A 428,967-nucleotide genomic window follows, 5' to 3' on the forward strand; every position below is an offset into this window, starting at 1 on the left:
GCTGCTGATCATTTGCCAGTGATGGCCTCTGCACTTGCTTCTTTGATACAATAATTGACAGACTTATGGTTTCTTTGTGTCTGTTCAAATTGATGTTGATGGAAAAGCTGCCAGCAATGAGCGGTAGTGTGACTGCAGTTCTGCACAGTATCCCTGAGGGTAGAGATGGACTATCATGCTCTAAACCTTCCCGTTTGTCCTAAAACCACTCGACAAAAATTACAGGTGATGGGCTGACTTGATGAACCAATGCCCAGCAGTATACTGGGAGAAAAGTGTGCATGGATATTTTGAATAAAGGGCTGGATGATGGAAATACAGAAAAATGCTCATATAAAGAAATACAGAAATACAGAAAATGCTCATATAAAGTTAGTGCATCGATATCAGAGAGCTTAATGTGCACAAGCAAGCAGCTGATCTGTAGACTCACACCTGTGATAAATTATGACAGCGGGCACTTTTAATTTATTGATGTTAATTCAACTTCAAGTTTAGTGAATAATTTTTCCCCGAGTTCAAAATGGGAGTCTCTACACATTGTCTCCTTGTCTTCATTTTCTACCCTAAGTTGCACTTAACATTTGAGTAGCACTGGCCCAGTTCAAGCACCTTCCCACATACTTCAGTCATACCCTTTGAGTATGCCCAGGCTTTTACTTATATGGAGTGATTATACTATGTGGTGAAAGCATTGATTTTTTGGAGGTAGCTGGGAGACAGGACATACAGTAAGGACAGAAGACCTACAACCAACAATTAGGACCCTAACCAATGGAAAGCTACACAGATACACAATTTAGATAGGAGAGATCATAAGTAGAGCGGGAAAGTAGGAGGTCTTTGATGGAGAAAGACAGTAGGACTGTGTTCTCCCTTAAAAGGGGGCTGAGACCTTCCAGTCGGGTCCAGCAATAGAGGACAGTGGTGAAGTTGTCAAGGACAACAGATGGAGGGGCCAGAAATCTTATCTCTGAGTTCTGAAAAGTGGGTAGGAATTAAGTAAGGAGAAATAGAAAGTACAGACAACTTTCAGCTAAGGTTATTTTTTACATCAATGATGCCATTTTCCATTTATTCCCTTGGAGTCACAGTGAAGACAAGCTGTGAGGGATGTTGTCCACAACGGCCTCCCATCCATCTGGAGTGAATGTTATTTCCAGTTCTAACTGTGGCTTCTGGGAACCAACCAATCCTGGTGGCAGTCCACCTGGAATAGGGCTTCCATGAGCATCTGGCTTCTTCCAGAGAGGCCCACACTCTCTAATCCATCAGAGACAGTTGAGATTAATTCTATGGGAGATTGTTCTGTGGAAATTTCTAGGCTGCCTATTTTTTCTATAATTACTGTTTTTCATGTGATTTAATCAAAGTTTCTTTGGCTGTGTGCTTCCTTCTTCAGCAGGTATGGCTGGTCCCCTCCTGAGTTCCTGCCCTGTGCTCCTTGGCATCCTCCTTATTTATAAATGGCTTTACACAGCCTTAACCTAGTCACATGGGTCTTCCTTTAGGGCCTGGAAGTCCCTGGAGACTTACTTGTCAAGCAGATTTGCTTAGGGCTACTTCTCATTCCCAATGTCATCCATTGATCTTCTGTGTAGCTGCCCTTATCACTGCAGTTCTGTCAGACAGTCATTGGCTTCACAGCCAGTCTCTGCCCAGGAGCGTTCAGCTCTGTTTCTCTTCCTCAACAGACCATTCCAGTAAAGTCGAACCTGAAAACTACCCCTGCCGCCCTCCCTCACCTTGTACAGAGCATCACAATAGTCTCATAAATCTCATTTCTATTTCTCTTCTTGTTCCTGCACTCACTCTTCCACATAACTACCAGGAGAGTCTCTGAAAGACTATTGGTATGTGTCTCCCAAAGATTCCTGTATTGCCACAATATGAGTTATTGAGAGAGGGTGGTGCTGTGAGGGTGTGGGCATCCGTGGAAGGAATCTAGGCCACTAGATGTGCCCTGGAAGGGGATATTGAGGCCCTTGAGCTCTCCTGGGTACCACAAGGTGGTCAGGTTTGTTCTAGCTCGTGTTTTCGCCTTAGCACATATCTAAATCCACAGACACAGACCACTCTTGAATTCTGAGACCAAGAGCCAAAGTAAAGTATTCATACTCTCCCATCGTTTATCTCAAAGGGAACTGACTGTGGCACTGTGCTGTGCACCCAATTGAAATCACTGAGCCTGAAACCAGAGCTCATCACTGTGGGGAATTCCCTTTGGGGCTGGCCTTGAACTTCTGCCTTACATCCTCTCCTGCCATATCCATCTTGTGCTGGCTGCCCCAGTTGCTTCAGAATCTCCTATGGAGTTTGTCTATGGAGTTTTCTTCCAGAAAAGCGTTTGTCCTGCCCCAGGACTGCCCTCTCCCTGTGCAGATGCCAGCTTACCAGTCACTTTACCCTGAGCGCTTTACCTGAAAATGTCCTGTCCTTCCCACTTCAAATCTCGATCAGCTCCAACACTTCATACTGTAGGACCTGGGTCACCGTGTCCTTGTGACCCTTCCCTGGGTTCTCAGGGGATAGAGACTATGCGTATGGAGCCAACTTGGGCATTCTCAGCATGCTGGATGAAGGAAGGGACAAGTTTCCCATTCACTCTTCTTCAATCACTCTGTCCTTTCTTTCCAGCTCCTGGACGACCACTAAACCTTCTTCTTAGTTCTCATAACCCGCAGCCCCTTGCAGGTATTAGAACAAACTCACCCCCATAGTGTTATTTCTTCAATTTTGTGTTTGATGTAAAGGCCTCCTGAAGCAGGTCAGCCATGAGTGTCATTCTGATTTAGAACACAGAGCGTATATGGTCCTTTTGTCTGTGTCTTCAGTTTTTCTCTTCAGGGCAGAGACAAGTGGATCTTTCATGTGCAGGTAAAAAGGGACACAAATGTCCAGGTCCCCTTGGATTTCCAGTGGGTGTCAAGGTGGTGGAGGTCAAAATATGCTTTGCTGTTCTTTAGTGGACAAGGACATCTTTCTGCAAGCCTAAGGGGTCAGATGGCCAATAGCTACTAGCTTCTCTAGGCTTCAAATGCAGGGCTCTTAGGACTCTGCTTCAGACCTTAGCTGAAGTTCTGACAGGAGCTGGAATGTCGTGAGGCCCAGTACCATCCTTTCAACGTACAAGAGGTCAGGGAGAACTCAGCCTCAGAGGCCACGTGGGCACCATGCTGCTGAGGCCAGTGCTCTAGCTCACCAGGACTCTCACTCTTTTGACCCCTTGTGGGCTTTCAGCCTCTTCTCCAACAGCCTCTGGAGTCTCCTCTCATTCCCCATCTTGCTTTGATCAAAGAGATGACCACATTGGTCTCTTCAGAGAGGTCTTCCACCCCAAACACAGCAGCTCCCCTTTGTGATGCCATGTCACTGACAGTGCATGTGTCCCTATGTGATCTTTCCTCGCCTCTGCTGTATGTCAGCACTCACACCCTGTCTTGACTTACACTGTATCTTATCCTGAGAATGTTTACCATGAGTGGGGCCCTCAGCAAACAGTGGCTGAATGGATTCATTCCAGTGTATTGAAAGAATGAAATAATAAACAGTTTTGCCAGTCCCCTTAACACCTTTGCTTTTGAAATCTTTTCTTATCATTCTACAAAAAAGACCATCTTGGTCAATATTCCTCTGGCCAAGAAGGGCATTCCACCATAGTCTCTTGAATGCTGTTGGGGGTTGTACAATGCTTATATTGTGGCGACTACCATCCCATGATCCCCAGCTTCAGCTGAGGGCAAAAACAATTCCACAGCTTGGGTCATCTCTCCTTCACTTGCTAAAAAAAGGGGGGGTGGGGAGATTTCATTCCTTTATCACTCCTTAAGTCACCTGAGAAAACAGAAGTTGTCAAGTTGGAATTATCTCAACTATCATGTCTCCCGAATACCTGCTTTCATTTTACATTGCATTTTTATTTCAACGTGGCACCAGTTCATCTTCATTTCTCTTATGTGAGCACATTCCTCAGTTTACTTCCTATCTAAGGGGCCATCTTGTCTTGCTTCTAGTCTTGCTTCTCTGGCTCGAACATACCCTTTCATGATGGTTCCTTAGCAATATTTAAACCTGACTGAATATCTCCAGTATTGAAAAAAATAAGCAAAACAAGTCTCCACAGTGATTCTCTTACCTTGCTTCTTTTCACTTGTCTTATTCTTTTCAGATTCCTCGCACTCTTATTGAGTCCTTTCTCCCAATCACATGTCAACCTTCACAATCGCCTTTGCTTCTACTACATAAAGAATCTCTGAGATCTTCAGACCTAGTAATATTACAACTATGGCTAACTTTTGCTCTAGGTTGACTTCAGTATAGGTTCTTCTTCATCCCCATCTTTTTTTTTTGTAATGGATGGGGTGATTAGCTTCTTCTATTTTTACTTGTGACATAATGTTTCTCCTAAGAGTCAGGCCAGAAAAACAAAGATCTTAAATTCTCACCTAGTGGCTCCTAATTCCTCCAATTCTCATTTTACTATTAGAACAATGTTTTTTGTTTGTTTGTTTGTTTGTTTTTGTTTTTCAAGAGTCACGTTTCCATTTCTTTCCAACCTCCCCCATTTCTGCTTCCTGTTAGATCTTGAGAGCTCAATATGACTGGCTAGACCCCTTCTCTGGGAATTATCTAAACCTTGGTAGAGGCCTGTGAGGCTGTGGTTGGGTGTTTCCCTGTCAATGGATTCCTTCTAAGTTGTGTCCCAGGATGGGCACTTTCTTTTCCACCCGAATCCTTGTGTTCCATGTAACTATAAAGCCAACTCCTGATCCTAGCTCTTGGGCTAGTTTCTCTAGTTGTCTTGGTTCTGTGCACATTTCATGAGAAGGTCACTGTGTTGTTCTAAGCAGCTGCTCTGGAGTTTGGAGAATTTGTATTTGAGAGAGACAGACAGATGTTTCCAAGTAGTTCTTTGACAAAATGCAGTGTGACATCAAATGAACTTTCTCTTAAAGGTCTTTGCTGTTGACATTTCATTGAATGAGCTTGAAATAGGGGGGAAAACAAGAATTAAGTATTTTGGGTAGAGGAAGGAAAGAATTCACAATGTAAAGAGCTAGTAGAAACCAGTTCAAGGATGAACATGTTTTATAGATGTAGAAAACAGACTAATTGGTTCTTTGTATAATTTTTTAAAATTTCTTTCCACCCTTCATATTCCTTATATTCCAGGCCTCACCATAATGACTGCTACCTTACCCACATCATGACTCTCCTGAGGGGCTCCTTCTCATGAATACCCTGCTGAACTCAGAGTCCTTCAAGTCTGAATTCTACCACTGTATTCAGTACTCTCTCATAAACCAGCCTCAATTTCTTCATGTTTGGAACAGCAATAACATCCACCTCAGAAGACTGCAGGGACGACCGTGTTAAGAGAATCAGGCTCTTCGCACAGTTCCAGGCTCTGAATTTGAAGTTGACCACCTTCTGAATAGATACGAGAGCTGATTAGGGTGGATGCTTTAGAGGGGTAAGGGCAATCCCCCTACAAGTCTAACGTGCTCCTGCAGGGCCAACCACAGTGCTTAGTAAGTGCTCATAAAGCCTAGCACAGTGGTCTCCAAGCTTCCCAATGCTGCAACCCTTCAGTACAGTTTCTCATGTTGTGGTGATCCCCCAACCATAAAATCATTTTCATTGCTGCTTCACAACTGTAATTTTGCTGCATTTATTAATTGTAACATAAATATCTGTGTTTTTCCGGTGCTCTTAGGCAACCCCTGTTAAAAAGGTTGTTAGACCCCTAAAGGGGTTGCAACCCACAGTTTGAGAACCACTGGTTTGACAGGTTAAATTCCATTTTCTACTTCATCACCTCTGAAGTATGGATGGTCATCATTAGTGTGACGCTTGCATAGGATGCTGGGATTTGCTGTAGGGTGATGGCGGGCACTGATGTGAGGCTCTGTAGATTAAGAACATTTCTTTTCTCTTACATAATCGTGATACAGAAACCATGATATGGTAATCTATGAAAAACTTTATGTGCATAGTACTTTAAGTTCTGCCTGTTTAAATTAACAAATCAGGGCTGTCATGAAGAGTCCACTGAGAAGTCACCATGAAGGAGACTCACCCTCCTGAACTGAAGAAATGTATGGACAAGGAGTTATCATTGAAGTCAATGGTGGCAGACACATACAAGGAATACACCGGGCTTTGATCATATGATTCTTGTGATTGATGAGTGTGTGGAGATGGCAACTAGTGAGCAACAGAACAACAGTGGGATGGTGGCCATACAAGAAAACAGCATCATCATGTCAGAAGCCTTGGAAAGAGTCTAAACAACCTTTGTTCATCAGAGGCATCCACATCCCTCTACAAAGGATCTATTTGGTTGTGATGTACAATTTGGTCATGTACATTTTCATAGAAAGCTTTTTGCTAAATAAACTTTTGTCATACTCAGAAAAAAATAAATTAGCGAATCAGGAAGTTCATGAGGAAAGCTATAAAAAGCAGAATTCAAAGTAAGTTTACTAGACTTTAAAACACCCTGTCTTACACTTTTTGAAGTATTAAAAATATTAAATATTTTGAAGTATTAAAAATATTAGCAAACAAGCAGGATCCTGGGTATCTCTTCCAGGGAACATTAATTAGGAAGATCAGCGTTAGTCAATGTTTATCCCAAGTTCATATCATCTTCCAGGTGAGGGAACTGATGGTCCCACAGGTGGTGCCACACACAGATGGAGGTCACCATGAGTTAGCCCAGAAGCTCTAATTAGAGCTCCATGGCCCTCTGAGTCCAGTGACTCAGCCGGCAGGCTGCACATTGCCTAATGATCTTGTGTTTCTCCACTGAATTCAGTTCCCTCTGTCAATCTTTTGAAAGAGGTCTTGATCATCAGTGAACATATTTTGCTTAAAAAAGGGGCATCCTTTCAAGGTCACAGATTTGCTTTGGACATATATTTATCACTCCGAGATTCTGATTTGCATATCATATAGATTGTCCCTGCTTGATGTACTGTTCCGAAATGACTTTGTAAGGGATACTGATTGATTCCAAGGGACTCACTGTCTGCCAAAACTGTGTTCTAGGAGAAGAGATGGAAGGGAAGCAGAGAAGTACAACCTCAGGGATTGGGAAATTAGGCAGACGTGGCCATCTGTTACCTCTTCCACCTAGAACATGGCCACTGCTATTAGGGGACTATTCACAGGTGCTTATTTGCTGTTTGTCCTCCACTTGTCTTTCTGAGCTCATTTTGAAGCCCCTGAGGATCCAGGAAGCCCTGTGGATATATAACAACTCCAGTGGCTGGCATGGGAGGTGATTTTTTTTCCCCTAACATTCTGGTGTTTCTCCATGTTCAAGGATGGGAAGGGCATTTCTCGGCAGCAGCATGGCCAGGGGAAAGATGTTGAACAGACACAGTGTGTACCTGGGTAACTTTACTTTCCTCAGATATTCCAAACTGAAACACTCGAGGACCACATCAGCCCCAATGAGATCAGTTTGCACATGTGTGTGGGCACTTCAGTATTTCCACCATTATCGCCTGATCCTAATGGTGTTTCTGGATGATGAACCAAGTCTTCCGGTTGGCAGACTAGTGGGCTAGGAGGCAGCATGGGTGATATGTGTGAATTTAAGAGCCATCAGCTTGGCAGTAGCTCACATGATAAACCGAAGGCGACAAAATAAAAGGGTGAGTGCCTGAGTCACAGCATTTAAGAATTTGATGGTGTCATGGTAGGTACATGCATGTGAAGACAACTTGCCGGACTCAGCTTTCTCTTTCTTTTTTATATTTTATATTTTTATTTTATTTATTTTGTGTTAACTTTACATCCTTGTTGTAGTCCTCTCATCCTGGTCTCACTCTCCCTCCCTCCCTACACCCCCTTTTCTCAAGAAGGGGATCTCCCTTTCCCATGCAGTACAGCTCATCAAGTTGTGTCAGGACTGAGCATGTCCTCTTCCCCTGTGGACAGGCAAGGCAGTCCCGCCAGGGGAAAGTGATCAAAAAGCTGGCAGGTGAGTCCTTGTACAACACAGTCCCCACTTCCCTTGCTAGAGAAACCACTTGAAGCCTGAGCTGCCCATCTGCTACAGCTTTGTAGGGGGTCTAGGTCCAGTTCATGCATGGTCCTTGGTTGGCTTCCGTCTCAGCAAGCCCCTCTGGGCCCTGGCTAGTTGGCTCTGTTGGTCTTCCTGGGGAGTGCCTGTCACCTTCAAGTCAGTTTTTTCTTTCCTCCCACTTTTCCAGAAGACATGTCACCAGTGCTTGACTATGAGTCTCAGCATCTATTTTGAGGTGCTGCTGGGTAGAACCTCTCAAAGGACAACTCTGTCGGGCTCTTGTCTGCAAGTCTAGCAGAGATTCACTCATAGTGTCAAGAGTTGGCACTCTTCTATAGGGTGGTCCTTTGGTTGGGCCAGGACTTGGTTGGGCATTCCCTCAATCTTTGCTCTATCTTTATCCCTGCACATCTTGAAGGGAGGGTAAATTTCAGGTCAAAATTTTGTGTGTCGGTTGGTGATTCCTGCACTTTACTAGAAGATTAATCTAGTTTATGTCCTCTTCAGTCTTTATGGTCTCTGATTGAGTGCCCCTCATATCCTCCCAGAAGCCTACTCTGACTTAGGTCTCCAGCTTGTCACAGAGATACCCCCACATCAGTTTCTCTTTTCTCCACGGTCTTTCTGTTCTCTTGCCCTTGCTCTCCCCAGGTCTGTTCTTTATTCTCCTAACTCTCTGTACCCCATCTCCTACCTTATTCCCTGTCTTCAGCCACTATCTCTGTCTAGTCTAGCTCTCCTTCCAAGTGAGCTTTATACACCCTCCCTTGGATCCTGTACGTTACTTATCTTATTTGAGTCTGTGCCTCATAGTATGCTTATTCTGTACTAAATGGCTAAAATCTACTTGTAAGTGAGTATATACATACCATTTGTGTCTTTCTGAGTCTGGGTTACCTTACTTAAGAACTTTCCTAGTTACATCCATTTGTTTGCAAATTTCATTATTTCTTTGTTTTCAGTAGCTGAGTAGTATTCCATTGTGTAAATGTGCCACAGTTTCTTTATCCATTCCTCCATCTAGGTTTTTACAGATTCTGGCTATTGTGAATAAAGCTGCTATGAACATAGTTGTGCAAGTGTCCTTGTTGCATGGTGGAGTGTCTTTTGGGTATATACCCAGGAGAGGTAAACCTGGGTCTTTTTTTATTATTATTTTATTTTTTCCACTTTATTCATCTTATATCCCAATTGTAGCTCCTCCATCAACTCCTCCCAGTTTCACCCTCCCTCACTCTTTCCCCCATCCCCTTCTCCTAGTCCACTGAAAGGGGGAGTTCTCCTTCTCTGCCATCTGCCCATAACTTATCAAGACTCATCAGGACTGTCTGTATGCTCTTCCTCTGTGGCCTAAAAAGGTGGCATCACTAGGGGAAAGTGATCAAAAAGCAGGTAACCAAGTTCATGACAGAGGCAGTTCCTACTCCTCTACACTGGGGACCCACATGGAGACTGAGCTGCCTATGGACTACATATGAGCAGGGAACCTAGGTCCTCTCCATGCATGGGGCTTGGTTGGTGCTTTAGTCTCTGCAGGACAATCTGGGCTCAGACTTTTTAGCTTTGTTGTCTCCTTGCAGAACTCTTGTACTCTTGTACTTGTCCTTTTATCTGCCCTTCTTCCATAAGACTCCCCCTGCTCTGCCCAAAGTTTGGCTGTGAGTCTCAGCATCTGCTTTGATATCCTGTGGGGAGGAGCATTTCAGAGGACCCTTTATAATAGGCTCTCAAAAAGTTTCCAATCCAAAAAAAGCCCAGAGCCAAATGGTTTCTGCACCAAATTCTACCAGATCTTCAAAGAAGAGCTAATGCCAATACTCTTCAAAGTATTCCACAAAATAGAAACAGAAGGGATATTACCAAACTCATTCTATGAAGCCACAGTCACCTTGATACCTAAACCTCACAAAGAAAGAGAATTTCAGGCCAATTTTTCTTGTGGACATTGACACAAAAATACCCAATAAGTACTTGCAAACTGAATCCAAGAACGCATCAAAGATATCATCCACTATGACCAAGTAGGCTTCATCCCAGGCATGCAGGGGTGGTTCAATATGTGGAAACCCATCAATGTAAGCCACCATGTAAACAAACTGAAAGAAAAAACAAAACAAAACAAAAAGCGATCATCTCCTTAGATGCCAAAAAAGCATTGACAAAATCCAACACCCATTATGTTTAAAGTCTTGGAGAGATCAAGGATACAAGGCACATACCCAAACACAGAAAAGGCAACATACAGCAAGTATATAGCCAACACCAAATTAAACAGAGAGAAACTTTAATCAATTCCACTGAAATCAGGGACAAGGCAAGGCTGCTCACTCCCTCCATATCTTTTCAACATAATACTTGAAGTCCTAGCTAGAGATATGAGACAACTAAAGATCATCAAAGAGATTTAAATCAGAAAAGAAGTCAAAGTTTCACTATTTGCAGACAATATGATAGTATGTCTGAGTGACCCCCAAAATTCTAGTTGGGTCTTGAGATAAAGCTATTCCAAATTTTCTGAGAAAGCGTCAGGTTGATTTCCATAGTGGTCGTACAAATTTACACCCCCACCGGCAATGGAGGAGTGTTTCCCTTTCTCCACATTCTTGCAGCATGTGCTGTCACTTGAGATTTTGATCTTAGCCATGCTGACCACTGTGAGATGGATTCTCAGAGTTATTTTGATTTGCATTTCCTTGGTGACTAAGGACACTGAGCATGTCCTTCTCAGCCATTTGAGATTCCTTCATTGAGAATTCTCTGTTTAGTTCTGAGCCCCATTTTTAATTGGGTTATTTTCTTTATTGGTGTTTGATTTCTTGATTTCAGTATGTATTTTGGATATTAGTCCTTTGTCAGATGTAGAATTGGTGAAGATCTTTTCCCAATCTGTAGACTGTCTTTTCATTCTACTGACAGTGGCCTTTGCCTTATAGAAGCTTTTCACTTTCAAGAGGTCCCATTCATCAATTGTTGCTCTTAGAGCCTGAGCTGTTGGTGTTTTGTTCAGAAGGTTGTCTCCTGTGCCAATGAGTTCAAGGCTCTTCCCCACTTTCTTTTCTAAGATTTAGTGTATTTGGTGTTATATTGAGGTCTTTGATCCACTTGGATTTGAGTTTTGTTCAGGGATATAAGTATGGATTTATTTGCATTTGTTGAAGATGCTATCTTTTTTTCCATTGTATGGTTTTGGCTTTGTCAAAAATCAAGTGACTGTAGGTATTTGGGTTTACTTCTGTTTGTTTGTTTTTGTTTTTTTTTTTTAATTTGATTCCTTTAATCTACCAGTCTATTTCTATGCCAGTACCATGCAGGCTTTTTTTGTTGTTGTTGTTTGTTTGTTTTTAATTACTATTGCTCTGTAGTATAGGTTGAAGTCAGGGATGGAGATACCTCTAGAAGTTCTTTTATTGTATAAGATTGTTTTAATTATTCTGTATTTCTTGTTTTTCCGTATGAAGTTTAAAATTTTTCTTTCAAGGTCTGTAAAGAACTGTGTTGGTATTTTGGTGGTGATTGCACTGAATCTGTAAATTGCTTTTGGTAAGATGGCCATTTTTACTATGTTAATTCTACCAATCCACGAGCATATTGCATCTTTCCATCTTCTGAAATCTTCAATTTCTTTCTTCAGAGACTTGAAGTTCTTGTCATACAGGTCTTTCACTTGCTTGGTTAAAGTTACACCAGGATATTTTATATCGTTTGTGGCAATTATGAAGGGTGTAGTTTTCCTAATTTCTTTCTAAGCTTGTTTATTGTTTGTATACAGGAAGGCTACTGATTTTTTTTTTAAATTTAATCTTGTATCCAGCCACTCTGCTAAAGCTGTTTATTAGCTGTAGGAGTTCTCTGGTGGAATTTTTAGTGTCCCTTACATACACTGTCATGTCATCTACAAATAGCAGTACTTTCGCTTCTTCCTTCACAGTTTGTATCCCCTAGATCTCCTCTAGTTTTCTTATTGCCCCAGTTAAAACTTCAAGAAATATATTGAAGAGGTTTGGAGAAAGTGGGCAGCCTTGTCTTGTCCCTGATTTTAGTAGACCTGCTTTGAGTTTCTCTCCATTTAACTTGATGTTGGCAATTGGCTTGCTGTATATAGCCTTTATTCTGTTTATATTGTGCCTTGTATCTCTGATTTCTCCAGGACTTTCATTCATGAAGGGGTGTTGGATTTTGTCACAGGATTTTTCTGTATCTAATGTAATTTTTTTCTTTGACTTTGTGTATATGGTGGATTATGTTGATGGATTTTCATATGTCCCTGCATCCCTGGAATGAAGCCTACTTGATCATGGTAGATGATGTATTTGGTGTGTTCTTGGATTCCGTTTGCAAGTATTTTATTAAGTATTTTTTCATCAATGTTCATGAGAGATATTGGTCTGAAATTAGCTTCCTTTACTGAGAATTTGTGTGGTTTAGGTATCAGGGTGACTGTGGCTTTGTAGAATGAGTTTGGCAATGTTCCTTCAGTGTCTATTTTGTGGAATAGTTTGAGGAGTATTGGTATTAGCTCTTCTTTGAATGTCTGGTAGAATTCCATGCTAAAACCATCTGAACCTGGACTTTTTTTTTTTTTTTTTTTTGGTTGGGAGCCTTTTGATGACTGCTTCTATTTCATTAGAGGTTATAGGACTGTTTAAACTGTTTACCTGATATTGATTTAAGTTTGGTAAGTGAAATCTTTCCAGAAAACTATCCATTTCCCTTAGATTTCTCAGTTTTGTGGTATACAGGTTTTTGAAGTAAAACCTAATGATTTTTTGAATTTTCTTATTGTCTGTTGTTATGTCCCTCTTTTCATTTCTGATTTTGTTAATTTGGATACTCTTCCTCTGCCTTTTAGTTAGTTTGCATAAGGGTTTGTCTATCTTGTTAGTTTTCTAAAAGAACTAGCTCTTGTTTCATAGATTCTTTGTATTGTTCTATTTCTTTTCAATTTATTGATTTCAGTCCTGAGTTTGATTATTTCCTGTCATCTGCTTCTCTGTGGTTTGTTTGTTTCCTTCTGTTCTAGAGCTTTTAGGTATGCTGCTAAGTGACTAGTATGGTATCTCTCCAATTTCTTTATTAAGGCTCTTACTGCTATGAACTTTCTTCTTAGCACTGCTTCCATTGTGTCCCCTAAGTTTGGGTATGTTCTGCTTTCTTTTTTGTTGAATACTAGAAAGTCTTTAATTTCTTTCTTTCTTCTCTGATCCAGTGTTCACTGAGGAGGGAGCTGTTCAGTTTCCATGAGTTTGTAGGCTTTCCATTATTTTTGTTGTTGTTGAAGTCTAGTTTTAATCCATGGTAGTCAGATAAGATGCAGGGGGTTATTTCAATCTTCTTATATCTGTTGAGGCTTGCTTTGTGACTGAGTGTATGCTCAATTTTGGAGAAGTTTTCATGAGGTGCTGAGAAGGTATATTCTCTTGTGTTTGAGTGAAATGTTCTCTAGATACCTGTTAGGTCCATTGATTCATGACATCTGTTAGTTTCTTTATTTCACCATTTAGTTTCTGTCTTGATAATCTGACCTTTGGAGAGAGTGAAATGTTGATGTCTCCCAAGATAAATGTGTGAGTTCCATGTCTGATTTAATCTTTAGTAATGTTTCTTTTACTAGTTTGGATGCCCTTGCATTTGGGGCATTGATGTTCAGAATTGAGATGTCATCTTGGTGGATTTTTCCTTTGATGAGTATGAAGTATCCTTCCCCATATCATTTGATTAATTTTGGTTGAAAGTCCATTTTATTAGATACTAGAATGGCTATTCCAGCTTTTCTGGATCCATTTTCTTGGAAAACATTTTTATAGCCTTTTACTCTGAGGTAATGTCTATCTTTATTGCTAATGTGTGTTTCCTGTATGCAACAGAAAGATGGGTCCTGTTTTCATATCCATTTTAATCTGTGTCTTTTTATTGGGGAGTTGAGGCTATTGATGTTGAGAGATATTAATGACCAGTTGTTGTTACTTCTTGTTATTTGGTATTGGTGGTGGTAGAGTGTGTGTTTGTATGTGTGTTTGTGTGTGTGTGTGTGTGTGTGTGTGTGTGTGTGATTTCCTTCTTTTGGTTTTGCTGATGTGGAGTTATTAATTACCTGTGTTTTCCTGGGTGTAGTTGGCCTCTTTGGGTTGGAGTTTTCCTTCTAGTATCTTCTGTAGGGCTGGATTTGTGGATAGGTTCTGTTTAAATTTGTTTTTATCATGGAGTATCTTGTTTTCTCCCTCTATGGTGATTAAAAGTTTTGATAGGTATAGTAGTCTGGGCTGACATCTGTGATCTCTTAGTGTCTGTAAGATATTTGTTTGGGCCCTTCTGGATTTTACTGTTTCTGATGAGAATTCAGATGTAATTCTGATAGGTTTGCCTTTGTATATAACTTGGCCTTTTTAGTAGTCTCTCTTTTTTTTCTGTACATTTACTGTTTTGATTATTATGTGGCCGGTGACTTTCTTTTCTAGTCCAATCTATTTGGTGTTCTGTAAGCTTCTTGTATGTTTATAGATCTCTCTTTCTCCAGGTTGGGAAGTTTTCTTCTGTGATTTTTGTTGAAAATATTTCGTCAGCCTTTGGGACTCTTCTCCTTCTTCTATTCATTATGCTTAGGTTTAGTCTTTTCATAGTGTCCCAGATTTCTTGGATGTTCTTTGTCAGGAGCTTTTTAGTTTTAACATTTTCATTGACTGATGTATCAGTCAATCTTCAATCGTGTCTTCTACCCCTGAGATTCTGTCTTCCATCTCTTGTATTCTATTGGTGATGTTTGTGTCTGTAGTTCCTCTTGTCTTCCCTTGGTTTTCTATCTCCAAGATTGCCTCAGGTTGTGTTTTCTTTATTGCTTCTAGTTCCATTTTTAGGTTTTGAGTAGTTTTATTTATATCTGTCTCCTGTTTGTAGTTTTCTGTATTTCTTTAATTTCTTTAAGAAATTTCTTTAATTCTTTCACCTGTTTGATTGTATTTTCCTGTGCTACTTTGAGAGCTTTATTTTCTTTCTTTAATGCCTTTATTATTTTCATAACCTAATAGTTATTATATAGCAGGTGCTCAATAAATGCATATTTTCCTGAATGCATGTGACTAGGCAAACTTTTGTGAAATAACTAACCACAGTAACATATATGGGTATATAAATGGTACGATGTTATTTTTATCAGTTACTTGAATTTGCTGAATATCTACTTGGTGTCAGGCAGTATTCCAGGCTCCATATATATCAATTTTCAGTCCATTCACACCTGCACTAAGTATTCATCTTCTTTTAATTTACATGTATATTTCTTAAGGCTGACAAAATATTTTCAACAAAAATCACAGAAGAAAACTTCCCAAACCTGGAGAAAGAGAGATCTATAAACATACAAGAAGCTTACAGAACACCAAATAGATTGGACTAGAAAAGAAAGTCACCGGCCACATAATAATCAAAACAGTAAATGTACAGAAAAAAAAGAGAGACTACTAAAAAGGCCAAGTTACATATAAAGGCAAACCTATCAGAATAAGGTACCAAGACTCTCCAGATGCATACCACAATGTCCCAAACTTGGACTTAACAATCCATTTAATATTTAGATGCACCAATTCTCTTCCATGTTCTCTCCCTCAGAGAACAAAGGCTATATGTAAGCTAAGCAGTAATCTAAGCTACATGTAAACTAAGCAGTCTCTTATTAATCTGTTTAGATCTATAGTCTTATAGTTTCTTCCATATGTATGTACTGGCCCTTTGTGTTCACACAAGCATTCATACATACATACATACATACATACATACATACATTCTTCCTCCTGCATTTCCTAATTCTTATCACATGCTCCAAGGGAGTGGGACCTTTGCTGTTCTATCAGATGTTTGATATTTTTCTTGTGTGTGTGTGCATGCGCACACACACACAAATTCTCTCATTATAGATAAAATTGAGCATATTCCTGATATAGTATAGCCATATACTCTCATTGAGTTCTTTGAGTACTTACCAACGTGTGAAGTACTAAATTAATGGCCTTTTCCTAGTGTTTCACAGTCCAGACATTTTTGAAAAAGGAAATGCTGGTTTTCTTACCTAAATTACTGAGCTTGGCAATTTCTTTCTCAAGTGTGTCTTTTATTTCTCCTCTCTTTCTCCTCTGACTGCTTTTAGGAAGTCTACTCTGTGTGTCTGTTGGGAGTCTCCTATTGGTGTTTCCTAGGAGACTGGTTACTGTAAACACCAGGCCTATTTAATATAGGACTGGGTAAATACTGTGCTGTACTGTGGCCAGATCAATTTCACAGCAAGGCCAATGATTACAGCCCACTCTACAGCAGCCTCCTTGTTCCCAGCATGGCTCCCTTGCAGTCGTCCTTCATGCAGTGATGAGCTCGTTTTCATCACCTGCTGCTCTGATGGTGACACCTTTCTCATCACACATATGGTAGCCTCCTACCCAGACCCAAATCCTAGTACCTTACCTTAAGATCTTCCCTACATCAAAAGACTTCCACTGTCTTGCCCAACCCAACGTTCTGTCATAAAACATTAGCACTATGTCCCTGGCCCCCAGACACTCTGCAGTCCATACTATGCCTTTATGCTAGCTCATTCCAGATAGACATCTCAACATTTACCTCTAAGTCCTTACCCCATGTTGTCAGTCTTCCATTTTCAGTCTTTCTCAAGGATTGTCCACTGAAAGTTTATTTCTGCCTTAAAGCCTTCTTATTTAAGTACAATAATAGGCTGTCTGCTTTGTAGTCACATAGATCTATTTGCATGTAAAACTAACATGCAAAGTAACAGGTTTCTCATGGCATTTTCACACTTACTTGGTTTGGATTGACCCTCTCCTTCATCTCCTTGACCCCTTTCCCCCACTGCACCTTTCCCCCAATACTTTTTAATAGTGGTAAGATGCAACTAATATTTAAAAAATGTTTTCAGGTCTTCAATTCAGTAGTGTTAAGTATGTCACATTATTGTTCAGTCAATTCCCCAAACTGAAACTGTACTTTTTTTCTTCTTTTTCAAATTCTTCTCTCATATACTACATCCCTATTGTGGTTTCCTCTCCCTCCACTCCTTCTAGTTTTCTCCACCCTCACCCCTCCCCCAAATCCACTTCTTCATTTACCTTCAGAAAAGAAGGGGCCTCCTAGGTTTATCAACTGAACACAGCTTAACAAGTTACACTAAGACTAAACATAAACCCTATCTGAGTTGGGCAAGGCAACCCAGTAGGAAGAAAAGGATTCCAAGGGTAGGTACTCCCCTCCCACTGTTATTAGGTGTCCTGTTAAAGTCTGCTAAATTCAGATTGTCTCTCTCTGTTTTGGCAAGTTTCCCTGGTCCGAGGTAGGATCTGGGATGTGATGCGGAGCCCCCCTCCCCTTGCTTTATTTTGCTTTATCTCTTGGGTCACCAATGCTAATGGCTCAGGCAACCAATCATGAAGGGTTTGAAAGAAAAGAAAAAGAGGAGGGATCCTAGGAATCCTTCTCTAGATCTAGGGACTGGCTACACTGCTACTTAGGAGGAAAACTTTAACTGCTCACCTTTTTTTCCTGCAGCCATGACTGTAAAAAGTGGCTTCTAGCCAAAACTACAAGGAATTATCAAAAGGGGGGTCTTTGATCTGAGATTAGCTCCTGCACAGGAGCAGCCACCATAGAGACCTCCACAGGCTAAAGTAAATCTTTTCTTGCTATATTAGGCTGATAGTTAGATCCTGAATCTGCTAACTTGTTTGTAAATTGGTAAGAAAAAGAAAAGAGGAGAGAAAGTAAGCAACAATCATCCATGCACACACACTAAAGGGAAAGGGTGGATAAAGTTAAGAACTTTAACTTCAATGAATTCCCACAAGCTTACATATGAGATGGTGTTGTATTCAGCTAGCATTCCCTCTGCAGAAACTGCAGCAAGTTTAGGATGCTGGTTCCATAGCATCAGCCATACATACACATAGACAAACAATCAGATATATAGACCTGTACATATTCATACATGCATTCAATGGACAACACAAAAGGAGGTCCTTACATACTGACAGACAATTGACATACACTCATGTAACAGATGTACAAAAAACAGACATATTTACATGTAAACACATATCTATATACATATTTACAACTCATAGATGAAGCAAATTCCAGTTGGCTTCCATTCAATGGGCTTCCACCACTGGGCTTCTGCCAATGTTTATTGTATGTTCATAGCTTTCAACCTGTGAGACAAAGCTCACAGAAAAGGAATTATCTCATAGTCAAAAGGCAATTAATCATAAAACAGGTAAATTCTAAAATACAATAGGCTTTAAAACTAACCATTTCTTATCTATGTATTTATTACATAATTTCATAGTGAGTTCTGAGTGACAAAGTTTGACAAAGCTGAAAGGTTAACAGGGTCAAAAATTACAAGAATATATGTCTTTTTAATTTGGACTGAGCTGCATACACATATTTCAGCTATCTCTAATTTTATAGTGATTTCAGGACAATCATTTTATCTGTCATTCATTCTAAGAAACAAAGTAAATTTAAAATGACACACACATATAAATAAAATGACAAGGAATTACTACAGAATGGTTTGTATATGTCTTGACATTAAGGTTTGTGCTTAATTAGACATTGCTCTGTAGTTCCATTATAATTTGGGTTCATAGGAGGTTTAAATCAACTTGTTTATATTTATGGTGCATACCAGGATTTATGAATAAAGACTTATCTTGAGGACACAAATCTGTCTCAAGCCTGTCTTCCAGGGAGACATCTGGAGTTCCACAAGGTATTTATTGCAGCCATAAACTTTCTAAAATTGTTTACCAAGTTATAAAACAATTTAGCTTTTAAAATGGTTTGAATCAAATCAAGAATTTTATAATCAGAATTAATTCATCTAAACAGCAGTACATCTTCAATAAGATCCCATGGGAAGTTTGTTCAGAGTGGGTAAATACCCAGAAAGTGACGGTTCATGCCATACCAGATTTTATAGAGATGCACAAAGAATGAGTGTCAGAGGCTGGAAGCAATTCTGGGGTACATCACGGTGCAGACCTTGCAAAATAGCAGATCCCCTTTCAGAAGGTCCACCTGCCTAATGAGCTAGTTTGACACAATGGCTCCTGACAGCATCCCACAAACACCAAGCTAACAACCATAACATACTTGCAAAGGATGTACAGACCCATGCAGCCTCCGTGATTGTTGCTTCAGTCTCTGTGGATGCCTACGATCTCTGCTTGTGTTCTCATAGTGTCTTCAACCCCTTTGACTTTACAATTCTCCCTCCCTTCTGTGGGGTTCCTCAAACTCCAAGGAGAGGGACCTGATGGAGATCTCCAATTTGGGCTCTCTGTGCCTAATGTTTGCCTTTGGGTCTCTGCATCTGCTCCCACCCACTGTTAGAGGAAGCCATTCTGACCACAAGTAGGCTAGGCACTGATCTATGACTATAGTCGAATGTCATCAGGAATCATTTTATTGATATTTTTTCTATCCTAGACCTTTGGGGTATCCGGTCTCTGGTTCCTGGTTATCCAGGCTTTGCACCCTCATGATGTTCATCATGTGCCATCAAACAGGCCACAATGAAGGTCCTTCTGGTCCTACATGCTTTGTCCCATGCCTTGAACAGCTCAGAATTTCAAAGTGAAAGCATTTTCTGTTCAGAAAGCTGGCTGTAATTTTGCACCTTGGATTCCTTTTGCAATTTCTCTCCAAAGAAATGCTGTTTCATGAAATGGTCTTGTTATGTTGCAGAAGGTTAGTCCTGAAAGTCCCAGAATCACTTTTCTCTTCCTACTTGTTATTGTTTATGTCTTCATTTGGCTCGGTGGCAAAATCAATCGAAAAGAGCAGATCTAGCTGCATTGCTTTTAACAGACAGCGGTAGGGCTTCCGCGCCAGTTTGAAACACCTGATCGATCTGTTCTCGGTGTGGGGGGTGGGGTGGGGAGACAGGACGTTATGGCCCTCAGGATGGAGCCCGGAGCTCCTGCTTCCATGTCTGCCACGTCTCCTTTGGCAGCAATCTGATTGTCTTACTGCCTTCTGCCTTCTCCCGCGGTCTCTGGACGCTGGAGGTCTTTCAGAACTTAACGCCTGTGGTTCCAGGCTTTGGGATTTTGCTCTTCAGCTTTTACTCTTTGTTACTGGGCGAAGATCAGCTGAAATCAAAATATCAAGGAATTCCAATTCCTTACAGCCTGCCCCATGGATGCTTCAAGTGACGGAACACTGCGGGGCTCTTAAAGGCTCCATACGCCTGGCATTTGCAAACAACTGTCCTAATTTCTATTTCAGTCTCCTTAGGAGAGCTCCTCTAGGACACAGCCCTGGTATGGCCTTTGTGAGTCAGAGGCCCAAGGACACGGGTGGAAGCTGCTGAACTGGAGAGACGCTGTGTAGCCTAAGCAAAAGCGACCAGTATTGCCCCTCTGCTGTGATATTATTACGTTTTCTTATTTATTTGACAAACAGCTGTCAAGAAGCCACTAGTGGGAGGAAGGACTTATGCTGGCCTAGAGTCCTAGAGCACACACTCCATTGTGTTGGGCCAGGCTTGGGCTGGGAGGTGGCTGCTCCAGACTCTGGAGGCAGCAGGAAGGAGCTGGCTGCAAGACCGCATACTCCAGGGGCTGCCCAAGGCTCCGCCTCCCGATGATTCCGTTCCAAGTAAGTGTTCAAAGACACAGGCCTGTGGTGGACACGTCACTCTCAGATTACAACAACCATGGTAATTGTGAGTGCTTGTCTGAGTGGTTCAGACACCTTGTATCATGAAACATTTTCTAATACATGTGTGTAATGGAATTAGGAAAATGTCAAGCCCATCCTGTTTTAGAGAGGACAGGTGAGAGAGAGAATGTGTGTATACATGTGTGTATGTGTGTGTATATATGTGTATACATGTGTGGAGTGTATGTGCATGTATGTGAGTGAATTGTGTGTGTGTTTGAGTGCATCTGTGTGTGTGAGTTTGTTACGTGTTGAGTACGTGTATGTGTGTGTATGTGTGTGAGTGTGCATATGTGAGCATGTGTGAATGTATGTGTGTATATGTGTATGTGTGTGTATGTATGTGTGTATATAGTATGTGTATATATGTGTGTTGTAGTGTGTGTGTATGTTGTGTGTGTGTGTGTATGTATGTATGTGTGAATGTATATGTGTGTCAGTGTGTGTATGTGTGTGTATATTTGCTCAAAAATAAACCCTCCTTTAGTTCTCACAGCTGTTTATCACTTTTTCCTTTTGCAGATATAAAAGCTGAAGACTTTCAAAGAAGAATAATTCGTTGACTCTCTCTGGCCAGGGACAGTGCTGGGATTGGCGCAAGGACTCACACTGGCAAACCCTCCTCTTCCCATCTCCACCATCACTGTTCCCTTCACGATGAAAACAATTATTATCAATCAGTCCCGATTGCTCTTCTGTTTTCTCCCAGACAATGCCTGGCTGATAACAGTCATCTAACAGTTGTTAATTCCATCCCTTGCCTTCCCTTCTGTTCCTATCAGGGCAATTGTCTTGGCTGCGAGTGTTCATAGACTACCAGAATTCCCCAAACAGTTCAAACAAGCTCTGTGTAGGAGCAGAATCTAGAATCTGTCATAATGTTGGCCACCCTGAAATTATGTTTTTATGCACTGTGCTTTTCGAATTGGGGCCAATCAACTTGTCATTCAAGGAACTGTTTTCAGCTGTCTGCCGACACATGGGGATGCATATGGCCCATTTATGGGAATAGCTTTAAAATATGATCCTTCTCCCCGCATCAAATCAAGGCAGGATTATTTAGCTGCATTGACTGTGGTTCTTTGGGATTGACTTAGATGCTTATGATATACCCAAGGATTTACAAACTTCTCTCCTACAAGGAAATAAGAACAAAATCAAATCCACCTGACAAATTGGGGGAAAGGATTGCTGAAACTATAGCTCCTGAAGACATATGCCTTATTAATCAGGTCCAACCCCAGGGACACTGTCTAAGTTCCATGAGAGAGTTTCTATGGCATGAAGTTGGGCACAGAACTCCCTTGACTTAGCATTCCATTAACTACAATACAAGGAGATTGGTTATATTTCTTGCAGATTAGATCCACGTGGATCTGGTATACTTTTGCCTCTGTCTATTGAGTCTCAAAAAGTCTAAGCTATGGCTATGAAAGACTATGAGCAAGATGAGCATTGTGCCAGGAACCAATACCTCAGCTGAAGAATGTCTGCAGAAACCCAGAGCTTGACATCCAACAACGCCTTTGACATGTCCTCTTAAACAGGCAACTTAAAATGGACCCTCTGTTCCTCCTGCCGAAGTTGCCGACCCAGGCTAAGGGTTGGGACTTAATACTGTACCTCCAATGGCTTAAAAAAAATAGTAAGGAGGCTGTTGTCAGCTGTGCTTTCTCAGACTAAACACTCAGCCTTCAGCATGCTATATTCATTTTGATCCCACAAAACACATCTAGACTGTTTACTTCTCACTGCCTCCACCACCAACACGAAGTTCTGGGCCACCATTGTTTCAGGGTGGACTTCTGTAACAGCCTCAACAGGAGTGCCACTTCTGTGCCATTACCCCCAACCTTGAGTGGAACCCAAGGTAGACCATGCCTCTCCTCTGCCTGTTCTTCTCATTTTGCTAGAATGAAAGCCACCGGCCTTCCACTGACCCACAGGTCTCTACAGCCTCCAGTGCCGGCTTCTTCATTCCTCCTCTCCTCTTCCATACTAGCACAATGTTTTCCTTAATCATCTTCTGGGCCACTGAGTAATTCAAAGTTGATGTGAATCTGGATTCATTAGTGATGATGTGTCCCCAGCTGGTGTCTTTTGAGCCTGTTTCAAAAATTCTGTCAACACCTTCTGGAGAAATCAGGAGACACTCACCCAATTAATCAATGAGACAAGTATTTTCTGCTTCCAAAATTGTATGTCTCCAAGGCTTTTTTCTTTACCGTTATCATTGTCAGCAACTCATAGCCTCTCCAGTTACTTACATCTGAACTGGAGCACAGTGCCAGGAGGCACCCACCGAGTGGCCTTTCAATTTTCTACTCAAACCTTTTCTTCCAAGAGGCCCATTTTGAAAACCATATTTAAAACAAGCTGAGTGCTTACAGAATATAAGTTCCAGTTACAAGCGAGTACCAAGAACAATCTTATTTCTTTAATTGAGAGAACCCTAAGAACTTAGAGCAAGACCCAGAAATAGTCAGCACTAATTTTATATCAATTCAGTGAATAAATAAGATGGGAGGTCCTGGGGATAAATATAACTGGAATCAGTATTATCACACAATTTAACATCCTGGAATCAAGTGTCTTTGTATATGGAAAGCAAAGGTCTTCAATTGCTATGCCCTGACCTTGGGGGTTGGGGGACTCTCAGATCATTATGACAACCTGCCAAATATAATATGACTTTGAAGTCATGCATGACAGAGGGAGTGGACAGCCCCATGAACCAATGACCAGTGCTAGAGCTGTCCTAGTTTCTAGCACATACTCACCACTCTTTCTCAGCAAAACTCATTGCGTGGTTGTTAAGGCTTTGACTTTAGAGTGCCTTACTAGGCTCATGTATTAAATGCTTGATCTCCAACTTGTGGCACTATCTTGAAGGCCATGTAGAAGTAGAAGGCCACAGTCTCTAATGGTGGGAAGCCATGGCAGCATGAGCCTGAGGCAGCTGGTCACAGTGTGATGTCTGCAGCTGGGAGGCAGAGAGAGAGAGAGAGATGACTGCTTGTTGTTCACCACGCTTTCTCCTTTTCAGTCAACTTGTTATCCCAGTCCATAGGATGGTACTGTACACACTTAGGGGTTGTCCAACCTCAGTAAGCCCAACCTGATGATCTTTCCCAGATACACCTCCAGAGTTTTATGGTATTCAAAATCTTGATTGACAATCAGGGTTGACTAGGATGCTTCCTTGGGTTGTCTTTGTTGGATGTTTTACCTCTGAGCCATCTCTCCAGCCCTGTTGGATGTTTTAGTCACAGCAAAGTGAAAGTAAATAATACAATAGTCATTTAATTTCTAGCTTAAAGCTAAAATGTAGCTGCAGTCTGGCAGGAAAAGAGAGAGAAGGGGAAAGAGAAAGGGGGCACCCTGATAGAGAAAGGACCAAGAGAAGGACAGAGAGAGAGAGAGAGAGAGAGGGACCATGTGTTGGGTTGTCCCTTCAAGGGGCAAGGTAACCACATCTTCCAGGTGTGGCCACCTGGCCTGTGACACATGATGACATCATAAGTTGCTAGGCAACACAGAAGCATGTTTTGTTCCAAATCATAACAATAGGAACCAGGGAAAGACCATTTCCTTGTTGATTTGTAGGTGCAGTGTCCTGGTAGAAACTGAGAACAATGATGTAGCTGTGTCTCTACATTACCTAAGATTAAGTTTAATTACTCTTGCCTTTGTAACTCAGTCTTATATTAATGATGTAACTGAGATTTGACACTCAAAAATATTGTTTTCTTTTTTAATTAGGAAGACCCATAGTGCACTGCTGTTTCTTAAGCTGGTAGTTGTAGTTGGAATAGAGACTACACATCTGTACATGGAACCCTGAGAATTCTAAAGTGTTCTGTCTCGTTTTAGTGCATTTCTTACTGTCCTAGTGAGAGCTGCTACTGCTGGGATGAAACACCATGACCAAGAGCAAGCTGTGAAAGAAAGAGTTTATTCAGCTGACACTTCTACACCATAGTACATCACTGGTTTATTTAGCTGACACTTCCACACCATAGTACATCACTGAAAAGGTCAGGGCAAGAACTCCAGCAGGACTGGAACCCGGAGGCAGGAGTTGATGCACAGGCCATGGAGGCTGCTGATTGCTGGTTTGCTCAGCATAGCTTGCTGAGCCTGCTTTCTTACAGAAGCCAGGACCACTGTCTCGGGGGTAGCACTTCTTTAAATTTTTAGTATAGTCTACCACTGAGGCCATCTGGTCCTGGACTTAGCATTAATTGGAGGTTTGGGATCAATAATTCAAATTCTTTACATGTTTTAGATCTATCTACACTCTCTACTTCAATTGGGTTTTGGAAAATTCATATTTTTTTCTTTTTAAAGATTTATTTAATTGTTTTGTATATGTTTCTTTGTGAGGGTATCTGTGTATGTGTGCAGATGTCTTTGGAGGCCAGATACAATGGGTACATTGGAGCTCCAGGTAGGGTGAGTTGACATGGAGCTGAAGCTGTGTCTTCTTCAAGAGCAGTTCTAACCACTGGCTCATCACTCCAGTCCTCTGTGAAGCTATGTTTCAAGAATATATTCTTAACTTACAATTGACATTATCTCTGCTCATCTCCCTAAGTAAGAGCAGCCTATAAGATATAAAAGCCAGAAGTCAGAAGCCACAAGATTGAGGCAGTATCCAAGCAATAGGCATTAAAGTTATCCCCTGCTGCAGGCTTAATAGAAAAAAAAATAAACTAATATACATATGTATATATATATGTATATAAATTTTCACCAATCCTACTTTATTTAGGGTTCTTAAATACCTTTACCTACCTTCCAACTCCTGCCCCCCACAACCTTAGGTAGGAGATTAATAGGGAAAAGGACTATAGTTCTCTTTTATCTACTAGCTGCTGATCATGGTTGATGTATCTTTAGGGGATTACCAGACTCAGTCATCAGGATACCAGCAGTCCAGTCCAAAAGCCAACACCAAGCAGCAACATGAATTAGCACTACAAGTCAGCGAAACCCACAAGACTCAGTTGGGTTGTCCCAAGAAGTTCTCTGGAACTTTTATCTCTTCAAAGTCAAGTGTTGAAACAGGAAGATCAGTGCAAGGATGTTGACCCAAAAAGCACAGCCTCTCTGTGCGTGGGCCTTTATATATCTGTCCTTCTCAAAGTCCATGCAAGGATGTTCTCTGCTGGACAAAGTCACACCCCTTGCATGAGAGAGCTCACAGCAAACATCATGTGTGCTCACAAGCCAGCCTCCAGCAAAACATCACATGATAAAACTGAGCCTTCAAAGAAATCAGAAATTTCCACTTTACCCTCTAGAAAAATTAAGATCTTTCAGTTCAGTCTGTCATATATAAACTAGAAATTAAAATACTGGCCATATCTTTGGAGTAAGAAATTAGTTTAGTGTAGGCATACTGGCAACACTTAAAAAATACCACACTTCACAGTAGCTAAGTTATGGAACCAGTCTGGGTGTCTGCCACTGGAGGAATGGAGAGAGAAAGTGTGTAGTCTACATACATAATGTACTTTTACTCATCTATAAAGAAGAATTAATTTATGTTGTGCTATGGGAAGGACGATGTCAACTAGAGATTAGCATATTAAAAAAACTAAGTCTCAGACAAATACTATACTTTCTCTTGTTTGTGGGTTTTAGATTTTATACAGCTCCATAAAATCGTACATGCGACATGAAAGCTTTATAAAAATGTAGAGGACTAGTGCAGGGATGGGAAGGGTAGTGTAGCAGGTCGGGAACACTGCAGATCTGCGAGGTGTGCATGTATATATGGCGCATCTGCATCGTACCCATGGCAGTGTGGTGCCGTGTGCAGTGAACATGTGCCAATAACAGAGTTCTCGAGTCCTACAAAAACAGAAGCTAATATTACATGGCTGTAAGGAAAACGGACAGACCCAAGTCTCAGGCATCTCCATTTCTCCTGACTTTACTGTTTGAATTTCTTCAGAGCTGAGAAAAAAAAATTAGTTTGCTGTAAGTTAGATATTCCCAAAGTTTTATGAAATGTAGCTCTTGTTGTTGAAACTTTTCTTGCCAGAACACAACTTAAAGACTCCATGATGGTATTGCCAAATATTCTCCTGACTAAAGGCAAATGGAGCTGGTGTTGAGGAAAGCCTCCAGGATGAAGAATGTGTTCTGTGATGAGACCTGTTGAAAAAATAGCACATTTGGTTCTATTCCAGATTCCCAAGTGTCTTAATAATGGCATAAATATTATGTAGCTACCACTTATAGTTATTTAATTTGAGAAATTTAATTAAATTTACAGAATCATTTGCTCACTTAGGGCCAGAACTATAGGTCTGTCTGATGCCAAAAACTGTTTTCTGTCCAGTCTGTGCATATATAGTTAAGCCCAACACTATATATGCACATAGAGTCTTAGTTTACTGTGCCCCAAGAAGCGAGGAGCTTTGCTGATGGTTTTATCTTGCTTCTTCCATAGTATTTTCATTTTGAATATTCTGTCTTTCCTAGTATCTAAAAGAAGCACACATATTCTTCCATATAGTATATTGAGATCCACCAGAAAAAAAAGAAAACATGCACGATCCTAGTAGGAATAAAAAGCAGAGTGCAGTCAATTTGCCCTTGTACTTTTACTCCTGCTCTCTGTGTGTGTGTGTGCATGAGTGTTTAAGTGTGTATAAATGTGTGTATGTTTGTGCACGTGTGTGATTAGCAACTAGACCCCATCTTTTGGATGTTGTTATTTTGTCTCCTGTGTTCTTTGGAGAGGTTACATTTCTGATCCATTTGCCTCTTGAAAAGTCTCTAATAAATCTGTCAACAGGCCTTCCCTTCCACCTACCATATTAGCTCTTCACAGTGTCCCCACAAGATGACTGCAGATGAGTGAAAACCACCCGCTGGGTCTTTCGGACCTACCCTCATGTTCAACATTATCCATAGTATCTGAAAAGCAGATGTTTTTCATGGTGTAGTAGAAAATGTTTTCTCTAACGGCACTACCACCAACGCTCCAGAAAGTGTATGTTGATCATGTAATTAGTGGAGATGCTGGCTAGACCTGTGCCATATGGAGCTTCCTACAAGTTGATAAAAGGCTCCACATTCTCTGCATTACTCCAGAGATTATTTTAAACATTCATCTGACTGAATACTCAGAAAAAAAATAGTAAACGTTTCCTGAACCGATTCCAGAGGAATAGCCAACTTACAAGTCTAGGAGAAAATATTTGCAAGGTACATGTCAAATAAAAGTCGAATGCCTGGAATCTATAAATCAAAATTGAAAGATAAACCTACATTCCAGCAGCAAGGAAGGTAGGGAGAAACCCAACAGGGTTTTCAACAAAGGAGACAAGAATGAGCAGTAAGCTGCTCAGCCAAGCTATCAGACACACCCACATTAAAACACATACATATACTCCACAAAACATCCTTAAAAACACTGCAGGAGCTGCTGCTTTGGGAAAACACCACATGGAGATGATGCTGGTGCAGCGGGGGGTTTGGGGGAGCAGTTGCTTCTGCAGAGGATTCTGCAGCAGTTTTAGCAGCCCCAGTGGTGGCCCAGGTCTTGGTCTTGGTCTAAGCCACCAGGTTCGTGGTGGTAAAGCCAGAGACAAGGAGTGGATTTTCATCACAAAGCTGGGCTGCCTGGTTAAGGAAGATCAAGACCTTGAAGGAGATCTACCTGTTCTCCCTGCCCATTAAGGAATCTGAGATCATTGACTTTTTCTCTGGGCGCATCCCTAAAGGATGAGGTTTTCTTTCAAGAAAGATCATGCCAGTGTAGAAGCAGACTCGGGCTGGCCACCAGACCAGGTTCAAGGCTTTTGTCGCCATTTGGGACTACAAAGTTCACGTTGGTCTTGGTGTTAAGTGCTATAAGGAGGCAGTCACTGCCATCCGAGGGGCCATCATCTTGGCCAAGCTTTCCATTGTCACTGTGTAGAGAGGCTACTGAGGGAACAAGATTGGCAAGCCCCACACTGTTCCGTGCAAGGTGACAGGTCACTGTGGCTGTTTTGGTGTCTCACCCCTGCCCCTAGAGGCACTGGCATAATCTCTGCTCCTTTGGCCAAGAGGCTACACATCAACCAGGGGCTGCACAGCCACCCTGGGCAACTTTGCCAAGGCCTCCCTTGATGCCATCTCCAAGACCTACAGCTACCTGGCCCCAGCCTCTGGAAAGAGACTGTGATCATCTTGTAAAAACCCACATCAGAATCTCTCCTCAGGGGGCCCAGGCCAGCTGTGGCTACCACATAAGGGTTTTTATACAAAATAAATAAAGCAAATTAGGTCTGTTAAAAAAAAATACCTCAAGGATGTGGAACAATTGGAATGTTCCTCCAGGATTGTCAAGAATATAAAGTAGAAGATACATATTTTTTCCAAGTTTGGTATCTTCTCAAAAATGTAAACATACTAACATATGACTCGGCCCCATTCCTCTACTCAGGAGAAATGGGAGCCATGTCCTATAGAGACTTTTATATGAATACTCAGTGGGACGTTGTTACTAACAGTGCCAGGCTAACATGTTCATTGCTAACATGTTCAGGTTGCATGTTCATTGGCAGGAAAATGACTAAGCTGATGGTGGTACATCCATGTAAGGTATGTCCACTTAGCTCTAAACAAAACAGCGAAAAAAACATCAGCAGCAGCAGCAGCAACAACAACCACAAACCCTGCATACAATCACATGGACAAACCCTAAAATCACCGTGCAAAATACTTCCTATCAGGTCTCATTTTCTTCCAGTTGTAGGAAAACAAATACACAGGCAGAAGGATTTTATCTGAGAACTGTTGAGCAGAAGAGAGAAATCAGTTGAAAAGGGCCTTTTGAAGCTTACTATGGTGCTGCAGGTGCTGGCAATATTCAGAGTCCTACTTGCATTAGTTCTTGGTTGTATATATCAAAATTCACCAAACTATATGTTTAAACAGGCATAGTTCATGTTATCTAAATCATGTGTTTGAAAATTAGTTAAAATCAGTAGAATACACTAAAATTGACAAAACATATTAGCAAAGAAAAAATAACGTATCCACTGAAGTAACCTCGAGTAAACTAGAGAGAGATTTGAACTAGGAAGTAGTTCTTGAAAGAAGTGAACTACAGCTAAGATTACTTTTGTCATTGCTGTCAGAACTTGTTTAACAGGCAGACAGATCTGTCCTCAAAATAGAAAAGTGAACTTTGTTCTTAGTTGTATTTGTATTTCAATATTTATGGCTCCATTTTTTTCTTCCTACAGTCTCTTAACTGCCTATTCATCTCTTCAGCTTGAAGTATTGCTGCCAGTATTTTCCATAGTCATGGTTTGGTGACATGAAATTTTTTAAGCTTTTTGTATTATGGGAACTTTTTCTTTCTTCTTCAGTTATGGCTTATAGTTTTGCTAGTTATATAGTCAGGTTGACCATCAAGATATTTTAGGATTTGGAATGCATTCCTCCAGATTCTTCTGGCTTTCAAAGTTTCTACTTTTTGTTTATATGTGATTTGTGGTTTTTATCTTGAAGATTTTAATATTCTTTAATGTATTTAGTATTTTAACTAAATATTGGAGTTTTTTCTGGCTCTGTCTATTTTGTATTCTGTGTATCTATATGATAGATATATCTTTCCTTTAGTTTGGGGAGGCTTTCTCTTTTTCTTCTTCTATCTTGTTGAAGATCTGATCTGAACCAGCAACTTGGGATTCTTTTTGCCATCTACAAGGCTGAATCAGAAAGATATCTATCTGAGCTGTAGAGTAAGTTGAAGATTAGCCTGGGCAAGGTTAGAATTAATCTCAGAATAAAAAGTAAAATGAGATTGGGGGATAGTTGTTGCAACAAAACACCATGACCAAAGCAACTTGGGGAGGAGAGGATTTATTTTGCTCACAGTTCTACACAGCAGTGTATCATCAAAAGGAACCTGGAGGCAGGAGCTGATAAAGAGGCCATGGAGGGGTACTGCTTCCTGGCTTGCTCCTTGTGACTTGCTCAACCTTCTTTCTTATAAAACCCAGGACCACCAGCCCAGGGATGGCACCACCCACACAGGCTGGGCCCTCCTCCATCAATAACTAATTAAGAAAATGCCCTACAGGCTTTCCTACAGCTTGGTCTTATGGAGGCATTTCTCAACTGAGGCTCCCTGCTCTCTAATCACTTTAGGTTGTGTCAAATTGACATAGAAATAACCAGTACAGGGATATTGCTCACTGGTAGAGTGTTTGCCTAGCTTGCTCAGTCCCTAGTACCACCATTGCCACCAAATGGGTCTGGACTGGACCTACTGACCATTCTTGGGTAAACCTGAAATTTGGGATGCCCCTTAAATTCCTCTTAATTGGAATGGGCTTCCTGCATTTGCCTCCCTATTGAAATTGAGCCTTATTAAGCCCCTGAATATAGCACTGCTCATCTGAACTGGCCAAAGTAGTTATAACTTGTGCTGTTATATTGGCTCTGTTCATGACACTTCAGCAAATGAAAAGCAAAATTAAATGTGCTTCATTAGAGGCACGATAACAAGGTAAGGACAAAATATTAGTTATTTCCCCTCAGGCCTCCAGGCTACAACCTGTATTAGTAAAGCAAATGTGTCTGTGAAGGGTATTTTCTTGCCGGTAGCACAGACTTTCAGTTCTTAGTTTAATTGTGCACTTGAATATTCATAAGCATACATCGCAAGCTCACAGACCAAGATGGTTTTCTGTGTAGGACACCCACCAGAAACAAGGTCACCATTTATTTGAACAAAACAATATGGCACGTGGGATGAAATGAGGTTATGGTAACACAGTTTTCCTGACCCTAAGTGGGCTGTGTTCTGACACATGGCCTGGCAAGACAAAATATTTTAAATCAGCAGACTAGTGGAAAATCCAGGACATATGTCTGCTTTAGCTTTGAAACTAAAATATGATCTTTCCAGTGAATTAAACAGTATATTTGTAGATTCCTTGACTTAAAAATTCAGTTACTTTCTGGCAAAGTCTAGAAGCCCTTTAGTGTATGTTTGCCGCCTCCTCAATAGAGTCTATTCTCCCTCACAACCATCTTTGGTGTTGTTGAGTGTAAGGAGCTCTCTACACTTTTCATATGTGAGTTCTTCTCTATCAAATACTCTTCCCTTTTTTCTTCGATAATTCCTCCAGACTTCACCTTGGATACTGAGGTCTTAGGACAGGGTGATCATATTGCTTATTACCCATGTTTGTCTCGTGTTTTCTCTGTACCTGAAGATATTTGTCTCTGCAGACCGCTAGTGTGGTGTATTTAGGCACTGCTAATGGTGATTGATTTGGTATTGCCTGGTGTGTAGACAGTCCACTGTTTGAGGCAAGGGTTTTCCTTCTATTTTCTCTTCCTTTTCTCCTTTCATTCATTTGTTCATTCTTTCCTTCTTTGAGATAGGGTTTCATTTAGTCCAGGTTCCTGGCTTTGGAACTTACTATGTGGCCAAAGTCGACCTTCAGTATCTGGCCCTGCTGCCTCCACTTCCCAAGTGCCGGGGCGCTGAAACCAACCCAGCAGGACCGTTTCTTAAATGGCTCATCTCTGCTTTCTGTCTAAGTGCTTGGTACCCTGTGCAGCCACACGTGAATAAAGAATCGAGCAACAGCTGGGAGAGCGGGTAAGTACAACAGTAGGAGACTGTGGTGATTACATTGTCTTGGGGGAATGAAGACTTAGGAACATGTGTGTGTTTGTGCATGAGCATGTTCGTGCACACGGAGACACACAGCCATTGACGTGATAGCGAGCAGTGGAGTCAGGGAGGACAGTTTGTAAAGGCAAAGGAAACTCATACCGGCTGAGGGCGTTAGAAGGGAAGGGTACATAAGACGAGCTGCTGAAGACCAGCAGGCGCTGCAATAAAGAGTGCGCTTGTGGCACAGTGCAGGGATCATATGATAAGGGGGTTAGTGTGAACGGAAGAGGACAGGAGCTCCACAAGGACAAAATATATAGGGCATGGGGTCCTCTATGAGACTGTTTCTCCAACCAAGGACCGTGCATGGATACAACCTAGAACCCCTGCTCGGATGTAGCTCATGGTAGCTCAGTATCCAAGTGGGTTTTCCTAGTAAGGTGAACAGGAACTATTTCTGACATGAACTCAATGGCTGGCTCCTTTACCTCCCCCACCCCTGAGGGAGGAACAGCCTTGCTAGGCCACAGAGGAGGACATTGTAGCCAGTCCTGAAGATACCTGATAAGCTAGGGTCAGATGGAAGGGGAGGAGGTCCTCCCCTATCAGTGGACTTGGAAAGGGACAGGGAGGAGATGAGGGAGGAAAGGAGGGTGGGAATGGGGGGGAATAAGGAAGAGGGCTATGGCTGGGATACAAACTAAATAACCTGTAATTAATATTAAAAAATAAAAATTAAAAAAGAATGTGTTTGTGGTGTAAATGAGGGAGTCTCCAGCGTTAAATTTGGAGAGATCGAAGATACAGAATTCACTGAATTAAAAAGCATAAATGTGCACTCATTACAATGGGAAAGCAAAAAGGTCAGAAAAACACCAAATGTTGGTGAGTATACAGGCGCCAGCACTCCCATCCATTGCCACTGTGAGGAGAAGTTGCTAATATATTTAATATTGAAGCTGTTCCCAAAGTCCACCTCTGGCACACACAGCAAAAGTACATCACTCACACACAGTGAGTGTAGCACCACTATTAAAAAATACAACTGGGTTAGAAGTTGTCCAAATGTTCAACAGAAAATAAACAAATCATAACACTTACAGGTAATAAAAACCAGGGACAAGAATGAATGAATGAATATAGGCATCATGAATCAGCAGATCCAACATCTGATTAGAAAATGTAAACACAAGGCTGGGCGTGGTGGTGCTCACCTGCAATCCCAGCAGCGGAGGCAAAGGCAGGTGGATCTCTGTGAGTCTGAGGCGATCCTGTCTACAAAGTGAGTCCAGGCTGTCTAGAGGAACCCCATCTCAAAAAACCAAATGAAGAAATACACAAGTAAACAAAGGAATGTAAACCCAAAAGGTACATTCTGTGCATTTCCACTTGATAGCAGCATCAACAGCAGTCTCAGAAGTCAGGGTGACAGTGGGTGGTGGGGTCAGGTACCACAGGGAGGGAGGGAGAACGCTGGAGTCTGGGAGTTTAGCGACGTTCTGTTTTTTTTTCTGGGGGCTAGCTGTGCAGGTGTGTTCAGTTTGTATGTATCCCTTGGACTTTCATTCTGCTGTTGCACATGGTGTTTTAATACATTTAAGAAAGCATGTAAGCATTTCTTACATTTCCACAAGAAATGTAGTCAAATAATCTTCTAGTGATTGACCTTGAGATTTCTTTTTACCACCCTTTTATGGATGATTTCTGTGGAAGGGGAAATAAAGCATTAGTGCGGTGGGGGAGGATGTCCAGTCCAGGGGATGCACTAAAAGGAGCCACATCAAGTTGTCAGGAGGGAGAAGTTTACTAGAGGAGAAGAGGAATAAAAAATAAAGTTCAAAAAAGAAGTCTATAAAGGACAAAAGAAAGATGTGAGGAAGGAATGAAGGACAGAGGCATAAGGGCTTTGTAAGGATCAAGTCCACTGATCTAGAAGCGCAATGGAGGGAGGTCATTGAGGCTCTTGAAGGTGTCTCAGTCTGTCTAGAAGTTTAGAGCATGAGAGGCAGGAGTGAGAAAGGAAGTTAGTCCCCCAGGAGCACACTTTGGGGACTGGAAAAGAATACATTTTGCCTGACACAACAGGAAACACTACTAGCATGTTGCTGTGGTTTTGTAGTGCAGGGCACTGGGGTTTAGGGTGAAGTAAACAGCAGGTAATCAGAAGGGCTTTCTAGATACAGGTGGGCCTAGGTGACGCTCTAAGAAGGATGCGGTTCCGTGGTGCGGTGAGGACTCTTGCGTAGTAACTTACAACACACTGACTAGTTTGGTAAGGGTTAATTGAAATAGCCTTGTAAAACTGGAGACTAGAAGGGTTTAGGGCCAGTGGGCATCATATTGGGTGCATGCAGAGAGTTGGAGAGATAGTAGACCACACTGCTCTTGCTCCTGGGGTACACCTCCAGTCCCTCCTAAATTTCACTTTACTCTTTCCATCCCAAAGAGAGTGTTTCATTCCTGTCATCATTCCTCTGTCTAAAGCTCCTCAAGAAATGAAAACTTGAGTAAACAGTTTCAATAAAGAGTTGAACAGCTCAAGCTCTATAGCACTGGTCCTTATGGTGGGGAAAAGATGGAGTCATGTCCAGATGTCATCATTGCACTAGGGAGCTCATAAAATGCTTAATGATTACAGTGAATAGACAGAGTCAGATAGATGTCCCTCAGGCATGCACCTTTTCTCTGTATTTACTTTTGTGGTGATGGGAATTGAATCCTGGGTCCCAGCTCTAGAAGGATTTTCTTAATCCAGAAACTTGTTTATTGTTACTATCATTTCTAAATTCCCTGTCAGAGATTCTCCTTCTATTCTTTAAAAATAAAAATGTATTCACCTTACTGATGCGACCACTGAATTATGAATTCTTCGAGTGCTTGTGTGGTTAGGCCTCAGCATCCTTTTGAGCCATTATTTATTTATTTATTTTTACCTACCCACAACCTTTCTGCCACAACCATCACCATCATCTGTGGCTCAACCCCAAATTCTCACATTATACACTTTCAGCATCATTATCCCAAATTGGAGACTTTCAGACAGAATCATCTGTGAAAATAGGAGAGGTAAAAGTAAGCTATTACAGGGCGCTGATGTCACCCCAAGGCCTTGTTTGCTATTTACTGCTCATTTTACTGCACTTTGCCCAGTACAGAAGGGACTGAACTATAATCAACTGTAATTTATTGGGGCTAATGGACGGACAAAGAGGTGCTAGCGGCGGTGTAAGCCGGTGAGAGAGAGGTAAGGATGAGGAAGCGTGCATGCATGTTTTCTAGATAGCACACACATAAAAAATACCCATCCTAATAATTTTCAATTTGACTGGAATGTTTTCTGACCTGGGGCAACAAGAGTAATGGATCAAGATTACTTGGGGGTGGTAAACATTTTAGTCACTGGCAGATGCAGAAAAAAAAAAAAAACTGTGTTAAGAAACAAGCAGAAAATTGAGAGTTGGTATAGAGCCAACTGCTGCTGAAAGAGCATGGGTCTACTGAGCACATTCATATGCCACATTATTATTTTTATCCTGCAACTTTTCCCTGTGAATTACCCAAAGGCAGCCCTGACCTTTTACTGAAGTCTGCAGAGAACTCAAATTCCATATGGCTTGCTGTTTCCACTTCTAGAAAGGAGGACGAGGGGCTGGCAGGTGTCAGTCTCAGGAAGGGCACAGAGCATGCTTGCTGTTAAAATTCCCTAAGTTGTTGCTGGGAGACAAACGTGGCCTGTTGATGGGATGTGCTGTCCTTTGCATCTTGACATCTTGTTTCTGTAGGAAGGGATGGATCATTTTGCAAGAGCCTGTTAGCAACAGGTCAAAATAAATCAAGATCTTCATTAGACCCAAACTTGCCATCATTTTTTTCTAGCAGATTTGCTTGAATTATATATGTACGCACGCGCGCACACACAGTCGAAAAAGTTAAAAAAAAATACGTATTTTTTACAGTTAAATAGTGAGCTATGTAAAAATTTACGAGTCTGGAGACATTGCAAATCTAGATACTCCCCAAACCCTTTCTCTTTCCCAACTGTCACTCTCTCTCTTGTCTTAAATATTGCGTGTAGTATCATGCTGATCCAGGACACCCACCCGCATCTCGTTTGAAGGTTCTTCTCACACACCAGGGTCTTGATGCTTGGTGGAGTGGTTAGCGTAGGCAATTAGCTTTTTTACTGGCTCATGGACCCTTCCGGAAGTGCTGCCCTGAAGACAAAGTGCTCTGTAAAAGGGTGGGGGCTGCTGCTGCTGCTGACCTTGTTAGCTGGGGCTCTCAGAGGCTTTGTCGTGGTTCTTCCGGTGGGCGATCAGAATAAACTAGAGCATAGGCTGTACACACTTAGTACATTTTGCACGTTTTACAGAGCTCAGTCCAGGCATTTGGGGTGGGGGATGCTATTTTCAGGAAATCTTCACAGTATGCGTGAGCTTTGATAAGTATAGCAGAAACCAGGAAATTAATTCTAAAATTAGTACTGTCTCTTATCCCCACTTCCTGCGTAGGAAGAAAAAGTCAAGGATGCCCCCTTTCTCTCCCCTCTGAATCCAGGGAAGGGTTATACTTTCCAGACTTCCGCTGTGGGCTTCTGTGGCTACCTGACTGGGACCCAGCTGGTGGGAAGTGCTAGAAGGCACATTTACCCTGTTCGGTCTGTACAGGTGCCTCTATCATGGCCTTCCATGCTCTGTACCCTCAGGCCTGAGAATTTGGGGGTAAAATTACAACTTGGGGAACCAGACACTAAAGATGGAGCCACAGACAACAGAGGCCTGTCTCCCCGAGTTGCTGCTTGGAGGAGATTGGACCCCAGACTAGAAATAACCTTTAGGTGAACATTGACACAGTGTCCAAAGCTTCTGAGAGTTAGCATCTTACCTTTTATAGCCTTATTAAGTTTTCCTCAATGAAAACACTGCATCAGCATGTGCTCCAATTCAATGCATACTGCAATTATTTTGATTCACTGCAGTGAGTTTATATCTGATTAAAACAAATGAAGGCCCATAAATTTGCAAAGGTTCTAAAATTTAGTAAATGTCAGTCATCCGAAGACTTGCATATGCAAAGCCCTTTCCCTAACATTGGGTGGGAATGATGATCCTAGATGAAAACTGATGGAGTCTCTGATAGATGGGGTGGAAATAAGCCTGCAAGACTACAGTACTGATGGGGTATGCTTACACAAGGGCCTCTAGTAAGGCATGTGCACCACGTAAGTGAAACTCGGAAAGAAAAAAGGATCATTGCACTAGGGCTTAGCTGATTTGAGACTGGTGGAGGATGCCTCAGAGCCAGGGCTTTCACACACGGCAGGAGTCAGAGGCTGCGCTCATGGAGGAGAGCTGAGTTGGTTTTTCTTTGTGGGGAGACACAGATGAGGACAAGAGATAAGGAGACTGGCACTGTTCTTCACCTGAGGTTTTGCGCTGAGGTGTCACTGGGTTCCTGAAATAGACCTGGTCCTCTGAGACTGCCTGTGTGGAAATGATCACTCACATGAGAAGGGGTAAGACTGTAGAAGCGGGCTTTGCTTTGTGGAAGCATGAGGACCAGCCACCATCACCTGCATTTGGCAGACACTCCAGGCAGCAGAGGAGGAGGGGGTCTGAAGCCAGGTCCTCACGCTTATGCAGCAAGTTCTGTAGTACCTGAGCCATCTCTCCAGCCCTCTTACCATGTTTTTAAATAAAAGATACCTTCATTATCACATTTTAAAATCCCCATTCCCCTAACTGCTGACCCATCCCTCCAGCCCTAATACTTTCTACTGTTTCTGTTTTCTTCAGGAGGTTCCTAATTGCAATTTTAATGTTCAGGCATAAGTTCATCCTGAGTTTTAAAGATGTATTTTTCTGGCTATTACAAATAGAGCTGCTATGAACATGGCTGAGCAAATGTTCTTATTGAATGATGGGGCATCTTTTGGGTATATGCTCAGGAGGGATATAGCTGGATCTTTAGTTAGCACTATTCCTAATTTTCTGAGGAAACACCAGATTGATTTCTGAAGGGGTTGTACAAGGTTAAAATCCCACCAGCAATGGAGGAGGGTTCCCCTTTCTCCACATTCTCTCCAGCATGTATTTTTCATCTTAGCCATTCTGATGGGTGTAAGGTGAAATCTTGGTCGTTTTGATTTGCATTTCCCAAATGACTAAGGATGTTGAGAATTTCTTTAAGTGTTTTTCTGCCATTTGATATTCCTCTATTGAGAATTCTTGTTTAGCTCTGTACCCAATTTTTTAATTGGATTACTTGGTTTGTTGGTGTTTAACTTCTTCAGTTCTTTGTATATTCTGGATATCAGCCCTCTATTGGGTGTAGGGTTGGTAAAGATTTTTTGTGTGTCTGTAGCTTGTTGTTTTGTTCTGATGACAGTGTCCTTTGCTTTACAGAAGCTTTTTAGTTTCATGAGGTCCCATTTATTGATTTTTGCTCTTAGAGCCTGTGCTGTTGGTTCAGGAAGTTGTCTCCTGTGCCAATGAGTTCAAGGCTCTTCCTCACTTTTTCTTCTAACAGGTTTAGTGTTTCTGGTTTTATGTTGAGGTCTTTGATCCACTTGGACTTTAACTTTGTTCAGGGTGATAAATATGGCTCTATTTTCATTTTTCTACATGTAGATATCCAGTTAGACCAGTACCATTTGTTGAAGATGCTATCTTTTTTCCAGTGTATGGTTTTGGCTTGTTCATAGCACCTCCATTCATAATAGCCAGAATCTGTAAACAACCCAGATGTCCCTCAACTGAGGAATGGATACATAAGTTGTGGTACATTTACACAATGGACTATTACTCAGTAATTAAAAATAAGGAAATAAGGAAATTTGCAGGCAAATGGTGGGAACTAGAAAAGATCATTCTGAGTGAGGTAACCCAGAAGCAGAAAGACACAATTGATATATAATCACTTAGAAGTGGATTTTAAAAATATAATATAGGATAAACATACTAAAATCTATAGCCCTAAAGAAGCTAAACAACAAGAAAGACCTTAGGGAAGATGCTTAATCCCCATTCAGAAGGGCAAACAACATAGACATCAGAAGTAGGAGAAGAGAAGGAACAGGACAGGAACCTCTGAAACACTCTATCCACCAGAGTATCGAAGGAGATATTGAGACTCATAGCCAAACTTTGGGCTGAGTGCAGGAATCCTTATGGAAGAAGAGGGAGATAGAAAGACCTGGAAGGAACAGGAATTCCACAAGGAGAACAACAGAGCCAAAAATACATGGGCCCAGGGGGGGCCTGCAGAGACTGATACTCCAACTAAGGACCATGCATGGAGAGGACCTAGATCCCTTATTCAATGGAAGCCCATTGGCTGCTTCCAGTAAGTACTTCCATTAGTACTTCTAGTAAGTACAGGGACTGTCTCTGACATGAACTCAGTGAGAGGCTCTTTGCTCACCTCCCCGTGCAGCCTTGCCAGTCCACAGAGGAAGATGATGCAGCCAGCCTTGATGAGACCTGATAGACCAGGGTCAGATAGAAGAGGAGGAGGACCTCCCCTATCAGTGAACTAGGGAAAGGGCATAGGGGAGAACAGGGAGGGTGAGTGAGACAGGGGAGAGGGCTGCTGCAGAGATACAAAATTAATAAATTGTAATAAATAAATATATAAATAAAATTAAATTACAAAAGAAAAAAGTTTTAAAAAGATTTCTTTTTATTGCTTATTTCTATATGAGTGTATGACATATATGTGCAGGTACCAGCTGAGGCTAGAAGAGGACATCAGGTGCCCTGGAGCTGGAGTTAAGTAGCTGCAAGCGGCCCAGCATGGGTGCTGTTCACCACTCTCCCATCCCCTGAAGCACAGCACTGCCCTACGTGCGGAGGCGCTGCGTTAGCCCTCAAGGTAGCTTGTAACGTGATGTGTAACAGGCTAAAGGGCCACCGTGATGGCAGCTGTCCACGTGTCCTGCACAGTGAGGAGCCATTGTCTCCCATATGGAACTGCAGGTCCATCTTGGCAAGAACCATTTCCCAGTGGACTCTGGACTTGCTCTGTTAGGCTGATCACATGCTTCCTAAGGCTTAGCGTGTCACAACATGGTGGGAGAAACATTTTCCTCTCCTTTTTTCAGTTTTTCCCTGATTTCTGCTCTAACATTCAAATGCATGTTTCCTTCCTCATGTGAGTCTATAAACTTCATTTGGGGATCTTCACCATGTAAAATGTACCAACCTTAGGCTATTCTTGTATTTAAATTAGTAAAGCATTAAGTTTATTTATATACCTCCAAATAAATACCACCTGAACTACAAAAAATAAAATAAAGAAATAAAAACCTCTTTCCTTTTTGACCTGTGGCTGAGGAAGAGTGTGAGAAAATTCTTTCTTCCTTTTCTCAAAGTGTGAGGTGCATCCTGCCCTTCTCAGATCTTTCTCCTGGACTTTCTGACGTGAATTTCTCCACATTACTATGACCTTGAAAACCTTTACTCTCCCAGGCCCCGCCTTTTCGTCTTTGTTCTGTTTTTCTCAGTGGCTGTGGTACCTGCCTACCGTTTTTTGCTGGTGGCTGCCCTGTATGCAGCTTCTGGGTGGTGAGGCTGTGTGGATTTCCCTATTGTGTTGCACTCAACAATTTAAAAAAAAAAGACAAATTAGCTAAAAAGCTCCTCAAACTAAAGAGAACTATGGGGTGTTAATGTATGCATATTTTCTTTTAAACATGTTGATTTATTTTACTTTGAAATCAGAAATGGCTCTGTCCTCAAGGTAAATATACTGTGTTTTAAAAATTCCTTCTTAGGCTCTCTGCTCAGCTGCTCTAATGACAGAAAATCTCCTGCCCATTTAGCATTGTAGCATTTAAAGGACCCTCAAGGATCCATTCCCTGGAAGCTCCCTATTCTTAAATTTGCAAAACAGGCAGGCAGCACAGGGTGCCACTCTCCCGGAGCCCTGGTATTCCTTTCAGGGGTTTGATTAACTCTTTGGTTCATCTCAGCATAGAGAAATTCAAGTGCCTGCTTAGCAAGAGTGGTAGGGGGCATTCAAATGAGGGATGCTGTTGGCCAAGATTAGATCAGCAAAGCCCATTTTAGAACACCACCTTGAAGCCCATTTGGTCAGAAGTGGCCATTTGAGCAGCCTCAGGCCTGGGCTAAGGCTTGTTCCCAAAAGTGTTTCCTGTTGGCAGAAAGGGAATGTGAAGTAAGAGAGCCCCCTTTTGGAGAAGGAATGTGAGGGAGCTGGGAGGAAGAGTTGGGAGTCACTGGATTTTCTTGAATTGGGCAGCGTGTAGAAGAATCAGCAATAGCCTTTGAGACTAGGTCAAGGTGAGGGGAAGATGTGGGGACAGAAGAGCGTCATGGCACTGTTCTGCCCAATGTGGCAGTAGACAGCACCCTCTCTCATGTTCCAGATCCTGTGAGCTCATGCTCCAGCTTCAGTAATGGCTGTTCCTGTCCTCACTAGGCTTCTATTTAGGATGAGAACAGAGAGATATGCAGTTTGATGTTAGATGTGACAAGTTGGGGGAGACTAGCAGAGTAAGGTGTCACAGAAATCCAGAACTGATGCCGTCTTAAGGAGGGTCTCTCTGAAGTCTTTCTGAGATTATGGTGTCAGAAGACAAATCTAAGCTCAGGGAGAAGGTAAGCCACCCCCAGGGGTATGGCTGGGTGCTCCAAAAGAGAGTAAATCACGAGAACAGAAATGTCTATCTTTTTACCTTTTTACCTCCAAGAAGAGCAAGGGACCAGTGTGGCATGAACAAATGTCTAAGGTGAGCAAGAGAAGAGCTGAGCTGTGGACAGGGCCCAGCTATGGTCATGAGCTACAGCTTTATTGGGCAGCAAACCAGATGCCACTGGGGGCTGCTCAGTCAGGATGTGGTGTAAGTCCTGCTTTAGCTAGATCACTGCTCCACTTTGTGAGGGCCAGCAGTAGGGCAGGGTACGGCAGAAGCCCAGTAGCTGGTAAGGGAGTTCCTTCTCATTCTTTTACTTGAAGGGAAAGGCATGAAGATGCTGAACTTTGCTGTCTTTCAATTTGGAGTCTGATCAGAGCTGTCAGTTACTGTGTGTGGCCTTACCTACCACAACTGAAACATCTCCCTCATGAGACAGGGCACAAGGAGCTAGCTCATTGCTGTTGCAAGCATTGACTGGTATTTTCAAAAACATGGGAGGCGCCTGCTGCAGCTCCTGGCATTAAACACCACAGGCGCTTTATCAGTGCTCCTTGCATTCCCGTGGGCATGGGCAAGACGCATTTATTCTCCAGGCACACCATTGATATGTTGGTCAGTAGCAAAAGCTGTCTTCCTATGAAAAGGGCATCTGTTCTGTAGTCACATGTACTCCTCATTTACCCGGGGACCCATTCCACAGGTTCTGGAATTTTTCCTCATCTGCAGGCATACAGTCACCATCCTGCTATTTTCTGTGATTAAGCTAAACTGAATATAGGGAAATTCTAAGGGTGTCCCTCGTATGTTTGTCTACCCATGGAGCTGGCCCCAGGGTTAGACTGTGATTTTTGTGGGCTATAGAAAACACAGGTTTTGGGGGCTGAGACTGCCACCTGAGCTATGTTATCATGTCTAATGATAAAGTGAAAGACAGTACAAATCAGCTGATTATGTTCTAAAAGCTGAAATTGATGTCACCTAAAGAAAATAGTAATTATTTATTTCACCTCTGTTTTCCTACAAAAATGTAATAAGTATGTGACAGAAAATTTGATTTTGAAGACTCTGAATTCATTATCTATGTTGCAAATTTTGTTTCTTTTAGGCATTTACTTCAACATTCGATCAGTTAGGGTGGTGGTGGCCACCACATGTGAAGATGGCAATCTTTTCCCACCATAAGGTAGCTCAGAGTCCCTCACTGCCATTTATCTGTCTACCACATCAGAAGCTGGACCTCCATGTTGACAAGACAGAGTCTTGCTTCTCGTTCAGGGCTATTTACTGCTGATACCTGTGTGCTATGTAAGTATTTACGCCTTGATTGGTATTTGATGGATGGAAAAAGAACATATTTCAGTATTTACTAGAGTGGATTTCTTGGATGTAAGCTTCTGGCAGCCCCAGCTGTTGGCCACACTGGAAGGTTTAATGGTCAAGACTGGCTAATATGCAAGACTCAGTAAGGAGCTGAGCCGTTGCCCTAATCACCCTCTAGTCCATGAGGTAGACTGTTACCTGGATGAAGACTGCTTTTCAGACTAGAGTAGATACAATTACTTGACCTTTATAATTTCTGAAAATATTTTGACATGTTTCATCTGTAGATGGAAAAAAAAAAAACCCAGATACTCCATCTTTCATTTTGTGTTATGTGAGTTTGTCCTCAGTGACTAGAGAGATCATTGCTGATCAACCTGAGAAGAGCAAGTTTTAAGAAGAAAAATACAATAAATCATTGGAAGTGAGGTCACACTGCAGGACACTATGACATCAAGCCTTTCTTTATGACTTTATGATACTCCAGTTAGTAATGGAAGAGTGTATTTCTTGGGGTAAATTGACAAATAAGTAGCACTGGCCTGAGTGAAAAATAGAGCTGTAATGTCCGTGAAGGACTGGGGCTGTTATGTAGTTAATGGAAGACTCTTTATCCCCTATCTTGGTTGATAGGTCATCTTTGCCATTAGCAAATGGAACAAGAGTTAAAATGCAGGTAGCATTTCTAAAATGCCATTTCTTGTTGAAAGGTTAGCACCATAATAAAATTTCAGAGAATGTAGGAGGCCATCTTTCTTGTTTGCTCGTATGTATGTGTATTCATAAGGCATGTTTTCAGCCAAGCTCAAGATTATAGGACTGTAATCTAGTAAATGCTTGTTTTTTTTTTAAACATTTTGTGACCCTCCTGGTTTTGGTGTAGGGAGGATGAATTATTCTTTCCATAGATGTGTTTCTGAATGTCTGGAGCTACTATATGTGTGCAGAGAAATTTTTTGATGATTGAAATGGTTTCCTTTAAATTTCAACTATATGTCAAAATATTACATAATAAAGTCCTTTACACATGTGATGAAAAAAAAGTCATCTTCAGAGTAATGATGTTGCATGGAATAAAGATAAAGTACTTTTTATTATTTCTTTTCCTTTGTGATTTTGTAATATAACTATATCATTTCCCCCTTTCTCCCCCCAAGCCCCCCATTTATCCCTCCTCAATTTCTTTCAAACCCATAGTATTTTTCATTAATTATTGTTACATATATATATATATAAATTTTATGTAATTAATCATTGTTGTACAGAATAAATACTGATGGCCAGAATAATTAATTATATTCAATTATATATAATTGTATATTCCTAAATATGACCTTCTCAGTCTTTATGTTACAGTGTGTTTGTTTTCAGAGCTGAAGAAGAACAACAGACATGCTAACTGGCAGGGGAAGGCCCATAAGGCCTTGAGCATCCCAAAAACTACAGTATTAGTAAGGAATACTGAGAGAGGGAGGATAGCCTACCTAGGGAAAAGTCTTTTAGAGCATCTCATGACTATGAAGAACTTACATGTATCATAAATCAGAAGAGGCTGAAGTCAGATTTGAAGCATCTCAAGCTCAATGACGGTCCCAGACACCTGCCAACGTGAACCAAAGTTCAGAGTTCCTATCTTACTTAACAGCCACCTTCACTTGTAATTACTGAAAGCGGGGATGGGTCAGACGGACAGAGACTAAGAAGCACTGTGTAGTGTTTAGACAGTAGGAAGCATTAAACGCAACGGCAGATATGTGCTAAGCAGATTTTACTTCATGCAGTGTGCTGCCTCTTTAAACTTATTAACTTAGGCAGCTTTAGCTTATTAACCAGGCAGCTTTCAGTTTCAGTGTGCACCTTATCTCATGCCCATTTTCCCTGTACTCAGCGACATTTGGGCAGGTGTTCTTGAACATGAGTTTCATAAGCGGCAATACCTGGAATCAGAGTGTTTGCTTGCGTATCACAGTGCATTCTGAAGTCTGAGCAGCTCCCTGCTTTGCACCAGAACACCACTGGCTTGATGCTGGCTGTAGTAGATGCGTAGATGAAGATGGCAGAAGGTGTCCCCTCATCTACATGAGGGTAAGAAAACAAATGTCTTAACACTCACTGGAAATCTACTGCAGGGAATGACTTGTGTCCCAGCAGCTAAAAGGAGCAATTTGGCTCTAGATAATGTAGCGTTTGCCTTGAGCCGTCTCTATGCCAAGGCTGACATATTTTGCAAATATCCATATACATGATTAAAAAGCAGAGAGGATAAAATGAGACTGTTAAAAAAAGCTGTCCTTGTGTGCTGATATTCCATCTTATCTAACTAACCCCTTACTGTAATTTAATATGAAGCACCGTCCCACAAAGATTCACATGTTGAAAGCTTGGTGCTGTTAAAAGGTGATTCGATTTTGAAAGGCACCAGCTTCATCAATGGAAAAATTCATTGATGAGTTTGTAACCGAATAAATGGTTAGGTGGCATGTACCCCACCCCCACCCCAACAGTGACCCACTTCCTGTAATTAGATGGAAGATAGAGACATCTGTAATAAGGCCTCTATGCTTGCTAGGTAAGTACCATGCCATAGAGGTATCTTCCAAGACCCACAGTATGGTATTTAAAGCAATTTCAAAACATTTTTGTAAACTATCTTTCTTCTTTTTTCTTCTCATCTGGATGTACGATGTTCTCAAACCTATGCTTATGTATTAACATTTGCCTAGATATTTTTGTAAGATGACTTCTTTGGGATAAGCTGTTCTACTTGATTTGTTGTTGGTGTTTGGTGCTGAGCTGTAGGGTTTCTGGTGACTCTGTCTCATCACATTTAGAGGGAGGCCAGAGCACCATGGAGCTTCCCGAAGGGTCCATGAAGAGGCTGGCTCTCCGTGTAATCACAGCCTGCTCTTCTCTGCTCTTGCTTGTCCCTTCCAGAAACTTGCTCTCTCTAACTCCCATTATTATTTATTATGTGTGCGTATTGTAAAAAAAAAATCATAATACTTTCTTACAACCTTAGTGGAGCCTTGGAAACAAGGGGATGGAAATGTCCACCTCAGTCTGCTGTCTTGAGCTGCAGCCTCTAAGAACACATGGGTGGTCTTCACACCTGCAGTTTGGGCACGCTGCTGTTAAGTGTATTTGTTTTGTTTAATAAGGAGCATGAAGTGGCTGCCATGGAAGTTTTCTTTACTTTGTACCCACTGTATCACACTTTATTTTTGTCGCCCTGTCCCCATTGCATTACACTTCATTTATACTAAGTATATTATACGCACTGAGGTTTCTACATACCAGGAAATTCTATGAGTCTTTTACTTTCTATTCCCCTCAGATTTCTCATGAGCCTCTGAAGTTTGGGCTATCCATTATTCACTTTGAAGTCTTATCTCTACCACTGATGTAAAAATTTCAGGAAATATGTTTATGAAATAAGGAAAAGTCAAAGTAACAGCCCACTACTCTTTATTTCACCTCCTATCACTGCTACTTGTGATATGTTTCTATCCCAAACTCATTAGAACGCCTTTCTTTTTAAAATTAATTTATTTACTTTACATCCCAGATAGCAGCTTCCCCTCCCTCCTCTCCTCCCAGTCCCGCCCTCTCGACTCCCTTCCCCATCCTTCAGTCACCCCTTTCTCCTCAGAAAAGGGGAGGTTTCCCATGGATAGCATATCAAGTTGCAGTGGAACTAGGCACATCTTCTCCTATGAGGCTAGACAAGGCAGCCAGTAAGGAGAAAGGGATCCAAAGGCAGGAAATGTAGTCAGAGACAGCCCTTGCTCCTGCTGTTAGGAGTCCCACATGAAGACCAAGCTGTTCAACTGTTACAAATACGCTGAGGGCTTAGGTCTGTCCCATAATGCTCTCTGTTTGGCAGTTCTGTCTTTGTGGGCCTTTATGGGACAGGTTAGTGGAGTATGTAGATTTCCTTGTGTTGTCTTTGACCTCTTTGGCTCCTTCAATCCTTCTTTCCTCTCTTCCACAGGATTCCCCAAGCTCTGCCTAATGTTTGGCTGTGGGTCTCTGCATCTGTTTCTATCACTTGCTGGGTGAAGCCTCTCAGAAGACAATTAAACTAGGCACCTGTCTGCAAGTATAACAGAATATCATGAATTGTGTCAGGGATGGGCTCTCTCTTACGGCATAAGTCTCAAGTTGGGCCAGTGATTGTTTAGCCTTTCTCTCAATTTCTGCTGCATCTTAACCCCTGCACATCTTGAAGGCAGGACAAATTGTGGGTTGAAGGTTTTGTGGCTGGGCTGGTGTCCCAATCCTTCCATTGGTAGACTTCTTTGGTTACTGGAGATGGCCAGTTCCAGCTTCACATCTTCCATTGCTAGGAGTCTTAGAGTCTTAGCCAGGGTCACATTCATACATTGCTGGGACTTTCCATTATCCTAGGTCTAGCTTTTCCCAGAGAAGCCTCCTCCCCTTTCCCCCAGCCCCCTTACAGATTCCAGTTCTCTTTCCCAGTATTCTCTCCCTCCATCCTCCCCTACTAAATTCCTCCTGCTCCCCTCCTCCCCGCTCCCCTACACAGTCTCCTCTCTCTACCCACCCCCTCCATGTCTATTCTATTTCCCCTACTCAGTGTCCCCTTTTGGGCCCTCTTTGTTACTTAGTTTCTTTGGGTCTGTGGATTGTAGAGTGATTATCCTGTACTTTATGGCTAATATCAGCTTAAGTGAGTACATACTATATTTGTCTTTTTGGGTCAGGTTACCTCACTTGGGATGATCTTTTCTAGTTCCATCCATTTGCCTGCAAATTGCATGATGTCATAGTTTTAATAGCTGAGTAATATTCCATTATGCAAATGTAGCACATTTGCATATCATTTTTTTTTCTTGAGGTTGTTCCCAATTTCTGGCTATTATGAATAAAGCTGTTTAGCAAGTGTCCTTGTTAGGTATGGTTGAACTTTTGGATACATTCCCAGGAGTGGAATAGCTTGTTCTTGAGGTAGAACTATTCCCAATTTTCTGAGAAACGGCCAAATTGATTTTCAAAGTGGTTGTACAAGTTTGAACTCCCACCAGCAAGAAGAGTATTCCCATTTCTCTACATCCTTGTCAGTATATGCTGTCCCTTGATTTTTCGATCTTAGCTATTCTGATGGGTGTTAGATTGAATCTTAGAATTATTTTGATTTGTATTTCCCTGCTGACTAAGGATGTTAATCATTTCTTTAGGTGCTCCTAAGTCAGTAGAGATTCCTCTGTTGAGATTTCTCTGTTTAGCTCTGTTTTCCCATTTTTTATTTGGGTTGTTTGGTTTACTGATGTCTAGTTTCTTGAGTTCATTATATATTTTGGATATCAAGCCTTCTGTTGATGCAGTGTTGGTGAAGATTATTCCCCATTCTGTGGGCTGCGGTTTTATCCTTTTGATAGTGTCCTTTGCCTTACAGAAACTTTTCAGTTTCATGAGGTCCCATTTATTAATTGTTGATCTTAGAGCCTGAGGTGTTGGTAGAGTACCTTTCTTAATATTTTTAATATATTGTAGACAGATTTTTACCCTTTGCTTTGTGTATATTCTGGAACCTAGGCAAATCCCATTCCTCTAGGTAAGAACCTATCCATCAGAAACATTCTTTCTCTCATCTGCAGACTCTTGCAAATAAATACTTTCTTTTTTTTTTTTTTACTCATCTGAAAATTACTTTAATTTCCACAGAGAATAATTTTGTGATAAGAATCTCTGACATTTTCTGGAATAAATGACAGAATCTGACATGAATAAAATCAGATACTTCAAAACTAAAAAAAACAACAACAACAAAGTCAGCCTCATTGCTATATGATTCACTTTTTTAAAATTTTAAATTACTTTATTTACAATTTTATTTTAGCATATATAAGAAAGTATTATGGGATAATTGTATTTAATATAAAATAATGTACTTTCTCCTCTTTTGGCTTTGATTCTTATTCATTTTAGAAACAGCTCTAATTTTTTTTTATCTTGATTTAAGTTCAGAGGATTTTTTTTTTTCAATGCAGTTTATTCAGGAACCTTGAACAATCCTCGGACCCTGGGGAAAGCCAGCCCACAGCTTAAATAGCCTCTGGGTAGCCAACCCAGGCGTGCCACGGGGGCAATGCAGATAGGTCCACATACATGGAAGCAAGCCAGATCCTCAGCCTTAGCCAAATGTGGAATTGTTCGTGACAGAGAGCACTCACCATCGGGAAGGTGGAAGGCGGAAACCAGCTCCATCTTTAAGGCATAGCATTCTGCAGCTCTCTACAGTTCCCCCTTTTTGTTTTAGACGCATCAGGCAAGAGTAGAGGTCTGATCTCTGATATTAGAAATAAATTGGGACTTTGAAGCAGGACATTCTCCCCAAGCATGGTTGGATACCATAAAAAGCTAAAATGATAGCTCAGGATGCGAGGCTAAGCACTGCACTCAGGGTCAGCAGCTTTCGACCCAGAGAAGAGCATGTCTGATTGCATGCGGGTTGATGCCCCAGGTCCCGCCTCTGAGAAAAAGGTATCAGACGGGTCTGATGCTCTTTGGGTGGATGACACCTAAATGAACATCAGTACAAAGTCCCAAAATAAATACTTTCAATTTGCCTTCCTAAACTCTAGGTCAGCTTGAAGGTGTATATATGATTTTAATGTCATATGCAGTACTGTTCATGATTATCAATGATTATGATAATAGATCTTCCTATTTATAACATCACTATTACAACTAAAATTATCTAGGATCCATAAAATGGCAATTGTACTAATAATTTTTACTGCAATAATTAGCTAGTACAGGGTTTAATTGATTAGTGGGGGAAACATTATAACTAACCTTTCAGAATTCATGAGAAGGCACTTGGACCATTATTACTGAGGAAGAATTTTATGAGATGGGCTGATCCTAAGTCATTTTGTGTGTGCTGCTGTTGTGAGACAGGGTCTTGGGTGGGATGAACTGCTCTGTGATTGTCCTGCTTCTGTCTCAGAAGGTGAGGATCACATGCTAACACTACCTCTCAGCCCATGTCACTTCTTCACAGTTTCTATAATGAAACTTCACTAAATTGAGTAAAAGAAATTGTGAGTATGGAAACAGAGCCTTCAAGTTGCTGAAGAGACGCCATGTTGATTGTTCATGGAACATCTTGGTGGCAAAATGTGCAATATGTCGGTGTCTAGAAAAGCTATGTGTGTGGCAGGCTGCACACTAGTGCTTCTGAGGCATAAAGTGTATCGTTATCTGTCCACTACTTAGCTCTGCCATCTGCTGCTCTGGGCAGCTCTGCCATCTGCAGACTTCTAAACTTGGTAGAGTTTGTCCCTCAGGCTCACAGCACTCATGTGGCTCATTCCACCCCTATCTCACCCCAGCCACCCTGTGCCAGTGGCCTCAGCTCACTTGATGAACCCTTTCCATCCCATAACACTGAGCTTCATTAGGGGCCTTTGTTTGTATGGATGAAATTGGTGATTTAGTCAGTCTATTAAAAATTCTAGATTTATGCTCCCTGACAACAGGTCTCAATACTTTCACAGAGCAAAATGTACTAGATGGGTCACATACACCATCAAAGGAGAACAAATCAGAAAACAAGGCACACACTGCCTTCTGATGAGATTACCCACCACTCTCAGTCTGCAGCTAAACACTAGAAAATCTCCCCAACCTCCATCTGTATTTTCTTTGACAAAATCACCTACATTTTTTTTTGGAAGTCCTTTCTTCTGCACTAATGTTCATTTTTCACACAGTAAATTTCTTTGGTTGTGATATCAAGTTTCTAAACTATACAGCACTGCTCCTCAATGTAGGTAATTTCTGGCAGGGGCTGAGTATGCTTTTGTCTTGTTTATTCTGAAGAGTGTTAGGAAGGCTTTCCTTATATCCTCATAGCATGAAGCAGGTAAATAACAGTAGCTACACGCTCTGAGCATTTGATATATGCAAGGCTCTTTACTAATGCCGTACTGTCTCCCCAACCCTTCTATTTATTATAGGGACAGTCAAATGTGATTTCCCGTGCTCCACAGAGACTCCCCTGAACTCGTCTGCATTTTGGCAGTGACAGCTGAAAAGGAAGAGAAAGTGAGGTTCTCGGTGTCACCGCTCAGCAGCTCAAGTCTGCACACTGTATTGGTGCCTGCAGTTCCTCTCACCAGGCTTGTCCTGATGGCTTGTTGGGCTCCCTGTACTGAGTGTGGCCGTTCCTCTTAAGTTCCCTAGAAACAGTGAACACTTGAACTACAGCCATCTGTCCGTACCCGAATATAAGTTGCCTAACTGAATCTCCCATGCATGTTTCATTAGTCGTTTATCTTTTCTTTTGCAGTAAAGACAAAGCGAAGCTTTGCGAGACCCTAGCCCTCCCAGTCTAAGGCACTCAGATGACGCTCCTTGATGTGTCCGATATTCCTTCCTGGTGGTTTCATTTCACAAAGCCTGACTGTTGTTTCATGTGACACCACCTTTTTCTTATGTCAGTTATCTTAAAACTCATAAAAGGAGACGTATAGAGTAGACCTTAAAAGTAACTGGATCTGGCTTTAGTTGGTAATGACAGAGACTTGGCTAGCACAAAGCAGCCTGTGCTTCTCCGACTCTTTGTCAGCCCTGCAGACAACTCACCAGGCCAAGGTCACTCCTGCTGTTAACTCTTAGTAGGTTAAGATATTGGAGGACTTTAGAGTTTTGGAACCCTGTCATAGTAAATAAACTAATTTGATTTTTTTCTTTAAATCAGTGGAGCTAGGAATGCAGTTTACTGTACAGTGCTTGCCAAGCATACATAAGGCCCTAAATTTGATACCTAGGTTTGCAAAAAGAAAACACACACACACACACACACACACACACACACACACACACACACACACAGATTTTTTGGCTTTCCAATATCATAAAAGTGGGAGAGAAATAAAAACATATACAAGCTCTATTCAGAAAATAGCTTTAGTTAAATGTATTTTACAATTAAAATAGATTCACACTTAATTCTCTTCAAATAAGGAGCAGTATCATCCATCTGTGATTTGTGATTACAGAAATCTATTTTCATCACTTTAAACGTGCACAGTAGTTGCCAAGCAGTTTTTAAAGGAAAGCTCTTCGTTGAGGGAAGTGGCACCCAGGAGGAACTATCTGTGTTAGCAGAAAATAGGTTCTTGAGTATTCATGAAGTAGACATATTTATTTGTTTAAAACTCTTTTCAGTAACGAGAATGTTAGAAAGCAAAATATTTATTGCATTCCCCATAAGGTACTGTTTTTATTTTTTAATTTTTTTAATTAAAAATACTTATTTATTATTTATTTTGAAAACAGGGTTTCTCTGTGTAGCCTTGGCTGTCCTGGACTTACTTGTAGACCAGGCTGGCCTCAAACTCACAGAGATCTGCCTGCCTCTGCCTCACAGAATGTTGGGATTAGACATGCACCATTGCGTCTGGCAAAATCATTCTTTCTTTAAAAAACTAATTTATTTATTCACTTTACACCCTTCCCTTCTCTTTTCCCGGTCCCATCCTCCCTCCCCTATTCCTCAGACAAGGGGAGCACATCAAATCATCAAGTCATGTCAGGACTGAGTATGGCCTCTGCCTGGTGAAGCAGCCTTGCCAGTGGGGAGTGATCAGAAAGCAGGCAACAGAGTCCATGTTAGAGACAGCCCCTGTGCCCCTTACTAGAAAACTCACATGAAGCCCGAGCCGCTCATCTGCTACATCTGTGTAGGGGGCTAGGTCCAGGCCATGCATGGTCCATGGTTGACACGGCAGTCTCCACAAGCCCCTCTGGGCCCTCGTTAGGTGGCCCGGTTGGTCTTGTGGAGCTCCTATGCTTCCAGGCCTTTCTAGTCTTCCTCCCACCTGTCCACAAGACTCCCTACGCTTTGCCTAGTGTTCGGTAACGCAGTCCTTTCTACCATTTTAGTCTCTTCTGTTTCATTTCATTCTGGTTTATTTTTAAAGTGGTGTTTATAAGTCATGGAACAGGTTTCAGATCTTTCCTCAAGTTCTTCTATCAGTTTGAGAAAGGCTGGTACAATCTTTTCCTCAAGTATTTCCAAATAGTCTTCCTGAGGAGGGCTGTGCTGTCACTGGGCTTAAACCTTAGCAAAGAATTCAGTAAGGGTTCCACGTGTAGCTGCCTAAGTAAAAGCTACTGTTTTTCAAAGTAACCACCATCTTGGTATGTAACACCAAAGAAATATCTGCTTGGCTTTGCAATTTGAATACTAGAATCATTATACATGTATTTCTATGTTATATTTCTTCTGTTTGGTTTGGCTTATACTTTTCAGACAGGACTTGCTTTGATTTGTCGTGTAGGTGAGGATCATCCTGAACTTCTGATTCTGTTGTCTCTACCTCCAAGAAGTGTTTTGCTTTTTGGGACAATGTCTTGTTCCATAGAACATTCTTGCCTTGAACTTGCCATTCTCCTGACTCATACTGTTAAATTAATTTCTGTGATGTCAACAGTACACTGAAATGTAGTAATCTTGTTGCCATATTCTATTACACAGATGATACAATTTTGAAATCAAGTGTGATTAAATGAGCTTGCTGCTTATCACTGCACATATGCACAGCTTTCTTCTGAGCGTGCTCCCAGAAGTGGAATTTCTGGACCCTAGAAATATATACATTTAACCTCAGTAGATACTTTCATGAGTTTTCTAGAAAATCTATGCTATGAGTTCCACACTGGGGGATAGTTCCATGCTTTAAGTTTTTGCCAACACTTTACATTCTTTTAATTTAAATTTATATTTTTAATTTATTCCCCTCCCTTGTCTCCAGCCTGTCCTCCCTCTCCCCTCTTCCTCCAATTCCCCTCTCTTAGTCCTCCCTCCTCCATACCAACTGAGCCCAGCTTATCAAGTCTCATCAGTATTGCACTTGACATTCTTAGTGGTTCCAAAGTTTGTTCTTTCAAATATTCATGTATTGATGACATTATTGCAGTGATTTTAATTTTTCCAAAGACTAATGAGATAAATATTTTTTCATGTTTGTTGCCAATTTGGATACTCTCTGTTGAGAAGTGCCCGTTTAAATCTTTTATCTCATCTCCCTCTCTATTTCCAGTTGTAATAATACTTCGGTTGGGACTTACATGATTTACCAGTTAGACGTGTTCCACATGACCTCTCCCAGTTACATCCAGTTATTTATTTGCTTATAGTTCTGTCTTTATATACAGGAATCTCTCATTTTAATATATTTGAGTTCAGTGTTGCTTTTCAGTTATGAGTAGTGGTATAAGCACCCGTTTGAAAAATCTTAGTGTTCTCATCATCATATATATTCTATTATATCTTCTGGAATTTTATATCTTTCCCCTCCATACTTGGATATATCGCCTCACATGATTGGTTTTTGCTAGTGGTATGGTGTACGAGTTAAGAATGAGTTTATTTTTTTCCATACAGATATTCAAACAGATCTGGCACATAGTGTTTCTTATGCTCCACAGGGATTGATTACAACAATGACAATTTAAAGGATAACAGTCAGTGGAAACTTGCTGCAAACAATACAAAATTAAACTCAACAAGCACATGTCAGGTAGTTGGCTATGTCTAGATGCCATCTTGGAGCAGGTATTAATGTTCTTTACAAAATTAGTTCCCATGTAGCTGCGAAGAGGACACAGTACCCCTTTTGGGAAACGAACAGGACTCATGCTATTTAGCATCTCTGTGATCATGACATGAGGATGCTTTCCCCCACTATCATGTGCTCCATTGCCTTCTGAGATACTGCCCTTATGTGAATCTAAGATTAATACTTCTCATGTTTCATGCAAACTCAGTTTAGTGTTCTTTGTCCCCTACTGTGCAAAATGAAACATTTTCTTGTTTTGTAGAAAACCGGACTAACAATTTTAAATTCTATTTTGCTTGTTAGTTCAAGAGAGTGTATCCTCTTCTCCTTTATTATTCAATTTGGAACTGCTATTGGGTAATGCTTATAAATTCTCCTGTACATTATTAGAACAGTCCACTAAATTATGAATTTATGGGCAATGCACCCATCTTTTGCATATGAATATTATGTAAAACTGTGGTCATACATTTCATTTGCTCAACACAGTGTGACTAGCAAGGGTACAGTTTGTCTATGAGCATCTTAAAACTGGTTACAGACTAGTGGGTCAAAGCAGAGAATGAAACAACAGATAAATTGTTGTTTTCATTATAGATAATAAATGGAATGCATTTGAGGAACACTATATTAAAGATAGTTATCTCTACTGCTTCTTTATAATTGAGTGCTGTGGTGGCTTACATTGAATTTAAAGTGAGAAATATTCGGTGTTTTTGAGCACTATGTCTCAGGACAGGAAGGTGGTATGTGGGGTATGGCATTTGTCATAGAGAGGGATCAAGAAAACTCTTTGTGTGGTCATGAAAATTTAAACTTACTTTAGTCAAGCTCAGTGACACATGATGAGAACAAGGAGTCTGTGGATCTTCCCATCCAAGGGACTCTCCAGTGACCTGAGGAGACTGGCTCCTTTGTGCAGCGCCAGGACATGAATTGTAAAAATACCAAGTAAAAGTTCAAATGAAACAAGAGATGAATGGGAATACTCCCTTCTCTTAGCAGCTATGAGGAGCTATGTTGTAGCTGAATACACATGTGGAGGTTAATTTGATCCACATGTTCTGCTCTCTCTGCAGGAACAGACATCCACTTGGAATGTAAAATATGACATGACCTTGAGCTTGGCTCATTTATACACACACTCTCCTCCCTACTTAGAAGTCTCCCAAAAGAATTAACTGAACCTGTTAGACAAGTGCTTGCTATCTCTGTGGTCTTATTTTATCTGGCCAAAGGATATCCAGCTTTCCAATGCCTTTAAAGTCTTTTTTTTTTCAATCTGAAATTCCTTTTATTTTTACCTCCTTAATATTCTAATCTTCACGACATTTTTATTTGGATCTGCAGTTTTTTCCTTAATTGACTTTTCAGTAATTAAAAAGAAATAAATGGAGCAAACCATCACCACCATCATCATCAACAAAACTGCTCATAACAGGTATATTCCCCAGATGTAGCTTTGCTTTTTTTCATACTTAATTTAAACTATCAGTGAATCTCCATGCAAAGCACAACTCTGTGTGTGCTCTTTTCATAGAATTGTTCTCTGAAGGCAGTTATCCTCATAGGTTTTGGAATTTCTATTCCAACTACTCTTGCTCTTGTAGCACCTTGATATGGTGTTCTGGTTCTTCTAGCATTAGATATCACTGAAATATTATCACATGAATATTCTGAAAAACACATATTTTTGAGACCTATATATAATGAAGTTGCAGCCTTCTCTCTGTTGGGGGAAAGAGTGCATTTTAATTATGTATGACTTAACAGTCGGCATCCATTCTGAAAGATGTCATTAGGTGATTTGTTCACTGTTTGAACATCCTCACCTAACCAGCACAGATTCACTGTTCTACTACTATTTAAGGCACAGCACTCTATGAGCTGTGATGAAGAGAGGAGTTTAAATCAAGCATATGAAGGGTGGAGTTATGCCTCAGAGCTAGAGTTCTTTCTTGTCTTGCATGCACAAGGCCCTGTACCACAAACAAAACATCTTCAAGTACAGATAGAGTGGTGCAATCAAGAGACATGATGAGGGTTCAGGAGATGGTTCAGTGAAGTGTTTGCCCTGTGAGCATGAGGAGCTAAATTCCCAGCACTCACGTGCAGAAGCTGGGTGTGGTTACACAACCTTGTAATTACAGCGCTGGGGAGAAAAATTAAGCGTGCTCCCTGGGGCTCGTTGGCCAGTCAGTCTGGCCTAACCAGTGTGTTCAGGCTAGGGAGAGACCCTCAAAAATCAGTTTAGATAATGCCTGAGTAATGACAGCTGATATTGACCTCTGGCCTCTATATGCACATGTACACACATGTACATGTGACTGCATTCACACAAACATACTCACATATACAAAAAAGCGGTGAGTAGTTGATAGATGAGGCTATTGCTGACAAAATATGCTAAATTTGTAGCTTTTTATGTAAGTAGAAGGAAATGTGTCCAAGAAATATGCAAATCAATAGCATGGTCACCTATTATCAAGTATTATATATGTGTGTGTGTATATATACACACATTTCTATGCCACTGTCAGCACAGTAACTTTGTTGACACTAGCACCACCACAAACATGAGAAATTTTTGTTCCATGCCCATAGGCAATAGGAATTTTCCAGCTGTACTTTGATTTTTTTTTAAGGCGGCACCTTCATATGAGCCATGCAGTGTTGACAGCAACAGTCATGTGACATGTGATTATATTGCTCTTGAATAAGAAAAAAGTAATAGAAATATTGTTTCCCAGGAATAAATGAGAAGCAGGTGCAGAACTTGCCAACATTTGTTTTGTTTCCTGTATTGAAATGCTGTTATGCTGACAGAACCTTCAGATACTGCTTTCAGGACAATGAACCGCTGTTCCCAAAAGTCATAGAGGAAAAATCAGGAAGCGTTCAGCTTTCTAATGCTCCCTTCTCAAAAAATATATCTGATTACATAGCTGCATTTTGCAAAAACATGAATTCTGCCTGTGCATTTCATTGAAGGACGACCAAGGCAAATGCTGACAGGCTCGCATTTAGTCACAATCACAATCTAAGAAAGAAGCAGGCATAATTGAGCAATAAAAGCAATAGCCATCCCAGAAACATTTAAATGACAGAGAAGCAGGGTTCCTGCAAATGTCTTTATGGTCTACTCTCATGAAAAGGGACACTAATGTTCTTTCATTAAATTCGTTGGTACTGAGACCAAAATTATCCTCCTACTTTGGTTGCTGTCCCTTTTTGTAATGCGGTCCAGCTGCAGCCAAAATACATGATGGTTTCCAAGCAGACTTCCTATGGTCTGTTCAGCAGCAAGTAAAGAGCAGGAAGCTAGTTTGTTTGTGGACATTGTAAAATGTTTGAAACTCTGATTCTCACAGGCAAAAGAGAATTAGTTAAGCAATGACAAAACGCCAATGACCCCTAACTTCACCCCATAGCTACTACTTTTACAAGCTTGGAGAGCCCTAGCTGCACCCTGTTTGAAATTAGATTGTGGGACCTGTCTTGAGCCTGCCCAGAGCTAGTGTGCACTCATCTTACTGGCCAGCTAGCTATTAACAAGAGGCAGATTTGATGTTCTTCTTTTCTTGGAATGGTGAGATTCTTATGAGAATTTAGGTCCTGCGGGCTAGGAGAGAAACTATGCCTAAACATACAAAGTAGAGCAGGAAATGGCAGGGGAAATAGAGCAAAGATACCTAATCTTGATAACTAGTCATTAGGATGAGGTGAGGGCTGAGAAATTGCAACCCAGGACAAAAGTGTTGGTAATGCTGTACTCCCCATGGAAGAGCTCACGGTCCAGCAGGGGTCCAGCAGGGACAAACCTTGGCTACAGCACAGAGCAGCTGAGACTGGCTTGGAGTAAAGGAGCGCGTCAACCTGCCCAAGGAGCCTCATCCTCCTTGGCAGTCTGAAAAAGCTCATATAGCATCCAGGGAGGTGATTAGTGGGGAAGTCTGAAAAAATACAAGCAGTCAGCCTCTTTGTGGGTACCCTGATGTTTCCTTTGGGCTACTCCAAAACTCTCTCTCACTCAAAACCCTTCTATTGCTTCTCTCTGTTAGTTGGAGTTCTATATAGAAAAAGAACTGACAGAATGAATATTAACAGCAATATTCTACAGATGCTGGTGGACTGGATCGTTGGCAATTGGTCACTATGTGTTTGCTCTGAGGCTTCCTTCTCACTCTTCTCTGTTTTTCATGCTCTCACATACTGAGAGCTTTAACTGGAATGACCAATGGGAGGAACTAGTGGGAAACACGAGGGGGGGCAGGGAAGCCAGGGCTATTTTCCTCAAGTTTCCTTCTTGGGTGACCATCCTGACAGCAGCCTTGCCTTCTCTGAGGCTCTGATAGGCTCTGGGATCTGTTAGGGTTCTGAAAAGCACCCCTTAGTCCCAATACTAGCCAGGGCTAGTTTCAAGGACATACCAAAGCTGTTTTGTTTGCTGAAGTTGAGGTGGCAGAGACTCCCTGCTGCAGTTTCTGGCTTGCCTCACCAGACTCCTTTTGCTTGAAAATTTACTTTTTCAATTGGCCTTTCCCAGAGGGCTATTCATTCTGACTAAATCACCAGTATTGTTTTTCCCACGTGCGTCCTGGAATTTCTCTAAAACATAATGGCATCTACTCTCTTTGGGGTAGTATGACAGGGATAGGATGGGGTAGAAAGATAGCAAATGCCCAAAGAACAGATATTCTATTGAGCAGGTATGATTTGATGGATAAAGAAAAGAATATGTCAGCAATTAGAATTCCACCCAGATTCACAAACATTGTATCATCCAAAGATGAGTTTTTACAGGGCAAGAAGGAGGGGGAAGAAATGGTCAAGATGATTCTTTGAAGAATAGTTGTACAGGTGAAGAAGGAAGGGCTGAAGGGTCTGTTTGGGGACTCCAGATTGAGGCTGGAGTCATGTGTTGAGCATAAGTCAGGTGTTGGGAATCATGACAAGAGCTGGGAATGATGGGAGTGGCTTCTACGGAAGGATCTTTAGGTGACATCTGTAGTTGTCATCTTTCATTAAGGTCCCAGTCCATTATTTCACCTGGAAGTTTTCATTTGAAGCCCAGTCTGCCTGATATGGAATTTATCATAGTCTTTCAAAACAGAAGATGGCGTATGACCCAGTGAGTCATTGATATCTGAAATCTGGATGACATCCTTTCTCTTGGTCACACAATTATCTGCAGCCAACTCTTAATCTCCTTTCCTCTTAAATTTGGAAGACTTTAACCACCTAACTCCCACATCTGGCCATCCTAATTAGGCCTTATATGATGTGCCTTTCAGTCACATCTTTCTCTAAGCCATGGTGCTCCTTGCAGAATGCAGATATGGAAATATTCTGTCCTTCCACAGACCCTTCTGAACCCCAGTGCAGTCAGGTGAGTTAGCTCTGCTGAGCAGGAGTTGCAAGGCCTCCTAGGAGTGGCTGCCTTCCTGCCTTTCTGGTGTTGGGTCTTGAATTTTATCGTATAACCTTACTAAATCCCTTATATATATTGAAAAGGCTCTTGGCCTTTATTCATGGTATTCTTTCTGTTTTGAACTGTGTCCTACGAAGGTTGTCAGAATCCAAAAGGGATTGCCCCTGTCAAATTCTAGTGAAAACAGGGATATTAGGGCATATGGAGATGGTCCTTGTACAAAGATTGTCTGATAGTAAGAAATTCAGGGGTGCCATGGAGAAGGGCCTATAGATATTAAATGGTTTCCTGTTGTAAACGTTAAAGAATTATTTGAATATGGAACTGGGTAGGCTAGTGGCTCCTGACTTCTACCAAAGAAAGATATTCAGGATTTGACAGTTGAAGTTCCCAAGAGTCTGGAAGATGATGAGGGTGAGCCAGAATCGAGGTCACTCTAGGAGCACATTCAGATGTTGCTGGCTTCCACTCACCCCCAGCAGAGTGGGGGTGACCCTTTCAGGAAGCAGACCATTCCAGCATGCATCAAAACACTGATCATCTTCTGTAAACACTGTGTTGATTGGAGTCCCCACTGTCTGCCAATTGGTATCATCCTGAAATAACAAGCAAGGGTTTCCTGTGACTCAACCATAGTCACTTCACTTCAGAGGCTGCCTGAAGGGTCTAAATTCAGAACCATTAATTACTTCATTCCCGGTGTCAGAGCAAGGAGCCCAAGCTCTCCCATTTCCTCTCCTTGATGCTGGCTGGGTGAGATCACATGGGTTTCCTTCTTAATTTAGCAATGTCATATTTGACAAGCATCTAGTGCACCCTCACCCATCTCTGTTTCCTTGAACAGAAGAGATAAAACAAGAGATCAAGGCATGATGCATAAGCCTGATGGGTAAATGGCAAAGGTCACACTCTGTTATATTTAGATCTGTAATTTGCCTGGGAAAGATAATTGGGGAATTAAGTTGCCTGGTTAGGAAGTCAGCAATCCTTCTGTTTTTGTCTAGTCCTGTAGTCTTGTAAAAGTTCAGGGCTTCAATACCTTCAGGCACTAATAATTAATTTAGAAAAAGTTGGAAGATGCTACATATCAACTGCCTTTTTTTAATGAGATAAGTCAAAGGGGCAAAGAGAAGGGAGTTTCTTGTGGTAATTAGTTATTAGAATCACCACATTGCCTTTTTAACACATTCCTTTGAAAAGAGTTAGCTTTCAGATTATGTAAGAATTCCTGGCAATAACTGCTATTTAGTAGATTCAGTGGGGTTAAAAACAGAGCACATGAAGTTGGGAGGGGAAAGTTGGGGGGATGAAGAAGAATTGGGGGATAAATGAGTGGATGGATTTGATCAAATCACATTTTTTTGCATGCATGAAATATTCAAACAATAAAAAAGTAATTTTAAAAAGATGAAAATAGCTATTCTCAGCTATACCCAGAAGAAACCCAGAAAATCATCAATCTCCATGTTCTACTGTTCCTGGGAAAATTTTGCTTTCAGACTCCTGTAGCTTCTTTAGGACTATAGATTTTAGTAGGTTTATATGTTATAGCTAACATCCACTTATAAGTGAGTATATACCATATGTGTCTTTTTGCCTCTGGGATACCTCACTTAGGATGATCTTTTCTAGTTCCACCCATTTGCCTGCAAATTTCATGATTTCCTTGTTTTTAATAGCTGAGTAAGTGTTCCGATGTGTAAATGTACCACAATTTCTATGTCCATTCCTCAACTGAAGGACATCTAAGTTGTTTCCAGCTTATGGCTATTATGAATAAAGCTGCTCTGAACATAGTTGAGTCAATGGCAGGAGCAGTCTCTAGCATGAGCTCAGTTTCTGGCTCTTTGATCACCTCCCCTTGGGGGAGCAGCCTTACCAGGCCACAGAGGAAGACAATGCAGCCAGTCCTGAGGAGACCTGATAGGCTGGGGTCAGATGGAAGGAGAGGAGGACCTCCCCTATCAGTGGACAGGGGGAGGGACAAGAGAAGAGAAGAGAGAGGGTGGGTGGGATTGTGAGGGGACAAGGGAAGAGGCTACAGATGGATACAAAGTGAATAAATTGTAATAATTAATAATAATAACACAAACTCCTGCAGGTGAGAGTTCACCAAGTAGGAGATAGGAGTTCGCCAAAATGCCACTGAAGTTGTGATAGTGTGGATAGAAGCATGGGTGAGAGGTTTACTGGAAAATTTTCTGTATGAGATTTCTCTAGTAACCGCGTCCAGTCAAAGGTCTGGAGTCAGGATTTGCATCTCTAATGCGTTGCCAGACGAATGTTGTGCTGCTGATTCAGGGACCACACTCAGACTCAGAATTCTCAGATGGCATTTCCTGTCCCTGGCTGCAGAGGAGGCTCAGTGTAAGAAGTGTAAAAGATGCTGACAGCTCTGTTCTACCTGAGACCAGCTACATGAGAAAGTACATGTAGGCTTCCGGTGTGTGAGATGTTCCCGTAAGATTCCAACACAATCAGGCTTCAGGTTCACTGAATAATGGCCTTTAAGCTCTGCACTCCAGGGATGCTTTCTAGTACAGCAGTAGCCTGGCTTGGGAGCTTGTTAGAGACACAGAACCTCAGGCTCCACCTTGCTCACTGGAACAGAACCCTCATGTGACTAGGCCCTCAGGTGATCCAAGAATACATTAAAGTTCTACAGAAGGGGACATTTAAGGAGCCCCCTGGGGAGGAAATGAGCTCCTATGTGCGGAGGACCCGGTGCAGACCCGGGCAGGCCCTGTGTGTGCTGCTTCAGCCTCTGTGAGTTTATGCGAACTTTTCTCGTGTTGACCAGAGGTCCTTGTTGTGTTTTTCCCCCTCTATTTCCTCTGGCTTTTACACTCCTTCTGATTTTTTTTCTATAGGGTTCCCTGAGCCCTGAAAGGAGGGATTCAGTGGACACATCCCATCATGGACCAAGTATTCCAAGGTTTCTTGTTTGCTGCATAACGTCTGGCTGTGGGTCTGTGTATCTGTTCCCATCTGCTTCTCAGACAGTGGCTGAACAAGACACTGATTTATGAGTATAGGAGAATGTCTTTATGAGTGATTTTTTGATACTTTTTTTTTTTAACTAACTATAGTATTTGCTCTTATCCAGGGTCCCTGGTCTATCTAGTCTCAGTTTTTTTGGTCACCCAAGCTGTGTCGGGTGTGGGTTCCAGGTGGGTGGTGGGGTGGGCCTCAAGTCACATCACTTATTAACTGGTTGTTTCCACAAGCCTTGCCACCATTGCCCTAGCATATCCTGTAGGCAGGACACCATTGTGGATCAAAGGGGTTAGGGCTAAGTGGTGGATGAGTCTCTTTTGGTAGCCTGCAAGGTACATTCCTGTACCAAAGACGCTAGAATTCAGGAGTAAAGGCTGTATGTAGGCCCCGGCTCAGTTTCTCCACGTTCAGTTGTTTTTGCATGTGTTATCTTCAGCAACAGAGTCTTGCTGACAGTTTGGGGAGAGCAACCTATAGCCTTGACATGGGTTGTTTGTGGATTCCCACGGGCCCCCTTTGGCTAACAACTCAATTAGATTCAAGCCAATCAGCACCAGAAGCTTTATTTGGTGACTAGAGATGGCTAATTGGGGTCTCTCCTATTATTTGGTAATTTCATTTAGATCACTTTATATATGTGTATATCTTAGGAAACTTCTGCTGTAGTAAGCTTTGATACTGCTTCCCAAAATGGCCCATAATTTTAGGTTTAGGTGCCCCTTTTTGTATTTCCTCCCATGTCTTTCTCTTCCCTCTCCATCCACACTTGATCCTCCTTTCCCAGTCGCCTCCCCATCCATCTGTAACTATCTATTTTATTTTCCTTTCCTACTGCCCCTACTCCACCTACCATCCGTGGTTCTAGGAATTGTAGCTAGGTTATCATTGACTTGACAGCTAATATCCAAATATCTTTCTGGGTCTGGGATATCTCACTCAGGAAGACTTTTTTTTTCTAGTTCCATCCATTTACCTGTAAATCTCACAATTTCATTTTTTTTTTAATGTAGAGTAATACTTCACCGTGTAAATGTACATTTTTTTTATTCTTCTGTGGGACATATTTTTGAGGGGCAGCTGGGTTGTTTCCAATTTCTAGCTACTGTGCATGGAGCAGCAATGAACATGGTTGAGCAAGTGTCCCTGTGATAGGACGAAGTGTCATTTGGATATGTGTCCAGTAGTGGCATAGCAGGATTTTGAGGTCGATCAATTCCCATCTTCTTGAGGAACCACCAAGCCGATTTCCACAGTGGGTGTATACGTTTGTACCCACCAGAAATGGAGGAGTGCTGCTCTTACTCCTCATCCTCACTGACATGAGCTGTCACTTGTTTTATTGATCTTAGCCATTCTGACAAGTGTAAGATGAAATCTCAAAGTAGTTTTGATTTGTGTTTCTCTGATGGCTAAGACTGTAGAACATTGCTGTAACTGTTTTTGGCCATTTGAGTTTCCTCTTTTGAGACTCTGTTGATCTGAACCTGTTTTTAAATTGGGCTATTTGTTTTATTGATATCTAGTGTTTTGAATATTTCGGATATTAGCCTTTAATCAGATATGTAGTTGGTAAAAATATTTTCATGTCCTGTAGGCTGCCACTTTGTCCAAAAGACTGTGTTTTTTGCTGTACAAAAGGTGTTTAGTTTCATGAGGATCCATTCATTGATTGTTGATCTTAGTGCCTGTACTAACAGTATTCTGCATAGAAAATCTTTTCCAGTGCAAATGAGTTTGAAGATATTCTCCACTTTCTTTTATTGGTTCAGTGTATCTGGTTTTGTGATGAAATCTTTGATCCATTTCTGTGCAAGTTGGTAAGTATGGATCTATTTGGGTTTTTTTTTTATTTATTTGGGTTTTTCTACAGGAAGCTGTCCAGTTTGACCGATAGCATTTGTTGAAGATGTTTTTACAGTGTGTATTTCTTGTTTCTTCATCAACTATTCTAGGCAAGAACCTGGCACATTCAGGATTGAAAGCCAGGTTTTAATTTAAATCTCTCTGCAATACCACAGTTTCTTTAAAAAAAATTATTTAGGTCATTCTTGTTATCCTATAAAGACACACACTGATAAGGAAACCAGAAAGTCATTTTAGGTGGAAGGGGAAATTTGAATGTTACAGTGGGCTCTGTGCAGAGCAGACACGGTATGTCAGCTGACAGATGACCCCACCCCCAGAGATGCTTCTTTCAGACCTACAAACCACTTTCCCTACAAACCAATGTTCTTCATGAAGATTGTTATTGAAGTTAGAAAGCAACCAGTTCACAAAGTAAACAGTTTTTAATGAATGACAAGTCAATGTCATAATGATTTTTGAGAAATGATTGGGAATGTAATGCTAAGTTTCATATTTGTGATTTGAGAATTAGAATGTAGCCACAGGTAAAACTTAAGCAGAGATTCTAGAAACACCCTATTGCTAGGACAATCTACAATAGTTTCTCTTCTTTTTGTTTCCAATGTAAAACCACCAGTGTGGCTTGATAGAATGTGTCTAAAATCAAAAAGTTTGAATTCTCGCAGGAGCCAGAGCTTTCCTGGTGTGGTCACAGGTCATGAAACCTGTCTCACACCCATTAAATCCTCTACTGGAGTCCTCTTACTGGAGAAAAAAAAATCAGAGCTAATGAACAACTCAGAGTTATTTTGTGCTTAGAAAATAGCCTAGGATTTTTTTTTTCAAATATAAATCATTCAGAAATTTAATATTGTCTTGTATCTCTTTTTTTGTCATATATAGATGTATGGGGTTCTGTAGCTGTCTAAGATGCAGCCTAAGATTTAGCTAAATTATATAAAAATTAGACCAGGTAAGTTGTATCAACACTCTTTAGATAGAGAGACTCATACAGAGAAAGGTTAAATCATGGATTCCCAGGTGTTGGACAAATGCATCAAAGTGAAGCTGAATTAAAACCATTGCTCCTGTGGCCAGCTTTGGATGTAGCTGGGCTCAGTGGATTTCAGGATATGTGGGATGTGACTCATACTGACTCAGGAATTGGTTAAGTTTCTTTCATTGAACCCATGTAGTCAGGAGCCTAGCTCTCAAGTGTTTGGGGGGGGAGAGTTGTTGTGGCAGAGTTGCTAGTGACAGTCAGCATTAAATGTGTGAGTTCTGGTTTAGCCTTTCTGCATCAGAAGGATGGGATGTTTCAGTCAGCTTGATGGCTAGTGATAACTGTTTGCAGACTACTGTGGCCTCAGGCAGAAAGTGAGCAAATGTGAGGAAGACCTAGAAAGCTTAATGATTTTGTGCTCTCTCTCTGGGTTGAGTATCTTTAATCCAAAGGTCAGAAACTTCAAATGCTTGGAAATCTAACCAGCGTGAGGGCTAGTCATGAAAGGAAAATTCCACATCTGACTTCATGTTGCAGACTGAATTCACAATGCAGGCCCACTAAAGCTACTGTACGGACGTATTTTTAGGCTGCATGAATAGGTTATATGTGAAACAGGTAACTTTGTATATGTAGACTGGTGTTCCTTCCCATAATTGCTTATGCATAACTGGTATGTAAGGACTATAAAATATCAGCAACTACAAAATATGGAAGCCTGCCACTGAATAGCATTTTGGATAGAAGATACTGGATCTATACATAACCTGGTTCTGTTTGTATTTATTTTTTTGCTGAGACCCTGGCTTTGACCTCACTATGTGGCTGGAGATGATCTTGACCTTCTGATTTTTCCACTTCCATCTCCCCAGTGCTGGGATTACAGATCTGCATTGTCACACAAAGGTTTACATACTGCAGAGGCAAGTACACCACGAACTAAGCAGAGTCCCCAATCCCTCCAGCTGGTATGGTCTATTCCCATCATATATTTGATGGACAATCAGCTGTAGGAACAGTGTGGGTGCTGGTGGAGAAGGAGAGAACCAGAGTGGTCAGAGGTCTGTACGATGACGACATGCTCTTTTCCTTGTCTGGAAAATGACTGCATAGATCCTGAGTATAAAGATAAGACAATAGCATATATAATATAACCATATAATAATGATCTAGTCTTAGCTCAAGGAGATCATACATACATCATGGGGGAAAACTGCCCAAATGAAAAAGTGTGCTCTTCTGCACAATGTTCCCATTGAACTTGGGTCTTCATGTTACTCATAACCTTATTGAAAAAGTTGCTTGTGTTCACTTATGGATTCAGATGCAAAGCTGCCCTATATATTTTTATAGCAGAGAGAAGAATTGATAAATTGACTTGGAAGTCATTTTAACTCTGAAATTGATGTACCATTTTTGGAATATACATATCAGCATTGCTCTTATAAATCAGAAAAAAAGAAACCCCACAAAGCAATGAAAATGCAGGCTTGGACACTGGCAGTGGCCCAGTAAGGCAGCAGTCAGTCAATCCAGAGCCAGCTGGTTCTTCCTAGTTAAACCTTCACCTTCAAACATTTTACTTTCTATTAAGTCAACTGCATGGGGGAGGGAAAAATCTTCAAATTGCATTACACAGCACTCACTTCCCTTCCTATAGATTCCTCCCTCTTATCCTTCTAAGAACATTGATTTTCTACCTGGGTTTCAGAAAGAGCTCTTCTCCCCAGGTTTCTTAATTTAGGTTGCTGACCAAAGCATTATTCATACTTTTCCAGTAACCATGCTGCTGTCATACCTGCTGCTAGGTGCTCCATTCTCTGAGTGACACAAGCCAGGAAAACCTTTGGAGGAGAAGTGATTTCAGAATCATGCTTAACAAGAAGAGAAAGCCTTCCATTGATGCTAGCTTCTGTCATCACCACATGGTAGACTGTGCTGTCGTGGAGTTTCACAATCTCACACTAATAGGTAAATGGCTCCTCACACTGGTGAAATGCTTTCCTGAAGCTCTGTTGCATTCTTGGTCAAAATCCTTATTCTCAGCCCAACTTTGCAGATTGGGAACTGGCCTCACAGAGGACACGGAATCACAAATGTCCCTACAACTCCCCCACATGGAGCTGGTTCTTGCCCTCTTAGAAGTACAGGGGTTTTTATGAAGATAATTAGAGCCAGAACCATATCTGAAACCTTGTGAACATGAGAGACAAGTATCCATGGCCAGAAACAGTACGAATAGTTGGCATTGTTAATAGGATGCTTTACTAACTGTATCCTCTGAACTGTGAGCTCACAATCAATTCTTCATCTCTTTAGCTGTCCCTTCAGGTGTTTGGCTAGAGAGGGGAAGAAAACAACTAAGGCAATCTTTCAGTCTTTTTATTTAACTTGGTATTTACTTTTTATCTGACCTAAGGCACAGGATGGGATGGAAGGGCATCTGCTATTGCACAGGTGTGATCGCTGGCTTGATAGCCTCGTGGCTTGCTAGCTACATCTGCCAGAGGCAAGGGGTGAGCTGTGGTCCCAACCCCACGACTTACCTCTTCCCCTCCAGTTTATTTGCTCTCTGAGTTACCACAGTGTTGCGACCCACTGAAGGGTTAAAACTCAGACCAGTGTGTCCCAGAAAAATGTATGCTGCTGTCTTTATTCTGGCCTCTTACCTCAGCCTGAGCTCAAGCAGTCTGTGGTCCTCAAAGACATAAGCTAAAAAGAGAACAAATCAGATTTAGGATAAAAAAAAGAGAGAAATCTCCACTATCCTTATTTTATTTATGAATGACAGGGATACTATCTATTTTTTCTCAAGAATGAGTTAAGAAACATTTCTACTGAAGAGTTTTCCCTCTCTGGTTTGAAGAGAGCCATGTGTGCAAGGTGTGGGGGAGGCCCAGACATACACGATAGGGTGATGACCACAAGCCTCTGTGCCATCTGCAAGCTGGGGAGCGGGCGCCTCAGGACTTTCACACAGCTTTCTGTCCTGCACATGACCTTTGTTCATTGCTAACTACATAGATATTTGGTGGAAGTTTTGAATTTCGTTTTCTCACTGTGATATGAACTTTGCAGCCAATGTATCTATAGCTTGTTGATGTGAGTGTGTGGAACACAGGTCAGTCCCCATTATACATTCACAAGTTTGCTCTGGAGAAACCCCTAAAGACCGCTTACAGCATCGCCTGCTTTTGTAACTGGCTCCCTTAAAATCCAATATATTCTGAAGGATGCGATCAATAAGCAGATGGCTCAGACCCATGCACATGCCAAGAAATGAGGCATCTAATTAACAGTTAGAAAAGGGTGTGAGGCAATTGCAGAAGGGAAATAGAGACCCTGCCTGGTCTGGGAAAACCCTGGATAGGGGAATCTGGGCTGCTGATGTGACATGTTGTTGAGTGGTGGCTATTGGAAGAGAGAACAGAGCTAAGCCCTTCAGGCTCGCTCGTTAGGAGTTTACAAAATTCTCATTTATCTTTGGGCCTGTCTGGAGCAGGCGTCTTTCCATTGCCTTGAGAAAAGAATCATCAGGAAAGATAAATACAAAATAGTTTGGCACTAATGGGAAGGTACTAGAAATCAGAAATGAGGTATTCTTGACAGCAAGTGGTGACTACAGAAAGGATGGGTGTCTAGCATCATGGACAGAAAGGAAGCTTTTCCTGATGTGCAACCTGGTGCCCCCAAACAAAGATCAGGAGGGAAAAGCTTGTCAGAAGAGGCCAGTGCATTTCCACAGTGAATCCCTAAGGTGCTTCAGTTAAACTGCAGATTCCACAGACGGTATCAAGGGACTCTTTCTGTACACACATCTCTTGTCCCATATAGGTACTGAGATGGGTTCTCTCCTCTCTACCTAGATGTTCCACCATGGAACATTCCCTGTGTCAGAGAAGAGGACAAGCCTCCGTGTGACAGTTTTCTTTGTCACGCAGGAAATGTATTCATACCCACTGTCAGCCTGTCCCTTTTGAGTGGGTTGTTCTGTGTCATGTTTCCAGCATGCCTAGAACTGGGCTCTATATGACATTTCTTATGTGAACTGCAGGCTGTAAAAGAGAAGACAATGCCTTAAGTCTGGTGCAAGCTGGGATGACTGTGATAGCATTTTTTTATTCTAAAATAGAGAATATTAATTATCACAAACAACATTTACAAAACAATTTTTATAGGAAAATAATTGACTACTTTATGATATCTGTAGGACACCACACTATTGCTGTACTTTCAGCGAAAGTTTTAGAGAAACTAATATTTTTAATTAAAAGACCTACTATGTACCACAGTCTTTGGAAAGAAGTTCCTAGTGTGTTCTGAGTGGATCAGAGAAATTATTCCTGTAGGTTACCTTCCTACACCTAGAGGTTATTTGTGTGCACATCCTGATTGTGACTGGATACTCGTGCTGGCAGGGACCTCATCAACCACTTATGTCTATGCTCTCTTCTGGAGGGAAAATAAGGCTGAGAGTTGTCCTCAAGGCTCCACTCCAGGGATCTTCAGCAACTCCTTAGGGAGTTATCACAAACGTCTCCTCAGATTGAGGAAAAAGTAGTAAAGGCTTCTAAAATAGTATGGCACCTCACTGTCACTTGGGTCAAGCATAGTCTCTATTTTCCAGTTTGCCAAAAGGATTAACAGGTACAGTGACTCAAGCCTTTCATTACTCAGTGTCTTAAGTAAATTGATGCTAAGAAAGGGTAGATCATGCTACCTCATCCGATTGTTTCTACATGTAGTCATCATTACAGAGAAAGGAATTTCCTTTTCTTTGATAGATTTCAAAAGGTAAAGGGACTGCTGTCACGTCTTCTCAAAGTTCCTGTCTTGGAACTTCTGTTGTCCCATGAAAGCCTCTGGGTAAGTTGCTAAACAAAACCACAGAGATAAGCTTTGTTCTCCATAGTACCCTGAACCACGCACAACAGATTGTAAATGGAGGTGGGCTTTTGACTTCTTAAGTCATCTGACATTGGAGGGTGGCATGTAGAACATGTGTCATCAGATCTCACTCCTTCCTCCCCACTTTGCCCTAACTTTAGATGGCTGGCAGAGAAAATGACTACAGTCAGTACAGGTTTATTCTGCGGAGAATGGAGGCAGTGTAATGGTAACAATCCAACCATAAGGCTTTAACAACTAGAATGCATATACACCAGGAACAGGAACTGTGCTCTCATAAAGGGATGTATGTTTTGTTGGGAAAAGAACATGTTTTTTTTTTTTTTTTGTTTTTTTTTTTTTGCGGTCAATAAGACTGAAGAGGTGAAGACTAGCTTGATGGAGGTGACCCTTATCTGAAGACCGTGAGCAGCCTCAACAACAAACACATTAAACCACACACACACACACACACACACACACACACACACACACATACACACACCAGACAGGGCAGCTCTCTTCTTTTTCAATTTTATTTTCTTTCTTCTCTAGAGAGAAAAAAAAAAAAACACAAGAAACTGAACAAATAGACTGTGTATTCCTTACTTCTTTTTTTAAGGGAAAAAAAACCCGGTTAGGTTCCATAAGCCGAGGAATGTTCTTATCAAAATTTGCATTAACCAACTATAGGGCATAACATGATAGCCATTGTGTTTGTTAACTTTGTAATAACTCTGCCAGGTTGTGTAACATGTTTGTTGGCCATATACTACATGCTAATGTGAATGAATTTTTAGATATGACTTTTAAGCCAGTAGGCTTTGACTGAAGTGGATGGCAGTGTCGGTATTGCTCAGCCAGTCAACAGAAGGTCTCAGAGCACACGATTGACATACACACATCAATGGTTGACATATACAAGTCAATGGCCCTCTTAGATGCCAATAACAAACATATTAAGGAATAAACGAAGAAAATAATCCCATTGACAATTGTCTCAAAACTACCTTAGGTGAGTGTTTCCAACCTTCCTGATGCTGCAAACTTTAACACAGTTCTTCATGTTGTGCTGGTGACCCCAATCATAAGATTGTTTTGTTGCTACTATATAACTGTAATTTTGCTACTGTTATGAATCTTAATGTAAATATCTGATATACAGGATATCCAATATGTGATCCCCAAAGGGGCCGCAACCCATAGGTTGAAAACTGTTGCTTTAGACTAACCGGAGCTAAGGAAGTAAAAGACTTCTATGATGAAAAATTTTAAATACTAAAGAAAAAAAATCAAAGAAGACACTGAAGATGGAAAGAACTATTATTCATGGGTCAGTGGAATTAATATTATGAAAAATTTTATATTACCAAAAGCAAATCTATACATTTACTGTAAAATCTCCAGTAAAATTCCAATGGTATTCTTCAGAGAACTTGAAAAAGCAAAAATAAAATGAATATAACTATACATTTGACAGAAAATTAATATCTAGGACATTTAAGAATTATAAAAAAAGTAAAGAAGAAGCCAAACAACTCAATCAATAAATGGGCTAATAAAATGAACAATTTGAATATGAAGTACACATAAGCAATAAACATGAAAAATTGTTTGACATCAGTAGTTATCAGAGAAACGCCAATTAAAACTGCTTTGAGATTCTATCTTACCCTAGTCAGAATGGTATCCACTAAGAAAACAAATAGCAACAAATGATGATGAAGATGTAAAGAAGGGAACCCTTCCTTGCACACTGAAGACAGGAATGCAAACTAGTCTAGTTAACATGAAAACAGAGGTTCCTCAAAGGTCTAAAACAGCATTTGTCCTATGACACAGCCATATAATGCCTTGCTATTTACCTGAAAACTTTAAATCAATGTGACACAGAGACCTTTGCATACCCGTGTTTATTAGAGCACCATTCACAATAGCTGAGGCATGGAACTAACTCAGGTATTCATCAATAGATACATAGATAAAGACAATTTGGCTTATATACAAAATAGAATTTCATCCACCTATAAAGAGCAACAAGAGTGTTCTGTTTACAAGAAAGTGGATACTATTGGAGATCATTACATTAAGCAAATTACCTCAACCTCAGAAAGACTTCTCTGTTTAACAATATTTAAAAATTACAAAAGAGGAAAAGAATAAAAGTACACAGTGAGGTTTTCTGGAAGAAAGACTGGAGACTCAGTGTGACCAGCTATCTGTGCTCTAGCTGTCGTGCCTTCACCTCCATAATGGACTTAGTTCCCTCAGACTTGTGAGCCAAAGTAAAGTCCACCTACCTCAAGCTGCTTTTGTCAGCTATTTTGTCATAGTAACAACAAAATAACAAATTATCTCAGTACTTAGGCACTAGCAAATGTCAGGAATGCTCATCAAAACAAGGATTCCAAGATAGTACTGTTTTGGGTCACTATTCATATTGTAGAAGAAACAAAATGACCAGCATCATTTTGAGAAATGAACACAATAGCATTATGTAATCCCTCTTGCAGCTTCGCTTATTTTGTAATGAGCTTCAAAAAAATTGACGTGACAGAGCCACTTGCCCATGAAGGGAGACTGCAAAAACAATTTCAATTCCAAAGCTAAACACACACTCCATGGCTGAATTCAAACAGGACTGCCAGCCCTCTAGTGTTCAAACAAAATTTAGTAATTTATTAGGAATACTATAATGGAGTTCTCCCTTCCTTCCTTCCTTCCTTCCTTCCTTCCTTCCTTCCTTCCTTCCTTCCTTCCTTCCTTCCTTCCTTCCTTCCTTCTTTCTTTCTTTCTTTCTTTCTTTCTTTCTTTCTTTCTTTCTTTCTTTCTTTCCTTCTTTCCTTCTTTGTTTTTTCTTTTTTAAAAATTCACTCTACACCTTGTTGTAGCGCCATCCGTCCTCCCCTCCTAGACACATTCTCCCTCTCTGTCTCCCTCTCCCTCCCCTTTTTCTCAGAAAAGGGGAGCTTCCTTTCCCATCCACCCAAGCTCATCAACTTGCATCAGGAATGCAATGAGCATGTCTTCCTCCCCTGTGGCCAGTCAAGGCAGTCCCTCCAGGAGTAAGTGATCAAAAAGCTGGCAAGTGAGTCTAAGTTCAATGCAGTCCCCACTTCCTTTACTAGAGAACCCACTTGAAGCCTAAACTGCCCATCTGTTACATCTTTGTAGGGGACCTAGGTCCAGGGTCTGCTTGGTCATTGGTTGATGATCAGGCTCAGCAAACCCCTCTGGGCCCTGATTGGTTGGCTCTGTTGGTCTTTCCGTGGAGTTCCAGATCCTTTTGTCTTTCCTCCAACTTTTCCACAAGACACCCTACACACTGCCCAATGTTTGGCTTTGAGCCTCAGCATCTGGTTTGAGATGCTGCCAGGTAGAGCCTCTCAGAGACAATTCTGTCAGGCTCCTGTCTGCAAGTTTAGCAGAGCTTTTTTCATAGTGTCAGGGGTTGGCACTCTCTGAGAGGGTTGGTCTTTAGTTGCATCAGGTGTCGGTTGGGCATTCCCTCCATCTCTGATCTATCTGCTCTGTCTCTATCCCAGCGTATGTTGTAGGCAGGGTAAGTAATTGAGGTTTTGTTGTTGTTGTTGTTTTTCAACTTGAATGGGTTACATACAGCATTAGGGCAAAATCAGAAAAGACCACTGATGTTTTAGATGGCAGAAAGCATTTTTTTTTTTTTTTTTTTTTTTTTTTTTTTAGTAAATAAACTCAATTAAAATACAGAATTGAAGTCAGGTGAACGGGTACTATATAGATAACAAAAAGGTGTGAACACATGATTTAAGGATGACACTGGAATGATTTACTATCTCAACTTGGTCACTGGTTTTTGGGATTCATATAGCTGGATTCCTTTAAACTAGACAGAATTTTATTATGATAAAACACAGAGAACGTGCAATTTGACAAGCATCCAAATCACCCTTCTCCTTTGATTTGCCAGCTTGATGATGGGTGTGGGGAGAGGAGGAGGCATATAATGCTGGATTTCCCTGGTAAAGACGATGAGAATCTAAACTGTCTCACTGGGAAGCGAGCAGGTCTGCTCTTTCCTGGTCCTGGACTGTAGCTCCTCCTATGTGAAGCACATGAGCTGTGTGAAGACAGTCCTGGGGAATAAGCACAAACAGGATGTCAAATCTAGATACACTTTGAAAGACATGTGAGATTGTCCTTCCTCATCCACCTGCCCATCTAATCAATCATTCAGCATGTTTTCGTCAAGTACCCAGCATGTACCAGAAGAGATGGCTAAAACAAGCATAGTGCCTGGACATGCTGTGCCTCAGTGCCTGTGATGCAATTTCATGGGCCACTTTCATGATCTAGAGCAGCCTGGAAGATGGGTCTCAGAGCATGCTTTTGAGGGGGTGTCATGATCATACCAGCTAAGCAGGGAACTAAGCAGTCACTGCTTTCTTTATGGTCTTTTTGACTATAGATGCAATGTGTCTGGATGGTTTAAGCACCTGCTGCTACAATTTTCCCACAACAATGAACTGCAACTTCAAACTGTGAACCTCCAAACCCCCTTTTCTCCCTTAACTTGCCTTTTTCTGGGTATTTTATCATTGTAATAACAAACATAATTAAGACAATGACCTATGAAGGCAATCACCAACATGGACAACTCACACAAGCAATTTTGTGAGACTGGCAAATACCACAAAGAATTATGGACCAATGAGGATGCTTCTGTCTGAAGATGAAGCTGACTAGAGTGCCGAGGAGTAGAGGAAGTACACTAATCAGGAGTGGAGGAATGAGAAAGATAATCCAGGTAAGAGAAGGTCCTCAGAGTTAGAAAGAACCTGTCATTGGAGAAAACTCGAAGACAGGCAGTGGGGTTGGTAGTGACGTGGGTAAGAAAGGCATTTACCCAGGATGTATCAGATACCAGGTCTATATGAGAGAGGTCTCTGAAGGAAGATGAAGAGTAAGCAATCCCAAGAAGGCAGGGCTTATGTGGGGGCAGATTCTATTATGAGGTGGCTTGGCTACCTCTTTGCATGGCAGGTGGAAGGCTTGAGAAGGCCATAGTCTTTTCTAATACACACCCTCCAACTCACTCTTTTCCATAGATGACTCTAATTACCATACGCCCCAAGGAATCCAGCTTGACAATCACCAGTATAGTCCTAGTGTTTTGGCACCAGTATAGTCCTAGTTAGGGAAGCAGAATGGCTCATCCTAAGTAATACTGCTTAGTTCTTTTCTCTGGGGCTCTCTTTTCCAGTCCAGCAGCCTCCATGGCATGGAATTTTTGAAAGTAACTCATTAGGATACTTTCCAGCTCGAACAAAGAACTGGAAATAAAATGAGCACAAAATATGAGCCCACGCATGTCTCAGGGCCTCTCCAGGCCAGAAGGTCCCCGGATGTTCTCCAGCCCCTCTGAGAAGTAGGGCTCTGGACAGGGTAAGATAGTCTCTGTAGCTGCATCCTAGCTCAGGCTGATGTAGCATCCCACTTGTCATCTGCATTTTTGTTTCTCTCATATCTGGAGAGATTAAGGCATGTGTTTTCCTAACTAGGATTTTCTAGTGGGGACTTGAATGTCTCACATGTAAATTGAATGTTGGAGTTTCAGGACACTTCCTTTTATAAAATCTGCCTCTTTACTCACAGTCATCTTGCAGAGTTGCAGAATGAAGACAATGACAAGATAATAAGAGAAAGAAGTCTTACCAATAATTTTGGTGTATTTTTGGAGTGATGCCAGGGAGTCATTTTATAGAATTGCTCTCTTCTGGTTTATACTGATGAAAGAAAAGAGTTGTCTTCCAAATCCGCTTTTGGCCTGAGGTAGCTGCTAAACCTGACAGTAATCTTAGCTAAAGAAATGGAAGGCTAATGATTGACCCACTGAAACTCCTGGAAGGGAGAATAGCTATTTGGTTAATGATTCAGAGATGCTTCAAGTCAGCCCAGACTGTCCATTTAACAGACTTGTCAAACCCTCAAGTAAATGAAAAATGTTTCTTCTCTTGCCTTTTATTTTTAAGGTATTGAATTGCAGCATAAAGTGAATCTGATACTCATCTAAGATTCCATAGAGGGGAACCAGAAAATGCAGGGCTTGAAAAGTCAGTCAGGTTCCAAGACTCATTTGTTTAAGCCTGGTGACACAAGCATGCAGTTCCAGCATTTGACAGGTGGAAGCAGAAGATCAGGAGTTCAAGGTTATTCTTAGCTAAATGCAAACTTCAAGGCCATCCTGCATTATATAAGACCCTGAAAAAATCTCAACAAACGCAACAAATAAATCTATACTGGTATTTTCAGAACTGGATTTCGTGGCACACTAGGGTAACTGAGGCATCTTTGGGGCAGGGAGGAGTTGGAGCAGTGTATTAATGTCCCAGGGCTACTGTCATAAAGCACCACAAACTAGGAGGCCTCAAACAGCAGACGTTTGCTCCCTCGAATTCTGCTACCTACCAGGTGAAATGCACTGTGGTGGCAGGTTAGGCTCCTTGGAGCCTTGGGGAGCAGCCCTTCTTGACTCTTGCCACTCCTGTGGCTTCGAGTGTGGCTGATGGCAGCGCCCTTCCAGCCTCTGCCTCCATCTTGCCTGGCCTCCTTCCCTGCATGCCAGTGTCTCCACGGGGCATTTTGCTCCCTGGGTGCTGCTTCTCACTAGAAGATGAACTGATGAGACTGTGCCCCACTCACATACGAGGGTCTCAGTAATCACCCCTGCAATACTGCACTTCCAAAGAGCTCCTTCACAGGCGCCAGAGGACTTCAACCTTGCTGTTCATCGGGGATGCCAGCCTATAATAGTAAGCAAGCAAACAGTTTCCCTTATTCCACCCCAGCCTCAATTAGTGATATGCTGCTTTTGCTTAGTTCAAATTTTAGGATCCACTGAATAGCTTTGTGAGAGACCACAAAACTGTCAGTTTTGTGACACATAAGATATCAGACCCACAAATCTCTATTTAACCACATCCAACAATGAAAGACAGGCAGGCATGTCTGTCTTAGAAGCCACATTTATGCAAGTCTTATTCTTTTTCTTTTAAATTTAATTATATATATATATATATACATATATATATATATATTACAATTTATTTACTTTGTATCCTCCCTGCCCTCCCTTGTCTCCTCCCAGTCCCACACACCCTCCCTCTTCTCCCCTATTCCCTTTCCCTAGTCCACTGATTGGGGAGGACCTCTTCCCCTTCTATCTGACCCTAGCTTATCATGTCTCATCAGGACTGGTTGCATCATCTTCCTCTGTGGCCTGGCAAGGCTGCACCCCCAAGGGGGAGGTGATCAAAGAGCTGGCCACTGAATTCATATCAGAGACAGTCCCTGTTTCCCTTACTAAGTTATCCACTTGGAAACTGAGCAGCCAATTGGCTTCCTTTGAACACGGGTTCTAGGTCCTTTCCATGCATGGTCCTCAGTTGGAGTATCAGTCTCTGCAGGCCTCCCCCTGGGCCAGGTATTTTGGTTCTGTTGTTCTCCTTGTGGAGTTCCTGTCCCCTGCAGTTCTTTCTATCCCCTTCTTCTTCCATAAGGATTCCGGCACTCAGCCTAAAGTTTGGCTATGAGTCTCAGTATCTCCTTTGATACCCTGGTGGGTAGAGTCTTTCAGAGGTCCTCTGTGGAAGGTTCCTGTCCTGTTCCTTGTCTTCTCCTACTTCCGATGTCTATCCTGTTTGTCCTTCTGAATATGGATTAATCGTCTTCCCTAGGGTCCTCCTTGTTGTTTAGCTTCGTTAGGGCTGTGGATTTTAGTAGTTTTATTCTATATTATGTGGTTAATATCCACTTATCAGTGTGTAAGTATATACCATGTGTGTCTTTCTGCTTCTGGGTTGCCTCACTTAGGATAATCTTTTCTAGTTCCCACCATTTATGGAGGTCCTTTTAATAGTCACTTTCCATCAATGTGCCCTTATTGTATTTAGCATCTTGAGGTGTAGTCAGAGAGCTACTGAACATGGGCATTGGTCTGGAAACGACTAGGAATATCTGAATGGCATCACACACCATTTCTGTTTCATCCTATCCCCTTTGAGCCCCCTTTGAATTGCCACATGGACAAGGTCTGTGTGGTCTGTTTTCTCTCAGGGGGTCTACACAAGGTATTCCACCACTCAGGATTTCCAGTGTCCTTAATTAAGGGCGGTGGGTGGCATGATGACAGGACTGTCACTGTGACTGGCCCCCTGAGAACCAAGGAACATGGGTGGCCCTAGTTTTCCATCTGTATCACCCAATCCTGCATATTCCATTCGGTAAAATCTAAAAGGTGCAATACTTATTTTTACTGACCTGTGTTCTGTCTGCTTCAAGTAATTCACATGCTTTAGTCACTCAGAGGCGACTAAAATGGTCAAGACCATGTTTTCTGTCTTAACTGAATACGTGGGGATGCTGTGGCTTTGACTACAATGCTCTGTCTTTGCTTCACTATAGAATGGGTAATGATGATGCTTTTCTGAGTGTTCATTCCAGACTTTCGAGGTAGGCCCAGTGTTTAGTGGGAGTGAAGCTGTATTACTCAATAGAATGAGCGAATAAAAACAAACAAACAAACAAACAAAAAACCAAAAAACTTCCCCCCCCTTCCTTTAGCACTAATTCCAACCCATGGTCTGGCCATGATTGCTTTCTCTGCCTCATCGTGTGTTTGAAAGACATACAATGGTCACTCAGCCGTGTCAGCGCCACCTTGAAGAAGAACTTTCTGGCTCTGAGAATTGACCTTAACTCGTTATTAGGGACAGAGTTTTTGCCAACCAAGTATGGACTGTATATTCTATATAGGTTTTGCAAAATGCCAGCTAAGAGTATCCCATTCCATACACATACAAGGAAAGGTTTTAAAAATGAAAACCAGGTCACAGTAAACTCTTTTGCACATACAATATTTATTTTGTTTTTATACACAAAACTCAAATGCTGAGCAAACATAAAACCAAATAAAAATCCCCCTTGGCTGCACACACGAGAATTGCCCATTACATCACAGTCACAAGTAATTGTATAAGCAATAGAAGGTCATATAATATCACATCTTTTGTGTAGAGAGGCCATGATGTTTAGCTATTTGAAGATGTTAAACAGAGAAAAGGACATCATGAAGCAGCCTACGTGTTAGAGGTTTTCACACACTCAGTCTCTTAAAATAATCTGAATATCAGGCTTGCAACTGATAATGACAACTCAGCGAGGCCCCTGCCCAGCCAGGTTCCATCAGTGTTTTCTGATCATTTTGTTGGTCTAAGTTTCCATAAGTACATGAACCATTGACATGTGGGAAAAAATAGTTACACTGTGGTATTTCCCAAATGGAGTCAGAGATAGCCCCACACCTGTCTGTTCTCTCCATAGGTAATCCTGGCAGCGGGGAAGACTCTAGCATCGCAATGGGGGGTTAGTGCCAACCCATAATGTTCCTGTTGAGTCATAGCAAAATGACGGCAGCTAAGGCGAGTCATGAAGTGCACAAGACCCTCCCAAGTGCAAAATGTTTTGCCAAGTGGAGTCTGACGCTTTTATTCTGTTTTCTAAGCTCGGTTAGTCAGAGAAGTTTGAAGATTTCAAAATATTTTTGTCTCATCATGTCCCCAAAGTAACACACCTACAGGTTGGTTTTCCACCAGTTAGCATCTGGGCCAATCCCTTCATATGAGACCTACCTGCACTACTTTCTTGGGGGCAGGAAACACTTCCATTAGAGAACTTGAAGACAGAAATCAAATTGCTTTGATTCTTAAGTACCTCTTGCATATCTTTAAAAATAACATGAGAAAAGGAATATGCTTTTAAAAATTCAAAATCTGTAGTTTTGAAGCTGCTATCAAAGTGCTGACCTTTTCAGATCAATCATAAATAGTTTCTCCCAAGGGAAGTAAGTATGACTATTGCAAGCGGGGAAAGTGAGCTAGAGCTGTAACTCCTGCACTACAAATATGGGCCACTTCGGCCTTAGCGCTTATTGGGAGAAGTAATAGTACACAGGAGTGCAGATGAATACATCTTAGCTTACATGGACAGGATGCACGGATGCTTGATATACATCTAGAATTGATGCTAATACAGTCAATACTGCATTGTACACATTTTCTTGTGTTTCTGGGATTCAAACACAGGGCTTCGCACATGTTGGGCAAGTGATCTTTCACTGGCCCTATAGCATCAGCCCCAATTTTCTTTACATAACAAGAATCCCACAACATCATCCTCTTTGATAGAATATTCCTACAAACAGACAAAACTCAATTTAGGAAACCCAATGCCCAGGTGAAATTCAGTGTATAGCAATTACGGTTTGCTTGCCGAATGATGGCGTTTCCTATTAGGTAGCAGTTTTCACCCTCTGACTTCCTTTGTCTGAGTTCCCATCTAGATATCCAGAAGGTCATCCCCACTCTCATCGCTCTCCACTGTCAGCTGCCTGGTCCACCACTTCTTAACTTCAGAGCCAGAGGAAGCTGTGTCAGGCATGGGGTTCATCTTGCACACCGCCGACTTCATTGTTGTCCTTCCTCCAAACCGCAGGTTAACAGAAGACACCGAATGGCTTATTGGTTTGGGGGCTGTGAAATTAAGAAGAGCCCTGTTGACAACTGGTTGCTGTTTCAGCATGATTTAGCCATTCCTGGAAAATCATGATACTCTGAGCAGTGGTGCTTTTGGCTCCCAAATCCTATCTTAGATGTTAAGTAAGATTCTTTCCAATCGTTTTATTAAAATTATGTTCATGGGTGTCTAATAATAGCTCTTAGGAAAATATGCCCCTGGTTCCTTTTACTTTAAGGAAAGTAGAAAACACAAACAGCCCCAATTTTTGTAAAATGGAAGTGTTGCAGTGGTATGTATGAGCTGCTGTTCATTAGGAAAACAGGAAGCGAGTGTAGTGTAGTTTGAGGTAAGGAGAGGCAGGTGTGGAAAGCACATGTGGCTTTGGCTTTCTGTTGCCTTGGTCTTGGGTCCTCTGTGTAATTTGCAAACATGAGGTCACTGGCAGTTGCATGTCTCTGAGCCTAACTTTTCCTCATGGTAGAATAAAGAGAATGCAAACGTCCTCACTGCAGTGCTGGGCGGCTTAAGATGGTTAAGGAGAAGAGCAGACAGTGCAGTGGGTACCTGGCGCCTCCTTACAATGCTCTCTTCTTTCCCTTTGCCCCTCGCACTTAGTACGTTTCTGGCATTTGTCTCTGTGTTATCCCACTCTCGAGAGTAGTCTACACAGACAAGCACTACTGTTGGCATTTTGACACCCATTTATGTGGATACCAAGGAGGGACATTGTCCCCACGTCCTCTCTCATATATGCGTGTGTTGGACTGGCAGTGTGGACCATGACCTAATCACTAGTGTAATATCCTGTAGCTTGTCACCTTCCTCCGGACACGGCCAGGGGCAAGTGTGTCTCTTGACTGTGTCTCCACATCAGTCTTCCTAAAGCCTAGAGTGCAATTGTCATCTCTTGCTCATAAATCTTTAATGTCTCCCTCCTAATTGCCCATAGGATGAAACTGAAACTTCCCAGTCTGTCACTTCAGGTTTTCGACACTGGGGCTCTAGCACCTACTCAGCCCTGTTTCCTACCACTCCTGGCTTTGCTTAGATCAGACTCTGATTCCTCACCAGCTCCATCCTTGTGGTGGCTTTAAGAGCCACGGCACACCTCTGGCTTCTGAATGTAAACTGTGTTGCCATCTGCCCTGTGAACAGACTTGTGGCAGAAGACGGCTCAGAGCCACCCATTATCACTTGTTTAGGTTGAAGTTGAGCATGGTTTAAAGGAGAGAATGAGGCCCTAATTCACCATCTGCTCAGAATTCAATAGAGAGGAGACCCAGCTGTGTGTAGAATTGTTCTTTCCTCATTGCTGAGTGTTCCTTCGTGAGATCATCCTGGTACCTCACATTCCTCAGAAGAAAACTCTCTTACTCCATCAGTAAAGTGTGGGAAATTAACAGAATGGTGAGGCTTGAGTGAAGAAACTCAGGCAATAGCCTTGGAGTAGAGGCTGGTGCACAGTGGTCAGTGCTATGTGGAGGGCTGTCATTATCACTGCTGTCATTGAGATAAAGTGAGTGTCAGGGTGGTGATAAGCTCAGCTACACAGCATGTGTTGCGATAAAGTGGGACCTGAGCCTTCTCTGAGAACTCTATGGCATATCTGAAGGTCATAGCTACCCATTTCTTCTTAGATAAGCTTTGCCCATATTTGAGATGCCTTGACTGTACCCAGGAAGCCCTTGGAAACCTCTTCCTCCTCTCTTTCTGGATCTTGGCTCATTTTGTTAACAGGTGCCGTCTTCTCAGCGATGGCAGCTGCAAATGAGGGCCAATATAGTTATGTTTATAGAAGTCACTGGGGGGAGAATGTTTCTGATAAGGGAATACATTTCATAGTTTCCCTGTCTATAGCAATCAGGTACACACCCTGTTTGGGCCTGAAATGTCCCCAGTGGCCTGGGTGTTGGAGGCTTGTCCTAGCTTATGCTGTTGGGAAGTTGTAGAGCTTTTAAAAGGAGGCACCAGGTAGGAGGCCTTGGGTGGCTGGTATCATGCCCTGGGAGAACACTGTAGGACGCTATCTCTTCCTCTTTCTCTTGGTTCCTGGTTGTAGTAAGATGAGCAGCTTCCTCAGCATACATCCCCACTATGTTCTGCAGCATCATTATCAGCCCAGTAGCAACAGACAGGCTGACTACGGGCTGAAACCTCCAACAAAGTGAGCCAATAAACCTTGCTAGCTTTGAAGTGGATTTGCTCAGGTAGAAGTTATTATAACAGAAAGCTGACTAATACTGGCCTGAATATTAAATAAAATCTAATACCCAACATAAACAAAGAGAGAAAATTCCTCTTAACTGTCCCCAGTAGGTAGAGAAATGTTTGATGTACCTACCTGAGGGCAGACGCCATTGCCCAAACTTCCTTTGGGGTTTTCCAGGATCTGCTGCATCCTGCCTACTTCCTCCTCTGTCTGACAGAGTAGGGCTCAAGAGTTGCTGCTGACTGCTTGTCTGCATGGGAGAAGAATTAGTCACATGTGGGTCTTTCTCTTAAAAAATCCAAATGTTTAATTTGTTACAAATATTTGTACAGTTTTATGGAGAACAGCCTGGTAATTGTCACATTTATAGCACACAGTGATGAAATCAGGATAATTTCCACTCTGGCGCCTCATATGTCCATCATTTCATGTGTATGGAACCTTGTGACTTTTCTAGTTATTTTGAAATATATCAGAGACATGTGAAGACTACATGTGACAGTGATGGGACTGAGAGTCACTGAGGAGACACACCTCTGGCCTTGTTTGAGAACACTTCTAGGAAGGCTTAACTGAGGCGGAAGACCCACCCTGAGTATGGACGGCCATTAATAAAAAGGAGAAGGTGAGTGGAGCAGCAGCATTCATCTCTGCTACGTGACTGTGGATGCAAAGTGGCCAACTGCCTCATGCTCTTTCTATCACCCATTCCCTGCTATGATGGACCACACCCTCACACTGTGAACCCACATAAACCCCTTTTCCCCTTACATTGCTGTTGCAAAGTATTTTTTCAGAGCAAGGAGAAAACAACAATATACTAGAGTAAACATGTTTTCTTAGAACATCAGAACTTGAAATGTGAGTGGGACCGGAGGGCAGCGTGTTAAGTGAAATAAGCTAAGTGCAGAAAGACAAACACCATGGATAATGCTGTTCTCCCCTCTCTACATGGAGCGAGGCCAACTTTAGTTCTAAGAAAGGAGTAGGTATATCTGAAAAGAATAACAGGCATTCAGTGTCCACAAAAGGGAAATTAAATGTGAAAATGGGTAAAAGAGTCAAAGGAAGCTGAGGAACCATAAGGGATTGGCAGAAACACACTTCTCTAGGTAGTGTCTTTTCTTGACCATTCCTGAGTTTGGCCTACTCTCTACTCTTTTCAAGCCTGAGGATATCACTGATTCTATTTATTTTTGGGGGTGGATGGAGAGGGCAGGTTTGAGACAGGGTCTCTCTGTGTAGTCTTGGCTGTACTGGACTTGTTTTGTAGACCAGGCTGCCTTAAACTCACAGGGATCCAGCTGCCTCTGCTCAACTATTTCCTATAACTTGGTTGGAAAATGAGGCAAGAAGATGGCACTATAGGAAGAGATAGGGTGTCAGGGACAGGATGGTTTGTGGACGTGAACTTTCGTCAGCTTAAAGGTCAGAATCAGGAGCTCCAGAATATGCATCTTGGCAGATAGAGCTCTATGATAGGCCCTGAGGAAGCTGGAACTTGGGACTGCTGGATGCTGAGCACTCCTAGAGACTTTGCCTCCATCCCTACCTCACCTGGAACCTTGCTCTTCCCTAACCACTGTCATCAATTTTTTGTTAGATTTAGTGTGTGTGTGTGTGTGTGTGTGTGTGTGTGTGGTGTTCTACAAAAGTGTATGCCACATATGCCCAAGTACCCATAGGGGCCAGGAGAGGTTATCAGATGCCCTGGAGCTAGACTGTGGGCGGCTGTGAGCTGTCAGATATGTGTGCTTAGAACTGCGCTTGGGTTCTCTGGAATGGCAGCAGTCTCTCCAACCCCTCCCCCAACTATCTTGGTTTTTATACAACTTTAAACACAGCCCCTCCACACAACTTTTGGGCTACCCCTTTGACAGTCAGTACTTCCTCTCCATCGTTGGTCCTGTTTAGTGTCTGTCTCAACCTGATCTGGCTCTTCCTGATAAGGAATTGCCAGATGTGTTTGGGTCAGACTCTGGCAGTTCCACTGTGATCTTTCTTTTTACCGCTTTTGCTGGCTGTCCCCATAGACATCTGTGGAGAAGGAGGTAAGTGATTTGTGGTTTCTTGTAGGGATTCATGAAACTCACACAAAACTGGAACATGGCACAACAGGTCCTTTTGGAGCCTCTCCTGGGCCATGGAGTCCTATGCTTCACTTTGCCACTTCCTCTGACTGTGTTTCTGTGCACCATGAACTCAGCACAGCTGGAGGCACTTCACAGTATGCTAGATGGACTCCATGTAATTAGCATCAAATCATTATTGCAGCCACACAAAGGGGCAGGACCTCCCTGCCAGCTGCTTCTCATAGCACAGGGCTCTCCAAGATGCTAGAAATTCTGTTTGTTGTTGTTTGTTTGTCTTAATAGGCCTATAGAATAACTTTGAAAAATGGCATTAGCTGTGTTTTAATAGACAGAAGCTCCTCAAGTCATTTTCCCCAAATTTTATATGCTCCTATACTGCCCAAATGAGAAAGAGTGAATATCCAATGCATTTGATTATTGAAGAGGATTGAAAGCCAAGTCCATGCATTTTTCTAGATTTACTGCAAATTTCTATGATATTTGTATGTTCAAGCTAAACTATTACGGTAATATTGAACTTTTAGACAAAAGAAGCAAGGAGAAACCACTCAGGATATTAACCATTTTTAGTATATGTCTGTAGTTCAGATCTTGAATGGCCCAGAAGTTGACAGTGTGGTGTCTGGCCTAAGACACTAACCAGAGGTGGGTAAATGTTTGGGCGATGGAGCCTAGTAGGAGGAAGGAGGGCTGTCCTTAAAGAGGACTTGGGGTTCCCCCCTCCTGTCTCACTTGGTCCCTGGCCACCACACTTTTTCACATACTCTCACCACCCTGGACTGAAAAGTCTGAAACTCTGAGCCAAGTGAACCTTTCCTGTTTCTCAGCTGATTTTCTCATGTATTTTGTTTAGTAACAGAAAGCTGACTAACATACTGTGCAAACTATATAGTCTTACCAACCAATCTCAACTGAATTATAAATGACAAAAATCAAAACATCTGGAATAGATACATGCTCGTTATTTTGGATTCTTTTGCAGCAAAGGTCATGCAAGAAACACTGCCACTTTGTTTGAAATTTCTACGTGACCAGCATGGACTCCCGCGGAATACCCTCGGATGAAGGGTGCCCTTGTCTCCTACCTCAGGCTGCGTGTTGTGGTCCTGGCTGTTGGCGGTGCTGTCCTCACTTGGCTGGGTGGTCTCGATGCTGGGAGGATTCAGGAACCGGCTCAGCTCCTGCTGCTGGCTCTCCCTCAGGCTGTGGATGATGCTGCATGACTGCTGCTGTTTCTGAAGAAGATGCTGCTTTAGTAAGAGGGAACGTGCCCAGCCTCTGCCCCATTCCCGCCAAGTCATGGTTTCTCGAGGATCAATGAGACTGCCGACCTCTTAGGAATTTCCAAGGATTCTGAACTAGTTTTGAGGACGTTAGATTGATATACAAGTCCTAGAGATCAGAACATCCTGCCTTTTCCACTTGTCCAACCACTGGACTATCACGCTCGTCAATGCCACGTTATGTTATTTAAGAGGACTAATGTGGGTTTCTCCTCTCCCTCATTATTTAATTTTATTCTCATTTAACCACTGCAGCCACCGTCTCCCATGGAAAGTCCTAGGCACAAGAGTGCTAAGTACATAAGAAGGAAACTTTGACTTCTGTGCTAGTTCATGACTTTGTAGGTCAATCTGCCAGGTCAATCCAGCAGCAACCTCTGTTCCTGGCCAAGGCTTCCCTCTTAAGATCCCAGCAGGACATTTGTGACCCATGGAACCAGAGCTGTGGTGGTCTTGCTGTGACTGGGCTGTAGTAGGCAGTTTACCTTCCTCTAGGAGGCAAGGGGGTGTTTCTTTTGGGGGACTTTTCCTCTAAGGAAATGCACATTTTTGAAGTGGGTGTTGTTCTGAAAGCCAGGATCAAACAAATCTTACATAACTAATTGCATTACAGGAAGTATATATGGAGTAGTTTGCCTTTCTTCTCTGTATGTGAAGCATAAGACAAAAGCATTTATAAATGTTAATTACCCAATAGAAGTACTCGCTGGAAACAGCATATGCTAATAGAGTACATATTCGTTAATACTTTAGAGTCTCACCCAAATTTACAGTTCAGGAGGCAGCAGGCACATATTTAAAATTCCACGAGAGGTGGTCTTTAGAGACCAAACAGCATGATAAACCATATGGTAAAACTTTTCACAGCAATATAAAAATAGTTTTGTAAATTCTGTCTCTAGGTATTTTGGGGATTTCATACAGTTGAATTTAATAAGTGGAGATCATAAATATTTTAATATTCACAAATTGCTTTTTAAGCCTTCATGTTATACAAATTTGATTCAATTGAAATGTGTGGTGGAGCCTGCTGAGGGGAATGAGCTGAAGCCAGAACAGAGTTAAAGCTGCAGCAGCAGCCACACAATGCGTGGATGAAGAAGATGCATTTTAAGGGATATCAGGTCCTTCTCTTTGCCCCTTTTTCTCTGAGTGTGTGTGCATGTGTGTGATGGCTAGTGTTAATTATCAACTGGACAGTAATCCAGAGTCACTTGAGAGATGGACCTCTGGTCCTGCTTGTGGGGATTTTCTTGATTACAGGTGTTGGGGAACACTCATCATAATTGTTAGTGAGACCAATCTCTGAGCAAGGGGTCCTGGAGTATGTAAGATGTCGAAAGTAGGATGAATGCTGGCATTCATCCACCCTCTCCAATTCCTGATTGTAGATAAGTGATTACATAGCACATATGTGATTAAGCTCCTGCCATTTTGTTTTTCCCTCCATAACGAACTGTACCCTTGAACTGTGAGCCAGGATAAGTCTTTCTCATTTAAGTTTCTTTTGTCAGAATGTTTTTTCAATCATAGCCCCAGGAAAGGAGCCACTCACAGCCCGGATGCGTTTCAAGCACTTCTTCAGCCACATGCGAATCGTCTGCTTAGCCACCTCCTCTTCTATGGTGTACTCCAGCTGCTCCCTTGCCAGTAGCTCCTCCAACTGCAGGCTCTTCCTGATGTCTACAGAGCGGTAGGACAGCATGCTGGACGATGGGAACAGTAACAGCGGTCAGGCTGGGTGCCTCCTGGTCAACCTAAAACCGCTCTGCCACCTCAAAAGCAGCATTCTGAGAGTCATGGCATTCTTTCTCACTCACACAGAGTCTTGCCCTGCCTCTCTCTGCTCTTTAGCTTATTTGTGGCTGAAACCATAGCAAGAGGCAAAATGGATAGCTGGAGGGACTTTCCCATGGCCTTTCCTTTGCTGCTCTGGCTCTTTTTCTTCTTTTAAGTTTTATTTACCTGAATGACCCCCAAATGTATGACAATACCCAACATTTAACATGGTAGGTCAAGGGTTCTAGACAGCTTCCTCTGGCAGGGAAGATTGTGAAGGGTTCCTTACAATAATGTTTTACATGCTGTTATGAAGGAAATCAATTATGTTGGAATAATATTTCAGTTTCTTTGATGTGGGCATAAGTTCTTCTATTTTAGCCATTAAATACTATGCAGTTGAGATCAAATGACACTGTACCTTGACAGGACATTTTGTGGAGCATAAATGATATTTTAAGATTTCTGTCAAGAGCTTTAGGATGTCTAGAGTTCACTGCAGACCTAGTTAAGATGGGCTTAATCCAAGATAACAGGTTACAAGAAGCCACTGGATGCTCCAGGAGAGGGTTGGAACAGAGTCTTCCTCACAGCCTCACAAGCAATCAACCCAGCCATTGTCTTCAGGTTTCCTGCTTCTAGACCCACGAGTAATAACCTCTGTTGCTGGGACTTCAGCACAGTGGCTCAGTGACATTAACACAGATGCTCCTCAGAGGGACTGACTTTGAACCTTCGTCCTGCCTGGTGCTCAGGTGCTCACAGAACACAGAAAATGTAGTGCTTCAATCAACAGGGTTAGTTACTACAGAGCAGGCGGGCTCACTCAGACTCACTCAGGTGAGAACATCTGGATTCTAGCTCCACATCGACCCTGGAACCAACTACCCCTAAGCAAGCACTTAACTCTTGCCGGATAACACACCCTTACCCCCTAATTAAGAGGCAGAACTGTGCTTTCCTTCTGGAGTGAAGGCCAATGATTCTTATCCTTCTTGTGTGAGGCACCGATCATATATGATCATTATGGGGCAATGAGAAAGACTATTTCATGCCTAGAATACATGCCCTTGCATTGTAACCCGGGCAGCATGACAACTCAGGTTTTGAACATTCTTGTTAGCTGAAGAGCCTCTGTGTCACACCTTTCATTTCTGGCCTCAGTGAATCTCTGACCCTGGGCTGTGGGACCAGCTTCATACCTCAGGACATCATGGAAGGTGACATCACCACCATTGTGCAGCCTCTCCATCTCATAGCACATGTGCTTAAAAAGGAGCTTGTCTTTATCAAGGTCCACTTCCAGCCTCCCACGCAGCAGCCGTAGCAGAAACTTCACTCGGAAGGTGGGGATCACACCCTGGATGGAACAGCAAGGTAAGTCATCAAGGGGCCTCTAGGGATTCGCTGGGTGGGAGTCTCTTTTTATAGGGAACATACACAACAAAATGAATTTCTGAGCCAGGACTGGTGACTCAGACTTATAACCACAACACCAAGGAGGCAGAGGCAGGGGTTCACCAACAGAAATACCACCAGACAGAAAGAAAGTTACTGGTCTCCTTGAAAGCTGGGTAGAATGATGTGTACTAAGCATGTGGTGTGAAGTACAAAGCCGTAACCTTCTGCTCTTCTGGTCCTGTGAGCTACAATGTTGACTTCAGAGCCAGGGAGGGTGAGGAAGGCCCATGTAGCTTTCCCTGGAGCTAGCCCTTACTGCTTATGCTCAGTGGTCTACCTGCTCTCCGCTGGCATACTTGCTGAACAGGCAATGCACGTGGACACCAATCTCCTCCCTTCACTTGGGTCTTAAGACTTAGCATTGGCTACTGTGCTTTCAGTGAAAGGTGGCTTCTTTGTAGGTCTTCTCAAAGATTAGGACAACTTAGACAAGTTAATGGGGCCTGAGCTTTGCCCTTCATCTGGGATAAAACAAATCTGGACAGTGAAACCTTAAGAATTCCAATGCAACTCTGACTGTATCTTTGAATGAACCTGGTAGCTAGGGCTTCTTGCTAGTCATCAGCATCTCGGTGTTAATTGGAGTGTGGTCTTCCCTGTACATATCAGGTAAGGTCAGTTTCTGTGGGTAACAGTTACAGAGACAAATGTTCATCTAGATGAGACAAAAGAACTAGGCTTGGTATCCCTGTCCTCCTCAAGCTACTACCTCAGAAGTTCACAGGAGCCTGGAGCGCAGCTGTGGGGGACAGGGAGCACTATGGAAGACAGAGAGCAGGGGAAGGGGCCAGACCCTGCACACAACCACACTTTGTCTTCCAGACCCTCACGTCAACTGTGCTAGCTCCTTGCCTTGTACTCTCAACTCTCCCTTTGCTCTTTTTTGGATCTTCTCAGGATGGATCTTTCAAGGCGGAACTTTCCTAATTTCTGGTTGTAAGCACAATTGTCACTTTTCACCCATATCCTCATGACCATTTCAGTGAAGGGTCCACCCCAAGCCCATCCACTCTCTGCTTTCTTTAATATGCTCATAACTCCTGGAACTCATACAGGTTGAGTGTCCTCTACCAAAACGTTAGGACCAGAAGTGTTTTGAATTTGTAATTTTATATTTGGAATATTTACATCCCACAATGAGTGATATTGGGGATAAAAGTCTAAGCATAAAATTCATTCATATATTTTTTTATTTACAATCTTTTAAAAACAAGTTTTTATATGTTCCAGGCTTCCAGAACCTCTACTTCTGTCTCTCATGAACTAGGATTATAGGCAGGTACCATTAATTTTTGTTTCACATATGCCTTACACATATCCTGGAAGAAATTTTAAACAATATTTTTAGTGTGCCTGGGTTTTGTCTATGACTTATCATGTGAAATCAGGTATGATTTCTTCCATTTGTAGTGTTGTGTTGGTACTAAAAAGAATTCAAAGTCTGGAAGCATTAATTTGGATTACTGATATTAACCTATGTCATTAGTTCCATTTTACCTTTAATGGGTCACACCCTCAATTGGAACAAAGGCACTGTGGGTACAATCTTGCCACTTGGGAATTGCTTTACCTCAGTGCCTAGGCCTGTGCTTGGCTTTGGGAGGGTAGGGATTAATAAGAGGTTGAAGGGGAGAGGAACAAGGAAAGAACATGCAGGATGCTGAGAAGGAGATGGTGGAAAAAAGAGAAAAAGAAAGAAGGTAGATGAGATCAAGAAAGTTGCTTCTGCTTTAGCTAATTCTGGAAAAATACCAGGTAAACTTTAATTTCCAGATTTTTACATTGGTTAGACATCCATCCCCTGCCAGGTCTCCCTGGTGTACAGCCAGCATCAGTAAGCTGAGCTCCATCCACCAGGCGACTGCTCTGCTTGCCTTCTCGAAAAGGCCTGCTGGCCCCAGGAACTTCCAGGAGTCCTGCTTGCACCGGAAGCATCCAGGTGACCAGCCAGGACCAGGGACAACCATGTGGATAAAGGTCAGCATGAGAACACAATCAACAAGAGCCACGTGAAATGAACATATTCATTGTACATGATTTCATAAAATAACTTTAAATTCCTCATGCATGTTTGACATTCATATCATTGAAGCTCTTGGTGCTGACTCTACTCTTTGTTTTTAGCCTTTGCTTGAAGTGACTTGGCAGTAAACATGTTTGCTACTCATGAGGGTTTAAAAGAAAGCCGGGTGTGTTTTGTCCAAGTTTTACCCAACTTACTATTATGTCTTTCCTCCTTTTAATATTGTCATTGTTAAAATGTGACTAATTACCAGACAAACATCATTTAATTTAAGGCTTAGTGTTCATTCTTTAGCATTATCTTGTTATAAAATGGCTAGAATAGGTGGATCTGCCTGGATCCTTGAGGAGTCCTGCAGGTATAAGGAAGATCCCACCAACACCAGGGACAACCATATGGCTACAGGCCAGTGTAAGAACATAATCAAGAAAAGCCAAAGCAACATGGCAGCACCAGAACCCAGCTATGCTGCTACAGCCAGGGCTGGATCTTCTAACACAGCCAAACACAAGAAAATTACCTCAAATCCAATCTTATAGCAATAAGAGGCCTTTAAATAGGGAATGAATAAATCCCTTAAAATATAGAAAAATAAAATAAAAAAGGTGACAAAAATTAATACAACTGTTTAAGAGCTGAAAATGGAAATAGAAGCAATAAATAACAGATACTGTTTCTGACATGAACTCAGTGCTGGCTCTTTGATTACCTTCCCCTGAGGGGGAAGCAGCCTGACCAGGCCACAGAGGAAGACAATGCAGACAGCCCTGATGAGAACTGATAGGCTAGGTCAGAGGGAAGGGATAGAGGACCTCCCCTATCAGTGGTCTTGGGGAGGGACATGGAGGAAGATGAAGGAGGAAGGGCAGGATTGTAGGGGATGAGGAGGGGCAACAACTGGGATACACAGTGAATAAGCTGCAATTAATAAAAAATAAATAAATTAGAAAAGCACAAATTGATGGCATCCTGGAGATTGAAAACCTTGAGAAGACAAAAGGAACTACAGATGCAAGCATCACAGAAGAGCACAAAAGATGGAAGAGAGGATCTCAGGCACAGAAGATATGATTGACTAAATTAACATGTCAGTCAAAGAAAATGTTAAATCTAAAACACAAAATATCCAGGAAACTATGAAAAGACCCAACCTAAGACTAATAGGAAGAAACAGAAACTTCCCAGCTCCAAAGGCCATACAATATTTTCAACAAAACCATAGAAGAAAGTTTCCCTGTCTAAAGAAGGAGATGCTTAGAAGCATACAAGAAGCATACAGAACAACAATTAGATAGGACCATAAAAGAAAATCCTTCTGCCATATAATAACCAAAACACTAGATCTACAGAACAAGGAAAGAATATTAAAAGCTGCAAGAGAAAAATAGCCAAATTACTCACAAAGGAAAACCTATCAGAATTGCACCTGACATCTCAACAGGGACTCTAAAGTTGGAAGGGCCTGGACAGAGGTCTTGCAGCCTTTAAGAGACCACAGATGCCAACTCAGACTACTATACCCAGCAAAACTTTCAGTCACCACAGACGGAGAAAACAAGATATTCCAAGACAAAACTAAATTTAAACAATATCTATTAATAAATCTAGACCTACAGAAAATACTAGAAGGAAAACTCCAATCCAAGGAGATTAACTACATCCAAGAAAACAGGAGATAGGAGATAAACAATTCCACACTAGCAAAAACAAAAGAAAGGAAACACACACACACACACACACACACACACACACACACCCAACATCAGAATAACGGGAATTAACAGTTATTGATCATTACTATTGCTCAACATCAGTGGAATCCATTCCTCAATAAAAAAAGACACAAACTAAAAGGAATGAATGTGAAAACGGGATCCATTATTCTGCCTCATGTAAGAAATACACGTCAGCAACAAAGATAGATGTTATTTCAGAGTATAAGGCTGGAAAAAGGTTTTCCAAGAAAATGGACCCAAGAAGCAAGCTTAAGTAACCATTTTAATATCTAATAAAATAGACTTTCAACCAAATTTAAACGAGATGGGGAAGGACACCTCATACTTATCAAAGAAAAAAATCCATCAAGGTGACATCTAAATTCTGAACATCTATGCTTGCAATGCAAGGGCACCAACATTCATAAAAAATTACTTAATCACACATTGAACCTCACACATTAATAGTGGGAGATTTCAACACCCTACTCTCAACCAATGAACAGGTCATCCAGACAAAAACTAAACAGGAAAAGAATGAAACTATGGCCATTATGAATAAAATGGACTTAACAGATATTTACAGAACTTCCACCCAAACACAAAAGAATATACCATCTTCTTAGCACCTTAAGGAACCTCCTCCAAAATTGACCACATAGTCACACACAAAGCAAGTCTCAACAGATACAAGAAAATTGAAATAAACTTTGCATTTTATCAGACTACCACAGATTAAAGCTGGACTTCAACAACAACAGAAACAACTTATGGAAATGGAACAAATCTACTCAATAATCACTGGATCAGGGAGGAAATTAAAAAAAAAGAAATTAAAGATTTCCTAGGATTCAATGAAAATGAAGGCACAACGTACCCAAATATATGGGCAGTGCTAAGAGGAAAATTTATATCATTAAGAGTGTTTATAAAGAAATTAGAGAGATTTAATACTAGCAACTCAAAAGCACACCTGAACTCTCTAAAACAAAAAGAAGCAAACACACTCAAGAGGGTAGATGGAAGGAAATAATCAAATTCAGGGCTGAAATGAATAAATTAGAAACAAAGAAAACAATACAAAGTATCAAAAAAAATCAACAGCTAGTTCTTTGGGAAAACCAACAAGACAGACAAACCCTTAACCAAACTAAATAAATGACACAGAGACAGTATACAAATTAAAAAAATCAGAAATGAAAATCAGGATATAACAACAGACACTGAGGAAATCCAAGGAATTATTAGATCTTACTTCAAAAGCCTGTACTCCATTAAATAGGAAAATCTAAATGAAATAGATGCTTTTCTTGACAGATATCATTTACCAACATTAAATCAAGATCAGGTAAACAATATAAACCATCCTATAACCCCAAAAGAAATAGAAACAATCATTAAAAGTGTATTTTCCTTAGTGTTATCTTTTAATGTCCTAAAAGTTCTATATAGGAACAATTTATTTCTCATAAAGCAGCTTTTCGTACAATTGTATCTATTTTTGAAATATATTCTCCTATTCCAAATATTCATATGGAAGTTGCTAAAATATTAAAGTTCACAATTAAAAGCAAAAAAAAAAAAAAAAAAAAAAAAAAGTCTCACAACCAAAAAAGCCCTGGGCCAGATGGTTTTAACGCAGAATTCTACCAGAGTTTCAAAGAAGAGGTAATACAAATATTCCTCAAACTATCCCACAAAATAGAAACAGAAGGAAGATTGTCAAACTTATTCTATGAGGCCACAGTCACCCTGATACCTAAACCATATAAAGACTCAACAAAAGAGAGAGAGGAAGAGAGAGAGAGAGAGAGAGAGAGAGAGAGAGAGAGAAAGAGAGAGAGAAGACAAGAGAAGAGAGAGAAACACATCAAATATATCATCCACCATGATTCCGTTGGGTTCATTGCAGGGATGCAATGATAGTTCAACATATAAAAATATAATAATGTAAGCTACCATATAAACACACTGAAAGGAAAAACAAACACTGATCATCTTATTAGATGCTGAAAAAGCATTTGACAAAATCCAACACGCTTTCATGATAAAAGTATTGGAGAGATGAGGGCTACAAGGCCCATACCTATACATAATAAAGGCAATATATAGCAAGCCTATAGCCAACATCAAATTAAGTGGAGAGAAAACTTAAAGCAATTTCACTAAAGGGAGGCAAAAGACAAAGTTGTCCACTCTCTCTATATCTATTCAACACAGTTACTTGAAGTCCTAGCTAGAACAATAAGACTACTAAATGAAATCAAGAGAATACAAACTGGAAATGAAGAAGTCAATATTGCTATTCACAGATGATATGACAGTATTAATAAGTGATCCCCAAAATTCTATCAGAGAACTCTTACAGCTGATAAATGCCTTCAGCAAAGTGGCTGGATACAAACTTAACAAAAAAAAATCAGTACCTCTGCTTTATACAAACAATAAACAGGCTGATAAATAAATTAGGGAAACAATAACTTTCACAATAAACACAAATAATATAAAATATCTTGCTATAACTCTAACCAAGAAAATGAAAGACTTGTATGACAAGAACTTCAAGTCTTTGAAGAAAGAATCTGAAGAGGATATCAAAGATGGAAATACCTCCCATGCTCATGGATTGGTAGGATTAACATAAGAACATTGGCCATCTTACCAAAAGCAATATATAGATTCACTATTAAAATACACTCCCTATCAAAATACCAACACAGTTCTTTACAGACTTTGAAAGAATAATTGTAAACTTCATATGGAAAAACAAAAAACTCAGGATAGCTAAAACAATCTTTTACAATAAAACAACTTCTGGAGGGATCACCATCCCTGACCTCACAATATACTACAGAGGAACTTTAATAAAAACTATATGGTACTGGCATAGACATAGGCTGGTTGATCAATGCAATGGAATCAAAGACCTAGAAATAAACCCACACACATATAGATACTTGATTTTGACAAAGAAGCCAAAACCATACAAAGGAAAAAAGATAGCATCTTCAACAAATGGTGCTTGTCTAACTGCAATATAATGCAGTTATACCCAAATACCAATATAATGCAAATTATCCATAGTTATCATCCTGCACAAAAGTAAAGTCCAAGTGGATCAAAGACCTCATCATAAAACCAGAAACACTAAATCTAATAGAAGAGAAAGTGGGGGAGAGCCTTGAACTCATTAGTATAGGAGACAACTTCCTGAACAGAACACCAACAGCTCAGGCTATAAGATCTACAAGTAATAAATGGGACCTCATGAAATTGAAAAGCTTCTGCAGGGCAAAAGACACTGTCAATATGACAAAACAGCAGCCTTCATAATGGGAAAAGATCTTCACCAACCCTATATTTGACAGAGAGCTAATACCCAAAGTATATAAGGAACTCAAGAAATTAAACAGCGACAAACCACATAACCCAGTTAATATGGTACAGAGCTAAACAAAATTCTCAAGACTCTCTAATGGTCAAGAAGCACTTAGAGCAATGTTCAACATCCTTAGTCATCAGGGAAAACACCCATCAGAATGGCTGATATCAAAAACTCAAGTGACAGCACATGTTGGCAAGGATGTGGAGCAAGGGGAACACTCTTCCTGTGCTGATCAGAGTGCAAATGTGTATAACCACTGTGTAAATCATTCTGGAGTTTTCTTAGAAAATTGGAAATAGACCTTCCTCAAGTCCCAGATATACCAATCCTGGCCATATATCCAATAGAACACCTATTTGTGGTATATTAGGTATACATACCCAAAGGACGCTTTCTCAACTACGTGCACAGCAGTTTTGTTTGTAATAACCAGAAACTGGAAACAACCTAGATGTCTCTCAACAGAAGACTGGATAAAGAAAATGTGGCACATTTACACAGTGGAATACTACACAGTTATTTAAAACAAAGACATTATGCAATTTGCAGGCAAATGGATGGAACTAGAAAAGATCATCCTGAGTGAGGTAACCCACATCCAGAAAGACACACATGGTAAATACTCACTTATAGGTGCATATTAGCCATAAAGTACAGGAAAACCATGCTACAATCCACAGACCGAAAGAAGCTAAGTAACAAGGAGAACCCAAGGGAGGATGTTTGAATCTCACTCAGAAGGGGAAATAGAATAGACTTCTGAGGTGGAGGGAGGGAGTAGGATGGGAGGGGATAGGTAGGGTAACAGGTATGGGGGAGACTGAAGCAAAGAGTATTGAAATTGGTGTGTGTGTGTGTGTGTGTGTGCAGCTCTGGGATGAACCAGAAACCTAGGACAAAGGAATACCCCAGGAATCTGTGAGGGTGCCTCTAGCTAAGACTCCTAGCAACAGGGGATATGGAACCTGAAACGGCCACCTCCTGTAATCAGGCAAGACTTCCAAGGGAGGGATGTGGACAGAAACCCACCCATTAAACTATTGAACCAGATTTGTCCTGCCTACAAATGTGCAGAGATAAAGATCAAGCAGAAACTGAGGGAATGTCCAATTAATGACTGGCCCAACTTGAGACTCATACTATGAGAGCCAACCCCTGGCACTATTAATCATATTCTGCTATAGCTGCAGACAGGAGCCTGGCATAACTGTCATCTGAGAGGCTTCACCCAGCAACTGATGAAAACAAATGCAGATACCACATGCAAACATTAGGGGGACCTCAAGGAGTCATGTGAAAGAGGGGAGGATTGAAGAAGCCAGAGAGGTCAAGAACACCACAAGAAAACCTACAGAATCAACTAACCTGGGCCCATAGGTTCTCACAACCAAAGAACATGCATGAGCTGGACCTAGCCCCCCCCAGATATGTGTGACAGATGCGTAGCTTGATTTTCATGTGGTTCTCCCAACAACTGGAGCAGGGGCTGTATCTGACTCTTGTTTGGTTTTGGATCCCTTCTTCAGAATAGCTGCCTTGCCTAGCTGGTACTGGTGACTGAACCCAGGGCTTCTTGCATGCTCGAAAAACTACTCAACCACTGCATTGCATCCCAGAGCATCACTGTAACTCCTGTGTGCATTTGTCTCAGTGGCTGCTTAAGGTTGAGGTGATGGCAAGTCTGCAGCATGCTTTTCCCGTGTGAGCTGCAATTTCCTTCCTTCTGCTTGAGCCCAAGGCAGACACCCTTGCAAATCCTTTGTTTTCTTCCATTGCTGACCTTTTGGAAGTCTAAAGACCAGGCTGTTCATGGTTGGAAAGGACATGAGGAGAGACTACTCTGTACCCCTACCTTTAGCATAGTCACCTGACTCATTAATGACAGGGTTGTGCAACAGCAGTGGCAGTTCCACATTTAGTCTATGTCAATTTTTAGATATAAGACCCTTGAAATATGTCATTTGTTCTTTTTGAGATAGAGCAGGAAACAATGGTCCACTCTCACACCCCAAGGTAGAAGAAAACCTCGAATATCCAACTTTCCTGCTTCTATTTCCCAATGACCACCACACCCAGTTTTATGTGTGCTGGGGATCAAACCCAGGATCCTGTGCATGCTTGGCAAGCAAGTGAGGCAACCCATGGGTCCTACCTCTCTTTTATCATCCACCATGTTCCATATGATTTGAAAATGACGAAGATCATTGTAACTTAAAAGCTGGTCCTCTTCAGTGGAATAAAACAAGGAGAAATTCTCCACAATTATAGCTGGGAAAAAAAATGCAGATGTTAGGCAAGCATGCAAACCTGTCATTTTTCAGAAAAAGTAAAACATCCTTATAAATAATAAATGTTATCACTCATATTATAAAGCCTTTTTTTTAAGTGCTTTCAGTACAGTTTCCAAGCTGGCATGTCTCTCACTTGAACTAACCTATTGATTCAGCTCTTGCCTTTCCAAAACATGAGGGTCATGGGCTCAAAGACACTGTGTGTGGACATTCATGCCAGCTGGCTTCTACTCTCACTTGAGAGTTCCAGGGCATTTTAAAGGGTTGTATTGGGTCTGGATGGCCCCATGACTGGGTGAACAAAGCCAAACTGTGATATTCTGAGGCTGTAAAACTAGCCCTCCTCGATTTGTGTTCAGCCCAATCCATGGAAAGAGCTCTTTGGGAATTAATGAGTATAATAAATAGGATAACTCTTGAAAGCGCAATCAACTGCCATTTCCATGCCTTTCAAAGGTCTTTTCAGATCCTGGGTTGAGAGGCAGCAATTTATAATTAATGCCATGAAACACCCGCCCCAAGCAATCCAAGATAATCACTCAAAAATTGTACATAATTATCCAAGTACCTGAGTTTGAAGAGATAAAAAAATAATTCCACAAACATCCCTTACCGACGAGCAGATTCAGCATGATGTAGGCGATGATGACATAAAATGAGCAGAAGTACATAAGTGCCCCTGCATAATTGCCGCAGTCTGTTGCCCAGTATGTAAATTCATCTGGAGTACAAAATGGAGGCTGAACCTGTGGGGCAGCGGGGAGGAGTGAGGGGAGGGAAGGCCACAGATTTCTTCTGACTGTAGTGCTCTAAGAACGTATTCTTGACAGCATGGGATGCAGTTAATTTAAAGCCACCATGCCAAAGCTGCACTTGCACACACCACATCATTTGCAGCAGAACTCCACAAGCGTATTTCATCTGTGTTATGCTTTTGGTCTTGTAAATGCCCCAGTTCAATGCCATTGATAGAAGCAAAATGTAAATGAACAGTTCTTTTTTTTTGAAGGACAGCCTTCACACCCTCACCAACAGTCCCTAGAGTCAAACTCTAGAAAATTAAATAAAGAGGAACTTTAACATTTTTTTTTACTTAAGCAATAATCTGTATGGAAGTATACTACACATACAAAATCCACATTCAAGTTGTGTAAGGACCAATCACCAGTCCTGAGGCACCAAAAGGAGATGCTACAGAAATGTATAAGGCCCCTTGCATGTTGTAGGGCCCAGTGAAGTTCAAACCCTTCTCTCATACTGTTCTGCTTTCTCTCGGGCAGAAAAACAGTGCTGTCTTATGTGTTCCCACAGACTTTTCTGGGACTCATATGTAAGAGTTATCTAATTCTGCCTTGGGTTATACCTGAGTGGATAAATATGGTTTCCATTTTTCATATCTAAAATTCTCTAGACCCTATTGTGTAGTATATTTGTGCCAAGTGTTGTTAGTGATAGCTAACAACAAAACACACCCCTGTCCCCTGAATGCTGACCAGGTTTAACAGCACAATTTCTAGTGCAAGGGCCATTAGCTTCATGTGGAAATTTACATTTAATTTATATTAATTCACAGTAAGCAAAACCAAATGGAATATAAAGCAGTTTTTCAGTACACTAGTCCCACTTCAGCAGTTCAACACTGAGCCATCCATGGACAGCGCCTTCCTGCCTGGAGAGCATGTGTTCCCTCCCTGAATGTCTGTAGGACATTGTTGGTGTCCATGAAGTAAGAGGGAGGGGAAAGAAAGGAGCTTGACTCTACAGTTCTCCAGAACTATTACTCATGTCCAAACAAGAACTAGAGACCACTGTAGAATATATAATCCACAGTTTTAAGTGTGGTCAAAAATGGCTGAAGAAGTAAGCATTAACCCCACGACCAGAGGATGATACAGACTTATTGGACTGACAGCAGAATAACAAAGGATGGAGTGGCTCAGACCACATGAAGTATGTGCCTTGAGGAACCTTTGGATCTGCAGAAAGTCTTGCTTATGTCCCAGGACAAACCAGGGACGTGGTGAGTGTCTGATGAGGGGGTTAAATAAATGTCCTCCTGATTGCTAAGCTATGATGGATAGGAAGGAAAGAATGATGCTCATTATTAAATATGATTATGATACCTCAAGTTAAGTGAATGTTTTGCTTTTTATAGTAATATCTTGTAATGTTAAAAAGTGCAACTTATGGACTAGAAGATAGCCAGAGTATTCTTTGTTTTTACTACAAGGCCTTGACACTAACATGTGTGCAGGAGTGTATGTTGAGGCGCTGATGATGATGAGGGATATTTACCATACAATCATGCATAATCTTGTTCCAGTCTTCTCCGGTGACAATTCGGAACAGTACAGTAATGGCTTTGCCAGCTGAAGAAAAATTGGCGTGCCTAATTTAAGAAAAGAAAACACAATGGCGATTGCACAAGTTGTCACTGTCATAAAGCAGGGTGGGTGGTGACCACCAAAACAGGTATTTTTTGTAAATCTGGTTGCCAGGCTACTTACTGTTACTAAAGCCTAAACTCTTCCTTTCGTATACACTTCCCTGCAGGCACAGGTGCCTGACACACCAGCTACCATAGGCTCACCACTTACTGACTTTCAACTTAAACAACTCAGTTGTTATTTTGGCTACTAAGAGATTTCTTCACTTGGGTCATACAAGGAGACTCAGCCACATACCAAATGAATCATCGGCCAGCAAGGCATTTGTATGTGTTTTGTTGTTTTAGAAACTTTAAGAAAACAACAGTAGATGCTTCTATAATGTGGAAGATGAGATTTTGAAAACGCTTTTCTCACAGCACAGTGATTTGGTAGTTTCTGACTTTCCACACTTTGCTGAAAAAGAAAGTCATCTAAAAACTGTTTTACCTCCCCTACCCACAAAATAATGCAGCATTTAAGTGAAATACATGGATACAAAAACTGCTAAAATTGGGTGTGGTTATTCCTGACAATCGGTAGAGTTATAAAACTTTTGTGTTTTGTTTTTGCTTTTTTTGTTTGTTTCTTTTGGGTTTTCTGTTTTTTTTTTTTAATAAAAATTTTTTAATTTAGTATATTTATTCACTTTGTATCCTAGCTGTAGCCCCCACCCTCAGCCCCTCCCAATCCTGCCCTCCCTCCGTCCCTCATCTCCTGTCATGCCCCTTCCCCAGTCCACTGATAGGAGAGGTCCTTCTCCCCTTCCATCTGATGCTAGCCTATCAGTTCTCATCAGGACTGTCTGCATTGTCTTCCTCTGTGGCCTGGTAAGGCTGCTCCCCCCTCGGGGGGGGGGGAAGATCAAAGAGCCAGTCACTGAGTTCATGTCAGAGATGGTCTCTGTTCCTCTTACTAGGTACCCATTTGGAGACTGAGCTGCCCTGGGCTATGTCTGTGCAGGGGTCCTAGGTTATCTCCATGAATGGTCCTTGGTTGGAGTATCAGTCTTAGAAAAGACCCGTGGGCCCAGATTTTTTGGTTCTGTTGTTTTCTTTGTGGAGCTCCAGACCCTTTGAGGTCTTTCTATCTCCCCTTTCTTACATAAGATTCCCTTCACTCCACCAAAGTTTGGTTATGAGTCTCAGCATCTGCTTTAGTACCATGCTGGGTAGAGTCTTTCAGAGGCCCTCTGTAGTAGGTTCCTCTCTTGTTCCTTGTTTTCACCTTCGGATGTCTATCCTGTTTGCCTTTCTGAATGAGGATTGAGTATCTTACCCAGGGTCGTCCTTCTTGCTTAGCTTTGTTAGGTGTACAGATTTTAGTATGATTATCCTATATTATATATCTAATATCCACTTATAAGTGAGTATGTACCATGTGTGTCTTTCTGCTTCTGGGAATACCTCACTCAGGTTGATCTTTTCTAATTCCCATTTGCCTGCAAATTTCATGATTTCCTTGTTTTTAATTGCTGGGTAGTATTCCATTGTGTAAATGTACAATAATTTCTGTATCCATTCCTCAATTGAGGGACATCTGGGTTGTTTCCAGATTCTGGCTATTATGAATAGAGCCGCTATGAACATGGTTGAGCAAATGTTCATACTTATCACCCTGCACAAAACTAAAGTCCAAGTGGATCAAAGACCTCAACATAAAACCAGACACACTAAACCTGTTAGAAGAAAAAGTAGGGAAGAGCCTCGAACTCATTGGCACAGGAGACAACTTCCTGAACAGAACACCAACAGCACAGGCTGTAAGAGCAAAAATCAAAAAAATGAAATTGAAAAGCTTCTGTAAAGCAAAGGACACTGTTGTCAGAACAAAACAACTGCCTACAGATTGGGAAAGGATCTTCACCCTATATCTGACAGAGGGCTAATATCCAGAATATATAAAGAACTCAAAATTAAACAGCAACAAATCAAGTAATCTAATTAAAAAATGGGGAACAGAGCTAAACAGAGAATTCTCAATAGAAGAATGTCATATGGCAGAGAAATACTTAAAGAAATGCTCAACATCCTTAGTCATCAGGAAAATGCAAATCAAAATGACCCTGAGATTTTACCTTACACCCATCAGAATGGCTAAGATCAACAACTCAAGAGACAACACATGCTGGAGAGGTTGTGGAGAAAGGGGAACCCTCCTCCACTGCTGGTGGGAATGTAAACTTGTACAATCACTTTGAAATGAATCTGGAGCTTTCTCAGACAATTAGGAATAGTGCTTCCTCAAGATCCAGCTATACCACTCCTAGGCATATATCCAAAATATGCTCACGTATACAACAAAGACATTTAGTTTTGTATTTTGAGACATGGTTTCTCTGTGTAGCCCTGGCTGTTCTGGACTCACTCTGTAGACCAGGATGGCCTTGAACTCAGAGAGGTCCACCTGCCTCTGTCTCCCAGAGTTCTGGGATCACAGGCATGTACCACAGCACCCTGCTGTTTTTGTGTTTTCTAAGGGTACTAAACCAAAAATGATTATCTTTGTCAACTGGAAAATGCATTTTAAAATATGTACGTTTTATTTTATTTCTCAACAGACTACTTCCTTGTTAAACTACCCCAAGTCTTTAATAGTCAAGAAGTATATAAATTTTTATTCCTGATTTTATTATTGGGGTGTGTGCTACAGAGACTGATGCAACAATCAAGGACCATGCATGGAGAGGACCTAGATCCCCTGCTCAGATGGAGCTCACAGACAGCTCATTTTCCATGTGGGTTTCCTAGTAAGGGGAGCAGAGGTTATCTCTGACATGGACTCTGTCACCTTTCCTTTGATCCGTTTCCGCTGGTGGGATGGCCTTGCCAGGCCACAGAGGGAAAGGATCCAGACAGTCCTGATGAGACTTGACAGTGTGGGGGTAGATGTTAGGGGAGAAGGGCTCCTCCTTTTTGAGGTCTAGGGGAGGGCGGTGGGAGGAATAGCGAGGGAGTATTGGAACAGGAAGAGATGAAGGAGGGGGCTACAACTGGGATATAAAATGAATAAATTATTAAAAACAGAAAGAAATTTGCTTGGAAAGTAAATAGGAAGACAAAAACATGCTGACCTGTTAATGTTCTCTCCATACTTTACAGTGCCAAACAGAACAACCCCAGCAAAGGCATAGCACAGCAGCAAGAGGAACATCCCTACGATGATAAAGAAGCTCTTGTACATGCTGACAACCACGGTCAGAAGGAGCATCTTTAATGTCACCTGTGAATGAGGAAGGGAGCAGTGTCAGGGCAATGGAAAGAGGAACAGAAAAGGAGAGAGAACAATCACTTCAAGCTGTGAAGGACCTGGCTGGTGAATAATAGATGAGCAGGTTGGCTACATAGTGATTCCCATCATAGTGATTCAACATCATTTGAAAGTTGTTTCCTAGTAGATATTAAATCTAAATATCATTCATAAACCATCTGGCACTGAGAAACCTTATTCACACTTCAAACAGTTTGGTTATCCCAGAGAAATTAATTGAATTAACACCGCAAGCTTCTTAGCCCTTCATTTCCTCTTCTTTTGCTAGAAGACCTCTGTAAGGTCCACACATTGTTGACCTATAGCAAGTAAATTTATCTTTCTTCCACAGGCTTCCTAAAACCCAAATGTAATAATGGCTTAATGCCAAATTATCACCAATTATTAAATCTACCAATGAATCCATATGTGAAATAATGCTAGTGACAAAAGAGGAAACAGTATCCCTTAATAATGGAGAATTTAAAAGTGTGTAGTGTATAAATGCTAACAAGAATATAAATCAATCTAGAATAATGGACACATTATCATCAATTATAAATTTTCTCTAAAATAAAGTTAATTTTTAAAAATATAAATTATCTGGGCATGGTGGTACACACCTGTAATTTCAGCACTTAGCAAGGTAGAGACAGGTTGATCTCTGTGAGTTTGAGGCCAGCCTGGTCTACAAAGTGAGTCCAGAACAGCCATGGCTATCCTGTCTCATAAAAACCAAAACTAAACCAAACTAAGAACAACAAAAACCCATAGAGCAAGGCACACTAAGAATGACACTGGCTTTTGGTTTCAGAGTTAACATGTTTCTTCTCATTTATGTTTGAGTTTACTCAGCAAATATGATAAATGAAAATAACAATAAGAAACATAGTCTAAGATAATTAAGCTATTGATTGAGTGTGATAATTAATACTTATTAGTCTTGACTAACAATGTTTAGTGCTTTGTTGACGATAACAACCAGGTTGGCTGAGGTGTGTTGGCATCAGTGATTCAATGCTTATGTGACATTTGAAAGTATTCTGCATGATAGACTTACATGCTTTCCACAGATGGAGAAAAATCTAAAGACAATCACACAGGCTCCCATCATGTAGGTATAAGCATTCTGAAATTTAATCAGAAGACAGCTTTTTACAATTTGCACAAAATACCTTGTTACGGTTCCAGTTTTCATTTAAGACTTTTGTGAAATCTAGTGAATAATTAGTTTAATAAAATGTGAAAATTCCTATAAGAAATTTGTCTGAAATAAAGGTGCTGAAAAGGTCACTGCAAAAACTCATGAATAAATATTAGATTTAAAATCAAATCTTAGACAAAACTTTTGGTTTTGTTTTGCTCAACTGAATTCTGTATTTTGAAATTCATTTCATATAAAGCAGTGACGAGCACATTTGAGGACAGGGCAAGAAAAGAATAGAGTAAACATGAAATGGGAGGAAGTTGAATGAGACAGGAAAAAGAAGCCTCATGGCAAAGAGGAGGCAGATGTTGGGAAGGATGTTGAAAGGTTGGAAATGTAGCTCAGCTGGTAGAAGACTTCCTCCATGTGAGGCCCCGCATTCAATATCCCAAGTGCATAAACCCAGTGGTTTCGATGTCTTTTGGGAAGTGGAGGCAGGAAGACCAGAAATTCAAGGCCATCCTTGACTACACAGTGACTCAAGGCAAGTCTGAGCTACATGGGACCTTATTTCAACAACAACAGTGCTTGAAACCAGCTTTTTCGGAGTTCAGTTCCCTGTTCACAAATTAATTCATTTTAGAAAGCATCCACCCCCTCCACCAAGCTCAGGATTCGCCAGTTTGCTCTTTAAGTGTGTGCTAGGGCCGGAGATCACCTTGTGCTTTATGATTCACAAGGCTTTTTCTGAGAATCAAAGATGCCCCTGGTCACAGCATAACAACGGTGACATTCAGCTGATGCCAAACCATGAGCATTCTCCAGGAGCTGCCTAGCCAAATGACAACAGTCCCAGATGGGTCCCTGGGAAGGGGTCCACTGAGCTCCTTGGTGAGGCGCAAGGACAGAAATGTGGGCACATTGCATTGTTGGATGGAAAACAAGGACTGTGCCTTCCTTCACAGCAGTTCACTGCAAAAGATGGCAAAGAAGGATTGCTTTCCCCAGACCAGAGGGTTTTTTTCAGGCAAAGAACAAAAGCAGTCAAGCAGAAGAGGGAAGATTTTTTTTTTATCATTATTTTTTATCACTTAGAATTTCCTCTGTTGGGATATTTGAGATTAGGAAGCTTACTGAATTTTTCCATTTAGAGTGAACAGCACTTAGTCAAAGGTTTGTCTAGATAAAATAAACACAATTAGAACATTTTTTTCTGACTCTCTTCCATGTCACTTCCCGACTTATTGTAGATACCTTAAGTCTTTGTGTTCTAGCGTCGCGATAAGCACAGTCCATGGAATGATGACTGGATGACTTTAAAATGGGCATCAAAGTCCTGAAAAGACTTCTCCAAACCTTGTGCTGTATTTTATTCCATGACACCTGCTTCAGCCACAGGACCTCACCTTTGTCTAGTCCCTATACCTCTTCGTCCAACATGGGATCTCCTTCATTTTTCCTGGTACACTCATGGTCCTCATTTGTTTGTGAGCACATTATGCAGCTCTCTCTAGCGTTTCAGGACATGAAGTTTATGAGAGCAGTAAATATCTTTGTGTGTGTAATACTTTCTTCTTAACCCTCCCGCAGTGCTGTGCTCATCATTATATTCAAAGCCATTTGTCGTTTGAGAAAATGAATACATGTGCTTGAGAACTTACACAGCTTCTCATGCTGAAGACAAGCATTGGTTTAAGAAGGAAGGCCATTCTGTATGTGCATGAATACCGGGGAGCCATACTAGAGCAAGCCCTTTCTGATAGGCAAACGGACTGTCTGAGAACTGGATACTTCCTGCCATGCCTCCATTATTAAAGACAACAGGAGAATGTGAACACTAATGAGAAGATGGCACTTGTAAGTATTCCTTCTAGGCGGCTGCAATGCTTAGAGTGTACAGTGTAAGCCAGCATCACATCAGTGACCACATTTTATTTCCACTGGGCAACGCCACTGTAGACTAGCCAAGTTTCCTCATGGCTGTAGATTTGGGGCTAGACCTCAGACAAAGGGAGATTGATGGAGTCAGAGAGTCAGTGTTAGATGTCTGTGAGAGAATAGTGCCTTGAAGAGTACACAGGGACTGCACTATAAATCCTGCTTGTGGTGGGGTGCGATGGATGCTACTCTTGATATTAGGGTGCAGGGCGATTCTAGTCTGCTGTGCACATTTAGACAGTTGCCTTCATCTCTGCTTTTAGTGTTCTTCTTTGGTAAGATGAAGAGTTAATTGAGACTTTAAGAGCACTCTCTTAGACTTTCACACTCTAGATCTTTGAAAGTCCAGGATTCACTTGTGTGGAAAGCATATATACACACATATTAATGCTTTTGTAAGCATATCCCATTGCTCTCACAAGCAAAGCTGGGATTTAGGGAGTCTGATAAAATGCCTAAGAGTAGCTGATGTGGAATGAAGCGACTAGAAACAGCCTTGAACTGAGGGAAGTTAACTGCCAACCACAGTACAGTTCAATGATGTGCCTACCAGCAGAGCAAAGTGGAGCACCACCCAGACAACACCAAGAGACGTCACCAAGAGATCGTATCGGTTTCTTCTGCTTTGCCAGAACCCAGCTGGTGACATTGCGATGATCTTCATTGTAACCTAGAGAAAGCAAGCAAGGAGGACACAACAAGCACTTAGGCATGTTTATATCAATTAGTTTGAGTCATGTTATATATAATTAAGAATATAGTTAAGAAAAAATTAATTATAAAGATACTTTTTTAAAAATCTGAGACAGGGTTTCTCTGTATAGCTTTGGCTGCCCTGGATTAGCTTTGTAGACCAGGCTCTAACTCACAAGGATCTGCCTGCCTCTGGCTCCCCAAATGCCAGGATTACAGGCATGCACCACCACGCCTGGCTTAAGGATATATATAGACAAGTAGGCTTCATATCTCTTTCTAGTGGATTGATAGTAAAGCACTCTTTGCAGGTCATTTTTCTACTGTGAGTGAAAAACTGTATTTTGGGAAACATCAGGAAGTTTATAGCAAAAATAATAATACACTTAAATTTCAGAAAAAAGATTGCAAAACAAATAGATGAGACACAGAACATTTTAAGATAATCTTGGCTGGGCTACTGGCATGCTCACAATGGTGTTGTAATCTGAACCCCTAAATAGCAACCACTTATGTCCTGGGTTCCATACAGTCAAACCCCGTTCCTAGGCATGCCAATACCTAGACACAACAATTGGCCGGGATGTTTTAGCAGTGAGAAAATTGGAAATATAAAGTGAAGTCTTTGTTGAAGTTAAGCAGAACAGCCAGAAAGGAGACACCCTAAGAGAACTTGCCCTGAAAAAGGAGCCTCCCAACCCCCACAACCCCTTCCCCACCAAAGGGAGCTGGAAGTAGATGCCCACAAAGGGAGGCACTGATTTTCTCTTAATTGTTCCTAGCTCCCCCTCCTCCCAGAGCAGCAGACCTTCACAGTACCTCTAAAACAAAGATGAAGGTGAAGACGACGGACATTGTTGCCAAAGGAACGGTCACAGGGTCCTCGACGTCCCACTGCAGCCAGAAGAGCGCAAGTTAGGGCCGCATCCAGCAGGCAGACCTTGGCTTCTCTGTCCCTCTCGGCACACACACCAATCCTAACTTTATTTATTTTATTTTTATTAATAACAGTTTACAATCTTAACTTTATTATTACTAAAGATCAAAAGCTGCAAGTGGTAACATTTGCAATGCCCCGGGAGCGCCAGGGATGACAGTATCAGGGTGAAACAATACCTTGACAGACAGCAACACAGACTGGGCCAGAACCAGCAGCGCGATTGTCCTCTTAAAAAACGGATGCTGGGTTATGTCATACATTTTAGCTCTAAAACCATCATTATCTGAAAAAGAAAGGGTTAGGAGAGGGTGCTTTACACGTGGGCCACATTTACTTTCTTGTCTTTCATATTCTTTAATGTTCATCTTCAAACCCATTACAGCCTTCCCCTCCAGTTCACTCTATTTGTGAAGTGCTTTGCATTAATGGCTGGTGCTGGATATTAAAACAACAGCACATAGCACCATCTGTATTAGAAGGAGAAGCACAGCATTCAATTTCTGGCAGCATAGTACATTTCCCTCATATATCTAAAAGGCAAGAACAAATATATTTTATTTGAAAATTCAGTTTTTTCATTAAGGGTTATTCGGAGAACACTGAAGCACAGCCTTTGGGTGGCTGGTTTTTAATAGCCTTACAGAGAGATCAGCCGTTTGGAGTCTGTTTTTATATTAACTTATGCACAACCCCCTAGTGGCCTCACGATTATTATTTTAATTTAAATCTGAGGCTCTCAGGGAATCAGGACTGCTAGTGCCCCACATGAATGAAATCAGAGCATCTTTGATACCGGGCCGAGGTGGGAGATGAAGAGGCTGTGCAATCTTCAGTCTGCTCTTGAGGTCTTCCCATCTTCTCTGATCTACCGTCAGCAGGGCTGTCCCCTAGGAAACAAAGGAAACAGTGGAGGGAAAAGGCAGGAGCAAGAGGGGTGGCATAGCTTTACAGGCAGGACCAACGTGGGGACTTGAAGCAAAGACGGTCTGCAAGAACCACAGTGGTCGGAGAGACACAGTCAGAATGAACAGTCCACGAGAGTCGTTCCCAACGGCCATGGCGCACACCTGGGAATTCAGCCGCCGCCAGCGGTGTGCCACCGAAGACCTGTAACTTTTGGGCTTGAAAGAGTCTCAAGAATGTTTCAAATGTATTACATTCTCTAGAAAGGATGCCATCTGTGGCGAGTTTAGTTTTGTAGTAGCCAACACAGCTTGTCTGCAGTGCTGCTGCTTGCTGATGGCATTTGGCTCATACACATCTGTTTTGTTTTTTTGTTTTTTTTTAAACACTTCAATATGTGAAACTGTAAAACTATTTTTAGGAGATAAGAAGTCACAGAGTTTTCGTTTTATAGAAATGAATGCTATGATAATTTGCTACATGGGATCCGATATTCTGTGTTATAAAGCGGACTACTTGATAAAAACGCACATAAATTTCGCTGAACTGTATCATTCTTCATTAGATTTGTTATACTATATTACGGAGGCAGACATGTAATCTAAGCACCCGGGGCTGAGGGGAATGTGCTTCCTTTCTCTGCTTCCAAGGATACTGGTTCCCTGTTCTTCCAGGGAACATCCCCCTACTTGGTTTTCAGAAGGGCAGGCTTTCTGACTATGAAGGTATCCAAGAACAAATTTGTTTTGAATTTTTAAGTTGGCATGAATTGTATCCAATGTGTATTTATTTGTGCAGTTTCTCCTTCCCTTTAAAACAAGTTTTATTATTACATTATTTATGTATTTCTTTGTGTGGGCATACAAGTGTGCGTGTGTGAGCCTGAGCACGTGTGCACATGCCACAGGACACATTTCGAGGTCAGAAACACTACAAAGAGTCTGCTGTCTCCTCCCACCCTGTGGATTCTCAGGATTGAACTCAGATTACCATGCTGGGAAATGCCTCCACCGGAGCCATCTCAACTGCCCACTTAAAAAAATATTATTATTTTATTTTACTTACATGTTGCATTTACATAAGTCATATATGTGCAATGCTGGTGGAATTTAGAAGAAGGTGTTGAATTCCCTAAAAATGAAGCTATAAGTATGCGCTTGCGTGTGTGGGTGCACACACGTCTCTCTCTCTCTCATACACACATTTCACGTAATTAGAATATTTTATCTCCAACCAACAAGTCAAGTTGTGAAATCTGGCAAAATAGCTGCTAACGTCTACCTTCCTCTTGGCGTCTGTTTGGACGGACACCCCAGCCTCCTAAACAAGCTGCACTTCCTGACTCTCTTAGGACATAACTCCACGCTGCAGGCAAACCGTCCTCAGTAAGTCACAGCTGTTTCAAGGCTGACAGTTAATTATGTAGTTGCTTCCTGTTACTGAGCACTGGATGCTGGGCCACTCACGCTGCTGACTCGAGAGCTGCCCTGGAGCTCAGTCCTCCTGCATGCAGGGGCCCTTCCAGGGACCGCTAAGCGTCCTGGACTGGCAGTGCCTCATCCCTCTAGTAAATGTGCTGATTAACTTCTTCCTGTATTCTGGAATTCCCAGTGTCTGCTCCACCACATGGCTCAAAGGCACCTAAAAAGAAACATCTTTCTCCTTTTCCCTGATAGGAGCTGAACACACTGGAGGGTTAGAGCGTCTCTTTACCGACGCATTAGAAAGTAAAATAGAGGGGCTGGTGACATGCTTGTGCAGCTCTGAGAGTCCATGTTTCTGAGGGTTGCAGTAGTATTGGCTCTAAAGGGGGGTTTTAAATCGCAGTCTTTGAAAGTCTGAATGAAGTGAAATGCTCATTAGGCACACTTCAAAGGTGGCAATTGCCTGAGTCAGTGGCACCACACACTTTGAGCCTGGGGACAGTGAATGAGGTAGTCTCACATGTAGCCACACAAACCAAAGAGCTCTGGGATGAGCACGTGGGAATCAGCCATCACTGCGCACAACGGAACAGCGGGTGCTTCACTGCAGATGGAGCTTTGCAGTTAGAGGTTTTTATGCTCTGGCATTCAAAGAATCACAGACCCTGCAGCAATAGGAAGGGAGTCTGAATTTGGCCCCAAGTGTTTACTGCTTGTGTTGATGGCTTTCCTGTCCACGTGGTGCAGCAGGTTGTGAACCAGCACAAGTGTCTTCTGTGTGCTCAAAGCTTGTATACATTTCAGTGTGATTCCTCCAAGCAGAACCTCCCCAAGAGACAGCTTAACCATCCTCGCTCAGAGCAGCAATAGCCAAGGACACTAATGGAATGTTCTTCCTTAAACTTGGGCTCCACAGGAAACCACATTGCTGTGTGTCTCCCATAAGCTTGTGTCAATCACGAGAGCTGGTTGGACTGACGGTGCTTCCTGAACTCAGGAAACATGTAAAGTTGATATGGATTTAGAAAAACCTCTTTAGTCTATGAACTGGCCTTACATTTTATATGGCTTCTACCTACCTTATTAAAATTCTGAAGCACACAATTCACATTTTTGTAAAGGCAGTCAAGCTACCGTATTTTAATAACTCACTGTACATCCTTCCCACGTGAACAATAGGAAATGTGTTTCTCAGCTGTGGGTGGGTGAATTACTTTTACCATAAGGGTAAATCTAGCAAGAGAATTATACTCCTAAGTAATGGACCCAAATCACAGCAGTGAAGCAGCTTGCAAAAGAGTTATACGGGTTAGTTACACAAGTCACGTTACAATTTAATGTGGCTCCATGCCGTGTGTGAAAAAAATGTAGCTTAAAGCAAGGGCAAGAACAAAATAATGTGCTACTAATCTGAGAAGACTTACCTTGTTTTCATTGAAGTTAGCAATTACTACACCAACAAAAAGTGTCAGTCCAATCATGCAACCCAGGAATACGAAAACATGAATATAGATTCCATGGATCTGTATAAATGAAAGAATGTTATTTATCAGAGCCAATGGGAAGCACCTCAGACATATTTTGAAAATTCTGTGTGCTTGCTTACCGGCCCCACACGATGAATAATGACATCCCTCACTTCTACCCAGCCTTTCAAGGACAGAACTTCAAACAATGCCAGCATGGCATTTCCCACATTGTCAAAGTTAAAATTCCGAGGATTCGCCCTGTAATTAGGAAAGAGGGATGTTGGATGAGGCTCCATTGCACCCAGCAGGCCAGTACCTATAGCATTTCTTTGCTTTTTTCCTTCCTTCCTTCCTTCCTTCCTTCCTTCCTTCCTTCCTTCCTTCCTTCCTTCCTTCCTTCCTTCCTTCCTTCCTTCCTTCCTTTCTTTGAGACAGGGTTTCTCTCTGTAGTCCTGGCTGCCTCAGAACCCATTCTGTAGACCAGACTGACCACAAACTCATAGAGATCTGCCTGCCTCTGCCTCCCAAGTGCTAGAATTAAAGGCATGTGTCAGCACTGCCCAGAACTATAACATTTTCTAACTCAAGGTGTAGAGTCTTTAGCCTGGGAGACGGTTGGGCCATGCAGCATTCCTTTGCTAAGTTATAGCAGTGTGTTAGTATGCTGTAATTTATTATTATGTCCTTTATGTCATAGTGAGTGTTTTCCAATTAAAGCTAAAGGCTCAAAAGTATATCTAGCCCTAATGATGACATAACTCTCTGTTTTGTCTCACAACAGCCCAACTGGAAGCTAAATAACAGAGATTTGTATGATGGGGCATCATATTCTGTGTTTTGAAATAGTTGTAATTCCTTCAGCAGTAAGTGAGATGAGAGCAGTGCTTACTGACTTGTGTTAACTGTCCTTGTGAGTGGAGACACCGAGAGGCTCCTGAGGTAGAACGCACTACCCAGGGCTTTCTTTCCATCACTCTCTTAGGTCTCTCCTTTTCACTAGCCCTGAGTGTTCTCAGTCGCTCCTTCTCACAATGCCATTGCACATTCTGCTGTGCACATCTGTCACTGATTCCTGATACCTGAGACACTTGTCCCCATCCTTCTTTATTTTCTTTGTGGGGAAGAGATGCCCAATTCTTTGTTTTCTAATGTATGTCTGTATTTATTTATTTATTTATTTGTTTCTTAATTGTGAAAGCGTTTCTTTTTATTACCTTGTGGGTCTCAGCTAACATGCTTTCATTGTTAATAGATCATATTTTCAGTGCTTTCATTCATTTTTTTTTTTAATGAGATGTGGAACTGTGCTGGATAAGGTTGAAGTTTGATATTTCCAGATAGCCTCTGTGCTCAGTCTACAAGGATGGACTCCCTTTTCTCAGTGGGGTTCTTTCTCCACCTGATCTGGTAACCCCAGATCTTGTAAGGAGCCTCACATAGCCCTGAGAGAAGATTACAGGCTGAACCATTTTCTGATTAAAGAACAAAACAACAAAACCTGCTCAGCTCAGCAAGCCATCTGGGAATTTCTGGAAATACCACACCTATGCTAAGGAGAGCTTAGTTTTCAGCAATGACCTTCAATTGTACTTGGAGATTTTCCTGTACCCGCAGGATAATTAAGTACTATGTTCTCCCTCCTGTAATAGGACCATGTCACTGCATGTAAATGAGGTACCTTACCACTGCCTGTAAGTCAAGCATCCTTAGAATTTTTAGCCCCAGCAAAGCAAACACTTTTACTCCAAGGTTTATGAGTCCCTGATTTCACAGGAAATAAATGTGGGTGATGCATACTGCATGTATACCACAGCTGCCTAAGACACGTCCTTTATTCTGAAGCAGGAGGGCTCCCCTCCTCCTTGGAGATTCACCCATGAACTCCTAGGGCCTGCTGCCAGCAAGGCAGGATGGAGCCTCCCCAACTGCCGTGAGCTTCTGGACCACCCGGGCTCGACTGCCCGTCGACCTTTCCCATGCCTGTGGACCACCTCGGCAGCTCTGGCCCTGCATCCCACTGGGCCTGCGTCTCACCGCCGGGCTGAACAGGCATGGGGTTATTCCTGCACCCTCTGCCAAGCTTAGCATGGCGGCTTAACCAAGGAGCTGTAACACTTTGGTATCATCACTGGCTTCTGGAACTCTCATTTCCACTGCCTCTGATACCCACAATCTTATTTAAAAGAGCTAAATTTTAACATTCAGTGGAAAACTCTTCCCATGCTCTGGCCTAGTACACAGGCCTTGCCCTAAAGTTCTCCAGCCATTCCTGAGAGAAATGGAACCTGGATCCATTCTTTGTCCAGAAGCCGGCAGCCACATCCCAGCTGGAGAACAAGAATTAGAGGCTATTCTAAATAATTAAAAGTTGCAAATGATTATTGCTACACCTTCTGAGGTTGAGAATCTAGAGAATATGGAGAATATAGCTCTGAGCTGAATACAGTCAGCCGACTGCCTCCTTCTGTGTTGTTTCCACCAGTTTTTTCCTACGCTAATCATCTATCAAAATTTAGCCTTCCTGAAGTCAGCACTGTAGAGAGGCATTTGTTTTAATATTAGTCATCTATCTTTTATGCTTTCTTAACTATAGTAATAATCATGAGATATGTCTTTATAAAACATGGGGATACAGTGAGAAAGCCTAGGACTGGCAGCTGACGTGGTCCTGGGGCTTGAGACTGACTGGCATGGGCATTTGGTATCAATGTAGAAGCTCCACTCAGAAATTAATATTTTAGAATTCTGATTTATATTTTTCTATGAAAGTACAAATATACTATCTTGATTTTTTTCAATAATCTTTCCTTGGGCAGGGTTTCAATTGCATTTCCTATCTCTTAGAGAAGACAGTGGTTGTAAGGACTATTCATACCCAAAGTTTGCTTGCATAAGGACTTAAAACAATAAAATCAAGGGAGCCAGAGCTCAGATCTAATGTCAATCTTTCTTACTCATCTGTTTTCCTTATGTAAAAGTGCTTTTTCAGCTAAGTTTGCAGCAACTTAAACTACTTTCATGTTCCACATATTTTAGAAGTTAGAAAATGCTAAGAAAATATTTTTAGGCTAAATCAAGAAAAATAAGGCATGCAGTTGAAAGAGTATATCACATTTTGAAAACTAAGACTTATTCAGTTTAATCATATGAAGTATTTGTTTATGCTGTGCTATCAAAATTGCCAAGTTTGAAATTTGATCTATAACTCCAGAGGGTTTCAGTAAGTCCGAAACATAACCCATCATTGTCAATTCGCATGCTGCCCTTATTTGAATCAGAAGGCTGTTTAAAACATTTTTTCTGGTTATTATTTTTAAAGTTTGCAGTCTAAGTCATAAAACTTAGACTGGTTCTGACCTCAGAATTTGGTCAGTCTTTTGTCTCCTAAAGAACATGACCCAGAGCCTCTGAGATCATGGTAAAGCTAATGGATCCTCCTCTAGGGAAGGTAGTCACTATGGAAAAGGCTACCTAGGCTGCTCCTGGCCCCTGCCCATCTACCTGCCTCCTCTGGTCTCTCCTTCTTTCCTACCCACCTGTCCCTGACCCTTCCCCCTTCTCCACCCACATGCCCCTGGCATCTCTTCTCCCTCCCTACCCACCTACTCCTGACCCCTCTCTATTCCTTGCTCACCTGCCTCTGGCCCCTTCTTACTTCCTACCCACCTGTCCATTGGCCCTCCCTCTTTTCTACCCTTCTTCTTCTTTCCATTCTCTTTTCCTTACCCACCTGCCCCTTCTCCCTTCTCTTTCCTCACACATTTCCCATCATCTGTCCTTTAGAAAGCCAATGTGTTCTCTCTTCTTAGACTTTGCTCTGGCACCAGGCATTTTTGGTTTAGGGGCTCCTTTTGTGTGCCATTCATTGCATTTCTACCATTTGTAGAAAACAAAATTGAATATTGCAGGAAAAAAACCTCAATGGATGTTTGTGCTGATCCCCTCTCAACTCTTGTATCTTAAAATAGTTGATATTGAGACCCCATAAGACCTGATGTCCTGTATAGAAGTATTTAACAAAGCTTAAAGTCGCTTGAAGAGTGAGCTTTTGGCAAGCCAGAGGAGAGCCTAGAAGCTTGTTGATTCATACCAAAACCTTTCGCATGCTTATAAATCATTTGTAATTTGTTTTCTATTTTCCACATCAGGTTTTTTAAGGGACAAAAGCCACAACTTACAGCTGAGTAGCGACAAGCATTCTTAGTGACTGTGAGCACTGAGTAAGTACCATCAATAAAAAGTAGAATACTTTTTTTCACCTATTCATGCTACTTCCTATATTCTGAACCTATGCTTAAAATAAAACACATGATATTCATGATATAGTGAATACTCAATCCTTTTTTCTGAGGTAATTTTTAATTTCATCAAGTCTGGGTGATTCAGAAGAAAAGGAACATACTTATCTGGAAACTATGGCGTTAGTCTTTCTCCCAAATTAGTGCATATTTATGTCTAAATTTTAATTACCAAAGCATTTCACTAGGCATACTCCCAGATAGGCTATTTTCTTAGTTATAATTTAGATCTTATGAAATTAAGTTTTTCAGCTTTTAAATCAGATTATAGAAGGAAAATTTAAAAAGTGTCCCAAGTACTATTGGCATTTACTAGACTAAAGAGTTTTGTTTTACAACGAAACCAAGCTACAAGACAGGGCAAGCAGACAAAGACCTGTGCAGAATCCTTACGTGATGCCCTTGTGTTTACATGGGGCTTAAAAATGTTGAATTTGACCCCTTATTCCCAGTAATGACGCAGTGTTACATTTCAGCTGAAGCTGATTTTTAAGTCACAGACAGTAGGTTTTGTGGAAAAGTTGAAGGGCGCACAGCACACACCGGACAGTTTTGCTTGTCTCTGTTTGCTGCCCTCCGGTGAGCTCTGCCTCTCATCCTGGCATCTTGAGAGGCTGCAAAGCTTTTTGATCACTTTGTCGTAATGTTGGAACCTTTCTCACGGGGATGCAGTTTTCGTACACAGAGCTTTCAGCCTAGACTTCATATCCCGGCCGCCTTCATTATTGTCCCCCCAAGACCAGTTTGCCCCATCTTCCCACCTCCCTTTCCCCTTCCGAGGGACAAGGGAAGCCACCACAGCGCTTTCCCCACAATGTTCTTCTCCATCTATCTGCGACTAACCGTGGTGTGGTGTTTCCCTGAGTGTGTATGCCCACATGCTGGGGCACACCCTTTCTTCAGACTGCTGGCAACACGCAGGCTTTTCAATGGTCGGTATCAGCTAACCACATGGACTTTTTATTTCAGATGTCCTATTAGTCCCCCGCATGTTGAAACAAGAATGCTCAATTGCACCATTTCTGCTGTGACTCTCTGCTCCTGTACCTGGAAATACTCCAGGGCTTCCTTCAATGGAGCGGTTCTCTCCCCAGTGCCTAGCCCTTTGTAACAGGCTCCATCTTTGCTGGCTCTAAGCAGAGGCCACGTCATCCTTCAGGGAGATGGATGTCTGCCCTGCCAGCTATGAAGGCAGCATTGTCCTGAAGCCCGTCACCGCTTTGCCAAGCTCCTGGGCCTCTGGAGCCTCATTTAACATGGCGGGAGCGCCTTGGCCTTCCTTACAGTGAGAAGTGGGGACGCCATCACACTCTCCCCGGACCCATTTACCCTCGGGATATTCTGCTTGTGTGAGCACTGTGATGGGGGGGGGGTGATAAGGTTTGAATAAGTTCTGGGGAGTTGCTGTCTGTAGAACTAAGATCAGCTTTGAGGCTTTAGCCCAAATCCCAGAACAGCAGGGGGAGAAATCCCATTTGATGTCCTGATATAAATAAGTTATTTATGGTATAATGAATTTTCTTCTCACCAAAATAAACCTTTTATGCCTCTTCAATTTTTTATTCTGATGTAAATTAGACGACTTTTCTAAGTGAGTATTGGGATAAGACTTTCCCCATGAGTTAAACCCTTCTCCAAGATCAGGCCTTGCATCCTAAATTGTTTTCCACAGTTGTTGGATTAAAAAAAAAAAAAAACACCAATAGCAATCATATTGAATTGCTCATAAAAGTGAATTTTATATTAGAAGAGTGCCAAAGCAAGATAAAAATGAGTCAGGGCTATAGCTGGGTAAAATGTTATTCCTCTGAAAACATGTTGATGAATAGAAAAGAAAGTCTGTTGTGACAAAAACAGGCTTTCTGTGAAAATAAAATTTTAAAGGTAATTAAAATATCAGATAAAGTTGATAAAACACTGAGCTTATCAATGAAATAGAAAAAAATTCTATTCATAATTGTTAGTAAATCAGATAAGAAGGAAGGCTGGAGCAGGTCCCACCTTGGGTTGGAAATACTCTGAAAACCCAGAAAAATAGATTTTAAAGAAATAATTGGGTCTAATCAAGTATGCTACCGAGTATTCCTCTCTATTTTTTCCAAAATTGAGATCTGTCAGCATGCATGGGTTTTGTAATGAAAGTGGTTTTATAATTTAGACTTCTCAGCAACTGTTACCAGGTCATCATCCTTCCTTAAAGCTTAGAATGAGTTCAATGCAATTAGAGACCTTTGTTTTTAAAACTGCCTTAATTTTTAAAGCCATTTCAATCCAGATATATACTTTAATTCATTAAAAAAAAACAACATTATCTGGCTCTGTTGGTCCTGTGGAGCTCCTGTCACCTCCAGGTCCTTTTTTCTTTCCTCCCACTTTTCCTCAAGACTCCTTATGCATCACATATTGTTTGGCTGTGAGTCTCAGCATCTATTTTGAGGCTGCTGCGTAGAGACTCTCAGAAGACAACTCTGACAGGCTCCTTTTAGCAGGGTATGGTTAAAAGTGTCAGAGGTTGGTAGTCTCCAATAGGGCTGGGCTTTGGTTGGGCCAGACATTGGCTAGACATTCCCTTAATCTCTGCTCTATCTGCTCTATCTTTAACCCTGCTCACCTTGTCAACTGAGCTATGAAAACTTCTTTGCTGCTCACCTCACAGGTTGCAAGTTTTTCTGGGTGGGTTGGCATTCCAACTAACCAAGGAACATAGGAGCTTGCTGGGACTAAAGCATCAACCAACGACCATGCATGGACTAGCCTAAGGCTCCCTATACAGATGTAGCAGATGGGCAGCTTAAGCTTCGTGGGGATCCTCTAGTAAGGGAAGTGGGGACTGCATCTGACGTGGACTCCCTTGCCAGCTTTTGATACTTTCCCCTGGTGTGGCTGCCTTGCCAGGCCACAGGGGAAGAGGACATGCTCAGTCCTGATGCGACTTGTTCAGCTTGGGTGGACTGGAAGGGAGGCTCCCTTTTTTCAAGGAATAAGGAGGTAGGAAGGGGGTAACTGGAAGGTGAGGAGGGATGCAGCTACAACCAAGATGCAAAGTAAATAAAAAAATAAGAAAAAATAAATTAATTTGCTACATGCAAAAAAAAAAGTATTATTTCATTAGTTTTACAAAGAACATAGGATTCTGTGTGCCATTTGGTTCTTACTGGTCTTTAAAAAATGCTGTAACCCAGTGCTTTTTCCTATACTATTTAAGTTAATTTAATATTATAAAAATTTATTTTAGTCTCATAGCAAATTATGCTGCTTTAACCCCCAATATGAGTAAGTGTAGCATTCCTTAGGGTGTTATTTTTGATGAGCTTACCAAACACGGGGCACCCAAAATCCAGGCTTTTTCTCTCCGGGTCTTAGTTTTAAATTTAAGTTCTTGGACACACTTACATTAATTCTGAAGATGCCATTACAGTCTTCCTAAAGTAGGAAAAAGAAAGAAAAGAGGAAACCTGGTCAAAGTGAACCTCAGAAAAAAGATAGGATTCGTTTATTTTTAATTAATTAATCAATAATTTAATTAGATAATTAGCATCCCGATCATAGCCCCCTCCGTCCTTTCCTCCCAGTCCCACCATCTCTTCCTGTTCCCCTTATCACCACTCCTCTACTCCTCAGAAAAGGACCCACCCTGTCACATCCAGTCTCAGGACTGGGGGCAGAGGATTCATTTCTTTTTCTTTTTTAATTTTAATTTTATTTTATTTTTAATTACACTTTATTTACTTTGTATCCCCCCTCTAGCTCCCTCCCTCCCTCCTCCCCTCCCAATCCTTCCCTTCCTTCCCCTTCTCCACGCATGCCCTTCTCCAAGTCCACTGGTAGGGGAGGGTTTCTTTTCTTCATTCTGATCCTAGTCTGTTAGGTCTCATCAGGAGTGGCTGTACTGTCTTCCTCTGTGGCCTGGTAAGGCTGCTCCCCCCTCAGGGGGAGGTGATCAAAGAGCAGGCCAATCAGTTCATGTCAGAGACAGTCCCTGTTCCTATTACAATGGGACCCACTTGGACACTGAACTGCCATGGGCTATACCTGTACAGGAGGATTCATTTCTTAAGCATGTATCTTAATGGAGTCTTGGAGGTGAAAGCTAATGCCGACGAAGTGTCTAAACGCAAGTTTCCCCAAAGAAGTCACACAGTGTCTAATAAAGATGCTCACTAACATAAGCCACCAGGGAAATGCAACTCAGAGTCACTGTGAGGTATTATTTCATACCCACTCGGAACTCTGCAGTGTGAAGTCAGAAAAACAAGTGCCAGTAAGGCTGTGGAGAAAAAGGACTGTCATGCTTGGATCCGACATACACCACAGTGTGAGCCGTGGGCATTGTGTGTGGCCACTGTTGAAGATGACCCAGAGTATGCCACCAGAAGACGAGGGTCCTGAAGCCTTAGGACCCAGCGAAAGGTGGACAGGCCCGGGTGCTGTTCTCACAGACCCGTGTGTTAACTCCTGACACCTAATTCTCACAACAGAAACAGTGTAATGTTGTAAATGAGCAAGGCTGGTGCTTCCTTAGTCTCTGGCTTGCTGTCTCTCTGCTCTAATGTCTCTCTTGATACACTCTCACTATGTCAGCTGCCATTATGTAATTAGTCAAGAGGGCCCTCACCAATGGTTAAACAGGAGGACCTGCCCAACTGTAGACTCTTAATTTCCACCTCTGTTCATGGAGTAAACCCTTTCTCTTAAAAAAAAAAAATCCAACATCAGGTATTTTGCTATGGCCACAGGAAACAGACTATTACACCATATCACCCAGGAAGCATGTCTACAAAAAGAAAAAAAAAAATACATAATGTCCGCACTGGTAATGTTCGTAATATCGGAAGGTAGAGCCAATGCTCATGGCTGGACACACAGAATGATTACAGTGTGTTCATTCATACAGCAGACCAGCCGCAGAAGGCGATGGACTGCTCGTAAGCAGCATGTGTGCATGGCCACTGTAAACACAGACATGCTAGATCAAAAAGGACAGCCGGTGCATTATCTGCTGCCTTTCATATGAAGGCCTGGAGCAGGAAACTACTGAGGAAATAGTGCTCATCCAGACTGGATGTGGAGTCAGGGTAAAGGGCTGGGCCAGTCAGCATGGACAGGAAGTCTCTGTATGCCCTAAGTGACCGCACTCTCTGCTTGCAGAGCGACCAACATGTTGAGAGCCATTCAAAGGCACACTCCAGGAGGTTCAGTGTGGAGCATGTGATTATGATGCAATAAAGAAGCAGCCAAAAGGGTTTAGAAAGGAAAGAAAAATCGTAAGAAGTTCTGCTCCATTTTCTGACTCTTCTCCCTTGGCTGTTTTACGCTAGGGTTATATTTTGAGCCCAAACCTGAGTTTGGTAAAATTTTTGATCATAATTCAACTCTAAAACACATCTCTTCATGGCTCTCCATTTCTGTCCACGGTGAGCATGACATCCCCTCCACAGCACAACTTTGGAATTGTCTCAGTTTCCCTTCTTCCTTGAGAACCATTCTCCATTGTCTGTATGGTGTCTCTACGAGTAAGGACCATAGAGTGACATCTGGTGTCTTCTTCAACCCTTATTTTTAAGTTTTCAGATATAAACTCTCATAGAACAAAGAACTCTGCCAAGCCCGAAGGCTCTAGGCATCCTCTTAGTTCTGCCTCCCCTGCACTGGGATTATCAGTGCAGGATTTCTGTGTCTAGCGTGTAAGTGAGAGGGTTTGAACACAGGCCCTCATTTTACACTGCAAGCACTTTACCAAGCCATTTCCCCACATCTCTATTTTTATCTCAGTTAGTTAATAACATTACTTTTTTTCTAGATTGTCAGTGAAATTCTTTAAAATAAAAAAAAACTACTTTTGACCCAACTACAAAAGTATGAAAAATAATAGGAAGAAAATTTTACCTGAATTTCCAAGAGACACAGACAGCTGAGTTTCTGCTGTATATTCTAGTCTTTTTCCTATGCATACATGGGGTCATACAGTTTTTATCTTTTCATTCTTTTCAGCTAAAAATATACTGAAGTTATCTTTTCATAATCGTATCTATTCATCTACATCATTATTTTTAAGGGCTGTATTGTAGAATATTATATAGAGGCCCCACAATGCATTTGGCCTCACTGCCCCTTCCAGTTTTGTCTTTCTGAGTCCATCTTTCATCACACAGGACACCCTGGTAGCATAGCTAAAAGCACAGCATGTGGGGCCAGGATGCCTCTAGTAAACCACAGTGTCCCTACATGTTACATGGGTGACCCGTTACATGGCAGTTTTCTCCAAATTGACCGTTCCCTTGAGAAGAAGAAGGTGTTCCATGAGACTCAGGAGACGAATGAAAGGCCATCCCCTGCAGTTCAAAACGAGTAAACTATTTCGGGGTTAACGATGAGAGATTTCTCAGACTGCCGGGCTGCCTGCAAGCTGCACAGAGAGCTCCAGGGTTGTAATTTTCTTGCATTTTTGTTGAGGTGGGCTTTGTGGTGATGTGGCTGCGTCTGCATTATCCCTGCTCCTTGTAAGTAACCCCTCACCCATACTCCTGTGAGTGACCCCTGACCCACTGGTTCTCCATGTCAGGCACTGGTGCAATCATTACTTTGGTCCTTGAGCTCCTTTTCTAGCGTGACTAGATGTGAGGGTGAGTGAGAGCGTGTGTGTGTGTGTGTGTGTGCGCGCGCGCGCGCATGGCCCATGTGCACATGGGAGTGTGTGTGTGTGCTGCATCTTCCACAAATTATTTAATTTGTACTTGCTTTCTTCACTCATACCACATAGGTAACAAAAACAGTCCTAGAAACAGCACTGTGTACGCTGTGAGGACTGAGGGGTGCCTGCTTCCTCTTCCAAACCTTTCAAGCAGACTTTCCCTGTCCATCATTGCTGTCTGTCAATCTGCACCCGTGAATTTCCAACTTAAATTTCTGGCCTTAGGTTTTAGTTTCATTGACATGGAAAGGAAATGAGATTTACTACTGAGATTAGTGTGGGCATTTGGCATAAGGAAGCTGGTTTAGTCTTCCTTTAGATTCTGCATGTGAGAAGTGTTCAACACAAGGAAACACTGTGAAGGAAAGACTGGGCAGACTACCCGTTACGGCTGCAGTGGGAATGTCATGTGACAGCCCTAAGCCTCACGCTCCTGCTTGATTACCTCTGTTCAGTGACCTCTGGGCAGGCTTGGCGTCTCTCCTCATTCCACTTCTCCTCTTGGCTTCAATCTTCCCCACCTCCCAAACCTTGCTGGTGTGTTTGCTCCCAGTTGGAAGCACAGTTTCCCTCACTGAAAAATAATGGCACGTGACCTCCACTGCTCACTTGCTCTGTAACTACTGGCTTTATGTTATGGCCACTTGAACATGAAACACCTTCTGAGCAGACAGAAAGTGCTAGAAAATCACAGTGATTGACTTGGCTTTCTAGTCCTGTTTCATTTTACCTGTCCCAAGGACTTACATATAGCCAAGATTTAGAAACTCCTTGTCCAAAGCTTTCCTCATGTTTTGTCTACAAATCTTGGGTGACTACACTCTAGGTTCTACCTCCTTCTGTACTGATCTGAAGACATCTGCTGCCATTCCCTGAGAAGGAGCAGAGGAGGACGTGTTTACATATATATGAGAAAATAACATGCTCTCCAGTTAGGAGCCCTAGCCTGAACAACCATGCTCCATTCCCTTTAACCCCCTTTAAATGAGATATAAAGTCCAAATATTGGTATATCCAGTTTCCCTTCGCCCTTTAGAAAGGTGGGCTGGTAAGATGGCCCAGGATAGAAATACACTTGGCTGAAAACATGAGCTCTGTCCCTGGTCCTCACTGTGTGAGGAAAGAACTGACTCTCAAGAGCTGTTCTCTGACCTCCACGCCAAGCCATGGCATATGTGTACTACCATCTCTCTCTTTCTTCCTCTCTCTCTCTCTCTCTCTCTCTCTCACACACACACACACACACACACACTAGCAATAACAAAATAAAATGTAAAAAGAAAAACTAAGTAAAGTTTTTAAAAAGATGGACTGAAATTCTGAGACAGAAGTGATGTTCCCTTTGCCCACACAATGTTCTTGGATTTGGTCGCTCACTTTAGAATCAGTGAAGATGTAAGAAGAGAACACTTCTCAAGATGTCAGTTCCACTCATCCTTCCAGATGCTGCTGCCCTGTACAATGGCTGTATCCTTGAGCTTGACCACAGACCTCGCTGCTCCCACCAAGAGGACAAAGGCATCTTCTCTGTGTTTGCTCACCTACAGATTGCCTCCCACGCTCCCCCTCCCCCTCCTCAGCCAGGCTGGGTATGACTACAGAAAAGAACACAGTGACCCTCTGAGGTCACCATTAGGACAGTGAGTCACCCAGGATTCCTACAAAGCTTCAACTTGAAATGTTGTCATTATCTTTCTGGCTTCTGTTCAGTGTGAGTCTAAAATAACTCTTGATCCTTACACAAGTCTGTGGACAAACGCATCAGCTCTTTATTAATTTTTTCATTTGATGATATGGTACATCATGACCTTCATACCATGGTCCTTGTAATGTTCTCTCAGGTTCATGGAAGGTTCTGGACTGTCTCTCTCCCTCTCAACAGCTGAAGTCTTCATATGTCAGCATACTTTGTAACACATTTTGCCTGGAAAGGCTCCTCTTATGCTTGATAATACTTGGAAAACTTAAAGTTTTTATCACATAAAAGCCATGTCACCAAATTTGCTAAAAACTTATAATGCCAAAGGTTAGTCCTATTGGGCCTAATGGAAAGAAAACATCACTTTATTTGGATGCGAGAGAAAATAATTTTGGCTTGCTTTATTGATGTATTTGTAAAATTAAAAAGAACCTCAAGAGAAAGGGACATGGGAAGACAGAAGAGGTGAGCTAACATCCCGTTATATAGGGATGTTTATATAGCTCCCTAAAGGGAGCGAGTGTCCCTTTATTTTCTATTAGAACACAAGAGACCACATTTCCCTGCCTTCCTTCATGCATGGCAAGGCATGCTCTTTCCTTGGTATATGGGATGAAGTGATAGGGGCCCAAAGTCCTTTATGAAAGAAATGGCACCCTGCTCTTATCTGCCATCTAAGTGAAGACCTAGTGAAGGGCAGACTCACAGGACAGAAGGAACTCAAGTACCGCTTTGGTCATTAGAGAAGAGCCGTGTAGATTATCCAAAATGCAATACCTACATGTTATTATGCAATGATACCAGGATAGGAGGCTGTTACAGCTACTTTCTGCCTATTGGCACTGACTGAAGAAAGAGAAAACAATGACCTACTGATATGAAAAGTCAGATCTTTGTTGGAGACCTTGTAGGTTGTCATAAAGGGGACACCTCTGGGTAGTTACAAGTGAACAGGCATGCGCTGACTGTCTCATGGATGCCAAGAGTGGAAAAGGAGTAAGAGGGATGTGGGTATCTCAGAGTTGGAGGTGTCTTGGATGGGCTGAGTGTCATTTTCTGGTGAATCTTACATGACCAGAGAGGAGGAGCAGTTTCTAAAGATCTCAGTTCTCATCCTTAAATTCTGGGTACACACACCCACTGTCAGAAGAGGAGCTGTGATTGATGCTGGGACAGGAAGGAGGAGGAGCCTCTGAAATGTGTTCAGGATCTCACAGACCTTCTACCAGGAAGAAATAGACTGCATGCTTGCCACAAAAAGCAACTTGTGGGAAGAGAGTTCTTAAAATTTGTAAGAGGGTTCCAGGCAGCCACTGGTCAGTGCGTTCCAAGGAAAGGGAAAACTACCTTGGTTAGAATTCAAAACAGTTGGGAAGATCTTACCCTTCTGATAATATTGGGATCATTGCACTTGGCTAGTTTTCCAGCAAAGAGCTGAACTCCAAAGCTTGCAAAAACAAGCATTAATGTCAGCAGCAGAATGGAGACCTGAAAGAAATTAGTGAATAAGTAAATCTCTTGGTGAACGCTAAGTATTAGGTTTAAAATTTTGCATTTAAATCATATTATACAAAATAATGGGTTTTTGTTTTTGTGTGTTTTTGTTTGATTAGTTTTTCTTTTTCTCCCCCCCCTTTTTTTTCCTTTTCAGTGATACCTTCTAACTTCTCTACCATGAGTCATTCATTTGTCTTCTTGAAATTTCAAAAGGAGAAAATTTTTAAATGAAATTCTGGCTCTCAAGAGAATGAATAAGCCATTTTTAATGATTTTTAAAAATAGTACCTTTTTATTTAAAAAATAATAATAACAAGGGAAATGTTAAAATCATTCAGTTGTGCTTCATTTTCCCGAAACAGAGTTACTTCTTTCCTAACCGAACTTAAATTAGAGATAGTGGCTTTGCTTTCTTGTGAGCATCATGGGCTGCTTTGTACAGCATGATTCAATCTATTAATTGTCTTGGGCTCCCTCTGCTGGCTACTGTCTTTGTCTCAGCAGAGAAAAGATAAAAGGTTAAATCTGCAGCAACTGCACTGGACAGATAATCTCAGCAGATGTTTTAAGCAATCTAGTGCTGTTCAGAGGCCTCCTCAGGAGAGCCCTGAATGCAGTGAGATTCCTTTTCAAGGCCTATCAGTGGTACAGCTCTGTGCAAAGAACTGGGCCTTTTAAACACATCTTTAAGAGTACGAACAACCATGCATCTCTGGCGACATCACAGTATACTCATCAAATGATTTTGTATCAACTAAAACTGCAGCTGAGCTAACACTACTGTTTCTAGCAAATAAATTTCTGTCAGTCACTCCTATTCCTCACACACAAGCCGGGCTCATCTATAATCAAAAGCATTGTGTAATCACTCCTGTAGAAGGCAAAGATCTTTTTCAACTAGACTAGGAGCAAGGGATCTCTTCTTGTTTGATCAGCAGCCCTGTTCTTAGAAAACACTAATGTGATGCTTGCCCATCTGCAGATCACGCTTCCCCTTGAATCACATTTGTTAGTATTATGTTTCTTTGTTTTCCATGTTCAACACGAGGCACAGAACTCAAATGCACTCTTTCTCAATCTCATTCATGAAATGGGTTGGATTGAATCTTCTTATCATTAATGTTTAGATAGGGAAAGGAAATCCCATTGTAGAAATTGAGGTCATGTAGAATAAAAGAGTGTATTCTGGCTTTCTAGGTTTGATACATTGTACTTACAGGTGTTTTTAGAATAAAGTAAGTCAGAGCATCAGTGGGTGAAGTTTCTGAGTGAGTTTTCGTGTCTCCTTTCTAGCCCTCTGGCAATGAACAGAACTGTGAAGACTCACTTGCAGGCCTCACTTTATCCCCACCTCCCCATGTCAGTGACACCACAGGAACATATTGTTGTGAACAAGAAGCAGATGACAGCTTCACATACCAAAAAAATTTCCTTGAAGCCACTGAAAAGTTCTCGAACAACTTTTCTCATTTGGGGCACCAGTTTGAATATCCGCAGAGGTCTTAGGCATCGAAGAACCATCAGGAGCTGGGCTCCTGACTCAGCAGGCACATTTTGAGGCATCCAACAAAGAAATATCAAGCTCACCTAGAGGTAAAAAGAATCTCTGGAATTTATACTGTCTCTTCTGCTGTGCACACTTCCTGATTGCTCACAGGTTGTGACCTTCCATTCAGTAGAGTTATATGGGGGACAGATCCTCAAAGGTGCACATGCCATCTGCTAACATTAAACAGTGAGGATATCCCGTGCCTGCAAAGGGCTCCAAAGAAAGGCCTCTGGTGCACAGAGCAGCAGACACCCACTCTGTGTCTTTGTATCCCCCCCATTCCACCTTGAGATTTATATTACTTTGAACTTTGTCCCACTCATACACCATGACCAGGGTTCTTTTGATCAAGGATACGCCTACTTTAATGGTGATTATCAACATGCAACTTGCAACTTTTTTCTGCATTGAATTTATGAAGTTTCTGACTCCATTCCTATAATTTCCCAATCTAACTGAACAGAACTCTGGAATGGATACTAGTGATAGCCAGGATTGGGAATAATTTGATAACAAGGAGTTCAATAATTAATAACATTATTTACTTGACACAAATATTTTTGCATTTATAAGACCATAAGAATTATGGGATGCAAACTAATTTGATGCTTTATGCTTTATTAATGCAGTCTTATTGTGACTGTTATATTTAACTATGTCTGTGGCTATTATAATACTTGTGTAAATTATTTGTTTAGATTTTGTGTGCATACCCTTTAATTACATATAATAGATCACTATAATTTACCAAAAACATTAATTTGGACAACTAGACTTCAGATATTTCATCTCTTATACCAGGGGATATAAAAAATACACCACATTTTTATATTCAGGAAAAAATAAAAACTTACAAGATAGATAAATATGTCCATGACGCCACCGAAGTCCCTGATGACAGCAGTCGGAGTGAAAAACAAGCCATCTGCCATAATCTTCAGATTAAGCTCGATGCTCATGAATATCACAAACACATACTCGGCGATCTGAAGTGGGCAAATAGCACTTTGGTTGTGACAAAACAGTAAAACAGGGCAGTATTCACTGCTGGGATGGGCGCTGAGATTTCTCCACAGTACCTGTAAGGTCGGTGTGTGCATGACTCTCCGGAAGGGGGACTCAAACATCATGGAGATGCAAGAGCAGATGGTTACAGTGATCATGACCCAGTCCAGGTAGGTGACCAGTCCCAGCAAATCACTGCCAAAGAACAAGCAAACCTGAGCGATGCAAGTGCTCTATCCAAGTCTACAAGGGCCAGGGACGATGGCTTTGGTGGTTCTATCAACAATGCTGGCATTTCTAAAAGCAATGGTATACTTCATCTCTATATTGTTTGTGTGTGATATGTGTCTGTGTTGCATGCTTGTTTGCTCATGTGTATGCGCTGTCTGTGCACTCAAGCCTAGACGTGGAAAGGTCTGGGACGGAGGTTGGGTTCTTTTCTACTTCATATTCTCAAACCTGGCTCTCACTGAACCTTTATCTGCCTCCAGTTCAAGGCTTGTAGGCACACGAGACTATCTGGCATTATTTTTAATATGGGTGCTAGGGTTTAAACAGGCCTTTGTGTTTATATGACCACCCCAAATAACTCCCAACCTAAAATGTTGTATTTTTATGAAGGAAAAAATAGTATATTTGAAGTTCAAATACACAGGGAAGACAGAGCTTGTCATACTTACTAAAGTTGGTGGTATTTTGTATTTTTCACTGCTCCTGTGACAGGATCTGTTTTGGATCTGTAAGAGAGAACAGCATATAAAAATCTTCAACACAACAGAAGTGTTAGTAATCACAAGCATCTCTCCATCTGAACATCTTTTTATAACTTCTATAAATGACTATTATGAAATATGCTAACTGCACATCACTGTGGAAGGCAGAGAACACAGGAAAAAAGAACAATCAAAGGAATCCTCAAGTTACTGGTTTTGGATTTGAGATGCCATTCAAGGATTTCTGGCATGACTTATCACAAAGTTTAACCTTGGCTCTCCTTTAAAAACACTAATTTAAGATGCACGTGTTACTAGGTTAAAGATGTTCTTCATAATTATTTAGTTAGATACCCCATCAATTAAAAAGAGTTCTTCACTCCCAACCTCACTGTCATCCTATGGAAAGAATTAACGTGGCATTTCATGGAAGGTGGATTCCTGAGGCTCAGTTTTAGGGAGCCTGTGGGTGACTGTAAGTGAGACCCTAACAGGCTTTGTACGTGTGTTCCCAATTACAATGTCTCATCAGCCCATTCAGCTGTGTTGCTGACAAAAGGAGAATTACACCACACTAAATGAAGTGGAGAATTAGTAATTAGATGTTAACATGTAGGCAGCCAACAGGATAATTCAAGATGAAAACCCTACTTGGGCACTGATCAACTTCCACTGTCTCAGGGAAGCTTTACAATTATTTTCTCTATTTTAAATGGTGAACACCTTTCCAGAACAGTAGAGGGACTATTGGACGGTGATCAGGAAGGAGCCGGTCACACACTAACTGCTGTCCTTGGGTAAAACCTTCAACCTTCACAGACCTAAATGCCTTCCTTGGTTGGTGGGGATATGCATTAGTTACTTCCTTGTTGCTGTGACAGAACAACGGATCTCAGCAGCTTAGGAAATGGAAGTTCATTCTGGGGCATATTTCAAAGGTATAGTCCATCATGACGGGACAGCCATGGAGGCAAGAGCTTAAGACAGCTCATCACGTTACACCCAGTGAAGAGGCGGAGGATGATGAATGCAGGTGCTCTGCTTGCTTTTTCCTCTTTACTCTGACTAGGACTTAAACTTACAAATGATGCCTCCCACAGAGTGGATCTTCCTACTTCAATGTACCCATCTAAAAAGAGCATGCTCAGAGGTTTGTTTCCATGGTGACTCTAATTCCCCCAAGTTGACCACTGATCACACAGGAGGGGATACAGGATACCACATAGTCTTGAGGGCTTTTTAGTTCTGTGATGTTGGAACAGTTCACACTGGTTTCATAGTGATGCTGTAATTGTCTGTAAAGATTGTGTAAGCATAGGAGGCTGTTTTGTGATGTAGTTATAAGGTCTGGAAGTCCAACAAAAAGATGTTGTAGTGTTGCGTCCTTCTGAGTCCGGTGGGGCCAGGATCCACTCCAGGACGCTCCACTTCACATCTTCACATGGGCTTCCTCTTTTTCGGTTTGTGTCCAAACCCCCTTGTTGGTATAATGTTCTTGTGGAATGTATACAATTTACCCTTGTTCATTCAAATGCTGGTTCCTCTACCCCACTGTGTGGTTTCAATCCAGACATTGCACTGTGATGTTTATTCTAAGCATTACCTGTCTCAAGTTTGTGTAAACATGCCACCATTTGGTCTCTGTATTGTCAATAAAACAACCAGCCAATGCTGAGCAATGGAGAGAATAGAGTGGGACATCCTGGTCTGGAGGGGAGGAGAAAGAAGTGAGTGAGAGGAGTTGGAGAGGAGAGGTCAGTAGCACAGAACTTGGAACCATGAGGAGAGATGAACTGGATCTAAAGTATGACTAAAAGCAAGTATAACTTGGGAAATCTGAATGGCTGAAAATTATGCGGGCTTGGAGGTTTAGGATGGAGTAACTATTGCCCAGCCTTGTGCTCTAGGTTAATTAAGTAAATCCTAGTCTCTGTGTGGTGATGTGGGTATACAGCCGATTTATGAATAACTACTGTTTAATTAAAAGATAAATTGATATTAAATATTAATAAGCCACAACAACCCCTCTTCTTAGAAGAGGATGAGAAACCAGGTTGATACTGACTTGAAGACCTCATTTTAATTTAGCTTTCTCTTTAACGTTCCTGTCCCCAAACATCACCACATTTTGAGATACTGGAGGTTATGACTACAATATCTGGACTGTTTTTTTCTTTTGTAGAAACAGTTGAACATTCAACAGATAATGATATCGTATGATATTAATTACTAACAAAGGACATTCATGTAGCCAAATGAGGGTACAGGGAAAGAAAATCACATAAGGAAAGTGCAGAATTTTTATCTTTTTCCCAGGTCTTTCATGTATGTAGGTGTGTGTGTGTGTGTGTGTGTGTGTGCGCGCGCGTGTGCGTGTGTATGTGGGGGGTACACTTGTATATTTGCGTAAGTGGAAGCCAGAGTTCTGATGTCCTTCTTCAGGAGCCGCCCACCATGTAGCGTGACACAGAGCCTTCACTAGGACCTGAGAATCACTCATTAGTCTAAGGCTGCTGGCCAGTGAGCCCAGCCACTAGTGTTGGTGTTACAGCACCTTTGCCATCATGCCCAGCTTTCTGCATGACGCTGAAGTCAACTTGAGGTTCCTATCTGCTGAGCTATCTCCCCAGACCCATACCAGGACTCTTAATACCTGTGATATGTACTTAAAGTTACACTAGGCAAAAATTCCTTTTATCCATTGATTGACTATAGTTGGCTTAGGTCTCCACAAATGCAGCATCTATAGCACTATCTAACCTGAGGTTCTTACCCACTTCTTCCACAGTGGCGGAGTAGAGATAATGACTAGATGTTTTTTTTTTTTTCTCATAATAACTAGTAATACAAACAACAGATAACATTTTCTTTGCACTTTGTTCTAGAATAAAGGTTTTCATCAGAAAATAGAAGTTGAGAGAAGCTTTCAACAATATCCTTCACAACCTCTTTAGCTTTTCTTCTGTTTAAGGCTTTCAAAGGAAAATTGAGACTAAGTAACACCAGCATATACAAGAGTCAACAATGCTCTAAATACACACAGCTGTTACATGCTTTACCAGTGGCAGCTTCCTACGCGCCACCCATTTGAAGCCTCTGTTCTCCACCTGATCAGGCACAGCAAAGAGCAGCAGGATGATGAATTAGCTCATGGTTTATTCTGTGACCCCATTAGGACCACTGTCCTTTTATCTCCCTGTGACAAACTCCTCGCTGTTCACAGGAGTCAGGACAACACCTGGCCTGAGCGCAGTAAGCGGCCCATACTTAGCGCAGTAAGCGGCCCGCACTTACGCGTTGAAGCGTGCTCGAACCACCACACGGCAGAAGTTCCTGAACCTGTGCTCCCGCCCCACGATGAAGAGGGGTTTGTCAAAGTACGGGTGGTTCTCTCGTAGCTCCTCTTCTTGCACTTTCCTTCAAGGAGACATTTATGGCATCAGAAAAAGGCCAAGGGAAAGAGACACGCCCAAATCAAAAGGGTCTGTGGACATAGCCCTAGCCAGTACCTTTTCATCTCTGCTTGCTCCTTCTTCTCCTGAATCATCTTTATTTCACTGTCTTCTCTTTGTGCATTTCTGTACCGCACTGTATTCGAATGCTAGAAATAAAAGGTATATGTACAGTGGAGGACTTTTAAAGACCTCAAAGACTGTTTTTAAAATTAAATTAAAATTGATTTTAAAAATATGTACACTGCACACTATATGCAGCCTATGACACATATGATAGCTATACACTTTATATATATAAAACATTTCATATGCACATAGTTTAAAAGCCATGAGTATGTAGACAACCTTAATTTTCCCTATAAAATGCTTAGCATATACTTATTGAGATTTCAGGGTGTGCCAGCACCTATCATACTGCTGAGAACAGCCAGAAGAAGGTTTTTAAAAATTAAGTTAGAATAAATAAGAAGGTTTGAGGATGTACAGTTTTCAGTAGGTCCGGTATTGGGGTTCTTTCTTAGCATGCAAAAAGCCCCAGATTCCAACCCCAGAAATGCAAAGTTCAGCATGGCAGTACACTGCCAGAGACTCAGAAGCTCAAGGTAATCCTTGGCTACATAGTGAGTTTTAGATCCATCTGGGTTACATCAGTCCCTTCGTGGGTTGTTCTAACACACATCTCCAAAATCATGTTCTTACTGGACTCGCGAGCAGACTGTACATTTCTGTTAGAGTATTCAAAGCAAAGAACCAGGAGCCAATAAGCACTGCTCATTAGTAGCTCTCAGTAATAATGGTCTCAATTCCCCAACAAAAAGCCATGAAATAACAGACGAGCTTATATAAATATAACCCGCAGAGCCCATTTGGTGTTAGGTGTATGTCTCTGTTTTAGGGCTGACCCCTTGGCATTGGATAAGTAGTTATTCCAGACTCTCCCTCTCTCAGCAGAAGTTAATTGTCTATAGACTCCTCATCTAGAGGTGCAGCTTTGTGAGATTTCCCTCATCCACATTGGTATGTCAACTGGTATTGTGGTTCAGTTCTTGTTTATGCTACCTCCTGGGTGAGATTTCACTGGTGCAGTTTCCCTGTCCTAACAGAAGACACAGAAGATAGCCTGGTCCTTCGTCTCTTACAGTCTTTCTGTCCCCTCTTCTGCAATGTTCCCTGCACCTTAGGTGTGGCTGTGCTGTTGATATATCAGTAGGGGCCAGGAACTCACAGCCAGCTGTTCTTTGAATTTCCTGTTAGTCTTTTTAACTGAGGCATGTGCTGTGCATGGGATGTCTATATTTTTGCATATCTGTATTTCATGGTCTAGTTCTGGTACCTGGCCTGTAATTTGCTTTCTGAATTTCCTGATTCCCTCTAATAGGAAAACATTTAATGATGATAGAAAAACTCAGGCATAAGAACTGTCTAAGCAATCACTTAAATACACATTTATAATCAAGTTTCCAAAATCCAAAGCATGGCTTAAGAACTCACATCTTGAGTTAAAGTTTCAAGAGATTTGCCTCTGCTGATCCTCTGGCTGTTGGATCCATGTCTTAGTGACCTAGAACAACCACAGTCAACTTGTCAAAACATCTTAAGACAGGGAGTTTTAAGTTGTAATTAATAATCATGAGTAAAAGATTGATTTTCCTGATATATCAGAAATGACTCATTTCTTTGTAAAGCAAAAGCTTATGTCTATCCACAAGTCTTTGATCCCACCTAACAAGATTTCAGAGTTTTGTTCTTTCTGATCTTAAAAGTGAGACTTTGGCTATCAAGAAAAGAATCTTTGAAGTAAAGATTTTTAAAATCTTTGAATCAGATAGGGAATTTCTTTATTGTTACCACCAGCAGCTGGAACCCTCACCATGCTTGCTTGCCAACAAGGGTAGAGGCCTGGGCTTTGTACTGAGACACTTGTAAAGTCCTTTTCTGGGTGTCTTTGGAGTTCATCTTCCCGGAGTATTTACCTGCGCTCCTGGCGGATGTGATGCTGCACGCTGAGGATCGACCTTTCCTTTGCTGGCTGCCCCTCGAATGATCCGCTCAGCATGCGCTGTCGAGTGCATGCTCTTGCAAACGAAAGAAACGCTAGATAAATGCATGGTTTGTGCACACAGGATGAATAATACATCACTGCTCATAGCTCTTATTAACTTTAAGGAAACACCAACGATAAGGCAAAATACATCCAATAACACATAGAGGAAATGACCTTAAGGCTTTGTGCCAGAAACACAAAACAGAAGTTCCACAGCCAAGAGGAGTGAGAAGGTAAGCAGAAATCACCTCTCCCCTTTGCTCTTGGTAAGCTTTCTGTAAGGATTCTGCCAAAAGCAGGGCCAGCCATTATGTTGATTTCAAACTTAAACATGGAGGTGTCTATGAACCCTCAGGAAGGTTTGACTTTGTTTTTCTCCAGATGGACCCTGCAATGATGACATGCATCTTCAAAAGATGTCTGGATCCACTTTGTGCTGCCTATATGTGCAATGGGTATAGGGTCATTTGTAGGAGCATGGGTAGCTTTTTTGAATTCACACCTCTGAACAATGATTGCTGTCCTTCTCCCAGCAGCCATCAACTTCCAATAGCTTCCCAGCTAGTGGTGGGACTTCATGAAGCCCTTCTCCATCCATACTTGGGATTGTGGTTGGCTTGCTACTATGTAGGTCGTGTGCGTGCATTTCCTGCCACTGTGAGTTCATATGTGCAATGGCCCTGTCACATCCTGAAAATATTGTTTTGCTGAAGACATCCACTATTTCTGGCTCTTAAATTTCTCTGTCCCCTCATCAACACTGCTCCTTAAATCTGATGGGGCCAGGGAGATGGCTCCGTGGTTAAAGTAGTTGGTATTTAAACATGAGGATAGGAATTCAGATCCTCAGAACTTACACAAATGCCAGCCAAGAAAGCAGGCATGGCCACTCAATGGGTAGAGACATGGGATCTCCTACATCCATGTACACATATATGTAAATGGACTGGCACACATGAGCTCACCCATATACTCACAATCCACATGCAACCAACCACACACGTACAATAAACATGCTTTTGACACAAAGGAAGAGAATCATAGTGTATATCCTTGAAAAAACTCTCACAAACCCAATAAATGTAAGTGCATTACTGAAGAAAAGACCCAAGGATTCCTGCTGTCACTTTTTAAGGAGGGAGCAGGGACCAATTACACCGAAGTTGACAGTTTACCACAGAAGAGGATCTGTCAGGTGACAGACGGAGTTGTACTCATTTCTAGAACCACAATGATATTGCATAAAGAGACGCATTTCCAGGTTCAGCTAAGTTAACAAACGTTAAGCCAAGTCTCCAATGTCGAAGGTGGGCTTTTGAAAGAGAGACTGAAAAACAAGAAGACGTTTGAGAGTACCTGTTTGGAGTAAGAGATGTTCTCCCTACATGCCTGGACACAGCAATCTGTGGAACTGCTGGATTTAACCTCCAGTCACTGTTAAGTAACTTTTGCTCTTTTATCACAACACTCATCCCCTAAGTTGCTGAAACCTATGAACCTAAAATTAAAAAAAAGAAAAGAAAAATCCAACCTAATTAGAGCATGTCAGTTTGAATATGAAGGTCCTTCCTAGAATGAAACAGTCTTGGGCTTAGTTTTATAAGCACTGTGGGGTTATGTGTCCAGCAGCCCAGGCTGAAAATGGCTGGACACAGTTGCTGGGAAGTGTGTTGCCGACTCCAGGCCCTTGAGGCCTCTGCGAAGCATGCTGTGCCCTCCCTTACTGAAGGCAGCATCACCATCTTCACGGAGTGCATCGGAATTTTAATTCAGAACATGGCTGCTCTGGCAAGAGATCACATCCAAAGACCTTTCAGGGCTGTAGGATCTGGCTGGAACACAAACACACCTTTAACCTCAGGAGACAGAGCCAAGCATATTTCTGAGCTCAAGGCCAGTTTGGTATAGAACAAGTTTCAGATAAAGAAAAGCTTAGGACCAGGAATGGTGGTTCACCCCTTTAATCTCAGAACTGCAGAGATGGAGGCACACAGATCTCTTGAGTTCTGGTCCGTTTTGTGCAGTCAGTTAAGTTGAGTCAGTGAGTTGAGAGGCAATGCAGTGGAGCTGAGTTCATGGCAGTTCAGTTTGTGAAATTCAGAGGCAGGTTTTACTGGTAGAGTTTAGAGACAGGTTGAAGAGAATAAGCTAAACACAGGTGAAGACAGAATGAAGTAGAGACTGAGGAGGAGCCAGAAGATTAGAATATATTGCTGAAGTTAGTATGAGGCCAAGAAGAGCAATTCAGTTGGAGGCAGAGAGAGAATACAGTTTGCATCATTCCGCTTGGAGAGGAGTTTGAGCCAAAATAGCTGAGTTAAATTAGCCATCAATAATTCAGAAGAACTAGAAAGGGTGAACTTATTCAGCAGGCTCAGAAGCTGAAAATATCCTAGGCTTGGATAAGATTATATGGAATCTAGAAGCGTCCAGGATTAGGCCTAGGTTAGCAGATAAAGCCACTGAGATGACAATTGTATCAGGTGAATAAAAGTGAGCACATATTGGGGTGGATCCAAGATGGCAGCTCTGACCATGCAGGGTATCTGAAGAGCAGCTCAGCAGTGAGAGCAGAGTGACTGGCAGGCCTTCCTGTGGGCCCAAAAACCTTGACGTCCTTGTTTCACAGGGAAACTCGAGTGTCCATCTTCAGGCCACCTGGCCACTACTAGAAAAAACTCTCAGGTTCCTGCTGGGCACAGCCACAGCCCTAGGTCACTGCCCAAGGCCTCCCCCACCCCCTTCTGTGGATACCTTCCTGGCAGCAGGGGAAACAACGTACCAAGCTCTGACCTTGGAGCTCACTCTCTGTCCATGGAGTGGATCCCTTCTGGCACCGGGGGTGAGGCTCCAAACCTGGGTGCCTATCTCGCCATCCTGTGGACAGCTTCTGGTACCTGTACCTTGCCTCACTAATCTTGAGCACCCACTCTCACTGATCTATAGAGCAGTACCTTCTGGTACAAGCGGTGGGGGCAGGGATGAGGGTGCAGCTCCAAACTCAGGGCCCACTCTCACCTTCCCGCAGACACTGCCCGGTACCAGTAGCTCCAAGTTCCAAACTCTGGCACCCACTATCACCATCCCTGGAGAGGATACCTTCTAGTACCAGGGGTGCCTGTGATGCCAAACTTCGGGCCCACTCTCACAATCCCTGGCAAGCGGCTCCAACCTTGGGCCTCCCGATGCTCAGTACCCACAGAAACAACCCAGACACTGCTTCAAGACTCAACCCATCTCCCTAAGGAGACCAGAGAGACCTCTGTGCTCACAGGTTCTCTAAAAAGGCTATTCCAAGCAAGCACAGTGCTTGAGTATGGTCTGTGCTCACTAACCTCAGAGCTAGAAAGCTGGTGGCAGGGCAAGCTGAGTCCTAGACTTTCTCTTCAAAAAGAAGATCCCTGAGCTCCTGAAGAATCTGCTCCTCAGGATCAAACATCTGAGGAGACCCACAGGCAATTCCCTGAGAACCACCCACCAGTCTGAAAAGGGCTCCTTTAGGAACATCCTTCCTACCCAGGGCTCTTCCTGCATCCCTGAAAACTCCTGTACAAAATAGGATCCAATATCCAATGCCAGCAACAATCAATGGCTATAGGTCAGCATAAAAACAAACAATCAGAAAAGCCAAAGCAACATGGCATCCCATATTGTCCAAAGGCAAGCAGACCTGGATGCCCTTACACAACTGAAACACAAGAAAATAACCTTGAATCTATGCTTATGAAGATGATAACAGAGAAAATGAATAAAATCCATAAAGAAATACAGGAAGATTCAGTCAAAAAAGATTGAGGCCTTTAGAGAGGAAATAATTAAATAATTGAAAGAAATAGAGAAAAGTTCAAACAAACAGGCATAGGAATTGAATGAAAGGGAGGAAAATACAAACAAACAGGTGAAGGAAATAAAAAAATGGTTTAAGATCTGAATATGGAAATGGAAACATTAAAGAAAGCACAAACTGAAGAAATTCTGGAAAGGGAGAACTTAGGGAAGAAAACAGGAAATACAGAAAAGAATCTCAGGTGTAGAAGACACAATGGAAGAAATCTATCCAAAAATTTCCTGACACAAAAATCCAAGAAATCAAGGGCAACATGAAAAGAAGAAACCAAAGACTATCAGGGATAGAAGAAAGAGAAAATTTCCAGCTCTAAGGACCAGAAAAAATTTTTCAACAAAATCATAGAAGAAAAATTTCCCAATTTTAAGAAAGAGATGCCTGTAGGCATACAAGAGGCCTAAACAACACCAAATAGATTAGACAAGAAAAGAAAATCCTCCAGCCACATAATAATTAAAACACTAAATGTAGACAACAAAGAAAAAATTATTAAAAACTACAAGGGAAAAAGGCTAAGTAACATATAATGACAAACCTATCACCTGACAAATTCACACCTGACTTCTCAGCAGAGACCATAAAAGCCAGAAGGTCCTAAGCAGATGTCTGGTAAACCCTAAGGGACCACAGATGCTGGTCTAGACTACTATACCCAACAAAACTATCAATCACCATAGATGGAAAAAACAGGATATTCCTTGACAGAACCAAATTTAAATATCTATGCACAAACCCAGCTCTACAGAAGATACTAATAGGAAAACTCCCACCCAAAGAAGTTAATCATACCCCTCGAAACACAGGATATAAATAACTTCACTACAGCAAAACCAAAAGTAAACTAGCATAGAAACAGACTACCTCAACCAACATCAAAATAAAAGGAACTAACAGTCACTGGCCAGTAATATCTTTCAACATCAATGGACTCCACTCTGCAAAAAAAGACAAAGACTGAGAAAAGGGATGCATAAATAGGACCCATTTTTCTGCTACATACAAGAAACACACCTCAGCCACAAAGATAGACATTACCTGAGAGTAAAGGGACGGATGGTTTCAGAACAGAATTCTACCAGACCTTCAAAGAAGAGCTAATGCCAATACTCTTCAAACTATTCCATAAAATAGAAATGTCACGAACATTACCAAACTCATTATATGAGGCCACAGTCACCTTGATAACTAAACCACACAAAGGGTTAACAAAGAAAAAGAATTTCAGACTAATTTCCCTTATGAACTTTGACACAAAAAACCCCAATAAAATACTTGCAAACCGAAACCAAGAACACATAAAAGATATCGTCCACTATGATCAAGTAGGCTTTATCCCAGGCATTCAGGGATGGCTCAATATAGGGAAATTCCATCAATATAATCCACCATATAATAAAACTGAAAGAAAAAAAAATCACATGATCATCTCATTAGATGCTTAAAAAGCATTTGACAAAATTCAACACCAGTTCATGTTTAAAGTCTTGGAGACATCAGGGTAGAAGACACATATCTAAACACAATAAAGGCAATATACAGCAAGACTATAGCCAACATCAAACTAAGTAGAGAGAAACTTAAATCAATCCCACTGAAATCAGAGACAAGGCAGCCCACTCTCTCTGTATGTCTTCAATGTTGTACTTGAAGTCCTAGCTAGAGCAAATAAAACAACTAAAAGAGATCAGGGAAATACAACTCCAAAAGAAAAAAGTTAAAATATCACTATTTGCAGATGATATGATAGCATACATGAGTGACCCCAAAAATTATACCAAGGAACTGCTATAGCTGATAAACACCCTCAGCAGTGTGGCTGGATTAAAATTAACTAAAAAAACAAAAAAACAAAAACAAAAACAAAAAAACCCAGTAGCCCTCCTGTATACAAAAACCAATCAGGATGAGAAAAAAATTAGGGAAACAACACCCTTAAAAATAGCCACTAATATCATAGAGTACCTTGGTGTGACTCTAACCAAGAAAGTGAAAGACTGGTTTGAAAAAAACCTTCAAGTCTCTGAAGAAAGAAATTGAAGAAGATATCAGAAGATGGAAAGATCTTCCATGTTCATGGTTAGGTAGAATTAATATAGTAAAAATGGCCATCTTACCAAAAGCAATCTACAGATTTAATGCAGTTCCCACCAAAATACCAACACAATTCTTTACAGACCTTGAAAGAACAATTCTCAACTTCATATGGATAGAAAGGAACCCAGGAAAGCCAAAACCATCCTGTACAATAAAAGATTTTTTGAGGTATCTCCATCCTTGATCTCAAGGTGTACTATAGAACAACAGTAATAAATGCTCAGCATGGTACTGGCAGAGAAATAGTGGATCAATGGAATTGAATTGATGACACAGAAGTAAATCCACACACCTATGTAACACCTGATTTTTGACAACCTGATTTGTGATGAAGAAGCCAAAACCATACAATGAAAAAAAAAAAAAAGATAGCGTTTTCTACACATGGTGCTTGTCTAACTGGATGTCTGCGTGTAGAAAAATGCAAATAGATCCATACTTATCACTCTGCACTAAATTCCAAGCATATCAGAGACCTCAACATAAAACCACTAAATCTGTTAGACACACTAAATCTGTTAAAAGAAAGAATGGGGAAGAGCCTTGAATTCATTGGCACAGGAGACAACTTCCTGAACAGAACACCAACAGCACAGGCTCTTAGATCAACAATCAATAAATGGGACCTCATGAAACTAGAAAGTTTTTGTAAAGTAAAGGACATGGTCATCAGAACAAAACGGCAGCTTACAGACTGGGAAAGGATCTTCACCAACCCTATATCTGACCAAGGGCTAATATCTAGAATATATAAAGAACCAAAAAAATTAAACACCAACAAACCAAATAATTCAATTAAAATTAAAAAATGGGGTAAGGAGCTAAACAGAATTCTCAGTAGAGGAATATCAAATGGCAGAGAACACTTAAAGAAATGTTCAATATCCTTAGTCATCAGGGAAATGCAAATCAAAACTACTTTGAGATTCCATCTTATACCCATCAGAATGGCTAAGATCAAAAACTCAAGTGACAACACATGCTAGAAAGGTAGAGAAAGGGAAACTCTCCTCCATTGCTGGTAGCAGTGAAAACTTGTACAACTACTTTGGAAATCAATCTGGTGCTTTATTAGAAACTTGGGAATAGTGCTACCTCAAGATCCAGCTATACCACTCCTGGGGATATACCCAAAAGATGTTCTACCATTCAACAAGGACATTTGCTCAACTATGTTCATAGCAGCTTTATTTGTAATAGCCAGAATCTGGAAACATCTCAGATGTCCCTCAACTGAAGAATGGATACAGAAATTGTGGTACATTTACACAATGGAATATTACTCAGCATTTAAAAACAAGGAAATCATGAAATTTGCAAGCAAATGGTGGGAACTAGAAAAGATCATCCTGAATGAGGTATCCCAGAACCAGAAAGACACCATGTATATATTCACTTATAAGCAAATATTGGCCATACAATATAGGATAACGAAACTAAAATTCACAAATCTAAAGAAGCTAAATAACAAGGAGGACCCTTAGGAGGATGCTTAATTCTCAATCAGAAGGGCGAACAGGATAGACACCGGAAATGGTAGAGTCTACCACAGATGTCCTCTGAAAGACTCTACCCAGCAGGGGATCGAACCAGATGCTGAGACTCACAGCCAAACTTTGGACAGAGCACAGGGAGTCTTACTTAAGAAATGGGGTACAGAAGGACCCAAAAGAGACAAGAATTCCACAACGAGACCAACAAAGCCAAAAAATCTCTGCTCAGGGGATCCTGCGGAGACTGATGCATCAACCAAGGACCATGTATGGAGAGGACCTAGACCCCTTGCTCAGATGTAGCCGAAAGGCAGCACAGTCTCCAAGTGGGTTCCCTAGGAAGGAGAGCAGGGGTTGTCTCTGACATGAAGTTGGTTGCCTGCTCTTTTATCACTTTACCATGCCTGGCGGGATGGCCTTTGCCAGGCCACAGAAGATAAGGACCTAGGCAGTCTTGATGAGACTTGATAGGCTAGGGTCAGATGGTAGGGGAGGACAACTTCCTCTTTCAGTGGACTAGGGAAGGGTGATGAGGGGAGCGGGAGGGTGGGACCAGGAGGAGATGAGGGAGGGGCTATAATTTGGATGTAAAGTAAATAAATATAATAAATAAGAATATAGTAAAATTACTTATCATACAAGTCAAAATGATGATAAAGAAAAATAAAATTATTTGTCAAGGAATTAAAAAACACACATGGGAATTATGGTCTCTGGATGATTCATACAGTGAACATGGGTGTTGGTTTTCAGTTCTATCTTGTTATCAGAAAACCTTTTCTCAAATGTGCTAGAGTAGCCAAAAATTTGCTTTAATTTCTTTTTACCAGATTTCCTCCTATTTTCACAGCAGTATTTACTAAGCAAGAATTAAATGGCCAGTAACTATGAGTTTCCCATTAACAAGCAGGTTAACTTAAAATGCATAAAGTCAAGAGATACTTTGGAGGCCAGCTTAGGCCTAGATGCCTTCTGGTTCTTCAGTGGTAAGTCTCCATCTGAGACTTCCTGAGCCTTGAGAAGAGCCCCCTGCTCATCTTCTCCCTGGCCAAGGCTCCTACCTAATCTGACCACAGTGCAACCAGGCTTACAGGACCCATGTTACCACCCCAGCCACCTCGTATTGAGGGAGAACCTTCAGCACGACAGTGTCTGTGTGTTGTTGCCCCTAACTCTGTTTGGTTGGTCTTCTGAACTGTGCCTCCTCCACATCTGTATAAATCAAAATTAACCCTTCTCTATTCCCATCATCACTTTCTTGTTGATACTATTGTTTGAATAAATGCTCTGACATCACCTTCCTTTCACTGGGTATGCCTATAGCGTTTTAAGAAACTATAGGTAAAAGCCAAGCTTTTTTGCTAAAAACCAAGAGCTAATACTGATTTAGCATACAAGTTTGAGTAAAGGCATTGGTTGGGGCAGATTACAGTGTGTTTGAAAGTTTCTGAAGGAATATTCTCCCACCCAACTATTACTGCAGGAATCTATTAAAACTAAAAAGCAAAACTCTATTCAAGGCATGCTCTTCTGTGTCTTACACAGTTTATTTGTCTTTCAGCATTGTTTCATGGGAAAGAGAAGGATACAGATGAAGCAATTTCATTGTAGATACATTAGTTCATCTACAAGTATGGGGAAACCCGTATTTCTATTGTACAGCGAGCACAGAGGCCAATAATGGATAGAGGGTACCTGTGTTACCTGTGTTAGATACCTGATACCATTCCTTCAGGTGGGAGGAAACGATTCTGAACAGGAGTTGGAGTTGGAACACAGGAATGGAAAGAACACATGAAGGACAATCCTTTGGCCTCAGGAGACAAAGAAACAGGCCCAAAGCATGCCGTGCTAGTATGCTTCTTCATAGCTCAAACAGATTCTCACTTGCTGGTCATGTGAAAGGCCTTGGTATTGTGTAAAGCAGTAACAATGGGGAAAGGACATTTCTACCAACTGGATGTGGAGAGATGATGTTATTACATTCACCTCCCATCTTTTTATTTAATCTAACCCTGGTTATTTTATTTAGCCCTGGCCCATGGTGAGTACCACACACTCTCAGAGTGAATCTTTCTATTTTTGTTAATGCTCCCTAAAACTGTCTTCACAGATATGTTTGTTTTCTATGTGATTCTAAGTCTCATTAAGTTGACAACTAATCAAGACAAACCATCACCCAGGGGCTCTGGAAGAATCTCAATTTACCTAACACCTTGTGAGGGTCTGACTCCTATATGCAATCATGTGAATGACTCGGGAAGAGAATGTTCCATCACTCCAAGAGCATACAGGCTTGTCAGAGGCCCAGCTAGGAAATCAATTATGCTATGATTTCTCACCAGTCTGGAATAATTTTTTATGCAGCAAACAGGTATCTAACACAGCTGTTTTTTGCTGCCTTAAACCTTTCAGCTTCCTATTGTTCTTCAGAAAAAGATTAACTCAGAAGCTCAATGTGACTTCCAAAGGCTTGTTGACCTCCTCCTGATCTTACTTTTTCTGATCTCTTCTTTTGCCGGAAGGGATTCCATTCTCTCATGCCTTTCTCTTTGATTATTCAGATCTATACATACACCATACTCTCAATGCTCCAAGAGGGCAAGCAAGGTTGTGTTTAAAGTTGTTGAGTATTATGTTTTAGGCCTTGAACAAAGAAAGTGCTCCATAAATACTTGATGAATGAACCCTGAAATGCTGCAAATATCAAATATTTTAATTTGTTTGACCCATTCATACTTGTGAAGAATGAAAGTCATCACAAATAAAATAGAATGTCTTTATAGGCACTTTTAATGGAGTTATAATCTTATCTTTATTTCAAGTTGGAATACTGCTTCACTTCAGGTAAATAGGCTGCACACCTAGAGTAGATAAGATACCAAACAAGAAGAAAAACGACACCCCAGATGTTGCTTCTCATAAGTACAAAATTTGTTTTTATCTGTGTTGTCTGCAAACTGGTGGAAGAACATGAAAGTGGATATGAAGTTGAGACCCCCCAAGAGCTGACCTCATTTCAGTCTCTCGGCCTGAGAGTGAGTACATCACTGGGAACTGACTCCCCGTGTATCTCATCTTGCAGGAATCTGCTGGGAAGCAAAGGACTCAAGAGTACAGGGTGTTTGCCCCCAACCTGACAAATGGATGTGCACAAATATCAATAGCGATAGATGTTCTCAAATGACGAGCTATCATTTGCCATTTTAAATTTTCACTAATCTTGGTGTGTTTGTTGGGCTCACTGAATGATACAAGACTAGTCTCAGGAAGAAAATGTCCATTTACTTGCTGTTTGGAGAAAAAGCAGAGCTGATCATTTTGAGAAATCATTTTAGGCTTTAGGCACAGTCTCCATTTTTTTGAGGAAACACTAGACAGAGTAGAGGTGCCGAGGTCTTCAGTATCTTCCCTGCTTCTTTTCCTAGTGAAAAGTCTGAGAGGGCTATGTGAGTTTCTATGCAAACTGGTGGAAATCTGTGCAAATAAGGACTTTCTTAGAAAGTCCATTTAGTGGCTTAATATAAACAACAAAAAACCCAAGCCTGCCTGCGTGGCTTCTGGAAGTGAGAGGCACAAGGCTCTGCCTAGTGAAAAATAATGAAGTCTTTTGTCTTGTGTGAGTGAGGAGAACGTCCATTATGCAGGCATATGTAATCTCTTTATTCCTGTTCCCCGGGGGAGAATTACAGAGAGGCATTTTCCTTTTCCCAGTTGGGGTTAATGTTATGCCCTCTCTACCTTTGAAAGTAAAACAAGATGAGGACCCCTGATGATGGCTCAAATGTGGGAATATTCCTCAGCAAACACACATTCCCAGTTGCAAAAATATTACCCCTGGTTTCTTGCCAAGCCTTTGAAAAAAACATATGAAAGATTGATTCCCCCCTTCCCACATTGCCTCTGTGGTGTGGAATTTCAATTGCCCCTTACATGAGAGCCACATATATAATCTTTTCTAGGAGCAGAGAATTGTGTCATAAGAAATTGTCTCTATTTTTCTTGACATTCCTCCATCAAAAATATTTTTAAATTGGCCCACAGATGATGGGTACAAGAGAGCTCTTTGGAGTTTTATTAGCCTTTAAACACTACTAGTTGTTTATAGACAGAGTAGCAGGGGTCCTCTGCTCCTTTCTTTGTTTCCTTGTCTTCTTTCTTAATGTTCCAGAACAAGGGTGTGGGAAAAGCCCGTACATTCTGTAATGAAAAAGAGGCCTAGGAGTCTTCAAATTATTTTCACTCATTACAGAAAAGTTAGATTACATGAGAACATCCGCAGCAAATGTAATTACCACCCAAGAAATCTCAAAGTGGCTCCACAGAGAATTGAAGTTGAGTGGCTTTATTCAAATTCTGAACTCCAAAAGGTAATATACTTTAAAGTATTTTCAGATGTTGGTTAATGTGATGTGACTTCATCATCAGACGAGAAAACAGTCCTCCACTGGCAATTACATAAACTCATGAGTGGTTTAGGGGGCAAGAAAAGAGAAAATGGGCATTGCCTGGAAACGGCTCTTACCTGACAGCATTGGGGTGACAAAGCGATCATCTGAGGTGGAGACAAGAGCAGATGATAATGGGGAAGCCCCCGTGATGGGCTCTTGCTGAGGTGAGGGAAAAGCTGCGTTTTTATGGGAGTGAGTACTCCCACTCTTTAGTTCAGCCCTGTCTTGGTTGGAAGGATATCACTCCTTAATAGCAGTAGCTTAGGCCTTCTTATTTCTGCATTATTCACAAAAGTGTTTTTACAGATAGATATGAAAATGCATGCTCAACCAATGCTGCATTGAAGATTGAAAAGAAACCTTCAATGTCTTTATTTTACAAATGTGCCATAAACAAACAAAAAAAGAAAATCAAATCATGGGAAAATCATACGCTTGGTGGCCCCATTGGAGGCCAGTTTGTATGAGCCCCAAACTACTCATTAGGGTTCAAATTTTTAGCCCAACTACTGACCCACAAACATATATTTTATAATGCAATGATGTAACTTTATTTTTTTGTGTGTGTGGTGTATGGTGCACATGGGTATAAGTGTGCTAAGATGTCCTCTATCACTGGCTGCTCTACTGCCTTGAGACAAGACCTTTCACTGAAAAATAATGAAGTGTAAAGAAAAGTATTTCAATAAAAAATAATGAAATCTTTCACTGACGCTCATTTGGGCTAGGCTGTTTGGCCAGCGCACCTGTCTCTGCATCTCCAACACTTTGGTTATAAGCATGTTAAGCTGTGCCTCGATAGTTATAGCTCAGGATTTGAACTTATACTTGCAAGCAAGCACTCTTATGCACTGAGCAAGCCCAGAACATTTTTTTCTCTTTTTAAAAATTATTATTACCATTTTTACAATTTATTCAACTTGTACCCCGGCTGTGGCCCTATCTCATCTCCTCCCAATCCCACCCTTCCTCCCTCTTCTCCCCCTTGTCCCACCCCTAGTTAGAGGCTGTCTCTGGCATGAACTCAGTGGCAGGCTCTCTGATCACCTCCCCCTAGTGGGTGTAGCCTTGCCAGGCCACAGAGGAAGACAATACAACCAGTCCTGATGAGACCTGAACTTTTTGTAATTTAATAAAAATAAAAATTTGAAAACATTATATAACATGAATTATATTTTCTGTATTATTACTTTATACTCCAGAGATAAAGCAGTTAAAGCAACATCCTATCAAGATAACTTCCGGTGGCCAGGCTCTGCTCTTCTTTAGAGGTTGCATGGCTGGAATTATCCTGTGAGAATCATTTCAGCCTTTGCAGAGCAACTTCTTCCCCAAATAATGTACGCTTATACTTCCTTCACGTCTTGTAAAGGTCTTTGCTTTTTTAGTAGTAAATGACATTCCATTGCCAAGATAGACTACAGTTTGTTTTATTTCATCTTAAAATTTGTTTTAGTTTATTTATTGTTATTGTCATGTGTGTTTGTATGCATAGTGTTTGTGTTTTTGTGTGTGTTGGCATCACAGTACATGTGTGAAGTCAGGAGGCAGCTTCAGGACTCCGTTCACTCCCGCCTAGGTTCTGGGCCTGGCTTTTGCCAACTGAGCCATATCACTGGTCGGGTCCTCACGGTTTGTTTATCCGTTCACATGCGCATTAACGTTTGATTGTTTCCAAGTGTGAGAGTTGGGACTAAAGACACCTTAAATGTCTGCGTTTACTACGATGTCTGTATGGACATCTGTCACTGCATGTCTATGAGGAAAGTAACACACCAGTGCAAGAGTTAATGGATATCTGTCACTGCATGTCTATGAGGAAAGTAACACACCAGTGCAAGAGTTAATGGATATCTGTCACTGCATGTCTATGAGGAAAGTAACCAGTGCAAGAATTAATCACCGCGACTGTTACAGTGCTCCGATCTTTTCTTGGATCCAGCACTGTGATAGTCATTTTTGCACTTGCAATAGCTACGTGTCAGACAGAAAAATACTGCATTTTGGTGACCAAAGGTAAGATACTATCTAATAACATATTTCTAGAATGCATTCTTCTGTTTAAGTACAGTCAGCCTTTAATTAGAAATGATTGTTTTATTGGAAGACATGCTACAACAGATTTAAGTTCACAGCAAAATTAGGAGAATATTGCTATAAATAAGAAATACCCTCTTTACTTATTTTTTAATTTTGTCTTTGTTTTTATAGCAAGCATTACAGAATCCTACAACTATGAAACATGTTCCTGAATTCATTTTTAAAAAGTCAGTTAACTTTCTTAAAGACTATCACAAATCAGGGCATTAACCCATCTATATTTTTGGTGCTAATTACTAACATACATCTATGCATAGAAAATGACATATTTTCTATCTTTGCTTTTTTTTTGTAAAATTTATTTTTATGTGAGTGTGTATGTGTCTGAGTGTGTGTGTGTGTTTCACATGTGTGCAGCCTCAGATCCTCTGGAGGGGCCATCAGCATGGGTTCTGGAGACAAGCCTGCATCCTTTGGAGCAGCTCTCTGTCACTGAGCTACTCCTTGGCCCCAAATACAACATATTTTAGCACCAGATATTTTTATTAGAGGAAAAATGCAGTGCTATACATCATTTAATCTTTGATTTGTTATAGAATACACTCATTTTTGCAGTAACCTTCTCTTCCATAGGAGAGTATATTCCTAGAGGCCTAGTAAATTCTTGAGGGGAAAAGACATATGTGTGTATACAATTTGTTCTCTTTTTCTTCATGCTCAGCAGTGTTGGTTACCATAATCCCTAACTTTACCTGCTTCTATGTTTTATGCCCTGCTGCCTCCTTTGTGTCATGCATGGCCCTTATGGTTTGGGGCTAATAGTAAAATGATAAGAGAGTAATAATGAGATCACCAATCCGATAACCAGCTGCAACATACATGAAGTGACTGATGGGCAGGGGGCATCTACAGCATGGACAGACTGACAAAGAGCCCATTCATGCCCAGGCAGGATGGAGCAGGACAGCAAGAAAGTCTATCATGTTACTCAGAACAACAGGAATGAAAAATAATATATAATTTAAAAATTGCTTATTTCTGGAATTTTCCACTTCATTTTTGACTGTAGTGACTGATTTCGAAGTAAAAGCCCTGTGATTGTCAAAGGAAAAAAAAATTATATGTATCACTTTGAAATCTTTGCTTTTTTTGTTTCATACAAATATACATACATACTTACATTTTATTCTTGTTTTAAATGTGTTAAATGACTTTAATGATTTTTTTCAGTGCTCTTTTTTTTTCTATTTATATATTCATGTTTATTGATATATTCTTAGAAAGACAAAATGATCTCAAGCCTCTTTAGAAAATGTAATCATGTACTGATTGACATCTCAATTTAGTAATTAAATATCTAAATTTGGTGATTAGGTACCTCATGAATGTAATATAATCACTGCATTCTTTACTTAAACATATTACTTTATGTGTAATATTGTAATAAGTTTGAAACTTAAATGTTTTCTTCTTTAGAAGGAAAGTTTTCTAAAATTAGAAACAAATCATTAGCTAACTTTTAATACTATTTTTTTCTTGCCATTAGACACTCTTTTTTTATTACAGTTTATTCACTTTGTATTCCAGCTATAGGCCCCTCCCTCATCCAATCCCAATCTTACCCTCCCTCCCTCTCCTCCTCCTTTGCCACTCCCCCAGTCCACTGATAAGGGAGGTCCTCCTCCCCTTCCCTCTGACTCTAGTCTATCAAGTCTCATCAGGACTGGCTGCACTGTCTTCCTCTTGGCCTGGTAAGTCTGCTCCCTCCTCAAGGGGAGGTGATCAAAGAGCCAGTCACTGAGTTCATGTCAGAGACAGTCTCTGTTCCCCTTGTTAGGGTACCCACTTGGAGACTGAGCTGCCATGGGCTCTATCTATGTAGGGGTCCTAGGTTATCTCCATGCATGGTCCTTGGTTGGAGTATCAGTTTCAGAAAAGACCCCGTGCCCAGATTTTTTTGTTCTGTTGCTCTCCTTGTGGAGCTCCTGTCCCCTCTAGGTCTTTTTATATCCCCCTTCTTTTATAAGATTCCCTGCACTCTGCCCAAAATTTGGCTATGAGTCTCAGCATCTGCTTTGATACCCTGCTGGGTAGAGTCTTTCAGAGGCCCTCCGTGGTAGGCTCCTGTTCTATTTCCTGTTTTCTCCCTCTTCTGATGTCTATTCCATTTGCCTTTCTGAATGAGGATTGACTTAATTCACATCTGTGTCCTCAGTCTCTTTAACTACAAATAGTGTCTTATAGTCAGTTTGTAAGACTAATGTCCAGAAATGCTAAGGCAATACCAGAAGTAGGCAGCCTTAATAGGACCACAAAGATAAATGTTTATGTAATTAATTCCCAACACTGTTTTCTTTTAACTTTGTCTTATTCTTGCCAAGTGTTGGCCATAAAATAATTATTTCTGTCTCAGGAGATTGACCCAAACTGAGTGCTTCAAGGATTTATGTCTCTATCTTCTCATTTCCAGGGTCATTTCAGGTCATCCTCTGCCTTGGCTGACCCCACTGTTAAGGAGTGATTGAAGTTACAAAGATTGGGGGTGGGTGACTGGGTTGGATGCAGCCACACACTCACTTCCTCTCTGTATACACTACCTAGAATGGTCCTGGAGCTTAGAAAGGAAAAACATGACCTCATCCAAATTTGTGGATTGAGTTGGGAGGTGGTGGCATAAGCCTTTAATCCCAGCACCCAGGAGCTAGAGGCAGGTGGATTTCTGAGTTCAAGGCCAGTCAGCCTGGCTTACAACACAAGTTTCAGGACAGCCAGGGGTACACAGAGAAATCTTGTCTTGAAAAACAAACAAACAAACAAATAAACAAGACAGTGACAACAAAAAAGATGATGTTTTGAAAAGCAAAATTGCTGAATAGGAAAAAGCAAAGAAACTACAATTCCATGGAATGCAGAAGATGCCACCGAAATCCTTCAAGGATGGGTAACTAAGGAGAACTCTGAAGAGAAAAACTCTATGTTAGGGGACTGGAGAGGGGGCTCAGTTATTATGAAAACTTGGTGTTCTTTCACAGGACCTGGGTTCAATGGCTGGCATTCTCAGGATGGCTCACAACCGGCTCCAGGAATCCCAAACCCTCTTCTGGCCTCCATGGTACCAGGCACACACACGATGCACAAACTTCATGTAGGTAAAGCCCCCAAAGAGCATAAAGTAAAATATTTAAAAACATAAATGATACCCTTAAAATGATAACCAGGAACAAAGGTAGTGCTGCATACTACCCTTTGCAGACTTCATCTTAGCTCTAGCTAAGCAGACTGAAGAGTAGTCTTTAGACTCTCAGTAACAATTATTATCATAAAGTTCATAGTACCATTGATCAAATATCACGGTAGAAATATGAGCTGATCACTTGCCAAGCTTATAAAGATACTGTCTTGGTTAATGAGGCACTCGTGGCAACCCACAAAAGGACAGAATGTTCGGAATAATGTACAGTTTAATGATTTTGGTGTGTGATATTTCTGTATTTGTTGATGCTCTTTGCGAATGGAGTCCATTTTTGCTTGAATTAGAACAAGCCTCAGCAGAGGAAGCAGCACTTTGAAAACATGCCTATATTTCTGCCTCTCTGATGCTGAGAAAGGTCACAGGAGTTTGGAAGATCGTGATCCTCGGGGGAGCTGAATGGCAGCATCCAGGTCAGAACGTATTTTGCGATGTAGGTCCAATGAGAATTGCAGCCACGGTAGCACTTTGACCATCAGAGCTGCAAGCCCAGATCCTCCACCAATTCTTAACATGGTTAAGAAGGAGAGGTTGCTCCACTTAAGTCAGAGTCTCCATCGCAGCTCCAGGCTCTTTCCTTAAACTAATTTTTCTACACTATGGACTGCAGCAGCCTCTCTGGTCATGAAAACACAGAACAACATAGCCTCTGGGACACATTAAAAGCAGCCCTCTAAGGGAGATTTACAGCTCTAAGTACCTACATTAAATGTTCAGAAAGAGCACAAAAAATGACTTAATGATGCTACTCAAAAATTTGGAAACACAAGAACAAGTCAAACCAATCCCATAGATGGCAATAAATAGTAAAAATCAGAGCAGAAGCTAATAAAAATAGAAACAAAAAAATAACACAAAGAGTCAGTGAGTCTGAGAGCTGTTCTTTTAGATTGACAGACCCTTTCCAATGAGCCAGAAGAAAGAGTGGGGCCAAATTAATAAAATCAGAAATGTAAAAGGGAAACATTACAGCAGACATCAAAGAAATTAAAAATATTATAAGGGAATACTTTAAAAGCCTTAACTCCATTAAGTTAGATCACCTAAGAGAAAGAAACAAATTTCATCCAAACTACTCAAATTAAACAAAAAAGAGATCACCATCTCTAAAAAGACACAACTAAGGAAGAGTTTGAAAGAGTAATAAAAAGTTTTCCAACTGAAGGAAGACCAGGATCAGATAGATTCATGACATGGTTCTACCAGAATTTCAAAGAATATCCACGGCTAATTCTTCTTATTAAAAGAAAAGAAACAGAAGGAGCACCCAAATTAGACAAAAACACAACAGAGAAAACAACTGGGCAATATTCCTGACGAACATAGAGTAAAAAAATCCTCAATAATATACTTGTAAACTGAATGAAAACATACATCAAAAAGACTATCTCCATGACCAAGCTGGCTTTATCACAGAAGGGCAAGGGTGGCTCAACATACACGTCAATAATGTAAAAGGCTACATCAACGGACTTGAAGACACACGTCATATGATCATCTCAATAGATGCAGAAAAAGCCTCCAATAAAAATTTACTGGGATGACCAGAATACCTCAAGCTACCAACTAAGCTCCTGATCACCGCTCTCTAGCTATTCCAACCCCCTTCCTTTCTTCCTTTGTTTGCATGAGTGGTGTATGTGTAGGTACATATGTACATATGGGTTTATGTGCAAGTGTGTGCATGTGACGGATAGAGACTGATGTCTGCTGTTTTCCCCAGTCATTTGGCACTATCCTTTTTGAGACATAGTCTCTAATCCCGGACTCCTCTGACTGGTTCTGGGTAGACTGCCAGCAAGGTCCGGAGATGAGCCTGTTTCCTCAGCACTTGGCTTGCAGATGCATGCTGCCAAAAAGACTTTTTATAGGGTCTGACTGTGAGAGCCGCAGGTTGGCAAGGACTGGAGCGAACCATTGTCTTCATACCACAGGACCTCTGCTCTCAGGTGCTCAGAGAGGCAAGACATTTTTATAGAACAAAAAAGATAAATGCTTTTTGTAAATGTCAAATTTTCGCGAAAAGTCTTGTTATTTTCAAGCTGAAGCTGCTTATTTCCCGAAATTCAGAAGATGACATACAGCCAAGGCCCTTTCATGTTATGTTTTTCTGGGATGCAGTGAAATAGTATTGGCTTTTGCCATTCCCAAATTATACAACTGTCAGGAAAGGTTGAGGAGGGTTCATATTTCCTGACAGTTTAAGAATTTTTTTTTCTCACATCATACATGTTTTCAAACAAAAGCCCCAGACTTCTTATTTAAAAAAAGTTAAATTCCCCCTTGCAGCATTATTTGTGTATGTGACTGAATAGAATTTTGTGAAAATATGATTTATTCTATCCATCTAATTCATTCATTTTTGTGACACTGTGTACCCATTAAGTCACTTTTCATTGTTAAAGAAAAAGTGTGATTTTTTTTTTAGATTCAAATGACATGTTCACATATACCTTATGACATGATGTTTTTCAAGGCCTAACTGTAAATGAAAATTTCCTGGGAGGCTTTGAAACATTTGTCACTCAGACAAATAATAGAGTATTGGCCCACAGGACTCTCTTGGAAAAGCAGTGTCTTTGTCTGGCTGCCTCAGGACTATATACCAGATCAGTGTGCACCACGACTCCCAGAGGCGGCCTCCTGCCTCGTCACCTGGGAAAGGGAAATGACGGCACTGGATAGAAGGGAGAATCAGTGCCAGGGTACACACTAGTCACTTTTCACATCGCAGAGTCTAGTGCATCATGTCAGGTAAGTGGCCGAGGCTGGAGGGAGCTAGGCACAGTACACCTGCAGCCAGTAAGCAGGGAGTGCGGAGTGCGGGTGGTCAGCCAGCTTTCTCCTTTCATCCAGTCCAGGACCAGCCCATGGAAGTGTGCGGCTCATAGGTGGGTCTTCTGCCTCAGTTATTCTAATCTAGAACTTATAGGCGTGCCCAGAGGTGTGTCTCCTAGGTGATTCTAGATCCAATGACGTTGACAGCAACATTAACCACGACAAGATGTAAAGGATGTGAGACCTACGGCTCCTTCCTTATAGCTCCATCCCTTTTCAGGCCTGAAGTACTGAGGTATACTTGGTACAGAGCAGTTCAGCAGGTGCTCTGGCGTGGCTTGCTTGCTGGGCATTAAGGGCAGAGTCAGTCACTGGAGCCTTGGTCGTGGCTTGCTGTTTGGTACCCAGGACATTAACGAGACACAGTTGGCTCACAGTGTAGCTCCATCGGAGAAATGAAGTTGAGTATCTGAGCATGGCATGTTGTATCCCAAGCAGACTTGCTAAAGGGTGGTCTTAACAAGAGAGAAATGGTAGGGAGGGTCTGAACTAGACTCAAAGTGGCTTGTTCTTCCTTTTATGGATGCTTCTTTTCTAGTAAGTGTGTCAGTATTTCTGCTGATCCCTGCTGTGAACTTGCTGGTGTAGCTACAGCTTGACCAAGTATCTCTGAGGTTATGAGCAGCCCAAACCAGCCTCATGGCATATTCCCAGGGAGAACATGAGATGATTGAACACCTAGTCCAAACATCAGTCACTTTAGGACTCAGGTTGCCTCTTTTCATAAGACCCTGAGTGGTTATCTAATTAGATTGAGAAAACTTAAGCCCCAGGAATATTTATTTTTACCTCAAAAAGCTACCGCGATACCCACATGACTTTGTGCCTGACTGTCATCCATGGGGAGCGAACATAGTGGAGTGTGTCCTCATGAGACAGAACTTTTTTTCTCTCTCACAAGTTTCAGGTACTGTTATAAAGTTAATAGTTTCTCACCGTGAATATACTTAGCTGTATTTACTCGTCATGACTTCCCAAGACATAGTAATACACATTACAGAAAGAAGCTTTCAAGATCATCCCAGTAATGGACTCTGTAGAAGAGCCTGATTCCTTCCACTTACATGGTCACGTTGATTTCCTTATTGACACTTCATTTCAAGGCATATTGTAGACCGTAACACTAATGCTTTCATGACTATCTGAAAGTTGTTATGTGGGGTTGGAGAGACATGTGAGCAGTTAAGAGCTCTTGTTACTCTGGAAAGGACCGAGGTTTGGTTCCCGTCACCCACAGGGAGGCTCACAACCAGCTGTAACTCCAGTCCCAGGGGATCTGACTCCTCTTCTGGCCTCCCGGGCACTGCCTGCACAGGGTGCACAGACATTCCAGCAGGGCCTTCAAATCTTTAAAGAGCCTTAGTAATAGATGAAGAAATCATAATTGTTTTTAAAGACTTTCACTTCTGCTATGATTCCTTCAGATTTTTTCCTTCGGTTACCACAAAAATATAGACAGTCAAGAATAATGATAAATTCTTTTTACTTTTTTTTATAAATGCTTTTAGGTATAGATATTTAAATACATTAAATAACAAACATGACATATTATGATAATTAAATAGTATGCTGTCTAGACAAAAATTAGCTATGTCTTTGACACACATTCCTATACATGAGCAGAAAGTAAATACTATTTTCCAGGAAATAAATTCATTGAGAATGTAATCCCACAGGTGGTAAAGCATGCTTCAAGTTTATTGGTATTACCTTAAGATTTTTGTCACTGCAGCTTCCTTTTCCAGAAGGTTCCTCGCCCTGATGCTGAAAACAGACTTGCGAAGCTGAAAGGTGTAAGGACCACTTTAGTTTTGAGTTGTAAAGGAATGTTATGTTTACAATTCATGAGACAGAAGTCATTATTCAAACACTGGTTCTCTTTCCCCTTGTGACCTCTATGTCTCATTTACCTTTCTCTTAATATCTCCTCCTCCCATCTTATGATCCCCCTTTTAGTTTCATGCCTACTGCACATATGACAAAACTGGCATTTGTTTTCTGAGTGTGGCTTAATTCTCTTAACATGATAATTGAGGGTTTTCCTAGTTTTATTTGTCTGTACTCCATCCTGACACATGTGTAGAGATGCATGTGTCCCTGCACCGACTGTAAAGCAGCCTCAGCTACAGCATGGCACACGGTGTGCACATTGCTGCAGTCGCGCTGTCGGGCATCTGAGGAAGCCCTCAAGTCCCCAAAGGACTTGATGTTGACATTGACACTTGGAACATATATCCATCATTGCTTAGTGAAATGTTTTCCAATTTACACTATGGTGCTGTATGCTCTTGGCCTGAGATCTAATACTAATCTGAACATGGGTCCAGGAGGTGTTTTATTCTTCAGGCATGGGGTTAGATGACAGGAAAGAATGGTCAATGTTTGCCTCTACGTGATGATGATAAAAGTGATTCCAGAGAAAAGGAGACAGAGAGAAAGCAATTGAAAGGGGGGAAGGAAGAGAGAGAGAGAGAATCAGGTTAGGCTCCTGAGAACTGAGAGCGGGAGACAATGAGAAGAGAGTGAGGCACTGTCTATCACCAGTAAATTATCTTATCTAACTACTTGGCACATGCATCAGTAACTGATAACAAAAGATTAATAGAAGGTAGGTTCTTGACCTCTGAGCCTGAACAGCGCAGTAAGATGAGAACATATGAGCTCGCATTTACAAACCAGCCGATCAATAAGCACTATAATGTGAACCAAGGTGTACATATGGCCAAGGTTGTAAAGGGACCAAGTTACAAACCCCTCTTTTCTTCTGTGTGCGCTCCTGTGGAGGTCAGAGGCTCTTCTTTATCACTCTCCACGTTGGTTTTGCAGTGGAATCTCCCGCTGAACCTGGAGCTCACTGACTGGCTAGAGGGCTGGCCAGTAAGCTCCGGGGTCCTCTGTTCTCTGTATCCCAGCGCTGGGCTCACAGATCCTTCCTGCCACACCCGACCTTCTGTGTGGGCAGTCAAGATCTGAACTCAGGTCCCCATGCTTGCACTCACCTAGGCATTACTTAACCCCACAGACCGGTCCTTGCTATCACCACCTACCACTGAGGCAACATCATGGTGCTAACGTAGTTTTCATGTTGCTCAGAAAATCTGAAATGAAGTGTAGGATCATTGAGCACACTGACCTTTCTACCTGCATCTATGACAATTTTATCTTTTTGTAATGAAAAACCGAATAGTTTTTGAATTGACTAGAACTCTTAGGAAAATCAATCACATGTTCATAGAGACTAGAGTGAAGGCCACTCATTTAGAAGGTATTTCATGGTAGTATATAAAGGGCATTTACTTTCCTACATCTGTCACTCCTAAAGAAGTGACACTGGGAGGATTTTATAATCTCTTTGAAGGGCCTGTCAGGGGAGGGGTCTGCTCTGGCCACTAAAACATGCGGTCAGGAGTCAGAAGTCAGGGCCAGGCTACAGGAGGGTCCCCAGTGGCACACTGTGGGCAAGGAAGGCAGACACCGTGATGCTCAAAGCTAACAGTATTCCTTACTTGTCTTTTGCACAAGGCAGCAACCGGAACTCAATCACCTGAACTGCCCTTTAGCAAAGCAGCTGGTAACAAACACACATCTGCATATTTGGGATGCTATCTACTACAATAAACTTGAGATGATTAAAGCAATGTAGTGCTCATGTGTTCAAAGTTATTCTTGACGATGGTACTATAACAGCAGAACTAGTAGGATGTTTTCTGTTTTTACATAAAACCTACAGATCAAGATTACTAGGAAATGAAAGATGGGCTTTTGTTATGCTAGATATCTTTCTATTTATACTTAAGCATTTCTTTTCACAGCAAATAAAGGTCTGTATATATCAATTGTTGTTTGTTGCTTGGCTGTGTTCATAAAGCTTTATAATCTTCCCTTTAGAACAGATACTAGATTGTGCCTCTCACAGTGAACTCAGAGCATCACTACTGCAGTGCCCTCTTCTGGCATCAAATGATACTGCTAGTCACCTGAAATAAGGACTACACAGAGACATTTCAAAATATGTAATTTCAGACCTTAAGCTGCAAATCACAACAGTGAAAGGAGTCAGTAACAGCTGAATACAGGTTGCATCAAATATGCAGAAAATAAGAACTAGAGAGGACCCATTTGGATAGAGCTTGCACTAGAAACAAATGGTTAGTTGAAAATATTTTTATGTTTTACAGTTTTATTTGCAAACCTAATATGTTTGAATCACAAAGTGATAATTCTTTGACTGAATTAGCAAACAAAAACAAATTCACTAAATTTTAATTTAAGCGTTGAAGTAAAACAGATTTTTTTTAACATCTTAAACTTTGGATTTCAAGGATATGTTTACATCTTGAGTTAAAACTCTTGTCTAGCTTGTATGAGATCTTAGGTTCTGCTTCCAGGAACACACACACACACACACACACACACACACACACACACACACACACTGGTGTTTCTTCAATTGTACACTTTAGCACAGAACTCAAAAGCCACAGAGCTCAGCACAGTATCTGCACAGTTACTGTAATCTGGGCTAGAATAGAAGGAAGGGATGGATGGCTCGTGTTGATTTTTAGAAAGGTCGTTTAGTCAGAGGGTGGGACATTTCTCCTGCAGTTCCTGGCATGGGGCTCTGCTGAGGGCAAAGGGCAGGGTGGTCTTTCGCTTTCTCTGTTTTCTGTGAGTCAGTGGTCGATTCGCAGTTATGTTGGGGTTTGATCTCTGTCAGAGCCATCTTTGGTGTCCTGCTCTGCCACCAGGATGCACATACCATCCGCGTCTCTCTTTTTGTGGTGTCAGCAGCATTAATGTTCATCGCACAGACTCATCCCTCCTGCAAGGTTGTCATCTCCTTGCAGTCCATTGAATGATTCTTTAATAGGGAGCTGTCCCTCCTGTGTTAGTTTTTAACTATCAGTACAGTCCTCATGGAAAAGAGGCAAGATGAGCTCATAATTCTGGATATTTTCATACCAGGTTCTAATAGTTAATAATCTGATATAATTTTTAAATGTGACTAGTTATTTAAAATATCCCTATGCATTCCAGCTTAAGACAAATTTGATGGATTTTAATCCATTGCAATTGCTATTTTTAATGTTATTATCTATTCCTTGATAATTTAATATATTTTAATTACATTCTTTCCCCTTCTCCAACTCCTTCCAGATTCCTCCTTCTTCCTCCAATGCTCATTCTCTTATAACGTCAGGTGATCAACTGCCTATTGGCCCATCAGTTCTTTCAGCATGACTCTAGCGGGTGTTGGCACAGACTCTTGCTCACAGCAATTACAAACGCTCTACAATTATGTGTACCTCCTACTCACCATCAATACTTTCTCCAAGCAGCCCTGATGTACTTACTGGGATTTTTTTTTTTGCACATAATCTAGATTTCAGTAATGTTTATTGATCCTGGTACTGGCCACCACTCTGGGACTTCACCTGAGCTGACTCTCATAGTTTCAACTTAGATTCAGGACACAGAAGTTTTATTTATGTCTTCCATATTACATTAGTATTTTTTATTTTGATTTCAAGACTTGATTTTCTAAGAATTCAAGGGATGGCAGAATTGACTATCGCATAATTATTTACCAATTTTATTTCATAGTTCACAGATTATCTCAGAACGACAATAGACACGCAGTCCCACAGCCAAAATGACTAAAGGACGCTGAAAGAGCAGAGGCGCGGTTCTGCTTCCTGTCTGTCTCCCATCCTCACGCACACGGCTGTGGAATGTCTCTCCTTCAGTCCCACCCTCGCGCTGTCTCAGCTCTTCTGCATGTGCCTCCCACTGCCACTTTGTGCTTCTGTTAGCGTCCGAGTCACTCCTTCAGCTGACGTGGCTCTCACAGGCACGGTCTTCACACAGTGCTTTGGGAAGAGCCCATGGGAGCGCTACTGCACAGCGCTTTGTGTAGTGACATCTTGGTAACAGCTCTTCTGACTCTTTCATCAAGAAACTTAGTTTTCCTGAGAGTTAAAAAGAAAAGCCTGTCTCCAGTCTTTCCTGGCTGTCCTATGTGGTTCTCTAGTTTCTTTTGATCTAAAGGATTGTTGCTGAAGTTCCTGATGATGATTTGACGTTCATTAATTTAGAAGTCACTTGCTGTTTAGGGAGACAAATGTTACAACACCTTTAAAGTTTAAAGTCTTATAACATATGTGGTATAGATCATATTTCTGGCCTGTCCTGGGCAATATTTCCAGAGACATGGCATGCACTTTCCATATTTGCTTCAAATATTCTGTATTTACAGTGTTTGTCGCTTATTCTGTATCTTGCTTTGGCATTATCCACTATGAATGCTTAGAATAAAAATGTGGACATTATTTTTATTTATTTTTGATTTTAAAATGTATCCCTGGGAGCTGGGGAGATGGCTCAGCAGGTAAGCTGCTTTCAGAATACCTGTACCACATGAAAGCCCGTGAGTGTAACAGCCATCCTGTTACCCAGCACTCCAGACCTAGCCACACGGCATCCTCAGAGCAAACTTGCCTACACACAATCTAGTATTTATAATTATTTTATATTATTACTTTTACTTATAATTCTTTCCTGAGTCAGCACCTCACTTCTGACTTCTTTTTTAAACTTATATGTGCTGTTAATTTAACCTTATGTGGTTTTAAATATCCTTTAACTCACTTTGCCCCAGGCGAAAGTATTTAAAGATATAGCTTTATGGCATGCTCTCTGCTCATTTTTGACTTATGGCTTATAGGATGTTTGATTTCTTTGTTTGGCTTGTTCATTGTTATGCAGCCCTGGATTCACCAAGCAGTTCAGTCTTTCTCAACTCCAGAGCTTCTTTTTTTCTGCTGCTGTTATTTTAGTGCAGTGACCAACACGAATCCTTTCTTCCTAGGACTTCCTGGCTTTGTACCCTATCCCTTATCTGCCCTTCTGTCTCTCAAAATTTCCTTGGATCTACTGTTTTCCTCATCACTCCTGCCCTGGACTGTTTCGTTTTCATTCAGTTCCTGTGCACATTCTCAGAGAGCACAGAGGAGTATGCTCCTCCCCCCACAAACACCCATGCTCTGGGGATGACCTTGGTTTGGGTTCTAAAAGATGCCAAACAGCATGGGAGTCGTAGGGCTAATGGTTTCCCTCCACCCACTTTCATCTGTTTCAAAGCATGGTCTCCTGTACTCCAGGCCTGGCTACCCAACTGCCTGGATTACAGATGTGTAATTATCCCCTGTCCTTCTCTCCTGTTGTTTGGGGACCGTGGATTGTTTTTATGTTGTGTTAGTATACGTTGCTTTTGAAATTTTAATTTTAATTTTCTGTACATGTGGGTTTGTCTGTATTGTGCATGCAGTTGCCTGTAGATGCCAGAAGAGATTTCTGATCCCCTGGAGCTGGAGCTCCAAATGGTTGTAGCCACCAGATCTGGGTGCTGGGAACCAAACTCAGGTCATCGGAAGGACAGCAAGTGATCTTAACTGCTAAGCTCTCTCCTGCCACACACACACACACACACACACACACATATATATTTAAAGTCTAGGCATTCTGTTTTGTTCCTGTGACCTTTCACAGAGACTCAAATATTCAGTAGACACATTTGCTATCCTCCCAGAAGACTTTTTACTTTCTTCATGGTGAATTACAGTGCAGAGGCATCACCTTAACTATTGCTTTACTTATTATTTGTTGATTCTTCCATACTTGTTTCATTAATCCACTTTAGTTTTTGGTATTATTTTTTGCTATCTTTGCATTTTCTTGGTGATATATTTTCAAAGTAAATTACCGAGTTGAATGTTTGGAATGTTAATTTAAATCTTTATTCGTTTACTAAATATGCACCCAAAACTATAGTTTCCTTGCTTAAAATTCTACTAACAGGAAACTGCCTCAGAATAACAATTAATAAAATTCTAAACCCATCTTCTCCCCGTATACTCCTTCCCTAGTCCACTGATAGGGTAGGTACGCCTCGCCTTCTGTCCTACCCTAACATATCAGGTCTCATAAGGACTATTTGGATTCTCTTCCTCTGTGGTCTGCCAAGGCTGCATAGCCAGGGGGAGGTGATCAAAGAGCAGGCAACCAAGTTCACCTGCTACCTTTCCTAGGGGACCCTATGGAGACTGGGCTGCCTATGGGCTACATCTGAGCAGGAGGTCTAGGTCCTCTCCATGCATAGTCCTTGGTTGGTGCTTCATTCTCTGCAGTGTTCCCCCCCGCCCCTGGGCCATATCTTTTGGTTCTGTTGCTCTCCTTGTGGAGTTCCTGTCCCCTCCAGGTCTTTCTATCTCCCCCTTCTTTCATAATATTCCCTGCACTCTGTCCAAAGTTTGGCTATGAATTTCAGCGTCTGCTTTGATACATTGCTGGGTAGAGTCTTTCAGAGGCCCTCTGTGGTAGGTTCCTGTCCTGTTCCCTGTCCTCTCCCATTTCTGATGTCAATCCTATTAAGTGAGAAATTTGAGAATAATAAAAATTAGGCTGTTTGCTATCATGAAAAATGCAGGATTTTCAATTGTCATTAGAACTCTGAATGGTAAAGCTGTAGGGTTCAGATATTTTCAGTACATTTTGCTATGTTTGTAAATGTTCTTGGAAAATGAAATGAGCTCTCTAAACTATGCTGGAAGAAACAAACAAACCCGTCTTCTTGTTTCTTTGTGACAGATGAGGTTTTCACACCTATGAAAAAATTTTGCTTGTCCCAAATCTTGTTAAAAAACCTAATAATTATATGAAAAGATATACATTTTGAAATGCTCATGTAACAAGCCAACAGTTGTGCTTGTTCTGCATGTGTAATGGAAGGCCAGAACAAGCACCTTGAAACCCTATGGACTTTCTGAGCAATCAGAGCCACCATGATGAACTTGCACTTATGGTTACCCCAAATCAGAGCTCCATCATGGCTTCCAATTAATCAGAAGATTACCTCAATTAATGGAGTCCTCCAGGAGCAGCCACAAACACATTAGGGAATGTTAGATCCCCCTGTTGCAATGACGAGTCCCAAAGAACCAATGGCCACTTCCCTCTTGGGACAATTGATAGCAGAATCAAGGGACTGATATTTACTTGAGAAGGAAACACCACAAATACTAACTTAGTGACTAAAATTTGTTATTTTTTATTTGAACTATTGACAATAAACCTGCTTCTAATATGGAAATGCTGGATGCCTTATTTTTTCTTTCATTTTTGAAGGTATTAGCAGATCAGTAAGAAATGAGAAAGTGGGTACATGAACATCAGACCATGAAACAAAACCATGGTCCGATGAATAGGGCTTGATGAGCCTCTTTTCTGCAGGGAAGGCATGGTGCAATTATTGTAATGAGGCACTCTACTGAATGGCTCCCACATAAAATATAGTAATTGGAAATAAGCAATTACTTAATCACATAGGTGGAAGGTGGCGCCTCATTTGGCTAGATTTGAATTTATCATGCACCCATGAGCTGAGACTAATACCGAAGTGAGTGTGACAGATCATGTGTTCAGGAAGAGGATTCTCTAAAGTAAACTTTTTATGCAGTTGACATTATGCTTGGAAAGAAGGAATTCTAAAAGGTGACTAATGTAGGTGGCAGTAAGACTAAAATAGTCATGTTATAATGCATATAAAGGTGAATGCCATTATAGTGTCACATTATGAAGCTTTGGGATGTCTCTTAGAATGTGGAAACGGAGCTTTAGATGTTGGGTCACGAGGTTTGATCTTAGTTACTTCCATATTATAAATTCTGAATTTTTTTATAAACACCAGGCATAAAAGTTAAAATATGTATAACACATACAAACACACACACACACACACACACACACACACACACAGAGTGAGAGAGAGAGACTAAATAGTCACTATTCCCTAGGCTTTGGAATGTTCAATGTAACTTGATTTATTTTATTTTCTATGAGTTTTGTCTAAACTGTAAAAGACAAAGACGATAGATTTCACAACTCTGTACATTCAGTGTGCGCAGCTGCTGCTTGAGATGCATTTGCAGAATGAATTGACATCACACTAAGGTTACTTTTAATCTTTAGCCTTCTTTGGTTACTGCAACTACATAGCAATGACTTGTAATGCAGAGCATGCTGCACGTGACTCATGGAAACAAGCAGAACTGTTTAACACATGGTGTTAATTCGTGAGCCACAACTAGGTGCTGGTGTGGGGAAGAGATAGCAGAGCAGTTAAGAGCACTGGCATTTGCAAGCAGAACTGTTTGGGCAAAGGGTGACACAGAGTAGCTTCCACACGAGATGTTTGCTTATTTTTATATTTTATTTTCGTTGGTGGGGAGGCTGCAAGGGCTGAGGGTGGATATGGAGGGATGGGGAGATGAGTATGTTTTGAGTTCATGATGTAAAATTCACAAAGAATCAAGAAAGAAAAAACAAAAACCACTGCTGCTCTTCCAGAGGACCCAGGTTCAATCCCCTGCACCCTTGTGGCAGCTCACAGCCATCTTTTACTTTAGCCCCAGCGGATCCAGCCCCCTCTGCTGACCTCCATGAGCACTGCGCGCATATGGTCCACAGACAAGCATGCAGGTGAAAACACCCACACACACAATAAAAACAAAACAAAGAACAAGCATATGCTAGAAGGTTCTGAACTGCAGGTGTGAAGATGAAATGACTCTATATTTACATCCCATATAAACAGGCTGAGGCTGGAGAGACAGGTGAGTGACTGTGATTCAAGCCATGCATTTGTTTGGGAATTTAAATCCAAGCAGCCCCGGGATCCTGGGTTTCAGTTGCATTAGAACTTCACATGCAAATAACAAGAACATGACCAGTAGCAACAAGTATAACCCAAGAACATTTGCCTAATAATTAATGAAAGATAAGACCTATAAGCAAATTACACTCAAAGGAGAAAAATGTAGCTTGAAATATCAGCACAATTCATGTTATCAGCAGTGTTAGTTCCTTGATACCTGTTTTCCACATGATCACATTTTGGTCATATCCACTCCTTACTCCCTGCTGTAACTCTCTGAGCCCCTCTGTCCCTCTCTCTACTTATTGTTCCCCCTTTCCTTTAAAATCAGTCAGTCAATCAATCAATGAAACAAACAACATTTTATTGATTCTTTGTACACTTCACATCACACACTCCAAACCCACTCATTTCCCTGTTCCTCCGTATCTGCCTCAGCCCGTGCAACCTCCCTACCCAAAAAAACAAAATGTAAAACTAACATCTCATTGTGAAGCTACTCTGTATCACATAATGCACCCTTTTGCCCAATCAGCTTTGCTTGCAAATGCCAGTGCTCTTAACTGCCGTGCCATCTTTCCACCTTCTCCTATTTTTTTAAACATATATAATGTACTATGTTCAAGTAGAGGTGGCCATGGTGTAGAGTTGCTCATGGCATAGGGCTGCCCATTGGAACATGGGGAACCTACCAGAGGCCACATTTCTGAAGAAACAACAACAACATCAAGCTAACTGTCTCCAAATAGTACACAACTGCTTGTAGTTCCTTTTTGACCATCCATAAACATACATCCAAGAAATAGAAACAGATTGCATATCACCCCTAGAGAAAAATGGAGTTTTACAAGAGTACTGGCTAGACATTCCCTCTCCTGTTAGTTGAAGATAGTAAACCACTTTCCCACTGCCTCCAGAACACGCTATTGAATAGACGATTGTGCACCCTAACATACCCATCTTTTTGAGGTCGACAATTTACAAAGATCAATAAAAATGAGAAAAAAGTGCTTTGCTTTTTATGTTGTGTCTCTTTTTGTTTGCTTTTCATTATTATGCCTAAAATGGTCAATTAGTTACCTACAGAGGCAGTTTTAAACCACCAGAGACCTGCATGTGTTGTCTGTGTTTGCTGTTGTGAATATCAGCCCTTGCACTTCCTCCTGAACCACCCTGCCTAGTGTCCTTAAGATGTGGCACAGTTATATGTTTGCTTCCCTATCTCTCCTTCCTCTGCTGGAGAAAGGTCTTTAATTAGCTTTTTTTTTTTTTTGAGCTGCCAAGCTATTATTTGGTAGAATTATTTCAGAAAATCAACATCCCAAAAGAGCAAAGCAGCTTGTTCCCCACCCCTCTGCCTTTATTTACTTATTTATTGAATGAGTACATGTTCACTCTGGAAATTATAGATCAGGCTGAGTAGCTTGCTACATTCGGAGTTACTAGAACAAGTCATATGACAGTCTATAATCATGCATAAAATTGCTGAAATGCTGCATGGCAATCAACAGGCTTTGTGAAGAAGAAATCTTCCAGAAGCCTTTACTTCACTCCATGAGAAGAATGTGAGACACAGGATAGGCAATGTGGGTAGCAATGACACTGTCTATAGAACTCAAACCAAAATATGACAGGCCATGTCTGATGAGGGACAAGTCAGCAGAGCTAGAGGACACTGTCATGCCAGAAGGTTGTTTGTTCAGGCGAAGGTCATTTGTTTTTGATTTGTTTTGATTCTGAGACAGGGTTTTACTGTACGGCCTAAGTGGTCTTGAACACACTGTCACCCGCCTTAGCCCCCCCAAGTACTGTGATTAGAGATGTGTGTCACCGTTAAGTCAATTGTCTCAACAGCCAGCCTCTGTGCTGAGTGGGCTGTCAGGGCTCGCTGGGTCTCCATCCACCATTCTTGTCTGGGTGGAAAGGCAGACTTCTGCCATGCTGGGTATGATGACACCCGTTTAACATATATGATCACAGTGAATTTCCCTAAGAAGCACAGGGATGAGAATTAACTCAACTTTACAGGTGAGAACTGGAACTCACAGCATTTAACACTCTGCCCTGCTTTGCTCAGATTCATTAAATACACAGCTTTTCTGTAGAGCCCTATTTGCTAGAAGCCCCCTTCTCTGCTTTTCAACTGGGTGGAAAGAGGATTCAGGGGGCCCTACCTCATGCATATCTGAGCCCACAAAGGGCAGAAGAAGGCATCATATCTGGAATTACAAATGGTTGTGAGCCTCCTTGTGGGTACTAGGAACTGAACTGGGGTCTCTGCAAGACAGACAAATGCTCTAAATGACTGAGCCATCTCTCTAGCTCCTGTTTCCACAATAGCATTTACCTTAACCTCTTTGTTTGAGTTTTTTTCCTAGTTCTGTCAGCTTCTAAAGTTCACACCTTACTTTCTTTTGAATTTTCACTCCCTGAGGAATAGAGCAGATAAGCAAACAGCAGGTACTCTTTAGATTTTTATAGCATTAGTGAATGAACACAGAAGACTTATGGAAATGGAAAAGATATCAAAACATAAAATTACTTTTTATCATTTTATTCTCATTTCGTACTTGAGTTATGGCTGTTGGGGCTCTGCAAGGCTCACTTGTGTTTCTAGATTATGGCAGGTTCTGACTCAGGGTGTGGCATGGTACCCTGATTATTTTCTTGTCAAATTGACATAAACCTAGACACACCTGAGAAGGAGGAACTTTAGTTGAGGAGTTGCTCCCATCAGATTGGCCTGTGGTCATGCTTGTGAAGCATTTTCTTGATTACTAATTGAGGCAGGAGGGCCCAGCCCATTTCGGGCAGTGCCATCCTTAGCAGATGGGCCCGGGCTGTATAAGAAAGCTATCCAGAGGGTGCAAGCCAGTAAGCTGGGCTCTTCCCCAGTTTCTGCCTGAAGCTTCTGCCTTGAGTTCCTGCTTGGCTCCCTTCTGCAATGGAGTTTACACAAACCCCTACTCCCCACTTTGTTTTTGGTAATGGTGTTTACCATGGCAGCAGAAAGCACCAAGATATGTGGCAACATGGGTAGCACTCTCTCCTGGGATCAGCTGATGAGATCGGAGGTGTAAGTGCATTCCGCTTCCCAAAGCTGAGCTTTAGCCCAGGTTTCAGCAAATGTCACCAGAGAACAACACCCTCCAAATACACTTCAGCTACACAAGGTCCACCAGGCAGAGATGAAGAGAAACACGTTGTCTTCTCTAACGGTCTTTGTTGGTTTTCAATCAGCTCTCAGTCAGCTCCAGAGGCTGGGCCCACGGTCACGTCTACAACCTTGGACTTCTGCAAGCTGAACAGCATAGCTGGCACCCAGGGTGCAATGTCTGTGCTAAGCTACAAGGAGCCACACCCACAAAAGGTTATGAAGAAATGTGAGGGGGCATTTTAAGCTGTAATAATCTAAACTAAGGAGTAGATGGTGGAGTGGCTCGGGGTAGCAGAAGCTCCCATCTGCTCTCCCTCCAACCTGCCAAGCATTTTTGTATTCCTTTTCTTGTCAAATGATGGGTATCCCATTCAGGAATTGTGAGAATTTAATATTCTCTTTTAAAGAAGAGGTTTATTTGCAATTTTCTGTGGGAAAAATGATTGGAAAGTGTGTCCCAGTTTTGCCACACTGGTCACTTTGGGGACATCAGCTTTTTAGTCTTTCTCCTGGAGGCAAGTAGCCACAACCCCAGTGTAGCCAGGGTATGGAGAAGGCCACTGCACCTCTGGCTTATAGTCAAGTTTGGAACTATAAGAAAACAAATTTAATACACTAAGACAATGCCAAACAGCTTTCTAGAAATGCAAAAATGTGACTTCAAATTGGCTTGGCATATGTTATAGTCTCTTCATAGATTTTCCCTGTGTCCGCTTGGGCTACTGTCTCTTTACCCATTTATGGGATTGACTGGGAAGTAGAGATACCACAGGCTCTTAGTTCAAACAAACAAAACCAGGAAAAAAACTAAAAGAAGATAAAGGCACCACACACACGGCCTGTTTTTTCACTGCACAAGAAAAAGCCACAAATGGTATCATTTAAAGTCAATCTATGACCAGGAAGATTAAATGGGGGGGGAGGGACACACAAAAATGTTAATGCATAGGACAAAAGTAGAGACACTAATTGAGAGGCAAAAAGGCAGTCTTAAAATGGATATGTCATTCTTAAATAAGCAATAGGTGGAAATGTTTCCCATGCAAGTCTCTTGTTCTGCAAACAGCTCCTTCACCAGTTTGTGCAATTCTGATGAGAAAGGACAGAGAAAGTTCATACTGATAAAGTTTTTGAGCTCCAAGAATGCAGACATCTTACAGGCTTCTCCAAAGAAAATGAAATCCATCCAGCCAGACACAAGCCTATTTATTTTCAACTGACAAAAATAAATGAAAAAGATGTTGGCACTGGAGTGTTCTCTACAACCCTGGGTTCTACAAGAGCAAGGAATGAGGTCTATAGATGATGAAGAGAAAAAAAAAATGGTGAAAATTCTTTAAAGTGAAGAGACACACTGCAAAGGTAATAGTTATTGTCATAACCTAGGGCAAAATGACTAAGCCAGAGGACATGATAGATACCAGCTCTGCTGGGTAGAGGTGGAACAAAAGAGCCTGCACCTAAGAAAGTTGGCATTTATGTATGAACATATCTATTCAGCAACTGCAAATAAAACTATTTTCTTTTTTATTCTCTGGAGACCTAGGAACTGAGGATCCCAAATAGTTACTCCATGTTTTCTTCTCTAACACATGCTTTAGGGAAATTTGGTAATGGAGACAGTGGTTCTTACTTTTTGATCAATGTATTTGTTGTCTTCAGCTGTGGGCCGCTTGGGATTATCACATGATGAGGAAGAGGTGGAGGGGAGGATTCTGAAGAGACAGCAGGTGTCCTGTTGCTGGCGGTCAATGAACTGTTTCATGAAGCTTTCCCTTTGTAAGTGACATACACACATCAGGCGTTATTCAGGAAATGGAGCCGGAGGTGGCATTCCACAGAGATCAGGAAGCATTGCAGAAGATCACAAAAAAGATGATGTGTCATACCAAGGACAGTGGTTAGATTTAATTACCAAAATATTGAACTTAGAAAAAGCTTCCTTAATCCTTGCAAACTTCTGTTTTAAAACATAATGTCCCTGAAATAGGTTAAAAGCAAGGGTATCCAATAATTGATGGTGTGATTTGAACCCTACCATGGTAATGAGAGGCTTTATTTCCCTACTACTTGAAAGAATTAATTCATCTTTTCAAACTTCTATTCATCATGAAAGTCTTTGAGAGATAATTTTACATTTGAAGACTCAAAAGGAAAAGACTTCATCTGATCTCCAAAACATGGTGAAAAATTTAAATCACATTAATGCAACTAAGCAAAGTCAGTTAAGTTAATTCGAAATACAAATGCTGTCATGTGCTTCATAGAGACACTTCAGCCACCAACAGGCTGCATGTAAGTGGTGTTCCCATTTGCCCTGTTCCACCAGTGAGGTAACATCCACCATAATCTACCTCAGTAAGTTTCTCATGTTGACAGAAGACTGAAGAGTCATTGCCTTGAACATTCTCCAGGCACTAAGTGACATGACTGTTTTTTTCTATTTGAATTTAACGTGTTTTGACACTGTACCTAATCCCACACTTTCATAATCCCTCACCAAGATATTCAAAGATAAAATAAGAAAATAAAAATAGAAAAGTTTATATTATTTTGATTGTACTTGAAGCTTTTTGAGTTATCACTGGGAGACTTTCCTTTCATAATTAAGAGCAGGCAGTCCTAACCACCTTCTCTGTATGTGTTTGTTTAGCAGGAAGTACAAACTGAGTCAGTGTGGGCGTAAATGCTATGGTTCTTTACCCAGTGGGAGGCGGATCACACTGTGACCAGACGGTCATACATGCAAAGACGGCTATAGCACAGACATCTCCCAGAGCTGGGTGCCCCAGGTGCCTGCTCAGACCAGCTTTCACACTCTGAGCACAGGCCATCCTGTTGATGCCTGGGAGGTCTAACCCGAGAGGAAGACCAGACAAGCCTGTGCCTTGCCTGCCTCTTCTCTGAGGGGACTCAAAGGTTGTGTACCACAAAGGCAGAGAGAACAAGATCCCAAAGCCACCTGCAAACCAGTCTGAAAGAAAGGCTGAGGGAGGCCTAAGATGGTCAGCCAGGTAGTGGAGATTGCTGTAACCTGCTTAAACTCTATAGCCCCTCTGTGGAGACCTACTTCAGTTTTTGGCATAACTGTAGCTTCTCTGTTAGCACCTGGGGTGCCTTTAGCACAGCAGAAGCCATTTTGCCTCTAAGTCTCCATTTTGATTATAAGGTGAATTAAGTTCAAGTTCCCAGGCCCTATGTGCCTGAGACCAGGATAAAATTCAGTAGTTCAATACTTGCTGCTTAGCATAGAACAACAGATGATAAAGGCATGTTCTACTTGAGTTAAAGATAACTGTGTGTTCTGTTAGCGTTAAGATTGCTACATGCTATGTTCCTCACTCCCAGAAAGGCAGAAAGCCCCCAAGAGCTCCCTCACCCTAGATCCCAGCCAATCAGTTTGAAGTGCTTTGTCTAGCTACAAGAGTCTTGGAATAAAATCGATTATGTTCAGCTGTGATATGATGTAATGCTGCCCCACCATCACCTCACCTTCCTACACCGGGTACCTGGTTGTTACCCGGTTATGGTTTCTCCTATAAAAAAAAAAAACTGTCTTAGAAACAGATCACTGTCACAGCCTGGTTCCCGAGTCCAGGCTGTGGCCCTGACTGGTTAGTTTTTGTTCAGTGTTCAGTAAATTTCCATCAGTCTGAGTCTGGTGTTCACATGGTCAGTGGGCAGCTATTCCTGAATCCGTAACAGAGAAATGCAATCAAAGAAACAATTTGATACCTGATCTTAGGAACTGTAAAATCTGAAGGAAGTTTAGAGATTTTCACCATTTGTGGTCTGTTTGGGAATTTTTCAAAGATTCTCAAGCGCAAAGGGAGCTTTTCTTTGGTGTCCGCATTTGCTTCACTTTGCTTTAACTAAAGGGGAGAAAAAAGAAAAAGAAAAGAAAAGAAAAAAAAGGATCCCATTGAAATGAGTAGTTTCAGATCTGAGGGAATAACCTGTAATTACAAATACAACCTGTAGATGGCAGAAAAGACCCACCAAGCACATGACAGTAGTCTGTCCTTCCAAGTCCTAAAACTGAGTTCCTGGGAAGGACAGAAGTTTACAGAAAACTAAACCAGTTCAAAAAAGAAAAAATTCAGAGGACTACATCTGAGCAGGAGATCTAGGTCCTCTCCATGCATGGTCCTTGACTCATCAGCTTCTGCAAAACTCCCTGACCCCAGGATTTTTGGCTCTGTTGGTCTCCTTGTGGAGTTCCCCTCCAGGTCTTCATCTTCCTCTTCTTTTACAAGATTCCCTGCACTCTGCCCAAAGTTTGGCTATGAGTCTCAGCATCTGTTTTGATACCCTGCTGGGTAGAGTCATTCAGGGGCCCTCTGTGGAAGGCTCCTGTCCTGTTCCCTGTCTTCTCCTACTTCTGATGTCTATCCTGTTTATGCCTTCTGAATGAGGATTAAGCATTTTCCCTAGAGTCCTCCTTGTTGTTTAGCTTCTTTATGGCTATAGATTTTAGTATATAGCCCATTGGCACTCAGTCTCGATGTGGGTTCCCTAGTAAGAGGAACAGGGGCTGTTTCTACATGGACTCAGTGGCCGGGGCTTTGATCACCTCCCTCTGGTGAGGTGGTCTAACTAGGCCACAGAAAAAGAAGATCGAGCCAGTCCTGATGAGACCTGACAGGCTAGGGTATGATAGTAGGGAGGAGAGTGTCCCCTATCAATGGATTAGAGGAGGGACATATTGGGGGAAAAGGGAGAAAGGGTGGGACTGGGAGGAGAAGAGGGAGGGGCCTACAGCCGGGATACAAAGTGAATAAATTTTATTAAATAGTAATAATAAAGAAAAAAATTTAAAAGATAAGAAAAGAAGTGGGACAGAAATCAGAGGAAGGTTTTGTTATTGTACTTGCAAAGACAACTTTACTTTGCTCCCGTATGTTATCTTTTGCTTTTTATTCATGATTAAGCATTCACCTTTATTTTATACACACACATGGCAGAAGTAGCAGGGACATACTTATCTGCTTAGATAACTGAAGGGGATGTATTTATATTTGCACAAATGAGGTTTACCTGGAGCCAATATGGAACTAAAATTCAATCTTTGCTAGTATTCAGTCTGTGCTTTCTTATTCACTTTTCCTCCTTCCAGTGGTGTTTCTGTTGTTGGTGGTGCTGTTATTTTTGTTTGTTGTTTTTCATTTCTCCTCACCTCTGTTTGCCTCTTAAGAGTGCTACTCTGTCAATATCAGTTAATATCTTCCCTGTTTTCTATGCCTCTCCAGACTGTAACAGTAGTCCTACTAATTCACGGTGGTTTGAGAGAGCATCAAAGCCACTTGCTGATGGCTGCTTAAATGTGCTTTCACTTTAAAACAGCATAGTTTAGACCAGGAAGTTAGAAGCAGAATTCCAGAAATCTTTGATACTTAAAAGGGATGGACAAGATACCTTTTACTGACATGTGCAGCTGTAACTTGGTCAGAAGGAATGGAAGTGAGGCACGTGAGGGTGATGCCAGACCTCAGTTCCAATAATCAGTGGTCCAGTTCTCTATCTTTCTGGAGGGAATAGCAAGGTCAGGGGTCCTCAACCCTAGTTTTCTTATCTTTCACTATATTTGATTATTTAATTCTGTGAAACATGTATGGATTGCTTTGCTATGCAGAATCTACTCGATTTGGTGGGAAGCCTTCAATCTTGGGCTATAATCCTATTTGGGGAGGGGGCAACTACTGTTTGCTCTCTTTCAGCATGGCAATGTATGCAGAAGACATGTATATGATATGATGGTTGTTGATGATGATGATTATGGTAAAGTCCTAGCACTCAGGACCACAAAACAAAAAATAGCATGCATCACCAGGATATGAGAATAATCAGAAAAGAGACTCTGTACATAAATAAAATTTTATGATTTTTCTAACATGTCACTGATATACCGCTGGTGAAAATTTGCCAGAGGTAAATCAGGTCTACAGAGAAAGAAAAAGCTGCTGACTTATTAAGGCAGACTGGACAGTAAGGCAATCAATGATAGCAGGCCAAAGACTGATAAGATTGATAGCGTGGATAGGTGCTTGCTCAGTTGTGTTTGCTGATTCGTTTGTTTAGATACTTGTGCTGTCACTTCTTGAACCAACCCAACAAGCCAGATTTTGTGCAAAATCCTGAGGCTATAAAAATAAAGGGTGCCTGCATTCTCCCTCTCCCAGCTCACATCATAACCCACAAGATAGCTGAATAAACAATTACCCAAAAAAGATAATCATGATTATGGAAGAGATATGACCAGAGTGCTTGGGAATCACTCTGAAAGACCTCTTAGGCAGCAGAATGGCTGCATGTAACTCCGGTTGCTATTGACGAGGCTCTAACCTATGTGGACTGACCGTGTATTCTGCCAGTGTAAGACACAAGGGCAAAGAGTTTGTTAGAACATCTGATCAAAATGAAAGTCCTCAGACCTTCCTGAAACCCTCTCCATCTGTTGACTCCTTTCACCTACACAGGACCTCATTGACTGAGGTTTCGCAAGTCCTGTTTATGGTTCTCTACCCCATAGAGAAGACAGATAGGTGATAAGATAGCTTCTTATCAACTGCCTGTCCATTCTGTAATTACAGAATATCAGTTTTTGCCTTAAAACCTTTCTCTTGTTACTCCAATGCTTTTAAAAGAAAAATTATCAAAAGCTTCCATTTGGACTCACAATCTCATTTCCCTCCTCTCTACCTCTGTCATTTTAGTTTTCTGGGTGTCCAAATAACGATTTCTTTTAGAGCCTCCCAAACGCATGGCCCCCCTTCCTGCTGAGCTCTCGGTTGCTCCCCCTTCTTTCTTGAACATCATGAGCTTCTTGTTCTTGGGATTTTAGCTTCTCACGTGATGTGATTCTTGAGAGGATCGTTTTCTGACCACCAGTCTTCTGCTTAGGAGCTCACAGCACATTGAACTGGGCTATAGAATGTCGCTGTTCACATGGGTCAAAGCAGTGAGAATCCTTGTTCCCTTGTGTTAACCCAACACAGATTTTAATAGTTTTCTAGGCTGCTGAAGCAGGTATCAAAATATTGGAAGCCCTGTGCATCCGAAGCTACCAACCCCTCCAGCATCAATGAAGTAATTTCTGAATCAAGGCTTTTCCTGAGCTCTGTGCTCTTTGAGGGCTTCAAGGAAGACTCACCCTTACCACTTTCTAATGTCCTGTGATTCTCTGTTGGCTTGTGTCTCACTCCTCCATCTCAGTCCAGTGCCATATGTCTTCTTCCCAGAGCCTTTCCCTGAATCTCTCTCCTTATTCTTCATAAGGAATTTAAACATCAGAGTCAAGACCCAGCCTCATCCAGAACGAGGAGGCCTGATTTTCAAGTCTCGTTCTCAAGTTCAGTTGGCTTGGGGAGGCACTGTTAAGCCTACCGTACACATCATCATTTCAAGTAGTTTTCTCTCACATAAACCACAGCAAGCTCTTTCCCCAAGAGTATGAGTGGGCCAGAAAGCTGGTGGATTCATCCTAACCGTGTCCGGGCACAGTGGTTAACATGAAGTCAGCTAAGAAAATTGCTACTGAATAAATGTGAGTGGCAGACAGAAATGCTGTCATAGACAATGTAGAAGCAAAAGAAAGCCTGGTAGAGTGGACAGAGTTGTAGATAGTATCTATTTGTTAATTGGGCAGCTTAACTTTTCTGATGTAGAGTGTAGGAACCCTCCATTTGCAGAACGGAATAAAGTTAAGACTCTTGCTGCATTTAATTGATCTTGATGTTTGTCACTGAGAAGCTGATGAATGTTTGGACTATGTTTTGTCAGGGGCATGATGGCAATATGGCAAATCAGAGCTAAACAAGCCATAAAATACAGGGATCAATACAGTAGACCTCCTTTCTTCCATATTTTAAAAATGGATCTGGTAGAATTCTAATTTGCAACAGGGACATTAATATTCCCAAGAGTACTTAGGCTCTTTATGGGCAAGCTTCCACTTTTATATTTTCTTTCTTTCTTTCTTTCTTTCTTTCTTTCTTTCTTTCTTTCTCTTTCTTTCTATCTTTCTTCCTTGTTTTCTTGCTTTTTCTTTCTTTCATTAAATTTTTATTTTTTATATTAATTACAGGTTATTTACTTTGTATCCCAGCTGTAGTCCTTTCCCTCATTCCCTCCCAATCCCACCCTCCCTCCCTCATCTTTCCTTGTCCCTCTCTAAGTCCACTGCTAAGGGAGGTCTTCTAGCTCATCAGGTCTCTTCAGGACTGGCTGCAATGTCCTCCTCTGTGGCCTAGCAAGGCTGCTCCTCCCTCGGGGTGGGGGGTGGGGGAGTCAAAGAGCCAGCCACTGAGTTCATGCCAGAGACAGTCCCTGTTCCCCTTACTAGGGTACCCACTTGGATACTGAGCTGCCATGGTTACATCTGAGCAGGGGTTCTAGGTTATATCCATGTATGGTCCTTGAGAAACAGTCTCAGAACAGACCCCTGCGCCCAGATATATTTTGTCCTTGTGGAGTTCCTGTCATCTCCAGGTCTTACTAACTCCCCCTTCTTTTATATGATTTCCTGCACTCTGCTGAAGGTTTGGTAATGAATCTTAGCCTCTGCTTTGATACACTGCTAGGTAGAGTCTTTCAGAGGCCCTCCATGGTAGGTTCCTGGCCTGTTGCTTGTTTTCTCCTACTTCCAATGTCCATTCCATTTGTCTTTCTAAGTGAGGATTGATCATCTTACCCCGGGTCCTCCTTCTTGTTTAGCTTCTTTAGGTGTACAGATTTTAGCCAAAAGCAATCTACAGATTCAATGCAGTTCCCATCAAAACACCAACAAAATTCTTTACAGACCTTGAAAGAAAAATTCTCAACTTCATATGGAAAAACAAAAAACCCAGAATTTCCAAAACTATCCTGTACAACAACAGATCATCTGGAGGTATCTCCATCACTGATCTCAAGCTGTACTACAGAGCAATAGTAATTAAAACTGCATGGTATTGGCATAGAAACAGAATGATGGATCAATGAAACCAAATAGAAGACCCAGAAATGAACCCACACACCTATGAATACTTGATTTTTGACAAAGAAGCCAAAACCATTCAATGGAAAAAACACAGCATCTTCAACAAATGGTGCTGGTCCAACTGGATGTCTACATGCAGAAAAATGAAAATAGATCCACATTTATCACCTGCACAAAACTAAAGTCCAAGTTGATCAAAGATCTCAAAATAAAACTAGACACACTAAATCAGTTAGAATAAAAAGTGGGAAGAGCCTAGAACTCATTGGCACAGGAGACAACTTCCTGAACAGAACACCAACAGCACAGGCTCTAAGAGCAACAATTAATAAATGGGACCTCATGAAAATGAAAAGTTTCTGTAAAGCAAAAAAAATTTTCTTTCCTAGCACCTCCCAGAGAGTGGAAATAGAATATGGTTGGAAACAAATTGAAGCTCAGCAGGAGTTGGTCATTGAGCCACAAAAATGACAAAGAACAACACAAAGCTCTTCGAATGACTCAGAAGGCTTTCTGTGGTCTGCATATCATCCTTTTGAAAGGCGAGAACCATGGCTGCTCAGGCATACAGGAGGGTCAGGAGAGAGCAAGGGAAGTCGCTGCTTGCACAGGGGCAATGGATTGAGTCCTCTGAGCAGAAACAGAAGTTCCCCTGAGCTCCTTCTTTTCCTATCTGCCTCTGTGTGTCTGTTCTGGAAGGAGTGTGAATACCACAGCCTTGCCCTCATGTATATGGCAGTGACACCTGTGAGTCCTGACTATAAACCAAATGTCCATCAATAGAAGGGGTAAACAAGCCATGGTCTATTTAAACACTGGAAACGAGTGAGGTGCAGCCTAATACAAAGTGTGGTTAACTTTTATAATGCAGCGTCAAGGGCAGGAAGCCAGACATAAGAAAAGAACACAGACTGGAAGACGAGGTTGTAAGGCCAACAAACAGACAACATTTTTTGTCATGTTCATCCATACTGACGACTTTCAGTGAGGTCAGTGGTCTAGGGGCAGGCAGAAAACAATGGAAGGGCAGGTGTGTGTTTAGTGGTTTCTAAGGTACAATTGTCTTCATCTTTTCAGTTTGCAAAACATCAGCAAATAGTTTCATTCTATGTTTATTTCACCCAATAAAAAGCTTAAGAGTGGAGAGATGATACATGTGAACAAAATCACATAACTTCTATTTCATCATTGTCACAACCTTAACCATTTTGCCTTTTTCAGTCCATAAAGCTTGACTAAGACACAAATGTTTTTAAAAAGCAGTACCTTTACACAATGGAATGCTGTTCAGCTACTAAAACAAGGAAATCATGAATATTTCAGGCAAATAAATGGTATTAGAAAATATCCTGAGTGAGTCAATCCAGACCCAGAAAGACACACATGGTATGTCCTCACAGATATTAGCCATATACTACAGGAAAAGCAAACTACAATTCACAGACCCAGGGAAGCTAAGTAACAAGGAGGATCCAAGGGAGGATGTTTGGATGTCACTCAGAAGGGGAAATAGAATAGACAGCAGAAGTGGATGAAGAAAGGGAACAGTGTAAGAGAGGGAGTGCAGAGGGAAATGAGGTGGTGATCAGATGTGAGGAGAGCATGGACTTGAGGTCAGAGGACTTGGAGAGAGAAGAGAAACCAAGGGTGGGGCATCACTGAAACAAGCTGGAAATCTACAACAGGGTAGGCTCCTGGGAGGGTATGGGGGTGAATCTAGTTAAGACTCCTAGTAGCAGGGGTCATGGAGACTGAAGAGGACAGCTCCTATCCAGACAGGACTTCTAGTGAAGGGAACACCAGCCCACAAAAACTTGGACCCAAGATTTATCCTGCAGACAAAATGTATAGGAATAAAGTTAGAAAAGAGATTGAGGGAATGTTCAACCAATGCCTGACCCAACCCAAGACCCATCCTGTGAGAGAGAGCCAACCCTTGATGCTATTAATGATACTCTGCTATGCTTGCAGACAGGTGCCTAGCATAACTGTCCTCTGAGAGGCTCCACCAAGCAGCAGATCAGAACAGTTGCAGAGATCCACAGTCAAACGTTAGGTGGATCTCAGGCAGTCTTGTAGAAGAGCTGGGGGAAAGCGAGAAGGGCCCTGAGGGGACAAAACCTCCACATGAAGACCAACAGAGATAACTAACCTGGGTGGGGTGGGGGAGAACATGGAGACTGAAGCACCAACGAAGGACCATGCATAGACTGGACCTAGGCCCCCTACAGAGACATGGCCAATGGGCACCTTAGTCTTCGTGTGGGTCCTCTAGTAAGGGGGGTGGGGACTGTCTCTGACATGGATTCTGTTGCTTTTTGGTCATTTCCCTCTGGCAGGACTGTATTGCCAGGCCTCAGTGAAAGTCACTGATGTGACTGGGGTGGGTTTGGGGGGCTCCCCTTTTTCTGAGAAAAGGGGGACTGAGGGAAAGGAGAGGGGGCTATGATATAAAGTGAATAAATTTTTAAAAAAGAGAAGAAAGGAAAAGGAACAAAATGGGAAATGGAGCTGCATTGCTGCTGGGGGTAGAGCAAGCTGGGGTTGGCAAGATGCAGATCACGGACATCAGCTAAAAGTACATCATGGTACTTTGAAACCATTCAGAAAGTTGCTTAAAATTCGGTAAAGTGATATTCCACCTCATCCTAACTTCTTATTCTCTCTTTCCCACACATATTTTCTAAAAGCAAGTATGCTTTGATACAGATGAATGGCTAATATCAATAAAAAAACTAGATATGAATTTAAGATCATTACACTCTCCCCCCTCTAAAGCAAAAACTTTAAAATAAAGTAATTATAATTGTAAATGTCTATTAAAATGTAGAAGATGTGAAATCTTGTGGGGAAGACGCAGTGTGGAGGACGCCGAGGTTTCCTTTGAAGGGCCTCATGTGAAGAATGGCGCACAGGAGGGAGTTGATAGTGGCTTCAACTGAACACAAGTCTGCCTGCACCCCACAGATCCGATGACTGCTGTGTGACAGGCTCATGTGGCACAAGAAAAAAAAGTGCATTTGCAAAGAAACATTACAATCAAAAAATGAAATACAGTTCAAACCTCGAGCTTTAAAAAATATATAATTCTAAGCTGGTGCTCTTCTGCAGCCAGCATCTGTGTCCCTGAGATATCATTGCTATCACAGGACGGCTGAAAGTCTTTGCTTTCCAGTCCTCTCCAGAGAGCTCAGGCATAATTGCTCTGCGTGACACACACCCCGCTTCACCTCATCACTTCCCTCTTCCTCGGCTCAGCCTCTGCTTTCTTCTGCTGAGATATTCAAACACCGTTCTACCAGATTTCCTTTGAGAATGCTGTGACAAATAGCTGAGCTGGAGGGCTGCATTAATGTTTGTTGTAAATTTTTGGTATGTTTTGTTTTAAAAGAAAATAATTTAGAAAATATCTAGACCTGTAAAATATTCTCATTTTCAAGTCAAGCCCTTGCTCGACGGGGCTGTGTGTGCACAGATGTGTAAGTTAGTGCAACTGAAGAGTAACTGTTAGCAGTTCAGGATATGATGAACAACCACACTGTGCTTACACAGGAATGAAGAGAAGCCCCCGCTCTTACTATACGATTAAATAGGGGTTGAGTTCTCTGTGCGTCTTCACCGGGTGGTAGTGGGGTCTGGCTGGCATCTATTCTGACAGCAGTTCAGAATGCAGAATCGTTATGAACCATACATCATCATTTTAAAGGGGGCTTCTCGAAGTAATTTTTTACAAATGTTTACAACCCAAACTAATGGTTTTGGGTTAAAACAGATGGTGTAGGTGTAGTAACAGACAGACACATTAAGCTTTGATACCATGTGTTATCATAAATACTCCATGTAAATGTGAGGACTGCTCCTCTTTCCCTGTTCAGCATAGTAAGGAGCGCCCACAGTGAGGAGCTTTTAGTTTTGCTATAAGCAAAGAGCAATGAATACAAACCCACAAGGCAGCAATCTGTACACATCACAAATGCTAACCTAAAATATTTTCTGCAAATTTCCTTACTTATCCAAAATCTTTAAGACATACAATACTCCCAAGGTTAAATTTGGATTTTACATTGATGCATGAATTCAAGCCATCCATATTAAGTTGGAGGGCTCATTTCTTTGTTGGTCTCTGACTACAATTCTCTATGATAGCTGTTACCTAAGAATGTTCACAATAATTTTAAAATGGAAACTAATTAGTTGCATTTAGCATGTTTTAAAATTAATGTTGATTTTATTTTTTATTAATGTGCATACTGTGTATGTGCCATTGAATGTGGCCACCGTCAGAGACCAGAAGGTGGCCTCAGGTTCCTTGAAGTTGATTTACAGGTATTGTGAGCCATGAGGATGCTGGGAGCTGAACTGGGGATCTCCTGTGAAGGAGTAGCAAGTGCTCTCAACTGCTGAGTGGTCTGTCCAGCTCCAGAAACATGGCAGTTGGCACCCGAAATGCTCATAATAACTTCATAATGTGAACTAATTAATTAAATGTGATAGTTTGCTTTTGTATGTCCCCAGAGGTTCTGCTTTGTTGCCCACCTGTCCACACAGCATGCCTGGTGAGGAGGTGGGGAGCTGAGGTGTATGTGGGAGGAGCTGAGTGTCCAGAGACTGAAGTGCGGTTCTGTGCTTGTAGGGTTAAAAGCGCAGCAGAACACTTAGGAAAGACTGTGGCATTGACCACCATGACATCTCTGAAATGTTTACTTTCATGCTCTTCACACTGAACTCCAAATCTTACAAGCTTTAAATGTCCTTCAGAAGGTCATTTTGAGCAACTATGTATAAAATATTTCCAGCAGCTTTTACTGGTTGGTAAGATGAACTGGTTGGTAAGGAACTCCAAAAGAGTAGACTACCTTGTTACATTGACTGCACAAGTTGTTCTCACACTATTTATAAATCAAAAACCCATTAATGCAATTAGTTATCTGTTAGAGCACTGCTGATAAGTCAAGATTGCTCCTGTTCGCTTTTTCCCTTGTTCTCCTTTAAAACTGCACTTGTTCGGTCACTTCAGATGAAATTACATCAGAATTTCATGCAATCTAGATACTTGGTACATATTATTAGATGAATATTCCAATAATAGGGGAGAGCCACGATGAAGTCTTTATAATATGTGCACACACACATGCATACACACAATGTGCAGTCACATACAAGCATGTGTAAAGGTATTTATACACTTGTTCTCTTATTTTTGATATAAAATATATAGCATCATAGTTTTTGTTATCTTGACATGAACCCAGAAACAGCACAGCTTGAAATAGGGAATCTTATCTGAGGAATTGCCTTTGCTGGATGGGGCATGTCTGTGGGGATCATTTTAAACTGATAATTGGTGCAGGAGGCTCCAGCCCAGTGCTCAGAGCAACACGCCCCGGTTGTACATAAAGGTGACTGAGCAGGCCAGGGAACATAAGCCAGTACTCAGCATTCCTCTTTGGTTTTTACTTTAACTTACTGTCTTGGCTTCCCTCAATGGTTGGCTGTAACCAGTAAGATGAAATAAACCCTTTCCTCCCCAAGTTACTTTTGGTCACATTTTATCACAGCAGCAAAGATACAAACTAGGACACACAGAGGACAGAGCATCCCAGAAACTGGTAAAAGAAGAGAATGTGGATTTGAGCTTTACTTCCGTTTCCAAACCCGTGGATTTCAACGTTCTCAAATGAGAAATGAGGACCATAATTCTTGGAAACATGTGAGACAGTATATTGCTTGTAATTTGACTCACTCAGGAGAAATGTGCTATTCAAATCAAAGCTATCAGTGTGCCAAAGTAGCTATGGACTTTACAAGGTGATTTCATCTAAAAGGGGCTGAGTAAAGAGGACTGCACACATGCCCTCCACCACTCTCCCCTCCCCTCTTCTCTGCCCAGCTCTTCCTCTTTGCTCAGGTGACTGGCATATTTGTCAAGATTCCTGATTGTAAACATGAAATCAAAGATGGAAAGAGAAAAGTTTTTCCTGATCATGCCACCTTCATTGATTCTTCTTTCTATTCCAAACTGACTTCTTGGAGAAGATGCCAAATGCCATCTGCATCTGTGCTCTGGTCTCACCATAACCTTTGGGACGGTTCTTTTTGTCTTTCTTTAACGCTAACTTCAGTGGTCACATAATCGCAGTTAGGACTCCCAGATGAAGCTTCCTAGCACCCACCCCTCCAGGCCTCTGTCTTGCTCCTTTAAATCCCTCTATCTGAACCCCTAAATTAAAAGAAACATAATTGTTTCAAAGTAATCCCGGAACTGTCATTTATAGGTAGAAGTGCCTGTTCTCTGAGCAAGGCCTCAAATATCCTCTAATGCTGTGACCTTTGTGCCCTAGCTTTGCTAGCTCTGTCACCTGTTTAGTTCTTTCCATGTGACTTTATAGGGTGTCATTTGCTCACAACAGCTGCTTCTTCTATACTGTAAGTCTCAAAACTCCTTCCAAAATCATCTTCTATAGGAATATTTCTCAGAGAAGTGACTGGAGGTTAGGCAGCAAACATGTGGGATGGATATTGCTCTCATCATTTTGCATGCTAATATTATTTAATCCTTACAATATCTCTAAGGAGTAGAATTCAAAATCAGTGCCATTGTCATATCATTTTGTGGGGCACAGGTCCAAAGAGATGAAATCAGCTATTCCTAGTCACCTGCAAACCTTAAGATTTCTGAACGTTTGGGGTGTCTGATATTTTCTCATGACAATGCTGATGTTCTGAAAGTTTTAGGCAGAATACTATGAAGATGGTATGCCCTTATCAACATAACTGGAGGAATATGAAGCCAATATGCTTGACTATAGGTGATATTAACTGCTGTCACCTGAGTAGGGTGATATTTGCCAGGTTCCTTTACTATATGCTTACATTAGCTCAGTGCCAGTTACTAACTCCGGCTGTCACTCAGATAGACATAGATCACTTTAGCTTTGTGTCTTTGAAAGTAGAGACAGTAAAGAATTTTCAGACATTTTTTAATATTGCTGTAACAATTTAAAAATGTGTCTCAGTGGGGTTTCTTTAAGGACATGCAAATATGGCTTCTCGTTAGAGTTTTGTGCTCCGATTTTTGTACCCACCAGCAGGTCTTGTCTGTAGTAACAGCTTGAGTGTCCTCCGGCGGAATTTCTGTTTATTGTTTGGTTATTTCTATTTCTCCACACTTCTGATTTAGAATTATCCTATGAGAAAGATCAGGGCCATTCTTCCCTTTATTTATTTAACTATAGACTTTTTCATTCTTTCAGTGTTTTTGAAACTGGGTCTAACTAGGAACATGAACTCTTAGGTCAATCCTTTGGGGATAAATCAGTATTAGCTTACTTATTTTAATGTTTAAAGCATTCCTCCTCTTGGCACTAGGGGGTCACTTAGCAGTATTCTCTACTTTTCAGATGCATTTTCTTACCCATATATTTTTCCCCACCTTTTAGTTTTTGTGTCACAAAATGCTGGGATCTTAGTATTTGCTTTTCTGCTTGGTTGTTAATACACACAGACCCCTCTCATTCAAGGATAAATGTGTTTCAAGACCTCTAGTCAAGTTTGAAAATATAGATAGTAACCTACTCCCAATATATGGTGTTCTCCTACATATACACACCCACGAAAAAGTTTAATTTATAAGTTATGTACAAGGAGACAAATGCTAACTGAAAATAAAAGAAAAAATTATAATAATACACTATAATAAAAACGATACACATAGTGTTACACAAAATATCTTCCTGCATGTTACCCTTTCAGTTAAAGGAAGCGCTTTAAGCTCATCTTTGGATGTCTGAATGACAGCATCCCTGCCCACGGCTTAAGGCTGTGATTAACTATGGAAGGATGACTTGAACACAGGCACTACAGTTCCTCAACCATCTATATGTTCTAATAAAGACTGAATTTGCTGTTAAATGGTTGATGAATGGGTCATGTATAGAGTGGACATGTCTGCAGTGGGATGGGGCAGAATGGAGTGAAATGGGCAGGGATTTTATCATATTACTTAGATATCAAGCAATTTAGAGCTTTCGAGTTGTTAATTTCAGAATTTTTTTATTTAATACTTTTGGTCAGCAGTTGGCTTTAAGTGAAATTAAGAAAAAAGAAACTATTGAAAGAGGACTACTCTCTTACTGCTCTTAGGTTTTCTTTTTCTCAAGAGAAGTATACCACAAGTGAGTAATAAAACCTATGTGTCTATATTTAACTTTGTTTATGTTTAATTACATGTGTACATTTATCTTGTAAGACTGGAGAACTATTATCTATCTAATCTATCATTGATCTGTTCATCTATCTATCTACCTGTCTATCATCTAGATCTATTATCTATGTATCACCCACCTTATATCTATCTGTCTGTCTGTCGGTCTGTCTGTCTATCTGTCCATCATCTATTTATCATCTATTTATATATGTATTAATCAACCTAACAATCATCTATCAATCATCTATCATCATCTATTTATTGTCTATTTACCATCAATCTCTCTATCAATCATCTGACTAATCTATCATCTATTTATCAATGTTACTTAGCTAGCTATCATCTACCTATCTATCTATCTATCTATCTATCTATCTATCTATCTATCTATCTATATCTTTATCATCTTTCTATTTAATTTATCATCTATCTATCTGTCTATCTATTATCTATTAACATCTATCTGTCTATCTATTATCTATTAACATCTATTATCATTATTTTTCTGTTGATCTATGATCTATATAATCTCTCTTAAAACAAACTGAGCTCATACTGTTCCTCTGCTTTTGTCCAGCATCACACTCAATTTCTGGACTCTCCTCTTTGCTTATTTGCAACTTATATTCCTTTCTTTTTTGAGCTGCAGGAAGTTACATGATTTATTTCACTTTAGAATTCCTATAACATTTTATAAATGATGATGTCATCAGACACAAACAGAGAGCGTTAAATCCGGCTGGGTTTGTACCCCAGCAGTGCTCTTTCCCTTTAAGAGATTTCTTTTCAGGCATCAATCATACATTTCCAAATTCCACCCCACAGAATGCCTGCTGTCCACAGCAGAGTTGATAAAATTTTCTTCCTTTGATAAAAGGATTTATTAGATGCACTATGTAAATTTCCATTTGTCAACATATTTTATGCAAAACAGAACAAAAATAGGGCTGAAGAAAATAAGATGTATATTTCTCATTTCTGAGAAACACTAAGTCATTCTTTTATTAAGATCAGAACACACAATGTTCATGCATGAGAAAATCATGGATCTGCTTGCCCTTCTGTGTCCAGTAATGAGAAAGTTAATATGAGGAAAGGTCAACAATGAAATCATCATTTACTGTCATCCAAAGCTGGATGATGGTAAAGGGAAATTGTTGGCATAATGTTCTTGTAGAATGTATACAATTTACCCTTGTTCATTCAAATGCTGATTTCTCTACTCACTATCTGGTTTCAATAGGACATTGCATTGTGATGTCCTATTGAAACATCACCTGTCTCAAGTTTGTGTAAACATGCCACCATTTGTTCTTTGTATTGTCAATGAAACAACCAGCCAATACTGAGCAATGGAGAAAATAGGGTGGGACATCCTGGTCTGGAAGGGAGGAGAAAGAAGTGTGTGGGAGGAGTTGGAGAAAAGAAATTGGTAGGAGAGGACCTGGAACCATGAGGGGAGATGACCCGGACCTAAGATATGACTAAAAGGCAAGTAGGAAATCAGAATGGGAGGAAGCTCTGCGGGCTTGGAGGTTAGGATGGAGTAACTATTGCCCAGAATTGTGCTCTAGGTTAATTCAATAAATCCTAGTCTCTGTGTGGTGATTTGAGTATACAGCTGGTTTAGGAATAATCACTGTTTAACTAAAAGATAAATCAATATTAAATCTTAATCTTCAACAACAGGAAATAAAATCAGGGATCAGCTTGCCCTACTATGCCCAGTAATGAGAAAGTTAACCTAGAGTGTGAGGAAAGGTCAACAAAGAAATCATCATTCCTTCACTACAAGAAAGCTGGATGATAGTAAAGGGAAATAAAATCAGGGATCAGCTTGCCCTACTATGCCCAGGAGTGAGCAAGTTAAAATGAGGAAAGGTCAACAATGAAACCATCGTTCCTTCACTAAAGGAAAGCTGGATGATAGTAAAGGGAAAATAAAAGGTTGGTCATTCTTGGCAGGTAGATTCTGTAGTTTTTGGTTCAGCTTTCCCTAGCACACATATCATTCAGGTACAAGCATGGGTCATCGTTTTGAACTGGGGAAGGGACATGTCTTTTCTTTCATGGCTTCATATCTTCTCTTTATGGTTCTAACTCTTACAAACAGAGGCCGGGGTGGAGGGGTAGGGGGAAGAGATTTTACTAGGAAGCTATACACATGTACCCATAGTCTTCCTAGTCTGGGTCTAATTCTGTTTAAAGAGTATGGACTTGGTTGAAGGCATAGCATATAGTTTCATTTCCTTTCTCTACCCCAATCATGCCCACTGCTTCTCCGGACAGTGTATCTTTGCAATCTTTTCTAGCCAAAGACTTCTAAAGACAGAGCCATCTTTTACTTAAGCTGTTCCTTTAGGCTCTTTTTTTTTTTTTCTGGCTGTTTCATTTCTTGCTCTGACTAGGCCTACACTTCACTAGCCCTTTGGATATCCATATCCATTTAGCACTTCTCATGATAGCTACTGAGAACTCTTCTGAACCATCCAAGGTAAGAGATAATTAGAAGATTTGGTATTTCCAGGACTGGTCTCAGAATATTTCTTGTCAATTCATCAAGCAGTTGTTCATGCTCTAGGTAGGCTCTCACCGTTAAGTCATAGCCAGGCTACACACGACAGGATTACCATGCCTCCATCCTTGCCATTCTTCAGAAGAAGAACAGAAGTGTCTGAGCAACAATCTCGTGGCAATACCAGGCATTCCTGTTGGCATTCCAGCTCAGCAAGCTTCTATATAACCAGACTTTTATTTTCACAGTAATCCATGAAATGATTTTTCTCTACGCTCTTTCGGCTGCTTGCCTCTGATAAAAGAAGCATATCTCCACATGTATGTTTCACTCCTGATGCTTATCTGCACACCTTCCCTTCTGATAGCCACTAAAATGGTCATTCAGGCCTCCAAAGAGAATGAGAGCCTGTTGGTCATTTCAGCAAAGTCAAGCCTATGCCCTTTAAGTATTAAGCTCACCCAAGAGAGCAAGGCAACTAATTCAAAGCTTTCCTGTCATTGTAGAGTAAGATAAAATGACCCAGTCAAAAATACGCTGAGCCACATGAGCATTCAAGTAATCATGCAATTCATTTCTAGAACATTTAGAGTAAAAAAATCACAGGAAACTTGTGAATTTTAAGAGCAAATTATGTAAATGGGAAGAAAAGGGTGCCTTTTCTGATTTTCATGTCCATTTTCACCCACACTCAAATGAAAATGGTCTCTTAGCCTCTATTAATACAACATAGGTTTTCGCTAAGGAAAAAATTAAAGATTGGAAAAACTCACACTGCTCTGAGAAACTGCCACTCACACAGAGCCCAGTCACACCCAATTACAGTAGCTCTCATCTCAGAGCCTGGAACGCAAACCAGGGGTAGCCATGGTCCAACTTTTTATCAGAAACTGCCTGTCACATCCTCCTCCATGGTGATGACTGTTGGTTTGTCTGCACTGGGTACTGGGGTTTGAGATGGTGGGGAGGTGTCAGCATGTACCCAGTAACAAAGAGGGGAGATAGTAAAGGTATTTTTTTTAAGTTTTATACAGTATAAACAAAAAAGAGAACAGACATTGGGTATAAAGAATAGACCCGAGACCAATGAGTATAGCTAAATCAAGGAGAATCTATCTCCTAACGCCTTCCCAGATGTAAATATCAGATTTGTCAAGACCTCATGGGAGTCCCACTCTGTGGGACCAGAAGGATAGCATAGATCCAGTCAAGAAGAAATACAACAGTTATACCAGGGAGGAGTTAACACCCACATTATCACATTGAAGGCGACACATTACAGCTACAGAACAGGGCTAAGAAAATCAGGGATACTCAGGTAGTAAAGTGTACACAATAGTTCAAAAATCCGAGCAACTTCAATGTGTGAATGCTCCTGGCCCCATGCATTTTCACAAGGGATATTCAGCCTGTATTTCAAATTGGACTCTGGAGCAGTAAAGTTATTTGCATTTTCTTATTACCATTGAGCCTGATACAGCATCTGTTTATAGCAAGGACTCAGATATTTGAAGAATAAATGAACAACCAGAACATCTTTTTGAAGAACAGAAAAATATCTGAACTATTCAGAAGAAAGAAGCAGACAGCCTTCACGAAGTTTGAGCCATCACACTCTTGCCAACATGCAGGCTTAGTCAGTACTTAAGTCTGTCCAGGGTGAAACACATCCTCATGCTCACAACAGTAACATAGATGTGATGTGTGTGCTTATGGTTCAACAGCTATCAGACACTTCAGGAGGCTAAAAGCCAGTTGTTAGGCTTTTGTCCTCTGAACCAGGACAATCTACTTTCCTATTGCTCATGGCAGGAGCTGGAAAACTAAAGAATGCTGTTCTGTTTCACTTTATGACTGTCCTTGTTATATTTAGTGGTTTAGGGAAGCAAGCTCTTAAGTATGTTCTGTTCTTTACTAAAGAGAGGGAAAAGAAAGAATATCTTAAGGACTCAGGAAGAAACTCTGTTGTGAGGAGTAGAAAGATAATGTCCCCAGATCAGGCACATTTTTACTCCACATTTTATTTTTTACAAACAACCACAACAAAAACAAAACAAAACAGAACTCTCAGATAATTTTGAGTTGATAATCTTGCAGCATACTATGAAAATTTGTATTAAATGTCATCTTGATGGTTCAACCAGGAAATTGCCTTCTATACATATAAGAAGGTCTGAGTTCAACTCTCTGGAATCTATGTAAAAAGCCAGGGGGGCAATACTTCCCTGTACCCCCAAAGTGGGAGGTATGTGCATGGAGATAGGGTAGTCCCCAAAATCTATTGGTCAGCCGTCCTAGCTAAACTGATGAGTGTCAAGTTCAGTGAAATCTAAAGGCTGAAAGCAACCAAGGAAAGACAACCAGCCATCAATCTTGCCCCCCCGCCATGCACATATTATTTTGCACCATCACAATCGAATACTGACAAAAGTAATATTGCAAACTTGAAGAAATAGTCTATAATCTTAAGTGTAAAGTTTTAAATTTGTTCACTGTCAAGAGACTTTACTAACCAAAACCAAGTCCTGGGATGGCAGGGCATGAGACATAGGTGAGGTTTACACAAGGTAATCTTAATAAAAAATGTGAAATGAAATTTTGGAACAACTTATAGGAATATTCTTCCATGGAATATTGATAATCTTTTGGGGATTGATTCAAGGCTACGAAGTGGCCCTAACTTCTCACAACTCTGCTCTCGGCTGGTCTAGACTTGTCTTGTTCCCAGCATTCAGACATGGTCTTCCCAGCTCCTGAGAGTGTCGTCTTGGTGCTTAGAGAAGGAAGCTTTGACGGTGGTAGTTTTTCAGGGCTGAAGATGCAAAGTTCCCAAATTTGTGTGGCTTAGTGGTGCATATGTTCACTGTCTCACAGTTCAGAGGACAAGAATCTGAGATCAAGTTGTGATCAGGGTAAGCCCACTTTAGATGTTCTAGGTTAGGACCCACCTGTTTCCCCAAGCTTTGAGTGACTTGGTGGACACTGTGGATGCTTCTCTCCCAGGTCTGTCTCCATCACTACTCCTGTCATAATCATAAGTCTGTGTCCCTTCCCTTCCTTCATTGGATTTGTTACAGTGGATTTGGGTTGAACTTTTCAGTCTCATTATAACTTATTTTATTAATTAAATCAATTTACATCTTGGCCATAGGTCCCTCTCTCTTCTCCTAGTTTCACCCTCCTTCCCACATCACCGTTCCCCTCCCCAGACATCCCAGCTCATCTATTCACATAGGACTGAGTGTCTTTCGCTCCTGTGGCCTGGTAGGGACAAAAAAGGCTGGCAACATAGTCCATGTCAGATATAACCCCACTCCCCTAATAAGTTGACCCACACAAAACCTGAGATGCCCACCGGCTACTTATAAGTAGAGGACCCAGGTCCAGATGTAATGCCCTTTGTTGGTGTTTCAGACTCCATAGGCCCCTCTGGGCCCTGGTTGATTGGCTCTGATAGTCTTCTTATAGAATGTTAGTCACCTTTAGGTCCATTTATCCTTCCTCCTTCTTTTCCAGTAGGCTCCCTATGCTTTGTCCAATGGTTGGTTGTGAGTCTGTTTCAAGCTGTTGCTGGGCGGAGCCTCTAAGAGGACAACTCGTAGGCTCCTGTCCGCAAGCATGTCAGAGTATCGTTAATAGCGATAGGGGCTATTTTCAGTTAAATTACATCACAGGCACTTAGGAGTAGGGCTTCTATAGACATTTCTGAGGGCCCTGACTGAACTCATACCAGGAAGATATAATTCTGACAAGGCTCTTTTCTGCTTTAATCTGAATTCTTGAATCCAGACTTTAAACAATACTTTTTTTTTTTTTTTTTTTGGTACAGGCTTTCTATTTTTTTCCTTCATTCCTTTCTTCATTCCTTTGCTCTTTCCTTCATTTCTCCCCTCCTGCTGTTCTTTCTTCCCTTTTTTCATTCTTTACAGGGCCTCATATATCTCCTGTGTGCTGGGATTTCAGGCATGTGCAATATATGAAGTTTTAAGCTCTCTATTTCCAGTTATCTTGATGTTAATGATTGATATTTCCAAATTCTAAGTTTCTGCTGTTACTTCTTGGCTTAACCTTTGGTCTAAATAGTTCAGTCTTAATGATTTCTTTCTGACAATCTTATTGTTGTTCTTGTTTTAGTATGACAGACTCATTAGAAAAAATGTCTAACACTAGTGATGCTATTTTAGAACTATCAGATTAAATGTAATATACAAGATTATCTTTGGAGATTATGTAAAGCTCTGGGCTATGATATGTAAATTGACAAAAAGAGTCTCTTCAATTAAAAGACGGAGAATGGCCTCAAATGGAGTTTGGCAGTATTCATAGCTCTGAATAAAATGTGGTTCTCCCAGCTCTCAGTTACTAGTGATTTCTACGTTCTTTAGAGAATTGATCCTCTCCCTCCCCGGCAGCTGAGTGCTCCTGAGAGCAGCAGGAATCTTAGCTACCAGTTCTTCTTCCAGCTGCGTGTGTTCTCAGGATTTGGCGCACATTCCAATGAGAAAGGCCTGGGTGCATTGCAGTAAACAGTGTCAATACAATTCACATAATTAAGAACCCACCAACAACTAGGTGATCTGCTTGGAAAGGTCCAGCATGAAGAAGATGAGAGGTGGGGATTGGAAATTCATATTCGCTTCCTCAGCTGTCACTCTCACCTCCTTTTCTGTAACCTAATCATACCAGCAAGGCTCTTACCATCTTACCACTAACCATCTCTTTATTGCTATTTCAGTTGCTCATTTTAAATAGAGACATGAATGGTGTTAAGCAGACATAGAAGAATCTGCGTCTAACCCACTAACCATCTCTTTATTGCTAGTTCAGCTGCTCATTTTAAATAGAGACATGAATGGTGTTAAGCAGACATAGAAGAATCTGCGTCTAACCCACTAACCATCTCTTTATTGCTATTTCAGTTGCTCATTTTAAATAGAGACATGAATGGTGTTAAGCAGACATAGAAGAATCTGCGTCTAATTCAGCGCTCTGCTCTATTCACGCTGCCATGCCACTGACTTCCAGAACTTTCCAATTTTGCAAAGCTGGAACCCTGTGCCCATTGAACAACAGTCCCCTTTATCCGTTCTTGGGCAAGCAACTTCATATTGTGTGTCTGTGGGCTTGACTGCATGGGCACAAATTTAATCCACTTAAGTAGAATGGTGCAGTATGTGGCTTTGTGACAGGTTGCTTCAAGCCTTGTGATGGCTCAGGGTATGTGTAGGAACCTCCACTTTTTTTTTTATGACTGCTGTCCTTTGTGCCTTCTTCCTCCAACCTCTTTTGTTACTTCCTCTGCCTTCAGATCCTGGCATACTCAATGCCTGAGACAAACGTCCCTGATTTCACTAGCCATGTCTTCTATCTGTTGCCCAGATTCCAGCATGTTTACTTGTCAACTTTCCCACCATCTCACAAGCTCTTGAAAGGTAGGGAAAGCTTTTTGGTGACCGTGTGTGTGTGTGTGTGTGTGTGTGTGTGTGTGTATGTGTGTGTTGAAGAGTTAATCTCTACCCAACAACATGTCTGTCGTGGTTCTCTCCTCCATACCCACCCTCAACAGTAATGGCTGACTCATGAGTCTGAGTATTATTTGGTTTCCTGTCTATATACCTGGAGGGTTAGAATATGCTGATATCCAAGTTGGCTACACATTTTGTCCATCCATCCCACTGTTTAGATATATTTTTCATTGCCAATGAAAAAGCTGCTTCTCTGAGAGGTTGGAAGGATACAGGTTCGGAGCCATACATTCTGTGTCGTCCCAACTCTGGTACTTGGAATTAACAGGAGCTGGGGCAAAGAATCTACTTCTCTGAATGTGCTTTTAATATTCAGGATGGAATTTGGAAATGCCCTGTTTTGGGGGTTTTGAATAGGTAATGCTTATTTTTGTCCCGGTAACAGCACTCATTTTAAAGTCACATTACCTCGAGAGTTTGGCAAAATAGTTTGGGAAAACCTTAACATTGCTCTTAAGATGCAACCAGTGCTTAGCTGAGTCCTGTCCAAGGCAACACCACTTGCTATGACCTTGAATTTGGACTGTGTGAGAGGCAACAGAAACATGAATGAAATAGGGAAAAGGGAGAGAGGGAGAGACAGAGGGAGAAGGAGGGGGGGAGGGAAACAGGAAGAGGGAGAGATGAAGGGGGAGGAGGAGGGAGAGGGAAAAGGACAGAGAAGAGGGAGGAGGAAGGGAGGGGGAGAAGGAGAGGGAGACTGACTGACTACTGGTTCATGGATTATAGGAGCAGAGAAGTTCCAGTCTAGACATAGAAAGAAGCAATGTAGCTCCCATGGAGAGCTGGTAGTATAGGCTCTGGCCTTGGTATGAACCCTGGGGATCAGCAGCCTGAAGAGCAGGAAGAAATCAGTTGTTTACACCAAGCCATCAGGTAAAAATTACATTTAATGTTTACTACTTCTTTGTTCTGTCTGGTCACTCAGAAGATTGAATGACGCTACCCATCTGGCAGAAGATCTGCTTGACTTAGGCTATGGATAAAAACGCTAAGGTTTATCAGACGCACTCATAAAGATCTGCTCAGAACATTGCTTACTAACCCTGTGGGAATCCTTTAACTCAGTTAACATGGCACAAAATTCAACCACTGTGCAAGAGAAGGCTAAAGAAAAGTACTAGTTTATAGCACCCACATCACAGTATTTTTGTTTTGTGTTTTTAAAGCATCCCAGTCAACAAGAGTGAGGACTTCTGTGTCCACTCGCCACTGTGCTGAGGCCTCTGTCAAACCCTTGAATCAGGATTTTGATGACATGTGTAGTTGAAGAGCAATTTAAAACAATTCATAGCTTTGAATTTAATCTAAATAGACTACCTACTTCTGTTTTTCATGATTCCTTCCCTGAGGCTTCTCTGTCGATTTTTTCTTCATAGCTTAATGACTTTTTATATTGCTTAAAAGAACATCTTTAAATCTCTTGCTCTGACTTTGTGTAAAATCATTAGAATTGTAAGATTTCTTTGTAATTTTCAGTTTTCACTCCACCATGTCCCCCTCATCACTATTCCACTGACCTTCAAGGTCACTCTTAACTGATGACAGAGAACAGTTTGGCCAATGTCTGTTTCTTTATGCTTCTATGTCATCTGACTTCTTTTCTCTCTCTTTCTCTCTCTCTCTCTCTCTCACACACACACACACACACGTCTTTTCCACAGAGCACTGTATTCACATTCAGACAACCTCATTTTAAAATTGTATGCATAAATTAATATAAATACAATATAAATTTATATATTATATAAAGTGATTATAACTATCAGTAATACCACATATGGAGTTTAAAGTCTTGTGAAGAGACTCACTGCATGTCTGACTCGCATTTGACATTGACGCAGCCTCTGCCTGAAGCTATTTAGATATTTACATTACAGGCTTTTCATCCGAACTGCACTGGTTCTTAGCTTTGAATTTTATCGATTGTCCAACTTTCAACTCCTTGTGTCCCTTTCCCTCAATTGCTAGATGGATACAATAATATCTGTACTGAAGCAGCTACTTTGAGCAATAAATAAAGCTCTAAAGCACCTGGCAGTGAGTAGACAGTCAGCAAATATTACTGTATTTACAAGAACTTACAGACTGGTTATAGACAGTAAAAGACTAAAAAATGTTTGAACTGAATGAATAATTAGGGATGTGTAATGCCTTCTGTAACTTAAATTGTTAGGCAAGTAAACTCTTAACATCTTTTCTAGTCTACTCTCGATCTGGGGATAGTAGTAAACAGATTAAATGGTAAAAGACAGATGTCTATATATGGAGACCTAGTAAATATTTTCTGGGGTAATTTTACTGGCCAATCCAAGAAATCTGTCAAAGACTGGAGAGTTTCATGGTGATAAACACATGTGTATGAAAGTTTATGTTCATGTGTGGGTAACCACTTGTATGTTGTCTTTTCTGAAAATGATGAAACCTCAAAGGCTAAGATCACTGAAAATTAAAAAACAACGACTATTTTAAAATCATACAATTTAAAAAAGATTTCCTTATCTATAAGTGAATGTGGTGTGTGTGTGTGTGTGTGTGTATCATTATGAGTTTATATATATCACATATTTGCTCCCCCAGGGGAGAGAAGAGAGGGTTGAGTTTCTTGGAACTGGAGTAACAGGTATTTGTGAGCTGCTACATGTATTCTGGAGCTATTTTATGAGCAGCAAGTACTTGTAACTGCTTAGTCATCTCCGTATTCCCATCCAAATGATATAGTTTTAAAAACTAATGAAAATAAAAAAATATTTTGTGCAAAAAAGGAAGACAGTGAGCCATGCACATTTTAATTTAGAATGATAATTTTTGCTCTAATGGACTTCAAATATGAAACTGAAAGGATTTGGGGTATGAAATTAATAGAGGAATTAATTAAATATGAAGTTGCAGTCCAGCCATGAATAAATAATAGCCTAAAAACACTATTAAAAATGGAATCACTACTTTCCTTTCCTTATAGTTTTCAGTGCTGAAAATTTCTTTAAGACTTCAAAAAAATTTGCCCCAATCAAATCACTAACATGATGTACAGAATTTCTAAAGCTTGAAAATCATATTTATGAACTTAATTATTTATTGTAAGCCAGGGTTTCTTGTAGGGCACGATGGCAACAGCCTGTGTAGCAAACATCATGTCCTCAAACTTCTTGCCTCCTCTCATCTGGGGTTACAGGCCTGCAGCACCACACTCTCAATAAAACCCTTTTTATAATGAATATAAATATATTAAAACTGAAGAACTTTAAGGTTCATGAAGAAAATGAAATACTAATTAGGTCTCTCTCACGTGTGTACATGATCATGTATGTGTGTATGTGCTGAGTCCATGTACACATGTCGCGGGCCAGCGTCAGCCGTCTTCCTCCAGTGCTCTCAGTCAGATGTTTGAAACACCGCCTGACCAAGCCCTGGGCTCACTAAGCTGGCTGGACTGGCTGGCAGCAGAATGCTCGTCTTTTCCCTCAGAACTGGATTTACATGAGCACACCTCACACGGCTCTTCCCGGAGCTCCTGGGACCTGACCTCAGGTACTCACACTTACATGAGAAGGAGTTTACTTACCGAGTCTCTCATGATTTGTTTAAACTGTTAGTTTTTCATTTGGGGTTAGATAAAAATAAATGAAAAAGTGGCTGAGTGTTGGATATATGAATGCTAAAGAGAAAGTTAAATATGTTGTACATATCTTTACAACTCAAAACACTCAAAATACCATCACAGTAAAACGTATTTAGGTTTGGGTTCATGGGTTCCAAAAACATGCTATCTATCTATCTATCTATCTATCTATCTATCTATCTACTGCCTTTTAGGAGAAAGAGTATTTGGCAAATATGAGCTTAAATTACATTGTATTTTACTTATTCAGTGGTTGTTTAATCCCACACTAAATCTTGTATTGGATCAGCAAGGGAAAACTGAATGGTTTTCATTTTAAGTATGCAATTTTGATGCGAGTATATAAAATATATTCAATGTATATAAGTGATAAATATGACACACAGGAAAATCCACATATAAACACCAGATTTGGAAAGCAGTATTTTTATTGGTTTTGTTAAATTATGCAGTTGATCAGTTTTGATGCTGAGCTCACACATAATATATTTTTCTACAGAGGAGCCATGCAAAGCATTTCAAATCACTCACATAGAATAACATCCTAACTCTCACTTGAAGAGCCCTTTCCTTAAACTATAAAGCGGAAAGATCAGAGGGAATGACCCCACTATAGAGTCATTAACCTGCATAGCTCAGGATGCTATGAAGCCTAAAACCTTCCTGGGAATGCTCAGAGCAGGGGTCTTGATTTCAAATATGCCTTTCAACCCTTCTGGATACCCATGGTGAAATCAGCGGCTTTGGAGATGAGAATAATATGTTAAAGTTTAAAAGGTCCATTAGAAGGAACTAGAACCCCTGCACAGATGTAGCCCATGACAGCTCAGTCTCCAAGTGGGTTCCCTAGTAAGGGGAACAGGGACTGTCTCTGACATGAACTCAGTGGCTGGCTCTTTGGTCACCTCCCTCTGAGGTGGGAGCAGCCTTACCAGGGCACAGAGGAAGACAATGCAGCCAGTCCTGATGGGACTGGATAGGCTATGGTCAGATGGAAGGGCAGGAGGTCTTCCCCTCTCAGTGGACTTGGAGATGGGCATGGGAGGAGCTGAGAGAGGGAGAGTGGGGTTGGGAGGGAATGAGAGAGAAGGCTACAGCTGGGATACAAAGTGAATAAACTGTAATTAATATAAAAATTAAGTAAAATTTAAAAAGAAGAAATTAGAAAACGCAAACTTATAGGTTATGTTTTTTTATCTTTTGCCAAATAGGCATGTTTTGAAAATTATGAATGTGTAAGAACCTTTGTATTATTCCAAAAGTTTGCTTAAGAGTCTTGGGTCTCAAAGAAGCCAAAGAGGAGCCAAGGAGGAAGCTTGAATCTCACTCAGAAGAGGAAATAAAAAGACATCTGAAGTAGATGGAGGAAGGGAACTAGGTGGGAGAGGGGTGGGGAGGTGGCAGGGGTGGGGATCAGAGAGCGGTGGTGGGAGGGTAGGCATCTCTGGGACAGCAGAGGCTTTAGGTAGCCTATGGGTGACCTGAGCTGAGACTCCTAGCTTCTAGCAGCGGGGGTTAAGGAGCCTTCAGTCACCACCTCCCACAGCCAGGTGGGACTTCTGGTGGTGGGAGGGGGACACCTGTACGTCCATAAAACCTTTGAACCAAAATTTGTCTTGCCTACAAGAAGTTTAGGGATGAAGATGGAGCAGAGATTGAAGAACGGCAAGCCAATGACTGTCCCAACTGAGACCCACCCAGCCCTGTCACTATTAATGATTCTCTGCTATGCTTGCAGACAGGAGCCTGGCATAGTGTCTTCTGAGAGGCTTCATTCAGCAGCTGATGGAAACAGATGCAGAGACTAATAGATGAATAATAGGCTGAGCTGGGGAATCTTGTGGAAGAGTCGGGGAAGGATTGAGGAAGCCAGAGAGGTCAAGGATACCACAAGAAGATCTACAGAGTCAACTATCCTGGGCCCATGGGGGCTCAGAGAGACTGAACCACCAACCAAAGAACAACATGGGCCTGCCCTAGACCCCTACGCATGTGTAGCAGATGTGCAGCTTGTTCTTCATGCAGGCTCCCTAACAAGGGGGTAGGGGCTGTCTCTGACTCTGTTGCCTGCCTCTGGTTCCCCTTCCTCTAGCTAGGCTGTCTTGACAGGCTTCATCTGGAGAGGATGTGCTTAGTCCTGCTGCAGCCTGAGGTTCCAAGGTGGGTTAGTACCCCTTGGGGGCCTTCCCTTTTCTGAGAAGAAGAGGGGGTAGTGGGGGAAAGAGTACATGAGGATGTGACTGGGAGGAGGACAGGGAGGGGCTGGGATCAGGCTGTAAAGTGATTGAATAAAAATAGATAGATAAATAAATAAATAAACAAAAAGATCCAAAACAAAATAAAAACAACAACAACAAAAAACCTCTGGGTCTTATTGTTAACACTTCACTTCAGCTTGCTGTGTGTGAGTATGTCAAGGAAATCTTCTCCAAATGTTCCCTTTCCCTTTATTTCTCAGCAAAGCCAAACACTCCAGCCGGGTTCTCTTCATGCAGAGAACTGTAAAGCTAGTTAGCCGATTAAATTTGCCACCTGTCTGCCACGGAGAACATAACCTTTATACACTACCATTTCCATTTTAAAATACCATTTCCTCTACCCTGATGCAGTCTGCTTTCATGTATAAGAAGAAACATATTTGATCGTTTATTTTATTTAATTTTTAATACCACTTTGGGAACCCAGATTAGATGCTCTGGTATTGTCTAGAAGTCAGACAAGTTGCTTTCCAGAACTTCTATGATGAAGGTCACAGCATTGCACATACTTGCGAGCTATGGCAATGTGGCCCTGGGGACTTGATTTCCGAACATTCTTCATTTAATGGAAGAAAAAGGATCTCAAAATCTAGTTCCTTAAACTATGCCCATCCTACTTTTACTCAAAATAGTATTATAAAACTAGTCTCAGGATATTTGTAGAGTAAGAGAGAAATGCCCCCTGATATTGGATAGGAGATTAAAAAACAACAACAACACCAAAAAAGACAAGTTAGTTTATTAACTCACACTGCTTCAACTTTTTAATTAAGTTTTTGTTTTGAAGGTCCAAAGTCAACACTACTGTAAATATAGGTTTTTGCCTCAACTTTTTAACTCCCCCATGTCACTTACTTGTTTAAGCTTCTTTAGATCTTCATCAAGTTCTAAGTTGTCCAAAATAACAGCAACAAACAAACTCAGGAGGATCTATAAAATGGTTAAATAACAATGAAAATACCCACATGCTATAGGTATAAAAACTTCATATATAATATAGAATATATACCTAAAAGCTTTTTGATAAAAATTCATCAGTTGAAAATTATAAATATATGCCGTGAGTCATTGCATAGACACTTTAAAGTGCATGTCACATACACAGGACAGGAACTATAAAAGTTACATAAACAATAAAAAAATTAATTTACTCAGGAAGGAAATTTAATAAGAAAGCTCTGATTATTTTAATTTAACAACCCCATCTCTGAAACTAAGCTAAGAAAATATCTGAATTAATGATTAAAAGCTTCATGTCCAAAGGTGCTACTTGGATGGTTACTTATAAGGAGGAAATCCTGGAAATGACGTCTAAACTTTTAAGTAGGAAACACTACCCTCGAACTACAAGAGAACACAACACAAACTTATATTGATTTTAAAGATTTCCTCGGCAGCAGGTAGTCTCCAGGGTGTCCCATAGTTTCTGTCAGCTCAGACTGAATACGGAACCACGAGACAACAAAACAGAAGCAGGAAGAGGCGGTGTAGGTCCTACTCTACACTCTCGGCTGAGTGGCTCAGGGGGAAGCGGGAGCCAAGTGTAGGGAGGCGCTGTGAAAGTCCTGTCTGCCGATGAACTGATGCTTCTTGCCTGCAGCCAGCAAGGAACCTTCCAACACTCTTGTGAGAGACCTGGATTGGAGGCAGATGCTCAATGCCAAGTGACCGCAGCCCCAGACGTCCTGACTAACCTAAAAGACACTGAAACACACCCAAGCAAGCCTGTTCCAGATCCCAACAGAAAAGTTGCTCAAGATAAACGTTTCTTTGTTAGTAAGTTCCCAGGATGTAGACAAGTTTTTATATAGCATTGGGCAACAACTTATGAATTTTTACGGTACCAAGAATGGTTCCACTATAAAAGTAAGAGTATATGAGAGACCAGCAATATAGAAAAAATGCTCAAAGAGGTATCCAGACTAGGTGATTTAGCCTGGCAATAATGTCTATCTTTGTGTAGCGATGATAAATTTTTACCTTTTATATGTTTTGAGATATTTCACAAACTAAGAAATGACACATGCTTTTTTTTTTGGAATTGGTAAATGTGGGAAAGAAAGAAAGCAAACATACAATAGCATTTAAAATATTTTAATTTCTAGTCTTTCCTGTGCGTGGAGTCAGTCCCTGAGGTCCCACGTTTGGCTCATTGTTGTTTTCACTCCTCATTTACATTCGTTTTTTTTTTTTTTTCAATTTTCCTCTGAAAAAGTTATTGACATGTCTTGATATTTGATGCTTGAACCAAATGGCAAGAAAGTTGAGGCAATTGAGTTGGGAGTTGTTGTACCAGAGATTATTATGCAGAATATAGTGGTTCTTTCTGTTCCAGGTTTAATAAATGGATAACAAAGGGGCAGGGTTGTGAAAGATGATTGGCTGGGACCTAGTGCCACATGCTTCCTTTTGTAGCCCAGAACTTGGAGATATTTCATTGTGGTCCAGATCAGAGGCTTTTCCTGATGTTACCGTGTCTGATCCACCCTGTCGTTTAGGTCAGGCTCACTTGACAGTCGGCATTGTTCTAATCAGGGCATCTCACAGTTCTCTCCAAGCTTGGTGATGGAAAGCTATGGCTCAGAGGAACAGTTTCCGTATCACCGCTGAGAGCAGGCACTTCAGCAGGCCTTGTTCAATACCCTGATTCAGCTGGGTGTCCTGCCTCCCCAGAAAATATGTAAACAAACATCCAAAAAGAAAAAGGAAAGATCCTCAGTGATGGGGGTGGGGTCTATTTCTCCCCTTTTCTTAAGCAATTCCTTTAGAAACATGTTTACTTTCACATTCTTCTCATTGTCTTCCACCTGTGTACACATAGTCACCTTAGAATTTTACTCCTTATTATTCAGGAAAGGTACCTACTTGTTGTTGTTTTAGGCTTTTTTTTTTTTTTCTTGGACCCAAGAGTGAGAATTGTATCTTTAAGATGTAAACAACTACTAAGGACCTCAGGTTCCCATCCTGGTGGGAGGATGGAGATTTCCCTAGTAATCCTGTTTCAAGCTGTCCTGGAGATATACAGCTCTTTGTCTGTCTGGATACAGACAACCAGCCCAGCCTTGAAAGTCACCAGGTAAAATTTATATGAACTATATTCACCAACTAGCACTGTTGAATCTTTTTGAAAATTGCCTGTTCCTATCACTGGAAACACGCATGTACAGACTGACATTTCTTTCTGCCTTTGTTATGCCTACTAGGTCACCTGACATTCCTACCTTGGCTTTGGCTCAATGCTTCTTCAAGAACAAAACTGTTGTTTGTTTGTTTTTTTTCTCTGCTGCCTTCATGGAGAGGTTGGTAGCTTAGCACATTTTACTTGTAATTATTTCTCTAGCACTCTCTAGATGGGGAGCTATTGAAGGACAGTGACATTACTGTTATTCTATTAGAGTAAAATTGATAAACAGTTCAGGGGATTCTGGGAATGTATCAGACACAGTCTAGTTAAGGCTCAGATGCTCTCACAGTGGAGCACAACTGAGTTCAGCAGGTATAGGTTATAACTACACAGGCAGGAATGCTGTGGTTCAGAAACAGGAGCTGTTCCTTACTTTTTCTGGGGCAATCACTAGCCCATGGAATTTACTGTGCTGTATTAAGGTACTATGATTATCATATTAATAGTCAACAATAGTTCAGGAAAAATGTGCAGCCAGGTCTTGGCTATACAAACATGCCAATGGATGCCAACACAGTTACCGCCTCTTGTTTTCCAAGGAAACATTCCTCTTCTTTCCTCTGTCCCCTGAAATAATTCAGGCTGAAGTCTGTAGGAAAGCTGGAACAGAAGCGTGTTTTTTGGCTGCATAAGGCTGAAGACTGACACCAGAGACTAACAGTTATTTGCAGTTTATAAATTGAATGCTGTACCAGCTGAGCATGTTGGTTTCTGAAAGCCCATTGGGACAGATGCGCTAAGGGCATAGTTAACACTGTGCAGCAATGAGGAGGCTCAAGGATGCACTCAAAGGCAATGAAATACCAAGGTGACTTTGGCACGAAAGAAAACCATTCCAGGATGCTGAAGAGCACATGGCTTATTCTGTTGGAGCTGAGAAGGTGAGTCCAGCCAAAGCCCACCTTCCAAAGACACTGGGCAAAGGAGAGAAGAATCTGGGTTGGGGCTGGCAATCTCACAAGTGCCCCAGGCTGAGGTCAAGGAATGCAGAGGGAGGTTTTCAGCACCATGAAGAGATGCTCATACTTACTTCTCTATTGGAATTTTCTTTCCAAAGTTTGAGATCTTGCTGTTACTTGTTTTTGTGTTTAATGCACCTAATGCAGCTCCTTTGTGAAAAGTCAGGTGTTTGTAGGTGTGTGTGTTTATTTCTGGGTCTTCTTTTCAATTCCATTGACCCACCAGTCTGTTTCTATGTCAGTACCATGCAGTTCTTATTACTGTTGCTCTGTAGTACAGCTTGAGATCAGGGATGGAGATACCTCCAGAAGATCTTTTATCTTACAGGATTGTTTTAGCCATTCTGAGTTTTTAGTTTTTCCATATGAATTTGGGAATTGTTCTTCAAGGTCTGTTCTTCAAGAATTGTGTTGGTATTTTGATGGGAATTGCATTGAATCTGTAGATTGCTTTTGGTAGGATGGCCATTTTTACTATGTTAATCCTACTGGTCCATGAGCATGGGAGATCTTTCCATCTTCTGAAATCTTCTTTAATTTCCTTCTTCAAAGACTTGCAGAGACTGATGCACTAACCAAGGATCGTGCATGGAGAGAACCTAGACCCTTGCTCAGATGTAGCCCACGGCAGCTCATCTTACTAGGGTTCCCTAGTAAGGAGTTCAGGGGCTTCTGACATGGACTCAGTGGTTGGCTCTTTGATCACCTCTCCAAGGAGGAAAAGCCTTGCCAGGCCACAGAGGAAGAGGATGCAGCCAATCATGATGAGACCTGATAGGCTAGGGCCAGATAGAAGGGGAGGAGAACCTCTCCTATCAGTGGACTAGGGGAGGGGCATAAGGAGAGACAAGGGAGGGAGGGTGGGACTGGGAGAAGATGAAGGATAGGGCTACAGCCAGGATGCAAAGTGAATAAATTATAATAACAATAAATAAAAAAGAAAAGATCAAAAGAATATTTAATAATGTAAAAATTGTGTGAAATTCAGAGTTCAGTGAATAAGTAAAGTTTTCCTGAAATGTCAAACAAACAAATAAACAAACAAAAACAAAAAATAAAAAAACAAAGCCTCCCACTAAGTTGCTTATGGTCTTGTTTTACTATAGCAATAAAAACTCTAACTAGAAAAAAATAAAACAAACAACAAACAAACAAACAAAAACAGTGGTGTTGGGAGAGATTGGAACATCTAGATGCTGGTTCAATTAGCATAACCCTTTTGGAAAAGGAAAAACCAGTGAATGGCAGAAAGGAAATCCAAGGTCATGTGAAGACAGGCTTCTTTGAACACACGTTGTTTCAGTGTGACCTTTGTCCCTGGCGTGGGGTCTGTGATAAGGTGATGACTTACCACTCAGACTGAGAAATAAGGGAAGGCTGGACTGAGAACAGTCTTTTGGAACAGAGATGGAAAGTTCAGGAAACCAAGGTGAGCCTGCAGCTGATTGCAAGAAAGTGAGAATTACTTTAGGGTTCTTTTCTCAGACTCTAATAAGGTGACAATAACCACTGGGATGAAGAAATTGAAGCGAGGAGAGGCTGGCATCATGCTTTCCATCATGTTTCATTTACCCTGTCAACAATACATCATTTTCCTATAAGCCCAAGGTGGAAATGGAAGGAGGAAACAGGCTGGCTTGGGTGTCAGCCACTTACCAACAAAAGGAATGGGAAGTTGTGGAAATGTGTGACAGGTCCTAATTCTGAAAGCAAGAGTATTACTAGGTTCTTGGGCATTTCTGTTTGCTTTATCATCACAGAAAGCTGAGGTAATGCTCATTAGGAACCAGGACCCATCACATCCAAGTATTTGCTTCTGTTTTTCAGTCAATGTCCGCTTACTAAACATGATACACACAGGGTGTCAAAACGCTTCCCATAGATGTGAGATGGCACATAGGAATGTGTGAAAGCGCTCATTGACCTAACCACCTGGAGCCACAAGGCCTTATTTAATGTATGAAACACTTTATGTTTCCAAGTCTAAATCATTTAACCAATCAGCTTTGTTTTGTTACTTAGAATGATAAAATACTTCAGTTCTGAATATAGTTTATAATATTAGATTGCTTTAAAAGTTAATGTTTTAATATCAGGAATAATAAGGTTCATTATGCTATATCATGTCAATTTTTTTCTTGGGTTTTGCTAAAATACACATATGCTTTTAGCAGAATGCTGTTAGTTGACCTGGTGTCTTAAAAGTCAAGGAGTTCACATGCGTATAAGTTCTCCTGGACTGGCTGCTTGCATGTGTGAACATGTCAACAGTATTTGACGGTAGCGCCATGGTGTCCACCCTGCTGCTGGGTAGCTGAACACATGCCCACCTTTATTTATGCCCACCACAAACACAGAATGAACCAGATTTTTTTACAAAAAAGCAAAGAATAACATGATACTTGAGGTATGTAACTCTTGTTGAAGATTTAAAAAAATGTGTCTGAGTGTTTTGCCTATCGTGTACATGTAACACATGCATTCAGTGCCAGAGGACAGCAGAAAAGGGCATGGATCCTCTCGGAGCGGATTACAGACATTTGTGAGCCATCACGCGGGTGCTGGAAACTGGATTCTTCACAAGGGTAGTGAACTACACTTAGTCATGGAGACACAGTTTCTCTAGTCTTGTCTATCCAGTTCTTCATCTCCTTAATGGAAAATACTCATTCCTAAGCCAGTTTTTGTACTGACTATAACTTTCATGTAGAAAAATGGTTCACATCATGTCTTGAAGTCTGAGAAGTCTCCATGAATTTTCAGGAAGTGGGACCTTGTTGTTAGATGCCTGATGGGCACACATACTGGATAAAGATGTCAACCATCTGGCTTTTTCCTCAGATTTCTGACAAGAGATAAAGGCCTGCCAGTAGCTTCTGCCAGTAGCTCCCCTTCCCCCAAGTTTAAGGATGTGTTTACAAGTTAAGAATATGTTGATTGGCTCCTCCCCCTTCACCCTTCCCCCCTCTCCCCTCCCCAGGGAGGAATAGCCTTGCTAGGTCACAGATTAGGACATGGCAGCCAGTCCTGAAGATACCTGATAAACCAGGGTCAGATGGAAGGGGAGGAGGACCTCCCTTAGCAATGGACTTGGAAAGGGGCAGGGAGGAGATGAGAGAGGGAGGGTGGGATTGGGAGGCAGTGAGGGAGGGGGCTATGGCTGGGATACAAAGTAAATAACCTGTAGTTAATATAAAAAATAAAAATTAATAAAAATTAAAAAAATTCTTCTAAAAGGAATACATGTTAAATTTAGGCTCTGGCACACAAAGTATGTGTGTGTGTGGGTGCTGTGAGTCTATTACAGGTCTTCATTGCATATTAAATATATTATCATCTACTCTGTTCTCTCATTATATAAAAGCTGATTAGCCTGTTAGATTGATAATACTCTCTCATCTAAATTACAAATCTAGTAATTCCAGATGAGACTGATAGTTGGTATGTTTACATTGCTTGGTTATGTAATAAACAATGACTTTTTTGTTAAAACAAAACAAGAAAACAAGTTAAGGATGTGGACCTGTCAACTTCCCTGCATCCCTTTAAACTGGCCAATCCTAAATGAGAGGAAGGAAGCCTTCATTTTAGCACCCCATAAGCCTCCTAAAACCTCAGCCCTTCAGTAGAGGTCAAAGGCCTTCCATCTTCCAAATTCTCCTATGCTTTGCAAAGGGTCTTTGCGTGTGTCTTGATGTATGTGTATGTGTGTATGTGTGTATGTGTGTGTGCATGTATGTTTTCTTGCCCCTAGGTAAAACTTTTATACATTGGCTGATTCTATCTGCTCTAATGTGTGGGTGTGTGCATGGGTGCATTGGGTGTGGTGTGTGTGTGTGTGTGTGTGTGTGTGTGTGTGTGTTTTCTCACTTCTATTTAAAACCTTTCTTCACTGGCTGATTCTGTCTGCTCTGTTTGAGATAGATATTCCTTGCTGAGACCTGTTGGGCTTGAATTTTTTTCTGCCTTTTAATTATTTGACTTGCAAAACAAATCTCATCAAAACCCTAGACACAACAATACGCTGACAGAATCTCGAGCTTCCTGCTTAGTAGATGTTTGAAGTGACCTTTTTTAGGTTTAGCAAAGCATCTGTCCAAGTGTCCCCAGATGTCTGGCTACTGTTCTGTCCCTTAGGATTCTTTCCCCTTCCTCTTCCTTCTACTTCTTAAAGTCTAGATTTACTCTGAGCTAGAAATTTTCTGTGGAATCACTGGAGCCAACAGTTTTGTAGCCTTTGCAAAGTTTGTACATTATTTTATAAATTCATATACTTGCTAATTTTATACATTTATGGCAGATAAACTTGTTTTTCTTCCATTTGCACATACTAAGTTTCAGGTAAATCAAATAAATGATGACAGTAGTCTTGCTAACAAGCATTCTGTCCATCATATAATAACCTACACATCAGACTCACTTTTGAGGTAGCATAATACAGATTCCAACGGTTAAGGCTCTTTCTTAAAGGGCCAGACACACCTTCAGAATGCACTGCCATGTCTGAGACCTCTGTCACTGTAGCAACATACTTCATTTTGCTTTATCGCTACATGTTGTCATGACTCACTCTAAACACATTTCCATTTTTTTAAGTTTTTTTTTGTTTATTTTTACTACTTTCGCATAATATGAAAATGGCTCTTTGGCTGGAATGTCACCATTAATCTCTTTATTCTTTATGATATTTGTTGGTGTTACTCATCTCTCTATCTATCTGTCTGTCTATGTAATTAGAAGCACATTAGGGAACTGAAACATGTCTCACCCCTTGTGTTTATTTTCTCCTTTTAGCATTTATAACCACACTATCCTGAGGTTTCTGGCCATCTGTGGTATAAAACAATTTAATTTTTTATATGGGTCAAAACAGTCAAACATAATCAAAGCAATGTAAAATGGAATACCTTCAACAAAGACCCACTTTTAAATCATTTAATCCACAGTCTCAAACGTACATCTCTTTTAGCAAAACATATCTATTCGCAGCAAGCTGCTGTCACCGAGGCAAAATCAAGAGACTGCTGTGTTAATTTTGGTACTTCAAAGGTAACGAAAAGACCATCCACAATGAAGGCTTAATTATGTTTTCTCTCCTTTCAGTATTCACATCACAGGGCTTTCTTTTGAGACAATAATAAAGGAGAAAAGAAAAAAGAAATCAAAGGGGTGTAAAAGAAAGTCTTTTCAGCTGTTTAAATCTTCCATGTCCCTTATCCCCAAATAACCAGCAAAAAAAATGGACGAAAAGATAAATTCTACAAGCATATAGTAAACTGCAACCATTTTGGACAGAAATACTGAACACATACCTGGCAGAAGAGAGCATTCAAAGGAACAATAGATAATAGTGATGAGTATACTTTTGCTGTACACTGAAGCTTGATTGTCATTGTGAGCAGACAAATTGGTGTCCCCAGGAGCATGCAACATTCTGGCCTCCTGCTGTGGCCAAATTTTATTTTATTTTTCCTACCATGCACATGCCTGACCCCGGGTCAGGAACACTTCTCGTTGGCGGTACCACTAATCAGCATGGACTGAAAGACTAATTACTCCTTAGAGTTTACACATTTCTGTCAACGTTCCTTCGAAATTAAGTTGAGTTGCTTTTTATAATACTTACTAGAGGAAACGAACAATTTAACAAAGATGCTTGTTTTAACAAGCCACAGACAGGTCTGTGAAACACGGAGTTTAGTTTATAACACTTTTCTCTGTCACACAGGCCCACCACTTCTATGAAAATATTGATACGTTGATTTAAAATCTATCTCTGAAAATTATTAATTAGTATCTAACCATAACTACGTTTTGAATGGCCCCATTTAAAATTTTTCACATGAGGATGATGTGGAAAAACCAGGAAGCACAAGTTACTATGTAGGTTCTGATCATAAAGCAAGCAATTGGGTATCTTTTTACCTAGTCCTAGGTCTGAAATGTTTGTTGATGGGTTTGTGTTGACTAATATTAACTTCTGAGTAGTTGGGAGACCTAACTAGTTTTGGTTAAGATATTTCCCACTTTGCCTCCTTTATTTGTAATTGTAGAGATTCAGTAAAGCCATGCTAAATGAATCAAGGATAACCCGATAATATAATGCTTTAGTGACTATCATTCTAAGAGTATTCAGATAACAAAAAAATAATGGCTGATCATGTCTGAAGCAAAGTCTTTGTAAGATGTATAAAGCAACTAAAATTTTGGGGTAACATATACATGTTATATTTAAAAAATAATTTAGTGACAGCGTTTTCTTTCACTATGCTAATACTTTCATTAAGATATTATTTATGAATTTAAAAGTCTAATTATTTAATCTTTTCCTATATATTAATAACCAGAGAAACTCAAGTAAATATTTAATGCATTAAAATTCTCACAAAAATCTGGTGGAGTAAAAATGGCTTGAGTTTTATTTAACCATTTCATTTAACATTTACTAAACATAAATTTGAAGTCAAGATGGGTTAAATATCTAAGAAGCAGCTAGGCAGTGATGGCACACACCTTTAATCTCAGAACTCAGGGGGCAGAGACAGGTAGATCTTTGAGTTTGAGGCTAACCTGGTCTACAGAGAGAGTTCCAAGACATCCAGGATTACACGAAGAAGCTCTGTCATGAAAAAAAAAAAAAAGAAAGAAAGAAAGAAAAGAAGCACAAAGAAAAGAACTAAGAAAGAAAAATAAAAATTTAAATCATAAGAAAAAATACAGTAGAGTATCTTTATAACTTTAGAAAGAAAATATATTGATCATGAGTTAAAATATAGATTATATTTGAAAAATGATTGTTTTAGCCATATTTAAATGTGTCAAAAATTTAGGAAAATTGGAATAAAACATACCATCAAAGAAAAGATTTTCTACACATATACTAACTAAGGGATTAAAATTCAAAACATGTGCCACCCTTACAAATGAACTTAAAAAAGTCAACCAAGTCCCTAGAAAACATAAAGAGCAGGTGACTGGGTGAGTCACTGAGAAGATGCCCAATGGCCATGCAGGGAATTTTTCCCTGAATAGTCACAAAAATGTGAAAATGCAAATAAAGGCAAAACAGTGTACCATTCACTACCAAGAGTATCAAGACATTAAAAAAGAAATCTATACTATCAAACATAAATGATAGCACAAGAACACAGGAATTCCGCACCACTGTACTTTAGAAAATAAATAATTGTAGTCTTTTCTTAGTGCAATGGCCTGTTAGTTTTCACATGCAGTAAATGATTTACGCTTTGGCCACAAGGCAACATCAAGGGTCTCATGTAATACCTAGTTACATAACCATGTAAAGATGAAGAAAACATTTGTGACTCACGGGCTGCAGAAATCTGGATGGTGAACCAGATTTGGTATATGGCTTGGGAAATTCCTGGTATAGAGCGCTCCGGGGCAAGATTCAAAGCTGGGTATAGATCCTAGAGAAAGGGTCGTGTGCATGGATGTGCTGTGACACTGAAGCCTCAGCCTTGGAAAACTGAAACAAGGCTGGGGAAGAAGTCCAATAAGACAACTGACCAGCACTGACTGCATATTTTAATGATCTAGGAATTAGGCTTATGTGTGTTAAAATAAAGAGAATATTAGAAATAAATGTGATTGCATCATATATACTGAGCTTGATACATTTATTCTGAGAATTATTTCTATTAATGATATGTCAGGAAAGGAACACATGACCACATATAGCTTTGCTTTCAGTGTCATATATGACAGTCAGGAAAGGTTGCCATCACATATGGAGCAGGGTCCTACAAACGAAACTATATTATTAGTAATCTTCCAACTCTACAGTACAAAACATTAAAATGATAAATTAAAACAGTATATAGTTTAATAGATTCATATGTACAGTAAATCTCTGCATTTTACTTATTTGAAGACATACTTGTTTTTTTCAGTTCAACCATTCTAAAATAGGAATGAGTCTTTCCATTGATCAAAAACTCTTCTGGAATGCAGACAGAGCTAACACACATGGAACTTGGGAAGTACTTGGATTAGGCGTTATATGCTTACTTTCAGGTGTGACCCAGCGGAACTCCAATTGATGCACTGAACTTCTCATTTCTAGTGATCATTAAAGCTAATTTAGGTCCTTGGGACTCCAGCTTCATGCCTCTGTCTGCACCATATTTACCAAACTGCTTTTTGTTGGCGCAAAGACTTTTCAACTCCTTACTGCTTTATATACGTCAAAGATAGTCAATAACATAACAAATAACTTCAATGTTTAGTTTTTATCTTAGACATTTAAAATTATAATGAAAAATGGCAATATGTGTTTCAGGCACACACATAAATCAGCAGAAGAAAGGATGGAATTGAATGTAAATTTTTATGTTGATTTCCATACATTTCAAAGCCCATGCCTCTTTGAGTGTGATAAAGTAATAATTAATAACTAATGCCATATTTGGGGCACTTAAATTTTTAGGTTTCCCGAGAAGGCTAGGTGGAAGTTTTAAATACTGTACTTTATTCTATAAATGATCCACATAGAATTTTAATTAAAAATTACTTTCTTAGGTAATGTACCAGGATGGATACAGTTTCTCCTGGCTTTTACCCTCATGACTCTGAGTCACTCAAATCTATATCTGAGAGTGATAATCAGCAATGATGATGGTGAACAGTTATATTATCTTAATAAGAAAATAACTAGATTATCAGAAGACAAGGAGGTTAATTACTCACTTGTGTGTTGATATTAAATTTATCCTGCATTTAACCTACGGTCAATAGTCTTCAAGCTACTTTAGTGCCAGACTGATTTAAAACCATGATAGGTACGTACTAAACATTAGTAAGATACATTAGTGAATGAATGAGTGAGTAATTGAGAAGTGACACAGATGTAAACAAGCTGGAAGGGAGGATGCAAAAGCCCTGGAACCAAGGCACATATTCCAGCACAGCCACACACAGCTCTGGAAGCCAGGCCCATTCCCACTGTCCAGTGTTAGTTTGGTCAACTCCCTTTAAACAACGTCAAGCTGTCTCTACATCCTTCTACCATTTCAACACACGACTTTACACCACTTAAGCAAGGATCTTTGTTCTGGTGGGCTTGATTTGGTTTAGAAAGCCTTTGCCTACAGTAAAGGCCACTTTTGAGTCATCACACATAACTTCTCAATTACTTACTCAATTTCTAAGTGTTTAGAATTGGAAGGACACTAGAGGTGGTAAGAAGTTTGTTTCAGTTGAGTGAGTCTTTTCTTGAGTCAAACTTTACTTTGACATGCTAAGTGACAACTTTCAATTTTTCTAAGGAAACAACAAGCATGCACAAGACCAGCCACAGGTGAGAATATTCTGACCCCCATTTATCCTTAGAGTGGTACTGGGAAAATTCTTAAACTCCCCCAAGCCTCAATTTTGTCATCAGCTACTTGATAAGATTTCCTTGTCTGACTGTCCAAAAGATCAGAACTAATATCTTAAAGCTTTTTGTCACATGATAAATAGTGGAAGTAAATTTTATTTTATCCATTCTAGAAAAAAGGTAACATGTGACTTGTAACTATTATCATAATATTAGCGAATAATGTTAAATAGGAACAAGGCCATGATGTAGAAATGCAATTCACTTCTTTAGTGTAGTAGAGGCAGTATTCTATAGGTTCCCTTCCCTGTTTTTAATACAAAGCAAAAAGTGTTCATCTTCTGTGATTGAAGAGAACAGTCTATAGGAATGACATACCCCGATCTTTTCTGAATTTCAGCATTCTGTTGTCTTGTGCTTTCAGAATAGTTTCAGCTAGGCATTTTATCTTCTCTCCAGTGCTTCGCTGCATGGCACACAGTACAGAAACACTGGATTTCTAATTAACGAACTGTACCCCAAAGTTTCCAGCTGCTGTCTTAGTTTAATTACAGCTGTGAAGAGGATGTAGTGAAATTACAGAGAACATCGCTACATACTGAAATACAGCAATACTGTAGTTCACGTTTAATCTCTGGACATGGCTCTGGGTAAATGTGGAGGGTTGTTAAATTGATGTGTGACTATGAGCTTTGTTTGTTTGTATTTCCCATGCAAACACGTGCACCCGAGAACAACACAATCCCCAAGAAGTTATTTGATTTGTAGCATTTACGATGGAAGGGATCTCATCTAATGGGATGGCTTTGCAGTTTTAATTATCTCTTACTTTTAAATTGACAACATGTCAAATATCTAGCAATGTTCATCCCATTATGAATTTCAAGAGATGACTTTAAAGAAATGATAAGCTCACCAGAGTGGCAAAGAGATGATAGAGGATGAAGTAGATGGCAACCACCGGTGCCCACATATGCCCCACGGCGTTCAGAGTCTGGTCCATCACGTCCACCCATCCTTCCTGGGTGAGGATCTGGAACATGGACATAAATGCCTGCACAAGAAAAAACGGAGGGTTACACCCGACCGATCCTGGTGTAGGTTACATCTGAATGCAATGCAAATCAGCTATGAGAGGCCAGAGAGACGACTGTTCCTGCTGGGGACTCAGGTTCAAGTACCTACACCCACATGGCGGTTCAGAACTGTCTGTAACTCCAGGACAGGGCATTCATTGCTCTCTTTTGGCCCCTGAGGGCACTGCACACTGTGGTGCACAGAGAAGAACAAAACAAGACAACAACAGCACCCCCCCCCCCCACACACACAAATATCCTAAACTAAAAATGGAAAATAAAATAAATTAGCCTATGGTATTCTGCTGAAGACTTTGTTGTTGGCATTATTGATTCTTTTCTGATAAATCAAAGGAAAACAATTCAAGCACTGTGAGAAAGAGCTGAGAACAAAGGATTAAATGTTACATCAAACTCTTCAGCTTTAGAAACTAATTACTTTTAATTAAAATTTGCTTTGTTAGGGGTAAATACTATCGAGAAATAAAAAATTATCTTGGCTTACACAATTCGTTTATTTTTTTTTATCTTCAGCAAGTTATTTTAACATTCCCAACATTACATTATTTAGGTTTCCTGAAGTTGAAGATAGAAATGTGCTGTTTTAAAGGTGAATTACATTGCCTAAAGCACATAAGGGAATAGCTTAACTTTGTTTGCATGGTACACATTGGTCAAATGATTTCAGCTACTGTATTAAAAACATCTGATGCCTTAAGATTTTTTTTTTCCTAAAAAATGCTGACAGGCTAAGGGTGAATAAAGGTGCCATCTCCTAAAACATTTATAAAGAAAAGGTAAGAAAATGAACATAAACAAGAAAGCATAGAATGAAAACATGATTTATTGGAGAAATACAATAGAGGGCTGAGAAGGCAGCATGACAGCACCTGCTTACCATGCATGTAAAATACAACAAAAACTGTCATTCTCCACACCTTTTGCAAATGTAACTTTAAAATTTCTGTATGCCAGTTTTGCCAGTCCTTTCTTTGTTCACCACAACAAAGCCACCTATGGCTTTGTGCAATAGTTTCCAGTTTATTACACTGAACATGTCAAATCTGAAATAGCTTTTGGACCAGTTTAAATCTTAACTTATTATCAAATATGTAACAAGACAGGAATTAATTTTAATTCTTTCTTCACAATATGTAAACAGTTGACTGGGAACAATGTGATTAAGTAAAAACATCTTCTTCCCTAATCTGAAATATCTTTTATCATACAATGCCTACTTGTAGAGTTATGGTTCTATTACTTTTCTATTTTTTCCATCATTCTATTTCACTTCTAAACTGATCAGTAATTGTATATTTTAATAACTGATAGGGTAATTAGTCCCTCTTCAAAACTCTTTATTATAAAAATAATTTACATGTTTTTCCCTAAAATATCTTGGTATTAATTCACTGAGCACACATTAGATTATTTAACAAAAAATGAAAGTATTCTCACATATTGTCAGTGTAGGAAACGATATTGTTTTCTACTTATTAATCCTCTATATAATTCTGTAAAAGATCTATTATGAAGCAGGAACATTTAGTTCATACAAGACAACTCCTCATTTTCTCTGACCTTACCCTAAAGAGCCCAACCTCCCCACGCAAGGCAAAGACACTTGACCGTTACCACCTTTATTCCCCACTGTCCTTTTCGTTCATACATTTACATCTTTGAGTTTGATAGAATTTGTCTTTCGTCTTTGTTTTGATAAGCTGACAAACAATGTATCATTATTGAATATGTTGACTAGGAAGATAATGTTCATTCACTACTGGGCCAGGTGATATGCTAAAATTCCGTTTTTCCTTCAGAGCTCAGATAGCACAGCAGTGCAGTAACAAAACGTCAATGTTCAGAATTAAATTGGACTTATTTCTTACTTTACATTGATTAATCAGAATCTGGCCCAATTTATTCACATGATTAAACTGTCATTTTTTGGTTCTGTTTATGCTGAGATTATTCATGTGCTTCACTGGGAAAACAAATACATTATACATATAGGTACACATGGAGTTTTATAAACCACCTTTTACTGAATTGTTTATTGCTTGTATTGACATGCATGTGTGTGTATATATATATATATATATATATATATGCTTTTTGTTCTTAAAATATACACATTAAAATTTTAAAATGTGGAAGTGAATGTAACTCACATCACCTTTATGCAGCTGACAATTTTGCACTGATTTCCTTTATTCTTAGCCAGCTTCAAGAACGCTCTCTCACTCCCTCTCTGTCTCTTTCTCTCTCTCCCTCTCTTTTTCTCCCTTTCTCTGAAAGGTATGCTTTCAAAATGAAATCTACTTGACAACTTCTATAGTAGGCTAACCATTTACTGAGGGTTTCCTGCTGTGTCTTACTACCAGACAGCCCTAAAATAGACTTGCTTTGATGGGATTCTCTGAGTGTCCAAGTGACATCTCTTTTGGGTATAATTGCCTTAATTATTCACCTACTCAATGTCCTTGCTTTTTTTTCTTTCTTCCCAAATAGTGGTTATTTAAGAAGAGTTTATCTTCTGAGAAACTCAGAGAGTTATGCACCTTTGATATTTTGCTAACATTTGGTTATTTTGTTATTTATGACCTTTTGTTTTAGACTCACTTGATTCTCTAGAATAACAATATTTTAAATGATATTACTATATAGAAAAGTTAGAATTACATAATGTTGTGATTAATTTTTTAAAAATTATGTTGCTTGGTAAAATCATGTGAATAAAATCCCAAAGAATTGATAGAGAGAAAGAGGTTAGGAAAACTCATTAAAATAGTGTTTACCACACCTCTGCAACAAAGTTAGACATTACCGTAAAGGGCTGGGAAAAAGTTTTCCAAGCAAACAGACCCAAGAAGCAAGCTGGAATAGCCACCCTAATGTCTAATAAAGTAGACTTTCAACCAAAATTAATCAAAAGAGATGGGGAGGGACACATTATTCTCATCAAAAGAAAAATCCAACAGGAGGAAATCATAATCCTGAACATTTACAGCCAAATAAAAGGGCTCCTGCATTTGTAAAAGAAACATTAAAGTTTAAATCACACATTGATCCCAGCACATTTATGGTGGGAGACTTCAATCCCCACTCTCACTAAGGGACAGATCTTCGAGACAGAAGTTAAATAGAGAGAAATAATGATACTTACAGAGGTTTTAAATCAAATGGACTCAATAGATGTCTACAGAACTTTTCACCCAAATACAAAAGAGTTTACCTTCTTCTCAGCACCTCACAGAACCTTCTCCAAAACTGACCATATAGTCAGGCACAAAGCAAGCCTCAACAGATACAATAAGATTGAAATAATCCCTTTTCAGCATATCAGACCACTGTGGTCTAAAACAAGACCTCAGCAATAACAGAAATACCAAAAAGCCTACACACTCATGGAAACTGAATATCTTACTCAATGACAACTGGGCCAGGGAAGAAATAAAGAAAGAAATTAAAGTCTTCCTAGAATTTAATGAAAATGAAGGCACAACATACCCAAACTTATGGGGCACAATGGAACAGTGCTAGGAGGAAAGGTCATAGCACTAAGTACCTTCAAGAAGAAACACTGTCATCTGAACAAAACGACAGCCTACAGATTGGGAAAGGATCTTCACCAACCCTATATCTGACAGAGGATTAATATCCAGTATATATGAAGAACTAAAGAAGTTAAACAGCAAAAAATCAAGTAATCCAATTAAAAAATAGAGTACAGAGCTAAACAGAGAATTCTCAATAGAGGAATATCGAATGGCAGAGAAACATTTAAAGAAATGCTCAACCTTGACAACTTCCTGAACAGAACACCAACAGCACAGGCTCTAAGAGCAACAATCAATAAATGGGACCTCATCAAACTGAAAAGCTTCTGCAAAGCAAAGGACACCGTCATCAAAACAAAACAACTGCCTACAGATTGGGAAAGAATCTTCACTAACCCTTTATCTGATAGAGGACTCATATCCAGTATATATAAAGATTAAAGAAGCTGAAAAGCAGCAAACCAAGTAATCCACTTAAAAAATGGCAAACAGAGCTAAACAGAGAATTCTCTGTAGAGGAATATCGAATGGCAGAGAAACACTTAAAGAAATACTCAACTTCATTAGCCATTAGGGAAATGCAAATCAAAACAACCCTGAGATTTCACCTTACACCCATCAGAATGGCCAAGATCAAAAACTTGAGTGACAACACATGCTGGAGAGGTTGTGGAGAAAGGGGAACCCTCCTCCACTGCTGGTGGGAATGTAAACTTGTACAACCACTCTGGAAAGCAATCTGGTGCTTTCTCAGACAACTAGGAATAGTGCTTCCTCAAGACCCAGCCATACCACTCCTAGGCATATATCCAAAAGAGGCTCAAGTACACAATAAGGACATTTGCTCAACCATGTTTGTAGCAGCTTTATTTGTAATAGCCAGAAGCTGGAAACAGCCCAGATGCCCCTCAACTGAAGAATGGATGCAGAAATTGTGGTACATCTACACAATGGAGTATTACTCAGCAACGAAAAATAAGGAAATCATGAAATTTGCAGGTAAATGGTGGGACCTGGAAAGGATCATCCTGAGTGAGCTGTCTCAGAAGCAGAAAGACACACACGGTATATACTCACTCATATAGACATAACATAGGATAAACCTACTAAAAACTGTACATCTAAAGAAACCAAGCAGGAGAGAGGACCCTGACTAAAACGCTCAATCCCCATCCTGAAAGGCAAAGAGGTTGGACATCAGAAGAAGAAGAAAACAGGAAACAAGCTAGGAACCTGCCACAGAGGGCCTCTGAAAGGCTCTGCCCTGCTGACTATCAATGATAGCACATGCTGAGACTTATGACCAACTGTTGGGCAGAGTGCATGGAATCTTATGTAAGAAGTGGGAAATAGTTAAGAGCTAGAGAGGATGGGAACCACACAAGGAGAGCAACAGAACCAGAAAATTTGAACACAGGGAACTTCTCAGAGACCCATACTCCAACCAAAGTCTATGCATGGAGATAACCTAAGACCCCTGCACAGATGCAGCCCATGGCAGTTCAGTATCCAAGTAGGTCCCATTGTGATAGGAACAGGGACTGTCTCTGACATGAACTGATTGACCTGCTCTTTAATTACCTCCCCCTGAGTGGGAAGCAGCATTACCAGGCCACAGAAGACAGTGCAGCCACTCCTCATGAGACCTAATTGATTAGGATCAGAAGGAAGGAAAAGAAGACCTCCCCCATCAGTGGACTTGGGGAGGGGCATGCATGCAGAGGGCGGAGGAAGGGAAGGATTGGGACTGGAGGAGGGAGGGAACCACAGGGGGGATACAAAGTGAATAAAGTGTAATTAATAAAGAAAAAAAAATAAAAAAATAAAAAAAAATTAAAAAAGAAGAAGAAACTTGAAATATCTATACAAACAACTTAATGGCACACCTGAAAGCACTAGAAAGAAAAAAAGGAAACAGATAGGCCTAAGAGCAGTAGACAGCTGGAAATAATCAAAATCAGAGCTGAAATAAATGAATTAGAAACAAAGAAAACAATTCAAAGAATCAATGAAACCAAGAGCTGTTTCTTTGAGAAAATCAAATAGACAAACCCTTAGCCAAACTAACGAAAAGGGAGAGAGACACTGTCCAAATCAACAAAATCAGAAATAAAAAGCAGGACATAAAGTCCGACACTGAGGAAATCTAGTTATTAGGTCCGACTTTAAAAGCCTATACACCACAAGATTTGAAGACCAAAATGAAATGGACAATTTCCTTGATAGATTCCATTTACCAAAATTGAATCAAGATCAGGCAAATAAATTAAATAGTCCCATACACCTAAGGACATAGAAGCTGTCATCAAAAGTCTCCCATCCAAAACAAAACAAAAACCCAGGGCTAGATGGTTTCAAGCGCAGAATTCTACCAGAACTTCAAAGAAGAGCTAATTCCAACAACCAATAAATGGGACCTCATGGAACTGAAAAACTTCTGTAAAGCAAAAGACACGGTCAATAGAACAAAATAAGAGCCTACAGACTAGGAAATGATCTTCACCAACCCTTCATCTGACAGAGGACTAACATCCAGAATATATAAAGAACTCAAGAAATTAAACACCAACAAACCAAATAATCCAATTAAAAATGGGGTACAGAGCTAAGCAGAGAATTATCATCAGAGGAATATGTAATGGCAAAGAAACACTTAAAGACATGCTCAACATCCTTAGCTATCAGGGAAATGCAAATCAAAATGACTTTGAGATTCTATCTCACATTCATTAGAATGCCTAAGATAAAAATATTCAAGTGACAACACATGCTGGAGAGGATGTGGAGGAAGGGGAGCCCTCCTTCATGCTGGTGGAAATGTAAACTTGTACAATCATTTTGAAAATAAATCTGACACTTTCTCAGAAAATTAGGAACAGTGCTACCTCAATATCCAGCTATACCACTTCTGAGCATATATTTGAATGATGCTCAACCATACAACAAGGACATTTGCACAACTAGATTCATAGCAGCTTTATTCATAATAGCCAGAATCTGGAGACAACTTAGATGTTCCTCAACCAAAGCATGGATACAGAAATTGTGGTGCATTTTCAAAATGGAATATGACTCAGCTATTAAAAACAAGGAAATCATGAAATTTGCAGGCAAATGGTAGAAACTAGAAAATATCCTGAGTGAGGTAACCCAGATCTGGAAAGACACACATGGTATATACTCACTTATAAGTGGATATTAGACATATAATATAGGATAAACATACTAAAATCTGTAGTCCTAAAGAAGCAAAACTACAAGGCAGATCCAGGGAAGATGCTTAATCTTCATTCAGAATGGTGATAGGGTAAACATTGGAAATGGAAGAAGACAGGGAACAGGGAAGGAGCCTACTACAGAGGGCCTCTGAAAGAATCTACCCAGTAGGGTATGGAAGTAGATGCTGAGACTTATAGCCAAACTTTGGGTAGAGGGCTTGAAATTGTACTGTAAAAGGGGAGATAGAAGGACCTGGAGGGGACAGGAGCCCCACAAAAGGACCCACTAAATGAAAAAACCTGGGGGGACTGCAGAGACTGATGCTTCAACCAAAGACCATGCATAGAGAGGACCTAGACCCCTGCACAGATGTAGCCTATAGAAAGGTCAGTCTCCAAGTAAGGGCAGAAGAGAGAGTCTGACATGAACTTGGTGGTGTGTTCCTTGATCACTTCTCCCTGGTGGAGTGACTAGCCAGCCCACAGAGGAAGAGGATCCAGGCAGTTCTGATGGGACCTGATAGGGTAGAGTACAGGTCTTCCCCTACCAGTGGACTAGGGGAGAGGAATATGGGAGGAAGAAAGAGGGAGTGTGGGACTGGGAGGAGATTAGGGAGGGGACTCCAGTCAGGACACAAAGCGAATAAATTAATAGTAAGTGGTGTTTAACATATTTAAAATCTTACAGCAAATAATAGCTGAGATTGCTATCTCTAACTGGCTAAACTATGCATATATTCATAAATACTATGGATTAGAAATATGAATTAAAATAGAAATATTAAAATTCTTGGCTTAATTTCCTTATTTCAGATCCCTCCTCTGGTTTAGGGTGAATTCCATAATCTGTTTAATTGTTCTCTCATACTCCAAATTCTATGTCTCTTGTTTTTCCTTTCCCCTTAAGCTCTCAGAAAAAATGTTAACTCTGAGGTGAATCTAACCCTGACTTGCTGTCCTTGAGTAACCAAGGCACATTGGGAAAGTCATACCACAGGAAAACAGGCTCTCACTGGCCTCCCTCTCAAAAGGTTCCTTCCAAGAAGCAACAGAGGAAGGACTGCAGTCAAAATACAGGGTAGACTGAGTGTTAACCTGATGCTCTGGCAGTCTATGGAGAAAAAAAGGCTCAAAGCTGTGGGTTGTCTTTAGCGTTTATGAGCAGCTGAGGAGATTCAATTGCCAACCTAGTGTGGTAAAGTCCTCAGAACCTGGAGGCCAGCTTCACCAAATATGCCATCCTATTGTTATTCTGTGGTGATTGCTTTGAGAAGGAAAAGAAAGTATATATGAATATTTTATGAACATTAAAGTACAATCTGGGTAATGTTTTATATATTAACTTAGGAATCTGTCTCAATGATATTGCTACCCAAGGGGAAAACCTTCCTGCTGCATTGGTTTAAATAACATTATGCCTATATATTGTTATGATTTAAATTTTTTTATGTTTATAAAATTTGATTACACTTTTATAAAGCTCAAAGATTATCTATGATAAATCATAGTTTTGAGGAAATGCTACTTCTAGATGCATGATTCTGAAAGCATGAAATGTATGGTGTATTTATTTTATATTTTGTATGCAAAACATTATATATATTTTATTTCATCCTACTTTTCTTTTAACTACAAGTGTCTACTATTTTGTGACCTATTAAGGGGATAATAGCATTCATTTGGGAAACTTCATTTTGTACAATACACATTACAGTCTTTTTTTTTTTTTTTTTTTTGGTTTGGATTGGATCTTACCTACCAAAATTCCAGAGAAAGGTTACAGTGAGTGTTTCAGAGGTAACAAACACTACAAGCTGTTTTTTGGTGCAGTTGATTCCCTGATGATTTTATGGACTAACTTGTGTAAGTCACAGGGCTTGCAGCTAGCAGAAGACAAGCAGCCCAGTAAAGCAGCCCGCCTTGCTCTGGGCCTTCTTTTGTTACTGTGACTTGAGTTTTGTTTTTATTTTATTTATTTTTTTTTCACAATTTATTTAGTATATATCCTATTGAAGCCCCCTCCCCCAACTCCTCCTAGTCCCACCCACCCTCCGTCCTCCACCCCTCTCCCTCCCCCTAGTCCGCTGAAAGGGGGAGTTCTCCAGTACTGTCATCTGCCCATAGCTTGTTAAGTCTCATCAGGACTGCCTGGGTCCTCTTGCTCTGTGGCCTGGCAAGGTCACCCAGCCAGGGTCAAGCGATCAAGGAGCAGGCAACCAAGTTCATGACAGAGGCGGCCCCTGCTCCCCTTCCTTGGGATCCACATGGAGACTGAGCTAATTGAATTGAGTTTTGAAGCAAAAAGTTGTGATCTAGATTGTATTGTATATCAGAACCATGTGTTGCTTTCTTGGATACAAAATCTTAGGTAATTATTTTGTTAAATTTGATTATTATTTATATGGACTGAAGTGAAATATTTAAATTAATATATTTTTAAAACAGTTACTCTGTATTTTATCTCTACTGATTTAAAAAATAAAGTTGAGACAGGTGGTTTCAACTAATTCTGTTACTGCCTTTAATGTTGGCAAGAAGGACTATACAGTTCTTTGCTTTTTTTTTCCCCCAAATGAATCTACAATATTCACTTTGCTTTTATAAATCTCCACATCACTTGTTGCCAAACATTCCATTTATGTGAATAAAGAGAAGAACAGTGGGAAAACTGCTTATTGGTCAGATTATAGATGACTAAGGAAAAGTTTTAATTAAGACCCACGCAATTGGCCCTAAATGTCAAAATGAGCTTGAACATAATTAGAAGCAAAACATACCAATACTGTAAGGCTTCTCCCAATAGCAAGTTGCTTCAAGTTTATACTTAAATATAATTTCAAGGGTAAAAAAAATCAGCTTATTTCCAAAATGATGAATAATAAATAAATAAATTACATTTGTTTTCCAGCTATGAAGATACATGTAGGTGTGGCTACTGGCTTCTCTTTTCAGCCAGGCACGGGTGACTTTATGGCACTATATGCCATGTCATATAGTGTGGTTTTCTAGGTTTTCTTTGTTTTGTTTTGTTTTTTACCAGCAAAAAATAAATGATGTGCATGAAAAGAGAGTCTGATCCAGGAATAGCATGCGTGGGGGCTGTGCAGCTCCAGAGCAGTAACTGTCCATCATTGCAGTAATCTCTGCAACTACTCTGTAAAGAAGTGTCTGTAGGTGTGACTCCTGCTGTTGATGAGGAATGAAAAGCATGGGCACCAGCGATCAACACAGCCCGGCAGGCAGACAGTGGCATGGCTGTGCGTTTGCTTTCTGTACGTCCTGTTAGACACTTTAAGATCTAAAATTGCTATGCTATGCTATGGAAACAAATTATATTCATGCCTATTCTAACTAATATTTAAACATTTAAAAAAGTGGTGTGTGTGTGTGTGTGTGTGTGTGTGTGTGTAGGATAACTTGCAAATTTGTGGAGTGCAAGTCAGTTCTCTTTTTATACTTAGTGGGGCCCAGGAATCTGACTTAATTGTCAGGTACACAGCAAGTGCTTTTATCCATTGAGCACCATGACAACCCTTAAACATTTCTTTTTAAATCACCTTTGTTTAGCATATATGTGGAATTCCTATGTCTCCACTAACTAATGATATGTAGCTATTTTCAATTTGTTAACACAATCTCTACTTATCAATGGTTTTTCTCATAAAGACATAACTTCTTCACGTTTTTATAGACATCTAAAATGGCAAAATATTTCAATAAAATACTTTGGAAATTTGAAACTTACAGGATAAAATCCCTGCACTAGAGACGCTCACTTGAAGGAACACTATTAAGATGAAATGAATGAAATTCTATTTTTTGCCCTAGCAGTCTTTCTGTTAGAGCATGGTATTTTTAGTTGAAAGGTGTACTTCCCACCGATTATGTTAAAATCATTTTGAAATGCAGCCATCTAGCTGACAGAACAAACAGCTGTGAAAATGAGACCTGCAGATTTATGCAAATGGAGAAGTTCTGAATTAATTTTCTTCGTGAAACCGACTGTCAAGTTTCTTGGAGTATTTATGCTCTATTTCTTAATTAGCAATTTTGCTAATGTCAGTCATATTAAATTTTCATAATGTAAATGATGCGTTTCATTGGCAAATATGTGCCGTGAGATTACAGATGAAAGAGGAGACTGGTACAGTTAAATTGAAAAACACACAGTGCATTTGAGACACAGGTGTGTGTTTTACTGTTAAAGAGAATTTTATAAGAAGGCTTCTTTTCACTGAGAAACACGGTAACTCCATAAGAAAATTTATTGTGTTCCTTTACATGCGCAGGGATAAGATTTTGTTTCTGTTTACTTCAAACAGAAGGCAGTTTTGGTCAGCGGAATGCTAACACATCTACATGTTAAGCAAACTGTATTTAGAGATGGGTTTCCTGTTTATGTTAGTTCTTTCACCATGATCAGAAACTTCTTTTTGATCTGTTCGCACTCTTCCTGTCCAGCAAGAGCGAGATTAATTTTGGAAAGGATTGATTGTGAGGCTTGATAAAGTCACCCAGTCCTGCATTGCTGTGTGTTCTTTGATCAGATTTAAAAAAATGCTGATTTCCTATGTTTTTTTCTATGTTTACAAAGAGATTTACAGAAAAGCATATTGTCTGGCCTTTTATATAAACCTCAAAATAAAAACAATATTACATGTTTTGATTTTTGCCTATATAATATTTTGAACAAACTGATATTTGCTTAAAATTAATATTTAACTGATGATGTCTTTGGATCAGCTTGATTTTGTAAATAACATCCTAAAATTGATATATACAACAAAGAGCACATCTCTGTATGTAATGCATATGCACTCTTTAAAATTTACCCCTTCATTGCTTGCAGTTTTGTTTTTCCAGGGAGAAGTAACTGCAAGACTTTGCACACGTTCGCGTATGCAGCAGTCTCTGCTAACCAGAGCATGTGCACAGGCCCTTGCTGGCCGTTCCGTCTGACCAATCACTGAGCGGTAGTGGTAGGCTTGTAACTAACACTCGTTGTAGAAAACAGACAACGCCAAAAGGCCTGACTTACTCATCGTTCAAGCAATAAATCTTTCACAGTTTTTACAGTTTAAATAGTCTGTTTATCTAGGCATATGTTTGTACTTGAGTAAAAATCATTAGCTAGAAAGGGGCAGGGAGGAGATGAGGGAGGGAGCGTGGGATTGGGAGGGAATGAGGGAGGGGCTACAGCTGGGATACAGAGTAAATAACCAGTGATTAATATAAAAAATAAAAATTATTAATAAAAAGATCAGCTACAAATGTAATCTTAAGCTTTCTAGGTTAGTGCACTATCAGCAAAATTTATACGGTAGCCAGTGTTTGCTTGTTTGCTAGTTCTTTTTGCTCTCCACTTTCTCCACCCTTTTAGCCCCCTAACAATAGACACGAGAGAAAAAAGGGTAGAGGGGAAAGAGCAAAGTTAGTGATAGAGTGCTTCCTGCTAATGAGGAGCTTCGAGCACCTTTGTCATCGGGATATCTAATTTCTTCTTCATCTCATTTCTTTGTGCGTGACTACTTGACAAATAACAACAAATGTCATCCAACCACCGACCAGTCCCCAGCAGCAATGCTGCCTCTCAGGGCCCTAGCATCTGTTTATCCTCTGAAAAATTCCCAGAATTCCAAATGTCACGCACTGGCTGAAACTATCTGCAGCTGGCAAAGCCATGACCTTGCCAGAGCACAATGCAAATCATAGTCACCTGCTGTGAAGCAGCCTCTAATCCCCGGGCCTGGTATTAAAATGAACACATATTCCCGTAACATTTCTGTGTTTTTTTTTTTAGAAGCCAAAATTACAAAATTCTCACTACATTATGCCCCTTATGTTTTTATCTCAATTATTCTGTAAGAATGTACTGTAGAAACTATAAAGCCTCTGCTCTAAATTTTACGCATTTCTATACAGATTGGTCATCAAGATGCTGGTTGATAATATAAGAAAGTATTTGTGTATGTATATATTCATATGTATGGCATGTTCATGATTGTGTGTGTGTGCACATGCACACGTGTGTACATGATTATACTGGGGTGGATGTAAACATGTATCTACATGCCTGGGGAGGCCAGCAGCTTGCATCAAGTGTAGTTTTATTTTTGCTCTCTGAGACAGGGTCTGTTCCTGAGCCTGGAGCTTAGTGATTGGCTAGACTATCTTACCATCATGGTCTTGTCTGGTTGTCATCAGTGTTAGGATTATTTTTATGTGGTTTCTGAGGAACTGAAGTCAGGTTTTCATGCTTGAGAGATAAACACTTTATTTACTATATCACTTTCTTTCTTTTTTTTTTTTTTTACTTTTTCATCAATTACACTTTATTCATTCTGCATCCCCCCATAAGCCCCTCCCTCCTCCCCTCCTGATCCCACCCTCCCTCCTCTCTCTGCATGCATGCCAGTCCCCAAGTCCACTGATAGGGGAGGTTCTCCTCTCCTTTCTGATCTTAGTCTATCAGTTCACATCAAAAGTGGCTGCATTGTCCTCTACTATGGCCTGGTAAGGCTGCTCCCCCCCAGGGGGAGGTGATCAAAGAGCAGGCCAATCAGATTATGTCAGAGGCAGTCCCTCTTCCCATTACTATGTAACCCAATTGGACTCTGAACTGCCCTGGGCTACATCTGTGCAGGGGTTCTGGGTTATCTCCATGAATAGTCCTTGGTTGGAGTATGAGTCTCTGGGAAGTTCCCTGTGTTCAAATTTTCTTGTTCTGTTGCTCTCCTTGTGGAGACCCTGTCCTCTCCAGCTCTTACTATTTCCCAGTTCTTACCTAAAATTCCATTCACTCTGCCCAACAGTTGCCCATCAGGCTCAGTATCTGCTTTGATAGTCTGTAGGGCAGAGGCTTTCAGAGGCCCTCTGTGGTAGGTTCCTAGGTTGTTTCCTGTTTTCTTCTTCTGATGTCCATCCTCTTTGCCTTTCTGGATGGGGATTGGACATTTTAGTTAGGGTCCTCTCTCTTGCTTAGTTTCTTTAGATGCACAGGTTTTAGTGGGTTTGTCCTATGTTGTATGTCTATATGAGTGAGTATATACCATGTATGTCTTTTTGCTTCTGGGACAACTCACTCAGGATGATCCTTTCCCAGATCCCACCATTTACCTGCAAAGTTCATGATTTCCTTATTTTTCATTGCTGAGTAATATTCCATTGTATAGATGTACCACAATTTCTGCATCCATTCTTCAGTTGAGGGGCATCTGGGTTGTTTCCAGCTTCTGGCTATTACAAATAAAGCTGCTACAAACATGGTTGAGCAAATGTCCTTTTTGTGTACTTGAGCCTCTTTTGGATATATGCCCAGGAGTGGTATGGCTGGATCTTGAGGAAGCGCTATTCCTAGTTGTCTGAGAAAGCACCAGATTGCTTTCCAGAGTGGTTGTACAAGTTTACATTTCCACCAGCAGTGGAGAAGGGTTCCCCTTTCTCCACAACCTCTCCAGCATGTGTTGTCACTTGAGTTTTTGATCTTGGCCATTCTGATGGGTGTAAGGTGAAATCTCAGGGTTGTTTTGATTTGCATTTCCCTGATGGCTGGTGAGGTTGAGCATTTCTTTAAGTGCTTCTCTGCCATTCGATATTCCTCTACAGAGAATTCTCTGTTTAGCTCTGTTCCCCATTTTTTAAGTGGATTACTTGGTTTGCTGCTTTTCAGCTTCTTTAGTTCTTTATATATACTGGATATGAGTCCTCTGTCAGATAAAGGGTTGGTGAAGATTTTTTCTCAATCTGTAGGCGGTCGCTTTGTTTTGATGACGGTGTCCTTTGCTTTGCAGAAGCTTTTCAGTTTCATGAGGTCCCATTTATTGATTGTTGCTCTTAGAGCCTGTGCTGTTGGTGTTCTGTTCAGGAAGTTTTCTCCTGTACCAATGAGTTCTAGGGTATTTCCCACTTTTTTTTCAAGCCGATTTAATGTGTCTGGTTTTATGTTGAGGTCTTTGATCAACTTGGACTTCAGTTTTGTGCAGGGTGATAAGTATGGATCTATTTTCATTTTTCTACATGTAGACATCCAGTTGGACCAGCACCATTTGTTGAAGATGCTATCTTTTTTCCATTGAATGGTTTTGGCGTCTTTGTCAAAGATCAGGTGTCCATAAGAGTGTGGGTTTATTTCTGGGTCCTCTGGTCAGTTCCATTGATCCACCATTCTGTTTCTATGCCAGTACCATGCAGTTTTTAAAACTGTTGCTCTATAGTACAACTTAAGATCAGGAATGGAGATACCTCCAGAAGATCTTTTATTGTAGAGGATTGTTTTAGCAATTCTGGGTTTCTTGTTGTTCCATATGAAGTTGAGAATTTTTCTTTCCAGGTCTGTAAAGAATTGTGTTGGTAATTTGATGGGCATTGCATTGAATCTGTAGATTGCTTTTGGTAAGATGGCCATTTTTACTATGTTAATCTTGCCAAGCCATGAGCATGGGAGATCTTTCCATCTTCTCATATCTTTTTCTAATTCTTTCTTCAGAGATTTGAAATTTTTTTCATACAAGTCTTTGACTTCCTTGGTTAGGGTTACTCCGAGGTACCTTATGTCATTTGTGGCTATTGTGAAGGGTGTTGTTTCCCTAATTTCTTTCTCAGCCCTTTTGTCTCTTGTATACAGGAGGGCTACTGATTTTTTTGAGTTAATTTTGTATCCGGCCACTTTGCTGAAGGTGTTTATCAGCTGTAGGAGTTCCCTGGTAGAGTTTTTGGGGTCACTCACGTATACTATCATATCATCTGCAAATAGTGATAATTTGAGTTCTTCCTTTCCAATTTGTATCCCCTTGATCTCCTTCAACTGTCTTATTGCTCTAGCAAGGACTTCCAGAACTATGTTGAAGAGATATGGAGAGAGTGGGCAGCCTTGTCTTATCCCTGATTTTAGTGGGATTGCTTTAAGTTTCTCTCCGTTCAGTTTGATGTTGGCTATAGGCTTGCTGTATATCGCCTTTACTATGTTTAGATATGTGCCTTGAATCCCTGATCTCTCCAATACTTTAAACATGAATGGATGTTGGATTTTGTCAAATGCTTTTTCAGCATCTAGGGAGATTATCATGTGGTTTTTTTCTTTCAGTTTGTTAATATGGTGGATCACATTGATGGATTTCTGTATATTGAACCACCCCTGCATACCTGGGATGAAGCCTACTTGGTCATAGTGGATAATATCTTTAATGTGTTCTTGGATTCGGTTTGCAAGTATTTTATTAAGTATTTTTGCATCAATGTTCATAAGGGAGATTGGCCTGAAATTCTCTTTCTTTGTTGAGTCTTTGTGAGGTTTAGGTACCATGGTGACTGTGGCTTCATAGAATGAGTTTGGTAATGTTCCTTCTGTTTCTATTTTGTGGAATAGTTTGAAGAGAATTGGTGTTAGCTCTTCTTTGAAGGTCTGGTAGAATTCTACGCTGAAGCCATCTGGTCCTGGGCTTTTTTTGGATGGGAGACTTTTGATGACCGCTTCTATTTCTTTGGGAGATATAAGACTATTTAGCTGATTTACCTGGTCCTGATTCAGCTTTGGTAAGTCAAATCAATCAAGAAAATTGTCCATTTCTTTTAGATTTTCAAATTTTGTGGCATATAGACTTTTGAAGTAAGTCCTAATGATTGTTTGGATTTCCTCAGTGTCTGTAGTTATGTCCCCCTTTTCATTTCTGATTTTGTTGATTTGGGTGGTGTCTCTCTGCCTTTTAGTTAGCTTGGCTAAGGGTTTGTCGATCTTGTTGATTTTCTCAAAGAACCAGCTCTTGGTTTCATTGATTCTTTGAATTGTTTTATTTGTTTCCATTTGATTGATTTCAGCCCTGAGTTTGATTATTTCCAGCCGTCTGCTCCTTCTTGGTGTGTCTGCTTCTTCTTTTTCTAGGGTTTTTAAGTGAGCCATTAAGGTGCTTGAATGAGCTGTCTCGAATTTCTTCTTGAAGGCACTTAGTGCTATGAACTTTCCTCTTAGTACTGCTTTCATTGTGTCCCACAAGTTTGGGTATGTTGTGTCTTCATTTTCATTGATTTCTAGAAAGACTTTAATTTCTTTCTTTATTTCTTCCCTGACCCAGCTGTCATTTAGTAACAAGTTGTTCAGTTTCCATGTGTGTGTAGGCTTTTTGCTATTTCTGTTATTGTTGAGGTCCAGCTTTATTCCATGGTGATCAGACAAGATACAAGGGATTATTTCAATCTTCTTGTATCTGTTGAGGCTTGCTTTGTGACCCACTATATGGTCTATTTTGGAGAAGGTTCCATGAGGTGCTGAGAAGAAGGTAAATTCTTTTGTGTTTGGGCGTAAAGTTCTTTAAATGTCTGTTAGGTCCATTTGATTCATGACCTCTGTCAGAGACATTGTTTCTTTGTTTAATTTCTGTTTTGTTGACCTGTTCTTTGTTGAGAGTGGGGTGTTGAAGTCTCCCACTATTAATGTGTGGGGATCTATATGTGCTTTAAATTTTATCAATGTTTCTTTAACAAATGTGGGTGCTCTTGTATTTGGGGCATAGATGTTCAGGATTGTGATGTCTTCCTGGTGGAATTTTCCCTTGATGAGTATGAAGTGTCCTTCCCCATCTCTTTTTATTAATTTTGGTTGAAAGTCTATTTTATCAGATATTAGAATGGCTACTCCTGCTTGCTTCTTGGGTCCGTTTGCTTGGAAAGTCGTCTTCCAACCCTTTACCCTCAGGTAATGTCTATCTTTGTGTCTTAGGTGTGTTTCTTGTATGCAACAGATTGCTGGGTTTAGTTTACGTATCCATTCTGTTAGTCTGTGTCTTTTTATTGCAGAATTGAGTGCATTGATGTTGAGGGAGATTAATGACCAGTGGCTGGTAGATCCTTTGATATTGATGTTGGCTGTGGTCATCAGGTTGTGTGCTTGGTTGCTTTTTGTTTTACTGAAGTGAGGTTATTTATTTCCTGTGTTTTCTTGAATGTAGCTAGTTTTCCTGGGTTGTATTTTCCCTTCTAGTGTCTTCTGTAATGCTGGATTTGTTTGTAGGTATTGTTGAAATTTGTTTTTGTCATTGAATATCTTGTTTTCTCCATCTATGAGGACTGAGAGTTTTGCGGGGTATAGTAGCCTGGGCTGACATTTGTGTTCTCTTAGGGTCTGCATGATATCCGTTCAGGCCCTTCTGGCTTTCATAGTCTCTGTTGAAAAGTCAGGTGTGATTCTAATGGGTTTGCCATTATATGTAACTTGGCCTTTTTCCCTTGCAGCTTTTAGTATTTTTTCTTTGTTCTGTATACTTACTGTTTTGATTATTATGTGGCAGGAGGATTTTCTTTTCTGGTCAAATTTGTTGGGTGTTCTGTAGGCCTCATGTATTCTAACTGGCCTCTCCTTTAGCTTGGGGAAATTTTCTTCAATGATTTTGTTGAAAATATTTTCTGGGCCTTGGAGAAGGGAGTCTTCTTTTTCCTCTATACCTATTATTCTTAGGTTTTGTCTTTTCATATTGTCTTGGATTTCTTGGACGGTCTGTTTCAGGAATTTTTTAGATTTAACATTTTCTTTGACAGATACATTGATTTCTTCCATTGTATCTTCTACACCTGAGATTCTTTCTTCCATCTTTTGTAGTCTGTTGGTTATGCTTACCTCTGTAGTTCCTGTTTTCTTTCCTAGATTCTTCCTTTCCATTATTTCCTCCATTTGTGTTTTCTTTAATTTTTCCAGTTCTATCTTCAGGTCTTGAGTTGTTTTGTTTACTTCCTTCACCTGTCTGATTGTACTTTCCAGTTTTTCTTTTAGTTCCTTCAACTCTGTTTCTTTTATTTCATTCAGTGTTTTAAGCATTTCCTTTCTAAAGGCCATAAACTGTTTGGCTGCAGCTTCCTCTATTTCTTTAAGGATGGCAATATTCTGAGTTTATCTTCCTCTATGTCTTTACGTATCTTATTTGTTTCCTCTGTTATCATCTTCATGAGCATAGTTGTTAGGTCATCTTCTTGGATTTCAGTTATGCTGGGGTGTCCAGGGCTACTTGCCCCTGGGTAACTGGGTTCTGGAGATGCCATATTGCTCTGTCTTTTGTTGCTTGAGCTTTTACGCTGGCCTCTACCCATTGTGCTATCTTAGGTGTTTGGGGTTATTTTCTGGTGGTTCCTGGGGATCCTGTGGTGGAGAGAATCCCCTTTGCAGAAAGCTGGTTTTTCCTGAAGGATGTCTTCTCAGCTTTTTGGGTATAGTCCCTGGATGGCTGGTGTTTTTTCAGGAGTTGCTCACCTCAGGGATATAGACCTGAGTGGTAACTGTGGTCTTTGTTAGTCGAGAGGGTTCTCCTCTCACCCAGGGAAGTCCTGAGGGCAGCTGCCCTGTTTCTGGGTTTCTTGTTGTAAATTTAATGATCAGCTGCTGTGACCCAGTTGGACATCAGGCGAGCAGCAACTGTTTGTGCCTGTGTTTGGAGCACAGCTGAATGATGGCCCCACTGGTCTGCTAGACTGGTAGACTTTTCCTGGGAAACACAATGACTGTGTTTTATGGCCGCGAGTTCTGATTACTGGTCACTGTGCTGATCCTGCTGCTGCTGCTCAGAATGAGAGTCCTCCCGGCGCCGCCAAAGAGCCCCTCCTCCACTATATCACTTTCTTGACCAAACCAAAATATAGTTTTTGAGCATCAACCTTGTGTATATTTCTAGCTATTTTCTTATTTTATTAGCATAATTGTATATAGTCAGGGTTTCATTATAACATTTTCATGTATAAATATAAAAGTTTTGAGCATTTCACCTTATCTGGCTGTTTTGCTAATAAATGTCTCCAAATGTAATTACTACCTCAAGTGCTAAAAATGCTTTTATGTTGTGACATTTAATGAGTAATGTCTCCTGGAGAAGTCACAGACACTCATGATTTCAGGGCATATGTTCTCCTGGCAGCTGTGTCCATCATTATTAACTAAAAGAAGTCATAACAAAGATATCTTTTCCCCTTGGCATTCCCTTCCTGATACAGGGAGAAAATTAAAGGCCTGTTATCATACTTTTGTAAAAGATTGATGGTGGTTATTCAACTTGTTTTAAAATTCAGATTTATTATGTTGTTTTAGGCATAAACAACCCTTGGCCATCCAAAGTGAAATGCTACGTTTTTTTGTTTTTTTTTTTTCATTTCTGTATTAGAATAGCCTAAATATTTTTGTTTTATTTTATTAGGAACATATTCTGGCATACATGCTGAGGGGTTCTTGAAGCTTCAACATATGTCATTTCATAATAATTAATATTAACTTGTCTTTCACCCATTCATTGTGATACTGTCTGTGCCGAAACCAGGAGGACGTTGTATGTTCTAGTCTATTATTCTCTGTTTGGACCTCTTGAAGCAAGACCTCTTATTGGACCTGGAGTTTGCTGCTTTTTAGCTCAGCTGATAGCCAGGAGGCTTCAGTCGGGTTTCCTCTCTCTGCTCACTAGCACTGAGTCTCAGGTGCCTATGGCTCTGCTCTGCTCTTTAGGAAGTGCTGGGTTCTCAAGCTTGAAGAGTCATCTCTTCAAGCCTCTAAGTCATATTCTCCATCTACTAGAGGCAAACATGCTTCCTTGCTTGTAGTAATCTCTCACTGGTGATGTCTCTTAACTGCCTCTCCTTTTTAATTTTGTTTTAATGAAAGCATTATGCTGTGCAGACTAGATTAGCCACTTGCAACTCTCCATTTTTATGCCTCAACCTCTCAAGAGCTAGAATAAAAGGTGTGCACCCTGTATCCATACTCGTATTACTTTTGATAGTTTCTTGAGGATTATATTTTATCACTGTAGCTTATGTACACATGTGAGCCCCACCCTCTAATTTCTGCATAAAGTTCTTATTATTAGGCCTCACATACAGAATGGGTTCATACACAGTAGCTGTTACCATCTAGGATATGCTGGAGAAATGTCTTTCTAGATTTCATAAAGATTGCTTTCCAAAGTGGTTGTACAAGTTTACATTCCCACCAGCAGTGGAGGAGGGTTCCCCTTTCTCCACATCCTCTCCAGCATGTGTTGTCACTTGAGTTTTTGATCTTAGCCATTCTGATGGGTGTAAGGTGAAATCTCAGGATCGTTTTGGTTTGCATTTCCCTTATAACTAAGGATGTTGAGCATTTCTTAAGTGTTTCTCTGCCATTTGATATTCCTCTACTGAGAATTCTCTGTTAATCTCTGTACCCTATTTTTTAATTGGATTACTTAATTTGTTGCTGTTTAACTTCTTCATTTTCTTTATATTTGCTGGATATTAGCCCTCTGTCAGATATAGGGTTGGTGAATATCTTTTCCCAATCTGTAGGCAGTTGTTTTGTTCTGATGACTGTGTCCTTTGCTTTACAAAAGCTTTTCAGTTTCGTGAAGTCCCACTTATTGATTGTTGTGCTGTTGGTGTTCTGTTCAGGAAGTTGTCTCCTGTGCCAATGAGTTCAAGGCTCTTCCCCACTTTTTCTTCTAACAGGTTTGGTGTGTCTAGTTTCAATCTGGCACTTTCTCAGACAATTAGGAATCGCGCTTACTCAAGATCCAGCTATACCACTCTTAGGCATATATCCAACAGAAACTCAAGTACACAACAAGGACATCTGCTCAACCATAGTTGTAGCAGCTTTATTTGTAATAGCCAGAAGCTGTAAACAACCCAGATGTCCCTCAGTTGAGGAATGGATAAAGAAATTGTGGTACATCTACACAATAGAATATTACTCAGTGATAAAAAACAAAGAAATCATAAAATTTGCAGGTAAATGATGGAATCTGGAAAAGATCATCCTGAGTGAGGTATCTCAGAAGCAGAAAGACACACAAGGTATATACTCACTCATAAGCGGATATTAGACATATATCATAAACATACTAAAATCTGTACACCTAAAGAAACTAATCAAGAAGGAGGACTCTTGCTAAGATGCTCAATCCCCATTCAGAAAGGCAGAAGATGGACATCAGAGGAGGGAGATAACAGAGAAAAGGACAAGAGCCTACCACCAAGGGCCTCTGAAAGGCTCTACCCTGCAGGGTATCAAGGCAGATGCTGAGACTCATAGCCAAACTTTGGGCAAAGTGCAGGGAATCTTATGAAAGAAGTGGGAAATAAGACCTGGAGAGGACAAGAGCTCCACAAGGACAGCAAGAGATCCAAAAAGTCTGGGCACAGGGGTCTTTTCTCAAACTGATACTCCAGCCAAGGACCATGCATAGAGATGGCCTGGAACCCCTGCACAGAAGTAGGTATTGGCAGTTCAGTATCCAAGTGGCCTCCATAGTAATGGGGACAGGGACTGTCTCTGACATGAGCTGATTGTGTTGCTCTTTCATCACTACCCCCTGAGGGGGGAGCAGCCTTACCAGGCCACAGAAGAAAAAAATGCAGCCAATCCTGATAAGACCTGATAGACTAGGATCAGAGGGAAGGGGAGGAGAGCCTCCCTTATCAGTGTACTGGGAGAGGGACACGGGTGGAGAAGAAGAAGAGTGGGATTGGGAGGGGAGGAAGGAGAGATACAAAGTGAATAAACTGTAATTAATAAAAATAAAAATAATTAAATAAGAACTTAAATTAAAATGCAAATATATTCCTTATAGCCTCCATTTTTAATCACCAGCTATATTTTATAATTTATTATTACTCAAAAAAGGAAAGAAAGCATCACCATTCATGTATATAAATGTATATACAAGGAAACTTGAATAGATTTTTTTTTTCTTCAGAGAGTTGCATAAAATATCAGGATTACTTTCTCCAAGAAAGAAAATTGATATGTGATAAAAATTTACTAAGCACAATATTGGAATAAAGAGACAGATTGCTTTCCCTTCTCTAGGAGCTTCTTCACAGTCATTGTCCAGAATGTGTGGTCATGTTGATGTAGGCTTATATTTGCCGGGGAATACTCCATCTGTGTCTGAGCTGCAAGGAACAAGGATGTCCTCATGGCGAGCTTTCTAGCAGTTTTGGGCCTTGTTTTGATTTTCATCTAATTTTTAACTATTAGTTTTATTATTTTTTAATTCTGTGTAATTATGTGACATGTACACATGTCCCGAGAGGCTCCAGATATTGAATCTTTCTGACAGTGGATTTATACATGTTTGTAAGCTGACCAATGTGGGTTCTAAAAAACAAATTCCAGTCCTCTCTAAGAGCAGTGTGTACTCATCACCACTGAACCATTTCTCCAGCCTCTGGATTTTGTGTTAATTTTATCTTTACTAATTATTTTGCATTTATTAAAACTTATTTGGCTCAGCTATAATTCTTGTTCGATACTTTGTATTATGCTTTGGATGAGGAAAAATGTAATGAACATTTTCTTTATTGTAGAATTGGCAGCAACTATCAGATGTGTTTGTTAGTTGTACAATGAACAAAATGCACTTCTCCTTTCTCTTCAAGACAGCATACCCTGTCTTCAGTTTTATAATTTCCTTGTTGATTTTCTTTTTCATTTTATTCAACTTGAATTCCAAGAGACGAGGATTCTGACACTTGTCTAATTTGTTAACAAAATGTTTTTTTGTGGTATTTCATCTTAATATACACACTTGGTTGCCAAATGTATAGAGCTCTTTTACAGGAAATTTTCTATAAATACTATGATTCGGGACTTTGTCAGTTACCTTACTTTTCAGTGATTATGAGTTATGGCATGTAGAAGCTAAAACATCATAACAGCCGGCCAACCAACCAACCAACCAACAACCACAACAAAAAACCTCCAAAAGAAACAAAAATGATCAAACAGTAAACCCCAGTAGTCACACCACAGGCCTGTGGCTGGATTGGTCATGTTCCTTTTGTAGCTAAGCCCCTCTCTACTGTTTTTTATCTCCTTTTGTAGTGTGTTAAGAGAAACTGTAGGATGCATTCTGTGAGCTTCCATTTCCATAGGGGTTTCCTAGCCCCACACATATATTATCAGGAACACTCAGCAATATAGACACATAGACATATAACTTATCCCATTGTGTTTTCTGGAAATCGGGGTTATTTATTGGCTGTAGACACATTCATCTACAGGCTGTAGGTAGATGAGCATTTTGGCTCATTATGATTTTGGTTATTCTACACAAGAGGTGCACTGGAGGGAAGGATGGATCTATATATCAGTCACTAAATGTTCTCTGTTTGGATCTACATGTAAAACTGTTAATGATATGCTCTTTCAGATTTTGGCAGTGATTTGGCAAATGGTCTTATTTTTCTGATATATATTATCTATCTATCTATCTATCTATTATCTATCAACCTATCATCTATCTATCTATCTTCATTATTATCTATCTTTTTATCATCTACATTTGTTTATTAATCATCTATAATCTATATCTATATCTATTTATTCTTCTCCTCATCATTATCTATCTATCATCTATATCCATCTATCTATAAATCATCATCTATCTCTGTATTTTTTTTAAAAGCTTCAAAGGACTGATTAAGATGAATATTTTAAATTGTAATTGGGAATTACTTTTTTTTCAATTATTATTTTTTCTTTATTAATTACACTTTATTCACTTTGTATCCTGCCCCCATGGTTCCCTCCCTTCTCCAGTCCCAATCCCTCCCTTCCTCCACCCTCTGCATGCATGCCCCTCCCCAAGTCCACTGATGAGGGAGGTCTTCTTTTCCTTCCTTCTGATCCTAATCAATTAGGTCTCATGAGGAGTGGCTGCACTGTCTTCTGTGGCCTGGTAATGCTGCTTCCCCCTCAGGGGGAGGTAATTAAAGAGCAGGCCACTCAGTTCATGTCAGAGACAGTCCCTGTTCCTATTACAATGGAACCCACTTGGATACTGAACTGCCATGGGCTACATCTGTGCAGGGGTCTTAGGTTATCTCCATGCATACTCCTTGGTTGGAGTATCAGTCTCAGGAAAGACCCCTGTGCTCAGATTTTTTGATTCTGTTGCTCTCCTTGTGGAGTTCCTGTCCTCTCCAGATCTTACTGTTTCCCACTACTTTCATAAGATTCCCTGCACTCTGACCAAAGGTTGCCCATAAGTTTCAGCATCTGCATTGATCAATCAAGATGGAGGACTCTTGCTAAAATGCTCAATTCCTATCCAGAAAGGCAAAGAGGATGGACATCAGAAAAAGGAGAAAAGAGGGAACAAGTCAGGAGCCTGACACAGAGGACCTCTGAAAGGCTCTGCCCTGCAGACTATCAATGCAGATGCGGGGAATTACTTTTAAAGTTTTAAACTTTGTAGACAATAGAAAACTGAGTGGCCACTGTTCAGCCTCATTTTCGAGGGATGTTCATGTGCTAGCCACCTGACCGTTGCTGAGGTTGTGGTGTGTGGGGTAAACAGGCTCTCCACGTTGTTTACGAACCATGCTACTGGCTACTGTGTGGAGACACTGTGCTAGCCAGTTTGCTGTTATCTTCTCCCTCAGCCCTTCTCAATCACGTATTAAAACTTAGTTTTATATTATGGGTAACTGTAGACAAACATGAGACAGCAAAGAACACAAATACAGGTTGTATTTTTCTATATGGAAGAGTAAGCAGTATATTTAATAACAGACTGATTTTGTATTATGCAAAATATGCTTAAAAACACCACTAAAAATAGTTAGACATCAGTAATAATAATGACTCAATTTGTGTTTAAAGTTGGTTGAATAAGAAAAATGTTACTGACTAATGCGATTGTAATGAGCTAGTAAATAACAGCTGGGGAACAGCAAATAAAATTTGCCAAACCAAAGTGAAAGGGAAAGCATTAAGGTGTGACTATGCATGTCAGTGACAAAATACAACAGGCAGGGAATAGCAACTCCCCACGATTCAGGAAGCATTAAAGCTTCTCCTAAAACTATGTTCACAGGATATTGTTTTATCACTGTGCAGTTAGTGATAAATCATCACTGAAATAAATCCAATACGAGCCAAAACAGCACCAACAAAAATGTCTAAAGTCATACTGGAAAGGAAATAAGTTATTTTAAAAGGATTTTTTTGTGGAGCAGGAGTGACAGTTGTATAAGGTGTATCATTTCATTACTTTACATTTTAAATCAAGTTGCTACTTTTTGTTGCAAAGTCACGTCCAGGCATGAGTCACAATATGGTCTAGAGCTTCAGATGGGACTTACTTTAAGGGCCTGAGGAGCATTTGGCACAATAACAGCTTCACAGGAAGAATAAAAAAGAAAGTCTCTGAAGGTGCCCGTGATTCCTCAATTTTTGTTTTGGGTCAATAAAAATGAGTTTTATACAATGAACATGCACCCCTGGGAAATAATATGACCTACAGTGTAAAATTCCTCAAAACAGTTCTGTTCTTTTTTGAGGGGGGTGGAAAGGAAATAGACAATGGATCCTGCTGCACACAGATCACTCACCCCTACTCGGTGGCCTTCTATGCCTTCAAGTTTCAAGTTTCTGATGATCCTTCCATGAAATGAAATTGTCCTACCACAAATCTTCACAAATCACCCTTGGAAATGATATTTACCCTGGAAGCTTTACAGACCTACTTTTCTTGGAAGCAATCTCTTCTTACCATTAAAATAAGACTACACTGGGAGACACAACAGTCATTCGAACAATTCACTCCTAGAATTTTCAAATGCCCACCAGGACTTCCTCAACATTACTTATGCATGAGTATATCTAATGTACGATATTGCACTTTTAGTCTAGTCACTTTCTACCGAGGGATAAGCTATTCTGATTCTGCCTTCCAGTCTTGACTCCACTAAACAGAAAGAACTAAAGAATGTGTCCGTGTCTGTACGCCATCACTATACAATTATGAAATATAACAGACACATGATTAACTTAGACTTTATTATTGAATGATTCTTGAAACATTTTATGGGAAAAAAGGCTTTCAGTTATGTAGAACTGAAAGGGTGGAGACATGAGCATCTGAGGCTCAAACAGGAGCACAATGAAGGAATGGAGCCCAAGCATGGCGATATCAGATTGTGCTCACAAGAATCCATGTTTCTTCCAGAAAAATAGTTAATGTAATGCCTCCTTTCCCCTCTAGAATTTATTAGTGAATCTTTGTTTCTGATCATGAGTAGAAAAAAAGAGAGTTAAGAAAAAAAATCCCAGGACTCAGCAGTTACCACTCCTACCCCTCCAGCAAAGAAGAGGAAATGAAATCGGGAGGGGATACAGGGTGACTGAGATGACTGGGGGAAATGAAGATGTGTGGACATATCTAAGTACATTCTGTATATGTGTTAAATTACCAAACAAAAATTCAAAAATTTAAAAGCAAATTTTAGCTAGGATGTGACAAATATTTGTTTAAAAACTTTGTTACTATGCTGAGAAAATAATACTAAACACAGGGACCCAAAACCAAGAAATGATGGTTTATTTCCCTCCCCCAAGGAATTCAGGACGCTTCGAGTGTTAGGGCAGGCACAAGGAATAAGGTTTGAGAGCCTTATTGAGAACTAAAACACTTGATAAGGCTGGATGCTGGCTCTCATGGTACAGAATGACTAGACAAAGAACTCAATGGGAAAAGAAGATGAGAAACCAGCTTGTATACACTGCTGGACAAGGCCAGCCTGTGAGCCTCACTGGACAGGGACAGCCTGTGTGCCTCACTGTCACTGCAGCACGGACAACAGGGTTAGTGATGCAGCCAACTGAAGGAAGACAAAGTGAGGAGCTTAGTGTTCACAGTAAGATGGGGCATCAACAGATGGGAGTTTTTGGGTCAAATCTTGTGCTGTGGGTTGGGAAGTTTAGAATGTGCTCATCAGCGGCTGACAGATTACCCGCTGTATCTACTTTGGAGCTCAAGACATTCAGTTTCTATGAGAGTTGAAGAAGCATTTATTTTAAGACCCAGCCATTCTGTTACTAGATAAAAATTTAGGTTGCATGTGTACAAATTGATCTGCGAGGATGCTCAGAGCAGCACTGCTTGGCTTTACAAAGTTTAGGAGCAAATGTCCTGTGCCTGCTGCATTAATGTTCTACTCATGGAACAAAATGGGCCTATCCACACAGCACCCCCCCCCCCCCCATTGGCTGCTGGTTTCTGTGGCCTGAAGGGTAGGCCAGGCTTTATTCTTTGCTCAGGGTCATGGAGCTGCACAGTGGGCTTTGCTCACATCTGTACTTCAGCCTCCTTTGTGTTGTATCCGGATCTGAGAGAAGAGTGACCCGAGAGAGGCATCCGAGGATCTCATATCTAACTCAGTTTTGCATATTCAGCTCTGCACGGCTACAGTTTTATTTTAATAAATACTTTTTGTTGACCTAAGGATTGAACCCAGGGTCTGATGCTTGAGCTACATAAGCCAGCCTCTGTAAGAGTAAGTTCTTCAGTCCTGGGTATCTACATACTGTGTACGCTAGGGAAGCATTCTACACTGAGCTCCATCCGCACTTTTCCTTTAACTTTTGCTTTAAGACAAGATCTCCTTAAGCTGCGTAGGTTGGCCTTAAACTCACCCTCTAGCTCAGTCAGGTCTTGGACTTGTGGCTCCCTTGACTTAGCTGCTAAGTAGTTCACACTATAGGGTTGAGTGAATGGTCAGAAGCTTCTTTAAATATTACTAATATGTTTGTTTGTTTTTTTTGCATTTCTGAGATATTTCAGAGCAAATTAAAAAACATAATAAAAGGCAAAGTTGTGAGTTAAAAATCAGTAGAGATATCAAAAGTAATAACTGAACTAGTACTTCTGGAGGTTAAATTAACCTTGACCCACATTCATTACAAATGTACTCATAGTCTCTAACTAAATGGCAAATAGAGCAAAAAGAGAAGAGCATATCTTTTTTTTTAAGCTTTCAGTATTTTTTCAAGGCAAATAAAATGATGATTAGTCACTTCAATGATTGAAAGGAAACAGATATTAAATTGTAATTTAGTTTTATGGCATTTATTGTTTTTACAGTATAATAATTCTCTTGGACATGATTTTATAAGGAAAAACCTAATAGAGCAAGTAATTAGCATTTAGAGTTTTCAAATTAAGAAAGTCTGTATCAGATAACGAATATTAAAAAAACTAAGTATTACTGCTTTGGGGTGTGGCATATTGATTATGAATAAAAACAAACTACATTTGTACAACTGAAAAGAAATGGGGCCTGTTGAAATGGTGGTGAGGAGTTGGAAGGGATGAAGATTAAATCATGTAGTATATGTTTAGTGTATCCATTTTTGTAAATTGTTGCCAGTGTTTTACGTAGTAAGTATAGGGAAAATCCGAGCAAAGCCTTAGTGAAATGATGCGCATCAACCTTTATCAGAAAACTAAGGGAAAACATGATTCATTTCTTATATGTCAATTGCATGGTGCATTTTCCTGAAGGATGTTTGCATTCTGTTAATCTTTAGTGCTCAACCAGGTCACTGCCCCGGCCTCTTCCTGCCTCTACTGGACTGCCCCCTTCTGCATGCTGAGTGCTCTCCCTACTCAAAAGCCTTCCATAGTTTATTTCCTACGTCCTTCCATGGTGCCATGCTTGTTGCTGGTCGCTGCCCTCCGTGATGGCTAGGACTTCCGTCAAGACAATATCAACATTCACAGTCCTAACTTACTTTGAATATCTCCCATGATCTTTCTTTTTTCTTCGTGTGTGCGTAAGCACATGTGTGCTCCTGTATGAGTATGTGCTTGTGTGTATCCAGGTGAGTTGTGTGTATCCAACTGCACATAACATGTATGTGTAGGAAAGAGGTCAACATTGTGCTTCTTTCTCAGTCACTTTCTGTCTTGCTTTTTGAGATGGTTTTCCACTGTGGAGCTCACTGCCGCAGATAGACTGGCTGGTTGGTGAGCTCCAGGGATCCACCTGTCTCTCCTTCCTCAGTGGTGGCAGTACAGACACATGATGCCCACAACTTTTACATTGGTTCTGGGAAGTCAAACATTAGTCCTTATATGTGTATGGAAAGTATATATCAGACCATCTCTCCAGTATTCCTTGTGTGATTTTTATTATAGAAAAAATTGTTTTACTGTAGTATGCTTTGGCTAAAACTATGAGAAACCAACCTGTCCCAAGCACCTAACTACTGGATAAGAAGAAGGAAGGGAGAGAGGAAACTGGGACTATGGTTCCACCAGTAAAATACTTGCCATGCAAGCTAAGGAGCTGGGTGGATTTCTAGAGCTCAGGGTGTGAAACCAAAGAGTTAGGGGAGTGAGCTCAGGGTGTGAAATTTGTGTACATTAGGATTCTGAGAACACACATTAATATCAGGTGCAGCCATGCTTCTCTAACCAGCTTATCACAGAGGTTTGCTGCTTAGCCAGTGTGGCCAAAACCTCACATTCCGGGTTTAGGGAGAGACTGTGTGTTCATTCAGGTGCAGATTGCATGTGTAAGCAATCATGTGAAGGCCAGATGACAAGTCTGGGTGTCATTCCTCTTGAGACTCTCCATCTTATGTTTTGGGTCAGGGTCTCTTACAGACTGAGAACTCATTCGATTGGCCAGGCCAGTGAACCCCAGGGAGCCTCCGTCTCAACCTCCCAATCTCAAATGCTGGAATTACGAGCATATCCCACGATACCTTTCATTTTGGGCATGTGGGCAGGTTTTACTTCTTCCAGATGTATGGGGTCTAGGTGTGTGTGTGCACATGTGTATGAGGGCATAGTTTTCCATGTGTACACATCTGGATGCCAGGGTATGCTGGTTGTCCTCCTATACCATCCTACACCTGATTTGTTGAGACAGTCTCACTGAACCTGGAACGTGAAGTTTTCGCTACACTGGCTAAGCAGCAAACCTCTGTGATTCGCTTCTCCTCTCCCCTCTCAGCTCTGGGGTTAGAGAAGTATGACTGCACCATTATCAACGAGAGAGAGAGAGAGAGAGAGAGAGAGAGAGAGAGAGAGAGAGAGAGAGAGAGAGAGAGAGAGAAACAGAGAGACAGAGAACAGAGATTAAGAAAGAGATAGTCAGAGGAGGGAGAGAGAGAGAGAGAGAGACAGATCAAGAAAGAGACAGAAACAGAGTCAGAGTCAGACAGAAAAGGGAGAAGACAGACAGACAGAGAGCAAGAGAGTGAGAGAGAGAACTGCTCAGTGCTTTTAACTCTTTCCTGATGCTGCACCATCAGTAACTACCTTTGGTCCATGCCTTGTTTGGTTGGGAATGACCATGATTCCCTCCTCAAGCTATGGTACTTTGCTTTGGCTATGGTATTTAACAAAGCAACAGAAACCCTGACTAATACAGCTATTAACTACTCTTTCCCTTTCCTCTGCAAACGTGTTCATCTTAGACCTTTTGCACATGCTGTACAACAACACAACGCTGCATTTGGCTACCTTATCTCTCCCAAGGCTTACATTCAAGTAAGCCTTTCTGAGCTTTTTCATCCCGGTCATGGGTCTCCCTCTAGAGTTCTAGGGTGCCTTGAGCCTGCATAGCTGTTTCCCTCTCCTCAACTGAGAGGTTTTGAGGTACTAAAATTGAGTGCCATCTATATACTTGGTACATCTCTTGATTTACAAATGGATGGATACATGGATGAGAAGTTAGGATTATAAAAGGATAAATTTCTTTTTTCTTTTCTTTTTTGAAATTTTTTTAATTTTATTTTTAATTATACTTTATTTACTTTGTATCCTCCCTCTAGTTCCCTCCCTTCTCCCCTCTCAATCCCTCCCTTCTTCCCCCTTCTCCACGAACGCCCTTCCCCAAGTCCACTGGTAGGGGAGGGTTTCTTTTTCTTCCTTCTGATCCTAGTCTGTTAGGTCTCATCAGGAGTGGCTGCATTGTCTTCCTCTGTGGCCTGGTAAGGCTGCTCCCCCCTCAGGGGGAGGTGATTAAAGAGCAGGCCAATCAGTTCATGTCAGAAGCAGTCCCTCTTCCCATTACTATGGAACCCACTTGGACACTGAACTGCCATGGGCTACATCTGTGCAGGGGTTCTAGGTTATATCCATGCATGGTACTTGGTTGGAGTATCAGTCTCAGAAGAGACCTCTGTGCCCAGATTTTTTTGGTTCTGTTGCTCTCCTTGTGGAGTTCCTGTCCTCTCCAGATCTTACTGTTTCCCACTTCTTTCATAAGATTAAAAGGATAAATTTCAACACTGAGAGTTAAGTTACAAGCTTAGAGCAAAAATTATTTAAAAACTATCATTGTTCTGGGTGTGGTGGCACATGCCTGTAATCCCAGCACTCAGCGAAGCAGGGGTATGTGGATTTCTGAGTTCAAAGCCAGCCTGGTCTACAAAGCAAGTTCAGGACAGCCAATGCTACACAGAGAAACCCTGTCTTGAAACACCAACTAACCAAAGAAACAAACAAATAAAAAACAAAAACCCTATCATCTTAATAGTTCCATTAGAAGTATTAATTTCACTACTTTTGCTTTTAGCTTAAAAGAACATATTTTATCCTGTTTATTACATGATTATGCTTCCCACAAACAAAGGTCTTATTATTTCAACTTACGGTGAGAACACACACCATCTTTGTCTTGGTCACTGCACTGTTGGGTTTTTAGTATATGTGGGTCCTTACAGTCAGTGACTGAACCCTAACTCTGCTATGGAGCCACATGATGTCATTTTTCTTTCCCCGTTGTGAATTTTAACATAAATGCAGGCCTCTGATCACCTCCTACTTAAATTTGTGCTCTATGAATTGTATTATATAAACAACCCAGTTTTCTTTTAGGTTAGATACAACATAAATAAGATGGACTGTAAAATACGCCTAAAATATGATACACCTAAAAAAATGGACATTCTAGTTAAAACTCTTTCTAAATTGTAATTCATAGATATGGTGGACCATTGCTCCCATTTTCTTTTACTGATGCTTTGTGGCATCCCAAAATATTGCTTCTAGAATTTTAGAATCGATGTGTACTCTGACAATGCTAAAAATGTATTCAAGTTCCTGTATCCCATAGAAGAGGCTGATCAAAATACTAGGACTTAATGATCTCAACTATCAAAGGTGTGCTAGCACTTTTGAACGATGGCTAAGCTAACCACCATTGCTAAAATAAGAACAGCAGATTAGAGTGGCCACATTTCACCTACTTACCCTCGGAAATGTGGTGAATCTGTCCAGTTCTTCAACGAAGCAGAACATCTGTAGACTAATGGCTGACATGACAATCAAGAGGCTGGCAGTGAATACTACCAAGCTTCCAAGTTTTTTCCCAGGACCAAATATCTTGTACACAAAGTCTTCCAGTGCAGGTGAAATCTTAATGAGCCGCACTACCCGGAGAACCTAGTCATGGAGAAAAAGACATACATGTTAGAAGCAGAATTTTAAAGAAATCCATATTAAAATATAATTTCCATGGTACTGTGTAAAAAAAAGTCATACTTTTTCTTTTCACCTAGAGACTAAAAATAGTAATGTGGTCTCCAAGACATCCATACATGTAGCCTGCCATACAGTGAGAACACGGCAACTCTCAAATCAACGAATAAAGACAAATATTGATAACTGTTTCGACATACAATATGATAATTCAAAATGGTATTTAATAGTACATGCTGTTGAAACAAAACTGATATTTCCTAATGCTTAGTACCTAAGCAGTCATGAGTCAATATTAGTTCTGTTTACTGTCTCCTAAAATAAACCTTCCTAGATATCATACACTAATAAATGGGGAAAATCAAACTTCTATCAAGGACTGGTTCAGACTCCTACTTCATATCCAACATCTATTTTTCTCCTTCTTCCTTTAAATAATAGATTTTGCTGGATTTTAGTCAAGTGAGCACAGGGAGCAAAAGACTCTACTTTAGCTTTTTCATTTACACTCTGTAGCTGAATGTTCCCAATGGACTAGGCTCAAGCTGACCAGCTATGAAAACAAGAGACTTGTAAAACTATGGACATGGTAAATAAAACTTGTGCTAGATATATTTATTTTCCCTTTCTCTGTTCTAAAAAATAGAAACAGGCAGGATAGTAACAATGAAATCACCTATGAAAGACTATGTAAAAATCTTTGTAAAGGGTATGAACAGTTAGAACCAAAGTAACAGGCTGGACCTTTTGAGGCTATCATGGAACAAATCACCTATTTTTCCTTTGTGTTCACCAGCTGCTGGAAAGAAACAAATTTTAGTCTTGATAACCCTGTGTTTTTAGAGCTTTTCTGTATTTTCCTAACTTGTCATCTCTATTCTCTAGATTAGGCATTGATATATATATATATATATATGTATATATATATATATATATATATATACATATATATATATATATGGTATTCACAAAACCCAACCCAAAGACAAATAATAAATTAGTTTTTTTTAAACTTTTTTAAAGATTTATTTATTTATTATTTATACAGTATTCTGCCTGTGTATGTGCCAACAGGCCAGAAGAGGGCAACAGATCTCATTATAGATGGTTATGAGCCACCATGTGGTTGCTGGGAATTGAACTCAGGACCTTCGTAGAGAAGAACAGCAAGTGCTCTTAACCTCTGAGCCATCTCTCCAGCCCCAATAAATTAGTTTTTAAATTGAACATATTAATTTTGTGACAAGAATGTTATAGAAAGATTATTATATGGTAAAATTACAAAAGAGCTTAAATCAGATGCAGTACTTAAGGGAATATAATATGATTAAGAGGTATAAATTGAGAAAATGAAATATGAATCCACAGTTAAGAGTATTGGCTGTCCCTATAAAGATCTGTTTTCAGTTCCCAGCACCAACCTCAGGTGGCTCACAGCCACCTATAGCTCCTGTTCTACAGTATCTGATGCCCTTTTCTGGCCTCTGTAGGCATCATGCATGTATGTAGTACACATACATATACATAGGCCAAAGACTCATGCACATAAAATAAAAAATAAAACTTAAAAAAGTATAAATTGGCATGTGATAAAAATTTGAAATAGTCATCAAAGAAGGATGACATTTTTCAGTAGGTAAAAGGTGTTATCATTTTTCAATTACCTCTAAGAATAAAATTAAAATGTTGCTGACTAATATATGACAGGCCATCAATCCTAAGAGGCATTTTAAATTTAGAAATATTAAAATAATAAATTGTGTTATTAGCTTAACTAAAACATTATACATAGAAGGGCAATTCTGATTGGCTCACCATCAATAGGAGACAAAGTGGTCTGAAAAAGATGGCTACCTTATTTGGAATAAGCAAATAGCAGGAATACACTTTAAAAGTGAGGTCTGTACAGGTTTTACATCTGTAACATAGCTTGTTGGATTTTGCCTTTCAGTGTTCTGCCTTTCCAGTGCCTTCCTACATGCTCATATGTCTTGCTTTCCTTTTGAAGTTTTTTTTTTTTTTTTTTTTTTTTTCTGCTGTATGCTTACACCATGAGACATAGGCAGACCCTCCCAAGTTTCATGACACAGGCCTGGCCAGAATATCCAGTGACCTGAGTTATCCTCAGGAATTTTGCTGGGTGCCTCAATTGGAGATTTGGTTGCTGTTTCTTGTTTGTTTATCTCCAATAGGCATCTCGTAGGAACCGTAAAAGGCCTGAAGTTCTGGGAAGCCATCATTGCCAGCCACATGGAACAAGCTTGCTTAAGAAAGAAGTCAACATAAAAGTAAAGAAATAGCTGGAGTCTCTGTAAAACCACACAACTTTCAGCTTCTCACTTTGGCCATGCATGAAGTCTTTCCTATTTCCCCAGACTTTGATTCAGCAGGAAAAACTGATGGTGAACCTCATTGCTCCTACTCTGAGAAAGGATGCACAGCTTTCAGTATGTCAAGTAAATTAACTGCACATATGGCTGAATAAATCATGAAGATGCGTACATAAACTCTTAGTGCAACTTTTGATAACACTGGTGTGAGAAATGAAGTTGCCTGAATCAGTCTTATGCTTCCTGATATTGCTGTCAGCTTTTCGTCCTGTAACTCCTGATGCACTCCCAGCCTGCCATTGAACTTACTGACATCCTCCCACTGACAGAATGCTGGGATCATGTGCCTCACTGACAGTCTTCTGAACTTGATCAACAGGTTTGTAATCTAGACACTTCAATGTTTTGACTATCAGGCATATCATCTATAATTATGTCTCAACATAGACACAAAATGTTCAAGCTAATGTTCAGCTCTAGACAACTGTGGTCAAGAACAACTAATGACAGGCATGTTTACTGTACTGGTCAATAGTCTCTTGTTATGACAAAATTTTTTTCTGAACAAAATAAGTTAAAGAGAAAAACGATTTACTTTGGCTCACAGTTTTGAGAGGACTTATTCCATCACGATGCTTTAGTCCACACTGGTCCCTATGCTACGTGATGTTACCACCTACATGGCTGAGTCTTTTTAGCTAGTCTTCTTCAGTAATATTCTCATACACAGACATGCCCAGAGGTCTGCCTTACTAATATCCTAGTTGGATCTTGGTCTAATCAAGCTGACAATCAAGATCAACTATTACATTTAGTATGCATGTGTAAATAAACATGTGTACTAGGTTTTAATAACATTAGTAATTTAGTAATATTAGTTTGAGGAAATCTCAATGACTTTGCTATCAAAAATACTACTTTAACAAACTCTAACCATTGTTTTTATTTTTTATTTAATGTATTTTTAATTTGACTCTATTTTATATATTTTATATATATACATATATATATATATACAAATCAAGATAACACAATGTATCCCACTGACATACATACATGATTATTTGTGGATTTTTAAAAGTAATTTGAACCCTTATTACTTTATTTTTTAATTTTTAAATTATTATTATTGTTATTATTATTAATTTATTATAATTCATTCACCTTGTATCCTGGGCTGTAGCCCCCTCTCTTATCTCTCTTATCTCCTCCCAGTCCCACCTTTCCTCCCTGCTCCCCATGCCCCTCCCCTAGTCCACTGATAGGGGAGGACCTCCTCCCCTACTATCTGACCCTAGACTATCAGGTCTCATCAAGACTGTCTGGATCCTCTTTCTCTATGGCCTAGTAAGGCCACCCTGCCAGGGAAAGGTGATCAAAGAGCAGGCAGCAGAATTAATTGCTGGTGAGAATATAAACTTGTACTACCATTTTGGAAATCAATCTGGCACTTTCTCAGACAATTAGGAATAGTGCTACCTTAAGATCCAGCTATACCACTCCTGGGCATGTATTCAAATGTTCAACCATACAATAAGGACATTTGCTCAACTATGTTCATAACAGGTTCATTCATAATATTCAGAATCTGGAAACAACCTAGATGCCCCTCAGCTGAGGAATGGATACAGAAATTGTGGTACATTCACACAATGGAATACTACTCAGTATTAAAAACAAGGAAATCAAAAAAAAAAAAAAAAAAAAAAAACAAGGAAATCATGAAATTTGTGGGCAAATGGACAGAAGAATGAGGTAACCCAGAAGCAGAAAGACACACGTGTTACAAACTCACTTATAAGTGGATATTAGCCATATAATGTAGGATAAACATACTAAAATCTATACTCCTAAAGAAGCTGAACAAGGAGGACCCGGGGGGAGATGCTTAATCTTTATTCAGAAGGCAAACAGGATAGCTATCAGAAGTGGGAGAAGACAGGGAATAGGACAGGAGCCTTGATGCTGAGACTTATAGCCAAACTTTGGGCAGCATGCAGGGAATCTTATGGAAGAAAGGGGAGACAGAGACCTGGAGTGCACAGGAGCTCCACAAGAAAACCAACAGAGCCAAAAATTCTGGGCCCAGGGGGTCCTGCAGAGACTGAAATCAAGCAAGGATTATGCATGGAGAGGACCTGGACCCCCTGCTCAGATGTATTCCATGGGCAGTTCAGTATCCATGGGGTTTCCTTAGTAAGGGGAGTAGGGACAGGCTCTATCCATTGTTTTCAAATTTCTGAGAATTCACAGTAACACATACAAATTTTCAACAAAACTCCCAATTAAGAGAAGATTAAAATGATGATTTAAGTGATTTTAAATCATGTTTAAAATTCTTGTACATACTACTTCACTAATGGTTTCTAAAGATTATGATAGACCCTTATAAGTGATGTGGTCTTTATATCCAAAGATGTTGTGAGGAAGAGTCAGAGCTATCAAAATGCCTCACCATCTTAATAGGTTCTGCTTTATAGAAGCTCGGTTATAGTCTGGGTTTGAGGAATATTTGTTTTCAAGTTTTGTAGACTAAGGTTTCATGTCTTTTTATGAAGTTCTATGTCATTCATAAGTTGTATTATGTAAGTGAGAGTTAGCACTGTTTTAAATATAATGGATTTGGTATTTCCAACAAACAAAATCTTAAAGTTGACTGTATTTTCTATAAGGCAGTGGTTCTCAACCTGTGGGTCGAAACCCTTTGGAAAACTTCTATCTCCAAAAATATTTACATTAATTAAAATTCACAGCAGCAGCAAAATTATAGTTATGAAGTAACAACAAAAATAATTTTATGGTCGGAGGGTCACCACAAAATTGGAACTGTATTAAAGGTTTGCAGCATTAGGAAGGTTGAGAATCACTGATCTAAGGAATTAAAATCCTTTTTCTCTAAGTTAATAATTTAAAGTTTTGCTGCCATTTCATTCCACAACTATTTAAAATAGCTCTTTATAGAATATCAATGTATATTTTGATATTTCCATGATAAATTATACAAATGCAAGTCATCAATTTGACTTCACTGGAGACACTTTTATTAGACTATTAACATGTGAGTAATTTAATAATCATGTTTATCATGAATTTAACAGTACAGTGAGTATATTCTAGTACCAAATGACTTAAAAGTTGTAACTAATAATTAATGTTTATTAATTAATTATAAAACAATGCTATCTAATTGCTATCACATTTGGAAAAAATAATTTTTATGAAAGAATAATTACAACTACCATTATGTAACTATCACAAAAGAAAGAAATAAACAATTTGCAAATAATAATGTAAGATGAATTTAAATTTGTAAAGGTAAATTTCATAACATTTAATACATCCATAGTAAACTATTGCTTAGTAAGAAAACTTACAAGGAGGATATTCACTTGAAATAAACTCATATTTCCTCCCCTTAAAGTTTGTGCTAATATATTATTTTGTTTAGAACTTTATATCCATAAATAGATATGTGGTTTTTGTATATATCTAAGTATGTATTACCATATTACCATTCATTGGGAGGAGTTTTGTTGAAGATTTGTATGTTACCGTGAATTCTCAGGATTTTAAAAACAATGGTTACAATTTGTTAAAGTACTATTTCTGGTAGTTAAGTCATTGAGCCTACTTCAAAGTAATATTACTAAATATGTGGTTTTATATATATGTATGTGTGTATATATATATGTGTGTGTGTGTGTGTGCACATGGGAGTCACTTACTATAACAACTGTATATATGGGAGTCACTTACTATAACAGTATTATGAAACCATTTATAGTCTCTGAGAAATAGGCATTTGTAGTTACAGTAGTGTTACCTGGAAGTATGTGAACTGAGAATGATAAAGATCTGGGTACGCGTGGAGAGTGGTTCCAACAACAAGCAGCAGCTCAAACTTGTGGAGAGACGAGCTGACATAGCCAGCAAATCCTAAGCACCATATCTTCAGGAGTGCTTCCAGGTCAAAAAGGACTGTGAAAGCCACCTAGAGGAAATAAGAGACACCATGATTGACATTTGAGGCTATACATCCTTCTCCTATATAAACCCCTGTACAGATATAGCCCATGGCAGCTACAAAGCAGCCAGTCCTGATGAAACCTGGTAAGCTAGGGTCTGATGGAAGGGGAGGAGCACCTTCCCTATCCATGGACTGGAGGAGGAGCATGGGAGGAAAAGAAAGAGGGTGGGTGGGACTGGGAGGGGACGAGGGAAGGGGCTACAGCTAGGATACAAAGTGAATAAATTGTAATAAAATAAATAAATAAATAAATAGAAAATAACAGTAGTATAAAGTGCACAAATATAGGTAGCAAAAAATAACATTGCTTATCTACTCTGAGGTGATACTTATTTTATACAAAAAAGCTATAATTGGAATTCAAATAGGCAATACCATATTAACTTCTGATTAAAGGACATGAGAGTGAGTGTTAGGATTAGCTATAATATATATATATATATATATATCTTAGCACACACTAAAATTATTGGAAATTAAATTTCTTTCTAACCATTATTGACTATCAGGAAGACTGTTCTTCCACTCATAATTGGAAAATGTAAGAGATAGAATTATAGTAATAACATATTAAGAAGTGGGATGCTAGAAGCAATGCAGATGTAAATTTAGATATGCAGAAGTACTTAGGCTATTTTTGACAGCTACTATGTTTGCAGATTCTGCTTCATTTTATTTTTGATGGACATTTGTACTCTGAATACTCAGGAAGGCAATGTATTTTAATTTCTAATTGTTTTCTAAATATTTATCCTTATGTCCATAGATAAATCTAGTTCTAATATCTCATCAAAGATATTTCTATTTGAACAGAGGCTATTACAGAAATCTATAACTAGTCAAAATGAAAAAAAAAAAAAAAAACAGTAAGCAAGATGCCCAGCCTCAACTGCTGCATACACAGCAAGGCCCACATTAAAGACTCAGAGAACATCGCAGAAGAGGAGAAAGAAATACCGACCAGAATGTCTACCAGGAGACAGGGTCTGCTGTTTATGTAGGAAAACTGCACTGATGGAATGGCAACAATACTGTTGCCTAAATAAAACCAGCACAATGACAACACCAGCTGGCATGCCTATATGGATAGGGATCTCGCAAAACGCCTTGCTTAAGGACTACAGACAATTAATGGTGGAAGGAGGGAGAATCAGCCTTCTGCAGCAAGTCCTCTGATTAGTTATCCAGGATGAGCATGCACACATATGAGCAACATTACATAGAGTCAGGAAGTTTAACACACACACACACACACACCCCAATACTAATTAACTTTGAGACAAGTTCAAGGAAATGTGCATAAGCTCCTTAGTCCACTTTTGTCAAAGGCTCCCGTTAATGTTCTGCACTGTCTTCTCAGTGTCTCTACATACAGGGCTTGCACTTTAAACATCACTGTGCACACTCCTTTTCTTTTTCACAAGCATTCTGTCACTACAGATTAAAGGAAAAAGGCCCTCTGCACCATCTACATAATTTTCCATAGTGTTTATCAATTATTCCATTCAATAGTCTCTATTTTAATTTACTGACTAATAGCACTTGTAGGAATCATTAGGCAATCACAGCCAAACTCTTTATTATTAAACACAAGGTTCTCCTCGCTATCCTCCTACACATCGGTAATTGACTAACATTTATATTTCAAGAGTGTAGGACAAGATGGCCTCTCTCTCTCCACCCTCCTGCCTTAAACTTCAGAGTGCTGGAATTAGAGGTATGTGCCACCTTGTTTTATTGAGACTTACTGAGGATTTTAAACGCATAAGTATTAAAATATGTTTCCATACTTGGCATTATGGGAGAGAGAACAAAAGACAGACTTGTATGTTTTAAAGTTTGGAAAGCAAAAGATCACTTTCAAAACCTTCTAATAAGCCAGGCACAATGGTGCACACCTGTAATTCCAGCACTCAGGGAGGCAGAGGCAGGTGAATCTTTTTAAGCTGAAGGCCAGTCTGGTCTACAAAGCCAGAACAGCTAAGGCTACACAGAGAAACCCTGTTTCGAACCCTCCACCCCTCTAAAAAACAAAACAAAACAAAGCACAAAAATACCTTTATAACAAACCATTTGCCTCCAAGCAATGCAGAAAAGTTGCCTTTGTCCCAAAATTTTGATCTGTAGGAGCACAATCAGATATAATGTTTCTACTGCAGAAATGTGTGTATTGATCACTTAGAGTTAATTTCTTTTTAAAGTAATTGTGTTTTGCTGTTCATAACTTTGTCAATGCTCTGTGGTGTTATTTTGTCTTTCTTACCAATTTTGAGAGTTATTTATATTGAAATCATTAATCTTTGTCTGCTAAATGTACTGAATATGTTTACTCCTTACTTAGGAGTTTATTTTACAACTTTGCATTATAAAATGTACACTTTCATATCCGCCTGTCTTCAACTGTTGTTTTAAAAGACTACCCTCTGAACTGGTGCGGTGGCATAAACCTGTGATCTCAGCACTGGGGAGGCTGGGGCAGGAAGATTTTCAGAAGTTGAGGCCCTGTCTCAAAATGATAAATGAAGTGTACAGAATAGGCTTTAAAAGTTAGTATCTAGTTAACACAGACAAAATATTATATTACCCTACTTATTCGGATCTTATTCTATATTCTTTAATAAAACTCTCACACATATTTGTGTGTGCATATGTATACTTACTATATGCATATAACATATATTTATATACGTATATGTGTGACTATGTGTGTGAGTATGATGTGTGTGTGTGTGTGTGTGTGTTTACTATTCTACCTAGTTAGTTCCAGAAGAGAGAAAAGCTACTGGCTTTTCAATGTAAACAACTCTCAAATATGTATATATACATACACATATGTATATACAGAACTAAATTAATTCAGGTATTTTTAAGTTCCCTGGGTCTCATTAGGAATGTGTATAAACCGTCTGTAAGTGAAATGCTTACTTTTCAGATTTGCTGGGGAGTTAAGGTACTAGTTCCTCAGTTGTAGAGACCTAGCCTCAAGGCAGTGACTAGCTATGGCCGCATAGTCTCACGTGTATGACCGCTGGGCCCATAAGGAGTGTCGCTATTAGAGGTATGGCCATGCTGGAGTGGGTGTGATCTGGTGGGAGGAGGCTTGCCACGGTGAGGGTGGCTTCAAGGTCCCCCTCAAGCACTCAAGCACCCAGTGTGGCACAGTCTCCTTGTGCTGCCTGAGGACCCTGATCCTGAGCATTCGGCTACCTCTCCAGCACCTTGTCTGCCTGCAGGCTGCCATGCTTCTGACACAGTAACGGACTAAATCTCTGAAACTGTACGCTCCCATCAAAATGTTTTCCTTTATAAGAGTCACAATGGTCATGAGGTCTCTACACAGCGATAAAACCCAAACTAAGACAGACAGTTACTGCACAGTACAGTGGTAATAATGGAGTCTTTTTTTTTTTTCTTTTTTTGAGGCAGGGTTTCTCTGTGTAGCCTGGCTGTCCTGGACTCACTTTGTAGAGCAGCTGGCCTCAAACTCATAGAGATTCACCTGCTTCTCCCTCCCTGAGTGCTGGGATTACTGGCCTGTGTCACATCACTGACTAACAGGAGTCTATTATATTCAGTAAAAACACCACCAATATTTTTGTGCAATGGTCCAAATGGTAACTAAAGGATACCATGGAGTGTATTTCCAGCTTTTGTCCTGGAAGCAATGATATATATCATGAATGATTCTAATAGGCATTATTATTATTTTTTTCGTGGAATACATTCTAGAATCTAGAATCTAGACATAAGAATCACCTGTGGATTTTATTGAGTCATACATTAATTTAAAAAATATTTATTTATTTGTTTATTTATTACAATTTATTCACCTTGTAGCCTGGCTATAGCCCCTTCCTTGTCTCCATCCAGTCCTTCCCACCCTCCCTCTTCTCCCCACTATGCCCTTTCCCTAGGGAAGTTCCTCCTCCCCAACTATCTGACCCTAGCCTATCAGGTCTCATTAGGGCTAGCTGCATCATCTTCCTCTGTGGCCTGGCAGGGCTTTATTTTTTCATATGAACTTTGCCTGTAATTTTACTTATCAGTTCATTGTCATGTGTAGTCAATTAGACTATTGAATTTTATAGTTTTTATATGATCTATGATTTCTTAAGTAACAGTGATCAGAGCATGGAAATTAGGCAGACCCTACTGTAAAGGTTATCTGAGCACTGTCCATTTTATAACATTAGGGAAGAACGTTCCAATATAACTCTGTCTATATTTATCAGCTCATCCACCTGATTAGCTGCTTTCATTTTTCCAAGAAATATGTAACCTCTTCTAAAATTTTAAGACATGCACTTTTCCAAGTAAAATTGTTTCTTCCAAGGATCTACAGACATTTTAAAAATCTTGTGTCCTGTTAAGTCAATTTCTTGATGTTTTTCAATCCAGGAAACGATGTTAAGTTTGAATTCCAGCTTAATGTAAGGATAAGACATTTTACATAAAATTCAGTACACCTTTCAGGGGTCAAGGTGAAGATGGAGGGATATTCATTTCCTTTGAGGGCGCACTTCTCGTTACCACTGAGGTGCAGATTTCTTTGCCAAGCAGATCATGACTAACATGCTGTCAAATTAATTTGCTGCAGTGTCATCTTTGGGAAAACCTATATTCTTGTCAATTATTCTTCTTTCCCAGTTCTGGATTTTTGTGAGATTAAGTACTTCTTCTTTAAGTTAATGTGAATTGTTACAAGCAAACATTGTAGATTTTTTGAGAAACAGCATTAATTTCTAAGAGTAAACATTTACTGACAAAAATATGCATAAAAAAATCCTAATTTACTTGAGGTTGTAGATTAGCCTCTCATTGGGAAGCTGTCACAATTTACAGTAGAGGATTAGCTTAAGTAGTTAATTATTAAATATTAATTAGTTAATTATTTCAGTGTGTGTTGTGAAGTTTGGCAGAGGATTTGAATTCAGAGGAAGATAGCAGAGTTCTTAGAAACATACAGGAGGCAAGCTTGAGAGCCAACTTACCAAAAGCAATTCCAAAATATTTTTGTGAACTCAACTTTAATGGTAGGTGGGAATGGTGAAACTTTCTAAAGTGAAGAAGGTAGATAGGCTGTCTGCAGAGCCAAAGTACCCGCAAGGACTCCCACAGAACTACCCAAGCAACTGTCCAGTCTTGTAGGTGTGTGTGTGTGTGTGTGTGTGTGTGTGTGTGTGTGTGTGTGTGGTGGTAGTTAGTAGTAAGTACCCAGCTGTCACTCAGCGTTCATCCCCCGAGTGTGGCAGCCGCTCAATGGACTCTTGGGATGGCGGATCCTCATCAGAGGGTTCTGCTATCAAAGTCAGCTGTTAGCTCTCTTGTGCTCAGCTTCCTCTTTCTCTCCATCTCATGTCCACTACCTTGGAAATCTTTCCATCAAGACCATGGGATGTGGTTCATTGTTCCTGAACCAGAAGCCCAGGCCCATACAAATCCTTTCACTGTATAATTTATTCATTCTGTGGCATTATGTACTAATACGGGATCCATGTAGAACTCACCTCCTGTGAGTACTTTTAAATAGAATTTTTCCTTCTTAAAAGCTAAGATAAGCTTTGTAATAAGTTTTCAATAATATGTTTTGTTGCGTTTCTTCATAACACTTAACATGATATATGGAAATCTTCTTTTAAAGATGTTTATTTATTTAGAAATATTTAAATATGTGAGTGTTTTGCCTGCATGTATGTTTTCCATTATATTCAGGCCTTGTGCACTGGATTTCCTGGAACCAGAGTTACAGAAGGTTGTGAGTGCTGGTAATAGAGCCTGCCTCCTTTGAAGAGCAGCTAGTTATCAGCCACTGGGCCATCTCATCTGTCCTCACTTTTCTTTCCCTTTTTCTTTGAAGCAGTACTGCCCACAGTATCTGAGCATGGCAGCCTGTGGAGGTTACTGGGAGGACAACTGTGGTGTCATGATTGGCTTTCCACCATGTGTGAGACATGGCCCTTTGTTTTCTGCCACGGTAAGTGCCATACTAGCCGGCCCATGAGCATCTGGAGATGCCTCTGTGCCTGCCTCTGTCCCAGGATGCCCAGCTCTGCTCAGTCTATGACGATGTAAACTGTAAGGTCCTCATGTTTATACAGAGCAGTTTACCAACTGAAGTGTCTGCCATCCTCCTTTTGCTTTGACCTCCTTTTCCAGTGAAACGTTTGTTTCCAATTACTACTTCCTTGGGAACTTGAAAGCCACAGATACGTATGTATTTATAGCTTCTGAATATCTATGTCTTACTTGAAGAGTTGCTTACATAAAGTGCTTTTTTTTTTGTTTTGTTTTGTTTTTTCTTTTTAGACTACCCAAAACCAAGGGTAAAATTTTCAGCCTTCTAGAGGTTATTTCATCCCCTTTGAAGAATACACACTGTGCTGGGCTCTCAAGTTGCAAATAATACAATGCCACAAAGAGGGGTAAGCACAGAAAAAACATTTTTTGGGGGCTCACAGTTCTGTTTCAAAGTCTATGGCCTGTACCTAGTGATGGCCTTGCTGTGAGTGTCCCAAGGTGGCACAATATTACATAGCAGAAATGAGGATCATGTGTGAATATGTATTCTTCAATTTCTCTCTCTGATAAAGCAGTGATGCTCAGTCCTGAGAACTCCATCGATGTGGCATCAGATAAGGTTAATCTTAACCCCCACCCCCAGAGATCCTATCCCTGAGGACCATATTTAGGTTAGGTTTTCACCCTCCTTCTAAAAAAATGAGTTAGGTTTTTAAAATTTGTGTGTATGTGTGTGTGTACGAAAGAGAGAGAGAGAGAGAGAGAGAGAGAGAGAGGGAGAGAGAAATCATCATGGAGGCCAGAAAAGGTCATCAGCTTCCTTGGGGCTGGAGTTGCAGGTAGTTGTAACTCTTTTGATGTGGGTGCTGGGAACTTAACTCTGGCCCTTTGGAAGAGCAAAAAGTGCTCTTAATCCCTGAATAATCTCTAGACACAAGCTTTCACTCTCCTAATACTTCATGTTATAGTTACATTTCAAGAGAACAAGAAAGGTTAAATATTAGGTCATACGTTAAATATTATAGGACAAAGAAGCATTGAATACTGCAAATAGGCATGAGTTATGAGAGAGAATATGTTACTTTTTCTAATTCTGTCATGGTTGTTTTGTTTGTTTGTTTTGTTGGTAGATAAGTACATATAATATATTTGATAGTAAACGTGTAAAACCCAATGTGAAAGTCCACAACTTCAGAATGGATATTCCAATTTTCCATTAAGCTGTGTTTACTTTGGGTTTAGTTAATTAAGGTTTATTTTAAAAGAAGGAGGAGGAAGAGAAAGAGGAGAAGATGGAAAAGAAAGAAAGAGAGAGAAATAAAGGAAAGAAAGGAAAGAGAGAAAGAGAGAAAGAGAGAAAGAGAGAAAGAGAGAAAGAGAGAAAGAGAGAGAGAGAGAGAGAGAGAGAGAGAGAGAGAGAGAGAGAAAGAGAGAAAGAGAGAAAGAGAGAAAGAGAGAAAGAGAGAAAGAGAGAAAGAAAGAAAGAAAGAAAGAAAGAAAGAAAGAAAGAAAGAAAGAAAGAAAGAAAGACAGACGAGAAAACTCTAGAGAACAAGCCGGTAAGGAGAATGTCTCCATAGTCTCTGCTTTGCTTCCTGCCTCTTTTCTTTTCTTTCTTTTGTTTTTTTTTAATTTTTTTATTATTGTTTTTTTTATCAGTTACATTTTATTAACTCTGTATCCCAGCCCGTGTCCTGATCCCTCATTCCCTCCCAGTCCCTCCCTCCCTCCCTCATCTCCACCATGCCCCTTTCCAAGTCCACTGATAGGGGGGACCTCCTCCCCATTCATCTGATCCTGTTTTATCAGGTATCTTCAGGACTGGCTGCAAAGCCCTCCTCTGTGACCTAACAGGACTGCTCCTCCCTTCGGGGGTGGGGAGACCAAAGAGCCAGTCATTGAGTTCCTGTTAGAAATAGTCCTTGTTCCCCTCGCTTTGGGAAACCAATTGGTTACTGAGCTACCACAGGCTACATCTGAGCGGAGGTTCTAGGTTATATCCATACATGGTCCTTGGTTGAATGTCAGTCTCAGAAAAGACCCTGTGCCCAGATATATTTGGTCCTTGTGGAGCTGCTATCCTTTCCCCATCAGACTAACTCCCCTTCTTTCTTATGATTCCCTGTACTCTGCCAAAGGTTTGGTCATGAGTCTTTGCTTTGAAAACACTGCTAGTTAGAGTCTTTCAGATGCGCTCAGTAGACTCCTGTCATATGTTCAATGCACATCCCATCTGTCTTTCTAAACGAGGATTGATCATCTTACCCCATGTCCGCTCAATTGATTATCTTTTTTAGGTGTATAGATTTCATTATGTTTATCATATCTTATAGGTCTATATAAGTGAGTATATCCCATGTTCAAGTACACAAAAGGGACACCTGCCTCTTTTCTTGATTGAGTTCCTGCTGTAGCTGCCCTAGGTGATGGACTGTGCCTAGGATGTTTAAGATGAAACAAACCTCCCATGAAAAGAGATGTCATGTTTGCTGTCATTTTCTTAGTAACATACATTCTTGTATTATCATTCTTTAAGTTTAATTTTCATTGGATAATAACATCAAATGCCATCTAATATTTAGAACAATAAGCCTTCTTGTGTTGGAGAAAAATTACCAATAATGGGTCCATATTAAAAAAATTAAATGATATAAACCTGTGGTACAAAGAAACACACATACATAAAACAAAAATAAATAAATCTCAAAGACATTTAAAATTTTTATGTTATTATCAAAGAGGGTGTATTGTATTGCAATTGAACTCATGCAGTTGAATAGCTAGATGAATGTCAAATTTGGAAGGAAGGAGAAAAATTAACTGATTAACACTTAACATAAAAGGAAAAGTGGAAATTGTGCTATTCTTTTAATTCAATGCTAATGCATGAACATTTATGGGTGACAAATTATAAATGCCTTTATCCTGCACCGGTGGAAATGAAGCAGGCTAGACTTTTGGAATTTGGAGGCCACTGGTTGCTGATACTGTAGATACAACCTCTCTTGTCAGCAGTCTGTAAGAGAGCCTGGTTTTATCATTCTTGTATGTTATCTGTTGTTACTTCTTGAGGCCCACAGTAGCTTTCTGTTATGTCACAGGCTCCAAGCAATAGATCTTCCTGTTCATGATAAAACAATGGAAAGCGTTCCCAGTCTTTGTCTTCAAGACATGAAGGTTTAATGGTTCTACTTGTCCTGACTCAGAATGCATTGCCATGATATTTCTGGTCGACATGAGGTAGGACTTGTTTGGAGCGCCACAATGTCCCTTCTGTTTTGTCTGCAAGTGAGATGTGGAAGCACCAGGGCTTTCATAAAGTGTACTTGCTTTGTAGAAATCCTTCTTTTCTGTACTAATTTCTGTCTTCCTCAAAAGCCATCTGCTCTAACAATAAGTGTTAGAATTAAATTAGGTAAAGCAAATCATTTATTTTAGTTCCAACAAATTCTGACACCTACAGTGGAGTAAATTAATAACAAGAAATGATCAAATTACAAAAGTAAAACATGCTGTCATTGCAGCAATCTTTGACATTATTGTTAAGTTTAATTTCATTTTCTGGGAAAACTTTATTAGGTAAGTTTTTTCTGACAATTACTTTTTATATACTTCTAAAAGATTTGAACATTATGTTAGATGAAATAAGATTACTCTAATCATAAGCTGAACTGTTTAGCCATTCATCTCAACAGTTTTCTCTTGAACTGACAGCTTGGGGGTTGTAACTGGTTAGTTTGTGTCACAAACTGTTGACACGGTCTGATGGGTCAATCACAAACCGTGTAAGATCTACGAGGCCCAGAGTCAGATGAGCTTTTGTTGTGGTTTGCATCTTGAATGTCCGACATAGGCTCATCCTGTGTAGTCTAGGTTCCCCAGATACGGCAGCAGTTTTAGGTCATGGAGCTATAGTAGGAGCCTGGATGGAGTATGTAGGTTACTGGGAGTGGGCTTTTGACTCTGACCTAAGCTTTCTGTCTCCTGGCTCAGGGTAATGTGTAGCGCTGTTGTGGACTCCTCCCACACTCATGCTTTGCCCTCATCAGAAACTGAAATTCTTTGAGCTGTGGGCCAAAATAAATTCATGTTATACAGAAATTTAATTGTTGTTAGAGACATGTCTATTTAGTTTTTCAATTCTTTTATTGCACATTTCAATAATGCTTTCTAATTTTCCCCAAAGATCTTTCATGTCTCTGATGAAATGTATTCCTAGATGTCTGCAGGTTTGTTTAGAATTTTTATGTAGACAAATGCATCACTTGAAACTGTTTCATGTTTCCTTCTCTGATTCCTTTTTTTCTCTTTCTTCTCTTTTTCTCTTCTTTACTAATTCTTACTTTATTTCTTCTTCTGCTTTTGTTGTCCCATTTGGATCCCAGAAAATAGTGGACAGAAGCAGCGAAAGTAATGCTCATCATTCATCCTTGTCTGTAGGATTTCATAGATGCCTTTATTATGTTAATAAAGGTCACTTCTGTTAGTGGTTTGCTATAAGCTTTTCTCACAAATAGCTTTTATCTGATGTTCTTTATCTAGTGAGCTAACCAGATAGATTTTCTTTTATTTCTTAGAGAACAGTATTAGAAAACCTATTTACTGACATTTAAGCAATTTTAAATACCCAAGACACTCGAGTTTATAAAAAAAAAATTAAAGACTACTAAGTCTTATGTTATTAAAACTGATAACTTTCATAGAAACCAAGACAACCAATAAGAGCTAAGAGACAAGTTGTCTAGAGCCATCCTCAGGAGGAGGATCTGCAGTGCCATCACTAGGGAGCTGAAAATTGCCGGGTTTGCACATCGAAGAAGTTAAGAAAAGATGAAAAGAGTTAATTCTCTATAGTAATCAAGACCAGGTATATTAATATACACTGATTTCTTCTATAAAAGTGATAAAATTGAAAATCTGAATGACCATGAATTTAGCATGAAATGAAACTGTTCATATGGTCTGGTAGGAATACAAATTGGAAGAATAAGAGTTTTCAAGCACAGTTAGCCACATTGAATATTGTTGTATCCTAATCTCTACAGTTTCTAGCCAATATATGTGTTCTGAAAAAAAAATCCTCAAAGACTTTTCCAAAAGTGGCATGAAATCAGAGATGAGAATGTTTATGGAAGCATTGTATCTTATGGCAAAAGATCAAAAGAAAAGCCACTGAAAACCATAGTGTCATTATCCATGGAACAAATAAGCAAACAGCACTGACAGCAACAGGGGTATTCTCAAAGGGTCATAACGAATGAAAGAAAAAACCAAACTGTTTATAGATTCTCAGTAGTCTTATAAGACAAGCAATGGAATGATGAATGCACTACTCTGTAGAATAGGAAGAAGAGTAAGATCAAGGGACACATAGGACTTTCTTACTCTGTCTATACATTGTTTCTGAATAAACACCCTGAAGCAAAAAGGAAAAAAAATACTAACTTTTGAAGGACCAGGCTGTTGAGTATAAGCATCGATTATGCAATACTGCTTAAGTGATGCGTAGATTTATTGTGAGGGATGATCCCATGGAATTACTTGTTCCAGATATTCTCAAGGTTATTAGAAAACTCGCACTAACAAAAATAAAAATAATTCCACAGAATCATCTGCAACAACTTTTTCAGTTTATTTCCTGTGGATTTTCCATCACCAGGCAGAACTGGTTTCTGTGAAAGGTTCTTAAGCTTTTCCTTCCTCCCATTGTAAATGCCATGATAAGAAGAGTCATATTCATATGAGCTTATTACAGAGAACCTAAGTGTTTGGAAGGAATTTTGAGGGCCATTTACTTTCTGAAGCCTTTGAATTTTAGAAGGGTTTGTTTGTTTGCTTGTTTAGATCAAAGATCAAGTGAGGAATACAAGTCTGGGGATAGAGTGGAACAGACATAGAAGAAAGGAGACAAAGACAGATTTAGAACTAGGGACACTTCTTGGTGGGTTGTTCTAGCGAACTTATTGTGAGGAACTAAGCCCAGGATCCTCTTTCTTTCTCTGACTTTATTGTAAAGAATCCAATGCCTTTAAATCTTTTTTAAAATTTTATTATTATTTTTTTTAATAATTACAGTTTATTCACTTTGTATCCCAGCTGTAGCCTCCACTCTCATTCCCTCCCAACCCCACCCTCCCTCTCTCCTCTCTGCCGCCCAGGCCCCTCTCCAAGTCCACTGATAGGGGCGATGGTCCTCCTCCCCTTCCCTCTAGGGTAAGAGGGAGGGTGACTCTAGCCTATCAGGTCTCATCAGGACTGGTGGCTGTATTGTCTTCCTCAGTGGCCTGGTAAGGCTGCTCTCACCTCAGGGGGAGGTGATTAAAGAGCCAGCCACTGAGTTGATGTCAGAGACAGCCCCTGTTCTCATTACTAGGGTACACACTTGGAGACTGAGCTGCCTTGGGCTACATCTGTACAGGGGTTCTAGGTTATATCCATGAATGGTCCTTGGCTGGAGTATCAGTTTCAGAAAAGACCCCTGTGCCCAGATTTTTTTGGTTCTGTAGCTCTCCTTGTGAAGCTCCTGTTCTCTCCAGGTCTTTCTGTCTCCCCTCTTCCTTCATAAGATTCCCTGAACTCTGCCCAAAGTTTGGCTATGAGTTTCAGCATCTGCTTTGATACCTTGCTGGGTAGAATTTTTCAGAGGCCCTCTGTGGCAGGCTCCTGTCCTGTTGCCTGTTTTCTCCCTCTACCTACATCTGACCCTTTTGCCTTTCTGAGTGAGGATTGATCATCTTACCCAGGGTTCTTCTTTCTTAAAGGACACTGATTTAGACTGAGTTGACTCCTAATGATAGAGTGATTTATCTTGGATTTTTCTAAACAATTTATTGTATAATACGAAGTAACCTAACAAAAACTTGCTTCTTTCAAATCTCATGGCCTATTGTGACTCAGTGTGAAATTTAAGCTTTCAGAACTGTTACATAATGCTGTTTCCTTAAATTCAGCACCATTATACTCCCAGTCTTCAACTGTTGTCGTTATTGCTGTTTGGGGAATTAAATGAGATAATAAATTTCTTTAAAGTACTCAGCACACAATGGGCTTTCCAAAAACTGGTAGTTGTTGTTGTTAGTATTACTGTATTTAAATTTACCATATGAGCATTCTAGTTGGAGGGCTCTCTGTCCCATAAGCTCACACAGCATCCAGTGTATTGCTTACTTCTGTAAATGAACTTTTATTAAACTTCACATTCACTTTTGCATAAAGGTGGCTGAGCCGAGGGGCTGACAGAGAATGGAGAGCCTCCAGAGCCTAACATGCTTATTCGGCTCTTCAAGAAAGTTTGTTGATTCTTTGCTTAAACTGAAAGAAAGTATTTGTTAAGAATTACATTTAACTATAATAATTTAGCTATACTCAAAATAAATCATTATGACTTAATACAATAATTTTTTATTAGCTGCAAATCTGTCTAAACAATTGTCGAGCTATATTTTAGGTAATTGGACTGGAGAATTCGATACTACGATGGAGCAGCTGAGAGTGGCCATTGTCACAGTAAATTCTACCGGAGTGGACGCAGGACTAGCCAGAGGATTATCAACATGGATTGCTGCAGCCATGAATCATCTGAAGGAATGGGCGGGCATGGGAGTGTTAGCAGGCCTACTGGTGTTGGTCTCCTTGGTTTGCCTGTGGTATATATGCAAGATTAGAGTCTCACAACAGTGTGATGCAGCCATGATCATTCAGGCCTTTACAGCCATTGAAGCAGGACATTCTCCCCAAGCATGGTTGGATACCATAAAAAGCTAAAATGATACGCTCAGGATGCGAGGCTAAGCACTGCACTCAGGGTCAGCCGCTTTGGACCCAGAGAAGAGCATGTCTGATTGCATGCGGGTTGATGCCCCAGGTCCCGCCTCTGAGAAAAAGGTATCGGACGGTCTGATGCTCTTTGGGTGGATGACACCTAAATGAACATCTGTACAAAGTCCCAATTTATTTCTAATATCAGAGATCAGACCTCTACTCTTGCCTGATGCGTCTAAAACAAAAAGGGGGAACTGTAGAGAGCTGCGGAATGCTATGCCTTAAAGATGGAGCTGGTTTCCGCCTTCCACCTTCCCGATGGTGAGTGCTCTCTGTCACGAACAACTCCACATTTGGCTAAGGCCGAGGATCTGGCTTGCTTCCATGTATGTGGACCTATCTGCATTGCCCCCGTGGCACGCCTGGGTTGGCTACCCAGAGGCTATTTAAGCTGTGGGCTGGCTTTCCCCGGGGTCCGAGGATTGTTCAATGTTCCTGAATAAACTGCATTGAAAAAAAAAAAAAAAAAAAAAGATTATCAAAAAAAAAAAAAAAGAAAGACTTTTTATTGAAAAAGTATAATTTGAAGTAAGTCCAAATATTCTGAGAAACTCAAGCACTGACAGTCTATCTACTGGAGGTGATTTTGGTTGCTTAAGTAATTCAATAATAACCTGATGTTGTGTATAGGTTATTTTAAGTGAATGGAAGCCCATGTGTATCTTCTTTATTCCTTTTCTTTCCAGGATTTCAAGGAGATGGTTACTGTGTCTATTTAGTTACTTATCTATCTCTTTACTGAGAAACAACTAACATGTAGGAATGTATATTTATATAATGTATTAACTTGCTGAGTTAGGGTATAAGTATACGCTACAGCCAAGTCCATATCCTCTCAAATTGTCCTCTTACTATCTTTATTGTTCTTGTTGTTAATGTTAGATGCTGTAATAATATTTCATACCCTATTTATGTTCTTAAGATTTTACATCTTTAATGTCATGTGGTTGGCAATGAGCACTTATATAAAGAAGATTTACCTCAACACCAAGCTTATCTTTTTAAAATTAAGTCTGTGTTAGTGGTTTGGAAAGGGAACAAGCAGGAAGCATACAACATATTTCAGGTTTCACCAGGTTTTGTGACACCATCTTAGCTCTGTGGTTGTTATTTTTAGTATTACAAAACAAACAAACAAACCTGACAAGGATTAATCACCTGTTCGCAGGCTCTACGAGCATTTAGGCAGCAATTAAGGAACTCCACAACAAAAATTCTTTGAAATTTTGTTGCAGTTTCTTATAGTGTAATGAAAGACTATCTAACATTCCTAAGAACAGACTAGAAGTTCAGTTCAATCCCTGTGTTTGCAGGGCATATGCCACTTCCTTTACTCCGTAGGAGAAGGTGTAACAGACAAGTGCCTGTTGTGAGGATACAGAAGTGATGCCCCGCTGTCTCTGATATCAGCACTTCTGCAGGAGCAACTGTTCCTCCTCACGAGGATGACAAGGTCCCATCACCATGCTCCTCAGAATGTTGTTTCTCAGTACTTAAACCACTGATGTAATTCTGCTGTGCAGTTTGTAGCCTCTCTTTTCACCTTCATGACACAGGGCCCGCTAAATATTGAGTGTCTACCACTGTTTTAAACAACGTCCTGCACTTTATCGAGTTCCATGTGCAGATTCAACTTCCTTCACCGGACTGTCTCCGTATGTCTCTCCCTCTCATACTGCATACTTCACTCCCGCAGCCCCTTAGGGAAGAGGGAATCCATGTTGCTGTGTTCTTCGGAGTGTAAGTTGACAAGGAAAGGGTGTCTTGACCATCGCTCCTGGGAGCTCCGTGAGAGGATTCCATCAGGACAAACCAACCTCTGATTCCATCTCCCCACCCTCTGCTCATCCTCCATCAACCACTCATGCCCTGTCCTGTCTAAGGACTGGCAGTCTTCTTATCCGCCCGAGACTCAGCCGCTCTCAGGCTGTGGCGCTGCCTTGATCTCTTGTCACAACTCCATTCTTAGGTTTAAGCTACACAGCACCCCATGTTTTGTATTTCGTTACCAAAATCAAGGTGCAAATGGAAATTTTGAATTCCTTTCTCTGACCACAACTGATGACTTTCTTATACTTGCGCTTCAATCAAACATGTATTTTGAACATACAAATATCTTGAGAGTTCACTTTCTTTTAACTCTTCTCTATTTTCATATATTTCCATAGCCAACCCAGGCCATCTGGCTTTCACCTCATCCCCTCTGTCAGTCACCTCTATTTCTCCATCCCCTTGTCCCTGAGCTCACCCACTCCAAATAAAGCCCTAAAGCTGGGTCAGTTTGAACCTTGTCTTTCTTTTATGTGGAATCCAGAACAGTTGTTATGTTTCATGTTGATGTCAATGTTAAGTCCATACTCTGAAAATATGGATAGCTCTTCAACACTGCATTTGAAGTGCCTTTAATTGTTATTGTTATTATTATTACATTTGGTGAAGTCTGCTGGTTTGACTTAAGTGTCTTATTTCCTTGTGTCGTTTGCCTGGCTGTCTACCCTCTTCTCACTGCCTAAGAGAAGCATGACTCCATGAGGAGCCCTCCCGTGTGCATCCTCTGTGCTAAAACTCATCACGAAATATCTGTTTTTGTTTATGTTTTAAATGCTTTGCTCATATTTTTAAAAATTTACATTCATTTACTCATTTTGATTGTGTGTCTATATGTCTGGGTGTCTATATATGTGTGCAAATTTGTGCAATGGCATGTGTGTGGATGTCAGAGTATTACTTGTATTGATTGTTTTTCTCTTTTCTCTTTTTTATTTTATTTATTTATATTATTAGTTACATTTTATTCACTTTGTATCCCAGCTGTAGCCCCCTTCCTCATTCCCTCCCAGTCCCTCCCTCCCTCCCTCATCTCCTCCCTGCCCCTTTTCAAGTCCACTGATAGGGGAGGACCTCCTCCTCTTTCATCTGACCCTGTTTTATCAGGTATCTTCAGGACTGGCTGCAAAGTCCTCTTATGTGGCCTAGCAGGACTGCTCCTCCCTTGGGGGGTTGGGAGGTCAAAGAGCCACCACTGATTCTTTCTTTTTCAACATGTGGATTAAGGATTTAATTCAGGTCATCAGTACCTTCAGCAACTGATTTGTCAGCTCATTTCTTTTAATGACAACTCTTGCTGGGTTTGCATAAAAATTATCTTTTTGGAGAGGCTTGGTTATAATTTCCTCCTGAGGCTCTCCATTCATTCTCCAGTATTATTGTTTATTGCCTGTCTTTCCCTGTAAGCACCACATAACCTGAAGCTATTAGATCAATGCCCTGTCACAGCTGTTCCTAGGTAGGGGAAACTTAAAATTAAAGGGATTATGTTTTACAGAGCTCCGCAAAGAGAGGGGTATTTATAAATGACTCTGTAGAGGTTTCTTGACATCCACATGGTTGTTTAATTGATTATTTTTTCAGAGAAGCTTTTGTGTGTGTGGACTGAATTTTTATTAACCCAGTCCATTTTTAATGTGTTAGGAGAATTCTGGGTGCCTTAATGAACTAAATTACAGAGCTAAGTGCTTTCTGTATAAAAATGCTTTGTAATAAACACAAGTGAAGAATAGTTTTTCTGGCTTTAAGTTTGTTTTATTCACATATGGGATTTTTAGAGTATAGTATCCCTATATGTGTGTATCTTTTATGGGATGAATGGGTTTCTATACATGAATTCATTTTTTTCCCACAAACATAAGGCCACTGGATCATGAGATTTGTTTTCAGAATGATTAAAAACAGTGGTCTTTGAAAATGATTGAGAATGTTTAAGAATCAGGCGTGGGGAGAATGCTCACTGGAAAAGCACTGCTGCACACCGCTAACGGCTTCTGGTTGCTGGATGTTGTGGTGTGTTGTATGGATGTGCAGTGATCAACTCAGGGCCATTGGTTCACCAGGGTTTCAGTGTTCATCCTCTGTGTCGCCTGGTGTCTGCAGTAGCCCAGGTGACCAGCGGACTAGTCTGTTTCTGAGCTTCTCAATCTGTGGTCAGTTACAGCAGGATGAAGCAAGCTACCACAACATGAGAAAGGGGAGAATATGAGAGGTGGAAAGGAAAAAGACCCAGGAAAAAAAGGTTCTCTAGGCAACATGACCACTGTGGGGAAGGCCCCTGAAGCTCATGGTGACAGGACAGGAATCAAACAACACAGTAAACAGGGGAATCACCTAAGAGGCAGACAGTAAGTCAACTCAGGTGGCAGTCAGGTAATTAAGGCCCTAGAGTTCATTTTCATGCTCTTAAAAGGCCCTTAATGAGGCTTGCCAACCATGAACAACCCTGCCAATCCCCTCCTGGGAGTTACTCACCTCTGCAAGGTAGAATTCATCATACTGCTGTCTGAAGTTCTCTCCCTTGTAGTAGTTGCTGGCAGCGACTATCACATCCACAGTCACCATGCTCAGGATAAACATGTGGAAAATTGACGAGCGCATCATTCTCTGAGGAGTCAAACAGATAGGTAAGCTTTTCACGAAGTTAGTCGGCATTAACTGCAGCGTGCATGCTGCTACGTTTTGAGGGGCAACGGTTCTGATAGACTGCAGTGAAAAACGGTGTTCTCCAAGACTGCTGATCACCGTCTTTCCTACTGATAAGTGGGACCAAAGGAATCCATTTCTTTCAGTAATTTTTTAATTTTTTATTATTAATTACATTTTATTAACTCTGTATCCCAGCTGTATCCCGCTCCGTCATTCCCTCCCAAACCCTCCCTCCCTCCCTCATCTCCTCCCTGCCTTTTTAAAGACATATAGAAAGATAGTTTCAGAAACCCTCATATTAAAATGGAAAATACATTTTAATTTAGCTTGTATATACTTTCATCTTGGACATTAGGTTGTTTTGACCCCACATTCTGACTGTATGAAAAAAATGCTTTTCAAAATGGTTATCTTGAAAAATGGGCATGACCATTTGCTATCAAGCTAGGGACAGGGGGCTGAAACATTTTGAAGATGGTTATAAAGCTGGAAAGAGGAAGAAAGAGAAAATTTATTTTCCCTTCTTGCTTCCATAAATACCTGCTGAAAATAATCTTGTAACGAATAAGAACTGTCTATTGAGTTTATTATGTGTCTGGGGAAGTTCTAGAATTTTACATAAATTAACTCAATTAAAACCCATGCTAGTCCTATGATGTTATTCTAATTTAATGACTTAGAAAACAGACTCTAAGAAGTTAAACAATTTCCCCAACTGTCACAGAAGTATTGAGGCTGTACTTAGGGTTAGGAATGGAATCTGGCCCATTGCCTGTTCTGGAGTGGACTTAGCCAAGCACTGAAAACAAGTATTTCGATAGCTGCCATGTGTTGAATGCTTATTATGTGGCAAGTCATTTATACATATCCTATTCATGTTGTGTCTGTTACTACCACAACTCTAAACAGTAAGATATGTGACTTGTATTATACGAGGTTCAGAGAGCTTAGGTTATTTGTTCAAGACCACACAACCAGAAGGCATCAGAACAAAGCTCTGCCACTAAGTCTATCTGAAGTCTGTTCTCTAAGTTTACTCCATTGTGAGGAAGAGATCACCTATGCAGAAGAGATAAAAGGTGAGTGCCCACTGCTCAGGGCCATGCCACCACATGCTCTCTTTCTTTGCTGGCTTTTGTGTTTCAGATGGAAATTTATTATAGAATCAGGCAGAAGAGAGTGAATGAGAGGGAGATAGAGGATTTGAATGAGGCGTGAAGAGAGAACCATGCCATTTGATTTAGACATGGAGATCAGTTGAATGGCAGATAAGCACTAAGTGGAGGTGGGTGGGATGTAAGGCTTCAGAGAAAGCCCAGAATACCAGCAGAAAGCTTTCTTAGGTTCTTTCCAACACCCAAAAGCAAAACAGAAGAGGCTGAAAGGGAAAAGTTTGAGTGAGGGCATAGAAAGCAGTCGTACATTCTCTTCTGTGGCTTCTTCTCCATGCTTATGCACACTGTGCGTGCCACTGCCCAGTGACCCCCGGCAAGCTCTTCACTACCACAGCTGAAAGAACTACATAAAGCTCCAGCTGAGACTGGGAAGTGTGCCCAAACTGGAGTGCAAGGCATCATCTTATCCCGTCTTCCCTAAGAATGGGGCAGAGCTACGTTATCTACTGTTAAGATTTCACCACTTTCTGGTGCTGTACCCCTGAACAAGACACTTCAGTCTCTCTACACCTCAGTTTTCTCCTCAGTGAAGTGGACATAATGTCTGCTCCAAAGGGATATTATCACATTGAATGAGTCAACATCTATGAAGATGTGTTTATAAACTCTAGGTGTTACTGCAAAGATCTCCGGTTCAAACAAATGCCATTTGGTGATCAGAATATGTGTCTGTCAGAAATGAGAAATTATTCACACAAGGTCAAAGAATTAATTATATTGAACATCTGACTAAGCCCAGAGCCAAGAGAGATAAACCAAAGTGATAAAAACCTAATAACTCTAAGGTGTCTGAGCCAAGGGAAAAGCAGATTTCCCATGAGCTTCATGTCATCCTGGGGATTGACACATTTTTATGTTTTCTTGGTAGTACAAAAATCAAATTCCAGTACTGTCAATCAACCTGTTTGTATGGCTGTCAATTTAGTTGTGGGAACTACTGACCTTCATAACACATATAAATAAATCATTTGTCAAATTTCTATTCTTGTTAGAATTTGCATTGTTATTTCTTCTTTGCATTGTGAGAGTAAATTCCACACCCATCACTTCCTTTCTATACTCTTTTCAACATAGTGTTCTATTAAAAACATGTCAACCGACTTCCATTTCATTAGCATGACAGAAAAGCCACAACTTTTTCTTTCTGTTTTCCTTCACTGTGGATTTAGGTCTTAAGTAAACTGTTATTACAGGAAGGTCCGAACAAAGCTTTCAGCCATGGCTGTCAAAAAACTTTGAAATTGGTTTTGTAACTGTCACAGCTTGGCTTTCGTTCTGTCATTATAATTAGGCTGTTTTTTTTTTTTTTTGTCTGAATGTCTATGTATCTCTGTTGGTACAGCATCATTAAAATAATCACTTACAATGGAGTTTGATATGCTATAATCACCATGGCTTGGTTGACTTGCTCCAAAGTAATAACTTTCCAACATTAAGTAAGAATGAAGTTGGTAAGTATGTGTAGGAGCTGGATTTAAATACTAAAACCAGAAACTCTGGCTTTACTATCAAAGCTGGTGACAGAGGCTTCTGGAACTGAATTCAGTTAAACACTATTAGAAACTGTCCATCAGCTCCATGATGCAAAATGGCTGGTAATATCACACCTGGATTCAGTCTTGCAGCTGCAGAAATCTAAATCTGTAGCCTAAATTTTCACTTTTTATGCAAATTAATATAAAGAAAATTATTGAAGTTGTATAGGTGTCATAAAAATTGAGAGGAGGCTTCCACAGTTCTATTACTTAACATAAATGTAGGACCTACCTAGTATCAATTTATATATAGAAAGATATGCACACACATTCATGTTCATGAACACACAAATATATACATTTAAATCTATATATGTGTGTTCTTTAGTTATAGTTTTATATATGTAATATAAGGATTCTCAAATATATATTCAAGTTTTTAAAGTTCCTTTTTTAAAATGCCATTTTAGTTCACTTTCTTCTTCTTCTCCTTCTTTCTTTCTTTTTTTTTTTTTTTTTTTGGTTAGGACACAGAAGAGATGGTTTAGTGTTTAAACATGATTGTTGCTCTTCTAGATGATCCAAGTTCTGTCCTCAGTACCAAATAAGGCAACTTACAACCCTTTATAACTCCAGCTTCAAGAGATCTGAGACCCTTTTCTGGTCTCAGGGGGGTACCTGCATCCACTCACATAGACACATATACACAGACATAAATAAAATAAACACCCTTTTTAAATGGCTTTAAAAATCAGACTTCTGAATAATTCTTGCTCCAAAATCCACATATTTGTGTAAATGGCAGTTGAAATTACCAAGACATGAAAAGACTATAATAGAATCTTTCTTGAGGCATCAAAATCTGTCAGAAACACTCTAGAGACTTTCTATTCAAAGGTTTCTGGGTGAGATGTATGCTTAGAGGTGCTTAGAAATGCAAGAACTCAGGCTGCTTCCTAGCCCCAAAGAATTCACCCCTGCTAAGATGTAGCCCATAGCAGCTCAGTCTCCAAATGGGTTCCCTAGTAAGGGGAACAGGAACTGTCTCTGACATGAACTCAGTGGCTGGCTCTTTGTTCAACTCCCCCTGAGGGAGAAGCAGCTTTAGCAGGCCACAAAGGAAGACGATGATCAGGATGAGACCTGATAGGCTAGGGTCAGATTGAATGGGAGGAGGACCTCCCCTATCAGTGGGCTTGGAGAGGGGAATGGGAGGATATGAGGAAGGGAGGGTGGAATTGGAAGGGAATGAGGGTGGGGGCTACAGCTGGGATACAAAGTGCACAAACTGTAATTAATATAAAAAATAAAAATTTAATTAAAAAAAGAATGCCAGTCTGTAATTTTAACAAGGTCTCTATATCATTTCATGTGTCACATTCAAGTTCAGAATTAGTGCTGTAGATGATACTCATTGAATAATAGGGTAAAGTGGGTGACACATAAAATTATCAGACTCTACAAACTTCATGATTCTAAAAGCCTGCAGTGATTATAGTGTAATCTAATAAAAGATGGCTGAATATCACTGTTACATTAGGATCACTATTGCCTCTAATGGAATTCCTTCCCATCTAACTCCATATCAAAGAACCAGTTAGAAAAAGCACTTTCACCATGGTGGGGGTAGTGGTGGTGGTTATGAATCCACCATGACAGACTCTTTACTAAAGACACGGGATGAGATAGCTTCAGGAGCTAGAAAAAAGAATCACATTTGCCTAGGTTCTAAAACAATGCAGTCTTCTCATGTTTCATTCCCCCACCCTCAAGTGAAAACTAGTTTTGATTTCTGATCTGCAGCACATGATAAATTTGTGGTGTTTTAATTGACTAAGTTTGTGGACATTTGCTTCAGTCACAATAGGACACCATACAGCACTGATGATTTTGATGGACATGTTCAAATTATTCTAGGAAAATGATTGATCATACCTGAAACAAAATACATGAAATAAAACTTGAACTAAGGTCTGCAATAAGACATCTCATGTGTAGAAAACTGTAAATAATGTTGCTTCAAATGTAAACAACATGATAGTAACTGTATCTTACACCTTACTTCGTGCTAGGAAGTGGCATGAAAGAATGACTGTGAAACAATGGTGCAAAGACCAAGAACAAGAAATGCCACTTTATCGCTAATGTGAGGGCTGAAGATGTAGCTCAGTGGTTCAGTGCCTCTCTAGCATGCATGAGGCCTTGGTTCCTACAAAAATAAAAGAGAAAAATCTCCTAGTTTTGAGTTCCATTGTCCAAGGAAACCGTTCAAGAGACTGCAAAGTGAAACTGCATGGGGACAAAGCTCCTCACGCAATTAAAATCAACATTGATAAGAAATGATATCAAGATAAGAGTCAATCTATACATGACTGCTTGGTCTGTGCCGATCTTCATTTCAAGGACACTGTACACTGAAGTAATGACACTGTTTGGTCCTCAACAATCTCATACAGTTGGTGTTCATGTCATCAGAAAAAACCAACTTCTTAGAAAGGATGATTGGTGTTCCAATTGCATCAAGAGTGAAAACATTCTCAAGTGTTTGGGAACAAAGCAAGTGCTCCTCTGCTTCCTCTTGAGTGGTCAAGAAGCCCTTGACATGGCTCCAGATGTTACAACGAATGAGAAGCATTTCCCTTGCTGAGGGTTTGTCTGGGAATAGAAGGCAGAAGTCTGTGGAACCTGTTTGAAATGTTCTGCTCGGAAGGATGTAAGATCATCACGATATAATAGAACGTTAGTTTGAAGACTGGTTGAGCTCTGTGTCCAACTTGACCTCTCTGTGACATTTTCTTTTCTAGGAAATGGATGAATCATGAATATAAACAGGATTATTTAATACAGTGTCTAGCCTAGTGGAAATCTTGAATACTGTATTGGAAAACAGTGAAGGGGTTTAAAAATAGACATATGATTAGGTGCTTATGGATGAAGGTGAGAAAGATAAAACATGAGAGATTAATTCAAAGAAGTAACAAATCTTGAGACATACTATGATGATTCATAGATTTTAAAAAATGTCTAAAGTGAGCTTGTTTTGGTAGTTTATATGTATGTAAGTACTTTGTGGGGAACTGTTCCCATTAATTTTTTAAATAGTATTTTTCTATGAAATAGTGGCTTTGTGAGTCTTAAGATTCTAATAGGCTAGGGTCAGATGGAAGGGGAGTAGGAGCTCCCCTATCAGTGGACTGGGCTTGGGAGGAGCTGAGGAAGGGAGGGTAGGATTGGGAGAGGATGAAGGAGGGGGCTACAGCTGGGATACAATGTGAATAAACTGTAATTAATATAAAAAATAAGATTTTAAATTAAAAAAGATTATGTAGCTAAAATGTTCAAAACAGAACACTTGTGGCTTACAGTACACAATATATAAGTTACAATAATGAATACCACAGCTCAGAAGTTGAATCTTTCATTTGCTTCTTGAGTGAACAAAATATTCATCTTGGTTAAAAATAAAGTCTCACATTGCATCATCTGAGTACTAAATATTGAATTTTATTTGGATTTCAAAACAAGTATTTAGAAAACAATGTATTTATAAGGTAAAATTTTCAGAAACCATCTTGATATGTGAGCATATGATCTGTGAGCATAAGAATGAGAACATGGTTCATTGTACAAAACCTAAAGCAAGTATTTCTTTCATAAGGGTTGTGTACGTATTGCAAAGACATCTCTATGTTCATACTTCTATATTTATATACAAAATTATTCTCCTCAATTAAAATAATTTATGATAGGTAGATAGTGTGTTTATGTCAATACTGAAAACAGACCAGTGGATGTCCTTCAACACTGTGTCTTTCTCAATCACTCATTCTTGGAGAGGCAGGACAGAAGGAATCCATGAATAACTCCCCACGAGGGTAATGAGAATCTGTAATGCCTGGGCACACTGCAAACTGCCTTGCCTTAAGAGTTGCACACCCCACTCTCAACAAATACTTTAACACCCCCCTCTCAACAAAGGACAGGTCAATTAAAGAGAAATTAAACAAGGAAACAATGTCTCTAACAGAGGTCATGAATCAAATGGACCTAACAGACATCTACAGAAACTTTCACCCTAACACACACAAAAAATTACCTTCTCAGCACCACATGGACCTTCTCCAAAATATACCATATAGTTGGTCACAAAGCAAGCCTCAACAGATACAAGATTTAAATAATCCCTTGTATCCTATCAGACCACCCTGGTCTAAAGCTGGACCTCAACAGCAACAGAAATAGCAAAAAGCCGACACACACATGGAAACTGAACAACTCGCTACTCAATGACAGCTGGGTCACGGAGGAAATAAAGAAAGAAATTAAAGTCTCCCTAGAAATCATTGAAAATGAAGGCACAACATGCCCAAACTTATGGGACGCAATGAAAGCAGTGCTAAGAGGAAAGTTCATAGCACTAAGTCCCTTCAAGAAGAAATTTGAAACAGCTCACTCTCATACAAGTAATTTAAAGGCTCACCTGAAAGCCCTAGGAAAAAAAAAAAAAGAAGCAGACACTCCCAAGACAAGTAGATGGCTGGAAATAATCAAACTCAAGGCTGAAATCAATCAATTAGAAACAAATAAAATAATTCAAAGAATTAATAAAACCAAGAGCTGGTTCTTTGAGAAAATCAACAAGATAGCCAAACCCTTAGCCAAACTAACTAAAAGGCAGAGATTCACTATCCAACAAAATCAGAAATGAAAAGGGGAACATAACAACAGGAAATCCAAACAATCATTAGTTCTTCCTTCAAAAGCCTATACAACACAAAATTTGAAAATCTAAATGAAATGGACAATTTTCTGGATCAACTCCACTTACCAAAACTGAAGCAAAACAGGGAAATGAATTAAATAGTCCTATATCCCCTAAAGAAATAGAAGCTGTCATCAAAAGTCTCCCATTAAAAAAAAAAAAAAAAAAGCGCAGTCAGATGTTTTCAGTATGGAATTCTACCGGACCTTCAAAAAAGAGCTAAAACCAATATGTTTCAAACTATTCCACAAAATAGAAACAGAAGGAACATTACCAAACTCATACTATGAAGCCACAGTCACCTTGGTACCTAAACCTCATAAAGACCCAACAAAGAAAGAGAACTTCAGGCCAATCTCCCTTATGAACATTGATGCAAAAATACTCAACAAAATACTTGCAAACCGAATACAAGAACACATCAAAGATATTATCCACTATAACCAAGGAGGCTTCATCCCAGGCATGCAGGAGTGGTTCAATATATGGAAATCCATCAATGTAATCCACCATATAAACAAACTGAAAGAAAAAAAAAAACACATGATAATCTCCTTAGATACTGAAAAAGCATTTGACAAAAGCCAGCACCTATTCATGTTTAAAGTCCTGGGGAGATCTGGAATACAAAGCACATATCTAAACATAGTAAAGGCAATATACAGTAAGCCTATAACCAACATCAAACTAAAGAAAGAGAAACCTAAATCAATCTCACTGAAATCAGGGACAAGGCAAGGCTGCCCACTCTTTCCATATCTCTTCAAAATAGTTCTTGAAGTCCTTGCTAGGGCAATAAGACAAATAAAGGAGATCAAAGGGATTCAGTTTGGAAAGGAAGAAGTCAAAGTATCATTATTTGCATATGACATGACAGTATGCTTAAATTCTACCAGAGACCTCCTTCAGCTGATCAACACCTTCAGCAAAATGGCTGGATACAAAATTAACTCAAAAAACATCAGTAGCCCTCCGTATACAGAAGACAAACAGGCTGAGAAAGAAATTAGGGAAACAACACCCTTCACAATAGCAACAAAGGACATAAAGTACCTTGGTGTAACTCTAACCAAGCAAGTCAAAGACTTGTATGAAACAAACAAACAAACTTCAAGTCTCTGAAGAAAGAAATAAAAGAAGATATCAAAAAATGGAAATATCTCCAATGCTCATGGCTTGGCAGGATTAATATAGTAAAAATGGCCATTTTACCAAAAGCAATCTACAGATTCAATTTAATTCCCATTAAATTACCAACACAAATCTTTACAGAACTTTAAAGAAAAATTCTCAACTTTATATGGAATAACAAGAAACCCAGAATTGCTAAATCAATCCTCTACAATAAAAGATCTTCTGGAGGGATCTCTATCCCTGATCTCAAGCTGTACTATAGAGCAACAGTAATAAAAACTGCATGTTACTGGTATAGGAATTGACCAGTAGATCAATGGAATTGAATAGAAGACCCAGAAATAAACCCGCACACCTATGGACACTTGATTTTTGACAAAGATACCAAAACCATACAATGGAAAAAACATAGCATCTTCAACAAATGGTGCTGGTCTAACTGGATATCTACATGTAGAAAATGCAAATAGATCCATATTTATCACCCTGCACAAAACTATACTTATAACCCTTCACGAAACTAAAATCCAAGTGGATCAAAGACCTCAACATAAAACCAGACGCACTAAACCTGTTAGAAGTAAAAGTGGGGAAGAGCCTTGAGCTCATTGGCACAGGAGACAACTTCCTGAACAGAACACCAACAGCACAGGCTCTAAGAGCAACAATCAATAAATAGTACCTCATGAAACTGAAACGTTTCTGTACAGCAAAGGACACTGTCGTCAGAACAAAACGACAGCCTACAGACTGGGAAAGGATCTTCACCAAACCTATATCTGACAGAGGGTGATATGCAGAATATATAAAGAACTCAAGAGGTTAAAAAGCAATAAATTAAGTAAAAAATGGAATACAGAGATTAACAGAGAATTCTCAATAGAGGAATATCATATGGCAAAGAAACACTTAAGAAATGCTCAACATCCTTAGTTATTAGGGAAATGCAAATCAAAACGACCCTGAGATTTCACCTTACACCCATCAGAATGGCTAAGATCAAAAACTCAAGTGACAACAAATGCTGCAGAGGATGTGGAGAAAGGGGAACCCTACTCTATTGCTGGTGGGAATGTAAACTTGTACAACCACTTTGGAAATCAATATGGCGCTTTCTCAGACAAATAGGAATAGTGCTTCCTCAATATCCAGCTATGCCACTCCCAGGCATATATCCAAAATATGCTCAACTATACAACAAGGACATTTACTCACCCATGTTTATAGCAGCTTTATTTGCAATAGCCATAATTTGGAAACAATCCAGATGTCCCTCAATTGAGGAATGGATACAGAAGCTGTAGTACATTTACACAATGGAATATTACTCAGCAAGTGAAAACAAGGAAATCATGAAATTTGCAAGCAAATGGTGGAAACTAGAAAAGATCATCCTGAGTGAACTATTCTAGAAGCAGAAAGACACACATGTTATATACTCACTTAAAAGTGGGTATTAGACATAATATAGGATAATCATACTAAAATCTGTACACCTAAAGAGGCTAAGCTAGAAGAAGGATGCTCAATCTTCATTCAGAAAGCCAAATGGGATAGACATTGGAAGAAGCTATGAAAATAAGGAACAATCAGGTGCCTATTACAGAGAACCTCTTAAAGGGTATCAAAGCAGATGCTGAAACGGATTGCCAAACTTTGGGCAGAGTGCAGGGAATGTTATAAAAAAGGGGGAGAAGAAAGACCTGGAAGGGTCTGGACCAGCTCCACAAAGAGAACAACAGAACCAAAAAATCTGGGCCTAAGAATTCTTTCTGAGACTGATACTCCAATCAAGGACCCTTCATGGAGGTAACCTGGACCTTCTGCACAGAGGTAGCCTGTGGCAGCTCAGTCTCCAAATGGGCTTCCTAATAAGGGGAACAGAGGCTGTCTCTGACCTGAACTCATGGACTGGCTCTTTGATCACCTCTCCCTGAGGGGGGGGGCAGCCTGACCAGGCCACAGAGCAAGACTATGAAAGACGGTCTGGTCTTGATGAGACCTAATAGGCTAGGTAGGATCAGATGGAAAGGGAGGAGGTCTTCCACTATCAGTGGACTGGGGAAGGGGCCTGGGAAAAGATGAGGGAGGCAGGGAGTGCGGGATTGGGAGCAAATGAGGGTGGGGCTACAGCTGGGATACAAAGTAAATAAATTGTAAAAAATAAAAAATATTCTAAAAAAGGAAAGAGTTGTATGCTCGTTGGGAAAGAAAGTGAACATCTAGAAATCAAAGTTCATGGAGAAGAGTCTCATTTAATCTCTTGCCCAGTATTAGTGATATTTCCACTGTCATATCATTAAATCACATGTTGGTGTTCATGCTATTTTCATCAACACACTTTACTCATCGGCTCCTGACACTACAATACAAGTAAGATTTTAAAAAGAAGAAACTCATATCTTCTGGGTTGATAAATGTTTGTGAGCTGGGTTTAGGGTTATTCTTGGCTAGTGCTTTTGACATTTCTCTTAGTCTGTGCGGAAAAGTGTGGTAGCCTCTCCCTGAAACCAGCCCATGCCTATCCATGCCCTAGCCAGTGTCTTCTACATCAGCTCTTGATCCAGTCATGTGACTTGCTCTGGTTAGCTTATAATAACAGAGTAGTGAGCAGAGACTTAGGAAAGACTTGTGCGCTAGGATTTACTCTTGCTGTTCTAGGATGCCTGAGTTACCACACTGACATGCTTATCTAGCTATGGACCTTAATATTCTCTTCGCTTTACTTTCAGCCAGCCAATCCCAGAGCATAGATTGTGGCTGACTACAGATATCCAAGATAGCAGCTGGGGTTTGGCAAGGACTGGCAAGGCTTTTCAGACAAACCATAGATTCAGAAGCAAAATTTAGTATTTTCTTATAAATGAGCATAGTGAAAATCAAGTGCTGCACTTGGTTACTGACCACCCAGCTGTCCCAGTTCCTGTGGTTCTTCCAAGGAGTAGTGGGGGATTTGAAAAGTAATGATCTGAGTGTGAACCTTGATCTTTGGGGAAAGGGAAGCACATTATGGGTGTCTTAAATGAATTCAAGCTCATTATTTAAGGCCAGGTCACATGCATATAGCTAATTGTTCTATTCAGAGACACATCATGACCCACAGCATTCACACTGATAAGACACCTTGCTCAGCACTAGAGACCCACAGAAAATACTTCTGGACATCGAGAAACTGTAACGAAGACCACGGCAATCTGCATGGTAAAACAAAGGAGCTAAAATAGAGCATTTCCCACAATTTACTCAGCAACTCATCTGTCCCAAATTGATTTAAGCTATGGCGTATATCTCTTTAACAAAGGCTTCATTTTAGGACAGCATGTGTTTTCTAGAATACAATGCCATAATGGACACTCGTACTTTGTATGTTCATATGGTTTGTACTTTGAACCATATTACGGAACGCTGTTTCCTCACACTTTGTGGCCCCACATTTGTGGATTAGTGAGAGAAAGAAGTAAATGAATATATCTGTACCAAACTCTTCCAATTAGCTCAACTGTAATTTAAGGATGAAAAGTTAGTGTCGCTATGTGACTTCACTATTAACATTTTGAAAAATCAGGAAGGAGAATGTAAACTCGTGGCTTGTAAGCAGTGATGTATTGACCTTGTTCATATTCTAGACTCAGATAATAAGAAAGATAAAGACATTAGAATTTCACCATGTTTTCCTCTCATGCTAGAAAAAGAGTAGTGGAAGAAAGACGTTCAAACACTATTATTCAGTTCCTCTCCCCAAGTTTTTCTCTAAGCCAATGATATAAGAAATGGAACATGTCATTGTGCCTGTGTGTCTGTACATAGGTGTATATGTTAGTTAGCTGTCTTTAGCCATCCACAATATATACATGTGTCAATGCAATAAATGTTTTATCTATAAAGTGGAATAAACAAACAAATGGATCTACAAACAAGGACAAAGAAACAATTCCAAAGCCTGTGGGAAGAAAGGGCGGATTCCAGCCCTAGGCCCACAGGCTGGGTCAGTTGACCACGGGGATGTGCAAGAACTGACTTCCTAGAATTAAGCAAATGCCCTCAAGTGGTGAGTGAGGCTGTGCATGTTCTAAGGACAAGGTAATTCTGTCTTCAGGCTGAATGGCCAACTATCTCCACAGCCTATGCTGGAAATTTGAATTAGTCCAAATAACTTCCTATTGATATATACTTTTATCTCCGTTGGTCATATAAAAAAAAACCTGAAAGTCAAAAAGCTTTGGAAAGTTGTTCCACATGGTCTTTGGCTACATTAGACCTTCCATCTCCTCACACTGGTCCAACAGGATAGAAGGGACTAGCTGATAAAGTGAACTTAACTTCTCACAGGGACTAACAATTCTTGAAATGATATATCAGTTGGGGTAAGGTTCATTAAGAAGACAGACATTCTAAGAGCTATATAGGATATCACTCCACTACTCAAAATACACATATCACACTGTTCACATCCTCTCAATCTTCACCTTCAACGGAAGTTTTCTTTAAAAAACATTAAAACACTACAGTAATAATCTTGTCATAATTTGACCTGTTTGTGGAAAAAAGCCTTTCACCTCCCTTGCAGAAGGAATGGCATGGGATGTTATCAGAGAGAAATTAGCAGGAACACTCCATATCTCATGCATACCTTCATTTTCCTGTCAGATGTTCTTTGTGATAAGAGACCACTGGGTCTGCATGTGTTGGAAGAGAGGGCCACGAATGCAGCCACATTTGTCAAACTGTCAAAGATAAACACTTATACCTGAGAGGCTGGGGGATGGCTTGTCACAGCTGCAGCTAAGAAACGACTTTCCCACTTAATCTACTTCTTTTCATCGTGCATTAGAGTGACCCCTTCACACAGATGCTGCTCATATAAAAAACAGCACTTAAATAGCTACCTAATGGTGGGTTTGATGCTGAAAGAGTCAATTATAACTTTTCAGTTTTCTTAGACCCACACTTATGCACACATTCAAGAAACGCTCTAAATGGTTTCATGACATCATGTGAGAGACTTGCCTTGTTGCCTAAAACGCAGAGTACACGGTATGCACCCATGCTTCTAGGATCTATGCTTTGGATTTTTCTCCCTACTCGATATTCTTATTGCTTTTTATTCCTATACAAGTGATTTATACTTTAGACATAGATGAGATTTCTGAAAATCATTTACCATAATTAGCCAACAAGTGGGCAAGAGCAATGTTAGCAATCTGAAAATTGCTTATACATCTGCAGAAATTCAGAAGTGGCCAACAAATGTTTGAAAGATGGTTGCATTTACTGGCTTCAGTTTGGAAGGTAGAAAGTTATTGCTGTACAATACCACTGGCCTGTCTCCCCCAATCTACAGGTCCCCTGAGTGCCATATTCCAGCCTCTCTACTTAGACTGGTCCAGTATATCTTTTCCCAGAGTCTAGCCATGCTATTCAGCCTAATCCTCTCACTCACACACATGCTCATCAACCCCCCAAGATTTATCCTGGGTCCCATATCCAGTGTTTTCATGTCATCTGGCCACCCTTGCTTGTACTGGCACCAAACTGCAGACTTCAGCCAAGATATGCCCTGCCCACCGCTGGACCCCTCATGTGCCACATGCAACCTCTCCACACAGCTAAGATCTGTATCTTTTTTCTTTTTATTTCTTCTTTGAGCACAAACTAATAACAAATCACAACCTACTCCTCTTAAGTGACTAAGAACAGTCAACACTGCCTCTCAGGGCTCTCACATTTATATGCCCTCTGAAAAGTTTCAAGAATTACAACATCTTAATCCTGAATAGCACTCTAGAGCCTAGCATAGGGCGTGCAACTGATCTTTCTCTTCATGCAGAACCCTCACCCCTCACCCCTTGGGTATATTCCCACAATCCAGGATTTGAGAAGGACACATATCCTACATGCCAGCCCAGTTCCCTGTGTCTGGCTGACTTCATTCCATTTAAGTACTATCCAACATTTAGGCCTAACCCAGCCTGTAGATCCTGTGTGCTGTCCTAATCTGCCCTGTCTGATTGAGACACAGAACTGACAAAAGAAGGCCAGATGCCCAGAAAGCATTAAGACCTCCCCCCAAGGGAGGAGCAGCCTTGCCAGCCCACAGAGGAGGGCATTGTAGCCAGTTCTGATGAGACCTGATAAGCTAGGGTCAGATGCAAGGGGAGGAGGACCTCCTCTACCAGTGGACTTAGAGAGGGGCAGGGAGGAGTGAGGTAGGGAGGGTGGGATTGGGAGGGAATGAGAGGGAGCTATGGCTAGGATACAAAGTAAATAAACTGTAATTAATATAAAAAATAAAAATTATAAAAAATGCAAACAATATGAAAGTTTGAGGCACTATCTTCCACAATCAGCCCTACAGAACTTTTATGCAATAAGAATTACCTTAATAAATCCTGTGACACAAAGTTTAAAAGAACAAATCATAAATTTTCTTAAATAATTAAAGGAATTGAAAGCAGAGACAAAGCTACAGTTCAGTGAACTTAAAGAGAATGAATTTAAAAAGAAGAAATGCCTGAGTGATGCCCAAGAAAACACAAACATACGCCTGATGGAAATGATGAAGAAAATCCAGGATTTGAAAATGGAATTCAATAAAATGATAAAAACATATGATAGAAACATAAAAAGAACTCAAGTAGAAACAAAGATGGAATTGAATAACTCAATAAACCAACTAGCCAACTCAAGGAAAAGCCTTAAAAGCAGAAAGAATTAAGGAGATGGGAGACTATCAGGACTCAATGATAAAGTATGTCTACATGAAGTAAAAAAAAGAATGTGAAAATTAAAAGGAAAACCACAGGAAAGAAACAAATGTGAGGGGAAAGTCCACACCTTCAAATTATAAAATAGATCAGAAAGAAGAATTTCCAGGTCAATGACATAGATCAGATCTTCAACATAATCATAGATAAAAAGTCTGCTAAACTAAGATTCATACAGCTACAAAAATCATACAGAACACTAAATAGATAAGGCCAAAAAAGAAACTCCCCATGGTATACTATAGTTGAAAGCACTAACTAGGTAAAATAGAGAACGGGTGATGAAAGAGGCAAGAGAAAAAAAAATACAAGTTGCATATAAAGGAAAACCCATCAGAGAAATGGCTGATTTCTCAATGGAAACTTTGACACCCAGAACAGCCTAAAGCAATGTATTCTATGCCTAAAAGAGCAAAATTGGCAATTTAGAGCAATGCACTCCTCCAAACATTTGCAATACCTGAAGAAGAAAAATATTTCAGCCTAAGTATTTTATATCCATCAGACCAAACTTAAAGAAAATACAAGCTGAAGAGATGAGTAACCAACAAAGAAATTGTAAGAAAAAAAGCTATAAATAATGAAACAGTACCATCGACAACACAAAAAAGCACCAAAACAAACTATACAATTGCAACTAACACATCTTTCAATAATTACTTTATTACCAGCATCAAATCTCCAAATTAATGAGACAGAAAAAAAGAAAAATACAAAGTATAACTGAATCTAAGAGCTGGTTCTTTGAGAAAATAAACAAGACAGACAGACTCTTGACACAACTAACAAAAGGAAATGAACAGAATCAGAAACTAACAGGGAAACATTATGAGAGACACCAAAGATGTTCAGTCTATCACAAGGGATTTGAGCATTTATAGACTTGAGAAACCAGTGTCCATGTGAGCTTGTGGTGTACCCAACCCCACTGACACTAAAAGGTGATTGTAACTGTATTTTCTTTAAGCAGAGCACCTGTGTCAATTTCAATTTCCATGACCAAATTCTTGAACTTAATGTGTCTCACATTTTGTGACCTATTCTAAAATTACATTTCCTCTCAGTTGACCTTCATTTTGCAAGTTTTCTGGTGATTTTCTTCTGAGAACTTGTGTGGTAGGACACCAGCCTCTGGGTAATGTGCCAGAACCAGAATGAAGCCGTAGTGATTGTATAAGCGAATGAGACAGGTGCATAGAAAGAAACAAAAGAGAAAAGTCATGTGTCTCAGAAGAAGAGAAAGGTACAGAATATACAGTGACTTGGGATGCCAGATCCTACTTGTAAAAGTTACATGCTTTGAACATCACAACAAAACAATTCTCATCTGAAACAGATGTTCATATAGTTTTCTCAGATTATGTGGTGGGAATGGTTGCTGAATGCTAGAGGCAGCTTTACCTCAAAGAGAAGAAAACCCGGTTGTAAGGATTGGTTTGCCCAGGCCCCTAATGTCCCTTTTCTCCAGCCTTCCTGCGCTCATACTACAAAGTGCAGGTTAGGAGGGGAACCCTAACTTGTGACCAGTGCCAGGGAAGGGAAGGCAGAAAGACAAAGTCATTTCAGGTTGGACAGGGGAGGTGCTTCATGGGCTACAGGACTTTCATTTATTTATTCTTAGTTTAAAAGTTGCTATATTAGTGATGCCGGTACAATCAAACTAGGTTAGAAGAAAACCACAAAATAATATTTAATATTTACATTATTTATTTGGGAATAATAAACTTAACCTCCATTATTTAAAACATAGAAACAAGTAAATGTGCAAAAAAGTGAAGAGGCAACATAAAAAACTGGAAAAAATATTATATCAGAAAATAACAATTTCTAAATATAAATTGTAAACAGTCTTAGAAAACATTTTCAGAAGGACTAACATGGCAACAAAGCTGATGACTGATTAGATACCGTCGGAATGATTTTGCTTGTGTGCCTTCATTCATCAAGTTTATTAAATAACTGATTGCTGGTTAGTTTTTTGTCAACTTGACAGAAGTAAGGGCCATCTTGGAAGAGGGAACCTCACCTAAGAAAATGCTTCCATCAGATTGGCCAATAGACAAGTTGTGTGCATTTTCTTGATTAATAATTGTCGTGGCTGGAACCCAGCCCACTGGAGGTGGTGCTGCCTGGATCTTGGAAGATTTAAGAAAATACACTGAATGAGACATGAGCAGCGAGTCAATAAGCAGCATTTCCCCATGGTCTCTGCTTCCGTTCCTGCCGACTGTGACTTGTATATGTGAGCCAAATAAGCCCGTTCCTACCCAAATTGCTTTTGGTGGAGGTATTTATCACAGCAATGGAAAACAGAGTAGCACTGCTAGACATTTAACTAGGTCCTGAATACAAGGTAGAATAAAACATTGGCTCTCCCCTCTTGAAAGATCATGGAAACTCTAGAGCTTGGAGCCTATGAATTTCTTTGGGTAAAATAAAAGTCAAAGATCCATGCTGAATAATTTTTAAGAATGTATCGTGCTGTACCTGTAGGCAGGCTGGGGCGCGTCCCTGGGGCTTGTTGACATCCACAGCTACCAGCTGCCAACCGCCGGTAGCGTCTTCATGGAACATCTTTAAGACAAAGAGATGAGTCAGGGATATTAAGCATGGAACACGGAGAGCTCCAGTTCTGACTGCAGCTTTCTATGTGTTTAAATACGACTGAAAATCTATCTTCTTAATGATATATATTTGGGTCATGAATCATTTCAGTTACACTCATGTTAATACTGAAAACAAACGAATAATTAATCTCTCATGAGCAATGATAATAGCTTTCATTTATTGAACAAACATTGTTATATGCCATGCAGTTTCTGCCTTACATAAATTTTGCATATGTAGCCTTACAAATATCCTTTATACAAAAAATACTTTAGTATTTTAGCTGGTTATAGTAATCATCAGTTTTTATCCATGCAAGAAATACATTTAGAATTCTTAAGCATTATGTCTTGTCTGCTGAGTATATGTAAAAAGATTTTTAAAATAGTTGGTATTTTTCCTTGAGTGAACTAGAAAACACTCTCATGTCAAATAATATCAGCAGTTTACCGTCAACGCAGGGAATGAGACGGGCAGCTTTTCAATGGTAGGGGACCAGAGGGTGCTTAGCTGACTTTATGCACTTATTTTAACTAGGTCACAATTAATTTGCTCAACAGAAAGTTAATTCGTGTGTTTACAAAGGGAACATATAATTTATATTGCTCTGGAAGTCTTAGATGAGATAAAATTCAAGATGCTATTGGCCCACCTGAAACCTGATAACCTTGTGGTGCGGCCCATAAGTTCTCATCCATCAACATTATATCCAGTTGGAAGACACTTCCCACTTACCTTGTTCCCCAGGAGTGTGTATGTGTGTGTGTGCGTGTGTGTGTGCGTGTGCGTTGTGTTTATGGTTTTAATGGCATAAAGTATAAATAAAGTTTTTCTAAATAAAGCCTTTAATCATAATAATTTACTGTTTTGTTTCTGCCCAAAGTCTCTTTTTATAAACATAAACATTTAATTACTACCATTACTCGTGATTTATGTTGGTCCTACCTCCTGTTGTAAAGGGTAATCATTAATGGAAATCTGAGTGACATAGTACATAGGCTCTATAATGCTTTCAAATTGTAGCCAGAGAGATTATAAATCATTTTCAGGAAGAAAAATTTTCTCTGTATCATGATTTAGACAATGGGAAATAAGAACCTCTCCTCACAGGCCATGTAATATTACTTAATATTAAAATATATATTTAATACTATATTTAAACAATAGGTGTTCATTTGCAAAGATTCTTTGACCAAAGATATGATTACAAATAGTGAGTCCCAACTGTGTACTTACAGAAGTTAATTTCTCCTTAGGAAAAAAACTTAAAAGTTATTCTTGGTGGCAGAACCAATAACCACCTACACGAATGGGCTCATTATGAGAATATAGACATATATGGAAAAAAAAGCTCATTAAAGTGGGCTTTAAAGACCCTGTCATGATTCTGGAATTTTTTAAGGGCAAATGTCAAAGCCTATGCTCTCAGTCACTGGCTAAGAACTTTCTGTGATCCTTCCTATACTGTCTTGTCAGGCACAAAGCACCCCTGGGGCTAATATTTCCTTTTATTGGTGGAAAAATAATTTTCTCTGTTAAATTATTTTTCCAGCAGACCAAAATCAAATGGATCAATTTAATTGTCAGCAAAATAGTTCTCTGAAGAATAGTTCCCTTGTGTATAAAATAAATTTACAGAATTGCAAACAAGCCCCGCTTTCGTTAGCTCTCACATCATACAATATTTAGATCGGCTGATATGATTTTTGTAGTTCCTTGAGGTTGGAACAGAGCTGGCTAGCAGATATGAGAATCCCAAGGACTAAGATCTCTGGGGAAATGATGGGTGGGACAGCAGTCATTCTTTGTCTGTCTTCCAATATCTGGGCATTTTATGAGGTCACTAAGCCTCCAACAGGACAGGCTTCTATCCTTTCCTGCAGCTCATATTGACCATAGCTCACAGGATGTAAGCACAGCCTTCTTGTTCTTCCCGTGTTTCTTTTCTGCTGGCCTGTATACAGATCTGAGAGTTACAGCTACAGGAGGTATTGTATATGTAACTGTGGGAAGGGAAACTGTAAAGTGGAACAGAAAGGTGATAGTGGGTGGGCAAGCCCAACCCAACTGATCTCCTTCAACTTTATCCATAAAGGACACAATCTACATTATCTAAGATATATATATTGTGCATTTGGCATACACAGTGGAATATACACTGTTGGTTCCCATGTTTTAACCATGCGACTTTTGTATCTAGTTATATTTCTAAAATGTTTATTACTAAGCACCTAGAGATGTGTATGAGATATGAAAAAGAATTAACCAATATCCAAAGAGATAACCACTAGTGACGTTTTAAACTTCCAGGAACTTAACATGTCTGTGCATGCATGCACATATGCATACCCACACCTGCACATGTACATACACAAATGAGATCTTTTTGTACTAGCAGGTTGTCCATAGATTCTCATGCCAATAAAGTTCAACTTAGTACAGTATAATCCCTAATATAGTATCAATGTTTAGAATTTGTTTGGCGTCCTGAAAATTGAACCCAGGGTTTTGCCCATACTGACAAGGACTCAATCACTGAACTTCATCCACAGCCCTTTGATTTTTTTTCTATACCCTCCAAAACATCCTCAAATACAATCCTTTGATTACTGTCTAAAGTCTGAGGGCAAATTCATAGACACGGATCTCTTTGATTAAACAGTATGCATGCTTTAAAGCCTTTGGTAGGTACTGCTTGCCTGTCTTTTGGACGAGATGTTCCAATTACACTTGTTAAATATCTGGGAAGGACCTTGTCATCCAGCAGTAGGTGCTGCCTTCTTCAGAACAGCGATGTGGGCGTGGGACTAGAGCCTAGAGGACACATCCACAGTGGCCAGCAACAGCTAACTAAAGGAGGAAGCGCCTCTCATTGAGTAAAAGAATGGGCAACCTGAATGGAGGCTGATGTTTCCTACAATTAGAGAAGATTCTTACATTGTCCATCTTTGTGATTTTAAAATCTGCAATGGATAATGTTGCTGTGGGAATCAGTAAGACAGTTCGTAAAGTCACTCTATTCCGCGCCACAGCTGATATGTTTCAATATTTCAAGAAGATGGTATCAGTTAGTGTGTGTGGGGGGGTTATCCATCATAAGATAACGGACACCCGTGAACACTCTCCTTTTAGTACAAGCATTTGGGAAAGCATGAGGACTCCAGCCCAGTGAAATAGCTCAGGCTTGTACATTTGAAATGTTAGAATTTTGTAATGGGCAGCCTGGTTTACAAACCAGTTAAGAATTCTATTTTCTCTATGGACAAAATATTATCCCAGCCATCAGGTTACCCCTTGAGGTGAGGTAAGAAAAATAATATTATTGTTAGGGGGAATTCTGAAAAAGTGATTAAGGCATGGAAGCAGGGGCTAAGACTCATAGCCAAACTTTGGGCAGAGTGCAGGGAATCTTATGAAAGAAGGGGGAGATAGAAAGACCTTGAGCTCCACAAGGAGATTAACGGAGCCAAAAAGTAAAACTATAAATAAATAAATAGATAGATAGAGAAAAAACCTGAGCCCTAACCAAGGACAATGCCTAAAACCCCTGCTCAAATGTAGCTCATAGACTCAGTCTCCAAGTGGGGTCCCTCATCTCAGAACAAAGTAGAAAAAAGTCAGCAAAAGAATACATTTACTGAGTCACTATTGCAAAGCTTAATTTTCAGTCCTGCGTTCCTGCGGTAAATGCTTCATCCCCTCCCCAACACTTTTCACTGGAAGGACCCACTCTTGCATCATCCCGAGACAGTCCTTCTCTTACGGCATCCCTTCACTATCTTCTCACACATCTGAGTTATATCTATTCATGAAGAAACTGCCAGCTTTTGGGACACTGAGAATTTTTTTCTCTCAAGTTGATCATTAGGTTATGCATAAGTTTCTTTTCTTTTGGGTGAATCAGTTCTTTCCATCTTTCCTCATGTGTCTTTCATTTAGGTCTCTTTGCTTTTCTTGCTGAGCACCACATGTTCTCAGAGAGTTTGATTTAGGCAAATTCTGAGGATGTTGACAGGAAGGCAAGAAAAGAATGACTCAAAATCATCCTTTTACTTGCATCAACTCTACCCTTATCCATCTTCTAGCTTTTTAAAGAATAATAATTCAGATTGTGTTTGTCAGCAAAAGTGCTCAGTTCGGGTGAAAGACTCAAGGATACTGTTCTCTTCACATGGCACAATGCTTATTTGCCAGAACTTCAAAAGGACATCACTGGGCCACCACTCCTTATGAAAGGAGATGCATGGCCTGCCTCCTCTGTGTCCTCTCCTGGTACTTGTCAGTGTGGCCTTGGGCTTTGATGGGTTTTTCAGTTCTATTCTGGACTAAGCGGGATCATCTCCTCTCTAGCATGTGCCAGTCTAGGAAAGAGATGGCAGATATGTAAAGCGAGGTAGGTGTTTGCTGTCCTAGCTCATGTCTGCACATATTAACATGCAGTGTTAGGGCCACATCCTGAAAAAGAGAAAATGGGAAATTCTATTGAGGACAAGGTATATTTTGAAACTGGAATTTGAACCTCTTGCTCTGTTCACCAGCTCATTTCTGAGTGTGTGACAACAGTTATCCATACCGAGAACTCTGCCGGATGCAGGCACTGCCCCCAGCACTGCTCAGACAGGTACCTGATTAGGAATCTGAAAGGATCACCTCTCATCTGCCTTTATTTTCCTGTTGCACACCACAGCATTCTTCACACAAACGTTTGCAAGAAATATTTCATTAATTTGTTTCTATGTGGATTCTCAGACATTTGTATCTTAGGGTGGCCTCGAACTTCAGATTCTTCTGCCTCTGCCTCCTTCAGCAAACACTACCTACACGCACCACCAGAACCCAGCTCTCAGAGACACTGGGTAGTGACCACTTAAACAAACAAACAACAACAAAAAATTGTTTTGATATTTTAAAGAAAAAAAATTATCACAGATTCTGTTTTGCCTCTGAAATATCAGGGCCAATTCCCAGTGAACTGCCTGTATCTAAAGGTCTACTTTATCCTCAGAATGTACATGTGTGTATCCAAGTCTATACACATGTGTACATTTCCACCCACATGCAGGACATAGGAAGCTCAGATTCCTAGAGGCATGGCCAAGTCCAATATTCTCAGTCCTTTTTAGCTCATTGGCAAAAAAACAAAACAAAACAAAACAAAAAAAACAACAACAAAAACATTGAACATGAATTTCCCACATAATAGATAAAGGCAAAAAAAAATTATGTCCAAAAAGCTGTGTACCATATAGTAATCATCATGATTTTATCACTATTTAGTCAGAATTAGACACTTGTGATTTAGTGCTTTAAACCAGTGAAAGAGCAGCCCAGGCTCTGAGTTTGGTCAGATTTTTACAATGCAGCAGTCATGGCAAATGTTCTGTCTCCCTTCTGTACACACAAAAGCTTCTGAGTCCTATTGCAAGCGGTGACTGAGGGTAGGCGGAGCCTGAGGCCTGTTGCTAGGCTGCCTAAGCGGTGTTTTTCCAAGAGGCAGCCTGCAGGAGCTCTGGTTGCTTAGCAACCGGGTCCTCAGCCATACCATTTTCCTTAAGGAAGGTGTCTCACAGCTCTCTGCGTGATTACCTCTGCTGAGCACCCAGACTCATTCCCTCTTGAAATCCTGACTTATGCCTCCACATTAAGTGCAATTTTGCATCAAAATAATTTTTTATATGACTTTGTTCAAAAATTTAACATTGTCTCTTCTCTTGTAACTGCTAGCTGGTTTGGTGCTTTACTTTTCCAGTTGTGATTTTATCTGTCAGATTTACCTACTAAGCAAAAATTTTAGGTACATGTTAGGCCTTCACCTGGGAACACTGCATGTAAGAGCTGCATTCACAGCTTTATGCGCCATTTACATCTCAATGTCTGTCACGGAGAACATGCCTGTCAAGAGGCTGGCCCCAGGAAGGGCCTGAAACCCTGATACACCTCACAGTAGGCTAACCGGCTAGACAAAAAATAGATCTTCCTGGGTTGGTTCCTTGAAAGTGCCACAACGTGGCATCTGTGACATAACCTATGCAGCATATTAATTTCTTTACATGCACGTTTGAAATAATTTTGACATGGTTTCCCTTTTAACAAAGGCTTAGGGTAATTGTGATATCTATGTCATCATAAATGTCAGCTTCTTATTTTTAATGACGCTTGAACATTGTATTGCTAAAAGTTTAATCAAAAGGTTTTCAAAATAAAATTTTCACGTTGAGCTTTCCATAGAGACCTTTCCACCAACTGATAGATATAAGCACTTGCAAACTTATTTTTCATTATTTAATCCCCAAATAATTGTTATAAAATTGAATAGTTTCTTTTTTAATTTTGGATTTTCTTTTTCTCTCCTTCTGTTCATTCTAGAAGATATGTGAGTCTGTCCTTCCTATTTCTAAGCAGCAAAATGTGAAAACAAAAATAAGTAAGTAAACAACAGGATTTCGGAATGTCTCATGTATAGTTGAATGCTCTGTTGCTTTTGTATGTCTCAGGCTCTAGCTTCTTGGGAGAAGCAACGCACAGTGAATGTAGATGACTTTTCAAGAACCACAGCCCTGCTGTGGGGACTGAGGGTGTTCTTTATAGTTCCTTGATTGGTTTGTTCTGAGTTAAATAGTTCCAACACCAACACTTCGAATCCTCTCTATAATGACCACTGGAGAGGCTTGAGTTCACACTAACAAAGGTTCACAGAGAAGCAAATTTTCCGTTGTTGTATTTACTCAGGGAGCCTTTGAGGACTTGTGGTCTTGGTATCAAATCAAAGGTCCATAGTAAGCACAGTTGGCAACTTTAGTTTTGTCTTGTAACCATCAATGGCACTTTTAAACAATTAGATGACTTTCACCACAGCCCAGCAAAGGTCTGGGGTGATTACTCTGTCTTTGGACCTGTTCATTTGTATTTGTAATCTACTCTCCCACTGCTCCATATTGCAGCAATGAACATTCTGCTTATACAAAACAATGCAGCTATGGCATTCATGTGTCTGAATGGAAGAAGACTATGAGAATCTTGGCCTCATCACATCTGTGTTTGGAGGAAGGAGAGTAAACATGAAGGAACACAAGTGTTCAAGCAGCATTCCCTGGGGCTTCACAGCTATGAGCATGGGATGTACCTGAGGCCGAATGGACTGTTATCATCCAGTTAAAGCCATACCTGAGTGGTGGCAGTGGAAGTTGTGCTGCTCCGAGTCCCCCACATTTGCTGAAATTGTACTCTGATTTCTGCAAACGTCTCGATGATGACAGCAATAAATACATTCTGCAAGGAAATGACAAACACTGGCGATGAAGCAGCCTGTTGATCAATAAAACTAAAATGAAATAAAAAACCTGCCAAGAATCACAGAATACATAATCTCTGAACACGGTCTTTCTAGTACCTTTACAAGCCAGGCAAGGAAGAAAATCAGTGTGATGAAGTAGAAGTAGGAGCGCCAGCGTGGGAAACTGTCGATCGCTCTGTACATGAGGAAAACCCAGCCTTCCTGAGACGAAGCCTCATAGACCGTGAATATGCTCGTGCCTGTGAGGACAGGACAGCAGATGGAACCACACTGTTCAGACAACCAATAGTTATTCATGCTATTGTCTCTATAGCAGAAGTTCCTCTAAGAGGGATGAAGTTTATGTGTAGCATTTTGTGTTCTTAGGATTTGGTAAAGTTGTATCTGACTGCAAGCCATGGTGATTTTAGTATCACTAACAACAGCACAGTTTTGTGTCTTTACATGTTTAAGGCATTCAGAACATGGGAAATGAAACAAATGTTTAAATGGGTAGAGGATACTTTGAAAATTGTGTGGCATGGAACCTCAGTGCTTGAGGCTTGGTACTTTACAGATGTTAGAAACACCTGTCATAACTTTAATAAGGATGAAATGAGAAGTCACTTTCTCCCTGGGGGACTTAACTACCTTAGTTTCCAGTGATTATTGGTGGAACTCGCCTCAAGACTCATGATGCAGGACTATAAATTATCCTATAGCACCTTGAAGACTTAGGAACTAGCATATTTCTGAACAGACTTCTGGTAATGACAATGAAGTTTATAATACCTGGTTAGCTATAGAACACCTGGTTTAGAGAACATGGGTATGTTTTATTCTGTAAATACGATGAGATGCTTTATAGACACTAAAGCATGTCTATTCAAGCAGTCATATTCAAGGATTCATAATGATAGTTTGGAGAAATGGTATTCACCCATCTCTCTGGAACAAGTTTCTGGATGTCTAATTGACAGCATCATTCCTTTTAACTCAATGACCACTGCGTGCACCATTTCTTTTCCTGTGGGGATTAACTGGCAATTTCTGAAAAGCCTTGATAATGGAGTATGATGAGTTCTAAGACACTTTAGGCACTACCACCATCAACACAGAATAGAAACATCCTGTTCAATAATAACACTTTGTGAGAAAACATAAAGTCTGCAGTGTACTTAAAGTTGTCTGTAAAATGAGTATGATGTGTACCCTCATAAGACTGATCGGTAAATGACTCCTAAGTTCAACCTTCATGAAGGACTTAAATTATTGTGGAATATAATCACTAGTCACCAGTGAACATTCTATTTATAAGAAACAATGCAGGTATGGTATTCATGTGTCTGAATGGCCAAACTAAGAAGTCTGTAAGAATCTTGGACTCATCACATCTCTGTATGGAGGAAGAAGGGTGAACATGAAGGAACACAAGTGTTCAGAAGAAACGCAGGGATGTCAGGTGGAAAGTCACTGCAAATGTAGACTGTGAGAGATAGAAGCATGAAAGAAAAGCAGAGAGAAGGGAAGAGGAGTCCTATCTGGTGAATTTTCACTACAAATCACTTTATGTATAATATTATTTGTGCAGAATGTCACTTGCTTTATGTACTACCTCTATTTTTAAGTGCAGTTTTTAGATTTATTTTGACAGATATTTAATTGCCTTGCATAAAATGGCACTGCATTTTAATATACATTTATAACATATGACAATAAAGTGAGGGTAATTCTCATTCAGATGAGCTTTCTTTTAGCTGTTTAAGATAGAAAATTAATTGTTGGCTGGCAGATATGGGTACTAGAGGCAGAAACCTGATGAGTTCCATGTCTGGAACCAGTGTAAAAAAGGCTTATATAGAGCCGGGCCTCTGTAATTCCAGAATGCTTGTGAGATGGAAGGAGAGGCAGAATTTCCCAGAAGCTGCAGGACCAGCTAGCCTGAAACACATAGTTTAGTGACAGAAACAGGAAAGTTACTGTCTCAAAGCAAGGTAGATGGAGAAAACTGTCTCCCAAAGCTGCCCTTTGTCCCCCATGTTTGTGCTGTGGTATGTATCATCACACACACACACACACACACACACACACACACACACACACACACACCTGTTTTCAGCCGTAGCTATCAGTAAGCTATTGAACATAAGCAGTTTCTCCTAGTGGGTTGCACACATCTGTTATTCCCAGGGTGCTTTTTCCTACACTTCGAAGAGGCTGATTTTGTATCTGCCACACACAATTGTGAATATGAGGTATACAGCTTCCATCTTAAGACTATAGTTTTACTTTGGTGAGTTATTACCGTATAGTTGGCTTTACGTGTTTAGCTAAGGGGTCTCTGTCTTGTTAGGTGGGAATGTGGGACGTGGTGACAAGGGCAAATCTCAACTCCTGAGCATCTGCTGGAGAGAAGGAAATCGAAGTCCACCATTTACGGAATATCTTGACCCGGAACAGTGATAAGACCAGAACCTGAACTCACTTATCAGGCCACATACCTGTAATGCCATGTTCTAGCTTTTCCTGTTTGAGATTAGACTGTAAGAGACGAATTTCAACTGTTATCTTTATTTGAACAAACTATTTTTTTATGAATGACTGTGGGTAAGTTTATAATATATCAAAGAACTTGTACAGGATGGCTTTCTCACACACACAAAAGCTAAGAACTGAGCAGCACAGAGAATAAAAACCAGCAGAAAACAGTCACTACAGCACCAGCTCATACTCTGACACATGCACTTTTGCCTGCTTTACACTTAATACAAAGGACAATTTTCATATAACCAATTTACATCCATTATTTCCCCCTGGTTATTGAAGGGAAACAGAAAAGTGGCTGCAGAAATCCATTAGGAACCACTATTAAAGTTTAACAGCTTTACCCATGGTACATTATTTGGTAAGATGGGAATTGTCAACATAAAATTCTCATCCCTTCCCCCCATGTCCCTGCTCAAGTCTGTATTACATCTACAGGGAAGATGCTATTTGGAATTAAGGGCAATACAGTGTGTGCAGCATGTAATTTTGATGCTTTCACTCCACTTTCCCTAATTCAGCAAAGGGAAAAGAAGGAGTCAGTAATAACCCACCGTGCAGCTCATAAAGCAGGTGTGGGGATAAAATGGAAAACTGAAAATATATGAAAAGACTGCGGAGGATGGGGCTGCTTTAAAAACTGCTCCCACCCTCTGCATCATCAGCTCCTGTGGCTCTGAGGGTGTCCCAGCAGGTTGTGGGGGAAATGAAGAGAGCTCTCTACACTGCTTTTTACCCTTTGGTGACTGGCTTTGCAAACACACGGCGAGAAAAGCACTCCAGAAAGATTTTCAGGGGTTGAGCAGAATTTAAAATGGGTACAAGTGAAATGTAGGATCTTGTTTTCCATGGCTGGTGGTGGCTGGCCCTGGGGAAGAGGCCATAGCTGTGCCCTGACACCTGGGCCCTACTGTCTGTCCTTTGCTCCTTCCTCTGGCTTCTCATAAGCATAGTCCCCTGCTATCCAAGGGACTCCACTCCCACTTTGTCTCCACTCCACGAACGCTAAAGTGACAGTCCCCAGAACCCCCAAAGAGATGTAATTCTCTCAGGCAGTACTATGACCCCCCTGATGTTAAAACTCATTCCTTTTTGTTCTGGGCATTAAGAAGTTCTGAGGAAACGTCAATAAACTGAGCAATAATGATATTGTCTGTGTGTGTGTGTATGTGTGTACATGTATATGTGTATGTATCTGTGTGTGTATGTATGTGTGCATGTATGTGTGTGTACATGTATATGCATGTGTATGTGTGTGTACATGTATATGCGTATGTATCTGTGTGTGTGTACATGTATATGTGTATGTATCTGTATGTGTGTACATGTATATGTGTATGTATCTGTGTGTACATGTATATGCGTATGTATGTGTGTGTACATGTATATGTGTGTGTGTGTACATGTATATGCGTATGTATGTGTGTATGTGTGTGTACATGTATATGCGTATGTATCTGTGTGTACATGTATATGTGTATGTATGTGTGTGTACATGTATATGTGTGTGTGTGTACATGTATATGCGTATGTATGTGTGTGTGTATGTATATGCGTATGTATCTGTGTGTACGTGTGTGTACATGTATATGCGTATGTATCTGTGTGTACATGTATATGTGTATGTATGTGTGGACATGTATATGTGTATGTGTCTGTGTATGTGTGTGTACATGTATATGTGTATGTATGTGTGGACATGTATATGTGTATGTGTCTGTGTATCTGTGTGTACATGTATATGTGTATGTATGTGTGGACATGTATATGTGTATGTGTCTGTGTATGTGTGTGTACATGTATATGTGTATGTATGTGTGGACATGTATATGTGTATGTGTCTGTGTATGTGTGTGTACATGTATATGTGTATGTATCTGTGTGGACATGCAGATGTGTATGTGTGGACATGTAGATGTGTATGTGTGGACATGTAGATGTGTATGTATCTGTGTGTGTGTTTACACATACATGCATGCGTAGGGAGGCCAGAGATCAAGCCTGAGGGTTGTTTCCCACAACCATCACCCTTGGGTTTGCTGACTTTTTGTTTGTTTAGATAGTCCCTCACCGGCTGGGTCTAGCACAGAGCCGAGGCTAGTTGGCCAGTGAGCCCCAGAGGTCTGCCTGTGTCTGTCTCCCCAGCACTGCCATGCCTGACTTTTCACACCTGTCCTTGTGCCTTCTACACTTTATGGACTGAGCTGTCACCTCAAGCCCTTGATCACGTAGGTCTTCAAAGATATAAAAACGTTTCTCAATATTTAGTTTTTGAAAGAAAAATAACTGCTTGCTTAATGTGATTATTTCACAGGTAATTTAGAAGAGAATGATCTTATAGTTGACTGAGTGTGATTCTTAAAAGTAACTTAAATTATGTGCAAACATAATGTTCAAAGCCCATGCGTCACACTAAGGAAACATGGAAAACACTGATACTTAGAAATTATTTTCTTTAGATATACTACATTGTATTGTTTGGTCAACTTTCATTATCAAAGTATTATTTCTTGCTAAATAGCCACATTTTTATTAAATGAATAACGACTCTATGGTAGTGCCGGGAAATAATGCATTCTTCTGTGTAGAATAATAAAGCATGTTCCCAAACCACTCTGCCACTCCAGACCCTTCAGGCACAAACTGAGGTTGTGTGAGAAACAACATTTCAATAGTCATGTTTGGATTGTCATCTCCAATTCCACTCACTCTTTTTGTTCTTTCCCACCAATGCTTTGAGATCATCACAAGAAGGACCGAAATCTACATGTCGATGGTAAGCAGAGACCTTGGAGCTTCCTATAGGTGCCTGTGTTAGACTGAGCACAGTATGTTTTTGTAGCTTAGGTTTAGTCACGTTTGATTATCTTTGGTGTTGTGTTGTGTGCATTGCTTTCCTGTCTTAGTTATTTATACACATATATTATTTATTTATCTATTGTGTGTGTGTGTGTGTGTGTGTGTGTGGCACAGCAGGTTTCTCGGAATTGAAACATTTTCTCCAGGAGTAGTAGAAAGCTGTTGAGACTCAGGAGGTGAACAGAACTTTACCCATCTGGGAGAGCAGGATGTGCGAGGCCCCGCCCCGCTTTGTAGGAGTGGCCAACTACTGGGGAAGCTGCCATCCCTGCTGTCAGGAAAAGTCTTCGGACATGTCAGACTGCCGAGCTGCCTTGTGCAAGAGCACTGGGGCACGTGTCCTGTGCTGGGTGGCTTTGAACGGTGCAGCCACTTGTGAGCGGTCTGTGCTCCCGCAGGCGACCCTCACCTACGCTCCTGTGGGTGGCCGCAGTAGAAACTTCCTAGCTCCCTGAGTTGGACTTTGGTGTAGTTACTAGTTTGTCATCATGTGTTCCCTTTCTGGGGTTAGGAGATATGGTGTGCTACTGTGAGTGTGCTCACGTGTGTATGCATGTGCATGTGTGTATGTGTGCGTGTGTGTTGTGTGTTGTTGGTGTTTGTATTATTGCTGTTGTTGTGTGTATTATTGTTGTGTTCTATATTGTTATTGTGTGTGTATTGTTGTTGTGTTGTATGTTGTTCTGTCTGTGCTGTATGTGTATTGTTGTGTGTGTTGTTGTATTTTTGTTCTGTGTGTTGCTGTGTTGTGTATTGTTGTGTTGTGTGTGTTTGTTGTTGTGTGTGTTGTGTTATGTTGTATGTTGTTCTGTGTGTGTTGTGTGTGTGTTGTTGTGTTGTGTTGTATGTTCTGTGTGTTGTATGCGTATTGTTGTGTTGTATTTTTGTTGCGTGCGTTGTTGTGTTGTGTAGTGTTGTGAGTTGTGTGTATTTTTGTTGTGTGTGTTGTGTTGTGTGTTGTTGTTGATGATGATGTATGCATGTATGCACATTTGTTTATGTGGAGGTTCATACATCTTTGCAAAGGTTTGCATACGCCACATACTGATGCTGGGCATCTTCTTACAAAGCTTTTCAACTAATGCTGACTATATTCACTTTCAGGAAATAAGCACCTTGACACAGGAATTAGCAAGAAGGCCCATCTTAAATTGCAGAAATTTATTGAACAATATATGAGCTAAAATTGGTTTATTTGGGATGATGTCACCTTTTGAATTTTCTAATGAATACTTTATCTGAACAAGAGAAACCTTCATGAACAGTGTGTTCTATTTCTTGAAATCATGTTTAATTTTTCTAATGTGTATTCTGCAAATAATTAGCTCAATTATCTTCTGTGCGGTGTAACCCCATAATGATAATTATCTTTAACACAACTATTCTGCATACTCAACTACCAAGTACTATGCACTCAGCTTGAAAACTAGCACTTGGGCGTCAACACAACAAAGCAAGCTGATGCAAAATAAGATATATCTTATCCATTGCTCCTGAACCTGGAACAAACATAAAAGGACTTATTGGCTCCAAACACTTTAAAAGGTATTCAAAGTGGCTGGCTCCCTAGCTAGCAGTGAGGAGCACCTGTTGCTCTTCCAGAGGACCTGAGATCAGTTCCCTAGCACCTGCATGGTGGCTTACAGCTACCTGTAACTCCAGTTCTAGGGGACCAACATCCTCTTCTGGTATCAGCGGCTACCTGCATGCATATGGTACACATATGTACAATCAATCAATCTTTAAAATATACTCATAAATCTAATGCTTCTGAAGTATGCTTAGTTTTTTTTCATGATGGCACAACTATGTCTCATTATTGAAAATAATAAATCTCCTGAAACTAGTGAGTATGGAGAATTAAAATTCTGCAATAAAATCAGTTTATAGGGAAATGAAGCTGTATGTTTACATATTTTTCTAAGTTAAAATCTCACAGGTAATAACATTTGTTAGTTGGAATATATTCCTTCAGAGTAGAATCTGACTAAACCTCCCCATTTTGAGTAGAAAATATCCCTAAAAGGGAGGAGTGAGATCTTTAGTGGTTTTATTCACACATGGAAAAGAAGTGTTGACACGGCTGAATGCTGACGTTGGCAGGGAAGCTTGGGTATTAAATTAGAACCATTCCGGGGAGGTCACAGCCACATGACAGTGCAAACACTTCCCGCTTTCTGTGCCTGGGTACTTTCCAGGGAGACTGCGTGCTTCCTCGGGTGGGGTGCAGAGTACCCCTTGCCTCTGTTTGCCTTTGAGGAGCAGTGGCTTCAGATCAAAGACACCTCTTGGGATTTATTTTCTGACTTAATGAGCCCACACTCACCACAAGTCATGTTCTGTTCCTCTTTCTAACACTCCAAGTGGCCATGATTCCTATCCATCTGATGTTGGACCAACCAGGTCACCATGCTGGCCTTGAAATTCTCAGATTCCTCTGGGCAGTCGTGACGCTGCCGGCTAAGCCATTATAACCACCACACTAAACCATTATACATTAGAAGCTTCTGTTTTCCCAAAGGGCAAGCAGAACTGATGGTGCCAGGAGCACGACCACTTTTGGTGCTTTAGCTTTGCCACCAATCATTGAAAAGTTTATTAGGAACTGGTCAAAAGAGACCCAGACAAAGAAGCCAGGGTGGCAGTTCTGATGTATGAATTTCACTGCAAATTCAAGTATTAGAACTGGGCATTTGAACACCTTAGATTAAAACAAGAGCTTTAAGTTAGAGCGTGAAGTCACAGCCCTCTGCTCACACCAGTCAGCGCAGGGATTAAGAAAGGCCTCACAGCACCACAGCCGACCTGTGGTAAGATTCTGGCTAACCCCAAGCTGCAGCCTTAGCGGTGTTAGCAAGTCATTTGTTGGTTCTCTCCACTCATAATGTTACTCTGTGCACCTCAACGTGTGTTTCTGCTAGGTTTTCTCACAAACTATTTGACAACACTACGTACAAAACAATTACGTAGAGCAGGAGTAAAAGAGAATGAAAACCTGACTCATTCAAGGAGTTTTTGTTTGTTTTGTCTTTTGAACTGTATAGCCCTGGCTGTCCCAGAACTCATTCTGTAGACCAGGCTGGCCTCAGACTTACAGAGATCTGCCTGCCTCTGCCTCTCAAGAGCTGGGATCACAGGTATTGCCAACACTGCCCAGCCTCATTCAAAATATTTTCCTCAAGTGCCTCAAGTATTATACTGTACCAAAGCAAATAAATTCTGAGCCACAGAGCTCTGGGCAACCGTGGTCTTGCCTCTTACTTTTTGAATGAGGTGTCTTTCTATATTCTCCTTAGGCATGATAGCAAGACTATTACACCACACCAGAGACAATCTGGCAAGGTAGCTGGCAAGCTACCTTCTTATCAAGTGTGTATGCTGGGGACCCCAAAGAACCGTCAGGTATTTGAGAGTGGCTGATGAGAAGACATGAACTTTCTATTACTGCTCAAGACAAGAGAAAATTGTAAAAATATCTCTCCCAGAAATGCTAGTTAAGTCCAACAGAGAGAAATGTGTCTGACAGATAAAGCACTTATTCAAAGCTTTAATTATTTTATTATTTTTTATTTAATTAGTTATCCAGCAGGTATAGCTTGTTATTCTTCTCCATCAGTCACTGTAGGCTTTTCAGGAGTCTTTTTGGAGAGTGTGTGTGTGTGTGTGTGTGTGTGTGTGTGTGGTACCTTATAAATCACTTTTTAAATCAGTTGCTTGAGCTGTAACAACCACTGTTTAAAAATACAAGAAAATGTTTGCAGTAGTTTAAAGAAAAAATAGTAATATTAATTTCTGATGTACTGACAGAGATATTCTAATGAACCTCCATAACAAAGTCTTTCAATGAAATTAGCACCTCAGTTTTCATCTCTTTCGGAGGAAATGTAGCCAAATGTTTGTGCAAAGCTGCTGTTTGCTCATTGCTTTCCGTTCCTGCCTTCTTAATACCGATGGATGTTTAGCAATTACAAATAAGCCCCTCGTGTGGCAGGTGCGTGTCCTAATTCTGTTAGGCTTAAATGCATTGCTGCTGCTGCATGGGCACGTATCAAACACCCCGAAAAATTAGTCAAGTTTATAAAGGGACAAAGGGAATTTCTCTGTGCATATTGTGGAAAAGCTCTTTCATGTGGCACTTGATATTTCTAGGGAACAGCTTGTTTGGGCTGTCTTTGCTCTGAACTTCACAGCCAGAGAATTCCCTTAGTTTTTATCTTGAGTCATAAAGAGGTTCATGAATGTATGAAAGAAAACAACCCACCTATACCTCAGGATAGGAGACCAATAGTAGTCTGGGCTCCATTCAATACCATCAAACCAGGGCAATTCCTGAGCTCCCTAAGACTTTCTGAAGGATACCAACAGAAAGCCATCTTAGAAAATGCTTTGATTCTGTATTGATAGCCTGAAAGTTCATTCTCACCAGTCTCTTATTTTGAAACGAGGCAACTGTGGCTCAATGAAGCTGAGCCACATCCCTAGGTTGGCCCAGGAGCAAGCCTGCATGCTTGTTACAATGATTCATGCCTGCTTTCACAGACATGCCTGTCTTGCTCTGCCATGAATGCCTGAAGCTTCTGAGTTTCCTGGCTTGGTTTTGAGGAATTTGAACAAATTCCTGTCTGGTACATTTTGAGAAAACAAAATTCTGCTTTGAAAAGTAGACAGATCAGGCCAAGGAGAGGCAAAAGGGAGGAAGGGGAAATTCCTCTCTGTGCTTTTGGACCAGGGTCCAGCAGTTATTTTGTTTCTGATGGATTAACATTTCTCTGCCCCCTATTCTTCTGTGTTCCCCAGATCACTAACAAGACAGTGTGAAAAGTTTCAGTTATCTTCTGAATTTTTATCAACTCTTCAAATTTAAAAACTAAAAACAACAAGATTTTTCTTTTATCAATGTCTTAGATGAGTCAAAACAACATAAAATTCAAAACTAATTCTTATTTAGTTTTTAGATAGAACTTCTGGAAATTCAGTAGCAACAACTAGAATTTTGGTCATTGTATCATGTTTTGTGATACAAGTACAGTTATTTAAGAGGTAGAATATTAAAGAACATTTTATAAAAGTAAATTGGTTGTGACTTTAATAAAATGGCTATTTTGGGGAACATACTTGTAACTGATTTTTGTCATGTTTTAAAAAGGTAAAGCTAGGAAAGATATTTGCTGTGTATCCCTCAAGACTTGTTTATCTCTTATTCATTGGCATATATGGCAGTTCAGATTGATACATATACATACACACACATAGATACATATATATCCTATTTAGGAATGGTTGCCTTTATACAAATTTCTTCCTGAAATGGATAGTTTCAGAACCATGTACAGAAATTATTTCCCCTAAGCAGTTTCACTTCTAGCAGCTGGAGAGAGCAACAGCACAGACTGGGAAAGTATGCTAGAGGATGGTATGGGTGCCACACAAGCTGAGTTCCTGGGGCAGAGCATCTCTATTGCCCAGACCAGCAGATCTCAGCTACTGCAGAGACTGATAGTCTAAATAACTGTGGTTCAGTCCTCTCCAGTGACTGACCCCCATGAAGATGCCAGTGTGGAGAGATCAAAAGTGCTAGCTGAAAACTAGTGTACTCTTATTTTAAAAACCTCACATAAATACATGGATCTGAATCAATAGTTCTGAGAAAGATAACAAGGCCAAATTCACAATGGCTTTCTGCAAAACAGTTCACTTTTCTTACCAAAAAAAAAAAAAAAAAAAAAAAATTCTATTAATCTTGCTGTAAGTTATCAGCAAGCCTAACCACAGAAATTCATATTCCATATGAATTCTTAACCCAAAGATGGTTTCTTACCATAGATCTGAAATAACAATGCAATATCACAACTTAATGTCATCTAAAGACTCACTTAAGATTCTTGCAATGGACAAAAGAGGGACACCTTAAACATGAGAACATTAGTTTTTAAAGATAACATTTTAGCTTCTTAGCTAATGAACTTATCACTTCTTAACATGAAGTGATAAATTATTTTTCAATAAAAGTTATAGTTTGTCTCATATCAAGGCTCTAAAAAGCTTGCCCAAGAAGTGTTATTTCTAACTGATAAAGTGTTAACTTATAAATGAAGTAGTGCGAATAATACATATTCAGACAAACAGGCAGTCAGACACAAGTACACACCTGTTTTTACATACAATATCCAAAAGTACCAAAGTAAAACAAAGCCACAGGAATTCAGGTATTTGGAAGGACCCTCAAGCCTGCAGCGTGTTGTTCTAGGCAAGGAAATATGAGAGATATTTAGTTCTGGGACAGGATGTGTTCTGACAAACCACTGCAGTACTTTGAACTCACACCCGCAGTCATAAATGTGGAGGGAAGCCTTCAGTCCATAGCTGAGCACAACATGCCCACTTCCGCTAACCGGCCAGTCTGTGCTTCTTTGTCCATTTTCAGAGGATTTCTGAAAGGGCTGATCTTCATTTTAAGTAATAATGCTCTGCTTAAGTGTTACTCAGAATCTGAAGCTTTTGACAAAAACATATATGTATATATATATATTAATATATATATATTTTTTGAGACAGGATTTCTCGGTGTAGCCCTGGCTGTCCTGGATTCACTTTGTAGACCAGGCTGGCCTTGAACTCACAGAGATCCGCCTGCCTTTGCCTCCCTGAGTGTTCGTATCATAGGCATGTGTCACCACACCTGCTAGTTTTTGAAAATTTGAGCATTTTATTTTTGTAGGAAATACCCTCCTCTCAGCTGTCTCAAGCTTTGTATTTTGGCAAAACAAAGTGTCACAGAGCGATTGATATATCAAAGTATATAACGTTTAAAACGTGCCATTTTTATTATCCAATGATGATTTTTCTTTTAAATAAAGCCTGAAATCAAATACAAAGAAGTAATTTTATACAGACTGAGCTGGTTGTATTTATATATTTAGAATGCATATATATATATATATACATATATATATAATTAATATGACAATTAAAAAACAGAGGTCTTGAATTTGAGAGAGAGGGTTCATGGAAAGGACTGAAGGGGAAACAAGTGGGGGGAAATGATGTCATTATATTTTAATTTCAAAAAATATTTTAAAAAGTAAATGAGGAAAAATGTACCCACAGTAGCATTTTTTAATGTATGCTATGATCTAACATTTTATTAAACTGAGGTCTGTATTCTTTCCCTTCAACAAGTACTTCAAAAAATTACCAGTACTTAATCATTGAGGCAAACAATTGGGGTGATTTTTCCCTTTTTGCGTGCGTGCACACACACACACACACACACACACACACACACACTGTCTCTCACACACACACACACACACACACACTGTCTCTCACACACACACAGGTACACTCACACTCATATTCACATACACTATCATCATCCATCAGTGAATTTCTCAAAAGAGGCAGGCACAGTCACTCATAATTCCGCCTCTGAGATCCTCCCTCATGTTTTGGTCTGAGCCAACACTGTCTCTCTCATAGTAGGATAATGATGGCATCTCCTACTTGGTGGTTTCAGGCATGACTTTTGGTGACAGTGCTTTCTTTGTGGCATGCAGATGGTTTTTGACCAATGTTCTCTCTGCTCTACTGGAAATGGCTCCTGTGCCAACCCAGAGTTAAAGATAAGGCCAGGCTTTCCCCTGTCCTGTAAGGCTCTCCTTGGTGGGCCCCTTGCTGCCTTCATGAGTCACGTTCTGTCTTCCCTCCTTGCTTCCTCCAGGTGCTCCTCTTCGTGTTAGGAGCAGTACTGGGCACGGCATCCGTGTCCAGGCGCTTCGCTCTGCATGTTGTGTTACACACTCTCCCTCCAGAGACCCACGTGGTTCGCCCCTCTGCAGTCACTGCACTTTTCATTAAAGGAAGAATCCATGGCTGTCTATAATCTCTATTGTCAACTTTCCAGGGTTTAGAATCACCTGGTAAATGCAAAGCCTGTAAATACATTTCCAGAGAGCTACACTCCATGAAAGCAATAATTGTTGTCTATGTTTTCTTTTTTTTTTTTGCTAATGTGAACAAATACCCAACACATAATAGAATGTGTCCATAATAAATCATTGCTGAAAAAGAAATTAAAAAATTCTCACATAGTTTATTATGTGAGGAAACTGACAGAAAATTAGAAAAGAAATACATCCTCAAATACGGTAAATGAAATAAAGTCAGCCCATCAGAAGGCAGTATATGGAGTGTGCAAAAAAAAAAAGTCACATTAGTCACTAGAAAGCTTTCACAACCCGGAAACAGCAAACAAACACAAGAATGTGAACTTTTGGGGCAAGGGCAAGACAATGCGGAACAGGTGGCGTCTGCTAGTGTGACAGGTGGCGTCTGCAGTTTGCAGCCTGCACAGTTCCATCATCTCGAATGCTCCAGTTGCTTGTGAAAACTCAAACATATGACGGTATAGTGTGCTAGTACCTCTCATTCCCAGCTGTGACCAGCAGAAACCCAGGGACCACTGAGGTCTCTGTTCTCTCTATTTCAACAAACACAAGGGGGGCATGATCCTGAAGGGGGACATAAGCACAGCTTCCATTCCGCTATCTGTAAGATCACACAGGCTGTCTACAGTTAAGGCATTAGCTGAAAGTACACCCACTAGTCATGGAAACTTCCCAGGGCGTGTGCAGAACAATGTGTCGGGGGATAAAAACTAAGGGTACACCAAGGCCCCCTTATCAGAGCCCTGAGGATGTACTGTGCCAAAGGGGAGGAAAGCTTTACTAATAAAGAGAGTAAGAAGGAATGACGCTATCTTTGATGCCTGAAACAATCCAAAACCAAGGAAAAATTTTCTCTAATGTATTTGTTTAAATTACTTTATTACCATTAAGTTAAGTATCATAATTCTCAAGAAAAATTGATGAAAACAAGAAATTGGTTCACAAAATTATTAAACTAGCAAGAAGACAGTGTGGCTTTGGGTTTGAGAAAGAAAAAAAAAAGTCAAAACATAAAATAATCCTGATATTATGTAAGGAAACTGACAGAGTCCAGATTCTATGCATACTTTCTAGAAAGTGTAGAAATTGCCAAAAGCAGACCAATTATCCTTGAAAAGACTTCGGTTCCAATCTGAATTATTCTCCTTTGGAAGATGCTTATTAAAGGATATTTTGATGGATGGATGGACAGACTGACTATTGATAACATTGTTAGAAGAAGAGGGGATCTTGTAGGATTTACATAATTTCAACAAGATCTTTGAGAGCATATCCTTTACAAAACATGGTACTCTTTCCTGAGTAACAACGGGCCTAGGTGTCTGTGCCGCTGCATAGTTTTATCTGGATAGATTTCTACACGGAAACTGAGCAGCCTTACAAGGCGACCGACAGAGGAAGACAATGCAGCCACACCTGATGAGACCTAATTGACTAGAATCAGAAGGAAGGGAAAGAAGACCTCCCCTATCAGTGGACTTGGGGAGGGACATGCATGCATAAGGGGGAGGAAGGGAGGGATCTGGGAGGGGAGGAGAGAGGGAACTACAGGGGGGATACAATGTGAATAAAGTGTAATTAATAAAGAATTAAAAAATAAGTCTAAACATGAACAAACATTAGGATAATATTGTGAAATGCTATACAATACTATGCTATTTTCTTCTTTTTTGAAGTTTAAAGTAATTATTAGCTCCTTTATTTGGATGGTTTTATTAAAAATTTTTAGTCTGTTACCAAAAAATACCTTTTCTTTTTTATTATTATTTATTACAATTTATTCACTTTTTATCCCAGCTGTAGCTCCCTCCCTCATCTCCTCCCAGTTCTACTCCTCCTGTCTCTTCTCCCCCTATGCCCCTCCCCTAGTCCACTGATAGGGTCGGTCCTGCTCCCCTTGTATCTGACTCTAGCTATCAGGTCTCATCAGGACTGGCTGCATTGTCTTCCTCTGTGGCCTGGCAAGGCTGCACCCCCCACCCCCCAGAGGGAGGTGATCAAAGAGCCAGCCATGGAGCTCATGTCAGAGAAAACCTCTGTTCCCCTTACTAAGTAACCCACTTGGAGAATGAGCTGCATACGGTCTGTATCTGAGCAGGGGTTCTATGTTATCTCCATGCATAGTCCTTGGTTGAAGTATAGACCATACATAGAGAGAACATAGAACCCTGCTCAGATGAAGCCCATAGACAGTTCAGTCCCCATGTGGGTTCCCAGCAAGGGGAGAAGAGAAAGTTCCTTACATGAACTTGGTTGCCTGCTCCTTGATCACTTCCTCCTAGTGGGGCAACCTAGCCAGCCCACAGAGGAAGAGGAACCAGGCAGTCCTAATGGGACCTGATGGGCTAGGCTCAGACAGAAGGGGAGGAGGATTTTCCCTATCAGTGGGCTAGGGTAGAGGGATAGGGGAGGAAGAGGGAGGGAGGGTGTGATTGGGAGGAGATGAAAGAGGGGGCTACAATCAGGATACAAAATGAATAAATTGTAAATAATAATGATAATATTAATAATAAAGTTTAAAAACTAAAAATAAATGTGACACCATAAAACAGGGAAACTGTCCTAATTTAAATGTGCATACAACCCACAAGCATAAACTCTCTCAAAAGTCCAACATTAACTTAATTTTTAGAATTGATATTATTGACAATGAATTAACAATATAGTTATTAACAACTAATAACAAATGACCCGAGGATAGTGTTTCTTACGTACAGTAAGTACAGAGACAGGGCAGCATGAACTGAAAAACTGGTGCTGCTTAAGAAGGGAAACTAAATAAACCCTTCCTGGGTTCATGCTCAGGTGCTCAGGTTTTGTTTTTATTTAACATGCTCCTGGCCTATTCCAAGTCCCGAAATCTCCCATGAAATTAACATGCCATGCTGTGTGTGTGAGGTAATGCAGAACTGAAACTACCCAACACTCAAGTCACAGTTGCTCTGTCACTACATGAAAGAAGAAATAAAAAACTGTCTCATCAGGGGATTGCGTGTGTCAGGAACCACACATTAGAAGTGATTTTTTTTTTCATTTAAAAAATTATTTTTATTAATTCTTTGAGAATTTCATATAATGTTTTTTTTTCAATAAGGTAGTTATTAGAATTCTTGTATATTTTGCTTAAGGTGCAAAATGCTACCAGTCACTGCTCTTCAAATAAAAAGCAATTATGCCCCTCCTCTTTGTCTCTTACACACCAATAGATAATAGTCACGTTTGTCACATGGATTAGAAAGCAGATTAAATTTTGTACTATACTATCTCTCTAAATTCATATCATTTTTAATCTAATCAAATTGAATTCATTACCTTAGGATCTAAAAACAGGTACCCAGACATTTCATTTAAATCATCAAGAAAATCACTTTTGGCAGCAAAACCTTCTAATATTTCATATTTATTCTTTATCTTTAGGAAATAATGGTATTGGCTACTGCATCTAGTTGGAAAGAAATATTAGTGTTTCTCAAAATTACCTATTTATGCCAAATATTACATATTTATTTTCAAATAACATCTTATTTCCACACTCATCTTTCCTAATGTCTATCATTATCTGAGTGCCAGTAAAGAAACATGTTCACTCTCCATAAGTTCAAATACCAGATTTTTCCTGGATGAATCTCTTAGCAAGCTGTCAGTCCTGTGATTTCCAGGAAAAAATATACTAGTTTATACCTGTGCCCCTGAACATCTTTTATTGTGTCACATACATACAAGAGGAAAAATGTGTTCAGACTATATTCCCCCGTTTCTAATGTCTTAAAATAGAACTGAGTGATTGTACAATGATTGTGATTCTGTGTATTACCTTAGAGTACATTGACAAAAATTGTTTCATAGTTACAGGCACACAAGTAAGGTAATTTTGAATACTAAATATAATGTTTTTGGTGGAATCCTGTAATTTTAAAGGCCCAAATACCTATTATTTAAAATGCTTATTTTAAATAAAATAATCTAAGCCTACCTTGCATATTAGGCTTTGATTTTCCTAGACAATCATAGCTACTTTTTTGAATTACAAACCTTTCAAGGCATTTTCTCCTTTTAGCCTCCATTTGTGGCTTTTCTCAATATGGTAACTATTTTTGAGGAGATGTTTAATACTTTGTTATAGCTTGAAAGTGTTTCACCTAGTATTTAGAATTTCTCTGGATTATAAAGTTTATTTCCATTTGTTTTATTATATAAACCAAAATATTTCAAAGGAAACATTATTTTGTCATAAATAACAATGTTTGAAATGTGGACAACCTATGTAAATGAGAATCCAGAAGGTTGGCTTGTGACCCTCAAACTTAACTGAAGATGCTATGGCAGTGAGGAAATTCAGTATTTGACTTGGTGCCCTCGTTTGGTATCGGCTCCAACACCTATCTACACATTAAAAGTGACCACAATTATACTGCTGTAGAACAAAACTCTCCTTTTCCAACCATTGACATACTCAGAAAATATATTACTTTCTGAATTAAAGAATGTGAAAAGACCATAATGCATTTAAATTCACCTTTTGACCTTAAAAAAATATTGATTCACTTTACATGCTGATTGCAGCCTCCTTCTTTTCCCAGCCCCCCCACCTCACACCCCTTGCACACCATCCCCAACCCCCCCTCTCCTTCTCCTCAGGACACTGGGTAGGAGAGGGGATGGGGAGGGGAGCAGGGATGAGGAATAGCAGTAGGGAAAGTGGCAGCGGAGAGAGGGCCAGGCAGAAATAAAAATTGGAGGTGGGGGTACATCTCTGGGATTTGCCAGAGATCTGGGATAGTGGAGGCTCCAGGAAGCCTATGGGGGTCACCCTAGCATTGAGACAAAGCATTTTAAATAAATAAGACTGATTTGTTTGTACAAATTAATTTATTCTGTGGAATAAGATTTTGGCATTGGTGTATACATGACACACAGATATGAGCAATCAAGGTTGAATTTAGGTGGCTTTGAGAATGTGGACTTGAACATAAAAAAAATGTCAAATTGTCATTATTTTTATCTGAAATTGGGAGTTTGAAATTTAACAAGATAAGCTGTAAAATTTTTTTTAATCATTAAAAATCAACAAAAATATCTATGAGTGGTTTGCCTGAAGCATGTTTGAGCACCATGGGTGTGCCTGGTACCCTCTGAGGCCAGAAGAGGGCATCAAGTCTCCAGGACTGGACTTACAGACTGTTGTGAACAACCGTGTGGGTGCTGAGAGTCAAACCCGTTTCTTTGGTAGAGCAAGGAGTGCTCATCAGCTAAACCACCTCCCCAGCCCCCAGTGACATTGTTTTTACTTATAAAATGAGGTCTAATCAGATAAACATCCTATTCAAAAAGTATTTAGTTTTCTCTAATGTGAAGAAAATTGACTGTCTGAGTATGTGCAATGCTGTACGTTCATTATACACATTGGTGAGCTTTATAAGGACATTTTCATACAATATGTAAGGCATGTGTCTATGTTCATATATCTCATGTCCCTCTATAGTCCTTTCTCTCCTGCCGTTAGTCCCCAAGTGGTCTAGAGAACTCAGCTTCTACTAGGCTATGATGGATACGTGCGTAAGTTTATATGCCTACATAAATTCTAGCATTCACAAATGAGAAAAAACATCCACATTTCCTCTTTCTGAGTCTGACTTAATTAGTTGAACAGTTCTTAAAAGCAGGTTTCTGTTCTCTAAGCATCTGTGGATTTGTAGACTGTCTTTGAAATTGATCTCAAACACAAAGTCCATAAAGGCAAGTTCTTATTTCTCCAGAACAGTACCTGCTTGCTCATCTCCTCTCACTCCTGTGTGATGAGAATATTTGGCATCCCAATAGGTTCCGTTTTCCATCTCCTTCTGATAGCACACTATCTACACAATGATTAAATTGTACCTTCAAGCCATCAATGTCCAACAACAAAGAAAATTTTGTGTATGTGTGTGGACATGATTTGAAAACCCATTTGAAAACCTAGGTTCTTGAAATTATAACCCACTAAAATTAATTTAAAATGAGAACATTACAAGTTCTTAGCAGTCTGACATAAAATCCAGTCTTGAAAACCTCTCCTTGCTGTTGATATTTGATTTTGGTTTAGGTCAGCATTCTCCCCCTGCATTGCTCTTTTGGAAGAAAAATCACAAATTCATTTGTTTCTTGTTGTTTGTTTGTTTATTTATTTATTTATTTATTTAGGAGCCTGATATAGCACACTATAGGCCTTGGGGTATGTTATTATTTCCTGTAACATAAAAAGTCTGCTCCTTTTTATTAGGATGGAATGAAAAATGGTATTATTTTTATATTGGTCCTATTTTTATATTTTACTAGATGGCTTACTGCATTTCAAGACACCAATTACCAGAACTGGACCATTACCAGTCCTTTCTGGTCCCTGGAATGTGTCTCAGGAGAATTTGTTAATGACAGCAGTTGATTTCCAGAGCTCCTTTATCCTTTTTTCTTTTTTTTTAATATCAGATGCCCAGGATGAACTTGCTCACTTTACTTTTGTTTTACAAAGAATAAAGCTGTCAAATCTTCCTCTTTTAGTACAACTAATAATTTTTTATTTGACTCTGGTGCCTTCTTAGTAACAGTCCTTTGGTCCATGTCTTCTCCACTTTGATAATACTTTCATGGTGCTAAAGAGAGAGGGCATTTGAATATTTCTAATTTACAGAGCAAGGCAGCTAAACTTTCAACTGCAGTGAGAGTTCTTGCAGTGCTTGACAGAGCCAGTGACATGACATGATCATTTGATTATATATCATCTGTCATCCTACGCTACATTCTTCTGTTCATCGGGCAAATTCTTACTTAAACCATGCTTTCTTCTTAGAATAGTATGTACCATATTAATTCTGGAAAGATCTAACAATGTATATACATACATAAAACATACCAGGGTCTTGGGTTTGCAGAAGAGAAGTAAGAATAAGTCAAAGAATCCTAGAAAAAATGAGCCAGCTCTATGAACTGACATTACAGAGAAATTAAGTGATTTTTCAAAAAACATATATTAAATACTTGGTCTGGCCTTTAACATGCATCTTGTAGGGAAAGTCTGCAGACCTTCTGCTCCCTGTTCAGCTGTTCAGTGGAGCAACAAGCTACAGGGATTAAGAAGGAAGGTTTGGTTGCCCAGCCCCCGGCACAGGTCGCCTTGGTCCAACTCTCAGTTCAAACACTGCACCTTTCCCAAAACACTTCCCTGCATCCAGTAGACACGAATTCCACTAGAAGAAAAGAGGCAGAGTCCTGTTCCCATCTCACAGATAACGAAACTAGTCAGAGAAAGGGCATTTTGTTTTTTTAGGAGACAGACTCCTTTGCCCAATTAGAGTACTGGCCCTGGAGCCGTGGCCTATGAACTCCAAGTCTGAAAGAGGACCTGGAACCAAGCAACACAGCCTTGCACAGGAGTAGGTGCCCGGCGGGAACAGAGCAGATCTGAGACGCGTATCTTTTTACCTATTCCATCTGTGCTTCTGCCCTTTGACAATATCCTTTCCCTTATCTGACCAGCTTGGGCTAACCCTACAGCTTATGTCTTCTTATCAGAGAATCAGCCCTCTTACACAGCCTTGTGGAGAAAAATCTGATTTTTCAAAAAACATATTTTAAGTGTTTAATGTCTTGTAACATAAGTAGTTACTAGAAATGTATAAAATACCCTTCATAACCATTTTGCTAGAAATTAAATTAGTTAATATCCAATATTGGCACCATAAAGATATAAAAGATATAGTAGTTGCAGGAGAGATCATATAGAAAGCACTCGAATATGCCTATAAAAATAAAAACATATAAAAATAAAAAGATGTGCATACTCAACATGCCTATTTCTGAAAATGTATTACAGAGAACTGCTCACACATTGTGAGCAATCACACTAAAAGCAAGAATTATGTCCATCCAATTATAGAATGATTTAAAAAATGTGTGATAGTCCCTTCTAAACCACAAGGTCATGCGTATTTATGTGAACAAGATCTAAACACTAAATTTACCACATATATATCCCCATATTTAAGTAAGTTTAAAAGTAAAAGAATATAGATTTATGAAAATATTATCTTAGAAATAAAATTGGAACTAGTTATTAAAAAGTGGTTGCTGTTTTTTGCAGTTTAAAGAAGAAAATTAATTTCTGTTTAATTTCATTTTTAAAGCTTTATTTATTTTATTGCACATGTTTGAGTGTTTCCCTGATGCACACGCATGCACCATGTGCATTCCAGGTGCCCACAGAGGCCAGGGGAGAGTGCAAGATCCCCTGGAAGCAGAGTTACAGATAGTCACGAACCTCTGTGTGAGAGGCCAACCGGGATCCAACTCTTGTCTTCTGTAAGAATCCTCAGTCTTCTTAAGCACTGGAACATCTCTCTAGCCACACCTCATTCCATGTCACAAGCTCTACAAACAGGTAGATTGTAGGACAGCTTCTCTGTAACCATCATTATACTTTACCTGTCAACATAGCTAAAGTGTAATAGCTATTGCTAGATTATAATTATCAGGGAAAATTACAAGCTTATAAGTTGTCAATGAATTTGTCATTTATTTGCATGTTTATTGTTTGTTTTATTTTATTTTGAGATAAGATAACATTCTGTGCACCAAACTAATCCTGAATTTACTGCACAATCAGCTAAACTTCAACTCATGGTCCTCCCAGTTCAGGCTTCCGGGTGCTTGGAAAATGCCATTTTCTTTTAATTAATTACCTGGGTATAGGTTAGGGACCATGTTTGTGTATTTTATATAAATATACACATAAATGTGGGTTATAGAGATTTCTAAGAAGTGTGTGACGTTTGATTTTAGGGATATTAGTATATGTTGCACAATGTAAAACACAGGATATGATATAAATGTGTAAATGATTAATTGAAAATTATTTGACACTATACAATAAATATTTTAAAGTATGTAATATATGAATAATAATATATAAATCATAAACATCAGGTAAATTTTCTTATTTTAAAGTATATGCTTTATACTAATCTGCAAAAAGCAATAATTAAAAAATATTTTCAGAGCTAGGTGTGGTGGCACATGCCTTTAAATCTTAGTACTTGAGGAGGCAGAGGCAGGCAGATATCTGTGAGTTCAAGGCCAGTCTGGTCTATAGAGTGAGTCCCAGGACAGCCAAGGCTGCACAGAGAAACCCTTTCTCTAAAACCCAAAAAATTATTATTTTTTCAGTTCATTGATTGACTAACTTTAAAAGCTCTACGGATATTATCTCTTTAATAGTTAATGATTTCAAACCTCATGTATCTTAACAGAAGGGCAGGTTAATTAATTATCTTAAATATTTAATTCCACTCCTAATTTGTATAATTACTGATTAGAAATGAAGTGATTTCTTTAAACTGCAATAAAATTAGCATAGATAATTTAGTTTTAAATCCCTGTAGGTATTCTGTCATAGGTATTTTTTAGTTTTTTGAGATTTAGGACAATGAATTTTGATCATGTTCACCCCTTCTAAAACTTCTCCTAGATCCACTTTCATCTTTCTACTCATCCAACTTTGTGACATTTAAAAAGACATCAGGTCCAATTGTGATGCTAATATACCCTTGGATGTGTGGCCATCCAATGGGGCTGAACAGCCTAGCAAGGACTACACTCTGAAAGAAAACTGACTTGCCTTCTTCCAGCAGCTGTTAATTGCCAAAAGTTCTTTTGCTGTGGGTGGGGCTTGTGTCTGCTTCCCCTCTCCATGTTGTGATTTTTTTCTGGCTTGAGCTTGCATAGGTCTAACGCACACTGTCAACCTTTGTAAGTTTACGTGTTCAGCTACTCAGTTGTATCTGGAACGTACTGTTTCCTTGTGGTCATCAGCTACCTCTGGCTCGTCTCATCTCTCCCCTGCTCTTTCACAATAATTCCTGAGTCTTGGGAGGACTGAGTGTGATATGGCTTTCTTACTTAGTGCTCAGCTTTCTGCCGTCTCTTACTCTCTGCACCTTGATCACTTGCACACCTCTGTGTTACCTGCTGAAAGAAGTATCTTTGATGAGTGCTGACAGATGCGTTAATCAACAGATACATAGGAAATCATTAGGAGTCAGCTTAGTGCAATTCTCTGTAGCAGAATGCTAGCTGTGTATTCTTCACTAGGGCCTATATCCGGGTTAGCCATGGGTTCTTGGCTCCAACAGTGGCGTCATGTCTGCTTTATTTCATGTGTATTGGGTCTTAAAGCCAATCAGAAAGTGGTTGGTCACTCCCCTGACATCTATGCCACTACTGTACCAGGGAATGTGTTTTTCCAGGCCACTTGTTATTTTGGGAGTGGGACTGGGGCCGCAATTGTTACTGTGCTATAGATTAACGATTACTTTTTTCATCCAGTAGTGTGCGTAGCACCTTCCAGTGCTATGAAAACTGTTCAGCAGAGAGGAAGCATCTAGGTAAACATCAGCTTGGGTTTTTCATGTACAAAGACTCAAGTATGTTGTCTCTTCAGCAACAGCTACCAAGTTTTGGAGGATAGCCATGATCACTGGCAATAATCTATACTGTTTGTATGTCTATGGGACTGAGCTCGCCAACAATAGCAATATACTTTTAGAAATTTAAAGTTTTTTTCAACAAAACAAAATTACCTAACTTAAAAAACACATGTAATCTGATTGGCCTGCTCTTTGATCACCTCCCCCTGGGGGGGAGCAGCCTTACCAGACCATAGTAGAGGACAATGCAGCCACTTCTGATGAGAACTGATAGTCTAAGATCAGAAAGAAGGAGAGGAAGACCTCCCCTATCAGTGGACTTGGGGAGGGGCATGCATGCAGAAAGGGGAGAGGGTGGGAGGAGGGAGGGGCTTATGGGGAGATACAAAATGAATAAAGTGTAATTAATAATAATAATAATAATAATAAATGTGAAAAAAATACATGTAATCCAACATTTAGTTCTTTAGAATTTTGTACAACGTGTTTTGATCATATTTGTACCCTCATTTCTCCCATATGCATTACATCTTCCCTACGCACCCAGCTTTGTACACTCTCTTTTATCGATCCATCAAATACACTTGTGTTGCCCATATTCTCTCGGATGTGTGGCCTTCATTGGAGGGTGGCCAATAACTCTTTAAAAAAACCCTGTATATTTTGAAGCAAGATAATTTTGGTTTGTTCAATAAATCTTTTTTTCTTTTTTTTCTTAACTTATTTTTTTACTTATTATAATTTATTCACTTTGTATTCCAGCTGTAGCTCCCTTCTTTATCCCCTCCCAATTAAACCTTCCCTCTCTCTTCTGCTCCTATGCCCCTCCCCAAGTCCACTGATAGGGGAGGTCCTCCTCCCCTTCCATCTGATCCTAGCCCATCAGGTCTCATCAGGGCTGGCTGCATTGTCTTCCTCTGTGGCCTGGTGTAAGGCTACCCCTCCCTCATGGGGAGGTGATTGAAGAGCCAGCCACGGAGTTCATGTCAGAGACAGCCCTTGCTCCCCATGCTAGGGAACCTACTTGGACACTGAGCTGCCATGGGTCACATTTCTACAGGAGTTCTTGGTTATCTCCATGCATGGTCCTTGATTAGAGTATCAGTCTCAGAAAATACCCCTGGGCGCAGATTTCTTGGTTCTGTTGGCCTCCTTGTACAGCTCCTGTCTCCTCCAGGTCTTTCATCTCCCCCTTCTTTCATAAGTTGTCCTGCCTAGAGTTTGGCTATGAGTCTCAGCATCTGCTTTGATACCCTGCTAGGTAGAGTCTTTCAGAAGCCCTCTGTGGTAGGCTCCTGTCTTGTTTCCTGTTTTTTCCCTCTTCTGATGCCCATCCCCTTTGTCTTTCTGAGTGAGGATTGATCATCTTACCTAGGGTCCTCTTTCTTGCTTAGCTTCTTTAGGTGTACAGATTTTAGGATGTTTAAGCTTTAAAAATTCTAAAATCTGTTCTACAAATAAATAGCAATCATGGCTTACTGTCTGTATTAATAAATTTTTAGCATCTAAAATGTTATGAATTTTTTCATTTATGCTTCATTAACATAAAGTTTGCTCTTATTTATGTTAATATATTAAACAATCCAATTGTAATTAATGGAGTAGACAGTGGCTTATAAATGGTGAGATATTTATAATTCTTTGAGATGATAAGACTTAAATAGCTAATTATTACATACCTTGGCTATTTGTATTAGCTAGGATGAATGTCTTAGTATTGTCAAAATTTTCTGAACAAATTATGAGTTTAATATCAAAATCTGTTGACATTACAAACTAAATCTGTACTCAATTCTCCACATTAAACATACAATATAAATTTAATAATTCAACAAAGTATAATATGCTCGAGATTCTAATTTCATAGTTCCTCTGGTGTTATTACAGTTTCTTCAAATTTATTTTTAAATTTCCTTTCCTCAGATTAAACCAATTACTTCAAGAAACTTTCCTTAATCTGAAGGATAGAATTTGAAGTCTCTTATATAAGCCTTAGCCTTTTCCCACAGCCTGGTCATCATCAACCCAATTATGATTTAATCCCAGAATCTGAGCCTTTGTAATGGAATCTTTCAGGGGAGCTGAGTGAATTGTGCTACATACAATGGTATTTATGTGTATATGCCATGTCTTCCTTGCACTGTTGCTGGTACGGATGGTTTGAAGGTTAAGCTAACTAGCCTTATGTTGATTTTACACATGCTAAAGTTATCTGAAAGGAGGGAATGTCAATTATGAAATCTGTACACCCAAAGAAACTAAGCAAAAAGGAGGACCCTGAGTAAGATGATTAATCCTCACTCAGAAAAGCAAATGGAATGGACATCAGAAGACGGTGAAAACAGGGAACAGGACAGGAGCCTACCACAGAGGGCCTCTCAAAGAATCTACCCAACAGGGTATTAAAGCAGCTGCTGATATTCATAGCCAAACTTTGTGCAGAGTGTGAGGAACCGTATAGAAAAAGAGGGAGAGAAAGCCCTGGAGGGGACAGGAGCTCTACAAGGAGACCAACAGAATAAAAAAAAAAAAGCTGGGTACAGGGGTCTTTTCTGAGACTGATACTCCAGCCAAGGACAATGAATGGAGATAACCTAGAACCCCTGTAGAGATGTGACCCATAGCAGCTCAGTGTCCAAGAGGGTACCCTAGTAAGTGGAACATGGGCTGTCTCTGACATGAACTCAGTGGCTGGCTCTTCGATCACCTCCTCATGAAGAGGGAGCAGCCTTATCAGGCTACAGAGGAAGACAATGCAGTCAGTCTTGATGAGACCTGATAGGCTAAGGTCAGATGGAAGGGGAGGAGGACCTCCCCATCAGTGGACTTGGGGAGGGGCATGGGAGGAGAAGAGGGAGGGAGGGTGGGATTGGGAGAAGATAACGGAGGGGCTACAGCTGGATACAAAATGTATAAATTATAATTAATAAAAAATGTAAAATGAAAAATAAAATAAAGACTTCCATGCTGGGGAGCGATGGTCAGGCTCAAAGGGATGAAGTCTCCTTGGCAATATTGATAACTGCATTAAAAAAGGGAGAGCTACCTATATTTACTCTTAAATGCACAAAACAAACATTTGCACAAAAATAAGAAAGAAAGCAGAATAAGCAAGTTATGAGGAGTAAGCCAGCAAGCAGCATTCCTCCACATCTCTGCACCAGTTCCTGCCTCTAGGTTCAAGTTCTACTTGAGATCCTTGCCTGACTTCCTTTGATGATGAATAGTGATATGGAAGCATAAGCTGGAAAAAAAAAAACAAACAACAACAACAACAAAAAAAACCCCTTCCCTCCCAAAATTTCTTTGCCATTGTGGTTTATCACAGGAATAGTAATCCTAACTGAGAAAAAGACAGATGCATGTTATGGTTCTCTCTGTTCTAATTTTATGGCTGTGGCTGTGAAAAAACAAAAAGCAATTTGGGCTTTAGTTTAGCTTACAATTCCAGGCTATAAGCTAATCTCTCCCCCGGGAAAGTCAACACTGGAATCTGAAGCCTCTATCTATACCTATAGTATAGATCAAGAAAGAATGGATATATGATGCTTACTTCAGTTCCTCCTCATTTATATAGCTCAGAATGCAGACCTAGGGAATGGTGTTGCCCACTGTGAGGTGAGTCTTTCCACAGCAATCTACATGAAACCATTCCCTTCAGCATGCCCACAGGCCAAGGTTTGGTCACCATCCTATGTATGTATGTGATATATATGCATATATTACTATGACTTTCTTCCCCAGTGACTCTAGATTTGATTGTAATGTTGAAAATCAAAACTAACCAGCACATACGTGGTGCTTTCTCAAGTGCCATTTTGTTGTAGACTGAATAAAAGTTGTTCATATGCATTGAATAAAGAGAATAAGCAAATCCAAGCAAATCAAAGGAAATGAAGTTTAACCTACTAACAGGTCATATATGCTATTGATATTTAAAATAAACATCTTAACATAATTGTATTTAATTTTGTAACCTGTTGGTTAAAATTTTACTATCAGGGACAAAATGGCTCATAGGCTATATAAACTTTCAACTTTTGGTTACCATCAATTCAATTGAATATTCCTTTTTAACCAGGGCCCGAGGATTGTTCAAGGTTCCTGAATAAACTGCATTGAAAAAAAAATTATCTTCAAAGGTGAAGAGAGGCAGATAACTACAGTTGAACCCCCTGTCTATCAAAATGTGTGTGCTTAGGAAGTTGTGGTGATCTAGCAGGCACTTCCCAGTAAATCCAATGTGCTCATAAACACAGTGTCACAGGGATAAATTCTGGCTCTTTCATTGTTTAATACATTACGGGCCAAGGCCAACATAAGATGACCTACAGAGTAAAGTAACCCAGGCCCATGGGTGCTCACAGAGACTGAACCACCAACTAAAGAGCATCCATGGGCTGGTCCTAGATCCCTACACATAAGTAGCAGGTGTGCATCATGTTCTTCATGTGGGCCTGCTAACAGCTGGAGTGGCAAGCAGTCTCTGACTCTGTTGCCTGCCTTTAGATCCTGTTCCCACAGCTGCGCTGACTTGTCTGGCCTCAGTGAAAGAGGATTGCTGAGTCCTGCTGAGACTTGATGTGCCAGGGTGGGTTGGTACCCTTGGGAGAGCTACCCCTTCTCTGAAGAGAAGGAGGTGAGCAGATAAGGGATGGTGTGTGAGGGTGGGGCTGGGAGGAGAGGAGGAAGGGGGTTGCAATCAGGCTGTAAAGTGACTAAATAAAAAATTAATAAAAAAAAGACATTTATTACATTGATTGTATAATTAATTGTATAATTGTGTGTACTTGTGTGTGTGCATGTGTGTGTGTTCTACAATACATGTGTGGAGGTCAAAAAACAATTTGTGGGGGTTGTTTCTCTCCTTCCACCACACGAGTCCTGGGATCAAACTCAGGTCCTCAGACTTTGCAGCAAGCACTGTTACACACTGCACCATCTTGCTGGTCTGTGTTCTGAACATTCTGGATGTATAACATCTGTTCGGTAGATCAGTAAATGATAAATACAGACCTTATTGTCGTGCTAGAAATATTCAGATCCAGTGCAACTGAATAGGACTGATGCCAATGAGTATAGTTTAATGCCTCTTCTTCGGTAAAAGAACAAAGTACTACTACAATAATACTAGAATATTTTAAATAGTTTACAGGTAATCCCTAGGATTATCTGTATAGGATTATCTCTATAGGATTATTCTATAATCCTTATAGGATACATTTTGTTTTTAACAACTTATGAGTTATTTTATTTATTTTAGCTACAATTTCAATTCTTAATTTTTTCAATGATCATTGTATTTACTATCCTTTCCCTTGAAGGATTAATTTCTAGAAACCTCGGTTACAGGTTACTAAAATGTCCCATCCTTTCTTTGTTTCATGATGGCATAAATCTATACAGGGAGATCAACTATCAAGAAGACAAACTTCTACATAGAAAAATACAGATTGTGGATAAATCAATAAATCCGCTGATTTCACAAACTATGTAAAAATATGCCTAAACGCAGACAGACTGCAGGCTCTAACACACTCGTGGCTAGACTGAGCACTGTGAGCCCACCAGGGAGCCTCCCCTTCCTGTGCCTGGCGCTCTGGGCTGTGAAGTCTTATTTATTTCCCTCCCTCCACGCAACGGTGAGTGGGCACTGCAGTCACACCCATTCACAATTGTTTGCACCCCCTGCACACAGCCTGCTGCTGTCCCTCGAGATCTTCGCTATCAAATTCTCGGTGGCCCAGGGTTCTCCCACACCCTGTGCGAAGGTCTCAGTTCTTATTTTCCCACCACCTGCTCCTGCTCTTTCTTCATCATCCATCTTGTGCTCTCTACTTTCTTCTCAGCCTTTGCAGACTAATCACAGACAGCTGCAAGCTAATTAGCCCCTCCAGGTGTCTTTCCACAGGTTAAAATGAAGTGTGGCTAGGACACCCAATGGTAATATGAAAGAGTCTCATCCATTAATTTGACACAACTTCTGTTCTTTCTGGCATCATCTGTTCTAAACTTACAAAGCTTTATAAAAGTCAGCTACTGCCACCAACAAAAAATTAACTCATGGTATTCCTTTAATCCAAGGAGAAGAAAACCTTTTTTTCTTACTAGAAGCGTGTCTATCTAAACAGCCAATGGAGAAGACATAGAGAGGGGGCAGGGCAGAAGAATACAAGTGTGATGGAATGTGTACTGTCATAATCCAGTAGAAGACAGACAAATAGACAAATGTGATGTAGTTTTGAGAGAGGTGTGCAGCCTGTGTGAAGGTTGACCTTGACTGTCAACTTGATTTGGTTGAGAGCTGCCAGGGTAACTAATAAAGCCTGCCTCTGGGTGTGCCTGTGAGGGTATTTTTAGAGAGGATTTAGCTAAGGGAGTTCTGCCCTGATTGTGGAAAACATTGTCCAATCTGCAGGGGGACTAGGTGAAATAAAGGAAGAGGTACAGACGATCTTCCTTCTTCCAGGCCATGCTAAAGAAATATGCTCTGCTATGTCCTCCCTGCAGGATGGGCTGAAAACTCCGAGTGTACCTGCAAACCAAATTTGTCCTTTCCTCTTCTTTGTGTAATCAGTCAGGTATTTGTCAGAGTGATTAAAGCAAGAAACAAAAACACCTAACACTTTGAAAGGTAAATTATTCATTCCAGGAACAGGGGAACAAGACAGTAGACTCTTGTTATTCAGTAAAATACATAATACATACAGATGGTGTTGTTATTTTCCCTTCAATACTTACAGATATTCAGAACTCAGATGTTGTATAACACAGTGGTCCTGGGCTTGAACTTAGGGCCTTGAGCACAGTAATCACATGCTCTACCACTGAGCTATCTCCCCACCCTGGTCACATAAGAGCAGCAGGAAAATCCCTATAATCATTTAAAAATAATCTTATTCTTTTAAACATGTTCATGTCTCATGACCTCAGTGCTTTCTATCACTGTGGTAAAGACCAGGACTAAATGCACTAGAGAAGGAAAGGGTTCATTTCATCTTACACTTAACTTTTAGGTAACAGTCCACCACTGCGGAATGTCATGGCTGGTTTCAGGGCAGGAACCTAGACTCAGGAACAGAAGCAGAGATGGAGGAATGATGCTTACTGGCTTGCTTCTCAATGCTGTCTTAGTTTCGTTTCTTATACAACCAGGACCATCTGCCCAGGATGATGCAGCCTCTAGCAAGCTGGATCCTGTTGCAATAATTAATGAAGAAAATGTCCCCACAGAATTGTCTACAAGATGGTCTTATGGAGACATTTTCGTGATTGGGGTTCCCAGAAAGTCTAGCTTGTGTCAAATTGACAAAATCTAACCAGGAGCTCCTCTGACTTGTGGACTTCTTCACATGTACTCAGGTTTACAGTCTGTGGGCCTAAGGTAGCCAGGGATAGCTATGAATGCAGCCCAAAACTGTAAACAAAATATTATGAATGTGTGTGTGTGTGCAAATTGATTGCATGATTCTTGAGCATGACTCTTGTAGGTGACAATGTCATAGCTCAGTGTCTAGACTCCTTGGAGGCATCTATTTTAAACTGCTTCTGCGTGTGCATAGGAGCACTGACATATGCTCAGCTCATATTTGTTTAGTGTAGTCAGTTTTGAAAGCTGCTTAAATGTTTCTCAGTGAGGGGAACATTAATAGCACTTTGTTAAAAATTATGACATTTACAAAACAGAAAGACGAAAGGAAGGCTAAAAGAGATGAGGAAGGGAATTATACATGTCTGTGTTTATCATCTATTTCATTTGAAATATTTATATTTTAAAATATATAAAATATGACTATAGATGTTAATTTAAACCACTAGATATTGCAAATACATATTATAATATAAAATGCATGAAAGAAGACCAGGGTAAGATGATCAATCTTCACTTAGAAAGACAAATGGGATGGACATTGGATATAGGAGCAAACAAGTAACAGGACAGGAGTCTACCACAGAGGGCCTCTGAAAGACTCTACCTAGCAGTGTATCAAAGCAGATACTGAGAATCATAAACAAACCTTCAGCAGAGTGCAGGAAATCATATGACAGAAGGGGGAGTTAAAAGGACCTGGAGAGGATAGGAGCTCCACAAGGACCAACTATATCAGGGCACAGGTGTCTTATATGAGACTGTTTCTCCAACCAAGGACCATTTATGGATGTAACCTAGAACCTCTGCTCAGATGTAGCCCATGGTAGTAACCAATTGGTTTTACCCTAGTAAGGGGAACAGGAACTATTTCTGACAGGAACTCAATGGCTGGCTCTTTGAACTCCCCACCCCCCCAAGAGAGGAGCAGTCCTGCTAGGCCACAGAGGAGGACTTTGCAGCCAGTCCTGAAGATACGTGATAAAACAGGGTCAGATGAAAGGGGAAGGGGTCCTCCCCTATCAGTGGACTTGGAAAGGGGCACGGTGGAGATGAGGGAGGGAGGATGGGATTGGGAGGGAATGAGGGATTGGGATACAGCAGGGATACAGAGTTAATAAAATAAAATGTAACTAATAAAAAAATAAAAAGCATATCACTCTTTTCCCTGTAGCCGCCTTGTACATGCTCTTCGCTCTCTGCTATAGCAGCAGTATTTTCTAACCCATTCAACAGGAACTCCTAAACAGCTGCTGGACAGCAAACAGTGGCTTTTTCCTCTTCAGTTACATTTGCAAAATCTACCTACCAAGATTTTCCTTTTTAACATTTAAAACAGTACCTCAACATTGACTTCAGTTAGGCCATGATGTCCTTTGAGGATCTAGTGCACCCCAGACTTCATGTCTTCCAAAGACATGTCTTTTACAAGATGTGTGTTGTATCTGCAACACGTCTCAAGCAAGGCAGTAACCTGCACCTCATGTTTCCTAAGGGTTTGTTGGGTTTTTTTGTTTTACAACCATTGTTCTTGTGAGTTTCATAACTAATCTTGTCCTATATTCAACAGAAATATGTTGAATTTTTCTTGTCCCATGACAACGGAACTCCTTAGAGAGCAAACTCAGAATTGTCAGATTGAAGTAAGCACAAATGCTTTGTATTCGTAGATTTGATTGTCCTATCTCTTTCTTCCATGTGTATCCTACACAAAAATCCGTAAGTAATTGTAGTGGTAACACTAAGCATAATGTAAGGAAAACTACCTTTGGTGATGTTTTTTCTGAAAGCGATATAAATCTCAATCACATGTTTACAAATTAGTCTCGAGTGTAGCTTCTCATGTAAGTGTATCTTCTCATACAGCAGAAACATAGATGTATAATCAATTTCTGTTTTTTATCCACTTGTAAAGTTTGCATCTGGTGTCATGCAGAACACCAAGAAATACAGTTTAACAACACTGAAATCCGAGACTCAGTCTTTTAGCAGAAGTAGCAAAACAGTTCAATTGATAGTCTCTTATGATTTGACTTGAGATCATTTGCTTTTATAATATTTTATATCCATGTTTAATATCAGGTGTTCTATGAGATAAATTAGCATAGTAATAGAATTTCAAGCACACCTTACGTCAAAACTGAAGGATTCATTTTCATCTTATTTCAATGAGATATACAAGTTTCTAACACGGAAAACTCCTGGGATGAAAGCAGTCACTGGCACGTCTCATTGGTATTTAATGTAATTGATTTATGACTCTCATGGGTAGCTGAGTCCATCTTATGGTCAATACTCCCAAAGTCAAGAGGAAAGAATTTTGTCACATAGGACACAAAGGACTACACTCTGAGCCAGAGACCAACAACCCCACCACGCAGGAACCATTGGTTTTCTGTGGATATGATTTTTGTTCTTATCCATCTTCTGGACTAAAGACTTCAGACAAGAGAACAAGGCATGGCTATCTAGAGACCACTGGATTGGAGGACTCATCTCATCCATTATCAAGGTAAGATTTTGTCAGGAAGCCACAGACATGGAAGTTCGCAGTCTAAGGGCAGTGCTTCCTCTTTACCACCCAGAAGAGCAACCTCGACTCTTGTTAATTGTTGTCTCATTCTCTTCATTTGTGGAGTAGGAATATTCTACCTTCTGGGTGAGAATTCAAAGACAATGAATGAATGACCCTTCTCCAGCTGTCAGTTATGTAATAAGCAACCAATGAATGATAATAGTGGTTGTAGTAAATAATGATAGTAATTACAAAAATTAGTCACCGGCATGACAGTGTTTTGTGATTTGTCTTTGATTATTATATTTAAAGAATACAGAAATAGTTTACTATACACAGTGCACACGGCACAAAGAACGTTTTATTTAAATGCCTATTTAGAATCTCCTAACTTGTAGTTTTCTCTTGCTTATGGACTTCCTTAGATATGAGTTGTTTTAATTAGATTTAACTTATTCTGGATATTTTAAAACTGGTCTTTTCTCTGTTATGTGTATGATTTTAAAGATTAGTAACAAAACATGCCCCTGTCTATCTACTCCTTAGGTGATTTTTGCTGGTGTTTTATCATCCAAGTTCAACATGCTTTTTTTTTTTTTTTTTTTTTTTTTACCTGACTATGCAATTAACTGAGAGTTAAAGCCACCCCTGGGTAGCTTTGTACTGCTGAGCTGTATCGAATGTTGTACTTTTTCCCTGAAAGACTATGACAAGTAAATTGCCCGTTAAATAGTATTTGCTGTGATTTCTTACCCAAAGATGACAGAGTTGGTATTGCTCTTTTCTAATGGCATGTCACATCTGTTTGGTCAGTGGTCAATTGAATCAGTGCCTCACCAAAACTGGGTAATGCTGAAGACCTACTACAACATTAAGAGTAAAACTCAGCTTTGCAAGTTGCCTTGTGAATTTTCTTCTTCAGTAAACAGGGCATTAATAGAAACGAGACTCAGCGGAAACAGAAAGTTATAGTGAGAGTCTACGAGCTCTAAAGGCCAATCTGTAAGTCTTTTCACTACGTCATTTCAGCCACCACCCAATGTTTGCTAGATTCTTTCCAAATGTTTGGATGTGTCTTTTCAATAAGGTGTGTCTGTCAGCAGGAGAGGGAGAGTGTAACACCTAAAGTGCATGGATTAGAACTTTGCAGGGAAAGCCCCATTTAAGGGTCCTTAAGAATGAAACACAGGACAAGTATTTGGCTAGAAGGCTGAGGGAGTTACAGAAGGACAGAAAACAAACCACTGACAGCTGGAGACCAGCCTGGTGTGGCCTGTGCTTTGGGCATGGAGTCCATCAAGTGTTCCTGAGCTCTGTGAAGGGACAGCCTCGAAAAGTTATAGAAAGACAGAAGTCACAGAGTCAAACTCTCGGAGATAGATGAGATTAACAATGTGTGAGGCTTGATGAAACTGTAAACTGTTCAGTGCTGTAAGCTAAGAATTAAGATTCTTAAGAGACAGAAAAAAGTCACAGATAAGGACATTTTGAGTGACAGATTAAGAATAATGGGCACATGAAGATAAAACTCCATCCAGAACATTCTTTCTTGGAAGCAGTTCATAAATTAAGATTATGCAGAATTTGAGATATTAATTAATTAGCACAAACAAATGAATGCAAAAAAAAACATTTCAACCTCTTCCATCTTTGCTATTTTTTTCTCCAAGATGCTAAATGATAGTCATAAACAGCTATAAACCAAAGGGAGTAAGTCAGACTCAAGTGTGTTTGCCCGAAGCACCTGCCTTCTTCCTGAAGGTGGCTCTCTGTCCTGAGAGCACATAAATCCCAGAATTCCACACTAATCTACATCATACTTCCTTTACTCAAACAGAGAACCATTCTTGCCCTTGGGGTTACAACATTCATCATTTGAAAATTTACTTCATGTGTGCGTGCATGTGTGCGTGTGTGTTTGCATGTCCATGTACCTGCCATTTCAGTGCAGGTGCTCAAAATGACCAGAAGCAGTTGGATGCCCCTGGATCTGAAATACAGGTAGTTGTGAGTTCCTCAACACTGGTTCTTCTGGATGCTCTGAAAGAACATCAAGTGCTCTTAACTGCTGAGTCATCTCTCCAGGCCCAGCATCCATCATTTTAAAAGACAGATAACCTGTTGCGTCTGTCTTAGCTTCACAGAAGCCTGGACACCTTCAGGAAGTTTTCTATTAGATACCTTATCTTTTGAGTTGTGGCATACAGCTAGAGGTATTTCAGAGACCTTGCAGATAGAATTATTTTTTGTCTTTTGTTCTGTTTTTGATGGTCTTAGGGGATTGAAGGTCTCATCTGTGCTAAGAAAGTTCTATACCACTGAATTATATATCACTTTCTTCTTATTTTTGTTTGAAACAGAACTGCCTCCCAGTTTGGTTTTATTTTTGCTGTGTAACTTCATTTGGATTTGAACTTGCAATCCTCATGTCTCAGACTTCTGGATAGTTGTGATTACAGGCCAATACCACAGGTTTAGCTTGAAAGTTAAATTTTGTTTCTCATTCTCTCTGAAGTTTGGGTGATTTTAGGAATACAACATTGTCTTTGCTTTTTGCAATTTTCTATTTTATGCTTTTGTATTCTTCATGAATTTCCAGATGTGAGTTTCTCACCATCATCAATATTAACTAAATAAAAAGCTATTTATGACAGAAATGTATAAATGAATCGATGAATTGTATGATAACTTGATTAGAACAAATGAGAACCATGCTCCTTTTAATCCTGATTACTTACATATCTAAGTGTGTTAGCTAAATTCTAAGCATTCCTCCACATTTGGCTATGTCTTAAATCCAGATGAATACGTAAAGTGATGGTTATACATGCCTTAAATTTTTATGTCTCATTATGTAAGAAGCATTGTCTTTTTTTTTTTAAAAAAAAGACATCTCCTAATATACAGAAGTATATGAGGAAGAAATTTTCTATTTCAGTCTATATGGCATGTACACTTCACTTTTTAATTAATTAATGTGCTGGTTCTTTTTCTGTTTGATGTGAGAGAGCGAGAGAGACAGAGAGTGTGTGTGTTTGTGTATGTGGATGCCTTTTTATGAAGACCAGAGTTGAACACTTTGGGTGTATATCTATATTGTGATCCACTATATTGTCTGAAAAAGTCTCTCATTAAACAAGAATCCTGCAATTTTCAGCTAGGATGGCTGGCCAGGAGCTCTCAAGATCTACCTGTCTCATTCCTCTGACTGCTGGGATTATAGAAAGTAGCTGTGCCCTGCTATTTGTGAGTCTTAGAGATTTCAACTCATGTCACTTGCCTGCAGAAAAAGCACTCTCACCCACTGAGCCATATCCCAGGCCTAAAATTTCTTAATAATCATACAAAGTTAACATGTTTATCACCTAACCAACATTGACAATGACTTCAATTATCCTTTAGCAAAAGAAACAATCAGATCCAATTAAACGAACATAAAAATAAAAGTCATGAGGGCTAACAAATCAGACACATTCAGGGAAAAGAACAACCAGGCAATAACCTAACTTTTTATTGTCTCTTTACATACACTTTTTTTTCATACCATTAGTCAATATTTACCAAGGACTCATTATGAACCAGCCATTGCAATGGCCCTGGAGACAGGAGAAAAAGTAATGCACTTCTGGTTTTCAAAGAGCTTAAGACTGGAGGGGAAGGAGCTCCACAAGGAGACCAACAGAGCCAAAATTAATAAATAGGTAAGTAAGAAAGTAAATAAAAAAATAAACTTCTGAGCCCAGGGTGGGGGCGGGTTGCAGACACTGAAGAATCAACCAAGGACCATGCATAGAGAGGACCTAGACCCCCTGCTAAGATGTAGCCCATGGCAGCTCAGTCTCCAAGTGGGTTCCCTAGTAAGGGGAACAGGGACTGTCTCTGGCATGAACTCTGTTGCCTGCTCTTTGATCACCTCCCCCTGGCAGGGTGGCCTTATTAGACCATAAAGAAAGAGATTCCAGACAGTCTTGATGAGACCTGATGGGCTAGGGTCAGATAGTAGGGGCAAAGGACCTCCCTTATCAGTGTAAGAGGGAAGGGGCATAGGGAGAGAAGAGGGAGGGTGGGACCCCCTGGTAGAGATGAGGGAGAGGGCTATGGCTGGGATACAAAGTAAATAAATTGTAATAAATAATAATAACAATAAAAATTAATGGGTGCATAAAACAAGATTGGAGGACTGGTTTAAGATCCTACAGCCCCAGAAAAACTCCCTCCTAGAACTGATCTTCTCAAGCCACCCCAACTCTGTTACCACACCCAGCACATGTTATAAGGAGACATTCTTCCACAGAGAGATTGTGCTTACCATTCATTGAGGTCTTTGTATGTTACAGTGCAAAATGGTGAACCATCTTGAACCATAATTGTACTTTGAGTTTGGAAACAACTGATGCATTTAAGACAGTCAAGGTATGATTTATTTTAGCAATATGACATAGAGATTGGGGGTACGTTTTGTGCAAAGGCGAGTGAGACTTTGAGTGTTGATCACTCTTCATGGGAGATATTAGCACTCCAATTAAAGGCATGAGCTACAGTCTTGCATTCTAGACTGCCCTGTGGGATCATCAGACTTTGTCTCACACAGCCTACCCACATCTGTACATCTCATCTCTCACACAATATCTGTGGATTCTTGCTCATTCTTGAAAGTCAGTATTTCCCTAAGAGGCCTCTGAGTCTATGGAAAACAAGGACAGTCTTAAACTTTTTTGAGAAGATGGATTAAGTTTGAACACATGACATCATCTGGTTTCTAGATTTTTGTGAAACAGAAAACTATCATTTGGTCAAATGAGTCAATGAATGCCATCTAGCTACAATGTTAGAAATAAAGTTGAGGGTGTATTAATAAAATATAAGAATAAAATTTAGAAAAGCAATTTGCAAAATTGACTTTAAAAGAAGTTCCATAATGTGTTTTAAGTCCCACTTCTGCATCATATTCTGTCAGAGGATTATAACTGTGTCACTTATTAAAATATCTTAACAGTATAAGACCTTTACAGATCGTTCCTGTATTTCTAGTTCATACTTCAGATTTCATTACAGCATCCTGAAACTTCTAGGACTAATACACACCTCTCCTAACTATGTAATCTCCTACTTAGTTTTTCCCCATCAAAGTCAAGAAATAAATTTGGCTTGCAAAAGAGTACAGCCCCCATTCATTATTAAAAATGATTTCAATAACAATTCTCAAAGTATAAAATACTTGTGTAGAACCTATTTGCTCTTTAATAATTAAATATGTGTAGCTGGGATGGAGTTATAGTAAACAGTGATGCCAATTAAATGGAAGATGCTAATTCTGTTATGCAGACAATAGCATATTTCAGTACTTAATAGAGAAGATAAAGAGAAATATACACATTAGCAATTAGTGTTTATAGATTAGCATTTCCCATCCATGGGTTATACAGACTGGATATATCAGTAGTACGTAATTAGCTATTTTTTGTTCTAGGTAATTATCATCTCTCTGCAGTCACAAACGCCTAATGCTGCACATTTTGAAACTTACCTTGGCTAGTATGGTTAGCTACAAGTGGAAGAAAATCAAATCTTAGTCACCTTAGAAGCAGTCACTCTAAATCTTTTTAACAAGCAAATATTTTAAATACTACAAATAAAAAAATAGCTAATCCCATAACTCAGGGATCAGAAGCAGGAGAATCTCTGTAAATTAGAGGCCAGCAAGCTCTACAAAGTGAGTCTAGGATAGCCAAGGCTACACAGGGAACCCCTGATGTGGAGAACTGCTTGTTTGTCATGCTGCTTAAAAACATGTCTCACCCTGGCCTTCACCTGGAGACAGGGATAGGCAGGCAGCTTTGCCAAGTTCACTTCCTCTTGTCAGACAAGTGATCAAGGTGAACAAGTTTGACTTCTGAATGAACCCCTTAATTGTATCAAGGTGCTTTGCTCTATAAAAAGGGATTTTTGGAATAAAGTGGTGTTTGTCAGTTCTACTGGCTGCCCTCTCGAACAGATCCCATGTGAGGTGTGTTGGTTTATTAAATTTTCTTTCAGTCCTCACTCCCCACTCAAGAACTGTTCGAGCCTGCCAGCCAGCCTCCAGCACCCTGTCTCAAAAACAACAGCAACAACAATGACAACAAAAAGCCTAAAATGAGAGATCATTATCATTAACACCACATAAATACATAATTGGCAGAGTCTGCATATCACAACTTGTAGGGTAAAGTATATTATAATATGTTATATTAAGTTAATTTTGCATTTGTATTTCTTTTATACTAGTAGTCATAAAATGAAATATTAGTTACAAAATTATACTTTCCATTTCATAAACATTATAAAACAGGAACTGAAATATATATTACCAATAATATAGACAGACCTATCTCATTGAAGCCACTGTAGCCCAGCTCTTGCCTGCTAAGTCCCAGGTCTTCCAGGTCCATGCATTTAAATCCCATGGGGCACTGGTAGCCCTCTTCTAGCTCTGGGGAGCAGTGCGTATCTGGGATAGCTAAGCTGTTCCAGGTTACATTCCTGTGGGCAGCACATAAAAGTGTTAGAAATTTTGATAGTTGTAGGTATTGATTAAAATAAATAATTAGCTAATCAATCATTTTTAACAATAGCTGTTCTATATGGACACAAATTAAGAGTGGTAATTTGCGAATTGCATCACAAGAATTAAACATTCTCAAATAGTAATTAATCCATTCCCATAGAGCATCTTAAAATAATATTGTGATGTTATTTCTCTTTATTTTGCCTGTTTTCTTTTTTTAGTCAAAAAGAGAAACAAAGTGTGTTGAGTTGGGCAGTTGAGGAGGTGGAGAGGATCTGGGAGGATTTGGGTAAAGGAAACTGTGATCAGAACATATTTTATGAAAAACTACTTTCAGTATAAATATATGTATTTAAATCTTATTTTAAGAGAATATTCTAACAAGCAAATGAACAGAGATGTGAGAGTAGTTTATGTGAGACTTTGCCATTCAGAAATGTCAGGAACACCACCGTGCACACATTCTCCTCCTCCTCTACTCTCAGGCAACATTAAGTGATGAAGGCCTTCTTCTAATGGGAATCTTATAAATGATACTGGGTCTTCTGCTGTATTGATTCATGTGCAATTCAGAAAGAGAAGCAGACAAATAAGGGGATGTTGAAGGAACTAAGTCTACCATTTTGACAAGAGGAAACAGGAGGTGCTTTACTGATAGCTCTAAGAAAACTCGTCTTTTAGGTGAGTAGCGACACAGGTCTCTTCATCTTAGTATTCTTGTGGACAGGTTGTGTCTTAGGATTCATATTGTTATGAAAACACCATGATCAAAGAGCAAGTTGGGGAGAAAAGGTTTATTCAGCCCACACTTCCATACTGCTGTTCATTATTGAAGGAAGTGGGCACAGAAACTCAACGGAGCAGGTCCTAGAAGCAGGAGCTGATGCGGAAACCATGACTGGCTTGCTTTCCCTGGCTTGCTCAGTCTGCTCTCTATGGAATCCAGGACCACTATCCCAGGGATGGAACCACACACAGTCTATAATTAATTAAGAAAATGCCTTACAGCTGGATCTTATGGCAGTATTTCTCAGTTAAGTTTGTCCCATATCAGATAGCTCTAGTTTGTGTTTCAAGTTGAATTAAGACTAGCCAGCACAGGTGAAAATTAAGTTCTATATGAATTTGCCTGTGTGCTGGATTTCTTGATACGTTCTAAAATTCTTACCAGAATGAGATTGAAGTTCTCATGCTAAGCTCTTAAAAATGAGTGAGCATACGGTGCGAGGTCACTTATGTTGACTGAGCAGCAGACAGAATATGGGCCATGTAACTCTGGAACCCTCCAACCTAGCATTTTGTTGTACATATCATTCACTGTTCAATTTTCCAAGGCTTTTCCAGAGTCCTTTAAGCTTATGACAAAATTGAGGTAGGCATTTCTTTTGGGACAATATTTTTTTCTGTCTGTCTTTCTGTCTGTCTGTCTATCTATCTATCTATCATCTTTGTGTGTACATTTCTGTGTGCACATGTGCACATTTCGGTATAAATACACATGCACATATGTGGGTATGTGTATGGAGATTAGTAGTCAATGACAGATATCATCTTTAATCATTCTCTCATCATTTTTTTGTGACAGGTCCTCCCACTCTAGAGCCTATATTGATTTAGACTGGCTGTTTATCAAACTCAAAGCATCCTCATGTCTCTGCCTCTCAAAACCTGGGTTTAAGGCATTTTCCTCAATGCCCAGCTGTTCACATGGATGTTGTGAATCCAAACTCAGTTACTCGTACAGCAAACACTTATGGATTAACCTATCTTCCCAACATCTCTTAGTAACTGCTTCCGGTCAATTATTGCTTCATTGTTCTTACATCACACACACACACACACACACACACATACACACACACACACAAGCAGACCCTTCATGCCTAGCCCAATACTGTTATAATAGAAGTTTTACTGTCCCTTCACAGAATTCAGATAACACATATTTACTTCTGTAGGCTTTACTATTACACGAAAAGCTGTTATTTTGTCTATGCTTTTCAGTGAGTAAATGGTTAAACAATCACTCAGCCTCTAATCACAGTTTAAAAATATTCTTTGGAGAAATTTGAAGAAAGAAGAAGAAAAGAAAATCTCTAACTGTGAAAATTACTACTTGATTGAGTCAGAAAATACGGTTTTAGGCAGACACATTGCTTATTTCTTTCACATCACATTCTCATTTGTAGAAAAATGATTCATCCTTCTGTAAGTCTAATCTGATGCTATTTTAGATTTGACACCTACAAAATCAGTACAGAATGAAAAATGGGCCTCAGGATTTCAGAACAAGGCTTTTTAGGGTTTATATCAGCTCTCCATTTGCTGGTCATGTGATTCAAAATGTTCTGAGTATATCTCTAAACCCCGTTTCTTCATCTGAGAGACAGGAAATCAATCCTAATGGAAAAGCATGTGTAAAAGGTAGATAGAGTAAACTAGGGGTCTATCATTTTATATTACAGGTGCTTAATTAACTGTAAATTAATGCATTTTGTCTTTAAAACTGTCTTTAAAATGATTTCATTAAGTACAGTAAACTATAATATAAATCTCATCATATACACACATTACAGTAAAGCTCTGGGCACATGATACTGGAAGCATTTTGCTGATAGAACCGAGCAGGTGAAAGACACTGTGTATCTGACCTTGTTTGTCATTATTTGTATTCAGAAAAGTCAAGATGAAGGTCAGAGATGGAAAATGGACTAGCTGAGCAAACCCTTTTAAATTTAAGATTTTAAAAAAATAACAGCAATATTAAAGAATGCTTTGTGCCTATACAGAAAGTTTCTATGAACACCACTTTTTAGCTAGTGGAAAAGAAAGCTGCCTTGAGCCAGTCTGTTTGTGTACTCTGGAACAACTACCTGGCATGGGTAAACTGCCTTATGCCTCCATTTCTTGCTCTGGAAGATGGAGCTAGGGTGCCCACCTCACGGAAACGGTGAAAATCGATGAATTTAATTATCTGATTCAGGCTATAAGATGGGCATTGGTTTACTTGCCAATGTCTCTCATTGCCACCCATTTGTAGACTCCAGATGATAACTGCAGCTCCCTTGCATTTTGCTCCAGCTGCCTGATTTTAGGAATGGGGCATCCAATCCACCTCCTTCACAGGATATTTGAGTTTACATTTGACAAAATGCATTTCAGAAAAGCACTGGGAACATATTTATCACTCAGTAACAGTTTTAGATGTTATGACTAAGTTAAAATATCATAGTTTTGTTTTTCAATTCTGATTTTATTTTCTTTTTCCTGCATATTTTATTGGCTCCTAATTTAAACGGAGCCCTCGTGGCACAGAAAATTATTTTAAACATTTTTTAGCCCTAGAATCAGTAGACTTGAATATTTCATTTTTCTACCCTGCCAACAGCTATTTGTACAGCATTTATGCTGTACTAAGTCATGCCAGCAATCTGTAGATGATTTAAGGTATACAAGAGTCTGCTTTTACTCTGTCATTTTACGCGAGGGACTTGGCCATCATGGAATTTACGTATCTGAAGGAATACCTGGAGCCAAATCCTAATTGTCAAGTAAAGACTAATTAGAGCCATAAATATGATTAAGGCAAAACCTTGAGTTTGTGTGGTTTTCCTGGTTGTGTAAGTGGCCCAGTCTAAACAAATTAGCCCTTAAATGTGGCCTGGAAACCATAATCAAAAGACATCTCACTTGACTTTATAGGCTTGGGTCAGATGGTAGTGGAGCAGGGCTTTCCCTTTCTGTGGACTAGGGAAAAGGGGATGGGAGGGAAGAGGGAGAGAGGGTAGGACTGGGAGGAGATGAGGGAAGGGTCTACAATCAAGATATAAAGTGAATAAATTATTAATATATATATATGCACACAGGAATATCATTTATCTTTTTGCATCCCAATTCTGTTTTTGTTGCAGAAAGGTTTTTTTCTTCCTCATGTGTATGCTGATGTACATAAAGAAAAAAACGACACTAAGAAAAACTATAAAGTTACATACAAAACAAAAAAATCTCATTTATATTCATATCATTTTAACCAATATTTTTTTCTTGGGAAACCAATACATACTACATGCTTATAATTATTTTCTGAATAATGAATGTGTCTTTCAAACATTATTTAAAATTATGGTGAATTTATTCATTTACAAAATAACTATAGTAAAAAAATTCTTTAGTAAGTGCCTTTGTGTTTGTGTGTGTTTTATTTCATTGCTACATCAACACATTGGTATTTTTTTCTTTTTCTTTTTCTTTTTTTTTTTTTTAGTGTTTTAAATTTCTGGATTTAATAGGGGCCATGTTTCAAAACAAGTACTGGAATCCCTCTGAGTGGTTAATAGTTTTTCAAAGGCTTAGAGTAGCCTTCTGGCATATGCTTTTCCTTTTACTCTTTTTCTGAATTCTTAACAAAATATCTTGTTAACAAATAGCACTATGTAGGAATTTAAGATCTAAGACATTTTTTTTTCTGAGACTACTGCTAAAATTGTTTATGATAACAATCCCAAACAATACTTCAGGACTTTTGAGTTCTATTTTCTCTCTCTCTAATATATATATATATATATATATATATATATATATTTGTTATTCTGTTCACAGTGCTGTTCTCTTGTCCACTCTTCTTCTTTTTTTGTTTTTTAATTAATTTTTTAACCTTTATTAATTATACTTTATTTACTTTGTATTCCCCCATAAACCCCTCTCTTCTCCCCTCCTAATCCCACTTTCCCTCCTCCTTCTTCACACATGCTCCTCCCCAAGTCCAGTGATAGGGGAGGTCCTCCCCCCCTTCCTTCTGACCCTAGTCTATCAGATCTCATCAGGAGTGGCTGCATTGTCATCTTCTGTGGCCTGGTTGCTCTCCCCCCAGGGGTCTTTCCAGAGACTCATACTCCAACCAAGCACCATGCATGGAGATAACCTAGAACCTCCTGCACAGATGCAGCCCACAGCAGTTCAGTGTCCAAGTGGGTTCCATAATAATGGGAACAGGGACTGCCTCTGACATAAACTGATTGGCCTGCTCTTTGAACATCTCCCCCGAGTTCTATTCTCTTAAGCATTAACCTTAGTGACACAGAACATTAAGCTGTCTGTTAGAAACCGTAATTATCACTTTACTGCAGTGTCTATCCTCAGAGGGAGGTTCCCACGAGAACTCAAACAGCTAGTCATATAACATTCACAGTGAGGAGCAAAGAGAATAAATGTGTCCTTGATGCCTGCCTGCTTAGCTAGTTTCTTTCATTCACTTTGTAGGCCAGAGCGCTAGAAAATGGTGTTGCCCACAGTAGGTTGGACCAATCAGCACTCAAGGTAATCCTCCACAGACTTGCCATCAGGCCAGCCTCATCTAGGTAATTCCTGATCGACTTCTCTCTTCTGAGGTGACTGCAAGTTGCATAGATTTGCCAATAAAAACTAACAACCACATCTCAAGTGCACAAAACTCCCCAGTATCCAAATGCAGAGCTGAAGGCTTTATGTTTTTACATTATTTATTGACTTACTGGCGTAGGGGGGAGGGATATGCATTTCTCACAGTGCGTAAGAAAGAGACAGTGCATTCCTGCCGCCCTGTAGTGTCTATGGATGGATTCAGTTCAACAAGCTTGGTGTCAAACAGGGAGGGGCTATTAACTACCCACTTAGCAACCTGCTCAAATTTTCTCTCTCTAATTTTCAATGTCATTAAACTATCATCACTCCTAATTATAATAGTTTTATGTTGGCCTTCTGTTGGTACCACTCTCACCAAAGAACATATGTACTTTGCCTTGCTCAGCCCTTTTTAGCTTCGATTTGTAGTGGGGTCACTTTATTCCAATGCAATGATCATTTATTGAAGGTCTACTCCTGTACTAGACTGTTTGTGAGGGATCTGGGAGGCTCTTCCTTACTTTAGGACTTTGCTGCTCAGTGTGAGTGATAGGACATAAGAAGAGAGACCAGAGGACAGCATGAATCTGCCTTCATGGCCACGAAGGCCCCCAGGAGGTTCTGAAACACAGATTAGAAATGCCACACATGAGAATGAGGCAGACATGGTGGATAATGGGAAAACCTGGGTGTGACTTCCAGAAAAATATCAGTAGTCCTAGCAATAGGTGTGTGTTCTGGGATGTGGGAAGAGAAAGCCACTAGATACACAGGACAGTTAGATGGGAGGAAGAAGAGGAAGAAAACTGTATCACTCATTCACTGACAGCTGCCGTTTTTCAGGGGGTTCTCCACTCAAGAATTCGTTTAAATATGGCAGTTGCTATCATTTCAGGCCATGTGCAAGCACATACACGGAGATTTACAGTGAGGAATGGAGAAGGGAACACACTCTCCTCAAGCTGGTGCAGTGAGAATGGGCACTAAAACAGGCTGTAACAGCTCCCTAATGTGTGAAAAAGTCCCGGAAGATCGGCACCCGAACGTGAGGCTGCCACAGAGTTCACTTACTGGCTTTGAAAACGTGCACCTGTGATGAGAATTTGCAGAAAACTATTTAGTTTACACTGTTAGCATTTTGGCTCACTTAAGATCTAAAGATAATAAAATAAGTGCATTTTATTTTATTATTTTATATGCATGGCGTTTGTCTGCATGTATGTCTGTGCACCGAGCACGTATCTGGCGCCCACCAAGTCCAGAAGATGGTATCAGATTTACTGCAGCTAGTGTTATAGCCATATGAGTGCTGGGGATTGAACCTGGTTCCTCTGGAAGAACAGCCAGTGTTCTTAACAGCTGAGTTGTATCTCTAGTCCTAATGTTGACTTCTAAGTTGCTCAAATTCAATTTGTTTTTCAAGTCATTCACAGAGCACAAACTGCATGTATTTCAAAATCCGGAAATTCCTGAGAAGTTGTTAAAGATGCAAAGGAAATATCTAACACAATAAATTCATAATCAACAAAGAATACTATGCAGTTTAGGGGTGTGTCGATATTTATTGTATCAGTAAGCGTTCTTTTCTACTTACCTTGTGGGTTCTCAGAAAAAAAGAATGGAACATAATAATATTAAGTCCATGTGAAGGAACTATACACGTGTGCAAATGCATGTCCACACATGCATATATGCACACACTACACACACTTTTGCACCCCCCAACATTGTGACTATGGACTCTAATACATCATGCCATATTTGGCTGGTCCTTTGGATAGGAAGGAAAAGATACTCATGTTCTGCTGACAGCTGGGCCCTGACTATGAAGGTGGGCCAGGCATTTACACGTGTCGACCTAGAACAGCAACCCGACTTTCCAGCTCATTGCAGGGTCATCTGGCTTCCTGTTCACTGCTACTTAGTCTCCCCTTTTTAATGATTAGTCTAAAAGCCTGAACTGACCTGACTCAGTTCATGCTGGAAGCTTTGGAAAACTAATCCTGCCTTGAAAAGCAATGCTCTTATTTGCAGAGAGACAAATTATTTATTGATTTTGATTTCAGTGGAGTTTTTAGATTTAGTGGGGCTGCAAAGCAAGATAAGTCACATGAGTAGGAATTAATAGTGACACAATTTATTCTTAATGAACACGCTGATCTGATACATTCTGCAGGAAGCAGTTTTTGCCTGTTTAAACTCAATGTTTTCAAGAGTTTTTCAGCTTCTTTGTTTATTCCTAAATGGCCTAATAAGTGAAGCTTTGGTAAAAGTTGACTCTTATCTCAAGTATTTTTTCAACGAAATATAAGTAATGACAATACATTATTTTACAGATGTCTATTAGTCATCTTATTACCTTGTTACATCTGAAGAGTTTTAAACAATTCTCCATTTCCCATTTTTCTCCTTTCATTACATTGCTGGACATTTTGCTGATTTAGAAAAGACAGCATGTGATCTCCCAAGCTCATGGTTTGGCAGGATTAACATAGTAAAAATGGCCATCTTACCAAAAGCAATCTACAGATTCAATACAATTCCCATCAAAATACCAACTCAATTCTTTACAGACCTGGAAAGAAAAATTCTCAACTTCATATGGAATAACAAGAAACCCAGAATTGCTAAAACAATCCTCTACAATAAAAGATCTTCTGGAGGTATCTCCATCCCTGATCTTAAGCTGTACTATAGAGCAACACTAATGAAAACTGCATGGTACTGGCATAGAAACAGAATGTTGGATCAATGGAACCAAACACAGGACCCAGAAATAAACCCACACACTTATGGACACCTGATCTTTGACAAAGATGTCAAAACCATGAATGGAAAAAAGATAGCATCTTCAACAAATGGTGCTGGTCCAACTGGATGTCTACACGTAGAAAAATGAAAATAGATCCATACTTATCACCCTGCACAAAACTAAAGTCCAAGTGGATCAAAGACCTCAACATAAAACCAGACACATTAAATCGGCTAGAAAAAAAAAAAGTGGGGAATACCCTAGAACTCATTGGTACAGGAGACAACTTCCTGAACAGAACACCAACAGCACAGGCTCTAAGAGCAACAATCAATAAATGGGACCTCATGAAACTGAAAAGTTTCTGTAAAGCAAAGGACACTGTCATCAAAACAAAATGACTGCCTACAGATTGGGAAAGAATCTTCACCAACCCTTTTTCTGACAGAGGGCTAATATCCAGTATATATAAAGAACTAAAGAAGCTGAAAAGCAGCAAACCAAGTAATCCACTTAAAAAATGGGGAACAGAGCTAAACAGAGAATTCTCTGTAGAGGAATATCAAATGGCAGAGAAACACTTAAAGAAATGCTCAGTGTCATTAGCCATCAGGGAAATGCAAATCAAAACAACCCTGAAATTTCACCTTACACCCATCAGAATGGCCAAGATGAAAAACTTGAGTGACAACACATGCTGGAGAGGCTTTGGAGAAAGAGGAACCCTCCTCCACTGCTGGTGGGAATGTAAACTTGTACAAGCACTTTGGAAATCAATCTGGTGCTTTCTCAGACAACTAGGAATAGTGCTTCCTCAAGATCCAGCCATACCACTCCTAGGCATATATCTAAAAGAGGTTCAAGTACACAAAAAGGACATTTGCTCAACCCATGTTTGTAGCAGCTTTATTTGCAATAGCCAGAAGCTGGAAAAAGCCCAGATGCCCCTCAACTGAAGAATGGATACAGAAATTGTGGTATATCTACACAATGGAATATTATTCAGCAATGAAAATAAGAAAATCATGAAATTTGCAGGTAAATGGTGGGACCTGGAAAGGATCATCCTGAGTGAGCTGTCCCAGAAGCAGAAAGACAAACATGGTATATACTTACTCATATAGACATGTAATATAGAAAAAAATTACTAAAATCTGTACATCTAAAGAAACTAATCAAGAAAGAGGACCCTGACTAAAATACTCAATCCCCATCTTGAAAGGCAAAGAGGAAGGACATTAGAAGAGTAAGAAAACAGGAAACAAGCAAGAAACCAGCCACGGAGAGCTCTGCCCTGCAGACTATCAAAGCAGATGCTGAGACTTATGGCCAACTGTCAGGCAACGTTCATGGAATCTTATGTAAGAAGTGGGAAATAGTAAGATCTGGAGAGGACAGGAACTCCACAAGGAGAGCAATAGAACCAGAAATTTGAACACAGGGGTCTTCCCAGAGACTCATACTCCAAACAAGTACCATGCATGGAGATAACCTAGAACCCCTGCACAGATGTAGCCCATGGCAGTTTAGTGTCCAAGTGGGTTCCATAGTAATGGGATGAGGGACTGCCTCTGACATAATCTGATTGGCCTGCTCTTTGATCACCTCCCCCTGAGGGGGGAACAGCCTTACCAGGCCACAGAAGAGGACAATGCAGCCACTCCTGATGAGATCTGATAGACTAAGATCAGAAGGAAGGAGCAGAGGACCTCCCCTATCAGTGGACTTGGGGAGGGGCATGCGTGAAGAAGGGGGTGGGAGGGTGATATCGGGAGGGGAGGAGGGAGGGGCTTATGGCGGATACAAAGTGAATGAAGTGTAATTAATAAAAATAAATAAACAAAAAAGAATAAAAAGAAAAGACAGCATGTGTGACAGAGGCCAGGAGGCTGCAGCTGAGTCATGAGCATGTAAGGAGCAGCCCACGAACAGATCAAAGCAGAATCAGAAAAGAAAGGCACCAGATGCAGCCCTGAGCAGACCAGCTTCCAGTCAGGTATGAACACCTGCTTTGAGGTGACAAGGCAGCCTGTCTTACCTGACTTTGAGTCAGGGCTGAGACCTAGTCAAGCATCAGCTATTCTGCTTCTGCTTTAAGAGTTAGATCTTGATTAGTTTCTTTAGGTGTACATATTTTAGTAGGTTTATCCTTCATTATATGTCTAATATGTACTTATAAGTGAGTATAGACCCCGTGTGCCTTTCTGCTTCTGGGATAACTCACTCAGGATGATCTTTTTCAGTTCCCACCATTTACCTACAAATTTCATGATTTCCTTGTTTTTTATTGCTGAGTAATATTCCATTGTGTAGATTACCACAATTTCTGCATCCATTCCTCAGTTGAGGGCCGTCTGGGTTGTTTCCAGCTTTTGGCTATTACAAATAAAGCTGCTACAAACATGGTTGAGCAAATGTCCTTGTTGTGCACTTGAGCCTCTTTTGGATATATGCCTAGGACTTTGACTAAAATGCTCAATCCCCATTCAGAAAGGCAAAGAGCATGGACATCAGAAGAAGAAGAAAACAGAGAACAGGACAGGAGCCTGCCACAGAGGGCCTCTGAAAGGCTCTACCCTGCAGGGTATCAAAGCATTATGACCATCCTTTGGGCAGAGTGCATGGAATCTTATGAAAGAAGTGGGAAATAGTAAGACTTGGAGAGGACAGGTGCTCTACAAGGAGAACAAAAGAACCAAAATAATCTGGGCAAAAGGGTCTTTTCTGAGACTGATAATCTAACCAGAGAGCATGCATGGAGATAACTTAGAACCCCTGTAGCCCATAACAGTTCAGTGTCCAAGTGGGTTCCATAGTAATGGGAACAGCGACTGTCTCTGACATGAACTGTTTGGCTTGCTCTTTGATCACCTTCCCCTGAGTAGGGAGCAGCCTTACCAGGAAACAGAAGAAAATGCAGCCAGGCCTGATGAGACCTGATAGACTAGGATCAGAAGGAGGGGGAGGAAGACCTCCCCTATCAGTAGACTGGGGGAAGGGCATCGGTGGAGAAGGGCATCAGTGGGATTGGGAGGTGAGGAGGGAGAGAGCTACAGGGGGATACAAAGTGAATAAATTGTAATTAATAAAAATTAAATTAAAAAAAGAGAAGATCTAGGATAAGGCGTGATAAAGACATAAAGCCTGGGGAAATTTTACTCTAGCTCTATTATTTTTCTATTTTCCTCGTCTGATCTTTTTATTAAAGATCATATCTTGTATGCTTGCTTCAGCAACACACATACTAAAACTGGGATGATTCAAGAAGGTTTACATGGCCCTTGAAGAAAGATGGCACACAAATTTATGAAGTGTTCCATGTGTTTAAAGAAGACATCTTTTGGAAAAGGAAGTTGTAAGACCAGTTTAATTTTGCTCTTTGGTGTACTTAGTGTACTTCTATTTGAACCAGAAATATGAAACTTTAAATCTAACTTTACACTTTTTCTAGAACAACTCTTTGATAATAATTTATAAAACACTGCCAAGCTCTATAAGCTGCTCAGAGACAGTCAACCCTCCCAGAAGCTTCTTAGGATCACATGTCAAGCCATTAACTACCCCAACAGTAGAGATAAAGGAGACTTGCCTAGGGTATGTGCAGGGCACAGCACTTTAACTGACAGCAAATGACCACCTAAGCTCTTGGTGAATTCTGCCCTCGCTATGAAAAACTTTTATGTATTTAACATTTACATTTACTTGCCCTAAAGCCATGTTAATTGTCTCACTGCTGGGAATAAGATTTCATTATTTTATATAAAGCCATGAATACATTTTCTTTCTTTGTCGGGAGTGACAATAAGCTGTCAGTAACTGTTTGTCTGCTATTTCACCTGCTGCTTCTTTGCAGCTTCCTCTTCTGGCTCACAGCCGATATCTGCCCTCACATTTGGCATTTTGCAGCACCTGTTTCTGCCACAGCCCATTGCCCTTCTCAACTTTCCTTAGGAAATGAGCTGCTTTGCTTAGTCGAATCTCATTACTCTTTCCATAATTGTCTTAGATTGCAGTTCATTACCAGAGAAGACTCTCAGCCTTGACTGGTAACACTGCTGAAGACATCACTATGCTGTCTTTCTACATGATCTAAAATATGCATGTCACTGCAAAGTAAACGTCCACGTAACTAGTTACCTCACTCTTTATCGTTTTTTGCTTCACAGGTTAAAGCAGATTCATGCCAGAGTTCGTGGTGAGATCTGACACATAGCCTCCGCTTGAAAGCATTCCTATTGTTAAGACGCTACTGCTCGTGGGTTAAAGTCAGAGGTCCTAACAGCACTTAGCAACACCGGGCCCTTCAGTGTAACCATAGCTTATTGCTTGATTAGGACATATTTACTGGAAACATTAAAATTGTTTTAGACATGTACCTGTGAGTATGTGTGTCCACATGTGTGGAGGCACACGAGTGCTGTCTGTGTGTGGGGGGTATGTTGAAATGGGGAGTCTTCCTTGATTGTTCTCCACCTGCTTCATTGAGCAGGGTCTCTAACTTCAACTAGGAGCTTTCCAGTACAGCGAGTCAGTTCAGCCACCTTGTTTGGGGTATCTCCTGTCTGTGTCTTCTGTATACTGGGATTAAAGGCATACTACCATATCTGTCTTATTGTGGGTGCTGGGGATCAGAACTTGGGTCCTCAGGTTTGTGGACCTACTGAGCCATCTCCCCAACTCAAAATTAATGCTAGTTTTAATTGACAAATAATACTTGTGGGTTATTTTTGAGCACAATATTACAACACAAATACAAATATACAGAATGCATGAATAAAAAGCTAATTAACTGTCATGTCCACCAATATTTTATAATGTACATTTTAAGTCTACTTTCCAGTTATTTTTAATTATACAGTATATTATGACTGGCCCTGCTCATGTTTCTGAGGATGAGTTCTCAAAGTTTATCACTCTCATCTAGCTGGAATTTTGTTTTCTTTATCATCAGCTCCCTGTTCTCTCACCAGGTCTGGTAATGCCTAGCCTCTGATAAAGACTACAATCCTTGCTACCTTCGTAAATCAGCTTTCCTAAAATTCATACATGAATGATACTATGAACCACTTGTCTGTGCATGGCTTATTTCAGTTAACACCATGCTCTGGTGGTTTGTTTTTATCACTGTCAACGAAAGAGGATTTTTCCAGCAACTGTATATTCTGCCAGCCTTTACAAAGTTTCCCATGATGACCTCTCTCTGCAGGATAGTGGGGTGAAATGGGTCAATGTTTTCATTTCAGGTCTTTTAGTGCATGTTTATTGACAATAGTTCTCAGCAATTCCTACCAGTTTATACTTTTTTGATCTGGCTTGTGGTAAACATTTAGCTCAAAGTTGAACAAAACAATGTTAAACTGGCAAAGAATAAAGAACACAAAATACAAAAAAAAAGACTGATTTTTAAAGCATTTGACAATTTCACACACACACACAAGGCGGAAATGTCCTTGTTAATCACCTAGACGTAAAGTACAGCTGAGACACTTACCCTGGCTTTGTGTCATTCACTACACAGTGGTAGGTAAATGTGCCAAACATCTGGACTCCTAAAATCCCATACAGAAGAAGGAAGAAAAGGAGGAAAATGGAAACACTCCATATTTGTTCTCCTGACCGCCTAGGGAAAAGAGAGAAGTTAGATAAAATATTTTAAATGTCCCTCCTCAAATGTCGTAAATTCTTCCCAATGCATGCACCTCGCTGTGCTTACTTTAGGATATTTGTAATCCTGGTCCTTGGCAGTTCAAATCGGAAATAAATCCTGAAAGCCCGGATCATGATGAGTGGCCGTGGGATCCGCAGCATGCCCCAAGGCGACATCTGATCAACTATGTCAGCTATTTCAAACACCTGCAGGTGAAGAGACGCACAGGCTCAGACTTCCCTTGTCACTGCGACTGCCAATAAAGGTGTGGGTAACAAGAGAATGTGCACCCGTGCCTTGAATTCAGCCTACACTGTATTCCACCAACAAGCACATCTCCACACTATGGCTTCCTTAAGAGAATAAATGAGGCAGGTGTGGTGCCGCATGTCCTTAATCTCAGCAAATATAAATATATTTGTAATATATTCAGTGTTGACTAATATCAATATTAATAGCTTAATCTATTTTTAGTGAGGATTTAGTCCTATGGGAGACCAGAATGAAGAATTGTTAAATTCAATTTTTTATTTGAAAATTAGATATCTCACCCCAAATCTTTTATTTTATTTCAGTGACAGTATGTCACTGTTTTAGGAGGTTTGTTTTAGAAGGAATAACTACCTTTAATATTTATTTTAATTTCTGAGAACTCACAAGTATAATCAATAATAATTCATTCAGAAAGGTGAACGGATAGACATCGGAAGAATGTGAAAACAAGGAACAAGACAGGAACCTACCACAGACTCTGCCCAGTAGGGTACTAAAGCAGATGCTGAGACTCATAGCCAAACTTTGGGCAGTATGCAAGGAATATTATGAAAGAAGGGGAAGATAGAAAGACCTGGAAATGTCTGGAGTTCCACAAAGAGAACAACAGAACCAAAAAATCTGTGCCTAGGGGTCTTTTCTGAGACTGATACTTCAACCAAGGACTATGCATGGAGATAACCTAGAACCCCTGCTCAGATGTAGCCCATGGCAGCTCAGTGTCCAAGTGGGTACCCTAGTAAGGGGAACAGAGACTGTCTCTGACATGAACTCCGTGGCTGGCTCTTTGATCACCTACCCCTGAGGTGGGAGCAGCTTTAGCAGGCCACAAAGGAAGATAGTGCAGCCAGTCCTGATGGGACCTGATAGGCTAGGGTCAGATGGAAGGGGAGGAGGACCTCCCTTATCAGTGGACTGGGAAAGGGGCCTGGAGGAGATGAAGGAGGGAGGGAGAATGGGATTGGAAGGAGATAAGGGTGGGGCTACAGCTGGGATACAAAGTGAATAAATTTTAATAAATAAAAAATTATATTAAAAATAAGTGTTGCAATTAGATTGTTTAATTAATGAACATGTAAAATAAATAATGTAGGAAAGTACACAACCATGTTTGAATTGTATTCTTTAATATTTCTAGTTAAACTGTAAATGCAAGATAATGTACACTTTTTAAAACATTTCTTTGTGATTTAAATATATTTGATTACCTGTAATACAAGAGAAACCCAAAGGCAAAAGACCATGAATCCATCAAAAACACACCAGCGATCCTTCACATAGGAGCTATCACCCTGAAAGTAAATTCCACAAAGATTGTCAGGAAAAATGAATTAATACATATGTATGTATGTATGCATTTATATGTATATATATTTAATCCTGTATGGGGAATAGTTAAAGGTTAATTCAGTACAAACCGTCTACATTTTTTTTTTATCCCAATGGAACAGACCTTCCAAAAGAAAATTTTTTTTAGCATTTTAAAATGGTATTTTAAAAGGCAAATTATTGATGAAACATGAGAATTTGAAAAACTCTGAGCTCAGGATCTTAAAAAGAAAGCATCCAGTTGTTCTTTCACAAACGGAACACGTAGTAATAGAGGCCAATAATCACTTCAGGTCCTAGGGCAGCTCGTCCCCCAAGGCCCAGAACACACTACAGCCAACAGGAAGCCTTTCAAACTGCTTGACCCATCACTGCTAGCACTGTTACAGGCAGTAACAGAAAATGAGAAAATTTCCTTAATTTGCAAAGAAAAGATATGTTGACTTTAACTGGGAAGATAATGTCAAAGAAAATGAAGATATACTGCTTTCATTATTAACAGAGCCTCTATCCTGAGGTCAGAGTGTATATTTCAATAAAATGGTGTTTGAAAAGAGAATTTCCCTCTGGAATAACAGAGCATCAATAAAAAGGGAGAGCAGAGGGGACTTGAGCTCTGGACAGAAATTGTCATGCTTGTGAGGGAGAATATGAGTTACTCCAGACCTGTCCGTCAGTTTGTATAAAGGTAAACAGTTGGAGGCTGGCAATCAATTATCCAGTGAAAGGAACTATCTGAAAGTGTCTTGCAAATATTTAACAAGGAGAGATACCAAATGCATTTAGAGAAATATATTTTGCAGTCATAAATGACAGGCACTGGTGGTTTCATGAGCATGTGATTTATTGTCCTATTTTCCCAGAGCCCATCTGTTATGTCTTAGCATTATTATTTATTACTCCAACACAGAAGCATGCTACTTTTATCTAGATATATTGCTAGAGAAGAATCAGACAACTAAGACTCATTTGAAGGATTCAGACTACAATACATAGAATGATCTTCAGCGCTTCAAATACATAGCATTTATCATTTATTTTTCCCTCATAAAATATTTTTAGTTTATAAACTGTGTACTATTGCGTTTTAACCAGTAATCTGGTTTAAAGTTGTGCAAATAAACAAAAAATATGAAAATACTGTGATTAGTCTTTTTGAAGAATAAATCTAACAATAGCCCTTTGCCAGGAATCATGAAAAGGCATGCCATCCTTTCAATTGGTGGCCCTTTCCTTTAGGAATTTTGTCAGCAGGAATAGTTCCTGAAAGAGGGATTGAGGGAGGCAGTTAAAGAACTTCTCCCATCTTGTTTACTCTTTTTTTTCCCCATCTTTTCCTCTAATTTCACAAATTGGGTTCTTTTCTTTTTTTAATTACACTTTATTCATTTTGTATCCCCCCATAAGTCCCTCCCTCCTCCCCTCCCGACCCCACCCTCTCTCCCCTTTCTGCATGCATGCCCCTCCCCAAGTCCACTGACGGGAGGTTCTCCTCTCCTTCTTTCTGATCTTAATCTATCAGTTCTCATCAAAAGTGGTTGCATTGTCCTCTTCTGTGGCCTGGTAAGGCTGCTCCCCCCTTAGGGGGAGGGGAGTGATCAAAGAGCAGGCCAATCAGATTTTGTCAGAGGCAGTCCCTCTTCTCATTACTATGTAACCCACTTGGACACTGAACTGCCATGGGCTACATCTGTGCAGGGGTTCTAGATTATCTCCATGAATAGTCCTTGGTTGGAGTATGAGTCTCTGGGAAGTTCCCTGTGTTCAAATTTTCTTGTTCTGTTGTTCTCCTTGTGGAGTTCCTGTCCTCTCCAGCTCTTACTATTTCCCACTTCTTACATAAAATTCCATTCACTCTGCTGCTTGTGGTGTCTATCCTGTTTGTCATTCTGAATGCGATTTAAGCATCCTCCCTGGGCTCCTCCTTAGTGTTTAGCTTCTTTAGGTCTGTAGATTTTAGTATGGCTATATTATATGGCTAATCTCCACTTATAACACTTGTCTTTCTGTTTCTTGCTTACCTCACTCAGGATGATCTTTTCCAGTTCCATCCATTTATCTTCAAATTTCATGATTTTCTTGTTTTTAATAGCCAAGTAATATTGCATTGTGTAAATGATGAGAGACTACTATAGAGGGTCCTCTGAAAGGCTCCACCCAACAGGGCATTGAAGCAGATGCTGAGACTCACAGCCAAACTTTGGGCAGAGCACAGGGAATCTTACAGAAGAAGAGGGTAAGGGGGCAGAAGGACATGGAGGAGACAGGAGCCCCACAAGGAGACTAACAAAACTAAAAGTCCTAAGCCTGGGGGACCCTGCAGAGACAGATGCACCAACCAAGGACCACACATGGAGAGGACCTAGACCCTCTGCTCAGATGTAGCTGATTGGCAGCTCAGTCTTCATGTGGGTCTCCAGGTAAGGGGATCAAGGGCTGCCTCTGTCATGAACTCAGTTGCGTGCTTTTTGATAACTTCCCCCTGGTAATGCGGTCTTACCAGGCCACAGAGGAAGAGGATCCAGGCAGTCCTGATGAGACTTGATAAGCTATGGGCAGATGGCAGAGGAGGAGAATTCCCCCTTTCAGTGGACCGGGGAAGGGGATGGGGGGAAGAGGGAGGTGCCTACCATCGGAACATAAAGTGAATGCAATGTAAAAACTAAAATAAAATAAAAAAGTTTCACAAATTTTACTCAAAGACAGTAAAGCAAATCACTTGTAAAATATGGGTTTTTCCAAAACATCTTTGTGGACAGATAGACTTTTATTTTGATGTTTTTATTTCTAAAAATGACTATATTTGTCATGCAACTATAAAAACACAACAAACTCACAAGTATAAAACTATAAAATAATAAAATTTAAATTAATAACAAATTTACGGTGACAGATAACATTTTGCTAACATTGAACGTCATTAAAACTTTCATTTTATATATAAGAATAGAATGCCAAAGCTAACTTGCTCGATTTGGGATGCATGTTGAAGAACTGTGTGGTAACAAGTGATAATGGTTTGTTTTAGATTTAATGTCATAAATGCAACAGTTGGCACCACTCACTTAACTACTGCAATCTAATGATCAAGGATCAAGACAATAAAAATAAATGAAAACTATTTAAGTTTGGTTCAAGACCACCAGATCTCGCATTTAACAGAAACACCAGCTAGCACTTAAACATAAGTTTTAATGAGCTATGATGTTCTGATTACTTCAAGATAATATTAGCAATGCAGAATAATTAAAGTTGACACCACATGTTCATCTACTCTAATTATTCCCAATTAAAAACAGAAATATACTTATCTGGTTTTCATTCTTAATTTGTCATTTCTTATAGTTTGAAATTAGAAAAATACTTTTGAGTTTAGTGAACAGTGAATCATTCAATGCTAATAGAAGTTAAAATACTAGAAATACTGAATCTATAAAGTTTTAGAAACAATTAGATAGCAAATAATTTTTATTTTAAAATATTAATTCAACTTTGAATATTCAACATTCATTCATTTAGTGTCCTGTTTACATGGAATAAATTGATTGTTTACACATCATGTCTACCTGTCTTTTTCACTCTTAAAGAATGTCAGAACAATTTTCTCGATATGAAATTCAAATCCCAACTCATTATATACTTAAGAAACAAAACAGAGGAGGGCTTTGCAGCCAGTCCTGAAGATACCTGATAAAACAGGATCAGATGAATGGGGAGGAGGTCCCCCCCATCAGTGGACTTGGAAAGGGGCACGGTGGAGATGAGGGAGGGAGGGAGGGATGGGGAGGGAATGAGGGAACGGGACACGGTTGGATACAGAGTTAATAAAATGTAACTGATAAGAAAAAAATAAAATTAAAAAAAAAAGAAACAAAAAGGTTTAATCTAGGAAAATATCATAACTTTATTTCATTCAAGTTAGAGCCTTAAGAAATTATCACATGGTGAGCTAAATCACAAAGCATTTCACATTCAATGTTCATTTCCCTCACAACATGGGCAGAGGCTGCTATATCCTGAGTGACTGATATGCACAAGTGATGGGGTCATTCAGAGAATGCTGGTAGACCACAGCTTATGAAATAGGGCTGGACATGCCCAGGGGAGCAAAATTTTATTCCAAGTTTGACTCCTGTGATAGTTGACAACTTTTAAGTTTTTGACCAATGCTAACCCAAATCTCACACGTAGGAAAACTTCCTGAAGACTTTATAAAATATCTGGCAATTTAGAGTCATCTTAAAATATAGTCATTAAGGCTATTGCAGGTGCTCACTTTTTTCACAAACCAACACATTTCATAATACAGAAATTATTAGTATATAGCAGTGGAATATTGTGACAAAATCTCGGAAAGGAAACCCAAGAGCAAACGACCACATTTGTAGAAAGCATGTAGCTCCATAAGTTTATCAGTTATATTTCCTATATCTCGGACAAAATATCCAACAATAAGTAACACACAGAAGGAAGGGCTTATTTTGGCTTTCAAGCTGAGGATACATAACTACTATGAGGACCAGAATGTGTATTCCCAGCGTCCATATTGACGATGGGACTAGCATCACTCGTCTTAACCCCAATGTTGAGGCAGGGACAGGCGGATCACAAGGGCTCAAAGCCAGCCACCCTAGATGAAACAGCTAACACCAGATTCAGTGAGAGACCCTTTCTCAACAAAACAAGGTGAGGAGCAGCAGAGGAAGACCTCTACCCATGCAGGGACAGGCAAAGACAGAGCCATCTCCCTGTGTAGATGTGGCCATGCGTCACACACGACAAAGAAGAAAGGCTTAGAATAATCAAATACAGTATATGAGCCTGTGTGAGCCCTGATGCAGAGAAACCAGCTTAAAGGGACTTACAACAGCTGGAGGAATATGAGCAGGTACTGGGAGGTAACCTATCTTAGGAATTATTGCTAAATTACCTTGTACAATGATGGCATTTTTGAAAAGCAAATGAAAAAATTATCAGCAATGCATAGGAAGTTATTTCTCAACTGAGTCAATAGCTCAGATTTTCTTTAAAATACAACTGCTGATCTTCTCTAGGGAAGGTCTTACTCCTGTCTGGCTTGTGTGTGTCTCAGGTGAGATGAACCAGAGTTTTTAGGGTTATAATACATTCCTATCATCATTTAGTTTGCTTTGAAATTCTCTGCAGCTGGTGTCTCAGCCATTTCAAAAGGGCTACTGTGATGTAACTGGCCAGCCCACTCCTGGTCTTTCTGTTATTGTATGTCCCTGAATTAGATGCATAGAATTAACAGTGAACATTTGTTTGCACCTGGTTGATTACTCAGAATACTTTGAGATACACTGTATAATATGTATTAATTGAGCAATCGTTTTTACGGATTACTAGTCAGTTATTTGGATATGTTGGTTTGTGTATCCATTGTCAGCAGTGGGCAATTTGGCTGGTTTTTTTTTGTTTGTTTGTTTGTTTGTTTGTTTTGGCTGTTAGAAGTAAAGTTGTTAAGAACTTTCCAAAAATATGTAAGTGCTCTCAACTGCTGATCTCCATGTAGGCTGAGATTTGCGATTTTATGATAAAATGTTAGAAAGGCACAGCAGGGTGCACTGGCTGTGAGGAGCCTCTCTGGCGGCTAGAACTGTGATCACTATGGATAAAGAGAAGCCAGGAATATGGCAGCTCGCTGTGCATCAGGAATCACTTTATAAGAGCCTCTCAGTCCTCGCGCAGGCTCTCACAAGCCCCAGGACCTCCCATGCATAAGGGCCAGACTTGATTCAAATATGTCATTTGTGAGCCTTAAAGCCCTCACTATCCCACTCTCTCTATACAGAGCAATGTAGCTGCTCCTGGAACAGCATCTTTTCATATCCCAAAACCCTGAACAGGTTAGTGCAATAGAACCAGGATCTTGTGACAAAAATTGTCTTGCTTTTCTTCTCTCCTCTTTTTTTTCTTTTATTAAAACTTTAATTTATTTTTATTTCTGAAGGCTAGCAGTCAGTTGTACATATTCTTTTTTATTTTATTTTTTGCAGTTCCCAGGTTCCTATATCTCTCATTTTCTCTTTTTATCCTTTTATATCTTGAAAAGAACCCGTTTTGTTGAAATCCAGCTAAATGTCATCATGCTCTGACCTTATCACGTGACATTTATCTTGTGTTCAGTACATCAACAAATATTGAAATGCCTTCTTGAGGGGCCAAAAATCATGGGTTTAGTTCTCTGGGTGGCTCAATACATCCACTCCTGTACCTATGGATCATATACTTAGCATTCTTTACAGATATCAGGGAATATAAGGCTTTTTATCTTATAAAATGAAACTAACTTTAAAATATTCTTATGCGGCATTATCAACTTTTGAAGTTATGTGCTTTAAAAATGTCAATATCCATAAAAGAAAAATGCATTGTATTTAGACATCCACAGAAAATATTAGAGTTAACTAGAACACTGAATGTACTTAATCGACAAGGAAACACTCACCTTGACAATGCCCCGTATGTGCATTTTTGCTATCATCTCTGCGGTGTAGAGAAACATCAGTAAAGTGTCCAAGGTGAAGGTCACATACTGAAGAGGAGGATAGTGTTCGAAGGTCATGGGCGTGTTCATGCACACTGAGATGACGCTGATGATGGCACAGATACGCAGCAGAGAGTGCACCCACTGCCACAGACACCAGAGTTACTTTGTGACACTGAACAACCCTTTGGCTTGTCTTAAAGCACACTGTAACACTTAGACTTAAACAGTTCCTCAGTGCAGCAGTGAGGAAGAACATCTACCAAGCTCACGAAGCACACAGTATTTTTAGTTTATAGTGTCTACTTCTCAAAGCAGCCTGTCTTCCACATGCGCATACCAACATTCAAAACGTTTGAGAAACATTCCTGTGATTATACATTAGTAGGAGTTAAACCAAAGGTTGATTTGGAGGCCATCAGACCACCCTGTGGGAAATTCTGATTCAACTACATGACATAGCAATTCACTCCCAATGAACCTGGTATAAAGATTTTTGGCACTGAAGCACCCAGAATTAAAAGCTGTGCTTTGTTTACTGTAACTTCCCTAGTATCTCAAAAAATGGACTCCCATACCAGATCATAATGATTTTTCAAGTGGGTTGTTACAGACCATAGAACATTTCTATATACAGGTTTTTAAAAAATGTGTCATATAATGTCCCTACATAAAATACATTTCTGGGCCAGTGAGACTGGGCTTGCCAAACAAGCCTGAGACTTGAGTTCAATCCCTGGAACCCAGTGTTAAAGGAGATAATACATCTGAAAAAACTGTCTTCTGACCTTCATTTCCACTTACATGTGCGCATAACTGTGTGTGTATGTGTGTGTGTGCATGTGTGCACACACATAAATTTAAAAACATTTAAAAATCATTTCTAAAATTATCATTGTGGAAAAGAAGATAATGAATGAGGCCATCTCTTTTTCAGAGAAAATGTTTTGTACATATTTAGCCTAGAACTTCTTTTAAAATTAGAATTATTTTTTGTGCAATTCTAAACACACATTGATTTGCTGTCTAAAGATTTTAATTAACTTTATAATAAGAAGAAAGAAACAAAAGCAAATGGCTGGATATTTAAAGCACTCACATATAATCTTCTATTTAAAAAGTAATGCCTAGAATAAAAGGCTTAATTGTATCTACATGCTAACCTCACAGAGTTAATATTGCTACTGAATTACTCAGTGCACGATTTTCAAACATAATTTAAGTGTTATTATCATCGTGAATATACATACTGTGTCTATATATGTGTGTGTGTAGTCATGTTAATTCACTAATTTTATATTCCTATTTCAGGATCATAGTTTGATAAGAGACGGATCTTACAGCTCCATATGCTAGCAAGTCTTTAAACTGGAAATGAAGAATGATTGACAAAACCCTGAAAAGCCTCAGACACTTTAGGGTGATGGCTGTATTCTAATATTTGCCCAAGTATAACAATATTTACATAAAAACATAGTCCCAGAAATTCCGTACCACAAAGGACAAGTATATTTCAATGTTTTTTAAGAGTTGTTGAACTGTAGTTTTCAAACATGAAATTTGAAAAACCCTTCAATAAACATCAGACTGTAAATTCAACTTTATCTGGACTCCTCCAATATAATGAATATAATTACCAGGAGATTTAAAAGATAGGCTATAACATAACAAATTATCAATGATTTATAATTAATCATTAATAATTTCAGTTAGCTCATAATTGCATCTCCCAAAGTTCTTAGAAAGTTTTGAGTGGGTTCGACATGAAGAGAAAGTTAGTGAGAGATTTATTCTCTAGTCTATTTACTTCTCTCTCTCTCTCTCTCTCTCTCTCTATATATATATATATATATATATATATATATACATTCTGATATAGTTTAAATAACCTTAGGGTGATTCATAATACTTAAAATAATACTTAAAATTATGTGAAATCTGTTTGCTATTTCTTCCTGAGGAAATAAGAAGGAAAAATACACACATCTTCATTACAGGTGCAAGTTATTTTCAAATATTTTCATTCTGTTGGCCAAAGGTGGGTCAAAATTGTCTCTATGTGTCTCTGTGTGCACTTATAGACAAATGTAAAATTGGATATAAGGAAAGAAGAGAAGTTTTTTCTATCTGTCTGTGGAAGTGGCAAATGAGGAGGATATGAAATCCTAACCAGAATGGACAAGGGAGATTTGGATTATTAAAGAAGGCCCCAAGGGCCAGAGCACATGAGTAAAAGATACTAATACAGATAAGCCAGACAGTAAAGGATAGTAGAAGGTGGCTTCTAAGGCTCCTGTAGATGAGACAGAGCTGCAGGCAGGGTGGCTCCTGGCCAGCAGAAAGCCCATGAAGAGCTGTCAGTGTAAAGCACCTGCACTTTAGGAAGTCCCAGGGATGATTCGGCAGCTTCAAAGCGGAAAAAGAATGTCATCAGAGACTGCAAAGACGTAGGAGCAGGCTATGGCGGTCTCCCAGGAGCAAGCTAGTGAAGCTCAGGAGGAAGGCAGCCTGATCATCTTTGTCCTGCTTAAGGGCAGAGCAGGCACAGAGAGTGCCTCAGTCAATGTGTGTCCTTCTTGCATCACTTATAATCCTGAGTTTGCTGAGGAAGTCATTCCTGTTTTGTGGCATGGAGCTGGATTCCCAAGACTTAAGAGTGAACTTCCTGGCTCAGTTCCCAGCACTATGTCTTACAAGCATGCAGTGATGCATGGCAGAGCAGTTCTTCCTCTCACGCTCAGCATGCATGAGCTTGTGAGACACTAGGCTCAGGTTCTGAGCCACAAGGTTTGAATCAAAGTAAAGACTCTTCAGAAATGGATAGTGTTTCCACACCCTTTCTACTGAGGTAAGTCACTGTTGAATGTGATTAAGAAAACAGGTGGCTAAGAGTAGGAGCTAGATGTTAGCTCATCTCCTTGAATTTCAGTTATGCTGGGCTGTCCATGGCTACTTGCCCCTGGATAACTGGGTTCTGGAGATGCCATATTGCTCTGGCTTTTGTTGGTTGAACTTTTACGCTGTCCTCTACCCATTGGGCTATCTTAGTTGTTTGAAGTTAGTTTCTGGTTGTTCCTGGACTCTTGTAGTGGAGAGAATCCCTTTGGCAGGAAGATGTTTTTTACTGAAGGAAGCCTTCTCAGCTTTTTGGGTATAGTCACTGGATGGCCGGTGTTTTTCAGGAGTTGCTACAGCTCACCTCAGGCATAGAGACCTGGGTGGTAACTGTGGTCCTGATTAGTCAAGAGGGTTCTCCTCTCACTGGGAGAAGTCCTGGAGACACCTGCCCTCCTGGGTCTCCACAGGGAGAGCAACAGAACAAGAAAATTTGAACACAGGGAACTTCCCAGAGACTCATACTCCAACCAAGGACCATTCATGGAGATGGCCTGGAACCCCTGCACAGATGTGGCCCATGGCGGTTCAGTGTCCAGGTGGGTTGCATAGTGATGGGAAGAGGGACTGCCTCTGACATAATCTGATTGGCCTGCTCTTTGGTCACCTCCCCCTGAGGGGGGAGCAGCCTTACCAGGCCACAGTAGAGGACAGTGCAGCCACTTTAGATGAGAACTGATAGACTAAGATCAGAAAGGAGAGGAGAACCTCCCCTATCAGTGGACTTGGGGAGTGGCATGCATGCAGAAAGGGGAGGGAGGGTGGGATTGGGAGGGGAGGAGGGAGGGGCTTATGGGGGGATACAGGGTGAATAAAGTGTAATTAATAAAATTTAAAAAAAAAAAGAAAAAAAGAGTAGTAGCTAATCTTGGGTCATCCTGAGGTCGTGATAATATCTCTAGACTGTGTGATCTGAGAAGAGTGCATCCAGGGCAGGGATGGCAAGGCAGTCTGTATCTTCCTCTGCTGGACACTAATGGCAGCACCTCATCTTTTCAGTTTGAATCATTCCCAACTGAACCACTAGAAACTCATCATTCACTTTCCACTATAGCTCAAATAGATAAAAGCCAATTTATGAATGAAATTCCCCTTATACCAGCATGCACTTCTCCAAACTTCAGAAAGGGACTTACTGGCTTATTAATCCAGAGTATGTCAGCGCTGTCCGACAGAGATTCATCAGGACCAAAGTCAGTAACTGGCTGGGCTTCCACCCTGGAGCTCTGCTTCCTTTTGAGCATGCTGAAGTTAGCTTTGGGAGGCAAATACAAAACCACAATCTGGCAAAAGTAGAAGAGAAAGCCTTATTAGCTACCTAACCTACCTCCCATCCCATCAAAAGCTTTGAATCCTTCATGCATGGGTTCTGCACTGGTAGATTATATACATGATCTATACTGCTGTGCATTATAAATACACATATGTAAACGCAGAAAAAATGAGATAAAATTGATATAATAAAATCAAACTTTTATCTTCCAAAACAATACATAATCTTATATATTTCACAAATAGTTTAGAGACAACTGGTGTAAAACATCCAGAACCAAATGACTTGTCTCAGAGAGAACACAGATTACTAGAAAGTTCTTTCCTCTGTAGGGCTGCAACCATGGCCATGACAACAGGGATTTTTCCTTATCATTTTAATACATCATTCACATGCTTCTCTTGTTCCAATCTTGATCCCAAGTTGACCTCTCTATGTTGTCTTTCTCAGAAAGGCTGGAGTCACAGAGAATAGGGACAAAAGCTCCAGCAGTTGGAAGCTTTGCCAATTTTTGAATGCAGTATCCATCTAAAATCTCTTCCCCAACTGCACTTGAAGATGGGGCTGAGGTGCTGGTATGCCACTTGTTTCCACAATCCCACATTATATACATCCTATTATATATGTCGCCACCTATGGACACTTCTAAAGTTGGCAGACATTTAAGAAGGGCCTACTATACATCCAATGACAAGTCAGTGCAGTATGGTATAGTCAAGGCACAGCTGCCTGACTGCCCTTCAGTCAGGTAACACTCCTCATTTGATTAACATATACTGAGCCTTCTTTACCCGTTTCTAGTTTTCCAGGTAGAGTCTCACTCTATGGATGTGGTGTGCCTGGAACTCCTTAAGTAGATCTGGCTGGCTTTGAAATTGTGACCATCTTTCTACTTCCCTATTTTCACTTCTTTGTAAAATCACATACAGTATAAACAGCACAGTGGGATCAGCCTTTTACAAATGTGGTGACACACTGGGATGTGAGTGCATTCTGGATTTAAAGAAGAAGAATCAGCTGGGACTGAGTCTTAAAGAGAGGAGTATGCAATGAGGATTGGACAACTACTGCTTGGCACGTTTATTTAATTTTAAAACTGACCTGACAGACTTTCTCACCTTTTTGTTTGTTTCTTTGTTGTTGCTGTTTAAATTTTTGTTTGTTTGAGATTGAGTATTGCTATACAGCCTTGCTTATGTAGAACTTGCTGTATAGACAAGGCTGATCTCAAACGGTCAACGATCCTGCTGCCTCTGTCTCTCAAGTACAGGGACCACAGGAATTCACCATCATACCTGGCTCAGACATTTTATGTATGCATAGGAATTCCAGCCTTGAGGCAGGTGACAGCTTGACCAATGCCATCTAAGCAAACGTGAGTTTGAAAGCGAGTCAGGTATGATTATAAAGCCTCAGGTTGCTGAAAGATGGCCATGGAGTTCTCAACACTCTTAAGAGCACAGCTAAAGGCAGATGGCAGAGGACAGCACTCCCAGGCAGGCTATGGCAATGAGAATGTAAAGCTGGGAAAATGGATCCATTTCAGTACCAGGAAAATCCATTTACTGTCTGATACTCCAGAAAGGTGGAGGAAGAAAGCTCACCAAAAACAGTGTATCTCCCCTTAGACAGAAGAGGAACAAAAATGTGATTTCAAGAATGTAAATACATGCACTTGTAAGTTTCACTGGGAAAGAAAATAAAATACAGCTCAGAGCAAAGAAATTCTGAATGTCTCTGTGTTTAAGGGTCTACTCTTGTTGCTGCATGCTCCTCCAATCCATCTGAGAAGCTAACTTTCCAAATCCTCCTATTTCCAGAGAAAATCAAGCTGCTTGTCTTTAAAGTATGCTAGGTATTTCTAAGCTGTTGTTACTTTGAACACAGAACTTAAATATGGGTTTTGTTGTATGTTTCACTAACTAATTTTATTTTACATAACTGAAATTAGAAACTCTTGACATCCCTTATAAATGTATGCAAAATATTCAAATGCTACTTCTTCTCTGATTTACTGTGAGTTGGGGGGACACAGCTGGTGGCCTTAATTTGAGATGTCTTTAAGGATGTCACTAAAACCTCACTAGAACTAACTTATTAAATGAATTCTAAATTACAGGATACAACAACACCCCCCTCCCCAGAAATCCAGAAGTATTGCTGTATGTGAACAGCAATCAATCGAGAAGAAAGTTCTTTCTCTGATAGCCACAATACAGTAAAATGCATAGGAATAATTCAGTCAAGGATATGTACAGCCTCTCCAGGGAAGCAGTAAACATTGGTTAAAGACACTGAGAAGATATCAAAAAATGAAGGGTGCCGTGTTCATTGAGGGTTATTTTTATGTTTTACTACTGTTTATATTTTAAGATTATAATATATTACATCCTTTCCTTCTTCCCACTTTCTCCCTCCAGACCTCTCCATATGCCATTCCTTGCTCTCTTTTGAAATTCATAGCCTCTTTATTAATTATATATATGTATATATACATATTCCTAAATACAAGCTGCTCAGTCTGTACTGTTACTTGTATGCATGTTTTCAGGGCTGACAGTTTAGTATTGGCTAACCAACTGGTGTGCTCTTTCCTGGGGAAGACAATTTCCCTCTCTTTTCTCAGCAGTCTTCAGCTGTCTGAACTAAAAACTGTGATGCGAACACTTTTACAGCTCATGGGATTTCAGCTTATCTTGTTTCTCTGTTTTTCCTCTATTCACTAATCATTCATTCACACACCAAATGCTTTGCATCCTTTCTGTGCCAGGAACTACAACATGTGCCCAGTGCCTAGCAGGGAACCACAAAAGCTGAGTTTAGAAATCACCTGCTTCATTTAAACTCAGATTTCACGGAGCATCCCACTGTTCTACCTGCATTTACCTGCATTCCTCCTTGCACCCACATGCTCCACTCTAACTGGCTAAGGGCACAATTATTTTTCACCCTCCAGCCTGCCTCAGCTATTTCAAATTTTTTATCCCACTGTACCTGCTTTGTGGCCTGCTATTAATCCTTATTCCTAATTACCTTATTTAACTCAAAATCATTTGCTTAAGGTCTGTGTGTGGTTTGTTATCACTGAAAGATTTACTACTTAAAGAGAAAAGTTTAAGCAAACAGTTTGGTAAATTCATAGCACATATTTTATGGAAGAATACCCAAAGAAGGCAACAGTCACTGGCTTCTTTCTCTTCAATAGGTGGCAAGATCTGCTAAGAGGATCATGATCCACTACTTCGGGTTACCAGTATGTACAAATATTGCAGTCTTCATGAGTACAGGTGGTACTTGCCTATCTTTTCCAACACACACACCACTTAACTGTACTGCTAATGGTAGCTCTGTGTTGCTGTACAACAGGTAACAGAGCTGATTTAAAGGTGGGGCAGGCGGGAAGGCAGAGCAGTTGATTAATAGAAAGAAAGGCTCTCCCACTGCTGTGTACTCATCACTCACCCCACCCCCCAGCGGTTCTACCATTCTTCTACAGCTTACTGCTAACACTAGCCTCCTGACTCCTGGGCAGCAGCATGGGAAAGCAGATTTTCAGAATGCTGATGCAGCATGAAAGGGCAATTCAGTCTAGGCACTTCCTACTTTTAAATACTTAAACTTCAAGGCTCTAATTCTCCCTCACCCCCTCTTTTTTTCTTAATATTTCCACAGAACACCAAACAGAAAGCTATTAAGACTGACGTTAGAATGGTTGGACACATAGCTCAGTAACTGAGAGCACTTGCTGTTCTCGCAGGGAACCCAGGTTTGTTTGCCAGAGCCCACATGTTAGCTCATAACGGTCTGTATCACCAGTTTTAGGGAACCCCACACCACCCTCTTTGGCCCCTGCAGTAACTGCACACACATGGCACATTAGCATACATTCAGACAAACACTCATACATAAATACATGCATGTAAAAGACTTATGTTTGAACAATCTTTTTCTCCCTTCTACATTGAAATCTGCATCATACTTTAAAACACCATGAAAGTACTTGAAGATAAATGCGGACACCAGTTCCTGGTACTGGAACAGGACAATCATTATTTCTGAGCATTTGAACTCTCTTTGCCAATGGCTTCTTAGACAGACATTTCCACTTACAGAAAATGTATACATCATTGTATGTTTTATGCCACTCTTTAAATTAGGGAAAACATCCTAATACTCTCTCACTGTTATTGAGCATTCATGTGCACTGTTTTATGCTTCATTCTCTGCCCATTTGGACTTCCTCCCACCTCAGGCATGGATGAGCCCTTGAGCTTCTGAGCCCACACACTTCTCTCTGCTCGGCCCAGGTGTGCCATAGCTGTGTCCAACGGCCAACAGTCCCCTTCCTCTTCTACACCAGATTATTAGCCATGGCAGCAATGACTGAGTCTAGCAGACCTTCTCTGTTGTTCTCTACCATTACCTCCAGGCATCTTAGAGACCTCACAGCCTAGTACACACGTCAGAGGATTTCCTGACACTCAACTCTAGCAATCCTGGTGTCGTTTGTTTAGCAGCTGCTTAATTACTGATTTTATTTTATTTTTTAAATAGTCAGAACTATTTAAGGTAGGAACAGAATTTGACATGAAATCTAATGTTATTTCTCAGTCAGTATGTTTAACTATAGGTAGCTTCAGAACCACACATGCATACACATACAAGCAGAGAAACCTAAAACCATACCACACGCAGACACACACATGAACACCTAGACACATAGACACACACATGAACACTTAGACACACACATAAACATCTATACACACACACACACACACACACACAATGTAAAACATGAAAGTTTAAAAAAATAAGCTTTTGGCTCATTTCTTCTAGATTATGTTTTCTGCCATGCAAAAATGGACTCCTTCCAATTAAAATGTTTCCTGGAGTCTCATTATGGACCAAGCACTGTCTTAAGTATATCATACATTAGCTCATTCTGTTCTTACAAGAATCATTTCACAGACCAAGAAGCCCTAGTAATAAAGGTGGCCTAGTGTGTGAGCCAAAACAATGCAGCTCACAGAACTATTAAATTAAAAATCAAGTATTTTTTTTCAACAAAGAGGAGAACTACAATATTTTTGAAGAAATATGGGGTTATAAATTCCTCACCTATCACTATTTGTGAAATTGTGCAGATAGCTAGACACCCTTCGTCTTCTAATTTAGTATTTTATTTACTTTACAGTTTTTTTCACCACTGGTTTATTTTAAATGTCTATTACTTTTTTCAAAAGAAAGATTAAATTTCTCATCAAATTAACCAGACTGCCATTTTTAATTTTTGAAATCATTATCCACATATTTGTACTTTTTGCTTTAAAGTAAGTCATAGAAATGACAGTGTATTTCAATCATGTTTTCTCTAAATTAATAACATGAGGGAGAATGCATTTACTCATTCCCTCTGATGGCCTCACTTCTTAAAGTGACAGATTTCTTTATTTTCCAGAGTTAACTTTTTTGCAAAAACTCTTAACTGAATACCATGATTAAGTAGACTAGAAAACAGATCCTTATAACATGAGGCATGAGGACTGTGTGTCTGTCTGCAAATGTTGTGCTCAGACATTGAGATGAAATTCATTGAAAGAAATCCATTAGCCAGACTCTAAATCCACATCAAGCACAGCCACTGTGGTTTGCCTGTTCCTCTGTTCTTTAATAAGATGATCAGATGAATAAATCGAACTATTGGTTCTATTTATTGTTCTAAATTTAGGGAAAATACAAAGGAACTGGGTTTACTAGAGGTATTCTAAAATTCATCTTCAAGGTAAATACAGACTAAATAGAAGATACCAATTAGAAGTGTGTTTTAAAAAAACAGTGAGGACACAAAGTTTTGTAAGAAAGGTGTAGAAATGGGAAGAACTAGGGAAGGAGAATTAATATAATCAAAATACATTGTTTGAAACTCAAATAATTAAGAATGATAACTATTACTATTAGTAATTGATGACTGTTCATTTTATAAGAGGACTGTCTTATCTAGACGTTTCTGCTAATGAAGCCTCATTCTATCTCCAGAGGTGGTACATTTCTCTGGACCCTCCAGGAGAGAACAATTGCACATTGAGAAGTCTGAAGGGGCAGTTCTGAGGTCCAGAGATATATGCAATACATTTTCCAAAGTGACCTTGAGTGAAAAAATGGATTAATGCTCTCAAGGCTGCTCATATGTTGTGGTGGTCTAAATAAGTATGGCCTCCATAGACTTATGTGTTATGGTGGTCTAAATAGGAATGGCCCCCCAGATTCATGTGTTGTGGAGATTTAAATAGGAATGGCCCCCCAGATTCATGTGTTGTGGAGATTTAAATAGGAATGGCCCCCATAGACTCATGTGTTTGAAAGCTTGGCCCGTAGGGAGCAGCACTGTTAGGAGGTGTGGCCTTGTTGGACAAAGTATGTCTCAGTCTTCCTCTATTGTCTGAGGATCGAGACAGAACTCTCAGCTCCTGCTCCAGCAGCATGGATGCCGCCTGGAGGCTGCCATGATTCTCTTCATGGTGATAACAGACTACACCTCTGCACTGTAAACCAGCCACAAATAATAGGTTTTCTTTATAAGAGTTGCTGGAGCACGGTGTCTCTTCACAGCAATAAAACCCAAACTAAGACATACATTTTATATGTTTGATTGTTTCTCAAAAAAGGAAAATGGTTCATAAATTTTTGCTGATTGTTTTGAAGAAAAACATGTTGAAAAAACATTATGGATTCTTCCCTCCTTCCCTCCCTCTCTCCCTCCCAATCTTCTTTTCTTCTTTCCTCCCTCCCTCCCTTCCTTCCTATTTTCCTTCCTTCTTTCACTCCCTCCTTTTTCTTCCTTCTTTCCTTCCTTCCTTTCTTTCTTTCACCTGGAACCAAAGAACAAGTATTTGTTGAGACCTTGCTCTATGCCACACAACATGCCAACAATTCCTGCTATCTCTCTGAAACAGTTCTTAGCGATATCCTTATTGTACAGCATAAAATTTGGAGGTAAATGTGTCCAAATCATCAAAAGTTGGAATGAAGAATTACCATGCATGTAGGTCAGAGGACAACTCTCTGGAGTCAGTTCTCTCATTTTAGTCATGAGATCAAGGGATAATTTTGTGTCACCAGCTTTTTTTTTTTTTTTTTTTTTTTTTGACAAGCAACTTTACCCCTGAGACATCTCATTTCTCCAACTTTTACTTCTGAATCTTAAGAAATTTTATATGTGTTTAAAATGGTACTGTTAAATGATGCTCATTTACAATTAAATATGTGCTTTTTAAACTTTAAACTGGGGGCTGGAGAATGCTCAGCAGTTAAGAGAACTGGCTGCTCTTCCAGAGGACCTGGGTTCCATTTCCAACACTGACATGGTAGTTCACAACTGTTCCAGTTTCAGGAGCCTGACACCCTCACACAGACATACACAAAAGCAAAATACAATGCACCTAAAATAAAAATAATTAATTATTAAAAATAAATACAAATAAAACTTTAGATCATTACATTTGGTAAGATTTTTTTTCATGAATTAGGTGCAGGATTTTGCAAAGACCATTTCAGCTCCTAATCATACCTGAACGAAGCAGACATCTTCTTGTTTCTACCATGAAACCTGGGCTTAGAGAGGGCACACACATAAAGTGTATGTGCTAATTTGGCAGAGATTCAGGTCCTGGGTTTACCCCTGTGAGTCTGCCCTCTACAACCTCTACAGACCCTGTGGAGGCTTTATGAAGAAACCATTTTCCTGTTCTGGAGAACAGAGGTAGGAGTCTCTGAGTCCTTCCTATCCCAGGTTTAAGAGGGGAAAATTAAGTTAGAGAATGGCTGCCTCTGAAATGCCAGGTTCTTCATCTTTCTCAGGACTCTTCCTTTATCACTCTAGAGATCCTTTGCTTAGTATTTTTCTGAGCTGGTTGCACATTTCTCTGCCACTTGTCTACTCTTTCCTCAGAGAGAAGATAGAAGGGTGAGTGGTTTTCTCTGACCCACAGCCTAGAGGCCTGTGTTTCCAGGCCACATTACGAGAGCATCATGTTATCAGAACTAAGATGTGCTGGAAATTTTAATTCCTGGGGTCACAGTCCAGCCGCTGTCCTGTCCTCTCTCCTGCCTCTTCCCTGTAGTTACAGGATCCTTGTAATTATTTGTAAATCCTGTTTGTTTGTTTGTTTTTTAGCCTCGAAGCTAAGAACACTGTTAAGACATTGCTGTGAGTCAGGCACTGTTCCTAGTTCTGAAGAAGTTCTCATCATCAATGTGGTCATTGAAATCCTGAGGCAAATAAAACTGTAGTGTAGCTTTGTATGAAAGTATTTGCCTGATTTTGACTTTATACTATTTTTTCTCTCCCTTTCTTTATCCCCATTTACTCTCCCTCTCTCTTCCCCCTCCATCTACATTTCTCCTTTTCTTGCTCTTTCCCAACTGCAGTTTTTCTCTTCGGTACGTGTTCTGTGTCTGTCTTGACCTTCACGAACACAGTCTGTTTTGTAAAAACAGTCTTCTCCATTTCCAGCAGGATTCCAGGCCACCCAAGGTGAGCAAACACACAGAAACAGCCAAATTCATCCAAGCTTCATCCTCACCTACAGACACTTCCTTCCTCTTTGTCTTTTTCCAACACAGTGACTAGAAACTGAAAATGAATCCTCGATTTTTTTATGCTGAATTTACTTCCTAAAGTCCAAGGAACAGCAACATATGATTTTTCTTTGGCACTTTCTAAAATGATGTTAAAAGCAATGCAATCACTTCACTGAGGATTTAAAGAAAGTTTTTTGTTGTTGTTGTTTAAATTATAAAAAGTAAGCTTAATTGGACCTTTAAAATTACTGTGCTTAGTAAAGGAATTCGGGAATAAACCATAATATCCCAGTCTCCTTTTGTCTTATAACATTATGTGTCCAAACAAGCATAGTTTGGGGGAGAAGGAACAGGTCTGTATTTGTGTTACACATGACACTGCAGTAGAAACAAATCAATCAAACAACAGCAACGACAACAAAAGCTATTAATTGGACCTGGCAGTGCATGCCTAACACTGGAGTTACAAAGGAAAACCACAAAGTCAAAGCATCAGGGATAGAGAGGGGAAAATTGTTTTTCAGATCACTAGGGGAAGTTATTGAGTTGAGGAAAATGGAAATGATATTTCAAGAAGAGTTCTTCCCAAATGATCAGGTTTATCTCTTATTTATAACATACACTTTAATATCTACGTTAGCCCATGGAAAAACTAATTGTGTTCATGTTTTGTGCTTGGATGGTTTGTATATGTTCTTGTTTTATACTGCTGAGTTTTTAAACATCATTGAAATCATATTACTAATGTCTACTGGCTGTAGAACATGAAACACTTATCTTGTCTAATACAAATCTGTGTCTTAAGTGTTACAGACTTCTGTAAGTTGTATTTTTAGAGTTATTTGTTTACTAGAGAGATAAAGGCCAGGCCATTGCTTGGGTGAGGAGGTGAGCAGCATCGGAGAAGAGCTGAAGGGGAGTCCTCCAGAACATCAGAATAAGTTTTAGAAAATTCTTTTCAATAAAAAAGTATTAAGCAATTGTTTTATTAAAATATTTTTTCTTCTCCAGAAATGATATTCAATATCGTATGTAGGCTTTATGATAATAACTGCTAAAAATATAACAATTTAGCTTGTGCTTTAAAAGATAAGTAATTGTTTTCTGAAGTCATGACAAACTACTAATAAAAATGTTCAAAATTTTATAATCTTAAAGAAACAACTTGTGCACCATCTCTTCTTTTATCTCAGTCTCTTTGGTCACCAACTCTGTCAGCATTTTGCTGCTAACAGTAAGATTGTAATCTGTATCTATGCCTATCACCACCAACAGATCTTCCCGTTTCTTCAACAGCAGTCTTATTTCCAGGCAACACTTGCTACTGATGAATATAGATAACCATACATCTGACAGAAGGTTATTATCTAGAACTTACAAAAAACTAAAAAGAAACTTAGTAGCAAAAAAAAAAAATAAAATAAAAATCAAACAACCCATAAATATACACGCTAATGAAGAGGCTCATACTATGAAACACAAATTGTTAATAAATAGAGAAAATACTCTATACAATAGTTATCAAGAAAATGAAAATTAAAACAACAGTGGGATTCCATCTCATCCAAGACAATAGCAATAATTAAGAAAGAGAACAATAAATGCTAGCATGGGTAGGAGCTGGAGGAAGCACTATACATTGCTGGTGGAATGGTTAGGTCACTGTGAAAGAGTATGGCAGCTTCTCCAGAGAGTAAAACTGGAATTACCTACAACCAAATCATAGCACTCCTGGGAATAGAAACAAAGGGCTCTAAATAAGCACCCCACAGTGAAATCTGGGCATCCATTTCTATTGCAGCTCTTAACAAAACAGCCAAACTATGGAATCACCCTGGATGTCTGCTAACAAACAGTTAAAGACAATGTGCTGCGTACACAAAAATGGGGTTTTAGTCTGCCATATAGATGAATGAAACATACCTCCTCGATAACGAATGCAACTGGAGACCATCACATTAAGCAAAGTAAGCTATATCCATAAACAATATCACGTTTCTCTCACTTGTGGACTCCAGGCTGTTTGTATGAATGAAACCGTGTACGTGTACACAGTATATCCATATGCATGGATATGAAAGCAAAACACAGACAAAGAGAAGGAAGGAGGCCAGTTTAGGGAAAAAGAGTAGAAAAAGGCTGTGAGGTGAGCATGGTCAGACAAAACTAGAAACTGTTCTTAAGAAACTCATTACTACATACAATAAATATATGCAACAGAAATATCAATATAGCCAAAAGACTAGAAATAGTATAGCTCTTGCTATCTATGTGATCTAGATGTTTTGTACTTTATAGTTAACTCATCCATGTTTTAAGTTTCAATGTTTATCTTTTCTTTTTCTGTATAGTTCTCATTTTTTCATTCTCTTTACTTCTTAAGCCCCAAGTAAATGTTCATTCCCATTGTCTTTTTAGGGTACAGCTCTCTGAGATGATAGTAAAGCTTCAAGCCATGTCTTCTCTCGTTCATAGCTATCAACAGTACTATCTATGTATTCTATAAAGCCAAGACTATATTTGGAAGGATTCTGTACTCAGAACTTTATTGGGGATAGCAACTATAACTGCTGAAGTGCTTTTTCTCTTTACTGACTATTTTCCTGTATTCATGCACTTCAATCACACTGTTTTCAGTTTCTTTGCACACTTTTTTTTCCATTTGCGTCTATGAAAGAACTGTTTTGTAATATTTTCAGAATTACTCATTTTTAGGATGGTGTTTTACTGCTTAATGATAACTTACAAGAAAGAGTATCAAGTCAGTATGAATTACCCATTTGTATACATATAATTTTAAAGAAGTAAATAGTTGGTCAGAATGTTGATGAGTTATTTTCCTTCTCATTTTCAGATTCAGTCTTCACAGGCTATATGTAGATGTTGGCTCTGCTTTATTTATTTTTCCTGGCACATGATCACCTATTTTGATCTGTGTATTTGGATACTTTTTATCTAAAAGGGGAAAATGATCTTATTTCACTCTAAAACACGGCTGCGTTCCATTTGTGCTGCCTCTTGGTCATGGGGAGCATGTGTGTGTGTCTTTGTTGGCTGTCTCTGTGGCATGCCATCCTCTCTGCAGACAAAGTCTTCCTTTCATCTCTTTCCTTTGCATAATTGGATCTAATTTTCCTTCTTGATCTCCCCATAAATTACTCCTTTGGCTACAGGGTTCTGGTCTTTTGTATTTCTAATCTTCCTTTGCTACCTCCCTGGAGCCCTGCACCTGCTCCAGCTCTGAACTTGCTGGTTCAGCCCCTGGCAGATGAGCATATTCCTTTGGGTCTAACTCCACTTGCCCTGAGATCTTCTCAGAAGTGAAACCTGTGTCCCACAAACACCCACGGCCCAGGGTTAGCCATCACCATCCCAACACTAGGAGGTTTTCCTAGAATTTCTCTTTCTTGGTTTTCTGAAACCCTTCTAGAGAGGGCTGTAAACTACAAAATCTCTATGTACTCAAGGAAAATATTTTGGTTTCTAAAGTCCAGGACCTATGTTCATCTTTGTCCTCAACTGTAGAAAATCCAGGACCTATGTTCATCTTTGTCCTCAACTGCAGGTGCAAAGTTTTCACTAAAAATTGCTTTCATTATTTCTGTGATGTCTAAGTAAAAAGAGAAAAACCAAACAAAAGTACATTGAGCCCCACCCTCCCTAAAACCTTTTGCATTTGTTTACTTCTTTCCTTTTTTATTTTTTCTTTTTAAATTTATTTATTTTGTTACAAATTACAGTTTATTCACTTTGTATCCCAGCTGTAGCCCCCTTCCTCATTCCCTCCCAATCCCACCCTCCCTCTCTTTTCTCCTCCCATGCCAATCCCTAAGTCCACTGCTAGAGGTCCTCTTCCCCTTCCATCTGACCCTAGCCTATCAGGTCTTATCAGGATTGGCTGCATTGTCTTCCTCTGTGGCCTGCTAAGGCTGCTCAACCCTCAGGGTGAGGTGATCAATGAAAGAGCCATTGAGTTCATGTTAGAGACAGTCCCTGTTTTCATTAGTAGGGAACCCACTTGGACACTGAGCTGCCATGGGCTATATCTGAGCAGGGATTCTAGGTTATCTCCATGCTTGATCCTTGGTTGGAGTATCAGTCTCAGAAAAGACCCGTGGGCCCAGATATACTGGTTCTGTTGCTCTCCTTGTAGAGCTCCTGTTCCCTCCAAGTCTTTCTATCTCCCCCTTCTTTCATAAGGTTCTCTGCACTCTGCCCAAAATTTGGCTATGAGTCTCAGCATCTGCTTTGATCCCCTGATGGGCAGAGTCTTTAAAAGGCCCTCAACCAAGGACCATGTATGGATATAACCTAGAACCTCCACTCAGATGTAGCCTGTGGTAGCTCAGTAACCAATTGGTTTCCCAAAGTGAGGGGAACAGGGACTATTTCTAACAGGAACTCAATGACTGGCTCTTTGGTCTCCCCACCCCCGAAGGGAGGAGCAGTCCTGTTAGGCCACAGAGGAGGGCTTTGCAGCCAGTCCTGAAGATACCTGATAAAACAGGATCAGATGAATGGGGAGGAGGTCCCCCCTATCAGTGGACTTGGAAAGGGGCACGGTGGAGATGAGGGAGGGAGGGAGGGACTGGGAGGGAATGAGGGATCGGGACATGGCTGGGATACAGTTAATAAAATGTAACTGATAAAAAAAATAAAAAAATAATAATAAAATAAAAAAAATTAAAAAAAAAAAAGGCCCTCGGTGGAAGGCTCCTGTCCTGTTCCCTGCTTTCTCCCTCTTCTGATGACCTTCCTATTTGCCTTTCTGAGTATTTACTTCTTTTCAGATTTCAATTTTTTTTAATTTAATTTACTTAACTTATTTTATTTATTTACTTATTTTTTTAATTTTATTTTTTTCTTATCAGTTACATTTTATTAACTGTATCCCAGCCGTGTCCCGATCCCTCATTCCCTCCCAGTCCCTCAGCTTTAGTTTTATTATAGAAGTTCAATTTTATTACTCTTTTCAGTAGAATTTTACAAGTCTTTAAATAACACAATGATCATTAAGTTATTTTTTCTTCTTTCAGAGGGGAGTCACACACGTGTTTTAACAATGGCAGATTTATTTCTAAAGCATGGAATATAATACATAGTAAAATTTATTCTATGGAGCTGAAGTGAAGACTTAGCAGTTAAGAGCACTTATGGTCTTGCAGTAGATCTGGGTTCAGTCCCCAGCACCTATATGTTGGCTCATAATCTATTCCAACTCTAGTTTGAGGATATCTGACATTCTCTGGCCTCTGCAAACACCTGAATACATGTAGGGCACATTAATTCATGAAGGCACACACATATCACTAGAGAGTAAATTTTTAAAAAGGAGATTGAGTTTTATATTTGTATAAATATGTATAAATCCATAAAGTTTATGTGCTTTTTCTGAAGAATGTAATTGTTAATAATTTTTCAGAAAAAAAAAACCCTTAAGATAGACATTGATTAAAGTATCATTATTTCCTTTCAGGATGTTTTTTAGAGTGGTGAAAAAGTAGAAGCAACAAGTACTCAATAACAGATGTAATAGTTGATCAAGTGAAGTTATGTTTGTTGGAGGATAGTTACAAAGTTTTAAAGTAAGCAGACTCTACAGGATCACTCAAAATATTTATAATAAATAGTATGTAGAACCAATGGCATAAGGTTACTAAAAACACAAGTATTGTAATCATTTGTATTAGCTTGCTTAAAAACTATATGGATAACTCATTTAGTTGTCTCTATTGCCTTTATTATTTAAAATAAAAAAACTACTTATGTTCACCAACATGACTTTCTAAAAATAAGCTGAGCAAGGACAGCAGTAATAACAGGGGAAAGCCCAAGGCTTCACCCCTACACAAAAAACTGCAATCAAGTAAGGAATGCTGAGAGCAGGAGAGATAGTCATCCCTAGGAAAGAGCACACCAACTGTTCATCCAATAACAAATGGTCAGACCTGAAAACATACACACAAGTAATAGCACATACACTGAGCATGTTGTAGTTAGCTATATATGTGAATATGTATGTATGTAAGCATTAATGAAGAAACAGGGCATGAATTTGAAAGACAGCAAGGAGTATTATATGGGAGGGGTTGGAAGGAGGCAAGGGAAGGGAGAAATGATGGAATTATAACCTCCAAAAATACAAGAAATATTTTAGAAGATAACAAATATCTTAAAAAATGTTAAATGTTTGTACAGGAAAAAGTTGTGAAGGCACAAAGCTTCTTGGACAAGCCCTCAACAGAGACTCACCATGGGACAGGCTTTCAAGTTCAAAAACAGATACCATTTGAGAAAAGGGGTAATTTACAACCTTTTAATGTTCAAGAGCATTATTTCCAGTTCCAAACTAGAGTAGAGGACTCAATGTGTGATGACCTGTGTCGGTGTTTTTCTAAGGGGCTGGGACCATCTCTTTCCCTCAAAGAGCACCCAGATCCTAGTTCAAAATCTGGCTTCTGTTAGGATATTATGGCTGAGACTGAACTGTTTCTTACAACTTGAGATCTACATGTGACTCATTTTTCATGCAGTCATCCAAGTCTAAAATTATCTGAGCACCACGAATGAATGATGGAATACAGATATACAGAGACACATACAGTTCCTCTTACACAGGTAAAACGGCAGCTGGAACCCACTGTCACCCACAAAGGAACAGAGAGCATTCTGTAGCCTTCAGCTCGCAAATGATTCTACTATGAGTAGGTTTTCTTCTTTTAAATACATGTTTCCTCTTGAATATCCTTTCAAGTCATACACAAAGGTATAAGTATATTGTTACCATTTCAAAAATCATGACTTCATTTTTATAGTCCTCCTGGTACCATCCTCTCCAATGACTGCACACTGATCACCTGTGGCCAGCTAAGAGAAGCCAATGGCCCCTCACACATTTTAACGATTGGACAAAGCTCAAGTTTCCTGCTTTCCTTAAAATGTTTTTTTTAATGGCTGGGTCAAAATTGTATCAGAGGAGACAGGAATGCCCAAATAGAACGACAAAGTCACAGCAGAATCACGAGAAGAGGACTCATAAATTTAAAAAAAGCAGAAACATCCACCTCTTAATTTTTGGTGGTTAATTCATGTGAGAGAAAACTACAGACACGAAAGCTACAAGGAGCCTTACTAACATTTTCCACAGGAGAAATTGGGTCTAGAGACTAAAATCATCCAAAGGTGTGTGTGTGTGTGTGTGTGTGTGTGTGTGTTTTCACACATCCTTCACAATAGAGTCCTTAAAATCTTCCAAAAGTTGTGTGTGTATGTGTGTGTGTTCACACATTCCTTCACAATATAGTGAAGGGAATTTGGGCCCAAAGCTGAAATATTTTTTCCTACAGTGAAGAACTTACGGTCCAGGTTCAGGGACATTGTCTTGTCTCAAACGAACATTTAAGTCACAGAAATAAGTAGCCCTGGGGTCAGGTTTCTGGACCCACTTCCTAATTCCAGCCAGGCCATCCAAGCTGGGCTCTTAAAGGTTCAAAGACAAAATGGAGTTGCTTTGGCAAGAGAAGGTTTTGCTCGATGGTGCAGGTCACCCTAATGACAGCTGCTCAGCCAGGCCAATTAATAAAATGCGGGCAATTCAGCAAACAGCAGTCCGAGGGATAATGGAGGGGGGTAATGCCAGGAAGGCCTGCCCAAAAGCTGGTGGAGCAAAGGTACTCCACAAACCCTCCTCCTCCTCCTCGACTCTGGTGAAGGCCAGAGGCAGACAAGGCCAGCTCAGTGGTGGTCTAGATGCACATCGGCCCCACCCCCAGCCACCTGCTTCCCCCACCTCCAGCACCTGCTGGATGCCCAGGCTGGGCAGGCCCCATCCTGCGCCCAGGGTTTCCCAAGGCCGGCCTGGGGGCAGCTCGCACTGGGTTGGGGGTGGGGGTGCGCACGATGGCTCTCAGGGTCCCTTCCCTGGGCGCTGCAGAGTGAGCTGTCCGCACCCTCCCGGGCCCGACCCCTCCCCAGGCCGGGCCCCAGCGAGGGGCGAGCCGGGTGCCTCTCGGCCTCCTGCCCACCACGCTGCAGCCTCCAAGGCCAGCGGCCATAACCAACCTGTAACCGCAGCGCGCAGAGCAGTCATGGTGCAGGGGATGCGGCGGCGGCGGGATCCGTGCCGGCGCACCGGCCTGGGCAGGCGGGGACGCAGCCCCTCACCTACGGCGGCTCGGTCAGCTCCGTGCTGGTCCCGCACTAGTGGCGAGGGGCTGGGGAGGACCGCGGGGGTCCCGGCCTTGCGATTATTCTCTTGCCTTTTGCAGTTGGCTCTGCTGTGCGAGCTGCGGAGGATGCTCAACGCAGCGCCGCAGCTGGTGGCCAGTGCCAGGGTCGGTACTCGCAGGTGGCTTCCCTCTCCCCGCAGCCAGTCTCAGCAACAGCTGGGCGATCTTCTCAGGCTGCTCTGCCGGCTCCTGCTTCTAGGCCTGCAAGCCCAGAGTGTGCGTCTGTGGTCCTGCCTTACGCAGTGGTGTCTATGGGTGCTGACCCGGACCACTCCTGAGTATGAAATTGCTGAATAATAAATACATCAGTAATGTTTTCAGTCTTTTGAATATGCTGTCATGTAGATTGAGGTTAAAGTCTGTTCATACATGGTTAACCCCACACCCTATTTGCAGTACCAAGACAGTCTGAAGCTGGGGTCTACAATAGGGATCCCAGTAGAATAAGCTTTGGGACATTCTGCATCTCAAACACCGTCTGCAGGCCCAGGAGACACCTTCCACTGCGCTCTCTCACTCCTAAAGGTTTACCTAAATGTTTTCATCTTGCCATGGAGTCGGCCATAGCAATCATGCAGGAGTCCCCGTCCTGTGGTTTCAGCATCACACACACACACACACACACACACACACACACACACACACACACAGTTCCCTTTTGCAGTTGGCTCTGCAGCAGTAGAGATGGAGAATCAGATGACGTTTCTCTAAAAGGAAGCATAAGCAAACAACTGCCTATCGCAAAATAGTGCATCTCTAGCAATGAAAGGAAATCACACACACAAATTCAAAGCATGCATTTTCTGGCCTTGTGTTCTTAAATTACCAGCCTTACAAACAAACGAATCTTCACAATGCTATTAGGCTATTTGTGGAGTTTTTGCCTGTTTGCTTCTATTGTCTTTTGGTGGTTTTTGTTTATGTTTGTTTAAAGGAATATGTTAATAATTAGTCTTTCACAATATATAGAAATGTGAGGATTTTTTTCCATCAAATTTCTGAAAACTTCAGAATGACCACCTATATAAAAAGTTCTATTTTAGACAAAGGATTAAAACATTTTCATGATAAAATTAAAAATAATTTTAATACTGGTAAATCCATAACTAATTTACTTTAAAATTTTTACTGGTTCATTTTATCATCTCTGTTGTTGCTATCATTTTTTAAAATCTAAATACTACTTTATTGCTAGTGTTAAAATACGTAATGGTATATCACTCGGGGTTAGGATTATAAACTAGATTTATCACACAGAAAACCATAATCATGACAACATAATCATTTTAACACTAAGATTTTTATGAAAAAAAATGAATGGCATGTTTCAGTAGTGGTTTTCCCCTGACAGGCACTTCAGACCTTTCCCTTTAGTAACTGGCAGATCTCCACTGACAAATCTGATTCCTGCTTAGAGTCACACACAGAGTCCATACCATTCAAGGAAAGTCCATGGGGTTGGGAATGTGGGGAGAAGCTCAACACATTCATTCTAGAAGCTAGGCAATCACTGTACATAGAAACTACCATTACAAAGGCAGACACATATTCAAAATGCCATACTAACCTTCTGTTGGGGATCACCTTGATTGTTAATTGAGGTAGGATGATGCACTCAGAATGTAGGTGCCACTGTGTCATGGTCAGAAACTGTGGAGGAATGAGACTTGCTAGCTGAGCAGCAGCAGCAGGAAGGTGGCCTGAGAGCATTCACTTCTCTCTGCCTTTGATTATGGATGTGATGCGACCAGCTATCTCAGCTCTTTCCTCTTTGGCTTTCCTGCAATGATGAACTATAATCTATGATCTCTTATCTCTAAGTTGCTTTGGTCAGGGTATTTTTATCACAGCAATAGAATGAAACTAGAGCCATAGTCTTCCCTTGTCCTCAATGATCTGTAGAGACCTTCAGTGACTCTTTACTTTTTCATGATTCACATCTCTAAGCAACACCGATCATTTATTTGTATGTTAAATATTTCAAAGTTTCAGAAGATATCACACATCATGTATTTTCCTTCATGGAAATTTCTTTAATAGTAGGGTATCACCTAGGGTATCTGAAATATTTCTGCCAAGATGCTGGTTAGGGACATCTAGAGTAAGAGGGTAACCAGGAAACATCTCTACATTAAATAAGCAAGCCTGTCCCATTCCACAGGAATCTCTCTGAACAGGCCTCACTAGACCTTCTACTTCCTTCCTTCTCTAAAGTCTCACATGTCTGCATCATCATAATGTCACCGGATCAGTTCTGGAATCCCTACGTGCTCTGTATTTAAGATGTAGTTGTCTTATCTGAAGCACTAGACACATGTAAGTATAACGAGGTGGTAAAGCACCGTGTGTTGTGCCTGACTTGAGGCTCTACAATTTTTTTATATGTATTTTTTACTTTCACCAAATAAGCCTGGATGGAAATAGACTAAAAGTACCCTTCAACAGAAAATGCATGGTAGTGTAAATCCATGTAACCTTTAAATTGGGTAAGAATAGACTGTGGCAAGGTGTGTCCCCGAAACGTCAACTGCTTAGTCCCTGAAAGGAACAAGAGAGTGTTCTCCACAGTGTGTATACTTCACTGTTATGGAGAGCCTGCCAGAGAAGACCAGTTGGAGGAAGATTATAAACAACTCAAACTCTTTATTCCAGTCTATTGAGACTTTACTCAGATAGTTAGGACCCAAGTGTAGCAACAAGTGTTAGGGTAAGGTGCTTTTAAGGGTAAAAAAACCCACATCCTGTTATATCACTCAGAAGCTACTGAAGGGGGAAATTTTGTGCAAGCAAGCAATTTAGCAGAACAATTAGCTGGATTAAACAATTAGCTGGATGGGTAGATTTTGCACAAGTAGGCAGTTTAACAGAGCCAGGATAAGCTAACTGGGGCAACTTGACCTCAGGTTCTTAAAATAGAATTGTGTAATTTTCCATTGGGCATTAAAGAAAAAAATATATATATATCAAATTCTAGTCAAACCTAAAATGTCCTCACTTAGACTATAAGATGGAGGAAGAGGAATCTAAATATAGAATAACCTTCTTAGTCTTTATAATATTACATATATGTATTTGCAGGGCTGATAACTTGGTATTGGATAACCAATTAATCTGCTCTTTGCTGGGGAAGACTATTTCTCCTGTTCTCTGCAGTCCTTCATTGCTTATTGTTCCTTGTGTAGGGTTCAGACCTTGTGAGCTTTCCCATCTACTTTAATATGCCCATGAGAGTCATTATTGTTCGGCTCATGAGTGAGTCATGTTGGTGAGTTTCCTAGGATTTCTGTGAAAAGATACTATGACCACAGCAACTCTTATAAAGGAAAATATTTAACTGGGAATGGCATACAGTTCAGGTTTATGTTCAATATATTATGGCAGGAAGCATGGCAGCACACCAGCAGACATGGTGCTGGAGAGGTGGTTGAGAGTTCTACATCTGAAATCAAAGGCAGCAGGAAAAGAATGAAACAGAAGGCCTGTCTTCAGCATCTGAGACCTGGAAGCCCACACGCAGTCACATACTTCTCTAACAAGACCAGACTTCCTAGTAGTGCCACACTCTCTGAGTCTATGGTGGCCATTCTTATTCAAACCATCTCAGGGAGAATTTATGAGTGTTGTTTTTGACGTTACGAGGAGACACAATCTCATAGAAAACTCCCTGATTCTTGGACTTTAAGAATCTTTTCCCCCATTTCTCTGCCAGGTTTCCTTAATGTTTTTTTGTTTGTTTGTTTGTTTGTTTTGTTTTTTTTAAGCCTTAAGATTATCCCTGTCTTTGGTTTTCTTAAGCACCATTCTCCTCATATACCTTCATGATAAGTGCTATGCTACGTTATAATCGAAATATTTTATAAAGTCTTGTGCATGGCTGCCTGCTGATTGGAGTTTAAGGAAGTGATTGGATTATGAGTGAGGTGTTTTCAGTGAATTAATTCACTGAAGGAATAATAATCTGATGGCATTATCAGTAGGTGCTGGAGACTTAAGAGAAGCCTAGTTGTAGAAATTGGGTGACTAGGGACTTGCTTTCAAGGCTATGTCTTGACCCAGTTTTCCTGCTTCTGAGCTACCATTAGGCGAACAAGGTCCTCCACTATTTGTTTGTGGTCCCATTCTTCTGTCTCATCATAAGCTCATAGCACTGGAACTAGCCAGCCACTACACTTATGAAACTGTGAGACAAAAGAAGTCTTGCAGTTTCAAAATTGTTTTTCTCAAGATGCTATGGCTTTGAATTAAAAAAAAATTCAGGACACGACTGCTTCTAGGTATAAGCAGGAGAAAGTTTATTATAAATATAAGGGAGAGGACAGTCAAGAGTCATCTGGAAGGGTGAATTGGGCCTGGCTGACACAGGCCATGAGAGGAGAGAACAGGGTTGGACGGTGTATATGGGACTGGGAGAGTAAGAGAATAAAAGAAGAGAGAGCTCAGAGATCCAAGATGGTGGCAACCAGCATGCAATGTATCTGAAGGGCAAGGGATCTGAAACTCCGAAATTGGTGATTAGAGGGGCAGCTGACTCAACTCTCTAATAAAAAGACACAAAACTAACAGAATGGTTGCAAACAGGATCCAACATTGTGTTGCATCCAAGAAACACACCTCTGCAACAAAAATAAACACTACATCAGAGAAAAGGGCTGGAAAAATGTTTTTCATACAAATGGACCAAGAAAACAAGCTGGAGTAGCTATCTTAATATCTAATAAAATAGACTTTCAACCAAAATTAATCAAAAAAGATGAAGAGGGGCACTTCATTATCATCAAAGGAAAAATCCACCAGGAGGACATCACAATTCTTAATATCTATGCCCCAAATACAAAAGCACCTACATTTGTAAATGAAACATTATTAAAGCTTAATCACACATCGATCCCAACACCTTAGTAGTGGGAGACTTCAACACTCCACTCTCACCAAGGGACAGATCATCCAGACAGAAGCAAAAGAGGGAAATAAAGGCACTTACAGAAATCCTAAATCACATGGACCTAATAGATGTCTACAGAATTTTCCACCCAAATTCTAAAGAGTATACCTTCTTTTCAGCATGTCATGGAACCTTCTCCAAAATAGACAATATAGTTGGTCACAAAGCAAGCCTCAACAAATAGAAGAAGATTGAAATAATCTCTTGTATTCAAACTGACCACCATGGACTAAAGCTGGAACTCAACAACAACAGAAACAGCAAAAAGCCTACACACATGGAAACTGAACAATTCCCTACTCAATAACAGCTGGGTTAGGGAAGAAATAAAGAAAAGAAAATGACTTCCTAGAATTCAACGAAAATGAAGGCACAACATACCCAAACTTATGGGACAAAATGAAAGCAGTGGTAAGAGGAAAGTTCATAGCACTAAGTGCCTTCAAGAAGAAATTTGTAACATCTCATACAAGCAGCTAAATGGCCCACCTGAAAGCCCTAGGGGGAAAAAGAAAGAAGCAAGACACCAAAGAGGAGTAGATGGCAAGAAATAATCAAATTCAGGGCAATAATCAAATTCAGGGCCGAAATCAATAAATTAGAACCAAATAAAACAATTCAAAGAATCAGTGAAACCAAGAGCTGGTTCTTTGAAAAAATCAACAAGATAGACTGCCTAAAAGGCAGAGAGAAACTGCCTAAAAGGCAGAGAGAAACTAACCAAATCAGCAAAATCAGAAATAAAAAGGGGGACAAAACAACAGACACTGAAGAAATCCAATCATTAGTTCTTACTACAAAAGCCTATCTGCCACAAAATATGAAAATCTAGATGAAACGAAAATTTTCTCAATAGATTCCATTTACCAAATTTAAATCAAGATCAAGTAGAAAGATTGAATAGTTCTACATACCCCAAGGAAATAGAAGCAGTCATCAAAAGTCTCTGTTCCAAGAGATCCCAAGGTCAGATGGGATTTCAGTGCAGAATTTTACCAGACCTTCAAAGAAGTGCTAATTCCAATTCTCTTCAAACTATTCCACAAAATCGAAAGAGAAGGAACATTACCAAACTCATTCTATGAAGTCACAGTCACCTTGATACCCAAACCACACAAAGACCGAACAAAAAAAAAAAAAAAACTTCAGACCTATCTTTCTTATGAACACTGATGAAAAATATACTCAATAAAATACTTGCAAACAGAATCCAAGAACACATCAAAGATACCATCCACTATGACCAAGTAGGCTTCATCCTAGGCATCCAAGGGTGGTTCCACAGACAGAAATCCATCAATGTAATCCATAAACAAACCAAAGGAGAAAAACCACATGATGGTATCTTTAGGTGCAGAAAAGCATTTGACAAAATCAAACACCCATTCATGTTTAAATCTTGGAGAGATCAGGGATACAAGGCATGTACCTAAACATAGTAAAGGCATTATACAGCAAGCCTATAGTCAACATCAAATTAAATAGAGAGAAACTTCAATCAATCCCACTGAAATCAGGGACAAGGCAAGCTGCCTACTCTCTCTGTATCTCTTCAACATAGTACTTGAAGTCCTAGCTAGAGCAGTAAGACAACCTAAGGAGATTGAGGGCATACAAATCAGAAAGGAAGAAGTCAAAGTATCACTATTTGCAGATGAAATGATAGTATACATGAGTGATCCCAAAAATTCAACCAGAGGACTCCTTCAGCTGAGAAACACCTTCAGTAAAGTGGCTGGATACAAAATTAGCTCAAAAAATAAATCAGTAGCCCTCTTGTATTTAAAAAACAAAAGGGCTGAGAAAGAAATTAGGTGTCTCGACCACCTTGACCAGCAAGGAAGACACGGCACAGGAACTCTTCTCCAAGTAGTTTATTCAGGAAGGTTGAGTAATCTTCTGACCCCAGGGAGAGCCCTCCCCAGTAATAAATACCCTGGAGCCAACCAATCCCAGGAAGCCACGTGGGAAGTGCGGATAGGTAGACGGCAGATCATCAGACACACCACAGCCAATATGAAGTTGTTTATCCTGAGAGCACTCGCCATCGGGATGGCGGAAGGCGAAAACCGGCGCCCTCTTGAGGGCGTGGCACACGCAGCTCTCCACAATTAGGGAAACTAAACCCTTCACAACAGCCACAAATAACAAAAAGTACCTTGGTGTGACTCTAACCAAGCTAGTGAAGGACCTATTTGAAAAAAAGTTTAAGTCTCTGAAGAAAGAAATCGAAGAAGGTATTAGAAGATGGAAAGATCTTCCATGTTTGTGGATTGGTAGGAATAACATAGTAAAAATGACCATCTACAGATTCAATGGAATTCCATAAAAATACCAACACAATAATTTACAGTCATTGAAAGAAAAATTCTCAACTTCATGTTAAACAAAAACAAACAAACAAACAAACAAAAAAACAAACCAGAATTGCCAAAACGATCCAGTACAACAACAGATCTTCTGGAGGTATCTCCATCCCTGATCTCAAGCTGTACTACAGAGCAAAAAACTGCATGGTACTGGCATGGTGGATACAGAATGGTGGATCAATGGAATTGAATAGGAGATCCAGAAAATGAAAGACTCCCTGGAGCCTATCTAGACGGGGAGACCCCGCTTCCCAAGGAACAGCGAGACCAGCCTTCGGATGCAAGCCGCAAGAGGTTTATTTTGATACACGGGTACCCGGGGCGACCAAGCCTATCGGAGGACTTGTGTGCCTCTCGGTTAGGGTGACGGGTTTTTATAGGGCTCGGGAGCAGGAGGCGCGGTTACAGAAGCGAGAAGCAGTTACAGGGTTCTGATTGGGTGGTTTGAACAAAGCCGTAGTTAAGTTACGTACCCAGAACAGGGAAGGCGGGAAGGCAGATTGTGAGCCAAGTCACGTACCCCCCCCCCCGGAACCGGAAGGCGGGAAAGAATGCAGCGAGGTAGCTCTTGCTATACCACGCCTACTCTACATAGTGTTAACGATCGCTGGTTATCTTTTGGTCTTTCATTTCCCCCTTTCCTATGATCATTTGAAGACCCAATCTTGGGTCTTCCAGATATGACCCCTTGTATCTTATAGATTATTTTTTTATAATGGGATCTGGGGTCCCTTCAGGGTGGATATAGGGGTAGTAAGCCAAGGAGATTACAGGATCTCTCTAGGCTTTTAGCCCAGTTGCTGCAATATTAGTGTCCATTTCAGCTAAGCAGATGTCCAAGACAATAGCTAATGCCAGGGAGCCCCTTTTGACTTAGCATTTCAGCCTGCTAGGGGGGATTTGGGCGTAGATCCGTCTTCTGGAGCTTCTTCGAGCTGACCATTGGACCGTAGGCATCAGGGGCTAGGAAGGCTGAAATGCCAGTCAAAGGCTGGGCAATGGGGAAGTCCCAAGCATCTGGTTCATTGATCCACCCGAAGAGGCAGGGAGCAATCATGTCAGTTTCCAGGAAGTCCAGATCTCGGCTTGCAGTCCATAGCTGATCCCGGACAGAGTTAAACAGGTGAAGATCTGCTGAGACAAATTCAGACTGGAGACAGGAGTTAAAATTTGTCTATTAAATGGGAAAGATCAGGGAAAATCTCATCTGCGATCCTTTTGAGCTATGCCAGATCGAGGTCACATCCCTGAAACTCATATGAAATTTTAGTACACAAAAGGAAATATACATAATTTTAAATACTCAGAAAAGTAACATATCAGCAAATCAAACATTTTGAGAGGAACAGGTAAAACTGCATCCCACTGAATGAGTATCAGTTAGCTGTTTGTTTTATAACCTTTATACACAACCTAAGTATGTCCACAGTAACACATTTTTTTCCTTTGGGCATAGCTGTTTGTAATTAGTCACGAATGAAGCTTGGCCATTTTTATACACTCAGCATATACTTTTAGTTTTCACTTTTACTTTTATGTTTACACTGGAAAGTTAGGCAGAAATACATTACTGGCTTTTAGGGCTAAACCCTGGATGCTTGGACTTTCCTTAACAAAGCAACTAGAAGGAATAGGTTTAGGATATTTCTGTGTCAAAATCTACCCCAGAAATGGCAGATATTAAGAATACCATACTAAAAGCTATGACTTTTGGGTCAGATACACACATTAAACAGATGTTTTTAAAATAACGAGAAGCACCTTTAGTCTATCTTTAGAAGCCAACAAAGGAAATTAAAATCTTAACCTGGTGACTGAATAATAAGCAGTTATTGCTCCATCAACTTATCAGAACTCTATTGATCAATGTCAACACTCTGAACTTTTAAAATTTTATAACATAAGCACAACAGTAGCAAAGAGGGGGAGAAATTTAAAATATTTCCCATTTTTAATCTGCTTTAAAATATTTTATCTCTTTATAATTTATAATTATATACCTAAAAAAACTACTTAGACTCTCCAATCTTTTGTATTTATCAACCCTGAAACATTTTTTAAACTAAATAATAACACTCTAGATTTTTACAACCTAAACTCCTGTATTCTCAGACCCTATATAAGCTCCACTTATTTATCTTAAGACATGAGTCCTGTGAGCAAGGCAAACCTGTCTTTTTTTCTAAATAAGGTATCTAGTACTCTGTGGTTCTAGCCAATGAGCTGATCAATGAGCTAACAGTCGATCTAATTGTCTTTTCTCTAGCTGCAAAGCTACCGTAAGCTTAGCATAGCCGTAAAGGTGTTCAGAGACCTGAGAAGGATAAATTATAAGCTAAATAAATACCAATCCATGTGCCAATCAAAATGACAGGGATGACTAGTTAGCCCATTACCTAGGCAGTGTCCCTGGCTCCTGTGTTTCAGCATCCTGAACAGACGCAGTTCTGCCAGGCACATAAGATGAGAGACTGTTTCTGTGGAGAAAGAAATGAGAATGGCCTCACCTCGCCCTTAGCAACGTGAAACATTGACTCCAGGTGTCCACAGTTTTGGCTGGGCCTTAGCAGTGGGCCAGTTGAGGCAATATTGCCCAGTGGTTAGCATACCACAATCCAGAGTTGCAGTCATCTGTCGTTGTGCCCAAATCTTCTCGGAGACCTTGGGGGAGCTACTGCCAGGATTGCGGGACTTCCTGTCACAATAAGCTTACACATGTTAAAATGCCTAATTCAGATTTCTGACAAGCTTGAGGGCCAGCATATCCGAGTTACTCTGTTTTTATCATCTGCTCTAAACTGTGTCCTATAAAACAGAATGCTATGATCTCTGATTCTAGCATATTTTCGAGATGCATGTCCTAGAAGTATATATTTTAAGACAAATAGACAAGAGACTAGGTAAGGCTCAACTGCAGTATTTAGCATGACTTTAAATCTGTTCTTTCTGAACTAAAATCAAAGCAAACCTTTTAATCGGATAAAGTTTATAGAGAGGCTAGCTAATCTTTCTGCTCCTACCACTTGCATTAAAATTGAACATTAAAAAGCTTTGCATTTAGCACTAATGACTAAACATATCTCCGGACCAGCATGGCGGCTGGCCATGTGTAACCGAACTGAGCTGGAATCCCTAAACAAACATGGCAGCCAAACTACAGCTTCACGCGCTCTCTATTGCTGAACCATCATGGTGGCTGGCCACGTGTAACTGAACTCAGCTGGAAGTCTGAAACAAATATGGCAGCCAAACTACAGCTTTACGAGCTCTCCATTGCTGAACCATCATGGCGGCTGGCCACGTGTAACTGAACTCAGCTGGAAGTCTTAAACAAATATGGCAGCCAAACTACAGCTTTACGAGCTCTCCATTGCTGAACCATCATGGTGGCTGGCCATGTGCTAGCATTAGCACAGGCTGTGACTGACAATACCAAACATGGCCATTAGGTGCTGATGATACAGCAAACACTTCGGAGCCTCCATAATCCCCCACAACCAAAAGTTCCCAGTAATCGAGTAAGCTTTAGAACCAACTGCATAACAGAACAATTTTAAACTGTAATTATTTTAGCCATACCAAACCTATCAGCTAGAATTTTTTTCCTTAAAAGAGCATAAAAAACCATTTTGTAATGAGGAATCACCAGCCTTTTAAATGAAGTATAACATTTTAAAATACAGTTTTTCTTTAAATCATATTAACTCTCTGGCTTTTTATAACATATCCACTAACCTTCTGCGACATGCTATATACATTCAGATTTCTAGCTTTTCTTTTCTGGCTTAACCAGACATGCTTACTTTTTTGCTCTCGCTCTCTTTCTTGCTTTTCAGACGACATAAAAACTCTCACTAAAATCCTTTCCATTCTGACATGATCCTGCTGAAGCCCAGAGTCTACGTACGATTTGCTTTTTATAGGCAAAGCAAAAGCAAGTTACATTACTATAAAGAGGAGTTCTGAAACTGCCAAATTTTTTTTTTAAATAACTTTCCTGCATCTGATAACATAAAGGTAACAACCAAACTCTAAGGAACTTAGAACAAGCTTTAAGGAACTTGGTGAAACTTCCCCTTTTCTTTGTCTCAAGATAAAGAACAGGGTGTAAACATGTTTTTTATAAACAAAGCAGCTTATCAAACAAACAGCTCTCCATAAGATACATTTCAAAAACTGCAATTTTCTCAGTCATTGTCATACCCAAATGTCTGATAAACTTTAAACAATTTTTTAAAACCCGTTTTTGCAATATTAAAACAAAGTACCCCTTTTGTAGAAGTCACAAGGCATAAACATAATCTTTAAGATTAAAACCAGATTTTAAAACCAGAATTTACCAGTGCAAGCAATTTAATTTTTAAAACCAATACCAATTTAAAATAAGCTATCCTTTTAACCTAGAAGGAAATGAGATTTGACCAAGGTTTTTTTTCTTTTTCTTTTTTCCATACCAAGATGGCGGTTACATTATAAAATCACATGGTGAAGTCAAGATGGCGGCGAGACAGAGACACTTTAGACCACGTGGCAGCCTATACAATATGCGCTTATGGATCTAATAAAGCACATAGGCACACATTTTAAACAAATTTCGTGAGGCCTTTCAGAACAGAAAACAAAAGGTAGACAAACAAACAACACTCACTACACTTATGACAAAAATCAGGCAGACAGAAGACAACACAAACCACGCAGTACGAGATCGGCGCCAAAGCGAACACAAAAATTCAGATGGAGACCGTGTCGGAGGTCCGGTTCCTCCATCTCCCAGATGAAGCACGTAGCCTTCTCTCAGGGGCGTCGCCCCAAAGAGTCCCACTCGGCTCGTGTTTCCTGACAGGAGGGAACCCAAGAAGGGTTACCTTTCAGACGGGGAAGCGAATGATTCCCCTACCAGGCACTCCTGACACGTCTCCCAGGAGGCACGGAATAGAAGTACGAGCCCGTCGGCTCCTTCTAGTTTCCGTCTGATACAGATGACCTGGCCAAGTCCAGACCACAGGGGGACTTGAACCCCCTGGAAACGAACTCACACAAAGACAGACCGTTTAACACAACCATACACAAGACTCACAGAACAAAAAGCCGGCAGATCTTACCTCCCGACGCTGGGTCGGTGGTCCCTGGGCGGGGGTCTCAGATCTCGCTGGGGCCTCCAAATGAAAGACTCCCTGGAGCCTATCTAGACGGGGAGACCCCGCTTCCCAAGGAACAGCGAGACCAGCCTTCGGATGCAAGCCGCAAGAGGTTTATTTTGATACACGGGTACCCGGGGCGACCAAGCCTATCGGAGGACTTGCGCGCCTCTCGGTTAGGGTGACGGGTTTTTATAGGGCTCGGGAGCAGGAGGCGCGGTTACAGAAGCGAGAAGCAGTTACAGGGTTCTGATTGGGTGGTTTGAACAAAGCCGTAGTTAAGTTACGTACCCAGAACAGGGAAGGCGGGAAGGCAGATTGTGAGCCAAGTCACGTACCCCCCCGGAACCGGAAGGCGGGAAAGAATGCAGCGAGGTAGCTCTTGCTATACCACGCCTACTCTACATAGTGTTAACGATCGCTGGTTATCTTTTGGTCTTTCAAAATAAGCCCACATACCTATGGATACTTGATTTTTGACAAAGAACCCAAAATCATACAATAGAAAAAATATAGCATGTTCAACAAATGGTGCTGGTCTAACTGGATGTCTACGTGTAGGAAAATGCAATAGGAGCGTCAAACCAGTAGCTTGGTTTGGAGAGACCTAGTTCCTTGGAAGGGAACTTGCAGTTCTTGGCTTGATTCCCCGTCTGTAACTCTGTTACTTCCTGTGATCAAAACTGGTGAATCCTCAGGGAGGGAGCAAGGCAGGAATGACTGGGGGATGGGTACTTCAGGTGGCAGTGAGCAGAATGAGAACAGACTCTCAGGAGGCAGGCTTCAGAGAGACAGCTCATTTAAATGGGGTGGGGGTGGGGAGGAGGACAAAGGCTATTTAAACCTCTGGGGAGAGAGGAGAGGCTTTCTGGGTGAGTGTATACCATTGGCCAAGGTGCAGAAAGAGGAATTCCAAATGCTTGCTGAACATGGCCTTATGAGGAGAGGGGAAGTTTAACTTGGTTGCAACTACATGACCTTCTCTGGTCAAGGCAAAGTTGGGTGGGGCACAAGACTGTGTATGATTGGACATGCAGGTAGATAATGCTTTGAATGCTTATTCCCAGCTGCTAGAGCTCTGCTGGAAAGGTGAGACCTAGGTTCTGATCTCACAGTCTACTTTCTGGTCTGCTTCAGTGCAAACAGCCTCTGCCATGTGCTCCATCTGCTGAGAGCTCAGCTGTCATCCCCACCTGAAATCTGAAAGTCTGAGGCAGAGCCGACTTTCCTCAGTTAAGTGGTTTCTGTCAGGTGTTCTGGTCAGATGCCTCAAGAGGAATTGATACTGGGAGAAAAAAAAAAGCGAGGAATGCAAAGGATCTGCAGATGGATGTTTTTTATTTATCTTATCTGAGATTTATTTATATTGTGGAACTCAGGGGTTAGCATAGCACCCTGCTCTTTGTCCTCTGCTTCTGGGACTTTGATGTGATTGTGTTTCAGACCAAGCTCATCATCATAGACACCTCTGAATTTATTGTTATGTATTTCTTTCCTCCTGTCACGTCTCCCAGCTCTCTTATCTATCCTACCAATAGCTCTTTCATGAATCTTTCAAATCTTAGTTTCAGCTATGATGCTTTGAACTGCGATTTCATTTTCTATATGATTACTAAGTTGTTATTGTTGGGACCAGTAAGCAGGCACTTCTATGGCCAGTCCCAAGGGACCTAACAGACCGGTTATCAGGCATTTGTGAAGACACCCTGACCACCTGGAATTACCTGCGCATGCCCTGGGTCACCCTATAAGAGAACTGGAGCCCTCCCCCCCTCTCTCTCTCTCTTCTTCCTCTTATGCTCTCTGACTCTCCTTTTCTCTCTCCCTCTCCCTGTAACCCCCTTCCCCTAATAAACCTATGTGGAACCTATCTCGTGGTGTGATTTGTGGACCCGCGTGTAACCTCCACATCTGTGCTTTGGTCTTAACAGTTATCATTTTCTAATGTTTATAGACAATTCTTGCTATTCATTTCATGTGCTCTAAACATAATAAATGTTAATTTCTAATATTTTCAGAAAAGCTGTCTTTTTTTTTTCCTCTTGGGATGTTTTTTACCCCTCTTCTTTCACAAGGAAATCTCTGAAAAAAAAAATTTTTTTTTCTTCACAAAATTGTTGGAAGCTTAAGATGAAGATGATTATTTTCTAGATAGGGTCTGTGTTCACTTTTGTGCAGCATCTGAAGATAGTAAACATTTATTGTCCAAGTCTGACTAATTTTGATATGACTTCCTGGGGGAATTTTATCTAAAGTCTTCATTGGTGCTGGATCAGAGTATAAGCTTTTCAGAGCATGCTTCACATTCTCTCCTGCTCAGCCTCCAGGCAGATTTTCCTATGGTCTTTGACTGCTGAGATTTTGGAGCTTAGTGGAAGAGCCCAGGCTGCTCTTTTGCTCCTCTCCCCTCATCTGTAAAAGCACAGCTTACATTCAGCTAGGTTTGACAGGTGTCTTCCGTGGGGTGTGTATACCTGAGTTCCTTCTTGTTCTACATTTGCTTACCATTTTGTGAGCTATGTGAGACTTCTAGGAAAATATTGTTCCAATTACAAATTACTGAGTCTAGCACTTGGAGATATAAGAGAGGAGAGCATGGTTGCTTGTTATCTGTGCTGTATTTGTGAATAGCCAGAAAAGGGAAACTCAAGCATACTGCAGTGGTAAGGAGATGGTAATATTATGTTGATTTGAACTATACAATATATAAAGATGTATGGATATATTGAAATACTGTGCTATACTCATGGATGTGCAAAAATTTTATGTGCCAATAAAAAGGCCTTTAAAAAATGATTCAGCAGAAATAAAAAAAAAACAAAAACAAAATCTAGACCATCTTATCACCAGGAATATCAGCCCACAAAGTCCTTGAGCATTTTTCTACTATACTAAAATGATTCTTTCACTCTAAGCAGTATGAATGACCTTATGGACCTGAATACTCAAAATATTTTTAGATGTTGAAATTTTTTTTTCATATTATTGGTGCGTCATGTGTTTAAAAGCAAATTTGTGATTTGTACATTATGAAATAACAATAAAATGTTTGTAATTCAGTGATATTCAGATATTTAAAACTTTTATCAATTAAGAACTGGGTTTTTACAAGAAAGAAGAATGGTAAATAGCATTTCAAAGTTAATTGTGCTGTGTTCTGTCTGGGGTTTGTTCTCCTGGCAATGAAGCACTATTTGATCCATGTAGCTACGGCAAAGTTCTTATGCTTGCTAAGCCCCAAATGGCTGATTTGTTTTCAAAAGATCTCAGTTTCGTGTTGAACATTTATCCCCGAGGAGGTACAGATAGACAGCTAGAGAAAACAAGTTTAAAAGGAGTTTTCTTCACAATTTCCCGAAAGCACTTGTCTGGATCAAAACATGAAATTATTCCTTTTATCTTCAAAGTAAAATCTTTTCATTAGTTCATTAAGAGTAATTATCAGGTAGAGTTATGTGTGTACCTGAAGCAAAGTGTTTGTGTCAGGGAAAAATAAGTCAATTTGGAGACACTGGAAGACAGTTTTTAGAATAGGCTGTATGTATCACTTTTCAACTTGTCTATGTCTTAGCTGCTTCTTCGTAGACCTTAGAATCTTCACCAGAGAGCCTGAAACTGGGGCACTTTAACTATTTTTTGTTGTTGTTTCTTTTGATTCCTTGAAATGTATTCAAAGAACACCCAGATCACTGTTTCCTGGAGAATGGGGCAATGTCCTGATACTGCAGTAACCTTCCGAATGCAAGTGTTAACTCCTTATAATTTTCAAGTATTTACAGTCAAAATTTTATCCAACAATTCATTTCACTTCCAAGTGAATAATTAGTGAAGGTCAAACAAGGAGAGACCTTTTTATACTAGGCCCTGCAGTTACTTAGAACAGGGAGATTCAATTAGAAATGGAACCTAATGCTTATCCTTAAGAGTCTCCTAAACTTTGTTTTCAAGGGTCTATCTTCTTTTTCTTATCTTGCTCCTTCTTTTTTATAAAGAAGATTGGAGAGGCTGGTGAGATGGCTTAATGATAAAGCACTTGTTACTCAGATGTGAGGACTAGAGTTTCGATTCCCAGAACCCGTGTAATCCTAGGCTCAGGAAGTAGAGATAGAGGATTTCTGGGAAAAGCTGGCCAGTTACAGTAGCCAATGTAGTCCTCTCTGAGTTCAAGTGGAAGACCTTGTTTCGGTATACAAAGATGGAAACTGATCAAGGAAGATAGTCCCAAAATCAACCTTGGGCCTCTGGGATATATGTGTATACATGTCCACACACACCTTCACATTCATGCACAAACCCATATACAGACACATACAAACATGCAAAACAAAAGAATACTAGAAACAAAATAGCTGACAAAACAATGAAGATACTACTCAATGGGTGACAAGCTGGAGCCATGGTTAATAAAGTCATGTGTTCTTATTAAGACACCAGAAGGACATAAGTTAATGTTGTAAAACCTGAAATGTTTTTTCATAACAATGGCTGTTATAGGTCTCAACTCTTCGTTAGTTTTATTTTTAGAAAACTATGAACAGTTCTATGTTCATATGCCAACCAGTTGTACCAAATCTGCTTGAGAAATAAGAATACTCTAATAATTGAGTTATTCTAATCTAACAAATTGTAGATGCACTTAAAAGAACATATCTGAATCTGCCAAGATTCTGAAAAGCCTCACGTAAAAGCATTGATACTATTTGACTGAGTTAAGCAATATTTTTTAAATTGAAAAAAAAATAGTGTTGACAAAAGTCAGAATAGTGTTTGATTTGGGTATAGAATAAATTGACTAGGAGGGAAAATGAGAAAAAAATGTTTGGTAGTGAAGGTAATACTTTGAAAACTGAAATAAGTTACTTTATTCAAACATTATATGATAGACTGTAAATATATGAAGATATAGTTGATATGCATGCTGAATTACTTCAGTGGACAGGTATAGATGTCAGCAATTTACTTTGAGATTCATTAGAAACTTTATAATTGATGGAAGGATGAAGCAAATGAGGTAGATGAATATGTAATATGCTAAGTAAACTGTTAAAGCAGATGTGGGTCTTTGTGGGTTCATTAGATAATCGTCAGAAATTGTTTTATGTCTAAAATGTTTTGTATTGTAATGATTATACTCACACATATATACTGTACACACATGCACACACACATACATCATACATGCACACATATATAATGTGGTCAGACCTGATTGCTTGCTCTTCCACTCCAGAAGCTCCTTCTATGGTTCCTTCTGTGTCTCAAGTAGCCTCCCTGCTGCTACTGTCCTAAGAACCACATTCTGTTATGACAATTAGTCAAATGCAACCAACGAAGCTAACCAAGCAAATCAGGAGCAGTGTCACAGTAGCAGTGTCCCATCCTTCTCAGAGGTCTCAGTCTGACTTCCTGCGTCATATATGATATGGCCCCCATAACTTCTGGAACACGTTTGCCCCTTGCACCCTTCTTCTTGAGTCCTATCTCTTCTACATTGCCTCCTTTCTATACCTTGAGCTAGCAAGCATGCTTATATCCTAGGGCCTTTTCATGCTTGCTCTGCTAGCATGTCTTCTCTTGAGAAAACTTGTAGGACTATTCACGCTTTCATGTCATCTGTATCATCACCTAGTATAATCTTGTCAGTGTATTCTATCTAAAATTTCATTGTCCTGACCCAATATCTCCCATTTCCGTTTGTTTTTTAACTTTTACTCCTTAAATCATTTATATATGATTACTGTAACATTCTCTATATTTTGTTCATTTATCTGCTCATTGTCTAATCAGGGTGCCTATACATCAGAGAAGGGTTTTATCTGTTTTACTATATCTTCTGTTCATAGCACCTATAACAGAGCTTAGTAAATAGTAGACAGTCAAAACTAATTGTTGAATAAATAATGTCTGCAGAATTAGTTCATGCCTTTAGTAGAAATTGGGTATAAAAATATACATGGCCATCCCAACTTGGGCAGACATCCCGTGCTTAGGTGCAAGTCACATCAGTTAGAAGAACAGGTAGGCAAAACTCAGGCAGAAACTTACTACTGGACCAGAGACACCTGACATCTGACACCTGCTTCCAGAACTCTAGACAGACTTCCCACCACAGACATCTTTCACTTGCTCCATGCCCTCCCCACACATTGACCTTATAGCCAGGACCCAGCCCCCAACTAGGGTGGAAACCCACTGCTGGATCAAAGACCATAGTAGCCACAACAAACTACCTCCTCCAACTCAGTAGGAGACTTCCTGTTGAACCAGAGTCCATGCCACAGCTGTCAGAACTTCCAGCTATACATACCAGAAGACCGGGAGAAGAAACAGAAACCAAGGAACAAAACATGCATCCAAGAAAGACAAACTTAGAAATTGGCACCTAGACCTATAATCACTCTAATCCAGAAACCTAGACACCAGCATAGGACACAATCAACAAAACCAGGCAGATAAGTCCTGTCCCCATAGGAAGCCAGCCATCCTCCTACTACAGCAAGCCCTAAAATTTCAACAACTGAAGCATAGGAAAGACTTTACAAACTTTCGGAAGATGACAGAGGTCCTTATAGAGGAAGTGAATAAATCTCTTAAAGAAAGCAAGGAAAAGACGAATCAGGATGGGGGCTGGAGAGCAAGAGTACTGGTAGAGATGGCTAGAATTTGCGGGCATCTTAGGAGTGATGTGGAAATCTAGTGCAGTAGAAGCTCCCTGGAGTCCGTGAAGGTGACCCTAGTGAAGTCTCCTAGGTCTGAATTGGCCATCTTCTATAACCAGACAAGGCTTGCAGTGGTGGTTTTGGGATATTGGCCCAGCCAAAAACCTTTGCTCTACAACCTGTTCTGCCGATTAGATGTGCTGGGGTAATGGTAATTGGCCAAGCGATGACTGGTCCAGTATGAGTTCCATGCCAGGAGAGTGAACCCATGCCTGACAATGAACCAGCCCAGAGACCTAGGGTAGAACCAAACACAATTGGCAAAAAAAAAAAAAAGTCAATGAAATGATTTGTAATGATATTCTACTATACTCATAGGTCTATACTCACAGGTTGAGCCTAGCCTAATATTTATTAGAAAGGCTTCATCCAGCAACTGATGAGAACAAATGTAGAGAGCCACTGTCAAACATTAGGTGAAGTTCGGGAACCCCACAGAAGAGGATGAGAAAATATTGTAGGAACCAGAGGAGTCAAGGACACCAGGAGAACACATCTCACAGAATTAACCAAGCAGGGCTCAGAATGGCTCACAGAAACTGAAGTGGCAATCATGGAGCCTGCATGGGTCTGTGCTAGGTCATTTTATGTATGTTATTGTTGTGTAGCTTGAGGTGTTTGTGGGGCCCCTAACCGTTGGAGCTGGGGTCTCTGACACTTTTGCCTGCTCTTGAGATCCTTTTCCTTCTATTGGGATGGCCTCATCCAGTCACGTGAACATGAGGGTTTATGCCTGGTCATATTGTAACTTATTATGATATGTTTAGTTATGTCCCTCTAAGGCCTGGTCTTTCTGAAGGGAAATGGAGGAGGAATAGATCTGGAGGAGAGTAGAGGTGGGGGAGACTGGGAGGAGTAGAGGGACAGGAGGCATCTTTTTGGATGTAATATATGAGAGAAAAATAAATTAATTAAAATAAATAAATGAAAAAATATGCATGTCTGGTTTAGTAAAATTGAACTATTATGAACATTATTGCAATAATAATTAAAAGTATACCTGAAGACAAATACTTTTTGGAACCTTGATCCTGAAATATAAGTGCTTCTATAAAGAGTTTAAGCCAGTTGCAATCATCCCAACAATTATAGAAGAATTGCACCTCCCACTGAAGGAACAAAGAATAAGGGAATGAAAGACATTTATTCCAAGGATTTATCCTCTACTATTAATTCTTTAAATATAAAATGTACTGAATGTATTTAAAGGAGGGCTTTCTTCTCAGTTCACAGCTACGTTCCCTGTCTGCAAACAGAGCCTGCACTACCATACTCAACACTCATCTTTTTAACAAATTAAAATTATGACACTGTCACTGTCATTTAATTAAATGATGGGCATGAATATGGCACTGATAAAAGTATGGCCTACTCAGCAAAATCCATTTGTGGGTTGGTCAGCAGAAATTTTTGATCTAGCTGAGTATCTCATAGGTTGCTAGAATCCAACCATCAATGAACAGCAAACATAGAAAAATTGATATGGGTGCCAATGCAAAAGCTGTTGCTGATATAAGCATCCTTGAGTCTTTATATCATTGGGATAATTTGGGGAAATTCTCTATAAATAACATATTGTGTTAAAAAGATATTTGATATATATTTGGATAGAGCTATTCCTAGTTTCAGTTTTATTTGAGGAAAACGACATCCTTTTTAGAGAATTATGACTTAGTACTCTTCAGGGATTCTTGTGAGGACAAATGAAGTAAGACTTGAATGTCAGTAAACTCCATGAATCTGTTATCCCGGAGCCTTGTGCAGAAAAAATATAGTATGCACTATCAGACATGAGGCGTGGGTGTAGGCTGCTCCCCAAAATTTTAGAATGCATGTGCACTAGAGTACTTGCCTGGCCCAACCACTGCAGAGTTTTCCAAACCAAATGATGGGAAGTCATTCCGCTTTGTTTTAGTTTCTTTTTGTATTTCTTGGCTCTCTTAGAAGTCTTGTACCTTCATGCTACGGTGTACATAGTTCCTCTTCTTACAATTTGCACATTTTTATTGGATATAAGCATTTATTTATGAATTAGTAAAGCTTGATAAGATGTATGCTGCTATAATATATGATGGTGTAGTGCCTTGGTGAGCTGAATATGATGAGTATAAGAACAAAAAACTTTTGTCTTTAATGATTCTAATACTTGTAGGTTCTTATAATGGAACTATTTCCAAAATCTTAAGAGATTATTAATTATCTTTCATAAATTTTATAAATATTTCTCCAGTATATTATTGCTAGTGGTTATCAAAGTGAAATTAAGACAGGTATGGTGACATACATAAATAATCCTTGCACTGGGAGGCTGAGGCTGAGGCAGGAGGATTATAAGTTTGACGTCACCCTGGTCTACAGAGCAGAACCTTTCTCAAAACAAAGGGGATCAATGAATGCTATCAGTCTTTCCCTTGTGAATTTTTTCACGTTAACCATCTTCATAAATTTAGATATATATTTGTTCCAGTTAGAATTTAGTTAGGTATCAAATGAAGAATTAACTGATTTGATTTTAGTTTTTTGAAATGACTGAAGGTTATTTCTCTTACTTTAAAAAATAGTTGAGAAAATATTCAGCTTTACACTAAAATGGATTGAAATTTGAATGGAAGTTCTGATCAGGAGCTATCATTTCTTTGGTGACATAAATGTCTACTCTTGGATAAAATCCATCACATCTAACTATTTTCCTTATAAAACATGCCAAACAGTTGGAAAAAAAAGTCTATTTGCCAACTTCCATTATTAAAGTCCTTTTCTATTTTATAAAATTAATTTTAGATCCATTTTATGTTGTCCAAAAATGTAGCACAAGAAGACTTTGAGTGGCATTCCATTAAGCGTTGGTGTTACTGTGTGCGAGCAGCTGACAGCTTTGTGATATTTTGTCTTTCTATCCAGGAGTATGACACAGCCTTTTTCATTGATGTCTAATTTGATGGTTTGCACTAAGTTTATGGATTTTTTTCTGAAATAGCTTTTGTGCATTTCATACAGAGGCCATTCTTAGGAATTTTAAATATTGAATAATATTGGCTTTATGAATGTTCCCATTATTTATGTCCAAGTTCATTTTGTTATGAGTAGGAAAAAAATCACATGGTTTTGAAACACTATCTTGTATGTAGCTGTATTCCTAAAATTTTACTGATTCTATTAATATTTAATTCTTTCTGCTTTTACATGTGTTATTATTTTCACAAACGTAATGTGATACACAAAAGAATGATTATGTTCGTTCATTCTGAGTGGTTATAATTAGATATAATTCAGATAAAAAAGGATTCCACATCAGATTTTCCAGAGACTTCCATGTACCTGGGCTATGCAACGATGGACAGAAGCAATGTTACCATCTTATTGCCTATTATAAATTAACTCAACTGAGGAGGACCAGAGAGGAAGTTTTAGTGAACTATTTTCACAGAAGAAATCTCTGTAATATTTCAGTTCTCTAACCTAAAAAGGTTATCAGAATTAAGCTCAATTTTGGACAAAACAGTTTCAATTTATTTTGTGTTAGTTTCTTAGGGGCAGGAATTAAGGACTATTTTGTTATTATTTTTTGTATCTTCAGACCCTAAAATAAGATTAGCAAATGATAGCACCTAGCAAATACTTGATTGCTGTTGGATAAATAAAACTGCAGAAATACATTAATCTGTGAGAAAAAGCAAACTGATGTCAAAGTTAACAAATTTGTAGACCTTAGAATTAGCTTTATCTAAACTTCTTTATTAGCAGGTACTAGCCATGTCTACTCTTCCATTGTGTACGCTCTCTCTTACCTTAGCATATGCTTGACATGAGGACCAATCACGCACTCCATTCCCATGTCTAGTAGTTGCCTAGACAAAGGCCTGGGCAACTTCCTGCCCAACAAGCCTTGTTTGTTGTCTCAGTTTGCACTTGACAGGGGACAAGCCAACATGGTGAGGATTATGGAGTAAAAGCAAAGGAAGACTTTGCGGCTTCAAGATGCCTTTAGTGAGTTTCTGAAATAACCTTAAACATTCCAACTTGGAGACTTAGTGTGTCATGGACTAGTGTTTATATAACCTGTTATTAGATTCCCAGTTACTTACAGTGGAAAGCACACCTTAAGTTCATTTGCTTCGGATGAGTTTTAGAAGTTTTTAGAAGTGCATGTGAACCTAAATAAAATAGTCTGGTGTACTATGTAATTGTTTTTTTGTTTTTGTTGTTGTTGTTGTTTTGTCCTGGATTTGTTTTGTTGACGAGGCTGGCCTTGAACACACATAGATCCACCTGACTCTGCTTCCCTGAGTGCTGGGATTACAGGGATGTACTACTGTGCCTGGCTATGTAAAATAATTTTAATATGTTTTATATTCTTTTAAAATAACATGTGGTAGAAAAATACACTGGACCTTGGGAGCTTAGCTTGCCCAGCAACTGAAGTGATGTATACATGGAATCTTTAGGAAGAACCAAAAGTTCAATGTATTTGGAAATGAGAGAAAAGAAAGAAATGAAGCTGACAAGCAGGTGCATGAGGGTCATGTGAGTGCTTGTGGGCTATGGAAATGAGAACCTTTTAAGCAGTGGAATGCAACATACCACGTGTGCTGTAGTGATTGCTCGTGCCTAGGTGCTGACTAAGTTGCGAAAATAAGGGCAAAACATATGAAGCCTGATTTACTGCCTTTTGCAGTCCTGGCAAGTGAAAAGTTGATGTGGTTTGGAGTGACAGCAATAGAAATGGTAAAATATATTAAACCTCTGAACTTTATTTAAAGATTCTGGCAGGAACTGTTGATAGATAGGATGTTGTCTGTGGGAAAAAAAAGAGTGGAAATGAAGAGTATCATAAAAGAAGAAAAGCAAGCAGAGTACCTGAAGGACTGCTCAGTCTCTTAGTGGGCTTCTTACGTAATATGGCTTGTGGTTTTTCTACACAGTTTTCTGACTGTAGAAATACGGATGGTAATTTTGTGACTGGTTTTGTGAGACACATTCAGTTATAGGTAGCATCAAGTAAAAACTAAAACTAAACACAAACTATTGAAGACTACCAACAGTTGAGAAGAAACTTCTGGGAGAAGCGGGAACTATTCATAGACAGCATTTCACATTAGCATTTTTCTACAGGAAAACCTGTCTTCTTTATCCAGTACTCTCTCATAATGATTGTTTATAAATATGTATTTTATTTATATTTTGAATACTTTGAAGTAACCTAATCTTATAATCATAGGCATTTATATTGTTATATCTTGTTCATTTTTACCCAGAAAGCTGTTTATTGTTTATTTAATAAATGAAGTAAACATTGACTAGTTCACAACTTCAATGACTTCAGATGTAAACACTTTGTACGAGCTTTATGAACTTTTGAGACAGTAGACATTTTCAGTGAGAAAGACAAATATTTTTATATCAGAAACTGAAAAATTTCCATTTCCAGGCCAAAACTCAGTTTCAAAACACAGCCATGATAATGTCTAATTACTAAACCACCAGGAGACTGAGGATTCCAATTTTTGTGTGAAAATGAGATGGAAGATGATGTTGAATAAGAATGTCCTCATTAGTCTTCAAAACATTCTTAGATTGAAAGGCTGACAAAAATCTTAGAACACTGGATTGACTTCCAGAAAATATACTGAATTAACCAGAAATATTGTTGTCTTCTTAAATAAAAGTCTTCAGTGGAAAGCAATTTTTATAAGGTGATTTATTAGTAAATTTTTATGATGCTCTATAGCAAAATAACTATATGCATAATTTGGTCTTGTTTATTTAATAATGTCGAGCATGTGATGCAGTAAAATCTTTGTTACTACATTTTTTATAAACAGGCAATGGTTTTCTCATTTGATATGCTCTCATAGTTTAGAAACAGAAACAAAGATAGATGTTTCTGTTCATCTTTGAAATTAATATATACATATATAAATATATACACATATACACATACATACATGTACACATATATACATATACACATATATGCATATATACATATACATATATGTGTTGTAAGGGATTATTGATGTTTACTTTTGGTTTATCTTCTAATAATGCTGCTGTTAATCCTCAGCAGCTGTATAACCAAATCACCACACAGAGACTGGGTTTTTAGTTAACCTAGAACACAATGCTGGGCAATATTTACTCCCTCCCAAACCTCCAAGCCCTCAGTTTCCTAACATTTAGATTTCCCACATTATACTTGCTTTTTGTGAAATCTTAGGTCTGGTTCATGCTCCATGTCCTCCAAGATCTCTCCTCCAGCTCTGCTCTCCTCCCTCTCCTCTGGCCCCTTCTCCTCCCACTCATCTCCTGCCTTCTAGCTCCTCCTCTCTTTCCTGTCCTCTGGCTCCTCCCATTGCACAACATTGTATCTAGTTGCTTTATTTTGTCCTGTTTACACAAGAGTTGAGACAGGATGCTTATAATGAGTATCACAATGCAATATCTGGATTGAAACCAGAGAGTTGGGGGTGGGGTGGGGGAGAAATCAGTATTTCAATGAACAAGGGTAAGGTGTATACATTAAAAAATGCAACATATATGCATTTCCAAGAATGACCAACACAGAAGTAGATGATAAACAATTGTGCAATTTCATATGACACAAGTTTCCTAGAGAGCAGGTTTAAGACAACAAATCAGGGGATTTTAGATTATAATTTACTTTATGGAGTTGTGTAAGCCTCTGACAAGTTGCTAGGTTTTATCAAACTGCCCTTGGTTAACAGATCAAGATGGTGAATGCGGAGGGATGGTAAAGGTATAAGAAAAGAAACAATGTCCAGGCTGCCAGAGCAGCCCCACCATTTTGAGGACAGTGACCTAGAGATCTGCAGAAACTGGGTTTTGAAAGTACCTCAATGGCCTTTGCTTTTTCTACACCTAGAGAAATGTCTGCCCACTGTGGAACATGCCTTCGGAATGTAAGAAAGCACAGCCAGTAGCAATGAATCAACTGCAGGAGAATGCAACAACTAAAGAGATGTTGTTTTGAAAACTGTGACTTGAGATAGTTGGACTTTAGGTCGCCTAAGAGACTATCAGAAGGCATTGAACTTAACTTAGTCTTTAAAGATGTGTAAGGTTTAACTATGAGAAGTGATGTCATTTGAAACAGGTTAAGAAGTAGTATTTTGTAGGATGGACATGTGGACACACACACACACACACACACGGTTGGGGTAGAATGAAAAATACTGAAGCTTTGCTTGAAATAGATCCATGGGAAAAGGGAAGAGAATGGGAGAGGAAGGACTGCACCAGCCTCTTATACTCACTGGCCTTACCTCACTGCAAGCCTCACAGGAAGATTTTACAGCTAGACACTATTTCTTTCAAACAGAGATTGCTGTGTTTCCATACCATTTTCTGATGCAGTGACTGACAAGCCATTTGGAAAATGACCATGACTTGAAAGCTAAGGCAGTGTCTGAAAAGAACAGTAGCTGATGGCTTTTACATGTCCACTTTCTTCATGACTGGTTCACAAGTACTTAAATCTGATTCTAAGTGATATGGTTCCCTCAATGCACAATATGAATAAATGAAAGATCACGCTTGTAAAGGAATGGGAAGACAATGTCAGTGATAATTGGAATAGAGTAAGAACCACCTTTGTGATCTTCAGAAATGTCAGCAGTTGGTGAGAAACGTTCTTTAGTTTTGTAGCCATTTATCTTTGGATCTAAACACCTGGGATGGTTCTTGATAACAACTTAGGATACATGCCATTTTTAGAAGTTTTAAATAGTTTTATACTAAACAAATAAATTATTTCACTCAGACACATGTTGCCAAAGGAAGGGGATGGATCAGATCTGATGCTCAAGTTCAACTCAAGGAAAATAAGTAGCCAGAATCAAGAGATGATGGAAGAGAAAAATAGAAAATGACTGGGTGCAGAATGCAATTTTCCTTTATTAGTAGACTTAGAGCCAATTTGTTCCAACAAAATCAATCAACTTTATGCACAAATGACTTCTTTGAGACTTGCTGGATCACTGTCATCATTTTTGTTTTTTAGATTATTTACCTCCTTTGGTGTTATATTTTGAGCACATGAAGTTATCAAGGCTGAATAACACAAAAAAGTAACATCTTTTTGCTTCTAAGAGGCAGTTATTTTGTTCCCATTCTTAACAAAGCTGAAGCTGGATCAATGCAATCAACAACACCTTGCAATGAGAGTTGGCTAAGGCCATTATGGTTATGCCAAAACAGCCAAAGCATAGACCGTGAAACCTGCAATAGGATCAAAATGTTCGAACACAGTCTCAGTGATAGGAGTGGAGTGAATCTTGGGGCACAGATGAGTGTGTTGGGGAAAGGGATATATACCTGGCCATTTCAAGCCAAAGCTTGAAAGACAAATGTGATTCAGACGAGTTCAGCAGAATTCTAGGTGCTTTCATCCATAATTGTCCACCAATACACAGAGACAAGCAGCTCAGCTCCAAAGAGGTTTAATTTCTTTCATAGACGACTTTAAGGAGAATTGAGTTAACACCTAATATCTGAAGATGACTCACGAAATGTCACATTGCTGTGTTATTTGGCATGTAGAGTGAGGAGACACATCCTCCCATGATGCTTTAGGTTTACTGTAAGTAATATACTCACTCTGCCTTCCTTTTTATAACTTTTACTGTTGAATTTATAATAATCAAATCCTTTACCCCATTTTTTCTCCCTCCAACCTAAAGAGATGTGATGACAAATGAAGAATTTTCTAAGTAAGCCTGAATACCTTTTTCAATAAATGTAAAATTAAAGCTCTTTCTGTCTTCAAGGTCTGTAAAATGATGATGAATCTCAAATCAGATTATTGTATTTGATGAGTTTCGGCACTGAACATGATTGGCACATTGGAAGTGAAGGGGCCATATAGCTATGTAGAAAAATCTGAATCTTTGAGAGTGATTTTATGAAACAATAAATACTACAAAAATGAGGATAAAGATATGATATTAAATAATGTACTTTCCTTTTTATGCTGTAATTACATCACTAAGTATATGCTCTTTCCTACCCACAATTATATTCTATCAATTATAAATAAACTCAGAAAGACAGTTAATTTTTTAAAAACCACAGGAATTAAACAATGAATTTAGTTTTCCATATAGAAAATAGAATTTCTGTACACCAAGAAACTGATAGCTTTCTATTATGAAGCATCGTTAGGCTCTACAATACCAATGGGACCACATTAGAGGCTGAGGAGAAAACCAAAACACATCATCTGACAATTCTAGTTAGAGTCTGAAAGGCAACTGTGATTTGTAGTTATTCATCTGAGTGAAATAGGCGAAAGAAGAGGCAATAATCTTATTGAATTGAATGAAAATCTGTGTGAAATTTTGGTAAGAATGTTTGCAATGCAACAATGTTTATGGCAACATTGTCTATTCAAACACACTCTATCCAAGATTAGGAAATATCTTAGAACAGGCACCTTATTTCAGCTTATCATGCATGCATTTTCTTTTTTAATATAATTTTTATTTATTACAATTTATTCACTTTGTATCCCAGCTGTAGCTCCCACCCTCATCCCTTCCCAATTCTGCCCTCCCTTCCTCCCTCATCTCCTCTCATGCCCCTTCCCCAGTCCACTGATAGTGAAGAACCTCCTCCCCTTCCATCTGACCCTAGCCAATCAGGTCTCATCCAGCCTATCTTTCATAGTCTTCCTCCATGGCTCGGTAAGGATCCCCCCCGCCAGGGGGAGATGATCAAAGAGCCAGCCACTGAGTTCATGTCAGAGACAGCTCCTGTTCCCCTTACTAGGGTACCCACTTGGACAATGAGCTGCCATGGGCTACAACTGTGTAGGGGTTCTAGGTTATCTCCATGCATTGTCCTTGGTTGGTGTATCAGTCTCAGAAAAGACACCTGGGCCCAAAATTTTTGGTCTTGTTGTTCTCCTTGTGAAGCTCCAGACCCTTCTAGGTCTTTCTATCTCTCCCTTCTTTCACAAGATTCTCTGCACTCTGCCCAAAGTCTGGCTATATGCCTCAGCATCTGCCTTAATCTCTTGCTTCGTAGAGTCTTTCAGAAGCCCTCTGTGGTAAGCTCCTGTACTGTTCCTTGTTTTCTTTTGCTCTCTATCTAGTTTGCCTTTCTGAATGAGGATTGAGATTCTTACCCAGGGTCCTCCTTGTTGCTTAGCTTAGGTGTACAGATTTTAGTATGATTATCTTATCTTATATGTCTAATATCCATTTATAAGTGAGTATATACCATGTGTTTCTTTCTGCTTCTGGGATAACTTACTCAGGATGAAAGTGGGGAAGAGCCTTGAGCTCATTGACACAGGAGACAACTTCTTGAACAGACCACCAACAACGCAGGCTCTAAGATCAACAATCAATAAATGGGACCTCATGAAGCTGAAAAGCAAAGGACATTGTCATCAGAACAAAACTACAGCTTACGAATTGGGAAAGGCTCTTCACCAACTCTGTACTTAACAGAGAGCTAATACCTAGAATGTATAAAGAACTCAAGAAGTTAAACAGCAACAAATCAAGTAATCCAATTAAAAAATGGGGTACGAAACTAAACAGAAAATTCTCAATAGAGGAATATCGACTGTCAGAGAAACACTAAGAAATGCTCAACATCCTTACTCATCAGGGAAACACAAATCATAAAGACCCTGAGATTTCACCTTACACCCATCAGAATGGCCAAGATCAAAAACTCAAGTGACAATACATGCTGGAGAGGTTGTGGAGAAAGGGGAACCTTCCCCCTTTGCTGTAAACTTGTACAACCACTCTGGAAATCAATCTGGCACTTTCTCAGACAATTAGGTATACTGCTCCCTCAAGATTCAGCTATACCACTCCTAGGCATATATCCAAAAGATGCTCAAGTACACAACAAGGACATTTGCTCACCCATGTTTGGAGAAGCTTTATTCGTAATAGCCAGAAACTGGAAACAATCCAGATTTCTATCAACAGAGGAATGGTTCCAGAAATTGTGGTACCTTTACACAATGGAATACTACTCAGCAAATCATGAAATTTGCATGCACATGTATTTCTATGGAAATGTTTGGTTTTGAATAGACTCTTAAGAATGCTTAATATTTCTAACTTCTACTGGTATTCAGACAGACTATATAATTATTACAAAGCAGCCTGAGTAGCAGTGATACACAAACTGCTTGGCTTCTGCTTCACAATATAACCCATCCTCATCTTCTGATCCAGAGCATGATTTGCACAGAGTGATCGTATTCATAATTGGAGTAATAGTGGAAAACACTGAAATAGCAGTGATTGGGAGGTGTCAACATGGCAGTTTGGGTGAGTGGGTTGAGAGCTTTCATTCCCAAGTGCAGCTTTAGTGGATGAGGCTCCCCAGTGGGGAAAACCTTGGCTCAGAGTCTAAAGAAAAAACTGACATGAATGGGTAACTGTTTCATTTCTGGAAACTTACAAAGGGACTCTATATGATACCTACTGCCAATAGACTAAATACTAGTTCTACCATTTAAGCCTCTAATGTTTGCTTTACTCATATTTATTTGTACTCTTCCATCCCTTTTAACTGCAACATGTAGTCACAGAGATTTAGCATTAGAATGAACTAAGACTCTTTCATCTGCTATTGTGAAATAAAAAAGAGAATAAAAAAGATCTGGCAGGGTCACAGCCCATCAAATAAATATCCTGAAACAGCCCCCTTCAGTGGGTAAACAGACCCCTATCTACTCTTTGATTGTTCCTGCCTGTCCAACTTTTGTCTGACAAGAAATAAAAATCTTTTATTTGTGATAAAATCATATTTAAGTGATAGACTTCTTTCACCTTATGAAATCAGTACTTGTTTTCACTAAAATCTCCCTTCAGCATAAAGTAGAACTGCAAAAGTACTTACAAGAGTAAAAGAATATTTCTTGTCTAAGAGACTGCTAATATTTCCAGGTGTTTTTCCCTTGAGGGAGGGAAAAATGTCCTCTGGTCTGGGGCTTACATCTGGAAAAGATGTTAACCACATACTGTTTTTTATTCCACAATTTTGGCCTGGTACAGAGTTCTACTTTTTTCTTGGAATTGCAAACTTATTTTTATTGCTGCTTAGAAATATTTAGCCTTTCTGAATGCTCCTGTGTACCATCCACTACTTGAAATTTTGAAAGATGCCCTCAGTTAAAAATATTATCCACGTGGGCTTTGAGTAAAATCAAGATTCTTTTCATCAACCCATACCTAACATTGTTAAAAAATACAACAATCTAAGCACAGATAGCTCATGGGCCTAGGAGAAAATCAAATCCTATTATTCTGCTTAAAAAATATAGCAATAAAATGACATATCGGTGCCTCACTCAACCCTAATCAGAGAAACTTCTTTTTGCAATAGATGGAACTAACACAGAGGCTCACAACTGGACAGGATGCAGAGAGGGAGAGATTTCTGGAGTACTCAGTGCTAAACAGAACGTGTTCAGCAAAGCCCTCACAGTTCAGAGAGCAGTGAGGATGGGAAAAGGCTTAAGAGCCAGAGGTAATGGATGGATCCAAGAAACAGGGTCTTTCAGGCACAACAGGACTCATGTACATTTGAACCCACAGAGATTGTGGCAGCTTGTCCACAACTTGTACAGGTCCAAGTCAGAATGGGTCCCATGACTGAGAGGAAGTACACATGATTTCATACCACTGAAAAAGAAGCCACCTTCAAGTGATGGCTACAAAGAGAACAATCAGTTTTCTCCATTGGAGTCACACCAGGTGTGTTAAGGGAACCTCAGGTCTGTCTCCACGCCCGGGAGCAGCTGGGAAACACAAAACAAACTCAATGGTATTTTATAAAATTTTTGATTTATTTTTCTTTGTTTGGGCATTTTATTTTCTGTCTTATCAGTCTTTTGATTTTGTTGTTTTTGTGTTTCCTATATTTTTCTCTTTCCTATGTGTGTTGTCTTGCTATTTTGCTTTGTTTTTGTCTGTGTAATTTTTAAGAGAGAGAGAGAGAAAGTTAAAGTTGGGTGAGTTGGGTGGGGATCTGGGAGGAATTGGGAGAGGGAAAAACATGATCAAAATATATTATATTAAAAATTCTTTCAAGAATTTTAAAAAATATATTAGGAAATTCATCCAAGTCTTTTAAGTTTCCCAGGTGAGTTGAGTACAGATTTTAAAGTATGTGAGTCTTGGGATTTCCTCGGTGTCTCCTGAAATGTCCCCCTTTCATCTCTAATGTTATTAATATGGATCTTTTCACTCCATCTTTTAGTTAATTTGGCTAAGGGTTTGTAACTTTGATGATTTTATTAAAGAATCTATTCTTAATTATATTGATTTTTTTGGATTTTTGTCATTGTTGTTTCTATTTTATTCATTTTAGTCCCTAGTTTGATGATATCTTTTCATATTCTCCTTTTGAGTGTTGCTTTTCTTGTTGTTCTAGAGCTGTCAGGTGTGCTGTTAAGCTAATTTTATCAACTGATGATGAGTGGATAATAAAATTGAAATATATTTACATGATGAATATTATTCAGCTGTTAAGAAAAATGAAATTTGCAGGTCAATGGATGGAACTAGAAAAAAATCATCCTGAGTGACCCCAAAAAACAAATATTGTATATTTTCTCTTATATGTGAATGTTAGCTTTTAAACTTTTGTTAGGTGTACTATAAGCCAAATAACCATAGAGGTCAGGCAGCTGCAGCAGGGGTGAGTGTGTGCAGAAGATCTCCAGAGAAAGGGGAAATAGAATGTAATGTTATGGTGCATAAGGGGGGATTATAATGGGAGAATTAACTAGAGAGGGGTGGCATAGAAGGATATAGGTAGGAATATGATTAGGAACTGTATTACTATAGGCTATCTGAGAAAACATGTGGAGCCCTACTATAGAAACTTCCTAAAATATTTATATATGCTCGTGTGTGTGTGTGTGTGTGTGTGTGTGTGTGTGTGTGTGTACTTGTCAGGGTTCTCTTAGAATCACAGAACTTATAAATTGGATCTCTCTCTGTGTCTATATATCCATATATATGTGTATATGGGGAATTTATTGGAATAACCATGACTTACCAGATGCAATCCAACTAATCTAACAATGGCTAGATGTGACTAGAAAGTCTGAGAATCTAGTAGTTGCTCAGCCCATCAGGCTTGGTGTCTCAGCTAGTCTTCTCTACAAGCTGGAATCCTGAAGAAGCTGCAATGGACATGCTGGGAAAGTGAGTGCAAAGAATGGACAAACCCTTATTGCTTCCATTGCCAGTACACAGGCTTCCATAAGGATGTATGACCCAGATTAAAAGTGTGCCTCAAGATCTGGATCACAGGTGTGTCTTCCATTTCTGGATTGTAGTTCATTCCAGATATAGTCAAGTTGAAAACTAAGAATAGCCATCACAACGTGTGTGTATATATATGAATAGAAAAATACATTCTTACACGCGCGCGTGCGCGCACACACACACACACAGAGAATCTAATTGGAGCCACAAAACAATAGGAAATACAATGTCCCAGCTAGAAATATTGTGCCACAAGTAAAACCTCCAGTGACAGGAATGGGTTTGCATCTTGTTTTCTCAAAAGGTCCTGTGGAGTGTCCCAAACATCATATTTCCAACAGTATTGTTTGCTCTCTACAACTTGAAGACAATGCTCACTTATGTCATTAAACACAGAGAATTTGAACTGGTGCTTAAATAGAAGCTCCACTCCCTATTGACTAACATTCATGATTCTCAAACGTACCCAATATGCTAATCATCAATACCACCCAGCTCTAAACCTTACAGCCTATAGCAGTGACCTGCCTACAAGATATACTGCTGCAATAGCGACAGACTATTACAAGAGTAACCAACTTCTCTTTTGGTTGCATTTAAGACCTAATCAGTGAGATGGAATCCACATCTGGCACGGCTAACAAGGCCAAGGACCTGAGACCGGATAGGTCACGGACCTAGAGGAAAACATAACATGACTGTTCTGCTAAAGGAACACAACAATAAAACAACTCATAGTGATATACTGCTATACCCATAGATAAGCACCTCACTCAACCCTCATCAGAGACGCTTCTTTCAGTAGATGGGAATTATCACAAGCCCAATAACTGGACAATGTTAGGAGAGTTAGAGACTTTGAAGCTTAATCCTAAGTGTCTTTCTCAAAGCCCTCCCCCAAGACTCAGGGATCTGTAGGGAAGAGGGAGAGGAAAGACTGTAAGAGCTAGAAGCACTGGATAACTCTTAGCAAACAGTGTCTTCCAGACACATCAGAACTGATGTGCATATGAGCTCGAAGAGACTGTGACAGTACACAAAAGCCAGATGGAGATCTGTTGGTGAAACCTTTAGTGTACTGTTTGAAGTTTATTTTTATATATTCAATCATTGATTGCTGTACCAGCAGAGAGCTGTGTGCTGACCAGATTTTGGTATTGTTGTTCATGTTATTCATCACTAGCATCATATTTTGTAAACATACACATTTCTCACTCACTGGTTGGTTTAATAAGGACATGGCAGCCCATAGTTAGGCAGGAAAGGCAAGAAAGGACTTCCAGACCCAGAGAGAGTCTCTGTGATAAGAATCAGATGTGGGAGACTCCCTGTTGAGACATGAAGGTGAACAGATGTACTGGGTATGAGAGAGAGTTAAAGACTTGGCCAAATGACAGGATTATTTGAGTTAATTTGTATGAGCTAGCTGAGAGTCTACCTAGTGCCTAAGCTTTTATAAATATTAATAAACCTGTGTGTCATTATGTAGACCACTGGCATGTCCATAAAGTGCAGCTATAGGGTCCCAGAATGCACAAAGCATAAGTAAATAAACAAATCCATCTATACCTGGGCGCAGGTCCCTAGAGGAAGTCCAGGTTACACAGCACTAAGTGGTATCCCCCTGCATATGACACAAGGAATGGGGACCTGCTACATAGAGAAACCCTGTCTCAGGAAAAGAAAAGATGATGATGATGACGATGGAGAATGAGATGAAGAGAAGAAGAAAAGGAGGAAGCATCAACCATTTGCATTTGAGATCTACAATCAAAGAGAATAACAGTTCTGTCTAATGGAATGTCATTGGCTAACAGCAACACCACAGGCTGGCTTCGTACCCACGGGTGGTTGGCCAACACAAAACAAATTCCATGTGTTTGTTTGTTTGTTTGTTTGGGATCTTCTGTCTTTTTGGTGTTTTGTGTGTTTATTTTTATAATTTTACAGTTTTTTGCTTAGTTTATTAGGGAGAGTGAGAGGAGAAAGAAAGAGAGAGAGACACTATCGCCTCATTCTGAATTCTCAGATCTACTAGTCAAGTTATATATGTTTGATGTACTTAGGCACTAATTGCGTATTGATATACAGTGCATATTGAGGAATGGTTTTCATGTTGGTGAAAGAAGTGTGGAAAGACCTGCTAAAATAAAAGTGGTATGACAAGTGCTACATTTTTTTAGAAATTTCTTATTAAAAGAAATAGACTTATCACAATTAAGTCAGTATGCCAGTAGCTGGAGACAATCTCATTCAGAGTCTGCTATTTGAATGCAGCCATTGTGGTTTGAAAAAAGAGGCCATCTAAGCCTGATCCTTTCACCAACTTTAGCTAATGAATTATTTGTAAAGTGACGCACAGGTGTGTTCATTATACTTTAGGGTGAGAGAAAACTGAACTGGTGTTCACAGTGATTTTTACCGTTTGGGTAAAGAACTGCGGCCAGGGAAGTTGTTAAAGAGGTAAGTGTGTTTGTGGAATATACTTGTACCCAGGCACAAGTGGAACAATTATGGCTGACGAGAGAGGTGACATGGCCATAAGTTGTACTCTCAGACATTAGAATATCAATGCCCCGAAGCTCTAGTAAGTGAGAAAAATGTAAAAGTGTTAGAAAACTTATTGTTAAGAAGTGTAGAACTATTGGGAGGAGTCAATGTGTAGACAGTGTCTCTGGGAAATACATTTTCATAACTTCAAATGTTTGCACCCAGCCTATTGTTCAGGCCATTTTTAATCACATCTTCAAATAACCCGGAAAAGAGGCTCAAGTACACAAAAAGGACATTTGTTCAACCATGTTTGTAGCAGCTTTATTTGTAATAGCCAGAAGCTGGAAACAGCCCAGATGCCCCTCAACTGAAGAATGGATGCAGAAATTGTGGCACATCTATACAATGGAATATTACCCAGCAATGAAAAATGAGGAAATCATGAAATTTGCAGGTAAATGGTGGGACCTGGAAAGGATCATCCCGAGTGAGTTGTCCCAGAAGCAAAAAGACACACATGGTATATACTCACTCATATAGACACACAACATAGGACAAACCCACTAAAATCTGTGCATCTAAAGAAACTAAGCAACAGAGGGACCCTAACTAAAACGCTCAATCCCCATCCTGAAAGGCAAGAGGATGGACATCAGAAGAAGAAGAAAACAGGAAACAACCTAGGATCCTGCTACAGAGGTCCTCTGAAAGCTAGAAGAAGAAAACAGGAAACAAACTAGGAACCTACCACAGAGGGCCTCTGAAAGCCTCTGCCCTACAGACTATCAAAGCAGATGCTGAGCCTAATGGCCAACTGTCGGGCAGAGTGAATGGAATTTTATGTAAGAAGTGGGAAATAGTAAGAGCTGGAGAGGACAGGGACTCCACAAGGAGAGCAACAGAACAAGAAAATTTGAACACAGGGAACTTCCCAGAGACTCATACTCCAACCAAGGACTATTCATGGAGATAACCTAGAACCCCTGCACAGAAGTAGCATATGGCAGTTCAGTGTCCAAGTGGGTTACATAGTAATGTGAAGAGGGACTGCCTCTGACATAATCTGATTGGCCTGCTCTTTGATCACCTCCCCCTGAGGGGGGAGCAGCCTTATCAGGCCACAGAAGATGACAATGCAGCCACTCCTGATGAGATCTGACAGATTAAGAACAGAAAGGAGAGGAGAACCTCCCCTATCAGTGGACTTGGGGAGGAGCATGCATGCAGAAAGGGAGGGAGGGTGGGATCGGGAGGGGAGGAGGGAGGGGCTTATGGGGGGATACAAAATGAATAAAGTGTAATTAATAAAAAATAAAAAAAGAGACAAAGGGGGGAAAAAAAAGGGTAAAGACCCAGGAGGAGCCTTCAGTCAAACAGACACTCTGCCAGATTTAGGCTTCTTGCAAAGTAGCCCTAATTATTTGGCAAGTGTGATGTCAGCAAGTTTAATTTAGAAGCAACCAGTCTTAAGAAAATTGTTAAATCTTTAAATTCTATAGTTTTATGAGGCAAAGATTTGAGGCCTGCACTCAAGTACTGAGAGGCTTCCATCCCCTTCAAGTCTGGTTCCATATTCCTGGCTTATCATCCCTTTTTATTACTTAGTGCTCTGCAGGACTCGGGGTCATTCTTCATGTCTCAAAAAGTGAGAAATGGTGCTCGCTTCAGCAGCACATATACTAAAAAGTGAGAAATGTGGAATATTTATACAAAGTGAAAGGGGTGAGGAAGTGGACATTTAATACTTGGGCAGTAAAAAAAAGTAAAATTGCTTAAAACCAAAAGCAAACATAAAATTACCATTTTATTTTGACAGAGTTTCTGTGGGTCTAATATATTTTATTGAGTTACCTAGTCAACTTTAAACTAATCCTTCAACTGAGAGATAACATAGTTTCTGAAGACGTGTAACGTAATGGCCCTAGTGTCTGAATCTCCTCAGTCATGTAGTGTATACTGTCTTTACCACAGGTTGTACACTCTGCAAACCTGTTTGCATCCAATGGTGCACGTCTGTATTCCAGCAGCTTAGCAGTTAAGGGAAAAGCACTACATTTTTAAGGCCTGTCAGGATTGTACAAAAGTTTATCCAGTACAATTTAGTGAGAACCTATTTGGGGAAAAAAAAAAGAGGGGTGGAGATATAGTCCAATGGTAGAACTTTTGCACAGCATGCTTAAACTTCTAGGTTCAATCATATTTATTTTTAGTCTTCGGTGCAAGCAAATTTCTTGGGATATCTGTTGTGGAAGTTTTGGTTTATGGTATGTAAACGTGTTTTTGTTAAAATTCCAAGTTGGGGATTTTTGTTTGTCCACACCTGTTAAGTATTAAGTGTGGAGTGTGGTATTTGCCTTGTGTGATTAGTTGAATTCTGAAGACTTTGAGGGGTATAAATGGGCTGGGTATGACAGCCCAGAGGAAGAAGGCATGCCTGCTTGGAGGAGGACTGCTGGCTGTTGGTTCTTCCTGCCGCTGTATTTGCTGTTTGCTGATTTGCTAGTTACCTGGATTTCTGGATGAGTGATATTGGTATTACCCACAAAAGAATCCTATGGCCCCACCCAGCGGGAAGTAGCAGAAAGAACTCTATCCCCTGTCCCCACTAACCTTCTATCCTTTCTACCTGGTGTTGGGGGTTTGGTAGGGAGGTAGAAGCATTTAATAACCCTAAACAAAGTAGGTTTGTATAAAATCAAAGTGGGACTGGGAGGAGATAAGGGAGGGGCTAAAGCCAGGATACAAAGTGAATAAATTACAATAAATAATAAATAAAAAACCCAAAGTCAACAAGTGGCGCCCAATGTGACTTAGGCACAATGGGTAACTTCGCTTCTAATGTAGTGGAGGAACCTCAGGTTTTTATGGGTTGGCGATATTGTTTAAGGAGGCTGGCAAAATTGCAGCTATTGCGGCTGGGTGGTCTCCTGTCTTGCTCCCAGAGAAGGTTTTCTGGTTTTGCTTCAAACTCTTTATATATTCCATGAACAAAACATTTGGGAGGAAAGCTGAAAACTCAGACGGTTCACTCAATGCTCTGGTGTTAAAAAGGATTGCAGAGCTGGTACCTAGAGAGTTTGAGAATAGAGGCTGCAGTGCGTGGAAAGCAACATGTGCCAGTGGAAGGAGAACAAAAGTGCTGGTTCAGGCCTGATGTCTGAGAGCAGAAAATTTCCACAAAATGAAAGAGAAAAGCAAATTAGGCTGGAAGGCAGATTGCTGCTCCGCCATGGTCCACGCACTCTTGCTGCCGGGTGCCCAGAGCACCTGTGTGAGGCAAGAGGCCGGGAAGAGCAGGAGGCAGTACCGGGAAAGCGGGTTACTGTAGAGCCAGTGCGCCGCCAGAGGAGTTGTTTGGGGGGCTCACAAGCACCATCAGCTTTCCCATTCCAACATATGCCTGCGACTGAGGATGGTGAGGCTTATGAAGAGAGGACATGGTGTCCAACAGAAATGCTAGACGTAAAGCATTTTAAAGAGTCCATTGTAAAGTATAGAATACATTCATGTTTTGTTAAGCAAATGTTAAGCAACTGGGCTACCCAAAATAGACTTAGCCTCCAGGATTGTAAGGGATTGGTGTCAGCTGTGTTAGAAGCTGGTCAGCAGTTACAGTGGTTATTGCGGTGGAGAAATGAAGCCACAAAAATAGAACAACAAAACAAAACAAGGGGTATAAATGTTGTTAAAGATCAAGTGCTTGGTGAAAGGAGTTATGCTGATTTACAAAAACAAATTCGATCTGATGATGAAGTAATTGAACAACGTTGTGTTTCAGCCTTAAGAGCATGGGATACGGTTGAGGAGCCCGGTAAAACACCCACCTCATTTACTAAGGTAATTCAAGGCCCCGGGAGAAGCTGTCACCAACTTCTTGAAGAGATTGGGTTCAGCTCTAAATAGAGCCATACCAGACCTGAGACCAGACAAGCCTTGATACCAGTCTTGGCATATGAGAATGCAAATGCTGAATGTAGGAGACCATTAAAAGCACGAGGAGCCTCAGTAGATGAATGGATAAGAAAGACAACTGATAGTAACACTCAGGACCATCACGCAAACATCAAAGGACAAGCTATAGCTACAAGTCTCAGTTATCAGAACACACAGTGCTTTAGTTTCTTTGCACTTGGACATTTACGAAGAAACTGTAAGGTGTAGAGCTTCAGAGCACAAAATAGGAGGTGTGTTTACTCTGAGCAATACAGTACATTTGCTTGTAGACAGAAACAAGCAGAATCTGGCTACAGCTGAATACAACGGCTCCCAAGGTTTTGCAGCTGCTGTGGTGAAGGAAAGTACTAGTCTAGGGATTGCCTTCCAAAAGGGACATACAACGTAACCTCTTGCCATTGGGAAACAAAGGAAGGGGTCTGTCAGCTCCAGGCCCCTCAGCAAACAATATGAACAGTCTTCCATTGGATAGCCAGGAGGTAATGGGCAGACAGGAAAATCAAGACTAAGAATTTCAACTTTGATACACGCTACTGAAGGAAGTGCAGCTTTAGACTGGCTACAGATAAACCTCTTACCCTATCCCCAAGAGCTGAATGTTACAAATTAACTGCAGGCGTTTATGGTCCTTTTCCTTCAGGGACAGTAGGAATCATCTTGGGAAGAAGTGGATTAACTTCTCAAGGATTTATTGCGCATCCAGGTATTATAAATGGGGATTGCAAGGAAGAAATTAAAATCATGGTGTATGTAAAACAGGAGATGCAAATTAATGCAGGGGATAAAATTGCTCAGCTGTTACTATTTCCCTACATCAAGAGCAAAGCTGCTCCAGTAAAAAGAACAGGCTCATTTGGGAAGCGTGTGTTCTGGCAAACAGTGGTTAATGATCAGAGACCCAAATTAATGATACAAATGAATGGTGTTGAAATACAAAGTTTGGTGGATGCAGGAGCTGATGTCAGTATCCTCTCCCCAAAGTCTTGGAACCCAAAATGGGCACTTGAAGGTTTATACACAGTTTATAGGAATTAGTAAATTGTCCCAAATAAGAAAAAGTATATGGTGGATTAAATGTGCAGGACTAGAAGGTCAAAGAGGGAAGTTGAGACCCTATTTGGATGACATACCCATAAATTGATGGGGAAGGGATCTTTTACAACAATGGGGTAGTAAATTAATATTTCCTCAATCTCAGAGACAGCAAATAATGAAATTAGGGATGAAATGGTAGATGCTCCTGGGAAAGGTATTGATACGTGTAATCAAGAACACTCACAAACTATGCCAAATATCCAACCACAGACCATCACTGGGATTTAGTTTCTAACTTTATAAGAATGGCCACTGCTGAAATATTAACAGCCTTACCCTTAAAGTGGCTATCAAGTAGACCTGTGTGGCAAGAGCAGTGGCCCATAACAAAAGAAAAATTGCAAGCACTTGATTGCTCTATATGTTGAGCAGCTGGAGGCTCAACACATAGAAGAGTCTACCAGCCTATGGAATTCCCCTGTATTTGTTGTAAAAAGAGAAAATGTAGAATGATAACGGATTTAAGAGCAATGAATATTCATTCAACCAATGGGTCCTTTACAGTCTGGAATTCCTTTTCCTTCTTTGATACCTAGATCTTGGCCTACAATAATAATTTATTTAAAGGATTGCTTTTTCTCACAATACCCTTGAATGACGAGGATAGGGAAAGACTTTCTTTCTCAGTACCACTCTGTACCATAGTCATCCAATAAAGAGATGCCACTGGAGGATGTTGCCACAAGAAAAGTTAAATAGTCCAACTTTCTGTCAATATTTTGTGCGACAACCATTAAAAATAATTCATAAGCAATTTCCTCAATCTATCACTTATCATTACGTGGATGATATTTTTTTGGCTGAGTCTAATGCAGATACTTTAGAAAAAAATGTTTAAGAAAACACAAGAAATTCTGCCATGCAGGGGGTTACAGACTGCTCCAAAAAATATGAGGAGGAGATTCACTTAGTTATTTGAGTTATAAAATAAGTCAACAAAATTCAACCACAAAAAGTACAGAATCATAGGGACCAATTGCAAACTCTTAATGATTTTCAAAAACTAATGAGAGATATTAACTGGCTGAGGCCTACATTTAGATTAAGTAATTATGAGTTAAGTAAGTAATTTATTTCAAACATTACAAGGAGATTCAGATTTAAACAGGACAAGATGTCTAACAGCTGAAGCAGAAAGGGTTAATTCTGGTAGAACAAAGACTGTAAGATGCATGTGTGGATTGAATTGATCCTAAACTTGACTGTGTTTTGGTCATTTTACCTTCAACTCATTCTCTTACTGGGCTCATTATGCAAAGGAAAGATAGTATAATGGAATGGATTTTCTTAGCACATAAACAGAGTCAAAAATTAGAGAGACACATAGAAAAGCTTTCTGCATTAAGTATAAAAAGTAGAGTAAGACTACATCAATTGTCAGGAATGGACCTGGCTGAAATTGCAGTTCCTCTTACTAATGCTGAGATTATGTCATTGTGGGTAATCAATGAAGATTGTCAAAGAGCTGTAGTAACTACTTGGGAGCAATTAATAACAAATATCCTAAAAGCAAACCTACAGAGTTTATAAAAAGAACTAACTGGATTCTTCTACTAGTGTCGAATATTATATATTGGCATGGATTATTGTATATTGATAGAAATTTAAGGTTATTTTGTTTAACTTTTGCTTAATGTACTGTACACATGCAGCTCATTAGATAGATAGATAGGATTATGCACTGTGTGTCTATATTACACACTAATGGGAGATTAATATGTGGTCTTCAAACACTTCAAAGACCTACAGACGATGGGATTTAAAATATTTTAATAATAAAAGGCTTTTATGAGGGAGAAACCTGCATGCTGCTGGTCCTGCTTGTGGTTCGTCCTGCTGCTGTATTTGCTGTTTGCTGCTTTGCTGGTTATCTGGACTTCTGGATTTCTGGATGACTGAGGTCTTAATAAATGGGACCTCATGAAACTGATGAAAAGTGTCTGTAAAGCAAAGGACACTGTCGTCAGAACAGAATGACAGCCTACAGACTGGGAAAGATCTTCAGCAATCCTATATCTGACTGAAGGCTAATATCCAGAATATATAAAGAACTCAAGAAGTTAAAAAGCAACAAATCAAGTAATCCAATTTAAAAATGGGGAACAGAGATTAACAGAGAATTCTTTGTAGAGGAATAACGAATGGCAGAGAAACACTTAGAGAAATGCTTAAGGTTATCAGGAAAATGCAAATCAAAACGACCCTGAGATTTCACCTTACACCCCAAAAAAAATGGAAAAACTCAAGTGACAATACATTCTGGAGAGGATGTAGAGGAAGTGAAACACTCCCCCATTGATGGTGGGAATGCAAACTTGTACAACCACTTTGGAAATTACTCTAGCGCTTTCTCAGACAATTAGGAATAGTGTTTCCTCAAGATCCAACTATACCTCTCCTAGGCATATATCCAAAAGACGCTCAAGTACACAAGGACATTTGCTCAACCATATTTGTCACAGCTTTATTTGTAATAGCCAGAATCTGGAAACAACTCATATGACTCTTAATGGAGGAATGGATACAGAAATTGTGGTACATATACAAAATGGAATACTACTCAGCAATTAAAAACAAGGAAATCATGAAATTTGCAGACAAATGGTGGGAACTAGAAAAATTCATCCTGTGTGAGCTGTCCCAGAAGCAGAAAGACACACATGGTATATACTCACTCATATAGACATAACATAGGATAAACCTACTAAAAGCTGTACATCTAAAGAAACTAAGCAAGAGAGAGGATCCTGACTAAAACGCTCAATCCCCATCCTGAAAGGCAAAGAGGTTGGACATCAGAAGAAGAAGAAAACAGGAAACAAGCTAGGAACCTGCCACAGAGGGCCTCTGAAAGCCTCTGCCCAGCAGACTATCAAAGTAGATGCTGAGACTTATGGCCAACTGTTGGGCAGAGTGCATGGAATCTTATGTAAGAAGTGGGAAATAGTAAGAGCTGGAGAGGAAGGGAACCACACAAGGAGAACAACAGAACCAAAATTCTGGGCACAGGGGTCTTTCCTGAGCTGGGATACAAAGTGAATAAACTGTAATTAATACCAAAATAAAAAATATATTAAAAATAAAAAAATAAAAAATTCTACAACCCTGCACAGTGGGAAGTAGCATAGAGAAATCTGCCCCCTGTTCCTCTAATGTTTCACTCCTATCCCATGTTGAGGGATTGGAAGGGAGGCAGACAGTAGGTTTGTTAATAAAACTGAAGTCAACAGATATCATTTAAATATAGTTAATGCCAGTTATTCTGGGAATAGAGCCTGGAAATGTATATTTCTAATAACACACACACACACACACGAATGTTGCACCAAATAATCTTGAGAAAACAATAGCCTGAAAACATCATTTTAATCCCCAAAATAAATATTCAAAATATTACAAAATCAGTTCTCTATTTTATAATGACTTTTTTTTTTTTTGCCTTGGAGAAAAACTGTGCAAAAAGGGTAAATAATTCATGATTAACATTAAAGCTTCATGTTATCACTGCAATGTTCTTCTCGAGCTTTTGAGATAAATGCTTCTCTTCTGTTTTCCTCATCTCTTCATCACTAAGGTTCACTGATGTTTGTCCACATGTCTCCACTGTAGTACGCATGGGTGGGCAGACACTTCTCTACACACAGACACCCTTAGCCTCGGTCCTGTCATTGTAAGACTTCTCCACTGATTCTGTGAAAGTCGATTTCTGGGGTACCACTGAAATATGCTCTGTGATTCAGTAGGTTTGATGAGGAAGCCTGATGATACACATTTCTAGTAGGTTTTCAGGTGGTACTGAGGCTGCTGGTCCATGGACCACACTTGGGAACCAGATTCCCATACTGTCCCTCAACCACTGAACTTCTGTAGCTTCTCTTTTAAACAAATCCCTCTCCACAGGATCAGCAGGTCATTTTGTTCAAGGAATCTGCCAACCTGGGATTTAGGTCTTTTTTCCTGGGTCACACCTTGGTACCAAATCTTATAATTCTCTCTTCCGAAAGCCTCCAATACTACTGCCTGTACTATTTACCTGCTCCAATTCTGTCCCCTGATGCACCTAACGACAGACAAAGTCAACTGTTTGTAGACATTCGGACATTTGGGTACAGATGCTGGCAGAGAGAGATATAGGGAAGGGATCAATAGACATTCCTGTTCCTTCCTGCTCCAGCAGGCAATGTTGGGACCTGCTGTCTTTGTATCCATTCGTGTAGATGCCAGGGGAAATTCTATCCTGTAGGGGTTATTATGCCTAACCTTAAGGTGTGCAAGCCGTGGATGCTTCTAAGGAGGATCAACATCAGAAGCAGCCATTACGTATAAAGAGCTATGCATAGGGTGAAAGAACACTTTCCACCATACGCACACTCTCCTGTACAATGTGGAGAACCATATGTGAACACTGCAGTCCCACTGTTGTTGTCAGCTGTTATTAATATTTACTACTGGTTTATCTTCTAATAAAGCTGCTGTTAATCTTAAACAGCTGTATAACCAAATCACCACACAGAGACTGGGTTTTTAGTTAACCTAGAACACAATGCTGGGCAATATTTACTCCCTCCCAAACCTCCAAGCCCTCAGTTTCCTAACATTTAGATTTCCCACAATATACTTGCTTTCTGTGAAATTTTAGGTCTGGTTCATGCTGCACCTCCAAGATCTCTCCTCCAGCTTCACTCTCCTTGCTCTCCTCTCCCCCTTCTTCTCCTCCTACTCCTTCTTCTCCTCCCACTCCTCTCCCACTTCCTGGCTCCTCCCCTCTTTTCTTTCCTCTGGCTCCTCCCTGCTCAACATTGTGTCCAGTTGCTTTATTTTGTTCCTGTTTACAGAAGAGTTGAGACAGGATGCTTAGAATGACTATCGCAAAGCAATATCCGTATTGAAACCAGAGGGTTGGGGGTGGGGTGAGGGAGAAATCAGCATTTGAATGAACAAGGGTAAGGTGTATACATTAAAAAAAAAACAAAAACAAAAACAAAAAAACACGTTATACCAACACACTGTTTTCAGCTGAAAGCCCATCTTAACTTCCTTGTGAGTTCCAGTGAGTGAGTTCATTTCTTAAATTTAATTTTTTAATCTTTCAAGTGAGAATAAAATAAAATTGTATCTCTTCTCTCTTTCACCCCATATTTATCCCTGAGGTTAATTCTCCCTTCAGCTCAGCTCCTCCTTTTTTAGATATAATGGTTACCTGTGTCTAATCAGGAAGAAGCTTTCCATTATAGTCTCTGGTCCTTTGTAATTGTTTTTTCTTTTGATTGACAGTTTATTAGTCCTCTGCCTTTCCAGAAAAGAATATGTCCCCTTTGCTCTTTGCATGTCTCTTCCATCTGGCATAGAGACTGGTGCCTGATAGAAGTGTAATTAGCAAAACAATGTGTGATCATTCTCACAAT

At 40.1% G+C, this 428,967-nt stretch overlaps 1 protein-coding gene, 1 non-coding gene and 1 pseudogene across 7 annotated transcripts; 2 read left to right on the forward strand and 1 right to left on the reverse strand.

Moving 5' to 3' along the window:
• The first annotated feature begins 5,894 nt into the window (after positions 1 to 5,894).
• LOC110561373 (small nuclear ribonucleoprotein G-like) lies at positions 5,895 to 6,290 on the forward strand (annotated as a pseudogene).
• A 73,731-nt stretch (positions 6,291 to 80,021) lies between these two features.
• Positions 80,022 to 383,202, reverse strand: Nalcn (sodium leak channel, non-selective). Of its 6 annotated transcripts, none has more exons than XM_060391663.1 (45): positions 382,419 to 383,202; positions 365,638 to 365,756; positions 361,568 to 361,750; positions 354,978 to 355,061; positions 353,563 to 353,702; positions 353,341 to 353,469; positions 339,539 to 339,693; positions 299,599 to 299,741; positions 299,373 to 299,477; positions 292,089 to 292,175; positions 274,118 to 274,249; positions 255,773 to 255,940; positions 249,392 to 249,583; positions 216,460 to 216,597; positions 202,916 to 202,990; positions 174,693 to 174,829; positions 172,591 to 172,732; positions 158,800 to 158,873; positions 137,006 to 137,107; positions 136,524 to 136,593; positions 135,087 to 135,178; positions 134,872 to 134,994; positions 131,545 to 131,601; positions 130,939 to 131,059; positions 130,714 to 130,845; positions 129,730 to 129,897; positions 128,197 to 128,301; positions 121,740 to 121,846; positions 114,263 to 114,383; positions 114,081 to 114,179; positions 111,123 to 111,216; positions 110,506 to 110,612; positions 110,209 to 110,283; positions 109,247 to 109,366; positions 106,672 to 106,740; positions 105,436 to 105,584; positions 102,232 to 102,325; positions 100,550 to 100,682; positions 99,798 to 99,913; positions 90,264 to 90,421; positions 88,838 to 88,988; positions 87,085 to 87,234; positions 84,039 to 84,156; positions 83,372 to 83,458; positions 80,022 to 81,711 (listed from the first exon to the last, which is right to left on the reverse strand). In XM_060391663.1, exons 1-45 carry the CDS (start codon positions 382,444 to 382,446, stop codon positions 81,518 to 81,520), a joined length of 5,343 nt encoding a protein of 1,780 aa, XP_060247646.1. In that variant the 5' UTR covers positions 382,447 to 383,202; the 3' UTR covers positions 80,022 to 81,517. The 6 variants fall into 6 exon arrangements, with proteins under 6 accessions (XP_060247646.1, XP_060247647.1, XP_060247649.1 ...); XM_060391664.1 differs by having other exon boundaries at positions 365,638 to 365,784; XM_060391666.1 differs by lacking the exon at positions 202,916 to 202,990.
• Positions 351,072 to 351,175, forward strand: LOC132656669 (U6 spliceosomal RNA). The gene has a single exon (XR_009594385.1). It is a non-coding gene; the product is annotated as a U6 spliceosomal RNA (small nuclear RNA).
• Positions 383,203 to 428,967: the final 45,765 nt, after the last annotated feature.

Source organism: Meriones unguiculatus, chromosome 9 (genome assembly GCF_030254825.1).
Source record: "Meriones unguiculatus strain TT.TT164.6M chromosome 9, Bangor_MerUng_6.1, whole genome shotgun sequence".
Lineage (NCBI taxonomy): Eukaryota > Metazoa > Chordata > Mammalia > Rodentia > Muridae > Meriones > Meriones unguiculatus.

What these genes read in the sequence shown, in the direction of transcription:
- Nalcn (XM_060391663.1), bottom strand. Translation starts at nt 382,446, where the DNA reads ATGACTGCTCTGCGCGCTGCGGTTACAG. An exon ending in GATTCACCACATTTCCGAGG is followed by an intron (nt 216,598 to 249,391) that starts GTAAGTAGGTGA and finishes TTTCTTGTGCAG; the next exon opens with GCATTTATGTCCATGTTCCA. An exon ending in GCTTCAAGGAAATTTTTTTG is followed by an intron (nt 128,302 to 129,729) that starts GTATGTGAAGCT and finishes AATTTCTTTCAG; the next exon opens with GTCTCCATTCTGCTGCTGAC.